This window comes from Lissotriton vulgaris, chromosome 3_1 (assembly GCF_964263255.1).
Source record: "Lissotriton vulgaris chromosome 3_1, aLisVul1.2, whole genome shotgun sequence".
In the NCBI taxonomy this organism is placed as follows: Eukaryota; Metazoa; Chordata; class Amphibia; order Caudata; family Salamandridae; genus Lissotriton; species Lissotriton vulgaris.
The window spans coordinates 880,404,585-880,981,300 of record NC_141689.1 but is presented as its reverse complement, the minus strand read 5'-3'; the positions used below and the strand labels follow the sequence as shown (position 1 = coordinate 880,981,300).

Below are 576,716 nucleotides of genomic sequence, written 5' to 3'. Positions count from 1 at the left end.
CTGCTCACACCCTCCGAAAATGTTTATTAACAAAAACAAAAATGAATCTTTGAATCACAGAAACGGGTATTAAGAGGTTCCTCCAGCACCCAGTGAGTGTAAAGGCGGCGCTGGTTGAAACCAACCTGTCTAGCTTTGGGTATTGGAGATTACAGAGAAGTGTACAGAATACTAAAAAGTGCACTAGAAGGCCCAATTATGATAGCAACGGCCAAGTTCTTGGGCCAGGTGTGGGTGATCCGGTGGACTGGGGGAAGGTATAGGTAACCGTATCGCCCGCACATGTTTGTGCTATCGTTTTATGAAAGCATGCTGTGTACCATGTTCCTCTTGATGAATTATAAATGAAAATGGAGTCTCTTTTTTAATTAATTGTAAAAGGAGTTGGTTAAATTATTATTATGTACACTATAGGCCTTATAAGGCTTGTTTTTAGATTTAGTCTTTCATTGTATTATTCATTATTTTAATATCGAGCATGTTATGTCCTTGTACAATCAAGTCTGTCGACCTATGATTATTGTTATGGTTGACCCGGTTTTACTATCGGATTGGGATAACTTTTGTGATTACTTTTAAATCGAAATAAAGTTTATAAACTGTAAAGGCTAAAATATACATACAAACAAGATAGATATATAGGTTTTCATATAAAGAGCTTCTTTGGGGAGCACATAGTCAGAACCGAAATAAAGACATCTTTAGCAGGTGCAGGGATAAAATATGCATAGTACACATGCGACTCTCAAAAAGATACAAAACATTTAACTATCGGAGCTGGGCAAGCGACTTAAGAATTTCTCACTTACATGTGAGTGAGGTTTTACATGTCAGAAGCACGACAGTCTGGTACATTAGTTAAATTTGCAATAAAATGGCAGCGGCGACTACAGTTAGGGTAAGGTAAATCCCATTCACAAAAAAATCACAAAGTATCATAAAAATGACTGTGCGCAAGGTTGCTGGTGTATATGATGAGAACATTTGTGCGGTGAGCTATACTCCATCAATCAGTCATAAAGTTGTTTTTATATCAGCTGAGTCAAAGCATGCCAAAATGTCTTCTCAAGCAAACTCTATACAGCGTAATTTATGAACAAAATGTTTCGAAATGAAATTCGTTTTTTTTAACATAAACAGAAGTGCCCAATTTAAGGGGCAAAATGAACTCCTGGATTGCTTATTGCATCCAAGCTTGTGCCCAGGTGACTTTCTATGTGTAAAACAGGGTGAAGGAGGAATACTAATTGTTCTGAATAGTCTAGTTGGGTGTACTGCTTGCCACTCTGCGTGGGAGGGTTGTTCAATCTACCTAGCTAATATAGAGAAAGACGCCATGCCCTGTGGGCCAAAGGGAGAAGAAGCAGTACCCATGATTATGCATAGACTGGTTGGGCGGTTGTAGTGTATTTAATTCATTTATGTGTGACATTAATGCAAACAGAAAAGGACATTTTTTGATCAACCACAACAAAAAATAAAGGTTGGGTTCATCAGACTGTGTACCCGCCTTGCGTCCTGGGGCGTGCCCGTAGTATCTTCCACCTTGTGCCTCTTGTTCAATATCCTTGTAGGCCCCAAATTTAAGAATTACGCATAGACCCATTTCCAGTTAGACAACAAACTGGACAACACAACCAACATGCCTTCAAGTCAAATCTGTCTGTCTGCACTCTAACCTACTCGGAGGCCTCGAACCGCCTATTCCATTTTTGAAAGAAGGAAGCTTGTGGTACACTCCTCAACTACAAACGTGTGTTTGATCAAGTCAACGCTGTAGTCAAGAGTATCATTTTCCAACTCTGGTTAAAGTGAAAAATTGTCTTCCTTCTCGAAACCAATCATAGAATTCAGCTATGATGAGCTTTGGTCTAAGGGCACCAGGATCACTGCAAGATCATTTACATCGACTGTGATGTTGTACTCGTTCTAGTAGTTGGGATGGGAGGAGTTTCGGGGTTGGAGGAAGAGGAGGGGCAGTAACAGGAAAGGGGCAGTTAGAGTAGGGACAGGGGCACGAGAAGAGGTATAGAATAAAGCTCTTGAAACTACATACATTAGTCTGTCATCATTCACCCCACGACATGACATCGACCTCCCAAAGAATCACATTGCCAGGGACCAAACTCTACAAACATAACTACATCAAAGCCACCCTGAAGGCACTCCACTGTTTGAAGAGTCGAGGACCTAGACAGTGGAACGCTCTCATCTCGGAAACGTCTGAAAATTGATGTTTTCATACTTGCTTTCAACTGAAGTTTCATGTATCAGGATTCATGACTCTTGATCATTGGGTGCGGTTACTAGCCCACCTAATGCGACTTTAGCATCTACTTTTTCTGCGTTGTGCCTGCTTGCCTCCGTAGCATTCCAGCACAAAGAAGTAGGCAAACGAGTACTCATAGGGCTTTACAAAATATCTAAATAAGTAATACAAATGTCATGTTTGATCCCCAAGCCTATTCGACTACTTCAGGAAAACATTACAGTTGAATGCAGATTAAGCACCATTAGACAAATTCAAACTCTCACTTTGGCATTCGACTAAGGACCTTGCTAACTGTAGCATTTTTAGGTGATTTGGGAAAATATTCATGTGTGTGGTGCTAACTGACAATTGCCATTTTCAGTTCTGTGATACCTTGGCTTAGCACATACCGAGTTCCCATAATTCCTCAGTGAGCCTGTATAACCTATTCCTATGATGGAGCAGTATGCCCACTTAACAGTTCTACAGAGAGTAGAGTTCCAGTATACCAATAACTCTGGGTTACACAAACCCAAGGGCCTTGTGTTTCCATAATACCCCCATAACCCATCATTTTCAGTTTCCATAACTTTCAAAATGCTAACATTTTCAGCTGCAATGATAACCAATTAAAAATGGCAATTATGCCTAACATGGAAACACTACTAGTTTACATAATGCCTCATGTTCCGCATATTACCATTTTCCAAAATGCTCATAAGTAATTGTAGTATTGATCCATTTTGACTACATTAGCAGCTTCAATAATAATGCTCTTGTGTTCCTACATTACCCATATGCACAATGCCTTCAATGTCCCTATTAACAGTTTCCACAATGCTTTCTTTACATAATGTCTACAGTTTCCATAATCCCACAGTATGCCCATGTAGCCAGTTTCCATAATACACAGTGTACTCAATTTCAATTATAAATCTTTATTCGGCACTTAAAAAGACACCATAAAAGCACATTCACAATATATACACAATTAAATACAAGTTTAAAAAAGTATGAGTTAAAAAGTTAGCTAAAAACGCATTTCATAAAGATAAGGGAAGAAGGCATTTACTTTACATGATTAGATAGCATTAAAGTCAGTTATTTCTCTGGTGTTCCTTAGCCGCAATGCAACCCGGATAAAACTTACAATACAAAACAATGTGTGGGCATCCGCGGCTTCCTGAAGAAACTTCAAGGCCATTTTTGCATGTCTAAGTTTTGTTTCTTTCAGGATCCCTACTAAAAACTTACGTCTTGGGGCGGAGTAAAAGGGGCATAACAAAATAAAGTGAAGGGTAACCTGCGGAGACCTAGCGTCGCAGCCGCAGGTACCCTTCGCCTCCACTGTAAGAGTGAACCCAGAGGGGACCGCAAATAAATGATGGAGCATATTTAGTCTGAAAAGGGTCATATGATATCGGTCCTGGGCATTATACATGACCCTCAGATATGGTTCCATTCCTGGCTTCGCTGTTAGTTGGCAATAAGATGAAACAGTGGGCTTACATTTTTCCATCTCAGCCCTAGTCATGAGTGACCAATCAGAAAAAAGTTTTTTGACCATTGTTTTGTTCTCACCAGTTAAGGATTCTGTGTCTGTGAAATCGTTTTTACAGCCAATTGCCTCCATGGAGTCCTTTATATACTTCAGCCAGGGTATGTGACCCCCCTTGTCACGTTTCAGACAGTCTTTTATAATTTGTCTTGTAAGGACCGCCTCTGGGTTAATCCAGATTTTAACCCAAGCAAGGAGAGGTTTAATTTTAATCCGGTCTTCAATGTAAGGCTCTCCAACTTCTTCATGAATAATGAAGGCCGGGGTGCTCTGCGGTAGTTTCAGGATTCTTCTAAGGAATTTGTTTTCTTCCACCTGAATCTGTTGCAGTTTTTTGTCTATAAACCCCCATACTTCTGCTCCGTAAGTAACCTTAGCACAGCATATTGATCTATATAAATTTAATATTTGCTCTGGGGACCATCTACCCAGTCTTCTCCCGTACCCCATAATGGCCCCCGATGACGCCGCCAGCTTCGTTGCATGTTTCTCCACCAGGGGATTGAAGTTCAATTGATCGTCAAACAGTACACCAAGATATGAGAAGATTTTGACCTGGCCAATCTTGTGTGACCCAATTTTATAAATAAATTTCCCTTTTTCTTTTGCTCCTGTTGACATAATGTAAGATTTTTCCAAATTTGTCGATAAATCAAGTTTGGCCATAAAATCGACAAAGCCGTCAATCAACTTCTGCAACCCCAATGGAGTTCTGACTAACAATACCGCGTCATCGGCATAAAGTAATACCGGCATCGCTCGATGGCCAATTTGGGGTGAGTCCACGTGTAATTTAAGTAGTTCTTTGTCCAGGAGATTAATATATATAGAAAACAGGAAGGGCGCTAGGATACAGCCCTGCCTCACTCCACTGGTGCATGAGAAGGGGTCAGTCCTACTTCCATCATGGTTATATCTCACACTTGCAGACGTATTCCAGTGTATGGTTTTTAGGACATCTACAAGGGGTTTATCCACTCCTAGACTTAGCACTAACGACCAAAGTTTTTCTCTATTCACACGGTCAAAAGCCGAGGAGAGGTCCATGAACCCCATATGTATAGTCCCACTGCTAGCGATGGTGTATTTTGCAGCCAGGAGGTGCAGGTTCAAGCATTGATCGGTGGTGGATCTACCCTCCCTGAAGCCATATTGGACATCTGTCAGAACCTGGTATTCCTGGTATAGTGAAGTAGTGTGGCTCACTGGTTAGAGGCGGCAGACCCGAGAGCAGAGGACGGCCCGGGACCAGGGTTCGATTCCCGGCGCGGCAGGTTTCTGGACCAGGGTCAGCGGACTCGATAATTCTCTCGCCTCGGTGCCCACTCTGATCTGCGATCACACTCGGCAACTCTGGGCATTAGCTTGCCTCATCTTCACTAACGGCCCCACCAGACCGCCGGGGATGCCTGGTCTCACCCTGGAGATACCCATTAAGGGACCATCTCTCAGGGAAGCCAGGAAGGGTTTCGCAGTGGTCGAAGCGCCTTGGGACCCTCCGGGTAAGTAGTGCGCTATATAAATGCCTATACATTTACATACATTCCTCCGCCCATTCCTGCAAACGATGTAAGATGACACGGCCCAGTACTTTAGCTGTCACGTCTATAAGGGATATAGGGCGATAACATTGGGGGTCATCGCGGTTCCCTTTTTTATAGATGGGCACTATGGTTGCTGTTGACCAGGAACGAGGCAGTCCTGCCACCACTGCCTCGTTCAGCACCCTCGTGAGCAATGGGGCCCAAAGATCTGTGTTGCTCAGGTAAAGGTCGGGGTATACCATCAGGTCCAGGTGCTTTATTCTTACTGAGCCTTACTATTGCCAATTCCACTTCTTCCAGGCAAAAGTCCAGTTTTGTGTTTGGGCTTAACCTTGGTCCTTCACCCTGGGTTGATTGTCCTATATAATTATCGAGGCTCTGGAAGTGGGTCTGCCATTGTTCAGGTAAGATAGTATTTGTTATTTTCGGTGCTCCTGGGTCCTGGAAGCATGGAGTGTTAATAACCTTCCAGAATCCCGAGATGTCTCGCCTTTCTGCGTCCTCCCTTAGATCCTCCCAAGCTTGAATTTGTAAACTCTTTTTTCTGCATTTCAGCGCTTTTTTATATTCAGTTCTATGTTGTGCTATTTTAAAATTATCCCTGGGTTTAGAGTGGAGGCTAAGTTTAAGTTTTTTGTGCGCCTTAGTGCAAACAGAATCGAACCAACGCGGAGTGGAGGGTAATTTATTGTCCTTAGAGGTCTTTAGTAAGTTATCCACGTGGTGTGCGATTTCTTCAAATGCGCTTACCACTAATGCTCCATTCACCAAAGGATCAAGACATGTATTTATGGCATTTAGTCCCTCTGTTACTAGTCTTTTATAAAATGTGTCTCCATCAATCTTAGCCCACTTGATCCTCCTTCCCTGGTCCACTGCCTTTTCCCTAACATCTGTTCTGCGAGTAAGTTTTTTAAAATCAAAACCTTTAAGTACCACCGTCAAAGGATTATGATCACTTAAGATGCTTATGTCTATGGCCATATTACTAATATTTCTCTTTATGAGGGGCGAGACTAGAATAAAGTTGATGTACGACTGACAACCTCTGCCTCTAAATGTTGCGTTGAGGTCTCCGTTTTCACCTAACTCAGCAAGGTCCATAGTATGGACCAAATTATGCCTTTTTATTAATTTCTCTAGATCCCATCCCTCAGTTACATGAGCAAAATGTGGCCCTTTCGCTACAGTGCATCTTGACCAATCTCTGTTGAATGGTTTTAAGTTATCACAGAGATGACAATTAAAATCCCCCATAAGTATTATACTGGGGGGTTTGGTGTCTTGTTTACGGAAACCAGCTTTTCTAAACAGGAGTCCAGTTCCTTAACCCCTTTCCCATCGTGCCTACGGCATTATACCAATTTAGTAGAAGGAGATTAAATCTTTTAAAACGAAACCCTACAGCTTGTATATTACATGAGTCCCAGTTATAGTTAAACCAAGTTCCCTGCATGTGAAGATCTACATACATTATTAATCCCCCAATCGCTCTTCCCGATGATGACTTTGTGGCCGGGACAGAAAAACGTTTGTATCCCTCTAAGCTATACAGATTTGGTTCGACCGCCCATGTTTCTTGCAGGCATATGATTTGAAAGTTATTGATATAATTCTGCCATTCCTGGGATTCAAATTTAGCTGCTAAACCTGCAATATTCCAGGATATAATTCGAAAATTTTCAAGAATGTCCCCCATAAACGGTTCTGTTAGACCCTTTGATAGATACTCTTCCTGGTCTACTTCTATAGTTGTTATATTAGTACGGGTTTCTAGGGTGATGTCACTATCCTGTCTACCTTGATCTGAGGTCATCTCTTGATCTAGATATTCTATTATTTTATTTCCCCCTTTCTTGGTTATCAAATTCTTTTTACTGACTCCCCTACCAGCACTATATCCTGTAGTGCTCGGGGTTCCAGTTCCAGTTACAGTGAGACCTTCCTCCTCTGATCTTATAAGAGTGTCTTGAGCGCTAGATTTCTCCAGTGCAAGTCAGTCGACCTCTTCAAGAGCACTGAACCTATTCCAGTGCACTTGTTGAGTTAAGAAAGGATCATAGGCTGGAATGGCTTGATATGGCATTTGCCATTGACCCGGTCTGTACTGAGGTTCCATCTGTTGAACCCTATTCATGGGAATTCTATTTCTCAGCACCGGTCTTTGGGGTGTATATGGATAAAAATATGATAGATGTAAGGGGTGAATTTGAGTATGAGATCTACTAGGGGGTGCATTGCATATATAATTCAATGCTGCAATGTCTCTAAAGTTGACTGTTATTATATCCCCTGCTATTGTTTTTATTCCTCTCCCAAACCACTACCCCCTTCTTACTGTAAGGATTTCACCACAGATGTTAGGGGGTAGGGGTCTGTTTATCTGCAGCCACTGCACACATTTATTCTTTAATTCCACATGTGTTTCCCTTTTACCCTCTTTTAGTGGTGGAACTCCTGTTAATACGACCACGAAGGGCAAAGCTTCAGCTGGAAGGTTAATTGTCCTAAATCGGGTCGATGTTCTTTTATTTACTGGAGCATTCGTTAACAGGGTGGGGTTTGTCATAGAATTGTCTTTTGGAGTTTGATCTATTTTTCCGCTTAATACTTGGGTAGTTCCTTGGCATTGTTGTTTTGTTTTGCCCTGTGTAGTCTCATTAGTGCTACAAAGCTTTGAAGTTGTTGGGGCTTTTTGTGCTACTTGGATATTCATTTCTTTTGCTCTTTCTAATTTATTTGGTGCCGATTCATTTGTTGGCGCTACCTTGTCTTTTGTTGTTGTTTTTTTCCCCGAACCCACATCATGTCCCACTTTTGGTGAAACATTGTGCTGTGCCAATTGTCTTATTGGGCCAACTCCCTTATTGTTAATTAAAGAGGTTAATCTATCAATTTTAGACATAAGGGGTTTGATCAGTGCAGTAATTGTGTCTTCTAGATCGGCTTTAAGATCGGCCACCATATTAGCAATCCAGCAGGGAATTCCTGGTGTGGAGGGAGTTATTGGTGCCACTAAATTATGATTTGTAGTTTTGCTTTGACCATTTTTTTGCCTTGTTTTAAGCATTCTCTGGGCCTTTTTCCCTTCATATTATTTGAATGCGCCTTTTTTGTGTCACCTGTAGAGCTTAAATTAATGTGAGTATTCATAGGATCCTTCGCGTTCTCGGTGGGGGCCTGAGCGCATGGGAGATCAGCAAAGGAAGAAGTGACCCCAAGGCTGATATCTGGGTCATCTGTAATGTCTAAAGTAACTACTGAGAGATCAGTAGCCACATCCTGCGTTTCCTGAATAATTGTCATTGGTGGTAGGGACATCCTTCTCTCCGTATTTGCTATTGCATTAGTCACAACCCCTATTGTCTGCTGTAACATCTTGTCAATAGCAGTGAGTGTAGGTACCGGTTGTGGGATGTCCACTTTTTGTTTTGTATTCGATCTTAAGGTAGGCATCCTGGTGCTTTTGGATAGTTTCCTCATAATTGGTCACCTATCAACACAACATGGATAGCGTCAATAACTGTTTCGGGAGTGTAAATACAATAATAATACCTTGTATATATCAAAGCGAGGTCTTCAGGGGGGTGCCCCATCCCAGCCTCTTCTGGCCGCTGAGGGCCGTAGAGGGCCCGCCCTTTGCCCGACTTCGCTCCGGGCGTCCCGCGTGCGTCCCGCGACGCTGCGGGCTCTGTGTTTTTCTAGCCCCTCCTGGCGCTCTAGTCGCGTCAGGGCTACGCGCCGCCGCAAAGGCTGTCGGGATTTGTGGTCCCGAGGAGGCAGCGCGGATGGTGGAGGTGTTAGTGGTGTTTGGGAGCGCTCCTGCGCTTCCTCGATCAGCAAGGGACTCCCGCAGGGCTCAATTCAATTGCTCTCCGCTCTTCTGCAACTCTCTGGCAGGTCAGTGGTCTGTGGTCTCCCCCGCTCCACCGAGGGCTCCATGTTTTTCTAGCCCCTCCTGGCGCTCCAGTCGCGTCAGGGCTAGGCGCCGCCGCAAAGGCTGTCGGGATTTGTGGTCCCGAGGCGGCAGCGCGGATGGTGGAGGTGTTGGTGGTGTTTGTCAGCGCTCCTGCGCTTCCTCGATCGGCAAGGGACTCCCGCAGGGCTCAATTCAATCGCGCTCCGTTCCTCTGCAACTCTCTGGCAGGTCAGTGGTCTGTGGTCTCCCCCGCTCCACCAAGGGCTCCGTGTTTTTCTAGCCCCTCCTGGCGCTCCAGTCGCGTCAGGGCTACGGGCCGCCGCAAAGGCTGTCGGGATTTGTGGTCCCGAGGCAGCAGCGCGGATGGTGGAGGTGTTAGTGGTGTTTGTCAGCGCTCCTGCGCTTCCTCGATCGGCAAGGGACTCCCGCAGGGCTCAATTCAATCGCTCTCCGCTCCTCTGCAACTCTCTGGCAGGTCAGTGGTCTGTGGTCTCCCCCACTCCACCGAGGGCTCCGTGTTTTTCTAGCCCCTCCTGGCGCTCCATTCGCGTCAGGACTATGCGCCGCCGCAAAGGCTGTTGGGATTTGTGGTCCCGAGGCGGCAGCGCGGATGGTGGAGGTGTTAGTGGTGTTTGTCAGCGCTCCTGCGCTTCCTCGATCGGCAAGGGACTCCCGCAGGGCTCAATTCAATCGCTCTCCGCTCCTCTGCAACTCTCTGGCAGGTCAGTGGTCTGTGGTCTCCCCCGCTCCACCGAGGGCTCCGTGTTTTTCTAGCCCCTCCTGGCGCTCCAGTCGCGTCAGGGCTACGCGCCGCTGCAAAGGCTGTCGAGATTTGTGGTCCCGAGGCGGCAGCGCGGATGGTGGAGGTGTTAGTGGTGTTTGTCAGCGCTCCTGCGCTTCCTCGATCGACAAGGGACTCCCGCAGGGCTCAATTCAATCGCTCTCCGCTCCTCTGCAACTCTCTGGCAGGTCAGTGGTCTGTGGTCTCCCACACAGTGTACTCATATTACCAGTTCCATAATTCCCCTATATGGTCACATTACCAGTTTCATGTAATTCCCCAGTATGGTCACATTACAAGTTTCAATAATGTTACAGAATACCCAGATTATTATTTCTACAATGCTATAAACGTTATGTTGGGAACTGGTGTGGCACATTATACCATCCTTGAAGTTTAGGGGTGACAGGAAGTATTAGGAAGAGAGAATAGCAGATCGGAATGATGTGGGCATGTAGGGGAGAAAAAGAGAGGAGCCTTGTGTATGCAGTGGTCCTCCCAAAATACTAGCATCCAATGAGATGGTGCTAATGTGATAGGTGTGTATCCACCTTTATGTATCTGACTGGCAGACAGGGGCGGAGAGAGTAGGAGCGGTAAGGGGGTCATTTGGGCACAGCCCTACTTACACTTGAATAGGCTGTGTCCTTCCGCCACACAAAGGCAAGAGGAAACATAAGAGGGGATAGTAGAGGGGAGAAGGAAATGGTGTGTGACTGCCTCATCCTGCCACTTTTCATAATGTTCACTGTCCAATCTCCCATGCAGTCTTTAACAGACATATTTATTTACATCACAAAAGGTGGGTAGTAGTGTTCTCTAAAAAGAGAAACGTCCGCACATTCGTTGACTTCACTGTATTTAGTAATGCGAAATAGAAGTGGAATTTATATATTATACAATCAAAGTTTTAAAGGTGGGTGCTCAATTGGCCCTAACAACACCCACTACCCCTCGGGGTTAGTTGCACACAAAGTGTACATATGACAAAAGACACAAGAAAGGGCTCAGACAGCACACCTATAGTCACTATTTAGTCGGCAAAATATACATCATATTAGCGGGTATAGGTTTACCCTTTCAACACCAATCTTAAAATATTAACAGTGACAGTAGTCAAAATAGTGGTGCATTCGGTACAGTTGCACCAGAGCCCGGAGAAAAAGGGGACCCTTCCGGCTCTACACTAGCTACAGTTATTTATAAAATCTGGCACACTCTGCCTTTTTGAAATGTTCCAGTACTCAACTGTGGCCTGGATCTTTGTTTACTCTTGGGATGGCTGGGGAGGCACGGAATGGAAAGTAGAAGAAAAAAGCCCCAGACAGCAGGGTGTGGAGGCTTTGTATTCCAGGTAGGAGCGGACTTCTGCTTGTCAAGAGTCAGGTTGTTATAGTAGGAGAAGGCTGCATGTTATACCTGGCACTCTTGTCATAGTTTCCCCCTAGCCTTTTGCCTTAATCCCTCCTGTTTTACTGACTTTGTTTTTTGGCCATAGGACTCTGGGACCGTTCTCACTGCTAACCAGTGCTAAAGTGCTTAAGCTTTCTCCTTAAAACATGGTAGAATTGCCTTATACCCAATTGGCATATTTAATTTACTTGTAAGTCTCTAGTAAAGTGACACTACTTGTGCCCAAGGCCTGTAATTTAAATGCTACTAATAGGCCTGCAGCACTGCACTCTTTTTAATTTTTATAAATCTTTTTATTGGCAAGAAAAAGCAAAATGAAACCCTCCTTATTAAAGTGACATAGTGCATAAGTACCGTAACAACATTGAACCATCTTCGCAGCCCGACATCTTTATCACAATACAGTCCTTCAATCATAACATCCTGACCAATAATATTACTAAGCCAAATCTGCAGAGTGATCTGGAAATAGTTCACATAACATTCCCTTTGCTTTATTCTCCAGATCTTGGTGCATTTCTGGGGGAAACCCTTCCCTTCAAACACCACCCTTTCGCAGCACTGCACTCTTAAGTAGCCCTTTATACATGTCGCAGGTCTGTCATTGCAGCCTGTGTGTGCAGTTATAAACTGCCATTTCGACCTGGCATAAGAAACCTTTTGCCAGACCCAAACCTTCCTTTTTGATACATATACGTCACCCCTACTGTAGGCCATGGACAGCTCAGAGGGCAGAGTGCAGTATATTCAAAAGGTTGGACATGTATTTTTAAGTTGTACATGCCCTGGTAGTGAAAAACTCTTTAATTAGTTTTTCACTACTGCAGGGCCACCTCTCCCATAGGATAATATTGGAGTTACCATATTACATTTAATACGCTGTAACTTCCAAATTGGAACTGGTAACCAATTCATGCTTGCTGTCTTTGGAATTGTAATGAATAGTCCTCTCTTATGGTGAAATCGGATATTAAAACACAATTTTGAAAATGCCACTTTCAGAATGTTGGCAATTTTCTTGCCTTAGCAATTCAGTGCCTGCAGCCTGCCTCTGGGTCACATGAATGGATGTAGCTGATTGTTAGGCTTTTTGTATTACTCCTAGACAGCCACACACAACAGAGAGCTTAGGTGTGCCTGGGTAGTTTATCACTGGCCACACCCCCTACGTACGCATGAATAGGCTGTGTCCTGCCTCCTCTATCAGGTCTACATACCCCCTGTAGTTAGTACTGAGCCAGGTCATGTTAGGTAGGGAGCCTATATACTTCAAAGGGAAACCTCTAGAAGCTTCTGTCACTTCAAAGGAGGCACCTATTATAAAATTTGAACTTCAAACAACAACACTTCAGAACACTTCTGGGCCTGTGGAAACTCTGTTGGGGATTGGTTAGTGGTAACAATATCATAACCATACCAAGCGCACAGCCAATGTTTGTATTATTTCCCCCTTTGCAATGATTCTTCTGATTCAATCTTTATACTTAATTCTCATATTTATTCTGAGACCTTTTTTCATATGAACCATTCAAAAATATATCAATACATTCTTTTTGTTGAATTTTCACAGTATGTTTCAATATACGAAACTTATAATCAAAACAGCTCCTATACCATCATAGTACATTCATAGCACATATTCGGCGATTGTTGAATTTGTTGGCCCGATGCATTTCGGGACCCACGTCCCTTCTTCGGGGGCCTCTGTGAAAGAAAATTATATATACGCATTAATTTCTGCTCACTAATATTAACTTAGCCACTACTCAGTGTTGAGTTCCACACTCCTTTGTATCAATAGATTACTGTCTTTACGTACACTTGTAAAATACAATCCAAACAATCCCATGGCTTTTCCAAAACAATAGTGCTTTCTGTGTTGATTTTGTTTGACGGAACGACAACAACAATACATACTAATCCCTTCATGTATATTTATACTGGCGGTACAAACAATGGTACTTAATAAATCAGTGTATCATATAGTCAGCAAAATAGTGCTCACTCACATGTGTGTTGCAGACGCCTAAATGGACCTCACTGTTTAAATGAAAGGAGCTGATCCATGTAGCTACTCTGTAATAGATAGAGGGTATATTCCGTGAGGGACTCTGTGGTGTTAAAGTAATGGAGGATATTAAGGTACAGTATAGTGAAAATTAACGTAACGTTACCTGCTCTTCAAAATCGAAAGAACAGCGTATCTGTAAAACAATGAGAAGCCCATATTAAAAACCGGGTCTTCAAAAAATGCTGGACCGGCATATTACAAAATGTAAAGGTCATGTGTGCTTACCAATGGGTTTCAAAACGCGTTCGAAAAGTTTCTCCTTGGGTATGCCTGTAGGTCGATGTGGTATAAGTCGAAGTGAAAAAGGTTGCGGTTTTTAAATTGCACGGTTACTAAGAATCGCGGTACTTTCCGCAAGGGATATAAAGAGCAACAACGGACTATTCAAAAAGTGAACCTTGTGTCGGCCATATTGAAAGAGAGTATAAACAGCGTGAATACACGTAATATCGGTGTATGTATACTGAAAAATATAATAGGCATCCGGCTAATGAGTTCTGAGAACGAAGCTTAAAGATGCTTCACTTAGGGTGTGCTTTTAAATTGGTGTTGCGTTGATTAAAGTGAAATGTCATGGTTGGTAAATTTCGCGGTTTCTAAGTGTCGCGATATTAGAGTGAGACATGCTTACCGCGAAAGGTAAAAAGAAGAATAACAACGGACTATTCAAAAAAGTGGACATCGTGTCGGCCATATTGGGATGGTGTATATGTGGAATGAGTACACCCAATATACAGTGTTTAACCCCTTCCATGCTGATGACAGAACGGTTCCGTCATCAGCTACGGGTGAGCTGTGCTGATGACGGAACCGTTCCGTCATGAGCCCGTTAGAACCTTAGAACCCTCAGCACAGCGCGAAAATTCGCGCCGCGCTGAAGGGGTTAAACTACCTCGATCTTCAGGGATAAGTATACTGAAAGGGTATTAATAAACGTCCAGCTGGTGAGTGCTGGGGTAGCGAAGCAAAAATATTTGGATACTAGCCTAGTTAGGATGAACCTCCATGTAACATTATTCTGGGGCAACTGAGATAAAGCGCCAGTAATCCTGCAAGGTTGTGTGTGAAAGAAAGGTGAACAATGTTCATATTTATAATTGCGTAGCAATTGAAAGTGTACAATGATAACAGTTCAACTAAGCTGAAGATCAATATCAATCCTTCAATCTACAGCACAAATATATACAAAAGCTTCAATTCATTACCCAAATCGCTAGACAGTTATATACACATCAAACAAATCCTAACCATATGCAGTTTAGGTTGATCCTAATTTGCTTACATGATCATAGAAAACATCCTAAATCCAATTTATCATTCAAACCCATTGGTTCCATTGTTTGGAATTTTTTGATTAGCATGACTTCCCTTTGAGATAAAAGTTTCTGGCTATCTGTTCCTTCTCTTTGCTCAATTTTTTCTAAGGCCATAAATCGTACTTGGGAAATATTGTGGTTGTGGGTTATCCAGTGGGCTGCCAAATTAGACTTCATGTTTTTGTTACGTATCATGCTTTTGTGTTCTCCTATCTTTATTTTTAGCTTCCTTTCTGTTTTGCCTATGTACATTAGGCCGCATGGGCATTTTATACAGTATAGTACAAAGTTTGAATTGCAATCGGCTGTCAGTTTGAGTTTGATTTTTTCTCCAGTTCTAGGATGGGTTACAAAATCCTGTTGCATAACATTGTTGCAATGAACACAGTTGTTACATTTACGCATCCCCTTGTGATTGATGTTGTTTGGTTTGGTCATCATTTTTAAATGTTCTTGTAAGTTACGACTTCTGGTGTATGCAAATAGCGGTTTGGATTCAAAGATATTGTGGAAATCCTCATCGTTTTCTAAAAGTTCCCACCTTTTGCTGATAATTTTCCTTATATTGACAGCTCGTGTTGAAAATTTTGATACAAAAACGCTGCGATTGGTGTTGGTGGTTTTATTTTGCTTATCAACAAGTTTTCACGGTTAATCGCCTTAATGCGCGTTTCAGCTTTTTCTATACATGTGGTGGGGTAACCTCTTTCCACGAATCTCTTCTTTATTCTTTGCATATCCTCATCATGTGCTTCTGGAGTGGAACATATTCTTTTGCTCCGTATCATTTGTGAAAACGGCAAATTTTCAATGAGTTTAGGAGAGTGAAAGCTCTGGTATAATAGAGTATTGTTTCTGTCAGTAGGTTTAACGTAGGTTTTGGTAGAAAATGTTTCTTCTTTTTTTGTTATTTTTACGTCTAGAAATGTTATTTCTGTGGTACTGACAGAATGTGTAAATTGGATTCTGGCATTCTTTTCATTGAGTTCTTGTATGTTTTGCTCCAAGTTTTCACGGGAACCATCCCAGATCAGGACAATGTCATCAATGAAGCGTTTATATAGGATTAAGTGATCCGACCATTTGGTTTCTGAAAAAATGTGCAATTCCTCAAATTGGGCCATAAAAATATTCGCGTAGGTTGGCGCTCCTCCAAAACCCATGCTGGTTCCGCTTATTTGTAGAAAAAAGTCATCTTTGTACTTGAAGTAACTGTGTTGGAGGCAGAATGTTAAGAGTTCCAGTAGTAGAATTTGATTGGCGCCTATGTTTTCCATCTGTAATAGTGCCCATTCCGTCGCTTCAACGCCTTCTTTAAGAGGGATCGATGTGTACAGGGACGTCACATCGATTGTGCACATGATCCAATGTTGACTATTGGTGAGATCCAAGTTATTAAGCTGATTCAAAAAATCTGTAGTGTCTTTAATGGTGGTTTTCCAGTTTAAAACGAATTTTTGAAGAAAGAAATCAATGTATGTACCCAGTGGTTCAAATAACGATCCTACACCTGAGACAATAGGTCTGAAGGGAGGATCGTATAAATTCTTGTGTACTTTAGGTAACATGTACAAATGCGGTCTCTTTGGGTTTTGTTTGATCAAGAATTGCTCTGTTTTGGTTGAAATCCAATCCATTTCTTTTGCATGATTCAAAATTTTTCCAAGAGTCGCCATTATTTCTTGAGTTGGATCTTTCTCCAGACGTAGGTATGTGGTCTCGTCAGCTAGATGTTCCATAACCTTCTTGTTGTAATGTTCAGTGTTCATTATGATGAGGGCTCCCCCTTTGTCTGCTCGTTGAAATGTTAACTCCTTCTGATTGGATAATTTTTGAAGTATATTTCTTTCTTTTTTAGAGAAATTAGATTTCTTCCCAACTTGAAAATCTAGTTTGTGAATGTCAAGCAAGACAAGTTTTTCAAATAGATCTAGTGTTTTGTGTGATACTGGAGCTACAAAGTTGCTTTTAGGTTTGAATTCCACATATTCCTTGGTTGCTGGCGGCTGTTGTTCAATGATGACATTTGCAAAAAAGTGTTTAAGTCTGATGTTTCTCATAAACTTATAGAATGCTATTTCTGTTTCAGCCAAATTAGAGTGATATGTGGGGACAAAAGATGTACCTTTATCAAGAACTTTCATTTGTTGGCTTGTCAATTGCGTGGATGAAATATTAATTACTATGCTCGCCCGCTGCGTAGATTGGGTTTGGTTTTTTCTTTTGGTTTTTCCTCTCCTGCTTTTTGTTGGTTTCCTCCCGCTTTTGATATTGGATCCGGGGCTTTTGATAACTGTTGACCTTGTTCTAAAAAAGCCTCAGTAGAGGCTGTTGTCGGGGGTGTAGCTGATGTCGTTGCTGTCTCTTTCTCTGTACTAGGTGTTTCTTTTCTTTGTATTGGAGCTCTAGAAGGGAAACGTCTCCATCTGATACTACACTCTCTTCAGATGAGGTGAATTGTTTTTTGGAAGATGGACGACGTTGCGCATACATTTCTGCCCATGTATACACTTCGTTTAAACGATAGTCAATGGTATCTCGTTTAAATTTTCTGAGTTTTCTTTCTTGCAGATCTTTTTCATAACCCTCCAATTTTTTGTTAATTAAATCCAATTCATTTTGCCATTCTTCTCCATCCATGCGTTTAGATAAATCTCTCTGTAAGTTAAATATCTCTTCTTCTAGTTCTTTTATGCTTTTGGATAGTTCCTCCACGATTAATAAAATTAGGTCTAGCGAGCATTTGTTTAACACCGCATACCATCTGTCCATGAAGTTCTTATTGTGCTGAAGTCGAAAAAGAAGGGGTTTAATTGCAAGTCTCAGACCTCTTGGGATGCGTTGATGTTTATGATATTGGATTAGTGTTGACGCGTGTAATCTCTGATTGAGTTCACGTCGCATGATGAATTCCAGTTGTCTCAGTTGTTGAATTGTGGAGCCTTGGTGGGACTCAAAAGATTTCGGGGCTTTTATGAGTGCGTAAATTTCTGTCGCTTGTTCCGCTGTATACGTTTTAGTATCAGCACGATTTTCAGTGGTGCCTGCTATACTTTCAAATGTTGCCATGTTATTTTGTTGAGTGGGTGCTCAGACCTGTTGTAGGCAGTGACTGAGAATGATATTCAAAATTGTGAGGTAGGTCTTTGGCACTCCTGTTACTTCTTGTTCACTGGTTTAACTTGTGACTTTTATCAAAGTTATTGTCCTTCTTTCGCGTGCTGCTTGGTAGCTCTGGGCTGCCTGTCCCTGAGATTATTAAGACTGTTGGGGATTGGTTAGTGGTAACAATATCACAACCATACCAAGCGCACAGCCAATGTTTGTATTATTTCCCCCTTTGCAATGATTCTTCTGATTCAATCTTTATACTTAATTCTCATATTTATTCTGAGACCTTTTTTCATATGAACCATTCAAAAATATATCAATACATTCTTTTTGTTGAATTTTCACAGTATGTTTCAATATACGAAACTTATAATCAAAACAGCTCCTATACCATCATAGTACATTCATAGCACATATTCGGCGATTGTTGAATTTGTTGGCCCGATGCATTTCGGGACCCACGTCCCTTCTTCGGGGGCCTCTGTGAAAGAAATGATATATACGCATTAATTTCTGCTCACTAATATTAACTTAGCCACTAATCAGTGTTGAGTTCCACACTCCTTTGTATCAATAGATTACTGTCTTTACGTACACTTGTAAAATACAATCCAAACAATCCCATGGCTTTTCCAAAACAATAGTGCTTTCTGTGTTGATTTTGTTTGACGGAACGACAACAACAATACATACTAATCCCTTCATGTATATTTATACTGGCGGTACAAACAATGGTACTTAATAAATCAGTGTATCATATAGTCAGCAAAATAGTGCTCACTCACATGTGTGTTGCAGACGCCTAAATGGACCTCACTGTTTAAATGAAAGGAGCTGATCCATGTAGCTACTCTGTAATAGATAGAGGGTATATTCCGTGAGGGACTCTGTGGTGTTAAAGTAATGGAGGATATTAAGGTACAGTATAGTGAAAATTAACGTAACGTTACGTTACCTGCTCTTCTAGATCGAAAGAACAGCGTATCTGTAAAACAATGAGAAGCCCATATTAAAAACCGGGTCTTCAAAAAATGCTGGACCGGCATATTACAAAATGTAAAGGTCATGTGTGCTTACCAATGGGTTTCAAAACGCTGTGGAAACTCTGCCAGGAAGAAGGACTGCTGTGCTGCTGAAAAGTCTGCGACTCTACTGGTCTGCCGCCCTGCTGGACTAATGCCTTGCTGGACTGCTGTCCTGCTGCCCTCCTGCCTGAGTCAGAAGGATTTGGACCTGCACCTAAAGAAAAGACTCCTAGAGTGACTCCAAAATCTAGACTGCTGGTGTCCTGTTCCGAGTCACAGGGACTTTATAGGCTCACAACCACCTAAATCAGCACCTAGATCCCGTTGGAGAAAGCCACTGACCCCCAAGAGGTTCCCCACAGGTCCTGGTCCCTTGGTGTAGCCTCGAAGAGGCCGAATTGAAGTTTTTGAGCTCTTCGTGGCCGCAAGCGGGCCAGTTGGTGCCAAAACCTTGTCGCTTGCACAGCCCGCCAACTCAAAGTTCGATCAACCCGACTCTTTGTGGTATAGCATTGACCACTTGCGGGAAGCACCATCTGCATGCTCTGGCCCGTCAGCTTGCAATGACCTCTAATAAAAGAGAGAGGGACCCAAAACCAAATGGATAGGGTACCAGAACTGACTTTATGTCAAATAAAAAGTTCCCTTTGGGCACCTTAATTTAAAGACACCAATTCTTTCAGACAACTAGACAGATATTATTCAAACATAAAGACCTATCACTTGGAGCAATGCAGTAAATAACAAAACAATTCTATAAAAACAATAAATTCAGTTTGCACAGTTTATTTATGTATTTAAAAACAGTTAAAAAAGAGACATATTTAAAAATGAAAATTGAAATTGGGAACACAGACAATATAAAGAAAGAACAAATCATATACAAAAATTCATCATAAACATTTCCTAAAACTAAAAAAGGGAAGTACAAAATAAGGGTTGGTATTCCGCAACAGTCAGAATAGTCCTTGGTCAATGTATATTGTACTTCTCCCTTTATTTCAACGCGTTTCAACGGACAATTAAAATATAGCCGCCTTCATCAGGAATATATTAGCTGTCTTCCCAAAAACTTCTTTGAAGAAAAACTGCCTTTAAGGTAGGGGATTAGGGCCTCCTGCCTTATTCTAAAAAAGTAGGTATCTGAGTGTACCGCACAGTAATATCTTATTTGAATATCCGTCTTCTATTCATATATTGTCAGCCAGAGATAGATAAGTATAAAGGTATCCTTTTCATGTCTTGCTACTCATAGTTGGAATCAGGGATTCAGTAGTTTTTACAGTGTATTTAATTATGAAAAGATCAAACTGAAAAGGACATTCAAGTGTAATTGATATGCACGCGGTACGATGGCCATATCCAAGATCATAAACGTGTAGAAAGTATCTGCACACGTTTTATCATTCATAGAACAGTTTGTATTCTATACTGAAGGACTCTGGGCTTGAGAGCTATATCCAGTCTCTCAGAATTATTTCTACTCATGTATACAGCCTCTCGAGTAAAGATGCGCCAAGCGTTCCGCGTGCAGTCCCGGTCGTTGCAATGACAACAGGATCTTCACGCTACAGTGATGATCAGGCCCGATATTCCTGCTACACTGACGACTGTCCCTCCCAGTCTCGCGTGACAAGATAGTTGCAAATGGTGCTTTAGGCTTTTTGGTGCCATTTGCACTTAAATATTTCAAATTGCATATGTCCATTCTTCTGATTGGATTTTTGCTGTTTTGGTCTTGATTTATTAATTACATTTTTCTCTATTTGTCAAGGTGGGTGTGGGGGTTTCTTGTGTTGTGTTTTCACTTTATTGCTGTTTGAAGTGTTGCATACATTCTTTACACATTGCCTCTAAATTAATCCTGACTGCTCAGTGCCAAGCTACCAGAGAGTTGAGCAAACATTAATTTGGGGTTTGCTTGTACCCCACCATTACAAGGATAGTTGCTGCTGCTTGGTTAGGGATTCACCCCCTCAACCAGTAACCCAGTTTTCTACACTGCACTGACAGTCATCCAATTAAAAAGCAGGTCTGCTTTAGCAAGCATGAAGCTTAAGTATTAAAAGAGGGCAAGGTGTTCATGTATATGGGAAAGTGTGAGATGATTTAGAAAAGGTGACTTAAGGAAGTACATGCTGAAGGACAAAGTGAAAAGACAGTGGTGAAGAAGAAGGTGATAAAGTGTGAGACATGCACAAGGATGAATTACAGAAAGAGACGTGGAGAGAAAAGGGTATGACTTACATAGAGTGAGAGTTTGCAGAGGAAAATGATGACAAGGGTAAAGCAGAAGTGATTGAAATACAGTAAAGACCACTCCCCCTTCCAGAGACATTTGTAATGTTTAATTCCAACTAAGCCAGTAACGAGGTTAATATTGAATCAGGAATTCCAAGAGATGTGAAGGTTTGGGAATACAACACCAAGAGATTTCACAAGCTGGAGAGAATTGCATCAGGTAGATGGCTTGGGGTCCCACTCAGGATACCAGGGCAATTATGTATTGCGGAATTACCAAAACTGGCAGTTCGAGGTTTAAGACTAGCTTGTTGTTATCTGTGGTCTAGATACAATGAGAGCCAGGAAGGAGAATTTGCAATCCTCACCATACAAAAAATCTGAAGAAAGGAGAGAACTTGATGATGATACAGAGTGTTAAAGCTACACGTGATCTGCTATTCGCAAGGCCTTACGTTGTCCAAACCAGACCTCTTTCACTAAAGGTTCTTTACTGCCACTGCATATGTGCAAATTCAGTTGCCCAACTTAGGGACATTTTGCATTGAAAGCACCCTCGTGTATGACAGTGATATTTAACCTACATAGAGGGGGGACAATCAACAGATCAAGTACAGCACTCCGCTGCCTTTTGGCTAGGTTTGCACTACCAAAATACCATATACATACATACATACTTACCTACACACATACTAAACTAGGCTGCTCATCTGACCCTCATATGTTTTTCTGCCTCTATTCTTAAATTTTGACTGTTGATATTGGCTAACCTTCCCTTTCAAAATTGATGTAACTTAGAACTCTTGCGAGAACAGTATAAAATACATGGGATTCAATAAACATTGCACTCCAGCATGTTTTGCTGGCCTTAGGTTTATATATATATATCATGTACTAAGCAAAATATAACAATTTAGGTTTAGGAAAGGTAAAATATTTTTGTAATTAACTTTAGTAAATGTTTATTTTCGTACTCACACTTATTTTCCAGTAGATTTGCTCTCTTCCACCGTTTGCTGTGAAAACTTGTGTCATAGATACTGCTTACCACACTTTCTGCGGCACTTAGGTCTGAAATTTACAGTTGTGACTTAAATGTACAGAGAATACACTTACCAATGTCCAGAAACAACCAAAAAGCGCAATGTCCTCATCTGCGTAGGAATTCACCTCACCTGCATGAGTTTTCATGGCCGCTCTGTTAACAGGCCTCGGGATGTCCCTGAGTGTAAATTAAGAGAAAACTGAGGAGTGCTAAAAAACTCACACATCAATAAGTCACACACTCTTAATGCAGTGACTGAACCTCTGTAAGTATGGTGCAACACACAGCATCGTATGTTACTCAGGTCTGATGTGCTCTTGCATCAAAATATCAGATGACCATTCCATGATCTAAGTTAAGGAGCCAACACAGATGATAACAATCTCAAATCGAATAAAATAACCATAGGAAGGGCGAAAAATGCCAAGGAATGGGACTCGTTATAGCAGATTTTAGGAAACGTGTGAGGTATAAAATTACAAATTAATGAAGAGATTGATTGATTTTTGACACTTTCAGGGCGCACAGAACCGTCCACGCCACATCTAGGTGGAGAGGGGCGAAGCCCTATCAGACTGTGCATTCGGGTCTGGCAGGAAGGCCGCGGCTACTGGTAGGGCGTGATAGGGGCTGGTGGGATTGAAGTGGGAAGAGAAGAAACTGACATGGACAGCAGGCCAGCACATGGAGCCGATAAGGGCACGGGGCAGAAAACGATTAAAGATGCACAGTGACACATCTAAAAACTGTGTTGATAACTACATTTTAAGTGCTGTTCACAGGGTGCTCATAATCTGTTATCACAGTTCCACACTCGCCTTACTTGTATCAGGGAATTTCACAGGCAAGGGCTATTGCTGCGAAGTAATATTTCACCGCACCGACAATACTTTTCCTAAAACTACGTGAACCTGAAATTTAGCATTACACAAGGGAGATGCGCAACTCATAAATAGGAAATGAATGATCTTTGGGAGACACTCTAGGAGCTGGCATTCGGTAGATTTGACGTAATAAATACTATAAATTGGTCATGGAGATGTAAAAGTGAAAATGTTACACCTGACACAATTTGCTGAAACGGATTTAAAACAATCCTTCCCTGGTCTCATCATTTCAGATTTCTTTTTTTTTTCTTCTTTTTTGGTTTTCATATGCGACAATCCATTGAAAGGCTGTTTGTTTATGGAATGTTCAAGGTGTGAATTTGAAGCATTCGCCCACATTCTGTAGGATGTTTTCCTGCCCCTACTGCACCTATATTCAACCTTTACTGCGAGGCAGTGAGGATACCCCCACACGCCTGCCTGTGGATTAGAGTGTCTTAATCCTTGAACCATTTGAACGTCTATTACTGAGTAGGATTTGGATTATGAAGTACAAGGGGTTCCCAAATACTAATTCTCTTCTCTGAGCCATTGAAGCAGTATAACCTACCAAATCGCCTAGCTGTGTTTAACCAAGCTGCACAAGAGGGAGGACTAATAGAAGTCTAATTAATGCATATTTCCCTACGGGCAATAATGATCAAAATTAGCAACAGCTGCTCTAGTAAATTCCTATTCCTCCCAATAAAGCCAGTATTAGAAAAAATCCCCAAAATTATCATAGATAGGATTACCTCTATTTTCCTTTTAAAGACAGCTGTTAATACTTGACGCATATCCAGCCAATTGTCATGTAATGCAGGGCATTGCAAGAACATGTGTACATCGTCTGCTTTTGCCAATCCGCACTTCGGGCAGTACCTGGCTTCCCCTCCTATTCTGGACAATTTCTTGGTTGAACAATGTACCCTATGTAGAGTGAATACATTATTCTTTTGTAATGGGGCATATTTAATAAACAAGCAAAATACATTCATAAATACTCACCAAAGGGTTGTTACGTCAGCGTTTGGGAGGACCTCTTTCGACTTTTCCTCCAGTGGCGTATTATGAGAGTCTTCCTCGTGAACCAGCATCCAATGCCACTTGGCTGTGTCTTTTGTTTCAGGGAGGTTACCACAAGCACGGTCTCCCACTTGTTCGGAACTCCTATGGATGCTTGAGTTTGAGCCCAGTTTGTTAATTGCAGATATTTAATATATTTAATTTATTTCTGTACATTGAAGTTTATGATTTAGATCAGATATATTTATGAAACATCGTCACAGTTGCAGAAATTTGCATTAAAATATTTGGGTTAAACAGTGGGCTATGAATGCAATCTAAATTAAACACAGCTGTTTCCGCTTTATACTGTAACTATGGGCCAGATGTACTAACATTAGGGATACCGATTTCCTAATTGTGATTCTCTCTGAATTGCAATTAGGAAATCGGCATTCCTAATATTGGAAACTCTTTTGTGTTTCATTAGTGATTCCTGGTGGGTCGCAAATAGACTTTCCTCACACATAATAATGAGGTAGGTCACAATTTGTGACCCATTAGGAATAGATGCCATCACAGGGGCAGTGGTCTGATGAGGTCAGCAGACCACCATTTAAATTTTTTTTTTAAATATGGTTATTCAGTTAACATTGAAATCATCTAATACAGACAGAATATGATTCTCTCAGTCATCATTTAGGCATTTAAGCAAATCCAATGAGCATAGTCAGCAGACCACCATGACTGTGATTGCTTTTAAATAAGCAAAAGAACATTTGATGGACAGAATGCAGAACAATGTCATACATTCACCCCAGTACAGAGATCTGGGACTACATCCATCGATTGTTTGCTTCCCATGCAGTTCCAGTTTGAACCCAGCCATATGCAAATCAGTCTTGACCCTGTGCCCAATGGGAACAGTCCAGCCGAACTGCCAGGCCAGGTCTTTCCTGGACTGGTGACAAGCATCTTAGGACCGGTTTTCGTGTTTCACCTCTCATCAGCCAGGATAGCTTGGCTCCAGTGGTATGGGGAGCGTGGGACCCATGTCTGGGCATACCCATTCCACTTGGTGTGACACATGCAAAAAGAACAACTGATGGACTACCTTTGACACCGGATTCAAGCTAGCCTGGCTGATGAGGGGTGTTACTTCGAAACCGGTCCCAGGATGCTTGTTTCTGGTCCAGGGAAGACATGGTTTGACAGATTGGGCTGGACTGTTCCCATGAGGCACAGGGTCAAGACTAATGTGCATATAGCTATGTCTGAACTGGGGTGCGGAAGTGAGCTAAAGAATGATGATGGATTCAACCCAGATCTGTGACTGGAGGTGAGTGTCTGAAAAGTTTCAGTACTCTGTCCATCATCTCCTTGTGTTTGCTTTGTTTGCCCTAAGTTGGCAGTGTATTCCCAGACATGGGTCCCTTGCTCACTTTGCCACTGTATTCAAGCTAGCCTGGCTGATGAGGGGTGCTACCCTAAAACCGGTCCTAGGATGCTTGTTTCCGGTCCAGGGAAGACATGGCTTGGCAGTTCGGGCTGGACTGTTCCCACGAAGCACAGGGTGAAGACTGATTTGCATATAGGTATGTCTGAACTGGGGTCCCGAAGTGAGCCAAAGAATGATGATGGGTTCAATCCAGATCTGTGACTGGGGGTGAGTGTCTGAACAGTTTCAGCACTTTGTCCATCATTTCCTTGTGTTTGCTTTGTTCGCCCTAAGTTGGCAGGGTATGCCCAGACTTGCATCCCTTGCTCACTTTGCCACTGAATTCAAGCTAGTCTGGCTGATATCGGGTGTTATCCCAAAATTGGTCCCAGGATGCTTGTTTGTAGTCCAGGGAAGGCATGGCTTGGTAGTTCGGGCTGGACTGTTCCCATGAGGGACAGGGTCAAGACTGATTTGCATTTAGCTATGGCTGAAATGGGGTGGCGAAGTGAGCTAAAGAATGATAATGGATTCAGTCAAAATATGTGACTGGGGGTGAGTGTCTGAACAATTTTGGCACTCCGCCCATCATCTCTTTGTGTTTGCTTTGTTTGCCCTAAGTTGGCAGGGTATGCCCAGATATGGGTCCCTTGCTCACATTGCCACTGGATTCAAGCTAGCCAGACTGATGAGGGGTGTTACCCCAAAACCGGTCCCAGGATGCTTGCTTCCGGTCCAGGGAAGACATGGCTTGGAAGCGCAGGACGGACTGTTCCCATGAGGCACAGGGTCAAGACTGATTTGCATTTAGCTATGGCTGAACTGAGGTGGCGAAGTGAGCTAAAGAATGATAATGGATTCAACCCAGATCTGTGACTGGGGCTGAGTGTCTGAAAAGTTTCAGCACTCCATCCATCATCTCCTTGAATTTGCTTTGTTCACCCTAAGCTGGCAGGGTTACCCAGACTTGGGTCCCTTGCTCACTTTGCCACTGGATTCAAGCTAGCCTGGCTGATATCGGGTGTTATCCCAAAACTGGTCCCAGGATCCTTATTTCCATTCCAGGGAAGGCAAGGATTGGTAGTTCTGGCTGGACTGTTCCCATGAGGCACAGGGTAAAGACTGATTTGCATACAGCTATGTCTAAACTGGGGTGCAGAAGTGAGCTAAAGAATGATGATGGATTCAAACCAGATCTGTGACTTGAGGTGAGTGTCTGAAAAGTTTCAGCACTCCTTTCATCATCTCCTTGTGTTTGCTTGGTTTGCCCTAAGTTGTCAGTGTATGCCCAGACGAGGGTCCCTTGTTCACTTTGCCACTGTATTCAAGCTAGCCTGGCTGATGAGGGGTGCTACCCCAAAACTGGTCCCAGGATGCTTGTTTCCAATCCAGGGAAGGCTTGGCTTGGCCGTTCGGGCTGGACTGTACCCATGAGGCACAGGGTGAAGACTGATTTGCATATAGCTATGTCTGAACTGGGGTGGCGAAGTAAGCCAAAGAATGATGATGGATTCAACCCAAATCTGTGACCGGGGTGAGTGTCTGAAAAGTTTCAGCACTCTGTCCTTCATCTCCTTGTGTTTGCTTTGTTCGCCTTAAGTTGGCAGGGTATGCTCAGACTTGGGTCCCTTGCTCACTTTGCCACTGGATTCAAGCTAGCCTGGCTGATGAGGGGTGTTACCCTGAAACCGGTCCCGGGATGCTTGTTTCCAGTCCAGGGATGACATGACTTGGCAGTTCAGGCTGGACTGTTCCCATGAGGCACAGGGTAAAGACTAATTTGCATATAGCTCTGTCTGAACAGGGGTGCCGAAGTGAGCTAAAGAATGATGATGGATTCAACCCATGGGGGTGATTGTCTGAAAAGTTTCAGCATTGCGTCCATCATCTCCTTGTGTTTGCTTTGCTTTTAAATAAAGCAGTCTTTTGTTTTTTTAATGCATCCCGTTTTCCTTAGAGGAAAACAAAATGTGTTTGAAAGATAAAATGAAACTTTGCAGTTTCATTTTTTAAGAGTAGGCAGTGCTCCGAGGGACCACTGCCTGCTCTTAAAATAATATTTGTTATCCATCCTCAATGGGGAAGTGGTCCCCTGGGCACCTCTTACCATTTGAGAAAGGGTTATCACTTCCTTCAAGGAGTCAGTAAAATATGAATATTTTGCAAGCATAATTCGGTCGTAAACCATTCATATATCCCATTCAGATTCAGTAAACACACCCCTTCTAACTACCAAATCGCAATTTGTGTTTTACACAAATGTAAAAGCATTTTTGCTCTCGGGGGAAAAAACACAGGTCAACAAGAGCAATCGAGAAGTATATGAGAAAAATATAATTCTATAGAGTAGACTGTTTTTGGAAGCACAGTAAGCACGCTTGCTTTAACACTGCTTTATCTGTCGAAAGAATGACTAGCCAATGGGATGAAATTTCCATTTTTAATCATACATTTTGGCAACAGGAAAATATTATGGGAGTATCATTTTTAATGGGTCTGAGGCCATTTGCCGATGTTATGAGAACATCAATATTCGTAGCACGTTCTTTGTGCAAGATCCTCGGCAGGTGTGTCCTGTCTTTATTTATTTAAGTTGTATGCTGTTGTGTCTTAGCTACAATCTTTTCAGGCCCATACAATGTAAAGGCGAGAGAGAGCAGTGGCGGCTCCTCGGCTAAGGCGGAAGAGCATTACGCCACTGCTTTGCAGCAGTGAAATAAAGGAAACATAAAATGATAATAACTCTAGGTTATTATCATTTTATGCTTTCTTCTGCCGCAGCTTTGCGTGCGGGGTGGGGTGGGGTGGGGCTACTCCGATGACAGAGGAGCAGGGGAGGAGTGGTTTGCCAATCCCTAAGTGTGCATGATGGTTTGGCCAGCCCTCTCGAGCCTGCCAAACCATCATGCACACTTTGCATATTCCCCACGCAGGCTGCATTATAGCCGGCATGGAGAACATGCCAAGGCCCCCATTTCCTGGCTGAGCGCAGAAACACATCGCTCAGACCAACGTGATTGGTCAGGGTAGCCTGGGTGTGCTTCCTGGTTCCTGTTCAGCTGGGAGAGAAGACGGAGGAGATATCCAACAAAAAGTATTTTTTTCTTCCTTTTTTTTTACAACCCCTTACACCCACCCGCCCTCCAATCCCGATTCATGCCGGCCACCAGTGAGAGAGAGATGGCGAGAGAGAGAGACAAAGAGAATGTGTGAGGGTCTGGGTATTCTCTATTTCGAAATGGGACATCTCACCTACAAATATGCACTCTTAGTGCAGTCGTCTCATGGGCTGGACCTTTCTCAAGCATGTAAACTTCTAATTATCATTTTCGGTGGCATACGCCGACCATGTTCTGCAGCGTGACCCCTCGTAGCATCCCTTGACTCCAGCTACACTTCTACTCTATCTGCTATTGTTTTGGATGTCTGCTGCTGCTTGGTTAGCCTATTTTTCAGTACCTAACATGGCAGAAATCTCTAAATCTCAGACAGTAACTCAAATTACTAACCCAACATAAGGTCCTAACCCCACCCTTTCTCCCTTGATCTTTGTTCATATTCTTCCATATACTGGCCAATGTTTAGCATTCATCTTCAGCCCAAGCTGCATCAACAGTTCCAGCAGAAGTCCTTGAAAATTGTACTTTTAGGTACATGGTGGAAGCTTCATTCACAATACAGTCTTTCTAATAATGATGTACATCATCATTACCTTTACGCCATTTACTCAGAAGTCTGTGAAGAAAAGGGGAAAGATGCAGCGGGACACTGATTGGGAGGAGAAATGAGCTGGAGCAAGTTGAACAGAATATCAGAAACCACATCCATATTAGAAATAATAATATTTCATACATTTGTGTGGCATAACTATTTGTCTAATTATTTATTCTTCTAAATGATACAGGAAGTTCGTTTTAGTTATAACATCAATAGTTCATCAGTTATGACTAAAAACACCAAAAGTGGAAAATAAATGTGACACTAATTTGCACATTTTTCATATTTTCGAAACGCTCCCAGAAATCCCTACTCTGATTATTTTTAAATAACCATTAAAAACCCCAAAGAACTTTATTAATCAGCCATTGACTTTTCAAAGTCTTCCTCTTCTTGGTTAGTCGAACATTCACCTCCATATTCTTTATTTGGTAATGTATTCAATCTTGGTAATCGTCAAGCTCAGAATAATCCACAGGTCCATTTCTTTTCCATGATCTTATATAAGTTTGTTTCTACCATCTTTTATTGCCATATCTTTTTATCATATACTCCATCAATTTGGATAGAAACAACAAAGAAACTTCAAAAATCACCATTATCAGTAATAGATTGCAAAATTCCACCCCACTAATACTACTTAATCCCTCACCTACTTTCTTAAAACCACTCTCATTTACCTTCCAGGCACCTAGCTCTTCTAAGAACTTATTTAATATTAAATAAAGTATATTAGTAATGTATGAATCAAGCACATAAATACAACATTTCTTTAATCCAGTTACTTTGCAGACTCCACCCTCTTTTGCCAAGATAATATCTAATGCAAGACGATTTTGTATTATGACTGCTCTAATTACTAACATTTCTACATTCACTAGCTCATAGGACCCCACTGTATCTATAGCAAGTCTTTCAACAACCCTAGACAAGCACATAATCTTCACATAATTTATGGTTGTTCCCATAGGGAGGATAATAGTCCATAATATTTCCAGAATTACTTGCCCATAACTCCTCTTCCCTGTTTTCAGATTATGGTCCTCCTTCAATTCTTCTATGTGATAGATTCTAGGAAAAACTAAAGCTAAGTAACATGAACCCACCAAATTCTTTGGCAAGTTAAAATAGGCATTCTTCTTACAAACATAATAGATTCCCCTCATGATAGGTTCTCACCCAGTCAGAAATTCTCCACTAACTTCATAAGCTTTATCACATATACTTTCTCCAACAAATTCAGCCTCATCCCTTGTGAGAATTACGCCTTATCATGCACACTTCTCCCTTTCTGTCTTGCTCCATTCTCAATCTTGGATGTAAATTTAACAGTCTAAATTATTCCTCATTATTAATTTCCTCTAAAGCAGGCTCGTGCTCTACTAAAGGTCTTACAACTTTTATACCTTTCTCATAATATTCTAAAATGAAATCACGCTTCTCCTTACTTAGTATGCATGAATAAGCAGCATCCATATTAGTTGCACCCTTGATTCATCCTATTTCTTCTAAGAATCATCCCTATCGTGTTTCCTTATTATCTTCACTAATGAGTCATTTATCTTATGTCACATTAAAGTCAGTTAAATAGGGAGAAAGAAATTCTTCCTAATTAAAGATAGCTATAAACACATTGTAGGATAAATCATAAGAAAGCTCCAATTGTACATTGGTAGTCCCCTCTCCAGCTGATTTAGGAAGAAAAGTACAGGCAAACACCTTTCAATTTTCCTGATGTCAATTTACTCCTTAATCATTCTTGTATAAATATCTACAAAGCCACTAACTAAATGCTTTTCATGCACTGGTAATTCTTAATCTATATATTTATGATTATTTTCTATTTGCAGCGTTACTAGTTATATATTTTGAAACATTTCCTACTGGAGTCAGTAAGCACACCAATAGACCAACTAATACTATTAATGTTAAATTTAATAACATCATCTGTAAGCAATTGATCTACCTTGACTTTATGTTGGAAACCAAATCAAAAATAACCGTGGCTGAAATCTATTTCTTCGTCAGTTTATGACAAAATTAGTATTCAATTCGCAGTTCTCAGGGAAAATGTCAAAATCAAAATCAATTTTTTTTATCAAGTTCATCAAAAAGAAAAAATCTGCATTCTCTATGTTTTCTTCTTTTTTTTAAATTCTCTTTATTATTTATTTTTCAGTCTTTGAATAAATTCCTCACTATTGTTGTGATCTCATTTTATATTTCAAAGTCTCTTTTTACCCTCAAGATGGTTCTATTTCTGAGACAGTCTCTACATCTGATTATTTCTCTTAAATGCTATGATACTTGTTCAACTGGCAATAATCATCTCCATCAACATCTTCATCATCTTCTGACACAGTTGCTAGCTACACCCACTTTGGTGAAGCATACCTTCGATTAGGAACTCTCCTTCTGGCTGATCTCTTTTCAATCGATGTTTCACTCTCATTAGTTTCTTCTACTTGCTGCTTACTTGTCTCGGACTCTGGTTCACAGTGCTTTTTCTTGCAAGGTCTTATTCTGGGAACTTCTTCAGGCCCCAAATCTTCAGTCACAGTTTTCAGATCATGTTTTTCTCAGGCCTTCGGTTCTCACTTTGTCTTTTTCTTTGTCATAAACTGATTGTCAGTGTTTACCCGGAGGGTGGATTAGGATGTGTTATGATGGTTATGATTGTTCAGCTGCAGCATTGAAAGAGGGAGGTTGGGGCACAATGGGGTTGTATGAGATGGGGTAACATACAACCGATGAGCCACTTTAAATTTGTCTCATGGAATGTCAACTCATATGTAAATCGCTATAGGGTACAATCATATTTGTGCAGGCAGGGCAACATATAGCTCTAATGCAAGAAATGCACCTGACAGATGAGGAGAAGCATAAACTACACAGGAAATGGAGGTGACATATTTACTCTGCCAAGTATTCCAACCATGCCGGTGGGGCGTGATTTGGATAGCACAGCGAGTTCCCTTTCAGTAACAGGGCTTTAAAGCGGATATCAAGGGGAGGTATCTCCTATTGCATGGTCTGCTATATGGGGTCTGTTTGCATGAGCAGCCAGGCTTATCTTAGAGGCTGTGTGTAAAGCATTTGCACATAACCAACAGTAGGACACTGTACGCACCACCAAAGGGCACCACACCAGTTTAGAAAAATATCCAATATTTTTCTATAATTAAAACAAGACCAAAAATGATGAAAATCCACAATACTATACTTAAAAGTTCACGGTTAAAAAATATGTTGAATAAAAAGAGTTCCTTGTGTGGATAGCCCCGTACGGCTTCCACGGCGTCTTGAGCATACAAATCCAAAAACAGTTCTGGCTGACCGTGGGGTCGCAGGCCAACTACGGTGTCGGGAAGACCCGTAACCAGTACCTTTCAGAGATGCAGGCGATGGGGCCCTTGAAGTCACTCGCGTTGCAGGTCGAGCTCCTTTCTGATGGGGTTCGGAACGCTGGCGCCAACAGAGCGTTGGGTGCTGCGGTGTGAAGCAGTGTGAAGAGGTGCGGCTTGGTGATGGCGTCAGCAGGCGTAGTCGGTGAGACCAGAGTCGCGGTGCAGCGTTGCTGCAGTGCCCTCTGCGGTGCCTTCAGGACACGGGTCGTGGTAGACGTCATCGAGTGGCGTTCTTTGGGTTTGCAGCACAAAACACATTGTCCCCAGAGCTGCTGGTCGAAGAACCTGCAGTCTTTGCTGTTCCTGAGACTTCGTGAACAGGGGGCAAGCTCTTGAAGAGTCTCACCAATTCGTTTGCAGAAAGTCCAGTCCAGGCCTTTCACTGCCCAAGACAGAAGCAGCCACTGCAGGTCAGCCCAGCAAAGCACGCACCAAAGCGGTTGTTCCTTTTTGCAGCTTCTCCGGCTCTTCTTCTGTGCAGTCTTCTTGATCCAGATAAGTTCCAAAGTTCAGGGTTCTGGGACCCAGTATTTTTACACAAAAATCCTTTAATCTTCCAGGCAGAGGGTGTCGGTGTCCGGCCAGAACCAGTTGGGCCTTCTCTGGCGTGAATTTCTGGCAGGAGGTTAAGACGGCTTTGTTTAGGCAGTCTAGGCTCTCTGAGGTGCAAGGAAATCTCCTCCCTCTTCCCCCCTCATAACCCAGGTCGATTTAGCCCTTTCCTGACCTACCTAGACTATCGGGAGCCACCCTGCTTCCTAGCCATCTGTCGTCCAAAAACCAGACAGGCAATCCACATTCCAGCAGAGGCACACAGGATGACCAAGCAAAATAATACCCACTTTCTAAAAGTGGCCTCTATGAACTCAGAATGAAAAGGGCACCCTCGGTAAAGCCTGCGCCTTTAACACTGAGTTCAGGCATACCAAACCTCTTTCACTTATAACTTTTTCGGGCTATGTACGTGGGAGGTACAATCCGTGCTGCAGGCCCATGAGTAGCGGTTGACTCACAAGCCCCAGCACACACTGCCCTTTACTGGGAACTGACAAGTAAGTCACACATCAAATCATAACACAATTTACCACAGGAGCACCAGCGCTTTACCACTGTTCAGCAGTGCGAAAAGCATGCAGAAACGTTATACCAGCAAAAACAGAGTCAAAACAGGGAGGGCAGAAAGCAAAAACTCGGGGGAAACACGCCAAAAGATGCCAAGTCTAACAGGGTCGAGATGTGTTTGCTAAATGTCTACGCTCCAAACACCGATGATGGAGCCATTTACCTGGCATTGGAAATAGAGCTGCTTCTGTATGTCAGGATCCCCCTGCTCTGGGTTGGGGACTTCAGTTGTGTTTTAGATGGCCAGCTGGACCGACATCCAGCTTGTCTCCACACCAAACCACGTATAGCCCCTGTTCCTGCTCTGCAAGAATAAACCTGCTATGCACTCACCCATGACACTCACAGCCATCTAGATACGTTCCTGGTAACAGAGACTGTGGCAGGCACTGTGCAGTCAGTGTGTAAACTGGGAAGGTTCCTCTCAGACCACGCACCGCTGCTGCTCCAGTGGGGTCCAAGTATGGCTTGGTTGAGGGCCTCTCTTTTTGGGCCTCTACCATAAAGCACTGGGGATGCAATGTTTCCCAAGGAGCTTCTGGCGGTGACTGCTAACTATTTTGAGATTAATTAGTTAATGGCAGCACAAGGAGGACTAGAATGGGAGACTCTGAAGGTGGTGACACGATGACACCCGATGCAGAGCTGACAGAAGAGGAGAAAAAACTAAAAACCATCCAGAGGAATACCTATGTAGGTGGAGAAGCCTGGATTTCCTGCAGAGGTACATTCAGGAAATCTGGGACAGACTGGACTGTCTGACCCTCCGAGATTATCGGCAGCACCTGCATAGGGAGGGCGACAAATCTGGAATAATATTGGAATGGCTACTCAAATGACAACACCCACCCCCTTTGATTCCCTGACTGCAAAGCCATGATGGTGAGATGATCTGCACACAGATGTGCATCAAAATGCTTCTACACAATCAACTGGCGTTGGTCTACTGCCTGTTCCTGGGTAACCTGGAATTCCCATGCCTTACAGAGGGCCAGACACAGGGGCTGGAAGAGGAGCTCCAGCTAGAGGAGCTAAGGGTGGAGGATCAGTCCATGGTGCTATGTAAGGCCCCAGGGCCAGATGGACTTCTGGCTAAATATTATCAGACTTTTACTGACCTATTAACACCTCGCATACTGGAAACCATCTGGGAATCAAGACACAGTGGCGAATTACCCTAACATTTGAGGGAGTCACAAATTATCATGCTTCCCAAGCTGGGCAGAGACCCATTGGACCCGGGCTCATATAAGCCTCTCTCTATGCTCGGTGTTGACACTTGGATCTTGGCCAAAGCCTTGGCGACAAGGCTGAACAAAGTGGTGACTCATCTGGTGAAATCTGATCAATGTGGATTTATGCCAGGCAGAGGAACACAGATGAACCTGCGTACGCTGGCCCATGGACTACATTCAGTGGCTGTCTATGACACTCTAACTTCCACTGTAGCATTGCATATTGAAAAAGCCTTTTATACTATCATATGGGAGTACCTCTGGGACGTGTTGAGACAGATGGGGATAGGACCGGGATTCCTGTTGTGGTTAAAAATTGTTATATGCACACCTAGTGGCAAGGGTTAGCAATGGAACTGTGTTTTCTGAACAATTCCCTTTTGAACGTGGCATGAGGCTGGGATGCCCGCTATCACTGCTTCTTTTCACCTTGGCCGTGGAGCCGTTGGTGATTTGATTGCGCCGCAACATGGCCGGCTGGTGCATATTAGTGGGGGGACATAGACACGTTCTCTCTCTGCATGCCTACGATATGCTACCCACCTGGAGAGCTCGGTGCAGGCACTGTTTGACCTTATTTCCCTCTAGGTTAATGTACTTTACGCTGTGCACTTAAGATAAGCACAGTACCCCAAGTTAATCTCTCAAACTTAGGAAATTGAAACTATAATAATACAGATCTCTAGTCTGTTTAAGTGGAGCTCGCTCTCTACACAGCACAATGCAATAAAGGTAATAATAATTTCTTGAGCAATACCGATCCTCACAGCTCAAAATGGCGGCTTGTGGTGGGATGTGTCTCTCCGGACTCGCTTCTCTGCCCCAGGAGTGCCGTCTTAATAATAACTGGGCTTGATTCTAATTCCAAGTAGAGAGGCACAAATACCAAACAAGAGAGGCTCTAATCTTTCTTCAACTATGGAGCCACACACTTATCACACAACTAGCCTCTAACACAATAAGGACTGTCTTCAATTGTTAGCTATACAGAGCAGCTGAGGCAGCGTGTCATCGAACTGAGGCAGTGTGTCATCTTTTCTTTTACCAATTTGCCTTTACTGTGTTTTGTGTTTAAAAAACATAACAGAAGCATTCTGTGCTACAAAACATAACAAAAGCCTTCTGAAGTGGCATTCTGAAGCGATCCCACAGCCTCCTCCTACCTCATCTTGCTCAATCAATATTCCTGCATTTAGAGGTAGTGTGGATTTCTTGCACTTACTCAAAAGTGCACTCTGCTTCAACCTACCTGGCTGTGTCCGACTGCCAACAATCAACCTCACTGCTCGGCTCTTGCCACTGTTGACGTCTCACAATCTCTTCATCCACCTTCAACCACCATCACTTTTTGCTAACCGGTGACGACCTTCAGACAGGTGTCCTGTCTGCGACCTGCAGGTGAACCCATTTCATTCACGTCAACGCTTCTCAACGATTCTTTTCTTCAAATCCCCCAACTTATCCTGACACTGGCTGATAGAGATAGCAAGTCCAACAATAAGAAGATGCGCCCGGAACCATCACCTTCAGAGTCCCCTATCAAGGCCAGATCAGACTTAACTGCCACTATGTACATGATTCTAAAAAAACTTGCAGAAGTCCATGACTTAGCTAAATCTACCAAGAGCAATACCGACACCATGCAGCTCGAGCTCACGGCAATAGGGCGGACATGAGTGCTATGAATAAAAGCATCAACAAAGCAGAACAATGCCTAAGTGAAGTCGAAGACAAGACTTCTCAAACATCAAAGATAGTAAAGCATCTCCAATGTGCAACAGACGACCTTAGAAGATAAAACGCCAAACTGGAAGATCGTAATAGGAGAGGAAACATTCGCATCTTTGGTGTTCCGGAGAACTCAGAGAAAGTTGCAGGCTCATGTTTGTCTTTCCTCGAAGCTTGGATACCAATGATTATGGGGATCACATTCGAACGCGGCCTAGAACTAGACAGAGCGCATAGAATACCGACATTCAACGTCCAAGAGAAGAAAGGCCCTCACCCCTGATCTGCAAACCACTCCGATATCAGCATGTTGAGACCATTCTGCAGTTCGCAAGGAAAAATCACCACGTCTCTTGGGAAGGTCATCGTATAATATTTACCCAAGATTATTCTAAAGAAACTGTTGAAATAAGAAAAGGTTTCCTTCTCCTGAGAGATAAACTGAAAGCGAAAAGTATACAATTTTCCTTTGCTGGACAATCAAAATTTAGGATTATTGAAAATGGCAGACCTCTCCTCTTCTCAAACCCCGTGACCTTGCACGACACCTGGAAGACTCTCCGACACAGTGCATGGACTTGTCAAGTGGCTCTACCAACAAGAGGAAAACGGAGACCCAAGACTCTGCCATCGCCTGACATACTTGCTTACTATCCGTCACTGGTATTGTTGTATATTGCTTATCAACCTTGCCGTCTCTACTGACTTTGTTGGCCCTACTTTAATACTATAGATTTGTCTTATCAACAGTTTAAAGCTTGTCTTCCTTCAGTCTACCACATACCTAGGCTATTTTCTACAATAGCTCTTGCTAGCTCTTAGTGACAAACTATCCACAGAGTTTACCACCCGTTGGCTCCTACTGTCGACTATCAATAGTTTACACTATTTACAAAGTTAACGGTTGAGTCTTTAATATGATGTCAGTGGGCCACTTTTGCCCCCCCCCCTTGTGGACAATTCATGATAACCGTTTAGTGGTCCTAAGTTTTGATTGGAAGTTACCTCTTTAGGTCCTGTTACTCGCATGATATGTAACTCGCGCCTATTTGACCTGTTTACAAAGTTCATACTCACTACCTTTGATCTAAAGATATGTCTGTTCTTGACTTTGTTATTGGCTATGCGCAATAATATGCTCCCCACCACAAATGGGATGCATGCTCCTCAGCTGTTCACAAGAAGAGAGGAGTGATCACTCTATTCTATAAGAAATTAAACCTTTCCATCACTTCACACATTCATGACTCAGATGGTAGGTTACTAATTACCCACCTGATGAGAGACGACGACCCCATACATGTGGTAAAATATATATGGTCCTAATTCTGACGACCCAGACTTTTGGGAATCCGTCTCTCTAGCCATAGAAAATATTCCACAGGACGAACTTTTAATTGTAGGCGGTGACTTTAACCTCCCATGAGACCCCTTACTGGGCTGACAATCTAAATGCTCATTCCTGTCTTTATGCTCTCACAAGGCACTCTCGCGTTTGTGCACCAAGTTTCTACTTCAGGATTCATGGCACCTCCAACACCCTGATGGAAGGGACTATACATTTTACTCAACTCCACACAATTCATACTCCAGAATTGACTATATTCTAATATCCAATCCTTTCACGCACCTCTTAGAAGAATCAGACATTGCACCTAAGCTAGTCTCTGACCACTCTTGTATCAGCATTAAACTTGCGGGCTCTCACTCTATTTTACCCCCAAAACACTGGCGTTTCAATGAGGAAATACTTTCGGACCCTGAAGGAAAGAGTCAAATAGAAAACGCTATCAGGGACTATATCACACTGAACGATTCCCCAGAAGCGAAAATCCCCTCCATTTGGGACGCCCTAAAAGCCACAATAAGGGGAGTGATTATTGGCATTAGAGCAAGGATTCATAAAAAATTTAACGCAGAACTCATCACTCTTGAGAAAGACATCAAGGCCCTAGAAACTGCCCAGTCATCTAATCTAGACAACAAGCCGGCTCTAGACCAACTAATCAAAAAGAAATACGAATATAATGCTCTTGTTAGCAGGCGTGCCGGTGTATGGATCAATAAATTCAAGGCCATGAAATTATGTGAGGGGACTAAAGCAGGCAAACTGCTTGCGTCCTACCTCAAACACAGACAAAAACTACTAACAATAACTTTGATTAAAGATTCCGCTAATAACACTCACACCAAGCAAGACAAAATTCTAGCCTCCTTTCAGACCTTTGATGATGACCTCTATAAAAATAAGATGTTGTTCGAGCCGGAAGCTTGTACTAAATACCTAGACGAGTTGAAACTCCCCAAGCTCTCTGACGAAGATAGCTCCACACTAGGATCCCCCATCACGGACAAAGAAATATGTGGTGCTATTAAATCCCTCAAAAGCAATAAAGCCCAGGGCCCAGATGGGTTTTCAGCGGGCTTCTACAAAGCATTAAATAAACCAATCGTCCCCATACTTCTAAAATTATTCAATTCGATTGGTACTTCAGGCAGTGTCTCTGATACAATGGGTAAAGCCACTATAATCGTTATCCCGAAGGAGGGTAAAGACCCCCTACTAACTAAAAATTATCGGCCTATCTCACTCATAAATCTGGACTGCAAAATTTACGCGAAGATTCTGGCTAGCAGACTTAACGACGTTCTCCCTAAGTTAATCAGCAACTCTCAAGCGGGCTTCCTAAAATACCGATTGTCTAACGATAACACTCGCTTACTGTGCCACATACTTGAGAAAGCCAAAACAATGTCCGCCCCCTTGGTCGCCATTACCCTGGATGCAGAAAAAGCGTTCAATAGAGTTTCTTGGTCTTTCCTACAGCACTCCATGAGAATCTTTAATCTGGGGAATTCTTACATTAATATGGTTATGGCACTATATTCCTCTCCAACCGCCCGAATCTCCATCAATGGCACCCTCTCCAATCCATTTTGTTTAGAACAAGGCACCAGACAAGGCTGCCCCCTCTCACCAGCTCTGTTTCTCCTGGCCCTTGAGCCACTAATAGCTGACATTAAGCAAAATAAAGACATAGCGGGAGTAAATTTCGAGGACACACAGGTGAAATTAGCGGCTTACACAGATGATATTTTAGTAGTCACGGAAGACCCAGAGACCTCTATCGGAGCACGTATGTCGTCCATTGTGAAATACTCTACACATTTCGGTTACAAGTTAAATCGGGACAAATCTGAGGTCAAGCCCCTAAATATACATGGCACCAGAGATATGCTTGGAAGCTCGGGTCTCACATGGCAGACCGGCTTCATTAAATACTAGCAGCCCGCCCAGACGTTGTCCGGGGGCAATAGATATGCTTTTGGTGAGTCCTCGTCATCCATTTGTCTAGTCAACTGTTATTCACATTTTGCTCCCTCCTTCCACAACGTGGGCAATGTGTCAGTCAACTTCAGTAATGTGTTCTCTTACACTGTGACGGGTAGCATTTTCCTGAGCACATGTGCACATCGGTGACAAAAAAAAATACAACTCGATGCCAGGACTGGTGGGCAATACGTTACTTTGACAATGCTTCTGACCTTTCATTCTTTTCACTTTCTTTGCTTCATCCCGGCCCCTGCCCGCTCCGACATTGTCCGTGTCCTCCCGTTTCCTGAGCACATGTGCACACCGGTGACAAAAAGAAATACAACTCGATGCCAGGACTGGTGGACAATACGTTACTTTGACAATGCTTCTGACCTTTCATTCTTTTCACTTTCTTTGCGTCATCCCGGCCCCCGCCCGCCCCGACATTGTCCGTGTCCCGGAGCCCCCTTCCGCCCCGTGCCCTGCCCCCCGGGCCCCTCCCGCCCCCACATTTTACGTCTCCGTAGCCTTACCTGAGCCGCCGCTCCTCCCCGCGCTCCTAACTTCACCACCGCTCCTCGCCGCTCGTCACCGCTCGTCACCGCTCCTCCCCGCCTGTCCATCGCTCATGTCCGCCGCTCCTCCTCGTCATCACGCACGTCGCGGCCAGCGCTACGTCGCGGCCAGCGATATGTCGCGGCCAGCGCTACGTCGCGGCCGGCGCTACTTTCAGGGGACTACTTTGTTTTTAAAGTTAAATTTTTAATGTACGTTTTTTTTTAATTTTATGTAGCCTATGTCCATCTACACACCCTGACAATTTCAACGATGTATAGGGTGTGTGGATTGCCGCTGTGGTTCCCGAGTTTACCTGGCTCAAACGGTTGTGTTCTCTCTTTATAATAGTAGTATAGATTTGGGTATGGAATTTGGCAGTTTCCTCCTCGTAACCCTACATCATAATGAATCCATCACACTGAATACAATTAAAACACAACTTGATGGCTGGTCCCTCCGATTTATAACTTGGTGGGGTAGGGTCGAGACCATCAAGATGATGATCTCCCCCCCTAGTTAATTACCTCATTACAATGCTCCCCCTTACCTTATCCCAAGACTTTCACCATAAACTAGATAATATCCTCTCTAAGTTCCTATGGAAAGGGAAAAGGGCTAGGATCAGCATAAAAAAGCTACGTCTCGATACATCCCTGGGAGGGGTCAACCTAGCGGATTTCAAAATATATCAGACAGCCTTCCTCGCCAAACAAGGCTCATATTGGTTATCTCCTCCCAATGACTACACTCCTGTCTGGCTCGCGGTAGAAAAATCCCTTTTTAGAAACCTTGCGCCAGCCACCATCCTCACTGCTAAGACGAATACGGCCTTCTGTTCGAGGTCCATCTTTAAAAACACGAGACTTGCCTTGCTGAAAATTGATAAACTCCTGAACAATAGCATAAGGCGCTCTGATTGGGAGTCAATATGGTGCAACCCCTCTATACTCTACAAAGGAAAGCCACAACACAATGAGCAATGGATCAGTAAGGGTATATTCTTCCCACATCAACTAGTTAGAGACTTTTACCCCCTCTCCTTTAATGAACTCCAGGCCAAATATAACCTCGACCGCGTGGAGGTTTACTATTTCTTTAACATTAAGACAGCGATCACCAACGCAAAACTATCCACAAATTCTCCCTCTATCCCAAACTTTCTTGCTAATCTCAACAAATTAGGCCATCAGGTATCCAGACCTTCTGCGGCCACAACACTTTAATCTTAATAAACATCTAATTCAGATCTGGGAATCTCACTCATCACTGCAGATTTCAGAGTTGGAATGGTCCAAAACCAGGGAGTCGACCATGAGACACAAAAAAAGCACTACACTCTCTCAGACAAAGTTTTGGCTTCTCCATAAAGCTTTCTGGAAAGGCACATCTCTTCTTACATAATATTAGAGAGAATGCCACTTGTTGGAACTGTAATGAGGAAGATGGGGACCTAGAACACTTCCTACTCCATTGTGTATGTGTTACTTCTTTCTGGGACAAAATCTTCGCCTTCCTTACCAAGGTTTTCTCCTTTTCCCCTGCCAGAGAGCTATCCACCCTGGTTTTCGGCTTCCTTAGAGCCGGCTTTTTAACAGATAATGATAAGGCCCTATGTGACCTTCTCCTCACTGCCGCTGTAAAGATGGTTTTGAATAACTGGAAAGACACTCGTAAAGTCTCCTTCAAATGCTGGATAAACTGGGTAACCAATCTGAGAGGTGCTGACAACATCTCACTCCAAAACACCCCATGGCGCCCTCCTCATAGACAATTGTGGGTCTTGCTTGACAATTACTTCAGTACACAGAAACCTCCTTGAACTCACCTTACTCCCTTAACCCCGAGCCCATACAATCCCACATTCCAGCTTCTGGGCCTGTCCTGTACATACGCACTTGCTCCCTCTACACTAATCCAGCTGACCCAGTTACCTCCGGCTCGGGTCTACCTGTGGGTCACTCGTCTTGTGTTGATACTTCATATATGATGTTTATGTTCAAGGATACACTGATCATCACCTTTGTCCTTTTTTTTGTATACCTTTATACACATTCTTTTTTTAACCTGTGCCTCCTTGATTGAGATCGCCCATGCAGCTTTTTTGCCCTTTTTTGTGCTGTAATGGCTCCCCATTATGCTGTTATCCATCAATGTGGCTTATGTCCTTACTGTATGTTCTTTTTAGGTCTCGCCTGTCGATGCGCATGCGCATCGAGCAAGCGAGACTATTGCGAGTTATCCACTCTTTATCCACACTGCAAGGAATCGTGGCGATTCCTTGCAGTGCCCGTGACTTTTAAGGTCAATGCGCATGCGCATTGAGCTTATGCGCATGCGCATTGACCTTAAAAGCGCGTGCGCGTGCACGTCCGTCTCCTAACAACACACACACACCCTCTCCCCCGCTCCGCCCCCTCCCGCCGTGTCGCATTTCTCTTTCTCCTCCCCCTCCCCTCTCTTCCTTCCGTCTAACGCCGTGTCGCACCTCTCCCCTCTCCGCCCCCTCCCCGCTCCGCCCCCTCCCCTTCCCTCCGTGTCGCATTTCTCCTCTCCCCTCTCCGCCCCCTCCCCTGCCCGCCGTGTTATTTGTTTATTTTACCCGCCGTGTCTCTGCTGCTTCCCCCTGTCCTGTCTCTCCTCCTCTCTCTCTCTATACCCTCCCCCTCCTCCCCACCACTTCCATCAAGTCCCTCTGGCCCTTCCCTCCTCCCCGGACCCTTCCTCCCCTGCCCCCTCCACCCTTTCTTGTTCGGATTTGAGGTTGAACTGCGTTTGCTCACGCATTTTTTGCTGTTTGCTTTTTGCTTTACTATGAGGTAAAGCACAGGGCTGAGTTGGTTTCTAAAGTCTCCTGCCACTTTGCCGCCTCCTCCCCTCCCTGCAAGTGCATTTGTACTGGTAGATTCTAGCGCCTGGTTTATCTCGGAACTCTAACTAAAGCGCTTGGCTGCTTAGTACATTTCCTGGAATCGAGACGCAGTTTTGCAAGGTACTGCGATTTATTACTGTCCCCTTTTATCATTAGTTTTCCCAGTTAACGCTTTCCTGGTTGTGGAAGCACAATTTTAGTGTGGACACTTGGGGCTCCAAACTGCAGCTTTTGAACAATGCACAGGACAGTGGTGCCAAAAACCGACCGATGCAGAGTGAGGTGCCAGTGGTGGTGCTGGTGGAGAAACCTGTCACCGGGCCTCCATGGGGCTCTTACGAAGAGCACTTTTTCCTGCCACCTGGAGTAAGAGAAAATAATTTAAGATGCATGTTAACCCTACCTGTAAACCCGCAGATTGTTCACCAGCGAACATAAGCAGAATTTTGGTTTGTGGCGTGTGTGAAAAACATTGATTTTTCGGACATTTTTGTCTGTAGCCAATGGGACTCTGAGAAATTAAAAAAAGTTTGCTAATCGTAGACAAAATCCTAATTTCTGAATTTTCCTAGTAGGAGAAACATTTTTGGACCTACTCAGATTGTCGTGGTACACACTCACACGAGGTCAAGTTCTGATAATTTTAACGTTGTAATTTGCACATCTCCGCCTAAAGCGCCTTTTACTATTTCCACAGTAATTTCTTTATGTTCCATCAGTTCTGCTTTGTCCAGCTCTTTTGAAGAGGTCAGGTGTTTCTCTTCTTTCTTGATCTGCCTCCTTGTTTGTAAATATCTCTTCACGCATGTAAGCTCGGGTGAAATGCTGTTACCGGCTGTTGTGCAAGTTAGTCTGCTCTTTTAATTTGTGTGGCTTTTGAAGTCTACCCACATAATACAAAGTTACATTTTGCTGTAATCAGGAGGTTCTCTGGGAAATGTTGGCATTTTGGCAGTTTTATTTATCCTGGTATTTGCTACAGAATCGCGAAATTCCAGGAATATTTGAATACTGCTTCTTTCGGGTGTGTTTTTGTGTAGCCAAGCAGCTGTTCATCACCCCACCCAGAGGAGACTTCGAACAGATCTTCTGTCCCAAAGTAAAGTGTTGATTGTCAGGGCAGGACTGGGGAACCAAAACCTCACTCACCCTCAACCCCTCACCCTCAACCCCTCACTCACCCTCAACCCCTCACCCTCACTCACCCTCACCCTCAACCCCTCACCCTCAACCCCTCACCCTCAACCCCTCACCCTCACTCACTCACCCTCAACCCCTCACCCTCAAACCCTCACCCTCACTCACCCTCACTCACTCACCCTCAACCCCTCACTCTCACTCACTCACCCTCACTCACCCTCAACCCCTCCCCCTCGACCCCTCCCCCTCAACCCCTCACTCACCCTCAACCCCTCACTCACCCTCAACCCCTCACTCACCCTCAACCCCTCACCCTCAACCCCTCACTCACCCTCACTCTCACTCATCCTCACTCACCCTCAACCCCTCACCCTCACTCACCCTCACTCACCCTCACTCACCCTCAACCCCTCACCCTCACTCACCCTCACTCTGACTCACCCTCACTCAGCCTCAACTACTCCCCCTCACTCACCCTCACTCACCCTCACTCTCACTCATCCTCACTCACCCTCAACCCCTCACCCTCACTCACCCTCACTCACCCTCAACCCCTCACCCTCACTCACCCTCAACCCCTCACCTTCAACCCCTCACTCACCCTCACTCACCCTCACTCAGCCTCAACTACTCCCCCTCACTCACCCAAAACCCCTCACTCACCCTCACCCTCACCCTCACTCACCCTCACCCTCACCCTCACTCACCCTCACCCTCACCCTCACTCACCCTCAACACCTCACCCTCAACCCCTCACCCTCACTCACCCTCACTCACCCTCACTCACCCTCACCCTCAACCCCTCACCCTCAACCCCTCACCCTCAACCCCTCACCCTCAACCCCTCACCCTCACTCACCCTCACCCTCACTCACCCTCACCCTCACTCACCCTCAACCCCTCACCCTCAACCCCTCACTCACCCTCACTCACCCTCACCCTCAACCCCTCAGCCTCACCCTCACTCACCCTCAACCCCTCACCCTCACTCACCCTCAACCTCATGCTAAAGATTTACAAAAAAACCCATAAACAATTCTAAAAGCACTAACTCTAATGCTGCGAGACCTATTGCATTTCTAATGCTTGTTTGTTCTCTGGAAACAATCAATAAAAAGTTTTGAACAAAAAATAAAAAAAATTCTTGAGATCTTGGATTTACAACGAAATCCGATAATCAACTCAGTTTTCTTAGAATCAAATAGGTTCACAAATATGAATACAACATCAAAATGGTAATGAACCCACCAACTGGAGCCAGAATCATCATCACATAACTAAAAAACTCACCACAAAAACAGAAATCCATTCTTACAGACACTTAAGCTCATAAGTTTCAAACTTCCCCTGCTTATACTTATACCCTAATTCATTCAAGACAACACAGTACTACAGCTTGCCACCAGACAGAGGATACAGTTTTGTTTTTATTATCTGTGTAAAAATGTTAGTAGTTATTATATTTTTTGTTCTAATTTAGCATTTTTAGTTCCATAGTGGGATGCAGGTTTATAGGGGAATAGGGTGGGAAGTTATTTAATTGCCTCATATTGCAAAGCGCTAAGATATCCTTCGGGATCAAGATCGCGCTATATAAAACTTTATAAATAAATAAATAAATACAGCACCGGATCTACTAGTTAGAGACTATACTCCTCATCATAATAACACAATTTATCAGAGTTAAACAGGAAGAAATATCGGAAGTTTAAAGAACTGAGTTTTCTAGACATAAAATAAAGCAAAAGAGTTTTTTTACTACAGGAAAAGTAAAATACGGTACAGGGAAAATATGCATGAAATGCCATAAAGCTTCAAAATACAGCCATACAAGATAAATGCAAACCCATAGAACATATTAGCTCCTAATTAACACATTTAAGGAATTTTTCTAAGTGTCAGACTCATAGAGAGTATTTAAACATCCCATGCAGGGTCTAAGGGAACTGGACATAAGATAATAAAGTCTCCAGTAACAGCAGACCTAATGACAGCGTCAAAATCCCACATAACTCAAGTCTGATCAATAACTAAGCCGAGTTTAAATTTAAACCCAACTGAACTCAAACTAAACTTGAACACCTAAAGTCCAAGAATTGTTATACACAAATCACTCTTTCTAACAATAGATTCTGCAAATTCAGCATGATCATGGTTAGAGTCGCATTGGCAAATCAGGAAAATGTACGTGGTTAAAAAGACATTAATACTAACACATTTCTTACGGTAAGAGAAATCTTCCATTGTGTCTCTCAGGACCCACCCTCCAGAGATGATCAGCACAAGATGAAACATCCCTCAAACAATGGTTTATAGTTTGTACACATTTATATCACCACCTGCAGCGGAAGTCCCTAAAACTTTTACTTTTGGGTACATGGTGGAAGCTTCAGTCACAATACAGTTCTTCTAATAATGTTGTACATCATCATTACTATACGTCATTCACTCTGTGTTCGGCGGATATTAAGGGAAAGATGGCTACGAAGCGGACACTGATCGGGAGGGGGAATGAGCTTTAACATGTTGAACAGAACATCAGAAACTAGAGCCATATTAGAAATAATGGCGTTTCGCACATACATGTGCATTTCTATTAGTCTTATTATTTACTCTTCTAAATGATTTGGGGAACTCCTTTTAGGTATAATACAATCAGTTAATCAGTTACAACTCTATGCATTATAAAAACCCCAATTAGGAAAAATAATTTTCACAAACATTGTCACATTTTTTATATTTTCCAAAAAGCTATCACCCCCTCATTCTGTCTCAGCCAGTGCTGGATATAGAAAAAACATTATTGTGTGATTCCATACATTGGGGTCAAGCAGCCGCGGTCGGTAGTGGGAGTACCTGCCGGAAGGTGACGTTGGGAGGGGGAGAGGCAGGGTGGGGGGTAGTAATCTATGGATTACGGAGCTTTACAGGTAAGTAAACATATAAATAAATAAAACGAATTTCATTGCGCACACCGCATCGCATTTGGGGATGCAGTGCACGCAATGAAATTTGTTTTATTTATTTATATGTTTACTTACCTGTAAAGCTCGGTAATCCATAGATTACTACCCCCCACTCTGCCCCTCCCCCTCCTCACGTCACCGCCCGGCAGGTACTCCCACTACCGACCGCGGCTGGGGTCAAGGGGTGGCAGCAGAAATCAATGTGTGAATCCAACAAATAGGCAACAAGAGGTCTAGCCTGCACCTAGTGAGAGTAAATGCAAATATATCAAAATTTGATTAATTTTTAGGTTTTCATGCACAAAACTTCTATGAAGATCGCAGGGTTGAAACTGAACTAATAGTGGCGTTAGTAGCTGCAGAGACAGAATGTGGGGTAGTACACATTCAACTTTCGAAAAGATACAAAAATATCAACTTTGGAGCTGAGCAAGCGACTTTAGAACTTCTCATTTACAAATGGAGAAATAAGAGTGAGGCTATGCATGTCAGACTCTCAGTACAAGATTTAAGGTTTGTTGGACAGAGTCAGTCCATCAGTGTTACATTAAACACCATAAAAGACTACTATCTGCCGAATTTAGAGAAGACCGCCAGCCTAGCAGTCATCTATGAACAGTGAAAAGAAGCGACATTAACGGTGGTTCCTTTCAATGTACAAAAGGTTTGGTGTTTGATAATCGTTGGTTTTGATACTGCCCCTTAAACTTAAAAAAAAAATGTAAAATGTTTCAGAAACAAACTCCCAAAGGGCAAGTTTGTTTTTAAAAAAGAAAAAACTAATGACCCTCACACCCTGAGAGTTTTCTCCCATGGTGTGAAGGTCATTATTACCTTTTCCTGTCTCTCACCACCAGGATTTTTATTGCTGGTAGGGATGGAAAGATAGTAAACCATGACATCATCCACCCTAAGTGGGGCCCAACAGGGAAGGGGACATTGGATGAAGTATTCCATCAAATGGAGACAACGGATGGCTCGTTGAAAGGATACTTAAGGTACACTCCTCTCTAAATGAGGTGGGCGGACAAAGGATTTGTTGAGGAGAGTACTCCAGCACATTTGCGACAGATTACCCTATCATCTAACCTCTAAATCGGGCCCTCAGTCTGGTACTATGGTTAACATTTGGAAGAATATGGGGGCGACTACAACATTTCAAAAAGTGTAATAAAAATTACCATGCTCCATACTGCTAATACATATAGAGCCAGGTGTAGGTATCCAAATACCGGTCGGTAACGGCCAAAAATACCAATTTTCAGCCGTTACCGACCGGTATTGGGATACTGAGATGTAGGGCATGTCAAAATACAGATTCGGTAATTTTACCGAATCGGTCATTTTACCGATTCAGGAAAATTACCAATTCGTTAAAATTACCGAATCTGTATTTTGACATGTAGGTAGCACTTTAAACAGTGCTACATGGCTTTAAGGATTCGTAATTTACCACCAACTATTAGTTGGTGGTAAATAACGAATTCCTATGTAAATGCAAATATGTGCATTTACACCTGTGCCATGTGGCACACATACATGCCCTCAGGGCATGTATGTGTGCCACATGGCACACAAGCACTAATCAGGGGTGCGACAGGGTGTCAAAGTGACACCCTGCCACCCTTGACTATTTGCCAATTTTACTGAATCAGTATTTACCAATTCGGTAATTGACATTCATTCCTATGGGCCTCAAGGCTCAAAGGAATGAATGGCAATTACCGAATCGGTAAATACCGAATCGGTAAATACCGAATCTTACCGATTCGGTAAAAAATACCGAATACTTACCTACATCAGATTTACCGATTCTAAAATACCAAATCGGTAAAATTCAGTATTTTAGAATCGGTAAAAATGATTTACCTACATCTAGCCCATAGTGAGCACATTACATTTGTGGTGTGTGTTATACATTTATCTATTATGACATATATTTGTTTTATATATTTGTTTTATATCAACAAAACCTACCAAAATGTGTCTTTAAGTAAGGTTTGTATTGCAGAAGTTAGGAATAAAATGCTCCTAAATGTAATTATAATTTTTAGCATAAACATCTAGGGAAGAGGCACACTCACTCCATGGACAAAAGCGAGAAAGATGAGTATTCATGGTTCTGCATAGTTTAGTTTGGTGGCTGTTGGGGTATTTAAAACCTATTTTCATGTCAGATTAGTTCAAACAGAAAAGTACATTATCTGATCAATCACAACTGAAAAATAAAGATTAGGTTCTCCAAATTGTGTGCTCTCCTTGTGCCCGTGGAGTATCCCTAAGATGTTCCTCAGTGTGTCTCTTGTTCAATATTTTTGTATGTTCCTTCACACAGTCACTCAAGCAAAATCACATACATTCCAAATGTGCAGATATATAGTTACTCAACTTAGGGACACCTTGCCTGGAAGGTACCCACATGTATGATAGTGAGATTTAACCTAGGTAAATAGGGGCTACAATGAGATGCAGAAATAGGGAACTAGAGCACCTGAGCAAAAAACTGCCCAGTGGATTATAGGAACACATGCATGTTTTACTGAAATAGGCAGCTCATCTGTCTCCTGTAAATTTAATCTACAACTGTTTCTAAAATGTTGACAAAACTTCAATTTTCACACGGATGTAACCAAAAACATTCATAGAGAACATTCTAAAGTGTGAGAGATTATTTAAAAAATGCGCGTACGCATGTTTTTTAAGCCATAGCTTTGTGTATATCATATACTAAGTAAAATATACCTTGTTAGGTTGAGGAAATCTGATATATTTTGATAATCAACTTTAGTAAATATTTCTTCTGACACTTAAACCTATTTTCCAGTAGATGTAATTTCTTCCTCCACTTGCTGCGAAATGTGTTGTCATAGATACTGCTTACTACACCTTCTTCAGCTCTTACATCTGCCCCCTCATGTTGTAACTTTGATGTGCACATAAGTGCAGGGTATACACTTACAAATATTTTCAAATACCTAAAAGCATAATGTCCACATCGTAGTGGGTGCACACCACATTTGGATGGGAGTTCATGGCCATTCCGATACACCCACCACACCACTTCTTAGGTGAGGCACTTATAGACTCAAAGGGTGTCAGGTAGATGAAACAGCAGGGTTCAGACCCCGGTCCAGTTGCCATTGGTCATCTGTGTACTTCCCAGAAATGGTCTGTTGCTGCTTGTTGTCACCCTGTGGCCACATGGGAGGTCAGCCAACTGACCCTTGGAGTCAACTTCTTTGCCCTGGGTACGTGCCCAGTCCTTTAGGGCTCATCTCAAGTCATAAACAGGAGGTTCAGTCCTCCTCTGGTTTTCCACATTTTCAAAACGTTTTCTCAGGTGGGTGCCTGGAGATGCTACCTTTATGCCATGCACAAGCTAGTGAGTGGGCTAAATCCTTGCCCCTCCCTAACCAATGGGGTACAAATACCTGGGCCTACTGTACCCACTTTTTCAGTAGTTGTTATTGCAAATGTGCCCAAAATGCAATGTGTCAGAGCATTTTTAAGATGATGAAGTCTTCGGCCACACTAAAGTTGGTCTCTGAGGACTGGGTGTGTGTGGGGAGTATACTATGGTAATCCTAGTGCCCTCCCACATTTAACACTAACATTCAGATAGGAGCAGGTACTGTACTCACAACCAACCGAGAGACAGAAGTCTGGTAGAACAGGGAAGTATTGGAAGACAAAATAGGTGCTGCAGCCCACTAGTGGCATTTAAGTTCCAGGGCTTGGGTACACGTTGTACCATATATTATGGGTTTATAGGCTTGTTAAATATGCCAATTAAGGTATACTTTTTTACCATATATTAGGGCTTACAGACAAGTTAAATATGCCAATTAGGAGTAAGCCAATTAGATGGAAAAAATTTGTGGATTTAGATTGTGGCTCTCCTCCCCTTTGCATTCTCCCCATAGGAAATGTAATAATGTTTTTGCTATGCTGATTTAATGATATGCGCCCACAGATACGTAGACTGAGTTGATCTTTAAGTACATATTGTATTATTTTGTTACAGATAAAAGGGATAAATAAAGATTTTTTTTAAAGGGCTATGCCAATCCAACCATGTTTAAAGGGGGTGGACAGGCACTTTTACTGCCGGTTAGTAGGGGGTAAAGCACAGAGAGTTATAAAGACAGCAGAAAAATAGGGCCCAGCAAAAGGTGAAAGATCTGCGGTGTCCACACAGAAAAAGTAGATTTTCTACAATAATCCTTGTAATACAGCCCGGTGAGCTGTGAAATAGCGTTAAGAATCTGTTTGCAACTGTAAGGCATAAGTATAGAATCTTACTGTTTTTTATCATCTCTATTATTCTGGCATTGCTGAAAAAGGTTCCTTTTGTATAATAATAAAGACGTATTAGTGTTATTTAATTACTAGTACTCTGACATGCAGAGATTGGAAATCTCAAAAACCTGCCTCCAGATGATAGTTTGGCTTAAGCACTTGCGAAGTCCCAAGCTGAATTCCCAAGCTGAATGTCTGTGTTTCCTCTATGGCAGTGATAGAAAGCTGTTAAAGCTCCAGTTAGGCCCCACCCAGCATGGGCCTCAAACAAAAGGATTGCTGATGCTCCATTAAGTGAGGCATTTGTGTTGGGCCCCACCGAGGGTGTCCTGGTGTCAGTAAATTGCACTGGGGCAAAGCACAGTTCATTGAGGCTGGCCAAGGTCTGGCTCAAAAATAGCTGTGGGTCCTTCGGGATCCCCCTCTTCCCATCTCTGTGCTATATATCTTGATAAGTCTGTGAGATCACTGAGTGGACTCTGAAATGTGAATTTGAATATTTCCTGCACAACACTGAGAGAGCTTTCTGAATGCTAACAATATTGCAACCACTCTCTCTCTTCTTGGCAAGCATTACATTGCATCACATGTCAAGTCATGTGTGAGTGGAATGCAGACGCTAACAGTGGCTTGCTCGCATGCCAATTATCGCCTCCCTTTACCATAGCAATGAATAAACAGTCGGTGGAAGGATAGTAGCAGCTCAGAAGCATCATTAAACTAGGGAGACAAAACAGCTAGTATATTGATAATGGTGAAGGCAGAACCAGCAGCAACCACATAGAGCTTTATGGCTCACCTTACCAACAAAGACCCCGATTCTCCCTATCACGCCGACCTAGTGGATGTAAAAGTATCAGACTTACTTCACAAAGGGACAATTGTGAGGACAACGTCTCATCAAAGGGGATTTTAAGCAATCTCTTTGTAGTGGACAAAAGGGATGGTAGCAAGAGGCCGGTAATCAACTTGGAAGAATTCAACGAATGCTTGGTTTACCTTTTTTAAAGATGGAGGGCATCCATTTGCTCCGGGATCTTCTCCCCCCCACGATTGAATGGGGCACCTGAACCTCAAGGACGTCTACCTAATGGTATTGCAGTAGCTTTAGAGATTATTGCTTGCAGAATCAGATTTCCGTAATGGCGGAACATGTCCCAGGGGTGGCCAACCAAGTAGCCGATTGGCACTCAGGTCATCACCAAGACACGAGCCTCTGGCGTCTGCATCATCCAGTATTCCAAGCTGTACATGAACGGTGGGGCTCAGTTACTGTGGCCCTCTTTGCGTCTCGCCGAGGCCACTAGACAGAAAATACCATTACGTAATGAAAAACAAAGCAAAGAAGTAATATTCTCTAAGTGTGTGTTGTAGGTGTACGCGCGCACGCACACCACAGTGTGCAATGTGTGTAATGAATAATAATATGAATAATAATAATATCTCCTACGTATGGTGCTTGTTACACCCCCCGCCATAAGTGTTAGCACTCGTGATCTTGCAAAGACCCAGCGGGTGGATTCCACAATTATACTTGTTACAGCCACCCGCAGATCCTGCCTGCCTCTTGTCTTATAGGTGCAGTCTGTGTCAGTGCTTCACAGCCTCGGCCCGTGTTCCTTTCATCTGCAATGGGGGCAACCACTCCTCACCCCTTTTTTCATGGTACATTATTGATGGAATACAATGTAAATTTGCCATTATGATTGGGAGTCTTTTCCTCTGGGTCTTTACGCTGTCCGTGGTACTCTGATCTAACCTGAGCTCTTTTCTGGTTGGGTCCAACATGCCATTATCCTCCTGGGGAATGCAAACTTCATCATCTCTACAGAGAGGCACCGTTTGCTCCTCATCAAGATTGATCCCAAACTCGGGGATTTGGCCACCTCTGAGGTAGGCCTAATTGCCCATGCGGATGTTGTTTGGGGACCCATTCTTAAGGGAACTGGGTAAATTTGTCTAGACCTTTAATTCCTTAGGCAAAGCTCAGGCGTCCATAAAATGAATCTTTATGCCTTGCGTTTCATCATGGCTGGTCGAGGTAGGGGGCGGTTGGCCATCCACGCTCAACAACCAGCCTCTGCAAGAGTAGACAACAACAGAAGGTGACCGTACGAGGATGCCTCCATGTTTGGCAAATTTTAACCGACCCGGAGCTACCCCATCACTGAGGTTCGAGAGGAGGACGCAGAGGCGGCAATTCCCAAGGAACCAATTCAGGTGAGCGTACAAACCTTTACCAAGCAACAACGGGTGGGCAGGCTGCGGGGTTTCTTCCACAATTGGGAGGCCCTTATCACCGATGCATGGGTCCTTCAAACTGTATGGAGTTTCCACATAGAGTTTTATGTCTCACCTTACCAAGAAAGACCCCCCGATTCGCCCGATCACATCGCCCTAGTGGACGTGAAGGTATCAGACTTACTCCACACAGGTGCAATTGTAAGAACATCCCCTTATCAAAGGGGATTTTTAAGCAATCTCTTTGTAGTGGACAAAAGGGATGGTGGCCAGAGGCCGGTTATCAACTTGACAGAATTCAACGGATGCTTGGTTTACCAATTTACAAGATGGAGGGCATCCATTTCCTCCGGGATCTTCTTCTCTCTCACAATTGAATGGAGCCACCTGGACCTCAAGGATGCCTACCTAATGGTAGCCCATAGCTTTTGAGACTATTGCCTGCAGAATCAGATTTCCATAATGGCGGAACATCTCCCATGGGAGCCAACCAAGTAGCCGATTGGCACTCACGTTATCAACAAGATGCGAGCCTCTGGCATCTGCATCATCCAGGGTTCCAAGCACTAAATGAACGGTGGGGATAATTCATGGTGTACCTCTTTGTGTCTCGCCTAGAACCACTAGATCCCAAGGTACTTCAGTTGGTGCTCTTACCCTGTGGTAGTGGCCATGGACGTGTTCCTCCAAAATTGGTAGCTGGATCAAGGTTATGCCTTCCTTTTGTGACGCGAAAAGTGAGACACCGGGAGATCCCAATGTCTATGGTAACACTCAGCACACTTTCACATGAACCACTCGGTTCTTCTCAGGTATATCTGTATGCCAGAATAATGATAATCCATACTGTTTTCTTTGTTTCAATAATCTCTGTTTATTACTTCTTTATCATTCATTTAAATTCTTTCGTTTTTCGGACAATCTTAGTTATCATCTCCCATTTACCCAATGCATTTCGGGTCTATGGTGACCCTTCTTCGGGGGTCTTTGAATCTGGAGATCATGGACGCTTGCGGCGGGGCTTCGTCTCGCTTCAACAAGACAGTTCACTTCCGAATTGAATCGGGTACTCGTAAACGAATGTGGCGGCCTTCTTCTCACTTCAATAAGGTGTTATTGAAGTGAGAAGAAGGCCGCCACATTCGTTTACGAGTACCCGATTCAATTCGGAAGTGAACTGTCTTGTTGAAGCGAGACGAAGCCCCGCCGCAAGCGTCCATGATCTCCAGATTCAAAGACCCCCGAAGAAGGGTCACCATAGACCCGAAATGCATTGGGTAAATGGGAGATGATAACTAAGATTGTCCGAAAAACGAAAGAATTTAAATGAATGATAAAGAAGTAATAAACAGAGATTATTGAAACAAAGAAAACAGTATGGATTATCATTATTCTGGCATACAGATATACCTGAGAAGAACCGAGTGGTTCATGTGAAAGTGTGCTGAGTGTTACCATAGACATTGGGATCTCCCGGTGTCTCACTTTTCGCAATATATCTAAGAAGTGTTTCCAGACTAAAACACTAAGGTAACAGTGCACAACAACGAAAGAGATTAAATTACAAAGAAAGCAAGTGAAAATAAGAGTGCTGGACGGACCCTATCACGACACGGTTCCTTTTGTGACGATCATGCGCCTCTCACTTCAAGTCATGCCTCAGGTGGTGGACATCATTCTAGTGAACCTGGCATGGAGATCGCAAGTTTGGTATCTAGTTCTTCTGGAACTTTCTTGGAATTTTCCAATCCCTCTACCCCCGTTTCCAGAGCTCCTCCAAGACCCGGAGAGGAATCCTTACTGTGCTGTGCTGGGAGGTCTCTGTCTCTTATAGCATGGAGGATTATAGGGAACGCTGGAAAGTCCATGGTCTTTTGAGACAGGTAGCATCCCTCTTCTCCAAGGCATGGACAGACAGCACAGTCAAGCGTTATCAATCGCAAACTACTAGATGGCTGGGCTGGTGTCATACACAACATCTGCATCCTATCAGGACAGAGATTGTTCACATCCTGAACTACTTTGCTTTCTTGGCTTCAGAGTGCCTAGCATATAGACCTATTAGTACTTTCAGATCGGTTTTGTCAACCAGTCATTCACCGGTGGGCGATCACCCAGTGGGAGAGCACCAAAGTGGCGCATTAACTGTTGTGAGGCATTCGCTTCTCTCTCCCTTCGGAACCCAGATACTCGGTTCTGTGGGATGTTAAGAAGGTTCTCAATTTATTCTTGTTTTGGCCATCAAGTAGATACCTTTCACAGAAAGAAGTTTCAGCCAAACTAGCCACTCTCCTTTGTCGATTCTCATGCCGACATGTCTCGGATGTCAGAGCACTGGGCATAACAGGTAGAGTAATTACCCCCATATTTCAAGATGTACAAAATGCAACTCTCATCTGGTTAATTATCCTTCCTTTCCAGATTGCCCAAACTATGTGTTGTGAGATGTATAAGGCCTTACGAGGCTATGGCGGTGGACGACCCCATGGAGAGAGGGAACAACTGATAGCCCTATGAAGGCCGTCCAGAGTGGTCTCTTCCCCTACAATTGCCAGATGAGTCCGGTGGGACATGCAGGAAGCTGGCATTGATACCGAGGTGCTTGGGAGCCATTCAGTTAGAGGGGCTAAGGCTGCAAAGGCATTCTCCCTGGGGGCTTGCTTGGAAGACATTCTCAACACTGTTGTCTGGTTTTCAGATTCCACTTTTAAGAGGTTTTATTTTGAACCAGTCCAAAGTATTGCTTCGCTAGTGGTGGATAAGCTTTAAACCAGTGTAATGCTCGCCTCTGGTCCTCACATAGAATGAAAACTTTCCTAGCTATGGTGATGAAAAGTTTAAATTCTATTAAGGACATGGCGGTGAGGATTAACCCACCCACATGCTTTCCGTCTCTGGAATGGGATATGTTTTTGTTAGGGTGAGTACATTAAATTCCATGATTCTGCATGTTCATAATGTTCATTAATTGAGGTGGCTTTGTGCACAATTGCTGGTTTGTTTTGGTAGAATGTTCTAGTTTCAAGTTTTATGCAAATTCGTTAATTTGTCTTTAGGATCCGAAAGGTCGAAACAAGACTAAGGATGCTAATCTGCATCTGCAGTCGCAGAAAGAAAGAGGAGGAGTCAACCGAAATGGACACTAAGGAGGGCTCCTGGCCTAGTCTGATTGGATGTTGTTATTTTGTTGAACTGTGACTTTTTCCCTTAGGGTTAAGGAAAATTAAGTATGTTGTTGTTCTTCTAATAGCTGCTGTTTAAATAAAACGAAGAAAGAACAGTGTGTTCCTTGATTCCATGTCCTTAATAGAATTGAAACTTTCTGTTACGATAGAGAGGACATTTTTCATTTCCAAGTACTTCACTACAGGTGAAGGAGTAGGGTACAGAACAAAACCACATGGCCAATAGGAGAGTCACCAGAGTTACACCTTTCGATAACTAACACCTCAATTTTCTTCAGCATTCAATTGTAGCCTGTTACCACTCATCCATTTCCAAATGAAGACCATAATATTTTGAAGCACCTCATGACAGGCTTGGCTACTCCTTAATCGTAGCAGTATTTGTGAGCCATATGTGAACATATACAGATTCAAACCCATGCTAGATAAGGCTTAGCAAGAGGGGCAACACATATGCTAAACAAATAGAGAAAGTGAAGACCCCTGCAGAACCTTTCATGTAATTTGTGGGGCTTTCAGACGCAAAGTTAGCTAGTTTCACAGATGGTGTATGTCCAGAGATAAAAGACTGGTGCCAATTAAATGCCCGCCTTTCAGACCTGCTGCGGCGTTATGGTTGACAACATTAGTATGATTCACGCTACCAAATGCCACAGATTGGTCAAGGCCACATGTTCTGTTTGAGCTGCATTGTTGTGGAGGCTGATGTGTTGCACGCCGCTAGCGTCTCACTGGTGATTTATGGCTTTGGATTGAAGACGCTTGGACACCCTGGGTGTGCTGAATTCCTCTGCTGGACATTAGGTTGGGTTGGAGACACCCCAGCGATCTGGTCACCTGAATTGCGAGGCACTGGCCATGTTGACTGAGGGGAGCAGTGGATGGCCCCTTACTTACTCATTGCTGAACTGGAACCTGCAGTTTGACTGTTGAAAGGCTCCCCTAGTGCAGGCGGGAAGGTCGATGCTTGCATGTACTCAATAGGACCCAAGACAGCGAAGGAGTGGAGTCCTGACCTGGGGACTCTGGCCTACACATGGGGGTACCTAATATCTCGCCCCTCTCTCTGCCAAGTCTGGAAGGTGCTCAAATCATGGCCAAGGACAAAGATCCAAAACACCCCAGACAAGGTAAAATGGACCACTACGCAAAGGTGATGACCCCATAGACAGAGGCAGAGGAGGTCTGTAGGAAGCTGGCTCTATATATGATATACCAAAATGAAGCATTTCACGCAGAGTCCAGCGGTTCCATTATTAGTGGACAGGGGCTTGTCTAGTAATCCAAGGTACTCCTCTAAGGGGCAGTGTGGTCGAGCTGCTTTAGGGTTATCAGAGAGGAGTATTAGACATCTGCAAATACACACAATAGTAAATAAAAGATGCGCACGACTCAATAAGGAGACCCATACCAATCTATAAAAATAACACGTCTTTATATGCTTAGGCACCAGAATCAATATGGGCAGGTAAGTATGTTTTGCAAGTAAAATACTTTGTGAATCAAAAATTCTGCAGTTAGTGCACTTTTCAGCCACTGAAATGTGATCTTATGGGAGGGAAAAAAAGTACGACATTCAGGTACAGTTCAGCAACTTACGAGACCAATCTCTGGGACTTGAAGTGAGTATAGGGCACATTCCAAGGCAGCACCATCAGGTCACCTCCAGCGGCACTAGGAAGGCCGGTGCAATAGTGAAATATATCATCAGTTGCCCAATGTCAGTTAATGGACACTGGTCAGTGGGAAAATAAGCTGCATGATTCGAATGGGAGGCCAGTTGGTCTGAACCAACAGAAGGGTTCAAGGCTTGCAATTTTAGGGAACGTGGGGACACTGGTGATCCTCTTCTCCTCAGTCTGGGCAGCTGGGTGCAGACAGTTTGAGGTGTATGATTTCTTTGTCTGGGACCACTCGCGGTAGAACAGAGGCTGCAGGTTATATTGGGGAGTTAACGTGGGCTGCAGCCAATGTCTGGGAGTTAACGTAAGGTGAACCCAAAGTGGACTCTGTCTCTTGATGGCATGGGGACCACGCTCACACCAATGGCCCACTTTAACATGGACTGAGAAGCTTGGGTGCAGTGGTGCTTGTGGGCGGCAGGTTCTGGCTGTTCCGTAGTTCTCACGTTTCTTCTTGGAGTGCCTGCAGGATGCAGGGTAGCAGTTCGCTGCCCCACTGGAGTTTTTGAGTCTTTATTGAAGGCAGGCCAACCTCCCAGGCTTTGGAGGCACAATAGCTGCAGGACGAGTCGTCTCTGGCACTGATTTGACAGCAGGCAGGCCAGCAGGGCTGATGCAAATTCAGTTGCTATTCTTCAGTCTTCTGCTTTTGCGACTCGTCAATGTCCTTCTTCTTTGTTGGTCATTAGGATCTGATTTTCTGGTGTAAGGGGCTCCCCTAAATACTGAATTTATGGATATTAGGGGAGTGCAGGATAGTAGCCAATGGGCTACCTGCCCCTGAAGTCACTGCGCCCCCTATATTATCACTTGCTTTGAGAAGTGGGCATTATCCTGTCCCAAAGATCCTAACCTATCCATAACCGGAAAAGTCACCTCCACGTCAGGTAGATCACCGTTGGGTCGGTACTGGCCTGAGAGTGGACACGCCTATATGACTATCTAATTTTCCACCTGTCCAGGTGCCCAAGGGCTCTGGACAAAGCTCGTCTCCTGTGAAAGAAGCCAGATTTTCATACCAAAGGTGGTGGGCTCTTTGATGCTCCACTGCCTTGAAATGCTAATCTGCAGGTCATCCTCTGGGCGGAGGTGTAAGAGCCCTCTGTCCAAGCAGGCTTGATTTCTGGCCTCCTGAGAGCTAAGGCCCTTACCCTGGGGGTCAGAAACTTGTCTCTGGTGGTAGGCTGGTGGAAAACAGTCAGTCAGCACACAAGTAGCTGGTAGGTTTTTGGGGGGGATCCTCTAAGGTGCCCTCTGTGTTCATGTATCAATAAATCCAACACTGGCATCAGTGTGGGTTTATTAATATGAGATGTTTGATACCAAAGATCCCTATTTTCAGTGAAGTCATCTTGTAGCTGGGGAAAGCATTTTCGCCAGTATGCAGCACACATACTTAAAATGGCTTGTAAATGTGAATGTAAATGTAAATGAATTTATATAGCGCAAATCACCAACCGGTTTCTAAGCGCTTGCTTAGGGAACCCGTCCTGGTATTCCCCTGTGAGATAACCCCGGCAGGGTATCCGCAAGGTGAAAGCCAGGCATCCCGCCGTGAGGGGCCGTTGTGGAGATTAAGCAAGCTGTTGCCCAGAGTCGCAGAGTGTGAACCCGTGAATCAAGTAGGCACCAGAGCGAGAATTGTCGAGTCCATGGACATTTTAGGACTCAAGACCCCGCCGAGCTGGGAATTGAACCCTGGTTCCTGGCTGACCTCTGCTTCCAGGTCTGCCTCCTCTAACCAGTGAGCCACACTTCTCACGCTTCCTTGTTCACTTGTACTAACAGCAATAGAACTGACCAGCACAGGGAGCATATTTGCTCATGTAGTTGTGCCCTCGCATGTAGTATAGTGCACCCTGCCTTAGGGCTGCAAGGCCTACTGTATGGGTGGCTTAGTTATACTGCATGCAGTGACTGCAGTCATGGCACACATAGATGTGGGCCATGTCATGTTTTCACTTTTGTCTGCACCAAGACACGTAGCCTGCAGTAGTAGTCTGCACATGTTGGATGAGGGGCCTTTAGGGTGGCACAATTTACGCTGCAGCACTAAAGGACCATTTTTAGCCTCCTTGTCCTACTTATCAGGGGTACCTTTTACTAGGGACTTACAGGATAGTGAAAGAGGTGTGGCACAGCGGCCAGGGTGCCTGACTCCAGACCACGGGGTTCATGGTTCGATCCCCAGCGCAGGCGGCAGGTTAGCCCAGCACCATATGACTCTGGGCAATAGATCACTTAATCTTCCTGATGGCCTCCAGCACCAGGACACCTCTCTAGAGGTAGCTGTGAGCGTTAAAATGCTGTTATTTCAGGAAGGGCTATAGGAATTGCCAATTGTGGTACAATCGCACAGTTTTGGGGAAAAAGATCTGGCACTGAGGACCTGGTTGACAGAAACCCAGTGCACTTCAAATAGAAATCACATCAATTACCAGGCAAAAAATGGGGGTGCCCATGTCAAAACGGGGACCTTTCCTACACGGACGTTCTAGCTTTGCCAGATAATGCAATGCTACTGTGGACAATCCAGTCCTCCCAAGAGGCTTTTGAGGGAAGGAATGGGGATGTCCGCTCAGAGGTTTCCCTTCTGTGTCAAGACCTGCTAAATGTGTCCGAGAGGGTTACAACAGCTGAAAATATGATCATGAGGTAGAGGATACAGTACAGGGGCTCCGAAAAGAAGTAACAGCGCTCAGCACTACGACAAAGGAGGTGGTCCGGAGATCAGAAGACACGGAAAGCTGCACAAGAAGAAACAATTTGTGCTTTGTGGGCTTTCCAGAGGGGATCGAAGGTCTAACATGGGTTCCTTCTTGGACAAGTGTCTGAGAGCCTCTCTCACACCTGAGCAGTTCTCTTCCTGTTTTATCATAGAATAAGCCCATAGGGCATTGATGGTGAGACCTGCCCCGGGAACTCTATCATGGCCTGTGATTGTATACTTCTTGAATTTCCAAGATCTGATACTGAGGGAAGTTCGATGCCTGGGCAAGATCTGCCATGAAAACTTGATAATTATGGTGTTCCCAGTTCGCTTTCATGAGGTTCAGAGACATCCCCGTACTTTTGTTTATGTCAAAACAAAGTTGTGGGCCCTACAGCTACAATAGATGTTGTTATTGTTCCCAGGGAAGGTCAAGGTGCTTTTCTTTCACTCTGCTGAGGTGGCTTGGAGCTGGATGGAGGATGCCCACCCCAGGTGAAAGGTGCCTCCTATGCTGGGGGGCAAGACCCAAGGTCTTCAAATCAGGGAGAAGAAGACAGAGCTGAGTCCCTGGGCCAATACATGGAGGGAACCTGCTCTCAGATCGCAAATATGTGCGAATACCTGGAGTCTCCTCAGCCACCTAGGGCAAATTGAACTTGATACTCAAAAAGACTAAATAGAATGGACTGCAGGGTGATGCATCCCCTGGCATTTCAGAGAGGGACTTATCAGTCTCAGATGGAACTCACCTACTTGCCATAGAAATTGCCAACTTGGAAAATGAACATTTGGATCATTTGGACAAGGCAGATGAAAGTATTTGTGACTTGACATTCACTTACCCCTGAGAGTCTCTCAGTGGTTAACTGGGAATGGGTTGTTCTTCCCCTTTTTCATCCTTTCTTTTGATTGCTGTTACCATTTGGGGTTTATGAGCTGTGGAGGGTGGTGAGCTACAGGCCTCTCATATTCTCTGAATGCATTGCTTGGATCAGGTAATGTGGTTCTGTGCTGTGGGGATGCATTGAGGGGTTGGATGTGTGGGTAGTTGTTGTTGTGGGGGGCAAGTTGTGTTTCCATATTGCTTGTTTTGTTGATTATGGAGATACGCAGTGATGATTCCATCCAAGTAGACGCATAGTCAGACACTTAGACACACAGTACATATTTCTTAAGAGATGGCACAGCCCAGCTCATTAGAAGACTCACCCCTTACGGCCCTCATGTGGAATGTTAGTGGTCTGGGTAACAAAATCAAATGGGCCTACTGGTACAGTGCATTAAACTGCTACAGCCGGATGCTGTTCTCCTCCAAGAGACACGCTTACAGGAGGCTCACTGCAGATTTTTGGGACACAACACTGGTGCACGCAGGATTCACTACTGTGGCCGGGGGTGTTGCCATACTGGTGAAGAAAAGCGCTCCTTTTCAGATGACAAGAACCTGGATTGATCCTGATGGCTGCTATGTAGGAGTACAAAGCTACCCTATTGAGATGACTCTATTGAGCGTATACGTTCATCCCAGGCTAAAAGCATCTACCTAAGCCAAAGTAACAGATATTCTCCTTGAGTCTACCTCCACACTACATGTTGTGGGTGGGGATTTCAATAAAATTATGGCTGAAGTCCTTGACCGCTCGGGTACTCATGTGGCACCCAAACCCAATCAACAGCTCTGGTGCAGTGCACTGACAGGGTGAAATTGACTGACCTTTGGCAATGTTTGCATCCTTCTGACAGGAAGTGCTCATATTTCTCTGGGGCCCACAGAATCTACTTACGGCTCGACTAAATATTTATTCCCAAGAGAGATATCGGAGTGATAGCCCAGGTGGAATATCTGGCGAGGGGCCTCTCAGCTCATTCACCCTTACTACACAAGGTGGAAAAGTTCGGGAGCCACATGGCTCCAGGGTGGAAGTTAAATGCATGGGATCTGAGGGATCGGGAGGTGGTGCAAGGACTCCAGGTTGACATTGAGTTGTATTTCACTGTAAATGAAGGGTAAGTGGCACCCAAAAATATGCCAACTGGCCATCGGGCGAAACACGTGTCGGCTTTTTTCGTGTGATATCAACGTCGAAAAGAAACAATAAAAAATGGTAACCTCTGCCTAATGAGAACTACAATACATAACTCTTGGAAATTATCATTCCGTTAATTATATCAGGATTAAGGGGCACAGACCTCCAGCCACAACTCTAATTATCTCTTTTCCAATGGCTTTTGGGTGTAGCCATTTGTGAGGCGTGCATCATCCCTACATTGGCTCTCTACAACGGTAGCGTGAGTCCCAGATTTACTCACCCATCTTAATGTCCACTACAAAATTTGGGATTGGGCCCTCACTTCAGAAAATGGGTGGCAGTGCTGTATCGGAACCCCATGGCAGCTCTCAGGGTGAATGGGAAGATGTCCTGTGAATTCCAGATAGAAAAAGGTACCAGGCAGAGGTGTTTCCTGTCCCTGCTCTTCTTCACCCTCACGGTACAATCTCTCGCATGCGCACTGGGGTGAGTGGGTTCCGCATCTCGGATGCAGATGGGATATAGGAAAAAATATTGTTATATGCTAATGATATACTCTTATACATATCGGACCCAGCAGTCGCTATTTCAATGTTCTTTCAAATACTTAGGAATTATGTGATCCACTCGGGATATGGGATCAATTGGGATAAATCAGTGTTATACACTCCACAAGTCATGGCAGACCTGTCGCCCTCCCACAACGGCTTAGAGTGGCAACGGATAGCTTCAAATACTGTGGGATTTCTGTAACATTGGAAGGGTACCTTGGAAGGGTACTGTCAAACTATCAGGCTGATACGGAACGATGGAGGGGGCTTCCTCTCTCCTTGATGGGATGGGCATCCCTCTTCAAAATGATCCCACTCTCCAAACTATGTGCTTCAGAACAACTATTATCCAGTTCTACATACAGTGTTCACTAGGATTAACTGGGACTTGAGGACTCTGCTGTGGGACGGGGAAACCACAGAATGTCGCTCAAAACACAACAGCGTAACCAATGCAACTGTGGGCTTGTGCTTGCAGATATTGAGGGATTTTATTGGACAGCACCTCTGATACACATCACAGCTGGGTCTTTGCTCCCCAAGATCACCATAGCTTTACACTTGAGTGTGTGATGCTGGAGCAGAAATCACACCCTCACTACCTTTATCCGGGAAGGGATCCCAAAGGCTGCCACTGGCAACACATGCTGCTCTGGTGGCATGGGGCAACCACAATTTCATTCGGTTGAGGTCTTAAGATCACCAGGGATATACTCCTCTGGAAGGGGACTTGTTTGAGAGAGGTGGCGGGGAATTCGGGCCTAGGACACCATAGGCATCTTAACTGTGGGAGATATTCTCTAGAATGGAGATATAATGCCCTTCTTTTCTGCCTAACAGGACTGCCACGTACACCCAACTCAGTTTCTGAAGTATTCACAACTACGCATGCTTAGCAGGATGAGGGGCTGGAGTGGGGTGGAGATTTTGAATATGCTCATCTAGAGAGACAGCTCTTAATGGAGGAGTTGGGAAAAAGTGTGGTCTCCCTTGCCTACAAGACGAATAGTATTAATATGCCGGATATCCTGGGCCAGCTTAGAGAGAGATGGAGATGACATTTGGGTGATTTTAAGGACATAGATTGAGAGGTGGAATTGATGCACGCACATTAGGTGACCATTAAATAGCACCATGGCTTGTAATCCTGCATTTTCTGGGCCCACTTGCTTACCATTGGTCCTCCAATAGACCGTTATACTCTGACTGAGAAGTGATGGGAATTAGTATCAAACAGACAAGTAAATCCAGGACTGCTATGCAAAACGACAGCATCAGAATCTGGTGCTCAGAGAACAATATAAGGTTTTCTCTCCTGTACATTAGTAATCTAGAATTTCAAAGTTCATCGCATGGTGATGATTTGGGAAAAAGTGGTTCTAGCAATCAGGGAAACTCCATAAAGTAAGTCAAGTCAGGACAAAAAGGAATCAAGTAGTAACGTGTTAGCTTCTCAGAGACTTGGTCAAGAGCCTTCTATGGGTCAAGAGTAGGTGTCAGCCTAAGCCACACTTAAGCAAAAATCAGAAAAGGTATTGGGGCATAAAACCTCTCAAAGTCCATTACACTAGGAATGTCTCAAGGAAAGAGGGAATCAAGGAAGGTGGCTGCAAAGAATTTGCAAGGGGTCTGATCAGGAAAGAGATCTGTGAGACGTCTGAACAGTGTATTATAACGTGCAAAGTCCATTGGGAGACACCCTCCTCGATCACACCATCAGGGGTCCATTGTAATCCAGGAATCATCACATTGCAACGTGCAACTTTGCTGGTTTGCCCCACACTGGACATGGGAACGACATTGTTTCAGAAAACACACCTTAGACAGCAACTTTACGACAATAGTTCATTCAGTTAGAGTGCAGTTTTCTTCGTTTACCTTCGTTAAGGTCCTTTTTTCAGGCCCCTGTTCCCACTATTTCTAGTACAGTAATTAATCTATTCTAAACTAACCATGCATGTGAATACTTACAGAAATGTCACCTTAGCAGAAAATGAAGTCAGCTTTATGCAGCATGGTGAAATACTTGCCTACTTTGGACAAGTTTAAACATCTTAAATGGTGCATATTTAATATACATGTGCACATTTAAACACAAATGCATTAGGTTTCATACTACATGTAATATTCAATAAACTATCACAATATTTAATGGTATGACTGAGAACCACATTTAAATCAGATATATGGAATATTATTGCACACATTACATACATTCATTGTTGTTTCTAGCAGAATTATCATTTACATAAATGAGAAAGTGTTTAATCACGGTTTCAATTCATTAAATGTTATTCATGTAGAGTAGCACACACATTTAGAAAATCCCACTTCATCTCTATGGTGAGTACATTTTCTACTAAATGAGAATAATTATTTATTAATCCCACCTAATTGAGGCAAAACATTAATGTGAGTAAGTTCTCTAATCCTACAGTGACGGAACTCTTTACTACATGTCAAGTGCACCACTTGCATTGATTTGTTAAAGTATACATGAATCATGTGCTAACTGCACTTTCATACCGTGTGTTTCTTACATGTCTGTGACATTTGTGATGTATAAAGAGTGGCCAATCTTTGCCCTGCACACTTGATACAATTCAAAATACTCCATAGGGTCTACTACGACCGCCGCAGGTAGCACAAAATTGGGAGGGCAACCACACCTAATTGTGTTGTGTTGAGGCTCTTGGGTCATTTATACACACACTCTGTGATTGACCCCCATACACAGGGATACTGGAGAACGAGTGTTCAGGTACTCTCCGATATACTAGAGGCCACACTCCCGCTTGACCCAAAATATGTATTGCTGGGGATCCCAAATGATTTGGATGTCCCGAGCTTCAAGCTCCTCTTTAGTACCTTGGGTCTAGTGGTGGCCAAGAGGGATGCTGCCATGTACCGGGGAGCACCAGAGGTATCATTTATACACGAGGGGAGACAGGGAATGGGCTTCCATATGGCACCAGAGAAGGTGACCCACAGCAAAAGAGGTTGTCCTCGTCAGTTTTATCAAATCTGGGAGAGGTGGAGGACCTATTATGGGCTTGGGTCTGCAGAAGATGGTCCTGGTCCAACCCCTAACCCGTCAGCCAGATATGTAAAAACAGCTTCAGTGTTGTCTAGCCTTCTTTAATAAGTACTATTTATATTGTGCTCATGTCTGGGTGTCTCGAGTCTTACACTATGTAGAACAATGTGTTCCTGTGTACTCTCAAAATTTATTCATGGACAATGATGCATGGGGCTCGTGACTGCATTCCTTTTCTTTGGTCTACATATAAAAATAAAAATGCATTTAATAAAAAATTATTAAGAGAACGCATCAAAGAATTCCGTATCTTTGATTTTCTCCTCTTCATTAACCTTCCATTGAAAATAAAAATCCACTATAATCAACAAATGTGAGCAGTGGTAATTATAGAACTCACAAATATCTAAAATTCCAGCAGAAGAAGGACATGTAATTTGGGGGTCGGTAAGTGAGCAGGATCTAAGGGGAGTTCGAGTTGAACTTTAATTCTATCATCAAAAGTTCAGTGCCCTTGATGGAGCTGACTGACACATAACGGCAGTAGTGTTTTCTCTCACAAGTATGCTATCCATCCGCCATTTTGTTACCTACTTTATTTCTAAATTCGAAATGGAAGCCTCATGGAGTCGTCGAAAGGACATTCACAACTGCCTTATGATTTAGCCGAGTTTCTGTCAATAATAAAACATCGACCTTGTCATTTGTTAGGAGATCAAACAATTCCTCTTCAAGCTTTGGCAAGGAACGCAGGTTTAAGTAAACACCAACGGTACAACAGGCACTTTGGGCACACAGGCACTGTGAGTAATCCTGAGCCCAGAGATATTATAAGTTATCTTACGAAATGTGTACTTTGGCTGAGCAGGTAGGACTACTAAGACCCCCAGGTCTTCTGATCTAGATCGAATGTCAGCTTGTACTTGAAACGCAAAAGGCAGAAAAGCTTTAACTTTAACACTGGGCCCGTTCTGACCGGTACAGATGCGCTTTTATTCAGCTCACATAGGCAAGCACCAGGGTTATGAACCTTCAAAGGCCCTCAGCTCAAATGGCTCTTCACCATGAGGATCTTCAGATGGTGATGGTACCCACAGAACTCTGGAGAGAAAGACAGGCCTTACACAATGGGACACTTCCCGAAGACCTAGGGGTAAGTGAAAATACGTGTGGTCATCTCGAGGGTCGACGTTTGGTGACATGGGCTCCCACAAGGAATTAAGGGCCAGCCTCGCCATAGCTGCAGTCCTTCAATGATCTACACCCTGCCTTGACTCTCAAATACCTACTCTTGTAGCTCCAAAGCAGGCTCAGTTCCCTGAGTGGTCTCAATGGACATTCAGACACCAGGGTCTCGTTTTTGCTCTTCAGACTTAGGCAACGTTTCCTATCAGCAAAACTCCAATCTTCCCTGAAGAATAAAGCAGCAGAATGTCTTCTGATATTCTATTGTTCGTCCTAACCTTCAGTGGAACATTAAAATGAGGCGTATTGGAGAATGTTGTGGATTTCTATTTTTGTGCATCATTAACAATGCGAGGTATGCTTCATCGCACGATTCTACATATAAAAAGTGAATTAATACAATTGCTTTTGAAACAAATTTCGTTGGATGTATAGAAGTGTATTTATTAATGTGTTAATGTGTTCGGCCACATTCTGTGTAAAGCGCCATCTTGAACAGGATGAAAGCCATCTCTGGCACTCACTTGTGCTTCCCCCGTTGAGGCATGTCCTCTTCCCACAGGCTCCGCAGCACACAGCCAAGTGGAAGTCATAATAGTTTATTTTCACTGTTATTTTTCTGTTCACTGTGAATCTTCCATGGTGCTTATGTAAAATTGTTACATATAGCTAGGTTTTCGGTTTCTTCACTGGGCCTATTCATTCAACAAAAGTCTTATTGTCAAAGGTTTCATATTTGTTCGAAATTCTCTGGATCACATTAACATAGCGGGTGACTCAAGAAATAGGGATATTGCTTAAGTGTTAACGTAATGACGTTTATTTTATAGGAATTATGACTTGCCGAAGAAATTATACAATTGCTCACACGATGGAAAGTTATTCCCATTTTCAATGCAAGAAGTGTGTATAAAAACCTCTTGATTTTGGGGGTGAACCAGAATTTATGAAGACTTTCCTACTAGGAATGCTACCAATTTCTTTCTGATTTTGCTGCTCATTTGAAATTAAATTAATTATTTTTGTAATAAAACCCATTAACTTTTAATTGATCTAGAAATCAGGGAATGAATGGGGTCCATCTATCAATTTTTACCCATTATAATTAATTGTATTACTTTGCTGATTTGATGCTCAAGGAGGTGCCTTAACACAGAGACACATTGCCTCATGGAATTCAGGTTTACACCGTCTCCAATCCAGCAAATTGTGGGAGGACTGAATGAAGTTAATTTTTAGGTTGTGAACATTTGGGGTACCTTGTTGCTCCCACAGGTGACCTGGTCAGATGTAACTCAAAACTGGTGCTGTAGACTTTCTTCTGAAGTACAGACAAATACAAACTAATGACAGAAGGGACAAATATTTATTTTAAAATAGGGTCACTAGTGGGAAGCTTGTGCTATTCACATCAGGTGGTAAAGTTAAAGTCTTAATCTCAACCAATCAAGTAACTAGGATGGGAAGAAAGGGCTACAATGTACAAGAAAATGTTTGTTGCTGGAATGACAGTTCAGATTTGGGGAGGGGATGTAGCCTTACGGCTAGAGCGGCCGACCTCGAAGCTGGGGAACCGGGTTCAAGTCTCGGCAACGACGCTCAACATCCTGTGATTATGGGCAAATCACTTAATCTCCCCCTGCTTAACAAAAATGAATGTGTCCTCATGTAACGAAACTGGTGCTCATGTAAAGCGCTCTGATACCCAATGTCTCGGGTCTAGATCGCGCTATATAAAACTAAAAAATAAAAAAAAGATTTTCTAAGTGTGGTCCCTACGAATTCCAGATAGTCCTTGGAAACGGGCAATGGAAAATGGTAGGCAACAGATGGCCTTTGGATGTAGGTTGAGGGAAAGGCTCAGTGTAGAATTTCCAAGTCAGTGACTGGGTGCTAGGAAGCTCTGAGGGAATACATAACTATTCTGTCAGTCATTTGTCCCTGGGTTGGCTAGGCATGAATTGTGATATGGAGTCTCTGCCCCAATTAATCCATATGAGGAAGGTCTTGTCCGCATTGCAACACAGAGCCAGCTTTCACTTATCTGGACTGGTCCTCTGACCAGTCTAAGGCCCTATTGGACCTGGTCCCACCTCGATTCTGGTCTTCCTTCTGTTTCTTGCTCTCACTCCTGGTTGCTCTTTACTTTACTCTTCCGTCCTTCACTCTCTATTTCACTCTTTGTTGCCTGTTGCCCATTGCCCGTTTTTTCTTTAACTCTCTTACTCTTGTTGCCTATTTGCCTATTTCTCCTTTTACACTATCTCTCATCCCTTGTTGCTTGTTTTCTCATCTTTCCGTTTGACTTTCGCCTTAATTGCTGTTCTTCATCTGTTCCTCATTCATCTCTCCCCTCTCCCCCGGGACTCTCTTGCCTCCCCCTCCTGTGCTTTACTGCGTCCTACCTCTGCTGCTCCTTTCCTGTTCTCCCACGTCTTCCTCACATGCCTTCTCCCTCCATCTGCTCCTGAACCTCCCTGGCCCCACCCTCCACCCCCCTGCACTCCTCCCTCCTTCCAGGATCTACTTAATGGCAGCTAATGCACAACTGCTAAAGAGGGCACAAAGGCCCATCCGTGCCTTAACCGCAACCAGCAGCCCAGACCACGGTCCATCCGAACACCACCACTACACATCCTCTCACTTGCAAGCACTCAACACTGGACGCTACCACAACAGCTGCCTCTGCGCCACACATCACTCAATGGTAAGATATTTCTCACACGCTCACTGCCTCTTCTACTGCATCAGCATTTCCACTCCAACCACCACACATGCCTACCCCACCTTTTATGGATGCTACGCAACACCAGATCTCTCTACAAACATGCCACCGAGGTCTGGGACATCATCGACACTCACTCCCAGACATTCTCTTTCTTACAGAAACCTGGCTCAACCCCTCATTCAGACTCATCATGGCCATGGCCGTCTCATCAGGATACAGCACCTTCCACCAGGACAGGCCCAACAAACCAGGAGGAGGCCTCGCCATCATCCACAAGATTTCCATCGCCTGCATGCCTCCGCCGACAATAACACACCATTCATGGAACACATGCACTTCTGACTACAAGCCAGCAACCAAATCACCAGCAAAGATTACCTCGCATACCAACCCCCTGAACCACGCACCACGTTCAGCAACCTCCTAACCGACTTCATCGCCCCCATGACCCCCAAATGGAAATTCATAAAAAACAATGTGTCCCTGTTGCTTTGTATGGATCTGTAGTTTAGGGGTACTCAAATATGCGTTCTCTTCATTTGGAAGAGAATAGCTGTTTCATTGTCTATTCAGTCTCCCTCCCTCCTGCTCCACCTTTATCTGCCATGAGGAACTTGACCTTCCAAATATAGAAGATTTGAATAAATTATCTGTATGGCATAACCCTTTTGCAACTTTTATTCAATCTGTTATCACAATTTCCCTTAACTGCTAAGAGGGCCTTACATTCCCCGTGTTGTCCCATGCTAAGGATGCTATGAATGCTTTAGATACATCAGGGAGACATCATCTATTTATAGACGCAGCTACCATACAGAAGCCAGACAACCAGAACATAAATATATATATTTTTTTTAGAAAAGACGCATAAACAGAGAAGATGAAGAACTGTTAAAATCCTCTGTCAGGTCTACGTAATTATTCAGACTTGTCTGCGAACTGGACCCTCTCTAATAAAAGTGGCTGGTTGCTTGGTTAGATCACCCCTTACCCGCTTTTGTTCTGGGAATGTTTCATTCCCAAATCTGGTTTCCATTGAGCACAATATAATCATACAGAATTTAGTGCTTGTCCCTGTTATGGCCACTCCATCTAGTCACATTTGAGCTTTGTATGTTTTTCTACATTTTATTGTCTATATTCAAAAGTTTTTTGGTTTCTTTACTGAAAAAAATATAATTTTAGGCACTGTAGACCAGCATTGTTTTTCATACAATTACTAAAGGGGAATGATGTCTGTTTTGCAATAAGCTCTTTTTTAAAATGTGACATGAAATGCCATACGTCATTGCCTTTTAAATCCTTTGAGCCATAGTCTTTTACATTTTCTGGTTTATTATGTATGTAAATGTTACTTTTGTGATTATATTTTTAATCGAATAAAGTATTGTTGATAAACTGTCTGATAACATCACTCATGACATTTTCAAATTTTTTCTTGTTTTTACAGGTTTATATATTGCAAACTATTAGAGCGTTTTACATGAGCACCAGTTACATTATGCAAGGACACATCATTCATGATATCACTGTGCATGGCGAGTGCACAAGGCAAAGCAAATTTAAGTAACTATAACTGGTGAATTTCAGTGGGTTTGAAATCTAAAATGATAAATTGTAACTGGAATTTTCACCTGACTATAATATCACTTTAACCTTTTTTTACCTGTGATCAAGACCCGATTGAGGGGTCGAAACCCATCAGGGCGGACAGGCTGGTCGATTAATAAAGAAATACCTGATTGGCACAGATATCTGGGTCCACTTCTCGTCTTTTGCCTACCAGCAGCATTTCAAAGAGGCGATTTTTGTATATATATATATATATATATATATATATATATATATATATATATATATATATATATATATATATATATATTCAACCAGAAAAGCTCCAAGCTTTGAAGTAGCACTCCATGAAGGTAAAGTTTCACAAACCTTTTATTCAGGAACAGTGAACGTGCGTCCGATAAATGTCTTTCCCTGATGCGTTTCGGTGTTCACAAACACCTTAATCATAGGGCGGCGCTTGAGTAAACCATGGAGTGGACTTCCACCTTCAATCCCCACGTGGCACTCGCTTTCCAGTAAGCGGTATGCCGGGAGTAGAAGTCCCGATTCTTCCATTCAGGTATGGCCACATGTATTACCCATTGTTTTAACTGCCAATTCATTTCCATTTCTTTCACAGCCCTCCGGTGGGCCTCGGATCCACACCTCCATTGTTCATTCTGGATGCCCTCGTGCTGTAAGGAGGCTGCAGTTCATTTAACCGGCCCCACAGACTATGTCCAGTTAACAGAAGCGGTGCATACTTCCACGGCCGGAGGCGCCGTGTGTTTAATTCAACCAGAAAAGCTCCAAGCTTTGAAGTAGCACTCCACGAAGGTAAAGTTTCACAAACCCTTTATTCAGGAACAGTGAACGTGCGTCCGATAAATGTCTTTCCCTGACGCGTTTCGGTGTTCACAAACACCTTAATCATAGGGCGGCGCTTGAGTAAACCATGGAGTGGACTTCCACCTTCAATCCCCACGTGGCACTCGCTTTCCAGTAAGCGGTATGCCGGGAGTAGAAGTCCCGATTCTTCCATTCAGGTATGGCCACATGTATTACCCATTGTTTTAACTGCCAATTCATTTCCATTTCTTTCACAGCCCTCCAGTGGGCCTCGGATCCACACCTCCATTGTTCATTCTGGATGCCCTCGTGCTGTAAGGAGGCTGCAGTTCATTTAACCGGCCCCACAGACTATGTCCAGTTAACAGAAGCGGTGCATACTTCCACGGCCGGAGGCGCCGTGTGTTTAATTCAACCAGAAAAGCTCCAAGCTTTGAAGTAGCACTCCACGAAGGTAAAGTTTCACAAACCCTTTATTCAGGAACAGTGAACGTGCGTCCGATAAATGTCTTTCCCTGACGCGTTTCGGTGTTCACAAACACCTTAATCATAGGGCGGCGCTTGAGTAAACCATGGAGTGGACTTCCACCTTCAATCCCCACGTGGCACTCGCATTCCAGTAAGCGGTATGCCGGGAGTAGAAGTCCCGATTCTTCCATTCAGGTATGGCCACATGTATTACCCATTGTTTTAACTGCCAATTCATTTCCATTTCTTTCACAGCCCTCCGGTGGGCCTCGGTGAACACCGAAACGCGTCAGGGAAAGACATTTATCGGACGCACGTTCACTGTTCCTGAATAAAGGGTTTGTGAAACTTTACCTTCGTGAAGTGCTACTTCAAAGCTTGGAGCTTTTCTGGTTGAATATATATATATATATATATACATTCTTTGAAAACGGAGTCCCACTCGCGCTCTCAGACCATTACTGACCTCAAGAATCCACAAGAGTTTGGCAGCAAGTTGGGGAGTTTATTCAAGTCACAACCCCGCTGTGACGCGTTTTACCCTCGGAAGGGCTTGTTCACACAGCAGCATCCCACAAAACCAAGGCATTACATACTTATCCTGATACATTAACAAACACAGTGATAGGACTTCACCATTGCATCAACATTACATTCGTCGTCACTTTGGACGCCATGTTACCAAGGTGGAATACCCATGTTGTTGAGTAAACATTGCATTTAGGTGCCCATTCACAAGCATCTAATGTCCATGCCTCATAATGCCTCACATACAGGTTATACAAATTGCGTAATGAAATTGTTTTCACCCTCAAGTCCATGTCTGTTTTGTAAGTTTGTGGATTTCATTGTGCACTCTACTGGCAACATATTGAATTATAACATTTCTTGACGCCTAATTCTGAAATTATCAATCCGTTGGTGTGCATGTCCCATGACGCGAGTGATCTGTTTTTCCCGGTTGTAGCAAGGAATTGTGGTATTGGTATTCCTCTAATCTCATTGGTTGCCCCATGGGTGACAATATGGTATGGTAGTCCCGCTGTATGTAGCTAAGCTTATCAGTGCATTTTTGTGATTGCGACTGAAGTGGAAAACTTCTGTGAACTTGGCCAGTCTACTCCCTTGTTAGTGGGAAGTGGACTCAATTGTCATCATGAATGTGCTTCATGAGTCCCGTGTATTCTACTGCTCATGTGACATGCGCGTATAATGAGCTTCCTCCCTTGTTAGTGGGTACGCGTATTGAACTTAGTAGTTGTCAGTGTCGCGTTACTATCACCCCGCATGTCCTGATGATCCTGTGTCCCTTCTATGCAGTAATTAAAACCCTAATAGTGGTAAAATATGTGGTTGCCTATCATCGCTGATATAAAAGGTGGAAGACAGTCGACATGCTATTTGGTGGAGTGAGGTTATACCAAAATTCCAATGTATGAATATGATTCATTTTCCTTGCATAGATTAATTTCATCACAAATTGGGAAGTCACTATAATTTCCAACTATAGCCTGGTTTGTTTACCCCCTGTGACATATCCCTAGTGCTCTCACACAAATATCAGTTGGGTTTCCTCCCCCCCTCCCCCACCTCTTCCCTCCTGCATTCTTCAGAGTGTGCCCGTGGCCAATGCACTCCTCTCCCCTTGTTGGGGAGGGAGCCAGCATTTATGCCCTGGAGTCTCAGAGACCCAGCTGAGAGAGTCCATCGCAATAATGGAATCACACATAATGGAGGACTGGGAATGATCCCTTTACCCCTGGGAGCCGTCACCTACCCAGCCGTACGTCAGACACCTTTACCTCCTTGTCTCCACGCTGCGTCTCCTACCCCGTCCCCCACCTCTTCCCTCCCTCATTCTTTGTCTACCTCCCCTATTCCTTGCCTCTCTCCCCTGAATATCTCTCCCCCTGCCTGCTTTGGTTATCCTTATCCCTATGCTATGCTTTTGTAACTTATGTAACTCATGTAACCATGCTCCATCAACTGATGTGACTGTGTAACTATGTTCTGAAACAATGTTCTTCCTAATGTAAAGCGCTCTGAGACGTCCGGGTCTAGCCAGCGCTATATAAAACTTTTCAAATAAATAAAAAAATAATAAACATATATACAGTAGTACACATTAAAATCTTATCTGCATCCTGGAGTATTGGTGGAGGATGGTACGAAGAAAAGGTTAGGGATCCCGTTGCCACTGGCTTGAGACATATTCCCTTCCTTTCCTCCTGTGAGAGAGAGATATATAATACATTGAATTAGACCATTGTATTGTTGTACTCCTCCTGTAAACATATGTCAGTGTTAATAACACAATTCATTCTTTACATGAAATTACAGTATCATAGGCTAAGAGACTGCTATTCTCCTTGTAGGTGTGTTGCCATCTCCTCATCCAAATTGTGTCCATTAGGGAAACGGGTACACATACCTATAATGTGTCTAGATTCTCTTTGGCTAAGTCTTAGAACCCGGTTTCCTCCTCTTGACCTAGGCACAACCTGTTCAATGGCATAGTATGACAGTTTGGTATAATCTGAAAAACGATGGCTTTCAAAATGACGGGCAATGGGATATTGGTTTTTTTTAGGTTTCTTTTTTATCCTCATTGGCCTTTTCGCCGCCCATTACACAATGGAACCCTCCTTGGGGTGTTTAACTCATATACTGGCTGTACAGGAAAAAGGCTTTTGCAACGCTATTTAGAGATATGACCCTCCTCCAGACACAGCCCCATTCATGTGTAGAACAAAGAGTCTTCCTCCCAAGCGTGTCCGCCTTATCCTTCAGTCTTCACTACGCCTAGGAAGAATTCAACCAGCCGAGATAGGCAAAGGCTTAATCATTGGATTTATATTTTAATCAAGACTCAAACAAAATCCCTCACCCAAAACCTAACAAAAATGGGGTCCAAAATCTGTACCTCTTTTTAATCTGATCCGAAATATCTAACTTAGCGATGGCTTTCATTGATCGTAGCCAGTCCAATTCTGACGGGGGCCGGAGAAACCCAAAGTTTACAAATGTCTCTCCGTGCAAGCAATATAGCATAAAACAAAAGTTTAGCATTATCATCTGTGCCCTTACCTTGCAGATCCATTCTTCCCGATATAACTACCTCCGGGCTTACCTTGATCTGCAAGCCTAGGACGGTTGACATGCAGCTACTCACGACCTCCCAGAATTCTCTTATCTTCGGACATAGCAGAAACATGTGCAGATCATCCTCATTCGGGCTTTTACATTTAGGGCACTCCACCACACCGCCAGAGCTGAATTTGGAGAGTCTTTGAGGAGACCAATACGCCCTGTGGATCGTAAAGAAATGGTTCTGCCTTGAATTTGCAGGTTTCACTATTTTGTAGAGCATAGACATTGTTACTTGCCATTGGTCTTCTGTAGCGATCTCTGGCAAGCAGTCTCCCCACAGGGCCTCCGGCAGCTTAAAGGGGCCGTCCTCCATCTCCAGCATCAACCAATACCACAATGCTACTTCCTTTTTGAATAGGCGGTCTGAAAAAAGCTTCTCTTCAACTTTTTTATATGTTCCAATTAGATTTTCCATTTCAGTTGACCAGCTCTGAATCTGCAAGTATTTAAACCCAGAGAAGCTCTGACCCCATAGTTGTTCACAAAGCCCCCAAGAAATCAAATTACCATCCGGAAATAAATCCTTCCATCTCTGGGGGCCCACCTCTTTTAGTGGATGAGCCAAAGCATCCTTTGACCAGGGTGGAGACCCTGGTGCATTTCAAATCAGAGCCATACAGCTGTAATACGGAATCTTTAGTGCCCTTCTAATTCTGAACCACAACTCTGCAAAGTCTCTTAGAACCTTTAACCTGACCTTTTTAAAAAATTTCAGATCAGCGAACTTGTACAAAAAAAGTGCTCATTCAAATTACTGTTTCTGAGCATTGCACAAAACATATTCCCAATATCTGAATTTGTCGGGGGATTCAATAACATTCTACAGTTTTTTAGCAGGAAGGCCCAAGAATAAATCTGAAAATCCGGAACCGCCAGTCCTCCCTTCACAAGTTTTCTCCTAATCTTCTTCCAGGAGAGGCGCAGCCCTTTTGACGCCCACAAAAAAGAACTGATCTCGCTCTGTAACCTTAAAAACCACTCTTTCTTAAATAATAAAGGGACTGTTTCAAACAGAAAAGTTATCTTCGGCAAGATCATCATTTTCACCAAATTCATGCGTCTGAACAGTGACAGCAGTAAGTGTGTCCATCCTCGGAGAGTAGCAGTCATCTCCTTTTTTAGTCTTAAGAAATTAACTTTAGTAAGGTCCTAATATCCTGCGTTATCCTGACTCCAAGGTATCTCATCTCAGCCTTGCATCTGATTCCCTCAGCATTCAAATTCCAGGCCATGACTTCTATTTTATCTCTATTTATAGCATAGCCTGAAACAGCCCCAAATTCCTTAGTCAATTCTAAAAGACAATCCATTAACTGATGTAAATTGGGGGTGTAAATAATTATATCATCGGCATATAGCCCGATCTTCTTTGACCAACCTCCAAATTTAAATGGGACAATACTCTCTGCAGCTCTAATCTTGCATGCTGAGGGCTCGATGTATAAGTTAAATAGGAGTGATGATAGAGGACACCCTTGTCTTGTCCCCCGCATAATAGGAACTGGTTGAGTTAAAATCCCATTAACTAAGACTCGAGATGTGGGGGAATGGTATATAGATGCAAGACATCTACTAAAGTTCTGACCTAAATTGAGATGTTTTATCACCGCCTGCAAGTATATCCAATTTACACGATCAACCGCCTTGGCGGCGTCTAGCGCAACAACCGCCAAAGGAAGATCGTGGGCAGAGCCCATATCCATTGCAATAATAAGTGAAAAGGTTGATTCTTTCAAATATCTGCCCTTTATGAAACCTTTTTGGTCTTCACATATTAACTGTGGAATAACAACACTCAATCTATCGGCCATAATTTTTGCAAACAATTTATAATCGCAGTTGAGTAGCGAAATAGGCCTATAGGAGTCCATATACTTTGGTGACTTACCTGACTTCAGGATTAATATAATGTTTGCCTCATTCCACGAAGGAGGCAGAGAGGCCTTTCCCCAAAAAATATGATTAAATAACTGGCAGATAGTTGGTGACAATGTGCCTATCATAGATTTGTAAACTTCGACCGGGAGACCGTCTGGCCCAGGTGTTTTTCCTCTTTTAACTCCTTTAATAGCCCGTTCAACCTCTAGCTGGGATATTTCTTGATTAGGTACGCCCTTTAGCTCTTCAGATAGAGGCTTCAGAAACTCTAACAAGCGTTTAATGCCTGCTCTTCAACCCTGAGAAATATTCATGAAAGGCAGCCGCTATACCTTTACTATCGTCAAATCTGACTCCTCAACTCTTACTTCTTTAATCAGATTGCGAACTTGATCTTTTGTCACCTTCCAAGCTAACCGTTTATTGCTCCCCTCACCATATTCAAAGTGCACAAGCTGACTGGCATCCCATTTCTCCTTAACCCTTTGACTCAGAATTCTGACTAGATCTGATTTTAACTCAGCTAATTCTAGCAGCCTCCTTTCATCTGTCACAGATCCACCACAATTTACAATGTCAGCCTCACACTGACGAACTTTCTTCTCTATATCTGTGACCTTACTGTAATATAGTCTCCTCTTCCTCGCACCCAGGCCACCCAATCTACCCCGCAGAAATGCCTTGCCAGTGTCCCAAACAATATCAATACTAGCTGATCCCAATTTTTTTTCAAGAAAAACTTCTATCTCCTCTCTCAAAACTTCCAATGCTTCCTGGTCATAGAGGACCGTACGATCTAGCCTCCAGATTGAACCCGATATGCCATCCTCTAATTCCAGCGACAGTGTAATGGCTGAGTGGTCCGAAAGATGCACACCAAAATGGCCCACATAGGTCACACAATCAACTAACCTAGAATCCAACAAAAAAATAATCAATACGTGATTTATGATTGTATTTTTTGTTATAAAATGTGAATCTTAGTTTCTGGCCAGACCTAAGGCTCCAAATATCGCACAAACCCAGCTGGGCGATCATCATCCAAATCTTATTCGACATTTTAAAGTTAACCATTGCTCTACTCTTTACTGATCGATCCAAATTCGGATCCAACACAGCATTAAAATCGCCAGCCATAATTATCTTTCCAGAAAAACTCAATAATTCCCTGGCCAACTCATCTAATAGACCAACGTCATCCTGATTCGGACCATAATAACCAATAACAACAAACATTTCTCCACCCATCTTTAATTTCACAATCAGCCATCTTCCTCTTACATCAGCAGCATCCCCCTCCACCGAAATATTTAGCCCATGCCTAATTAGAACTGCAACTCCTTTCGTGACCTCTGTTTGTGGGGTATAAACTGCTTGGGCCACCCACCGCTGTGTAGAAAAAAGTTCCTTACTTTCAGCCCCTGATAAATGGGTCTCCTGCAAAATTATAATTTGAGTCGAAGAATGCCTTAAATAATTCAAAATAAACTCTGTCCTCAATTTCACACGTAACCCATTAATATTCCAAGATAGGATTCTCAGCTCCCTTAAATTAACCACACTCATGACAGCTTAAACCAACCCACACAAAAGGCCTGACAGCCAAAAGGCTTCTGAGGAATTTTCCAATATTTCACCCCCTTCTCATTTCCCCTACCCTCACCCTTACCCTTACCCTTCCCCTCTACCGCTACTCGACCCGCCCTCTCCTCTAAGGTCCCCCCCCACCCTGGAAAACCCAACCTGACTACCCATTGGGTGCCAACTGCGGAAGGTGCGCCTAATCACTAAACTAAAATAAAAATAAAAGTGCACCTGCACGGCAACAGACCAGAAGAGAACAATCCGAAGACATAATATTTGCTTAACTCAGCTTAATCACAAACTTGCCTCTTGACATTGTTCCAAAAAATTATCCACCTCCTCAACTAATCGAAATGAGTGCATTTTGTTATTCCACATAACCTTGAGGAGAGCTGGAAACTTCAGTTGAACTGAATCTCCAAGCATCCTCAATGGCTCAATCTACTTACCTAACTTCCATTGCCTATTGGCGGTTACCGGGGACAGATCCGATCTTACCTCGACCTTAGCACCATCTACCTCAATAGTTTTCTTCTTCAGAGCGGCAGCCAGGATCTTTTCTTTCAAACCGTACGTCAAAAAATTAATCAAAATCCTCCTGGGCTTTGGGCGGTTTGGGTTCAACCTGAAGGGATCACGGTGCACTCTCTGAATATCTCTTAGAATTACAGGCTGCACACAGGTGAAATACGTATATCGGAATGATAATCGATATGAAGTATTCAAAGTCGAGAGTGCTAAGGTGCCCTAGTAGAGAAGCATCCTCTGTCGAAATAGTTCTAAGTGGTCCGGCTCGTTTGCGAAGACAGGAGGGACATCCATTTTTAATTTACCAAGATGGTAAGGCAAACGACGCAGCACTGCCAGTTCAACAGGAACTCCACAGAAATAGGTCACCGGCTATGGAGTGAAGAGTAGCAAATGACTTGATAAAATTTCTAGCAGAGTAGTCACTTAAATATTGCTTAGTAGTTATAAAAAAAAATAGCCTGTCTTGAAGTGGAGGATGCGTTAAAAAATAAGGGAGTCATTTGAGCAAATTGTAAAGGAAGGTCACTTTTTTTTTTAAAACGAATGCTGTTCTCTGTGAATATTAGCTGAGTGAAAGATATGTGTGTGAGCAGATGCTACGTTAAGTTCTAAATGTGACAATAGAGCTGTGGTTCATGTCTTCCGATTCAAGGTCGGTATTCGCTGCCAGATGGAAATATCAAGGATCGCCTGCGTGGGGTAGATAATCTACATTCTTAAAGAAAAGCAAATGGAGAGTTATTTTTACCGCGTTAGCTTTCTCGTTTAAAAAGTTATAGTGATTTTCATTATATGTTTAGAAAGTATCACTGATGAAGAATGAAAAAAATCGTTATAATAACAGGGACTAGTGTATTTTTGAAAAGGTGTGTAACATTACAGGAATTGTAATGAAATAAAAAATGTAATTGAAAGTGTATGGTTTAAAAATGAAATTTAAAGGTTTAAAGCAGGAGTTTTCAAAGCGGTCCTGGAGGGCCACATGCATGGTAGATTAAAAAAAATTACTACATATTTTTCAATGGGATTATGTAAAAAATATGTGTCTTTATGTACTATTTAGTTTTTCTGCCTGTCGCCTATTCTTTGAGTTTTACTATTGCTGTGTCTTATAAATTTACCAGGGGCGGTTCTAGGGTCATGGTGGCCTTGGGGAGGGAGGGTAGGTAGGGGGCTTTGTAACAGGGGGTCCGGGTGGGGTGGAGTGCGGAGTTCAGTGAAGAGGGGGGGGGGGTCAGGGTGTTTGGTAGTGGAACAGAGTCAGAGGACGCCAAATTTCTGGTATGGGCTGCCACGCAAATATGTATCCATCCTCAGAGGATTATTATATTAAGGATATATATTAACATGGTGGCCCCTGGGGTTTGGTGGTCCTGTGCAAGTGTACTGCTTGCATGTGTCTAAGGCTGGCCCTGTATTTTTTGTCTATGGACATGGGGCCTTATTTATAAAGGCCTTGCGCCACCGGTGCGTCACTTTTTCCCATGTTAAAAGTGACGCACCGGCGGCGCAAGGTCTTCATAAATAAGGCCTTTGTTTTTTTGTGACTTGGGCTTTTAGTTATGAAGGCCTACTGTTGCAGGTGCATCAGTTTTAACATGGGAAAAAGTGACATATCTGTGGCGCAATGCTTTTATAAATGAGACATTTTGTATCTTGTTTTAATGACAGAGGATTTTAACTTATCAGTTATGCTTGTTCAATGCTATAATGGCAGTATATTGTGTAGGAAATAAGTTTGTAATAAGTTAATAACATTTTATTATTTCCTTTCTTATAGTGTTTGGTGCCTGAAAGCAACAACCTGCCTTTTAAATTATACAATTTGAGGAAATATATTCTTTTTTTCAGGTGAGTTACTTTTTTTGCTTTGGCAATTTCTTTGGGTGCTGATGAAAATAATAAAGAATATTTTTTTAAATGTTTGGAACATGATTTTATCTTATATTTTTCACATGTGGTTCTATCTGCTTATACTAGATATGTATTTTGAGAAGTTCTCCATTGACAGTTGAAATTATCTTTTAATGAGCTTGGTGCATGTGTTGTTTTGGAAGGAGTTCAGATTTACGGATCATTGGAGTATAATTCTTTCAGGTTTACTTTAATTAATTCTTGTGAAGTGCTCATTATTTTTGAAATCTTGTTGTATTATGTTTGGCAGTGTTTCTCCTTTATTTACAGAGAGGTATTATGATATGGTTCTAAATGTAATGGGCATCTTTCCTGCATATCTGTGATTATACTATGTATAGGCACTGTTTTACATATTAATGCAGAGCTTTATTATGAGGTGGTTCTTCATGGTTAGTATGACATTTTGCATATGCTATGACATTTACATGGTGAGTATGCTGTTGAAACATAAAAGGAACTGTCTCTGTGGGAAGTAGTAATCTGTTAAGTGAATGCTATGGTTTGTATAGTGTGATCCTTTTCTTCAGAGTGCATATAATTTATATTGCACTTTGTAGTGATGAACTCAAAAAATGGGTCTGTAAAAATTATTGTACAGGTAATAAATATTTCTGATATCTAGAAAATCTAAAAATAAATTTTACAGTGAAATGTCTTTTAACAACAGTAATTATTTAATGGAAAAAAAAGATCTGTGTAAAAGTTTAGGGTTATATTGCCAATTTCTTTTTCAAAACAAGAGGAATGTGGTATCTTACAATATATAGAGTTAATAAGTTAGAGATTATAAAAATATATGTAGTTTAAAAATTAGTAAAGGTACTTTTCAGTTATACACTTATGAAAAAAGATATAATTTAGTCTCTATATTTTTTTAAAAGGATACAGAAGAATAAAAACAGTCTAGTTATGGAGAATTGGTCAGAAGACAATGAAATTCATTTTGACATCATTAACGAAGTGATGGAGGAAATTTTAGAAGCGGTGTTTCGAGAGGAAATAGATGAAAATGATGATTTCATGGACATTTCTTTAGACTCAAATTCAAATTCAAATTCAAAATACTTTATTCGGTTAAAAAAGAATAACCATAAAAGTAGCATGAAAGGTACAATTTACAAGGGGTCAAGTAAGCATTATTTAAAATCACAAAGGAAAAACACCAAAATTAAGTACATATGTGCAACATAGAAAATTAGTTCATTTGAATTGATTTACGACACTTAAAAACTGATTTTAAAAATTCGGCAAGTGAGGCTACCATAAGAACAGTTTCCATTTTCTGGCACTCTAAAAACGCTAAGCGACATCTATATACATTTAAATCTTTAAGAATAGGGATGATAAGTTTCCTTCGGAAAAAAGTATAAAATTTACAAAAAAATAGTATATCTATATCAGATTGTGGGGACACATCATCACATGAGCAAAAACATAGATCTTTCGCCCAACAATTCATCACGGGAAAAGATAATGTCCTAAAAACAATGTTAAGTCTAAACCGGGTTAAAAGGAAGCGTTCATGGTTGGACATATACAATGATAAATATGGCTGTAATTTCTCTCCACATAAAATATCCTGATGAGCAGAAACAGTCTTTTTACTATCCTGCTCTATATGTCTTTTATCCCTGAGGTAGGACATACACAAATTTTTCAAGTCTCTTCTAGATATGTATGCCACTGATAGTGGATCCTCAAAGTATTGGGGGCAGCTTAATTCTTCGAGAAAGTTTCTGACATAGCATATCCATTTCAAATCATTAATATTGTCCAATGCTAAGATATCCTTTAAAATAGCCCGGTTAACCACACATTCATTGTTTGTCCAAACCCTATGCCAAAGAAGGATTGGCTGAACCTTAATCGTTTCAGTAACATAAGGTACTCCCAGTTCAGCGTGGCATATCATAGTCGCAGTACTTTCGGGCACGGACAAGGTGTAACGTAAAAACTTATTTTCCATAGTTTGAATTGAACTAATATTTGAGTAACCCCACAAACCTGATCCATAGGTGGCTACAGATAAGCAAGTCGCATTGTAAATAGTTAAAATTTCCTTTATGGGTTTTTTTCCTAATTTTTTCATGAAACATTTTAAGGCCATAATAGTTTTTGAAAATAACAGAGATCTGGCATAAATTGCAGTAGTCCATGAGCCACTTTCATGAAACAATATCCCCAGATATGGGAAGGTGGGGGTCCTTTCTAAGGGATTGGAATTTATAAAAATTGGCTTCAAATGCTTGCTTGTTCTTGACCCACAATACATAGACAAAGTTTTGGAGCAATTAATTTTCAAGTCTAAGCCAAGCATGAAACTGTTAAAAGATGTAACCAAAGTTTGTAAAGCCATTGGGGCGCGTGCCATCAAAACAGCATCGTCAGCGTACATCAGGGCAGGGACAGGCCTCCCACCCACCATAGGCATGTCCCTACCCTCCTGCACGAGGTGCTTTTCCAATCCATTTATATATAACAAAAATAAAAAGGGGGCTAAAACGCACCCTTGGCGGACACCCCGACCAATCCCGAATTGTCTACTGCATTCACCATCTTTCCCATATCGGACACTTGCGGTGGCCCCGGAATATAGATCTCTCAGAAAGCATATAATAGCATTGTCTACCCCCAGTTCAGCCATAATTGCCCACAATTTATTATGTGACACACAATCAAAAGCTGATGATAAATCAACAAAAGTGAGGTATAGACGTTGTTTTTTAACCTTTATATACTTCTGCTGCAAGGTAAACAGATTCAATCCTTGCTCTATGGTCCCTAAACCCCTTTGGAACCCAAATTGAAAATCGCTTAACACCCCGTTGTCTTCAGCCCAGCTTTGCAATTTAACTAAAACCACTCTCCCCAAAATTTTATAGAAGAGTCCAATAAAGAAATTGGCCTATAGCACGTGCAATTTAGCCTGTCCCCTTTCTTAAAGATTGGGACTATGACCGATGTAAACCAAGTAGGAATTAGACTATTTGCCAAAGCAACATTAAAAAGCTGGACTAGCAATGGCCCCCATAATTCGATGTTAGCCTCATAGAGGTCTGCTGGTATACCGTCAGGTCCAGCCACCTTACCCCCCTTAGTCGCCTTCAAGCTCGCAAGAACTTCAGGAAGGGTTACAACCAAGACTTTAGATGTATCTAGATTTAACAGCGTAGGGTCCTGGCCTGTATCAAGACTGGTTCCACAGCTCTATAAAGGGAGGAAAAGTGAGTCACCCACTCATCTTCTGAAACGGCGATTTCCATGCGTGCCTTTTGTTCGTATAGGAGGGGGGTGTTAATAACCTTCCAAAAAGCAGCCGGATCCTTTGATTGTGACGCCGCACACAAATTGTCCCAAGCCTCCCTTTTTATCGAGGCCTTCCTGTCCTTCAATACTATGTTATAGTCCCTCCTCAAATTTCTAATTAGGGTTACATCCCGTGGTCTTTTGTGAATCGCATATCTCAGCTTTGTTAAGGCTTTAGTGCACTTTTTGTCGAACCATTTCCTATTGGACTTTAGGGAGTTTTTCTTTGCAACCCACAATGCCTCCTTAATTGTGGTAGAGATGATATTAAAATGGGTTAATATTTCACTACTCTCGGCATATTCATCCAAACAGATCAAAAAGCTACTCGTGCACTTATTCAGTAATGTGGACAAAAAATCAACCGGGACCACTCTACTCCATTTAAGGTTATAACCATTTTGGGTACCCAACTTCACATCCTGCACCATTTGGTTTGGACATACTCTATTATCGGGTGCAGCAAACAGGTTCTCCATTTTTATTACCTGTGGAAGGTGGTCACTCAGTGGTAAGTCCATGATACTCGAGCTAATCAATCTAAATTGCTGCTCACATTCGCGGGCACCGGATCTAAATGAATTGGGTCTTGATTCTTACCAATATGGGCTTTTTTCCCTTTGCGAATGGTGGATTTAATGGGCTTTTGTTTATTACTCTTTTGTTTAGGGATTGCCCCCTCTTTCATGCCCCTTTCAATTAAGGCACTAGCTGTGGATATGTTTTCAGTCTCATTAGCAGCTAGGCCACTATCCACTAATAAAGAGAGATTGGGGGTTGCCTCCAGGCCTTCCTGGGAGCCTGGAGCATTATAGCCCCCATCCTTGTGTACCATTACAAGAGTGTTCGGAACAGATACAGTAATGGGAGTACAAGCTTGTGCAATATGGCCTAAAGAGGAACGCTTAGCCATAGCTAAATCTTGAGATACCCTTCTGTCCATGAGTATGATCCCTTCGTCAATTAGGGCATGGGTACGGACGATAAACTCGTCGAGGGTACCAGTCAGCTTTTTTACTCCAGCAGCTGCCATGCTTCTGGTCTCTGGGCAGGTCATTTCAGACCCAAATAATATCCAACAATATAGCAGGTGAAAGTGTTGGCCAATAATAATTACTAATCTCGGGATGTCAATATCCTAATGGCGCACGATGGTAGGTAGCTAAAACGCTTTGCCAACTTACTGTTCTGATATCCCGCTGTCCATGAGCTAATAGCAATCGGGTAGAATTTCTGGCCCAGGCTAGGCTCCTTGTTGTAAATATTTAATTTACTATCTTAATTTCTATGCAGGTAAGTACTTAATCAATAATAACTCAATCGGAAAGAAAGAAAACAGAGTCCGTGGTGTTAGAGTTCTTAGGGGTTTTATTCCTTAAAAAGGAATTATTCCGGAATAGGATATCATGTTCCTGCAACCACACGGGGTTCAGGAAGGGATAGAGCAATGTTTTATTGACAATACATAGCTTATATACTTAATTTACATCATAGGAAGCAATATAGTAGGCGTAACAGCTGAGAGTAGACAAGATAACAGCATCCACGTGTTACTAGTACGTAATCAGAAGGCGTGGACTAGGCGTAACTGGAAGTGTGCTCTAGAAACGTCACAGGTAGGTGTCACATGTGGGTGGCACTAAATCAGGAATGTTGCAATGTCAGCAGAAATCAGAAGCTTGGATGCGTGCGCAGCTGCATGACGTGTGATTTGGCGTGAAACTGGAGGGTGCAGGGGGCTTGACATTTGCACTGACGGAAAGAGACAGAAGTCTGTCATGTCAGATCAACTTGTGCTTCTATCATATCTGATATCTGATGTTTTAGGAACGGAGCTATCTGGGCGGAAAGGTCTCTGGGGCAGAAGCTATTCTATACTGACTGTGAGTGCGTGTATAAGCGCCTGAGTGTCTGCATGAGAAGCGTGGGGGCATGGGCCTTCCATGGGAGCATGGTAACAGAGGCTATGAATTACTTGCACGGAGACAGGCCGGCCCTTTGGCTCTGCAGCTGGGGAATGTTTACTGAAACTAGTAGGCAGGAATGTATCTTCGAGGAGCGGAACAGATAACTCGAAGGTTGTAGTCGGTCTTGGCAGGCAGCAGGCTGAGCTGAGCGTGGTGGGCCGCGCTAGAAGTAAGGCAGAGTTCACGGGTACGGGGGCAGCCTGGGCTGAGGCTTTCAGAGTCAGAAGGAAGAAAAAGGCTCGATGGCAGAAATTCTGGGCCTGCTTTGCCAGAGCTGAAAAACATGTAGAGTACACTACAAAAAGACGTTGGCATAGCATACTTGGGAACGGACTATCCAACCCATTCAGGGTGGGTCTGAAAGAGGACATGTTAACGTTGGACGCAAATGTATTTGCGTCTTCATAGCTGGCACAGGAGGGAAGTTACATGCACTTTAACTCGTACATGGAGACGGTGGGGTACACGATAGGGAACATAACTTGACCAAAAATTTATATTTCCTCATTCCCTCCTTGTTCCCTACGGACCCTTCATGATATATCGATCATCATAAATTGATCAGTTTGTTCTTGTAACATAATTTGTTCGTCTCTCTTCCGTTGTCTGTTTGAGAGAAAACTGGAATGTTCAATGCACGATGTGGCACACAGTCCACATATCGCCGGCCCACACTGTAGGCACAGGCAGCAGCTGAATACTATGACAAGGCCAAAGCCTAGGAAGGATAGGATCTTCCATCCCCAAGCGGACAACGTTGTCCAGAACCAACCGGACCAAGTCCAGGTGCCTGGAGTCTGATGTATTAAACTTGCAATTTTGTGAAGACGTGTAATAGCTTTGTATACAGATGGCGCGTTTTCTGGAATGAAAACACAGCAACTTGACCCGATGACCTTACAGGCTCCACCTCTATCTGCCAAGATGACGTCAATAACAAGACGATTCTGAAGGACAACAACCCGCATGGCAGATTGCTCCTCTGTTAGGTTACCTAAGGCGGAGGCAGTTTCATGTACTACAGCTTCAAGGGTTCTAGTTAATCTACGTATTAATTTACTGTTTTGGACGGGGCCTAAAAAGAAAAAGAATCCTTTATTAAAATCGGTGTATTGTTCCCATGCCGTTTCTGTATAGTCGACAAGCGGGAGATCTCTTCGGAGTCTATTCTTTACTAGATTTGTGTTTCTGTGATAATCAGGAGGAGCTAAAAAAACAGGTGGCAGAAGGAATGCAATATAACAGGTACCATCCCAATCTGGAGGCAGACGTATGTATGCGGTATGACCACAAACAAAATAAGAATGACGGGTAGCTTTAAAGGATGATTTACCATGATCACTGAATTCGACCACAGTAGTACATTTACTATGACCTAAGTGTACTGAACCTTTCTTTCTGACACATAATTCACCAGTGACTGGTAATACTGACATAGCGGGCAGGACTGGTGCAGCTTCGGATTCAACAGTAAGAATCATAAGGTTAATTGTGTAATTACTTAATCCATATACTTCATTTTCTAGATCAGTTCCTATTCTAATGGGGAGTCCCTCCTTATCAGGGTAACAGACATTGAGCAGGACTAAGTTCAGGTTTCCCCAAACCCAGTTCCCGTCGAGAACAGCAATATCAGGATCTAAGGAATTAATTATTTTGAACCATGCACCACAGGAGCCGTTATGAGTGAACGGGTACGGAAAGAGGGGCAGAGCTCCCTTGTAATTCTGGTAGGGAGGGAGTCGGCCACATATCCAGCAATTTGTAGCGTTATTAGTCTGATGGGAGTGGTGTAACATACTAATGAATGTGTTGTTGCGCAGCGCAAGTCTGTAAGAAAGTTCATGTGGAGGTAACTCGCTAAAAGAATGTTCAGCAGAAACATTGTAAGCAGATTGTTCACGCTTGAAAATAGGGCAATAGATTGGAAGAAGTACACTTGCAACAATTATCAGAATACTTAGAAAAAACATAATTAATAATGTCACTATACAGTGACTACGCAGTGATTTGCAGTATGTACGTTTCTTGAATTGTCTCTCTCTCTCTCTATCTCGATCTAGGGGATACATGTCAGAAACTATTTAACCGATTCACCTAGGGGAGGACTTAAACAATTAAACTGTCTGACTTGCTAGATCGAAGCTTGAGTCGGTACTCCTCTTGGGGAGTTTTCTCTCGTTCAGGTAATTTAAAGTCACTAGATTTAATACAGTCTTTGGTGGGGGTGGGCGAGTCAGGGTCTGATTTCAGTTCATTACATAATTTAATATGACTCGTGTGGACCCACCCCTTTCTGCCCTCCAACTTCACAGCGGTCCTTGTAGTAAGAAGGACGGTCTTCGGTGCTTTCCAGCGGGGCTCCAACGGGCTTTTCCTGTCAAAGTTCCTCACAAGGACCATGTCGCCAGGACGGACATCATGTGGCTTTACATCAGTGTTGTCAGGAAATGCTGCGGCAACCTGTGAACGACATGATTGGAGTGCAGACATCAAGGAGGCAAGGTAATCTGTCAACATGTTACAATCAACATCGGTAATTTTCTTAGGAATGGGCGTCCCCCACATATTCGGTGGTCTGCCAAAGACCACTTCGTACGGGGATAGTCCTGATCTCGAATGTGCAACCATTCTCATATAGAACAGTGCAACTGGCAGGGCGACTATCCAGTCGACCCCTTTCTCCTGGCATATTTTGGCAAGGCGTATCTTGAGTGTCTGGTTATGCCTCTCTACAAGGCCTGCGGCTTTGGGATGTCGGACACAGTGGAATTTCCACTGATATCCTAGCAAAAGGGAAACATGCTTCATAAGTTCGGATGAGAACGGCTGTCCGTTATCTGAGTACACGACACGAGGCAGGCCGTATCGTGGGAAGAATTCTCGAACCAGCTGCTTGGCAGTGGTCGGAGCAGTGTAATCTGAGACTGGGTATGCTTCGGTCCAACGAGACAGTGCACAAACAACTACGAGGACATATTTGAATCCTCGACAACGGTCCATCTGGATATAATCCATCTGGAGGACTTCAAAAGGGTGATCGGGAGGATGACATCCACCTTGCTCTACGGGGACGCTTTTACCTGGATTGAACTGACAACAGATCATGCAAGTACGCACTTTCTGTTTTGCTGCTGCTCGTAAGTGTTTGTTGTACCAGAGATTCTGTAAACTGTCTAACATAGCTTTTTCTCCTAGATGTGCAGGACTATGTGCTGTATTTATCATGATTTGAACCATCGAGTCGGGGAGGAACCATGTAGGTTTTCCCTTTGTGACCCATCCTTGATCTGTCTGGATCCCTCCTAGTTCGGTCCATTTCTTTATTTCATCTGAAGTGGCATGTGTCTGGATATCGATTACGTCTAGGGTGGGATCCCTGACTGACATACACTGAGTTGGTACTATTGTCTTTGTCACATCAGTAGTCTGGGTGTGAGTCAATGCTGTATGTTTCGCTGTCTGATCTGCCAGGTCTTTACCCTGGGAAACAGAATCTGTAATCTTAGTATGTGCTTTACACTTCATGACTGATATGCCTGAGGGCAAATGTATTGCCTCTAATAATGCTTGAATGAGGGGACCGTGTTGGATCTTGGCACCATGAGAGGTCAAAAAACCTCTTTCTTGCCATAACATGCCGAAGTCGTGTACGACTCCGAACGCATAGCGGGAATCAGTGTATATGTTAACATTTCTGTTCTTGGCTAGACTACAAGCTCGGGTCAGAGCGATGAGCTCCGCTGCTTGAGCAGACAATGTGTCAATACGGTGTGTTTCTTTAACTTCAGTTTCAGTGGTCACTGCATATGCGGCCACTAATTCTCCTGTACTTGTTCTCATGCATGAACCGTCCACATAAAGTGTCAGGTCTGGATTTGTCAGTGGAACATCTGTTAGGTCTCGTCGAGGTTTTGTTACTGTATTAATGATCTCTATGCAATCATGCGGTGTTGGATCGGTCATACTTGCAGGTAACAATGTTGCGGGGTTCAAGATGCTACAGCGTCTGATTTCTATGTGTGGCTGGAATAGTGTCAATTCATAACCTGTCAATCGTGCTATGGTCAAGTGTTGAGTCTGGGTTCTGTTTAAAAGAACCTCTACAGAATGTGGAACTTGAACTGTTAATGGATGTCCTAAAACAATTGAATCACTCTGTCTGATTGCTAATGCTGTTGCTGCTACTGACTTTAAGCACGCAGGGAGTGCCTGGGCTACTGAATCCAATGTACTCGAAAAATAAGCACAAGGCTTATATGAACCTGCTTGGTCTTGAGTGAGGACAGACAGTGCTGTACCTTCACGTTCTGTAACAAAAAGTGTAAAAGGTTTGCTGTAACATGGTGTCGCTAGAACTGGTGCTTGGCATAATGCTTTCTTTAATTCCTCAAAGGCTTGTGTATGTTCCTGAGTCCAGGGAAGGACAGTCGAAGTCGCTGCCTCCTGCGTTGTTAACTGAATGAGTGGTTTGGCTAGAAATGCATACTGAGGAATCCATTGTCTACAGTACGAGGTGAGGCCTATGAAGGCCCGCACTTCCTTTTGTGTCTGGGGTTGTGGCATATTTGCAATTAACTGAATGCGATCGGGAGTGAGCTGTCTCCCCACTTTGGACAGCAAGTGACCCAGGTACACAACTTGCTGAACACAGAATTGTAGCTTCGAAGGGGACACCTTGTGTCCCTTGTCGGCCAGAAAATGTAAAACTGTCAGTGATGCTTGTTCACATTCGGGCTCACTTCGTGCGGTGATCAGCAGATCATCGACGTATTGCAGTAAATCGGTGTTAACTGGCATTGTGATACAATCAAGTTGTCTTTTCAGTGCTTGACTATAGATGCTGGGGCTTTCTGTGAATCCTTGAGGTGCGCGTGAAAATTTGAAACTGCGTCCATTTAAACTGAATCCGAAGAGATATTGGCTCTCTGGATCAATAGGTACGCTGAAGAAGGCGTTCTTGAGGTCAATTACAGTAAAGAACGTTGCTTCTGAATCAATAGCAGTCAATAAGGATGAGATGTCGGGAACCACAGGGTACTGTGGAATAATGCATTTGTTCAGTTCTCTTAGATCAATCACCAGCCGATATATACTGGCGGTGCATTGGGATCAGTACGTTTAAGAATCGGAATGATGGGTGAATTACAGATATTGGAGTCGGTCTCTACAACCACTCCCTGGGTAATGAGCTCTTCAATTATTTCCAGTAAAGCCACTACAGCATCGGGCGGTAACTTGTATTGTCTGATTCTGGGTAAAACTACACCTTGTTTGAGTGTAACACGGTATGGGGTAATGTGCATACAACCTACATCAGTTGGGCCTTTTGCCCACAGGTGGTCTGGTACATTTTTCAATCTGACATCAAACTCACGCAACATATAATGACCCTTGAAATCCCGCAGAAAGAGTCTGACTCCCTCCGGGGAACAGCAGATCACGGCTCCTAGAGCCTTCAATGTTTTAATTCCTAACAGATTTTCTGGACATGATTTCGTAAGTAACAAGTCTGTAACACGTGATAATGGACCCACAGCTAGGGGAACTGGTTCTGATACCTCATTTACAATGGGCTTTCCTGAAAAACCAAGGGAAACATTCTGTGAGCCTGAGAGGGGTGCCCCTGGAACTTCCTCATGACTGATTGTGGTGCGACTTGCCCCTGTGTCAATTAAAAACTTTCTGTCTTTTCCCAATACTTGACTGTGTACATAAGGACCCTCTTGATCTACAGGAATCTCAATAAGAGGCAAGCCACCCTCCCTCTCTAGGCTGTTTCATGTATATCGTGGATAATCGGGGTAAGCGGACTGGGCATACTGGTACATCTGTTGCGAAACTTGCTGAGACGCGGCAATGGGCTGTGGCTGTGATACCGCTACTGTCTGTGCTGTAGGTGATGAAGCATGCGTAGGCTGTGTATTCTGCATGGGCTGCATATTCTGTGAAGACTGATGCTGGTTATGGTCTTGTCTAGACGGATGCGGTCTTTCTTTAGTTTTACCTGTTGCTATGTTATGTTTCAGAACTGGGCATTCATGTACGTAGTGACCTGGCTGCTTGCAATAGTTGCATGTCCCTTTAACGGGAGCTGCCGTGTGACTTGTCTGGGTCGTACTCTTTCTGTGGCCATCGGTTGGGACCGATTGGGCTACTAGCATTTTCATTTTCGTGTCTTTCATACGTTTTTGTTCCTGATCCTGCTCTTCTCTAATTCTGTTCTGATGATATTGTAACATTTGTAACATCTGGGATGGCGTATTGGCTTGCCATGTACTCTCGACCTTGTATACACGGTTTTTAACTGCTAACAGGGAATTTTCGACTAACTTTGATACAAAAAGATGCGGGTACGATTCGCTACTTGGTTTTAGACCACTATTAATAATGAAACATTTCTCGAATCTTGAGTAGAAGTCACTAGTATCTTCGTCGGGTTTCTGTTTACAGGCTGATATTGCATCCCAGTCTTCCTTTCTAGTTGTCAATAATCTTGGCAGGACCTGTACTATCAGACCTGGTAATGCTTTAGTTTTCTCCCAAAGGCCTACCCCTGGGACCCGTTTGTTCTCTTCATCTTCTATTTCTGTCCATACAATCTTTTTCTCTCCCACCTCCCATTCTTTTTCTTTTAGTTTCTCGTAAATGCCCGTGGGCAGCAGTACTTTTAACATTTTCGTGATATCTTCGTACGTATAATCCCCCATCAGTAACATGTCTTTAAGCTCTCTATGAAAACCTGCAGGGTCTTTATCATGGCACGGGACTAGTTTCTTCATTTCTAACAGTTCTAACTTAGTCAGAGGCGTGTGTACATACACTCGTTTCAGGTTATGATCGTCACCCATAACTGGGTGCACTTCTCGTAAGGGGTTCTGACTTTCAATGCCATGCCGACGTTCCATATGATACATTTTCCTTTCTGGGGGCGGGGCGGGAACATATTCGGAGCTTATGAAAGTGTCATATCTATGGCGTTGTTCTAGAATTATTTGAATTAATTTGGTACTTAAACCTCTCCATCTGTCCATGAGTAGTTCTTCTAATGTTTCGTGTAAGGGACCTGGATCAGAATGTTGATTTCTGTATTTCGTGAGAAGGTGCTGAATCATGTATACACCTGCTAATTTCTGCTCGTCTGGGGAAAGGTTCAAGAATGTCTGTGCTACGGTATCATCATTGTATATATCCGGATTTTCAGTCCATAATATGGCTGACCGGGCTAGTTCTTGTTCATCCATAGAATTGAGTACATGGTACCCTACTCGATCTCGAAGCCTTTTATCAGTCTCTTGGAACTGATGTTCAGCAGAATTCGGGTTTGTTAAGGCAGAGAAAAGAACTCTCTTACTTTCTGGACGGATGCCTTTCCTAAGGTAAGTTCCCTTACCTACATATGCTATAGTGTCTGTAGTTTTTTCTGGTTCTTCAGGTTCTTCTTCCCCCTCGGAGGAAGCCTTTTCTTTCTCTTCTTTGTGTACGTCTATCACTGCTTTTCTTATTTTCTTGTACATACCGGCTATGCAAGTCCCCTTGTCGTGTTTTCCTTCATATATATTTTGACCCCACCTGTTGAGTGCATCTAATTCACCCTGATCTGTCTCGGGCCTGTCTCGTTCTCTTATTAGGCAATTTATGAAAAAACGTAATATCTGTTTTTGAACATCAACTTTCTGATGCTCCATGGCATCCTTAATACTGTCGGGGTCTTTCCCAGTCTGAATAAACTGATATATTCTATCTAGATGCTCGTTCATTCCTGGAAACATCAGCAGGAAATCAGTAGCAGATCGTAACCGTAGTGATGCCATTATCATTCTATCGTCTTTGCCGGGTACTGGATCATATCTGCAAACTGTAAGTTGTCCCTTGAATATATCGAGACGGGGTGATTTGTACGTGTAGGGGCTCTGCAAGTCCCCGAGCTGTAACCTGCGTGTTAATGGCGGGGTCTGGGGACCCCCCCATCGCACCCCCTGAGGCGGAAGCTTGGACATTATCTCTCTGTGGAGTCTGTATCTGTACTTGAATTTGTCCTTTAGTAGGGTCAGGTAAACGTGGCTTCGGTAGATTAACTTTAGGTATGGGAGGCGGTGGAGGGGGTGGAACAGGCGGAATATGATCTTGGGGCGGGTTACCACCCCCATCCCCGTCGTTAGGCAGGGCGCGGACAGGCAGATTGGTGTAAGCGGGTGCTACATCCTCTAGATAGGAATTCAGGAATATGTCTTTAGTAGTCTTGTGAGTTACTTTAGTTGGAACCAATGGTGACGGTAGATTTTTCGGTATTTCTGAAATGGCCTCAGACGAACCCTCGGCCGCGAGATACATACCGTTTACGAGGTTATTTCGTGCACGGTCTATCTGTTCTGACTTTACTCAGATCCCCTCAGTAATTAATTCGTTTTCTCGGGCTTTCTCTGATTCTTTAAGTCTGTCCTCTCTACGTAGTTCTTTTTCAGCACGCTTACGTGATTCCTTACGCCAAAACTCTATGGCGTCTTTCTGAGATTGTCTGGCTTTCTTTTTCCATAATGCTTCCTCTACCTTCATGATGCACTCGGCATCCCATGTTCCATTAACTGGCCATCTGTGTCTCTCGTCTAGATGTTTAGTATAGTCGGCCCATAAATCTAGATACACTATGGCATCTATGCCATGCTTGTGGTACATAAAGTTACCAGGAGTATCCTTAGGGGGGATAGGAATTTCTTCCTCTAGTATCCCTTTCCTAGTTCCTATCTGCTTTAACTTGTTGAAAAACGGCATCTTGTTTACTCGATACTGAACGCTCAGTCCTTGCTACTTAATACTAGATACAGCTAGTTATACAAGAACACAATAATGCACATAAAAACAGTCACACTCATACCACGACATTAATCACAAAAAAAGACATTTGCGACATATACGACTATCCCCTATATCAGATGTACTGCTAAACAGCACAGATACACTGCTGAAAACAGTGCAAGAACTTGAATCATCGGATGTACTGCTAAACAGTACAGATACACTGCCTAAAACAGTGCAGACCGGACTTGTGTACCCAAACCCGTCTAGATACGTCCCAGCAATGGTACTCACCGGGAAGCACGGAAAACAGAAGGCCTCGGAAAACTCGACTGGACTGGACTGGACCGGACTCGACTCGACACGTGGATACTTCGGAAAACTGGTGGGCCTCTTGACACCTCGGACCTTGCTTCTTTCGACTAGGCTCTGGTCGGGATCCTCCGCACTCCTCACCGCCTCGTCTGGGTACTGATCGCAATCTTCGTCACCTCCGTGGGCCAGAGGGAGATACAGGAAATCCTGCCGGTACGCGTAGTTTCCTTCTAACTGATGGCAGGGGACAGAGCTTACAACGCACCAACCGGCGCGTGAGGTGGGGGAGGGGTCCCTGTTCGGGCGCCAAAATGTTGTAAATATTTAATTTACTATCTTAATTTCTATGCAGGTAAGTACTTAATCAATAATAACTCAATCGGAAAGAAAGAAAACAGAGTCCGTGGTGTTAGAGTTCTTAGGGGTTTTATTCCTTAAAAAGGAATTATTCCGGAATAGGATATCATGTTCCTGCAACCACACGGGGTTCAGGAAGGGATAGAGCAATGTTTTATTGACAATACATAGCTTATATACTTAATTTACATCATAGGAAGCAATATAGTAGGCGTAACAGCTGAGAGTAGACAAGATAACAGCATCCACGTGTTACTAGTACGTAATCAGAAGGCGTGGACTAGGCGTAACTGGAGGTGTGCTCTAGAAACGTCACAGGTAGGTGTCACATGTGGGTGGCACTAAAACAGGAATGTTGCAATGTCAGCAGAAATCAGAAGCTTGGATGCGCGTGCAGCTGCATGACGTGTGATTTGGCGTGAAACTGGAGGGTGCAGGGGGCTTGACATTTGCACTGACGGAAAGAGACAGAAGTCTGTCATGTCAGATCAACTTGTGCTTCTATCATATCTGATATCTGATGTTTTAGGAACGGAGCTATCTGGGCGGAAAGGTCTCTGGGGCAGAAGCTATTCTATACTGACTGTGAGTGCGTGTATAAGCGCCTGAGTGTCTGCATGAGAAGCGTGGGGGCATGGGCCTTCCATGGGAGCATGGTAACAGAGGCTATGAATTACTTGCACGGAGACAGGCCGGCCCTTTGGCTCTGCAGCTGGGGAATGTTTACTGAAACTAGTAGGCAGGAATGTATCTTCGAGGAGCGGAACAGATAACTCGAAGGTTGTAGTCGGTCTTGGCAGGCAGCAGGCTGAGCTGAGCGTGGTGGGCCGCGCTAGAAGTAAGGCAGAGTTCACGGGTACGGGGGCAGCCTGGGCTGAGGCTTTCAGAGTCAGAAGGAAGAAAAAGGCTCGATGGCAGAAATTCTGGGCCTGCTTTGCCAGAGCTGAAAAACATGTAGAGTACACTACAAAAAGACGTTGGCATAGCATACTTGGGAACGGACTATCCAACCCATTCAGGGTGGGTCTGAAAGAGGACATGTTAACGTTGGACGCAAATGTATTTGCGTCTTCATAGCTGGCACAGGAGGGAAGTTACATGCACTTTAACTCGTACATGGAGACGGTGGGGTACACGATAGGGAACATAACTTGACCAAAAATTTATATTTCCTCATCCTCGGGCCTCTGAGGGCCACAGAGGGCCCGCCCTTTGCCCGGGCTTAGCCCCGGGCGCTCCCCCGCTCGCTCCCGCGCAGCGGATGTACGATAGGTATTAAATCCCTGTTAATGGGATGGGCGGGGTGGGGGCGGGGCCGGCAGGGAGAGCAGGCCAGCTGGCGGTGATCAGGCCCACGCAGGGACTCCTGGTCCACGGAGTCCCTGCTCACAGCTCGCAGCCCTGCCGGTTCACTCGCACAAGCCCCTCCTCCTGGTCAGCTCCCGCGGCGATCCGCGCTGCGGGACCCGTGAAGCGGGTCCGACAAGTCTTGGCTGGTGTCTTTGCTGGTGTCAGCTGGTGTCAGCCCTGTTGCCTGGAGGGCCAAAAAGCAAGTTACTGTTCTCCGGTAAGGTCCGTAGCAGAGGTGTCCCGCTGAAACTGAGTCCAACCCTCTGTTTTGACTCCGTGGGTGGGTGGGGGCGGGGCCGGCAGGGAGAGCAGGCCAGCTGGCGGTGATCAGGCCCACGCAGGGACTCCTGGTCCACGGAGTTCCTGCTCACAGCTCGCAGCCCTGCCGGTTCACTCGCACAAGCCCCTCCTCCTGGTCAGCTCCCGCGGCGATCCGCGCTGCGGGACCCGTGAAGCGGGTCCGACAAGTCTTGGCTGGTGTCTTTGCTGGTGTCAGCTGGTGTCAGCCCTGTTAACTGGAGGGCCAAAAAGCAAGTTACTGTTCTCCGGTAAGGTCCGTAGCAGACTCAGCTTACTTAGAGATGGTAGAAGGAGATGAGGACTATGGACTTGAAGAAGTCCCTGATGAACTAATGTTGGAAGTTCTTCTAAATTATGAAGTTTTGAATAAATAAAAAAAAATTGATAGCAAAGCATTCGTGACGACAGTTTTCTTGATATATTCGTCGATGATGTGCTTTATGAGAGTGATAAGATATGTTCTCATGAAGTGTAAAAGAGATTGTAGTAAAAAAGATTAAAACACCTACAATGACCGATAGTTCTTGAAAAAAGTGTACTATTTGTATGCTTTAAAAATTAGAATAAAAAACTGTCTATAATGTTAAAACAGATATGGAGTGTGATAAATTAAGAACAAACATTCACTACAGGATTTACTACTTTGTTCAGAGATTTTCTGTTATTTTCTGTATTCTCTTAGGAAATGAATCTGTGGTTTTAATTTGTACGGTATATGCTAGTAGTGAACTATAATATTTGTTATTTTTGTGTTTTACAGATTGACAATTTCATAAAAATGTTAAATTAAGATGCCGACCAGAATTGAAAAAAAAAAACTCTACAAACGGACTTACAGTTTGAAGAAGAAAGGAATCGAACAATTTTCAAAGAAAGAGAGGACGGACACAAAGAAGAGTGCTCCTGGTAAGCAAACTAAAAAGTTTTTTAAAGGAATTTTGGATAGGAAAAATGTTAATATTGAAGTCCAGAAGGAGAAAACAATATCAGTATCTAGAAGGAGATATGGAATCAAAGATAAAAATGTTTCTGGAATTAGGAGACAAGAAAAAGAATACAGTAAAACCCGGACTAATCAATTTAGCCAAATCAGGAAGCGTATGTTTTACAACAGAGTAGTTTCGAATTTATTACAAAAGGAGAAAGTTTCTAAAAGAAGATCTGCTTTTCTTAAGAAGAAACAATATATAGAGGGTATCGTTGAGCGCGCATTTGAGATAAAAAGAAAATTATTTATTTTAGTACTTAATAGTATAAATATTCTAAATAAGGCAATTCAAGTTTTAAACGGTAAAAGTAAATGGAAGAGACACATAAATAGGAGTAATTTTTGTAAAGTGTTTTCTGGGAAGTGGATGCATACTTCAACTTCTGAGCCATTTTTCAATGAAGAGAGTTACTTTCAAAGTAACGATCTGTTGCATGCAGTTGACACCAGTGGTCGAGCGTATGAGGTGAAGGATGGTTGTGTAATTGAGAAAGAGAAAATTGTGGTTAGAAATGCAGAAGAGGTTATGGCTGGAGAAGCTTTAGAGGGACGTCCTAATGCTCCTGTTTACAGTTGGAATTGTAGTAGCATTTGTAGTGTACGACAGGATTCAATTGATTTCTTTTGCAATTTCTTACGTAAGTACACTAAAGAAAGTCTAAAAAAAAAATTAAAATGTTGCAAGAATTAGATCAATGCAGAGTGCGAGAAGAAATAGGTCTGCAAGGTCATTCACTGGCTTGTCTTTCTAAAAAAATATGCCAGAGTGTGTTTCATCACTTCAGGATGTTAGCAGTGCATCATACTGAAATGAGAAAATTAGTGAGAAAGTTGTACTATGCAAAAAGTCCAGCACTTAAACTTAAACAGTTAAATAGTGCTCTTTTGCATGGATGTCAATTAGATGTTAAGAAGATTTGTGCAGAAATTGAGGTAAGTTATTTTGGTCCAGAGGAAGACAATGCAGAAACTGATATAATTATAGAAGGAAATGTATTAGAAAATGTTGGACATGTTAATATTGAACATTTTGAACAGGATATAATCAAGTTTAAGGTGATTGCAGGTGAGAAACCAAATTTTTCTTGTGTTTGTTGTCGACGCATTCATTATAAAAGTCAAACTAGGTTAGTTGATTTATATTTAAAAAGTGAAGATGAAAGTAATGGTCAATGGAAAGATTTTGCAACTTATTTGTTGGTGGAAAACTATTTTGATTTGGGTTTTGAGCAACGTGTTTGTAAATATTGTTATAATAAATTAAATGAAAATAAAATGCCTGCTAGAGCTGTTCATAATAATCTAGAGTTGATAAATATTCCATCAGAATTGATGGATTTAAATACTTATGAGACTATTCTGATTCAATGTGTACATCCTTTTCAGGCTATTGTTCGTATGGAGCCTAAGACTGGTAAATTAAATCCTTCAGATTTACAAAGAGGATTAAAGGGTAGAGTTGTGTATTTGCCACTTGATTTAAAAAAAAATATGGAAACAATTGGTGTTGAAAATGTAGAAGAGGAACCTCTAGTTATTCTAGTTAATGGTGTACCTACAAAGAGTAAGAAAATCTGGCAAGATTTAGTGGATGTTAGGAAAGTGAAAAAGGCAACGTTGTATTTAGTGCAAAACAATAAGTACTACAAAGATGTATACGTAGAACAAGAAGATGTAAGTGAAGAAGAGGAAAGTGATTTGTCTAGTGGACAAATTGAAAAAGTTGATGTATCCAGAAGTGAAGAAATTTATGAACATTACAGTGTTCATCCACTGCATTCCAAAGAAGCAATAGGGAATGCTATTGAATTATTTCAGTTGAAAAAGGCGAAAGGAAATCCTATTAGTGTGTGGGAAGAAAGTTTGGAAGGTCGTTGTTTTCCACAGTTATTCCCTACAGGTGAAGGTACACAATATGATAATCGACCTATGCAGATTCCAGCATCTGAATACCGGACAACAAGATTATATGCAGAAGATCCGAGGTTTCGCCAATGCATTCCATATTTGTTTCATCTTCTGTTTGAGAGTGACTTATCTGGTCTGTCTTATGCAGTAAACCATATCTTAAAAAGTAGAGTTCATCTGCAAAATATTTCAGCAAAGGAATTTATGGATAAAGTGCAACAGAAAGATAGTGTTTTGGATTCACATCTAATTAATTTAATGGCTTGTCAGCGGGGTACTAATGAGTATTGGTACCGTCGTCATGGAGATTTGAAGTGCATGCTTAGAAACTTAGGAGCACCAACATGGTTTTTAACTCTAAGCTGTGCAGAGTATGCTTGGGAAGATTTACTTGAATTTCTTCGGGAGGCGAATGCAAACATAGAAAACATAAACTACAAGACACCTGGAGAACTGTGTTCATTAGATCCAGTTAATGTTTGCAGATATTTTAATCATAGATTTGAAGCTATGATGTCTTTCATTACAAACAAGAAACAAACGCCTCTTGGTGAAGTACTGGATTTCTTTTGGAGAAAAGAATATCAAGCAAGAGGTGCTCCTCATATTCATATGCTGTTATGGATCAAGGATGCTCCTAAATTTGGAACAGACTCGGATGAGACTGTACTGTCTTTTATTGAACAGTATGCCACTTGTGACATACCTAATAGTACAACTGATAAGGACTTAAGAGGAAAAGTGTTACGTTTTCAAAGTCATCATTGTGGAAAATATTGTCGGCGAAAATTCAAATCAAAGAGCAAATTCTACACCAAATGTCGTTTTGGATTTGCACGACCGGTACTTTCAAAAGGAAGAGTCAACAATTTGATGTCATGTTTGCGACATAATATCAGAAGTAGGTCACCAAAAAATACGTACAATTTAAGAAGAGGTGAAGAATCCAAATATATAAATGACTATAACCCAGTCATTTTGTCCATGTGGAATGCTAACATGGACATACAATATGTTGCAGACAATTCTATTGCTGTGGCTCGATATGTAACGTCTTACATTACGAAATCTGAAAAGACGGAATTGAAGGAGATGTGGGAAGACATTTCTCATGAAAAGAGCCTAAGCAAGAAATTGTATACGTACAGTTTGAAGATGCTGTCTCATCGAGAAATTGGAGCATATGAATGTTGTGACCGATTATCATCAGCAAGTCTTTATGCTAAATCAAGAACTATTCTCTGGGTGAGTTTGGGCCTAGCAGAAACACGAAATCGTGTTCTGAAACCTGTGCAAGAAATTGAATATTTAGCCCAGAAAGAACCAAACAGTACTGACATTCTGAAAACAAATATGTTGGATACATACTATCCAAATAGAAGTACTCTGCTTGAAAACATTTGTCTGTATGAAATACTTCAAAATTACACTTTTAAAAGGAATGTTACGGAGAACATTGATAAAGGTGTACACGCTGTAATTGGACATGAAGGATGTCTGGTGAAACAAAGAAAAGGACACTTGATTAATCATCGGAAACTGAGTTGCGAAACACCTGACAAAAGAGAATTTTACTATTTTGCTCTTTTGCAACTCTTTAAACCATGGCGTAGAGAAGAGGAACTACTTGGAGACTTTGATAGTTATGAAGATTCATTCAACGCATCTAAAAGTAGTATCGAATGTCCTGTTTTTAGTAATTATCTCCAAATGTTGAATGATGAAATAGAGCAAGAAGCGACAATTGCAGCGGAGATTGCGAGAGATAGTTCACAAGGTAGTCAAAGTTCGGCTTCATTAAGTCAAGATCCACTGGGACAACCAATTATCCAAAATTAAGCAGCCACCGCCATGGATGAGGTGGAAAGAGCAATGCAGCAAGGTCAAGAGGAAGTAATCAACTTAGAAGAATTAAAGAAGCAGTTTAATGTTGAACAAAGACAGATATATGATGAAGTGACAGAGCACATTGAGCATGGCTTTCGTCATGAGAGAAAAGATTGCTCATGTATGTCATTTGAACCTATTCGACTATATGTAAGTGGAGAAGCTGGGACTGGTAAAAGTTTCCTAATTAAAGGAATTACTACATATTTACAGCAAACAACTCAGTCAACACTGTTGTGTGTTGTTACTGCTCCAACTGGATTGGCAGCACATAATATTAAAGGTGTTACGTTTCATCGTTTACTGATGCTGCCAGTTGAACATGAAAATAAATTACAATATCAGAAGCTATCTGGAGAAGCTTGTTTTGAAGTTTCTAGAGTCCTTAAAAAAATGAAACTTCTTATTATTGATGAAGTAAGCATGGTATCCAATTTAATGCTTGCTTTTGTGCATTTAAGAATGCAACAGACACTTAAGACAGAGTATGATGTGTTATTTGGAGGTAAACATGTCATAGTTTTTGGAGATCTACTGCAGCTAACTCCTGTGAAAGGACAACCTGTATTTGAAACTGTTACACATGAGGAGACCAGAAAGTGCCTGGGCAGTATTGGAAATGTAAATATATGGTCACATTTCAAATATACTGAACTGATTCAAAATATGCGACAGGCAAAGGATATTAAATATGGAAATATTCTTCAAGATATTAGGATTGGAAAACTAACTGAAGATGCAAAACACACTCTACGAACACGATTACTTTCCAAGCTGTTTCCTAATGAAGATAATGTACCTGAGAAAATATGTAGTAAAGAGGTAGCAGATGAGTCAGTGATATGATTGATGCCAACTCTGAAAGAATGTTCAGTTTTTAATGAGAAAATGTTGAATTTAGAAAATCAAGAAATTAAGAAACTGGAAGCTAAAGATAGAATAGAGCATGAAGGTAGTACTATTGTTTTGTCTGAAAAGTTGAAGTTAAAATTGGATTCTCTTCAAAAAACTATATCTAAAACTGCTGGTTTAGAGAAAAATCTGTATGTATGTTTAAATTGTCGCATAATTTTAAGGAGAAATTTACATGTAGAAAGAGTATTGGTAAATGGAGCAATGGGTAATGTTGTTGGTTTTGTCAATTATACAAATAGAGATGATATTGAATTTTTGAGAATAAAATTTGATGGAATTGAGGAAGTTCAACAAATTAGTCGATGTTCAACTCGTTTTTTCCTTGTGAAAGACTTATATGTCCGTCGTAAGCAATTTCCAATTTGTTTGGCATATGCAGTGACTATACACAAATCTCAAGGTTTAAGTGTAGATTGTGCTTTGGTAAATATTGGAAGCACTGTATTCAAAGAGGGTATGGCGTATGTTGCTTTATCGCGAGTTAGAACTTTATGTGGACTTTATCTAATTGATTATGATGAGACAAAGATTAGTGCAGATTTAAATTGTGTGAAGGAGTATAATAGGTTAAGAAGAGAATATGCTCCAAGTTTACCTCAACATCCTTTAATTGAAAGGCGTATAGTTGGTCAGAAAAGGAAAAATGAGGAGAAATGTGCTGAAGTAGTCGAGAAACGACGAAAAAAAGATGTAGCTGTTGTTGGTATGTTATGTTATTTATTATTTGTTAAGCGCGCATACGCCCTGGGGCTTCTTGGCGCTGGTGAGAGAATCAAACATAACAGTGCATAAAAGAAAAACAATTATTTTTTGCAGTAGGCCTGGGAAAAAAGAAGAGTTTTAAATGCCTTCCTAAAAGCAAGGAGATCCTTGCTATGTCGCAGGGTCAGGGGGAGGGAATTCCACAATGAGGAGGCTAAGAATTGAAAGCTACTGCCCCCTTGACGTTTCTTTTTGAAACGAGGGACCTCGAGTAGATCTTTGTGGATTGATCTCAAACTGCGCGAAGGTGTATATTTGCGCAGTAGTGATCTAAGGAACATAGGGCCCTTACCCTCCAGAGCCTTGAACACAATGCAACCCACCTGGTAGCCGTAAGAAAACTGTTAGTATTGAAGAGATTGTTGGATTTAAGTTTGAAAATAGGTCTGGTGTCAACTGCTATGCAAATGTAGTAGTTAATGTTGTTTTCTTTCTGAAAAATGTTAAGGAACAGATTATAGAAAATCAGGAGCAAACATTTTGCTATTCTTTAAATTCTATATTTGAAATATGTAGTAGTGGTGATAGTGAAGTAGCAAGTGTTTCAGAACTAAGGAATGTTTTAGACATATGTGCAGGAGTAAATCAATTTTCTCAGAATATTCAGCAAGATTGTCAGGAATTTATCATGTATATGTTTACAGTTTTGGAAGATGAAGGTGTAGATATTGATAGTCTTTTTGGCCTTTCTTATAAATGGGAACATAATTGTGGTAATTGCTCATTTTCAAGTAGTACTGACATACACAGTGAAAGATTTTTATATTTAACATTACCAGACTGCAAAGAAGTGCCTTTTAATAAACTAGTTAAAGATGCGCATCAGAACATGGTCTGTTCTCAATGTAAGTCTGAAATGTTATCAACTTTATTTATCCATAGATACGGACAATATGTAGTTTTAATGTTTCAACGATGCAGAGCTGATGGGAGTAAATTGTCAACTTTAATTAAAAATGTTGTGGCTTCTCAAGTATCTATTTCTAGAAGAACATTTGTAACTGTAGCCATTATTTTTCATGAAGGGCCTTCTACATCATCAGGACATTATACAGCTTATTTGAAGTGTGCTAGTGGCTGGACGCTTTGCAATGATAGCCAATTGACTTTTAAGAAACGTTTGCCTTTTGCCTTAACTAACTCTTATCTGTTATTTTTGGAACCCAAATTTCAGTAGAATGACTTGCTGTAGGAAGATGTATACTGTAAAGATCTGAAACTTACTAGTTTACAAATATCATGTGATTGAGGGTGTACAAATCTATAAATGAAATTTGTGTTTGGCATAGTGATAACATCAGGTACAAATTTACTTAATGTTTGATGGTATAAAACATGTTACAAATTTTAATTGTAAAGGTTCAGAAAACAATAGATAAGACTAAGATTAAATAATTTCAGAAAAAAATGTCTTAACTCATAGTATTTGGCCACGTGGAAAAATATGAGAGAAGAAAATGAGTACTTTAGATAATTATTTTACAACTTATAAGGACGCAAGTTTTTGGGAGAGGTATTTAAAAGATAATGAGTTAGCTTATACAATTTGGCCACGCGGAAAGGTATGAGAGAAGAAAATGTGTCCTTCAGATAGATTTTTTAAAGGAGATACTTGCACGGGGCTTTGTTGAGATATCTTAAAAAATAGGTTGTATACTTTAATTAGTTTGTAACTGTGGAAGATGTAGTGTGCTTACTCAAGAAATTGCGAATTTGAGAAAAACATTTAAGACATGTTTTTTTCAGGTATTTATAATATGTATGGAGATTTTGTATGGGTTTTTTAAACACAATCATTTTGATTTTCCCCGCTGTTATATGATGATTAATATTGAAATCACTCTTCATAGTGAAAATCAATGTATTCTGAGGACAGCAAAAATAAACCATTTAATATGTTGTTTGACTTATTTTGTTACATTGCATTTAGAAATATGTATTATAACAGATTTTTTTTACTGTCCTCACAGATATTATATTTATAAGGTAAGTACAACTAATAATATCCGAAAGTTTTCTCTGCCTCTCTCTTATTGTCTCCTATTATTTTTCTTTAATAAAATGTACTTTATAATCTTATTTTTAATTTTCTTCCACAGGTACTACGTTTTAAAAAGAAATTTACTTTATTTTTTTATTTTTTTTTAGGTAAGTATATAAAATAAAGAAACTTTTACATCATTGTGTTATTTCTTTGTCTATCCTCGTTAAAGCAATGTCATGTTTTATATAAACACTTCCACATAGGATTGGGTGCATTGTTTTAAGGCATGCTTTAAAAGTGATTTAATGAAATGAGCGACATTTCAGTTAGTGAGTTTAGCAATACTGATATATGAAAATATTGGTGGAAAATGATATTAAATGTTACATGGTGTTCTTTGCAGGACTTTAAATCCTGTGTTGCAGTGGTAACTCTGCCTCAGGATTAGGGGGCTGGGGGGCTGAGTGGTACTTGTATGGTCATGATACAGCTACTCCTTTCCGAGCCATGGTTGAGGTGTGTTCATGATAGAGTGGTTCCGTCATGGTTCTGCTTAGTGAATAGAACGTGTCATGGGAGCGCAATGTTAGTGTTGCGCAAGCACAGCGGCAAGTCCATGACAAATGTGGTCCGTCCTGAGGACAGCTGAGGCAATGCTCATGATGGAGCGGCTTTGTGATGAGTATGGAAGGATTTAACAGGTGTTAAAAAAACCTGAGGGGTCTCTATAAAGAGAGTGTTGGTTGTAATTTAAAGGGTACTTTAAAACAGATTGTGGCAGCTTTATGTTGACGTTGCATCTCTTTGCGCTAGAATTTCGTCCCTTTATTTTTTATAATGACAGTGGAAATAATGTATCATATATACAACATTAATGAATCTAGAAGATATGTGACATTCTAAAGCCCTGTATCATAAGGAAGTGTTCCTCTGAAGTAATGTGTCTTGAAAGTGGCTGACTGTAATCCATGAGATTTTACTCAGTGACTTTCAGGCCCATGCTGTTTCAAAACTGTGCATGTGCTTGAAGCAGGCGTAGGTCTTGACGCTGCAATTTGAATATAGGGGTATATTATCAAGGGGGTTTATCTCTGTTTTTTGGCTTTAAAGCCAAGAAAGCAGGGATAAAATTATCTGCCTATTACCTAGCTGCTGCTAACACTAGTTAGCGACAGCTAGTAGGAGATAGCGACCATCTTGGGCCCCACTTTGCATGCCAATGATATTTATCACTAATGAGATGCAAAGTGGGCGTGCCAAGATGTTAGCGACTGAAAACAGTCGCTAACATCGCTATCTCCTATTACTAGCTTTTGGAGATATTTGCGCTAAGCGGGAATATCTCTAAAAGCTAACACCTGCCCTGAGCAGTTCTTAGCCATGTTATCCAATGGGAGGTGGATAACATGGCTAACAGCATTAGCTCGCTATTGCATGAATAATGCAGACTTTTCAGCGATATTCATGCTTTGCAAAGATTTTTACCGCATTTGCGTAAAAACTTGGTAATACCTAGGTTTATTTGCGGTTAAAATTCGCCACAGCTCTGTTATAAAGTTTTGTCTCTAACCAAGCAATAGCGATAATTATCGCTATTGCTTGATAATATGCCCCAAAGTGCACTGGTGAGCCTTGCTGTAGCTGCATTACATTTGCGATACAACTCTAGTAATGTATTATTTTTTCTGCATAGATATGTTACGCATGTATGCTGTCTTTGTGCCATGGTGCGCCTCATTTTAAATGTGGCACACCATGGGTGACGGAGCACTAGCATACTGTGGTGCACATTAACTGGTGCATATCTGGGTATGAAGTACTTAACATAAATCTGCCCTATATGTTACAAAGCTGCATTTAGTAGAGTTTTCGGCCTTTGCAGTGTTATGTTTTTTCTGTTATTCTATGTAGATATATAATGTTGCAAGATTTTTCTCACGAAAAAGAAGCCATGAGTATTGGATTTGTGAATGATTGCAAGATTCTTGAAATAAAAAAGCAAGAACCATGGCATTGTTTAATATAGTATTATAAATACTTATCTTTAACAATGATGAGAGAGTGAAAAAAGGTTAACCTGATGTTTTAAAGTTAATCACAGGCTTCTTTACAGGAAGTGTTCTGTATGATTGTTGCGTGGGTGTTTCCCTTTTTTATACCTAACAGAATGCATTCTGTATGCTGTAGCAGGAGGACTACTACATACTTGAATATTCTTCAGTGTTTATTTTCATTGAGACCGTCACAGAAGTTCAATGGATCCGAGACGCTGTTCTTGTGGATCTGGACGACTGCCAAGCCGCTGTAGCAGTGGGAGTGAGGCCTCTCCGAGGGGCACAGCGCAGCTCCTTTTGATGTTTACAATTGCAGATAACAGGGTAGTAATGTCCGTGGAATTTATGGATGCTTAGTCACAGTAGAGTGTGCGCGGCGCCCCTAGCACCTCATTACGACACACAGGGGAGCCACGTTGCACAGTTGGAGAATCAGAGACTTAGGAGATAAACCTTTATAATAGCAAGGGCTCTAAGCGATAAAAATCGCCCGTTCTCGGCGTTAAAAAATATCACCGCTATCGGTGGTATTTTCCACGGTGTTAGTGCTTGAAGATCAATGGCAACATATATGTGAAAGAAAATCCTGTAACAGGCTCAGTATTTCACATTATCGCGTGAAAACAAAAGTTGTTTTCACACAGTAATGTGTCCCTTGTAATTAAGGGATGGGGTGGATCTAGTTTTATTTACTACACTGTTATGTTAACGATGTCGAATGTTTGATAAGAGGAGGGTTTAAAAGTTTTCCGATAAACTTTTTCTCCAGGGAAGTGGGTGGAGCGTTCCGTGTAAATTGGAGAATAGAAACTACTAAGAACCAATTGGAAGTGTTGTTTTCAAGTCACATGACTTCACATGCGCGTCTTAGGATGTGTACGCGGTGACAGTATCTGCTCACGTACGTCATTTGGAAGTAGCGGTCTAATTCAGCGAAGTTTTAAAACGTGAAAAGGAGTAAATCCAAACAAATCCGGATTTATATATCTTCTAAGCTCGATTCAAGCATACAATTAATAAACTATAAAACCTTTTATATTTCTTAAAAAAAATACAAAGGTGCGTACATCCAGTCACGCACGAAAGTTTAAAAAGACATTCGGTTATATTTAATGAAAATTTTGATAATAATAAAAAATAAGCCTAGGTTTAGTCTTTTTCACGTACTATAAGGTCTTTGATGGGTCTATGAAGAAATTCAATAGGTTCAAATTGCAAACTTTCCAGAAAATACATAGGTGGGTGCGCGTACACGGTCGCGCACGAAAAAAAAGCGGCGATGAACGTCCTTTATAATATGCTCCTGGAGCTCGTTTTGGTACAAAGAGTTAGTTCTGAAAAGAACTTTTTTTTTTGTTTTTTTTTTTTTTGTTTTTGGGAAACAAGTGTTATGTTATGATGTTCTTGATTTTTTAAACTTGCAACAACATTTTGAAGTGTAACACAGGATCAAAATGAAATGAAGAAATGTATCTTTTCTTGGGGCATTTATGACCCTCAATTTTGATTTTAATAAGAATGAGGCTCTGCTCTCTGTACAAAAGAATTTCTCCACACTCGTTGCATTTCATGTGCACCTTCGCAAGATATGGTCTCAAGTCCATCTCAGCACTCGATGGAGATACAGGTCGTCCACCAGAAGATGTGCTGGCCACCTCTGATGGTAATAGCGTGGCCAGGGCTCTTGTGGATGCTTTTGCATAATGCTCAGGGTGCCTTTGTTTGACATGCCGCTGCATGGTATGTATGGAAAAGGAATATTTTTTACTTGGATTTCCCCTTGAGAGCTCCGATTTGCATATCGTGCAGGTTACTTTTGCGCATTCACTTTCTTTTGATCTTCAGGATAAGTGAAAAATTGCAAATGAAAGATTCCTTTTTTCTTTTTAAAGGTAGTCGCTCATTTTCTTCAGATTCGGAAAATGAATGCGGAACGGCAGCCATTTCAGCAAAGCCTTCCGGAAGATGTTGGACGTTGTTCTCTCTTGAGAGTAGAAAAGAAAGTGAGGGAAGTGGGTGGAGTGCTTCGTTTAAATTGCAGAATAGAAACTACTAAGAACCAATTGGAAGTGTTGTTTTCAAGTCACATGACTTCACATGCGCGTCTCAGGTCGTGTACGCGATGATACTATCTAGTCACGTACGTTATTTTGAAGTAGCGGTCTAATTCAGCGAAGTTTCAAAACGTGAAAAGGAGTAAATCCAAGCAAATCCGGATTTCGTATATCTTTTAAGCTCGATTCAAGCATACAATTATTAAACTATAAAACGTTTTATATTTCTTAAAAAAAATACAAAGCTGTGTACATCCAGTCACGTACAAAGTTTAAAAAGACATTTGGTTTTATTTAATGAAAATGTTGATAATAATACAAAATTAGCCTAGGTTTAGTCTCTTTCATGTACTATAAGTTCTTTGAAGAGTCTATGAAGAAATTCAATAGGTTCAAATTGCGAACTTTTCACGAAATATATAGGTGGGTGCGCGCACCCGGTCGCGCACTAATAAAAAGCGGCGATAAATGTCCCTTTATAATATGCTCTTGGAGCTCGTTTTGGTACAAAGAGTTAGTTCTGAAAAGAACTTTTTTTTTTTTTTGGGAAACAAGTGTTATGTTGCTTTTGATTTTTTAAACTTGCAACGACATTTTTAAGTATGACATACGATCAAAATGAAATGAAGAAATTTATCTTTTCTCGGAGCATTTATGACTCTCAATTTTGAGTTTAATTAGAATGAGGCTCTGCTCTCCGTATGGAAGAATTTCTCCACAGTCGTTGCATTTCATGTGCACCTTCGCAAGATATGGTCTCAAGTCCATCTCAGCACTCGATGGAGATACAGGTCGTCCTGCAGAAGATGTGCTGGCCACTTCTGATGGTAATAGCGTGGCCAGGGCTCTTGTCGATGTATTTGCAAACTCTATAGGGTGCCGTTGTTTGACATGCCGCTTCATGGTATGTATGGAAAAGGAATATTTTTTTGTTGGATTTCCTCTAGAGAGCTCCAATTGGCATATCGGGCAGGTTACTTTTGGCGCATTCACTTTCTTTTCATCTTCAGGATAAGTGAAAAATTGCCAAATGAAAGATTCCTTTTTTCTTCTTAAAGGTAGTCGCTCATTTTCTCAGATTCGGAAGATGAATGCGGAGCGGCAGCCATTTCAGCAAAGTCTTCGGAAAAATGTTGGACGTTGTTCTCTCTTGAGAGTAGAAAAGATAGTGAGGGAAGTGGGTGGAGTGCTGCGTGTAAATTCCAGAATAGAAACTACTAAGAACCAATTGGAAGTGTTGTTTTCAAGTCACATGACTTCACATGCGCTTCTCTGGACGTGTACGCGGTGACAGTATCTAGTCACGTACGTGATTTGGAAGTAGCATTCTTCTTCAGCGAAGTTTTAAAACGTGAAAAGGAGTAAATTCAAACACATACGGATTTTACATATCTTCAGAGCTCGATTTAAGTATACAATTGTTAAACTATAAAACCTTTTATATTTTTTAAAAAAATATCAAGGTGTGTACATCCAGTCACGCACGAAAGATTAAAAAGACATTCGGCTCCATTTAATTAAAAGGTTCATATGAAAAAAAAGAAGCCTAGGTTCAGTCTCTTTAACGTACTATAAGTTCTTTCATTGATCTATGAAGAAATTCTTTAGGTTCAAATTGCAAAGCTTTCACGAAATATATAGGCGGGTGCGCTCACCCGGTCGCGCACGTAAGATTGGTATGGCGATATTCATTTTAGCTATATCCGTTATAGTTAGGAACTAGCATTCAAAAAACCTATGAAATTCACTGAAAAAACCATAGGTTTTACACACGTTATAGTTAGGAAGTAGCATTTAAAAAACCTATGAAATTCACTGAAAAAACCATAGGTTTTACACACGTTATAGTTAGGAAGTAGCATTTGAAAAACCTATGAAATTCACTGAAAAAACCATAGGTTTGACACATGTTATAGTTAGCTGGACATTTCACTCACATAAAACCAATGAAATTCCCCCGTTATAGTTACTTCAGCTAACTATAACTCGCGCGCCCGCAATGCACTGCTGATGATGTTACATATTACATCACTCATCACATGGTTAGTGACATTACTCTTGATATCACTGATAATATCTAGTATCTGACATATGCTGCCTACAACATATAGGAATAGTATGTCACTGATTCTTGCATGTATGGAATATGTAAAATCTCCTAATGTAGCATATTAACACTTAGACACTGAGACACTTTTGGTAATAATAAAGAAACCATAACCTATATAGATATAATGTATCAGTGATAAAGCTACTCATCAACACATTTAGCCACTAAAATAGAAACTGATAGACAGACACAGATAGGTATATATTTAAATATTACTCAGTAACACATGTACTCATTAAGATATATTTAATCAGTCAGTTATAGAATCTATTTGTCACCAAAAAAGCAACCGTTTATACACTTATATACTACATTTTTGTTCAACCAACTTTCTGATCTACATATATAAAATATATGTAATTTTCAAAACTAACCCATTTAATAGATGATGTCATGAGTGATGTGATGTGTGACATCATCAGCAGTGCATTGCGGGCGCGCGAGTTATAGTTAGCTGAAGTAACTATAACGGGGGAATTTAATTGGTTTTATATGAGTGAAATGTCCAGCTAACTATAACATGTGTCAATCCTATGGTTTTTTCAGTGAATTTCATAGGTTTTTCAAATGCTACTTCCAAACTATAACGTGTGTAAAACCTATGGTTTTTTCAGTGAATATATATATATATATATATATACATACATATATATATATACATATTACCTACTGGCGGTTGCCAGTAGGTAATTATAGTTAGGACCTAGTTTCCATAGGAAATCCACAACATTCTATTTGGAATAACTTTGGCGCTGGTGGACGAATCTTCGCAAAATTCTCCAAGAAAATGGCCTGCTCCGCTCCGCTCCTTCCCTGAAAGTTTGGGGTTGATTCGTCAAGTGGGGGCCGAGAAAAAAGGAGGGTCCCAAAACATGTTTTCCCCATGCAATTTTCCATAGGACCTTTAGCCAGAGCTACAGCCCGAACGGCTGAACGGAATTACACCAAATTTGGCAAAAAGGTAGAGTTCAGTAAAATCATAGTGATATCTAGAGACGAAGTACCGTACTCTGTATTGTACTCTGTACCTTCCCGAGCACGAGCTGCATGGTCATTGGCTGTCAACTGTCTGTCAACACTCCAAACCAGGAAGTGTTGGCAGCCATCTTGTGCCTCGGTAGCACCAAGGCACAAGAAAGCAGTGACACAAATGTGCAAAATATGCAAAGGGGGCAGGGTAGAAACACCCTGATCCCCTAGGCCTGCTCAGGTGGTCCCACAAGGACCCCCAAGGCCAAAAATTATTATTTTCTTTTTTTAATTGCGGGGTATGAAGTACTGTACTCTGTACTGTATTCTGTACCTTCCCGAGCGCATACTGGAGGTTCCTGGTGGGCTAGTTGGCCCCCAGGGACCTCCAGTATGCAAGGGGAATTAGTTCCCCCTCTGCAAATGCACCAAGGGGCTGCGTTGCAGAGAGGTGTAAAAAGGGGTGTGGTCTCATTACACCTCTCTGCAAGGCAGCCCCCTGGCGCATACTAAAGGTTCCTGGTGGGCTAGCTGGCCCCCAGGGACCCCCAGTATTCAAGGGGAATTAGTTCCTCCTCTGCAAACGCGCCAGGGGGCTGCGTTGCAGAGAGGTGTAAAAAAGGGCGTGGTCTCATTACACCTCTCTGCAAGGCAGCCCCCTGGCACATACTGGAGGTTCCTGGTGGGCAAGTTTACCCCCGGGGACCTCCAGTATGCAAGGGGAATTAGTTCCTCCTCTGCAAACGCACCAGGGGGCTGCATTGCAGCGAGGTGTAATGAGGCCACGCCCCTTTTTACACCTCTCTGCAACGCAACCCCCAGGCACATACTGGAGGTTCCTGGTGGGCTAGTTGGCCCCCAGGGACCCCTGTATGCAAGGGGACTTAATCCCCCAACTTAGAACACGCTACAGGGTGCGTTTGCACAGTGGTGAAGGTAGGGGGCGGGGCTTGAGGTGATGTGAGTGCAAACATGCCCTGTGGCGAGTTTTAAGTTGAGGAATTAATTCCTCTTCAATCCAGAGGTCCCCTAGGGGGCAACTAGTCCAACAGGTATCTTCAGTAAGCGCCACGGAGCTGTGTTGCAGAGTGTTGTAAAAAGGGGGCATGCCCTCTGAACATCTCTCTTCAACACAGCTCCCTGGCGCATACTGGAGGTACCTGGTGGGCTAGTTGGCTCACAGGGGACCCAGGATTGAAGAGGAATTAATTCCCCAATCTAAAACGCGGCACAGGGCGTGTTTGCACACATGTTACCTCAGGCCCCGCCCCCTTCCTTCACTATTGAGCAAAATATTCCTGTAAAATCAGCCGAACTACGAATTCCGATTTACTCACCTGTTATCACAAGAAACGTCAGTGCTTCATCTTTGAGCGTACTACTGATCCTGAAAAGTAATTCTAACCATACTTACAGTAACTTGAATTTCCTTCCATAGGCTAACATTGACTGGTTTCATTTGGAAATTTTTCTAAGTGTGGAGTTTTTGAACTTCAAAAATTCCTCTAAAATCAGCCGAACTACGAATTCCGATTTACCCACCTGTTATCAGGAGAGACCTCAGTGCTGCATCTTTCAGCCCACTACTCATCCTGAAAAGTAATTCTAATCGTAGTTAGAGTAACTTGAATTTCCTTCCTTAGGCTAACATTGACTGGTTTCACTTGGAAATTTTTCTACGTGTGGAGTTTTGGAACTTAAAAAAATTCCTCAAAAATCTGTCGAACTACGAATTCCAATTTACTCATCTGTTATCAGGAGATACCTCAGTGCTGCATCTTTCAGCTCACTACTATTCCTGAAACGTAAATTTAACTGTACTTACCAGTAACTTAAATTTCCTTCCATAGGATATCATTGCCTGCTATATAAAATATATACATCAAACAAATATTAAATAAAAAATAAAAATACAATTTCAATATTTTTAAAAACATTTTTTTCCAATTTATATTAAAAATATGTAATGTAATTTAAAAAATTAAAATATCTAAAAATAAATACTTTAAAACAATGTAGTAAATTAGTATAAAAAAAGAACAATACATTTAAAAATTATTCTTTACAAAACCTTTGAAATTCACTGAATAAAACATAGGTTTCAGCCACATTATAGTTAGGAATTATCATTTAAAAATCCTTTGAAATTCACTGAAAAAACATAGGTTTCAGCCACGTTATAGTTAGGAATTAGCATTCACAAAACCTTGCAAATTCACTGAAAAAAACATAGGTTTCACACATGTTATAGTTAGCTGGACATTTCACTCATACAAAACCATTGAAATTCCCCCGTTATAGTTAGTTCAGCTAACTATAACTCGCGCGCCCGCAATGCACTGCTGATGATGTCACATATTACATCACGCATGACATGGTCAGTGACATCACTCATGACATTACTGATGACATCTCAAATATCCTAATAAAAACAGAAGCCGGATAACTAGATTTTCATATGTGTGTATATCCTATAATCTGGCTGTTTCCTACATCACAATATTTCTATTTCTAATAGAAATGTTTTCTTCGGTCACACACACATTTTTCACCATGGGTCAGTGTTCTCTACAGCTAAATTGTCCCAAATTGTCCTCATAGGAAATTATGTAGTTCGGCATCTGCATTCAGGCCCCATGGAATCTCTGTTCCTTTCATAGTAATCCATCTGGATTCAGCTTGTCTCAATAGACGATCACGATCTCCACCTCTGAAGTTCTGAGGGAGGTGTTCCACTCCATAGTACTTTCAGTTACCAAAATTGCCACCATGCACATTCCAAATGTGTTTTGCAATTGCATAAGAAAAATCTTTGTTCTTTGTAGCCCTCAGATGTTGCAGAATACGCAATTTTAGTTTATTCACGGTGCTACCTATATATTTCTTGTCGCATTCTAATTTTAAGGCACGTGCGTAGTTTCGCAGGTGATCCGCTCTTTGATGACCTTATGTTTACCGGACGTGATGTCAGTTTTCTGTTGATTCAAGCCATGGCGACAGCCTTTGCATTTTGAGCATTTAAAGAACCCTTTTGCTTTTAGCCATTGTGTTTTACTGCCACCTCGTTCACTTCTTTGATGATGGCTATGTGTAAGAATATCACTCAAAGATGGTGCCTTTTTATATGTGATATTGGGATGGCCTGACGTCATTTCCTTTAGGTCATCATCTCTTTTCCAGTGATCTTGGAGTGTATCTCTTATGGCTTTGCTGGATGAGTTAAATTGTGTAATGTATCTTATTTCATTCCTGTCTGGATTCTCACCCTCTTCCATGGTTGTTCTCTTCGGCAATAGTAAGGCTTCTCTCTTCTTTTGTAAAGTTCTTGATTTAGTGTTATCCAACACTATTACTGGGTATCCTCTGATTAAGAATCTCTCATACATTTCATTAAGTTGTGAGAAAAATTCCTCTTCTTCTGAGCAATTTCTTCGTGCTCTTAAGAATCCACCATATGGAACACTCCATTTTAAACACTTGGGATGTGCACTGTTAGCTGTACTGTTACATGAAGTTGACTTACGGAAAAGTGTTGTGCAGATCTTCAGATTTTTTTTATAGATATGAATATCCAGGTAGTCAATCATTACTTTGCTGCTGTTATAAGTAAATTGAAATTGAAAGGAGTTGTTATTGAGACCCTTGAGGAAGATGGTCAAATCCTCTGTGTTTCCCTCCCAAATCAGAAACAGGTCGTCTATGTAACGTACCCACAGTACAATGTGCTCCATCATATGTTTATTTCTTTCTGACCAAATTTGTTCTGCCTCCCACATGCCCATGGTGAGATTAGCATATGTGGGTGCAAAGGAAGTCCCCATTGCTGTACCTTTGCATTGCTTGTAATATTTCTTGTCAAAAATGAAGACGTTATTCATGAGGCAGAAGTACATTCAATGACCTTGAAGGAAGGAATGATTCACAGGATTGATCCCATCTTCATGCCGAATCGAAGTATTAAATGATAAAACATCAATAGTTATTATTGTATACTAATCCTTCCATGGTATATTGGAGATCCTATTTGCGAAATCCATTGAATCTCTAATGTAAGATGGTAGATCTTATACGAATGGGAATAGAAAAATATCCAGGAATATTGAGGTGTTTTCGAGTAAGGAACCACATAAGCTAACAATTGGACGTCCAGGTGGATTGTCTAGGCTTTTATGTACTTTTGGAAGTATATAAATTGTTGATGTTGATGTTATCAGATGTTTGATCAGTAGATAGCCCAATTATTCTCATCAAATAATCCATCCTGGTACCAGTCCTGAAGCTTCATGTGGACACCATGGAAAGAAGCATGGACACAAAGTGGTTTAGGATATGGCATCTCTTTATTAGTTGATGTCGCCCTCGATCCCGAGAACAATATATATATATGTGTGTGTGTGTGAAAAAAGTTCGGCAAAACTAGCTCCTCTCCAAGCGGGGTCGGTGCGAGGTCCGGGTGTCGGAGCCCGGTTGTAAATCCAAAAAATCTTGTGATTGATTATCTCGCAAGAAAGGACTTGCACACCAGGGTCAATGTAAATTCAAGTGTATTATTGGCAACGCATTTCGACCGGAGCGGTCTTTATCACAAGCCAAGCTTTCACCATCTGTATCCACCATTTAAAGTGTACATGAAACAAAACAAAAGACGGACCAACACAAACTGATTGCATGTAAAGACAGTATATACAGACTATCTCAATGTCCTTTGTAGTTCACAAGATTACATACTTGTTGCAAGTAAAAGAAAGACTTTTGCTCGGCATGTGGTTAAAATGTCGTTAAAGGGTTGAGCAAAATTAACCTAAATGCTTTTATGTGGTGATTACCACCGATGATGTATAACACATCATTAACTTGAAATCTATATGTACTGAATTCAAAACAAAATTAAAGTAAAAGTAAAAGAAAAAAGAAAAAGACAATCAGGCGAGCGCTGCTAATTCATTCTATGCAGTCCCTTATGCCCCGCGTTTTTTTACCATTTGTCACTCATGTTTAAGACAAGTGGCTCACATATTTGCTCAATCCCATTGATAATTAAACTCCACAATATGCATCAAATTAAGCTTGCCAGGTTTGTGAAGGATAAGTGGCCTAACCAGTTACATTGAACCTATTTCATGTTCTTAAAAACAAGAGACAATACCAGTTCTGGCCCTGAAATTGGTCATTGAAAATGGCAGTATGGTGACCAGCGTGCACAACTCAGTAATTACCCTACATGAATAACAGGTTGGGATGTGAAGGGGGGGTTTATTTAGCGGGGGGACAAAAAAGAAGTGGTGGGTGGGGTAAGAGTGAAAACTAACATAAAAAGAGAAAAAGTTGGTTATCTGGGCCTCAGCTTAGCAACAATCTTTGAATCATATGATATCCGTTTGGTACATTTCCAATCATAATTTTCAGAAGACAGAGACAGGAGGCCTTGTACATCAATTTAAATACAAATAATTGTAGATGTTCAATATATGTGGGTGTGTGTGTGTGTGTGTTAATATGTTAATACAATTAAACTGCTCAGTAAAAAGACCTTTTATTTACAGTACTTAAAAGAAGTGTGGTATGAAGTGCTTTATAGAAATGTTATCTACAAAACAAGTTCTTATTAGCTTGATGCTTGCACAGGGCTTCTTGTGGATAGGGCTTTGTGGAAGATGCTTCACTGTGCATATGGGTATGATAAGGAAAATATACCCACAAGCCAATTTGAAATCTGAAAGTGTTTATTAGCAGAAAAAAACCTATCTGTGAGTCACAGAATCAGATGACAAGTGGATCCCCTCATCACCGAAAATGAGCGTAAGCTGCACATACAGAGGTAAACATAAAATGATAGTCTTTTTTATACTAGGCTACAATGGAGATCAACTGATGAGACTGAAACAAAGGTTTAAAACAGGTGCAGGATTATGAAGTCATGAGAAAGTATGCAGACAACCTTCAATAGATACCCAAATGTAAACTCTCACCACTGACCAAGGTAATCAGGAATGTCTTGATGGAAGAGCCGAGCATGGAGACGACTTGAAGGCATGGTTAGCAATGAGCAGAAAGATAACTGCAGCAGTTGCAGTTATACTAAGGCACCGTTTTACAATCTGAAAGGTATCAGGCTACCCTACGGTACTTATGGCAAGGCTTGATCTAGAGTGTGTTGTTAACGTGGGCCTGGTAGTGGCTAGCTCTGGAAGGGTCTATGGGTGGCATGGCCTGCTTTTGGGGAAGGTGGTTAATTTGGGTGCTGCTGTCTGCCTCCCATTAGCTCTGAATGACCAGCTACTAGGTATTACCATGAAGGTGGTTAGGTTCCTCCTAGCTGTCAGGACTGAAAAGCCAAGATAAGATCACAGGAATGAGATGTGGAGCCCAAGTTTGAGTCTCCGAAATCAACAAGGTTCTATAATCTTTATCACAAATTGGACATGTACGATGTCCACAGAAAGTTCATACAACTACCCACTTTGGAGCAGATGCTAGGGAAGGATGTCTTTGTCCTATCAATAATTTATTGAAAGGGAGGCCGTGTAGAAACAGTCTATTGTAACCCAAAGGACTTTCCATGTTGTGTATCAAAAGAGAGCTAGCTCTATTATCTTTATCAATTTATGCTATTAGGAATTTTATTTTATTTGTTAAGTGTTCTTCAATAGAAGAAAAATTTACTTTTAGCAAGAAATGTGTTGTAAAAAGAGAAAACTGGTTGGGAAAGGGTCATACGCTAAAACACGAGGAACCAATTATTATTGGTGCTAATTAAGCTTCAGTTTCCAAGCAACTGCTCTTATTAGATATTTATCTCCAACTGGACTAAGGTGCAGTTTGATTTACATTTAAACCTCTGACATCTTACTTAAATATGGATGGCAATTGTAAAGGAGATAAGGGCAAACTGACTTCAGTCATTTGCTATAGAAACTTGGAAAATGTATTTAACCTGCTATCAAGGTTTCTCTCTACCTCCTATAGGCGAATAATCAGGGTGGTGGCAGCACCTTGAGAGTTTGTTTTGGGAAAGGCGAGCAGACTGCGAGAATTTCTCTTCTGCTTACTTACTCCGCGCTGCACTGTGCTCACTGATATTTTTAATACTTCATTTTACATCCAATTGATTTGATAATTGTGTTGTATGTTGTATTTTAAATTGCATCTTTTATACTCCCTGCGCGCTGCCTCCCGGTCTCCCTGTTCCCCGTTCCATCGCGGCTTCCCAGTGCCGATTGCTGTGGAGGGCCAGGTCGGGCGCCATCTTTGGTGAGTCCCGGTCCCCGGCTGGTGTCGAGTTAGGGGTCCAGCTCGGGGAGGGGCTTGGGCCTCAAATAGGATCAGAAGTTGCGGGCCTTCGCGAATAATCAGGGTGGTGGCAGCACCTTGAGAGTTTGTTTTGGGAAAGGCGAGCAGACTGCGAGAATTTCTCTTCTGCTTACTTACCCGCGCTGCACTGTGCTCACTGATATTTTTAATACTTCATTTTACATCCAATTGATTTGATAATTGTGTTGTGTGTTGTATTTTAAATTGCATCTTTTATACTCCCTGCGCGCTGCCTCCCGGTCTCCCTGTGCCCCGTTCTACCGCGGCTTACCAGTGCCGATTGCTGTGGAGGGCCAGGTCGGGCGCCATCTTTGGTGAGTCCCGGTCTCCGGCTGGTGTCGAGTTAGCGGTCCAGCTCGGGGAGGGGCTTGGGCCTCAAATAGGATCAGAAGTTGCGGGCCTTCGCGAATAATCAGGGTGGTGGCAGCACCTTGAGAGTTTGTTTTGGGAAAGGCGAGCAGACTGCGAGAATTTCTCTTCTGCTTACTTTCTCCGCGCTGCACTGTGCTCACTGATATTTTTAATACTTCATTTTACATCCAATTGATTTGATAATTGTGTTGTGTGTTGTATTTTAAATTGCATCTTTTATACTCCCTGCGCGCTGCCTCCCGGTCTCCCTGTGCCCCGTTCCACCGCGGCTTACCAGTGCCGATTGCTGTGGAGGGCCAGGTCGGGCGCCATCTTTGGTGAGTCCCGGTCCCCGGCTGGTGTCGAGTTAGCGGTCCAGCTCGGGGAGGGGTTTGGGCCTCAAATAGCGATGCCTCATCGGACGCGCAGCGGGCGCGCGCAGCGGACGCGCGCAGCGGGCGCGCCGTCTGCACGCCGAAGGAGCGCAAAAGGAGGGCCCGTCTGTGCCTGTCCGTGCCCCGGACGGGCCCAGGGCCAGCCACTCTGCTCAGCGACCTCCGGGGATGGCCAGCTCAGAGAAACGCAAGTACTCTCGTCACGATCTTATGAGACTTGCTCTCCCCGGCGGAGGACTGCCTTGTTTACGTGCGGACCCAGACTGCGTTCTGGTGAAGTGCCCCAGTTGTGGCTTTCTCCCCCAACCTTCCCTACCCCCACGTTCAGTCAGCAACGCCGGTGTTACAACCATCAGGGCGGGACTGATTAATGCTAGATCCGTGGTGAGACATGCCGCTGATGTCTTTGAACTATTGGTGGATGGCCAGTTGGAGGTGCTATTCGTCACGGAGACGTGGATGACCAGCACATCCGCTCCTAGCGTGGAACTTGCTGTCCCCAGAGGTTTTAAGATTGCTAGGGTAGACAGACCCCTGGGTAGAGGGGGCGGATTAGCCGTTATTTTTAAGGATGGGTGGCGCTTCGCTTCTGAGCCACCGATTGCGGGTGCTGGGGGTGAGGTTCTCCACTTTTCCATAATAATTTCCCCCCATTTCACCTTAGGTGGATCCTTGATCTACAGGCCCCCGGGCCAGGCTAAACACTTTCTTGACTCTCTAGAAGAATATATAGTGCCGCGGGCCTTAAGTTTCCCAAAGTTTCTTTTGGTTGGCGACCTAAATATTCACGTGGATGCTCCTGACTCACCTGAAGCCCGCAGGCTTGGTGAAATTCTCGACCTAGCACAGCTCAAGCAATGGGTGACTGCTCCGACGCATGCGGGAGGCCATCTGCTTGATCTGGTTTGCTCCAACTTCCCCATTCAGACCGTGAGCGTTGAAAAAATAACCTGGTCTGACCACGATCTGGTCAGGTTCGCGTGGGAAATGGTGGAATCCGGTCTCACACCCCCCATATGTCACACCCAAAAGATCAACCTGCCCGCGTTTAGACAGGCCCTGTCCAGAACCCGCCCAAAATCTACGATGCTTCTGGATGAGGCGGTCTGCGGGTTCAATGAGTGGGTGCGGCAGGCGGCTACTGTATCCACTAAACACACCACTGTGTCTAGACTCCGACGCTCTCCCTCCCAACCCTGGTTCTCCCCTGAGTTGAGGGAGATGAAACTAGGCTGTAAAAAATTAGAACGAGCGTGAGATGTGGGTATAGTTCTGAGGCCAAATCTGCTCTATGTCTAGCCCAAAAAGACTATTATGCAGCCATTAAGGTAGCTAAAGGGAATTACTATGCAGGGCGTATCGCTAAAGCAGATAACAATAGTAGAGAGATTTTCGCTATTGTTAAGAGCTTTGTATCCCCTGTTGCTGATGCTGTTACTCTCCCGCCCTCTGCGCAATTGTGCAAGGATCTGTCCACCTTTTTTATCAGCAAAATAGCGAGGATTCAGCAGGACCTACTAGCGGCTCTGCCTGCTGACTGCTCAGCGGCCGACCTGTGTCCCACACTTTGCCCATGTTCCGGACAGCAGCTTACGAACTTTGTGCAAGTTGCTGAGTGTGCTGTTCTGCCTCTCCTCCAGTCCCTGAAATCCGGCTCTCCCGCTTATCCGTGCCCAGCCCGAGTGCTTTCGGAGGTGGCGGAAACGGTCTGTAGCGAGATCACGCAGATAGTGAATCTTTCCCTGACTTCAGGTGAGGTGCCTCTCGGTTGGAAACGAGCCAAACTTCTGCCGCTCCTGAAAAAACCGGGACTGGACGCTACGGTCCCCGGAAACTATCGTCCCATATCCCTTTTGCCAGCCCTCACTAAAATCTGTGAGAAAGTGGTTCTTCAGCAATTGGAGAACTTTGTAGCAACCTCCAATGTCCTTCACCCTGCCCAATCGGGTTTCAGGGCTGCCTATAGCACTGAGTCTGCGCTGGTGGAGATGACTGAGGCGATTCGGGATTGTCTAGATGGAGGCGGCAGAGCGGTCCTAATTTTGTTGGACCTCTCTGCCGCGTTCGATACCGTCCCCTATGAGCTTCTCCTCGCCAGGCTGTCTGCTATTGGTATCGGGGGAGTGGCCCTGGCCTGGTTGTCCTCTTTTCTTTCCGACAGGACTCAGCAGGTCTGGATGCCTCCCCACTAAGTATGGGCGGAAAATCCGTTACGCTCGCGGATTTTGCGGATTTTCGGTAAATTCGCAATCCGCGAGATTTGCGAATTTCCCGCAAAATCCGCAAATTCGCACGCAGCGGATTTTTTTTTTCTTGGTGATACAATTTTGCGGCGCGTGGCGTTTATCATCGTTTGCCGAGTTATTTTTCTCAATATTTTGCGAGTGCTGCTCCATTTTGGATCTTGCTGCGGGATCCCGCGGGAATTTGGCAAGCGCGATTACGTAATTGCGGCTTGCCAACTTTTGCAGCGAGCGTTTGTCAACGCGAGTACGCCGAGATCACGTCTCGCGGTACTTCGCAATTGCGAGCTTTGAGATGCGGCGAGCAGCAACAATCTTGCACACGCGAAAATATAAAATTTGCAATTCTGCACAAGAAATCCACCAGCAAGCAGCATAAACCTTCTTGAAATGATGATTTTTATCTGAATAACGCCTTAGGTTGACATTTGCCTGCACTTTTTTTGCGAGGAGTCCATTTTGGGGAGGGGGGGAGGGGGGTGGGAGGAAGGAAGTGCCCCACAGTCTTCAACTTCCTGTTCCTGTCCAGCAGGCTCCTCCCAGTGCTTTGTCCATCTCCTGGTCACTTTTCATTTGGATCTGGAGCTGGAAGGATTAATTTTTGTGGATGCTGCTGGATATTTGGATTTGAGGCCTTTTTGACTTTCTTTGGATCACTTTTGGATTAGAAATTTTACAAGTAAGTTTGTTTGGGGCATTACAGTTGCTGCAACTACAATTTTGGAATTTTCGATTTTTGGGCTGTTTTGGGGCCTTTTGCCCAGGGGTACTCAGTGGTGGGTGGACTGAGTCTTTCTGTGGGGTGTCTTGAACTTAAACATCATGGAGGGCATGGATGGATTGGGATTGTGCTGATTTTTCAGTGATTTTCGTTTTTTGGGGCTGTACTTGTGGCCTTTTCACCAGGGGTATTTGAGTCTAGCATGGGCCTAGTCTTTCTGTGGGGTGTCTTGAACTTAAACATCATGGAGGGCATGGATGGAATGGGATTGTGCTGATTTTTCAGTGATTTTCGATTTTTGGGGGTGTTCATGGGGAGGGACAGGCCATGTGGCTGGGGGCCATTTTGAGTGCTGCTATAGGCCCTGGCCATGTGCAGGGAGGCAAGTGGCCATTTTGAATGGAGGCATTGTTGTTAGGCCTGCAACCATTTTGCCTAATTTTCAACCTTTATGCCCAGGGGTAGTGAGTCTTGCATGGGCCTAGTCTTTCTGTGGGTTGTCTTGAATTTAAACATCATGGAGGGCATGGATGGAATGGGATTGTGCTGATTTTTCAGTGATTTTCGTTTTTGGGGGCTGTACTTGTGGCCTTTTCACCAGGGGTATTGAGTCTAGCATGGGCCTAGTCTTTTTGTGGGGTGTCTTGAACTTAAACATCATGGATGGCATGGATGGAATGGGATAGTGCTGATTTTTCAGTGTTTTTCGATTTTTGGGGGTGTTCATGGGGAGGGACAGGCCATGTGGCTGGGGGCCATTTTGAGTGCTGCTACAGGCCCTGGCCATGTGCTGGGAGGCAAGTGGCCATTTTGAATGCAGGCATTGTTGTTAGGCCTGCAACCATTTTGCCTACTTTTCAACCTTTATGCCCAGGGGTAGTGAGTCTTGCATGGGCCTAGTCTTTCTGTGGGGTGTCTTGAATTTAAACATCATGGAGGGCATGGATGGAATGGGATTGTGCTGATTTTTCAGTGATTTTCGTTTTTGGGGGCTGTGCTTGTGACCTTTTCACCAGGGGTATTTGAGTCTAGCATGGGCCTAGTCTTTCTGTGGGGTGTCTTGAACTTAAACATCATGGAAGGCATGGATGGAATGGGATTGTTCTGATTTTTCAGTGATTTTCGTTTTTTGGGGCTGTACTTGTGGCCTTTTCACCAGGGGTATTGAGTATTGCATGGGCCTAGTCTTTCTGTGGGGTGTCTTGAACTTAAACATCATGGAGGGCATGGATGGAATGGGATTGTGCTGATTTTGCAGTGTTTTTCGATTTTTGGGGGGGTTCATGGGGAGGGACAGGCCATGTGGCTGGGGGCTATTTTGAGTGCTGCTACAGGCCCTGGCCATGTGCAGGGAGGCAAGTGGCCATTTTGAATGCAGGCATTGTTGTTAGGCCTGCAACCATTTTGCCTACTTTTCAACCTTTATGCCCAGGGGTTGTGAGTCTTGCATGGGCCTAGTCTTTCTGTGGGTTGTCTTGAATTTAAACATCATGGAGGGCATGGATGGAATGGGATTGTGCTGATTTTTCAGTGATTTTCGTTTTTGGGGGCTGTACTTGTGGCCTTTTCACCAGGGGTATTGAGTCTAGCATGGGCCTAGTCTTTTTGTGGGGTGTCTTGAACTTAAACATCATGGAGGGCTTGGATGGAATGGGATTGTGCTGATTTTTCAGTGTTTTTCGATTTTTGGGGTTGTTCATGGGGAGGGACAGGCCATGTGGCTGGGGGCCATTTTGAGTGCTGCTACAGGCCCTGGCCATGTGCAGGGAGGCAAGTGGCCATTTTGAATGCAGGCATTGTTGTTAGGCCTGCAACCATTTTGCCTACTTTTCAACCTTTATGCCCAGGGGTAGTGAGTCTTGCATGGGCCTAGTCTTTCTGTGGGTTGTCTTGAATTTAAACATCATGGAGGGCATGGATGGAATGGGATTGTGCTGATTCTTCAGTGATTTTCGTTTTTGGGGGCTGTACTTGTGGCCTTTTCACCAGGGGTATTGAGTCTAGCATGGGCCTAGTCTTTTTGTGGGGTGTCTTGAACTTAAACATCACGGAGGGCATGGATGGAATGGGATTGTGCTGATTTTTCAGTGTTTTTCGATTTTTGGGGGTGTTCATGGGGAGGGACAGGCCATGTGGCTGGGGGCCATTTTGAGTGCTGCTACAGGCCCTGGCCATGTGCAGGGAGGCAAGTGGCCATTTTGAATGTAGGCATTGTTGTTAGGCCTGCAACCATTTTGCCTACTTTTCAACCTTTATGCCCAGGGGTAGTGAGTCTTGCATGGGCCTAGTCTTTCTGTGGGTTGTCTTGAATTTAAACATCATGGAGGGCATGGATGGAATGGGATTGTGCTGATTTTTCAGTGTTTTTCGATTTTTGGGGGTGTTCATGGAGAGGGACAGGCCATGTGGCTGGGGGCCATTTTGAGTGCTGCTACAGGCCCTGGCCATGTGCAGGGAGGCAAGTGGCCATTTTGAATGTAGGCATTGTTGTTAGGCCTGCAACCATTTTGCCTACTTTTCAACCTTTATGCCCAGGGGTAGTGAGTCTTGCATGGGCCTAGTCTTTCTGTGGGTTGTCTTGAATTTAAACATCATGGAGGGCATGGATGGAATGGGATTGTGCTGATTTTTCAGTGATTTTCGTTTTGGGGGGCTGTACTTGTGGCCTTTTCACCAGGGGTATTGAGTCTAGCATGGGCCTAGTCTTTTTGTGGGGTGTCTTGAACTTAAACATCATGGAGGGCATGGATGGAATGGGATTGTGCTGATTTTTCAGTGTTTTTCGATTTTTGGGGGTGTTCATGGGGAGGGACAGGCCATGTGGCTGGGGGCCATTTTGAGTGCTGCTACAGGCCCTGGCCATGTGCTGGGAGGCAAGTGGCCATTTTGAATGCAGGCATTGTTGTTATGCCTGCAACCATTTTGCCTACTTTTCAACCTTTATGCCCAGGGGTAGTGAGTCTTGCATGGGCCTAGTCTTTCTGTGGGGTGTCTTGAATTTAAACATCATGGAGGGCATGGATGGAATGGGATTGTGCTGATTTTTCAGTGATTTTCGTTTTTTGGGGCTGTACTTGTGGCCTTTTCACCAGGGGTATTGAGTCTTGCATGGGCCTAGTCTTTCTGTGGGGTGTCTTGAACTTAAACATCATGGAGGGCATGGATGGAATGGGATTGTGCTGATTTTTCTGGGTTTTTGTCTCGATTTTTTGGGGGTGTATAACTGAACTGATGTTCCTCTGTCTTCCATTGTTTTTAGGTGCACAAGACTCAAGAGAACCACCAGTGCCAGGAAGAAGTCCTGCAGCGGTGTGTGTGTGCAGCATAACGTCACGCGACGTCACGTCTGGCCTCAGACAACTCTACAATTTGTGCAACTGCGGCCTGCTGTCTGACCTGCTCTGAAGAAGATGGCCCCAAAAAAAGGTCTCCGTAGCTCCTCTAGCAAGAAAGTTGCTAGTAAGGAGCAGAAGAAGCAAGTTACCAAGGAGGCTGCTGTGCCAACCGCCACGTTTTTTGGGAGCAAAAAAAAAAGTACGCCTGCAGCAGCAGGATCTGCTGGGGACCAAGCTGGGAGCAGCACCCCCGCTCCATTGGGTTCAGTGCCTCCACCACCACGCCAACTTAAGTCAAAGCCCTTGAGTGCTTCAGAGGCAGTCAGTGTACTTCTCCAATCACCATCGACCAGTGATGTTGGCTCATCGCAAGAAAGTAGCAGCAATATCCCAGAATCAACACAGCTTGTTGTAAGTCATCTGACAAGTGTTGAACAACCACAGCCGCAACAACAACACCATGTGCAAGTACAAGCGCAAGTACATGTGGAAGGAGAGGCAGCGCAAGGAGATGCGCAAGCAGAGGTGCATGGAGGGTCACAAGTGCCCACAATAGTTGTTCCTCCAGACGTAGGGGCACATCAGGAAATCGACAATCAAGGCGAGGTATCATTTGAGGAAGCCACTCCTCCTGATGATCATTCATTGTCTTCCACACCCCTAGCAAGGAAGAGATCAAGGGTGAGGTCTACATCTTCTTCAAGCACACCTCCTTCTGATGATCGGGATGAAGATGGGGAACCACTAAGGCTGTCTGAGAGTGAGGCACACCATGATCTGACAAAGATACCTAAGCGTAAAAGGAAGGTCGTCGAAAAACTCATACCTATGGAGTGTGATGAGGCTCAACAAGAAGTGACGCATACTGCTGCTGATGAAGCCCTTCACGACGACGATCCAGTCATCATAATGGTGACTGCAGCCCCAGCGGGCATGCAGCAAAGAGACATTTTGACCCTATCCCGAGAAGCTGCTGAGCGTGATGATGATGTCGACGAGGAGTCAATGGAAACACAACAATCATTGGATTTGGAGTTAACTAGTACACCAACACCTACCGCTTCCATATTTCTTCCTCGCAAGAAGGGAGTGGGACCTCCATCCACCTAGACCTCAATTAGTGGTAGTGAAAGTGCAAAATGTACTGAAGTTCGGCAATCCATATCCTCCACTTCATCTGGCATTAGCAACAGGACCACCACCACCAGTATCGCCGCCTCCTCCGGCCCCCAAAGACATTTCAAGTCTCCAGTTTGGGACTTCTTTAGTGTTTGCCCAAAAAAGGAAAACGTAGCCATTTGTAGCATTTGTAAGCTTCGAGTTAGTCGTGGTAAGTTTGGTACCAACTATGGTACCGGAGGCCAGAGAGGTCATCTTAGGAGAACGCACGCTGTCCAATGGTTTGCGCACCTAGAGGCGGTCAAGGAAGCCCGAATTGCACGTAATGAAAACGTTGATTTTTCATCTGATGATGACGAGGAGGAAGAAGATGATTCAAACACTTCACTTACACCCAGTACCCCTGTCAGCAGCACACCCCATGTGAGCCACACTAAGAGTGTGGGAGAGAGTGAGACATCAATGCGAAAAAGTTCATCAGCGAGCGTAACAGGGTCGAAGATATCATCATCATCCCGTAAATCCTTGGTCCAGGGCAACATTAAAAAGATGTTGTTTACAGAAGCGCAATATGAACGCAACCACCCACTGACGCGTCTGTATAACACTAAGCTGGCCAAAATGCTAGCTCTGGACCTTCTCCCTTTTTCTTTTGTAGAAGAGGTTGGTTTTCTAGAATTAGTGGCAGCGCTCTGCCCTAAATGGAAGGTTCCCAGCCGGTTCTATTTTGCCCGAGTTGCGGTTCCAGCACTACATGAAGATGTTCTGGAGGTGATCGGGGCAACTTTGCAGAAGAGTGCTGTTCACACTATACATCTGACAACAGACATGTGGACCAGTGGCGCAGGCGCTGATTACATGTGCATCACTGCACACTGGGTCTCTTTTTCAGGGGCTAAAGCAAAGCTAAACACAGGTGTTGACCCGGACATTGTTTTTAAAGCTGCTCGGAAACATGCAACACTAGCCATGTTTGGTTTGGAGAAACGTCACACAGCAGAAAACATTTTGGATGTCTTTAACACAAAGGTCCTTAAGTGGCTGTCCCCAAAAAAACGCCAGGTTGGTTATGTTTCCACGGACAATGGCACCAATATAGTTAAGGCCATGAGGCTGGGTGAGTATTTCAGAGTGCCGTGTTTGGCGCACTGTATAAACCTGGTTGTCCAAAAATTCTTGGGTAATAAAGACAGTGCAGCGTACAGAGTATTGGACACCTGCTGAAAAATGTGCAACCATTTCAGCCATTCTTTTAAGGCCCGGAAGCAGCTGAGGAGCCTGCTATATCAACGTCAAATGCCAGTGAAAGCACTCATCCAGGAGGTGGTAACACGTTGGAACTCAACCTTCTACATGCTTGAGCGTCTGTATGAGCAGTATACGGTACTCGATCAATATTTCTTAACAGAGGGTACAGCTCAGGAGGACCTGAGGATGGGTGCGGCGCAATGGAACATAGTTCAAAGCCTGACACGCATGCTTCGTCCTTTTGAGTTCTTCACGCGTGCAGTCAGCAAGGAGGACTGTAATTTGGGAAAAGCTATCCCATTGTTGTACATGCTGGAGCACCAACTGAAGGAGGTGTGTTCTGTGTTTGAAAAAGATGTAAAAAACCAAGACTCTTTTGTTCTGGCTGAGAAATTATTAGAGCTCCTACAAGGTGATGAACGTCTTAAAATGATCCACTCAGAACAGCATTACATTTGTGCTACTATTCTGGATCCACGCTACAAAAAGGCGCTGGCAGGCCAAGCATTCTTTCCTTTTGATGATGAACATGTTCCAAAGTACAAACGTTGGCTAGCCTTGTCAGCCAAGAGGTTTGAAAGAGAACGGCAGAAAATTGAAGGAAAAGGCAGTACATCAGCATCAGCAGGCCATCCCCAGTCAAAACAATCCACTTCTGCACCTGTGGCTGTGGCACAAGTGACCTCTCAGTCGTTAAAGACACCGGCAACCGGATCATCTACACCAGACACAACAGAAACATTGGAGGCTGAAGAGGATTGGCTAGCTCTGCTTGGGTTTGGTTCTCAAAAGGTCACAGGCACAGCAACAGCTAAGCAAAGTGGAGGAACCTTGGATGAGGACCTTGAGTCGATGGTGAAGGACTAGCTGAATGACTCAACAGAGGTCTATGTTAATGCTGACCCATTGGCGTATTGGCATGGGAAAAAAGAATTGTGGCCACAGCTCACCAACCTGGCTTTAAAATACTTGTCTTGCCCACTCGCAAGCGTGTCTTCTGAACGTGTTTTCAGTGCTGCTGGTGGCATTGTAACTTCCAAACGGAGCCGCCTCTCCCCCAAAAATGTGGAGAGGTTAACAATGATCAAGATGAATCAGCACCTCATACCACCAGATTTCAGAGTACGAGAAAGCGCGCCGGATGAAGACGAGGTGGCCAGCAACATAGATGAGGGAATTTCTACTCTGTCAGGTGACATTGAGCTCACCCTGCCTGAATTCGCAGAGTATGATGACGAAGCCTTATTCTTATTCCTGGACCGTGATACCGAGCCCTGAAAATGAGACAACGAATCAATAACTTTCTTTTTCGTCCTTATTCACTTTTATTCCTGTGTGTCTGTCTTTCTTTGTTGTGCACAGTTAATATAATTCAAACTTTAATCAGATAATCACAAAAACAAGCCCATCAGCAGAACTGTCTTCACTTGTTTGCTAATTGATTTGAAGGTGCCGCAGTCTGCATTCCTCAGGTTCACAAGTTCAGAAGAACATGCTCCTCTATCCTCCTCCTCCAGACTCCTATTTCCATCAAAGCAGATGGCTGGTTTACGCCCAATGAAGAAAGACTCAGCACTTGTGGGGGTGTTGTTCTACCTCTTTGCAGGTGAGTTGACGGCTCTGGGGCCATTGTTGGGAAGCTCTAAAACCGGATAAAAGTGGTTTGGACCAAATCCGAGGCGCAAATCTTTTAGTGTTTTTGCTGACTTGCTTGCCTTTGAGGTGCTCTTAGGGGGGGTTCCGTCTGTTTGTGGGTGAGTTTTGGGGTCTGTCAGCACTGCTGGGACACTCTAATCTTGATTGCATTTGCTTTTCAGGAAATCCGTGGTGGCAACCCCGACTTATGGCCTAGCTACGCAGCGCGTTTGGACCGAAGGCCGAGAAATATTGTAAGTAGGAGATGTTGCTTTTGGCCTGTTTGGGGGTGTTATGCTTTTTGGCGGGTGGGTTGGCGGGTCTTGGGCCATTCCTGGGAAGGTCTAATACCGGGTGGAAGTGGTTGGGACAAAATCCAGGCCGATTTTTTTTGTTGCTATTTCTGACATTTTGCTCAATGTAGCGTTTTCGGGGGCCGGTTTGGGGGGCTTCCTGGTGTTTGTGGGTGGGTTTCGGGGTCTGGGAGCACTGCTGGCTATGGATACTTTACATTGCAAGAGGTTTGAAGCAAATCCATGGTGGCAGAGGGGAGTTAGGGCCTAGCTGCAGAGCGCGCGCGGAGTGATTTGGGAAATTTGGGAAAAAATGACTAAGTGCCCATTTTTGTACTTTTGCTCTTTGGCTGTTTGGGGGTCTTCTACTCGTTTTCTCTTGGGTTGACGGCTCTGGGGCCATTGTTGGGAAGCTCTAATACCGGATAAAAGTGGTTTGGACCAAATCCGAGGCGCAAATTTTTTAGTGTTTTGCTGACTTGCTTGCCTTTGAGGTGCTCTTAGGGGGGGTTCCGTCTGTTTGTGGGTGAGTTTCGGGGTCTGTCAGCACTGCTGGGACACTCTAATCTTGATTGCATTTGCTTTTCAGGAAATCCGTGGTGGCAACCCCGACTTATGGCCTAGCTACGCAGCGCGTTTGGACCGAAGGCCTAGAAATATTGTAAGTAGGAGATGTTGCTTTTGGCCTGTTTCGGGGTGTTATGCTTTTTGGCGGGTGGGTTGGCGGGTCTTGGGCCATTCCTGGGAAGGTCTAATACCGGGTGGAAGTGGTTGGGATAAAATCCAGGCCGATTTTTTTTGTTGCTATTTCTGACATTTTGCTCAATGTAGCGTTTTCGGGGGCCGGTTTGGGGGGCTTCCTGGTGTTTGTGGGTGGGTTTCGGGGTCTGGGAGCACTGCTGGCTATGGATACTTTACATTGCAAGAGGTTTGAAGCAAATCCATGGTGGCAGAGGGGAGTTAGGGCCTAGCTGCAGAGCGCGCGCGGAGTGATTTGGGAAATTTGGGAAAAAATGACTAAGTCCCCATTTTTGTACTTTTGCTCTTTGGCTGTTTGGGGGTCTTCTACTCGTTTTCTCTTGGGTTGACGGCTCTGGGGCCATTGTTGGGAAGCTCTAATACCGGATAAAAGTGGTTTGGACCAAATCCGAGGCGCACATTTTTTAGTGTTTTTGCTGACTTGCTTGCCTTTGAGGTGCTCTTAGGGGGGGTTCCGTCTGTTTGTGGGTGAGTTTCGGGGTCTGTCAGCACTGCTGGGACACTCTAATCTTGATTGCATTTGCTTTTCAGGAAATCCGTGGTGGCAACCCCGACTTATGGCCTAGCTACGCAGCGCGTTTGGACCGAAGGCCGAGAAATATTGTAAGTAGGAGATGTTGCTTTTGGCCTGTTTGGGGGTGTTATGCTTTTTGGCGGGTGGGTTGGCGGGTCTTGAGCCATTCCTGGGAAGGTCTAATACTGGGTGGAAGTGGTTGGGACAAAATCCACGCCGAAAAGCCTTTTGGCACTTTTTGTAACTTAGGGTTCGTTAGCCCTAGCAGCAGGATTACATGTGTTTCGGGGTGTTCTACATTTTTGCAACTGAGTTCTGGGGTCTTAGAGCACTCGTGAGAATGTGTAATTTTGGTTGCAAGTCATTTGAAGAAAATCCTGGGTGGGAAAGGGGGGATTTGGCATAGTTAAAGAAAGCCTTTGCCACTACTCTTAACTTAGGGTTCGTTAGGGTTAGCAGTATTTCTATTGCATGTGTTTGGGTGGGGGGGTTTTCGAGTCTTGGAGCGATGCTGGCTATGGATACTTTTACTTGATTGCTTGCAAGTGGTTTGAATGCAATCCACGGTGGGTAAGGGGGTATTTGGGCCTACTTTTACTTTCAAAGTACATTTTGTCACCAGTTTTGAATTTTGAATTTTGAATTTTGAATTTAAAAGCATTTGTACAGCGCTCGTTTACCCAGCGGTTTCATGGCGCTAGTGGTGAACAGTGGGCGGCAGCAGCTAAACAGATTAAGTCAGGTAGGCTTGCGTGAAAAGGAAGGTTTTAAGATTCTTCCGAAACAGAGGGTAAGAAGGTCAGGTGCGCAGGGTAACCGGAAGGGAGTTCCAAAAGGTTGGAGCCAGGACAGCGAATCTCGCTCCGCCCGCCTTCAGCTTTTTATAGCGAGGGATGGTAAGGAGGGCCAAATGAGCCGAGCGAAGTTCTCTGCCTGGACAATATGGCTTAATGACAGAGCAGATGAATTCAGGAGCAGTGCCCGATCTAGCCTGGTACGTGAGGCAGCCGAGTTTAAACAGGGCGCGCTCTCTCACAGGGAGCCAGTGCAGTGTTTTGAGTAGTGGGGTGACTCGGTGATATTTAGGTAGGCCGTGGATCAGGCGGGCCGCCTGGTTCTGCACCAGTTGTAATCGATGGATCGCGTATGCAGGGGCCCCATTATAGACTATGTTGCCATAGTCTATACGGGACAGTACCATGGCCAACATGATTATTTTTAAAGCTGAGGGAGAAAAAGAACGCGAAACTTTCCTAATTACTCTAAGGGAAAAGAAGCAGGAAGAAACCACGGAAGTGACTTGTGAGTGGACAGTGAGTTGAGGATTAAGAAGGATTCCCAGGGTTTTTACTTTGGGCACAGGAAGTGGAGGGACACCAAGGGAAGGGGGCCAAAAGGAGGGGGACCATGGACTGCAACCACCTCTGGTCAGGACCAGCTCGGTCTTGTCCGGGTTAAGCATGAGCGGATTTTGCAGATTGGCAATCCGCGAATTTTGCGGATTTGCGGATTCGCAATCCGCAAAATCCGCGAATTCCCGCGAATTTGCGGATTTTTTTTTTTTTTGTGTTCGCCCGTGTTTCTGCCAGTTCGCGAGGGTTTTTACAATTTCGCAATTTGCGAACTTACCTGTCGGGTCGCAAGTTTTGCGAACTTGTTGTTTCTAGGTGTCCAGCCTGTTTGGGACACTCTTCTTCATCACTGCCACTCTCTGTCACCACTGCCACTCTCTGACTACTCATGCCACCCTCTGGCCCACCCATGCCACCCTCTGTTTCATCACCACACCCTCTGGTTGTCCAGTGTACATTATTTTCGGCAAAGCAAAGCACACCTTCCCTGCCTCAAGTGACCTGAATTAATTTGGGGCTGATTAATGTGTCACAGAATATTTTTTTAGCTGGCACCTGCTTCCTTAGTGCGCCCTGATTAGTGATCTTTTGCACTTGCTAAGTGCTTTCATTGTTGCAAAATTAGTTACAACACCTGCCCTGCCCCAACTGACAATAATGAATTAGGGGCTGATTAATGGATTTTAACTTCCAGCCTGGCTCCTGCTTGTCTCCCTTAGCTGTAATTCAGGACCTTTGTGGCATATGTGTAACTATTCTGAGGTTCAGAGCAGGGTCACATAATAGTTTCAACTGGCAACTGAACTCTGGAGGGGCCCCTCAGGAAGCACTACAGGAAATGGCTACTAATGATGTGCCTGAACTTTTGAACCTGGTAAGTAGTTACTTTCAGTTTTGCTAAGATCGTATTTCTGCAATTTTGCACTTATTCGCGGGGCGCGAACTCACGCGAACAGTGCGAGCAGCGCGAGCAAAATCCGCTGCTCGCGGATTTGCGGATTTTGCGGGAAATTCGCAAATCTCGCGGATTGCGGATTTCCCGAAAATCCGCAAAATCCGCGAGCGTAACGGATTTTCCGCCCATGCTTAGTCCGGGTTAAGTTTGAGGTGGTTGCAGTTCATCCAGTCTTGAATGAACGTCATTACTGTCTGGACGTTCAGGGCAGATGAGGGTGAGTGAGACAAGTTAAAAATTAGCTGGAGGTCATCCGCGTAATTAAACACGGTGACCTCCAGTTGCTGTAACATAAAAATGAGGGGAAAAATGTAAAGGTTGAACAAAAGAGGGGAAAGTGATGAGCCCTGAGGGACCCCGCACTCTACCTTGCGAGAGGCCGCAGCAAAGCCAGTCAAACGGACCGCTTGAGTTCTCCCAGCGAGAAAGGACTCCAGCCAAGAGAAGGCTAAGCCTTCTATGCCCGCCGCCCTGACACGGTTGAGGAGAATGGAGTGGTCCACCGTGTCAAAAGCGGCGGATAGGTCTAGGAGAATCAAGGCTTGCGGAAGGTTGATGTCAATACCTTCACGCAACTTGTCCATGACTGAGATGACCACTTTCTCTGTAGAGTGCAGGGGACGGAAACCGGCTTGACAGGGGGAGAGGCAATGATTTGCCTCAATGTGGGTGCTCAAGGTGGAGGTGATATGGGTTTCAAGAACTTTTGCAAGGTAAGGGAGGAGTGAAATGGGGCGGTAGTTGGAGGGGGAGGAAGAATCGGCGTCCAGTTTTTTTAAAATTGGGATGACAACCGCCGATTTGTGTGGGCTGGGGACAAAACCGTGTGCAAGTGAATCATTGAGAAGGGTCAAAGGGGGAGTGGGACAGGCTAAGTAGACTTCCCTGAGGATACAAGCAGGGGCAAAGTCCTGGGGAGAGCCTGATTTGACCCGATGAAGCAGGGGAAGGAGGGTGTCATTGGTTAGTAATGGGAAGTTGGTCAGTTTAACAGTAGTGGGGGGGGAGGGGTTAACAAAAGTAGAAGAGGGCGGAGGAATGTTGTGTTTGATTTTGACGACTTTGTCTATAAAAAACTCGTTAAGCGAGTCACAGAGGGACTGGGAAGGGGGGATGGTAACCGTGGCTCTACTGGATGAGGCAAGTTCGTGGACAGTGGAAAACATTTCCTTCGTTTGGGACTCAGCTATCATTATCCTGTTGGTGTAGTATTCGGCTTTTGCTTCCAGAATGCATTTTTTGTAAGTTTGCAAAACAGACAGATAGATTGTCTTTTGAGCGGGGTCATAAGTTCTTCTCCAGACTCGTTCGGCCCTTCTTGCAGCTAGTTTCTTAACTTTAAGGTCGGGAGTAAACCAACGGTTGGCTGCGTGGGCCCGTTTAACTGAAAGCCGCTTTAGGGGGGCGAATTCATCACCCGCCGCCGTGAGCCAGTTGTTAATGGCGGCCAACTGAGAGGTGGCTGCAAGGCCGGATAGATCAGGGCTAGTTTTGGCCAGGGCTGAGCAGAAGGAAGGCATGTCTATTTTTCCCCATTTCCGAACCCAGGTGTTTTTGGGAAGGGGAGGTTTGACCAGGGGCGCTAGGGCAAGGGAAAACGTAATAGTGGAGTGGTCTGACCATGAGCATGGGGATATGATGGGGGGTGTGGATGGAACATTCAATGTCCAGATTTGGTCTAGCATATGGCCATGTGAATGGGTGGAACTATGAATAAGCGGCACAAAATTCTGCTAGGCCTCGTTTTTTCCGATTTGATTGGGGGTCTTCTACATTTTTGCGACTGGCTTTAGTAAGGGTCTTGGTGGGAGCACTGCTGGGAAGATCTAATTTTGTTCTAAAACAAAGTTTACAGTACACCTAGCTTGAGGGGAAAGATCCGCTACATTAATTTGCCCATACTTATTTATCCTTCAAAAGGTGATTCAGACAGAGTACGCACTGTCAAAAATAGTGTACTGTCTACTAGGAAAAGCAAAGTGTGACTTTTTGCACTCCACAGCCTACATACCTTATATTTATTTATCAGTGGTGTTGTAATATTATATCACTTCCTGTTTTTCGTTGAATAATTACAGGCCGGGTTTCAGTCTGTGCAATGGGGAAAAAAGGATGGAGTCAGGCTTCACATTAGCGAGCCGCAATTCAGCATCCGCCAGGCAGGCAGTGGACAGGGCGTCTTCTGGTCACCAACATTGATGGACGAAGCGTGAGATGGAATGGAGGAGTGCCGCTAATAAGAGGATTTTTTTTCTGCATGCAACTTACTCACCAAATTCAACAGGACAACTACAACAACATACAGATACAGTATCCATCGCATTCTTTCTTCCACAGTTGTCGAAAGTACTACTGACTTTTCACTGACATGCATGCAGTAGTGCATGTACTTTCAAAGATTGATGGATAGGTTTGTACCCAAAGATTTGTTTATGTTCAATTGTTTGTCCATGCTGTGCTTTTTTTACAGGGTGTCTTCTGGTGGTGACCAACATCGATGGACGAAGCATCAGCTGCAATGGAGGAGTGCCGCTAATAAGAGGATTTTTTTTCTGCATGCAACTTACTTACCAAATTCAACAGGACAACTACAACAACATACAGATACACTATCCATTGTGTTTTTCTAGGACTGTGACTGCATTTCTTGGATCTCTCTCTGCTTCTAAATTGATCCTTTAACACATCAATTAGTCCACTCCACTATCACATCTACACCACACATAGTCATTTGTAAGTGCTCCTACGTAATTCGCAAGTCGCAGCACGCCCCAGCCCGTAGAGGACTGGGATGGCCCCAATGATGAAGCATGTCACCAAGGGGCAACCCTGGTGAGTGAGGGGACACCTAGAAAAAGAGCAATTTCTCCTTTTCTATCTACTACACCTTCCAGACCAACCCCATTGAGTGTTGTGAATGGATTTATAGTGACCAGCACGGCTCTCAGGTATCTGGCAACAGAGACCTTATGTTGAATATAGTTATCAATATTTCCACACACGCCCTGTACTGTCGCATTCTTTCTTCCACAGTTGTCGAAAGTACTACTGACTTTTCACTGACATGCATGCAGTAGTGCATGCACTTTCAAAGATTGATGGATAGGTTTGTACCCAAAGATTTGTTTATGTTCACAATTGTTTGTCCATGCTGTGCTTTTTTTTCTTGTCTCACAAAACCTTTCCCAAAAACCCCCGTACCCATCCATTTTTCAAACCCTAACCCTCTTCCCCCGGGCTGTGTGGTTTTGATTGATGTGTGACTAAATTACAGCAATAAATCCACACACTTGCTGGGGAGGATAAGGTGATACCAACAGGCTGGTGAAGAAATCCGAGGATATATTCTTACTCTGCTTGACAAAGACCCATGGCTAATGTCAAAGAACTTCAACCGAATTAGTAGTTATACTTTACCATTTGTTAGGCTACAATGTGGCACTGTTCTAGTGTACTTCTGTCACCTGCTATATTCTCTATTGTACCGTTGTATTGCTCAGGAGGACAAACCAGATTTCATTTTCTTTTTTTCATAGGCATGCAACTGCCACTGTGTCACACCACTAGTACCACCGCTATGAGGAAATTTTATCCGCCCAGGATTGCCAACCTTATTCGCTGTTTCCCGTGGAGCCAGCCCTGGGTCTAGCCCTACTTTCAAACACAAATTACAGGTAAGATAAGCGTTTGGTGGTTTGGGAGTATAATGGAGTATTAGTAGAGACGAGAGACTGACGGTAGTACTACTAAAGTCCTAGGACTCTTGAATTCACTTCACTTACTCTGTGAGAGGCACTTAGTGTTGAAAACATTTGGGCATTTACACTTAAAGGAAGAAAATGGAACTAAACTTTCAGGAAAAAAAGTCACTGTTAAACCCCCACCCACCAGGCAAGCAGTAAAAAACAGGTATGCTCAGATAAAGTTTGAAAAAGTATATTTATATCCCTAACAAAATAATCTCCCGCAAGACCCTCCCTAACCCCAACGATTGTCCTTCAAAAGTCCCCAAAAACCCAACTCCCAATTCCCACCCCCCAAAAGTCTCTAAAAAAGGGGCAAGGGACACTATCGGTGGATGCTGTTTACTTTTTGGGCCAGGGCATCATACTCCTGGCGGAGCAAGGCGTGCTCTACGCGGAGCCCCTCCAACACGTTTGTAAAGTGGTGGAGCTCCTGCTGAAGGCGGGACACCCTCAGGGTACTGCGGCGCAGGCGTGCCTTCACTGCCTTGCAGGTGCAATGGCTGTGAGAGGCAGCTGTTGTCCTTGCTGCTCTGCGGTGGCGTTTGGCTTTGGCAGCCCGGCTCAGTCTGGGTGGAGCACTGTGCTGGGTGGCAGCCCATGGGGGCACGGAGGCCGATGCAGACGACGTTGTTGTTGTGGTCGAATGCACACTTTCGTCGTCCTCCAGGGCCACCAGCCGCCGATATTCTGCAACAGTGGCATCGATCCTCCGTTGCCGGGCCGCTCTAGCCAGCTCCTTCCTCCTTGTTTGTTTGGAAGGAGCATCTATATGAAGAAAGAAAGACATAGTCTGTAACCAATGCTCTTTAAGATTAACTCAATCAGCAGAAATTTGTGTTGCAGTACAACTAGCAACTTGCAAGCGCATTACATAACCATTGAGGCCAGTATCTATCTAACCTCACACTTCTTCATCCTTGCTCTAACATTAGTGGGAGTTTAAGGAACAAATTCTACGAGCACTATGGACTTCCATTGGAGTCGACTATGAAAGTACACCAGTCTTATTCTTCTTCTTGTCTCTTGTTTAGGAAAATTGGTACGTTATCTTCTGCAAGCCGGCATAATGCCAGCGCAGTGAACTTGCACCCGAGAAAAAGAGACGCACGCCATGATGAGTGACCTAGACTTGCGTTGCGTTACTGTACCGGTCCAGTACATGCAGGTGGTGAAGCTCTTACTTTTCTATTACGGGTGGCACTGAGAATACTCTGTTACAAGTGCTACTGCTTAATTAATTTAACTTTCACCCTACAGTGCAAATGAGTACTAGAAATGGAAAATTGAAGAAGATAAATAATCTGATTATCTATCACTTCACATGGGATGTTTTTGCTTATATATGGGATGACTTTAGGTGCTTTGCTTTTTATTGAGTGACCAGTGATACATCCACACATGAATGACTGAGTACTACTAAACTTATTAAGAGAGGTAGGGAGTAGCCACCGTAATAACCGGATCTATGCTGTGCTTGCTACTAATGATGGTAGTATTTGGACACAATTACAACTTCTTTTCCTTGCCTTTCCTACACTGGAACAGACGTGCGGGGGCAGTGTTACATGCTCTTCAAAGTTACACTTAGTTCATCCACTGACCGTCTACTCTCTCTAGATCATGGGTACTCACAAACTTTCTCTCAGGGGCTAAATTTACAGTGTAGTTTGTGGCCGAGGGCCGCACTGGTGGGGGCGGAGTCAGAGGGGGCGGGGCTAAAGCAAAACGAAAACTTGTGACCATGAGGTTGCACACAGGTCCCTGCAGCAGATGCCTTCATCCACTGAGCCACCAGACCCAGCATTTACATACATCTCTCTCCCTCCTGCTCTCCCTCCTGCCCTCCCTCTCCATCTCTCTCTCCCTCCTGCCCTCCCTCTCCCTCCCCCTCTGTCATCTCACTGTGTGTGTGTCTGTCTGTGTCAGCCTTCAGCCCGGGCTGAGACAGCTTCCTCAACGCGCACACACAGACAGCCACACCAAAGTACTTAACAGGTCTTTAAAAGACCATTAACATATTATTGAGGCTTTGTTTGTTGTAGCGCCCCTGCATCTCCACCCTGACAATCACTGCTTGCCCGGCCCCACAGAGCAGAGGCTTTGTTCTATTTCACCTCTTTGTGGCCCTGCATCTCCACTCTGCTCTGTGGGGGCCGGGGGAGCAGTGATTGTCAGAGTGGAGATGCAGGGGCGCTAACAGGTGAAATACAACAAAGCCTCTGCTCTGTGGGGGCCGGGGGAGCAGTGATTGTCTGCAAGGTCTGCGCACCGCCAAGGAAGGCTTGCCGGGCCGCCACCGGCCCGCGGGCCGTACTATGAGTACCCCTGCTCTAGATACACATATGCTATCTAAGAGTCAGATAGTAGCATGATCCAGGTATATTATGGACACATACAGTTTCTGTGTCACCCACCCAGGCTGTTGTCCTTCCACCAATCATTGCTTCATCATTCACCCAGCCATGCATCTCATATTCTTTCCTTCCCAGCCACGTCTTCAATCTCAATAAGTAAGGAATATATAAGAGCTTACCTCTGCCCGCCACCACCACCGTCTGAACTCTCACAGCCGGCACTGGAACCGCCGCATCCTCCCCTGAGTAATTGCCCTCCGCCTCCGTGTCGAGCACCACCACCTCCCCGTTGGCCCCGCCACCAGATGTTCCACCTACAAAGTACATTTAAGAATGTTAGAATAAACCACTCACTAGTATTTGGTCTAGGAATGAAGACATGTGAAAACAATGTAATTTGTGACTGTGTACTCTAAAGTAAAAAAAAATGTCCCTTTTTCCAGGGAAGGGTGTTGTCTTGCTGCACTTTTTGGCACAACTGATGAAGGCTGGCTTTTTGACACGCACCATTTTTCTCCACACAGACAGAAGATGGACTTCTAACAACAAGATCAAGTTGAAACAAGGTGAGAGCTCGGCTCGACCACAAGAAATGTCTTCAATTAATCGTCAGCACTAACCACTTTTCCAGTCTCAGTTAAACGTTTAGTTTTTTTATTATGACTTCATTTTAATAAATGTGTTTACTTTTAATAAAGCTTTTAAACTTAAATAGACTCTGTGTTTTTTGGTCCAGATTAGAGTGACTGAGCGAAAGGTTTTGCAATTTTTGCAAGCATGAGTCCGTGCCTCTGACACTTCTTGACTCTGACTCCGTACTCTTGAGCTACGTTGGATAATCATCATTGGGGATCAATCATGGATGAATTCGGGAGGTAAATGACTGTGCCACACTATGTAGTCACTCAGTAAGGACATTGGGGGTTCAAAGTCTGTTATCACAGAGGTATGTGGAAACTCTAACAGCGCCTATTATAATTGATAAGCAATGCACTATTTATTGTCCATAGTTGTTTCTGCAGAAGAATTGTCCCCTCAACAGTAGTGGTATGGATTGTCCTCCTATCCAAACTAAAAGGTAGTATCTTATTCTTTCTTGGTGGTCATTCACATTTTATAGTTGGGAATTTTCAAAGCAGATAGAACACTTCAAAAGACATTATGGACAATCCCAGAGGACTGCACTGCACTAAGTTGATAGAGCTATTGCTGACTAGAATGGGAGTTTCGCCAACTGTGCAATCTTAGTTAGCTACACAGACAGACTAATAAGAATAATCTAGTAATACCACAGGGGAGTCATAGTAGAGGCAGGATAAGAATTTAGATACAGTCTACAAGAAGATCAAAGACGATTTTGAAAAAATCAAATGAGGAACGCTAGGAAAAATAGGTACTAGTCTAAAATGAAAACTTACTGGGGCCAGCAAAGGAGCCCTCGCCTGCCCGATCCTGGACCTGTTCAACAGCATCCGCCGCCTGCTGCTCCTGTGTCCTCCCCTCGCCCCTGGGGGGAGCTGACGTACAACATGAAAGAAAGAACAGAAAACATGGATGATTGTTGCTTGTCAATGTCAACCAAATCAAACATTTCAAAACAACAATAACAAAATATTTCCGCGAAATTATATTGATTAGGGTTAGTTTTCATTGATTTGCGGACCTGCGACTTCGAAAGTCACGTAACACACTAAACAAAGTACTGAAAGGTTCACCTAGGACTGGCAGGCAGCAGTCCGCAGGCAAGACGCAAAGTGACAGACAAACTCCATTGTGATTTCAGTCAGATCAGTGACAACACTAACAGTTGCCTGCTACATAACCAGTCATTTAAATAGTCAAACTATCAATCCACCGCCACTATTTTTCTTATTGTCAGGGGTACAAAGGAAGGGGCAGATTTAAGCCCCTTGCGGCTCTTTTGCTCCGTTCTTGCGTGACTTTTGTGACGCAGCAGCTAAACAAAAGAGGCGCAATGGTGCGGCGTATAATATTATAACAACGTGACGCATTTGGGAGATGCATCCCGTTATAAAGCCCTGCGCCATCAGGGGGCGTTCTGGCGCAAGGGAGGGCATTCCTGCGCTGGAACACATCCTAAAAGTGGCTGAGGGAAATCTACAAAATTTCAATCAGTCACCTTTAGGACAATGATGCGTCACACAAACCCTGCACCTGCTTGAAGCAGACGTACGGCTTGACCCAGCATTGGGGAGATGGGGTACCCCAGAGCATTGCTGGAGCTGCGCCATCGTTGCGACGCAACTCCAGCAGTAAAGCTTCGGTGACGTTTTGGGCCCATGGTGCGCCGCATTGCAAATACGGCGCACCATGTTTGGTGGTGGTAGCGGGCCGCACAATTAATGGCGCATCCCTGCTACTTTGCAGGGATGCGACAGTAATTGCAATTCTGCCCCTTAGGGGCATACTTACTTACGCGTTCTGGCGCATCTCCAGAGATGCGCCAGATCAAATGCGTCACGCAAAACTATCCTTGCGACACGGCAGATGCGCCTCATTTACAATGCGGCGCGCCCTGGCGCAAGGGTAGGCACTTGCGTGACGCATCTCGTCACGTAAGAGCGGCGCATCGCTGGAGTCACGTCGCCAACTCAATGCAACTCCAGTAATGCTCAGGGCCACCCAATACTTAACATGCTGTGTCAGTCCTTACGCCTGCTTCAAGCAGGCATAAGGAATTGAATTGACGTAGCAGCGTCGCAGAAGTGCCTGCGTTAAATCTTGTAGATTTCACGCAGGCACTTTTGCGAGGCGCACAGCCGCCGGACCGCCCACCCTGCGTACTAGGAACGCACCCATTGTGGTGCAGGCCCATGGCTTTATAACGTGACTCATCTCCCTAGATGCGTCACGCTGTAAATGACTCGCAGGGATGCGCCACGTTTACGCCGCTGTTGCGTCACGCAAGGCAACATAAACGTGGCGCAAGGGGCTTGTAAATGTAATCTTCCCCCTAGTGTCTAGCATTACGCAGTTCTGTAAAGTACACTCATACATAATAGTTACTCAGGCCAATGAGACCACAAAATAGAAAACAAATAAGCATAGTAGCAACGCCACTGAGAAGGAGAGCAGTGCACCTGAAATGCACAGAAGATTTTGAAATATAATTTAACTGCAATGTAATCGTCATCAGAGGCATTATTGGCTTGCTCCATGTAAAAAACAAATATTTGCAATACAACAACACAGAGCAGGAGAAAACATAGTAGTGAGTGATGCAATAGCTACTACTACTCACCAAGCCCGGGGATCTCCAAGCCGAGCTGGTCCAGCAGGTCGCGCTCCCGGTCCAGGAGGTCCGTCCAGCGGTGGGTGGCCTGGCTGTAGGTGCGCTGGACCCCGTAGAGGTGGGACATGGCCCAGCACACCTTCTCCCACCGCTTCCGGCGCTCCCGGATGTTGTAGCCGCCGGCCGCGATCCTGCCGCCTCCCGCGATGGTCCTAGGCAGGCGGCGCTGGACGAAGTCGACCAGCGCGCCCACTTCCTCCGGGCTGAAGATCTCCCGTCGCGTCTCCTGCTCCCCCCTCAATCGACCGCATACTGCCCTGGCACGGGGTCCAGGACTCCTCCTCCCCGCCGCCGCTGCGGCCCTCAAGTGCCTGGGCAGCTTCACGGCGCCTGGCTTCACCATGGTCTGGGCAGGTAAGGTAGGAAGTAGAAAATTAAGAAGGAATGGGATAGGGTAGAAGAAAAGAAAAGAGTTTAAAAAAGTAGTTTAAAAGTAAAGAAAAATAGCAGAAAAGACAAAAATATACAGCTAGGAAAAGAGAGGGATAGATAAGAAGCAAAATCGTTCAAAAAAAACTGAAAACAAGCAAAGGATGGCAAAGATAGCAAGAGGATTAAACACCATGCCCAGACACAGGAAATGAATGAAAAACAAGATGGCCACCCGTTCACGAGCGCGAAAGTAAGTTTGCACGAGATTTTCCTCGCGATCTCGTGCGAACTTGTACTCGCAATGCGCTTACTTCGCGAGATTATACATAGCGGGCGGAAACGGAAATACGTCACGCAAACAAAATGGCCGCGCCCGTACTCGACCTTGGGGTAAATTCGCGTGTTGCGCTGCAAGCGGCTCGCGAATACTGCAAAAAAACTCGCGAAACAACAAGCCGCAAAAAAATATAAAGCTCATTCGCACGAATTGGCGGCTTCCGCGGTCGGGTTCGCATGACGCCGCGCGAATAGCGCGAAAAAAACGAAAAACGATTTTTGCAAAAGCAAAAGCAATGAGCAGGTGCAAAAGGTCAACCTCATGATTTGTAACGATTCCCTGTAGTGCTTCCTGAGGGGGCCCTCCAGAATTCGGTTGCCTGCTTGCAACTATTGTGTGACCCTGCTCTGACCTTAACTGTATGCCACAAAGGTCCTGATTTACAGCTAAGGGAGCAGACAAGCAGGTGCCAGGCTGGAACTTCAAATTCAGTGACACATTAATTAGCCCCTAATTCATTATTGTCAGTTGGGGCAGGGCAGGTGTTGTTAATAAACTAACCCCAAATTAATTCATGTCAGTTCAAGCAGGGCAGGTGGGCTTGCTTTTCCCCCGCATCTTCTACAGTGATGATGAACCAGAGGGTGGCATTGATGTAACAGAGGGTGGCATGGGTCAAAGAGAGGGTGGCAGTGGTGAAACAGAGGGTGCTGGGAGGCTGTGATGATGAACCAGACGTAGAAACAACATAGTCGCGACTGTTGCGAGCCGACAAGTAAGTTTGCAATTGTGAACTAGTACCAAATCCTCGCGAACTGGCAGAAACATTTGCGAACACACAAAAAAAAAATCCGCAAATTCGCGAGAATTCGCGGATTTTGCGGATTGCGAGTTCGCAAATCCACAAAATTCGCGAACGCGAGATTCGCAAAATTCGCCCATGCTTACTCCCCACGCCTCTGAGCCTAAACCACTTCTCACGGGGGTCCCTCAGGGATCCACTCTTAGTCCCCTACTGTTCAACATTTACATTACCCCCCTAGTTTGTCTAGCGGAACAGTATGGGGCTAAGATCATAGGGTATGCAGATGATACCCAACTGCTGTTTACCTGGCCAGACGACAATCTGGATACGACGGCAGTACATCTGTGTATGTCCTCTGTTTTTCGCTGGTTAACCAAGGCCCAGCTGAAATGCAATGAGGACAAATCCGAAGTGCTTTTTTATGGTTCCTTTCCCCCCGAGTTCAAGAATACACTGTGGCCCCCTAACATTCCCAGCCCGAAAGAGATGGGGAGACCCGCGAAAAACCTTGGCATCTGGTTTACAGAGGACCTTAGATTCGAGGACCATATTAAAAAGCTGACAGGCACCTGCTTTGCCACGTTGAGAATGCTTCGCAAATTCTTCCCTTTGCTTCCTAGGGATGCTAAGGAGACGGTTGCTCGGGCTCTCATACTGCCAAGGCTGGATTACGCGAATGCACTGTTCAGTGGCATTCCGGCCTACCTGGTGAAACGCCTGCAAATCATTCAGAATGCTGCTGTCCGTCTTCTACTTAACATCCCTAGATGGAAGAGCGTACGCGCTGAGATGCGCACTCTTCATTGGCTTCCTGTAGCGCAGCGCATACTGTTTAAATCTCTGGTGCTCGCGTTCAGAGCAATCCATGATCAAGGCCCCTTGTATCTGAGAAAGAGATTCACGTGCTATGCCCCCGCTCGCACCCTCAGATCATCTACTCTGTTCAAACTGTCTCTTCCCCGTTTTAAACGAGCTAGGCTCGGCGGTCAGTCGATCTCCGTGATCGTGGCTCGGGCCTGGAACGCTCTCCCTCTCCACCTGCGCTCTATGCAAACTGTGGCTTTATTCAAGAAAAACCTGAAAACCCATTTATTCAAGAGTGTAATCTAAGATGCCTTCCTGCTGCTCTGTATTTCTGCCTCTCCCAAACTCGCGCCAGGATACTCTCAAGTAACGGAGCGCGTTATAAAACGGTTTATACATACATACATACATTGTGGAGGCACATATAACTAGTACAGGTAACATGAAAAGGTCTTGCTTAGAAATTGAAATGTCTCTTCTGTCACTGCTGAGTTTAGAAAATCAATAAGGCATCCTCCCACTGACTCCTTCACGCATTATCCCGCTTATTCCTCCAAAGTAAAATACACAAGCACATTCAAACAGCATAATTAAGATAAATTAAAGAATAAAAGTGCGACAAAGAAACTTTCAGATAGCTAAACATGCTGGGTGTTTGCTTGCAACGACAAATAAAATTAAACATAGCATCAGGCGGCTTTCTTGCAATGGTATTATACATATTGTATCATTGTTCCAGTTTGGCTACCACATTTACAAGCAATGTGTTGGCTTTCTTGGAATGCTAAAACAGTGGCACAGTATGATTCAAAGATGGCTGCCCATTTTAGATTCAGTGGCTGTGTTGTACGCAGTGCACTGGAGATGTAAATGTAAATGTCTAGTATTTGTAAAGAGCAAACAATTAAGGTGTCAAGGCGCTGGAGGCCGTCAGGAAGATTAAGCGAGCTATTGCCCAGAGTCACATGGAGCTCGGCTGATCTGCCGCCGGTGCTGGGGTCCAGGTTCTGGAGTCAGTCGCCCTGGCCGCTGCACCACCCCTCTTCCACTAGGAGATGAAATTAATAACTAGTATACAGTTGTCTGGTAGCGCTGGTTGGGGAGTTACAGTGAGCTCGAAAACAAAATAAAAAAACGGAGAAGGAGAAGAAGAAAGAGGAGAGACACATAAAAGGAGAAAATGGACAACGGAAGCCTGACCTTCTTCCTACACTGAAGCGTACTCATTTAATTTTCCATCGTGGCACTGTAGGGTACTCATTTTCAACCATGGCACTAAAGCTAATACATTTTCTGGCGGATGTGCACATTTGATCAGTAAAAATTACATAATTTACTGTGAAATAGAGCCAGTAGATGAACTATGACAACCCATTGACCTATGCTGTATGATGACCTGGAAGGAAGCATAGTGGGAATGGCACTCTGACCATTAGTAGAAGTCTCCTCACCAAAAGCCTCTGCGTTGGACTTGGCCCTTTCTACAGGGTCATCCCAAAACATTTTGCGTTCACCCTCCTATTTTCACAACCTATCTTTATTGCCATTTAGGACTCTGTGCACTTTACCACTGATAACCAGTGCTAAAGTGTGTGTGCTCTCTCCCTTAAACATAGTAAAACTGACTTACGCTCAATTGGCACATTTAATTTACTTGCAACTCCCTAATAACGTGGTAGTACATGTACACAGGGCCTGTAAATTTAATACTACTAGTGGTCCTGTAGCACTCATTGTCTCACCCACTTAAGAATCTTTTTTTAAATGTGTCAGCCATGCCAATGCAGCAAGTTTGTGCAATTTAAACTGCCATTTCAACTTCGCAAAATAAACCTTTGGCAGGCCTAAACCTTTCTTTTTAATGCATATAAATCACCCCTATGGTAGGACCTAAGAAGCCCAGAGGGCAGAACACAATGTATTTAAAAGGTTGGACATGTACTTTTAACTTTTACATGTCAGATTTGAAGTCGCCAAAATACCGCACATCAAGGCAGCATTACTAAAGGATTCTGACCTATATTTTAAAGAAAACATTGGGTCGGTAACCTCTTCCCAAATCTTATGGGGGGCATTCCGGGCAGTTATCAAGGGAAGAGCATTGGCCTTGATGGAAGGACATAAGAAGGAACTAACTAAGCGCATAGTCCAACTCGAAGAAGAGATCCTGCTAGGTCGAAAAGGCTCTGGCACAGTCCCCCGACGGTGCTGCTCAGCATTTATTGGCGGCTAAGACACTGGATTATAGATAGCTCTTCACGGAGGCAGCCAAGGCGAAACAAAAGGCAATTTAACACAAAATATATGAGCATGGGGAGCAAACGGGCAAACTATTGGCCTGGTTGGAGAGGAGGGAACAGGCTTCGAGGTGGGTGCATAAGCTACAAGGACCTTCGGGGGACGACATCACTGATCCCCGCGATATAGCAGAAACATTCGCTATTTACTTTGAAGAGGTATATACATTGGCGGTGGTGGTCAAGCCAATTGCCGCACAGGATCTCCTCTCCATTATCAGGGTTAAATGCCTTTCACCTGAAGAGACAAATTCCCTTGAAGGGGATCCACAGTGGAAGAAATACAACATACAATCTGGGACATAAGCTCAGGTAAGGCCATTGGGCCCAACAGACTCCCAACTGAACTTTTCAAATCTGCAGCTACTAAACTGACACCCCACCTCTGCCAAATGTATCTAGAAAGCCTCCAGAAAGGTCTGTTGCCGGGCGAGAATCGGTTAGCCACGATTGTGGTAATTCATAAGCAGGGCAAACCAACTAATGACTACAAGGCCTATAGACCTATTTCTCTTCTCACGGCAGAAGCTAAAATACTTGCAAAATTATTGGCCAACAGGTTCATCCCATTGGTGACAGGTCTGATACACCTGGACCAGTCGGGCCTTATGCCCGGCCAGAACACGGCCTTGAATCTACGACACCTCCATGGGGTGCTGGGTAGGGAACACACAATAAGGGAGGATGTGGCCCTGTTGTCCCTCGATACAAAAATGACATTTGCTACTATCAAATGGGTTTACATGATTGCGGTCCTTAAAAGAATGGGATTTAGGCCCAGTTTTATACAATGGATTACATTATTATACACTGATCTGACCGCTCAAATAGTCGTGAACCGGCACACATCAAGTTTGGGTTCGGCTGGGCAGGGTGACACGGCAAGGGTGCCCCTTTTTGTCCTTAATTTTTGCCTTAGTGTAGAACCTTTGGCGATCTGGGTGAGGGAAGACCCACTGATACAGGGTCTCAAATGGACTGAGAGCCATGAGAACAGAATTTCGCTCTATGCAGACGATATATTGCTATATATGGCTTCCCCCACATCCACACTACACCGTATCTTCCACATTTTCCGCATATTCATTATGCATAATGTTCAATGCCCTGCATGGACATTGGGTCAAATCCCTGCAGGAAAAATGTACCTGGTATGCCCCCTCCTGAACGCTTTGTTCTTCACCGGCAAACCTGGTGAGGGTGCATAGAGTCATGAAAGCTAAATCAGGAGGCAGGGCCTTCTGCACTGCAGCTCCCGCCTCTGGAATAAACTTCCAGCTGATATTAGACATATAGATAACATTCTGCAGTTCAGAAAAAGGATAAAAACTAGGCTCTATACCCGGGTATGTTCCCCGGTCCCCTGCTAATTCCTTCTGGGCAGGGGCTACAGTCCTTTCCACACTCAGCTAACATATTATCACAGTGCCAGGTTACCCATAGAGTGTCAGCTGCGCTTTACAAACAACTATAATAATAATAATAATATTCGGTAATCACTCCGGGTACATAATAAATTGGTCTAAGTCGCAACTATTCCCGTTACATGGACCGCAACCATGCACGCCGATGGAATATGATATCCCTGTGGCAAAAGAGGGCTTTCATTATCTAAGAATATACATAACTACAAATCCAACCCACTTTTACGAAACCAATTTACTGGGGCCTTTGACACACTTTCGCACTGATGTAAAATATTGGCATGCCCTAGCACTGACACACCTGGGGCACCCTGCTCTTTTCAAAATGCTGGCTCTGCCCCCCTTTCTATATGCTCTGCAGAACACTCCCTACAGAGTCCCTGACACTTACTTCACAAATATTGACAGTGCTGTTTGCACCCCATATGGGATGGCCATGCACCGCGCATAGCGATGCTGAAATTAACGGCGGGATGATATGGCGGGGAATTGCTTTACCTAACCTCAGGATCTATTACTGGGCATCCCAACTCGTGGTAGTCAACCGCTGGGCCCACGGCTCTCAGGGCGACCCGAGTTTCCGTACAGAATGGTGGCTTATGGGACGGGGATGATATCACAGAGCACTGTACATACACCCAAAGAAGCTGGGCCTCGCCGAGCCTACAGCCCACACAATTGAAGTTTGGCACTACGTCAACAAAAGACTCAGTTGGAATAACAAAATTACACATGCGACTCCGCTCTGGGACCCCAAACAGTTGGGTCGATTGAGTGCTTGCCCTGGGTTTGACAAGTGAGATCTTATGGGTATATCTACGGTTGGGGACATGTGGAACACAGGAGGGCTGGTCACCTTTGCTGAACTACAGAAGGAACATGAACTTGCACAATCTGAAATAGCCAGATATTTGCAGATCAGTCACATGCTTAAAACAGCAATACCCGGGGGTGGCCCACTTCCTGAAATATCACCTCTAGAGGATAGTCTAATACTAGACCACATGACCAAGAAGGCCATATCCCTAACCTACAAACATTGATCAACAATCAACCTGACCTGACCAGCAGCAATGGGAAACGGACCTGGGGAAGATTGGCGCGACGCTCTGGCCTCCCCTAGGAAAATAGCCATTCCCATGAGACTGAGGTTGGTCCAACTCAAAATTCTATTTTGTGTCTACCTTGCTGTGAGAGTTCTGGTCAAGATGGGCAGGGGCAGGAGAGCTGATACATATTGCCTTAGGCAGTGCAAATAGGAGAGAACTTTCTTTCAAACAGTGTGGGAATGTCCAGTTGCCCAGGCATACTGGAAAGCAGCCAAGGAGCAAATGGAGAGAACAGGGCGAAAACTAATTGCCACACAGAAATTATGCCTACTCAACATATGGAAGGCCACGGATCATACTCAAACTGAGAAATCTTGGGTTTCATTAGTATGAGCCCTAGTTAAGTGAAACATTGCACAAAAATGAGCAGTGGGAGAATCACCAACACTTGCAAGATGGGTTGCTTATATGGATAGAGCCATGGTTGCTGAGAAGGATGTCTTTAAACACAGAGGATGTCCTAAAAATTGGAACCGTACGTGGGCTGCCTGGAATGTACATAGGGGTGAAATATGTGTGTCCCCCACAAAGGAGCTCAGTCATCGTGATGCAAGAATGCAAGACATATTTAATATCGAGGGGGAGGTACCATGATGACAAAATGCTTCGGGAGCAGTGCATCAAGAGCAACCTATAACTACATTGTACCTGTATGTATACATCTGATGACCTGTATTGCTGTGGTTTTTGTTGTATTGTTCAATAAAAAGCTCCTTAAAAAAGATTTGAAGTCGCAATTCCCAAAATGCCACGTTTTAGAAAGTTGGAATTTCCTTCTTCCAATAATTAGTATGCTGCCTGTATCCTGGATCATATGATTAGGTGTAGCTGGCAGGTGGTCTTTGTGTATTGCTCCCAGAAAGTGAGACAAAGGGATGATAGATGTTGGCAGGATGGGCCATCTCTGTCATGATGAAGGGATATTGAACTTTTTAGGCGCCGCCAATTGAACTTTGAATATCGAGGACAAGGAACAAACAAATAATTTCCTTCGCCCTGCTTAAAACATTCAATCCATGTAGGACCCTCGTCCAAATTAAAAGCGACAGAGCGCTACCTGGATCACCTAAATTGAGAGAACACAGTCCTTAACTACTATATTCTCTCGAGAAAGCAACATTCAACTGAAGAATACAAATATCACCCTTGCCTGAAAATGTCTTGGCAAGTTTCAGGAAGCTCATCAGTCCTGATGATGATCTAAAGTAACACAGATCGAAACGCCGTCGACATACCCAAGGATTTTTACTCTCTCTATTGTATATAATTGTTTTTTAACCTTGTTTGTTGTTGTGTGACAGTCCGTTCACTTTGCTCACTTTTGTCACGTCCTGCACCATACTATTCACCTGAGCACCTGAAAATACAGTATAAGTACAAGCATTTATGTATATTCAAAAAAGAAAAGATCCAAATAAATAACCTTTGCTACCTATACCTACAGCTTTCTGCTCCTTAGCGTTTATTGAATACTCGCTAGCCACATTTGTCCTCCTGGACCTATCCAGGCCAAAAAACTGAACCATTGTATCTGAAAAAGCATTTGCCTAAGTACAGGCACATTCACAAAGGGTTTGACACTAGTTCATTGTGACCCCAGAAAATATGGCGCCTGGATAAAAAGGTAGGAAATTCCAAATATCTCTGAGGGGTGAAAACCTCCAGAACCTTCTCCTACTTCAATGAGGGTATCAGAAGGACTGGAGTGCTGCTTTGCCAGATGGACTGCTACTCTGTTGCCCTGATGCCTGAGTGAAGAACTGGACCTGCATATTGAACCCAGGACTATGAGTGTCACTCCAAGGGCCAGTTGGCTGGTCTCCTGAGCAGTAGCCTCAGGGACAGAACAGGCGCAAACCACCTTGAACCCAGCAGCTTGACTCAGTCTAGTGTGAGTCTTGTCCTCCAAGTTGTTCCACCCTAGTCCTAGACCCGTTGAAGTGGGCCTGAAGGTACTCTGCCAACCCAGCTGTGGTCCTGTGTGCAGAACCAGTGCAGCCAGATGCATCTTTTTGCAGCTGTGCTTCAAAACCACCGCTGTGTGACGCATCACAGATGCAGGACGTTGCGTTTACAGCCTCCTTGGAATGCTGCTGCATGATGCATCCTCGAAGCAGGCCTTTGCCTCACAAGCCCCTCTCCTACTGCATCCTCGATGACGAGGCAGGACTCCTCCTCACAAGCCCCACAACTTCTCTGGAACCAATCAGTGGGTGGCAAGTCTTCGATGCAAGACTTTGCATTTCAAGCCCCTCGTCGTTGGCATCCTCGACTTCGATGCAGGACCTCACATTGCAGCTTTGCAGCTCCTTGGAACCGCTGCTGTGTGATGCATCCTTGACCTGGTACCTTTGCAATGCTCTGCAACCAGGATTTAAAGTACTCTTGTTCAGCTTGTTCCCAGTGTCTGGCCCCCGCTCCATCGTGGTCGGCCTGAACTTGTGACTTTGTCCCGGTCCGGCGTGACATGATAACAATAGTCTGAGCCTTCTGCTTCTAGGCTCTATTTTCACTTAAATATTTTAAATTGCATATCCCAGGTTCTACTGATTAGATTATTGTCATTATGGTCTCAAATTTAGGATGGGATTAGATGGCCCTGTCCACCAATGGTTTAAATCCTTCCTCCAAAACCCATCTCAGAGATTCCTAATCAACGGTAACCTGTATGCTCCCTCTTCGGTCACGGTTGGAGTCCCTCAAGGTTCAACGCTGTCCCCCACCCTCTTCAACCTTTATTTAGAACCTCTTGCCGAAGTCCTTCGCACCGCAAATATCTCCTACCATATATACGCCGACGACACTCAGATCTACATCAAAATCTCATCTCTTGAAGAGATTCTCTCCCTGAATGAGGCACTGAAGCTGACCGTCGAATGGCTTTCTTCCAACCAACTCAAACTAAACGCAAAGAAAACAGAATTTCTTCTAATTTCCCCCCTAAAATCGTCCCTAAGATCCAGACGTGGATTAAAGCCATCACAGCCTTAAATTGTCCACCGACCCTCGTGGACTCGGCCAAATCGCTGGGAATAACCTTGGATTGCAACCTGAACTTGCGAGATCACATCAACTCAATGGCCAAATCTGCCAGATTCCACCTGAGCTACCTATGGAAACTGAAACCCTTCCTTGAGGCCCCCGACCTAAAACTGGCAGTCCAAGCACTAGTAATTTCTAGACTGGAAAATGGCTGTTCCACCCTCTCTGGTTTACCAAAGATCTCCCTAGCACCTTTAAAAGCCTGCCTCAATGCTGCCGCCAGACTACTTACCAGCGCCAGGAAATTTGATCACATTTCTCCACATCTGAAAGCACTGAACTGGCTTCCTCTCGAGGCCAGAATACAACTTAAGCTAGCATGCATCACACACAAGGCCCTACACTCAAACTCCCCTGCATATCTTGCACAGAAACTTGTGGTATCCGGAGGAATCAGAAACTCACGGTCTGCCAGTGACCTCCTACTCAAGCCTGCACGCTTTCGGAAGAACAAAACCTATAATCGGGCGTTTGCTGGGGCTGCACCAAGAATATGGAACTCCTTCCCACCCGCCATCAGAAGAATCCCCTCTCTTGCATGTTTCAAAAAGGAGGCCAAATCCTTCCTTATGAGACTATTGCTTTCCTCCGTCGACCTTCGGCCAACCACAAAACTGTAATACTAACTGTACTGTATACTTCCATCCCTCTTGTACTCAGTACCGCCCCCACCCTCCCTAATGTATGTTATACCCTTGTGATCCCATGCCTCTTTTACAACTCTACGACTCTGTAAAGCGCTCTGATACCCTAACGGGTCAAGTTCGCGCTCTATAAAACACATAAATAAAATAAAATGAAATAAAATAAAATAAAACCTTACTCTATTTTTCTAAATTGGTGTGGGGTTTTTCTTGTGCTGTCTTTCACTTTATTACTTTTTGAAGTGCTGCATAAATACTTTACACAGTACCTCTATGTTAAGATTGAATGCTTTTGTGAAAAGCTACCAGAGGGTGTGTGATGTGCTTGCTTGAATAGTGAGTTGTCACGTCTTAAATGCATGTGGCCTTTGCGGCAGTGCACAGAGTCACTTCATTTCTGCACACATTGAAAAAAAAATGTACGATAACATTGCCACAAAGCTTCATTTATTTTAAAGAAAGTATTTTTTTTCAAGTCACAGGGGGCTGTGATGATCTAGCAATTTCTTTTAAATTTTTGCTCCCATAATAACAATCCCTCCCCACCTATACCAAATGAAACAAAACTATATGAGGGGGGGGGGGCTTTAAATAAGGTAGGCCTACCAACTTTGTCAAGGGGTTGGGACATCAATATATAAAACACAGGCCTAACAGCTTTGTCAATAGGGTCATCAAATCAATATATATAAGGCAGCCCCATTAACTTTGTCAAAGAGTCACCACATTAGTAAATCAGCCACATGTCATAATTTACCAGTAAACCCAATGGAATCAATAACCATAATCTAATGTTTTCAATATAAATATAGACATTGCAATGTTCATTAATAGTCTTTTGAAATGAAACATTTTAGAGAAAGCATGCTAAATCAAAATATCCATAAATGTGTTTCAATCTTTATTTTCTCGCTACAAGCCACTTAATGCAGCCATAGAACTAAACACAAGATGTCCCCGCACCCCACTTGAAACGCATACAGCTCCAGCTGAGAGTGCTTTGAAAAAAGTATAAAACTCGCCTAGGGAATGCATTTAATGACCCAGGAGACGTACTGTGATTTTTTTAAAACATTTCTGGGGGGCTTCTTTGCTCCTTGTAGTCCCCACAACACTTAAAATATTAATTGGTGGTGCCCCTGTCCCTCCCTGGTGCATCACAAGAACTAAAATATTTAAAACAAAGCCCACGCAAGACTTTATAGAGGTGCTCCAGCCACATGCAGTGAAAACCTAATTAGCAGCCTCACTGGTTTCTTTACAGTGAGGAGCAACTCTTTTTCTTTATGTTTTTATGCCTTCCTCTTTTTTTATGGCAGAGTGGGGAGTCTACTTCCATGCTGCTGAACCAGCACCCCGCCTGGCAGAACAGTACCTTGCCGGCACGGGAGCAGTAGCTTCCTTCTACTTGCCTGTTCCATGCGTTCAGTGTGTGCTGCTGCGGTGTGTTCCCCGCTTCCCTGCTCACAGGCAGTGGGTGCGCCATACCGCCATCAATGATGTCATTCGAGTTATCATCAAGCTAACATAATTGTGAGTGACAACATTCTGTTCTTTCACAAGAGGCACTTTCTCACACAAAGTACTTCATCCAGGGCCAGGAATCAAAATGGCAATGCCTTTTTAAATTAAAGTGTCAGACACTTGTTAGCCAGTAAACTCACCAGATTTTTTTTAACTTGTTTTTATTAAAAGCACTGCATCAGAGCACATCATAAACATGTGTCATGTATATATTACATTATAACAATTATTTGTTGTGATTAATGGAGCAAATGACTTTACATTACCATCTCCACTCATGTGGTGGATTACTATACACTGCAGTGTGCTTTGAGTTTAAATAGTAACCGTAGAACATAAATAAAAATGCAAAAACAGCAAATTAAAGTAAGAAATACCACCCGACCCCCCTGGCAGTAACCGACAACATCACTGTTCATTATGTGGGAGGTCAGGTAATTCGCAGAACTAGTTTAAGGTTTTGGTGAGAGGGCTATTGGAGTGTTTCTGCGTTGAATACCAGTGAATTTTGGGGGGATGGCACATTGTGGGTGCGATGTCATTATCACTTTGTGTTATCACCACAGACACTTCTGTTAACATTTGTCCCCTTTCTATCAGATCTCACTCAGCTTTCTCGTCCACTCTTACTGCCTGCCCTAAGGCAACACTCCTCCGCCACTCCCCAGTCACGCACATCATGCTTCCATTTATCCCACGTAGATGGCGCCGATTGGATCCAGTGGATCGCGATCCATCTCTTTTCAAGGACCAGACCGAGCATTGGAAACATATGTGGTATCCGTGTCCCTTTCTTTGGCGTTGGGAGTACGCCTAGTACACATTGTTCTATTCCCTCCACTGATGCTGTGCAAAAGGATTGTACCACACGATTCCAATACATTTGTAGACGCATGCAGCTACAGGTCATATGCAAGAATGTGGCTGAGTCTGTGCCGCATCGTGGGCAGGAAGGGGTTAGTCCTGGGGTAAACCGTGCCAGACACTGTGGGGTCAGGTATGTGCAATGCAAATAATGAAACTGGTTGAGCTTTAACCTTGCGTTACTTGTTGCTTTGTCCACCTGTGCTAGAGCTCTTTTCCACTCTCCATCTGTCAATGGGGTGGGTAGGTCCTCATCCCACATCCCCCTGATTGCCGAAAGCTTAGCCCCACGGTCTTCTTTCAGCACTTTACATTTACGCGTGATAAGGCCCCTACTGGAGCCCGGATCCAGAAGCGTCGTCAGCGCCTGCGACTCTTGCGGCTCCTCCAGGAACATAGTCCACATCTCTCGATCCATTCACGAAATCTCTGCTTATTGCAGAAAGTGCCCAGCTAGTATCTGGAACCAGTCTTGTGCCTTGTTGATGGTCAGAAAGACTCCGTTCTGGTATAGATCTCCCACCAATTCGTATCTTCCCTTGTACCACTTTGAGATGTCCATGGTCGCCTAAATACTCTGGATCCCCACAACCACAGGAGCAGTAGCGCCCTGGCATACGGTGATACGGTGCCCTGCGGAGAACCAGCACGACTGCCTCCTCCCAAGCCCCAGTCACCTGTCATACTATATAAGGACAAGCGTTGGGAACTCTTGAGCACATCATAAGGAACAATTATACCGCTTCCCATCATTCCAGCTCCCCAATAACTCTGTCTCTACCGTAAGTTCCCCCATACACCACTGTGCTGCGTACTGTAGCAATCCTGCTATATGATATATTCTGTGATCAGGCAAGCCAAGGTCCCCTGTGTCCATATCCAGCTTGATTGTCTCGATCTTAGATCTGCTCCGTCCCCCTGCCCACACCAGGGAGATCAGGAGACCATTTAATGCATCAAACGTGGATCAAACGTGGACTTTGGAACCCTACAGAAGAAGTTCTACAGAAAATAGAGGCAGAGGGGCAACAGCACCATTTTCGATACTGCCACCCTCCCCATAACCGAGAGTGGCAGTTTGTTCCAAAATTGTCTCGATGCCCGAAATCCTGTAAGAACCATGTTGAGTTCGAACTGGCTCTCTGGCCAATGGGCCGCCTGGATGCCCAGATATCAGAAGTTAATGCATTCCCAGTCCAATCCTACCTCGGGATGGTCCTGGGGGGACGTCCGTGTGAGAGCTGTGAGCAGGAATAATATTGTTTTCTGACAATTAATTTGAAGGCCAGAGGCCACTCCAAATGTCTGATAGAATTCAACAAGCATTCCATCCGGGCCCTGTGTTGTACAGGGAGCCATAGCCCGTAGTGCTTTCTGTAGTTCCTCTAGTTGGAGTGCTGCCTACAATTCCTCCCTCTGTTCGTCGCTGAGGTGCCGGAGTGGAACATCCGGAAGGTACTCCTCCTCGTCTACCACCTCACTCCCCGAGGTTTCACGATTGATGCCAGCTAATTGGTTAAATAGTTCTGAGCAACCTGTGTGGTAGCCATAGCTCCATCAGAGCTACTCAGCGTCAATATTAGTGGGGATGGGTGTTCTTGCCTCAACAACCACGCCAACAGCCTACCAGCCCTTTTGCCATCCCTGTGTAGTAATTGCTGATATCCCCTGAGGACTAGGCAGTCCAGTCTATCCCTGAGCTCCCCGAATCTGCGCTGTGCCTGCAGGAGCAAGTCTCAGGGCCACCCTGTTTGCTCGGTTCTCGTGCTGAAGCTTGGTCAGTTCATCTCTGCCTCTGACAGTTCCAGTTGCATTCTGGTACCCCACTTGAAACAGACAGTCCCCTCTAGTAGCTACTTTGAATGCGTACAATTCTGGGCTCCTAGTCTCAGTAGTTGACCAGTTCATTGCGAAATAACCTACTGTGAATTCCCTAAGGTCCTCTCTGAACACCGTGTCACATAGTGTGGCCAGCTGCAATCACCAGAGCGGGACGCTCGGCCTGTGCCTCTCAGATCACCTTTCCAGTAATACTGGAGCATGGTCCCACAAAAAATGGCCCAGTACCTCAGTCCTCCCCACCGCACCACACACCTCTCGGGAAAGCAGAAAACGATTGAGTCTGCTATATACCTCACGGGCTGGTGTATAGCAAGTGTAATTCCATTCATCCAGGTGTGTTTCACGCAAGACGTCTACACAATGAAGCCTACCCATAACTTCCCCCAGGGCAGACGTCATGTTTGGTTTAGTGTTATTTCTCGGTGGATGCCTATCCAGTGATCCTTCTGGAATACAATTAAAATCACCAGCCCATATTAATGCTACCCCAATGTATGGGAGAAGCAGGCTCTCCATATTAGTAAATAATTCACCATCATCAGTATTTGGGGCATAAACATTCACAAGGCACACCTCTACACCATCGAAGTCCCCATGTACTATCACATATCTGCCTTCCACATCCGCCTCGTATTTTCGTAGTTTGAACGGCACCTGTGGGGCTATCAATATGGCCACGCCCCTGGCATAGGTAGAGAAAGTAGATGCGAACAGCTTCCTTCTCCACTTTTTGTGGAGTTTCTGTGTCTTGGTGTCTATGAGGTGTGTCTCCTGTAGCATAGCCACCTGAGTGCCCTGGCGGTGCAGATATGGTTGTATTCTATAATGCTTCACAAGCTAATTTAACCCTCTCACATTCCATGTTATGATTTTGTTTTGTCCCATATCCACCAGTAGTTGCCAGCCCTATTACTTGCTTACGCAGTTCACTCTTCGTCGCCATCGCTGCCAGGGAGTCCTGTAACCTGAACATTTCGAACAACCCACCCCCGGGTAGACACTGTATTAAACAACTGTGCATCCCCATGTGATCTCCAATTCCCCCCTCCCTCCCCTTGAACATTATCAACAGGCAAACATTATCTGTTCTATTGGGAGATTACATAACAAAAACAATAATACACATGCACTCCATACCTCTCATTCTACCCACATTCACTACACATGCAGTCATCCTATATGTCTCTTCTGTCAGGTCAGGGATAGCGCTCCGCTCAGACTCGCAGTGTGTCCGTCATCTGCACCCACCCAAACCCCAGTAGTTACACACTCCCACACATACCACTATCATCCCTACCCACTCATACCCTCAAACATGATAATAGCCAGGAGCATGATAATCCAGGTGAAGGAATACGATGAGAAAGAAATAGAAAAAGGAGAACAAAGTGGAAAATTGCAGTATAGAAAGATCTGAAAAGAAAATGAAAGGGAAGGAGGTGCTGTCCACCCGTTCAGCATCTGTGTCCATCCGAGTCCATTCCTATATCTGCAGAGTAGAGAAGGTGAGCACCACAGTGACCTAGTGCATTGTTCAGCAAAGAGGATATGATCTGTGACACAGTCTCTGCAACCCTTTCGTTGGGTCTCACCTCTCTCCGCTGTTGTCTCCTTATGCAAACCTCTCAGGGGCCTGCCAGCTGTGGAGTATTCTCAACAACATCACCCTGCTCATGTCCGAACCTGTGGCTGTTACCACCTCCACCAGTGCCTTGGCGGCCTCCTGTTCTGCATGTTGCGTCTCTTTGTCTATTCTGGAAGACTTCCTGCCCTCAAAGCCAGGGACCGGTTGCTCCAAATCCAAGGATCCATCTCCTCATACCACCACCCTCTGCATTGATCTGGAGGATTTTTTGGACTTTCCCCTCAGCTATTGCTCTTTCTGTCTCTGGGGTTAGTGGAGGCTCTTCCCACTGCTCATCCCCTACGCAATGTCCTCGTGGATGAAGCACCTGAGCGCCAGTGAGAGGTACCGGACCTGATATAATGTTTGGCAGCCTACTCAGCAAACCCCACAATAAACACTGTATTCTCTACTGATGACGATTAATAAACCAGAAAACCATGTCTAGAGATCAGCACTATCTGCGCCAAACTTGGCGAAATACTCGAAAATATCGGAGCGAGCTACAAGAGACTGCATTTACCAGAATGCCAGGGGCGAACCTTGCCTGAGAGGTCAGCGGTGTGCTCCCACATCCTGTTGTCCTATCGTCTCCATAGACCTCCAACCAGTCCGAGACCGCATCCGGGGTTGTGAAGAAGTGAGCCCGATCTGCATGGAGAATTTTTAGCTTTGCGGGATAAAGGAGCATATTTTGGCGGTTCATGTATCGTAGTTTTTGTTTCACCCCAAGAAAGGACACATTCTCTGCTGCTAAACCAGACAGATGTAATCTGGGAATATGCAAATTTTCTGATTCCCGAAGGCAGGATCTTCATCACATCTGGCTGCCTTAAGAATGCAATCCCTATCTCTGAAATTCAAGATTTTGGTGATAAGTTCCTGGGCTGGGCACCGGGTGGCGGTGGCGCGATAAGCGCCCGGTGCACCCATTCCACAATGAAAATCGATGAGAGTTCAGCCATGGGAAGAGCCTCTTTGTTCCATTTTTCCAAGAAAGGTTCCGGCTCTTTTGCCTCAACCCCCTCAGGAAATACCACAAAGAGCAGATTGTATCTGCGTGAGCCCCCCTCAGTGTCCTCAGCCCGACATTCCAGGGTCGCTGTTTTGTCTGAAAGTTCAGTTAGTGTTGCCTTCAGCGTGGTGATCCCTTCTTGCAGCTCACTAACCATTTGTTTTGTGGCCCGCAAATGGTCTGCAACCATGCAGAGGTCAGGACGCAGCAGGCCTAGGCCCAAGGAAACTGCATCTATTTTCGCCTGAAGAGTTGCGCTAGAGGCCTCTTTAGCCACCAGAATTTGGGCCCCAGTGGGCTCAGGCTGCACTGCCCCACTCCCCGCAGGCACGGCATGCAGGGTATGCAGTTTTGGAGGTACCCCCCTGAGCCGTGTATTGATCCATCTAAGTCTGGTGAGCCGCCCTCTGGAGCCCGGTCCTTGTCCATTGTACATGAGTCCACCCGGCTGCGAGTGGGCCACACGTCAACCTCACTCCACAGTCTATGTGAATAACCGGGAGCCGTGCCTCACTCCGCATCTGCACGACAACCAAGGCTGTCTATGAATCCCAGTGGATGCTATGCTGTATCAATTGTTGCTGTTGCAGCAGCTCGCAGGCAAATGCAGGCAGGCCCTGTCGCTCTGTCAGGGGAGTGGGAGGAAAGTTGAGTGAAAGAGGTCCCCCAAGAATTCAGCCCGTGGAGGGGCTATCCCTGGCAAAAGCCGCAAAGTCACAGGGAGAGGGGACCAGTTGCACCCGTGGCCCCTGATCTGGGTGCATCTCTGTATTTTACTGTGGGGAGAGGGGGGTCCAGTGCACCTCACTCACTGCAGGCACGAGCCCATCTCACCGTCCCTGTGCCTGGCCGGCCCACGCCGCAAGGATAGGAGCCCCCCCGACGAGGGCCCAGCATCAGGTCCTTGGTCCCTGTTGCTCCCCTTCACTTATGGCCTGCTTGAACGCTGTCCGCCGTTCAGGCGCCCTCAGGAGTCATCCCTCCTCTCTTCGAGACCCACGCCCCTCACTTTATATCGAGTCTGGGTGCAGTGCGCCGTTCATGTGTGCTCCTGGACCACGGCAGATCACCGACACGCAGTCCTCCACGGGGCAGGCAGACACCATGCCGTCCCTCCGCTCAGTTCGGGCAGGAAAACTCCCCAATGCTCTATGCCCTTCAGTATGATTACTCGGGGGTCCCCAGGCCAGCTCCCTTATACAAGCGTGCTCCTGCCCTGTGATGGAGTGCTGCTGCCAAGGTCGTAGTACCTGCCGTCTACGCACCACCCACATATGGTGGGGGCCAGCATCCACTTCCTGGTGAGGATCCAGGGTGACGCCTCGCATCAGCGACGGCTCCGCTCATGGGTGTCCCGGGGTGCCGGCTCTACTCACCAATCAGGCCCACTCGCTGTGCCACTCCTGCACTCCAGGTGGGTGAGCTCCAGGGCTGTGGGGTTCACAGGGGAGCTTATTTGGTTCAACAATGGGCAAGGTAGATCAGCGACTGCCTCAGTACCCAGGCGGGTCGCTGTGGCGATTCCAGGGCCTTTTCCACTCATCCCGTGCCGGAGCAGCGCAGGCCCAGGCCGCACCCGACCTCAGTCCAGCACAACGATTCCTCCTCAAAGCCTCTTAATTCACAACTACCTTCCTCCCTAGCATCGGGAGGTGCAGTTACAGTGGCGCACGGGCTCGGATGGGTAGGATTTTTTAGGGTAATTCATGGGCGGGCTGGGGAGCTCTATATATATATATTAGCAGCGTCCGCTCCGGTAACCATCTTGGCCACGCCCCTCCAACTCACCAGATTGACTAACCTGAGATTAACCTGAGATCTGCCGTTCAGCGGAAATGAAGAACACTTCATGATCTCCGATGCCCACCTGCACACTCCAGATCAAGCTTTGGATGCACTTATTCTTGGCAATGCTGAGGGGAAGGGGGAAATGGGATGAAAGTGAAGACATGACAACTGCCTCTGCAAGTGGCTGTGTACTGTGTGCCTCCACCATGCCCTGCTTGGTGATGTCTCTCACTGCTTTTAATTCACTACGTCTCTTCCTTTCGATTACATTCTCTGGGCATATCACTGCAAGAATAAAAGACAATGTTTACTACATCTTCCCAGTACTGGATGCTCAATCCCCTTTGAGGCCTTCCTGAGTGTTGTTTTTCCTTCGAGCATCTACTGGCTGGTGGGCAAAGTATGAATGGCCAACCTCGAAGGATTATCAACTGTAGATATGAACTCTAGGTTTGGTGCTTGAAAGTTTGCCTAAATAAGTCTTAGTCTCTGGGCCACTAGAGCCTTCACTCTCAACGCAATAACTAATTGTTAGCTTTATCTGGTTGTTAGGTCCTGTTGCTGTCACAGTGACCTTCTCAAATAATCCTGTTTAGCCCCACACAATGTCTCATAAATGTTTTCTCAAACTGACTATTAGTCTCTACTATTTCTAGTTAAGCAAAAAGTTAAGTGTGCATAATGTAGCATAGGACAAACTGTATTCATCTGAGTCTTTTCTTATTTTCAGGTTTTATAGTGCTGGAATTGGTGAAGACCAGGGATGTTAAGATGCTGTCCACTGGGATGACCGTACAATCAAGACTGAAGGGATTCTAGGAAGCTGGACAAGATTGTGCAGGTAAGTCTGACAACAGAACATGAGCTTGCTCCTACCAGTGCTGAGTTTCAATTTCAAAGCAGGGCGTGATAGACGGGCATGTCTTTTCTAGGCTCTGGATTCAAAATGCCCACCAAGAAGATCCCAGTAAGTTTCACGAGGTTCTGGATTAAAAATGGCTGCCAAGAAGATTCCAAAAGTTTCTAGATTCACAATGGGCACTCAGAAGGTTCCAAAAGGTTTGCAAGGTAGGTAACCTAGCGCAGGTGGGCCAAATCAGATTGGTGGTGAATTTGATGGACGGATGGCCCTTTAATCACTTGATAACATAAATGCTATGATGTTTGGCCTGACCACTGTGTGTTCCTCAGCTATAAATTTGACTACTGTGTTTCTGATTGCTTCTACTGGCCGTGGCACTACCCCTTGTCTTGTGTTCGACTACAATGTTTTAGGGGGCCCCAGGTGATATTGCAGAGTTAGCGGTGACTCAGGGCAAAGCACATTAAGGGTTCTGGGTGGTCATGACAGTACCCCCTATCAACATCCATGGTCTTGGCAGATTTCCAGGTGTGGTAGGGTATTTTGAGTGAAATGTTTTCACTATCAGAACTTGCTAATCTGCTAAGAAACCTTCATGGTTTACAAATGTACTATCCTTTGTCATTCTTGTAGGGTAAAATGTGTTTCACTGGTATTGAATTGCTGATATTAGTCCTCAATTCGAGTCAAAGATATACCCATTTGGGTACCGTTGAGACTTGAGATTTTCATCAATATTTGCGTGGTGCAAACTTCATGTGTTGGACCTATCAGTCTTAGGTTGGTCTTTCCCCAAACTCTTTGCCTTCACCCTCCAATGTTGCCAAATTCATTTGTGTTAGCCTTAGCACTTTACTACTGATAACCAGTGCTGACGTGCTTGTGCTTACTCTCTAAAAATGGCAAATACCTGATTGGCATATTTAATTTACTTGTAAGTCCCTAGTAAAGTGGTAAACCATATACGCAGGGCCTGTAAATTAAATGCCTGCAGCACTTATTGTTCCACCCACTTAAGAAGACTCTTAAAACATGCCCCAGGTCTGCCATTCCAACTTGAATGCAGTTCTAAGTTGCCAATTCAACTTGGAAAAATAACCCCCTTGCCAAGCCTTATTTCATGTTTTATTACATATAAATAACCCCTAAGATAGGCCCAAGGTAGCTCAAATGGCTGAGGACATTGTAATTAAAAGGTTGGACATTTACTTTTAAGTTTTGCATGATCCGGTTAAGGGAAAACATCTACATTTGTGTATCAGTAAGTGAGGTCTACCTCTCCTATAGGATACCATTGGGTTGCCTTATTACATTTAATAAATGCTAACTGCTGATGGGGAACAGGGAAACATTTCATGTTTGGTGCCTAAGAAATTGCAATTTAAAATCCTATTTACTGGTAAAATCGGATTTTAAGCCACAATTTTTAAAATGCCACTTTTCAAAAGTTGGTATTTTCCTGCTGTTTGATGTCTGCAGCCTGTTCCTTGGTCACATGACTGGGTGTAGTAGGCAGTTGGACTTTATTTATTCCTCCCAAACAGCACACACTAGCGGGATTGGATGTGTCTGAATGGGCCATAACTGTCAGAATGGGGGAATGGCCCGGCTGGGCACAGCCCCACTTGCAACTGAGTGGGCTGTGCCCAGTCTTCACACAAAAGACTTGTCACCACTGCTTTTTTCATGCAGTCAGGGCAGGGGCAATAGGAAACTTCAAGCACTTCAAAGGGAATTCTCCTGAAACTTCCCCTACTTCAAAGAAGGCATTAGGTACAAAAATAGGACCTTCAGTCTCACTCTTCAGGTAACTTTCTGGACTTGCAGAAGGACTGCTGCTCTAGTCACACCTGGACCCAGACTGAGTGAGTCTTAACCCACCAAGTAGTGCCTCTCCAGTCCTGGACCCTTTGTGGTAGTGTTAAATGTGCCCAGATAGCTAAAACTCAAAACTTGGGACTTACAAAATTTTTGGCTAAAAACTACTCTGAGAACCTAAAGGAGCCCAGGACCAACCTGCTCGTCTATTTACCCAATTTGCATTGCCAGTTGGCCTGACTTCGAAGCAGCTCCAGCAACATTATTCTCTGCAGCAGCAAATCATGTTCAGCTGTCCTTAGCCAAAGGAGTATCAAGCCTCGTGGAACTCTTGTCAGTTACAGTGTCCAGGTGTGTCCCACTGGAGGTTTTTGACTTCCAAAAAAGTGACAAAGTCCAAATGTAGAACTCTTCACCTCTACTTCATCCAGTGGCTCCCCTACACCAAAACATCCTCCTGGGAGACCGCCTGTAGCTTTTTCCCACTGAACTTCAACCTTCTCGGAGACTCAGAGTCTTTTTCTTCAGATTACTTCTTAGTCCGAAGGTAAGTGCTAACCATGCCCAATCCACTTTTGGTATCTGACTTGCACTCCATTGTGGTCAGCTATGTTTTTTTACTTTGACCCTGTCTCCCGCAACTAGATGTCAGCAGTAGGAGATTTGATCTTTTAGGTGCTACTATTTACCTTAAACTTTAAAAACTCATAACTCTGGGTTCTACTGATTGGTTTTTTGTTACTTTGTGAAAATTATTTCTTAAAATGTACCTTTTTACTTTGCTTATTTTCTAAATTAGTGTGGGATTTTTCATGTGTTGTGTTGTCACTTTATTACTGTTTGTGTGCTGCATAAACACTTTACACATTGCCTCTAAGTTAATCCTTACTGCTTTTGTGCCATACTACCAGAGGGTTAAACACAGTTTAATTTAGTGACTTCTGTGGTTCACCTTGACAAGAATTGTGGCTATTGCTTGAGCAGGGTTAACACCCCACTCAACCAACAACCCAACTTCTCACACCATCTTTACCTGCTAAATCAGATAGTAGCTGAGGATGGTTCTCATTGAAGCTTACAGAGTATTTGATTATTTGGCCTAGAGACAGTTAGAATCTGCCACAGCCCAGTCCTCATCCCTGAGATTCCATCATTCGATGTGGGAGATTTGTGGTGTTCTGGCATTCCTGAAGCAGGTGCAGTGTCCTAGGAGTGTGAATATAGTAGGATTACGTTTCTTTGATTGTGTGTTTTTGAGCATTGCAGTGTTTGCCTGGTTTTGATGAGTTTGTCTGTTTCGCGGTGTGGTGTCCATTTTTAATCCAGATGGGTTCTGTCTTATAGTGAGATTTGACATGTTGTATTTATGTATATCGCTAGTGCCTATTAAGAGAAACGTGCTTGCTGCGAGAGTTGACGTTTTGGTTATTGGACTCGTCGTAAGTCTATAATCCTGGGATAAACATTGAATATATTACATGATAGCTTTATTATTAAGGCTTGTAGTGTCAGGCTGTGAAGTGCTATCCGCTGCACAAAAGAAACCAAGTTATTAACTTCTATTGTGAGGGTATACTAACCGAGATTGGTGTTTGATTCATCCTTTTGCACGGAGGAGTAGGCCACACTTGTCAGGGTGATATCCCACTGGTCTAGATTTCACTTGTGTGACAGAACCAGGAGGGTGTTGTTCCCTGATTCACCAAGAGCAGGGCCACAGGAATTATGAGGCAAGGGAGGGCCAAATTATGTGTAGCGTTGACTAAATTATGCAGGAAGAAAAGGCACTGAGCTCTTGGGTCTTGCACCTTCAGTAGTGATTATTTAAACCAATCAAAAAGGGACACTTCCAAACAGCACTTGTAAATATTACAGATGATATGGTTCTTGACTACTGCAAAGGCCTGGTTGATGTGGTGCATTTTGTCTCCAACAAGAATGAGTTGGCGGCTCACCTTCCAAGGCAAGTACAGTGCCATGACCTCTGTCATGGTGACTGAGTTTTGATGGAGAAGCATGTGAGGAAATTGTGCCTGGATCTCCGAAGGTGTGGCCCATACCGGGTATTCTGATAACAAACACTGCTGGTAACTGTGGAGACCTTCTGAGCTGGATTCATGCCTCACATACCAGGACAGTAAGACCAGCTGGAGAAGATATGCTGACAACCACCACTGATTTGAAGAACTCGAGGGCAATCTGAGTGCTCAGAGGGAGAACAAGAGTGCACACAAGTCTGTCAAAGCCAACTCGAGCACAAAGCCTGGGGTTAATGAGTCAAGAGTAGCCACAGTGACCCAAGCGGATGAAACTGTAAGTGCAGACTCTGAACATGGATAAGGGAGGAGCAGTTCTATCATAGCAAGGCAAGAAGTAAAAAGTGGCCGAAGAAGGGTGATAGACTAATAGTTTCTGTGCTTGAAGAGCATATCCAGGACATTATCAATGAAGAGACAGAGACAAGTGAGCAAAGTAACAGCGATCAGGTAGTAGTCAGAAGATCAAGAAGAAAATGTGTGCCTAGTTGAAGGTACTCAGCTCCTCAGTAGATATACTTTGCTGAAAGTGAGGTTGATTCAAGAGAAGGCTAAAATGAGAACGGACAGACTGTTTTTGAAAAACCTCCATGATAAAAAGTGCCACAATAAATTTTACTGATTCTGAATTATTATATTTTTGGCTGATCTGAAGTCAACTGACATTCCTGGATGAATTAACATTAATATTGAACTTTGTGAAGAGTCTTAGGGTCGAGGCTTCTGGAGAAGAGAAGGAGTGTCATTTTAGAACAAGATTGACACAGGGCAAGGGATTGACTTTGAAGTAACTGACCTTGATATTCATTGTGAATTTATGAACAGTTTTGCAGATCTGCACAAGCGGAAGCAACAAGTAGAATTTTTCATTCTATGTTATTTTTGAGCTTTGCATTTTTCTTTTCATATTTAAGGGGAACCATTGTGATTCTTTCACTCATCCAACTTAGAGCAATAATGGTCATAGTATCAACCATTTCTAGATCAACCAGATCTGAGTGTACCTGTATAGCAAGTTACACCAAATGAGGATCAACCTAGATTTGAACTGAAAATATTACATAGAGATAGTTCTGAGAAAAATTTCATAACTAATGTCTTTTGCAATCTTTTGTATGAGTACTCGCTTAATGCATGCAAAGGATTGTTACGTCTGTACCCATCTGTCTGCATCTGTAGCAAACGGCATGACCTACCATCATATTCCACTTACTTATGACCTATCCTGCCCTGTAGTATAATTCTTAGTCCTTTGTATCATCAGGGTCATTTTGATTATTATTTATTAAATTATGATTTTGTTCTCTCGGAAGTAACCATGTACCAACATTTTTAAATCCTCATTCTAATGCTAAATATATAGGCACTGTTTGGCACTTATTTGGATCTTTGGTTAAGCTCGATAGTGCCCAAGCTCATAGACATATTTTGACTAGTAAATTGAGTACGGTTAAAAAAGATTTCATTGATGATCTGGAAGGTAGAAGTGAAGAACGTGCATTGCAAACAAAGAATGTAAAACACAAATCTATGTGTGTGTGGGGAAAGTAAAAGGAGCAATACAAAATAGCTGCAGTACAACCAAAATTGATTTTGGATTGGCAGCAGCAAGTGAAATTATGTTTTATTAGAAGAAAATACAATTTTTGGAATTATCATATGATGGTTTGGAGAGAATGCCTGCATGGATTTGAGATTTTAGGATATACCAATCAGATATTTGCAGGAAATTATCCTGTTATTCCTAGAGTTTATTATGTGTGTGGAAAGCATATTTCAAGCTACTTTCAAATTAGGTTGGGAGTTGTTGTTTAGCTTTAGTGTTCCCCAGTTTGTATAATATAGTTAAAATAGATGACCAGGGAATTGGGTTTCATGGAAAATCTAAGTGCAGTGTGTCACAAACCTGTAGGTCACATTTATGGTGCTATAATCACCTCTGCAGGAGTAGTTTGAAATCATCTAGAAATTAGAAGGCTATCTACGTTGGTCGATAGACTTGCAACCAACACTGCTGGTACGTTTTTAGAACAGTGAATCTTAGCACCATGCGTGAGACGACTCAGTGGATATTTGCAGGAAATTATCCTGTTATTCCTAGAGTTTATTATGTGTGTGGAAAGCATAGTTCAAGCTTCTTTCAAATTAGGTTGGGAGTTGTTGTTTAGCGTTAGTGTTCCCCAGTGTATATCATATAGTTAAAATAGGTGACCAGGGAATTGGGTTTCATAGAAAAGCTCAGTGCAGTGTGTCACAAACCTGTAGGTCACATTTATGGTGCTATAATCCCCTTTGCAGGAGTAGTTTGAAATCATCTAGAAATGAGAAGGCTACCTACATTGGTCGAAAGACTTGCAACCAACACTGCTGGTGCGTTTTTAGAACAATGATTCTTAGCACCATGCGAGAGACGACTCAGTGGGAAAGAAGTCTCCCTTGTGCGATATCTATGAAGGTCGCAGCGCTGAAAATATTCCATTGTATGACTCATGAGATGTAATCCCCAACTGCCCTCGGGATTGGGTTATGGTTCCTAGACAATAAGTAAGCACAGAACAACCCAGATTAGTTAAATGTATTTATTAAAGAAAAGACGAGCTCCGGCAATTGACCAAGTCTTGAACAAATAATAAGTGGGTTAAGTCACCCCAAATTGTGAAGCAAACTACTGCACCGTCCTCCGCATGAATGCCAGTCCTGGCATTCCCCAACGGAGGGCACCGTGCTAAGAAGTGGCCGACAGTGCCACTCGAATTGAACAGTCTATGAAACCGGAGTGCAATAAAGTAACAGTCAAACCCGTCCCCCGCAAGAATGCCTGTCCAGGCACTCGCCAACGTGGGGTACAGTAAGTGCGCAGTTGAAGGCACTGCCACTGGTGAAGAACACTGTTTTCACAGGATAGAGCTGAGCCCAGCTCCGCATCAAGTATCAACCTCGGGTCTTGTACAGAGTATGTGGTTTCTAGGGACAAGAGGAATGCGGCTTGAAAGGTAAGAATCCACTGTCACGGGGCAAGCGCCCGGTATGGAAGCCTCAAGGAAACGAGCGCTATGGCAGAGACTCGGTTAGTGCTAGCACCCACCAAATACGAGGCAGAGTGTAGGAGGGGTACAGATCGGGTCACGTAGAGCAGCCGCTCTCACACAGAACACCCGTACCACAACCGTCTGGACAGGAAGCGATAAAGGAACGCTAATCCCTACCTCGTCAAGGAGACTGGAATCGCCGGCTCTGGAATCGAAATATCCGACGCTGTCCCTGTCTGCCGCCATCATTTTAAGTTCCACGCATGATTGCGCACAGCCTCACGGGAGTTGTCGTTTTTCCCGCTGCCTCTGCTGGGACATGTAGTTCGTGTCCGCGCTCTGCGAGGTTCCCTTGCGCTGCTGATGCGTTCCGTATTCCGGGTGACATATGACATGAGATGAGGGCTGATACCAAAAATGTGTAGTTCTTCTTAGTTCCTTCTATGTGGGACCATAGGAGTGTCTTTTTTAGGGGTTGAATTTCAAGTGTAATTTTGTTTCTCCAACTTAGGTAGCTAGACCTGTTCCTGTCACTTTGGAAGGCGGGTGATCTTTTACCCTCTTGAGATTCCATGTTTCTTTAACTCCAGCTCATAGAGTTAATCTCTTGAGCAGCTCCCTTTCTGATTTCCTTTATTGGAACCTTTATTTGGAACTGTTTCAGAGGCTTTATTATGCTGACAATTGCTGTGTAAACTTCCCCGACTTCACTTCTGAAACCTTAGCTTAGTATTATGGAGCTTCCTTTCAGGGGAACCGAATCTTTTATGATTCGCCTACAATTACCCTTAAATAACTTGGCTTCATATTTGCTTTTTCTGATTTACTTGGATTAATTAATTTGTATGCTGTAACCAAATGATTATTGATTTAGGGCCGCTTCAACAGATTTGAATTTTTAGGCACAGTCCCGGGCACTCGTAGTGGGTGTGTAATAATGGTATGACAATGGTATGAGAGTCTCGTTTGGATCACAATGGCAATGGTCCACACCAGTGTACAGTTGAAAAGTTATTTTAATAAAGCAACAACTGAATTGAAACAAATAACCAGCCGACACGTGTTTCGTCACCAAGAAGTTGTCCTGTGACTCTTCAGGGCTCAGGCTCATCCACTTGGGTACGGTTGAGACTTGAGATTTGCACCAATCTTTGCAAGTGCAAATACTGTCAATATATGCTAAATGATGACCAACAGCACTTAGCATACTGGGGAATATAAGCTTTAACTGTAAAGGCAGATGTGAAAGCAAGAGTCAGGTAATGCTGCTTTAATCCTGTGTTTTAATCAGAAAAAAACAGCAATTCCCACAAAGTGCAGGTGTTGCCTTTTAAGCAAGTCTTCTTGGAATGTGTTTTTAGGTTTCATCTGCACGGCGCTTGTGCGGTGCTTGTGAAATCTCTTGCAACGGACAAATAAAATCTTAAAAGAGGCTTGAAGCCCACATTACTTACCTTTACTTAACATTGGTTGACTCCCACGTCAGGCTCATTTCCTTTCTTCCTGTAGGTCAGCGCCTCCTCCTGCCTCCAGCTTCCTGCTCGGCTTCACGTCTTTGTCCTCGCTGTGGAGCTTGGACCAAGTACTGTTTCCGGAAGCCAGTGTCCTTCCACTGCCCACACACTTTATTGCTTGCTCGTCCTTCCCACCATCTCACTCCCACTGATACATGCTCTTTCCCATTTCGTTGCTGGCCTGCCCCTCCCACCACCTCACTCCCATCGCTGCATGTCCCTGCCCTGCTTGCTCGTCCCTCCTACCACCTCACTCCTGTAGCTGCATGCCCCTCCCCTGCTTGCTTGCCACTCCCACCATCTCACTCCTGTAGCTGCATGCCCCTTTCCTGTTCGTTGCTTGTTGTTATTCGCAGGAGGCATTTACGCTTTCCTCCGAATATGCTCCTGTGTTTTGAAGTTAAATAATGGTGCATTAAATTGCTACATTTTAGAGCATCACTAAATTGAAAATCACCCTCAGGGATATAGTGTGTGGTACAGTCTGCCAAATCTGCTGTCAGTGTACTTAATCCTAAATTCAGAGTTCTACTACTGAAAAATGTACTACTATTGTTTGGGGAATCTAGCATTTTCAGGCCCATCTGGAGAGTGGATAGTATGCCTTGTTGAATTTATTATTGCAATGTTCAGGCTATTAGTCTTTCTGCTTTCATCCCTTCAAAGGACTCTAAAAATTGTTCGCTGATGTGGCTCAATTTTATGGCAAGACCGGAGGCTCCTATTATGCTTTCTTTCTTGCATTTATGACAACAGCAGCAAGATAAGTGCTAAAACTACAGTTCCCAGAGGGCCAAGCAAACCGCTGGCCAATGGCAATGAACAGTATCACAAAAAACATAACCAATGGTAACGAAGCCAAGGGAATAACGTCACAACTGACCGCGAACAGTCCTCTTTTCTTGCTGCTCGCATTCAGATAAGTGACTTATCCTCGTTGCTCTTCATATATTGTTGTTTTATTAAGCGTAATTGTTTTATTTCTTGTGGTATTTGCACGTAATTATTTGTACAGTGTACGCATTGCTTACCGCTTCATTGCCAGCGTCTTTTGCCACTTTGCCCTCTGTCCCGCTCTGTTTTTTCCCCCGCCCGCGTTTGGTTTCAACCATTGCGCGGTAGAAGGTTTCCTTCCTCCTTCTCCTTCACGGATTGCGCGCGTCTCCTTCCTTCAGCCCCTGCTTACCGGAGCATCCGTTAGCCCGCATTTTCCTCATGGCCCTGAGGGGAGTGGCCCGGTTGTGTTCCTCCCTCCCCTCTCGTTCCTTCTAAATATTTTAACCCTTGCCTGCCCTCTTTTATATCCTTCTCAGTTGCTATGGAGCTTGACAGTTCCCCCAGTTCTGACCGGCAGCATGAGGAAGGTGAAGCCTTCAAGGATGATTTGAATAAATTTATTAACAATTCTGTTGAGACTGCGGTGGAAACGTCTATGAAACGTTTTTCAAAGGGCATGGAGAAGTCTATGCTTAGTCTGTTGTCCAAAGCATTGGTCCAGTCTGCAGGGGATAGTAGAAAAAGAAAGGTGGTTCCCTCTGCTTCTGTATCTGTTCCTAATACTGTGTCACGCTTGAATAGCGAGGTTTTCTCTCACTTGACTGAGGACTATGTGCCTCCCAGGCCTCCTTCTAAGGAGGGGTTGTTAAGTTCAGATGGGAAACGCAAAGGTAAATCGAAGCATGTTGAGGTTCCCAAAAAGTTGGTCATTTCCACCATTATGGACACAGACGATGATATGGGTGATGCAGATGACTTATTTGACCTTTTTGATGTATCCGATCCTCCTTCCCCTCCTTCTAAAAAATTCAAGTCTGATTCCTTTACTTTTGAACCTGTCTTGAACTCTGTAGGGGTTCCTATGTATGACCCTTCTTCCATCCGCCACCCTAATTCCAATGAGTGGTTTCTGGCCTCTCACGTTGGTGACTACATTTCCGCCAGACTTAGACTTCCCTTGGATCATTCCGCTAGATTTAAGCTGAAGTCTGAGTGACCTAAACTTTCCTTACCTGCGAAGGTTACCGTTGTCCCTTCCATTGACCAACCTTTACTCATTTTTTTCTCAAAGTTTGGCAAAGATCCTCGTAAAGGGGTAGACAAAGCCTGGTCCACCTGCCAGGATAAACTTCTTGATGTGGTGGGCCCCTTGGCTCGCATTTTCGATTTAGCGGAATCTGCTAGTTTGGAAGGAACTGATTTGTGTGATATCTTGTTGTAGGTCCAACGAGCCTTTTGTCTTTTAGGGAATGCCAATGCCACGATTACACATGAACGCCGCAAGGGGCTTCTTAGCAAACTTTACCCCAAATTGGCTAATCTAGCTCCACAGGACCCAGGTATTAAGGCGATGGTCTCCTTTTTGGAGATTCTCTTGTTAAAGATCTCAGCAGCTTCGTTACTACTTTCGCCTCCCTGGATAAGGCGCAAAAGTCAATCAAAAAAGTTTCTTCCCCTAGGGTTTTTGGGCGGGCCAGCAGAGGCAGGAGTCGCTCTTCCGGCCACTCCTATCCCAACCAAGGCTCCAGGGGTTCCTTCAACTCCGGTTTCCAAGAATACAAGCCTCAATTCTACCCACAAAGAAGTTGTGGGTTCAGAGGTCGAGGTCAGAAGAATTTCAGCAACAACAACCAACAACCAGCAAGGTAGGGCTTTCACCTCCTCCTCCGGTTGGGGGTCGTCTAAAACTTTTTTTGCAGAAATCGTGCACTCTCAGCGCAGATCCTTGGGTCCTAAACACAGTCCAAGGTTATCTTATAGAGCACTATGCGCCATCTTTCCAAACTGTGTTCCTTCCTCCTCTTGTGTTTTCAAAGAAAATGTCTCTTCTCATTTCTCTGGAGGTCCGATGCCTTCCCCAAAAACAGGCCATTCAAATAGCCCCCCTAGATCCAACAGGGGTTTTCAGTTCTATTTTCCTGGTCCAGAAAAAGAAGAAAAAGATGCGTCCAGTTATAAATCTAAAATGATTCAATCAATTTGTGGTGTATCGCCACTTCAAAATGGAGACCATGGTTCACTTACGAGATACCCTGCGACCAAACGATTGGATGGTCCGGCTAGATTTACAAGACGCATATCTCACCATTCCGATTCACCCTTCTCATACCAAGTTTCTTCAATTCCAATGGTTAGGCGTAACCTATTGTTTCTGTTCTCTTCCTTTCGGCCTGTCTTCAGCACCATGGTGCTTTACAAAGGTCATAAAGCCAGTAGTGTCCTACCTGCGATCCCTTAGGATCAGGCTAATAATATACTTAGACAACATCTTGATCATGAACACAGACAAACAGCTTCTTCTGTTCGATCTGAACACCACTCAGTCTCTTCTTGTAGATCTTGGTTTCCTTCTCAATCACGAAAAGTCTATGCTCCTTCCTTCACAACACATAGATTTCTTAGGCTTTCTCGTGGACTCTTCCACGGCATCTCTCCTACTTCCACAGTCAAAAGTCTCGACCATCAAGTCAGAAATCTCTCATGTCCATCGAGCCTCTCTTATATCTCTCCGATTTCTTGCAAGAATAGTCGGCCTGCTCTTTGCTTTCATTCAAGCTATTTTTCCAGGTCCCCTCCATTATCGTGCCCTTCAATGTCTAAAAATCAGACATCTTCATCAATGGTTAGCCAATGCCGACCTTATCGCTTTGGTTCTGGAGTCTCGCATCGAATTTCAGTGATGGATCGACCATTTAGATGCTTGGAACGGGTGAACTATATTCACTTCAGCCCCAGATCTTGTGTTAGAATCAGATGCAAGCCTGTCGGGTTGGGGCACCCGTTGTGGACCAATATCGACTGGCAGTACATGGTCTCGCGAGGAGTTGAGATTGCACATCAATTGTTTGGAGAGGATTGCAGGCTCCTTTGCAATCCAAAACCTCACAAAGAACAGAGTTTGATGTTCCATTTTTCTTCGTATAGACAATGTGTCTGCGGTTCGTTACATCAACCATCTAGGGGGCAACAAATCCAAGCCCCTAGCAGAGTTAGCAAAGAGCCTTTGGGAGTATTGCCTGTCAAACAAACTATCGCTGACAGAAGAGTATCTTCCGGGAGACCTCAATTCAGTAGCAGATTGGCACTCTTGCTATCTTCGGGACTCCAGTGATTAGAAGCTTCTTCCATCCGTCTTCCAATCTCTATCTAAAAAATTTGGCCCTTTTCATGTCCATCTTTTTGCTTCTCGCCTCAACACCCAATTACCTCTTTTCTTCAGTTGGCGCCCGGATCCTTTGGCCCTAGCTACGGATCCTTTCCTTCAGGATTGGTCCCTTCACCTCAACTATGCCTTTCCTCATGATCAACAGAGTGCTTTCCCAAGTACACACCAGTCGACTTCCTTGGTCATTGTGGTTCCATTCTGGCAATCTCAAATAATTTGGTTTCCTTCCCTTCTGGAGATGGTGGTGGACTTCGAGGTTCTCCTCCCTGCCCGCAAAGACTTACTTCTGAACTCCTTAGGACATCCTCACAGTCTCATCCTGGACAATTCTCTGGTTCTGTCAGCATGGAACGTCTCCAGTCTGTCCCTCCTGACCTCTTCATTTCGCAAGAGACTTCTCTCTTTATCAGCAAAGCCTGGGCCCCTGGAACCTCCAGAGCGTACAGGTCTGCTTGGTCTTTATGGGCAAGCTGGTGTCTGGAAAGACATATCGATCCCTTTTCAGCCCCTCTGAATTTTGTGGTCAACTTCCTGGCTTCTCAAGCCAGCGCAGGTAAGTCCTACAGAACGGTTAATTTGCATAGATCTGCCATTTCCCTTAATCATACCCCGATTGACGGCAAGCCGATTGGCGTTCACCCTTTGATCTGCCGCCTTCTGCGAGGAATATGGTTTTCCAAACCTCCGTTGGCTAAGTATTCAAATTTATGAGATGTTAATGTTGTTCTTAAGTAGTTTTTTGATTGGCCAGACAATTTTGCTCTTTCTCTAAAAATGTTGTCTGGTAAGCTTACCATGTTACTGTATATGAATATCACAAAGAATGCAGCAGCGGACCCTACGGCGCCGCACCTAAAATCCAGTTCCAGAGTAAGTCTTTAAAGCTTTGTGCTGCCAACCCCAACGTCAGCTGCTGTTTGACGTTGCTGTGCTTTCCAGATCAGATGGATACTTTGCTCAATTGTTTGCGGGGCGCACCAAAAAGAAGTCCAAAGAGAGTATTGCTCGTGTATATAGAAAAGTTCTTTATTTATTTTTATCCGTTCTTTTAAAATACAAATCACCAGGCACTTTACAAAAAAGATCAGCCAACGCGTTTCACTCCCTTCCAGGGAGTTTCTTCAGGGCAAATAAATACTTCTCCAGAAACATAAGGTTGGATCCTTCAAATTCTTGTTCTCAATTAGTATCCCTTTTTCCTGCCCATCTAGTAGTTCTTATGTTAGTCTGTTGTTAGGGGCAATGTAATATTCCCCACATGAGTTTTCACGTTTCCGGTGTTGGGAAATTTTTAATATCCGGGAAGTTGGATCACTTCCTTTTCCTGACCGTGTGTAGAGGTACTGTCGTCGTGAACCTGTACGAGTAGACGTGGTCATTTCACTGTTGCGGCATGGATGGTCCCAAGCAACAGACTAACATAAGAACTACTAGATGGGCAGGAAAGAGGTATACTAATTGAGAACAAGAATTTGAAGGATCCAACCTTATGTTTCTGGAGAAGTATTTATTTGCCCTGAAGAAACTCCCTGGAAGGGAGTGAAACGCGTTGGCTGATCTTTTTTGTAAAGTGCCTGGTGATTTGTATTTTAAAAGAACGGATAAAAATAAATAAAGAACTTTTCTATATACACGAGCAATACTCTCTTTGGACTTCTTTTTGGTGCGCCCCCGCAAACAATTGAGCAAAGTTACCATGTTACTGTGTCTTGTTTCAATCAAACGTGTTTCAGATGTTAAAGCACTGGAAATGTCCTCTCGTCAGTTTTCTCCTACAGGTCGTTTGTTTCAGAATATTAGACGGGCAAAGACTAATTTGAATTCTGTTTTTTATCCTTATTTCCCCTCCCATCCTAAATTATGTGTAGGTCAATGTCTCAAAGTGTATGATCAAAGAACTTTTGATCTCAGAACCTCCTCTCATTCACAACTTCTCATTTCTTTTTGTAAGCTCCATCTTCCTGTTTCCTTTGCTACTTTGGCCAGGTGGGTGCATTGGGTCATGTCCCTTGCGGGCATTGACATCTCTGTTTTCGGAGCCCATTCCACCAGGGGATCCATTACCTCCAAAGCTTTTTGAGCAGGCTCTCGTTTGGAGGACATTCTGAGATCTGCAGATTGGTCTGATGACAATGTTTTCCGAATGTTTTATTGCAAACCTGTTGTTACTGCGGCTTCTTTGGTGGTTGATATGCTTTAAACAAGCATAATAGGAGCCTCCGGTCTTGCCATAAAATGTAGATTTTCCTAATAGATTATGATGGAAAGTCTTAATTTTTATTAAAGACACAGAGGCGAGTATTATCCCACCTCTACAATTCTAACATGTGTCTTTTTCCCTCCCCTACAGCGACCCCAGGGTTGCCTCCCGCATCTTCGTGATAGGAGTTGTCTTCGTCAGGAGGACTCTTCGTCTTTTGGGGTTGTTCCCTCTTCCAGCTCTACTTCTAACACCGTGATTCCTGAGATTGGATCAACTTGGTTGGACTTTGGTCAACATGTTTTTTCCTGGACTTTGGCGTTTTCTATTATTTTTTCCGTTGTTTCTCTGTTTAAAGACTCTTTCTGAACTGCTCGCATGCGAAAAGAGGACTGTTTGCAGTCAGTTGTGACGCTATTGCCTTGGCTTCGTTACTATTGGTTGTGTTTTTTGTGATACTGTTCGTTCCCATTGGCCAGCGGTTTGCTTAGCCCTCTGGGAACTGTAGTTTTAGCACTTATCTTGCTGCTTTTGTAATAAATGCAAGAAAGAAAGCATAATACTCGCATCCATGTCTTTAATAAAATTAAGACTTTCCGTCATAATCTATTAAGAAAATCTACATTATTGGCATTAGATTTGCTGACAGCCGTCTGGCCTGACAGATTGACCCGTCTTTGTATAGTGGAACATGACAATTTAGTTAATAATTGGGGATACTCTGAAATCCGCTTCCTATGGACGTGCCAGACCTTTATATGTAAATACTTTGTGGTTACGTTCCGACTTTCTCTTTGCCACTTTCATTAAATAAATCCTTTCGGATTGCCAGTGCTAGTAATAAAGACCCCTTTTGAAAACACATAATCGAATAGGCCTCTTAATGAACACGATCATATTTTTCTGAACATCCAGCAAAAACCATCGTTTATGTTCAATCTCCCGCTAAATAGGCTTACAAATCTAAATGAATATGTGAACAGATATAACGTCTGGTCACAGTGCAGACTTTAAATGGAATCTGCTATGAAGTATATATGTAGAAGGATAAGCAACGCTAGAAACAAATTCCACCAGGCAATTGTCTTGCATTGTTTTGTTACAGTTCTGCCCGTGTGGTATTCACAGGAGGCATTTATGCTTTAATAACGTAATGGAAATAAAACTGACCCCGAAAATGGAGCTCTGTTATTTTCTAACCTGCAATAATCTTAGCAATGAACGTTGGAAGGTAAAATAAATACCATTGTGCGTTATACTTGGGAATAAAGTGAATTTAGGAGACGTTTATTTAACGTTGCACACAAAATCACATAGTTAACGGTATGGCGGTACAGTAGTATCCCTTCAGAATTACGAAAGCCGGTATTTGCGACATGCATTTCTCGAAATTATTTGGCGCTTCACAACAGTTTTACTTTTAGCTATGTTTTACATTTACAGCAAGGTCATGTTGCACAGTAACTCTGCTGTTGTACAACATGTAAAAAAACAACTCACAAAGCCAATAGGTTTCCCTATTAGCTTTGCCAATGCTTGTTAATAACACAGTGCCCCTGACATAAGTGGACTGCTGGGCAGTACGCATTCCTGTTCCAACATGGCTGCGCGCCTTCTCTGGTGCACGGACATCGGCGAAGCCATTACCGAGGCTGCGCTGACGCACATATTATTTACGACTTTCTATGGATGACTTCACCTCAACTGAGGTTTAGAAGTAGTCTTCTGTACACCAAATAGGGGGTTCTATGGTTTCAATTAAGTTACACGTTTTTAATGGAATAATTTAATAGTTATTCCGGACATTGAATTATAAATGTCATGTTTCCCAATGTGTTTAGAAAAGCGAGCAACATTGTTAATTGATACTTCATCCATTCCGTTTTTCGGTTGCTTTGGCGACCTATCGCTTTGCTAAAACGGACACCGTGACATTTCAAAATGGCAGCCATACCGTACGCCGCGGGCGAGTCATCTTTTATTTCGCCACTCCTCGTTGAGTTATACCTGACCTCAGCGCTCCAGCTCCCAGCCTGGAAGCCGAGGCAACACGTGGGCGCGCTTTTGAGGTCTGCAGCAGCTGGAGTGGAGCCCGTTGAGGCCAGAAGCAGTTCCTCCTTGCCATGGCCGCCGCGCACTGTCTCTGCTATGAAGGCTGCAACTTCTTCCGTCAAAGGATCGTGCTGGCCAGTTTGAGCGGAAAGCCTGTGAAGATTCGCGGTATCAGGGCAAAAGAGGAGAGCCCGGGCATCCGAGGTACAGCAGCAGCGTCTGTTTCGCGGAGGCACGTGTGCAACAGGCGTTCGTTCATGTGTATGCCGAGGGCGTGGAGGGAGGTTCAATATCTGCCTATTTTGGGAGTCTGGGCTGTGTTAGTTATCAACGACAATGAGTATATCATGCTGGGTGTTTTGCATGACCCGAGTTAGTGAGTAGTAGAAACCTCGTGGAATAAGAAGAGAAACATGCTTCGCGTGAAAAGGGAACGTGCGATGATGGACGTTAGATCCGCATACCCCGGCGCGGGCGGGAAGGTGGCATTCTGTCCTCGTTGCGCTCACACTACGTAATTTAACAATGTTGGGTATTGTCATTCATGTAAGTTTCGAAATATCTGAGTAATGCAAACGGTCTGACGCTGTACTCGCAGGCTCAGACGGAGCCTGCGCAGGCAGTGATTTATCATACTATACGTACGTCGCTGTTCTTGTTGCGCCCCCTTTGTCGCTCTCCATCGCGAACAAACTCTTTTCTCTTTCGATTGTAAACAAGGACACGTTGTTTCTTGGTCGGTCGGCTATACTGGGCATATGTTTGAGAACATGCATCGGCTATTCGCGTTCAATCGATGGCGTTTCCCGTCGAACCTCCTCCATGTTATTGTTTGCAGAATTGGGTACCCGGGTCCAGGGGGTTACTCGTGTATTAAAGTTAGTTATTCCTTTATTCTCCCACTAGGCTCATGTTTAAAACTGCACAGGGTTGCCATTTCTAGAAGCAACCCGTGCTGGCTCAACTCCACAGTCTGTGTTTACCTTTTCATAAGGACTCTACCTCATAGCATTGCTCTGTTCCATGGATGTACCAGATTCGGAGGTCGACATGGGTGGCATGACATGAACTGCTTGATACAACCCTAAATGTTACCTTTCTGCGAGGAATCTTGTGTTTTGAATTTCGAATCTGCCTTAGCGGGTAACGTCTGTCAACAATTTTTTTTGGCAGCGTCATCATATTACAGTGCTGCAAGCTATTTGGCCAGCATTTTAATTGAGTACACAAGGCTCTGTTTTAACCAAGTAGACAGTTTTTTCCAGCTGCAGGATGCTTCTGTCATATGACCATCATGTGGTGTTTGCAAAACCGTGCTAAGATTGGGAACAGGCTACCCAACGAAAGGTATTTTGCCCAAAAATCCACAACATTGGATTGAACGCCTTACACGCTCCCAGCATAGATATGACATGCTCACAACAGCTTATGCACGATCTAATGCTTTAAACAGCAACAACTATTTAACTGTTTAACATACTTGCCACTCACCCTTAAAAAAAAACCAAAAAAAAAACCCAAAGGGTCCAAATAGGCCAGCAGAATGTGTAATATCACCTGCTCCACTACTACGTCCAGTTATCACATTCCCATACTACATGTTATGGGCAAGACAGATAACCTAGATCAGCGGGTTCTTAACCTTTTGACTTCCGTGGATCCCCGCTTAATTATTACTGGAATCAGGGGACCCCTACCGAGTCTTTATTAGAAGTTGGCGACCTCCGGCCTAAGCAATTTATGATTTTAATTTCAAAACAATATTAACAAGCATTTGCAATGCAATAGGTCTCGCATTAGGAAAGTTAGAGCTATTGGTATTGTAAATGACAATTTTTTTATTTATTTGTTGGTTTTGAAGAGCAAAATTAATAGCTTTGTCATTTACAATGCCAATAGTTTTAACTTTCGCAAATGTGACACCTATAGCATTTGTAATGCAATATGTGTTGTATTTACGTGACTTTGATGTATTGATATTACAAATAACAATGGCTTTTATTTTTTTTTAAATTTAAAAGTTATTGTAATTTATAATAGCAATAGCTTAAACTTTTGTAAATAACTTTTGTGAAGATTATGTACAGTGTATTTTATTGTGACGAAAATACAAGAACAGAAGTGAAATATTAACATCTTTTTTTGACATTTGTAATAAAGCTTAAATATTGAGAGAACATATTTGAACCAGTTGTTGAATGGTTGTACAGATTGATGCTGTGGTGGCACTGAGTGATGTTGTGGTAGCGACAAGTGATGCTGTGGTAGAGCATAGTGATGTTGTGGTGCCCCTGAGTGAGTGGTGCTGTGGTGGGGCTCAGTGGTGCTGTGGTGGGGCTCAGTGATGCTGTTAATATTGTAAATACCCACATGTGTGGGTAGCTCCCACACATTTGTGTGAATGTATGACCAATTTTCACAGACATACACACGTCTAAACAAGGCCGCACCAAGGGCGGTCTAGGCGCTGTACGTCAGGGACGTGCCTATCAATAATGCACGGGGGCCAAGGAATGTGAGGGGTCCTCGGGACCAAAAGTATGGCTGCACTTTATTACTACACAGTGGCAAGGGGGTAGTTTATTTCCTTGCATGAGGGTCGATGCCACCCTTACTACGCCCCGCATTCTGGGCGCTATACAGGTGCCAGCAACATGCAATGTTTGCTCAAGATCCGACAAGAAACATTAACCTCTCCACAGGTTAACCTAAACGTGCACCTATGCCGGGGATACAGGGAGTATAAAGGCAGCAGCCCCGCTGTAGAGGATTCCCCCGGACCCCTGTAGCCAGTGCTCAGCCCGATGTAACCCATTTGTTGCCTTCATCCTAGCAAGAGAGACCGGCAAGTTTGCCACCTCTCTGACCTGCTAACTGTCACACGCAGAACACAAGCAGACGCCACAAATAAGACACGTGCAAGTCCGCAGCTAAAGGCTGTCCACGCGTCCAGTCAGCAGAGCACACGTCTGAGTAGGAGCCGGGCGCGCTTCGGTGCAGTGTCACACACCAGATCCTTCCAGATGCCGGGGCTGTGCACTGATCCCACAACATTGCAGCGTGTGCGAAGTTGCAGACTCCGGAGGCAGGAGCTGCCAGATGTGAACCATGCACCTAACTGCAGCAAGTGGCCGGACTCCAGACTCTCCCTCGTTACCTTGGTCGCCGCACACGGGGACTTTAGGCACATCTTGCTGCTGGAGCAGCCCATTTTCAGGCTCCAGTGACCCCCGGGGTGCACAGGTGGAGGCAGCGGCGGGGCCCGGGCTGGCTCTGGCCATATTCACACGAGCGCCTCTGGGAGCCCCATCTCATCCGCGCTAGCGCTGCAGGTTACCATACTCCTTGTAGGGAGAGCCCTTCCCTCCCTCCCGGCAGAGGCAGGCAATGCAGCCTCTGCTGCTGCTGGCACAGGCAGCCAGTGATTACTTAAAGCCACAGCCCCTTGCGCACTTGCGCGAGGCAGGCATTAGCTGATCGATGGCCACTTACTCAAATATCATCTCCACGCCGCAGAGAGCTGGCTGCCGCGCATAATGGCGGCTAATTTTAGCTATTTATCTGACGCCATTGATCCGATAGCATGTATTTGCACATGGAAAAACAAAGTCACCAAGTTTAGACGATCCTCCGCGCACGTGCGATCCACATAACATACATTCTCAAAATTTTCTGTCTAGAAACTGCTACAAGTTGTTAGCAGTTCCACTGATGTTTACACAAACACATCCCCCGTGTTTTGTTCAGTGTGTAACGGCTCAACAAGGTGCAGCAGAGAATAATAACTTATAATAATGTCCGCTTCATGCAATCACTCAGGAAAACTGCATTAAATGGGCCACTACACCAGCAACTATGGTAACCCGGGTGCATGCTGCTAACATCCTGCTGACAGGAGCCCGAAGGCGGTTAGCGGCTGGGACAGAACTCCACCTTTAGCCAACGCTGCCTGTTTAACAGCGCCGCGTGCCCCTCTGCAGACTTCCCCTGCATTCCACGAGGTGCGCGTCGCGATCCCGTTTTATCTGCCATGCTGTGTAATGCAAAAGTGCACGCGCCAAACGTTATCCTATGGGAAAACGCTGCGCGCGGCCAGGACTTCTATCCACTTTCCACTCGTTGTCGGCTGAGCTGACAGCTATAGTTCTCTCTGCGAGGGCGAGCTTTCGCGTGCTTTTCGCAGCGAGCCCTAAAAAACGAGTGTATACCAAACCTGCTCAGAAATAGGAAAACTGTTTAATTCACAAAAGAATATAGAAACGTTTTCAATTTTACTTTTATATGTGTTTACTATATTAATCTGAATGTGTTTATTATAATATTTGATTTGGTAAGTCGCTGACTGTAGTGGGGAAGATCACGATGACACAAGTTGAATTGGAAATATGTTTATTTACTAAATAACAAGGGCCCAGAGGGAGCTAGTAAAACTACGTGCGCTCTGCAAAGAGGCTAACAGCGTTTTCTTCTCGAACCTAGTGACGTCACATAAGTAATGTCCGAACATTTGGACATGACGCTATGTGACACTCTACAATAGAAAGGGAAACATACTGTGCATGAAACAACAACATAATGCAATTACATTCTCAACATCTCCCTTTTCACCAGTGAAAAACAAAAGATGAAACACATGTAAAAGAAGCACATTATTTAACCACGTAATCATCATATCGTTTGGGCATCCTGATTTCTCTCCCTGACCTGGATTGAGCATACAATTAGTTGGAATTACTGGTGTCAACACATTGACTACTCATGTATTCTTCCCCCTCGGTAGGCCTAATCGGAGTACTAACATTACGATCAGTCGCTACAATAGTATGCTCCACGTCACCTTCCTTAGATCTCACATCTCTCTCCATAGTCCTGGTTAAACTATCTTCTAAGTCAGGGTAACTTTGGTTCTCTGATATATTTTGCCATTCCAGTATGCTGTCATCAAGGCCACCCTCATGTTCATTCTTCCCTCTCATAATCTTTTCTTGACCTTTTTTTAATTTGATTACATCATCTTTGCTTCGACAACCTTTACCCTCAATGCATACAGCTCCCCTGGATGCTCTACACACTCTACTGGGTCGCTAAACACAGATTCTCCCTTGGCTACTTTAAAAGGTTTCTTAACCAGTATCCAATCACCATGTTCTATTTCTTTTACTTTGTTGGACACATCAGAATATCTTAGTCTTCTCCTGTTTTCCCACAATGTGCTCTTTAACCCCGAGAGCCTCATCACTTACCACTTCTTGAGTGACCTCATCTTTGTACCACTTATTGAATTTAGGGGTAAGTACACTGTTACACTTCCTCCCCCTCATTAGGAAAAATGGAGTGTGTTTAGTTGTCTCGTTAGGTGTTGTTGTATGTGTTTATTTTCTCACTCAGGAACTCTTTTACATTCAATTTTGAAGCAACTGCCAACTGAATACCCTCTTTTATAAATTTGTTAATTCTCTCCACCTGCCCATAACATTTGGGGCTATACAGAGGTGTCTTTTCTTGTTTGATCCCTGCATGTTCTAAAAATTCAGACATTTGTTTGGACACCAATTGGGTACTGTTGTCAGAGACAATAATTTTTGGTTCACCTTCCATAGCAATCAATTTTCCCAAAAACTTTATCACTACACTGGTTGTCACTGTGTTTACAAACTTATAATGTACCCATTTAGAAAAATAATCACAGTACAATCATGTATTTGCAATCCTCCTGTAATACATTAAATGGACCCGCAAAGTCTATTGCAATCTTTGTCCATGGTCCATTTGGGATCTCTACCATTTGAAGTTCCCCTTTACTAATTTTCCAATGCTTACCTGCTTTTAAGCATTGTTCACAACGGTCAATATAATTTTTTACATCACCGTCCATTCCTGGCCACCAGTAGTGCATTCTCAGAATGTTCCTAGTTGCACTGCTACCTGGATGTCCTTTGTGAGCTAATCCTATTATTTTCTTTCTCAATCCTTCAGGCGGTATAAATCACCCCTTTTCAAAAATCCACTTTCTATGGTCAGTTCGTTGTCTGTCTGTTGGTAGTTTTTCAATTCTTTTTCTAGATTTGTTATGGAAGGCCATTTTGTTCTTGTATAGTTAATTACTTTCCCCATTATTCTGTCATTCTCCTGACCTTTTAACCATTCTTCTTCCACTATGGATCCACTACACATTGCAGTGGCATCAATCCAAGCTACTACACACTCAGTGTCTTCTAGTGAGACCTCATGGTGATTACTTATGGGCAGGCGAGATAAACAGTCTGCTCTGCAGTTCTTACCACCTTTTATGTGCCGGATGCTAAAGGTATATTCTTGAAGTTTGGAGAGCAGTCTTGTTAACCTGGAGCTAGCCTTGCCATTACCTCTCCCTTCACCATCCATCATGTAAACCAATGGTTTTTGATCTGTAACTATCGTGAAATTTTTCCCCCTTTTAGTTTCTGCACTGCCCAAACACACACAAGTGTCTCCCAATCAATAGTGCTATAGTTTTTCTCTGTGTCATTTAATCTCCTGGATATGAATGCAATAGTATTTTTATCCTTGCCCTGAAGTTGGCAGAACACTGCACCTATTCCTTTGGCACTGGCATCCACCGTGATTACATTTTCCAGTTCTGGATCATACGGCTTCAACGCAGGTGCTTCAGCAATTTCTCTTTTTTTCTGTTGCAAAAGCCTGTGCTTGTTCATCTGCCCATTAGTAACTTACATTCTTTCTCAGTAATTTCCTTAAAGGCTCTACCTTGTTTGCATATCCCAGTATGAATTTTGAATAATACTCACTGAGACCTAGGAATGATTTTAAAGTCTCCTTGTCTTTTGGTTCAGGAGCTTCTTATGGCTTCCACCAGAGAGTCTTTCGGTGTTATTCCTTCAGATGTTAAGACATGACCAAGATATTCTATTTTGTTTTCCATGAATTTGCACTTATCTTTTGAAACTGTCATTCCTATACACTTAAGTATACTCAGCACCTTATCCAGAATTTCTAGATGTTCTGTTTTTGAATGTATAAGGATGTCGTCCTGGAATGCCTAGACTCCTTTCAACTCCCTGAATAAAATGTCTATTAATTTCTGAAAAACACCAGATGAGGAGGCCAGACCAAATGGCAATCTGATGTACCTGTAGGCCCCAAATGGTGTTATGAAAGTGGTCAACTCTTTGGATTCCTCTGCTAAACATACCTGGTGATATGCTGCTTTTAAATCTATCAAGGTGAAATATTTTGACCCTGTGACTGACTGTAGAATTTCTTGTATTCTTGCAAGTGGATGGCAGTTTATCAGGATGTTTTTATTTAGGGATCTGAGATCCACACACAATCTTATCTCGTCTGATTTCTTCTTTTTTGAAACAACGATTGCCGACGCCCATTCTGACTCATCTGCTTCCTCAATTACCCCTTCCTTTCTCAATTTTTCAAGCACTTTTTTCAAATCGCCTTTAATTGACACTGGAACACTTTTCACTTTGTTTCACTGGCTCTGCACCTTTTTTTTAGCTTAATTTCATGCGTGAAACCTTAAACACATCCGATTTCATTTCCAAATACTTCTTTATACTTTTCCAATGTTTTCTCTACACTTGTTATTTTCCTCCATACATATACTGTTAATTAAATACTCTTTTAGTATTATGGGATCTTTTGCACCTGGTTGCAAAATTACTCCTAGCATCGCTAGATCTTTCCATCCAACTAGTATTCTACCTCTTCTTGCAACGTAGATTTTCGTGTTTATCACACTCCCTTTGAATGTAACTGTGTCATGAAAATAACCAACCATGTCTATAGCTTGTTCCCCAAAAGCCTTTGGGTTGATATCGGTTTAATTTAGTTCCACATTCTGCATCTCTCATCAAAAAGTTTGTCAGAAGTAAATGTTATTGGAGATCCTGAGTCAGCTGTGAACTGTAATTCAACGTCTCCCATTTTTACTTCTCCTGCAGGACCTTTTTTTTTTCCATCCACCATTTCCACATATAATACTGTATTGGTGCATATCTCTTCATCGAAGTCACCAACAGCATTTATTTTTACATTTCCTGACACTCTTTGTTTTGCATAAGGTGGTGTAGTGGCCAAATCTTTTACACTTTAAACATTTCTTACCTAGAGCTGGGCATGTTTTACAGTCAGCCAAATGCTCTTGTGATCCACACCTGAAATAGTTAAAATTTCTTGCTCCTACCTTTTTGTCATTCCAATTTTTCTCGCAACCTTTACTTTCTCATTTCCTTTTCTCCTGTAAATAAAATACGTTTGCATTACTACTTGTGCAAGACAATTCTTTCGTTGATATTAGTGACCTCTCTATTCCTTTACCAATATCCACTACCTCCTGCAGCGTTGGATTCCTACAGGCTAGTAATCTTTCTTGCACCTTTTTAGAGTAACAATAAAATACTACTTGATCCCTGATGTAAGTATCGGTTATTTCTTCCACTGTTTCTCCTTCTTCTTGCTTTCTCAAAACAAATTTGTGCCTTCCTACCATTATAGTGCTTTCTTCCGCAAATTGTTTCTCAAGTCTTTTTATTGCCTCTTCGTACTCATTCAATGGTATGAAAACCCCTGGTGGGCTTTAATACTCCGGCAAGCTATCAAATAAATCTTGTCCAGCTTTTCCCAATAAACCAAATAAAAGTGCTTTTTTCCTTTTCAGCATCATAAACTTTCCCATCAATAGATAGAATATAATTTTCAAAAGCCCTCCACCAACTTTTCCATTTCATGACATGTTTTCCTGGTTCTTCAAGGAAAAGTGGTGGCACATGTATATTAGTGCTTTGTGCCATATTCTTATCAACTTTTGTTATTGATGCACCACAATTCTTGATGTTTAAAATTTGATTTTGTTATATCCCTTCTTATATGCTTTGTTTCTTATAGCATACTATTTCCCATGTGCTGGTGTATTTTATTTAACAGTTTTCTGCACTGCTTACACTTCCACAAAAAAAACTCAGTGCTGTATTTAAACTTTATTTCTTCTTTATTCTTTTTTCTATGCTTAGCGTTATGCTTGCACCTGTGTTTTTGATCAATTTCCAGTGCGCCGCTTCCTGTCAGCTTGCTTAATGTCTGTCGCTTTCCTCACGCTGTTTCTTTTCAGAGCGTGTTAATTCTCACAATATGGCTGCCTGTACATGCACCAATGGCAAATCAGAATCCGTGCCTTTGCCTTCCCAGCATGCCTCACGCATAGCAGCTGACTGTATTCCTTCAGCGCGGCTAAGCCTTCCTCAAGCAGTGCTTCGGCAAGTTTTTTTCCCCACTTACTTATAACTTTCCTTGTCTGTCAATTGCCGGCGTCTCCTCAGCACGTTCATCACCCAATGCTGTTTTGCTTCAGTAAATTATATGTCCGCTCATGAGCCCTCGTCGTCCTTGACCCTCGTCGGGAATTGTAGTGGGGAAGATCACGATGACACAAGTTGAATTGGAAATGTATTTAATTACTAAATACCAAGGGCCCACGGGGAGCTAGTAAAACTATGTGCGCTCCGCAAAGAGGCTAACAGTGTTTTCTTCTCGAACCTAATGACGTCACATAAGTAAGTAATGTTCGGACATGACGCTATGTGACGCGCTACAATAGAAAGGGAAAATAACTGTGCATTAAACAACGACATAATGCAATTACATTCTCAACACCGACCCACTAAGGCCTCACAGACCCCATGGGATAAATTGACCACAGGTTGAGAACCACTGACCTTGATTGTATCTAAATGCTTTGGCAAGATATCTGGCTGCATCATTAAACTTCATAATCCATCAATCAAGTATTACAAACAGCAGAGTACAATTGACGTTACTGTTTGAAAGGCATACCAAATAGTCTCTGAAATCTGATAAATCCTGGTGGGACATTACTAGACCTGTTACAGTTGCAGGGGCATACAGATGAAGGAACACACGCCATGTAAACACATTTTAACATAACAGAATGTTGTTTAGTTATGTTTTTAATAATTAAGCTTTTCACAGTACAGCTACGTTGGAGCTTTCACATATACAGATACAAAGCATCATCATTGCTGAATGAGAGCAGTTTGAGTCAAGTTTAATTTCCGTGATACCTTGTCCAGCCAATATAATTTGATTGCTTGTCCCAAGTCAGGCCATTCAGTTGAAATTATGAAGAGTTCTTCTGTTTCGGACTAGTAGGTGTTACAGCAAACAAATGATGGACGGATTGCAAACAATGCAAACATTCTCCCCCAGTCAAAAGATCTGGGTTAAATCCATCGTTCTTTTGCCCACTACGCCACCCCAGTTTGGACCCAGCCAAATGCAAATCAGTCTTGACCCTGTGCCTCATGGGAACAGTCCAGACTGAACTGCCAGGCCAGGTCCTCTGTGGACCGGAAACAAGCATCCTGGGACCGGTTTCAGGGTATGTCACCTTTCTTCAGACAGGCTAGCTTGAATCCAGTGGCACACTGAGCAAGGGACCCACGTCTGGGCATACCCATCCCATTTGGGGCGAAAAGTGTTACAGCAAACAAATGATGGACGAAATGCTGACAATGGAAACATTCTCCCCCAGTCAAAAGCTCAGGGTTAAATCCATCGTTCTTTTTCCCACTACGCCACCCCAGTTTGGACCCAGCCATATGCAAATCTGAATGGTAGGTAGCAGACATAAAGCATTACTTGGAAATTTGGATTGTCACAAGCATTGAGGTTAAGGTGTTTGTGGTATAATGTTTTGATGTTAGTATGAATGTGGTGTCGTGCTCATTAGAAAAAGTAGAATCCTTTTCAGTGTGGCAATTGCGTGATTGATAATCCTTCAATGAAACACTAGATTTCTCTTTATTATTTTTTGTCCTTGTTTTGCTACTCTATGAACAGGAGTTTGGTGTTGTAGAATTTGTTTTAGGGGCGGGGTGCACCCTGGCAGCGACTCTTCGAGTTGTTAGAGCTCCAGTTTGTTTTTTGCCACCATGCTGTTTGGGCATCTTTGGTCACCATACTTTGCCTTATTATGTTTGCAGAATGTTATTACCGCCTTGTCTGAACTCCTCGTCATTACCATGAGAGAATGCTCTTCCCACCAGAAAAATCCCAAGTAGAAAAAATAACATTTCCCATTCCTTCTCTAACATTACACCAACATCCTGTCACCTGATATAAATGGAACATGTAGTTACCGTCCATCCCTTTTTAGGTCGAGACCTGCGTAGGCTGCGCTTGCGCAGTCACAGGGAGAGATCTTGTGTTTACAGTGTGGGGGGGGTTGAACCCGCCCCTCTTCTCCATTGGCTGACTTCCTAAACGGAGGCCAGCCATTGGAGGAGAGGGGCGTCATTCCGTTCAAGCCCTGTCTTTTTGGGTTTCGGGGTTGTTTTTAACTTTCTTTCTCTTTTCTTTCTCTCCTCTTCCCATTGGCTGGAATTTTAGCTTTCAGCCAATGGGAAGAGGAGAGAACGAAAAACACACCCTGAATCCCAAAATGAGGCTGTGTTTCTCCGAGGCATTTCTGCCTCGCCTTGGAGAAACATGGTGGTGTTGGATCCTGTGTCCCAGAACGAAAGCATGTTTCTGGTCTGTTCCTGTGCTGCATGTAACTATCAGCAGGTAACTTCTGCTCTTTGTCCTCGTGTTGTTGCCCCCAGTATCCCCCCCGCCATACTTCGGCTCTTTCTGGAGTTGCTCGGCTCCGCTTGCCCCCCCTTCCCTCTGCCCGCAGCCCTCCTCCGCTCTCGCCTCCCCCTTCCCTCTGCCCCCCGTATGCTTTCCCTGTCTATTGAGAAGAAAGCGAAGCTCCATCTGGTTGTGGGGACGGGGGAATGACAGCTGAGAACGGTCCGGGGCTGTGAGTCCCGGCCTCTGATGGGTATTCCTGGGGGAGCGTGGGATGGCAGCCGGGGCTTGAAGTGAACTGAAGCGTTCTCACGATTAGCCCTTCGAATCAGGTGCCCCCTCTTACCTCGCAGCCACCCAGCGCCTTGTGATTCTAAACACACCCTCGCGGCGCCCCTGATTGGTCCGCTCGCCTTCCCTCTGCCCACAGCCCTCCTCCGTCCCGCTTTTGCCTCCCCCCCCCCCCCTTCCCGCTGCCCCCGTATGCTTTCTCCACACACAGAAATGGCAGAGGTGCACAGGCACACCCCATCCCACCCCATATAAAGCCACCATAAAGTAAAGGAAGGACACAGTCACGGATTAAGAAATGGCTAATTAACATTTCCTACGGATTCTGAACATCAGAGAAGACCCACTCTGGATTTCAGCCCCCGAGACAGACGATGGGGGTCTAATGCCCCTCTGTACCAATTAGTTTTAAAATGTAGTGTATTTTATATAGCGCACTTCTACCCGGAGGCCTCGTAGCGCTGTATTCATACCGCTGTGGAACCCATCCTGGCTTTCCTGTGAAATGTCCACTCCTGGGCACCCCCCAAGGTGAAGCCAGGCATCCACAGCGCTGCTGGGGCCGTTGTGGAGATTAAGCAAGCTATTGCCCAGAGTCACAGAGTGGGACCCATGATTAGACTAGGCACCGAGGCGAGAATTATCAGGTCCGGGGAAATTGAGTCCAAGAGCCGCCGAGGCGGGAATTGAACCCTTGTCCCGGGCCAGACCTCTGCATCAGGGTCTGCCGCTCTAACCATTGAGCCACACTTCTCCGAAAAATGCACAGTTGAGTGTCACTAAGGGAAAAACTGTATTTTTAAACTGATTTTTTTTCGCGCATCGTATTGATGCTTCTTGGCGCTGTATGTTACTGATAAAATAAAGGAATTTTCAGCTTTTAGAGCTACAAGGTGATGCAGAGGGGAAGCGGATGTGAGGTCCAACCCAAGCTCCCTCTAAGCAGCATCCAGAAGGCGTCTCTGTGCTTTGGTCGTGCACCAGCCCAGTGCTTAATTTGAGCCAGCGCATGCAGTTGGTGGGCACCTCCACTTTTTTTGGCCGTCAGGACTTATTTTTATTATGTCCGACTTTTACCGAAGCAAGAGAAGGCAGCAAGAAGAAAGGAGTGAAAGATAAAAAAAATGATGAAAGGAGAGATAAATAATAACCTACAAGAGAGATAAGGAGGTAGGAAGTGTGGGGTGATGGAAGAGAAAGGCATGTGATGTAACCACATTAGGCAACCTTCGTATTAGCAGCAAGGGGGGTGGTCTCTTTAAAAACAAAAAAAAAACACAAAAAAAACCACATGGGCCTTTGCAATCACACAAATGAAACACTGCCAGGCTCCCGGGTTCCTGGAGTGACTAACCAATAATCACATTCCAAGCAGATGAAAGGATTACGGATTCCCCCCCCCCCCCCCCCCCCCCCCCCCCACCTTTCCTGGTGAGATTGGATGCCTGTAAACAACCACCCGGGTCTGAAATATGCACCAGGCCAGGTTCTAGGCTGCAACTCAGCTGAAATTGGTGAGGATCGACTGCATTATAAAGGTTGTGAATTCTCAGGAAACATAAAAATAGTTGAACTATGTAAAAACCGGAAATTTGCCAGGACAGAGGGTGGAAAATCACGACTTTCCCACGAAATGTGGGACTCATGCCATCCACTGCGACTCACTCCAGAGGGACTGCTACCTGCTGAAAAGCCTCGTGTGACTCACCACAGACCCGGTGAGAAATCCTGTTAAAATACCCCAGAGCCCATGTGCCAACAGAAAAGTCCTACTGTAACCCACAGTGCCTGGGGAAGTGTCGCAGCTACTGACTCAGAACCTGGAGTAAGGCCTCAAAGTGACTCATCCCAGAGCTTGGAGGGAAAGCCTCACTGCACCGCACCCCTGAGCTCAGGTGCCTGTGGAATTGGTCCCCTTTGACTCATTCCAGCCACACTCTGGGTGCTTTTCTCAGTTCTTCGTGCGGTGGCGGTGTAGGGCATCCTTTGACTCGTCTGCCAGTCTCAGATTGTTCCTTTCAATTCCTTATGCTGTGGTTAACTGCTACTTCTTACTAGAACTTTAGTTCTCTTTTAGTCAAGAGGTTGCCTTACTGAACTGTGTAGGTGGCTCCTATAAATTGGTCTTTGCCCAGTATAAAGTCCCATGTGTTTTTGCTTAGGGGCTGAAACATCAATAATTTGCTCACAGATTGTTTGAAGTCTAGACTCAATACATTCCTGTACAGCAATATACGCTTTCACCAGCACACACACTGACTCACGGCACACTGTGCTTGCACCAACACACACCCCCCATGTCTCAAGGCACACTGTGCTTGCACCAGCTCACACCCCGTGACTTACGGCACACTGCGCTTGCACTAATAATCACTCCTGCCTCATGGCACACTGTGCTTGCACCAGCACACACACCATGCCTCACGGCTCACATTTGTGTTACTTTTAATTCCTACAGTTGGTTTTCTGCTTTCCTTTTCCTCACATCCTGTAGCTGCAGACGTTCATCCTTCACGATAATCATAATTTAATGGCATTTTAAGTTTGTGCGGTGCGGTGTAAAAAATAGGAGTATTGTAGCTGGAGATGTGACCCTTTCTAAGGTTTGCACACTGAATGCCGGCGTGCTGTGCATTATACATGATGGTCACTGATGGGAGCTGCTCTGGGCCTTCACGGAATCACCGTCCGTGCTGCCCTCAAGAGCAGTGCCACCGCAGTCACGAGCTCTGTGCGCCCCGGATGCAGCCCAGCGCCAGAGCCTGCTGTCTCGTGAAGATGAGTTCAAGTTGCATTGTGTGTGGGTCTGCGTGTGTGTGTGTGGGTCTGCGTGTGTGTGTGTGGGTCTGTGTGTGTGTGGGGGTGTGGGTCTGTGTGTGTGTGGGGGTCTGTGTGGGTCTGTGTGTGTGTGGGTCTGTGTGTGTGGGTCTGTGTGTGTGTGGGTCTGTGTGTGTGTGTGGGTCTGTGTGTGTGTGTGGGTCTGTGTGTGTGTGTGGGTGTGTGTGGGTGTGTGTGTGTGTGTGGGTCTGTGTGTGTGTGTGGGTCTGTGTGTGTGTGTGGGTCTGTGTGTGTGTGTGGGTCTGTGTGTGTGTGTGGGTCTGTGTGTGGGTCTGTGTGTGGGTCTGTGTGTGGGTCTGTGTGTGGGTCTGTGTGTGTGTGTGTGGGTCTGTGTGTGTGTGTGTGGATCTGTGTGTGTGTGTGTGGGTCTGTGTGTGTGTGTGTGTGTGTGGGTCTGTGTGTGTGTGTGTGTGTGTGTGTGTGGGTCTGTGTGTGTGTGTGTGTGTGTGTGTGGGTCTGTGTGTGTGTGTGTGGGTGGGGGGTCTTTGTGTCTGTGTGTGGGGGTGTCTCTGTGTCTGTGTGTGGGTTTGGGTGTGTGTGCGCAAATGCAATAGGTCTCGCATTTGCGAGAGATTAACCACATGGCTGCTAGGCGTTTTCCCGTCCTGAGCTGAAAAAAAAAATGACCATTAATCATGACGAGCTGGCCTTGTCATCCGCGCACGGCAGGTAAGCGCCATGACGAGCCCAGCTCGTCATTAGCTTCGAAGGGGTTAAGCTATTGGCATTGTAAATGACAATGCCATTTATTTATCTGTTTTCAAAACCAACACATAAATAAAAATGTTGTCATTTACAATGCCAATAGCTCTAACTTTTGCAAAGGCGAGACCGTTGCATTGTAAATGCTTTTTGCCTTTTTTGTTTCAGGTGGTTTGCCACGTGGAAGTTAAGTATGATTTAATTTATTTATTTGTAGGTTTGTATAGCGCTAGAATCGACTCCCGGAGGAGTATCTCTCCGCTCAAAGCAAATGGCAGAGAGTGGATGAACTAGAGATCTAGGGACGGTGCTAAGTTTGAAACAATTTTTTTTAACAGTTTCCTAAATGCAAAGTGATCGGTACAAAGCCAGAGTGTGGCAGGGAGTTTGTTCCAAAGCCAGGGGCCAAGGTAGGAAAGGGCCTTTCCACCCAGTCTTGCCCTTCTGATGGGGGGGATTCGAAGAAGGGACTGATTGCTGGAGCGGAGGGTGTGTACTGGGTTATAGGGGACAACTTTCTCCGCCAGATACGTGGGGCCCAGGCCGTGTATACCCTTATGGACAACATAGCAGGTTTTGAATTTGATCAGTTGACGGATCAGCAACCAATGGAGTTTTTCCAGCAAAGGGCGTGATGGAGATCTAGGTGGAGCATTCAAAACGAACCTTGCGGCAGTATTCTGAACCACCTGGAGCCTGCTGAGTAAACAGTCGTTTGCCGAGATCAATAGCCCATTACAATAGTCCTGGCGACTGATCACCAGGGCCTGAACAAGGGTTTTTCTAGTAGGGTCCGGTAGTAAAGGAAACACTCTTCGGAGTAGTCCTATTACATGAAAACAGGACCCGGCTGTTTGATTTAGGTGCTCTTTTAGAGAAAGACCTTGATCCAAAAGGACACCCAGGTTTTTCACCACCTGCTTAGGGCTAGGGATGGGGCCCAGATCTAAAGGCCACCAGTCCGATGTCCACAACAGTGTCGCTTCCCCAAAGAGCATTACCTCTGTTTTTCTTAGATTACACTGCAGGAAATTCGAGGCCATCCATTGTGATATAGCCCTCATGCCTTCTGAAAAGGACTGTTTAACCGCCTTGGTTAATGACTTAAATGGGAAGAGAAGCTGGGTGTCATCCGCGTACGACACTGGGATGAATCGTATGATCTCATGAGGCTGGCCAGGGGGGCCACATAGATGTTAAAAAGTGTAGGGCTCAAACATGAGCCATGTGGCACCCCCTTTTTTGATTATATTGTTTTCTGTTTCATGATGCCTTGCTCTTGCAGCCCCTGCGCTGGAGGTGGGAGGTCTTACTGAGCAGACCCAATGAGGGCTCCAGTCTAGGAAGTAAGAACTTTTCGGAACAAAGCCATTCTGAGTTGACCAGTTTGAAAGGACCCGTAAGTTGATGTTACCAGTGGGCTTTCTGATTTTCGACACGCTGTTTGGGTGCGGGCAGGAGGGTAGGACCATGCTGTGATTTGATGTTTACTCTCCTTTTGGGGGGACGGGATAGGCTTTCTTATTCCTAGCCCTGTTTCAGGCAACAGGGTGTTATGTCTGTATTGTGGTTGGAGCGTGGCATGAGCTAACACAGGTTATTTAGGTTGGGGCAGGGTCTTGGGAATCATGCAGTGGTTGCCAACTCAGCTTAGAATCAGGAAACTACTGGGTAGGCTCCCAGTCTCCTTTACTGTTCTGATTGATTGCTGGTCTCCCAGCAACTTTCTGTTGCAGTGAAGGAGTTCTGTTTTCTCCTGGACAGTATGTGGCATATTGGATGTTGGTTGCTGTGCTACCATGTATTTAAGGAAGCACCAGCAAAATGTTCCTGTTGTCATAATGGTTGACGGCAAGTGGGCAGCAAAACATAAAAATATAGAGGCTGTGGAATGGGGGAAACCCTGTAAGCCAATTCCTGCTATGGAAGTCTTGTAGCTCATGATCCAGTAGGCTGTAACTGCTGCTTTTAAGGCAAGGGAGTCTTCTGCTTCTCCAAAGAAACCTAAGAAAGACGTCAGACTCTCTGGTCCCTGATGGTGTGGAGTAGGAAGTTAAAGGGAGATTAATTCATAGTGATGACCTAAAAGACGTTTTGCAACATATTAGAGATAACATGGCTTTCCCTGAAGCCTGACAACTGAAGAGAATGAAGATTTGTTTTTATGATTTATCAGAAAAAAGAGCAGGTCTTCCTCTTCATAAAACTATTCTGAATGGCATGGGGGGCATAGATGGACATTAATTTCCTCGATTTTCTAGTGAAATGATATCCTCTGCAAGGATTTGCAGACGAGTTCTAGACGCTGCTGGTACAGGTCAATTCTGATGGTGGGGCTATCTACTGAAAATACGATTACTTCTGAGAATGCTGTCCTTTTGGATAAGAGAATTGATTTGGCGATCACAATTTCCTATGCAGCATCTAATTGGGCTCTGTGCTGTGGTATATACCAGCTATAATGTACAGTCCTTGATCTATTTTCAAAGGTTAGCAGATCTTATTCAGCAAGAAGCACACATTAAGTGAAATCTGACTATGATGGAGCAACAGGTGTGCTCAAACCTGTCTTATGGCTTTGAGTGCAGCAGCAGCAGTTTCATTGGAAGCATCTCGTAGACCGCTTTGGATGAGTTCATGGGAAGCTGAAGCATCTCTCATCTCCTCCTGATGGGGATTATCCGGCTAAGACGGTGATAGTTTCTAATGAAAAGTTACAATAAAGGAGTAGGCCCGACTTATTCATGTTTGAAAAGCATATATGTTAAAGTCAATAGGCGTTTAATGTTAGAATTTTATTACGCCCAATTAAAACCTACAGAGGGATATTTTGTTACACAAAATGTCTCCGATTACCTTTGTAGAGAAGGATTTTGATGTTGGTACCACCTCTGAGAAATCCTAGGGGTAGAAGATTGGCACTTTGATAATTCTTGCTAGAATCTCTTCTTAGCAGCTTGCCCGGATCTTGTAATAAAAAATAATTAAGTATTATTAATTATTCGAAGGCCTTTGGATCAGCTTTGTTCCATAATCCTGAGCATCATTTACCCTCTGCTTCCATCTATGATCGGATGCGAAATGCCATTGGCTCCCTTTCACTATGTATGACAGCATTTTCTGATCTCATGTGTTCACCTAGAAATTAGTGCACTTCAGTGTCAAAACTGGTTGGACAGTTCTTTTGTTCTCAATCCATAGTTCCTCTTTTATATCGGTTTCCCCTCTTTCTATCTGGAGGCTACCTAAGCGGATCCTACGATAGCTAGGCAGTGGTAAGAGGCAGCTTGCTTGCCTCTGATTTCATCTGCAGTAGGTGGCATCCCATGTGCCAGATACTTTTAAACAGACTTATCGAATGCTGCAGTCCATAGTGCATCATTGGTTTACCATTCAAAGACTACCAACTTGTTGGTTCTAAGTGTGGCAGCCATGTTGGAACTTTAAATCAACAATCTAAGCTCTGCAAGACCGAAACCTGCTGCTGTTTACATTCAGTATTGCTAGGATATGCTGTCCTGTTTGGACAGCAGCTTGTTTTTCTTTTTTCTTGTATTCTTTTAATGCATCTTTCATATGTTGCTAAGTATTTTTGTTCTCATTTTGTCTGGGGGAGAATGCAAGAATGAGTGCACCCAAAGAATGTATGATGCATGGATGAATATATGCCCGAGTGCAAAGATGAACGACAAAGGGCATTTCCGATAGCTTATTGATTTTCTAAACCATCAATTATTCAAAGGAACTTTGAATCGTAATCTAGATCTTTTGGCCTTGCCAGTGATTGTTTTGTACCTTGTCTCTAACTGATTTGCTCTCTAGCAGTAATTTCGGCCTGCCGTCTTTAGAATAATATTTAAAAAATGTGTAGGTTTATCCAAATCACCCTCCTATACCTAGGCAAAATACTACAGAGGTAAAGTAGCAAAGAATGGCAAGGAGGAAAAGATTTATTTTTATTTTTTCATTTGAAGGTTTTGTATAGCGCGGACAATATCCTTGCAGATATCGGAGCGCTTTGCAATCAGCGAAGCTCATAAGCTAGTTATACATAACCATGAAAGAAGGAAAAAAAAAAGAAATCCAGAATAGAATAACAAATAAAAAGGAAGTTCTATGGAGGCAAGATCACACATGACCTGAACAGTTCATGTACAGCATGAGGAAATGGAAAATCTTCATTCTCAGGGGTCTTACTAATATCAAAAAATAACTAGGCACAGAAGCTGAAATGTGAAAAGACATCTTTATTAAACTTAATTGAGGCTACGTCACCCAGCTGCCTTAGCAATTGAATGAGGCAGTCTGAGGAATACAGATAAGAGGCCTTATATATGTTTTGGGTTACATGACTCAGCACACAAGTAAGGGGCAGTCCTAGCTTTTGCAAGCATGCAAAAAACCCAGCATTCCTTCTTACACAATGCTGGACAAACCCACAATAGAACACCACAACCCATATTGTAAACGGGTCATAAAAAGAGGGAACAGAAACGGATGAGAGGTAGGATAAGGAGTGTGTATGTGCATACCAAACTTTACAATCTCCTGTGCTCTGATCCTTAATCTTGATCAGCTACTGGGCAAGAAACTGGTCTAACAAGGTCAGCTTCAGGCAACAGGGTCTGTTCACTCGGGTCATCCAGCAGTCAGCTAAAGTCATCAGCCTATGTGAGGGCAACTACAAAATGGCTGCCATGCACAAAATGGAACCCATGGTTCAGAACGAAATCTTCAAATACACAGTGAATCGATCGGTGTAACATGATGAAAACACTCATACTTGGTGAACTCACGGTTTACGGTTCGCTGTTACCAAAATCGTAACAGAACCACGACCTTTATGACCCAGGTTCAGTATTCACGGAACCACAGACCCTCCTTTTGCCCTTACATAGGCAATAACCTAAACTCGCGTCACTCTGATTCCAGGTCTATATTCATCAGATCATCAAGATGTTGCTGGAGCATAATCCTATTACTTAACTCTCTCGGGACAGGTCTCCTTACACACGTAGTAGCACAAAGGCCACATATGGCAGGACCAAATAGGGAATACCTCTATCTGTAGTATGTGGCTTAAGACCACACACCCAACAATTAGTGATGTTCGCTACTAACTGGTGTTGGTGCAGAAGCTGTACAAAGGAATTATTAGTGAACTCTGATCACCTAACCAGTTCATGTTCAGTTAAAGTATGGAAAGAATGCAAAGGAGTAATAGTAGGAAGAGACACAGGTTGGGTGGTGGGTATAGAAGTCAATTGAGTAGAAAAAAACAATCCCACCCATAAAAGACAACGTCCTGTTTAAAAAAACACTAGAAAACACGTTATTAAGAACATATAGAAAACAGGGGAAAGTAGTGACCACTATTACAAACGAAACTATAATCTTTCACAACCCCAAGCAGAAAGCACATCCCAAAACTATCTAGCAACCTTTCTAGGGCTCCTATGCATTGCTGTAATTTTTGTATGTTCAGGTGAAACAGTGGTGACCCTCATTAATGCTCTGAGGTGAAAAGGGGATACTCTTCCACAGAGAATGGACTTTATTCTGCTTTTACTTAACAGAATACTACTTTAAAACAATGCCAGCAGAACAATAAGTATCAGTCTCCTAACACCTAGTCTATACAATCACACGGAAACCTCTTGTGAAACCAACTATGCCCAGATCCCGTTCATAAAGCCTCTCTGGCAGGCTTCTTTTGTCCATCAAATCTTTTGTTGTTTTCTTCCGCATGGGCCTCTTCATTCAAGCCTTTCATGATCCGTTGGAGTGCCCTCCTGGCAAACACTCATAGCTCATTTAAAAGTCTCAATGTCTCAAGGCAGTGCACCAGTATCTCTCCTTTGCGGCAGGCACTACAGGTAGTGTGCTCTCCATTGATCAAGGGCACAGGTCATCTCGTGCAGACCCGGGACCATTCTCAGGCTCCAACACTCATCATTCGGTGTCAGAGGACGCTCAGGCTGCTCTTTCATGGGCCCCAGAATGTAGTGCCTTTTTCCAATCTTGGATCCGCCGGTGCACTGCACTTCCATTAGAGCAAAGGAAAAAGGGGTGTGTGGCTAAAACTCAGGCCAAGGGGCTCAAGGGACTGCACACTGTCAGAGGTGACCAGTACATGACAGGCGCTCTTTTACACTGAAATTCTGGTTCTGTGATGTCCGATTCCGTCTGATGCAGCAAGTGCGATGCTTTAAACAGTTCATTGTATAACAAAGGGACTGCAAACAGGTGGCCTGCGATCTTCAAAGGAATGGCCACACGCCATGGGACAATTTTGGTCTAGAATACACTGTCATTTTCAAAAAGCAATACAAATAAAAAGGCAATAGGCAAAACAGTGCCTCTAGGCTTTTCAATTGGGTTTCCCTGTGAGAGTATATCCTCCATCATCCAAGGGTAGATAGCGACATGATTAAGTCTAAAGAAAATTCTTTAAAGAAGTCTGGTCATACAAAAGGGAATTATACATAATATGGGGGTCTCTGGTATATACTACTTAGGAAGCAGAACAAAACTGAGTAATGTAATATAGAAATTAGGTCACTATGTACAAGAGTCACAGATCTATAATTTTATCCTTAGGTCCAATCAGGATACATAAATTTAGGGCTGCCTATTCCTTTAAGGGAAGAAGGAGCAAGTGACACATTTTGATCCTGTGTATCTTTTATTTTTCTTGAATACTATTTATAGCCAAATTTGACATACACTGGTGAAGTGTTGTCTGTGTCGTGTTCACAAAAATGAAAATATCATATTTGTGAAATTTAGCAAATCAACCCAACTGTAGTGTAGCAATACACATCGTCATGTATATCCCTTCACAACACAGGTAAACTTGTAATAGTATCAAAAAGCAGCAAAATAAAACAAAAACATGCATAACTCACATGTCAAGCCATCAGATATACTTGCTGTATATCAAGCATCAAGCACAAAAAGCATAGACAAAACAATAACATATGTAAATGAGCTGTGACGCACAATACCATGTCCCAAAACCCAATATTGGGGCCGCCTTAATTTGTCAGGTTTAAAATCCTCACCCTCCTTTTTGACAGCAGATCAACAGGTAGTGGAGATTTGGCTGTCAAATGCAACTTACTGTGTGTCACTTCTGACACACAGGACCAGCAGGAACAATTCATAAAAGGATAAAATGCAAGAATATGTAAAATGCACAATCATTTCTTTTCAAAGAAATTACTCAAAAACCCATCTCTTTTCAACCAACCAAACTCTCGTGTCTTGTCAGCCTTAAAATCACCCCGAACAATCCATGAATAATCTGTGAGCAGAAGCAAAAGGAAAAAGAAATACACAACACACAAAAGAGACATTTCTCATAACAAACAAATATCCTTTATAACTTGTAGTCAGAAGACAAAACATGATACACATGAACAGACACAAAAATAAATTTCCATTACTTAACTGTTACCATCTTGTTAGTCAGCTTGCAACATTAAGCCATTTTAACTTTCCAAAAGTTAAATTCTTTCACTGACACTCCATGTTATCTTTGAGCCACAATTTGTTCTCACTTAGGCATGTAGCCTTCAACATTTCAATAAAAGACTGTCTTATTTTCTGTCTCAGACTTAATGCAGTCCTTCATTTTTTTGTCAAATAAAAGCAACTAGCAGACATTATTTTTTATAGCAGAGATACAAATGTATCAGTTCTGCAGAGCATTTAACATGATGTTGGGACTTTCAAAGAAACCTTGTTTTATATTTTCCCATTGGAATTAAGTTCTTTAATGGTATTGATGTTCTTGTGGAGAAACCAGAAATCCCACCTTTCAGAGGCCTGTTTAGCAAGGTCGTTCTGCATTCCACAGACAAGGCCCTAATTACAAATGTCAACATGACCGCCTCTTTCATTGTTTTCATGGAAAGTAAAGATAGCATCTCAGCGTGACTTCACAGAACCTTAATAACACACATGCCCGTTTTTAGAACAAATGCTTATTGCAGTGGTACTCATTTCATCTACCTTAAATGGATCTCACTGGGTCATTTAAAAGGAAAACCCCAAAATGGGGACGACCTGCAAATTTTGTATTATACCTACATGTATGTATTTACTGAAACCTAAAGCACTTTAAAGCTATTATAAATGGCAAGAATGCGGTTTTAAATGGTCTATTTTACCCAAATTCGACTTTGATGTTAGGGGCACTTAAAAATAAATATCCTATAATTGTTTTACATATTAATCATCCTCCGAATGTTCTCTACAAATTGCAGATATTGGACATTAGACATATCCCATGTAAATCCTTATAAAAAAAATAGTTTTGTACGCCTGCGCTAAGTGAAATTCCATATGCTAATGTTTTCATTATGCAGTGTAACCACTTAAATTACATTATAATGCTAGGAGGTCACAGTATGAGCATTAAGCTTCATGAATAGTAAAAAACGAATTTTGTAGCACTTATTATTAATAATTCTTTTTCAAAATGTATTACTTTTTAATATACCCAATCATTTTTGATAATTCCACATATAAAAGCGAGCTGCATTCCTTGCCTATCATTTTAAACTTATTCATTTATAAGCATAAGCACAGAAGCCTAACTTATAACATGACAAAATATTAGCGCTGCTTTTTATCTGTCTTTCTAAAAAGGACCATTTTATTTAGCAACAGACCCACGAATATGCTTACAAAAATGCTTGAAGAGAGAAAACCCTTAATTGAAATGCCTTCCTGTAATACAAAATAATGAACCTTAGTTTTGGAACCTTTTTTAAAATGACATTCTGAAATGTAAAAATGTACCTGTGCAACTGAGGGCAAAGTCATGACTGAATAAATATTCCTATTTATTTAGCTTGTCTCTTAATGTTTGTAACGTAAGCACGGTGGCTGTCTATTTAAAACTAAGGCATTTCAAGTTTCAAAATGCGTGTGCAATACTGCAAGGTCCAATGTATTCAGATGATGTATTTGCCTGTTAATATCTAATACAATGTATCTAAGAAAAATGCTGTAGGTTTATTTATTTTTCGCAAAACTCCCAATTTCGTTTTTGGGGGCTTTTTATTCCTAGTGAATGTGGATTTACATTTTAGTTTTTAAGCATTTAGACATTTTGCTTAATAGACTGAAAACATCAAAAAGAAACACAAACACACATTTGAGCTTATTTCAGACATAAACAGAAAGGGGTCAAACACTCAGGACACACAATACGGCGCGCCATGCATTTCGTGAATAGCGCCATCGCTATTCACTTACAGAAGTTGCACTAATGGGAAAACCAGACATTTAAACACATATTTGACCCACAAATCAATAACCATTTGCAAATACTAGTTGTAAGTCATATTTACAAGAAACGTTTCTCAATAGTGTTCCAAAAGACTGCAAAAACAGCCCAACAGACTGATGTATGTCCAAGAAGTGAAAATGCACTCAATTCACTAGCTTTGGCTAGCAGAACACCAAACAAAATCGTTCTGCGTATCTTCGTTCATAAAACTGCGCAGAACAAAGGATCCTTGTTTTGTATTATGTCATATTTTAATCCCTGGGGATACAAAATCACCAGGGAAGAAATATGTTTTTAAATCTAACCTATTTAGATATTCTCTTTAGGGGAAGCCGGCTTATCCAAACATATACAAAGTTGGCCAACACAAAGCTTCAAATTTGCTAAGATCAGGCATCTTATAGCTCACTAATCTAGCTTCAAACTTCAAGGGGCTATCTCTATCGATACACTCGTAAATATACAAGACCCTCGGTTTTTGAAAATTGCAATCTTCAAATAAAACTAAGGACCAAGCAAAGAACCACAGAACCAAAGGACTGGGAGCGACCCACATATACTTAACTCTTACTTTTTACTAATCAAAGCTTTATCCAAATTCTAACTGTCAAGTTCTACATGACCTGACAGTCTTTTTATAATACTCACGCCAAAAATGTTCTCAGTCAGGAGTGACATCATGTGGAGGATCAAAATCAGGAAGATCAGAAATATACTGGGCTGCAGAATGAAAGAATCTCCAGAATCCCTGTGCACAGAGTACCTTCTTAGTAGAATCCTGTTCTGTCCTCCTCAGTAGATTTCAGTCTCCCGACAAGATCACTCCCACAGAAAGTCACTTCTCTGATGAGCCCCGCGTTGACTGCGCCATTTGAGGAAATGGTAAATCTTCATTCTCAGGGGTCTTACTAATATCAATAAAGATACAGAAGCTGAAATATGAAATACATCTTTATTAAACTTAATTAAGTGAGGCTACGTCACCCAGATGCCTTAGCAATTGAATGAGGCAGTCTGAGGAATACAGATAACAGAGGCCTTATATATGTTTTGGGTTACATGACTCAGCACAAACGTAAGGGGCAGTCCTAGCTTTTGCAAGCATGCAAAAAAACCCAACATTCCTTCTTACACAATGCTGGACAAACCCATAATAGAACACCACAACCCATATCGTAAACAGGTCATAAAAAGAGGGAACAGAAACAGATGAGAGGTAGGATAAGGGGTGTGTATGTGCATACCAAACTTTACAATCTCCTGTGCTCTGATCCTTAATCTTAATAATTACTGGGCAAGAAACTGGTCTAACAAGGTCAGCTTCAGGCAACAGGGTCAGTTCACTCAGGTCATCCAGCAGTCAGCTAAAGTCATCAGCCTATGTGAGGGCAACTACAAAATGGCTGCCATGCACAAAATGGAACCCATGGTTCAGAACAAAATCTTCAAATACACAGTGAATCCATCGGTGTAACATGATGAAAACACTCCTACTTGCTGAACTCACTGTTTACGGTTCGCTCTTACCAATATCGTAACAGAACCACGACCTTTATGACCCAGGTTCAGAATTCACGGAACCTCAAGCAGGGTGATTTAGGCTGAAATCATGTGAATTTTGCCATGAGAATTCCTTTAACTTCCTTTTTGAAAGAGAAGGTAGAGGCATTCAGTCTAATTTCAGGTGGGAGAGTATTCCAGATCCTTGGCGCCATTCCCAAAAAGGTCAGTTTACAGGACTTCATCTTTTTGAATCTTTGAGGTTTCAGTAGTAGGTTAACTTCACTCCTTGAGAACCTGAACCACCAGAGATTGTCCATTTCTGTGCGAGGTAGCTGGGTGCGTTGTAATGTAAGGCATTATGTGTCATGCAGGCTATTTTAAGATGAATTCTTGCTTCCAGCGGGAGCCAGTTTATGGATTTTAAGTCTGGGGAAGTGTGAAAGCTTCTTTTTTAGCCAGTTATGAGTCTTGCAGCAGTGTTTAATGAAGCCCTCAGGGGAGCTGTCGAAGCTTTTGGAAGACCACATAAAGTGGCACTTCCATATTCCACACGGGGAATAACCAGAGCTTGAACAGGAAGCCTGAAGTAATTAGCTGGAATGAAGGGTTTCAATTTCCTCAGAGTGTTTATATGGAAGTTTGCTCCTTTTGTAGCATTGCTAATATGTTGATTGCAGTCTAGAGTTATTCCCAAGGATTTCGTAGAGTCAACAATGGTTTGTTGAACGTTGAGTGCAGTGAGATGTTTGATCAGGCCTTGCATAGTGGGAATTTTGTCGGGAGGAGATATAAGGAGGAAATCGTTTTTTTGAGCATTTAGTTTGAGATGTTTTTCTGCCAGCCAGGTCTGGGTGTGCGTGAGGGTGGTGTTAAGCCGTTTAATGTATTCTAGGGTGTTGATCTTAAGATGAAGCCGAGTATCGTCTGCGCACATATGAAATTGCACGTTGGAAGCGTGAAGTATTTCAGTGAGCGGCTTACCGGTACTAGTTTGGAGTGGATGTTGTTGACCAAGATATTTTGTGTACGGTTATGAAGAAAAGAGGTAAACCAATTTAACACTGATCCTGATAGACCCATTCTAAGTTTGAGCAGGTCTAGCAGGTTCTCATGTTTGACCGTGTCGGAGGCTGAAGAGAGGTCTAGAAGGATGAGTAGGCATGATCGTTCTGGTCAAGGATTTGAAGCGCATCGTCGATATTGTGCGTCATAGCTGATTCCGTGCTATGACCAGCTCTGAAGCCTGATTGGTGGTTGTTACGAAGGTCAAAGTGATCAATGTGTTTCGTCAATTGGTGGTGTACACATTTCTCAAGTAATTTGGCCAAGGTAGGAATGTTAGATATAGGCCGGTATTTGTTAAGATCTGTGGATTCCGCCGTTGGTTTCTTTAGGATGGGTGAAACCTGTCCGACTTTGAGGGAGACAGGAATACGGCCTTGTAGAAGTTAACTATTGATGATTTTGGTCCATAGAGGTAGATGCCAGGGGGTTAAGTCTTTAACAGCCGGGAGTGGGTCGATAAGGTGATTGGAAGGTTTTAGGGCATTGAGAATCTTGCCTAAGGCCTCTTCAATGTAGGTATCGAAGGAAGACCTGGTTGCTTCGTTTTTAAGGTTGGGCTTTGCGGGGATTTGGGGTGGGGAGGATGGAAGTAGAGGGAGGTTGGTGAATGCGGCACCGAATACAATAATAGATTGTTTAGTAGATCCTTCTCGTCAGTCTTCTGAGTGAAGAAAGCGGAAAATTCTTCATAATTGGGATGTGGTTGGTCTGCATCTTGTGGCCGTTTGGGTGCTTATTTAGATTGAGGTTTGATTAACTCAAAGTTTTTTTGGGCGATTTCTAGCTTTGTCTAGTTGGTGCCTAAAGAAGTATGCTTTAGTGCGCTTGATCTTTTTATAATAAGTGTTTCTCTTTTTCCTTAGTAATTTAAGGTGATTAGCCGATGGGACTGATCTCCAATTACGTTCGCGGGTGCTGAGACCGTCTATCCTCGCTAAGTAGGTCAGTGTACCAAGGCTTAGTCTTTTGTGGAAACTCTTTAGTTGAAGGGGGGCTACCTCATTAATAATCTCGGCCATGGAGTTGAGGTAGTGTTTAGTGAGATCGTGGACGTCTGAGGTGTCTGCAGGTGGCCGAAGGTTGTAGCTTGAGGAGGGTAGTGTGTTGTGGTGGAGTCTTTTCAGATCTTGTTTCCAAATTTTAGGTTTTGTGGACTTGACCAAGTTGAATATAACTGTTTCCTTGATGAAGAAGGTGATGATGATATGGTTCTACCAGTCGCAGGGTTGGATCGACTCCAACTGAATGATGTCACTTTTGGAGATTATTAGATCCAAGATTGAGCCTTCATTATGAGTGGGGGTATTGTAGATTTGGCTGAGGGCTAGATCGTTGAGGAAGATTTTGAGGCTTTTGACCACTGCGTCGTTGTCATTCCAATGGAGATTGAAATCGCCAAGGAATATTTGGGTATTTTGCCGCCCGTGGTTAGTTGTAATCCTATCCATGAGGTGTCCGGTGAAGATGAGGTTGTCGCCTGGTGGATGATAGATGATGTGAAGCGAGCAAGCTGGTTTGCCGTTGCTGCTAATGTCAAGGCAAATGTATTCACAAGAGGGGAAAGCCGGGGATATGGATCTGTTCACAGTGATGTTGCTACGATGTAAACAGGCGATACCTCCCCCTATCTTATCGATTCTGTCCAGTCTGATGATGTCATAGTTAGGGGGATCTAGAATGTCCATGAGTGGGGTGGAGGCTTCTGTTAGCCAGGTTTCAGTTAACATTAACAGGTCTAGTTCCTGTGAGATGATGAGGTCAACTATCTCCGCAGCATGTCTGGAGGCGGATCGGCAGTTGAGGAGAGTGCATTTCAGACTGGGTGTGATGAGGGAAAAGGAGGGGTTCTGGGTGAGTGGGACATTTCTGAGGTTTTAATCGACGACCCCTCTATTGTTGTCTCGCGGGTCTGAATGGATTGAGGGGGATAGTAGGTATGGACATCCGAGTATTAGTTGGGCCTATCGTGGGTGAAGGATCATAGGAATGCAGGAGAGCTAGCAGATCGCTCTCTGTAAAGAGATTGATGCTTCGCATTGGGCGTGAAGGTGTGTTGTGGTGGGGAACTGTTTTCCAGTTGGGAGGAGTGGGTTTAGGGGTGCGAGTAGAGTGATGTGGGCGCTCGATCGAGTTAGCGGTTCTGAAGGGAATATTACGCTAAGGTTGTCTCCATAGCACCTCCTAAAGGATTGGATTTCCTTTTTAATTTGGTGGAGAGCAGACATTATTTCCTCAAGTCTAAGGTCGGGTGAGGTTGTGATTAGTTTTGGGGGCTTTGTTATGTATGTGGATGGCTGCAGAGGTGCAGGTGTGGAAATAGTTGGAGGTAGTGTAGTGCTCGGACGAGTGGAGGGTGTAGCAGGTTGAGTTGAGGGGGAGGCTGGATGATGTGTGGGAGCGGGAGGGGTCGTTGGGAATGGGGGGTTGCTCAGAGGGTGAAGTGTTATCAATGAGGTGCTCTGGTGTCGAAATAAGAGATCCCATGGCCACTGATTGGGTAGCAGTGGTGGGGTGAATACTGGACGATAGTAGCACTATGATGTCCGGATGTTGAATCGGGAGAGATGCTGCTGTTAAGGGGGAGGGGACCAATGGTCTTGTGCTGAGGAGGTTCAGAATCAGTAAGAGGGCCAGATGCCGTATTGACTGTGCTGGGAGGAAGAAGGTATGGGATAGTCGAGGTGTTGATATGTGTTGTTGGCGGGTGAAAAATGGGTGGAGATGCTGTGAGATTCCGAGGCCAGAGATGGGCTAGGTGGGCTAGAGGCGAGGATGTCAGGCGTGCTTGGTGGTTTTGGTGTAAGGAAGTGAGGTGTATTAGCGGGGGGAGAAATGGGAGGAATCGTAGGATTCTGAAGATGGCGGGGAAAGGGTGGTAGAGGGATGTAAGGCGAGCTAGGTGGTTTTGGAAGAGTGCTGTGTTGTATTCGCGGAAGGGGTAGATTGGGTGGAGGTGTCAAAGGAATTTAATGTCAGTGGAGGACAGGGTGGTTGCAGGGGGAGGCTGTCATTCTGGGTAGGTGATGTAGCCAAATGCGTGCTGCTGGCTCTGGGAGAGGATTGGGTGACTAATTGTGGTTTAGACAGAAGCTTTTTAATGGTGGGGAAGTTGTTGTCCATGAGATTCAGATTTCGGTCTGTTGCTTGGATGAGAATAGTACCGTTATTGTATATGGTGATAGTTGCTGTCGCATGGAAGAACTGTGAGGGGCAAATACATTAAACAATACCATGTGCGGTTTTCCTGAGGAAGAGATCGAGAGTGAGGTAAGGAAAGCTTTCCTCCATTGTGCTCTTCTCTTAGTGTGAACAATGAGATCAGAGGTAGTGATCCAGTTGTATGTTGAGAAATGGGGATCAGCAAAGAGTTTTGGGGTGCAGTTTTATGAAGTTGTGCTTAAAGTGCTTAGCTGATTTTTTTTTTTTTTTTGTTTTTTGTTGTTGAGGTTAGAATGGTAAATGTTTGTGTGTACCTGCAGGTTCCATACTGAGAGCAACCCAGTAAATGAAGAGGTATGAAATGAGAGGCGAAGAGGGTGTAGAGCGTGGTGAGCGGCGAGGAGTGCTTGGGGGAGTGACGAAACGATCAAGGGGAAGCTAAATGGTCAAGGCGGAGACGTGGGTGGGATCTCAAGAGACTTGTAGGCGGGTGTGGAGTGAGAGATGTGGGAAAAGATCGGGAGAGGGAAGGGGCCCAGGCAAGGAGATCGAGAAATGAGGAAAATAGTGCAGGCAGAATGAATGGAGAGTCTGCTTAGAGGTGCTGCACCCCACAGACACACCACCCCACAGGCGCACCCCCCCACAGGCGCACCACCCCCCCCCACAGGCGCACCACCCCCCCACAGGCGCACCACCCCCCCACAGACACCCCCCCCCCACAGGTGCACCCCCCCCCCACAGGTGCACCCCCCCCCACAGGCGCACCCCCCCCACAGGCGCACCCCCCCCCCACAGGCGCACCACCCCCCCCCCCACAGGCGCACCACCCCCCCCCACAGGCGCACCACCCCCCCCCACAGGCGCACCACCCCCCCCCCACAGGCGCACCACCCCCCCCACAGGCGCACCACCCCCCCCACAGGCGCACCCCCCCCCACAGGCAGGAATGTTTGGAAGGAATTTCTCCGTTATTTTCATTACTGAAAAAGTCCACAGAATGTTAGCACAAACTCCTGTGCCAAGGTAAAGCAACAACCAATACTTGCGGACTGCTGCCTGAATTAAAGAGATAAAGATGTCACCCTGCATATGACCAGAGAAAATGGAGCACTGACGCCTCAAGATCTGAACATCTCCATGTAACCAGATTTTACATTGGTAATCCAGGAGGCTAAGAAAATATTTCCACCTGTCAAAAAGAAACTACAATAGCAGGTAAAATATGCTAAGCCTAGCGTCGCTGCAGTGGAGAAAGCTTTTCGCTGCTCTTTTTTGGCACTGTTCGATCTTGATTCAGCTGACCGCATGTTGATGAATGAGTAATTAGATTAGATAGGCCCATCTCCGAAATGATGTAATTGTTACATTTTGGTCGATTTTGACAAGACTCGGGCGATGAAAAGGTACCGCACAACTTGAAGACATATGTCCTACCAGGGGATTTGTTTAAAATGAGAGAGTTAAGCAAAAAAAATGCATGCATATCACCTTCAGCTTGAACAAGAGAAAACAAATACAATTAACTTCGTTTAATGTTGCTGCATGCTCGATTATCAAGGGAAAGAGCTATTCAGCATCTGTGACTTTCGGAAAAGTACAATTGTTTTTTTTAATTTTTTATACAATAGTTGGGGCTTATTTACGACTGCGTGTGGTGCTAAAAATACACCAGGCACACAGATTACCCCCGTTAAAGGCACGCTTGTTGGAAACTCACTGCAGTCACCACTGATTAACTAAATGGTCTGGTAATTCTCCTATATTGCTGTGCATTTAAAATACATTTGAAAGGCGAAAAGTGGTGTCCTTTCATATTCTACGCAGAAGTTTAAGGCTGGCTCTGCCCAAACAAATGTGGCCGATTGAAGGTGGGAAGGCAAAACAGATCATTGTTCGAGTGGACAAGCGTGACATCACCTACAGCACTCTGCCAAAGAAACTCCAGAGAGCAGAGCAATCTTTGTTCTATTCAGCTTTAGAGCTGTCCACCTGTGGATATTCCTGCATCCGAAAGGGCTTCAAGCCCCCCCCCCCCCCCCCCCCCCCCCGAGCACTTCACAGGTCGTTAATAGGGCTTTGTTATTGTTTCACCCCTTCTAAGAGCCCCTGCAGCCCGGCTCTGCTGATTGCCGGCAGATGTCAGATAGCATCTCGCGACACACCTACATATGGGGCGTGACACAGTAATGTGTCGCGCCACACAGTTTGGAAAGCTGTGGTCTAGGCCGTTGCCATCTTGGATATATTTATATCTACTTAAACCTAGGCAACTTTATATTACCCTATTAACAGTACATAGTCCTGTCGTTAGTTCATGTTCCTTATTCCAAACAACAAATCACATACCACAGACACATTTTAGTTATCGTATCGATTTTTTTAGATCTCATTATTTTGATTTTTTTATTTCAACATACAAACATATATGCAAAAAACAAATATACACAAATCACAAAGCAACACAATTAATCAATTCCTTCTACCCACTTGAAAGAAAAAAGTGTTTGGCGTTTCGGCCTTCATATAACCTGTCCAGTGCCAGCAGGATGTTAAGAGATTGATGACCATACGTGAGTCGAAACAGAGCGGGGAACATCGTATATGCCCCGGAGTGGGTATTAAGAAAGGAATTTGTGTTCTATCAGTCAACAAGCAAATAGTGAAGCAATACACGCTGTACATTGACGTACGGTTTAAATTGGGCTCTGACTGCAGGCCCTCTGGACTTTGTTCATCAAGTTTGGTTTCCTCACCCTTGTCCTGAGGCGGCCAAGATGTATATGAAGGTCGAAACGCGTCTACGTTGAGAGCTTTTCATAAGAGGAGTCAGACTATAATTGATAAATCTTTTGACGAATGAATGCACCTTTTCTGAATTAAGGTCTTTAGAGGGGTAATATTCTTGTATGGATACAAGACAACCTCAAAGTGTTTTTCCTTTATTTAATAGACGAACACTGTTTTTTCTATTAAGTGGGTAGAAGGAATTGGTGAATTGTGATTTGTATAGTTTGCCTATATGTTTGTACGTTCCAAAAAAAAAATCAATAACGATGACTAACAATTCAATACGATAACTAAAATGTCGTATAAAATGTCTGTGGTCTGTGGTATGTGATTTGTTGTTTGGAATAAGGAACATGAACTAACGACAGGACTATATACTGTTAATGGGGTAATATGAAGTTCCCTAGGTTTAAGTAGGAAATACATATATCTTTTCCTCCTTGCCATTCCTTGCTTCTTTACTTTAGAATAATTGCAGACATAAGTGTAGAGGTTCAGGCGGCACAGTGACAAGATGTGATGCGCTCATATAAACAAATAATGGCAAAAATGCAGTTTCAACAAACAGCCAACAGTGGATGCAAAATACAATGGGTTGCATTCGTCACAAACTTCTGACCCTCTAGTGTTAACATTTCAAACCTGTGTATCTGAATTGGGCAGCGTCATTGGGACACTAATACTGTTAAGAGAGGCAGCAATTTAAGAGGTAAAAAGGGAAGGAATTAAATATTTTCATTTAAATTTGTTTTTAGGAAGAGCTGAAGGTAATCAAAAACCCAAAGTTGCCAGATATAAATAAGGTTGTAGATTATTGGAAGCATAACATTTTGATTTTTAGATTGCTTCCTTGCACACGGGCATCCTTGCCGTTTAATATAACTGGTTGTAACATAGGGATTCATAACTATGTGTAAACGTTGCAAAATTATTTTTGGGGAATATTGGCTCCTGCGTATACAACCCCCCGTTCACATTTAGGATATTGTCACCCTGTCCATTTGAAATGTTTAGATACAGGCAATCTGATTACCAGCCCTTTTGAGGGGCAGGGGTCAGTCATCCGATTTTAGCCTCTTGTATCTGCCACGCATTCCTTCCGATGGTGTTGCTTCTTATCCCGCACTCCCTCAACAGTTCTGTATGTGACTCTTCCAACCTCACTTGTACCCACATTGGAGGTCCCTATTGTCTTGCCTGATTTTCAAAACCACTTTATTAGATAGTGGGATTAGCTACTTTTCTTGTCTGCCAATGACCTGCTCAGAGCTTGATAAAATGCTGAACATTTGAGTGTATACCTTTTTGGAGGACAAGTGCAGTACTTTGTGGGTATCTTTGGCTAGTAGTTGGATACGCAGAACAGTGTTCTAGCCTATGTTCTTATGAACCTTCTTGAATTTTCTCACTTGCCAAATTGCTCAAATTAATACCTGTGCTGTGTTTGACTGCTGAAGGTATAGTAACAACACTTTTATGGCCTAATTTATGTAAGTAATTTGTACCGTAGCTGATAGCATTCATAGGTTTCCAAACCTTCTGTCTAACCTTCACTGTAAAAGTCCACCTATAAAAAGATACTTTTAATTGACTACAAATATTTCCTATCTTCCGTAAAGGAAAGTTTAAATTCTAGTAAGGACTCTGAGGCGAGGATAATGCTTTCTTTTCTGTGCTTTCATTAAACGGCAGCCATGTAAAACAGTAAAGGACAACAAATCCCATGAATATTAGAAATTAAGTTCAACTGAGGTCAACCAATCAGGACGTCCCATGGCCGTCATAATCCCCCAACAATGTCCTTTCTTCCAGCAATGAACAGCCAGGCTCAACCATTATTCCTGCTTGCCCAAATCAATTATGCAATAGACTGTATTAGAACTCCGCCGTCAAGAATCCAATGTTACAAATGCATGAACTGGGATTGCATACAGAATAAAATACTAAATGAATTCGAGCATGGCAACAATATAAAATGAAATTAATTATTCACTTTCCTTTACGAAGTCTCATTTAAAGGAGGGGAGGGAATGTCGTCAATTATGACCAGGGTTGGTTAACCCTTGCCTGGGAGTCTTTCATAGAATATAACATTTCCTAGCTTCCATAAAAGGAAAGTTTCAAGTCCTATTTCAGGACTGGAGGCGAGGATTATGCTAGTTTAGAGCTGAGCCACAACTTGGGGTGCCATGTTAGAAAGCGGCTTAAAGTAAAAAAAATGTTGGGAGAACTATTTGAGGACCAGTCTGCCGCATTCATGATATCCTCTAAGCGAGCCCCCTAGGAGAACGCCTTAAACGCCATGGCTCCTTTGCCTCTTGCATGGCCCACCTGGCATTGGTAAGGGAAGAGGAGACTGCTTTATGTAGTTTTGGAAGGGCTATAAGAAGCTGCCTTTCTCACTGGGGATGGAGGTCTTCTGCCATAACATCATACGCATTAATCATTTGGCTGTGCATAACTTGGGAGAGTATGTGAAGGCCAGGTATGGGATCCTCTAGAATTGGTCTTAGACATGAAAAGTCACCCCTTCAGGAGTAGAGACTCTACCTGTGATGTTCAGTGCTCTGATATTGGAAACTCGCCTGCAAGAGATCAGGCACAGGAGGGATGCCATTTTAGCAGACACTTGCTTTTGAGACATATGTCTCTTGACCATGAGAGGAACGGGTTGAGCAACATGTTAACATCAGAGGACTGTATATTTTGGTTCCGGAGGGGTAGACCGGCATACTCTCTGGAGAAGTTTTTACGTTGGTGGGTGTTCACCCACATAAAGTCTGTCAAGAAAGGGATGACCGGCAGCGATTGCGAAATTGAAGGTATTTATCGTTCGGTATGCCAAGGTCTCTGATGCTGCGAAATTCAGGATATGGACAATGGAGGTTCCCACAAAATACAGGTGTCATTGACGACACCAACCCAGCCATCTAGACCAAGCTGATCTATATCTTTCAGTGGTGTTGCTCGCCCATGCCTTGGAGAAGAGGTCTGCAGCCTGGGTCGAAAGGCCCAGGACATGCCACAGTCTCCGGAAATCCTCCATGCCATAACCTGCAGAGAACCCTCTAGGACTAGGTGGTGGGGATTGCTGAAGGGATCTCAGAGAAAAGCCTGAAACAGGGGTAGATGGATTGGAGAAGCCTTGGAGTACTGTCCATTGGAACTGAAAACCGTGCTTGAGACCTCCATATGGGAGTGATCACCACCACCTCCACTTGCTTCCAATGGACCTGCACGGACAGCCAAATTATCTTTGAGCTCCAGTCCTGCGTGAATGCGTCCATCGCCTAAGCTGAGGGATCCGGCCTCCAGCTGAAGAATTTGGGGACCTGGTGTTCCAGTCTGGATGCAAAGAAATTCACTGAGAAGGGACCGCAGTGGATGTTCCAGCTCTCGAAAGACCGAGGTATCCAGTTTCTGCAGGTTGAGATCCCTCAGGTGGCAGAGATGGCAATCCGCCACTTGTTTGTGCCCGGAAGGTGCTCCGCTGTGATGGAAATCTGATTCTCCAGGCAATATTCCTAAAAGCTCCGGGCTAGGTCTGAAAGGGGTTTTGACTAAACTAACCAGTCTGGGAGGAGAAGATTTCAAAGGAGTTGAATTCCCTCCATCTTGAAGTGACGTTAAACCAACTGCTCGATGAATTGTTTGATCACTGGGCATTGCAGTTGCTCAGGAAACCGCAAGGATGCTGGATCTTCTGAACAATGGCACCTTTGACTAGAAGATCTCAAATTTCAGCATCTACTAAGGAATATTGCGGTTGGGGTAAAGTTAAGGGGCTGTGGAGGTCTAGGCTGGAGGGGGGTGGGGAAAACCATAAAACTCTTTAAGAGAAAATCCTGGCTGGATTGTAGAACCCAAGCATCTGAAGTTGGAACCCTCCAATTGTGTGTGAATTGTGCCACTTCTTTCCAACGTGTTTGGGTGGGTCAGGGCGCCCAGGGTTCTGCCCTTGGGTCGAGGGGATTTAGGCGTTGCGCTGCCTGCTTCATCAGTTTTTCCCCAAGGGATCATGCTTCAAAAAGTCGTCTGTGGGGAGGTAGGTAACTGCCTCCTCTTCAGTGTAGGAGTCATGGATCTCCTACGTTATGGTAGCTTATGTAGGTCTGATTAGCACCAAAGGAGTGTCTGACGCACCAGTCTGTGGGGGACACCAACAGCCCTTTATATTCTCAGGGCGGGATGTAGTGAATGCCCTCTGCAAAAGGATACTTGGGACTGGTTTGTCTTTATGTTGGTAGTGCTTTATTTTATTGCGCTTATAGCAAAGGCCGTGGCGGGGAGTCCCAGAAATGAAGTGACAGGGGGTATTCCCCCAAGTATATGGCCTTCGTGCTGCAGGGGAGGCTTTGAGTGTGGCCTAGTTAAGCCGAAGATGGGCCTGTGTGCGCTGTAAACAAAGGGAGATCAATGACCTCGAGTACTTGCCCAGCGCGCGTCTGGCGCATGGTGAGCGCTGCGGATTAGAACTGAAAGGTTGCTGCAGTAAGCAGATGGTCTGACCCCAGCAGGGTGTAACCATTCCGGGCCAGAGTCTTTGAGGAGACACAGTGGCCGACCGATGCAATTGCGATCCTGACAGGACTGCAATGCTGTCGGCAGTCACGCTTAGCTCCTGAAACTATGTACGGGTGCCACCCAGCGGTTGGAGGACTGCACCACCCAGACACATGAAATAGCACCACCTAGAAGTGAGCACGCTTCCGTGCCAGATTGAGGGGCCCTGTGAAAGGAAGCCAGTAAATGAACAATGTTCAAAGCACAACGATTAAGAAGTGGCATCAAACCTGCACTTTATTTTACCTGTTGGGAGATTATGATGACCCTGGGATGTCCTGATTGGTTGACCTCTGTTGAACTCTTATGAACTTTATACTTAATGTTCATGGGATTTGGTTTTCGTTAGTTTTACATGGATGCTGTTTGATTAACCCATCCCCTGCTGATGACGGAACCGCTCCGTCATCAGCTACGGTTGGGCTGTGCTGATGACGGAGCGGTTCCGACATGGCCCGGCCGCCGCGCCTGCGCGGCGCGTTCTATTAGGCGGGCGGGGCCATGACGGAACCGCTCCGTCACGAGCACAGCTCAACCGCGGCTGGTGACAGCGGTTCTGTCACCAGCATGCGGCCGCTGCGCGGCCGCCCCGCCCCGTTAGCGCTGCGGTGGAATAGCCGCCGCAGCGAAAGGGTTAAAGTAAAGAAAGTATAAACCTTGCCTCCGGTCTTGACATAGAATTTTAGTGTTCATCGCCAATAATCAGTGAATGGTCTACTTCCTATGTGATGTAACTATATGAAGTATTTTGTACAGTGTAGCCCAGTGATTTTTTTTTTCCAACCTTTTAAGTCTGTGGACCACTATTTAATCATTACTGGAACCAAGGAACCCCCATTTAATCATTATTGGAATCCGGGGAACCCTACTGAGCCATAACTGGAAGTGACGTACCCTGGCCTAAGCATATTTGATGATACGGACTGTAAAACAATACACACAATACAGAAACAATTATTCAGCAAACAAATGCACAAATTATATATTTATTTAAATTAACAAGTATAAAAAAAAAAAATTTAATGGGTAGGTTGGTGCTTTTCTAAATTGAGTTGAGTTTGCACTATAATTTGATTAGTTCGAGCAGTGCATCAGTCTGAGGATATTTACATACGTTTTTGCTTCCAATTTCAAATTCCTGGGCATTTACAGAATGTTCTGTACAAAAGTTTCCATTTCGCTTTTTTAATTATGTACACTTTATTAATCTGTTAATGTTTATTTTTCTAAGCAGGTTTGGGCCCCCTAAGTAGGCTTCACAGAGCCCTCCACCCCTTATCCCTGTGGCACAGGTTAATAATACTGAAGCTGATTTCACTTATTGAATTTTGTTCCATATTTGAATTTGCTCTGGAACCTATAAAACAATAAATAGTATCGAATACGAAACAACTTACAGTGCAAACATTTAAGCAATGCATGTTGAAGTGACAGAACTGGATGAAGTGTTTGGTTGTGCTGCTTCCCAAAAGGCAATATTGAGTGATGGAGGAAACCTAATGTGAAAAGCTTCTAAATTTCAGGCATGTGTGCCAGAATTCAGTCATTGCAGTACCAACTTGTCCGGGTTCATTACATTTGGGGTTCATTAAATATGGTTGCAACGGAAAGGCTAATTATACAATCAATCCTGTGGCACATTGTCAATATTACATAGATACTATTTGTTTTTAATACTAACTGCAATAATACAGAATGGTGCCCAATGAGTTAAAATATTTGAAGCTTTTCACAGTAGTATTTTACGTTATATACTTATAATGCCTGTGTCTTGCTTCAGGGCACTTATTTATTCATTACATCAGATTTTGCATATATTTGGAACTCAAATTCTACATTGAAAATGTTATCATGTAAAGTATTCCTATATGTAAAATGTAGTTCCCTCATGTAAATAACCTAACATTGAATACCATCCAGTTAAAATTCTTATCCCATTCTTGGCTGGATATAGCTATTAATAAGGGACCAGTTCAAGTTTTTTGAGTGTATGAAGCAGTCCTGCTTTCCACCCACGTTTATTTTACATATTCTTCTTTATGGTAGAAGTCCCCATTGTAATGTAAGCCTTTTAGTGTCCGCCTGGGCAATTGTCCATTGCCATTGTAAAGTTAATTGACATTCCTGGGAGCTACTCGGTAGATGAGACGGTATGTATATGGTATTTTTATATTATTATAGTTTTGTAAGGCACTCGGCTACCCGCAATGGGTTTCCCCACACTGGTCTAGCTTGGGGCTTGAAAAGACTTGCCTGCCCTAAACATTGGTGCTATATCGTTGTCACCAAGGTTCATTGTTGAAGGTAGTGTGATATGCTTTAGCGTTTCATGTTCTAGATTACTTGTGGATCTTGATGGATTCCGCAGCCATTGTTTTTATACTTTGTTTTATTGTTTTTAGTACATCTATAGCTACTTGTTGTTCTGCGAGATTTTTGCCATATGTTTGTCCTTTTTGTTAACCAGAAACTAGAAACAATCCTGATGCCCGATTGTTTGCACATCTACAAACAGCTGCTTTTTTCTGACAAAACGAGTAGTAGGGTCTCTCTCCTACATGGCTTGTATTTTAAAATCCATGCTATTTTAGAAGCCGCACACAATCCCAAGATGGCAGTCAAGCTTACTGTGATCAGTTAGTAAGACGTGGCAAATATGCCAACGATTTTTAGAAATGCCATTAGCATACCTTTTATTGCACTACCAGTAACAGAGATGCACAACACATGTCCCGATAGATCAGTAGTCTTGTCACGTGTTCTTAAAGCAAATAGATACCCAGTGCAGTACAAAGGGGGTATTTGTAGAAATCCACATAGGATCCTGACAAAGTTGATTGTCGTCACCTAGGAATGAAAAATATGTTGTTGGGGTTTCGAAAATAATTATTCCTTTAGGGCGTGCATATTCGATGGTATTCTGATGATTCAGCAGTGCAGAGTGCGCTGTCCACCTAGAAATGGACAGCATAAAGAGTAGGCCGTGTTGTCTAGTGTCGTTTCAGAATTCTTTGTTCATTTTCGTTTTGTATACATATAATGCTGACAAATAGTTTACATGTTCTCAGCACGTGAGGGTTATTTTGGGGAATGTACGACTGAGCGTCGGCAAGAAGTCGTGGAAAGAAAGCTTCTTACTCAACACAGGAGTTTTGAAAGACTCGTCTTGTTTTGAAATGTACTTGGATTCTATTGTTTCTCATAAACTGTTCTATATTTAGCAAAGCCGGATTAAATCAGGTTGGGATGCAATTTTATACCTTGTCACGCCTATGTCCCCCTGGCCGCTGAAGTGCTTGCCTAATCAGATGAATTTCAAACAAGCTTTGGCAAAGCCAATAGGCCTATGGGTGAGCTATTGGCAGTGCAGCGGTGGAGGTCGTACATAGGAAGTCTGTTGGGGTAGTGAATGGAATGGGTGTGGTTCAGAATGGTAAAAAAAATGCAATGAAGCAGCCAGTGATGGATGTATCATAGCGCTTTTTTTCCTTTTTGTCTGTCTGTAGAGGGGAGAAAAAACTTATGGAGTGGGTGTGTGGGAGGAGAAACTGATGGGGCGGGTGAGGTTAGATGAAACCAGGATGGGGCGGGTGGGATTAGTAGAAACTAGTAGAGCACAGCAGTGGATGGGAAGAGTAGATACAGCAACATCCTCTGCTACATGTGCTCTGAGCCTTTCGCAAAATTGGCCCGATGCCACCACCACTGTCATATCACGTACAACTGATATTCCACTGCTACTGGCACCAAGATCGGCACCGAAAATCCCACTCTGGAGGAAAGTTCATGAAGCCAACATGGCATCAGGGATCACTGTCCAGCAGGCGAAGACAACTGTACTATGGGTCTGTGACAGTGCACGAAACTACCTCTATTCATTGTTTTTTGTGCAGCAGCGAGCCACTCATCTAGTAGAAGTTGCAGAAATCAACCTCCTCCACTACAGCCAGGACAGTGGGCAGGAGTTGTTTCTGAGCTGTTGGCCAACTGTAGGCCTTGCCCATACATCTCGCTTACTGAACATAAAAAATGTTAATGCATGATACGGTTACCATAATAATGAATGAAAGGTCCGAAGGAATAAAGTACAAGTGGTCCCACCACTGCCTGCATCCCTGACATGTCTTGCATGCCTCAGGATGGCTTAGTGAGCTAATTACCACACACACACAGCAGGATGGGCAATGAGCTATTCACCATCACTGAAGTGCACTGTTTCAGGCAGGTTGTAAGTGGTTCCTGTAAAGAGAAATTCGTCCACTGTTGGCGCTCATGGAGCAGCACTGCTACAAGAAATAGTATCTGAATCGCAGCACGAGAAGTGGAAGGACGCTAATTAATATTATTCAATTTGTGCTTGGTCTATGCATCACAAAGAAAAGGAAGCGATGCCTGGCAAGCACAGCCCAATTAGAAGGCAGCAAAGAAAAGTGGTGACAAAGATGCCAAGGAATGGTAAGAAATAGGCGGGCTCCAAGCCCATTATTCAACACAGAAGTCTTGCATTCAAGAGCGCATGTGCTAGTGCATGCTCAGGCAGGCGAGACCTGAAGAGACCTCTTTTGCAAATGGTGTATTGCAGATGCATCACACACTGCTTCTCCATTACTCATTTAAGAGTTTAAAATATCCTCTCTTCCCTGACATCTACAGCCTTTCAACACCAAGACTTTAGTCAGCCAAAGATTTAGAATTATAGCAGAAGCAAGTGTCTTCTCTGTGCTTTCCTTCACACACTACGGAACTCTTTGCCTAAAGCACTTTGTGAGTCTTAAGGACTTTCTAGTTATTCAAAAAGCAGCTCAACACTGTTTTGTTGCCTAAACTTCACAATCTCCATGGCAAATGATTACAGGTAGCTCTGCAACCTAAACGCCACTTTCAGTAAACCAGCTCTATATGAAGAAAATAAGACCTTTCATAGTCAGACCCAACTGTGGTAAGTCAAGTTCATCCAAAAGTTTTTCCTGCTATACAGGAAGTACGGATGCACTGGGGCCTGAGAGCTACCTTTGCTAACCTCGCTTTATATTATTTTTTGTTTGTTTTGATAAGGAAGATTCTAGAGTGGCAATAGCTAAGGAATAGGGTTCCTGAAGATGCAGTAAACAGCCTTTATCCATGTTCGATGATGATAAAACACTGACAAAACTGGTAGCCCTTCCATAATTATTATTCCATAATCTCTGAGAAACTTTTTAATTTAGTTCAAAGTTATCAGGTAGTTCCAAGGATTGAGAGCGATCATAATCCACAAGTTTTTTTCGCTTTTTCCTTTGATTATTTACCAGAATCTAGAATAATCCAAACTGCATCCACCCCTTTTAACCTTAAAAGGTTAATATGGAATGACAAAACTGAAAAAGATATTTTAGAAGTCCTTTCCCGTTTAATTTTAGATGTCCAAGATGCTAATGTTGAAGGGAAATCGATGGTTGCTCTTTGGCCTTGTTTATGTTCCGCACTTTTGGTTAATTTCTCTAATTTGAAACCCTCTGGGGGGTATAACTTTAAACCCTAAGAATCCAGGGTGGTATTCACACCGCTCACTATACCTTAGAAGAAGTCTTAATAAAACAATAAGATCACTGTATAGGAAAGAAAAAGGAATATCCTATTTTGCGATATTCCGACAAATTAGAGAATTGAAAAAGGGATACAGGAACGAAATTTGGAAGGCTAAACAAGCATACTATGAAGAAACTTGGTCTAAATTACATTGTGCTTTTAAATCTAGAGACTCGCGGCTATTTTGGAGTATTATCAACAACCTTGAAAATGGTAATCATAGAAGTAATAGTGCCAATATTGTTGAATGGAGTTGGGTAAACTTTTTTTAATAATCTTAAAACTGTTCCTCTAGGCCCACAGTGCGATTATGGTACAATTAATCTTACTCAACATTGCCAACGAGAGATAATAGAAAATGGTGGGTCAGATTTAAATGTTTATGATCCATTAAGTTCCCTTGCTACTGAGCCATGGTCGGTTGACAAAGTAAAAAAAGTAACAAATTAGATTAGATCATATGGAGCGCCTCGCCCGAATGGAATTCCGAATGCTATCTTTAAACTAAACTTAAATTGGCCAGAGGTACTAACGCTCCTGTTTAATGAAGTGCTTAAAACAGGCTTGATTCCGGAATCATGGCAGGGAAGTATTATCCAACCAATTTATGAAAGTGGTCCCCAGGACAACCCCACAAATTATCGCTTAATAGCATTAACAGATGTAGATTCAAAAATATTTGCGAGTTGTCTGTTGGAAGAATTGGAATCATGGGCCATAAGAGGATTTGATTCCAAATTTACAAACTGGTTTTAGAAAGGGAGAATCAATTTATACTAACTTGATTTATTAACATTATTAGGCAAATGAGCCAAATATAGGAAACCAATATTGTATATTTGTTTTGTCCACTTAAAAGCCGCCTTCGATTTTGTGCCCCGAAATGTACTTTGGTTGAAGTTAATCAATTGGGGTATATCTGATACACTTTTAAAAATGATCAAATTACTATACTCCAATACTTGGGTACAGATCAAAGTAGCCGATGGTAGACATACGACTCGTCGCCTAGAAACCAATATCGGCTTGAAACAAGGATGTGTTTTGGCTCTTTGCCTTTTTAACCTTTTTATGTCTAATCTCCCAGCCCATTTTAAAGATGTTAATGCCCACTCCCCTTCTGTATTGCGTAAAGAGATTAAATATTTACAATATGCCGATGATACCATTTTACTAAGCCAAACTGTCATAGGACTAAAAAGATTAATAGATTCTATTAACCTATATGTTACACAAAACAGTCTAAAAATAAAAACAAAAATGACATTGGGAAAAGGTAAACTGGGAGTAAAAGATTGGAATATTAACTGTTTGGTTATTGAATGCGTATATTCGTATAAATATTTGGGAATCACATTTGATGATAGTTTGACATTTAGGCAGCATTTTAATTACCTTGAAGCTAAGGGTACATCGCTCGCATTTGCTTTTAGAAAATTGAGAGATAAGCTATAATCAAATTATGATCACCTGTTGAAGGTTATGAAAGTAAAGTTAATTCCATCTTTGGATCCATTATCTTCCGGGGCAAAGATGCGAAAATGCTTGATATTGAATTAAGGACATATCAGTTTTTAGGATTCCTAGATACATTAGTCGCGCCAATTGAATTTGGTGTAAAACAGTTTTTGGCCTGACAATCCACATTTTTAAAGTCCTTATTGACACTCTCGAGCTGAAGAGGGCTCATTAGCAAATCTGTGTTGGCTTGAGATATCAAAAAGTGAATATGCGAGTAGTGGCAAACTTATTTAAATGAGTGTTTTACGTAATTTTGAATGCCCAAATTTAGTAGATGAAGTGAGGAGTAAAATGGTTTATAAAAAATCAATTAACCAATTAGCTGCTTCATTGTCTACTATAACGGATAAAGATGATTTAAGGAAAAAAAACATCTATAGTAAATAGGTAATTCTTTCGGTAAATTGTCTCCCCAATCTTATGTTATTTCATTTAAAACCTTTGATTAATAATAAATTCATGTTATTAAGGTTTGGGAGATATCCAACTAAAGACGGAATTCCAAAATGGGAGAAAAAGTGGCCGTCCAACATTTGTAGGCTATGTGGGCTGTGATGAAACTTTACTGCACATAGTAACCCTATGCCCAAAATAGTTAGAGCGAAAGACAGTCTTAAAGCCCATTTTTAACTAATTGGAGTAAGAACGTGTAGGACTGCAATTATTGTATGTCGAAGAGGTGTTACCATCCGTATTATTTAACAATTTGTTAAGTTTATTTTTATAGCTCAAAAGAAATTTTGTAAAGTAGATACCTTAAGTGATAACATTTCCACTATGAAGAATAACTAAAAATTGATAAGATTTTAAATGTTTTTAGGGAGTGTGTGGGCAATTTTAATTTTGTTTAAAATGTATTATAAATGTACTATTTTGGATCTAATGTCATTCCATAGGTGTATTGCATCTTTTGTATACCTTTTTATTTTTTTCCTTGATAACTCTAGCTGCTAGCATAAGGCACTTTAATTTCTGCTGCTATTTGATGGAGTGTACTATATGTATCGAACTGTTCTAAATGTAATCTTATAATGGCGGATAGCATTTTATGTACACTTTTCGAAGTTAGAAGTTTACCTGATGATTCTAAGCCGCTAGCACAAGGCACTTTAATTTTTGTTGGTACGTCGTATATCATGTACCCTTACCAATCGAAAGTTTGTGTAATTTCTGCTGCTAGCACAAGACACTTTGATTTATGATAGAGTTTACCCCATGTATCGCACTGTTTTAAATATAATTTCATAATGGCGGATGGCCTTTTATGTACACTTTTTCAAGTTAAAAGTTTATCTGACGGTTCTAAGCTGCTAGCACAAGGCACTTTAACTATTGCTGGTGTGTTGCATATTATGTATCATTACCAATTTAAAACGTTTATCTGTAATTTCTGCTGCTAGCACAGGGCACTTTAACTCTTGCTGCTAACTTCTCATTAGCAAATTGTTTAGTTGAAGAAATTATGTTGGGGCTTAGCTGTGGATCTCATCTTGGACATAAAAACTTACTGTATCCGTATAGTTTAATTAGATTTTGTTCTGGATATGTACTTTGTAATTTTAATTAATCAACAAATAACTTTTACTTACTTACTCTGTCCATGCTTACGTTTGGCAAAGTTTGAAAGTAGCTTTCTTTAATCTTGGCTCCCCAGCCCGTAATCTGTTTATATAAATGTGCAAACGCTGTGGTTAGAAGCTTGAAATTGACTGATATTTAGTTGTCTTTTATTACATCATGCTGAGTTGTGGGCTTATAAAGTGACTGCTACACAATTTAAGGGCAGTGTTCAGTGGCCAATGCTAAGCGCGATGGCTGGTGCGGAAATACAGTTTAAGGCGTGACAGTGCCTGAAATCAGAGTTGGGGAGCGAGTTTGAAATGTGTGTGTGTGTGTGTGGGGGGAAGGCGCGCTATCACAGGAATTGGAGCTTGACCATTTCAGAATCCGGTGACAGTGGATGAGCTACCCGAGACTGACCAAGACCATCACCAGAAGCAGGTGAATGTGCTCAGGATGTGGGCTCCACCATTTCCTCTGATGTCCATCGACAATCCATGTAAATAGGACGCTTCAGTACGAGTGAAACGGTTTGCATGCAGGATTTTACAGTGGGGAGAAAGGCATTTGGTAAAGAGATGGTACCAGTACAGTCATTCTACGTGAGATCGGGAAGCAACGGGGGTCATGTGAATAATCTGACTAACGCTACTAGTAAAGATAGTCTAAGACTGTCGCAGATGAACAGATGTATTCAACTTGTGGCGGGGTCACATCCGAACAAGCCATAGGCTATTTATTTGCTTTCTGTTCCATCACTGCTGTTGGATAATAAAACTGTGTTACTGCACTATTGGTAGCAAACTGATAGACTTAAAATAAATCTCTCCAGGCCCAAAAAATTCCTGGGGGTGTGAGGTGTAGTTTACACGCAGAAAAAGAAAAAGCAGAGTTACACCACACAAAGGATCGAGGTTCTGGCGGTTGCGCTCAGGAAAATGGTGGCTGCAAGCTTTTTCACAGTCCTGTTGAAACGCGGCCCAAAAAAGGCGAGGGTTAGACATGTCGGGGATGCACACATCGCCATGGCAAATGTAGGATCCGATATGAGGAGATCCATAACTGAAGCAAATCCCCCTTTCCCTGCCCTGCTCCCTTAGAAGCTCTTCATTAAAGTACAGTGAATACACCCAAACAAAGGCATGTGATCCACACAAAATCAAGTCTAAGGCGGCCATTGCTCCATAATTAGACCTTGATCACATAACACTAGCCAGTGAAAAAGGTGTCATTCAAGGGTCTACATCTGGCCCCAGACATGCTTCTTTAGCTAGTAAGCACTGTCGCCAATAAGAAGGATGTGGCGCTGTGGGCAGCGTAATCAGAGGGGATGCCGACTTCGGAACTGAGGAACCAGGTTTGAGTCTTGGCATCACCGCAGCATCCTGTCACTCTGGGCAAATCATTTCATCTCCCTGCCTTAAAAAATAAAAAATTAAATGTGAACTTGTGTATTGTAGCCGGTGCTCATGTAAAGCGCCCTATACCTTACCATTGGGACAAGTTTGAGGTCTATTCCTTTGTTTGCGCCTTTTTAAATAGCGCAAGCTCCACATGAGCGGCAAAGGGAGACTATAAATTAAATTAATCTGTAATTGGGCCGTGCTCCAGAGAAACACAAGGAAGTGACTGCATTGACCGGGCTACTTAATTAGAAGGCAGAAAAGAGCGATAATGGTGCCAACGAATGGTAAGTGGCGGGCGGACTAAAAGCCCCCTGTTTGTGTTTTTTCAGATGCAACAGATTGCCATAGAGGCCTGCGCACTGCCTGTAGGCTCGACCTAAAAACAAGTTTTGAGCCGGACGAGTCTGCATTTTGAACAGCTGGCAATAACTGCCTTTTTCCTCAAATATTGGGTGATAAATCCTGCATGAGGATTTACTGCTAGTGTCCACCTCTAAATCACACACGTACAAAATGGATTAATTTGCATGCATAATGCTATACTACTTTATGGTTATTGAATTGGAAAGCATTTATTTTCAAAACCTACCCTTTTAGGTGCTCTTGTATGTTGCTTTGTGGCCCTCTTAAGCAGAGTGTTTGATGTCGTCTTGTGCAGGCAGGTGATAAGTTGGTGGTACAACGAAATACACTTTCTTTAAAGGAAAAAGCTGCATTTATGGTTACCTGCAAAACGGGTGATTCCCACTGTTTAGTATCAACCATTGGTGAGGCTAATTTATGATTTTGTTTTGAGCTGCCAGGCAAGCATTGAAAACCAGGTAGAAAGGGTGGGGGAGTTACCACGAGGGGAGTAAGATGTGGGGAAATGTGATGCCGGTGCAAAACTTGGAACTGAGGAATTCAAACTAGGGGTGGGGGTCGTTTTGAGGATCCTGGTTTAGAAGGTTCGCTGAAATGGTTGCTGATTTTGAGTTAATGGATTATCTAATTGGGATGCGATTGGAAGGAGGGAAAGCTGGTTTGGGAGTGCCTGCCTAAGGGGATGGATGATTAAAGGAGGAGGTTGACAGACTGCGAGCCATGTGGAGATTGTGATTCTAATAGTGACTTTTTTCAAATAAGTGTACAACTAATTCAGTAAAAGACAATTTGAAGAAATGGTGTGAGTGGACTGTATAGATGTTAGATTGCTTCAAAAGGTCGTTTAGTTGAGATCAATGCAATGGTATTTAATCCTGTAACATGATTGTATGTAGTGCAACTGTTAAGGAACTGGGATGAGTGCTATTTTTATTAATCTGTGTGTTAGTAATAAGTTTATTGTATTAATCAAAAGATTGCAATAAAAGGTATATAACATCACAATCAGTACCATTATCAGAAGATAGATAAAAGACTTCTAAGATATTAGTGTTACAAAATCATGGCATAAAAGAAACCAGTTTCTTTGCATGTGAACTCAGAACCTAGAATTCAGAGTATAGACAGAATATCAGAATCGCGTATATAATATGTGCCTGATCTAAAAGTTTTGTTAGCCTATTATTGCACTATTGTCCATAAGACTATCAGTGGCAGGCAGAGTAAACGGTAGATTTTGTTTTGCCCTCATGGAGAAAAAGAAAAGGTTCACAACACAATGGAAACCTCAGGTCTGCAAGAAATTAAAAAAGCTAATGCTAAAGGGAGTCCCTTTCACAGGACGGTTTCCATCATCCACCTGAAGGGGGCATGTTCCATCATAGGGTATCTTCCAAGCACTATGAACCTAGTCGTAGTGCGATCTACAACCCCCTCACTGAGAGGAAAGAGCTCAGGGATGTTTTATTTTTTTGGAATAATGTGAAATTGATGTGGTGAAAGGAGCAAAGAAGACAGATGTGAATTAAAACTCGTTCAGAGGTGCGCCCATTGTTTATTCGAGCGTCCTCTGACAGATCTAATTCCACCCAGTCATGTTTTATGTTTAATCCTGGTCAAAGAGTGCATGAATGGTCATAAGTTGACATTTTTCAGCCTTGTACCCTCATAGGAGATGTGGCGGCCTTCAGGACCTCATAACAGTGACGGCAAGTATAGGTAACCAATGTCATAAAGAAAGTATACAAAACCAGTGGTTGGACTGGTAAACCACTCCGTCAGGGATCCACTAGTCTGCACTGCCTACAATAAATCTATAACCGCGTTCAGAAATAGTTAAAACAGCTTAGTACAACATTTATTCCAATGGGGGGTGGGGCAGAGGGGAGGGTGAGAGAAAGGGTTTTCTCTCCACAGGGGATTCCTGGGACCCTTTATGAGTAACAGAACTTGAGGAGACCAATACATAAAACAAACATTTACAATGCAACGGTCTCGCCTTTGCAAAAGTTAGAGCTATTGGCATTGTAAATGACAATTTTTTTATTTGTGTTGGTTTTCAAAACAGATAAATAAATGGCATTGTCATTTACAATGCCAATAGCTTAATCTCTTGCAAATGCGAAACCTATTGCATTTGCGCACACACACACACAAAAGGTTTGCATGTGGCTCATCAATGGGGCGCAGTGGTAGGCCTGAGGATAGTCTGAAGTGCTACCAGCTGCACATGTCCGCTTCTAGGCAGTTCAACTACTTCAGAACGTGTCTTGACCGCCCTATCACTGAGGCGCTTGGCCAACCCACGAAGCTGACTTCTGTAATTACAGCCACATCGTGCACTCAGGGAAAGTTGGGGCATCACCCATTGATGGGGCGCGGTGGGAGGCCTGGGGAGAGTCTGAAGTGCTTCGAGCTGCGCACGGGGGCTTCTCTGCCCTGCAAGAGGCGCGATCGGGAAGCTGCTCCCTCTGAAAGACATCATTGGGACCCAGCGCTTCATCAAACGTCTCCCGCTCTCAATGACCAAGAGGGAGCGGCGCAGCCAAGAGAGGCAGAAGACGCTCAAATTGCGTCTTCCTCCTCGCTAATGGCTAATTACTGCCGCCGTGCGCACACACATTTACAGAATGCAATTAGAGGCGCAGCGCTGGTGAAATCATGGCTGTGACATCGGCCATCAAGGCGCTGACGGGTATCAGAAGCACAGATATACATCTACGAGGCGCTGGGTGCGAAGAAATTGGAACAAAATGTATGCTGCCTGCAACTCCACTCCTGTGACTTCGAGGGAGTATTGACATCTGTATAACAAATGTTTAGTGCTTGAATAATAGGTGTTATTGTTACTAAACATTATCAAGTTGTGGAGGATGAAAGGCCGAGTTCGGGGAATGCTCAGCCTTTTGTCTCTAAGCCCCGTCCTTTTCAGACTGGGCGCCCGACTTCCTGCTGGGGTAAAAGGTTCCTTATCATCTTTATGGGGCCATCTGGACCCATAAAGAAGATAAGACCCCTTTTACTTCAGCAGTAAGTCAAGGAATCCAATCTGAAAAGGACGGGGCTTAAAGAGAAAGAAGAACTTCACTAGGATCTCTTCTCCAATGGCTGGCCACCGTTTTGGGAGGCCAGCCATTGGAGAAGAGGGGTGGGGGCTTAACCCTCGCTAGTGAAGTTCACTCTGAGACATAACATCTCGCGAGCTTGACGTGCGCAGTACGCCACGCGAGACCTAAAAAACAGTGCAGTGTTATCAAACACCAATTTATTAGCTTACTTGCAGTAGTCTGGCAACTAACCCCATCTAAACATTTGTGCAAAGCTCAAGGCACCACAGAGTCCTGTAATTTCAAGTGACAGGAGAGATTATGTTGTGATTATGTTTTGGGGATACAACCCGTGCTGGTCTTTAAATTCCCTCTGACCCTTTGTGTGCTTTGAGAAAAAGAAAAGATTTGAAATACTAATTTTCAGAAGTACACTAACGTCCAGAAACATAATTTGTAATCAGTATTTAGGAACAGCTAGCATGAATCTTGATACAAGAATATTCAAGCAAAGTGAAAACATTTGCATGTTTGCCGATGAGATGCTTTATAAATCTAGACCAGAAACATTACAAGTCTTATTATTCCACCTTGGCCCAGACCATTTCAGTCTGAAGCAGCCTGTTCCGTTGATCTTATTTGACCTAACTTTTTCTTCAAAAAGGAAAGGAAGCAGGTGTGGTGTAGTCTGAAATGCCTTTTAGTCTTAAGGGAATGGATGTTTGGAGATTCTGTGGTGGATATAGGTATCTTTGGGAACGGGGCTATGGCAAAATATCATTTTAGGGTGATGCATATTTTCTTAAAGCTATGAAAGATTTTGGAGTTGCTATATTTTTAAAAATGTCTTTTAAATTTCTTTAACATTGCCAAGAGTCGGTGGACTTTTTGTGTAGGAATAAACTAGCAGGTAGAAGAGGTTGAAGCAGATGTGTGGGGTATGCATCAAATCAAAACTACACGGATGAGAGTATAGGGGGAAGCAGATTAAGTCATGGGGGTTGCAAGGAGAATGAGCGGGTTGTGGTGGAAAAAAAAATGTGCAAAAAATTTGTTGGGAATGTGGACTCTAATGACCTGCACAGAACTTAATTAAGCTCATATTTGTTAGGTGGAAATCTGTGACCCTTTTTTCTGAATCTCTGTACTAAAATCTACCCACATTTTATCAAGTTTTTTTCTCCTAATTTCAACAAACCTTTTATTTCCAACTGATTCCACTTGGGATGATCACAATTTACTTAACCTGGATTATTGGTTCACTTTTTCAGATTTTGAGGCAAGCTTCATAAGACTGATTGATAAAATAACAAATGGCTCCAAGATTGAAATAAATGAAACAGGTAAGTTGAATTTTAAACGATGCTTCATGTTACAAAATATGCATGCTCAAGATCCACTATTAATTCCATCTCGGTTTTCTCAGATTTGCGATGTCTCAGGTTCCACCACAAATTGGCCATTACCTTGGTCGCTGTGGAACGTTAACCTTATTAGATTATCTTATTTGGCCAGTTAAGAGAATGTCTTTTGAAAGGGCCAGTAATGTATGGGAGATTAAAGTCCAGTGACAAGATTTCCCGGTATCACTCAGTACCGCCATAATAACTCAAATGAGTGTGCGTATTGTGGTATTTGAAAAGTATAGTAAGGGTATACACACACCTTTACACTCAACCGGTTTTCTTACTTCTTCCCTACCAACTTTCTCCCATCTTTTACCACTATTTATCTGTACATCTTTTGGAGTCCAGGAACCATTCGGCATCATATGTTGCATGGATTTGTTCAAAACTTTGCCAAACTGATAACTCATCACAAAAGGTTTGATGAATGATAATTTCTAACTATTGAAGATGCATATTGTTCATGGCCAACTGAGTTATTAGGATGACCTATTGTTTCATTTGTTCTAGGTACAACCTTATATTACCAGCCAGGCCTTCTTTTTGGTGGTTCAGTTGATCATGACTGCAATCCCAACCGCAGCATTGGTTATTACTTGGAGAGCTTGATTTGCCTGGCTCCTTTCATGAAAAGCCCACTGAAGATCGTTCTTCGGGGAGTAACTAATGATCAAATTGATCCTTCGGTAAGTGGTGTGTTCTTTAGGATGTTAAAATGCAATTTCTTTCTGAACCTTTCAAGCTTGGAGCAATGATATTTCGAAGCGTACTGTTTTCGTGTTGAGTACTGTCCACTTAACCTTTTTCATCCCCAGAAGAGAATTCATTTGCTTACCAAACAACGAAATTGTATCTGCTACTCAACAACTATGGTGCATAATACCGGATTAATGAAGTATAACTTAATGCAGTAATAACAACCATTGGTAGAGCTAATAGGCTTTACACTTGGACCTGAGCACTGACGAAAGAAATTTTGAAAAAATGTGAAATGCAGACCAATAAAACAATATTTTGTATAAGTGAATTGATATGAAGGTTTAAATGTGTGATGACAGAGTCCTTTTCAAATGTGAAATAGACCTTTGTGCATCCCAAAAGATGTGGAGGAAAACATGTAAACAGCCGCTAAAACAAGCTGCGATAAGAATCGGGCAAATGAGTGACTGGAAAGCCAACCAATGTTAACGGGTCGAGGCCCCTACTTGTTCTTCATAAGAGCACAGTGTCTTTCACAACCACATAACTGCAGTCTGGTAATCTCTTCTTAAACAAGCATTTACAATGCAACGGTTTCGCCTTTGCCAAAGTTAGAGCTATTGGCATTGTATCCCGAGCTACTATAAGTGATGTGATAGTCCAAAGACTGTCGGCAGTAAATGCATCAGTGCATTAGGCAGGGTTGCCAGCAGTAAAGTAAATAAACACTATAAATATCCATTGCATCTACATTGCTTATGCATCTACATTGCGTATGCATAACAGCCATAGCAACAGTCACCATGCACCAAGGTAACAATATGAGTGATACATCTCTCCAACTTAAATAACAGCTTTAAATTTATTTTGAAGATGTAAATGCCTTTTCTCCAAACATCACCCTGTCAGTTATGAAAACACACACCTTCTCGTCTCAAATATATGCATTTAAATTTTGACAAACTAATATTTCGACCAAGCAAAGGCTTTCATGTTTAGTAGGCTGCACATAAGAGAACTACTCATTGGTAGGCAGCGAGCTACTGGTAGCTCACAAGCAATAGGTCTCGCATTCACACGATTTTGATCTATTGGCATTGTAAATGACAATGCCTTCTATTTATGTTCTGGGTTTTAAAACAAATACAGGGCATTGTTATTTACAATACTAATAGCTTACAAAAATGCAATGAACCTCACCATCGATGCTAACAGAAAGGGCACTTTAGATATATCAGGTCAAAGAGCAAACACCCCAAATGACACAGATGAAAGCACCTTAGAATACTGAACGGACAGCAACTTCACCTGAAAGCAGACATTGTTTGTTACAAAATGAAGGGACTCGTGCACAGACGGTATTTCATCTGAAATGAAGAAACAGGAGTTGTCAATAAAACGCACTAACAGCAGCTGCTCTTCACACAGTTGTGCTGCTGCTTTTATTGGCAGCGCTGGCGGGGGCAATAGGTGGTGCAATGTGCAGTGGTCTCCTGACGAGGGCCCTGACACTTATTGTTTTTACAAATTAAGCACTGTGCACGCATATGAAGCATGAAAGTCGAGTCTGCTCTTCTGGATTCGGCCAGCAAGCGACCTTCCAAGTTGCATACAGCACCAAGGAAAGTTTATCCTGCTCTATTATTTCTCAAACAACTATCGACCAACTGAAACCTCAAGAAAGGCCCTGTTTGACGTCGCATCTCTTAATCACATTACTAGGTGTTTTGGGAGCTAATGATACAATCTCATTCATTAGTTTTGGTCTACAACAGTGATGTTTCTGACGGAAATATGTCTGAATGACAAGACCGCTGATGAAACCACGCTAAAGGCCATCAAATCTTATCACAGGTCAGTAGATAATATTAAGTTTAATACCATTTAAAAGACCCCTAATACTACTACATCGGCAACTTACAACACTGCTTACCGGCGCCGTATGAAAAGATAGCTGAACGAGCAAAAACGAGTCTGCGAAGACTAACTAAATTCAGAAAACTATTTGGTTTAAACAGAAGTAAAATGTAAACAAGTCCCTTTGTTATTCTGAGGGACTCCAGACCGCAATCCTTGGCGCTGAGTAGTCTGCACACAAATCCTGGTGCAAGGGTCAGCCTGTGTGCGAGTCACTGTAGTGGGAGCCTATGGGCTGCCTGTGCGCAAATGCTGGTGACAAGACCTCCTGTGCACAAGGCCTTTTGTGGACTTGAGGGCGTCCGCACCCGTGTCCCTGGTGATGAGAACAACCTGTATGAAAGCCTGGTGCCGAGGTCAGCTTGTGCAAAAGTGCTCGTGCTGTTATTTGACTTTACACAACCTGGGAGGCAGATGGGATCCCGGGCACAGGTTCTGTGCTGAGGTAGCCCGTCCAGGAGGCTGCAGCCCCGCAGGAGACAGACACAGACTGTTCCTCCGGGCAGCCTGCTCTCCTCGCAGCCTGCCGCTTCCAGCTCGCACTGAGCTCTGTACCTGAAACTAATTTTTGGAAGCTGAAAAATGCTAACACAAGAAGTGGAGAAAAGCCGTCTCTGGGAGATGAATGCGAAAGAGTAAACAAAGTTGTCGGAGGGGCGGGGGATTAGGAAACGGCTCGCTCTCCCAGGGAGACTTTGACCAAGTGAGACAGGGGCCCCAGCTCTGCAATGACCCACACGAACCCTGCATCTGCGCACCTGCGCTTTACTTGTCAGAGTGAAAAAGGCACCGGCCAGTAGAGATTCTCACGCAGACAGCCCTTTAGATTTGCTCGCCTCAGATACTCCGCTGGTTGCATCTCTTGCAACACCGAAGAGACATTAAATAGAAAACAGATGCACGGAGCGGAGCGCGCGCACAGCTAGCTTACATGGAAACACGTGCACCGCGTAATGGTGAAAAAGAGCCACTGCTTTCGGTTATGTCTCTAAAACTCTGGCACCTGGAGTTTTGCACATTAAGTTCAACTTTTCTAAGTGTCATGTTCCCCATTAATTCTTCAAATGTTGTTGTTACATGTGATTTAGGGACGTAGCGAATCTTGTCTTTCAAATTGCTAATGGATTCTGGGATTTCTATGCATATTCATTGCATTCTCTCCTCAATATCACATTTAGTAAATTCATCCGATTTAAAACAAGGTCGGGAAGGGTGGCAACCAAAACAATAACAAGTCAGGTCCCGGGCCGGCAGCCAATCACAGCGCGGCCCGGGGAATGACGTCACAGGGGTGTCCTGGGCCGGCAGCCAATCACAGCGCGGCCCGGGACACCCGGCAGCAAGGGGCGGGACTTAAAAAAAGTCAAATGCCCACGATTCACGTTCTGAACGGGAAAAAGTGATTGACAACGATGTCTTCCAATGGCTAGCCTCCATTTATGGAGCTAGCCAATGGAAGACCGAGGCGGGACTAAGCCCCACACTGTAGAACATAAGATTTTGCCTGGGCGGAGCAAGTGCTCCGGCCCAGGCGAAACCTGAAAAAGAACATGAAAAAAGTAGAGAATGGGCTTGTTTTTTAAGGAGGAGTGACAGGCAAGAATTTGCTTCCTGGTCTCTCTCCCACCCACATCAAAATATTTTGAAAAACAAGACAGAGGGCTTAAGGAACAACGGAGGGGTGGTTTAGGGGAAAGCAATGGGTAGTGGGCAGGGCAGGGAAGGGAAGGGAAAGGCAGAACACGAAGGATAGCAATATAGGGTGCGGAGTAAAATGCATGCGCAAGAGAGCAACACAGCCTGTGGTGAAAGCAGGGAGTTTATCTGGAGGAGAGGCACATGAAAGAGACCTTGAAATGTTAGGGAGATAGCAACACGGAGCACGGGAGAATATTTAAAAGGAAGAAGCACACAAGAGAGCCAGCTGGAAAACACAAAAAAAATCCTTCCCTTAAAGTGCGCAGTGGAAGTTTAGAAGCCAGCCAGTCAGAAACATGAGAAAAGAAGTTGTGCTGTAAGAAAGAGACAAACACATTTGAACATTGCAAGAACAAGATGCAAGAAATGAGAATGACATAAAGCCAATCAATGTTAAGTAATGGGCAGCTTATAAGCCCCTGCAAGGTCTTGGCAAGCCCACAAGAGGTATTTTGCAACCAGGAATATTGCACGGTCTGGTAGCCTCAACGTAATAAATACAATTTAGAAAAATAACAGAGGGAGCAAGATAGGGACTGGGGTGAGGCGCATCAGGGAGATGCCGGGGATGTGGAAACGGAAGAACCAGGTGGAGAGAGCCTGGAAACTCATACACTCCCATGGAGTGTAGAATAGAAAATAAAGCAGGCCCCTTCGAATAGGTTGTGCACGGATACACCTTATCCATTTAGAACACAGTTAAAACGAAATGCTCCTAGGTGACACAAACAGATTCCTGTCATTAGAGACGTTTATTACCCCGTGTGTGATTTTATAGCGAGAAGATCTATTGCGAACGGCAAGGATGACAGAACTGATTTGAGGGAACTAAAAAGACAGTCCGATACCCAGTATAAAATAAATACAGGAAGGGCTTCAAGAACTGTGACCTTGGATTTGTTTTAAAGAGGCATATATCGACCTTACCATTCTCTAACCATTAGATGCAAGAAACACAAGGGTTGGAGAAAATTCGACTAACACAGTAGGGGAGCCATTTGGAAGTGAGGTTTATCAACCCCCGTATATACGACTGTAAGGCAGATTCTGCAGTTGTTACTGGACAGATACCTCATATTTAAAACAGATTCGTATTGTGCTTGGGAGATAGTGTCTTTTGTCCTGAAGAAGGTGGTGTTTAAGCAGTAATGCCCACCGAAACGTGTTGATGCTCACTTGTTACAGGCATACTATAGACTGTCGACATTTGTTATTAATATTGAATTTATTGTACAAAAATCAAATGTCATAAGAATGTATTTGGTCTGATGTATTTTGCCTGTACAGATAATTAGAAACATTTTTTTCTTGCAGGTTCTCCCATTATTGTATTAATTTGTTCGTTTTTTAATTGTCTGTATAAATCTCTAAAGTTGTTTATCTTTTTAACTTTCCTTAGGAAAGAGTTTCTATATATGAGATTTTATGTCTAACAAAAAAATGTTAATAAATGTCTTTGTATTATTTCTACACTTGGCCTTTGATGGTGGTGGTGTTATGTTCTGGTGATATGGTTATATGTATGAATGTATATGCTGAAGTGAATTAAGTTGCCCAAGGGGGATTTCTTTCTGACTGAGGACAACTGCTGCATCAAAAGGAGACAGCTGAGAGAGGCAACAAACCCACCCAGGCTCTAGCAAGGGGCTGCCCGAATCCAATTAAAAAATACAAGTTATGCATTGGCAACAGCAGGCATGCCTACAGATAGCTTAAAATAAACTGTATAGTTTGGCTACCTCCAGGGCTTTAAGTGGATTGGATCTCACTGGTGCTGAGCACCGGCAGTTTATTAAAGGAGGTCTCAAAACAGGTGTCTATCGGGTCTGTTTTGTTCCCTGGCACAGGCGCCCTGTTTTTATCCAGAATGCAGTGACAGCAGGCACATGGATGTGCGCATGCTCACACTGCTTACTTCCCACTAGTGGAGAAGGTACAACATGACGTCATGCCAGGTGAGCGTTCTAGGGGAAGACAAATCCTTTAAAGAGTAATTTTCTCTCTGGATTTCCCTTCTCTTTTCAAAACTCAAGAGCAGCAACATTGTTGTGGTGTCACCAGGGCTTTAAGTGGAAGCTTTTTCAATATTAAATACAAGCCGTATTTGCTGCTTATTTCTGACTTGTATGTATGATGTTACTTGTTTGTTTTTTTCTTAAAGAGTGAACTGAACACACCGGGTTACGTGTACTTGTACTTTATGAGTAAACTAGACATGTGTATTTTGATAAATCACTTTCCACCAAATGGCATCTGATATGTGTTTTTATTTTTATTTTTGATATTTGTTATTTTTTCTTAACTCTTATTTCATTTCAGTTTTTTATAAACACATTTTTGTTATTTTTTTGGTACAAAGATTTTTTTACATATAATACATCACAGTAATTTCACATTAAATAATCCTTAAAATATCTTCACAGTTTGTAACTTTATTCCTTAAACGCAGAATATAATCCCTTCAACGCGTTTCGGCCGTTCGCCTTCCTCAGGAATTCTGCATTGTTCTTTTCTACATCAACAGTGGCTACAATGATGAAAAATAATACTTTAGTATTTGGTCTTATGCAATATATTATTCATTCTCAATGTCTAGCTAGTTACTTCTGTTACTTTCTCTGTCAATGATTCTATCTATCAGATATTGTTGTGCATTTCCCCCATGTGATAGGCCGGCCCTGCCTTGCTGGGTGCTGTCGTATCTACACTTACATACCTTTATTTATAAGCGCTGTACATTTATCTACATCTTTAACATTTTTCTCAAACTACTATATACATTATATACACCAATTCCTAGAATAGTTCATGAAAAGTTTACATTCAGACATACGAAATGGTCTTTTGCTTGCAGATGGAAGCTTTACATAAGTAAAAGTGGCCTAATATAGGGAAGATGAAAAGGAAGCCCGAGCAAATTTTGTGGGAGAGACATGCTTAAACAAAGAGAGCAACCAAAATGAACGGGAAGACCGCGGTGCACTAGTGGTTGTAGATCCTGTGTACTCTATGCTCTGTAAGTTCAACTAATAATTTTCTGTATAAACTAACAGTTTTTTATATATTTTAGTACCTTTTCTGATGGAGCGTAGGCGCCCCGGTTAGGCATACATGATATTTCTTAGAGGGGTGATTCAAACCGAAATTCTTACTTCCTAGGATTGGATATGTGTCTGTTAGTTTAAATCTATTAAAACACAGTATTTCTTGCTCTATCCTACTGTTCGTATAACAGAGTGTATGTTATACCTGTTATGTGGCGTGGCTGCCTAACGGTTCTTCTGCCGGTATAGTGGGTTACTTCTCATCCGGTAATTAGCGTACACAGCAGCGGCGATTAAAACCTATATAGAAATAATATATGCGCTACTATTCAGGATACAGTTTTATTCATTATGGCTTTCACTACCTAATGCTTGGAGGTGAAAAGATTTACCTGAATCAAAGACTTGACTTCTCTACGTGAGGATTTAATGGCGTTTTTTGATATCTGGAAACCTGATGAGGTCGCCTTTGGACTTCCGCCTCCTTATATTTGGCTATGTCTATAGAAAAACCAAAGAAGGTGTTTTTATTGGTTATTCTTTAATTTAATAGGTTGGACGAACTACGCTATTTACGTATCTAACTGATTCCTCTTCTTTGACATACCTGATTTGTTCTTGAACGGACTTCTACGCGTGCCACTGGTCCTGTCGTGTTTGGTCCTTACGCTAGCTAGGATTTAGTTCCATTTTAACTACGATTTTTCGGCGCCAAAGTCCAACATTCTCGCAGTGACTCGTGAGTTCTCGCGTGAGTTAGACTGCGTGTCCTCTTTGCTGTTTTAAAATGTTGAAAAGTTCCGCCATCTTATATTAGTCCCCTTAGAACAGGTTGCATCTCCTTATTGTTATTGAATTCATTTAGATTCAAAGTATAACCCTCATGTATTAAATAAGAACGCGTTATTCTATTTTATAATGAGAATTTCGTCATGTCTACAATTACGTGCTATTTATTTTTATCTCTCCTATTAGTGGAAATTATGGAATCTTTTTTTTTTTTAGATAAACCGCTTCTAAATTAATAAAAGGCTTATTCTATTACTTTAGGTTTTAAAAGTGGCACTTTGATGGAACTTATCTATTCCGTAATGAAACAGTCTTTTTGCTCTCTGTGGGATTAGTCATAGAGACGGAATGGATGATGCTGGCGGGGAAGCAAGGTGCTGCCATCTGCAGGCAATTGTTGAACTTTACAGTTTTACATATAAAATTCGGTGCACATCTATTGTAAGCTGTCTCTCCATTATTCTCCTGCCAATACTGTTACAACATTTTTTTATTATATCTCAATTGGTTGACTGAATTCCTATTACAGGATAGCTTGTTCCCACGGAATTTCGGCGTTAAGCCCATTAATTGCAGTACCCAGAAGGAAGATCCAATACACTTCTCTCATTTTGCGTATTTTGTCCTGTTCTAATCCTGCTCTTGGGTGAATTCTTTCTAAGATGAACCACGCTATATTATCTGGTGTATGGTTATGTTCTACATAATGGCTCACCATAGGGGCAGCTAATTTCTTAGTTCTTATTGCTGACCTTTGTTCCGTCAGTCTGACATTGAGGGCTCTGCTTGTCTGCCCTACATAACCTTTTTCGCAGGGGCAAATGATAACATAAATTACATTTGTGCTTCTGCAGTTGTTTAGGTCAGTTGGTTGTATTAACTGTTAAAGGTAAAGCTCACCCCTTCTATAGCAGATTTACAGGTGGAGCAGCTGTAGTTTCCTACTACAGGTTTCATATTTGTTATTGATTGTTGCATAGTGGCTGTCATCCTTGATCTCACTATGTGGTCCTTGAGTGTTTTATTTCTTTTGTACGCAAAGATGGGCTTGGGCAGCTGGTCTTGTTTGGGGACATTGACATTTAGTATGTGCCAGTTGGCACATACAGTCGGTCTTATTCTTTCATTGATGTTTGAATGTTTTGTTACAAATACCAATTGGGGAATATTTTTGCTCTTTTTTGGTTGTAACAAGCATTGGCGGTCGTAAAAACGTGCCCTTTTAAATGAGTCTCTTATTAGTTTCTTGGGGTAACTTCTGGTCAGGAATTTTTCTTTCATTGTTGAGGCTTTGGTATTGTAATCTTGTATGTTCGTACAATTACGCCTCAGCCTTAAGAATTCTCCAAATGGCACACTATTTTTTTGGGTGGCTGGATGGTACCTGTCATAGTGGAGAAGTGTATTCTTTGCAGTGGGTTTGACAAACAAGTCCACTATTAATGACCCATTTTGGTGTTTTATTACTACATCTAGGTAGTTTACTTGTTTTCTATCTGTGTGGTGTGTGAACCTGATGTTACTGTCACATGAGTCTATCCATTGTAGGAACTCCTCTAACATGTCTTCATTATCAGTCCAAATGAAGAACACGTCATCTATGTATCTGGCCCAGTTAGTCACTGACTCAGAAAATGGCGCAACTTCATTAAACACAAATTGAGCTTCGAAGTGGGCCATATAAATATTGGCAATAGTAGGGGCACATGAAGCCCCCATACTGACTCCTTGTTGCTGTTTATACAACTTGCCATTGAATTCAAAAACATTGTCATTTAAGACAATGTTTAGGCACTCTAGAATAAATAAGCTAGGGCATTGAATCTCATATTTTTGTATAAACCAATGTGAGGCATTTAATGCTCCTAAGATTGGAATGTTACTGTACAATGCTACAATGTCCATTGTAACTAGAATGTGGGCTGTATTACAGTAAGGTACATTTTCCACAAGGTTTATGATTTGCCTAGTGTCCTGCACATGTCCAGGGATGTTGGCGACATGTGGGCATAGGATTGTATCTATATATTTGGCCAGTGGTTCTGTTACTGAGCCAATAGTTGTTACAATTGTTACATAATTGTTGTTACATAACCGGTATAACATACACTCTGTTATACGAACAGTAGGATAGAGCAAGAAATACCGTGTTTTAATAGATTTAAAGTAACAGACACACTTCCAATCCTAGGAAGTAAGAATTTCGGTTTGAATCACCCCTCTAAGAAATATCACGTATGCCTAACCGGGGCGCCTACGCTACATCAGAAAAGGTACTAAAATATATAAAAAACTGTTAGTTTATACAGAAAATTATTAGTTGAACTTACAGGGCATAGAGTACACAGGATCTACAACCACTAGTGCACCGCGGTCTTCCCGTTCATTTTGGTTGCTCTCTTTGTTTAAGCATGTCTCTCCCACAAAATTTGCTCGGGCTTCCTTTTCATCTTCCCTATATTAGGCCACTTTTACTTATGTAAAGCTTCCATCTGCAAGCAAAAGACCATTTCGTATGTCTGAATGTAAACTTTTCATGAAATATTCTAGGAATTGGTGTATATAATGTATATAGTAGTTTGAGAAAAATGTTAAAGATATAGATAAATGTACAGCGCTTATAAATAAAGGTATGTAAGTGTAGATACGACAGCACCCAGCAAGGCAGGGCCGGCCTATCACATGGGGGAATTCACAACAATATCTACTAGATAGAATCATTGACAGAGATAAAGTAACAGAAGTAACTAGCTAGACATTGAGAATGAATAATATATTGCGTAAGACCAAATACTAAAGTATTATTTTTCATCATTGTAGCCACTGTTGATGTAGAAAAGAACAATGCAGAATTCCTGAGGAAGGCGAACGGCCGAAACGCGTTGAAGGGATTATATTCTGCGTTTAAGGAATTAAGTTACAAACTGTGAAGATATTTTAAGGATTATTTAATGTGAAATTACTGTAATGTATTATATGTAAAAAAATCTTTGTACCAAAAAAAATAACAAAAATGTGTTTATAAAAAACTGAAATGAAATGAGAGTTAAGAAAAAATAACAAATATCAAAAATAAAAATAAAAACAAATATCAGATGCCATTTGGTGGAAAGTGATTTATCAAAATACACATGTCTAGTTTACTCATAAAGTACAAGTGCACGTAACCCGGTGTGTTCAGTTCACTCTTTACAAAAAAATACTATACCTTGCTAGGGTTTATCCTTTAAGGCAGGGGCCCCGATTTTCCTAAAATGATGTTGCTTGTTGTATCATATATCTGAATGCAATGACAGAAACAGCCAAATACAAGTCGGCGGCACACAATGCTAAGCACAAATTTATAGCTTACGTGTTTTAAGCCACGCCCTTAATTACATTGGCCCCGCCCCTTTGAGAGACACCCCCCCGTTTTTTCATCCCGCCTAAAGCCCTGGCTACCTCAATGCCAATCCCTTCCATCCTGTAGTGTGCGAAAGTAACAAGTTTTCATGTGTATTTTGTCATCAGACGATAAGGTCCAGACCCGTTCAGCAGAAACCCTTTGTCTGCCAGTGGGGAAAGACTGTTTCCATCTATGACAAGATTTTTATCTAGGTCTATAATATGTTCAAAATCACCTATTCAAGGACGCAATTTCAACTTTATACTAGTAGGATAAGCACTAAAATAAACACAGCTAATGGCAAGCTAAGTTTGCATTACTCAGTGGTTACAATATAATAACTCATCCAAATGTTTGCAAATCTTAGAGTTTTTAGCCATTTAGAATGCTCCCACAATGCTCCTTGGTTACATGCAAATATTTCCAAAAGAATAAAAGCAAGATTGGTCATTGTTTGCCTTCAAAATAAAATGCTCCTAAAAAATACTTGAACTTAAAAAATAAAAAATGGAGGTTACAGTGTTAAGATATCCTTAAAATTCGTTTCAGATTAACATAAAATAAATAGTGATTTGAAAAAATCTGAAACATAAGCAGATTTGCTACACTGTAATACAACTTTCAGTTACAACGTTAAATGCTATTTCTCTAAGACATTCTTTAATAAAATGTGTCTGTATTCCAATATTTAAAAAATAATAATCGTAATAATCGAAAATGTGTAAAACCACCATGGGTAAGATGTAAATAAAAAATACCAGGCCCAAATAGTAAGAATATCACACAAGTGTACATGCAACACTACAACAATGCATTGATACATATTTATGACTCAGGAAATAATAAAAAGAGTTTACAGAAGTAGGTCTGGAAGCCATACTCAATATGTGTGCAGATGTGCAAGGGGGGTGGATTTACAGGGCAACTGCAAATTCATATGACAAACTTTTTATTCAGGGGTAAAAAAAATTCTCATACAGAGCAACTCCTTTCCCTATTCCACCTCCTTTCTATTTGGAGGGGCAGGGGCCTCTTTCGACCTTGAAAAAAAATACTGACTTAAGCTTATGGATGGGCACATTTTCATGGAGCGTTTCAGCCCCATAACTACGACTTCCCACCTATTTCCAGGTCCTGTGGGTAAAAACATTTTTCTCATTTGATTAAATTCTCATGAAAATCTTAATGCGAGTAAATCCTTTTACGAGTGAAATTCCAAATGTTACAATTGCAAAGCAAACCTACAGATGTGAAGAGCTTTGAGTACTGGTCCATAACATTTTTCACTCCTAGATGACTTTGCAGAGTTCATCTAGGTTTCAAAAAGAAACAATGCATTGATCTAATGCTTGCAACACACTCACATTTATGGAAGTAAGGAACTGAGGCTCAGTTTGATGAAAAAGCCATCTGCCCAAAAACCACACAATGTGGTCAAGTGGAGTAGATCAAACTGTGAGCGGTCATGTTGGTCCTCAGTGGCAAACTAATTTGTGGACACCAATAACGTAGCTTAAAAGTAAATTAGTGTCATTTGCAAGAAGTTTCCTCAGAAACTAATGTGATATATATATATATATATATATAATATAGCACAATTAAGAGCGTTCCCCTAACTGAGGTGTAATTTGAGCTATGGCATAATGCGAGATATCAGAGCGTTGATGCAATGAGAGCGCTGCCATTATCTGGGCACGTGGGCAGATCGACTAAGGCCCATCTACCCTACAGCCCCACACACATATCCTACAGCACTTTCAGCGGGAGGAACCAGCTCAGGCCCATAGCCAGATATATATTTTTAGGGGGGTAGCTATGACCAAACATTAAAACTGTGTTCTATAAGCACATTCTTTCCCAAATACTGGATGCACTACTAAACATCATTTTTAGTAGGCACGGTGAGACATGGCAACGCACACCTGAACAGAGCCCACAAGGAGGGTCAGTCCGTGAAGAACGATGTGGGGAGGCGAACGAGAAACAGGCAGACTCAACCTGGCACTGCCAGCGAGGCTGAGCAGCCACAAAGTCGGGGCGCCTCAGCTCACTTAAACGCCACCGACCCCCAACTTCAAAGTGCGTGCTCAGACCGAATGACACACGGGCAGAGAGCTTGAGAGTCACAGGCCGGGCAGTGCGAGGCGAACACGTCGTTCAATAATAATCAGGGCCGAAATGAACAGGATGCACCGAGGGTCAGGCACCCCTGAGCTGGAAACAAAGGCTGTGCCGTTGATGGGGGCAGCCTGGCTCTCTCTCGCGGGGCGCCGCGAGGGTGGACATGCGAGGCGCTAAGGTAGGCAGCAGGCGGCGCCACTCATTCAAGCAGTAGGGCGAGACGCAATGCCAGTCAGACAGGAGGGAGGGAGTGAGTGTGTGAAGGTGAGGTCTCATGGAGATGTCTGAGCTCGGGGACCAGACAGGAGTGAGGGGGTGTCTGCGATAGACTGGGAGGGGGTGGCAAGTGCCAGAGATTGCCAGATAGCGTGAACTGAAGTCTGGGAGGGAGATGGCCTGCAGGTGCTGTGAGGTGGTGTGGCGAGACGTGAGATGACAAGGGTTGCCTGAACTGAGGGTCATCACGAAGGGGGCACTGGGGTGTAATGTGGCCAGAGGAAACAAAATGTGTGTCTGCCCTGCGAGGTGGGAGGACTTCGCATGTATAAGTGGTGTGGACTGAAGTGAGGGGAAGTCTGCCCTAGTCACGTAGAAGCGGTCCAGACATCAGGAGGAGAGGGATGCCTGAGCTGAGGGGCATAAAAAAGTCATTGGAAGGATTTGTTGCCAGTGGATGAACGAGATGCGAGGAGGCAGTGGTTTACACACCGAGCGAGGTGGTGCAGACTGAAGTGAGGGGGTGTCTGATCTAATCCCGTAGAAGGAGTAAGAGACGGGAGGAAAGAGGGGCAGGAGCTAAGGGGCATCAGACAAGTGACTGGGAGGTATTGCAGCCAATGAATGTCTGAGATGTTAGGAGGACATGCTTTACACATAGAGCGGAAGCGAGGAGGTGTGCGGATTGACGTGAGGGGATATATTGGACTAGTCGGTGGTTGAAGTGCATAACAGAGTATGGGTACAATGTGGTCGGGTCAGTGACTGAGGAGAGGCAGTCCCAGACAAGTAGCTAAACAAGCAACGGAGAGTGAAAGGGGAGGGGGGGCGGGAACGGGCACACGGGGAGGGGGGCGGAACTGACACACGGGGAGGGGGGCGGAACAGAGACACGGACAGCGGGAGGAGGGGGTGGGAAGGCAAGACTTAAAAACAAGCACTCACCTGGGCTTCCTCCGCGGCCGTGGTCGGCATGGGATGACAAAAACAACCCCTAAAAAAAAAAACGAAACTCCGCCCACCGCCGCGATGACAACATCGCAGAGGCGGAGAGGGAAAAAATCGCGGGCACGCCCCCGAATCTGGTACGGCCTTGGCGGACAGATCCGGCTTCCAATGGCTAGCCTCCATTTATGGAGCTAGCCAATGGGAGCCGGGGGACGTTCCTGAAGCCCATATTGTAAACAATAGATTTCGCCTGCGCCGAAAAGCTGCGCAGAGCGCAGCCTTCGGCAGGCGAAACCTAAAAGGTGAGGCTAGAATGCCTCCTGTTGGCTCAGCTAAGGTGTGATTGACAGTATATCTCACGCCAGTGGCTGAAGTTTCCTAAGGTAAAGAAGAAAGTGGCTGAAGGTGCTGAATCGTAGTTCCTTAGAGGTCGTACACAACACAAAGTTTGCCAAGAATTATACCAATGTGATTAAACATCAAATAAAAAAAATGCCCCTTTTTTGTAAAGCGGAGTATGCAGCAAATCACAGCTAGGGGAATCCATGGCTCTTGCCTGATAATTTTAGACCTTTTTTGCACCTTGTTCAGCCATGTGCTCAGAGGGAGGATTCTTAGTTTGATGCAGCAACCACCAAAACTAAGTTGGAGCAGAAACGTTGATGGACAGACAAATCAACCTTGCATTTATGAATTGCAAATTGAACAACTAAGTTGTGTAGAAATTGGGCGACCCTTCGATCCAAACCTATGGTTGTGTTCGTAGTTGTTACCTGTATGTAACATGACCGTTGTATTCTGCGCAGGATCCAACTACGCTTCCCAACACGAACTATAAAGTGTATTGTCTTGGTTAAATTCAATTTTACAGCTATGTTGGGATATTGTAAGCATCTGATTCGTGACTGGAGCACTAGGAATTTCGCTACCTTGGAATTCCTTTTATAGGGGGAAGGGGCCTGCCTGCATGCACACACACACAGACACACACAGACGCACGCACTTGCGGCTGTCTGTCGTGCTGCTGCCACTGTGTGCACGTACATTGGTTATGGCTTCGAGTTTAAAGGCGCGCACTGCAGACTTGACTCGCTACCGCCACTCGCCTGACCTGGTTAAATCCAAGGCAGTGTGCACTGTTCGTGCTTGCTTCGAGAAGAGGTTTCTTAATACAGCTGCCGCAATTGTTTGTTTGTGACATCGTCTCGTGACCTCGTATGAAAACGCGTTAAATTTGATTTGCCATGTGCAGACAAGAATGCTAACCTCTTCCTTTTAAATACGGGTTCTTTTATTATCTTTTTGTGGTAAAACTAATGCTCTGTCATGAAAATGGTTACCAAGCATTTTGCCGAGCTAGCCAGCAAGACCATAAATCTTCTTTCTGTGGCTGTGCTCTAATTTGAGCATGAACTTGGGACTCTGCCAGACATGATAGGAGTTCGCTGAAACTACAGACATTTCAAGTATGACTCGCAGCTGTTTGTCCTGGAAAGTTCTTTACACTGTGTTCTGTGGACCATTGAAGCCAAGGTGCAGGGTCACAGTTTGTTTTTCTTCTGTTCCCTTTCAATAGAGAAGCATGTAACTGTGTTCTAAATTTAGTAGGACATGAGCGATTTGTTGGAGCACTATTGATTGGTTGGATGGACACGATGAACTTTGCATTTTTTTCAGAGGTCTTCATACAGGAGATCATGGAATTGTATTTCAGCGGAGGTGTAATTCTAGAAGAGCTCAAATTGGTACTCCTTTCAACGTGAGTAGCTGGCAGCAACAGTATCTGTTCAACAAGCAATGGCAAGCAAATAGGACTCTTCAATGTTTCACCAATGCTTTTTGCCGATGCTGCACACTATGACAAAAGGGGGCCATGACAGGAATGCATGCACAAGCACATGTGTCTTATGGTCATTCCATAGGTGCACGCCTGCATGATGACATTTGTGCATGTGTCGCCACGCATGCATGTTCCTGTGAAGTAACATGGTAATTTCCTCTTTCCTACTCCTACCCCTTTGAGGTTGTGGACACCACTTTGAGCTGTAAAAGGAATACAAAAATAAAATTGTGCTTGCACAAAAGTGCTTTTCTGAAAGTGGAGCAGCCTAATAGCTGCAGAACTGCAACCCCCACAGCACACAAACAAGCATTGGCATAGCCAATAGGTCTGTCCTTTGGGACTTTCTAAGTGTTTATCCATGCACCTTTAAAGTCATTTCTGCTTAAACACTGATTTACAACTCTTCTTTCCAACAGAACACGGGAGAAAATATACAGCAAAGCTTTTACAAAAACAACACAATTAATTTTAAAATATCCAATGGCATGGAGTTTTTCATAAAAAAGCTTCAGCTATGAAAATAAACATGTTATAATTATGAATTTGATGTTTGCCCTTGTGGGCTGTTGGACACTCATTATGTATAAGTGAAGGATTGTCTTGTTTACATTCTTAATTACCATGGAGAGGGTAGTGTTCGTAGTAGACTGGTAGAGGAGCCGGCCCTGGGCATCAGATCCATGAAGGGCTGGGAGGAGGATGATGCGCAACAAAGCCTTGTTGATCTTGCAACTACACCCACTAAGCTCTGAAAGTAAGATCAAACATCCCAGTGAAACATCCACCTTACTGAGATAATAAAGGTTTTTTAGAGCACTCACTACCTGAAGTAAGCGATGTCCTGGCTTCTAGGCACTCCCACTGTTGCAGTGTCCTCCCCTCTGGAGTAAGTGGCAGTAGCTTGTTTCAGAACAATATCTGTACGTAATACGGTTTAAAATTGGTGAACCATTACCCGAGGTACTATTTCATTACAATGGAACAACTGTGCCATTTCTCCAGGGTCGCGAGAGGAAGGAGCTTACTTTAAAATGTACCCTATCAAGTGTTTTATTTATTACGGTGCAGGACACTGGGGCTATGTTAACTGTTTAAAAGTATCTTATTGCCAGTTACATGCAGTTTTCTTTGCCCAGAAAGGCCATTTCGGGATTGGTCAAGCACACAATGGCACTTTACATGTAGCAGGCGTAACCACACGGCCATGTAAGTCCCATGCTTCTGGTGAAGGGTTCTTGGTACTCATATCAAGCCTGCCCCCACCCCTTAAGGGACAAGGATGTGATCTAACTGCCAGCGATGGGAGCTGGGAAAACGGGCTTCAGTGTCTGCGTCAGTTTAACATCCTGTGCTTCTGGGCAAATCACTTAATCTGCCCGTGCCAAACAAAAATGTTGTGATGTAACTGGTGCTCTGCTCATCTAAAGCGCTGCAATACCTCCGGGCCAAGTTCGCGCTATATAAAACTGCAAAAAATAAATACCACTCTGAGACTGGTGAGGATTGGAGAGATGCGAGAGGAGGTCCGAGGGGGAGCGGTAGAGTGTAGAAAGGAGAAGAAGAAAGATCACAAATAAAGGAGAGCTGTTAAGAGCTGTGGATTTTTTTTTTTTAAGCGCGGCAGGTGCAGTGTTCAGGAAAACATGCGGCGCTCGCCTTCTGCTGTCCACTCTAATTGAAAACAGATGGCTCCCGCAAGGTGGATGCCATCACAAGCAAGAGTGTAACAAAAGTGCAGACCGATTTCTAAAGGTAATCTCCTAGAGCAGTGCTTGTGTGCTGTGCTAGGCTCGATCTGTCTCTCTGTCTCTCTGTCTCTGTGTTGAGGAGCAACGGAGGATGAGCTGAAGGACGTGTGTGGGTGGAGGAAATGTATATTTTTTAAATGGGTTGGTGGGAGGAAGCTCTGGACATGGTGGCCGGATCAGCTACCAACATGGAATGCATCTTGTGGGGGCTGGTATGGATGGAGCATGAGAAACGGCACATGAGTGGGAGAGAGCCAGGTAAAATGGGAGAAAGCGCAATGTGCAGGGAGGTTAATATGCCAGCCATTCAAAAGGATGGTAACGAAGCTATGCTCCAGGTTCAGGGACAAACTCAATAAAAGGAAGGCAAGCCATGGAGTATGAAGAAATTAAATCTGTGACTGTAAAGCCAACCAATAATAAGCAAAAGGAGCTCTCCGAGCCCACTGTAAATGTTTGGTATGGCCTGCAAGAGGTCTTTTCCAGACAAGAGGCTAAAATATGTCTATAGGTGTGACCTACAAAATTGCCATGGACAGACACGAGTAACTAGCCTGAGAGCAGATGCTGAGCTCTGGGAACATTAGCCTAACTTATTATGGTGTTTTCCTGGAAAAGGGAATTCCACTAGTTGCCATTATCCGTGCATGACTCCGGCAGGAGGCAGTTCCCTGGTAGCTACAACAAAGTATGGTTAGAAGAACAATTTTGGGGAGTTGCTTCTCCTTTACAGTGTGCAGAATCAGAATTTGAGGCAACGTTGCTGGTGTTGGTGACTGTCCTTAAGGTTTATAGGAGAGGATCAGTCCAGTCAGGGTACTTCTAAATTTCACTTTTTTTCTTTTTTTTTTTTTTGTTTTTCTTTACTCACTCTATTCCTTACTGGTATTGAAGTCCTTTGCTTTTTATTCATGAGTTATTGATATACTATCTAAAATGAATAATTTATTTTGAAATTACCACAAATATCCCTTTGCCCCCAGTTTGAAGTTTAAAATTACTTATTTCCGAAACGCACTGCTTCCCACAGATTCTCCAGCTTGTGTGGCTTCCAGAAGCTAGATGACCAGGAAATGGTCTTCTCACAGCAATTACTCTCCAGGGGGCACAATGCCGCATAACCACCCCAGTCCTTCCTGTGTGATCACTTCTGGTAGGGCAAAGCTGTGGCTATGTTGCCTGTTTTCTTGTGTCTCATTGATTTGATTCCAAAAGGCCTCTTAGGGGCAGATTTATGAGGCCCTTGCGCCACGTTTACGCCGCTGTTGCGTCACGCAAGGCGGCGTAAACGTGGCGCATCCCTACGAACAATTTACAACGTGACGCATCTGCCAAGATGCGTCACGTTGTAAAGCCTTGCGCCGCTTGTGGGCGTTCCGGCGCAGGGTGGGCGTTCCGGGGCAGGTGCGCCTCGCAAAAGTGGCTGAGTGAAATCTATGAGATTTCACTCAGTCACTTTTAAGCCAATGCTGCGTCAAAAGCCTGCGCCTGCTTGAAGCAGGCGTAGGTCTTGACGCAGCATTGTTAAAGTGGGGCACACCCGAACCTTGCTGGAGCTGCGTCGCGCTTGCGACGTAATTCCAGCAATGCGCCACATTTCCGGCACAGATGCGTCACGCATCTGTGCCGTTTTTGCACCATGGTGCGCCGCATTATAAATGCGGCGCACCATGGCTGGCGGAACTGTGGCGCATGTTAACTGGCGCATCCCTGGGGATGCGCCAGTTAACATAAATCTGCCCCTTAGTACTTAATTGACAACATCCCTCAGTTTTAAACAGCAACAAGTCAAATGTCTCCTATTGTTGCAAGGTTCAAACTATACTGCATATGTCTGAAAAAGATATTCCTATTGTTTCCATACATAATGTGTTTCAGCTGTCTAGAGTACCACCACTGTCACTTGGCTTGTCACTCTCGTATTCAGTGCACCCAGAGACCCATCAGGAAGTAGCAAGACAAGAAGTCTTAATAAATAAAAAAAAACACAAAAGACGCTGTAGTGAGGAGAGGTTCTCTTCCTTGTAATGTGAACCATTTCCAACCCTAAATACCAGACTCCATCTGCTGACCTTTCTCAGCCTGAAGCCCTTAGACAGGCCGTTCATTGTTTTAGGAAGGCCACTGCTCTGTGGCCCCTCTTGAAGCTTGGGCCTGATCCTGCATGTTTAGTGGTTCCAGCAGCTCTGGCCCAGATGCCAGGGGACCTTGTGCCTCCACAGGCCCTGCCTTGGCGCAATTTTCAAGAACGGCCCACCATCTGTGCCTTTATTGCCACCTGTAGAATTTGTGTTTTTTTTTTTTTTTTTTTTTTTTTTAGCCCCCTCCCCACCCCCTTCACTTTTTGTCTGGCATTTGATGCAGCAACTTTGACTGGAGTGCACTGGGTTCCCACTAGCCCTCAGTGCCAGTGTTATTTCCCCAAACAAGGTAACTGGTCAATTGAACTCCTATTGACCAGGCCTTTAAGTACCTAGTAAGTGGTACACCTAGTACTTGGGACATCTGTACTAAAGGGGGTCCCTAAGAGCTGCATCATATCTTGTGCCTCTAAGAGAGACTGCACCTAACTCATGCAGGCTGCGTGACAAGGTGCTCTAAAATGTGAACACACAACATAGAACATACCCTGTGTGCTGTCCCCAACAATGCAAGTAGTAATTGTAATTCACCCCTACAGCAGGCCTTGCAGCCCTAAGGCAGGGTGCATTATATTGCATGTGAGGACATATCTGCACGAGCAGACGTGCCCCTGTGCTGGCTTGTTCAATTCCTGACAGTATAAGTGAACAGGGAACCATCTTAAGGTATGTACTGGGCACTTGTAACCTGTGGTGTTTGGTATCAAATACCTTCTATTAATAAACCCATAGTGATTCCACAGATGAATTTATTAATCATGCACCCAGAGGGTACCTTAGATGAACCTCCTGAAAACCTACCAGCCTCTAGTGTATTAGTTAACTGGTCCTGCCCAGCCTGCCACCAGACTCATTTCTGACCCCCTGGAGGTGAGCGCCCTTGTTCACTGAGGTCAGAAACAGTGTTATCACCACCGCCAAGCAGGATGACTAGTAATCGGCATATCAAGGTAGGAGGCTTCAAAGAACTCCACTGCCTATGCAACCCTAGCATCCACCAAACTGGGTAAATGCCACCCCCTGCCCAGGGCCCAATCTGGCACCAGGACAGGCGGAAAAATTAGCTAGTCACGAGATGTTAACCCTTAGGCTAGTACCACCCTAAGGTGGGCTACCTGAAGTGCACATGACTAGGAAAATTCCACCATCTTGGTTTTTAGTGGAATTACGTCCTCTGGCTCAGGTTTATGCCCACTTCCCAAAGGAAGTGGTCATATAGCGGGTGTAGTCACCCTAAAGGTAGGTAGCCTATTGGCTACTACCGGACACTCCCTGTAACACCCATAAATACAGTATTTAGGTGGCACCTCTGATGTCAGGATTCAGCTGACACAAAGAAGGTGTGGACGTATAGAAGATTGCTAAAATGCGAACAGAGAAGTGACGACTGACTTGGCCCCAACCCTGCCAGCTGCACCTGACCCTCATGGAAAAACACTTGTCCTGCCATTGTGCAAACTCTAAGAAATCCGGAGGGCTGCCAGTGCTTTGCACATTGCCAAAGAGCTCCCTTAAAGTAGAGAAGCATTGTCCAGTTCACTGACCTGCCACTTGCCCAATGCTACTAATGCTGCAGGAACAGGTTGATGTGCTCCCACAGATCTGATCCGTCCTCCATCAAAGTGTGGGGACGCTAGCACTGACCGGAGCTGCGTAGTACCAATACCTGGGGTACCGGACCCCTTGCAGCAACCAAGGCTTGTTGTGGCTAGCCCGGACACCAACACTGAGGAAGACCAACCTGTGCGTTGAGGGACTTCAGTGACCGTGAGACCCACATCAAGATTGGTTGAGCTGTCCTGTTTGCTCCTTTGCTGCAGAACCAAGACCAAGTGTGAGCCTCAGATCGGCGACACCTCAAAGTACCTCTGCATCCACGCACCACAGCCCAAGTACAAGGAAGGTGATGGTGCCAATGAGGTCCTGAGACCCTCAAAGGCTGATCCCACCCTTTGGTTTGCCCAGTTGAAGTTTCTTTTCAACTAGACTTTTTCCGATTGAAGTGAACGCGGCACCCAATGCTGAAATACACCTCTGCACCCAGCTGCCCCAGTGCCGCCCTAGATGTCCTGTTAGTGTGGCCTTGACCTTACCCCATACTTCTCTTGACCTTACCCCATACTCCTCTTAAGTCCAGGAGAAGGGTACCGTAAATCTGACTATTTCTCTCTCTCACACACACTGAAACTGGTTTCACATGAAGGTGGGAGGGACACCCATCCTAATCGTCCAGTTCTACACCCTGCCATACTATCCATTTCTGCAGGCCAATTGATTGTTTCTTGCTGCGTGTCGGAATGTTTGAATCCTTTCTAAATCCACCTTTCTGGTGTTTTCTTGGCCAGTGGGCTTGAGAGCCTTTACTGAAAGAGCATTTTTCTCTATTCCTATGCCGCCTTTACTAACCTTAGTTCTGTAAGTCATCACTAAAGTTCTGCAATTAAATTTGAATTTAGTTTTTCCTTTCTTCAAGTCCTCACCATTGGAGCCAATGTAGTATTGCCAGGTTATGTCTACTGACATTGATAATTGTTTTTCTAGAGGCAATAACTTTCCCTGTAGGATCCGTGAATAAGCGTCCCTTACAGTCCAACAACTTTCCAGTATTTCATATCCAGATAAACTGGTTCTTCGTACATGCCCTTCTTTCTAATTGAAAGAACTCCCTTTCGCATGGGCCAGTCAATGACTCTTCCAGCCTTATTGTCTCTTCCTCAACCCTGAAAGGAGGAGCCTGCAAGGATTGGATGTGGCGTTTCATTACAGCATCTGGATGGTATTCGTGTGAGAAATCTGCTGCTGGAAGATGCAGTGTGCTCCAGAAATATTGAGAACAGATCCTGTGCACACGCAAGTTCGGTTGCTAATCCCAGTGTTGTGCCTGGTTTTCTTTACTCATAAAGGGTGAAATACTTCGAAAAAAGGAAGCGAGGAATGTCAATGATTGGTGTGAATAAAGTTTTTATAAGTCAGACAATGCACAGTACAGTATGGAGGTAGCCAGCCGACACGTGTTTCGTCACACTGTGAAGGAGGTGTAACTCATCAGGGCTAAAAAAAAAAAAACATGGAAAAGGAAGGAAGGAAGGAAGGAAAGGGTAAAAATAAAACATGAAGGACCTAAAGGAAATAAAAGACAATAGGCATGATCGTGCGGGTGATGATCCTGGAGTGGTCGTGGAAACCCTATAGTGCCATAAAGAAATTATACATGATGTGAATATCACCAGTAATAACGAACCCTGTAAAGTGTGGTGCATGGTGGTAGGTGAGAAATAAAGACCAGAAGGGCCATCGAGATTTGGAAGAGCTGCTACTCGTTTTACATGTTGGTGCGTCACAAGGTATCTAAAAGGACAAAAAATGGAGGAACACAACTAAACAAGCAAGGGTACTGCGAGGTAATGAGCAGCGGATAAAATATGCAGCTCTGAAAATAACGCTGATAAGTATGTAGGGTCTTGCTTTCCTTCAGGAGGGAAAAAGGAGAGAAGGAAAACCAAATGGCAGCGATATTGGATAAGCCCGTAATAAGTGGATTCGCAGTGACCACTGTGAAGAGTGCAAAGTGAGGCATAATACACAATAATGAGCATGCATCTGAACACAGGCCGGTTGCAGTTATTACACACACGAAATGGTACAAGGACAGATGAAAGAACCATCCGTGGGTAAATGTAAATATAAATGTTTTGAGCTTGTATAGCGCACAGCTACCCGCAGTGGGTTTCCCTGCGCTTGCTTAGGGAATCCGTCCTGGTATTCCCCTGTGAGATAACCCCGGCAGGGTATCCACAAGGTGAAAGCCAGGCATCCCGCCGCGAGGGGCTATTGCCCAGAGTCGCAGAGTGTGAACCCGTGAGTCCAGAAGGCACCGGAGCGAGAATTATCGAGTTCGTGGAATTTTTTAGCCTAAGACCCGCCGAGGCGGGGAATTGAACCCTGGTCCAGGGCCGATCTCAGCTTCCGGGTCTGCTGCCTCTGACCCCTGAGCCACACTTCTCTTCTCTGGGTGGTATACATTGATAAACTTACTGGCTCTGTGAACACCTCATGGGGAAAACGAGTAAGAGGAAATTTGTTGCCAAGATATACACGTATCTACACATACATAGAGACCGCTGAAGTGAGCATGGAAATATTGATATCGAATGCAAGTAGCTTTTATTGTGGCTACTTACTCTACTTAAGACCTAATACAAAGGAAACATTTGGATATTGCAATCAGTCTTTGGATGACTGAATAGTTGTGCAAATCATTTGTAATTTGTCCAGATTGCGTATTCTAAACAATTGTATGCATGTGTTTGCTGAAGAATGACTTTGTGGAGACAGTTTGACCCAAAGTTAGGAATTTTATCCAATCCTAAATATTAACTTTAGCACCAATATATAATTTTTCCGCAGCAGGAAATACCTTCTGGTTGGCTGGCTATTTTGTTTTTGGCATGTGTAGAGATCCAAATGTATGTACCTAGCTACAAGTACAGTAATGAACTTACTATAAGAAAAATCTAGTAATCTGAAATATTATTCCTAAATCGAAGTACTGTGTTTTGTAGTTCACATATTGCTGCATAATGTTCTCGCATTGTGTAAACTGCATTTCAGTTAGTATCCCTTAAGAATGTTTGTGCTGTCTGTGGTATCTATCAAAATGCCCCAGTGTGAAAGACTCTTACTTATGGCAGGATGTGTTCTTAAAATGTATTAGTGGGAAAGCTGGTGTAATCTCCTTCTTGGCAAGAGGAGCTGGCGGTATTCCTCTTCTCTCCCTTGTATCTTTTTCATGTGGAAAACCGTTATCACATGGAGTTAGTTTTCTTTGGCACTGAAGACTGCTGAAGTAAGTACCTATCTGGAAATGTGTTAATTGGCCCAGTTTTCGTTATATAATTTCATGTGACATTTATCATCTACATTTGATGTGAACTGTGCCCCTATGTTTTCTTTTGTTCTCAAAATGAGCATTCTAAATATTGGCACAGATCATAGGGTTTAATACCTGGGTGTTAAACCACAGAATAGACTTGAATTCCATAGTCACTCAGGCTGTAAAGAACCACAGCCATTGTTTTTTGTCTGAAATGAGCCTTCATTTTCGGTTTCGCCAAGCAACCACTTTAGCTGTGTCTTTTTGAATACCTTTTGTCTAATTGACAAATATGGGAGTAAAAAGTTAATTTAATTATGTGTAGCAATGCAGTTGCAGGAGTTGGCGAATTTAAGACAAAACGCAGTTCTGAATCTTTTCCTTTTCTGGCTTGCAGGAGGGTCAAGATGAAGTTTGGCATAGACCGTACGAACCGTCTTGTAAAACTTGCTTTTAGTCTCATATCGGGAGATGGTGATGAGGATGCTGAAATGAAGTTCAAAGTTGTGTGCTCCCCAGGTGAAGCCAAGTATCTATATAACAAAACATGGCAAAAAAATTATTACATTTGGGAAAAATGTGTGCTATGTAAATGAAATTTGAGCGAACCCCAATATTTTGTTTTACTACTTTGGGAAGAGTTTAGCTGCTGTCTAATTTTTTTTTTAAATGAGTAAACCGTAAATGACTTTGAATTGTTTTATATAGCGTCAAACGGATGTGATCTAATCTTCAGTTCTGCCCCCTGTGCTTAACATTTTCAGCGTGAGAAGGTGATTGAATTTATTTAGTTGTTAATTCCCAAAAGAAGAGAAAGAAGGGACGAGATCCTAGATTCTTGTAATTTACAGAGATTTTAAGTGTCCGCTCACCTCACCCAATTACTTCAGGGTGACTACTGATGAATCTAGAAACCAAAACAGATCAAATCAAGTGAGTGCCATTAATAAAGCATGTAAAATGAATTGGGCTACACAGCTGAAGGCACAAGAAAAACTTGGTCTTCTCTTGTGAAGATCGCCAGCCAGTATGTTAACATTTTTGAGACTAGTTGCTTTTGGTCAAGGACTCATTTGTATCCTGGAAACAAATTGAAATTATCATTTGAGCCAGCTGTATTACTCATACTAAGGATGATTATGCCAAAGTAATTGATTAAAAGGATCTGTCATAGATTGCAGGAATTAAATAAGCCCAACACGCTCTAAACATTAATGACACGTTACGATATTTCTCCTCAATATACTCAGAATGTGGAAGGATTGAAGGGAGTGTTCTTGCAGTCTTCTGAATATATGAGTTTGAATCTTGATATTTGTCAATGGTGTATGGTCAGAACATGGAGTGCAGATATGTCTGCAAAAGCTACTTTTTCTAAGAAGCCTGTGGTGATTAAATCCTGAAACCTGATGAAACGGAGATGCCACAGTATGAAAGTGGAATAGCCCATTCAGCATTTCTTTGATAACCATGGATCATCAAGGGGAAGCTCTCATGGAGTCGGATACTGAAATGTATAACGTAGTGAATAATTTGAGTATGATTCAGAAACCATGCATCACTATGTAGACCTTTACCTAAGAACGGTTTGTGCCTTTACATTTTTGTACAGAGTTCGACACTGCACACATGCAGGCTATACTGCATGAGATGGGCTTGGCTCTTGAATAATTGAGGCATGTGCAAAACTTAAAAAAAAAAAATAAGTTTAAGATAAAGTAAGGGTAGGGTGTGCACGTCTAATTGTGTTTGCCTGTAAATAACTATAGCCCACAGGTCTGTTATTCGTTATCCCAGGATGTATATAGCACAGTGGTTGGAAAACCTAATATGGTGTCCTTTGCACATATTGCCTTAATTTTGTCCTGAGCAGAAGCTGAGTTGATCTTAACTGTTGCGTTTTGAAATTTGAAACTAGAAAATTGGATTTAAATGAAGGGAAGATTAACACGACGACCGTATGAGAAATGTGGTCCACTCCTAACCCTCACCAACACAGATTTCAAAATAGAGGTCCAGCCGCAATGGCCCAGTTTTTTTAATGCAGGCATATTTTTAAACTGAGGATGATGAGTAATTGAATATAAATTGGGATAGTCACCTCTGTCGCAATGAAATTGTAGCTTATTGTTTAATGCACCATTTTGGTGACAGTCAATGTTAGTATTTCAAGTGTAAAATATATAGCCGCCTGACTGCATTTTGCAGCACTCTGGGCTATCTAAGACAGCTCACCAAGTGTCCTGCAATTCAAAATAGTTAGATGGAGTTAACGGACAACCTTTTTTGTGGATAGGGACAATCTCCGCTCCAAGCCAGGTATCTGGCGGGTCATTCCCCTTTAAGTATTGCATTAAATAGAACAGCCAGGTACAGTGCCCAGATTTTGGTTGAGACCGATATGGATCCCGAGGCATCTTATCTAAACCAGGTGCCTTATTGGGTAATAGTTTAGCTATTGCGGACTCAACCTCCATAAGGGTAATGTGCTCGAGCCCATCCAGCTGTTGCTCATGCCTGGGGACCGAGACGTCTTGACCCAGCTCAACATCCATGGGCCCCACCAATCGATACTCATGGCGGGGTCCTAGGGTAGCCAGCAGGGGGGTCTCTACAGCTTCCCCCAACACAAAATCCATCGACCCTCCAATCTATGCTCATGGAGTGGTTCGAGGATAGGGAGCAAGGTGGTCTCTTCAGTAGAGAGTGCTCCAAAGTGGGCTTCCCAAACTACAGAAGCTATATTCGACATGGGTGCTGGTCCACTCCCGCTCACACCAGAGCCAACAATGGCCCAGAATGCCTTGGAGTCCTTGCGAGAGTGCTGATCTGAGTTCTTCCCATCTGTTCTTCTCCCAGTCTTTCTTTCCCCTAGTAATGGCCTGTTTATACCCAAGTCGGCACTGCTTTATACTGGTTCTATCCTTTGTTTTTATTGCCGTTAGCAAATCTTTTTTTGCTTTCCGACAGGATGCATCATACCAGGGATGTGTTCTAGCTGGGGTAACTTTATTACTAACCGAAGGGTAAAACACACCAAAGAGTTTGGCAACCAACTGATTATGAATTCCCATGATCCTAGCCTGGGGATCTGGATCTAAGTCCTTTTCACCAATTTCCCCCATTTCTATTAGCTGCGGTAATGCCAGCTGATAAATTTCAGCTAGTTTAGTCGGCGAACCCTGGAAGTGATACCATTTAATTCTCCTCCTATTATTAAATAATAGGAGGGGCGGTGGCACAGCAATGAGCTCAGGGGCGGGATTAGACCGCCCAAAACTTCCAGGTTTCAGCGTCGGGACCAGGGCGTTATGGTCACTATCGTTCCTCGGATACACCCTGAAATCCAGCACCTTATCCCAATGTCTAGCTTCAATCATTATATAATCGATGATGGAAGTATGGCCTATTCTGTTAAAGGTAAATGACCCCGGTCTATCTGGCTCCATCCCTCCCATTACACGCCCGCAGAGACATTGTAAGGGAAAGTGATTTGATTTGAAGAACCAGCGGAGTCCATGCTCTGACAGGGGGAATCTGGGGATCAGGGATGTGCCAAAACTTGTCCTCATCTAAATCTCTCATGTCCGGGCTCGCGAGGGGCTCAAACTGACAGTTGAAGTCACCCCCCACTAGTAGGGCTACTGAAGGGTCTAGGGATAGAATAAACGTCCTCAATACGTCAATAGTGCCCGATTCTTGCCTGCACTGCAACAGCATTGAGTAGATCTCAAGTAGGGCCACCTGGGTCAAATCTGGGAGCGTCAGAAGTACACATTGGACGTCAGGTGAATTAGTTAGAATATGGACTACCTGAATGCCCAAATGCGTGCCCACCCAGATCGACGGGCCACCCGATGGTCTCCCCCCTACCCCGGGTTGTTGCCAAGATATTAAAAGTGGCGAAACCAGCCCTCATACACTCATCCAGTGCCCATGTTTCCTGCATCAGGCAGATATCATGTCTTTCCATAAAAGGGGCCCACTCGGGTAGAGGGAATTTATTTTTCATCCCAGCCAAGTTCCAAGACAGGACTTTAATACTACCACCGGTTGCCCCTATACTAGTTGGGGATATGCCCTTAACATGACTGTGTCCGCATATTTCATCCCCACTAGAGCACATTGGCCTCTCAATCATTTGTATCTTTTCCATTACCTTGCCCGCTCAACAATGAGACCACATACCTCCGCCTGTCCCTTGTTAGCCCCCGTTTCCACCCTACCCCCTATACTCTTGTATTGAGGAATGATTGGGGTTTCGAGAAAGTTAGTATTACCATTACCCTGCACTCTATCTACTTTGGGGCCTAGTTCGCTAATTGCTGGAGGTGGGGGGCTATGTCTCTCAGGGCATCAATCCACTTGGTCCAAAATGCAAAACCTGTTACTTTGTGGAAACAATGAGAGTAAGGGGGTAGATGGCCGCGGACCCTCCCAATTTGATGTCCCCTGCTGGATTCTGTGTGATAGCATGTTCTGATACCCCCCCAAACCCCCCCCCCCGAACTGACCACCTCTGTTTCGTCTAGGCCCCGACTGAGGGACATAATAAAAGTAAGGTAGGTGTAGGGGTAGGATTTGTGTTTTAGTCCAAGTAGGAGTCTCATAACATATGTATTCCACAGCACGAGTGTTCCTAAAATTAATTACAACATAATTACCTGCAATGGTTTTAGGTCTCGGCCCCACCTAGTCAACTCGTCTAACAAACAATATTTCCCCAGAAACATTAGGGGGAAGAGGCCTGTTAAGACTAAGCCAATGTATGCATTTGTTTTTAAGTACAGTGTGGTTCTCCTTTTTCCCCTGACTTAACACTGGAACATCAGCAAGCACCACCACATATGGTAGTGACTCAGGGGGAAGATCAACACGAGGTAGGGTTTTTACATGCCCATCATCAACAATATTTCTACAGGCTTGAGGTTGTAGGACCACATGCCCTGTCCCCCCTTCAGACGTCCCCCCTTCTAGGTAAGATGTTGCTGTTATCTACATTTCTATCGCTTAATAGTGGTAAGACGGTATTAGGAGGGAGATTTTGGTTCTCCCGAGGAGGTGCAGCAGGGATATTATTACTGGCAGGCGTAGTGTGGAAATTGCCTTCACCATGACCATAAGGCTGCTCCCCCTCACTGGTGCCATTGCTCCCTATATCATGGGGATCTAACCGCGCCTGGGCGGGTTCGGGTCGCGATTCTTAACACGTCTATTTTCAATTAAAGTAAGTCTATCATATATAGGAAGATAAGACTTTGTGAAGATGAGTTCTAGTTTAGCCCAGAATGCAGTTCCCAAATTTGCCGAATTCACATCACTGAAATTCGTTGGAACAGCAGCCAAGTTGCGTTGTGGGTTTGTGGCTGCAATGCTGGATGGTCCGGTGGTTTGCCCCTCACCCTTATTATTCCTTTTATAAAGTTTCACTTTTTTATTTGTATGGGGGGCACCACCTAGTTTCCTTTTCACCACTGGGTCAGTTACCTCCTTTAAGGCTTCATTTTTAGGGTTCTGTGTAGAGCTCTTTTTTGGCCTCCGATTTAGTGGGCCCGATCCTTCCTGGTTAACGTCAGGCATACTTGTGCGAGCTGGTGCAGTGGTTATACTGTCTATTGTGGAGCTCAGTTCTTCTCTGCCTAATGGAAGGTCGCCTGCCTCACTACTTGCGCCTAGCGAACCAGAAGCAGTCCCAAGCTGGTAGGGGATATTGCATGCAGAAATGGCCCTAAAGATGAGCGCTTATCAAAAGCCGGAAAGAAAGTCTTTTCTCAGTTTGTTCGGTTTCACGGGACAGCGCAGTGGATGCCCTAGTAATGAAACGATCCAGAGTACCCACGAAGGAGCCACCAATATTAGACTGTCTACCCTTCAGTTCCTTGCTAGACGCCATGGGAAAGTCTTGAGAAGGAGCGTTTATCTGGATAGTAGCCAATAAGGTTGCCAAATTCAGGAGGAGCCTTATGATATTTACGGGCACTAACCTTAATTGTGCAGGTGAAAGAGGGTGGCCCGTCCTCTAACGGGCTAAAACAGGCCCGCCCGGCGCACGTCCGCGCGGAGGAAATCTGGACTTCCTCTAGTACTTCCGGTGTAGATTAGAGGCAGGGTGGTCTCCTGACGGCCCCCGCAGCTCCCTGGACCTTCGAGTCCCGATGGTGCTCCAAATAGCAGGCAGTGGCAGGCAACAAACACGGGCGCAGCGCCTCCCGCAAAGCGGGAGGCCCAAGCTGTTTAAAAAGTGCCCCAGTGTGGATAGGAGGCGTGGCGGTCTCCTGACTGCCCCCGCAGCTCCCTGGACCTTCGAGTTCTGATGGTGCTCCGAATAGCAGGCAGTGGCAGGCAACAAACACGGGCGCAGCGTCTCCCCAATTCCAAATAAAGGAGTACCATTCTTGGGAGGTAAGAGTGGCCACAGCCACAAAAATGTTACCCTGTTTTATTACACTGGTCGGCCAGTGAAAAAGTAAACTTTCACCTTCACTGTGCATATGAATAATTAAATTAGAAATTCTAAACTTAAACCATATTCGATCGTTGGTCTGTGTAGCTGGATAACTTGACAAAACCATGACTTTGACAAAATAATATTTGATTTACAAAGTGTTTTGAGCACTACCGGTGAGCCTAAAGTAATGTAACCAACTTTATTTGCTCTGGAGATACCGATTGGAAAAAAAATCCTAGACTGTAAAATGGAACTGCACGAGTTCTATTAGGTGATATACTACCTTTTTTTGTTTTTTACAAAATTACTGTAAGAGGGTTAACCTTTTTCCGATGTTTTACATTTTATAAAATTTCTAAGGGAATATTCTATTATGCTTCATGTTTTTATAAAATACATTGACCACCCTATTGCAGATTAACTCAACTAGCCGATTTAGAACAGTGGCTGATGCTTGTCTGTCTTCTCCTCAGGTCGATCTCCTCAAAGCAACAGCACTGCCTTTAATGAAGCGATTTGGGATAGATGGTGAACATTTTGAAATAAAGGTAATAATCCATTACAAGTTCTCCAGTATATAAATTAATTTTTCCCACCAAATCAGATATTTTGAGAGTGCTTGTGACTTCTTTACACAATTGAGTAGAAATGCATCTTGTTTGTCACTCATAGTCGTGAATTCATTGGTGGGGGCGGGGGTGAGGCAGGTGGAACCAGAAGATTGTCATCAAAATATATTTTTTAGTGTTTGAAGAGATGCTGTTTTTAGAGTTAAGAGTTGGAGGAGGATGACATTTTTCAAGTCTCTGCCAATAGATCTTTATTTATTTTGATAGGTTGGATTCGGAGTGTGTTTTGCTGTGAGGTGGTTTTTTTCTTTTTTGAACAACCTGTTTTGGACTGGTGGATAATTGAACACTTTCAGATTCAAACTAGATGGTTTAAGGTTTCAAAGATTAACTACTACATTTGTGTTTTGGAGCTGGAGGAAGCTTGGCTCTGTATATATTAACCTCTTAGGTGCTGCGCCTATTCAAACGGCACCACGACCTCAGGAGTGCTGCTGTCGGCCGTTGGACGTTCGAACCTCACCTGCGCAATGGAATGTTCAGCACTGGAGCTGGACTTTCCATAGCTGCTAAGAGGCTATACCAAAGTAAGCTATAGTGTTCATAGAGTACTAACAGCTCTCTGTGTGGTAGTGTAGGTGAGCAGTTAGGCTTACCAAGAGGGTGTGTTAAGCATTTATTGTATTCACTCAGTCAAGACTGATGGCACACACTCGGAACCTGAATCCAGACCAATTGAGTAAGTATAAAAATGGTATACTTATGTTATTTTTAGAACCAAGCAGGGCTTGGCACAGGATAGTAAAATATACTCTCGGTTGCAAGACTTCACAAGGAACACAGTTGTTGATGAATTTGCAACAGTTAAAGGTTGGTATGGTTCAAAAAGCAGTTTACATTTCACAATGATTACTTTTAGAATACTTTACTTATGGATTACTTTGATTACTGTGGTGTTATGCCTAGATACCACACAGAGGGATCTCAAAATACAAGGTAAGTAAGTCTTTTCTTGGTTTAAGTTGTAATGATTTTTTCCTCCACACAAAACAATTCAACACTTAGAACTCCTACCATGGGTTCCTAAGGGAGAAAAATGGGTATCTGTTTCACAGGGAAGTAAACGTTTCACGAGTGGAAGTTTTGGGGGTTAGGACCGAGGTTCCCCAAGGTCTAGGTAGGCACTCAAGTTGTACCACCAGCTGCACTGGGGCTGCCGGGTGCAGAGTGCAGGGGCCCAATGTTAACTTATGGGGCTAGGGGGCCTTTGGTTAGGGGCTGCTTATGAGCACAGACCCTCTGGTGTGAGAGAAATGTCCTGGGGTTAAGGTCAGTACTTCAGGGGCCAACAATTGGCATAGAAGCTGCAGCAACGGCGGCACAGGAGCTGCACCACCAGCAGCACTGGTGCGGCCGGGTGCAGGGTGAGGTGCCAAGAAGAAGTCGGCACCCCGTGATTCTCAATGGAGACTTTTGGTTTGGCAAAGTTCCCGCAGACTTGGTCGGGGAGACTTCCTGAAGTTGACCACCGGCTGGAGAGGTAAGGAAGTTGGGTTCTTGGTTGATGTCTGGACACAGTCTGTTCGGCCACCCAAGACTGTGGGGTGTCTTGTGCAGGGGTGTCTTTTGACGTCTGGTTTCTTTACCAGCTCTGGTTGCGGTCGGGGGGGCCCCTTCAGGTTGAGGCTGCAGGTGTTGTCTTGAAACTTGTGGGAGGTCAGGATAGATGTCGTGGTGTTGGGCCACTCAAACTCAGGCCATAGGCGTTGGGTGCAGAGTGGTGCAGAATCGTTTAGTTGCCGGAATCCTGATTCTGGTCTTGGAGTCTTTGGTGAGCAAATCTGGTATTCACAGAGACAGTCTGTAAGGTGAGTGCAGGGCTCCGGTGAGTAGGGGGGCTGCTGGACATGCTGGTTTCTTTGCAGTAGGCAGGTTGGAGTCGGGACAGGTCGGTAAGGCTGGGGCCAAAGCAGTAGATTTTCTTGTCTTCCTGGGACAGCACAGCTCTTTGGTTCTTTTTCTTTCTTCCCCGAATCTGAAATACTAAATTTAGGGGGGTTTAAAGGGGTGTATATATTTGGACCAATGGGTCCCTGCTTTGAGGTGGGTACACCTCTAATATGCCACCCTCCAGTGAGAGTGAGCATGAGCCTCTTCCCAATTGTCTGGTTCTCTTGAAGATGGAGGGGACTGAGGTGTGCTTCACCTCTCCTCCCCCCACCCGAGGTGTTGAGTTGGCAAAGGTGGGCATACCTCTCTTCCTAGCTGTTTTTCCTGACTATTCTCAGGTGGACAAGTTCAGCCTAATTTGGACTTTCTGGTGTGTTTTAACTTTGATTAGTTTACTGTTAGCACACACTTTATTGTACCTTCGGCTTTCACTCTCCGGTCTGCTGTGGCTCTGCCAATTGAGCGGAGGGAGTTACCTGCTCTGCCTCACTACATGGTTGACATTTAGGTCGGCATTTTGGGGAGGTTAGAGGGCACGCACTCTGCTTTTTACTCTGAGCCATCTATTTAGGACCATTGTGGACTCATGCAATGGGCATGCCAAAGGCCTGCCCCTCTGTGCCTGAACATCGGTAGGAATCCTGCTCCTCTCCCTGGAGAGGCCACCACCACGCTAAGATGTTACTACTGTTCTACCGAACTTTATCATCTCAGCTAAATCTAGGTATTCTGCCCATTAGTCTTTCTCTGCTACGGCTCCTCTGTATTGGCGGGAAGCAGTGCCAGCAGACGATAAATAAAATAATAGTTATTGTCATTTTATTTAGGCTGTCTGTGCCCCGTAGTAAGTATGGGGCAGGGCAGGGCATGTCAGGGAGGAGTAGTGTGCACTTATAAGTTACCCTGTGTGTTTGGCTGGCTGTCCTAAGCCGGCCAAACGCACATACCCACTTATGGTTTTCCAACCTGGCTGTGTTACATAGAGCTGTGTTGGAGAAAAAGCACAGGCTCCAATGCGCTGTCTGAGCGCCAAACTAGGCCACTCTGATCAATCCTGGCACTGCTCTCATGTGAGAGTAGCTTCTGGATTGGGTGGGGATCCTGTGCCTTGAGGGCCCATCCCCTTCCAGCTAACGAGCGAGGCAGGCGAGAGCGGAGTGGAGCAGCAGGTAAGTCCTTTTTAATTTTTTTTTTAATTTAGATTTTATTTCTCCACCTTCCTTTTCAACCCGCTGCTGTCTCCACCCACGACCACCCTACCACTTTATGACTAGTCTTTCTGCTGCTCTAGTCACTTTCTTTTCAATTTTGAAGGATCTGCATCCTGTTGTAGCTGCAGGTTTTCTTTCTCTTCTAACTGCCTATGGCTTGACAAAGCAGAGGTCATTTATCTTCTTTGGCGGTTTCCCCTTTTGCTAGCAACAAGTCTTCAACCATCAAGAAGAGTCCTTGGCTGGAAGTCCCTAATCCGACCCCCAGGTCTGCACCCAGGGCTGTTTCTTACTCCTAAAGGCCTGTACTGCACTGTAGGAATTATAGGACCTTTGACCTTCCCTTTTTTCCAGACCAATGTTTTTTCACAGAGACTTGATTAAGCTGCGCTACCGTGTATTACTTTAGCCTTCCCGGCGAACTATCAACTTAAACTTGAGAGTCCAGGCCATGACTCTGAGACTCTTGTGACCCCTTGATTTATCTTGTACTGCAAAATGCTATTTGTCTTACTGTGTTCCAGCTCTAGAATTTGGAATTGATAATGCTCCTGCTTGTGTAATATAAAGGTGAATTTGTCTATACTGTTTAATAAAGTTTTTTTTTTTTAAAAAGAGTCCAGACCAGGATGAGGTGTTGCTATTGCTGGCAGTGGCACAGTAAAAATAGAAGTTGAGACTGCTAGCTGAGCGAGTGGAATTGGGTTTTCAGAATTGACCTCTGAACTACGGATTTCTGGGCAGGTACCCATAATTTACCGTCCGCATGGAGGCAAGAATTATTTGCCATCTGCTAGCAGAGGGCATCGCACCTCACTCATTTGAATCTAACAACTTTCTACTCATGGGGGATTCTAACTTCCATGCTGAAAATGTCCCAGATACTGAGCTGGCCCACCTTTTGGCCAACGTGGACATGCTAGGCCTCTGACTGTTGTGGGTCCTAAAGTGGAGGTTGGGATACGCACTCCTGAAGTGATCTTGGTGTAATTGATAAGTTCTTTAAAGGTGGGTGGTGCCCGTGAGGTTAAACCCCCTGTACTTGGGTTAAATGAAGATCTGTGATGCACTGTTTTCTCAAGAAAAGTGTCTCCCCAGAGCACTCGAAATCAAAAGTTCAATAAAAGTTCAGGAGTTACAACATCAAAAAAATCATACTAAAACATTGGCCGTTACTGGCCCTGGAAGAAGATTTCAAGGGAATTTTTTCCTTGAATCCTAGATTCGCATATGAAAGGACGAGAAACCTAAAAGAATTACTGAAACCTAAAGCCACAGAACTTCCGTCCTCATACAAAGGCATGTTGGCCTGCCACAACTGCGGAAATTGTAATTCCATTATCAAAGGGAATGAAATCAACCACCCATCCAGTGGAAGAAAAATCAAACTAAAAGTCAATGGCACTTGTGATAGCACCAACTTTGTGTATATGCTGAAATGTCCATGTGGACTCCCATACGTGGGCAAAACATCCAGAAAAATAAAAACCAGATTGACAGAACACCGCAGTAACATTCGCCTGAAATTCAATAAATCTACCGTGGCAGTACACTTCAATGATCACCATCACAATCCAAGCCAACTGAAGTTCTGTATTTTAGAAATGGTTCCATTACTTCCAGGAAGAGATAATGATCAATACCTTTTAAGACGCGAACTTTACTGGATCAATAGACTGTCATCGACAGCTCCAAGAGGACTCAATGAACGCTTAGAATTTAGTTGTTATCTGTAGTCCAATGCTTTGATATGATTCAAATATTCGATGAAAGACTAATTCTTCTGTTATTGAATATATGCTATTGGTGTGTATGCTCCAGGATTTGATTCAGAATAAGTGCACACATTATTATCTTCTAAATTCCATTTTTGTTTTCTGTATTAAGTTTTCATTCCAACCCTACTGAGATACGAATACATCGTAAAAACTTTTAACGGTACCACAGACCACACAACACATTCTTTCACTAGCTATATTATAGCCCGTATTACCATTTAAGAATGGCAAACACTACGTTTCCGATTGTTTTGACACGTGACCACGTGTCAACCTATAGCATCGTCCGTTACTAACAAACACATTTTGACGAATCAGCGTCGCCCTTACATTTAATGAGCCTCGCGACCCTGTTTAATATTCAGAACGCGGAAAAACATTCGATCGTTTACACTTTAACCGGATTCCCATGAGGACTCGGCTAGATCACTTCATTTGGTAAGCATCTTTTTACGGTAACGAACGGAAATTAATTTTGACAGACGATTTCTGTCTCGTGTTACCAGATAGACCCGCCACCTGACGTTCGTTTATTTATTTCGTTTGTTGCAGACATTTTCTTACACCAGTGCGGCAACCCATTCGCCTAATCAGGTTTGAATACCATGATTTCACGAGCACTTTCTTAGCGTCGTCACCTTAGACACTCCCAATTTCCCTGCACTTTTCGAGCAACTGCCCAACGAGCACATCCATTTTCTCATCATTAGCATCCTCTTTTTTTTAATCAGGCTATACCTCCAACACTGATTTCCTTCCCCCGTTGCATGTGTAGAAGAGTTGAATATTGTTTGACCTTGCATAACCTAACATAAACAAACGCTTAGAAATTTGCTTTTTGAAACTGTACTTTATTATCATTACAGAATTGCACAGGGCCCCCGAAGAAGGGCCAGCCCGAAATGCACTGGGGCAATGAGTTGAATATGTATATATCATGAGAAGAATCATGAAATGATTTACAAGTAAAGAAAATCTTTGAAACTGACTTACACGCTTTTGAACTTTTTATTGAACTTTTATTGAACTTTTGATTTCGAGTGCTCTGGGGAGACACTTTTCTTGAGAGAACAGTGCATCACAGATGTTGTGGGTCCTACCCACTCAGCAGGTCACTCCTTATTTCTGATATTTTCGTATTCCCCAGAGCTAGTTTGTGAACCCCATCACCTCTTCTTTGGTCGAGTCACTATTTGATTAATTTCCTGATCCCAAAGGCAAATGAGTCTTCAATATCCATAAGAGGTACTAAGCAGTCTGTTAGCAAATTAATGAGGAGACACATTTCCATTGTCTAAGGCTCACCTTCCTTCTGAGCCTCTTAGTAGCCCTAACTTGAATGTTGCTCTAACTTTCATAGTTCTTTTGTCCAGGCTTTAGATCACATCACCTCTTAAACAGGCCCCTGCCACTTTGAGTAGAAGCAATGCCCCATGGTTTTCGACTGAGCTAATAACCTGGAGAAATAAGTGGCTGGTAAGGTGATGGTGAAGGCCCAAATCCTCTAGACAAAGAAGAACTTAAACTGATGCTCAAAAGTTACCTTAACATTAAAAAGGCCCGGAGAAAATTCATAACTAATAAAATTGAGCTAACCGGCAACTCCACTAAAGTACTTTTGTAAAAAGCTTGATGATTTGATTAAACCCCGTTCCTGCTCTCAACCCATCCCAGCATTGTGACTCTTTAGCCAACTCGTTTGAGGAAAAAATGATATTTATGCAAACTTTCCTGCAATCCGGAGTCCGTCTGATGTTTCTCTGGATTTCAGCCTACCTTCTCTAAAGCTATGTTTTATCTGGAGAGCTTTGTATACTGTCCTTATACTGTAGCAGATTGAGAGGTGAAGAGAGAAGTTGACTAAAGAGAACCTCGAAGAATTCGACGTTTCTACGGAGAATGCTCATACAGGGGGCACCCTGGACACGGTGATGGGACAAAATTCAGTTAAAATTCTGCGCTAACTGCCACCACAAGTACATGCAAATGGACCAACACCCGGTTTGCAATCTTTGCCTGCTGCTCGACCATCGAAGCGAGGACTGCAACGCCTGTGCAGTGTTCACCCCGAAGAGTGAGGGAGAGGCAAAGAAGGGCAAACTACAACATGCAGGAGCAGGGGACACCTCCAACGCTCTGAGATTTGGGACTCTCCAGCGGAGAGGAAGACCACATTACCGAAGGACACCATAGTCGAGGTCAAAGAAAACGTCAAAGGAGGTAAGAGTCGTCAAACCCCAAACACTCCACTGATACTTGCAGAAGTGAGTCAAAGTACTCAAAAGGAGCAGGGCCGTCGAAGCACTCTACGTTGACAACTGCATCCAGGGACAAAGCAGCCCGTCGGTTCCTCTGGAAAGGACTCCCAGACGGCGAAATCCCAAGACAAGGGAAAGGCGCCGAAGACTGGGGAAAGGCGCTGAAGAGCAGCCACGAAAAAGAGCTCTCAATGTTGAAAAATGAAGGCCCGAAAGCAGTTTCGACTTCGGCGTAAACTACCGCGAAGAGAAAAGCCGAAATACTTGAAGCCGAACACGTGTCTGAGATGGATAAAGAAGAAAAGGCTCGAGGCCAAAATGGTAAGCATCTTGCAACGCAAGAGACTGCGATGAAAAGATGACATTTTACTGCATTCCGTTGAAAGCCACGGCCGAAGCCGAAAGGTGCGTCAGGATTTTCAACCGTCGACCACACCTGAACTTAAAGAGGAAGAGCTGTACTACGGCGACGCCGAAGGTGAGGAAGACTAGCAAACTTACCTGGGCTCAACATCCTCAGAGGCTCAGGGCTTGCAGTGGCAAGATCTCGATGCCGAATCCCTGGAAGAGGGTGTAGAGTCCTATCCATAGAGGCCTTCGCCGCCGGACGACATAGGGATCTACAATCAAGTCATCGAAAAAGCTGCAGACACATATGGAGTGCAGCTAGAGGAAGAAAAACCCCAGTCTTGCTTCCTCTTGGAGACCTTGTTGGCATCTCAGGCTAGAAGTCCATCCCTGCCCATGCTCCCCAAGTGTTCTGGATCAGGGGGAAGAAGCAGGGGCGGCCTTAGGCATGTGCAAGCTGTGCACCTGCACAGGGCCACCAAACCCCAGGGGCCACCACACCAATATATATCCTTAATATAATAATCTTCTGAGGATGGATACATATTTGCGTGGCGGCCCCTGGCAAGAATTTGGCAGCCTCCGGCTCTGTTCCACTTCCAAACACACTGACCCGCCCTCTTCACTGGCCTCCGCGCTCCGCTCCGCCCGGACCCCCTCTTCCGGGGCCCCCTTATCTACGCTCTCTGCCCAGGGCCACCATGAGCCTAGTGCCACCCCTGGAAGAAGGCATTCAGAGAGCCTGCTATGTGTAGAGCAGTAACTCCACGATCAGAAAAGAAATACATTCTTCCAAGGACCCCCATGTACATTAGGGGATCAGTCCCAGCGACTCGATCATCACTTCCACGGCTAGGAAGAGAGCAAATATACCCACTAACTCTGGCCCACCACCAGACGGGAGAGCAAGAGGATGGACCTAATGGGTAGGAAGGTGGAAAGAAGTGCGGCGATACAATGGCGCATTGCCAATTCCAATGCGCTCATCAACAGGCACGCATACCAGCACTGTGAAGAAGTGGGTGAACTCCTAAAGTGCATACCAGAGCAATACCAGAGAAGGGCTTGCCGCCTGGTAGAAGGGGGAAAAACATGGCAAAAACATGGCAAATACATGTCTGAAGTCTGTCCTGGATACAGCAGAGACATCAGGCAGGCAGATGATGTTGGGGATCACAGAAAGGAAGCATGTCTGGCTAAGGATATCTGGCTTCAAGAATGAAGTTCAGTACAACATCCTCAACACACCCTTCAATTGGGAACAACTGTTCAGTGCACCAGTTGACCCAACTGAAAAAGGAATACATAACTGCTAGGTCCATGGGGGCTCTGCAGTTCAGAGGTATGAGAAGTGGGACACCATCAAGGAGGCCAACAGATTGGGGAAACCACCAACCTGTGGCACCACACCAAACCTTCCAACAAGGTTATCAAGGAGATAACCAGGGACGACAGCAGCAAAACTGGCAGTACCAGCCCTGAGGACAATCCTTTCGAGGGCGCGGCCAAGGAAGGGGTAACAGGCAGAGGGGGAGTCAGCTGCCCTCAGCCAAGTGACTCATCAGCAGGACCAACGCATACAGAGCCAAGATCTCGGATGGGAGGGGTGCGGAAAGAGTCAACACAAAGACTAAGAAGGAATCAAGATCTACAACAGTTCCTCCAACACACAACACCAGTAGGAGGCAGAATAAAACACTTCCTCCAGGAGTGGAGGGAAATAACATCAGACCAATGGATACTAAACCTCATACAATATGGTTACTGTATAGACCTGGAAAAGCCACCTCCTTACAAAGCCAAGAGGTAAAGTACTCTCAGCAAAGGAGCATACACATTTGCTGCAGGAAGCAAAAGAACTGCTAAAGAAAAGAGCCATAGAAATAGTACCACACAAACAACTGAACAAGGGGGTATACTCCATCTACTTCTTCATAACAAAGGTAGTAGGAACCTTGCGTCCAATTCTAGACCTGAGATTCTTAAACTGGTTCATAAAAACTCAAAGGCTCAAGATGACAACACTCCAAGAGGTTATAACACAGCTACAAGAAGGAGATTCCATGGTCACCATAGACTTAAAGGACGCTTACTTGCACATCCACATCAATAGCAAACTCAAACACCTCCTCAGGTTTATGATAAACAAAACTCACTACCAGTTCACAGTGCTGGCATTCGGACTCAAATCTGCACCAAGGGTTTTCACAAAATGTCTGGCAGCTTTAGCAGCACACTTAAGGAGGCAGGGAATGCATGTATACCTGTACCTAGACGACTGGCTGGTAAAAGCAAACTCCTACAAGTGCAAGGGGCACAGGGGTGTAGTGTTACAGACACTAGCCCAACTGGGGTTTTCAATCCATTGGGATAAATAATCAATAGAACCGGAACAGGTTAAAGTATTCTTAGAGGCGGAGATCAACACCGTACAGAGCAAGGTGGTCCCAAGTGCAAAGAACTTTGGGAATATGCAAGGAGACACATCTTTACCTCAAGGGGCAAGCTCGGACAGTGAGGACAGTGAGCAAACTGATGGGAATGATTGCATCATGCATACATTTGGCCCCAAATATCTGCCTACACATGAGACCATTCCAAGAATGGATCTAGCAGCAATGGTAACAAGCGACCGAGTTGGGCGGATCTAGTGGTTCACGCAGGCAGTACAGCAAGAAATAGAGTGGTGGAACAAAAAGAACATAGCACAAGTGAGACCATTCACACAACCAACTCCAACAGTAACCATTACAATAGACTCCTCCCAGATGGGGTGGGGCGCACACACAAACAACCTCAAAGTAAGGGGTTTGTGGTCACATCAGATGCAATAAAGCACACCAACTACCTAGAACTCAAAACAGTGTTCCTAGCCTTAAAAGCCTTTCAGAAACTGCTATACGGGCACAGGGTACTGATACAAATAGACAATACTACAACCATGTTCTACATCCACAAGCAATGAGGGACACAGTCAGCGACACTATCTCTGCTAGCAGAGGAAATGTGGAGATGGGCAATCCCAAGACAAATAGACCTGTTGGCGATACATCTACCAGGGAAGGACAATGTGGAAGCAGACAGGTTCAGCAGACAGACGTCTGCATCCCACGAATGGTAAATCAACCAACATGAAATCCAGAAGACTTTCCACAATGGGGGACTCGGCAAATAGACCTATTTGCAAAACACCAGAATGCCAAAACTTTGCATCCAGGGTACAGTGCAAACAGTCCCTAGGGAATGCGCTATGGATAAGCTGGTCAGGGACATTTGCCTACGCTTTTCCACCAATACCACTGCTACACAGGGTACTAAACAAATGCAGTTTCAGCAACATGACGCTAATACTGATAGCACCTCAGTGGGCCAGACAGACCTGGTTCTCGCAGATCATGGAGATGGCACAAATGCCCGCACACAGGTTACCTGCCAGAAAGGACCTGTTAACAATGCAAAATGGAAGAGTACTGCACCCAGAGACAGAGCCTCAGCCTAGCATCATGGCTCCTAAGCACCTAGAGTTTGTACACCTCAAACTACCGGCAAATACAATGGCGGTACTCAGAGAGGCAAGGAGACCTACCACAAGAAAGTGATACTTAGCAAAATGGAAAAAATTCTCCGAATGGTGCATTAGGGAGAAACTACAAAGCAAGATTACAAGGGAATCAACTCTACTAAAATACTTTACGCATCTACTACAGAATAAACTAAGCTACACATCCCTAGGGGGCCACTTGGCGGCAATAGTGGCTTACACAAGAGGAGAAACAGGGAAAAGTTTCTTCACCTCCCAAGTGGTAAAAAGATTCCTAGAAGGAGCAAAAAGAATGGCACCTCCAAACAGAGTGCCAGCACCAGCAAGGAACCTCAATGTAGTGCTAACGCAATTAATGACGGCACCATTTGAGCCTATTCACAAAGCTACGCTGCATATGCTCACGCTAAAGACAGCCTTCTTAGTAGATAGATAGATCTTAGTAGATATCACATCGCTACAGAGTGAGTGAATTACAAGTGCTAACACTTCAAGAACCCTAGCTACAATGACACAGTGATACGATTGAACGGACCCACATTTCATGCCAAAGGTGGTGTCCCGGTTCCACATCAATCAGACAATTGAAATACCAAGTTTTTTCCCCAAAACTTCCACAAGCACAGAAAGGGCGTTGCACACACTGGTTGCCAGGAGGGCAGTTATGCACTATATAGAAAGGACAAAAGAGTGCAGAAAAACAAAGCAATTCTTTATATCTTTTGCCAGAAGTTTTTATCAGAAATACAATTACACAGTGGATTGCACAAACCATACAACTCTGCCACAAATAAGCGGGTCAACCATTACAAGGAGCAGCTCATGCTCACTCAACCAGGAAAAAAGGAGCTACAATTGCGTTTCTAGCCAACACACCAATTCAAGACATTTGCCAAGCTGCAACATGGTCTTCAGTGTACACGTTCACTAAGCACTACTGTGTGGATATCCAAATGAACAAAGAAGTGCAAGTGGGACAGAAGGTCTTTCAACACATTTTCAGTAACCAGAGCTCAACTTCCACCCAACCGCTACAATAAGGACAAACCGCTACGAAGTCTATGCACAGCATAGTGAATCCAGAAAGATTCACGCTGCAAAACGTATAGTTATTTTCTTCATTTTCAATCCCTTTCCTCCAGTCTCATCTTTCTGGCGGAGGAAAATGGATTGCCTAGTGAATCCACAAAGTCTTCAAGCTGCAAAACTACACCAACAGGTAACTATACGGTTCGAGGCATGTGGGCTGCTGAATTCATATCTGTGCATAGATCGCCGCCTAGTGTTGGGTCCGGATGATTGCACATTGTTGTCCTGGAAGAGTCTTCGAAGTATCACGAGATAGGTGGCTCCTCCCCTGGACTACAGTGCGCATGGGCATCGCCTCCATCCCCAGATTGTTTTTTCCGCCATTGGGTTCGGATGTGTTTCGGTTCCCTCTGTGGGAATCAATAGTTGTTCGATTTTTTTCTATTCGAGACCAAAAGGTCTTTAGGCTGAGCGTCGGTATAGTTTCGTTCGGGTTTCTTGTCTGACTCTCAGCTCCGAACTCTTGCTACCCTTCCGCGTGCTCTCGGCGCGGACGGGCCTACACTACACTTCTGCTATGGAGCGGACTCCGTTCAAGAGGTGTCCGGTGTGTAACTCCAAATATCCACACCTCGACGTGCACCCCGTGTGCAACAAATGCTTGTCACCGAACCATGACGAAGACAGCTGCATGGCGTGTTCGAAATTCCGGTGCAAGAAAACTCTCAAGATTCGTCGGGCCGCTAGACTCCAGGCCCAGTTATCGGCTACCCCGGCGCCCCCACCAGACAACATATTCGAGGAATCTGTTGGAGACGACGACGAAGTGCAAGTTTCAGACTCTAGTCCCGCGTCCGAAGGGGACGCCTACGACGCGGGTGATGAGGACTTTGACGAAGTCGTCGACGAGGTAGGGGACGACGATCGGGCTATTGCCACCGTGAGGGATAGCTCGGAGGAGGAGCATCCCCAACCGGACTCTGGGGTCATTCCCCTTCATGCGGCCCAGGTCGAGGGATCGCCTTCGGGCCTTACCCAAAACCTTGTTTTAAGTCCAGCAGGGGCGCCTCCGGGCCCGGTCACGGACATTTCTAAGGCGACACTCACGTCCAAGAAAACGAAAGTGAAGCCATCGGGTCACGCTTCCTTGGTTTCAAAACCGAAAGTGAAAGTTGCGGTGGTGCAGAAGGTTCTGGAGGTGTCAACTTCCAAACAAGTCAAAATGGCTGACTTGAAGAGCCACGCCAAGATGGCCGACCCGCAGTCATCGGGGTCGACGCCGAAGGCGAAGGTGACTGACGCGGCTGCGTCGGCGCCGAAAACGGTCGGGGTCGATGACCCGAAGACGGCTCCGAAGAAGCGTCAGGGCGGCGCCGCACCCCAGGCTCAGCCGGCGCCGGCCCTTGGAGACGAGGCGCATGAGGTCTCGGCCCCGAAGAAGGTGCCCTTCATCGAACCGACTCCCGACTCGGGGAGATCGCTCGAGCCGGTCAAGCCCTCTCCGGCCTTCACGAAGAAGGTGGAGGAATCCTTGCAGCGGATGCGGAAGGGCGATGTGGTTCCCGATTCGGACGCGGCGCCTAAGCACACGCCAAAGCCTGCCAAGGCGCAAACGCCTATACGCTTTACGCTACCGCCAAAGTCGACGCCGAAGGCTTTCGCGCCGAAACATGGCGGGCCCTCAAAGGAAGTCTTGACACCGAAAGCGGCCTTGGTGGTGTCGAAGCTTCGGCTCCAGCCGCTTGCTGACGAGGAACGTCGAGAGGTCGTCATCGACGCCAATACTGGAAAACTGTCTCTCCTCAAGAGGAAAATCACCACGGAGCCGGTGTTGGAACATTTTCGGATCCCTCTCAAGAATAAGAGGGACTCTGCGGGGACTTCGGCCCCGATAGAGCCTATGTCTCCACAAGCCCTACCACACTCGCCAACGCATTCCACAGCAGGTGATGCTGATGATGAGGATGTAGAGTACAACTACCCGGGGTACTCGGATCCGGACGAGGAGCACGAACCTTGGTCGGCCGGAGCCGACCCAGAGGACCCGCAGTCGGGCCAGGACACGCAACTTTTTGCGGCCAAGACATCACCGACGGAGGACTCGGCTGCCTTCAACGCTCTGATCGAGCGAGCTGCGGCTAACCACGATGTCGAGCTCCACTCAGACCCTGTGGATGTGGACTTTTTATTTGACACTTTCTCAGTTGCTGAAAAGTCAGTCAAAACACTGCCGATGCTTAAGGGGGTGCTAAAACACGCAACGGAAGTCTTCAAGGAGCCCACCCGGGCGCGTGTCATCAACCCCCGCATTGACAAAAAATATAAGGCAGCGCCCTCGGATCCAACATACATCAAGGGACACTTGCCACTGGACTCGTTGGTTGTATCCAACGCTCGGAAGAGGGCGAACTCGCAGACCACTGGTGATGCTCCTCCCCCAGACAAAGAGTCCAAAATCTTCGAGGCCTCAGGGAAGCGAATCGCTGCACAGGCAGCTAATATCTGGAGAATCTCAAACACACAGGCCCTACTTGCACGCTATGATAGGGCTCATTATGACACCTTAGAATCACTACTGCAACACTTGCCTGACCAGTACAAGGAGGCAGGAGAAATGCTGATTCAGGAAGGAAAGCTCATCACAAACGCATCCATAAAATGTGCGTTGGATGTGGCCGATACGGCCTCCAGGGCAATCAACACCAGTGTGTTGCTTAGACGGCATGCTTGGCTTAGAATTTCGGGGTTCAAGCCCGATATTCAGACGACAATACTGAACCAAACAGTTAATCCTGACCACCTGTTTGGCCCTGAGGTGGATGCGACGCTGGAAAAAATGAAAAAAGATACAGACACTGCCAAGTCTATGGGGGCCCTCCAGTCTCAGCAGTTTCGGAGTGGTTCCTTTCGCCGCTCCAATTCCAGAGGCACCTCAAGGGGTCAGGCATCGCAGTCCACTCAGTATTACAAAAGTAACACCCAAACCTCCTACAACAACAAGGGTAGAGGTGGCTACAGAGGCAATAACGTCAAGGGCAGGGGACGTGGAAACAACAGCTCCAGGTCCACCACCGCCAACAAGCAGTGACGTCTTGTCACTGCCCTCCGACCATACAACACCGGTCGGGGGGAGACTCCAGCAGTTCCTGCCCGCGTGGAAATCCATCACCACGGACAGGTGGGTCAAGTCTCTTATCCAGTACGGTTACTGTCTGGAACTTACTTCCATTCCACCAAACATACCCCCAAGGAGCCGTCCTATGTCCGGCGAGCACTTGACCTTGTTGCAGCAGGAAGTTCTAGTCATGCTGCAAAAAGGGGCAATAGAGCTCGTTCCATTGCAGGAAAGGGGAACAGGGGTTTACTCCCTGTATTTTCTAATCCCCAAAAAGGACGGATCCCTCAGGCCCATCCTGGACCTCAGGCCCCTCAACTGGTACATTCTCTCGGAGCACTTCCATATGCTCAAGTTACAGCAAGTACTCCCTCTGCTTCAGCAGGGGGACTTCCTGGCTACGCTGGATCTAAAAGATGCATATTTTCCTATCCCCCTGCATTCTTCCCACAGGAAGTATCTCAGATTCACGATTCAAGACCAGCATTACCAGTTCAGGGTTCTGCCGTTCGGGGTCACCACGGCGCCAAGGGTATTTACAAAGTGCCTAGCGACTGTGGCGGCACACCTCCGTCGCCAGAACGTCCACGTTTACCCCTACCTGGACGACTGGCTCATTCAAGCAAAGACAGAACAGTGCGTCGACCATGTGTCACGCACCATTCATCTCCTGCACGATCTGGGATTCTCTCTGAACTATCCAAAGTCCCATCTCCAGCCCGCCCACGTGCGACAGTATCTGGGCGCGACAATCAACACTCTGGCAGCCACTGCGCAGCCAAATTCAGTGAGAATCGCCAGTATCCAGGCGCTGATCCAACGATTCAGACCCCAACACTCGCTTCCAGCGAAGGTGTTCATGCAGTTGATAGGCATGATGGCCTCCTGCATCTCCATTGTCCCGCACGCGAGACTACATATGCGTCCGCTTCAGGAGTGCCTTGCACGTCAGTGGACTCAGGCTCATGGGCAACTGACAGACCTAGTGTTGGTGAGCGGTCGGGCATACAACTCTCTGCATTGGTGGAATCCACAAAACCTTTGCAAGGGCCGACCATTCCAGGAGCCTGTGCCACAGATTATCCTGACAACGGACGCCTCTCTCCAGGGATGGGGAGCGCATGTACTCCAGTACACAGTGCAGGGACTATGGACACTACAGCAAAGGAAGATGCACATCAATGTGTTGGAACTGATGGCAGTCTTCATGGCCTTAAAGGCGTTCAAAGTACATCTGTGCAACAAGGTCGTGTTGATCCGGACGGACAACATGACGGCCATGTACTACATTCAGAAGCAGGGAGGCACACACTCTCCACAGCTGTCTCATCTGGCTCAGAGCATGTGGAAGTGGGCCATTCAGAGGAACATCTTCCTCATGGCAGAGCATCTCCCGGGCAAGGACAATCAGATGGCGGATCTGCTCAGCAGGCACAGCCATCAAATGCACGAGTGGGAGATACATCCATCAGTACTCCAACCGTACTTCCAAAAGTGGGGTCATCCAGAGATAGACCTGTTCGCCACAAAGGAGAACGCAAAATACCAAAGCTTCGCCGCCAGGTTCCCACACCCGCAATCACAGGGCAATGCGATGTGGATGAACTGGTCAGGCAGATTTGCGTACGCTTTTCCCCCAGCACCGCTGATACCGCTGGTGGCACGCAAGCTCAGGCAGCACTCGATGACTCTCATCCTGGTTGCTCCGACGTGGGCTCGCCAACCATGGTACACCACGTTTCTGGAACTCTCCGTGGTACCGCATCAAAGGCTTCATCTCACTCCCAGCCTTCTGACGCAGAGCCATGGCGACATTCAGCACCCAGACCCGCAACAGCTCAACCTGGCGATCTGGCTCCTGAAGTCCTAGAGTTTGGCTACCTCAATCTTCCTCCCGATTGCATGGACATCATTCGTGAGGCAAGGAAGCCCACTACTAGAGCTTGTTATGCGGCTAAATGGAAGAGGTTTGTCATCTACTGTGTTAACCACAATATTGACCCGCTGGATACTTCCATTCAAAACATCATTTGTTATCTGTTCCACCAGTATCAATGCAATTTGGCGTACTCTTCCATCCGCATTCACCTGTCTGCTATGGCAGCATACCTCCAGAATAGGCAACACCTGTCGCTCTTTAAGGTCCCTGCTATCAAGGCTTTTTTGGAAGGACTCAAGAGAGTCATTCCACCAAGGACACCACCAGCTCCAGAATGGAACCTCAATGTGGTTCTTACAAGACTGCTGGGTCCTCCCTTCGAGCCACTGCACTCTTGTGAGCTTCAGTTTCTAACTTGGAAGGTTGCGTTCTTAGTAGCAATCACATCGCTACGGAGGGTTAGCGAGCTGCAGGCGCTCACCATCCAAGAACCTTTCTTCCAGGTACACGCTAACAGGGTTGTGCTACGCACTAACCCTAAATTCTTACCCAAGGTTGTATCTCAATTCCATATAAACCAGACAATTGAGTTGCCGGTGTTTTTCCAGAACCCAGAGACGCTGGCGGAGCGGATGCTCCACACCCTTGACGTTAAGAGAGCCTTGATGTACTATGTAGACAGGACAAAAGATTTTCGCAAAACCAAGCAGCTTTTCGTTGCTTTTGCCACACACCACAAGGGAAACGCTATCTCCAAAGCTGGGATCGCTAGGTGGATCGTGCAATGCATTCAAATCTGCTACGCTAAAGCTAAGCGCACTCTCACTATCCCACCAAGGGCCCACTCCACCAGGAAGTTAGGGGCCTCTATGGCTTTCCTAGGTAACATTCCCTTAGAAGATATCTGTAGAGCAGCCACATGGTCTACCACACATACTTTCACCAAACACTACTGCGTAGACGTGCACTCCAAACAGCAGGCAGCTGTTGGTCAGGCTGTTCTCAAAACACTTTTTCAGACTGCTGCAGCTGGCACGGGCGGCCGCCGCTAATGGAGGGACTGCTATGTATTCTATGCACAGATATGAATTCAGCAGCCCACATGCCTCGAACTGCAAATGCTACTTACCAGTATGCATCTGTTCTTGGCATGTAGGGCTGCTGACATTCATATCGCCCACCCTCCTCCCCGGCGCCTGTGGCAGCTGCAGTGTTCATTCATATGTATATATATGCTCATAGCATGGTCATCACTCACATACTTCACTCCATCTCTGCCAATGGCTAAAAACAATCTGGGGATGGAGGCGATGCCCATGCGCACTGTAGTCCAGGGGAGGAGCCACCTATCTCGTGATACTTCGAAGACTCTTCCAGGACAACAATGTGCAATCATCCGGACCCAACACTAGGCTGCGATCTATGCACAGATATGAATGTCAGCAGCCCTACATGCCAAGAACAGATGCATACTGGTAAGTAGCATTTGCATTATGCATTCATGTCCTTGAGGTTTATCACTGGGCAGTATCCCGTGTTGCTGATGAAACTCTTGGGGTGTAATTATGATAGAGCAATCACTCTCTTCTACAGAAGATTGGGCCTCCTGATCCTCGGAATCTGCTTTTGAGAAAGTATGCCCAATCCGTTTCAGCTGCTGCTTCGTCAACCGTAAAATTCTCAAGTGAAAACCCTCAATTGCCTGTTGTACCCAAACATCTTTGGTCCGCTCTCCTCCTCTGTGTGCAATCAAACATATCTATCTATCCTCACCGCCCGTCATACAGTGTTGTCATCAATTATGTCTTTTCAGATGTTGCAGTGGTGTTACCAATGATGTCAGAGTGAAGGAATATGGGAAGTAATCAGCAGTGCATGGCGAGGGCACGAGTTGGCTACTTCAGATAACTAGAAGTACCCCCCCACTCCCCCCCCCCCCCCCCTTACCCCCCACCCCCCAGTGCATGTCAGGAAGGGATTGAGCACAGGTTCTGGCCGGCGAACAGGCCCTACATCCAACACCCTCTGAATGGGCACCTTAACAATCCATCCCAACTGTGACTTAGCAATATTCGGAGACTCTGGCATTGGAGGGAGACGTCCGCTTTGACTTCCTGACTCACCCCACCCCAAGCAGGTTGAGCAGCTAAGTCAAGGGGATGGGGGTGGGGCTGTCACTCCTCGCAGCCCGGCTGCAGCCCAGACGCCAGGGCAGGCCCAGGGCCTCTGCCCCAGGTGTAATGTACATGTAGCAGCCTGTGTTTGATGGAGGCCAGGGGTAGTCCAATTCACTGGGCTTTTGGCTCCGATCCAGCGGACGAAAAAACAGTATGGGCCTATGCTGTGTGCATACCTGTCAGATTTCTCTCTAACTTAAGGTCCTCCATGTGGGAAGGTGTTGCGCCAGATGAGACGATGGTCTCCTGGACGGATTTGCGCCCCAGTTGGGTGACGTGCAGACCGCAGCGCCAAGAAAGGGGGTACGGACGATTGAGAGGGGGCTGCGGTGATCTCTCAGGGCTCATTCCTGGGATACCACTAGGCAATTCGAGGCTGGCAAGGGGGAAGTTGCACAACACTATGGCAGTCCCTCAACCCCAGAAGTCACCATCCTCTTCAGCAGAGCCAATCGTGCAGTCACTAGCTGGCACCTTCCTTGGCCGATGGGCTGCCACAAGGTCGACCGCGGACTCTGCAACAATCTGGGTGCCATTCAGCCAGTATCCCAGGGCTCCACAACGATCCCTCTGTGCTTGGGCAATGCACAGCATCCTGGATGGATGAGGATGGATAGGGATGGTCCAGGAGTGCCCTCAGTGGTCATCCTGTATTTTGCTAGGGCCCCCCCTTATCTGCCATTTTACTACAGAAATCCATCACTATTCTTCTACCACACTTTCAGTTGCACGTTGAAATAATGTAACCCTAACCTAATTTTAACCTGTTACCTTACCAACACTAGCCCTATTATAACCTTTTAATGGTGGGTAAGAGTATGGCATATTGTTACTAATGGTGTTATAGTTAACACAGTCCTAACCCTTCGCTCTATCCCTACCAATATACTTTACATCATTGTTCAATTCATAGCTCATACTAACCCTAACCCCATCTCTCAACAAAACCTCAATCTAAACATAAACTACTTTTAGCACTATCCCTACCCCGCCCTTTATTTTGACCACTTTTTTAAATTGAGAATATTCTAAATTTAAGTCTAATTTTCTGCTTTTCTAGGGTCTTTGTCGCTCTTCCTTTTGCTCCTTCTTTTTTTTTTTTTTTTTACTGCAAACTGAACTGACCCTGTCTTTTACTAAAGTATACATCTCTTTGAGGATCTGAACAAATAACTGTTTGGAGGGCGTTCATCAGCAAGAATGTTCCCAGTCACCAAATACTGTGAAACTAAGATTTCAATACTTCTACCGTATTTGATTAAATATGACGCTGTGAACAATGTATACAGGTAGCAGAGGCAATACATCTAAAATCTTGTTAAACTCCGTTGTATGTGCTTCAAAATAGAAAATCTTCTGGTACGCCTCAACACTGCAAAACCACCCTTAGGTACATGTCCTAGGATACCGAAGTACTTTTAACTGCTTACTGTCAGAAAAGCCAGTAAGATGCCTTGAATTGAACACCTTCTGCCAATTACAAAAATTAATTCACTAATAGTCCAAATAGCACTGGTGCAGTCACCATATGCATCAGGTCACCTTAACTATAGCCGTGTCAGGAGTGCTAATTTTTTTCATTTATTTTGCGTCTCCTTTCATTCAAGCTTTATTTTATGAGGTCTGCCAATCTTACGCATAAAATATGTAGAATTACTAGAGGGAATTTTAGTTTGATAAAAGTTCCATAACCCAAAGCACAAAGCCTTTGAGTTGCCTGTATTTGATGCCTAGGTTGCTTTATATGCCCTATTTTGTTCTGTTTAGATTTCGCCTGGCTGTAGCACTGCGCAGCAGTGCAGGCGAAATCTTATGATCCTACAGTGTAGGGCTTTGTCCTGCCTTCTCTTCCATTGGCTAGCTCCATAAATGGAGGCTAGCCATTGGAAGAGATGGTTGTCAATTACTCTTCCCCCGTCAGAACGCGATACGGGGGCGTTTGTGTCTTTTTTGAAGTCCCGCCCTCTCCTCTTTCCATTGGCTGAAATTTTACCTTCCAGCCAATGGGAAGTGGAGAGCACGCCCCCGAATCCCTACAGGGCGCTGTGCTTTCTGAGCAGCATCTACCGAGGAAATGAGGTAAGCCTCTGCCCCCCTGTTTGTGCCTTTGTTTGTTGTTTTTAACTTTTATTAATGGTGCTGACCTCACCATCTGCTGCTTGTTAGCAGCAAAACGGATTGAAGAAGATCCGCGGCGCAGCCCTCCACCCCCCGCCCCCCCGCCCCACCTCCCGTCCACCGCACTGCCCCGTATCAGAGCACTGCCCTCTTGGCGCACCTTAAGGTTTTGTGTCTACCCTCAGGCCTTAGATATGGAATGTGTCCTGTCCCATATCAGAGCACTCTCCCCGGGGCGCCCCTGCCTCTGTCCTCGGGCCTTTGATACAGGCCACGCACTGCCCCACATCAGAGCACTGTCCTCCCCCCCCCCCCCCCCCCCCCCCCCCCCCCCCCCCCCCCCCCGGGTGAACGTTAAGACCCTGGTACTCTAATATAGGGCATGTACTCTCTCATGTCAGAGCACTGTCCCTGAGGCGCCATTAAAACCCCTGCGTCTGTCCTTGGGCCTTAGATACAGGACACGCACTGCCCAGAGCACTGTCCCCGGGGAGCACTCCAGGACCCCTGCTCTGTCCTCGGGCCTGATATATGGGACCCCAACTGTCCTAAGACCCCTGTCTTTGTCCTTAGGCCTAAGATATGGGACACCAACTGTCCTAAGACCCCTGTGTCTGTCCTCGGATATGGGACAGAGTGCTGGCTTTGGGGCGCTCCTAAGACCCCTGTGTCACCCGTCGGTAACCCTTGCAGTGCCACGAGAGGCCACAGGGGGGCGACAGGATTCAACACGTGGCCTCGGGGATCGGAGTCATGCCGGGGACCCCCCGGCCCTGAGATCAGTGACCCGCGGGAAACACCAGCCTCGGACCTGGACCGGTGGAAACACGGAGGACGTTCCAGGTGTGTGTGAGAGAGATGGTGTGCGAGTGTGGTCTGCACCCAGAGTTCCTGCCCAGCCTGCATATGATGTGCGTCCGGAGACTGCCTTGAGCAGCCCAGAACCAGAACCGCAGATGACAAGTACATGGTGGAGGGGGTGCACAAGGGGCAGGGGGCTTAGGGAGACACGCCAGGCTGCCGCCCTACTAAAGTGAGACCCAGAAATGGTACAGGGTGAGGATAAAACGGGGAGGGAGGGGGCGGCGGGGTGGACTGTGGTCACCTGAGCTCACTATCTAGCATGATGCACTTTTAATTTTCTTTTATGCCCTTCGGGTTTCTTTCGCACATTCTTTCTTACTGCCATCGCTTTGCCCTTTGTCTTTATCTACTCCCCTCTCTCCCTCCGCGTTGGCCCCTCGTTCTCCCCCCCCCCCCCCCCCCTTGCTCTTTTACTCTCCTTCAATTCTTATCTTTGCCGGTTTTGACCCCTTTTCTTTCTCATCACTTTTTATTTTCTCTCGTTCTCAGCTGGTTTCTCGCGCATTGGTGTAATATAAAAGTTATAAGGTAGAGCAGGGTGTAATATTGTCTCACCAAATACCATCGAAATATAAAAGTTATAGGTTATTGCATGGTGTAATATACAATGTCAACCAAATACCAATAGGGATGTACCATGATCCACCACAATCCCGGGGGGGGAGGGGGCACACATGCACACTATACAGAGCCTATGCCACATACTAAGAGGTATATTAGCAGTTGTAAAAGTATCGACCTGTAAAATGTTATTGCCAATATATAAAACATTTATCCTTAATGGAACGAGAATACAGAACAGTGTAATGTTTCTATAATGCCATAGGTGCACCTCACATGATGATGAACTATAGTGCAGGGTTATGGTTGCGATAACTTACCAGAACCTGCGTTGTACTATGTCGCGAAAGTGTACCGCCTGTTTATCCATTTTTTATATGTCCTGTGATTGCTAAGAGGACATAACTGGAGCTGCTACGTAATTCACTGAAGAAAGGTTTGGAACCGTTGCTTTTGTACAATAACAAACAGATAGGCGGTGTACACCACTGTCTCTCACCCCCCCACCCCCCTTTACCCCCATGACAGGATTTAAAACGTGTTACATGTCCGCTCTGATGGTGAGATTCATTAACATACTGCCGCGTTTCAGAGCCCCCTCGGATGCCCAGACGCAGACAGATGTTCAGAGAGCCTCAGCTCGCCCCAAATCAGTCCCACAGTTCGCCCTCGGTGTTGGCGGGCAGGTGTTTATATGGTCGGGTCACCCACTCGCACTATCCGTAGGTGCTGAAGGCAGTCATTGTTTTGCTCTTGAAGTTCCTTACTGATTGATTAATTGATAACAAAGTTTATTTAGACAATAGTCTAAACCATACATAAAACAATGTATCGCACATAGTGATAAGATATTTAAAACCACAATTCATTTTACACATTTACACACTTATAAAACCATAAAGCATAAAATTGAGGTACTCTATAATTTTAAACTCTCCTTTGTTACCTCCATTACATATTCTCTTGTCGCTTTCAGAAATTTCCCCAACGCAATTGTAATATCCAGAAATGACATTTCTGTAAGGAGGTCATTGGCATCAGCACGAGAGGTCCCCTCATATTTTAAAAAAATTGGACGTAAAAGTTTTCCGAATTTCTAAAATACAAGTACAATCAAACAGTATATGTAAAATATCATTTCTTACTCCGAGACCACATTTACAAGTACCATCCGGTTGGGTCAGGGCCACTCTTACTTTTCTTTCAATCTTCCATGGATTTAGGCCCACCCGAACCTTCAAGATTTCATATCTTAGCCATCTACTTGGCAGTAAATCCAGGTATGGGAACCGGACCTCTTTTTCCCATTCATTCTTTACCCAATTCACCCATTCATTTTTTTTATTTTTTAATCTCAGATAATCAGTCTTTTGACCTGGAGTATTCAAGCCCTTGGTCTTACTTAGTTCCTTACTGTTTTGTACCTTATTTTATTTTTGACGCAGAAATATCTTTTGAAATGTAAAATGCATTTCATAAACAGATTGAAAAACGCTGTACAATACCTCACAATGCGTTTCGTATTTTTAATATAAGGTTCATTCTTGGAGCAGCCCATCCCCTCTTTGTGAAGCACTCAATTGGTCAGCAGGTGGCTGACACTAACGAAACAGGACGTGTACCAAGGATGCATCATATGAACGGAAGTGACATGCTCTCTTTATACATGCATTTCCATGTAACCAGAAAAAGCATAGGACAGACACTTGATTGATTTTAGCATAGCATGAGAGCCATCGCATGTCGAGTTTGTTGGCCTAAGTGGTGTCAGTATAATAAAGCAAAGTTTTGGTTTGTTAGGTCGGAGAAACATGTAAACATCACAGCAGTCATAAATGACCTAAGTCGTTATTTGTGCTTGTACTAGCTTTATTTCTTTTAAGGACGTTGAAGGCAGCTTGTCCTTTTTTTCTTTTTTACCCGTTAGGTCCATACGATCCTATGTAAATTTGGAAGCGCTCAGACTCTACAACAGTGGTTTGCATCACTTGGTAAAGCCGTTAAATACACGATGCCGTGTCTCAGTGGCACCCTTATACTAGCATATTGAAAAAAATGAACCACCCACGACAAAAACAATCAAGGTCTCTTGCCCGCGCTCACCAAAGGCTTTACTTTGCAATTTTTCTGTATGTTTCAGATGTTCTGGATTTGTAACATTATATGCTGTAGCTTACAAACTCCACCACCACATTCATCACCACCACCGCCACCGCTGTCAAGATTTGTTATGTTCCGATTAGCCACTTCAAATTTTTTCACGATTTTTTTCAACACGGAGAAAAGTGATTAGCTGGAGTTGCTTGTGCAGCAACACGTTGCATTTGCTTGAACTGATTGTGACCCAACACATACATTGTATCATTCCATCCGTTAGGTGGAAACCTGTGTAGATACCATTTGAGAAAGCAGGGGGTTGGTTCTGTAGCACGATTTCCAGACAACCAAAATCCATCCAGCAGCACTGTAGGGTCTGCATCTTTGTTTATTTAAGTTCAAAGATTAAAGTATAGGTAACCTCACAAAAGGATATAGAAAACTGTTTATTTATAATTGAAAACATTTATAAAGCGCATTGTGACCATAATGGTATCCTGGTCCTGACGGACTCAACGGGAAAAGGGAGGAGAGGAGAGGGGCAAAAGCTGCTACTGAAGTAGTAGCAATGGTGACGAGTGCCACAGTATAAACAGTTACTATGGGAAGAGCCATGTTTTCAGGGCTTTTCTAAATTGCAAAAGATTAGTCATGGGAGCAGGAAGCTGAATTGGCTTGCTTTAACATAAAAGCGCGTCCGCCATGTCTGGTCTTTCCTGAATTCAGGAACAAACACAATGTTGGCAGTGGCAGAGTGTAGACACCTCCGGGGGAGTATCTTTTGAGTCTGTTTTGTAGAGGCATTGGTTCCCCACCCTCGAGGGCTTTCAAAACAATGCTGTAGTTTAAAAGCTATACGCTGACAGTGTAAGCCTGTGCAGATCTTAAAATGCCATGGAGGCAGATGGCCTCCTGGATCTGTTTGCGACCTGTTAGCAGCAGAGACCTGAACTCTTTGCAGTCTATTTAGAAGAAACTCTGGCGCTCCTAACCAGTGTTACAATAGTCCAACTTCTCAAAATACCACAACGTATAAGAGGTGTTTTGGCGGTAGGAGGCAACAGCAAGAGAATCATCTGAAGACCCCGAAGTAGTGAGAAACATGTGCCAGCAACTTTATTCACCTGTTTCCATAGACAGCCTATTGTTAAATGTAACCTCTAGGTTAGTAACTGATTCAGAAGATGACTACAGGAGAAGGCACCGGCCAGAGATTGGAGGGAATTGTTGTCATAACTTTGCTTGCAGGGCATATAAGAGTTCGTTTTTGTTCCTGTTAAATTTAAGGGAATTAAGATTGAGCCAGCTGATAACATTGATACAATTATGAAAAGCAGTTACAGATTCTATGTCAGGACCGGAGGCTTCAGATTATGCTATATCTTCCTTCGCTTTATTAACATAAAGTCTCCACAGCAGCTTAGGAAAAGATATAATAAGAACAAAAGAAATGCTTTAAACATAAAGCATTGAGGTAATGTTCAACAAATCAAACAACTCCCAAGAGTCTCTTTGCATAACAATAGTCCATAGTCCTTCCACACTGTCCATCATCACTATATAACCAGACTTCTCATCTTCCCCCTCTTTCTTCGCTGCTCCCGCAGCCAGATAAGTGCTTTCCTATATTTTTCCCTTTTTCATTGTGATTGATTGTCTTGTGTACGATCATTTGGGGGACTCATTGCATGGTTTATTCCCTTACAGAGTCCCCAGTTGCGGGAACGTTCTTCGTTCCTACGCGACTTTATTCCCACTTGTGTGCGGTGTGTACATAGACCGCAAGGGGGCGGCCTGTCGTCTTCCTGACCCTTCGGCGCGCCTCCGCAGTGCCAGGAGCCGCGCCGTGGAGTCTGCTTGCGCAGGAGCCAGCCCTCGCGTGCCCCTCTGACACCTGGTGACCCGGGTCTGTAATTTACCCACCTTTGACGCCCGCTGGGGTCTGTATAGCGGCTTTGACCGCATGAATCACCTTCGGGTGGCCTTTGTGCACCTCTTTACCCGAGTGTGGCCTAGCGCGCTTGAGGGGTACGTAGACCCGGTCCCGGCGAGGAGGGTCTGCGCGCTTGGGGGTTGGTGCAGCCCACCTGCCACGTCAGTTGGCCCAAAACGTGATCGCAGCCGCTTGGCCTGCCCACATTCGAGAACTTTCTCGGTTGCCGCCCTCTTGGGTGCCCCGCATTTGCCCTTGGTTCCGAGATGGAAGGGGAATACGAAGAAGAACCCTGCCCCTATCTGCAGGATGACGAGTTTTATCAGGCGGTGGACAATTCCATCTACCGCTGCGTGACGGAGGTGGTAGGGCCCATGGAGGACCGCCTTTCCGCCCGCATCGTGGAAGAGTGCGCGAAGCTGGCAGCGGCGCATGTGCCTCCGTCCCCCGAACTCCCGGGGACGTCCGGCGGGTTGCCACCCGCCCCGAAGAGGCCTTGTAAGGAGGGGCCATCATCGGAGGCCCAAGGCGTGGACAGGGGCGCTTTCGAGCGTCTTCGTGACGCCTTCATGGCTAAAGCGACGGCGGTGCCCCCTGCACCCTTGGTGGACCCTAGTACTTCGGGCGACGTGCCTACGGCGCCCGCCTCCCCGATCTACGACTCTCCGGACACGGATGACGACGGGGAGTCGACCCGCTCTTGGCTCCCGGCGCCTTCGGCCAAGGAGATGCCCCGGGATGAGTCGGGCATGCAGGACCCGGACGAGATTGTCCACCCCCGATCCGCGGCCTGGACTCCGGGGGAGACGGTGGCGAAGTTTGTTGCGGGCAGACTGCGCAAGCCCCTAGAAAAGGAGGCGAGGGGTTGCCTACGTGGGGAGTGCCCTCGGCCAACTTTGAAAGGGAAAGTGGCCATGACGCCGAAATTGGACCCCAAGATGGCCACCTTCCTGGCGAAGTTTATGAAGGATCCCAGGAAAGGGATTGACCGGTCCTGGCGGGCCTGCCAGGACAAATTGTTGGATGCGGTCGGGCCCGCCACGAAGATCCTCGACATGGCGGAGGAGGCTCGAGCGAATGGCACCGCCATTTCACCGGAGGTGCTCTCGAATTGGGCCCAGAGGGTGATCGTGTTCTTGGGCAACGCCAACTGTGCCCTGTCCACTGAGAGGCGGCGTTCGCTCATGATCAAGCTGGATCCGAAGCTGGGGGACCTGGCCTCGTCGGAGGCGGGTGCTGTGGCCCAGGGTGGCCTCTTCGGCGAGCCTTTCATCCGCGAGCTGGGCAAGTTTGTGAATACGTTCACGTCGCTGGACAAGGTCCAGTCTAGCATCAAGAGGGTGTTCCACCAGCGTTTCTCTGGAGGGGCCGGTCGCGGTAGGGGCCGCGCGATCGGCCGTGGTCAGCAGACCAACAACAAGGGACAAGGCTCCGGAAGAGGTCAATACCAGACCTCGGCCAACTACACCAACTTCTACCCCACCAGGGGACAGTGCTTCGGTGGCAGAGGGTTCAAGAAGAACTCCGGACAGGGAAATGCCCCCGGTAAGTGTACTTTGCTTGGATCAGGTTCCGATTGGGGGGCGGCTGGCAAGCTTTTACGGGGAGTGGGAATTGCTCACTGCCGACGCTTGGGTTTTGCAAACTGTACGAGGTTTCCATATCGAGTTTTACGACCAGCCAACTCAGGCGAGGCCCCCGCGCCCGATGGTTTTTTCAGAATCCGACGCGCGATTGATAGACGGAGAGGTCTCGGACTTGCTGCGCAAGGGAGCCATCCGTCTATCAACGCGCCACCCGCATGGGTTCCTCAGCAACGTCTTCTTAGTAGACAAGACGGATGGGGGCAAGAGGCCTGTGATCAATCTCAAAGAGTTCAATGGGTGGTTGGTCTACCGTCACTTCAAGATGGAGGGGATCCACCTCCTTCGAGACGTGCTCCTCCCTCGGGATTGGATGGTGCGACTGGATCTCAAGGATGCCTACTTGGTCGTTCCCATCCACCCCCCTCATCGTCGCTTCCTACAATTCCTGTGGGACGGCAAGGTGTTCGAATTCACCGCCCTGCCGTTCGGTCTTTCTTCGGCCCCGTGGTGCTTCACGAAGGTCCTCCACCCGGTGGTGGAGTTTCTCAGAAGTCAGGGGGTCCGGATGTTAGTATACTTAGACGACATCCTCCTCATGGGGCAGTGCCCGGAGGTGCTGGCGGGCCAGCTGCGTCAAGCTGTCGGCCTGCTTCAGAGACTAGGGTTCGTCATCAACGGCGCCTAGTCGGTTTTGGTCCCCACTCAGCAGATCACCTTTCTGGGTTTCGTGGAGGACTCGGTACAGGCGGTCTTGTGCCTGCCGGGTCGGAAGGTCGCGAAGATACGACACCTGCTTCGGCAGACGATCGCAAGGGATCGTCCGTCACTGCGTCATATCGCCAAGGTGGTGGGCCTTCTCTCCTCCATCCAGGCGATTTTCCCAGGCCCGCTGCACTACAGGGCTCTTCAGCGCTTGAAGGCGCAACATCTGCGCCGTGGGATGAGTTACGATCAGTGGGTTCCCCTCACGGACGAGGTGAAGGAGGAAATGTCATGGTGGCTGTCTCACATGGAGGTATGGAATGGTCGAGCGATCTTCGGTTCGGCTCCGGACCTGATCATAGAGTCCGACGCCAGCAGGTCGGGCTGGGGCGCCCGGTGCGGGGATTTTTCCACCGGCGGCGCCTGGTCGTCAGAAGAACAACAATTGCATATCAATTGTTTGGAGCTCCTTGCGGGCTCCTTCGCAGTTCGCTGTTGGACCAAAGATTCGGTCAAGGCTTGTGTCCTGTTACGGATGGACAACATTTCGGCGGTTCGGTATGTGAACCATCTAGGTGGTCCTCGTTCCCGCGCCTTGGCGGACTTGGCGAAGGACTTCTGGGATTATTGCCTGTCTCGTCACATTGCGGTGACGGCGGAGTATCTGCCAGGCCAGTGCAATCAGGTAGCGGATTGGCACTCGCGACATCTCAGGGACGCCAGCCAGTGGAAACTGGACCCGGAAGTCTTCCGGTGGCTACACTCCCTCTGGGGCCCCTTCTCGGTGGACCTCTTTGCGTCCCGTCTCGACCACCAGCTGCCGCGGTTTTACAGCTGGAGACCGGACCCTCTAGCGGAGGCCACGGACGCGTTCTTGCAGGATTGGAGTCGGGAACAGCCGTTTGCGTTTCCCCCGTTCTCCATGATCATGCGAACGGCGGCTCAAATACGCCGCCAGGGTGCGGAGCTGGTGTTGGTTACACCGCTGTGGAGGTCTCAAGTATGGTTTCCGGTTCTTCTGGAACTTTCTTGGGATTTTCCAATCCTACTCCCCCTGTTTCCTCGGCTCCTGACGAACACGGATCAGGAACCTCACCCTCTCGTCATGCAGAACTCTCTCCGCCTCGTGGCGTGGAGGCTCTCAGGAGACGCTGGGCGCTCCCGGGCCTTTCGGGGTCGGCTGAGCACTTGCTCTCCAAAGCATGGGCCGATAGTACGACGAAGCGTTACAGATCCGCTTGGCTTAAGTGGATGCGTTGGTGTTTACGAAGGGATCTGGATCCCATGGTCGCAGGCCTTGTTCCCGTGCTGAATTTCCTGGCGCATTTGGCCGACGAGGGTCTAGCGTATAGGACGATCAATGCTATTCGATCGGCGATTTCTGCTGGCCATGATAACATCGATGGCCATCCGGTAGGGGAACATCCTTTTGTGTGCCGGCTTCTGCGAGCTATTCGCCTCGCGCTGCCGCCAGAACCCAGGTACTCCGTCCTTTGGGACGTCAATTTGGTTCTGAATTTGTTCCTGTCGTGGCCGGCCAATTCCTATCTGTCTCTTAAAGAGCTGTCGGCGAAGTTAGCCATGTTGTTATGTCTGATTTCTTGTAGGCGCGTCTCGGACGTGCGCGCGCTGGATGTCTCTGCACGCATTTTTTCCCCGGATGGGGTTACTTTTACCGTGGGCCGACGCACTAAGACGTCGTCGCATTCCATTTCTTATCCAGCCTTTCTTGACACTCCTAAGTTGTGTGTCGTGCAATGCCTCAAAGCATATGAGGACCTGACCTTGGATCTGCGCCCTCCGGGCGAACGTCAGTTGTTGATTGCCCTGCGGAAGCCACACAAAGCTGTCTCCTCCCCCACTATTGCTCGGTGGGTGCGATGGGTCATGCAAGAAGCGGGCATCAATACTTCTCTCTTTGGAGCACACTCCGCCAGGGGGGCCATGGCCTCTAAGGCATTCTCGGTGGGTGCTCGTCTGGAGGACCTAATGCGAGCAGCGGATTGGTCCTCGGATTCCACCTTCAAGAGGTTTTATTTTAAGCCGGTGGTGGATTTGGCTCAGTTGGTGGTAAGTAAGCTTTAAACTAGCATAATCTGAAGCCTCCGGTCCTGACATAGAATCGAAATTTGCCTAGCTTACGTAACGGTAAGTTTCAATTCTATTAAGGACACGGAGGCGAGGATTATCCCACCCGGGCCACAGTGGTGTCTCTACCCACCCGTATGGCAGTAAGTAAAGCGTTTTCCTTTACATTGTCAGTACTGTGTTAATCACTGAATGCTCCTCGCCTTGTTGTCGCATTCCTGGACCACTCCGCGGATGCTGTTCCTTTTTTGACAGGCAACGACGGTGCTAAACAGGACCAATGAGGCTCAAGCGTGATCTGCGCGAAGAAAGAGGAGGAGGAAGATGATGAGAAGTCCGGTTATATAGTGATGATGGACAGTGTGGAAGGACTATGGACTATTGTTATGCAAAGAGACTCTTGGGAGTTGTTGTTTGATTTGTTGAACATTACGTCAATGCTTTATGTTTAAAGCATTTCTTTTGTTCTTATTATATCTTTTCCTAAGCTGCTGTGGAGACTTTATGTTAACCCTTTCGCTGCTGATGACGAGCTCAGCTCGTCATCACCCACGGGTGTCGTGTGCTGATGACGAGCTGAGCTCGTCATGAATAATGGTATTAATAAATCTGTAGCACAGGGCAAAAATCCCCGCAGCAGCCATGTGGTTAATAAAGCGAAGGAAGATATAGCATAATCCTCGCCTCCGTGTCCTTAATAGAATTGAAACTTACCGTTACGTAAGCTAGGCAAATTTCGATTCTGATTGGCTGTTGTCAAAAGACAGAATGAACTGAGTGTCATAAGCATAATTCACCACTCTAAAATTAGGATAATTAATGAGTGATTAGGGGTCTTAGATAGATATTGGACAAGACTGAGCTAATTGCTGATCCTTGTGGAACTCAGTGTTTCAAATTCTAAAAATCGGAGCAGTATAGGGAAAAGGTAATTGCCTGATAACGTACGGATAAATAAGAACGCATCCAATTTCATACAGTGCCACATATACTGATCAAAGCAAGTCGATCCAAAAGCATATTGTGGTTCACCGTATCAAATGCGGCTGAAAGGTCTAGGAGGACTAAGACTGCTGATTGGCCGCTACCAGTCTGCATTCTGAGTTCATCCAGTGCTGTGAGCAAAACAGATTCTGTGCCAGGATCTGGCCTGAAGCCCCAAACCGCTCACCTTGAAGGAGGAGGTTGTCTTCCATAAATTGAGATCGTTTCCTACAGATGAAAAGTTCGTGTTATAGCTGGATAAGGCAGTAGAGATATTGGCCTCTTGTTACTGAGGACCCCAGGGTCAAGGGAAGGCTTTTTTCGTATAGGAGTAACTATCCTTATTCCAGGCTAGAGGAACAATGCCTGATTCGAGAGACTGATTGCAAAGTTGCACACGTTTCAGAGAGTTAATCTGATAGCTCTTTCTAGACTCTATGGGGTAAAGGGTCAACAGGGAGCTGGATGAAGTAGATCTAGCAATGGTGCAAACTAGATCCTCCATTAGGGGGTTCAAATCATTGAAACCTATTCCCGTGCTGAGGGTACCTTACTAACGGGGATGTTTACCTCAAAACTAGCATCATTTAACGTATGAAGTACACAAATAGTTTCCGAAATCTTGCCGATCTTGTCCTAAAAAAAATCAGAAAATTTGTCAAATCTCCTGTGAGGGAGTGACTTCCTGGCTCGGATACTCCGGATTAGAGACATTACGCTAAATGTCAAAAACCTTTTTTAGATTCATTAGCCCCTTCTACGCTCATGACGAGCTGAGCTCGTCATGTAACACGTGTTTCCGCAAAAGTCAGCGCACAGTGGGAAAACCGCTAGCGCGCATGTGGTTAAGAGAAGCCTAGATGGCATGGGCATAACCACTTTCTTTGCCATTTCCAATTTTATATTCATGTATACGAGTTTTTTAGTCAATTTGTTTTATTTTTTTTTATGGTGACTGGGGCATTCAAAAACTAGTCTCCATTGAAAAATGTTTTATGTATTTTCCAAGGAAAGCATGTCCCTTTTGATAATTCATGCAACATAATTTAACTTTTCCTGCTTAATGACCTGAACAAGTCCTGACTTTTTTAGTGGGAGATTGAGAGACGTTGCCTTTAAATATTGTGCAAATGGTTCACATTGTCCTTCAAGAGGGACTCTAGCATTGAAGGCTGCAGTGATTTGAAATGCATAACTAAATATGCTAGTGTCAAAGTCCGGTGTAAATCTGAGACTGAATCATATGGGATGACTTGCCTTTCTTGTTAACTCTGCTTTGTTTTCTCAGATTGTCCGAAGAGGGATGCCACCAGGAGGAGGAGGGGAAGTTGTTTTCTCTTGCCCAGTAAGGAAGGTTTTGAGACCCCTTCAGCTAACCGAGCCTGGAAAGATCAAACGCATTCGTGGAGTTGCGTATCCTTTTTCTTTGAAATGTACCTCTCTTCCTGCGAGATGTGGAAGATGGATTCCAGGAACAAATGGTGCTGTTACTACCGATGTTGTTGTGGTATGTGTTAATTTCAATATGTGCTTCAGAGCTTTGCACTGGGCCCTTTCTGGATTTGTACAGTTAATAATAAATACAGAAGTAGGAGTTCCATACATAAATTACACTCTTCTCCTTGAGTCTAAAAAGCATCCGTTAAGCCCCGCCCCAACACTCCACTCCATCCTCCTCTGTCTGCAATGTCCGACACTCCCATCTACCCTGGTCAATCTGTTGATTCAGCCATTTTAATCATTCATCAACTGAGGTACCTACCCACCCCCGTCCTTCCATTCATCCATCCATTAGCTGGTCCATAGGTTGATACGCTGCCCCCTTGCCCCCACCTCCCCGCTCCCAGTCCCTCCTCCGAACCTCACCCACGCCAGACGGAGAAAACTTACACAGAAAGTACCACACCAGGGTCCCGGCTCCAGCCAGCTGCAGCGTGACCACGACTGGGGCGAAGCGGAGGAGGTCTTGTGCCGCCTTCTTCTCCTCCTTGCCGCCCGGCACGTGCAGCTCCTCGGTACTTGTCTGAAGGGCAGGAAAAGGGCCATGAACTTTAACCCAATACCGGTCATTGATCACCGCCTGTCAGAGGCACTGAGCTCCTCGTGCACTGAGCTCCCTCTTCCTCCGGTTCCTGACCACTGAGCTCCTCAGACCCTCCCGTTCTTAAGTTTATCCTGTATGAGACAACGCCAGCCGATTTAAAGCACGGACCCCGTGCTCTCTCTCTAGCTGGCACGCATCTCCTCTATTTACTTCAGCCCCCCCCCCCCCCCCCCCCCCCACACACACACACACACACACAGTCCAGGTGTCCTCCTGTACTTGGAACTAGAGATTATCCTATACTTTGCTTGCACTGGACCGTAACTCTTTGTGTGCGTGGGCGCTGGACTCCTATGACTGACACTAAACTGCTCCTGTGCCCGCTGCTTATCGTGTTCCTGAGAGCTGAGCTCCTCCTGTACCTGGGCCCTGAACTCCTCCTGTACCTGCCTTGGCCTCTCCTGCCTTCAATATCCTCCTCTGCCCAGATCCTGTGCTCCTCCTGTGCCTGCCATCATGTGCCCCTGGTCGGATTCCCAGTATTACTCTGTACGTGGCATTGCTGTACTCAAAAGTCACGGTTTTGCGATACTCACCCTCCCGCCTCCACGGCCCAGGGGTCTTATTCCGGGATTTATGCTCTACGGGTGTCGACGGCGTTGCTTCAGATCAGTAAACGGCCCTCATTGTGTTCCGTGTGGCTCGGGGTCGATGTGACCTCTTCCTTCCGGCAAAAGCTACCTTTGTAACTTGGCCTCCCATCATCTGACCTGTGCAGGCATGTTTGCAGCGGCCCAAGGCCTGCCCTCCCCCATACGGGTCGATACCTGACCCCGCTCTCTGCCTTACAGCCGGGCCAGGGAGCGTCAACGAACTTCAGTCCGGCTGCAGTTGGTGTGGGAATGCCTACCATAGACACAGCCCCACTCTCTCTGAAGTGTGTACGCAACACAATCTCCCTTAAGTGCCTGGACGCAAATTGGCGTTGCCGCACCTGCTTGTACTCGACGCAAGCACCTAAACGTAACACAAAGCCGCATTGCGAGTTTGTGCACACCCCTAGATCAACCCAGTGCTATCTGCAAATGTGTGCACTCAACACAATCGCAAATAAGTGCGTAGGCTAAACTGGACGTCGTTTTAAGCATATAGACCCAGTCAGATGCCTTATATGTACGTTGACTCAATCCAACCCTGCCCAACAATGACAAACCGCACGCACCCAAAAAAAAGGGGTCAAACAGCTACTGAATCCCTCCCCTCCAGACTCCGTGACTGGCCTCGTGGTTGCCATAGCAACGTTTCTGGAAATCGGTTTGCGACACCAGAAGTCGGGTCACGGAGTCCTGAAAAGGAGGGATCACAGCCGGACAAATCATCTGGACAGGGTCATTGTCCAATGGCAGGCCTCAGTTTCGCGAGGCCGGCCAATGGCAGAAGGGGCGTGGTTTCATGCCCCTTATTGTTCACAAGAACTCTTGCCTGCAGCAGCGCAGGCTTCGACCTAAAAAGGACCAAACTTTGGCCAAGAGCCAATCCGCTACTACCACCCTCTAGAACCTTCCTGGAAGGAGCCCTTAGTCCCTCAGATTTTCTACCGCACGTCGTGCTAAGGGAGTCTCCACTGAGCGCTGCTCAGGTTTCTGGTATGTCTGGATTTATTCCATATTTTTCTCTTCATATTTACTCTTGTGGAGGAGGGCTAGAGTCTGCGTCTCCTAGCAGAGTCCAGCCACTGCCACCGGCCCATTTACTGGAGATTGAGGACTCTGATGAAGGCACCATGTTCCCCACTGCAACAAGTCCATCACTGCTACATGACAAAGTCCATGAGAGTTCGGATTACATTCAATATGGGTCAGGCAGAAGTCCCATACCAGGAGGAATATCAATCGCCTCCTCCTTCACAACCTATGGTGTGCCTCCCGGCCTCAATTGTCACCTCCAGTAGTGCCACCACAACCCATGACACCAGCTCCTCCTCCTCACCCTAGACCACCTCCGCTGGTCATTACTCCGGATCCTGTATCTTTGCCTCCACAACAGTCTTCGGATGAAGAGGAAGCAGTGGAAGAAGACGAGGAGGGTCAACAGGAAGAGGGAGAAATACAGGATGATGAGTGGAATGACTACATCATTTCACATCCAGCATCCCCAGACCAGGCACAGGCGGATCCCCCTCCAGAAGACATCGGGGGGGTTTCATAATGTTATAGAGCGAGCAGCAGCAAGGTTCAAAATAGAGATGACCACGCAACCTCAGGACTGCTTCTTATGACTTTAAGGAGCCATTCAAGAAGACAGTCCGGTCAATCCCTATTATTGACCACATCTGGGACCAGGGGGTAAAGATAATGCAAAATCCTTCATCTCTACTTCCAGTGCTGACCAGGCTCGATAAGGAGTATAAGGCCTCGGACACGGCTCCGGCATGCCTTACAGGCCATACTAAACCGGACTCCGTGATTACACAGGCAGCGCAGCGGAAATCCAACAACCCAGCTGCCACATTGACTGTGCCTCCGGACAAGGCAGGCCGTAAACTGGATAACATCGGGAAGAGGTTCTCGTCGATGTCGGCCATTAACGTCAGGGCGGCAAACTCTCTTGCGCTCTTGGGACGCTACAATCGCCAGATGGGGGCAGATGTTGCCCCATACCTAGGCACGCTGCCAGAGGAGCAGAAAGAAGAGGTAAAGAAAATCCTCCTTGAGGGAGAGCGGTCTGCCTCGGAGATTATTGACGTGGCGATGGATATCGCCTCTACAGGATTTCGCCAGCTGGCGGGGGCAGCTGTCATTAGGTGCCAAGGCTGGCTGAAAGCTACATCTTTCCGGCCGGAAGTCCAAGCCAAGGTACTGGACATGCCGTTCGATGGAGAGCTTCTCTTTGGGAAGCATATTGATGAGATGCTGAAGGGTATCAAGAAAGATACAGAGACCGCAAAAGCCCTGGGTACCCTCCAGTACAAGAATACTTCCTTTCGGGGCTCCAGAGGAAGAGGCCAGCAGACAAGAGGTGGATATCAGGGGTACAAATCCTCCTATGGCTCGTCCCAGCAATACAAGCCTCCAATACCAACAGAGGCAGCAACAAGGCTAGTCTTCTTACAATAAGTCCTCCTTTCGAGGAAGAGGAGGAAAGAAAGATTCCGCCAGAAGGCAATGACTTCTTTCTCCAACAGGCCTCCACTTCTTCTCCACGTTACGTAGTTGGAGGCAAAATTTCCAACTTCCTCCACAATTGGCAAAAAATAACTACGGATCGTTGGGTTCTCTAACTGGTCGGTTCGGGCATACTCTGGAGTTTGTGGACACTCCTCCTTCGAACCCCCCATGTCCCATGCAACACAAGAATCATCATCTTCAAGCGGAACTCTCACTAATGCTTCAGAAAAGAGCCGTAGAAAGAGTTCCTAGAGGTCAGAGGGGGGAAAGGATTCTATTCACGATTCTTTGTGATACGAAAAAAGGAGAAGAAATGGAGACCTATACGGGATCTAAGGAACCTCAACACATACCTCAAAAAACAATTGTTCTGTATGGTATCCATTCAAGAGGTGTTACAGCTACTCAATTCCAGGGATTTCATGGTGTCCTTAGACCTCCAGGACGCCTATTTTCACATACTCATCCACAAAAGTCACCGCCAATTCCTAAGGTTCACTGTGGCGGGCAGACATTACCAGTTCAGAGTGTTGCCATTCGGCCTGAAGTCAGCGCCTCGCATTTTTACAAAATGCCTATCTCCAGTGGCAGCTTACCTTCGCCAACACCATCACCAGGTATTCCCATACCTGGACGACTGGCTCATCAAGTCTCCCACTCTAGAAGGCGTAAACAAGTCTTCAGCTCTTCGAGAGTCTAGGACTTACACTCAACCAGGAAAAGTCAGTACTGCAGCCCTCTCAACGCCTCACTTTTCTGGGAGCAACTCTAGACACACATCAGGAGAAGGCCTTTCCATCACAGGAGCGTCAGGCCAAACTGAGGTCGCTGGCAGCACACATTCAGCTCAAAAAGACCATCAAGGTGCGACTTTTCAAGTCACTGCTAGGAATGATGTCCTTCAACATCCTCCTAATACCACACTGCCGCCTCTGTATGCGTCCCTTACAGGAGGCGTTGTCATCTCAGTGGATCCAGTGTACGGGATCCTTCGACGATCTACTCAGGATCACTCCGTTCATGGTGAAGGCCCTGCACTGGTGGCTTCAAACAAAAAACCTGAACCAGGGCCTTCCATTCTCCCCACACGTGATAACAGATGCATCATTGGAAGGATGGGGTGCGTTCCTGCAGGAACTTCAAATACACGGTCAGTGGCCGAAAAACTGCTCCACATCAACCTGTTAGAGTTGAGGGCAGTATACCTGGCTCTTCGAGCTTTCCTGCCCAGAATCAGGAACTGCACTACTTAAACAAGCAAGGGGAACTCGATCCATGACGTCTCAAGAATCGCAGCGAATTTGGAAGTGGCTACTCCAACACAACATTTCGCTGATGGCGGAGTACGTCCCAGGAGCAGACAACACCCTGGCGGACTCACTAAGCAGGCAACGCTCCATTTGTCACGAGTGGGAGCTCGACCAACACGCTCTCGATGCAGTATTCTCCAGATGGGGCAGACCTCACCTGGATCTATTTGCGACGGAGATCAATGCAAAATGCCAACATTATGCAAGCTGGCTTCCCCAGAAAGGATCTCTAGGGGATACATTTTCGATCGCATGGTGCAACGTATTTGCTTACACTTTTCCTCCATTTCCCCTGATCCCCAGGGTCCTTCGGAAACTGAAAGCAGAGCATTGCACACTGATCTTGGTCGCCCCAGCGTGGCCACGCCAACACTGGTTTACAGAACTCCACCTATCGCTGGAACCTCTGATTCCTTGCAGGCCTTACCCGTATCTACTCACTATGAACCAGGGGCAAGTCCAGCATCCAGATTTGACCTCTCTCAGATTATCGGCTTAGCTCCTGAGTTCAGAGAATTCCAGGACTTAGATATCCCTCAGGACTGCAGGGTCGTCTTAGCCCGGGCCCGGGCTGACAGTACCAATAAGACATATTCTCTTAAGTGGAAGAGATTCTGTTTATGGTGTAAAGCTAACAAACTGCACCCGTTCTCGTCATCTCCGGCACAACTGCTGCCCTACCTGCTTCACCTGGCCAACTCTGGATTAGCTCATGCCTCAAAGTCCATCTGGCAGCCATATCTCGGTTCAGACGCTCTTCGTCTGGTGTTTCCCTATGGTCCAATAGACTGGTCAAGCAGTTTCTGAAAAGCTTATTCAGGACTTATGCTCCAGTGAGACCTTTATCACCTACATGGCCGCTCAATATTGTCCTGGCGTAGTTGATGAAACACCCCTTTGAGCCGATGCATAAAGCGGATCTCAAATACTTGTCATGGAAACCAGCTCTCTTGCTGGCTCTCACATCAGTAAGGAGGGTGAGTGAGCTGCAGGCTTTCTGTATTCAGGACCCGTTCCTTCAGTTTAAACAGGAGAGTCATTCAACGGACTAACTGCAAATCCATACCAAAGGTTCTGTCTGCTTTTCATCTAAACGAACCTATTGTCCTGAGATCTTTCTTCCCTAACACATCTTCAACAGCGGAGAGATCTCTACATTCCTTAGATCTGAAAAGATGTCTGACATTCTACCTTCATAGAACAGAACAATTTTGCAAGTCCAACCAATTATTTATTGCCTTCAGCAGGCCCAGGAAGGGCCTACCATTGACAACTTAGAGCATTTCAAGATGGATCTCTGCGGCCATCGCCTTTTGCCACCAACAGGCAGGACATCCTCTGCCCGCCAAGGTTCGGGCTCATTCCACTAGAGCGGTTTCCACTTCCATGGCGCTCTTTTCTGGGGTGCCCATTGTCGACATTTGTAGAGCGGCGACATGGAAGACACCACATACGTTCACCAAGCACTACTGCTTGGATTCGGAACTTAAGAAGGATGCAGCAGTGGGACAGGCGGTGCTCAGTCATCGATTTCATTAGAGGTGAGCCTTCTTCCTTTCATCCCACCTTTCCTATTTCCCAATTGCACATTTCTTATCCTGCTACTGTTTGCAGTTTATTCTGTTGCACTATTTAGAAGGTATTATCAAGTGTCTTACATGCTATATTATGCGAAATGTGCTGAGTACTACTTGCTACTCTGATTCAGGCATGTGAATCTATGAAAGATACCCATAATACTGGATAAGAAATGCGTTACATACCTGTAACTGCAGTTATCCAGTATTGGTATCTTTCATAGATTCACATGCAACCCACCTGCCTCCCCTGGAAGGGCTCACCTTGGTTCTCTCAGTAGGTACTACTTAGCACTGTGCTTACGAAAATCTGAGGGACTAGGGCTCCTTCCAGGAAGGTTCTAGAGGGTGGTAGTAGCTGATTGGCTCTTAGCCAAAGTTTGGTCCTTTTTTACAAAAGGACTCTGATAGGTTACTAATGTGAGGCCTCCGGCCTATTAGTGTATATATGTCTTTATGACATTACTATTTTTATATACCGGGGACTCCCACCCTGACGACTGGGAATGATTCAGGGATGTGAATCTATGAAAGATACCAATACCGGATAACTGCAGTTACAGGTAACGCATTTCTTCTTTAATCTAGTCCATTGTTCTAGTTTCGGCTGCACTCTTTCTACTCTTTCACTCCAATCATCATTTATGGCCTTCTAAGGCTGGAAATTGTATGGGATGTGTTTCTGCAGAGCACTGGAGTTTCCTTGCTGACTGTATTTTTGGGTACTGTATGCGCCTGATAGAGCAGGGTTTTCTATCTCTCAATTTTAGAGTGTAATCCTTAAATAACCCCCACCACTTGTCGTATGGACCTATGATCGTCGACATGGAAAAGTAGGAGCAATCACCTACATAACAAAAAATCATTACAGACTTCTAGTTCAGTCCATAAACAGAACTGGTATGAGTTAAAGGGTTTTATTTTCAGCTTTTAATCTTTCATCTGTTTGTTCATTAGGTATTATTCCTTATATTTCAACATTAAAAGTAATATAATCCTTCAATCGATATTTGACGATAAATGGAACAAAATGCTCATTAGAATCAGTTAATATAGTAATGCAGTAAGTGTACCATAAAAGGAAAATTCCCTATTCTAAATAAGTTTTAACAATGAGAGAAAAAGGTGTCCGTTCAGATAGCCAGAAAGAGTACTGATTAGAGAATCGGTGCAGAAGCATGAAGCCTTTGCATAATATGCTGTAAAGTATTCTCAGCTGAAATTACAATAAGAGACAATTTAGCAAAATCGAAGTAGGGCAATCTCTCACAAAGAAAGGCATCCGAAGCTCACATGAGTGTATCCAGTCGTCCAGGAAAGAATCTTGAATATAGCTGCTACTTTAGGAACACACACTAATATAAACACACAACTTCTATGTTGCAACATTATTTTCTTTCTTCATGCTCCAATAGAATTTCAGTAAACTCCTGGAAATAAGTAAACTCCCCATTTATGCATAGTAATACAATAGGCTTTCAGGCATTTAACCGTAAAAAGTTACAATGTTGATATTTTGATGTACAGAAATTCTTCCCATGAATCATCCTTCTGGTCGCATCCTCTGCTCCCAGTAAGAACGCGTTATCAGTTGTCTAATGCAAAACGAATGTCTAGTCACCATCTAACAGAAGTTTTCAGGAAACATAAAACACCTATAATTAAGAAATATCATGTGCAAACTACTATTCAATGTGAAAAACAGGCCTTATGAATTCTTTTTCAGACAACAGAGCATCCAGTTAGGTTAACTTAAACCAGCACTTTTAGTCATTTGCAGACCTATGACACTTAAGTATAATTACCTACTACAAATTTTGCATCTAGTATAGTGTTAAACATAAGCTTTACAAATTATTAAAATAATTTTGTTGGCGAATAAAGTTCACGTCAACACCTCCATTTCCAATACCATGATGTTTATTGTATCCTGCCATGACTAAGCCTTGGATTCAGTTGCATGATGGACATACATTGTTGATTGTTGCTTTACAATGTCCACTATTAAATATGGTTTCCTTGATGTGTACATAGATTTTCAGTCCGTGTGTCACCGCAGATTGCCAACCGAATGGTAGACTCTGCTAGGGGCATTCTGAACAAGTTCATACCAGACATCTACATCTACACTGATCACTTAAAGGGAGCCAATTCAGGAAAGTAAGTATGAAGCAGTCTCGCTCACAATTTAGTATGAAGAAATTATTATAGTTTTATCAGTTTGTATACTTGCATTGATTGTATGGTAAATAAGTATTTGCATTTCCTAAGACTTTTCCACGAACACCAGCAATGTGGATTTGTATTTTTTGGCCTATTTCTTGAAAGCTTAACTATAAAAACGGTTCTTTATCTGGGGTTTGCAGCGCCTACTCCAGGGGTCTACAGATTTTTTGACAATGTAAAACAGTAAATATAAAGGCATTTTAAACTGAAGGATAAAAATAAAGTTGGTATCCGTAGCTTGATTTGTGGGAGCTGCACAAGTACAGTATCTATTATTGGAGATTGTTGGGCACTGGTTTGTGCTGACAAAGTTCAGGCTTTAGGAGCAAAAACGACCCGTCATAAGCTAGTCTTGCTTATTATACTTTGTCTTCAAGTAATAAAATAAAATTTTAAAAAAAGCTCCAAGCTGCCCATTAAAATGTAATTTTTTGTTTACTTTAATAAAATGTTTCAGAATTTGAGTTGTTTTTTAAATTAATTTTTTATTGCTTTGAGGTTCAAATCGTCCGGGATCCCAAGCTTCCATTAGAGATTCAGTGGGGTTCCAGCATAGTCAAAAGGCTACATACTGCTAAACTAGAAGGAACCCAGTCGCTGGCAATTGGACGCAGGAGGCAATAGCGTCTCATTTTAAAACGTGCAAACGTTTCATACATGAGACCTTTTTATTTAGGACAGTGCTGCTCCCTTTTTGTGCCATTGCATCAGTGACTATACCTTTTCTTCCTATTGATGTGTGTTCCTCTGCTTAAGTGGCAGGAGACATTATGGACCTGATGGCACAAAGGGCTGGGAGTCCTCTTTTGACTGTTCAGAAGTGATTTTCGAAAAGCCCTACATGAACAAGCTTTTTCCTGATGGTTCATTGATTCTTGATGTTCTTGACCTTGTAACTATGACAGCAATATGCTAATCTCCATTTTGCTCAAAGTTTTATTCTGGTAACTGGAGGATGGGTCTGTACTCTGTTTGTTAATATGCAATGCTTGAAACGTGTGAACACCAGGGATGTTTCCGCTTTGTCTGCCTTGGTACACAATACGCAGCCGTTCAGGTATTTCATAACATGGGTGCCTTGCTTTGTGGATTGCATTTATATTGTATCGAAAGCATCGCACATGATATGATTTATGCAGAATGTGTCTGGTGTCCATTTGAATTCCACTTAACAAAATCAGAATGTACAGAGGCTTTGGCATGCATTTTTACATAGATCACTTTTTTCCACATACTTGTATTGCATAATCGCATCGGCCAGGAGGTGATGCTGATTTGGTCTGATTGGCAAAATATATGTTTCGGTCATCAGAGATTTTTATTATAGCCCAGGCCTCAATGTTCATAGGTCATCTTAGGAAATGTGTGAATGATTATGAATAATGTAGACTGAAGTATTTAATTGTTGGCCCTTCTGGTATTACCTTTAGAGTTCTAATTAACACAGTCTCTATCCAAAAATGTTAAACCAAATTTTGGATTGTGCAGCATTCTCTTGAAACCAGAAGCCTGTAGCAGAGTTTTCAGAATAGGGCATTAAAGAGGGGTTAGTGGATGGCTATAAAAGATTGTTCTGCTGTTTGTCTAGTATACTACTCAGTAGATGAAATACAAAAATGAGTGGTGTGGAATGCAGTCGCTGAATTCCTACCCAGAATGAGAACTGTTGTTTTTACAGCATACATCCATTGCACTTGATGTACATGATCTGCCTTCTAGTTGAACGTTTCAGAATTATGACCTATGTTTTTCAAATGTAAAGGTTGGCGGTGACTGTCAGCCCTGGGTAACCCTATTTGGGCTCCTACAAGATTCCAGCTGCAGACAGCAGTGTTTTTGTTCTTGCCACCGGCTTAAAGTAATTTATTATGCTTTCTGTTTACAGCACAGTATTTTCAGTATGCAAATCCTCACTTGACTTATTCTCACTGTAAGAAATAGGGTTATTGGTTGCGAATTATTGCCCACATGCATCAAGCATTTTTGGAGTCGCAAACGGTGCGATTCCTTAAAATCGTCCGTTTGCGATTCCAAAAATGCTTTTTGGGATGCATCATTGGTATTAGTTGAAAATCGCTAATTTTGCGATTTTCTAAAATGCGATTGCATTTAAGGAATCGCAATTTCGCGATTCCTTAAATGCAATGCATCATTCTTTAAAAAATTGCGATCTTGAAGATTACAAGTGCAAATTACCACGAGGTAGAACCTCGTGGTAATTTGCGAAAAATGTTTAAAATGCTCTAATTTACATTTTAAACAATGTCATTTTACAGACACACATGTCCTTAGGACATGTGTGTGTGAAAGATCCATTTTAAAATACATTTCAGGGGTGCAGGGGGGGGTCCTTTAGACCCCCCCCCCCCCCTGCACCCATGGAATGCATCAACATTTGCGAATTCAAAATTGCGAATTCGCAATTTCCATTGATTCCTATGGGCCTTTTGGCACATAGGAATCAATGGGAATTGCGAATTCGCAAATTTGAATTCGCATAATATTTGCGATTCGGTAAAAATTGCGATTTTTACCGAATCGCAAATATTATGCACTTTCAATAATGCATCCCGTTTTGCGATTCCTTATTTGCGATTCGGTAAAAATCGCAAATTTGGAAACGCAAACCGGGAGTTTGATGCATGTGGGCATTAGTGATTCCTTAATAAGTAACGAGTCTGTAATGGTCCTCTTACTGGGAACTAAGTACTCCATTGTATCACTTGACACTTCGAGGCTAGTGAAGCAGAAGCCCACTCAGGGAAAGTGGTGTGGCCTAGCAATCCCAGTTTGCAGGCACGCAACAACACTAAAATTCATTGTCCAGTCATTACTTTTTCTTTAAAAAAAGGAAAAGTATTGTTACTACACACACACACACTACTAAATACTACATACTAAATTACATACATTTACATTCAGTTGGATGGAAGTACCTTTGTAGACACTCCCATTATCCCATTACATCCCGGTGGTTCCTAAACCCCATAATCACAAACCCCTTCTGTACGAGATGCTGCATCCCAATATAAGGGGGTGACGTTTTAATAAAAGCAGGCCTACTGACTTTTTGAAAGCGTTACCACATTGATAGAATCAGCCACATGTCATGAATCAACCTTTCACAGTCCTTTAAATCCATGGAAACAATACTACTAGTCTAATGCTTTCATTTTATGGTATTACACCATTTATATAGCGCTTACTACCTCTGTGGGGCTCTGAAGTGCTTACCTACAGGAGTAGCATACTGCACCTTTTCGGGTGTTCGGTTAGAAGTGCAACGGACCGTAGAAGCGACCCGCTTCCACGTTCACGCGATTCCGGAGGTCAGTTGTACCCGACTGCCCCCGCCAAAGCACAACCCGGCCGAGACCAAGGACACCGGGACCAAGACTATTCCCGCTGCACTACGCCACCAAAACAGTCGATTACCCCGCAACGCCATTACAGCCCTGATGAATCACAGGCACTGTCCTGTTTGATGAAACACGTGTCGGCTGGCGTCTATACTCTATAAAGAGAACCTTATAAAGCTTCATTCAAAACCAACAACTGCATCTTCTTTTTTCCTGTAAAAAAAGTTGACATAACTGTTTATTTGACGTGTGCACAGTTCTTGTCTTTTCGGTTAGAAGTGTGTTGTCTTTGTTTTAGATCTTTTGTGAGAACTGTTTCCATGTCATGCGTGAGGACCACCGACGTGCGGTTATGCTGCGCTTAGCAATGTGGTGGATGAAGAAGACTAAAAGACAGGTGTGCAGTTAATGTTTTTTAGGTCCCTTTTTGTTATTTCGGATGTTCAAAGTCCACCTAGATGGTTACTGTACAGGGGTTATCCATTCTGAGATATTTTGTTTAAGTTTATGGTCCTGAGTACTCGTACGTTAAAGAGAAAAGTGGTGGAGAGATCTGCTGGAATGGTCTTTGTTAATATCTCAAGTCTGATTGTCATTGTGAGATTCCAGGAAGCGGCTGTAGTATGTTCCAGGTCAGGATCTTCAGTGTGGGCTTCATTAGAGTCATCTGTTGGACAGCGGTATGTGGCAGATCTCGTCAGTTAATTTGTGCCTGGTCAATTGGTGAAAGGTTGTTTTTTCATTAGAACTGGTATAGTTCTGGGTAATGGATATGACCTTTAGCTGTTTTTGTTGTTTTTTGTGAGTGTAAGAATGTCAAGCACTAAAAGGGAATTAAGCAGCCTTTATGAACTACAGTCTAATTTCTGACTGCTGTTTTATGGATTTAGTTTGTGTGGGATATAGATTGTATTTGTATTATATAGCACATATTAACCTGATGACATTGTTGTACTTTTGCGTTGAGAAGCACACTTTTCCAGGATTAGTATGGTTTGTTTTTTATTTTTCTTTTGGTATTAGTCTTGTGCCCTGCATGAGCCATTTCATTTGTTTTTATTCCAGTTTCTATGTGGTTGATTACTTTAGTAGGATTAGGTGTGATCTCTAGTGGGAGAGGGGAGATATGTGAATTCCTGCATTTGTTGGCAGTATTAATGGATCAGCTATAGGAAATTCGGTTTTGTTAGGGTGCGTGCAGGAGATGACTTTTAAAGGAGAATTTGTGAACTTTGAAAGAAGATGTGGGTGATATGCAGGGATGCAATAGTAAGGATTAAGGTAAGCATGCAAGTGATTTAGAGAAGGCTGTACTTGGAGCAATGGCATGCAAAAGACGGAAAGGAAGGAGTTATTTGAAAGAACAAGCATTGGCAAAGCCGATAAGTCTTGCCTTTGCGAGAGGTTCTATTTTTGTTTTTTTATTCTACAGTAGTTGCGTAAATTGTTTGTGTTCATAAAATAGTTGTCAATGCTTTGTTGATTAAGGGATGTATGTTTGATGTTTTGTCTGCCACGGTAGACTTGGTGGCTTTGCAAATGTTTTTTGTCGATAGTCAGCTGAAGCATTAATGTACTAATTTTATAACTGAAGACAAAAAAGCTAGAATGTCGCCTAATGATATCCGACATTGGAGCTGACTAGCACGGGCAATTAATTACAATTGCCCTCTGGGTAATGGGTCTTCCCAATAGTTAGCAGTGGTTTAGGAGTAATCTCCTGGAATATGGCAGGATGATCTTGTGATATTACAGTATTGGATTTGTTACAGCTGAAAAGATATTAGATGGGTCCAGAAAACACTTCTAAATTAGGCCTTACAATTTCATAATTACTATTTCCTTAGATGCCTGCAAGAACAGGCTTATTTCCATACCTGTAAAAAAGGCAGTGTGACCACATTTCAATCACAGCAGCCGTTTTTTTGCCATGCAGCGTGCCACACCTTTGGTACAGGACGCTTTATGTCCCGAGAAGCTACAGTAACAGGATAGAAAGTGGGTGAAAACCATGTAAACAGTGGGCCTAGACTGCAAGCCTCAGAACAGAATGACTGATTGAAGTAAGGCATAAGGTAAGAGACCAAGAGGAGCATGGCTGGCCTCCAATATACACACTGTGCAGAGTGCTGCAGCATGTACAGCGTGGTGCTTGCCTTCCCCCATAGAGACCACTAATAAACTCAGCAGGATAAAAGTGCATAGAAGTGGACAACTTTTCCTCCAACTATGCTTAATATTGGAGAGTACATAGCTTCGGTTTTCAAGTGCAAGCAGTGACTGTCAGCGACTGTGGGCCTGTCTGCTGATGCAGGAACAGTGCGGTGATACCCCCCAACATACTCTAAAGCTCCCGCCCACTCCATAACAACAAGCAATAGAAACTGGCACCACCCGCAGAACTTGGCAGGTGGGAGTGCAGCACGGACTCCGCAGGATTTTAGGCCACTCCTTGAGCACAGCCTTCCTTTAACCCCTTCGCTGCGGCGGAATAGCTGCGGCGCCTATTCCGCCGCAGCTCTAAGGGGGAGGCGGGGCCGCGCGGCGCTCCTGTGCTCGTGACGGAACCGCTCCGTCACGGCCCACGGGTGAGCTGTGCTTGTGACAGAACGGTTCCGTCATGGCCTCGCCCGCTCTTTAGAACGTCAGCGCAGGCGCGGAATTCGCGCAGGCGCGGCGAGCGGGCTGTGATTGTACCGTTCCGTCACCAGCACAGCCCACCCGAGGCTCGTGATGGAACGGTTCCGTCATGAGCATGAGAGGGGTTAAAATCGGCACCTGTGAGCCCCGCCCACCTACCTTTGTCAGGTGAGCCTGCTGGCAGCCGCACCTAAACCTACAACCCCCATCGTACTTCTTACCTTATTTTCCATGGGTCTGCCCTCGGTTACAACAAAAAAAGAAATGCAACAATCCTCTAGCATGAAAGTAGTTTGGGATGTCCCCCACCACAATCCTGCCGCCTCCACGTGACTATAACAAAAAAGTATTTTAGTATCAAGGTGAACCTTTAAATTTCAGGCAGACTCCATGACCTAATGAGTACGAGGACGTGATGGTATGCCCGATCTTAAAATGGCCACAGCTTGTGTGAAATCCTTGGTAATGCACAGAGATACATTGTAAAATAGTTACTTTTTCGCTTCTGTGATGGGACCTAAAAAAAAGAAAATGTCTGGCACTGCTTTGGCACACATAATGGTAATGTATCTTACTTGTAAAGGAGTGTTAGCCATTTTATATCTCGAGGGAAAAGACTGGTGCAAGGGCTAGAGCGTCCGACCTTGAAGCTGGGGAATCTAGTTCGAATCTTGGTGGAAGGCTCAACATACAATGATTTTGGTTAAATCACTTCATCTCTGCGTGCCTGGGAATGTGTCCGTTTGTGATGCAACTGGTGCTCGTCTAAAGCACTCTGATACGGGTTGAGTGCGCTTGTGAATGTCTGTTTGGAAAGCAACTGATCTCTTGCAAAGCTCTCTAATGCGGATAGAGTTTGCACTATGTAACATGACAAATGACAAACGGTGCTTACCTGAAACACTTTCAGAAACAAAGAGTAGTGTGCAGGAACAGACCTACAGCAAAGTGCAAGGACATGTAATAGGTCTTTGCTCCGTGGGAGGGAGCAAAACGCCAAAAGGAGGGACAGAAGAGACATTAACCACTAAAAGCGTTTGGGAAGGACAGGCTACAAAACCAATAAAGTGATGGGCGGGCTGTTAGCCAACAGAGTAGATACAGCATGTCTTCAGAAGACAGCGCATGCGCTGCCTAGGGGAGCTCATAAGGCTGGATAGCCTATGCCTGAACTAGAACTCAAGATGCACAGACTTTCGGAAACTTGAAGAAATGGCCACCAAAATAACACTTAGCAAAATCTCTAGAAAGCAACTGTATGTGCAGTCAACAGAAGAAACTCCTACACCAAAGCAGGATGGTCAAAGCTGTGAAGTCTCAATGACCGGATTTGGAAAAGCCACGGAAGGAGGGAGGTCTTCATGTGAGAGGAAGCAGACCCTTACTTAGGGTAGGTGAGGGGGGCTCTGCACTTGTGGTGCAGTCTCTTAAGCTGCGCTTCCAGGGACAAGCTAACCAGCTTTTGAAATGATGGACGATGCCGGGTGCAGCTCTTTCTGTTACTTTGACATAGCCCTCTATGTAACTTGCTTTTAAGTGTTCCAGCTTTCCCTTTGAAGTTCTTAGGAGGCCTCCCCTCTTTCTCCTGCCGGAACAATTACAGGATACTGTGACCTGTCCTTGTCCTGCTTCGCTGGCTCCGGAGGAGGCAACATCTGGTCCTCTTGTTGCTTGCCATGAGATCAATAAAACATAGTCAGTAGGTAGGAAGAGGATTGGTTGAAGGTACTCCCTGAATTGGTGACCTCCAATAATGAAGTTGATTCTACAGTCAGTTGTACCCATGTATGTATGAAGTCAGTGTGGTGTATCATAGCTGCCCTTTGTAGGAAGGTACATCCTGACTATGGTTGCCCCCAACTTTTTGCCCTGTGTTTTAGCTGGTTTTGGACATAGTCGACCTGGGACCCTGCCAATCAGGACCCCAGGCCTACTGCTCTCTCTTTAAAATGGATTCCATGTACCCTAGGTACATTTCCAATTGGTACTGGGCCACCTTATCAGACCCTGTAACTCAGGGCATAGGTGTACCCAGGGCTGCCAGGGGCTGCAGCATGTATTATGCCACCCCTGGCTGGCCTCCTAAATTTGACACAACTGGCTGCATGACAGCTGGGGCAAAGTCGTGTAATCACCCTTTGCTGTAGGTGTAGTATACCTATACCTAACCCTAAAATGGACACACAGATTCCTATCAGTCACTCCTATGGCAGGCCTTGACAATCCTGAAGGCAGAGTGCTTGGAATCGTGTGAGATGGTGCTCTGGCATGAGCTGAGCCTGTCTGCAGCTTGCGGAACCAAGTCCTAATAGCTGTTCCATGATATCGCATACCATATACTCTTAAGTGCATTATAATCCTCGCGGTTAAATGCTATCTTTGGTATTGCTTTATCAAAACATGTCGAGTAAGGTGTCATACGAATTGGAATACTAACCCCTCGCCAATTCTGGCGACGGGGTTAGCATTCCACCCTTCTAGAGGGACACGACATGTATGTAACTGTGAACCCCGGTTAAAGTTAACTGAAGCCTCAGCTCCACAAAATGGATGCTGCCACCACAGACACGAGTCTGACCTCCTGCTGCTGGGAGTCCTTCCAGCGAGGGAGGCCTGGACAAAGGGTTTCCTGTCCGGGGCGGTGCTAGCACCGTCCCAGACATGGTTTTGTGTATCCTGGGTAGGCAGGGCTTTTCAGGAAGGTGACTGCTGAGTGGCACCCCGGTGCTCACTACGCATAGGCCAGTCAGAACCAGTTCCAGGGGCACACCAGCCCCTGGCCTGGGGAAGTCCGGCAGGGGAGAGGGGTGTAACCACCCCCCTCCTGGTCCCACCCATAGGCAGGACCTAGTCACCGGGTCAGCCCCTTTTTTTAGTATAAAGATAGGAGCGGGCCCCCTGTTCAAATTAGATCATCTTTGGAATCAAGATACCACTTTCTTCGAAAGGACTTCACGATTTCTTCTTCAAGATTCTCCCTTGTGGCTAAGGAGTAGTCACCCTGCATCAAGCGGGCACCATCCTAAAGAACACTGCGGTCTGCTGCAAGTCCTTCATCACGAATCCGACGGCCCAGCTCGACGAGACCCGGCTTCCCTGGCACCTCTGACCTCTACTCACCTCTACAGCCAAGCTGAGAACCGTGAGTGCGACGAGACCTCGAGGGACCGACGATCGCCAAGACTGCACGACATCTTTACTGCAAGCCCACCGTGTCCTCCACTGGTGAGTGCTTTGGGGTCCGAGAAGCCCCGACCCTGCGCAGCTCCAGCACCTAAGGTCAGCCTCCCTGCATCTCCACGATCGGCGTGGGGCCCTTCTGCTGTTTGCTGTGCACCGCGTTGTTTGGCTACTAGCCGGCTGGCTTGTGGCCTTCTGAACGACGCCCGACGACAACTCTTCTGCTGGTCTGGTTGCTCCAGGCTGGCCCTTGCTTCCTTCTTCAAGAGAGGCACCCCGGACCCTCCTGGTCCACTCCAGACGCCATTTTAGGTCCACCGCGTGGGCTTGAATTTGCCAAGGCTTTGTTGCCCAATCCTGGGTCCAGCGACGCCGACAGCTTCTATCTTCGTGGGACAGCTCGATCCTCCATCCTGGTCGCCGACAACGCCTCCTGGTCCGTGAGATCTTCGAGCTCCAGCGTCACCCACTCACCTTGTCGAGGTGGCTACCATCCGGTGCCCTCCTGGTGCCCACTGACTACTGGCTAGTAGTCTCGAACTTGGTCCCCTCTGCTTTCAGGTGTCATCTATCTTCGAGATCCAGGCTTGGATCCAACTGAACTTTCTTCACTGGTCACCGGCCAGCATCTTTTCTTCCGGCTCCTGGTCCGTCTACGAGGATTCCCGACGTCTTTTCAGACCTATGCAGCTGCAGCCCCTGGGCTAGGTAACTTCGGCATTTCGGTGCCCCAGCATAGCCTCACTATCCAAGGGTCAGAATCTATCTTCGTTTTCTCCCTACCAGGTCGGGTTCGCCCGAGAACACTAACTTTCTATTTCCTAGCTACCATAGACTTTTGTCCGCATCTCGCGTGAGAGTGCACACACTGCACCCGAGTCCCCTAGGCCTCCTAGTCGTAATCTAACGATTCCCTAGTCAAGTCCTAGCGATTCCAAAAGCTATTAGTACTGTACTTACCTGCTAGGAATTTCACATTCCACTTTTAGAGTATATGGTTTTCCGTGCCCCCCGGGCATTTGTACATACTGTGCTAACTTAAGTATTTTTGTAAGAGTTTTTGTTTGTGCTTAGTACCCTGTCCTCATAAAGAGTACAGGGCTGTTGTGATCTTTAATAAATAACTGTTTATTTTCATAACACTTGTGTGGTGTCCTTTCACTGGGTATTCAAGGGGTATATGTGTGGTAAACAGCTGGCTTAACACGCCCTCTCGAGTCTTTAGCCTTAGACTGCTCGTATCCATGCTACTAGGATAGCTGGTCTATAAGGTTGACTTACAACCAATCATCAATAAGGGTTGCTGGACTGATACATAGTGGGCACTAGAATAGTGACCACTGCATATCAGGCCACCTTCTCACATTGGTGAGCAGCGGTTGGGATTTGAGCTTGCTGTTGTTTTACCACACGTATCCTAAGAATATCTTGTTGAAAGATCACATAAGTACTGTTAGGTACATATAACTAAAGCTTAGAATACTCTGAGTTCTACTGAACCAGCTGTTGTAGCTCCTCAAGGCTTAGCACACCTTGGCTGCAACTCTAGCAAGGGATCAGTAGGTAACACATAGTGTAGGTAGGTGCATCACTTACACCACACTAGAATCAGCATGTCAGACAAAGGAGGAAACTCTGAGTATCCCCTTGTGTCAGTGGACCCTCCACAGGTCCTTACTTCAAAATATGCTGCTCTTAGTTTCCATGAGATGAGACAAGTGTGTACTCTCAGGAAACTAAAACAGGGGTCTAACTCCACCACTTCCTTTCTGATTGGTCTCTTAGAGGCTTATGATGCCAGTAGGGCTGGTAACCCAGACCCTGCTAATCCAGAAGGAAGTTTGCCCTCCTTACAGGGTCCCTTTGATATCCATCCCCTCCATGAGGCAGATGATGCTGAGGAGGAGGATGAGTTGTCTGGGGATGAGGCAGATAAGGGACAGCTAGAGGTCAGTAGACTAAGCAGGTCCAACTTAAGCAGACATGAGCTTGGTACTGGGGGACCCCTGGGCCCACTCTCAGGTCAGCTTAACATTGGGAATGGACGAGTTAGGTCTCTATCAAGAGGCTCTAACAGATCCTTTCGAACCAATGGCTCTCTCAACTCTTCTCACAGAGGAATGTCTTCCCCTAAGAGGAGAGTGTATGAAGCTGAAGAAAGGGCAATCAAACTGAGGATTGAAAGGGAAGAACTTGCCCTGGCCAAAGAGAGATTTGCCCTTGCTAGAGAGCAAGAATTATGTGGGCTACAGCCCACTGGTGGCAGCAATAATCCTAGCAATAGGGAAAGGAGTTTTGATAAAAAGCACCTGAATAAGATAGTGCCCCCCTTTAAAGAAGGGGATGACATCCACAAATGGATTACTGCTTTGGAGAGAGCCTGCACTGTGCAGGGTGTTCCCCCAAGTCAGTGGGCAGCTATCTTGTGGCTCTCCTTTGATGGTAAAGGTAGAGATAAGCTCCTCACCACAAGGGTGGAGGATGCTAACAATTACAAAATCTTGAAGAATGTACTGGTTGATGGGTTTGGTTTAACCACTGAACAATACAGGATGCTGTTCAGAGACACCCAGAAAACTCAGTCTCAAGATTGGACTGACTTTGTTGATTGTGCCACTAAGGCTTTTGAAGGCTGGATACTGGGTAGTAAGGTTACTGATTTTAAAGGATTGTACAATCTAATTATGAGGGAGCAAATCTTAAATAATTGTCAGAACCAGTTATTACATCAGCACCTGGTAGACTCTGAGTTGACCTCTCCACAGGAATTGGGTAAGAGGGCAGACAAATGGGTCAGAACCAGGGTTAGGCCTAAAAACCAGGGTGGTGACCAGAGAAAGGAATCAACCAAGCCTCAAGAGAAGGGTGGGGATAAATCCTCAGAGAAGACTTCCCAAGGGCCCCAAAACTCCAACAAGGGTGGTGGGTCCCAGAACACTCCTTCAGAACAAAAGAAACCTTATTGCCATACCTGTAAACAGGTGGGTCATTACAAAAGTGATGTCAGTTGCCCTAAAAATGGTAATAAGGGAAACATACCCCCAGGTAATACTCCTAAACCTCCTGTTACCACTAGTGGTAATCCCCCAGGTGGTGGGAGTGCCCCCAAGAATGTGGTGGGCATTACTTTGGGTCATCAGGAGGACTATGGCCTAGCCAGGTTCCCTGACCACACTCTTGTCTGTGAGACTGGCATGGGGTTTGCCAACTTCACTACTGGACCCCACATCTTGGGAAAGTATAGACAAGAAGTTTTAGTGAATGATCAGAAAGTTGAGGCATTCAGAGACACAGGGGCCAGCCTCACCATGGTGAGTGACCATCTGGTCCCCTCTGCTCAACTGACCCCTGGTTTTACTTATCAGGTGACAGACATTCATGGAGTGAAGAGAAGGCATCCCATGGCAGTAGTCAAGCTCAGCTGGGGTAATGTCACAGGGCCCATGAGAGTGGCAGTGACAGATAACCTACCTGTAGATTGCTTACTGGGGAATGACCTGGAACTCTCAGCATGGGCTGAGGTGGAGCAAGAAACTCACTCCAGAATGATAGGCCTATCCAGACAGGTTAGTGGGGCAGTAATAGATACAGCCCCAGTCCAAGCACCATTCCTCCCTGAAAAGGTTGGAAGGGCAGTGGTAGCCACTGCCCAGGCTCAGACAGACTTTCCAGAACAGGATAGGAGGGCTGTGACAGTCACAGCCCAAACACAGACTGAGTGCCCTCCTGAAAAGTTTGGCAAGGTTGAAATGGTCTCAGCCTCTACTCAAACAGATAGTGAGGTTGTGAAGCCTGAAACAATGGATCACTCCACTCAAACAGAGAGCATTGAGGAGGAAGAAGAGTCTTCCCCCTCCCAGACACTAGGTGAGAGCCAGCCTCCTCAGGGAACTGACTCTACCCCTGTTGAAGGAACTGCCCCAGAGGTAGTCAGGCCTAGCCTGGCAGAGCCCCTGATGGCAGTGGACCCTTCCCAGGTGGGACCCAGTCTGGAGCAGGTAACCTGCGCCTCTCTACCCTGTCTCAGTCAGCCCAGGGCTGAAGAGATCAGGGAGGCCAGTGGTGGACCCCAAAGGGCCCCCTGTCCAAAAGAACCCCTTAATCAGCAGATTAGGATCACTGAAGCTGGTAACCCTAGCCAAGTGAAAATAGAACAGACTCCTGAGGGATCCCCCTTAAAAGTAGTTAGGGAACTCCCACAGCTGGACACTGTTGGGCACAGCCAAACATGGGGCCTAAAAACCCCAGACCTGACCTGTCCCTCCAGTAAGCCAAACAGAGGGACTCAGCCTCCAGCTTTAGGTAGCCAGAGGCTGACCCTGAGAGCTCAGTGCATCTCAGCTAAAGAAAGAAAGGCACACATGATGAATGGTGATTGGAGGAAGTTGAGCCCAAAGGTAGAGGAGCCTCACTTCAGTACTCCACCCCAGCATCAGCCTTCTTCTTTCCCAAGACACACCAGAGACAGAGATTCCCTATGGTGGAGACCCTCAGATACCCTTAGGGTGAGGGGTTGCCTAGTGGACCATGACACAGGGGGAAACCAAGCCAGAGCTGGTCCTTCCTTATATGGCCACTTAGGTAATAGAGGCTTACCTGGACAAGGATAGCCTTATCTCCTTTCGTTTGGGGGGGGGGTTGTGTAGGAAGGTACATCCTGACTATGGTTGCCCCCAACTTTTTGCCCTGTGTTTTAGCTGGTTTTGGACATAGTCGACCTGGGACCCTGCCAATCAGGACCCCAGGCCTACTGCTCTCTCTTTAAAATGGATTCCATGTACCCTAGGTACATTTCCAATTGGTACTGGGCCACCTTATCAGACCCTGTAACTCAGGGCATAGGTGTACCCAGGGCTGCCAGGGGCTGCAGCATGTATTATGCCACCCCTGGCTGGCCTCCTAAATTTGACACAACTGGCTGCATGACAGCTGGGGCAAAGTCGTGTAATCACCCTTTGCTGTAGGTGTAGTATACCTATACCTAACCCTAAAATGGACACACAGATTCCTATCAGTCACTCCTATGGCAGGCCTTGACAATCCTGAAGGCAGAGTGCTTGGAATCGTGTGAGATGGTGCTCTGGCATGAGCTGAGCCTGTCTGCAGCTTGCGGAACCAAGTCCTAATAGCTGTTCCATGATATCGCATACCATATACTCTTAAGTGCATTATAATCCTCGCGGTTAAATGCTATCTTTGGTATTGCTTTATCAAAACATGTCGAGTAAGGTGTCATACGAATTGGAATACTAACCCCTCGCCAATTCTGGCGACGGGGTTAGCATTCCACCCTTCTAGAGGGACACGACATGTATGTAACTGTGAACCCCGGTTAAAGTTAACTGAAGCCTCAGCTCCACAAAATGGATGCTGCCACCACAGACACGAGTCTGACCTCCTGCTGCTGGGAGTCCTTCCAGCGAGGGAGGCCTGGACAAAGGGTTTCCTGTCCGGGGCGGTGCTAGCACCGTCCCAGACATGGTTTTGTGTATCCTGGGTAGGCAGGGCTTTTCAGGAAGGTGACTGCTGAGTGGCACCCCGGTGCTCACTACGCATAGGCCAGTCAGAACCAGTTCCAGGGGCACACCAGCCCCTGGCCTGGGGAAGTCCGGCAGGGGAGAGGGGTGTAACCACCCCCCTCCTGGTCCCACCCATAGGCAGGACCTAGTCACCGGGTCAGCCCCTTTTTTTAGTATAAAGATAGGAGCGGGCCCCCTGTTCAAATTAGATCATCTTTGGAATCAAGATACCACTTTCTTCGAAAGGACTTCACGATTTCTTCTTCAAGATTCTCCCTTGTGGCTAAGGAGTAGTCACCCTGCATCAAGCGGGCACCATCCTAAAGAACACTGCGGTCTGCTGCAAGTCCTTCATCACGAATCCGACGGCCCAGCTCGACGAGACCCGGCTTCCCTGGCACCTCTGACCTCTACTCACCTCTACAGCCAAGCTGAGAACCGTGAGTGCGACGAGACCTCGAGGGACCGACGATCGCCAAGACTGCACGACATCTTTACTGCAAGCCCACCGTGTCCTCCACTGGTGAGTGCTTTGGGGTCCGAGAAGCCCCGACCCTGCGCAGCTCCAGCACCTAAGGTCAGCCTCCCTGCATCTCCACGATCGGCGTGGGGCCCTTCTGCTGTTTGCTGTGCACCGCGTTGTTTGGCTACTAGCCGGCTGGCTTGTGGCCTTCTGAACGACGCCCGACGACAACTCTTCTGCTGGTCTGGTTGCTCCAGGCTGGCCCTTGCTTCCTTCTTCAAGAGAGGCACCCCGGACCCTCCTGGTCCACTCCAGACGCCATTTTAGGTCCACCGCGTGGGCTTGAATTTGCCAAGGCTTTGTTGCCCAATCCTGGGTCCAGCGACGCCGACAGCTTCTATCTTCGTGGGACAGCTCGATCCTCCATCCTGGTCGCCGACAACGCCTCCTGGTCCGTGAGATCTTCGAGCTCCAGCGTCACCCACTCACCTTGTCGAGGTGGCTACCATCCGGTGCCCTCCTGGTGCCCACTGACTACTGGCTAGTAGTCTCGAACTTGGTCCCCTCTGCTTTCAGGTGTCGTCTATCTTCGAGATCCAGGCTTGGATCCAACTGAACTTTCTTCACTGGTCACCGGCCAGCATCTTTTCTTCCGGCTCCTGGTCCGTCTACGAGGATTCCCGACGTCTTTTCAGACCTATGCAGCTGCAGCCCCTGGGCTAGGTAACTTCGGCATTTCGGTGCCCCAGCATAGCCTCACTATCCAAGGGTCAGAATCTATCTTCGTTTTCTCCCTACCAGGTCGGGTTCGCCCGAGAACACTAACTTTCTATTTCCTAGCTACCATAGACTTTTGTCCGCATCTCGCGTGAGAGTGCACACACTGCACCCGAGTCCCCTAGGCCTCCTAGTCGTAATCTAACGATTCCCTAGTCAAGTCCTAGCGATTCCAAAAGCTATTAGTACTGTACTTACCTGCTAGGAATTTCACATTCCACTTTTAGAGTATATGGTTTTCCGTGCCCCCCGGGCATTTGTACATACTGTGCTAACTTAAGTATTTTTGTAAGAGTTTTTGTTTGTGCTTAGTACCCTGTCCTCATAAAGAGTACAGGGCTGTTGTGATCTTTAATAAATAACTGTTTATTTTCATAACACTTGTGTGGTGTCCTTTCACTGGGTATTCAAGGGGTATATGTGTGGTAAACAGCTGGCTTAACACGCCCTCTCGAGTCTTTAGCCTTAGACTGCTCGTATCCATGCTACTAGGATAGCTGGTCTATAAGGTTGACTTACAACCAATCATCAATAAGGGTTGCTGGACTGATACATAGTGGGCACTAGAATAGTGACCACTGCATATCAGGCCACCTTCTCACACCCTTCATATGCTGGGTGTATGTTTGCTGACGGGAACTGTGAGTGCGTGCATCACTCATCCGTGGCTTTACAGTGCATCACTCTGAGCTGTTGCTGCAGCACTACAGTATCACTGATCACCAGCGAGAGTAAGTCTTTGAGTTAGAGGTGTTTAAGAGGTGCACAGTACTGACTCGGCAGCATGTAATCGATGTGCACGTCATAGTGTCTTCCAGCTGACTCTCTTCTGCACAGTGACAACATGTGTGCTTGAGAGTTTTTAAGAAGTCTCATTCCGAAACCTGTTCTTCCGAGAGTAGAGCACATGTCTCCTGTGCACTTTCATTTCACTACATCTCCTGCCCCTGGTTCTGAAGTCTAGAGCGGCCTTTCTCTTGAAAGGTTTCACTGTCATTCATGCCAGGCAGTCCATCACTCTTCTGATTTCTTGCTCCACCTAGCCCCTCGAAAGAGGAGAGTCTCCTTAGTGCTCAGTTTTTACATCGATCGCACCAAAGACCATCGGTTAGACAGTCAGTTCTTTGTGGGGTTCTCTAGGGCAAAGGACAAAGTGGAGCAGAAACTGACTGTTAAGATGAAAGAGCGAGGGTGAGGTAGAGGGTGGAGAGGGTGTGGGGGATGTATGGCGGGGCTCCGCTACGTATCTCCTGTACTGCACAGCAGCTTGAATCTTTACTTTTTGCTCCCACCCGCAGTGGGAACAATTCCTCTTTGGCTTCCGCAGTGGGAGCAGCTGTGTAGTGCCCAGACATGCGGCACGAGGCCCAGCGGAGAGGTGTCTCAGGGAATGGTGTCCCCAAAGGTAGGCAATTACATGGGATGGACCTTTGCTTTACGTTATGCCGGCCCAAAGGGCATAAAGCCGTACATCCCCTCCCCTAAGGGGGTAAGTTTAATATTAAAAATCCACCCTGAACCGACCCTTGGTCTAAGCCCCAGCACCAGCGGGGTGGGTGAGGCTGGTGTTCTTTAACATGGTGGCAGCAAAGCTCCAGGTGCAGTTTTCCTGTTTTTCATTTCTTTAAGCAAGAACATCTTTAAACAAGGTTAACCATCAGGAGCATATTCTACATTCCTCCTGGCCTCTGAAAAGGGTGAATTTTGTGGGGAGCTTGGTTTTCAGGCTCCCTGCGCCAGACGTATTCTCTGCCCAGCTACTGATGCTCTTTTCCTGCTGGTATGGGTATGTTACGCAGCTCCTCTGCAACCAGCCAGTAGAACACCCTCCTTGGCGCACACTCCAGATCCCAAAGCATCCTGAAATCTTGAAGGGCACCTGGATGACCGTGTAGTCCAGGTCCTATTATCCCCAACTGGTCCTCTGGGTACATAAGGGTACCAGTGCCACTGGCCCTGGAGTGGCCCAACCTATTCCTGAGAGTCAGCTGGAGTCAAAGTCCTTAGTCCATCAGAGCAATTCACTTGGCCCAGTAGGGGGTGACGACGGTCTGTAATGTTATGAACGAAGCCAGATAAAGGACAAATCCTTAAACTCCCCATAAGATGTGGGTTATTAGGGACTGCAAATTCAAATTATGTGTGCATGTTTTATCGCAGTTTGGTATCTTCCTGGACTCTGTGGAGTAAAGCTGTATATTTGGGCAGTTTTCGCCTACAATTTAGACTACAGTGAAGCACCACACATTTTCCACTAAGCCCTACAGTGACCTACACTATGAATGCCCACTCATATTAAAAGACCTACCTAGGTCAACACCAATCCTTGCAGTGTTAAATCTGTGACAGGCTATCTGTGCAGATATACCAGACTGTGCCCAACATTAGTCTCACACGTGCAACCTATTCACATGTTTAGATCTAACCATCCCAGGGCCCCTTACCCTTGGCTGTTCGGCAGCAGCCTAAAGTTAAAAGGTGGACACTGGTGGTTAATATGCTCAGTCCATTACTGTGCATTATGATGAGTGAGACGCTCTTACTTTACAAATCCAGAAACCAGGTAGTAAAAAGTGAAAAATATTGGTGGACCAAATGGACAGAAAGCATTTGCTACACTCTCCCTACACAGTAGTTCGTTATGGCATCTAAGTATAAACCGTGAACAGTTCAGTAATTGCAAACATCCGAAATATAAATGTCCAAACTATTAACACTGCAGTTTGTTCAGTGTTGCAGAATGTTCCAATGGAAGTGTCTTCGTGTGCAATTGTTTTGCTAACACCAGTGGTCCATAGTCATGTCCCTGTGAAGTATACCAAGTACAGCAGTTCAAATGCTTGGACAAAAGTGCATGTTCATGTAATAAAGGTGGGGATCAGCACAACAGTGTTTGTATTGGCAACCACAGGTGGGTCTCATGCCCAGGAGAATGATCTGCTGCTGTGGTCCGGCTCTCTGAATGAACAGTTCAATCTGGAGGGAGCGCAGTGCCTGCAGCCACCCCCAAACTGTCAGAGCATTGATGGCTGGATGCAGTTCCCATTTGTAATTGGCAATCCATGCCTCTTGAGAAGTTTAGTTCCTTGTGTGTATCTACTACCAAAAGTGTGGTTCCTAGCACAAGCAAGAGACATCCACCACCAAACCTTTGAGGGCTGAAGATGTAGTTTCAGGCCCGGTGCAAGTTTTTTTTTTAAAAAAAGGAACAACTTGATGTGTTGCCAAGAGATGCTAAAAGTAACAAATGAATGTGTCTACTGAACCTAGATGCTACTCATATGATCAACATTACGCTTTTGCGATTATGGTTAAGAAGCACACAGCTTTTAGAAAAATGTTTCCGACTTTGAAAGGTAAATTAACTGATTTTAAATGTTTTAAAGTAAGGCTCTTTATTTTTTATTCAGTCGTCAAATAAGTTTTTGTAACATGAACCATTTAAGCTGGTGTGTGAACCAGATTTCCTGTGTGACAGTATACAAGGGAGCAATAAATACTCCCAACAGCATTTTCGTGAAAATTCAGTAGAGGGAATAGTTACAGGATTGTGGGATCCCCTTGGGAACGGTTGCCCATTGGCTAGCAGAAACTGCCTTTGTAATCCTTTTTTTTTATTTTTTTATTTTTTTATTTTTTTTATTAGTTGAGTGAAAGGGTTTACACAGCTCCATGCCTACAACTATTTGTTTGTCCGGCAGCGCTCATGAACAGTATATGCTTCTAGCATCAAAAGTAGTGAGCAGAACTTGCTAACACAGCAAGCTGCCTACAACCACTGTGGGCCGGCCGCGTTCTAACGTATATGCATTTGATAAGCAGACGTGTACAAAGTAAAACCCACACAAACAAAGTTGCGGTGAACACAGAAAATCCTTGGAAATCTCAAGTCTCATGGATTATAATCATCCTATAATAGTCAGTACATCTTAGCACAGTAACCCCTATCAATTGATATATAAAGTCATAATCATGACTAACATGGAGAGATGAAAAAAGGGAATGTCCGGGAACTCAGACAGTATGTATCATCCCACCGAGGTGTAACAAACCACAAAAGAAATCAACCAATACAATGCGTGCAGGAGACTGTATCTTATTCGCCTAACAACATGGGGAAAGTCAGCATTCATCTAGTCATTAACATTTGGATAGTTTTGCAGCGTGAATCTTTCTGGATTCACTATGCTGTGCATATTCCGCGGTCTTGTGGTTGGGTCCGGATTCGTAGTCTTTTCTTTGTTTTTTTTTGTTTTTTTCGTCGCCCAGGTGGGCGTCGGCGTCACCCCTCCTTGGGTGTATTTTTTCCGGTGACGTCTGCATGCTTCCTGCGGAAGCTCCCACCCTTGGGCGCCATCTTCAGATTCTTTTTTCCGCGGTCGGGTCTGGATCGTTCCCGTTGGGCTTCAGACATTTTTGGAGAAAGTACTAGGAAAAGATTGAAATTGGAGAAGATATCGAAAGAAGACAACGAAAGACTTCGCAGAACACTGACCAGCGAAAGGAAGGAGAAATCGAGGACTTCGACGATCGTCGACGTCCGCGCGGCCAGGGAGGCCTAAACACTCGATGATGGACAACACGCCGTTCAAGTTCTGCCCTAACTGCCGCCACAAGTTCGCGCAGAAAGACCAACACCCGGTTTGCAACCTTTGCCTACCGGTAGACCACAGAAGCGAAGACTGCAATGCCTGCTCCGCCTTCGCCTCGAAGACCCTTCATGTGAGGAAGAGCCAGAGGGTAGCGCACGCCACCCTCCAAGGAAAAGCCCCGACGCCATCGCTGTACGAGCTGGGGATGTCCTCTGAGGAAGAGGACAACGCTGCCACCGAAGACGACAGCTACACGGTCGTAGAGACCGATTACACGAAGACATCTGATAAGGTAGGAGACTCGTCGTTCCCCAAGAGCACGAGAGACTCTGAGTCTCGAAAAAACGAGGGCAGGACCCCGAAAGCGCCGACGCAGAGACACCTGCGTCCGCGGCTACCCACAGGCCCAGCGGATCCTCTGAGAAGGAGTCCCTGGCGCCGAGAGCTGTTGAGCAGCAGAAGTCGTCGAAGATCGTCCCCGAAAAGGACCTATCGACGTCGAGGGAGAAAGACCCTAAAGCCTCGACGCCGTACAGGGACCCGAAACCCAGTTCGACGTCCAAGTCCTCGACGCCGAAACGCTCACAGCCGAGCCAGGCGCCGAAGAGGGTGACCGAACAATCCGGCGCGGACATGGAAAAGAAAAAACGGCGACTAGAAGCCGAAATGGAAAACATCTTGCAGCGGAAGAAAGAGTTCGACGCCAAGATGAGCCTTCACGATTCCCCACAAGACCAAGTCACCCATGCTAGAACTGGTCGAGGAGGAAGACGAACACGTCAAGGAACATGAGCCTGGCGCCGAAATGGTCGACTACCAGGAAGAGGATGAGAATCCCTGCGAAGCTTACAGCTATGAGGAGGAAGAGGACAGCAGGTTGGACGCCGAGTCGGCCACCTCTGACCCGCAGGAGGAGGATTACCTGGATGTCGACACAGAGAGCCCGGAAGAGGCGGTCAACACCCCTCGAGACCATCGCCGCCGGACGACATCGGGGCTTACAACTCGGTGATAAGGTCTTCGGAATAAAGGGCGGATTGCTCCTGGCAGTAGATCATGTCTGCGAGCCAGTATTTAAATTTCGGTGCTCTGCCCCTGCCCCATCTGCAGGCTATGCGGCGTTTGGCCATCAACAAAGCAAGTACTCGAAGTCTGCAATGCGCTATCCGGACTTGTTTGACATAGCTCAGTAATGCGATTAAAGGTGTTGCCTCAATGTGTGTTAGTTATCTGGTTGAGGGCTATGAAGGCATGTTCCCCGTATTCGTGAATGGTAGGACATTCCCAGGCCAAGTGCAAAAAATCAGCGTGCGGTGCATGACACCTGTCGCAGTTATCAGAGTCACGCAGCTGGTGTCTGTGCATGCCGGCCGGAGTGCAGTACAACCTATGCAAATATTTATAATTTATTATCCGAAGCAGACTACTGGCTGATATACGCTCAGTTTGTGAGCAGCAATATTCCCATTGCTCCTCTGTTATGGCTGTTCCCAGTTAAGCTTCCCATTTGGTACGGGATGGTGAGTCTATTGTCATGGGTCTAGTGTGTGTGATCCGATAGATGAGTGAGACCAGCCGTCTAGGAGAGAACTCTTGTAGCAGAGCTTGTAATGGAGGGAGCATTGGCGGTTCAGCAGGAAAGTCAGCGTGAATCGCTCTCATACCTTGTTTAAGTCTGATGTACAAAAAACTATCTAATGGAGTCTGTTGTGTGTCCTTAAATATCTTATCCGAGTCCCGGAATGTACCTTCAGTGTAAAGATTCCCCCACGTTGAAATGGACGTGCGTCTTTGCAGCTTGTGGAAGACTGCCTCCTGTAGCAGTGGCATGTCTGGGTGGTAGGTCAGAGGGAGCAATGGTGAGTATAACAAGGGGAGGTCAAATAAGCGCGTTAGCCGGTGCCATGCCGTGATTGTGGCGTTTACCGTAGTCTGTGTGCGCTCTCGAGCATTCAGTCATATATATACTGCCACCGCTATTGGTACCGGGTGCAACAACCAGTGTTCAGCCGCTAGTTGTGGCATGTATTTGGGCTGTCTAATCCAAAAGTATAAATAGTGTGCCTGAGCGCTGAGGTGATAGAGTTCGAAGTCAGGAATGCCGAACCCTCCCGCAACATAAGGTCTAGTGAGTATCGACCATTTCAATCTGGCTCGTTTGCCGCCCCATACCAGCCTGCCTAGTTCAGATCGGAGAGAGGCAAATAAATGTCTCCCCGGAAAGTAAGGAATATTTAAGAACAAATAGAGTAGTTGGGGTAGAATTACCATCTTAATCAAGGATGCCCTCCCTGCCATGGAAAGCGGGAGCGCTATCCAGCGGTCAACCCTATCCGTGAGGTGTGACAGTGCCACTCCATAATTAAGCCTCATGAGCTCCTCCCTGTCTCTAGTGATTTGGATGCCCAAGTAACGCAAGTCTCCATCGCACCACTCCAATGGATAGTCCAAAGGAAAACACATCACTGCATCAGTTAGTGGGAAGAAACAAGACTTACTCCAATTTATTTGAAAGCCTGACAAATGACCAAATGTTATAAATTCTCTGAGAAAGATGTTCAAATTGTGTTGCGGATCCCGTACGTATAGAGTAATGTCATCAGCATACATGGCAATGAATATCTGCCTCATGTTGCATCGGAGAGCTAAGTCATTATGGTGCTGTCGTAGGCGCGCCGCCAACTATTCTGTGGCGAGAGCAAACAAAAGCGGGGTCAATGGGCACCCCTGTCGCGTGCCCCTAGTGATCAAAAATGTGTGGGACAGCTGTCCGTTAATCAACACCTTCGCCCCAGGCTGATACAGAAGACGTATCCAGGATAAAAACAAAGGGGGAAGCCCATGCGTCTCTGTTGGAAAGTGGGTTATTGTCCGGGGCAAATGTAGGTCTGCCACTGGCGGCAAGGCCACTAACACATGATAGGACTCAGCATAGGTCTTAGAAAAGTATTCCTTTGCTCAACCCTTGGTAACGTGGCTGCGAGCAGACAGGCTTAACTTCAAAAACGGGTATGTAAAGCATTTAAAAACACCATTTCAGTAAATAATCAAGACACCACACAAAATAAAAATCCAACTCCAATTTATAAAAATAGGTAACATTTTTATCTTTTAAATGACACTAAAACGAAAATAATCCACTGTAGGGAACTAGAGATTTGAATTTTTAAAGATTAGTCACTTTCTAGTGCTTAGAAACCAACAGTGCCCCTTTAAGTCATTTCGTTTTCTCTGTCAGGGACACACCTTGATAAATTGTTCTGAAGAATTCTCACCACTGTAGTGGGCCGCCTTCTTCAGCAAGCGGGGTCCAGTTAGAACACCTTCCTGGCGTTCTGCTTGCAGGTACCAAAGTATCCAACACACAATCCAAGGTTCTGGAATCTCCAAGAGGGTCCTTGAAAGTGTGAAACTTCAATTCCGCAATCCAGTTGAACAAAACCCTTACAAATCCACACTGGTACTCCAGGCTTTGAATTCTTTGTGGGGCTGTTCAGGTGAGCTCTGTTAACCTGTAGCTTGCAGGGAGTTTCCACTCTTGAGTCTTTTAGCAGCAAGGTAATCCACAGGGCTGTAGTTTCAGAGGGTGCAGTCTTCATAGGTCATGCCTTAGAGTTCCTTGCACACAGCAAAACCTTCAGCAGGGCACTTCTTGCTTCATTCAGTTTCAAGCAGCAGATCTGGAGGGCTCTGCCCCTCTCGGATACTTATTCAAAATTCTCTGGGTCAAGCACCAGGTCACTGCTGACCAATGAGAGCAGGGCAACTCCTCCTAGTTATGACCACTTCCGGTGGAGTGTGGCATTTAGTTTGTCCCAGAGTGCATCATCCTTCCAAATCCATAATGGCTGGTTTTCCAGCAAGGAGGTAAGAGCTGGCTAAAAACACCCCCTGGGATATCTCATTTCCATGGATCCTCCCAGGAACATCTGCAAATTTCTTTCTTAAGCCTAGTCCTGACTCTGGGTCACTACTGTCAAAGTGGACTAAAACCCAGGCCTCCCCTCTTGCCTTTGAAGAGCATAGTTTACGACGCCACCTCCTGGCCTGGAATTCCTTTAGAACAGATCACTGCCCTCCCAGCAGCCTGGCTAATCCACTTAACTCTGACCAATCAGGGCAGACCACTGAAAGGCTGAATTTGGACTTACAAACAAGAAAGTCTCATAACTTATTGTATGTATACTTTAGGAGAAATTCAATAATATAATATCGTTGGATTTAATACAACCATTCTGGGAAGTCTATGAATGGTCCGGCTAGTCCTCTCCTATCAATATTTATTAACCAATCACTTACTACCATGTTAACCTATGGGCCATGGGGTTTGCAATGGGGAAAATTACTTGCGCCACTTTTGTAGCACCAGGGCTTATGAAACCATATTTTATAAGTATTTCCATAATTTCTACCGGACCCCCACCCCCTGTGCAACTAGGGGAGACTTCAGGGGTTCTGAATCTGCAGAAATATTGCAGATCACCCTTACCCAATTCTTCCCGCATCAAAGTCGAATTTGAGCACCTCTTTAAGACAATGTGGGGAGTGAAATGTAAAATTTCACTTTACCCAGGCTTCTAAAAACTCATTTTATAAGGGCGCTGCTTATAGATAACTGACCCCCCACCCCTGGAATACCTGGGGGGTCCCTAATATTCAAAAACATGATAGGTTTTTAATTTTTAAGGGCTCCTACCCCCAAAGTAGAGTTTGGGCACAATTTAAAGTTTAAAAACTGTCCTGGCCACCAGTGTAGCTTTTAAACTGACCTCAGGCTTCAGCGCTGCACACATGCTGGTGCAGAGAATCTGCTGGCCTCTAAACTGCCATGTCCCAGGATACTGGAGACGTCTAGGTAGTTTCAATCCCCTGCCCTATTACATACTAGGGGCGTAGGTGGTAGGTCATGCCAACTACAGGGGTACCCCACCATACTAAAGTGTAACCTAGTATAGGTTGGGTGTCTTAACTGTGTTCTAATGTGTTCCTTTTGGCTTGGCACTGGCCCTGGGCCTGGTTAAACAGAGCCCAGGGTCAGTCAGACTCAGTTACCACCAGTTCCAGTCAGCAAAAAGTTGGGGGGTGCCCAGGGCACAGGATGACTTTGCAACAGTCTCATTATTCCAAAAAGGAATGGCCACTCAAGCGAGTCAAAAGCCTTTGTTGCGTCTAGAAAGACCGCTGCAAAGGGTAGTTCAGGGGCAACATTATGCAGCAATGTAAAGAGGGTCCTTAAGTTATGGTAGGTGGATCTACCAGGGACAAACCCAGATTGACCTGGTAAGATCAGGTGCTCCCATAAAAGATTAACTCGGTTGGCGATGAGTTTGGCTAAGATCTTGGCGTCACAATTTAGGAGGGAAAGTGACCGGTATGACCCGCATAGGTGAGCAGGTTTATCTGGCTTTAACAGTGAAATAAGAGCTTCCCGCATAGAGGCAGGTAAAGAGCCCACATCTAGCGATTCCTCCTAGACCTCGCGCAGAATGGGGGGCCATCAAATCAATATAACTCTTGTAAAATTCAACGGGTATGCCATCCATCCCTGTGGCTTTCCCCGATTGTAGGCCCATTATGGCCTGTCTCATTCGTCCAATTCAAAGGGCGCACATTGAAATTCCCGATGTTCATCACTGAGCCATCCAAGTGCCACGTCTCCCAGGTATTCATCCAGGTCTAGGTTTGGGAAGCCAGAGGTTGTGTAGCTGGTGAAGTCACCAAGAATGCTTGCGGTATCACAGTGGCGCGTGCAATTCAGGTCTACTATCTCCAACACAAAGCTAGAGTGTCGCGGATGCCGGATTACGTCCACCAACGCCTTGCCAGGCGCCCCCTCACCAGAACGAGCCGGCCAGTGCTTCCCCCGGAAACGCATTTCTCTCTGTGCCTCTTCCATGTAGTCATTAATCGTGGATCTAAATTTCTCCTGCGTTTCACCATTGGGTGTGCGCCTCAGCGTAGCCTCCAACGCCTGCAATTCGCGCTCTAATCTAGACAAAGTGGTAAGGATATCTTTAAGGATGACCGACCCCTTAGAGATGCAGTACCCTCTGATAGTAACCTTGAAGGCTTCCCAAATTGTGTCTACACTTTGAACCGACACTTTGTTTCGCACAAAAAAGTCTTGCACTTCCTCGCGCAGCTCTTCCTGGAAGACTGTGTCTGAAAACATGCGTGTGTTAAGTCGACACGCGGCAGGCTGAAGTCGGCAGATGAAAAAGCAAGCCAGACTAGGGCATGGTCAGAATATGTCCTGGCTAAGTGACGAGACTGGCATAATGCGGGGCCGAGACCCCGAGAGACAATCCAGAGATCCTGTCGGGCCCAAGTGGGGGCATATGCCGTAAAGTGTACCCTCCCTGTCCAGGGGATGCATGTGGCGCCAAGCATCTACCAACTGGTTATCCTCTATGATGTCCTTAAGCAAGGAACTAGATTTAGTACGATGGTGTGGGGCAGGGTGGGATCTGTCCAGAGCCGGAGTATATGTGGCATTAAAGTCACCCCCCCCCTCCCCCATATAATGTGAGTGGACCCGATGCGTCGTGTCTCCTCCCACAAGGAAGAAAGGAATTCAGGGGTATCTACATTCGGTCCATAGCAATATACCAGTGTGACCGATTCCAGGCCCAGGCGTCCCCAAATCATGCAATATCTTCCCTGATCATCCCTAGACGATCCCACTAGATGAAAGGGAAATTGTTTCTTGACCAAGATGGCAGTACCCCCTAGCATAAGAGGAATAGGAAGAGCAGATGCTATGCGCAGCCCATCGGGACGCAAAGGTGGTTGGCCTCACAGGTGAGAAATGAGTTTCCTGCAGCATTGCTATGTGGGTCTGGTGCCTATCTAGGTACGCCAACACCTGTCGCCTTTTCCTGGGGTCTCCGAGTCCCCTGACATTCCACTTGAGAACGTTTAACTGTGTGCCTGCAGTGCCAGCCATGACATTTCAGGGCATGTGTAGGAGCTGATAGGGTGTGTGCTGTGGAACCTGTACTGATTGATCTGAGACCTATCAAACACTTCCGCGTACCAAAATTACTCATGTATATGAAAACACCAGAGGAGGAGGAGGCGGGTCAGGGCCTTGCAGTGTCCGAGCAGTGTCTTCAATGTTCAAGATGAGCCCTTGTACTTATGCCTCCTGGCTGCAGCAGACGAGTGGGCCTGAATCACCCCACGGATGGTCAATTTGGCGTACTTCCCGCTCAGGGCACTCACAATGGGGGCTTAGGCACACAGCACTGACACCGCTTCCACAGGAGAGGTCACACCTCCATAGCAGCGCAGACCGGAAGGTCCCCGCGTGGCAAAAGGAGGGGGCTGCGGGGGTGATCAGGAGGACAGCCAGGAGTCTCGCCCGTTCCATGCAGGGGGCAGGGGCTCAATTGTGTCTATTGGCCAGTCTGGCCTAGTGCAGGGGCTCACAATGCAGTAGGCTAGAATTACCCTGAAGTCCGGCAATTGGGGCCTCACGCTGGCAGCGGTGACCAGAAAGGCCCAGATGATCCGGTCCCCTCCCCCTAATGCCGACGCCCGCCGGCCGTTGTCCTTCCCCGATGTTAGTCGGGAGGGGGGGGGGGGTTCGGGTTGGGGTTGGGGTTGGGGTGGTTCCGCTATGTAGGCTAGGGTGACCAACTGGCAGTGGTGCAAATTCGGGACGGTGAGTGTAAAAATTCAGGACAAGGGGTCAAAATTCAGGACAAAACTTCAGGACAATTGGATAAGTTTTACAGACACATCAGAGGTCGCACAATAGTATATAAGTAAGCCCAGCCATATCCAAACATATTAAACCATTTGCAAACCTATCCATCATGTATCCTTCCATCTATCATTTCACTCATCCATCCATTATCCATCCATCCACCCTTTCACCCTATCCATCTGTACACTCATCCATCCACTCTTCTACCCATCCATTCACCCATCCAGCCAGCCATTTACCCTTTCACCCATCCTTTCACTTACTAGTCACTCATCCTTCCACCCTTTGTCATCCATCCTCCCTTTCTCCATCGAACCTTTCACTTAGCAATCCTTCCTTCCTTCCATCCACCCATCTACTCATCCACTCATGAATCCATCCATTGACCCTATCACTCATCCATCCTTTCTCTCATCCATTTATCCTTTCACTCCTTCACTCATCTATTCATCCTTTTGGCCATCTAACTTCCTTTTCCATCCTTACATCCATCCGTTCACCCTTGCACTTATCAGTTCATCAATCCATCCATCATTTGACTCATGCATCCACCCACTCAATCATCCACCTTTTCACTCATCCATCCTTTCACTGATCCATCCACCTTTCCAGCTACCCTTCCACCCATACATCCAGCTATTTACCTTTTCTCTTCCATCCTTCCACTCACTCACTCATCTATCCATCCATCCATCCTCTCATTATCCATGTATTCAATCTTGCATTCATCCATTCACCCTTTCACTAATGCATCCAGCCATCCTTTCACTTGCTCACTCGCCCACCAATTCATATTAATTTTGAGCTGAGCCTTTTTGAGAAGAGGCCCGTCAAGAACTTCACCCTCGCTGCAGGAGCCATTCCAGGACTTGGACAGAAGCCACCAGGGCAGAAACAGGATCCAACACGGGGGGGGGGGGGGAGGGGAGACAGGACAGGAGCCATCACAGGCCGGGGGACGGGACGACAGTAGCCATCACTGGGGGGGGGGGGGGACGACGACAGGAGCCATCACAGGAGGGGTAACAGGATCCACCAGGGTGGGCATGCAGTATTCTAGTATCATCTTGGTCTCTTCCAGGGTGTGGTAGGGCCAGGGGCGGCTTGTGGATTTTGAAAGTGGTGAGGCGAAAAATGTTGTACCCTAATATAACGAGCAAACCCGAAACACAAAAGGAGGGTGTGCAAGAATTTTTTTTAAAAAATTGATTCAAATCGTGGTTTTTACAGCACATTTTTACTGCAAACTGGAGAAAAACTGGGATCCAAATATAGCATGTTAAAGCACAAATATGAAGAAAACATTAGAAACAGATCAAAAATTAGCCCAATGGTCTGCTTGCAAAATGACCCCAAGCCAAGCACACCCAACCAACGGAAACAGGCCCTATAAGTGTGACTCATAATATTTATCTGGAGAGGCAATGACACATGAAGCACAATACCAGTGGGGCAGCACACTATGCGAAGTACAGATTTTTAGCTTAACAGTGTTAAGCAACGCTCATAATTACATTGGCCATCCCTATGAGACCCCCCCCCCCCCCCCCCCCCCCCCCAGTTTTTTCATTCTATTTAAAGCTCTGCACACATAGAAGTGTGTGTTTCTTTTGTATATGGAGGGAGCAATGGTAGAAACTAAGGCTGCACATTTCATGATTTCATTTAAATCATGAAATGCGCTGCCTCTGGTGTCTGCCATGCCTCCATATACAACAGAAACACACGCTGTGTGTGTATGTTGCATGGGCACATGGTAGAAATGAAAGGCCCCAAGGGTGAATTCACCGGATGTTGAGTCAATCTGTACCCAGGTTTGGAGAGTGATTGTCTTGGAGAGTTTCTAAAGCTATCTGTGACAGCGAGACACATGTGATTTCGCAAAACACATCACGTATAAAACCAAAACGAGTCTAATAACCCACGGTCTTCTTTCAGGGGTGCAGGTGTCCTTTAGGCCCACAGGTGCCCCCTAATCAATCAGAGGGGCCCTTATTCAGCCGAAATACAGTAAATATCTGTCAGATATGGGATGCTCAGGTGACTCTTTTCACAATCTTGGGGCTTGGCGCGTAGGGACAACTTGCATTACACCATTGTCTTCTTGAAACAAGCACATGCTCCGCATTCGTACAGACCCCATATAACTATAACAGCAGGGCAGCAATAGAGCTATCGGTCAGCCTTTTATCATTAAAGACATTATCGTTTTTTACATAAGCACCCTTGACTGGCCAATGAATGAAGTGCGATTCAGAGTCTCGACTCGAGTGTGAAGCAGCCTTTCACGGAAGTACTATTGTGATGAACAAGCAAGGTGAATATTTCCCTTCCCACATGCTCAGAGTGTTCCGGGGTAACCCTCTCACATGGATTATTTCAAAGTTGGGTGCTTAGCAATGCGTTCCCTTACCTGCAACAATGAACTGCAGCTGTTCCTAATCTCTTCAGAGCAGTGGGGAAGCATACTATGCTAAGTACAGATTTCTTCTAACTTAAAAGTGTTATGCCATGCTCATTATACATCAGCCCCCCAACGAGAACCCCCACCACACCCAGTTTTTTTCATCCTACTTAAAGCCCTCCACAGAGAAGTGAGTGTGTTTTTCTGTTGTATATGGAAGAAGTCATGGTAGAAACGAAAGACCGCACATTTCATGATTTCATTTAAATCGTGAAATGCGAGGCTTTTGGTTTCTACCATGACTCCCTCCATATAAAACAGAAACACACGCTGTGTGTGTGTGTTTCATGGGCGCATTGTAGACAAAAGGCCAGGGACACTCATTTCAAATAAAATAAAACGAGTGTCCCTGGCCTTTCGTTTTTACCATGCGTCCATCTATAACATACACACAGCGTATGTGTGTATTCTGTATATGGAGGGAGGCATGGTAGAAACAAAAGGCCAGAGACACTATTTTTAAATAAATTATCGTCACTGCTCTGACAGCAGAAAAAGACAGAGCAGTTGCAAGTAAAAGCATTGCAGAGAGTTTGGCCTCGGTCATCTGAATTTAAAATGACCAAGCACTCTCCAAGCCTTCTAAGGTAACAGCGCGTTGTAACACCTCTACTTGCAAAACTGCCCACTGGCAGATTAAAGGCAAAGCCAATCACAGGCACGATCAAAAGAGAGGCCCCGAGTCTGGTCGGAGTATGAGCTGGCCTGTGGTGCAAGGTAGGTAAATTTAGGAGTACATCTTGCAAATTCCTAACATGTTAAGCTTTCTCTTTTCAGTCATAATACTCTCCTGATAAATCGCTAATGCGCCGAGTGATAAGAGAGGGAGCGATCTAACCAGAATAGAAGCTGTACAGACAAGTCCTTGCAGCAGGTGTATTAACGCACAAAATTATCCATCTACGACTGGACCATGCAGCGCTTACTCACACAGTAGATACATTAACCACTGAGCTTTCTTATTGTATTTCCACATTACTCTTTATTGCGTCCCTCTTTTATAGCTCCGGTTTTGTTTTCCCTGTAGTGACGAGGCAGCAGGGAGCACCAATTCCTGCAGGAATGCTCTCCGGCCCAGAAAGCAGTGTTCCCAGCTTCCAGACCTTCGCATTTCTGACCTGTCTCTGGTGTCACAGTAGCCCTGGGCAGAAATGGAATGTGTGAAGCCCCTCTAAATTGTGGAGACATGGCGTATAAAGGGCTGTTTGCATCTGAATAAATGCTCCTGAAGGTTCCCCCCCCCAGTCACGTTCAAGCACCTCTTAACAGCTCATCAAGGGCTGGTGGTGTGAGGGTTGCCACCCCGCTGTGCCTCTCCAATGCTGCTGGGTATGTGAGCTTTTGTACTGCCTCGGAGTCTGTTACACCCGACCTCCGCATCAGAGTCAAGAAGGGAGGTGGGTGGAAGCTGCGCCGGCTTCAGGGAGCTGCGACCGGTGCCCGGTTAAAAGATCCTTCACGGACAACGGACAGATGGACGAAATTACGGACTGTCCGTGAAATTTACGGACGGTTGGTCACCCTAATGTAGGCGCAGGTCTCCAGGCCCAGACACGAAGCAGGCAGGATAGTCCAGGCCGTTGAGCGCACGGCCTGGTTTCACGCGTAGCGCCGCGGCCCAACGTAGTTGGCAGGGCCGACAGGCACGCAGGGCGAGCTCCGCGGTCAGCCGCCGCCCCAGATCGCGGGGCTGATTGCTGGAGTTTAACTGCTCCGACTAAGCTGAAAGCCTCTACAGACTCCTCTGGCCCCATAAACGAAGTGCTGTTGTTGGGGGCCTCCGGGGTGGCGCTTTGAAGGAAAATTTAAGGATTTTTATCACCGGGCGGCGAGAGCCTCACGCAATGGCGGCCATTCACCAGTGCGCCACCTAGCGCTACCCTGCCTTTGTAATCCTTCCGTAGTCTTTGTAGTGCTCACCTATTTTATTGATGTGGCAGAGGAACTATTCGAGGCAGAGGCTCAGACAACTAAATCTTTATGCCCAGAAGCAACATCAGGGCTTTTAAATGAAGTCATTTGACTTACTGAAGTCTCAAAGTGAGAGGCTTGATGTTAAAATAAATCCTTCGAAGTTCTCGAAAGTGAATTTACTCCACCTTAAAAAAAAAAAGAAAAAATGGGCTAGAATTAAATGTTCCTAATACTGTCCTTTTACATGGTGATGTACTACTTGTGTCTACCACCTATTACCTTATATTCCTTCCTTTGGTAGCTGTATACTCGTTTTTCACCCTGTACATGAAATTGTTGCTTGACCATCATTTTGAACTGTTTCATGATGTTTCCCCAAATACCCTACATGCCCAACAGGCTTTTATATTCTTGATGCACACCTATTGGAGATAACTTTTATTCAGTTGGAAGGTAGCCATGCCACCAGAACACATCGACCCTGAGTGCATCTGTACAATTTGATCATGTGGATTTGCTTCAGAAAAATGAACTGAAACCTCCCAGATTTAACCATCTAATAATCCTTACCCGGAGCTGACTTTTCTGTCAACTCCATTCCAATGTGTGGCACTGTATTTCTTCCCGTGTAGGTCTTCATTATAACTATAGCATTGTATACAATGAATCGCTGATGAAGCCTGCCTACGTTTATGTAGGTACTTCACATGTTTACTAATGAACTCAAATAGTGCCATCAGCTATATGTTGAACTTCCATTTGTGGGTGATCTACATCGATGTAAAGTTTTTGTCTCCCTAGTTTCAGTATTTCACTCTAGGACTTGGATCATTTTTCTGAATATTTTGTCTGTAAATATAACCAACGTTTTATTCATTTTATTAATACTATATTGGCATCTATATTGTGTTATAATTAATCAGGTCAAGGTTGTGAGGGTTAAAAAGAAATGGCTTCAGAACTGTTTTCTGCCTGTTCTTGTGATTCAAAAAGGACACCAGAGTTCGCACTTTATCTAAGATAAGGACCTAGCTACTACCCCCTGCTTCCCTCCTGCCCCCATACCCCATTACTACCCGTAAACAGTCCTTCCATTAAGATTTTTTTGTTAAGCGATCACTTGTCCTTCATTTCGAAGAAAGTTATTCTGGGATTTAAATCTCTCCTTTAATCCTCTTTTTAAGCCAACCCTGTCCTCTTACTATGTTTGTCAACCAGGCCTACTGCTGGTTCATAGATGGCAACGGAGATCTAAGGGTTACAAGCCAGCCTCACTTTTGTTCTTACTTCAGGTAGCTCTATTAGTGTTCAGTATGAGTCAACAATTCTAGACCGGCACCTTTACTTTTATACTACCTCAGATATTTTATGTAACTTTTCACTCCTCCAATTCAATATTTGCTTTAGTGCCACTTAGACATTATTTACCCCATTTGACACTATACTATTCTGAAAGCTGAAATAAAAACACGGTACTGCAAAGGGCTTCTGTTTATGTTTATGTTTACGGATTTCTAGAGCGCATGGCTGCCCGTGAGCGTCCCAGCGCTGATAACATGCGAGTTTACGGAAGGAGGCTAGACTGGGTTGAGCGCGAATTTCCAAGGGTAGCAAATTCCAAAGTTTGGAAGCATTATAGAAAAAAAGGCGGCCTCCTGCTCGAGCTCTCTTAATCCTAGGTGTAAGGGCCAGATGAAGATTCGTAGACCGAAGGGTTCTGTTGTGTAAGGAGCAATAAGATCTTTAAGAATGGGTGGGGCCTTGCCATTTAAGATTTTATGGGTTATACAGAGGGTTTTGAAATGTACTCTCTTGTATTGGCAGCCAATGGAGGGCTCTAAGGGCCGGTTTGGCCGAGCTGCGAATATTGGTGCCTGTGAGGATCCGGGCCGCAGTGTTTTGCACGACCTGCAGTTTAGCTGTAACTTTCTTTGGGACCCCAAGATAAAGAGCATTTCCATAATCTAGTCTGGACAATATCTGTCCCTGAATCAAGAGTTTCCTGAACTGAAAGGGGAGCAGAGGTAAGTTCTTACGGGTAGTATGAAGGAGACCATAGCAGGCTCCAATCGTCTTCCTTGCTTGAGTGTTAAGTGTCAGGCCTTGATCCAACCAAATTCCAAGGCTTTTAATGTCAGATTTTGGGATGGGAGGGGTACCGATACAAGGGGGCCACAGGGTCTCTGGACGATAGTGGGACTGATTGCCCAAGACCAGAATCTGTGCTTTGTCGCTATTCAATTTTAGCCGAGACTTGTCCATCCAGCTTGCTATATCCCTTAGGCAGGAATACAAGTCAGTGGCAGTGTTCTTTTGGTTGAGGGATACAACGAGCTGAGTGTCGTCAGCGTAGGTCAAAAGTTGGACTCCATGGGAGGCGACCATGTTTTCCAGGGGAGACATGTAAACATTGAAGAGCGTCGGGCTCAATGAAGAGCCCTGCGGACTCCATAGTGTATCGGAGTCACTTTGGAGATGTAATTGCCCTCTGCCACCTGGAAAGAGCGGTTGAGTAAAAAAGAGCTCAATTACGACAGTGCCAGATCCTGAGATGCTCAGTTCCCTGAGCCGTTGGATCAGCGTGTGATGGTTGACGGTGTCGAAGGCCGCCCTCAGATCAAGGAGGATCACTGCCACTGATCCTCCTGCATCGATCTTCCTAGCCTCCTCGACAACCGCAACCATCGCTGTCTCCGTGCCCTGACCCGGGCGAAAACCAGTTTGTGAGGGCATGAGTAGTTTGCTTGATTACTGATAGTAAGACAACTGGCGGTTAATGAATTTTTCAGCTACCTTGCTGGTACTTGGCAGAAGGGAAATTGGCCTAAAGTTGTTCAGATCCAGCGGGTCTAGATTCGGCTTTTTTAATACGGCCTTAACCACAGCCTTCTTCCAACTCGGGTGGGGGGAGGGAGGGGATGGGGAGAGAGACAAAGCCTGCGAGACGGAGGAGTTTATCATGTTCACCATTGGGGCCAGAATTGTAGATGCCACGAGTTTTTAGGCCTTCACTGGGGCTGGATCTAGCAGCGATCCGCTCTTGATTGACTGAAAAATAGGCAGGATGGTATCCTCGGTGATTAGAGTACACTCATCCAGTCCTGTTTTAGGATCCTGTGTTTGTGTTAAGGACATGTCCAGTGAGTTAGTAGGGTTGTGAGAAGGAAGTTGTTTCACAATGTTCTGGATTTGTAGCTCAAAGAATTTGGCTAGTTCATTACATCAGTCGTTCGAGGGGTCAACCAGGTGAGAAGGCTCCTGGGTTTTTAGAAGTTTCTTTACTATTTGGAAGGTTTCCCTCGATGAGCTAGAGGCTGCACTTATCCTTTCTTCGAAGAATACTGCTTGCGCCCCTTTGAGTGCCTTCTTGTAGTGGAGAATATTGAGATCGTAGTCCTTCCTCCAAGCTCTTTCGGCTTTTTTAGAGTTTTTTCTGAATAGGCACTTCCTTTGTAAACCAAGGTAGGGTGTTTTTTTCTCGTGGTTTAGGTGAGATTTGTTTGAGGAGGACTGTGTTCAACGAGTTTTCGATCCATGCAGCGAATGAGGTGTCCAGATCTTTGGGATCTGCTTCGAGGAGGGGAGACAGAAGCTCAAGAGCATGCTTCCATTTATCTGGGTCAAGTTTGGACCAAGAGCGTTTTGGCCTACAGGGGGCTAGTCTGGGGTGGGGCGTAGTCTGAATCCACCAGCTAAATGGAATGAGCATGTGGTCGGACCATGGTATCGGAATTGGGGCCATTACTTTAAGATCCGATATGTTTGAAAAGATGGGGTCCAGCAGATGCCCCTCAGAGTGGGTAGGTAAGTGGCTCCCCAAATGAAGTTGATGGGATGCTAGGTCTGCTAATAGTTCAGCGGCTCTGTTGTCTCCCCTATTGTCGAAGTGGATATTTAAATCCCCCAGGATCATGAAGTTGGGGAGAGTGCCAGCCAGAGCCATTGAAGTTTCCACAAGGGAACTACCGAATTGTCCCATCACCCTTGGGGGTCGGCAAATTAAAATTCCCGAAAGAGTTTTACATGGGGATATTTGAATTGCGAAGTGGACATTTTCACAGTCTTCAAGAGGACTGCCGTGAAGCCGGCAAGAGAAATTGTCTCTCTAGATTATGGCTATTCCTCCTTCCTTCCTCTTGACTCGGTCCCAGTGTTGTATAAGATAGCCCGGTGGCAGCGCCTGGACTGTGTCCGGGTCAGAGTCTGGTGAGAGCCAGGTTTCAGTAAGGAACCATATCTCCAATTTATGTTCCTCTAGGAGCATGTGTACTTCCTGAGCATGCTTAGGTAGGGATCAGCAGTTTAGCATTGCCATACTGAAAACTATCTGGGCTGAGGGGCAGGGCTTAGGAGAGGAAAGCCTGAACGGGCAGTGAGCACAGTGGTTCCCTGGCCCATCAACTGCGATAGAGTGGGCACAGGGGGACAAAAGGGGCTGGTTCAGTTGGAATAGAGTCCCTAGAATAGACTTGGATGATATGCGCCATTGGAATTTGCGTCCTAGGCTCTGTCCGGCACAAATGGGCTTACCTCTGGCCCACCTCCGGCGCGCCATCGTCGTGCCCGCTGCGCGTACGACGCAGAAAGGGCATTTTATAGAGGGCCAATCGCCCGCAACACTAGAGCGCCGACCGTTCCTGCCCCAAGATGGCGCCTGTGCAAAGCGATGCTGGCTTGCCTCGTCCCGTGGTCCAGGGGACCCTAAATCGGCCCTCAAGGAGCGCGTGACCTCGGGAGGATCGCGTGGAGGTTAAGGTTATGTGAATTCCCTTTTTTAAAAGAAGTGTCCCAATCACACAACTTTCTAAATATCGTTTTTAAAAATTGTAGTAATCACAATACAATTAATTAAAATTAAAATGGTAAGCCCTGGCCCCCGGCTTCCGCCTCAGGAGTCGCGAGTTCTGGCCCTCATTGTATGCTAGAAAGCTGGAGGTGAAAAAGGCACCTTACCAAACATGTGATACTTATAATACACTTACATGACTGCCCTACAGTCCTGCTCTGAAGCAAAATGCACTGTTGCTTGGAGCCAATGAAATCATAGTTGATGAAGAATTGAATCGGGCTTCTCTTGAATTCCTTGTCGGTGCTGGCCACTCATTCCAATCTCACTGATCTCAAGTGTTGAGTAGTGCACATTAAACACTTTTCATCAGATGTCTTCATCAATCTTTGCTGTGAAAACCTGTTTCTCTCGTTTTGTCGGTGATGGTTATATTTGAGCAACACTTCTGTTTTCCCGTTTGTCAAATGTATTCATGTAAACATGTAGGTTTTCATTTCTTTTTATATTCACAAGTTAATTGGATGGTGACATTCGAAGGGTTCTTCATCATACCTCATTGTTTATACTTTGTTTTTAATAGAACCGCTGTGTATACCTTCAGTATTCACAAACTTAGTTTTGCACTAAACCATTTGTGCATTTCTCTTCAAAGGGTGCACCTGTAGCTGGTGTAAGCCATTTCAGCTTTCTCAAAGCAAAGTTTCCCAGACCTATTTGAACAGGTGCCAAAAACATGCTCTACTTCAGACTCCTCTTTTAAATCCTACCTTGAGATTGACATTGACCTTAAAAACGTGTTTGGTTTATGCATTTTAAAGTCTGCGAAACTATCGCCTCATAAAAGCTGAAATGGCCTATCTTGGCTACTCTAAGAATGAAACCTGTTTGCGAAGTTCAACACAATATGGATTAAGCAAAAAAACAAATGTGTGTACAGTCCTAAAGTTGACAGATAATGAAAAAAAGGTTGAGTACAGTTTTAGGTTTGTCAAGAAAGTTGCTAAAAAAGCAGCGACACGTTGCTTCAGTGTACGGCCCTTCACAAAGGTTGACTTGTCACCTTTCTGTTGCTTATTGCTGTATTTGGGTTTCAAACTGGTTGTAAATAGTTTAACCGTTTCCCAGATGGTGGTAATATGTAAAAATGACAACCTATTAAAATATCGCAAAAATTGCTGAATAACTTGCCTTTTCTTGCCTCATAATTTAATCAGCCCTGCCTCATAATCATAAGTTCGAGGCATGTGGGCTGCTAAATTCATATCTTAGCATTAGATCGCCGCCGGATGATCGCACATTGTTGTCCTGGAAGAGTCTTCGAAGTATCCTGAGATAGGTGGCTCCTCCCCTGGACTACAGTGCGCATGGGCATCGGCTCCATCCCCAGATTGTTTTTTTCCGCCATTGGGTTCGGATGCGGTCTCGACGTCTGTCGGAACCGAGAAAACATAACTTTAATCGGCCAAAAGGCCTTGTATTTCTTACGTCGGTATTGTTTGCGTGCGGTCTCGAGTTCTTCCGTCTCTCGGAGCCGGAATCAGCGGAGTTTTGCTCTTCGGACATCGAGGCCTTCTCATCGCGACTCGACAGCGACTTTTCCAGCATGGAGCGGAGTCCGTTTAAGCTCTGTCCGCTCTGTGGGGCCAAATACCCACATATAGACGTGCACCCGGTCTGTAACAAATGCCTTTCACCAGACCATAACGAAGAAAACTGCAGGGCCTGTGCAAGTTTCAGGTCCAAGAAGACACTCAAGATTCGGCGCGCGGTGCGCCTTGAGGCCCACCAAACGGCCCCGGAACCGGACGACATCTTCGACGAGCAAGAAGAGGAGGACCAGAGCCATCATCTTCAAATCTCCCCGCCCGAGACGGAGGTCGAGGCGGATCCGGAAGACGACGACGGAGTCGTGGATCAAGGCCTTGAAAACGTCGAGGTAGGGGACGTCGAAGAGGTTTATGGGGCCGCGGAAGATAGCTCAGGGGATGAGCTATGCCCCGAAGTTTACGGACATACAGAACGGGTCACGGGATCGCCTGTCGGCCTTACCCAAGACCCCGTCGCGCAAGCCACGGCCCCGCCTTCAGGCCCGGCCACGGACATACTTGCTGCGCAGACGGTATCAAAACCGAAACTGAAACCTGCGGTATCGACTACACCTAAAATGGCCGAACCGAAAACGAAACTGAAACTTAAGGACTCCAGCGTCCCTAAGATGGCGGCCGTACCACCAAAAACAAATAAAAACGCTGCTTCATCGACTCCCTCGACCTCCGGTCCACAGAGATCGAAGAAATCTGTCGATTCCACAGTGTCGAAATCGGTGCCAGAGGGGGGAATCCTCTAAGAAGGGCGGCACGCACAGGTCAACCGCTGCGACGCCGGCAAAGCCCGCCAAAGACAGCGGCACGGCTCCGACTCCGACTGGGACGTTGGTCGGACGCGTGGTAGAAACAGAGCCGTCGAAGTCACACGGATCGAAGGCTGGCACATCTGCGCATCGATCCAGGGCCTCTGGGTCGGCGGACGCGGCATCATCGTCCAAGACTCAGAAGGGCCAACAGAACGTCGGATCCGAAGGCAAAGTCAAGGATTCCTCGTCGGTGCCAAAGGCCACTGTGAATGCTTCGTCGGCGCCGACGCCATCGCCACTGAAGGCGATAGACGTTCCGGTCAAGTCTGCCAGTAAACTCCTCTTCCTTCTGCCGCCAAAAGAAGCGCCGAAGGCCTTCTCAACAAAATCGACACCAAAGAAGTCGGATTCTTCGACGGCAGGGGCACTTTCAGGTCGAGTACTCGACTCAGAAGAGGATTCGGAGTGTTTTATCGACGCTGATACAGGCAAATTGACCCTTTACAAAAGGAAGATAACTTCACAGCCGGTGGACTCCTATGTCATCCCCCTGAAGAAGAAAAAGTATCCACAGGACGCCCCAGGCCTCATGGAACCTATCCAGTCCCCTCTAAGAGGGAGCCCAACTCCGTCTCCAGACCCCTCTGAGGGTGAGGGATATGGTGAAGATGACCAATACACTTTCCCAGTCAATGAACCAGATGCACAGCCGGATTCATATGATGACTTTGGTGACCAAGACACCCATAATGTGGGACAAGACCCACAGCCTTTCAGTACACGTGCATCCCCAACAGAGGATTCTGCAGGTTTCCATGCACTCATTGAAAGGGCAGCTGCTAATCATGATGTGGACATGCATGCTGACCCTGTTGAAGAGGATTTTCTATTTGACACTTTTTCAGTTTCCGAAAGAACTGTAAAAACACTGCCTATGCTCAAAGGGGTCCTCAAGCATGCGGCGGACATCTTTAAAGAGCCTACCAGGGCGAGGGTGGTCAATCCACGTATTGAAAAAAAGTACAGACCAGCACCTGCAGACCCTGCATACATTCGGGGACAGTTGCCGCTTGACTCCCTGGTGGTCGCAAATGCCCGAAAGAGGGCCAACTCCCAAACAACGGGTGAAGCTCCTCCCCCGGATAAAGAGTCCAAAGTGCTAGAGGCAGGAGGCAAAAGGGTAGCTGCGCAGGCTGCCAATTTCTGGCGTATTGCAAACACACAGGCACTATTGGCACGTTATGATATGATAGGTCGCATTACGACACCCTAGAGCAAATTGTGCAACACCTGCCTCCACAGTTTCAAGAGGGCACCAAAATGATTATACAGGAAGGACAACTGATCTCCAACGCGGCCATAAAGTGTGCACTTGATGCCGCGGACACAGCCGCTAGGACCATTAACACTAGCGTCATGCTGAGACGACAGGCGTGGCTCCGCATATCTGGGTTTAAACCTGACATTCAGACAACCATACTTAATCAACCAGTCAATCCTGATAGACTGTTTGGTCCAGATGTTGACACCACCCTAGAAAAAATTAAAAAAGACACCGAAACTGCCAAATCTATGGGGGCCCTTCAATCACAACAGTTTCGTGGCAATACTTTTCGTCGCTCAGGTGCACGTGGAGTCACCAGAGGACAGATGGGTCAGCAGTCACAATTCTCTAGAGGTGGAGCACAATCCTCGTACCCCAAACAGAACAAGGGGGGCTACAGAGGAAACAGCAACAGAGGACGCGGCAAAGGGAACAACTCACGCTCCTCTACCCCAAGCAAACAGTGACTCTCTGTCACTGCCCCCCCGACCACTTAATACCTGTCGGGGGGAGACTACAGCAGTTCCTGCCTGTCTGGTTCAACATCACCACAGACAGGTGGGTGCGACAACTTGTCCAGTACGGTTATTGTCTAGAGTTAAAATCCACTCCACCCAACATTCCACCAAGACAAAGGCCTATGTCCGCAGAGCACTTGCACTTATTGCAGCAGGAAGTGGTGGTAATGCTGCAAAAAGGAGCAATCGAGCTCGTGCCAGTGGGGGAGGAAGGCACGGGGGTATATTCCCTGTACTTCCTTATTCCAAAGAAGGACGGATCTCTCAGACCGATTCTGGATCTCCGTCCACTCAACCTGTATATACTGTCAGAACATTTCCATATGCTTACACTGCAACAGATTCTTCCCTTGTTAAACCAAGGGGACTTCTTAGCAACCTTAGACCTCAAGGATGCTTATTTCCACATTCCACTACACCCGTCCCACAGAAAATACCTCCGGTTCACTATCCAAGGCAGGCATTATCAGTTCAAGGTCCTACCCTTCGGAGTCACCACGGCCCCAAGGGTGTTTACCAAGTGCCTGGCGACAGTGGCAGCGCACCTCAGGAGGCAGAACATCCATGTCTACCCCTACCTGGACGACTGGCTCGTTCAAGCCAAGTCGGAACAACAGTGCGCCGCGGACATGTCGACTACCATTCACCTCCTTCACGACTTGGGTTTCTCGTTGAATTACCCAAAGTCGCATCTTCAGCCGGCACATGTCCGGCAGTTTCTAGGTGCGACAATCAATACCCTGACGGCCAAAGCTCAACCAAACCAAGTCCGGATAGAGAGCATGCAGTCTCTAATCCAAAGGTTCAGACCACAACACTCACTTCCAGCGAGAGTGTTCATGCAGTTGATAGGCATGATGGCCTCCTGCATCTTCATAGTCCCTCACGCACGGTTGCATATGCGCCCGCTCCAGGAGTGCTTAGCAAATCAGTGGGCACAGGCTCAGGGACAATTGACAGACCTAGTGTTGGTTACCAGTCGGGCATACGACTCTCTGCATTGGTGGACTCCACACAACCTTTGCAAGGGCCGACTGTTCCAGGAGCCAGTGCCACAGATTATCCTGACAACGGACGCATCTCTCCAGGGATGGGGAGCTCATCTGCTCAATTTCACAGTGCAGGGACTATGGACGACGCAGCAACAGAAGATGCACATCAACTATCTAGAACTGATGGCGATCTTCATGGCGCTCAAGTCCTTCATTGTACATCTATGCAACAAAGTGGTGTTAGTCCGGACGGACAACATGACCGCAATGTACTACATCCAGAAGCAGGGGGGCACCCACTCACCGCAGCTGTCTCATCTGGCTCAGAGCATGTGGAAGTGGGCCATTCAGAGGAACGTCTTCCTCATGGCAGAACACCTCCCAGGGAAGGACAATCAGATGGCGGATCTGCTCAGCAGATACAGCCATCAAATGCACGAGTGGGAGATACATCCATCAGTACTCCAGCCGTACTTCCAAAGGTGGGGTCATCCAGAGATAGACCTGTTCGCCACAAGGGAGAACGCAAAATGCCAAAGCTTCGCCGCCAGGTTCCCACACCCGCAATCGCAGGGCAATGCGATATGGATGAACTGGTCAGGCAAATTTGCGTACGCTTTTCCGCCGACACCTCTGATACCACTGGTGGCGAAAAAACTAAGGCAACACTCAATGACTCATCCTAGTTGCTCCAACGTGGGCGCGCCAGGCCTGGTACACCACGTTCCTCGAACTCTCAGTGGTACCGCATCAAAGACTGCGCCTCACGCCCAGGCTTTTGACGCAGAACCATGGAGAAATTCAGCATCCAGATCCGCAACAGCTCAACCTGGCGATCTGGCTCCTGAAGTCTTAGAGTTTGGATACCTCAACCTACCTCCTGAATGCATGGACATCATCAAGGAGGCAAGGAAGCCAACAACCAGAGCATGCTATGCGGCAAAATGGAAGCGTTTTGTCATTTACTGCACGACCAATGACATCAACCCGCTAGATGCATCTATCCCTAACATCATTTGCTATCTGTTGCATCTTTACAAGTGCAAGCTAGCGTTCACTTCTATTCGGATACATCTATCCGCCATCGCAGCTTACCTTCAGAATAGGCAGCATCTCTCTCTCTTCAGAGTGCCTGCCATTAAAGCTTTCCTTGAAGGTCTGAAACGAGTCATTCCCCCAAGAACACCGCCAGCTCCAGTGTGGAACCTCAATGTGGTCCTCACCAGACTGATGGGACCACCATTTGAGCCACTGCACTCGTGTGAACCACAATTCCTAACGTGGAATGTAGCTTTCCTCATTGCTATTACGTCACTGAGGCGTGTTAGTGAGCTACAAGCGCTCATAATACAAGAGCCATTCATTCAGATTCATCCAAATAGGGTAGTGCTACGTACTAACCCCAAATTCCTTCCAAAGGTGGTGTCACATTTTCATCTCAACCAAACTATAGACTTGCCGGCATTCTTCCAAAACCCACAAACGGTGGCGGAAAGAATGCTCCATACGTTAGACGTACGGAGGGCGTTGATTTACTACATAGACAGGACACAACACTTTAGGAAAACAAAACAGCTTTTTGTTGCCTTCTCACCACAACACAAAGGCAACCCGATTTCCAAAGCAGGAATAGCCAGATGGATTGTTAAGTGCATCCAAATTTGTTATCACAAGGCCAAGCGCACTTTAACAATACCCCCAAGGGCGCACTCCACACGCAAATTGGGGGCATCCATGGCTTTCCTAGGGAACATTCCTTTAGAGGACATTTGCAGAGCAGCCACGTGGGTTACACCACATACCTTTACAAAACACTACTGTGTTGACGTGCATTCCAAGCAGCAAGCTGCTGTAGGACAGGCTGTTCTCAAAACACTTTTTCAGGTTTCTGCAGCTGGCACGGGCAACCGCCGCTGATGGAGGGACTGCTATGTATTCTATGCTAAGATATGAATTTAGCAGCCCACATGCCTCGAACTGAATATGCTACTTACTAGTATGCATCTGTTCTTGGCATGTAGGGCTGCTAACATTCATATCGCCCACCCTCCTCCCCGGTGCCCGTCGCAGCTGCAGATATACTATTGTATTCAATCATTAGCATGGACATCATTTACACTTTTCACTCCATCTTCTGCCACAATGGCGAAAAACAATCTGGGGATGGAGCCGATGCCCATGCGCACTGTAGTCCAGGGGAGGAGCCACCTATCTCAGGATACTTCGAAGACTCTTCCAGGACAACAATGTGCGATCATCCGGCGGCGATCTAATGCTAAGATATGAATGTTAGCAGCCCTACATGCCAAGAACAGATGCATACTAGTAAGTAGCATATTCATTCCAATCTCTGTGCTTTTAACCGAACAGAAAAAAATGTATTCTTTCTGTTTTGCACATGTGTAAGGTTTTTCTTTCTTTTTAAAGATCTCCAGGGTTTGGACTGTCACTTGTTGCTGAAACTACAGAGGGTTGTTTCCTCAGTGCTGAGCTTGCTTCTAGTCCCCAGGGCCAGGGGCCACCTGTGCTCCCAGAGGACCTTGGTACAAATTGTGCAAAACTTCTTCTCGAGGAAATCTATAGAGTAAGTGATACACTTTTAAATATCAATTCTAATTCCCACCTTCTAGTAGTGTTGAAAGATTCACAAATAATTGATAGACATGAAATGTTATGAAATTTGTGATTAAAGTCCAGCTTGTTATGTGATCAAAACATTTCTGTGGTCCTGTAGGCAGTGAAGAGGGAGTACGATGTGGTCGTTTAGTTTTGAGCCAATTTCTAAAATATAGAATGCTTCACACCACTTATCGGTATCTTTCTTAAACCGGAATGTTTTTTCACCATGTCTGATGATGAAGTATCAAATGTTCATCACTGGTATAAAAAAAATACAAGTAATCTGCATAACTGTAGTGCATGTGATTTCAGGTTATCTCTGGACTCTGTCCGCAGAGTTCTTTCAGCATGAGATGCAGAACACGCAGGCCCAAAATATTTAAGGATGTCTTTCACTGGTTATTTGCTGAAATGTGATGCATTTAAACGTAGAAATGTTATCACAATTTTATTTTGCTAGAAACTCAACTGATTGGTAGCATAGTACAAGTATTTTACTACTAGACAAGCAGCTTAACTTTTCTGTGTTATCTGTTCAAGATTCTCTTGGGTTCTGGTATGTGTACTGCGTCTAGGTAATAAGATGTCCTCTAAACGTCATTCCCTTTTGCACTACCTGGAAAGGAGCCTGGTTGTCTCTAAGCAGTAGTTCTGAAAATCAGTAGTAGATTGAACCTTGCAAACCACCACCACCTCTCTGCTAAGGGATTCCCTCCACTCCCTCCTTGTGTGTAAGAAAATGGCACGTTGAAGGAATTCTATCCTGGCAATGCTCATGGCAGTTAAAATATGGTAGCAGCCACTGGTCATCTGTCAGTTTTTAGTTAGCTATTCATATAAAGTGCAGAGCAACATGGGTGATCTCTTAAGTTTCCCAGAGACATTATTTGTTGGAATCCTATTCCAAGGTCGGCACACATTTAGATATTGACTAGCAGCCCGTCCCGACGTTGTCCGGGTATGAATTGCGTCTGGCCAGTAGTCTATTGTTTTGTAGGATTTTGTTTTGATAGCATTTCTTATCTGTGACAGGCCTGTGAAACGCTCAGATTCACAGTGCACTGCTGATGCACTTAAGAGTGCGCGTTCAGTAGTGCGTGAACTCGAGTTTCCCTACTTTATTTTTCCTTGCAATATTATATAGCGCGAACTCCACAACATGGCATGAGCACAATTTACATTACAGAAGAACACATTTGTGGTAGGCACGGGGAGACAAAGCGATTTGCCTGGAATCACAGGATATTGACCTGATGCCGAGATTCGAACGTAGCTCCCAAGCTCTAAAGTTCGCAATTCTAGAACTTGTGGCAGGAGGGGTGTCTAAAAGTGTATGTCGGTGCTGGCCATCAATGAGAGACCTGTGCATTTTTCAAATCGGTGGTGAAAAAATATGAGTATGTTGCTGGAGATGTGGGCCGCCGTGCCACCAATGTACTTACCGGGGAGGGTAAACACCCATTCCGCAACTTTCTTTCCGCATACCATCACTCCGCATACTTTCATTACGAAAGTACCATGACTCCGCAATGCCATTATAATGCATGGCATTACATTTTATATGCTTTTACCACTCATACATTTACAACGAAATTCGTTGTAAATGCAAGAATGGTAAAAGCATGTTTTTTAATGTTTGGATATGGTAAGTATGGGTATAGGGATATATGTTTTGGGGTACCGAGGTATATGTTTTGGGGTGTTTGGGTATTTTAAGGTTTCAGATATAGTTTTGGGTTATAGGGTACAGTGGTAGTTTTAGGTTTTAGGGATAGGTATGGGGTACAGGGGAATTTTTAGGGTTCAGGGCTAGCTTTGGGGTATAGGGGTATTTTTAGGGTTCAGGTGTAGGTTTTGGGGTACAAGGGTATTTTAAGGGTTATGGGGTAGGTTTGGGTTTTGGGGGTACAGGGGTATTTTTAGGGTTCAGGGGTAGGTTTGGGTTTTGAGGTACAGGGGTATTTATAGGGTTCGAGGCTAGGTTTGGGAGTACAGGGGTATTTTAAGGGTTTAGGGATAGGTTTGGGTTTTGGGGTACAGGGTATATTTATAGGGTTAAGATGGGTTAGTGTTTGAGTGTTGGGGTATTTTAAGGCGTAAGGGTGGGTTATGATTATGGGGTGCAGGGGTATTTGAAGGGAGCAGGGTGGGATTAGCACACGATATGAGAGATGGCATTTAGGGCGGAACGTACCACACGCCTCCAGCGTGTCACGCCCCCAGCACAACGCAGACATGCCCACAAGGGACTACTTTGCTGGCACGGTTCTTTTACCTTTTAAATGTATATGGTGGGCGTCTGCATAGCTTATGTCCTTCTGCTGCAACTGCCCTTTCCAACGCTGTATTGGGTGTTGTGATTGGTGCTGTGGTTCCTGAGATTACCCGCCTCAAAGGTTTGGGCTCTCTCTTTATTATATTAGTATGGATATTCATTGCTGCCTTCGTTCCACACTTGTCCATATTTGTTATCTTCCTAGACAATAAGATGTGTGAATGCTTAATGTAATAGTGATAGGATATTCACATGTTTTACTAAAACGTGTACCCCATTATCCCCAACCTCTAATCTGTCTTTCAGACTGCTTTGCCATTGGTTTATCAGTAGAAACCTTCAAGTCAGTATGTGATTAATTGAAGAATGCAGCAGCTGTTAGTGGTGGGATGAGTGCCGCTGCTTTGTAGGCACTTTAACAATTCAAATAATGCAGTTACCCTCGACTTTTGTGCAGACCCCTGCGAACAATGAAGTGATTGAAGTCATGCCCCATCAGTTTCTGCATTGACTGCATGGCTGAAGTTTGTGCTAAAAGTAGTTGTTGTCTGAACAGCAATGGTCTCTTATTCATTTCAAAGAGACTGAAACAGGATCTGCCAGGGTTATGTGCATTCATCTCTTCCTTTCTTTTTTAAACTTTTTTTTTTTGTTCTAAATTTAGTGAGTGACTAACTACATAGGAGGCTACACATTAAAAGGGAACAGGCACACAAATGAGCAGCGAGTGGGAGGAATATTTAAGCTTACGGTAGATTTGACATTTCTAAATTAAAGTGAGAACCCAGAATTTCGAATTTTAATGGCTTGTATGTGTCAGTTTTGTTGAAAGCCACATTCTGACGGAGTCTTCTGACTGCAGATTATTCACCTTTAGAAGATTCCGAAGGTGCCAGACTGGATCCAAAAACTTTTCATAGCAGTGCGCCTGCTCACCTCTAGGTGGTGACATGCAACGCCATATAGTCTTCGTTCTGCCATGGAAGTGACTGAGTGCAGCTGCATACAAGCAGTCTTTTCCTTTCTTTACTCCCCTTTGAATGCGGATGCAGAACGCCACTCCCTCATTAGTCCATATTAGAGCCAATGTACTGCTGCTTGTTGTGGCTTCTGACCTTAAAGACTGTTTTCCGTATTGCTTTCATTTCTTCTCCTCCGATGAGCAAACTCCAGGCTCTATTGGTATAATTGCCCTACATCTTTTTTCCAGACAAACAGGTGCTGCGAACTCAACAGTATTTTTATAGTCTTGCTTGACTGTGCAGCTGTCACCAGACAAGGTGAACCTCACTAGAGAGGGGCATTGGGTCCACCCTCATGTTGGTAGCCAGGAAGATGTTTTTATTGGGCAGTAGTTGTGCTTCCACAAAAACGTGCTCGTCCACCACACAACTATGATCATTTTTCTTATTCATTCAGCGGACTCAGTTTGAACTTTCCGTGATAAGCACTTGACTTTTTAATGCTATTAAAGTATCTTAGATAAATAAATGTTTGCGGCATATGAGCTGCAGATCACACTATGCATAGATCGCCATCTGGTGTTGGGTCCGGATGTTTGCAGTTGTTTTTGTAAAGTCTTTGGAAGTCGCGAGATAGGGGACTCCTCCTTTGGACTTTAGTGCGCATGGGCATCTGCTCCATCTTCAGATTGTTTTTTTCCGCCATCGGTTGTGTTTCTTGCGCTCCTGTTCGAAACAGTCACAGATTCCACTTTCGACGCCCTATCCTTCACCCTCTCTGCGGTATTGTTTTAGATTGCGATCCCCAGTTGTCGTGCATCTCTCCAACTTCGAAGTCCTCGATTCCGATCGTCGTAGAGGGCCTACGGACCTACCTGGGCCTTAGCATTTGGCTCATGGAAAGGACTCCATTCAAGAAGTGTCCTCAATGTGAGTCAGTTTCCCCACACCGATCTGCATGAGGTGTGTAATCTCTGCCTTTCACTGGAGCACGAGGCCAGAGACTGTGCAGCTTGTGCCTCTTTCCGCTCCAAGAAGACCATTCGGGATCGGCAAGCTCTAAGAACAATTGCTTGCTCATCTGCATCCATTCCCGATGACCTCTTCCAAGAGGGCGTCGACGTTCCAGAACAGGAGCGGAGCGGGTGGAAGAACTATTCATCAGCGCCTCTAAAGGCGAGGACTCCGATGTCTAAGAACTCACTCCTGCGCAGCAGGTCGAAGTAAAGATGTCGACCCTGACCCCCTCCATACACGATCGAAAAAGGCTTCGGTCACACCTTCAGCTTGGGGCCCAGGTGCACACAGAGGCTGCTTTCCATGCCTCTGGCTTGGCAAAGAAGTCTATTAAGCCTTCAGGTGACTCTGGCACGAGTCAGTCTGCCATCGGTACCGAAACCCGGTCACTGGCACCAAAAGAAACTGCCCTCTTTCTCCGTGCCGATCGCTGCCTCCACAGCCAAACACTCGGTACCAAAATCTACAAGCACCGACTCATCGACTCCGTAAAAACACTTGGAGCCGAGCAAAAAGCTGCTCCCTAAAAGTTCTGATTCACACCCTTAGGAGACGAAAAAAGCCTTGGAACTGAATAAACAACCGGTTCCACAGACAGCCACAGAGACTGTAAAACATCATGGTTCCAAACCAAAAAAACGTTCCGGAGTTGGTTCCGCGTAAGTCTACCGAACCGAAAAAGTCGGCGCTGAAAGACCAGCCTCCATCAGAAGAGCTCTTTACACCAGACCCTAGACAGAAAACTCTTCTAAAAGACCTTAAAACTGGTCAGCTCACCATAAGTTCAAAGAAGAGACCATTGGATAAGCATCCACCACCTAAAAAGAGGGACATTGCCACATCTCCCCTCAGGGCCCCTTCACCACCACCACCACCTCCTCCACTTCCACCTCCCCACCACACCATTCTCCTCCACCATCTCCTCCACCAGGGGACGATGACAACTCTGACACAGGAGGGGGGGGGGGCGGGTGTGGTTGAGTAGCCACTAGGGGATCCTAGTCCACCTTCTTCCCCTGATCCCTGGGACGATTAGAATACGCCAGATGTCCCTAATGTTCCACAGGAGGACACATCTACCCCTCTAGTCCTTCCCTTCCATAGGACACAACTGGTTTTAATCGGCTACTCCACAGAGCTGCCAAATACCATGGGGTTAACTTGCATACAGACCCTGTGGAAGAGTATTTCCTAATGGACACTTTTGATACCTCACAAAGGTCCACCTCTATTTTTCCTATGCTAAAAGGGGTCATCAAGCATGCACCTGAAGTGTTTAAAGATCCTGTGAGGGCCAGAGTTATTAACCCCATAATTGAGAAAAAGTACAAAGCTGCCCCTGCGGACCCAGCCTCCATTAAGGTCCCAGTACCTGTAGGAAGGTACATCCTGACTATGGTTGCCCCCAACTTTTTGCCCTGTGTTTTAGCTGGTTTTGGACATAGTCGACCTGGGACCCTGCCAATCAGGACCCCAGGCCTACTGCTCTCTCTTTAAAATGGATTCCATGTACCCTAGGTACATTTCCAATTGGTACTGGGCCACCCTATCAGACCCTGTAACTCAGGGCATGGGTGTACCCAGGGCTGCCAGGGGCTGCAGCATGTATTATGCCACCCCTGGCTGGCCTCCTAAATTTGACACAACTGGCTGCATGACAGCTGGGGCAAAGTCGTGTAATCACCCTTTGCTGTAGATATAGTATACCTATATCTAACCCTAAAATGGACACACAGATTCCTATCAGTCACTCCTATGGCAGGCCTTGACAATCCTGAAGGCAGAGTGCTTGGAATCGTGTGAGATGGTGCTCTGGCATGAGCTGAGCCTGTCTGCAGCTTGCGGAATCAAGTCCTAATAGCTGTTCCAGGATATCGCATACCATATACTCTTAAGTGCATTATAATCCTCGCGGTTAAATGCTAACTTTGGTATTGCTTTATCAAAACATGTCGAGTAAGGTGTCATACGAATTGGAATACTAACCCCTCGCCAATTCTGGCGACGGGGTTAGCATTCCACCCTTCTAGAGGGACACGACATGTATGTAACTGTGAACCCCGGTTAAAGTTAAGCAAAGCCTCAGCTCCACAAAATGGATGCTGCCACCACAGACACGAGTCTGACCCCCTGCAGCTGGGAGTCCTCCCAGTGAGGGGAGCCTGGACAAAGGGTTTCCTGTCAGGGGCGGTGCTAGCACCGTCCCAGACATGGTTTTGTGTATCCTGGGTAGGCAGGGCTTTTCAGGAAGGTGACTGCTGAGTGGCACCCCGGTGCTCACTACGCATAGGCCAGTCAGAACCAGTTCCAGGGGCACACCAGCCCCTGGCCTGGGGAAGTCCGGCAGGGGAGAGGGGTGTAACCACCCCCCTCCTGGTCCCACCCATAGGCAGGACCTAGTCACCGGGTCAGCCCCCTTTTTTAGTATAAAGATAGGAGCGGGCCCCCTGTTCAGATTAGATCATCTTTGGAATCAAGATACCACTTTCTTCGAAAGGACTTCACGATTTCTTCTTCAAGATTCTCCCTTGTGGCTAAGGAGTAGTCACCCTGCATCAAGCGGGCACCATCCTAAAGAACACTGCGGTCTGCTGCAAGTCCTTCATCACGAATCCGACGACCCAGCTCGACGAGACCCGGCTTCCCTGGCACCTCTGACCTCTACTCACCTCTACAGCCAAGCTGAGAACCGTGAGTGCGACGAGACCTTAAGGGACCGACGATCGCCAAGACTGCACGACATCTTTACTGCAAGCCCACCGTGTCCTCCACTGGTGAGTGCTTTGGGGTCCGAGAAGCCCCGACCCTGCGCAGCTCCAGCACCCAAGATCAGCCCCCCTGCATCTCCACGATCTGCGTGGGGCCCTTTTGCTGTTTGCTGTGCACCGCGTTGTTTGGCTACTAGCCGGCTGGCTTGTGGCCCTCTGAACGACGCCCAACGACTTCACGACTGCTGGTCTGGTTGCTCCAGGCTGGCCTTTGCTTCCTTCTTCAAGAGAGGCACCCCGGACCCTCCTGGTCCACTCCAGACGCCATTTTAGGTCCACCGCGTGGGCTTGAATTTGCCAAGGCTTTGTTGCCCAATCCTGGGTCCAGCGACGCCGACAGCTTCTACCTTCGTGGGACAGCTCGATCCTCCATCCTGGTCGCCGACAACGCCTCCTGGTCCGTGAGATCTTCGAGTCAAGCGTCACCCACTCACCTAGTCGAGGTGGCTACCATCCGGTACCCTCCTGGTGCCCACTGACTACTGGCTAGTAGTCTCGAACTTGGTCCCCTCTGCTTTCAGGTGTCATCTATCTTCGAGATCCAGGCTTGGATCCAACTGAACTTTCTTCACTGGTCACCGGCCAGCATCTTTTCTTCCGGCTCCTGGTCCGTCTACGAGGATTCCCGACGTCTTTTCAGACCTATGCAGCTGCAGCCCCTGGGCTAGGTAACTTCGGCATTTCGGTGCCCCAGCATAGCCTCACTATCCAAGGGTCAGAATCTACTTTCGTTTTCTCCCTACCAGGTCGGGTTCGCCCGAGAACACTAACTTTCTAATTCCTAGCTACCATAGACTTTTGTCCCGCATCTCGCGTGAGAGTGCACACACTGCACCCGAGTCCCCTAGGCCTCCTAGACATAATCTAACGATTCCCTAGTCAAGTCCTAGCGATTCCAAAAGCTATTAGTACTGTACTTACCTGCTAGGAATTTCGCATTCCACTTTCAGAGTATATGGTTTTCCGTGCCCCTCGGGCATTTGTATATACTGTGCTAACTTAAGTATTTTTGTAAGAGTTTTGGTTTGTGCTTAGTACCCTGTCCTCATAAAGAGTACAGGGCTGTTGTGATCTTTTAATAAATAACTGTTTATTTTCATAACACTTGTGTGTTGTCCTTTCACTGGGTATTCAAGGGGTATATGTGTGGTAAACAGCTGGCTTAACACGCCCTCTCGAGTCTTTAGCCTTAGACTGCTCGTATCCATGCTACTAGGATAGCTGGTCTATAAGGTTGACTTACAACCAATCATCAATAAGGGTTGCTGGACTGATACATAGTGGGCACTAGAATAGTGACCACTGCATATCAGGCCACCTTCTCACATTGGTGAGCAGCGGTTGGGATTTGAGCTTGCTGTTGTTTTACCACACGTATCCTAAGAATATCTTGTTGAAAGATCACATAAGTACTGTTAGGTACATATAACTAAAGCTTAGAATACTCTGAGTTCTACTGAACCAGCTGTTGTAGCTCCTCAAGGCTTAGCACACCTTGGCTGCAACTCTTAGCAAGGGATCAGTAGGTAACACATAGTGTAGGTAGGTGCATCACTTACACCACACTAGAAGCAGTATGTCGGCCACAGGAGGAAACACTGAGTCTCCCCTTGTGTCAGTTGACCCTCCACAGGTCATCCCTTCAAAATATACTGCTCTTAGCTTCCATGAGATGAGACAAGTGTGTACTCTCAGGAAACTAAAACAGGGGTCTAACCCCACCACTTCCTTTCTGATTGGTCTCTTAGAGGCTTATGATGCCAGTAGGGCTGGTAACCCAGACCCTTCTAATCCAGATGGAAGTTTGCCCTCCTTACAGGGTCCCTTTGATATCCATCCCCTCCTTGAGGCAGATGTTGCTGAGGATGAGGATGAGTTATCAGGGGATGAGGCAGATAAGGGACAGGTAGAGGTCAGTAGACTAACCCGGACCAACTTAAGCAGACATGAGAGGGACTCTAGGGGAGCCCTGGGGCCACTCTCAGGTCAGCTTAACATTGGGAATGGACGAGTTAGGTCTCTATCTAGAGGCTCTAACAGATCCCTTCATACCAATGGCTCTCAACGTTCCTCTCAAAGGGGAATGACATCTCCCCAGAGGAGAGTGTATGAGGCAAAGGAAAAGGCAGCCAATCTGAGGATTGAAAGGGAAGAACTTGCCCTGGCCAAAGAAAGGCTTGCCTTTGCTAGAGAGCAACAATTGAGTGGGGCAGTCCCCACTGGTGGCAGCAATAATCCTAGCAATAGGGAAAGGAGTTTTGATAAAAAGCACCTGAATAAGATAGTGCCCCCCTTTAAAGAAGGGGATGACATCCACAAATGGATTACTGCTTTGGAGAGAGCCTGCACTGTGCAGGGTGTTCCCCAAAGTCAGTGGGCAGCTATCTTGTGGCTCTCCTTTGATGGTAAAGGTAGAGATAAGCTCCTCACCACAAGGGTGGAGGATGCTAACAATTACCAAATCTTGAAGAATACACTGGTTGATGGGTTTGGTTTAACCACTGAACAATACAGGATGCTGTTCAGAGACACCCAGAAAACTCAGTCTCAAGATTGGACTGACTTTGTTGATTGTGCCACTAAGGCTTTTGAAGGCTGGCTACTGGGTAGTAAGGTTACTGATTTTAAAGGATTGTATAATCTAATTATGAGGGAGCAAATCTTAAATAATTGTCAGAACCAGTTATTACATCAGCACCTGGTAGACTCTGATCTGACCTCTCCACAGGAATTGGGTAAGAGGGCAGACAAATGGGTCAGAACCAGGGTTAGGCCTAAAAACCAGGGTGGTGACCAGAAAAAGGAATCAACCAAGCCTCAAGAGAAGGGTGGGGATAAATCCTCAGAGAAGACTTCCCAAGGGCCCCAAAACTCCAACAAGGGTGGTGGGTCCCAGAACACTCCTTCAGAACAAAAGAAACCTTATTGCCATACCTGTAAACAGGTGGGTCATTACAAAAGTGATGTCAGTTGCCCTAAAAATGGTAATAAGGGAAACATACCCCCAGGTAATACTCCTAAACCTCCTGTTACCACTAGTGGTAATCCCCCAGGTGGTGGGAGTGCCCCCAAGAATGTGGTGGGCATTACTTTGGGCAATCAGGAGGACTATGGCCTAGCCAGGTTCCCTGACCACACTCTTGTCTGTGAGACTGGCATGGGGTTTGCCAACTTCACTACTGGACCCCACATTTTGGGAAAGTATAGACAAGAAGTTTTAGTGAATGGTCAGAAAGTTGAGGCATTCAGAGACACAGGGGCCAGCCTCACTATGGTGAGTGACCATCTGGTCCCCTCTGCTCAACTGACCCCTGGTTTTACTTATCAGGTGACAGACATTCATGGAGTGAAGAGAAGGCATCCCATGGCAGTAGTCAAGCTCAGTTGGGGTAATGTCACAGGGCCCATGAGAGTGGCAGTGACAGATAACCTACCTGTAGATTGCTTACTGGGGAATGACCTGGAACTCTCAGCATGGGCTGAGGTGGAACAAGAAACACATTCCAGAATGATAGGCCTATCCAGACAGGTTAGTGGGGCAGTAATAGCTACAGCCCCAGTCCAAGCACCATTCCTCCCTGAAAAGGTTGGAAGGGCAGTGGTAGCCACTGCCCAGGCTCAGACAGACTTTTCAAAACAGGATAGGAGGGCTGTGACAGTCACAGCCCAAACACAGACTGAGTGCCCTCCTGAAAAGGTTGGCAAGGTTGAAATGGTCTCAGCCTCTACTCAGACAGATAGTGAGGTTGTGAAGCCTGAAACAATGGATCACTCCACTCAAACAGAGAGCATTGAGGAGGAAGAAGAGTCTTCCCCCTCCCAGACACTAGGTGAGAGCCAGCCTCCTCAGGGAACTGACTCTACCCCTGTTGAAGGAACTGCCCCAGAGGTAGTCAGGCCTAGCCTGGCAGAGCCCCTGATGGTAGTGGACCCTTCCCAGGTGGGACCCAGTCTGGAGCAGGTAAACTGCACCTCTCTACCCTGCCTTAGTCAGCCCAGGGCTGAAGAGGTCAGGGAGGCCAGTGGTGGACCCCAAAGGGCCCCCTGTCCAAAAGAACCCCTTAATCAGCAGATTAGGATCACTGAAGCTGGTAAACCTAGCCAAGTGAAAATAGAACAGACTCCTGAGGGATCCCCCTTAAAAGTAGTTAGGGAACTCCCACAGCTGGACACTGTTGGGCACAGCCAAACATGGGGCCTAAAAACCCCAGACCTGACCTGTCCCTCCAGTAAGCCAAACAGAGGGACTCAGCCTCCAGCTTTAGGTAGCCAGAGGCTGACCCTGAGAGCTCAGTGCATCTCAGCTAAAGAAAGAAAGGCACATATGATGGATGGTGATTGGAGGAAGTTGAGCCCAAAGGTAGAGGAGCCTCACTTCAGTACTCCATCCCAGCATCAGCCTTTTGCTTTCCCAAGACACACCAGAAACAGAGATTCCCTATGGTGGAGACCCTCAGATACCCTTAGGGTGAGGGGTTGCCTAGTGGACCATGACACAGGGGGAAACCAAGCCAGAGCTGGTCCTTCCTTATATGGCCACTTAGGTAATAGAGGCCTACCTGGACAAGGATAGCCTTATCTCCTTTCGTTTGGGGGGGGGTTGTGTAGGAAGGTACATCCTGACTATGGTTGCCCCCAACTTTTTGCCCTGTGTTTTAGCTGGTTTTGGACATAGTCGACCTGGGACCCTGCCAATCAGGACCCCAGGCCTACTGCTCTCTCTTTAAAATGGATTCCATGTACCCTAGGTACATTTCCAATTGGTACTGGGCCACCCTATCAGACCCTGTAACTCAGGGCATGGGTGTACCCAGGGCTGCCAGGGGCTGCAGCATGTATTATGCCACCCCTGGCTGGCCTCCTAAATTTGACACAACTGGCTGCATGACAGCTGGGGCAAAGTCGTGTAATCACCCTTTGCTGTAGATATAGTATACCTATATCTAACCCTAAAATGGACACACAGATTCCTATCAGTCACTCCTATGGCAGGCCTTGACAATCCTGAAGGCAGAGTGCTTGGAATCGTGTGAGATGGTGCTCTGGCATGAGCTGAGCCTGTCTGCAGCTTGCGGAATCAAGTCCTAATAGCTGTTCCAGGATATCGCATACCATATACTCTTAAGTGCATTATAATCCTCGCGGTTAAATGCTAACTTTGGTATTGCTTTATCAAAACATGTCGAGTAAGGTGTCATACGAATTGGAATACTAACCCCTCGCCAATTCTGGCGACGGGGTTAGCATTCCACCCTTCTAGAGGGACACGACATGTATGTAACTGTGAACCCCGGTTAAAGTTAAGCAAAGCCTCAGCTCCACAAAATGGATGCTGCCACCACAGACACGAGTCTGACCCCCTGCAGCTGGGAGTCCTCCCAGTGAGGGGAGCCTGGACAAAGGGTTTCCTGTCAGGGGCGGTGCTAGCACCGTCCCAGACATGGTTTTGTGTATCCTGGGTAGGCAGGGCTTTTCAGGAAGGTGACTGCTGAGTGGCACCCCGGTGCTCACTACGCATAGGCCAGTCAGAACCAGTTCCAGGGGCACACCAGCCCCTGGCCTGGGGAAGTCCGGCAGGGGAGAGGGGTGTAACCACCCCCCTCCTGGTCCCACCCATAGGCAGGACCTAGTCACCGGGTCAGCCCCCTTTTTTAGTATAAAGATAGGAGCGGGCCCCCTGTTCAGATTAGATCATCTTTGGAATCAAGATACCACTTTCTTCGAAAGGACTTCACGATTTCTTCTTCAAGATTCTCCCTTGTGGCTAAGGAGTAGTCACCCTGCATCAAGCGGGCACCATCCTAAAGAACACTGCGGTCTGCTGCAAGTCCTTCATCACGAATCCGACGACCCAGCTCGACGAGACCCGGCTTCCCTGGCACCTCTGACCTCTACTCACCTCTACAGCCAAGCTGAGAACCGTGAGTGCGACGAGACCTTAAGGGACCGACGATCGCCAAGACTGCACGACATCTTTACTGCAAGCCCACCGTGTCCTCCACTGGTGAGTGCTTTGGGGTCCGAGAAGCCCCGACCCTGCGCAGCTCCAGCACCCAAGATCAGCCCCCCTGCATCTCCACGATCTGCGTGGGGCCCTTTTGCTGTTTGCTGTGCACCGCGTTGTTTGGCTACTAGCCGGCTGGCTTGTGGCCCTCTGAACGACGCCCAACGACTTCACGACTGCTGGTCTGGTTGCTCCAGGCTGGCCTTTGCTTCCTTCTTCAAGAGAGGCACCCCGGACCCTCCTGGTCCACTCCAGACGCCATTTTAGGTCCACCGCGTGGGCTTGAATTTGCCAAGGCTTTGTTGCCCAATCCTGGGTCCAGCGACGCCGACAGCTTCTACCTTCGTGGGACAGCTCGATCCTCCATCCTGGTCGCCGACAACGCCTCCTGGTCCGTGAGATCTTCGAGTCAAGCGTCACCCACTCACCTAGTCGAGGTGGCTACCATCCGGTACCCTCCTGGTGCCCACTGACTACTGGCTAGTAGTCTCGAACTTGGTCCCCTCTGCTTTCAGGTGTCATCTATCTTCGAGATCCAGGCTTGGATCCAACTGAACTTTCTTCACTGGTCACCGGCCAGCATCTTTTCTTCCGGCTCCTGGTCCGTCTACGAGGATTCCCGACGTCTTTTCAGACCTATGCAGCTGCAGCCCCTGGGCTAGGTAACTTCGGCATTTCGGTGCCCCAGCATAGCCTCACTATCCAAGGGTCAGAATCTACTTTCGTTTTCTCCCTACCAGGTCGGGTTCGCCCGAGAACACTAACTTTCTAATTCCTAGCTACCATAGACTTTTGTCCCGCATCTCGCGTGAGAGTGCACACACTGCACCCGAGTCCCCTAGGCCTCCTAGACATAATCTAACGATTCCCTAGTCAAGTCCTAGCGATTCCAAAAGCTATTAGTACTGTACTTACCTGCTAGGAATTTCGCATTCCACTTTCAGAGTATATGGTTTTCCGTGCCCCTCGGGCATTTGTATATACTGTGCTAACTTAAGTATTTTTGTAAGAGTTTTGGTTTGTGCTTAGTACCCTGTCCTCATAAAGAGTACAGGGCTGTTGTGATCTTTTAATAAATAACTGTTTATTTTCATAACACTTGTGTGGTGTCCTTTCACTGGGTATTCAAGGGGTATATGTGTGGTAAACAGCTGGCTTAACACGCCCTCTCGAGTCTTTAGCCTTAGACTGCTCGTATCCATGCTACTAGGATAGCTGGTCTATAAGGTTGACTTACAACCAATCATCAATAAGGGTTGCTGGACTGATACATAGTGGGCACTAGAATAGTGACCACTGCATATCAGGCCACCTTCTCACAGTACCTTTTTAGATTCCCTAGTAGTCTCCAATGGTAGGAAAAAGGACCAACTCTCCGACATCGGGGGTCGCTCCACCCACCGATAAAGAGTCCAAACTCTTGGACGCCTCTGCCAAAAGAATAGCGTCACACGCAGCTAACATATGGCATATCGCCAACACTCAAGCTCTGTCAGCCAGGCACGATACGGCACGTTACGAAGACACTATTGCAGCACCTCCCAGAAAAATATAAAAATAGGGCCAATGACCTCATACAGGAGGGAAAAATAATCATGAACAGCACCATTTCTTGTGCTCTGGACATAGCAGATACCGCCTCCAAAGCTGTCAACACAAGTGACCTTTTGCCTAGACACGCTTGGCTACGCATTTCAGGTATTAAACCTGAATTACAAAGTTCCATCTTAAACCAGTTATTCGATCAGGAGCACTTATTTGGACCTAATGTAGATTCATCACTTGAAAAGATGAAAAAAGACGGACACGGCTAAATCAATGGGAGCCTTGCAATCGCATGCTCCCAGATGTTCTTTTCGTTGCCCCTTATACAAAGGCACCTCCAGAGGCTAATCCTCTGACAACCCCTCCACCTCTTACAAGGCTCCCACCCAGTCTACATTCACCAGAGGTTACCAGAGGAGAGGCTGCAGAGGCAACAATAACAAAGTTGGAGGCAAGACCAACAATACCTGATCTGCCTCCACCCCTACCCAATGACTTCCCTCAGCTCCCCCGGACCATTCCACTCCGGTCAGGGGAAGAATACCACAGTTCGTTCCTGTCTGGAGCAACATCACCACAGATGGGTGAGACAAATCGTTCAATCCGGTTACTGTCTGGAATTTACCTCTACCCCCCCAAACATACCACCCAAACAGCGCCCAATGCTGTTGGAACATTTCACTGCTCAAGCAGGAAGTCCTCTCCCTCCTACAAAAGAGTGCGATAGAACCAGTTCCCCTGCACCAGCAAGACACCTATTCTAGACCTCAGACCCCTAAAACTGTACATACACTCAGACCATTTCCACATGGTCACACTTCAGCAGGTCCTTCCTCTTCTTTCACGAGGCGACTTCCTTGCCACTCTAGATCTCAAGGACGCCTACTTCCATATTCCCATTCACACATCTCATGGAAATATCTTGGGTTCGTAGTGGACGGTCAACACCAAAGTACTCCTTACGGAGTCACCACAGTTCCCCGGGTATTCACCAAGTGCCTGGCGGTAGTTGCAGCTAATCGAAGAAGACACATTCTCTTGTTCCCATTATTGGACAACTGGCTTACAAAAGCCAGCTCATACAGTCAGTGTTTACATCACACCCACGCCACTTTTCAACTACTCAACAACTTGGGGTTTACAATAAACCACGCAAAGTCTCACATACAACAGTACCTGGCTGCCACAATAAACACCTAAAGAGCACTCTTATCCCAGTCCAGTCAGGATAGCAAGCATGCAAACCCTCATAACCAAATTTCAGCCTAAACACTCTTCCAGCTTGTGTTCATGCAGCTCATAGGGATGAAGGCCTCTTGCATATTCATAGTGCCTCACGCAAGACTCAAGATGCGTCCTCTCCAAGAGTGCCTAGCACGCCAGTGGAACCAGGCTCAAGGTAAGCCAACAGATCTGTTGTTGGTAGACTGTCGCACTCCTCGCTCTCTGCAGTGGTGGAACTCCAAAAACCTTTCCAAAGGGCGACTGTTCCTAGAGCCAGTTTCACAGATTTTCTTGACAGCTGACTCCTCGCTCGCCGGCTGGGGAGCTTATCTATTACATCACACCATGCAGGGTCAAGTGGACTCATCAACAGAAGTTACTCCAAATCAACCAGCTGGGGTTACTAGCCATATTCCTAGCCCTGAAGGCATTCCAGAAGCAAATATAAGGCAAGGCTGTCCTAGTTCGCACGGACAACATCACAGCCATGTACTACATACAAAAACAAGGAGGGACACATTCTCTGCATCTCGCTCAACTAGCACAAAGCATATGGAGATGGGCTATACCTCACAACATTTTTCTCCTAGCCCAACATGTCCCGGGAGTCCAGACAACCTAGCCGATCTGTTAACCCGTCAAACACAGCAGATTCACAAGTGGGAACCTCATCCACAAGTTCATCAACCATTTTTTTCAAATGTGGGGACAACCAGAGATAGATCTCTTCGCTACACACAAACCCCAAATGCCCAAGCTTCGCCGCCAGATATCCACACCCATTGTCCAAAGGCAATGCGATATGGATGAATTGGTCAGGCAAATTTGCATACGCTTTTCCGCCTCTCCCACTGGTGGTGCACAAGCTACAGCAACACTCACTGACTCTCATTCTAGTTGCACCAACTTGGGCCAGACAACCGTGGTAAACCACATTATTAAAACGGTCAGTAGTTCCGCACGAAAAACTACACGTTCGAGGCATGTGGGCTGCTGAATTCATATCTGTGCATAGATCGCCGCCTATTGTTGGGTCCGGATGATTGCACATTGTTGTCCTGGACTCCTCCGGACTCACTCAAAATTGGACAAGTTACACCCATACTCAAGAAACCAACAGCTGACCCTACCGACCTAAACATTTACCGTCCTATAACCAATATTCCCACACTTGCAAAACTGTTGGAAAAATGCGTACAACTTCAATTGACAAAACACATTGATCAGTTTGACCTTCTCAACCCTCATCAATCTGGCTTTCGAGCAGGGCACAGTACTGAAACTGCTATGACACACATAATCAATGACTCACTCCAAATCCTAGATCAAAACGATACCTGCCTCCTCATCCTTCTTGATCTCTCCTTCGCATTTGACACTGTCAAAGACGAGAACTTACTCGAGCTGCTGAACACCAGAATGGGTCTATCGGGGAGTGTTCTCAAATGGTTCACCTCCTTTCTGCGTAACAGGGCTCAGAAATTCAAGAGCAACAACTTGATGTCCCCACCATTGCCTGTAACCTTAGGCGTCCCACAAGGATCATCTTTATCCCCAACATTGTTCAATCTGGTCATGGAACCTCTCACCACCTTGCTACAAGCATCTAATGGACAGTTTTACATGTACGCCGACGACACCCAACAATATCTCAAATTACAATCTCCCAACGCCATCAAACTTCTGAACTCAACGCTCAGAAACACCCAATAATGGCTTGCCGATAATCACCTCAAACTCAATGCTCCGAAAACTGAGTTCCTACTGATCTCACCTCCAGCAAAAAAATCTCCACCACTCAAACTTTGCTTAAGCACCTAACTGCACTCAATGTCCAACCTACCATCGTGGACTCGGCGAAATCCTTAGGTATTACACTTGACACCAATCTCAACATGCAGCAGCACATCAGCAAGGCAACTAAGGGAGCTAATTACCAAGTCAATACTCTAAGGAAACTTAAACCCTTCCTCCCTGCCAAGGACTTCCAAACTGCATTACAAGCCCTAGTCATTCCTCGCTTAGACTACGGTAGCGTCGCCCTTTGCGGACTCCCTCTATCTACAACTGCACCCCTGAGAGCCTCTTTGAACGCTGCAGCAAGACTCATCACTGGATCAAAAAAACACTCTCATATTTCCCCTGACTTAAAATCCCTGAACTGGTTGCCTTTTGAAGCCAGAATACATTTGAAAATTGCCTGCATGACGCACAGAGATGTACAAAAGAACCTCCGGTGGAAAACTCCACTAGTATACCAAGCGCGCTCCCAAGTATTAAAAGTATGACAATTATCAACAATTGACGCCTGAATATTACAATTAATCACACAACGAGAAAGGTTTCTTCTTCAAAGACCAAGAATTTTTATATAATCATTTACTTGTAAATCTCATTTTCCAACAAGTCAGTGATAGATTCAATTAATGCAAAGTTAATGAAAAAAATGACAAAAATAACTCAACAACACTAGAATGCTGTGTTTCTACAATTAACACTCTGCAGAAAAATATTCTGATACATTAGAGAACATAGTTGAGAAGTAGGCCCAATGCATTTCGGGGGGATTCCCTTCTTCAGGGGCACTGCAAAAATAAAACAATGTATAAGTCATTCATATTTACATTTTTTTGATAAACCTAAGGGTACAAGAGTGAATTATTTACGATGCGGAGGCAGTTCATGGCAACCAGCTGATAATACATGAATAAATATAAACGTACAAATTGCAACATCATGCTGTATAACATATGCACTATAAACATCTTATCCAGGTCAACGGAGAAACCCCAATTGCTAAAGAAAAAGTGCGAAGACTGTATTGCAGTGACTAGATACAGACACTGTAATAAACAAGGTTATTCTGTACAAGTGGCAACATTCCTAATGAAAACGTCATGTTATTATAAGTGTGAATATAAAATGACTCATATACTCACATCTCAACTATTCTGAGTCACATAGTGGATTAGGTTATGTTTCTACCATATGGAAATTTCGAATACGATCCTATAAACTGAGGACAGAAAACAACAAAATGTATGTTTATCAACCACTTGTTATCTAGGTAATCACTGACCAACCAGGTCTTCTATTCATATAGATCACAACTTACTTGATGTCATTGCAAACTGTGGCTGATAAATAATTGGATTCTGCGAGGGTAGTCAATGCTGGATGTAATCTAAAGTATGTGAGCACCTAGTCCGTCTGTACTGAGCGGCTTTCAACCATTGCGAAGAATTCTCGATACTCTCTTTGTCTGTAGTGCAATAAGCAAAGAGAAATAAGACTCCCCTTTATTTATTGGAAATTGCAGATGACACTCTTAAGTAAAAAACTAAAAATCATTCTGAAACATCTACACGGTGAAGTTCTAATACTCGCATGTTAACGCCATCATTTTTGGCTTCCAAATGGCAAGACAAGCTGAACCGATCATTTAAAATCTTCCCTAGATGTCAAAACTCTTGGCATTAATGTAAGAGCAAGTTAATTTAAACAGCCTAATGCCGCGCATCGTTTCCCCTTACCGAAACTGGTAGACTGTTAATCTTCACGTTAAATCGCGCTTGGCTAGTTACGTAATAGAACGCTAGGTAAAACCGTGCATTTCTAAACGTCAAATGCGCACTTGTAACCGTTTGCCTGCCAAACCAATGCACATCGTTTCCCCTCGGCAAAACCGATTTGCTGTTACTCTTCACGTTATAGTGATTGGCATGATTCCGTAATGCAGCGCTTTGTAACGTACACATCTAAACACCGTGTTCATGCTCGCTAACCAATTAAGCTCTGCTTTTCATATGTTCACACTCACCCCAGTAGTGCACTTCCTCACCAAATTACCAATAAGCTTCTCTCTTTAAATCTGAAAAGAGTAAGCGAGTCTATTTTAAACAAGTTAAAATCTGCTAACTCGAAACTAACAATGCCACCGCCAACTGCAACTCACCTTAACTTTTAACAGTTCCCGGTCGTCCTCTCACGCACTCCACCATAGATTAACCTGTTAATGGTGTGCTACATTGTTATATACCCGAGAAAATTAGAAACCGAAATGAGACTACATTGTAGCATTCATTACTGAGCGCCCTTGTGACTACCATCGACAGAGCAAAAGGACTAAGTTATGTTCGGCCATCTTAGAGTGGTGCAGAGAAGCAAATGCGTCCTACACTGTTACCTCCACTTAATGTGTTGCATTGATATGAACCCTCGTTCTCACTCTAAATAAAGTGAAGAAACGGACAGTTAATCATTCATCTAAACAGATAAACAGTAGGAAGCACCCAACTGTGTAGCGACCCTGTGAACTAAAATAACCGAAACGCTGAGATTGTATAATCTCTCACACTGATATATCATGTGGTACAATCGCAAAGCTTGAAATTTCCATCCATGTTTAGATATAGCTAGATGTAGTATCTATCTCATCTGCTACTGCGAGTGATGCAAAAACTAGACTAAATAAGATTCACCGACGCGGAACACAATTGGTCCACTGTGTGTGACTACATAATATTAGTGTGCCGAAAGTGCATAGAACGCTTGGTTTTTCCTATATATATCTGTCCTGAACGAAATTGTTAAATAAATGAAGTAGATTGGGATGCTATTCGGATAAAAAGTAAACCAGCTGCTATCAAAACAAGGGAGATACTGGGAATCATAAATGTGACCTCCAATAAGCCAAGTCTGTGTGATTCCTTCAAATAGCGTGAAGCCTGGATAAGAGTTCATGAAGTGAAAACAAAACAAAACAAGTCACCATGTAAATTATTAATTGCTTGAAACCAAATGTCGTTTAAACATATGAATTGTTGGATGTTGCTTAACAATAGTACAAAATTGCTTAAACAATTATAATAACGACATTTGAATTATTTGATTTGTTCAGAACAATTTACATAGCAGGTAGGCTAATTGACCTGTGTAGCATCATTTCCTCAGTGCAATTAACAAAGCAGGTAGCTATGTAAATCCAACTATAAAAAGCATTGCAATTCAATCCTGTCATTGAGCCCACTAGGGACCATAGTTTGCAAGAATTTTGTCCACCAGGCCTCCCTCTGAGCTAGATGTATGGAATGATTGTAATCTTGTTTGGCTGTGACTATTTCTAGAATTGTAAACCTGAGCTGTGCATTGGTATGTTGATGTTCTAACCAATGTGTAGCAAAGAAGGACTTTGTGGACTTTGTTCTGAATGTACTCTTATGTTCTGAGATGCGTATTTTAAGTTTTCTTGAGGTTTTGCCTACATAAAGTAGACCGCATGGGCATCTGATGGTGTAAATTACATTCATGCTGTTGCAGTCCCCATTGTATTTTAATGAAATGCTTTTACCCGATTGTGGGTGATGGATGGTATTCCCTGTTATTACATTGTTGCAATGTACACAGTTATAGCATTTGCGCATTCCATTAAATGAAAGTTGACCTTCAGGAACTGTGGTTTTCAAAATTTCCTTGAAATTCTTGCTTCTTGTGTACGCAAATAGAGGCTCTTCATCGAATAATCCCTTAAAGTCAGGCTCATGTCTCAGTAGTTCCCATCTGGATTTTATAATGTGTTTGATTGCCTGAGATCTCGATGAATATTTAGACACGAACACATGTCTGTTTGTCTTCTCTTTGGATTTAGTTGTAAGCAACTCCTCACGGGGTTTAGTTTCAGTCTTACTCATAGCCATCTCTAAGACCTCTACAGGGTAACCTCTTTGTTTGAATCTCTCTAATTGCTGATCTAAGGCTGCTTGTAGATCTGTGGAGTTGGAAGTGATCCTTTTGACTCTTAACAATTGAGAGTATGGAAGATTATTCTTTAATGAAGGGGGGTGGAAGCTTGAGTATAGCAATAGATTGTTTCTATCAGTGGGTTTTGTGTATACTGATGTTTCCAATCTGTTAGCTCTTTGAGTTATCTGAACGTCCAGGTAGTGAATTTGTTGCTGACTTATCTCGTGCGTGAATTTGATCCTTGCATGCTTGTTATTCAGTTCAGCAATCAAATGTTCTAATAAGTCTCGTGAGCTTTTCCAGACAAGAAATATGTCGTCTATAAACCTGATGTAGAAGGCTAAATTTGAAGCCCAAGCTTCCTGCTTGTAGATATGCATGTCCTCAGAATAATCTTCCATACTCTCAATTGTTAAGAGTCAAAAGGATCACTTCCAACTCCACAGATCTACAAGCAGCCTTAGATCAGCAATTAGAGAGATTCAAACAAAGAGGTTACCCTGTAGAGGTCTTAGAGATGGCTATGAGTAAGACTGAAACTAAACCCCGTGAGGAGTTGCTTACAACTAAATCCAAAGAGAAGACAAACAGACATGTGTTCGTGTCTAAATATTCATCGAGATCTCAGGCAATCAAACACATTATAAAATCCAGATGGGAACTACTGAGACATGAGCCTGACTTTAAGGGATTATTCGATGAAGAGCCTCTATTTGCGTACACAAGAAGCAAGAATTTCAAGGAAATTTTGAAAACCACAGTTCCTGAAGGTCAACTTTCATTTAATGGAATGCGCAAATGCTATAACTGTGTACATTGCAACAATGTAATAACAGGGAATACCATCCATCACCCACAATCGGGTAAAAGCATTTCATTAAAATACAATGGGGACTGCAACAGCATGAATGTAATTTACACCATCAGATGCCCATGCGGTCTACTTTATGTAGGCAAAACCTCAAGAAAACTTAAAATACGCATCTCAGAACATAAGAGTACATTCAGAACAAAGTCCACAAAGTCCTTCTTTGCTACACATTGGTTAGAACATCAACATACCAATGCACAGCTCAGGTTTACAATTCTAGAAATAGTCACAGCCAAACAAGATTACAATCATTCCATACATCTAGCTCAGAGGGAGGCCTGGTGGACAAAATTCTTGCAAACTATGGTCCCTAGTGGGCTCAATGACAGGATTGAATTGCAATGCTTTTTATAGTTGGATTTACATAGCTACCTGCTTTGTTAATTGCACTGAGGAAATGATGCTACACAGGTCAATTAGCCTACCTGCTATGTAAATTGTTCTGAACAAATCAAATAATTCAAATGTCGTTATTATAATTGTTTAAGCAATTTTGTACTATTGTTAAGCAACATCCAACAATTCATATGTTTAAACGACATTTGGTTTCAAGCAATTAATAATTTACATGGTGACTTGTTTTGTTTTCACTTCATGAACTCTTATCCAGGCTTCACGCTATTTGAAGGAATCACACAGACTTGGCTTATTGGAGGTCACATTTATGATTCCCAGTATCTCCCTTGTTTTGATAGCAGCTGGTTTACTTTTTATCCGAATAGCATCCCAATCTACTTCATTTATTTAACAATTTCGTTCAGGACAGATATATATAGGAAAAACCAAGCGTTCTATGCACTTTCGGCACACTAATATTATGTAGTCACACACAGTGGACCAATTGTGTTCCGCGTCGGTGAATCTTATTTAGTCTAGTTTTTGCATCACTCGCAGTAGCAGATGAGATAGATACTACATCTAGCTATATCTAAACATGGATGGAAATTTCAAGCTTTGCGATTGTACCACATGATATATCAGTGTGAGAGATTATACAATCTCAGCGTTTCGGTTATTTTAGTTCACAGGGTCGCTACACAGTTGGGTGCTTCCTACTGTTTATCTGTTTAGATGAATGATTAACTGTCCGTTTCTTCACTTTATTTAGAGTGAGAACGAGGGTTCATATCAATGCAACACATTAAGTGGAGGTAACAGTGTAGGACGCATTTGCTTCTCTGCACCACTCTAAGATGGCCGAACATAACTTAGTCCTTTTGCTCTGTCGATGGTAGTCACAAGGGCGCTCAGTAATGAATGCTACAATGTAGTCTCATTTCGGTTTCTAATTTTCTCGGGTATATAACAATGTAGCACACCATTAACAGGTTAATCTATGGTGGAGTGCGTGAGAGGACGACCGGGAACTGTTAAAAGTTAAGGTGAGTTTCAGTTGGCGGTGGCATTGTTAGTTTCGAGTTAGCAGATTTTAACTTGTTTAAAATAGACTCGCTTACTCTTTTCAGATTTAAAGAGAGAAGCTTATTGGTAATTTGGTGAGGAAGTGCACTACTGGGGTGAGTGTGAACATATGAAAAGCAGAGCTTAATTGGTTAGCGAGCATGAACACGGTGTTTAGATGTGTACGTTACAAAGCGCTGCATTACGGAATCATGCCAATCACTATAACGTGAAGAGTAACAGCAAATCGGTTTTGCCGAGGGGAAACGATGTGCATTGGTTTGGCAGGCAAACGGTTACAAGTGCGCATTTGACGTTTAGAAATGCACGGTTTTACCTAGCGTTCTATTACGTAACTAGCCAAGCGCGATTTAACATGAAGATTAACAGTCTACCAGTTTCGGTAAGGGGAAACGATGCGCGGCATTAGGCTGTTTAAATTAACTTGCTCTTACATTAATGCCAAGAGTTTTGACATCTAGGGAAGATTTTAAATGATCGGTTCAGCTTGTCTTGCCATTTGGAAGCCAAAAATGATGGCGTTAACATGCGAGTATTAGAACTTCACCGTGTAGATGTTTCAGAATGATTTTTAGTTTTTTACTTAAGAGTGTCTTCTGCAATTTCCAATAAATAAAGGGGAGTCTTATTTCTCTTTGCTTATTGCACTACAGACAAAGAGAGTATCGAGAATTCTTCGCAATGGTTGAAAGCCGCTCAGTACAGACGGACTAGGTGCTCACATACTTTAGATTACATCCAGCATTGACTACCCTCGCGGAATCCAATTATTTATCAGCCACAGTTTGCAATGACATCAAGTAAGTTGTGATCTATATGAATAGAAGACCTGGTTGGTCAGTGATTACCTAGATAACAAGTGGTTGATAAACATACATTTTGTTGTTTTCTGTCCTCAGTTTATAGGATCGTATTCGAAATTTCCATATGGTAGAAACATCCCCTAATCCACTATGTGACTCAGAATAGTTGAGATGTGAGTATATGAGTCATTTTATATTCACACTTATAATAACATGACGTTTTCATTAGGAATGTTGCCACTTGTACAGAATAACCTTGTTTATTACAGTGTCTGTATCTAGTCACTGCAATACAGTCTTCGCACTTTTTCTTTAGCAATTGGGGTTTCTCCGTTGACCTGGATAAGATGTTTATAGTGCATATGTTATACAACATGATGTTGCAATTTGTACGTTTATATTTATTCATGTATTATCAGCTGGTTGCCATGAACTGCCTCCGCATCGTAAATAATTCACTCTTGTACCCTTAGGTTTATCAAAAAAATGTAAATATGAATGACTTATACATTGTTTTATTTTTGCAGTGCCCCTGAAGAAGGGAATCCCCCCGAAATGCATTGGGCCTACTTCTCAACTATGTTCTCTAATGTATCAGAATATTTTTCTGCAGAGTGTTAATTGTAGAAACACAGCATTCTAGTGTTGTTGAGTTATTTTTGTCATTTTTTTCATTAACTTTGCATTAATTGAATCTATCACTGACTTGTTGGAAAATGAGATTTACAAGTAAATGATTATATAAAAATTCTTGGTCTTTGAAGAAGAAACCTTTCTCGTTGTGTGATTAATTGTAATATTCAGGCGTCAATTGTTGATAATTGTCATACTTTTAGTACTTGGGAGCGCGCTTGGTATACTAGTGGAGTTTTCCACCGGAGGTTCTTTTGTTACTTTGGGCTGGCTGCCCTATCACCAAGCAGCACACCTATCTTTTGTAAATTGTACACAAAAAATTTTTGAGCAATATTGATATCAAATCAGGGAGTGCGCAGATAAGAAAACATTTGCACAGAGATGTACACCACAACTCACCCGGCTACCTCACTCAAACTGACAATTTCTGGCGGCGCAAGAACCACTAGAAGCACAAAGAATCTTCTCCTTAAACCTCGTAGATTCCGGAAGGAAAAAACATATAAACGCTCTTTTTCAGGAATGGCACCCAGGATCTGGAACTCACTCCCTCCTGAAACCAGACTTATCTCCTTCTCTGCATTCTTTAAAAAAGAAGTAAAAGCTATCCTCATGACTAAATTCACCTGAACTTGTACTTTGGATCTATTTGAGAGACTACACCTATCTGCACTATTGTTTTGTCTGATTGTCGAGATGTATCACTGGTTTTAGTCCATCATTATGCTGCCCCATGTACCCAACCTATTTTGCTTTTCACTTTTTACCTACACTATTCTTTGCTCAAAAGTTTGTTAATCACTGCCATGTTTCCTGTTTCCTTACCCCCTGTATATGTAAAGCGCTCTGATATCTGCAAAGATCTTTTTTGCGCTATATAAAACTTTCTAAATAAATAAATATCACGAGATAGGTGGCTCCTCCCCTGGACTACAGTGCGCATGGGCATCCTCTCCATCCTCAGATTGTTTTTTTCCGCCATTGGGTTCGGATGTACTTTCTTGACTCAAGTTCGGAATCGATAAACTTTTTCACAAGGCCAAAAGGCCTTTGGGGGGTCTGTATTGTCTTTTCGTTCGGTGCCGCGTACTCGTTCCAGTTCTTTGAGCTGGACGTCGAATGCCGCGTGGCTTTTTCGACACCAGAGGCCCCATCAATGATCGATGGAACGGAGCCAGTTCAAACAATGCCCAGTTTGCAACTCAAAATACCCTCACATCGATGTGCACCCGGTGTGCAATAAATGCCTATCTCCAGACCACGACGAGGCCAGCTGCATGACCTGTTCTCGGTTCAGGTCAAAAAAGACACTTAGGCTTCGACGCGCCGCGAGGCAGTCTGCGCAGAGAACAGCACCCGACCCGGAGAACATCTTCAAGGCTGAAGATGACGAGGGCCTCGAAGAGGAGGATCCAGAACAACAGTTGGATCCTGCTTTGGAGCAGAACTCGAATTATGATGAAGACTTAAGAAGAAGACTACGTCTATGATGAAGACGTCGTCGAGGTAGGGGACGACGCACAAGCCATCGGAGCCGTCGGTGACGACTCGAGCGATGAGCAAGGCCCACCCGTAGTTGCGGGGGCCGATCATGACACTGAACTTTCAAAGGCTCAGGTCGAGGTATCGCCGGAAGGCCTTAGCCAAGATCTTCAACAACATTCTATAGCCCCGCGTCAAGGCCCGGCTAAGAATATATCTAAGGAGCCATCGGTCGATCAACCACGGTCGATGGTGAAATCGAAACCGAAACAGACAATCGAAACCAAAACTGCTAAAGACAGTCCTTGGATCGACGCCTTCAGATTCATCAGATCCAATAAAAATGAAGTGTCATCGACCCTTCGGGGTCTCAAAAGGGTGTCGATCCAAAGATCGGGGCGCCGAAGCCTGTGACTATGGTCAAGCATGTCAGACTGACGCCGACGACGTCAAGACGGCGACACAAACAAGGGACTCAAGACTCAAGACTCCCGATCCGAAGCTTCCAGCCTCCAAACCACTGGTAGTCAAGTCCTTTGAGTCGAAGACCAAGATCGGCTCGAAGGAGCACGTCAAGTCGAAGCCAAAGAGCGTGCCTGCCGCGCACCAAGAGCTCGAGTCGACGCTAGGCCAAAAGAAACCTGGTGACAATATTAGGTCGGTCGGATCGAAGACGGCGCCACCCTCGAAGAAAGTTGGTCCGTGTCCAATGCTTATGCAACCGATTAAATTCGGACTGCCCCCAACGGCACAACCTAAGGCTTTCGAGACTAAACAAAGCATCGAAACAACCAAAAAGGTGTCGATGGTAAAAAGGACTCAGTCCATAGAAGAGGACATTGAGTTCCAAGCGCCCTCCTATGATAACCAGTCAAAACTGTTTATCAACTTCGATTCTGGTTGACTCACTATTTATAAAAGAAAGATCATTCCAGAAGATCCTATGGAGTCATACAAGATCCCACTCAAAAAGAAAAGGGACTCTTCCACCTCACCTGTTCTTTTTGAGTCTGTGGAGTCCTATGGACATATACCTATTCACCTGCATGTACTAATGAGGATGTAGGGGAAGGTTACAATGAGGAGAAATGTAATTATCCTATTGACACAGATCAAGAGGAGCCTCAACCCTGGACTGACCCAGTTGACCCGGGTGAGCCACACACCACGCCCGACACTCAATCCTATACGGTCAAAACCTTGCCAACTGAAGATACAGCTGCGTTTAACGCGTTGATTGAAAGGGCAGCACATAGTCATGACGTAGAAATGCATGCCGACCCAATAGAGGAAGACTTTTTGTTCGACACTTTCTCAACTTCAGAGGGATCAGTAAAAACATTACCAATGCTGAAGGGTGTCCTTAAGCACGCTGGTGACATTTTCAAGGAAACCACAAGGGCAAGGGTTGTGATTCCAAGAATTGACAGGAAATACCGGCCTGTGCCTGTAGACCCTACGAATATTAAGGGCCAGCTGCCATTGGACTCCTTAGTAGTGTCAAATGCTCGCAAAAGAGCGAACTCTCAAACAAGTGGTGATGCTCCTCCTCCGGACAAAGAATCCAAAATCTTGGAAGCTTCTGGTAAACGAGTGGCGGCTCAAGCAGCAAATATTTGGAGGATTTCAAATACACAGGCCCTCTTAGCCACATATCATAGGGCTCATTACGACACATTAGAGCAACTACTACAACACTTGCCTGATGCGTATAAGGAGGGAGCAGAAATGCTGATACAGGAGGGGAAACTGATATCAAATGCTTCCATTAAATGTGCGCTAGTTGCAGCAGACACAGCAGCTAAGGCCATCAATACAAGTGTGATGCTCAGACGGCATGCCTGGTTACGCATCTCTGGATTCAAGCCAGAGATCCAAACCACGTTACTTAATCAGCCTGTTAACCATGATTTTCTATTTGGTCCTGATGTGGACACTATCCTAGAGAAAATTAAAAAAGACACTGACGGCCAAATCCATGGGGGCTTTACAGTCACAACAGTTCAGGGGTGTTTCCTTTCGTCGCTCTAGTAACAGAGGAACCTCTATAGGTCAGTCATCCCAGCAAGCCCAATACAACAAAGGAGGCACACAGACAACCTATAACAAGAACAATAGGGGTGGATACCGTGGCAACAGTACCAAAGGCAGTGGACGAGGAAATAATAACGCCAGATCCTCCGCCAACACTAAACAGTGACGTCTTGTCACTGCCCCCAGACCATGTAACACCGGTCGGGGGAAGACTTCAGCAGTTGCTGCCAGTCTGGGAAGGCATTACCACAGACAGGTGGGTGAGACAACTTATCCAATACGGCTATTGTCTAGAACTAACCGCCACTCCACCCAAGACACAGTCCTATGTCCGCAGAGCACATACACTTATTGCAGCAAGAGGTCATCAGCATGCTACAAAAAGGGGCCATAGAACTTGTACCTTTAGAACAGGGTACAGGGGTGTACTCTCTGTACTTCTTAATTCCAAAAAAGGACGGGTCTCTCAGGCCCATTCTGGACCTCAGACCCCCTAAACCAATACATCTTGTCAGAATTTTCACATGCTCACTTTGCAGCAGATTCTGCCATTGCTCAGTCAGGGAGATTTTCTAGCAACACTAGACCTGAAGGACGCATATTTCCACATACCAGTACACCCAGCACACAGGAAATATCTCAGGTTCACCATACAAAACCACCATTACCAGTTCAAGGTCCTACCTTTCAGGGTGACAACAGCCCCCAGAGTGTTTACCAAGTTCTTGGCGACAGTAGCTGCGCACCTTCGGAGAAAACACATTCATGTCTATCCTTATCTGGACGACTGGCTTATCCAAGCAAAGTCAGCCCAGCAATGTGCCAGCCACATGTCCCGCACAATTCACCTCCTACACAGTCTGGGTTTTTCACTGAATTATCGAAGTCTCATCTTCAACCCGCACATGTACAACAGTACCTAGGGGCGACAATAGACACTCTGGCAGCAAAAGCAAAGCCAAACTCAGACTCAACAGCATGCAATTGCTGATTCAGAAATTCAGACCCCAACACTCGCTCCCAGCACAGGTGTTTATGCTGCTGATGGGTATGATGGCCTCCTGCATCTTCATAGTCCCTCACGCAAGACTACACATGCTTCCGCTTCAGGAGTGCTTAGCACGGCAGTGGAACCAGGCTCAAGGACAATTGAAAGACCTAGTGTTGGTGACCGGTCGTGCATACAACTCTCTGCATTGGTGGAACCCACAAAACCTTTGCAGGGGACGACCGTTCCAAGAGCCTGTCCCACAAATAGTGCTGACGACGGACGCATCTCTCCAGGGCTGGGGAGCGCATGTCCTCCATTACACAGTGCAGGGACTATGGATGACGCATCAAAAGTAGATGCACATCAACCTGCTAGAACTGGTGGTAATCTTCATGGCAATGAAGGCATTAAAGTGCATTTGTGCAACAAAGTTGTGCTGATCCGGACTGACAACATGACTACCGAGTATTACATCCAGAAACAGGGAGGGACACACTCTCCACAGTTGTCACACCTTGCTCAAAGCATGTGGAAGTGGGCCATTCAACGAAACCTGTTCCTCATGGCAGAACACCTCCCAGGCAAGGACAACCAGATGGCGGATCTGCTCAGCAGACACAGCCACCATCCCTCAGTGCTACAACCGTATTTCCAGCAGTGGGGTCATCCAGAGATAGACCTGTTCGCCACAAAGGAAAACCCAAAATGCCAAACCTTCGCCGCCAGGTTCCCACACCCACACCCGCAGTCTCAGGGCAATGCGATGTGGATGAACTGGTCAGGCAGATTTGTGTACGCTTTTCCCCCGGCACCGCTCATACCGCTAGTGGCACGCAAACTGCGACAGCACTCAATGACACTCATCCTGGTTGCTCCAACGTGGGCAAGGCAGGCATGGTACACCACGTTCCTAGAACTTTCCGTGGTGCCTCATAAACGACTGAGACTCACACCCAGTCTCCTCACTCAGAGCCATGGAGACATTCAGCACCCAGATCCGCAACAGTTGAACCTTGCGATCTGATTCCTGAAGTCAGAGTTTGGCTACCTGAACCTGCCCCCTTAATGTATGAATATTATCAAGGAGGCAAGAAGACCTACGACCAGGGCATGCTATGCGGCAAAGTGGAAGCGCTTTGTCGTTTATTGTACCAATAATTACATAAATCCGCTAGATGCATCAACTCAAAACATTGTTATTTGTTACATCTATACAGGTGCAATCTGGCATATAGTTCCATACGGATACACTTGGCTGCAATAGCAGCTTATCTTCAGAACAGGCAGCACCTTTCCCTCTTCAGAGTGCCAGCCATTAAAGCTTTTATGGAGGGACTCAAAAGAGTGATTCCTCCTAGACACCCACCTTCACCTGTCTGGAATCTGAACGTAGTTCTGACCAGACTTATGGGACCAACTTTTGAACCTTTACACTCTTGTGAGATACAATTTGACGTGGAAAGTGGCCTTTCTAATAGCGATCACATCGCTAAGGAGAGTAAGTGAGCTTCAAGCCCTAACTATTCAAGAGCCTTTCATACAGATTCATGCTAATAGGGTAGTGCTACGTACCAACCCTTAATTTATGCCTAAGGTGGTAACACAGTTCCACATTAACCAAACAATAGAACTGCCAGTATTCTTCCCAAATCCAGATTCAGTGGCAGACACAGCTCTGCACACTTTAGATGTTAAAAGAGCTCTCCTGTATTACATAGACAGGACAAAGGATTTCCGGAAGACTAAGCAACTGTTTGTTGCCTTTTCACCACAACACAAAGGCAACCCCATTTCCAAATCAGGTATAGCCAGATGGATTGTTAAGTGCATACAAATTTGTTATCAAAAAGCTAAACTCACATTAACAGTTCCCCAAAGAGCGCATTCAACACGCAAGTTAGGGGCCACCATGGCTTTCCTAGGTAACATTCCTCTACAGGACATATGTAGAGCAGCCACATGGTCCGCCATACATACATTTACCAAACACTACTGCGTGGAAGTACACTCCAAACAGCAAGCCGCTGTAGGAGAGGCTGTTCTCAGGACTCTTTTTCAGACTGCTGCAGCTGGCACGGGCACCTGCCGCTAATAGGGGGACTGCTATTTATTCCATGCACAGATATGAATTCAGCAGCCCACATGCCTCGAATGGAAAATGCTACTTACCAGTATGCATCTGTTCTTGGCATGTAGGGCTGCTGACATTCATATCGCCCACCCTCCTCCCCGGGGCCTGTCGCAGCTGTAGCACTCAAAATTAATCTCAAGCATGGACATCAGTTACTGTATCATACTCCATCTCTGCCACAACGGTGAAAAACAATCTGAGGATGGAGAGGATGCCCATGCGCACTGTAGTCCAGGGGAGGAGCCACCTATCTCGTGATACTTCGGACAACAATGTGCAATCATCCGGACCCAACACTAGGCGGCGATCTATGCACAGATATAAATGTCAGCAGCCCTACATGCCAAGAACAGATGCATACTGGTAAGTAGCATATTCCTTCTCCCCACGCCTCTTAACCTAGAACAGTGGAAGGATCAGACACTCGGACCCAGCTCAGCTCAACCTTGCGATCTGGCTCCTGAGGTCTTAGAATTCGGTTACCTTAAACGTCCACCTGACTGTATGAATGTTAAGTAGGCTAGGCGTCCCACCACTAGAGCCTGCTATGCAGCCAGGTGCAAAAGACTCAGCATATATTGTCATAACACCACCAATCCCCTAGATGAGCCTATCCAGCACATCATAGGTTACCTACTACATCTCCAAAGGTGTAACTTAGCCTATACATCTATTAGGTTGCATCTCGCAGCCATTGCAGCATATTTACAAAATAGGCAACACTTATCACTTTTCAGAGTACCTGCCATCAAAACATTTATTGAAGGCCTCAAAAGAAGAATTCCTCCCAGCGTACCACCCTCACCTGTGTGGAATTTAAACCTAGTTCTCACAAGACTAATGGGTCCTCCCTTTGAAGCTCTACATACATGTGAGCTACAGTTTTTAACATGAAATGTTGCTTTCCTAGTGGCAATCACTTCTCTTAGAAGAGTTAGTGAATTACAAGCACTAACTATTCAAGAACCTTTCCTTCAAATGCATCATAAGGTTGTTCTCCGAACAAATCCTAAATTCCTCCCTAAAGTTATTTTTCCCTTCCACCTCATGCTGTGGAGCGGCAATCCCATATCAAAATCTGGGATAGCAAGGTAGATTAAGTGTATACAAATTTGCTATCACAAAGCTAAATGTACCTTATCAGTTCCTCCTAAAGCCCACTCTACAAGAAAGATGGGTGCTTCAATGGCATTTTTAGGGAACATTCCCTTAGATGACATCTGCAAAGCAGCTACATGGTCTACACCACACACATTCACAAAACACTATTGTGCAGATGTGCAGACAAAACAAGCTACAGTGGGCCAGGCTGTACTCAAAACACTATATCAAACTACTGTAGCAGATACTGGTGGTTGCCGCTAAGGGATGGTTACTGCTATACGATCTATGCATAGTGTGTGATCTGCAGTTCATATTCCTCGAATGGAAAATGCTACTTACCAGTATGCATCTGTTCTTGGCATGTAGAGCTGCACAACCACAGCATCAAACGAGCAAAGCCGAGAGGTTTGGCTTTTGTTGAAGAGATTGGTACAGTGCAAACGTGTAGAACATTTTTACTTTATATCCTTGATGCAGTACATTTTAGAATACGAGAAGCAGTGTACGTAAAACGGTGTAAATATTTTAAAGAAACGTTAAGGCCAAAGATACATGGCATGGATTTCGGGAACGAACTTCTCTATGTTCATCCTTCATTACTGACATGGACATATTATTGGACAACCAAGAAACCGCCTTGAGAACAAGCGTTCAAGTGAAGCAGGGAAGGGGGGGGGGGGGGGGGGGCGGAGAAATGCAAGTTAAAGTACCGCTGGCCGGCCGTGGGCAGTGAATAATTAGGGGAGGCGAAATGCCCGAGGTAGAGCGAGCACATGCTTGGGGAAGCTTCAGAAGCCAGTGGGAGGGAGGCTGATTAGTTTTATGTGGCAGCAGATGGTGCCTGTGGGGGGAAAAGCGCATGCGTACAGCACACAGAAAGTTAACAACACAAAAGGGTTCCAGGGACCAGAACTCACAATATGGCACGAATGAGATACAAAAGAAGAGAAAAAGCACCCAACCACTTGGATGAAAGCAAATAGAGTATATGAATTAAATACACACGGGACATACAAATGGGAGGAATAGAAGTAAGAAAGCAAGCCCAAGTGAAGTATGTTTGTCTTGAAAGGTTAAGGGAATGGACACAATTATGATCCTTGTCCGCTGCCAAATTGCATGTTTCGTGGATGGGCTTGACTATGAGCACACAAGCGAATCGACAAGCAATTCGGATCACCCCCATGTCAACAGCCAGGTTAATAGGAAAAAGTGAAAAAAAATAAAAGGAGAAACGCGAGACACGGCCTGGCGGCCGTGAAAGTGAAAGTTGGGAGGGGGGAGGAGAAACGTGAAGTGAATAATTAGGGGAGGAGAAATGCCTGCCTGAGGCAGAGCGCACGCTGGGGGAGGCGTGCGCTGGACAGGGACAGGGAGAGGGTAGGAGGACTTAAAGTGAAGAGCCAATGAAAGAACTTTAAAAAAAAGTGCATGTGGCGAGAATGCGCGTCATTGTGTTCACGTGAACTGCATGAAATCGCCCGATGGTTAAGCTCTGGTTAAGTGTGTGTGTGTGTGTGTGTGTGTGTGTGTGTGTATATGTGTATATATATATATATATATATATATATATATATATATATATATATATATATATATATATATATATATATATATATATATAATAATTCTTAGATCGTTACTGTGAGAAAGTGTCTCTTTTGCATGGTTAGCCCTCCACTTTTTGCCTGGTTTTGACGTGGTTTTAGATGTAGTGCACAGGGTCCCTGTCAACCAGGTTTCCTTTGTTTCTTCCCTTAAAACATATCCCCGATTGGTACTTCTACCCCTGTAAGTCCCTAGTAAATGGTACTCTAGCTGTCCCCGAGAATTGTACAAAATTCACTCGGAGGTAAAGAAACTCACAAGGGATCGATAGGACATCAAAGATAGCGACGGTATGCGGAGTTAAGAGGTACAAACTGGTCAAATGCGTGACTTTGGTTTTTTAAATAAAAGGAAAAGAAATGAGTGTGATGCCTTCTGATACAGTTGGAGGACTCGCAAATAATCCAGTCCGGGTGTTACCTGACACACAACAGAGCATGTTGGGAATGGTCTTGAAAGTACTCAAACGAGACATTGCAACAAAGACACAATCTGTAAATAACCTCGAGGCAAAGTTTATTTTGCAGGACTTACATTTTTGTGGTTTTCTTTACTGATGTTATGTCCTTCGTGCAAAATAATGAATGACATTTTCTCTTGCATGTTTGTGGCCACCCAATCCCTGCAAAGTGAAGTGCATCTTCAATTTTAATGAAAAGGAAGCTTTAAAAGAAAGCACCAATATGGCGCAACTCAGGTTGAGAAAGGCAGCTTGACTGCTGAAACGCGTCCCTGTTCCTGTGTATGCTGTAACTGACAAAATAAACTGGAGAATTCCCACTATAACGTGTGCTGGCTCCTCAATTTAAAAATATAGTTGGGGAATATATTCATATATATATATATATATATATATATATATATATATATATATATATATATATATAATTCTTAGATCGTTACTGTGAGAAAGTGTCTCTTTTGCATGGTTAGCCCTCCACTTTTTGCCTGGTTTTGACGTGGTTTTAGATGTAGTGCACAGGGTCCCTGTCAACCAGGTTTCCTTTGTTTCTTCCCTTAAAACATATCCCCGATTGGTACTTCTACCCCTGTAAGTCCCTAGTAAATGGTACTCTGCGTACCTAGGGCCTGGGAGCTGAAGAGGGTCCCCTAGGTCCCCTCTTACTGGGACCGTGCCACTCCCCTTTCAGCTTGCATGCTCCTACTGCCTTTATAATTTGACCCCCAGCCTCTGGTTCTAGCAGCAGATGGCAGCCACCAGTTTACACCCCCACTTTGGGGGTGAAAACCGGTGGGAAAACTTGGAGAATAGGTGTGCCCACCGCTGCCAACCCCACCCCTAAAGTGGGGGAAGCGAGATGACGCACAACGCTAAGTCCCTGTCATCTTGAAGCTGGGGAGACACCTCCCACAGTAGGGTGGCATAATAGAGGGTGTAGTCACCCCAGGTAAGGTGCCTATTGGCCCTACCCACTACTCCTGTAAAATGCTTCCTAAATTTTGTATTAAGGTGCCTCCCCAGACATAGAAAATAGATTTGCGTCGACCGAAGAAAGAAGACGACCCTGCAGAGAAGACCACTGCCTTGGACCCAGCCCTACCGGCCTGTTTCCAGCTTCTGCGAACCTATGATTTGTTTTGCAGCAGCGACCTCTGAAACCCTTGGGAGGACTGCTGCCTTCGAAAAGACTACTATCTCCTGTGGACAGCGGACCTGTCCTGAAGAAACTTACTCCAAGGATTCTGGATCCTGGCAGATTCGCGTCTCCTGCCCACTCTGCACCTGATGCCCAGTGCCAGAGTAGGAGTGATTCACCTGTGCAGTGAAATCTCCCCTGCTATCCTGACCTCATGTCCAGCGTTGGCTGACCACTCCTGCCTTCTACGATTGTGCTGCAGTGTGAATCCAGAGGCTTCCCCAATCCCCCCCCCCCCCCCCCCGCCCCCCCCCCCCCGACCTTCCCCGACCAGCTCCGGTAAGAAGTCTGACGTCCAAAGTCACACCTGCACCCAAAGCCCCTGGGCATTGGTGAGCTGCACAGGTGATGCCCCTACGACCCCCCCTACATCTCTACTTACCTCTGCTGTCGTTGGTCTTCCTCCTGCAACCTTCTGTGCTACGCCTGCATCCTCTATGCTGAAAGAAGAATCCCCATTGAAGCATTGAGTGCCCAACATCGAAATTGCACCATGCACTTGGCTGCCCCTGTGTCGCTAGTAGTGCATGTTTGGTGCTGCTTTGTGGCCTCTGCAACCGATCCGCTTACCTTCAAGCAGCGTGGCTCCAGGTATCCCCTGTCTCCATTGGGAAACATTGAGCCGAACTCCGATTTTGGCACTTTTGGTACTCGCCTGACCCCTGGCCCTTGCTGACTTTTGGCTCCGAAGACTGGGATTGTAAGTGCAGTACCTCACTGGTCAACAACAATATTGTTTTTCCGATTGGTACTCGCCTGACCCCTGGCCCTTGCTGACTTTTGGCTCCGAAGACTGGAATTGTAAGTGCAGTACTTCACTGGTCAACGACAATATTGTTTTTCCGATAGGATAACATTGGACTGTGTTGAAAAGTTTTAAAGGTGGCAATCTTTCAAAGTGATTAGCATTTTTAATTAAAAACTTCTCATTACGAAGACTTTGGTCTTAAAATAAAATGCAAAGTATATTTTTCTAAAATTGGTCTGAATCTCCTTGAGTCGGTTGGCCACTATTCATTGTTGTACAATAAATGTCTTGCACGTCTGTGTTAGGCCATAGGTTGCTCGCCCACACTACCACTAATAGAGCACTGTGGGTTTTACATTGAGCTCTGTACACTTTAGGCGAAACCCTAGTGGCCATATAATATACAGAGCCATCCCCCTACAAGTACTAGACAACCAGTAGCAATTCAAAGCATTTTCTAAGCGCAAGGCTACTTGACTGGATTTCCAGCGCTGAATGGTCTGCCATACTCCTATGAGATTGTATTTACACAAACAAGTATGTTTTAAGCTGTTTCCTGAAACTGAGTCAATCTGCCTGTGCAGTAGAGGAAGGGAATTCCATAACTTGAGAACCCAGTGTACCAGCGAGCACCCCCACTTCTGGTCCCCTTCACCATTGGGATGGCAAGCAAATTTAGCTTCCCGATCTTTAATTTCAGTAGGGGTGAATCAAATCATGCAGAATTTGTGGCCCCTTCTCAAACCGAGCACGAGGCCAGGCATAAAGCTTTAAATGGAATACTTTTTTTTTTTTTGGGGGGTATCGACAGCCAACGTAGCGAGGCTAATGCAGGCGAAGCTGGTTGATGCTTTGGGATTCCCAAAAGAATTCGGCAGTTGCATTTTAAATCACTTGGAGTTTCTTAATCCTGGAGTTCAGACAACCTAAATAAGAGTTTCCATAGTCCAGTCGTGATTGTACCAAGCCCTGAACAACCACTTTTCATACAGAACTTAGCAACCACCTCAGCAACTCCCTGGGGGTTTTCAGAAGGCCAAAGCAGGTTGATGACCACTTTCTAGACTTTGCATTCCATGGTAAGTTTGCTGTCAATGATGATTCCCAGACCTTTTAGTTCAACTTGGAAGATGGGAGATCTCCTAGGGATTTGGGCCAACTGAGGTTGTGTTAGGCGAACTTATATAGCTCATGGCTGCCCCAACAACAGGGAGTCCCAGCGCTCGAGAACAGAACACCAGGAGGGTGGGGCAAGGCAGGAAAGGACAGACTGGTATAGTCACATTCAGGAGCGCGGCAAGCGCATTCACCTAGCTAGATAGATGTAAACGGCCAGATTTGAATCTGTTTTCGAAAAGACCAATGATCTTGTGTGCTGCGCGCCTCGAGTGGAATAGAATTCCATAGGGCAGTGGCCAAAGATCTAAAGGAGCGGCCTCCCGCTCTGCTCCTGCGCACCTTAGGGGTGCATGCCAAATGCAGATCTGCGGAGCGCAATGCTCGTGTTGGAACATAGAAAGTACAGAGTCCCTGCAGGATCTGTGGCCCCTGGCCGTGTAGGATCTTATGGGAAGTACAGAGAGTTTTAAACTGAATTCTCTGTTTCATAGGCAGCCAGTGTAGGCGGTTTTAGAAGATGGGCGGTATGACCGTATTTAGGGAGGGCAAAAAGAATGCAGTAGCCGCATTCTGTGCCCTTTGGAGTCTCTTCGTGACAGTTTTATTAACGCCCACTAGCAGCCTGTTACAATAGTCAAGATGTGACAAAACCAGAATGGGTTTGAGTCCAAGTAGGAGGCCGAAGCAGGTGCCTGCCACCTTTTTAGTATGGAGCTCGAAAGAAAGGGAATTGTCCATCAGGACCCCCAGATTCTTAACTAACCCTTTCGGTTGGGGAGGAGGGCCCAGTGCCGCAGGCCACCACTGATAGTCCCATTTATGAGCGTCACGGCCAACCAAGAGCACAAATTAAGTTGAAGATAGTTGTCAGCCATCCAATCTGAGATGGTCAGGACATCTTCACGAGTCGATGGCGCAAAATATCATGGGAGACCGTGTCAAAGGCCGCACTCAGATTGAGCAGAATCAATGCTGAGGTGTTACCCCTGTCCTGTGATGTCCTCAGTTGCTCTGACTGCCAGCAGGGCGGATTCCATACTATGCTTAGGCCGGAATCAGTTTTGTGACCTGTCCAGGATTTCATTAACTTCCTGATACTTGGTCAAGGTGATAACATGGGATTCCATTACCTTGGCCAAGTAAGGAAGTACAGAAATAGGCCGTAAGTTCTCCGGCAGAGATGCATCCAATTTTTTTCAGTAAAGGAACAACCTTGGCGTGTTTCCGAGATTTAGGGATTACTGATGACTGTAGCGATCTATTGATCAATTTCCAACCCTCAAGGCAAAAACAGTCCTGGAATTTCCTGAAGGTGTCTGGTTTTACAGGGTCGTCCGGGGAACCCGACTTCACCTTCGCAGCCATGGTTTCCAGGTTTTTAAAGGACATAGATGGCAGCGCTTGTATAGAGTAGGGAAGGTCAAGTGCGCAGTTAGGCAGCCATGGTTTAAAAGCAGCCCTTCTGACGTCGAGTGAGTTGTAGATACACTCAACTTTGTTGATGAAATAACGTGCCGGAGATTCGCATTGCAGGTTAGAAGATATTATGATAGTTCCTGCCGGAGATTTTGTCATGTCACTTATAAGAGAAAAAATGGTTTTGGAAGGGTTAGGACTTGATGTAATCAAATTAGTGTAGAATGCGGCTTTCGACTTTTGTACAAGTTTGTGGTATGCTTGAATAGCCTACCTATAGGTATTTTTAGCTATGGGGTCATAGGTGCGCCTCCAGGAGTGTTCCAGAGTTTTACAGGGGTTTTTTTCCAACGCTAAGGTCTCATTATACCAAGTGTGCGAAGGCGCGAGCTTGGCCCCGGTCAATCTCTTGGGGATACAATGGTCGAGTGAGTTGTTAATCCACCCCCTGTAGGCTCTATCCGCTTCTTCTAGATCAGTGGGGCCAGTCTGAACAAAATAATTTTAGGCTGAACCCAATGCTAGGTGCATCCAGTTTGTGCCAAGGGCGTTTCAAAGAGGGTGGGAGAGTATTCTGCCGGGGGGCACCGACTAGACCAAGGCACATATGAATAAGGAAGTGATCCGTCTAAGTTAGTGGAAGGGGAGCATGAACTTTGAGCGACCGAATATTGGAAAATACTGTGTCCAGTAGATGGCCTGCGAGATGTGACTGGCCCTCCACTAGCTTAGTTAGTTGACAGGCATCCATGTCTCCCAGAAAGTTGGTAATCTCCTGGGAGTCAAGACGTTCCAGATGTAAATTGAGATCTCCTATAATGCTAAAGTTGGCTGAGTGTAGGGCAAGCATGGATGTGGTGTGAGCCAGGGCTTCCTGAAAGGCTCTGGCCGGCCCTGGGGGGAGATGGATAAGAAGCCCAGTGAAAGTGAAATAATATGATAAGTTTATTTTAAACAGGGCACATTCACAGTCAGATATAGCCAGAGTGAAAAAGTGCAGGAATAGGCAGATTTGAATATCAAAGCTAACCCACCTACCCTGCAGCTGGGTCTATTCTGTGTGAGCATTGAATAGCGTAGCGGTAGGGCCTGGGCAGGAATTGCCACCGAATCATTAGTTAGCAAAGTTTCTGTTAAAAAAAAGTATATCCGGTGAGGAGTCTTGAAAAAGATCAAATATTTCTTCATGGTGTCTCACCAGAGACCTACAGTTGAGGCTGTAAATATTAATATTTGTAGAGCTAGAAGTCTCAGAGGGTGCCTCAAAGTCAGCCTTGGATCGAAACCCGCCTTTATTACATTGCATGTGGTGGGTATCTGGGTGCCAGAGATGGTCGGCACAAGGCGCTTTAGCTTGAAGGGCGAGCAGATGCTCCCGGGGGTAGATGGATCTCTGTGGGGTCCCAGGACCAGGGGTCCTGGTGGCGTACAGGCGCAAACGGGCTTGCCTTTGGCGCGCCTGCTGCGCGTCTGAGCAGGCATGCAGGTTAAATGGTGGTCTGCGAGGAAAAGGCCTGCCTCCGCCGCCACCTGGAAGTGTCCCCCTCAGGGGGCTGGACACTGGTTTAGAACGCCCTCCACTCAACCGGCACAAGCCGTGGTGGACCGGGGCTAAGACAAGGATGTAGGTGCGGGAAAGCAGGGGAGTGAAGCAGTCACGGTGACCGTAGGGAGTGCTGGTAAGATCCAATGACATTTAAAAACATAAGGAGGGATTATTACCATTAGTACCTTCTTGTTGCCATTACGTTTTAGGCAACTGGCCGCCACTCAATCTGCAACTGCAGTAGGAATTTAGTTGGTGTGATACTGTCCTGGTATTGAGAGAGAGGGAAACCGTGATCTGTGTCATCAGCAAGTGACCCCATTCAGAATCCAGGGGAGCATGTTATGTAGGCAAGGGGACGAACGCAGAGATTAAAAAGTGTGGAGCTCAGTGAAGCTCCGTGATGGCAGATACGGTACGTGGGGGGGCTTTGATTTACATTTTTTTTCAATAACCTGATTGCCACGTCTCTCCCACATCATCTCCTCTGCTAGTCTTCGAGGAAGCACCCAGGCTTTGTTGCGTGTTTATCTAGGTTCCTGATCGATACTGCGACCTTATGCCCCTATTCGGCTATAAATCCATTTATTCCCTATATTGGCATAACCGTTCAAGTACGATATTCAGAAAGTCATCTCTGGCCTCACACGAACAGAGCCACATTCCAGAATAGTTCTCTGCCACTTCCTTTGCAACCAATTAGTGCAATGACAGAGCAGAAGTCACTATCTGATATTCCTAGATTAACACTCCGAGTTCTTCAACAAGATAAAAACTCAGCAAACCTGGAAATCCCGCTTGCTGTGTTTTGATTAGTAATGGAACTCTAATGAGCAACTGATAGCTATCACTTCCTAGTGACATCTTTAATTGACGTCTTATGTCCAGAAAACTTACGTCAAACCAGGCACCTGTCAGGTATAAATATTACCAACGTTGCCTTAAGCAATTGCCTGTTGCTAGCTGTCTGCAAGACCCCGTTGTTGGTGAAGCTAGCACCCTGTTGCTGCAGCCTGCTGCCCGTCGCCTGAAGCTGCTGATACCATTATCGCTGCTAAAGCGCGAACAATGGTGTGGTGAAACTAGGAGCTGAACAGCCGTCCCTCTGCGAAGAGCCCAGTAGATGCCAAGCTGCCCGCGGACGCTGTTCCCCCTCCTCCTCCTCGACGCGCTGAAGAGAGACGCTGCCTTTCTCGTGCAGAGAAATCCAGCTCCAGCGTTTCTAGTCTGCCCTCGCGGGTGACTGGGATATCGAATTCCCCCTGAAGGAGATACCAGACCTCCATCATTCTATTCAGAGGTATGGTGTTGACTAAACCCTTAGTGAGAATTCTTGAAGCAAACCTAGGCAAAACCAACTTAACTTAAAGCTACTTACTTACTCCCCTCCCAAGTATTCGGCTTAGGTCAGGTACACTGGGGTAGGCGTAGTTAGAAGCACCAGTTGAGTATTTTAGCCTAATGTATATATTACTGTATATATGTTTTATTACTTTTAAACCATTGTATGGCTAAGAAACCATATCAGTGCTTTTACAGTATTTCGCAATACTTATCTTACTGTACGTACTTTTTATAATAACAAGTCTTGCAATTGTGGCAATACATTTCTCTTGTACGAGAAGAAAGACTGTTCAATAAATGTTAACCCTTTATTGACAAACGCCCGTCTCTCTATTCTCTGCATCTTGTGAAAGTAAACTGCACTAACCTGACTGAGTGAAATATATGTCTATTGTTTCACACGACCCTAGAGATTGACTCTTAATCTGAGGAGCAAAGTTGTCATGTTGCACGGTTGTTGGAAAGCTGAATCCCTTCTTGTCTGTGCCAGGGAAGCTGATCACTTCCTATGCAGAGAAGAAAGTTTCCAGTGACCTCTGAGCTAGTTGGTAACACAACCAATTAAGTTTAGCATAGTCAGTAGAGGACTGGAAGATCCGCACTTCTACGTCAATACTACTGTTTGTTATTCCAATGCGCAGGGCCTAGTGGGAAACTAGGAACTACACTACAGCTTGCCTGAGCCAATCACAACAATACTGCTTTGTGACTGGTCTAAGTGCCGTGGATCGGCGCTCAGATGGGTAATGGGAGCCTGGGCATGTTCTCCACCCAGGCTGTAATGCAGCCTTGGTGAAGAACATGCAAAGTATGCATGACGAGAGGGACCGCCCAAGCGTCATGCACACGTTAGTGCAGCAACCAACTCTCCGTTGTCTAATGTCCTATTTCCAGGCCTTCGGAACAGTTCCAATCTCAAGTGACTGGTTACAAATATCAGTCAACACTGGATAGATTATCTCTTTTCAATAGAACTTCAGGTGGTTCTGGGTCAAGCTGGATGCCTGATTTCACAGATTTATCAAGGTCAATTATGTCTTCCTCCCTATTGGAAGAAACTAGACTAATTCCTCATTTATCAGGCTGCTTGTCCTTCAATGCGGAGTGTGCCCCTAAGGTCTGGCTCCCCCAATTAGGCCTCATAGATGCTGCAAAACAACCCAGAAAGTACCCGGCAAGCATATTGCAGCAGGTATCTGATGTTTTCATAAGAGTTTACTATATAATAAATCTCCTTAAATGAATTGGCGGAATTATCGATCATGGAACTGAAGTCCTTAATCCAAGCTTTTCTTTTTTTTTTTAATGTTTTTTTGTACAGTACTTTATTCCTAACATCACAGCTTATCCTGCACTTCCTTTACATTATTTTGCACTCTTTAATTCTTTTAGCTCTGCCAAGTACCATGCAGCCTTTCCCTTCAGGGTGGGGGAGAGGCGGGAAAGTGTGAGGGTGAGAAGAGTCACGCAGCCTCATGACCAGCTTCCACTAGCTCTCCGAAGCGTTCCTTAGCCCAGTCGACTACTCTCACCACCCAGGTAGTAACCTGGCAACATGAAGTCGTTCGGCCGGGTGAGGAGAGGGCAGTTGGTACGCTGCACTGAGGGCACAAAAGGAACAATTGATGAATGGGGGATGAAGCAGGGGAACACCACGTCGATCAAAGTAGCACCTAGGCAATCTGGGTACCACAGAACAATAATCTGTACCCAGGCAATCCGGGTACCACAGAACACTAATCTGCTCTTCTGTATACCCCCTAGAAATTAGGTATAACTTCTTGTGCGCTTTGATACAGGTTACACCAGACAATTCTGGTGAGAGACACATCGGTGCAAGATAAGCAGTGCAGCAAGAGGGAGAATGAGGCACTACTATGGGTACACCCTCACCTCAAAGGGTCACAACCTATGAGTCAAACACCACATGCAATGAGCATGCAGTGAGTGTCATTCGATCGAAGTGGGCCACGCAAATGCGGCGCTATCGAAGTTGGCCACGCGGGGTTCTGCAACCAGTGAACCTGCTCACTGCCATGACTCTTATGCACGTTTGAAGAACCGGGGTTTAACCCAGCGACGTCAGGGGCACGCCTAAGATCTTCGAGTTCACCTGTCTTGGTATACAGAGACACGAAATACTTCTGGATGGCATCAGAGACCAAGTTTATTAGCTGCAGTTAGTAACCGTGATCCTAGAAATACATCACGGTGTAAATTCTCAGGAGACTGCTCATTTTACTAAGGCGAGACGTCTCCTTATATACCCAATATTCACATTATAAATGTACACCCACTGCACAAAATTCTAGCCAATAAGGTACATTTTCAAACCAAGTATCACATAACAAAAACTCAATTTACAGTATCTCAACCCAAAAGTTAATTAGGAATGTCCCAATTTCAATCTCCACAAGCCGGACAAACCTATAATTGAAAGCATAACCCATGTAATGAAGAACATAAAAAAAAACAGTAACAGATGCTGAACAAGATAAGGCATGTGCAAGGAAACTAAAAGTTACCGATGTCCTGAACATTGATTGGCAATCTCAGACAAGAATCGATCAGGGAAATTGTAAATTGTGTGTGTCTTGTAAAGCGCACTGCTACCTGCACCGCAGGCCTCGTAGCGCTATAGTCCGCTGGGGAACCCGTCCTGGCTTTCCCTGTGAGATAGTCCCTCCTGGGAGTCTCCAAGGTGAAACCAGGCATCCCCGGCGTTTGTGAGGGGCCGTTGTGGAGATGAGGTAAGCTTAATGCCCAGAGTTGCCGAGTGTGATCCCTGATTAGAGTAGGCACCGAGGCGAGAATCATCAAGTTCGCTGATACTGGTCCAAGACCCTGCCGCATTGGGAATCGAACCCTGGTCCCAGGCTGTTCTCTGCTCTCGGGTCTGCCGCCTCTAACCAGTGAGCCACACCACTCCACTAAATTGGCTTTGCGAGGTCAGTTTCAGGTGACGACGTCAGTTTCTTACAGTTCATTTCAGAGTCCAAGAGAAACCTAGTTAATGTATACATGAACTAAGAAGGCCAGGCCACTTTGTTCGCCAGGCTACCTTCACAGGCCTACGTGAGGGCAACACAAAATGGTGGCACAGAATAAAATGGAGTCAGACTCGAGAATTACAAAACCTCAGACCCTCCTTTTGCCATTACGTAGGCAATAACCTAAGACTCATGTTAATCTGAATCTAGGTCTGTCGATATTCATTAGGTCATCAAGGTGTTGCTGTAGTATCATCCTATTATTCTCTACTTCTCTTGGGACAGGTCTCCGAACACACATAGTAGCACAAAGACGCCAAATGGCGGGACCACACTGGATGCAAAGACAACAAGAGAAAATGATGGTTAAAACCATACCAAGGAATGTCAGTCTTCCATCCCCATTTGGACAGCAGTCCCCAAAACCATCCAGTCAATGACCAGTCTCCTTCGTCTACATGGATAGACTCAGAGATTTTATACAACCTAGAGATGGCTTGGTACACTGTAGGGGCATTATCTGGTATGTAAACACAGCAACGGGATCCAATCAATTTACATACTCCTCGATCTGCAAGTATAATGTCTAATTCCATACGGTTCTGCAAAGTCATAAGGCAGTCCGCTTGAAGCTCAGCTGTAACATTACTAAGAGCACCTTCTGTCTCATTAATAGTAGCTTCAGCAACACGGACAAGCTGTCTAATATGCCTACTATTGATCATAGGACCCCAAAAGGGCAGGAAGCCCTTGAAGAAATCTCCTACTTCGTGTGCTGCAGTATCTTCCTGATTGAAGACACCTCTACCATATCTCGTTCTATGATAGTATGAAGCAGGAGTGTATGTAGGGGGAAGCAGAAACGCCACATAACACGTTCCTGACAAATCAGGTGGCAACCATGTGTAGGCTCCGTCATGACAAACAAAATATGTGCCTTTAGCTGGCACAAACGGTGGAGAAGTCTGAGATGAATAGACATAGGTTTGAGCACACACACTCTTACCTAGCTGAGCTTTCGGATTCCGACCATTACCTTGCAAACAAAAATGGCCTCGGTGGGGTACAATCCAAATTGGGGAGACCTTTTTTGTCTCTCCTTCTCTGTCAAGCTGGTACTATATCCAGTCACGTTCCAACCAACGTAAGCCTGCACCTCATCCTTAGGGATAGCATTATATGCATCAATTTCTCGGATCATAGCTACTATTCCCCTTATCAAGGCACTATTGCTAGAGTTATCTTTAAGGGAACGTAAGGGGCGTATGTCATTTGCATAGATAAACATGGTTTGAAAAGCCCACACAGACCCATTAAAAGAAAAAGGCAAAACCAAATATGGCATACCTTTTATCTGTCATATGTGGCATAAGACCACGAACCCAACAATTAGTGGTATTTACTACTAACTGATGCTGATGCAACAACTGTATGAATGAGTTGACAAATTCTGATCGCCTTGTCTGTTCATGGTCAGGCAACGTATAAAACCGGTGCAAAGAAACAGTAGTGAAAGAAAGCATAGTTTGGGAGGTGAGTGCAGATGCCTATTGTGTAGCATAGACAGTCCAACCCACACAAGCTAATGTGATACTTAAAAACATCAAAAAGCACAATATTATGAAACATTTGCTATGTATCAATGTACAAAATCTTGTCTTAAGATCTATTCTCTCAACATCTTTCAGTTACAACAGACTCCATCCTCTAACGTGCTGTTCGCTGCAATTTTCCTTCTTCACTCAAGTGTGCGTCGTAGACGTCCCTAGAACCGCAGACCTTTCGTCAATACGCGGGCCACCCCTTAAGTCTTATACCGCGACCCTGCAGCTGAACCCGGATGGTGGTTCGAAAAAGAAAAATTATCTCTTGTCTGAAAGAGTGTAATTCGCAAAGAAAAACAGATTTTATTTGTCCTTTTTAAACCTTAAGTTGTAGCGTTCTTTACCAGGCATAGTTTGATCCTGAAAGAGTGCCTCTGGGTGCGTAGTATCAAGTCTCCAACACGGTGGCACAGCTTCTTGCAAGACTTCATCATCCACACGTTCTGACTGAGTCCATTCCAGAAGTGCATCGCTAAAAGGTACAAATCTCGGAACCCTTTCACTCTCTGAATCGGCAACACCTTCACGGACCCACTTATCGTACGGTAAGGGCAAAGGTATCTTCTTGCAATGGGTACCATGTACCCAGTTTTTCTTGCGAACACCGTAATAGCAGTCCGAGTTGATAACAGGACTTTGTATGGACCGGACCATCTTGGTTCCAAGTTCTTTGACCTCTGAAAATTCCTGGTTAGAATCCAGTCGCCAGGTTGAATTGTGTGGCCTGTGTCTACAGAAACTGTAGGCATAGTCTCGTGGACCTGTTGGTGAAGAACACGCAGTTTTGTAAATTAAAATTGTAGTTTGATACTTGTATAGCGCACTACTCACCCGCAAGGGTCTCAAGGCGCTTGTACGAATACCGCTGTGGAACCCATCCTGGCTTTCCCTGTGAGGCGTCCACTCCTGGGCACCCCCAAGGTGGAGGCCAGGCATCCTTAGCGTTGGGGAGCCATTGTGGAGATTAAGCAAGCTATTTCCCAGAGTTGCAGAGTGGGACTCCATGATTGGAATAGGCACCGAGGCGAGAATGATCAGGTCCGTGGAATTTTTGAGCCCAAGACCCGCCGAGGCGGGGAATTGAACCCTGGTCCCGGGCTAGACCTCTCTAGTCATTGAGCCATACTTCTCCACTAATTTAGCAGTCAAATCATGCAAGTAGTCAACCAACATAGGGTACTCTCACTGTACTTCTTAGGCCTCGGCACACCCCAGACATTCGCCGGACGTCCAAAAACAATCTTGTATGGGCCAAGTCCCACGCGAGAATGTACTGTTCTCGTGGACAAAGTGCCAATGGTAAGTCATCGGGCCATGTAAGACCAGAGCTCGCTTGCACCGTGGCCAACTTCAGCTTCAGAGTGCCATTATAGAACTCGACCAGGCCTGCTGACTGGGGGTGATTCGCAGCGTGAAATTTCTGTTTGATACCCAGACCCGCACATACTTTCTTCCTAATCTGACCCACAAATTCACTTCCATTATCACTCCATACCATCCTTGGCAAGCCATATCTGGGAAAGAATTCTTTAAGCAAAACCTTGGCTGTAGACAAGGCAGTATTATCCTTTAGGGGGTAGGCCTCTATCCATCTGGAAAAGGCACAAACAACCACAAGGACATACTTCAAGTTATTGCATCTTTCCATATGAATGTAGTCTATCTGCAGCACCTCGAACGGATACGTTGGAGGAGCAGAATGACCTGCTGGAGTTGGGGTTCCCTTTCCAGGATTATGCATCAAGCAAATCATGCAGTGTTTAACCAAATTCTCAGCACACCTAGGAATTCCACCATTCTGCCATACCGGAGCCAACAACTTGCATATCCCTTTTGAACTAATGTGAGTCAACCCATGATCCATAGTAACCACCGGAAGCACATATGCATCCGGCAACAACCATTGCTGGTGCTCTGACAACTCAACCCAACAGCCTGTTGAATCCAACATTCCCGTACTCTCTCTCCATATACTCAATTCTTTCTCAGTAGCTTCTGCCTGAATCATCTTCACACTTTCTGTTGTATCTTCACACATTCCTCCTTCCACAACCCATCTGGCAGGACCTGCAACATACATCCGACTCATCACATCTTTCGCCGTTTCTCTCGCTACTTCATCTGCAAACGCATTCCCTCGACCCACATGATCCGTAACCTTCTTATGCGCACTACACTTCACTATCGCAATTTGGGTCGGCAAAGTAAGTGATTCAAGAAGTTCACTCACTAATTGTCCATGCTGAATTTTCGTACCATGGGAAGTAAGAAATCCTCTTTCCACAAGCGACAAACTGTGAGCCACGCCAAATGCGTATTGGCTATCAGTATAAACATTCACTCTCTTTCCTTTTAACACACACGCTTTAGTCAATGCTATCAACTCCGCTGCTTGTGCTGAATTCTGTGCAATAAGTGCTTTCAACAATCGTGTCCAAAGTTGTGACAGCATATGCCTCAGTCGTCTCTCCATTCGGAAGCTTAAAGCACGAACCATCTACCCATAGGGTACAATCAGGATTCGAAAGCGGAGTATCTTTCAGATCAACTCTACCCTTCGTTTCCTCCTCTGTCCGGAGAAAACAATCATGCTGTTCCTGAGCATCTGTCTCTACAAAAATCGGCAACAATGTAGCTGGATTCCATGTGTTGCACCGCTTGATGTGCACATGGCTAGCCAAAAGCGTCAACTCATAACCTGACAAACGCGCACTGGTAAGATGTTGAGTCTTCGTTCTATTCAATAGGGTATCCACTGCATGTGGGACCATCACAATCAATGTATTATCCAATACCAAACCAGCAGACTGTCTGATAGAAACAGCCGCTGCCGCTGTAGCTCTTAGACAACTAGCCAACGCCCTAGCTACCGGATCTAAAGTAAGTAAAAAAAATACGCACATGGGCACTGCTTGTCTCCAAATTGTTGCGTCAACACTGACAACGCACAATCTTCTCTCTCGTGTACATAGTGTAAAAGGTTTACACAATGCATCACGCAATTCAGAAAAACTCTTCTGACATTCGTCAGACCAAGGAAGAGGGTGTGGTGTGTCCTTAAGAGTAAGTGCCAACAAAGGTTTCGTTAGCAAAGAAAAATTCGGAATCCACAATACGAGGTGATACCTAAGAAGGCATGCACCTCTCTCTGTGTGCATGGCAGTCATTTGGGCAATCGCTTGAATACGCTCTGGGGTCAATCGTCTTCCCTCCTTCAACAACAGATGGCCTAAGTAGGTCACTTCTTGGCGGCAATACTGCAACTTCGAAGGTGACACTTTATGATGGTCAGACGGATGTCGCAACAAAGGAAGAGTAACTTCTTTACAAATCTCTTCATAATCAGCAGCAACCAACAGATCATCAACATACTGGATAAGAGTAGCACCAGAAGGCAATGCAAGAGTATCAAGCAGAGTTTTCAAAGCCTGACTATAAATGGAGGGACTCTCACAATAACCTTGAGGAGCGCGCTTAAACCGGAAAATGCGGCCTCCTAAAGAGAATCCAAAAATATCCCTACTTTCCTCAGCAATCGGAATACTGAAGAAAGCGTTCTTCAGATCAATAACAGAAAACCAAGCAGCTGAGGCAGGGATCATAGTCCATAAAGCAGTAATGTCCGGGACAACAGGAAACTGTGGCACAACGATCTTATTGACCTCTCGAAGGTCGATCACAAACCGATACACAGGTGGCTGAGAAGAGTCAGTACGCTTAAGGACAGGCAGAGCAGGACTGTTACACACATTACCTCTCGTTTCTTCAACCACACCTTTCTCAATTTATCATAGATAATCGCTAAAAGAGCTCTTTCCCCATCCCTGGAAATTTTGTACTGAGGAATGCGAGGTAACTTCGCATTCGACTTAAGGGTAACAAATTAGGGTGAAATCTGCAAGAGACCAACATCATTGGGATCTGTAGCCCAAAGTGCATCAGGGAGAGAACGAGGTTCCAGTGGAAGGCGATCGTTAGACAGATGCATCGGGGAAATACCTTTCTTACCCACCGTAAGATGTACTCCCGAAGGAGAACAATGTAATGTCGCATGCAATCTTTTCAACAAGTCCAAACCCAACAGATTCTCGCCACAGCCAGTCGTTAGAATAAGGTGAGCCTCCAATTCACAGGGGCCAATAGAAAGGGGCAAAGGACAAGAAACCGGGTTACGAACTGGGCGCCAGACAAAGGTGCGCCAGGGAGTTTAGAGTGCATGATAGAACTCCTTTGCTGCACCAGTATCCAAAAGAAAAGGTTCTGCCACACCTGATGTAATCACTTCAGATCCACTCTGGTCTACTGGAACTGACACTACTCCCTCCCTTTGTCCATGGCTGTCCTAACTATCATTAAAACCAGCACTCTCACTTCCAAAATAATAATCATCAGTGTAGTACTGAGCGGACTGGACGGTCGGAACATTCTGTTGGTCAAAATAATTCATAGAATTCTGAGGGGAAAAGGAACGTTCATTCTGGGGAAACCTACCACGTCCCCTACCCCTAGGTACTTATTGGAAACCACCACGACCTCTCAGAGGAGACATGCCATTCACACGCTGTAACAAGATCGGGCAACTATTCTAGAAGTGACCTTCTTCTTTACAATAAGCACACGGATTAGGGCCTAGCAGGAGTGTCAAAGCAAGACTCCGGCTTCTGCAACAGTTTCTGAAACTGTGGAGGTTGCTGAAACTGACGCTGATTAGGGCGAGGCGGATAAGCCTGCTGCAGAAGAACTTTCGTTTTTAATTCTCTAGTTTTCTCTACTTTATCCTTCTCATCTTTATCTCTATTCTCATAGTATTGTGCAGTAGCCAATATCTGGGCAGAAGAAGAAACAGCCCATGAACTCGGGAGTCCTTTAACTTATTAGAAAGTTCGGGAGGTTAATTATCTACAAACAACCTCTGACCACCTTCTGTACTCATGTCCTGACCACTATGATCAATGAATGTTTCCTCAAACCTAGTGAATAAATCAGACACTCGTCTTTCTTTTGTTTGCATGCTGCTAACTTGTCCCAATTCACCCGCAGAGGAGGCAGCATAGTTTTCATTAAATTAATAATCCTACCAGGTAGTTCTGTAACTAAGGGTTCAGGTTTGGAACCGCCTACCTGCCGACCATCTGCAGCAGTAATATTAACCTACGTATCTCCTAACTCTGGCGCGTGATCCTCGTGACGGATCTTCACCCACAAGGGTTGAGGAACTAAATTACCCATAAACATATCGATGTCAGCTAAATTCATAACACACGCATCAACTCTCTGAGACAACTCCTTGTAATAATCAGCAGTATTTTTACGTGGGTCAGGCAAGGTCTGCTTAAGAGCCAGGACCTCAGCTCTCTTCCAAGGAACATGCACCCACACTCGCTGAAAATGAGCCGGTGCAGCCGCAATACCATGAGCGGCATCAGCCACAACTGCCTCTCTCCATACAGGGGGAACCTCTCTCATAGGATACTGCTTCACTTTTCTCCTAACAGAAGGGTCAGGTTCGAACAATGACTGAGGTGGAAGTCTAGACCTAAAAGTGAGTAGTGCCTCTACCGCTTCCTCAACATCGGAACCCACTATCGTCCCTTTAGCAAATTCCGACTGAACATTAAGCAATTCCAGTGGAATTGAACCCAACTCATTATCTTCCCACTCCTGGCGAAGGAAGGTACAAATACATCAAAAACATACCTTTGTTTTGGTGCCTCCCACTGTAGGAAGATATCCATATCCACTTGTGGACTGTACTTGGAGGTATTCGAAACCCATCTACGCGCAAGGAGATCTAACACTGCCCGCTCTTCGGGACCAGGGAGCTGACTAAGTCTCTGCTTACATTCAGAAACACAGGCCATATTCGGTGACCCAAAGAAAGGAGACAAAAGACTAGTGACAGTCTCAGTCATTCGTTGCCGAGCAGGAGAAGAAGTTGACATGAGGACAGGAGACAAGGTGTTTTGAGGCGACAGACGTAGGGACAGAAATAAGAGAAGTTGAAGATAAAGGAGTGTAAGGCAAAGGAGTTTGAGGCGAGGCTGGTGGCAAGTCTGGCGGCCCTAGAAGGGGCTGCACCGGGGGAGGAAGAACCACCTGTGAAGCAATGGGTGGCTGAACAACAACAGGGGGTTGAACGACAAGGGGTGCAACAACTGGAGGTAACGGAGGTGCAGTAGCACCCTGCACATAAGGGGGTGGTAATCTCAGTAAATGTGACATCAAAGGATCCTTTTCAGGGTCTTCAGTCACATTTGAGAGGGGGGTGGCAAAGCCGGGTAACATTTGTCAATGGCCATGCAATGTTGTCTATCTTACACTTCAATCGCACGATCTTCTTCATCTTCCTTAAACTGCCTAGCAGCTTGCATTACCGATATATTTCCTTCCTATCTCTTAGCTTGCTTAATTTCTCGCTGTTTGGTTTCCTTACGCCAAAGGCGGAAAGAGTCAAACATCACCGGACGGGCTTTCTTCTTATATAGCGCAACTTCTAGGTTATCTAAAACATCTGATTCAAAACTACCATGTTGGGGCCATCGTAAAACACCATCTTTCCTTGTATAACTGACCCATACTTCATTAAAGGTAATGGGACCTACACCATGCTTTGAATAGAGCTCATAAGTTGGAATTCCAACCGGAGGTATCTGACAAGAGTCCTCTAATCGGAAATCCCTATTACAACTACAACATCATTTCCTAAATTTGCTAAAACCAGGCATCTTTTAGTTCACTAGTCTTGCTTCAAACTTCAAGGGGTTATCAAAAATGATACTCGCAAATATACGAACCCCTCGGCTTCGACTATTGCAATGGCCGAATCAAAACCAAGAAACAAAACCAAGTCGTGGGAGCGACCCACTTATACTTAACCAAAATGTCTGTCACACCACCAGAAAACAGTCTAACGTCTCTCCTTACAAATCATCACAAGAGGGTCCAAGACAGGGCGACAGTCAGGGCAGCAGTCCTTTGCAGCCGTCTGAAAGGGGAAGCCTTGCAGAAAAAAACTTCGGTCCACGTCGACATGCAGGGGTCGATGAAGTGGCGGCCGTCCTCCAGAATTTCCTCGCGGGGCTCCTCACAATCTTCGGGCTTGGACCAGTACCTCTGAAGTCGCCCCATGTTGGGCGCCAGTTGAAGAACCGGGGTTTAACCCAGCGGCGTCAGGGGCACGCCTAAGATCTTAGAGTTCACCTGTCTTGGTATACAGAGACACGGAATACTTATGGCATCAGAGACCAAGTTTATTAGCTGCAGCTAGTAACCGTGATCCTAGAAATAAATCACGGTGTAAATTCTCATGAGACTGCTCATTTTACTAAGGCGAGACGTCTCCTTTTATACCCAATATTCACATTATAAATGTACACCCACTGCACACAATTCTAGCCAATAAGGTACATTTTCAAACAAAGTATCACATAACAAAAACTCAATTTAGAGTATCCAAACCCAAAAGTTAATTATTAGGAATGTCCCAAATTCAATCTCCACAAGCCAGACAAAACTATAATTGAAAGCATAACCCATGTAATGAAGAACATAAAAAAACCAGTAACAGATGCTGAACAAGATAAGGCATGTGCAAGGAAACTAAAAGTTAACGATGTCCTGAACATTGATTGGCAATCTCAGACAAAGATCGATCAGGGAAATTGGCTTTGCGAGGTCAGTTTCAGGTAAAGAGGTCAGTTTCTTACAGTTCATTTGAGTCAAAAAGAAACCTAGTTAATGTATGCATGAATTAAGAAGGCCAGGCCACTTTGTTCGAAAGGCTACCTTCACAGGCCTACGTGAGGGCAACACAAAATGGTGGCACAGAACAAAATGGAATCAGACTTGAGAATTACAAAACCTCACGTTGAGACTCCACGATGCAGGGGCCACACTCCTTAGATGGGGTCAGTACTTGTGGGACTCTGCGCTAGGCAATCTGGTCTCCAGGCACATTACTTGGTGCCACGCTCAAGCAGCTCTACCAGTTGGGATCTACCCTTCTGAAGTATGGCATCTGTAGTTGTACTGTTGTGAGCCTTAGAATTTGCTGGTGGCTCAAAGGATTTCCCTTTGAACCACATATGTATCCCCTAAATTTTAGTCTTCCTCTGTTCCAGTGGCGGCAGCAGGCCTCGTCCTTGCTGGACCCAGTGTTTAGACAGTATAGAAGAGGCGGATAAATACTTTCGAGAAAATGAGGGATCTGTGACAGAGGCTGGGACATTACGGGAGGCTTTCAAAGCTACTATACGGAGAGAGTGCACAGGTGTGCAGGCATGGGTCTCGAGGTCTCTACGCACACACCTGGAAAGTATAGAAGGCACACTGAAAGCACTAGAACGGTACGCGTGGAACCCAGACCATAAGATATTGAGGGAAATGAGAGAATACCACACGGAATATGCCTGCACAGCTGAATAAGAGGTGCTGCATATGCCCAGAAGGGCACGATCGTTAGGGGAAGCCGGGACTATTCCTGCCATCAAAACTAGCGAAACCCAGATCACAAACTCGTGTTATGGCAATAGAGACTGCTGATGGAGATAGGTGTTATGACACCCAGGCCATCCTGTCCCAATTTGGGGAATTTTATGGCCAGCTGTATGGGCAACGTGGAGCAGTGAGAGAGGAGGGCACGGCTAAATATCTTGAGAATATAGTGTTGGCATGGCTCTCACCCAGACAGACTTCCTGGTGCAGCCAATTACAGTTGAAGTGGCAGATGCTAGACGTACCCTACCAAATGGAAAGGACTCCGGTAGGGACAGCCTCACCAGTGAATTATATAAAGCATATGCCAGCACCTTGGCACCACACACAATGTATGTTGAAGCATACGAAAAACAAATTCTACAATAGACACTCGAAGCCCTGATTGTCGCACTATTGAAACCAGATAAGGCCCTGGAGCGATGCGACTCATATAGACCACTATCACTCATAACTGTGGACAGAAAAATACTAGCAATAATACTACCTGACCAGTCGGGATTTGTGCCCGCCCGTTTAACTACCTATTACTTGCTGCCACGGTTTGCCATTCTACATCCATTTGACCCGAAGCTTAAAGCGGCGGCGGTGCTTCTGGACGCCATGAGCAACCTTAGATTTAACACAATGGAAATAAATGTTTACAGTGCTGAACCGCATGGGGATGCCATTGGTGTTAGTGCATTGGAACTGCTTGCGTTATAACAATCCGGTAGCAAGAATACTTATTAATGGAGCTGTTTCAGACCCAATTGGCATTCACAGGGGGATGGGACAGGGCTGCCTCCCCTCGCCCATGTTATTGGTACTCGTATTGGAGCCATTGGCATGCGTGATAGGACAGCGGCATGCGGACGCGGCACTGTGGTTCTGCCATGGCCCATTGACCATCTCCCTCTATGCGGATGTCATGGCCCTCTATGTACGAGATCCAGAAACGCAACTGGCACCGATGATATGCGAATACGTACGGTACGAGTGGTACGCAGGGCTGAGCATCAACTGGAATAAATCATTAGCGTTTCCCCTTCCACAAGTCACAGAACTGCATACACTAGATTATCTCATGAAGTGGAGCCTAGAGCCAATTAAAATGTATTTATACTACCTCTGCGAAGCACAATTCCCACACCACTGATATTACCCTATTCAAGAAAGACCTGCAGCACCTGGTGGTAGAAAATGACTAAGCTCACCCGACACCCCTCACGGCAGTGTTATATGAGCAACCACATGTTACCAGACTAGAAATCAATACCATACGTAACACATCAAAATGGTGGGCACTGTGTGCCGAGGTGAAAAAGACGCCAATGTATGCACTAGTGCTGCCGATGCCATTCATCCAGACAGATCAGCGATCCAAGAACCAAAATCACTATTTTGGGGAAGGCAGGGCTGAATACATTTGGGGACCTTTTCAGGGGAGGGGCGTTTCTGACGTGGGAAGAATTTGGTGCCGTACAGCCCTAGACGCCCTTGGTGGTGTATACATACATTAGAATCAGGGCAGCGCTACGATCATTATACCCTCTGTTCCCAGTTGGGCTAGACACACTAGAAGAACTACAGATGTTAACTAGCAGCTCGCCTAAGCACCTGGTGACATGACTATACAGTGCCTCTCAGAGGGGCGAAGAATAGCTCGTGGGCTGCATTTAACAGGTGGAATGAAATGCTAGATTCACCCCTGACACAGGAGACCTGGGAGGCTTGATGTGCGCTCACTGGGAGGCTCACTGCTAACTTCAATCTTAGAATAATACATTTTAAATACTTACAACTCTATCACACGCCACTGAAATTATATAAAATTGGTTTTCTTGCGGACTGCAAGTGCACTAAATGCGGGGTAATGGTAGCAGATGCTCTGCACTTGGCATTGACCTGTACACTTATATACAGGTTCTGGATACAAGTAATACAGATAGTGTCTAAGGTGGTGGAAGAGCAAGTAGACTGCACCCCGCAGCTCTGTCTGCTGGGACTTCTAAACACTATGTAGCCAGGAAATCGTAAATTACTAAGCATCATTACACTGCTAGCCAAGAGACAGGTGGCTATTCACTGGGGAAAGAAGGCGGCTCCTAAGGTGGAACAATTGTTGAAGGACATTGTGTACTGTAGAGATCAGTTGCATATATATGTGGAAGAATTGCCGACAGCCTCAAAGCCAAAGACGTGTGGGACCCTGTCACTACATACCTACTATCATTGCAAGATGAGAACTCGCAACAAAGTCAGGAATAAATGGACTCTGAATTGAGAGAGGGGAGACATTGATGAATGTAAATGGGTGGGGAGGGGTGGGCTGGGGTGACTGGAGGGTATGTGGAGATATACTATAATGCCAGCAAATTAATGTTGTACTGCCATATACCTGCAATGTTCTGCGAGTTGGATATGCACTGTTAATAAAAGCATAAATAAGAAAAAATATATATTTATATATTCACATTCTCACTGTACATCAGTTGGTTTTTGTGAAAAGGACTCAGAAAACGTAGCAATGTCATTATAGAAACAAATCCGTTTCTGCATACTTCAACAAGCAAGTGGCGCTGAGAGGAGAGCGGAAAGGAGTGGATGGTCTCGTTCCGTGCCTAACGAAAATGAATCTGTCCTCATGTAATGCAACTGATTCTCGTATAAAGCGCTCTGATACCCGATAACCGTCTGGTCAAGTTTGTGCAATATAAAACTCCGTTAAAAAAAGCTAATAAACACAACTATACTAAAACGTGAGCAGAGGCAAAAGAAAAGTAGTGCGCCGAAAGTAAATAAATGTCCAGAAGTGAACTGATCCCTGTAACTGGGCCAGTCTCCATGGGCGTGACAAACACCAAAAAGATGAACAAATGCCATCAATTCACCGCACAAAGACATTTCGAAAGGCACATGAAGGAACCACTGACAAGCGATGGGCATGCCAAAAGCCTATAGTAGAGACTGCCTTTCTAGAGAGAGAGTACATGCGCTGCCTTGGTTAGACCTAAAAAGTAGACTAGCATTTATTACAAAAAAATTGTCAAGAAAATGGCACTAACTGAAAGACGAATGCACTCACATAGTCCATGTTACTGTTTAGTGTTCCATTTGAAAAGATTAACTGACGCTTTATTCAGGATTTTAACTACTCACAAAACATTTTGTACCTTGTTGATCGTTGTCATACAGATCACAATACTGCATCAATGTATTCATTCAGTGGATCAACTTCTTTTGACCACATGTTTAAATTCACGCATTGTGGGCAAGTGCACCTCTTCATTAGATAGATTTTCCATAGAGTGGAACCGTTCAAGAATTCTCGCGTTTCCAATGTGATTAGTAGTCTTTCTTACCTTTTGAGCTAATGTGTATGAGCTTGTCAAATACATAATCTGGTTGCATTTTTGCTGTACTGATATAGTTCAGTGAAGACATAATAAGGCATGTTCTGAATGGTTTCATTAAACAGTAAGAAATAGATAAGCTGAGCTGTTCTATTATGAAACGTTGCTGAAGTGTTTCCACAGCGAGTAAACCATTATAAAGACCAGAACTTGCATCAAATTATATTTGGTATACATTTTACTAAAAATGACAGTTAATGCTTTACAGTAAAAAAAGTGACAGAAAAAAATAGGGTGTTAAAAAAGGTTAATTACTGACTAGGTTTAGATTAGGGTAGGGATCAGTGTTCGATCTTCGTGTTAGGGGTAGTGTGTTAAAGGTTTGGATATATGTTCGGGGTTAGTTTGGGTAAAGATATTTGAAAAGGCATTTTTTCCTGACTATTTGTTGTAGAAACTTTACAGTAGGTTATCTGACAACTCATTCTCATTTTAGTGAACTTTATGAAAGTATTTTTAATTCTTATAAAAATCAGATGTTACTGAATTGTTAATGGTATGTGCCAAGCTTTGCATAGTGTTTTTTTGAGTCCGTATAAATGACAGGGTCCAATAATTGGTCATTTATTAGAGATGTGGAATTTATATTCGGAGTACGAGGCACAAGTTATAGGATCCTATAGTAGCATGATTTTGTATTTGTGGTGGTGGACTAACAACTTCAGGTCTCAAGTTGTTGTGTTTGGCAGGAGCCAGCTATGTTCCACTTGCTGGTACAGTTTTTGACACAGTGAAATAATCCTTTAAAAGCACGGACTTATGCTGCTGCTTAAAACTTATTTTTTTGGGGAAATGGTTTAAGTAAGAATAGGCATGGCATGATGGAGATACTCATACATCACAAAATTAAATTGTCTCTGTGCCTTAAACCAAATGCCACCACCTGACTCAAAACAGTAGATGCTGCTCTTTGCATCCAGGCGTGAAGTGGCATCCCCTCTTGCAAGTGTTCCACCGTGACCTAAAGATGTGGAAGTAGTGATGAGTTGTCCAGTAGATCATTGATTAACATGATTAGTACAGGTTTGCATTACACCAACATAGGGGGCCTATGGAGACCTCTTTTCTTTTTGGCAAAACAGAACTAGTGTAAAATAAATCCTATAAGATGATTATTTATTAGTGACTGTTGCAAAAACTTTTCTTCTGCACAAAGCATTAGCCTGACATGGTACACTTTCGAGTGAGGTTCTCCAATTAGGAAAGGAAGTGAAGGGACACCTGTGACACTGAGCTGAGTCTTGATTATATCCTTGAGTGTTCAGGAGGATGTTGTATCAAGGCTGCCTCCTGCATGTCAGAGTGGACCATCTAACACCCGAAATGCCTGACCGGAAAGGCCGACTTGGGCGCTGCAAAACTGTAATCATCATGAGGTGAATGTGGAGGCAGATTTTGATTAAGTGAAGGACTTCGATGGAAGTGAGTGGGAACCTTCGGTATGGTTTCAGCTTTGAGTGCAGTGGTATTCAACCCACTATTAACCATCAAGACTACCAGGTGAACCATGCACCAGAAGGCAGGAACCTTGCTTCAGAAAAGTCTGAACCTGGGAGTGGGGGCTGAATTTGGAAGGAATACCAGTCGATGGGGTCAGGGACAGCTGTAAAAAGGCCCCATAAAGAGACTGCTTGATTCTTGAAGGTGGAACATAGAGTGCAGAATGGGGAAGTTAGTTACCAATTAAATTGGTGAGGACAAACTGTACAGCTTGGAAGGACTAAGGAGACCTCCTTGGGGAACCCACTGAATGAGGAGGGAAGTGGACTGCAAGTGCATCAGACGGAGAACCTTCTAGCTGCTAAAATGAGGTTATCACAATGGGTGACTGAGATGTGACAGAACTGTGATACCAGTATTTCCAAAATCTGAATCAGCACTGTAATGCCAAAGTGGGAGTAACTAAGGGGCGCAATGGAATGAAGAGCAGCTGTGAGTGATTGATCACCTTGGTAACTTAAACGAGGGTGAGAAGACCAATGAACTTCTGCAGTGTTTGACTCCAGTGTTATGCATGGACAAGCCGGCTGGAGGGCTTGCTATTACTTTGGTCATCAGAACATATGCATCCCTTAAAGTTTGGTGTCCCTAATCGTAGACTGAGTTAGTGGGTGACACGCATCAGACTTCTTTGACTTAGTAATTTGATAATCCGACAATTTTGAGACTCCAGCATGAGGCCGGTTATAAAGTGGCATGACCGGGGGTGAAAGCAAGAAATCCACCATCGGACATTTTGCAGGAGGATGAAAGGAGTCTCCAGCTCTTCACCCACTAGTTCAGCTGCCACTGAAAGAGGATTCTCTCCCACTATAGTTGTGAAATAAGGTCGTATTTGAGCAGTGCTGAAAGGCGCTAGTTGAATTTATATGTATGTGGTCTCTTCAGAGTTATGCAGGAGCGAACTAGAGTTTTGCAGTGTGAATCTTTCTGGATTCACTATGCTGTGCATTATTTCGCGGTCTAGTGGTTGGGTCCGGAATCGTAGTTTTTTCTTTCTTTTAAAAAAAATAAATAATTCGTACCCAGGTGGGTGTCAGTCTCACCTTTTGGTGTACTTCCTGTGGCGTCGGCACGCTTCCTGCGGACACTCCCACCTTTGGACGCCATCTTCAGATTCTTTTTTCCGCCGTTTGGTCTGGATCGTCACCAAGAGGCTCCAGAGTTTTTGGGAGGAAAGAAGAGGAAAAAGCCATATTCTACACGGCAAGGATTCGAGAAGGCACCGAGAAACGAGATCACTGTACCGGGTCGACGAAGGAGGAGAACTTCGAGAACCTCGATGTCCAATGGAGAATGCGCGCACAGGGGGCCCTCTGAGCGCAGGAATGGACAAAACTCCTTTTTAAATGCTGCCATAACTGCCACCACAGTACGCGCAGAAGGACCAGCACCTGTTTTGCAACCTCTGCCTACCGGTCAACCACGAGAGCAAGGATTGCAACGCCTGATCTGCCTTCACCCCGAAGACCCTCTGGGTTAGAGAGCGAGAAAAGAGCCAACTACAACATGCAAGGAAAAGGCCAACCTCCGTCTCTTCGGGACCTGGGCTTCTCTAGCGTTGAAGAGTACCACATCGCTGCAGGACCAGATGACTATACGGTCGTAGAGACTGATAATAAAAGTTCTAAAGAGGTAGGAGAGACGTCGGCCCCTAAAACCCCAACAGACTCTCGAAAGCCTGAGTCAGACTCTCGGAAAACAGAGTCAAAGTCCACAAAGGGAGCACTGGCGCTGAAAATCTCGACGGCCCCAGCTGCATCCAGGAACAAACAGTCCAGCGGATCCTTCAAAAAGGACTCCCAGACGGCAAAAGCTGGCGAAAAGCCAGGGGCGTCTAAGCACTTCCCCGAAAAGGGCCACTAGACTTCGAAGGAGAAGGACCCGAAGGTTGCTTCGACGACTACGCCGAAGAGGTCGGCCAAAACACTTGATGCCGAACAGGCTGCTGAAATGGAGAGAAAAAAGAGAATGCTCGAAGCTGAAATGGATAACATCCTACAAAGGAAAAGCGAGGTCGAAGAAAAAATGAAAAGGTTCATGATTCTTTTGAAACCGCCGACTACTATCGTCGACAGAGAGGAGTTTACCGCCGAAGAACCGCCAAAAACTCCCGAGCCCCAGGAACACCTAGAGGAAGCTGGCCTATACTACGACGAGGAAGGCGATGATGTCCAGCGGACGAGTTTCGGCTCGGCATAGTCTGTGGCACAGGACCTCGAGTGGCTGGACCTAAACGCCGAAAGCCCAGAAAAGCCCCTGGAGACGTACCTTTCGAGGCCTTCGCCGCCAGATGACATTGGGGTCTACAACAAGGTCATCAGGAACGCGGCAACGGCTTATGGAGTCAAACTGAAGGAAGAAAAACCAAAGGCACGAAGCTGCGCATTACAACTCCGCGGGAGATGAACCACCCGCCGTGAAATATGGAAGCGGGACTGCTGGGCTGCCATCAGACAGCCTACATGCGGTGCTAGGAAGCTGCTAATTGAAGCTGAACATTACGCCTGTAGCCCACTGGAGGGCGGTGAAAAATAATCAAGGTAGAAATACCGAAGCAAAAATGACGGACTCCATTGAAGGGGGATACAGCATTCTGCAACTACCAGCATGCAACTCACCAGAGTGCATGCGCGTTGGATTAATAATGGCTGCAGGCTCCAGTCATTCTTGTTTGCCATCCCATGAAGAAGCAGCGTGAGCTGCAAAACACATCTGGACTTTAATTGGAACAGTTGTAATGCGCAGCTTCGTGAAAATAAAAGGTTTGAAACCTGCTACCTTGTGGAGTGACGTTTCTATAGATCTGAGGCATCATGGATTGATATGTGTATGTATATGTGTATATGTATGTGTGTATGCATATGTGTGTGTATATGTATATGTGACTATATGTATATATGTGGGTATATATGTGTATATGTATATGTAAACTCTCATACAGCCAACCCTTTGCAACAATTCCACTTCTCCAGTATTAGGGTGTCTTTCATAGATTCACATGCTTGAATATTCCCCATCGTCGGAATGGGAGTCCCACAGTAAATAAAATAGCAATAACATACTCATAATATGTATATGTAAAAACATAACACATGAAGTACACATTAGAAAAAAGGTAGTACATGCCTTGACATAATTCCACATAGGTATACATGAAGAGAGAAAAAGACACTTGTAGTCTCTACCTGTCATTATGTTGGCCCAAACTGTAGCCAATCAGGCACCAACAGCCCTCCAGAACCTTCTCCCCAGATCTCAGTACCTCAGATTTTCTACCGCACGTCGTGTGAAAGGGAGTCTCCCTCAGCTCTGCTCAGTTGCTCTTCTACTTCAGATTTTTCCTGTGTTCTCGGCCTGTCTTCTAGTAAGAAGTCTCTCTTTAGACTTTGCTCTTCTTGTGGAAAGCTGCGCCTTTATTCAGAAGATCCTCACAGTAAGTGTATTTACGGTCTTTACCCCGACCATGATGTGGGTAAATGTAAGTTCTGTAGAACTTTTTCCACAAAGACTCTAAAAGATAGGGAAGGCCGTCTTCTACTGTGGCTTCAGAGACTTAAAGACATGGATAATATACTTTCTGATGCCGAAAGTCTAATTTCTGGTCGTTCCCAAGCAGCTTCTAAACGTGGTAGTGTGCAGGAGTTGCCTTCTCCATTCCTTAAGAAGATGTCACTCTCTCTGGCCCCTGCGGTGTCTTCACCTCTACCTGCTATGTCCACGAGACCTGGCTCTCAGGCGTCTGCTGCTTCTTTCACTCCTTTTTCTGTTAAATATGTTTCAGCGTTGACGGGAGCGCCGACGGTCATCCCGGCGACGAAATCTGCCGTCTCCGGCTCGTCGACAACGATGTCTACATCAGGATCGTCGACTGCTTTTTCGTCGACTAAGATAACTCTGTTTCAAGACTGTATCATCTGTTATTCCTATTGCTTTGTCGTCGTCGAAGAAGCTTCCACCGTCGACTACCAAATCTTCGTCGATGAAGAGTGTTAAAAGATCAACTCTGTCGGCGACAGCCCTGTCGACGAAAAAGAAGTCAACCTCGTGGTCGACTCCGTCGACGAAAGCTCTGTCGGCTGCTCCATTGCCATAAACGATGGATTCTTCAAGTGTTGTTCCAGCAACTCCATAGTCTGTTCCACCGACGACTTCTTCTGCGTTTGCCTCTCCGCCTTTGCTGCCACTCTCGTCCACGGGATCTGCCACTGTCGACACGCTTCACCAACGCCACAAAGTGTCTATTGACCAAATGTCCATCTCCAGTGATCCACAACCTCCGTCACCTTTGTTTGCAACAGATTTGGATCCGGATTCTGAGGAAAATGTGCATTAATCTTTTAGGGCAGCCCGTAGTCTATCTGACCTGGTCATCAAGTGCCAGGACTATAGCAATGATGAGGAGGACCAATATTACCAGCAAGAGGAAATGACAGTTCAAGTTCCTACTGCGACTGTACCTTTGTCGCTTATATCTAATCTCCAGCATATGTTGGACGATTAGAATAGGCGTTTCCCGCCTTCTCCACAGGTGCCTACGGTGCCTTCTGTTTTAACGCCTGTTGCAATGCCTGCTGTGACTCTGCCGCCGCCCCAACCAACCTCTGCTCCTCAGATACAATCGTCAGTTCGGATACACACGACTGTGTATGACGACGACGAAGGTGACGTTACTCCGGACCGCGAAGATGGTGAGGTTCGAGATGATAATGAGGATATAGCGGAGTGGGATAATTATCAAGTTCAGACACCATCTCCCTCTCCGGTAACGCCAGGTGATTCTCCCACGGTGGATATTGCAAGTTTCCATCAGCTGATCGATAGGGCGGCTCAACGCTTTAAATTGCCAAGAGTACAGAGGGAAGAGGGTTGCTTCCTCTCTGATTTCAAAAAGCAACCGTTTAAGCAAATCCATACTGTGCCTATTATTGACTTTATCTGGGCTGAGGGGGTGAAGTTGATGCAGACTCCAAATTCGCTGCCGGCACAGATACCCCGGTTGGAGAAGAAATATAAGGCACCTGTTGGTAGTCCAGTGTGCCTTATTGGACAGCCGAAACCAGATTCGGTGGTTACGCAGGCGGCTCAGCGCCGTTCTCGAATCCTGCGTCTACTGTGACTGCTCCACAAGATCGCGATGGTCGTGGTCTGGATGTGATAGGCCGAAAATTTTCAACGGTGGCCTCCACCACAGTGAGAGCAGCCAATGCTTTGGCTATTTTGGGGTGGTACGACCGGCAAATGTGGGCAGACATGACTGCTTTCGTGGCTTTAGTTCCAGACGCTTCAAAGGCGGAAGCTTTGCAACTTATCCAAGAAGGTGAGAGAACTTCGGAGGAGATTGACTGTGCCGTTGATATTGCCTGTACAGGTTTCCGACAGCTCGCTGGAGCGGCCGTTGGTTAAGCTCCACATCCTTTCGGCAGGAGGTGCAGGCAAAAATACTGGATATGCCATATGATGGCGCGTCACTTTTTGGGGCACATGTCGATGAGGCATTACAATCTATTAAAGATACTGACACTGCCCGCTCTTTAGGAAATTTACAATTTCGGAAGCAGCCCTTTCGTGGTGCACGTGGACGAGGCACCTCTTCAAATTTTCGAGGAGGAAGCAACCAATATCGTTCCTACAACCAAGGCAACCAACGTTATTCCAATAACCAACTGCAGTCTTCCCGCCAGCAGTCTTCTAAAAACTATAGGGGGAAATCTTCCTACAGAGGATCTGCTCCCAAGAGACAATGACTTGCCTTTGCCCCAAAGAGTTGGACGTCTAATCTCCCTGTTTCGTTCTCAATTGTCCTCCATCACTTAGGACCGTTGGGTTCTGGACATTGTAGAGAAAGGCCATGCTCTAGAATTCATCTAACTTCCTCCTCCTACTCCACCTTCCGGCCCACCTCCAGCTCACATCCAGGAACTACTCCATCAAGTTCGCCTGATGATACAGAAGGGGAAGTCGAGGTGGTGTCCAAGTCTCAAAGGGGGAAGGGATTTTATTCCCGTTTTTTCCTTCTCAAGAAAAACTGAGATTGGCGGCCAATATTGGACTTACGAGCACTCAACAAGTATCTCAAGTGCCAGTCCTTCCGCATGCTGACGTCAGAGATCTTACTGGGAGATTTCATGGCAACTATCGATCTCCAAGACGCCTATTTCCATGTCCCTATTCTTCCGCGACATCGGAAGTACTTGCGTTTCAGCGTGGGAAGGAATGATTTCCAGTTAAAGGTGCTGCTTTCGGCCGATACTCCGCCCCTCGCGTCTTTACAAAGGTGCTAGCTCCTATGGTCGCTTATCTGCTTCTCCAGAGTGTCCAAATCTTTCCATACCTGGACGACTGTCTCCAAAAATCAGTCTCGCACGTAGCTACTTCAGGATACATGCCTTTGTCAGGAGGTCTTTCGCTCTCTCGGACTTTCCATCAACACCGAAAAGTCCCAATTACATCCCGATCTCTGCAAGAATTTTCTGGGGGCCACGTTGGATAAAACTCTTGCAAAAGCTTGTGTCTCAGGAGCGCCAACAAAAGATGCTTCAACTGGTGTCTCTTCTACGGACAAAACAGTCCGTTTCAGTCCGACTATTAAAGTCATTTCTAGGGATGGCATCATCGTGCATTGCGCTGATCCCAAATTGCAGACTACGGACACGCCCCATTCAGGAAGAACTGGATGGACAATGGCGTCAGATCACCGGTTCCTTCAACAACATAGTCTGTGTCACCGCTCGCATGAGGGCGGCTCTCAAATGGTGGACGCAGCCATCCAATCTGTCGGCAGGGATTTCGTTCCTCTCCATCACTCCGGAACTTACTCTGACGACGGACGGATCGTTGGAAGGAAGGGGGGCACACCTTCAAGGTCTGTCCATAAAGGGCAAGTGGACTCTGCCTCAGAGGGCCTGGCACATCAACAGGCTGGAGTTGATGGCCATTTTTCTAGCGCTCAAGTCATTTCATTCAGTGCTTCAAGGAGAGTCAGTCCTTATTCAAACGGACAACACAACCAGCATGCATTATATAAACAAGCAGGGCGGAAGAAAATCTCCACTCTTGTCTCCACTGGCGCAATCGATCTGGGACTGGGCTCTGAGTCACCACATCACTCTCACTGCGGTGTATCTTCCAGGTGTCTCCAACATCCTGGCGGATTCCCTCAGCAGGTCCACGACATCAACCCACGAATGGGAGTTACATCAGCCAACACTAGAGTTGATTTTTTGGCGATGGGGTCGTCTGTCGATGGATCTCTTTGCCACACCGGAGAATAGGAAATGCCAGTCTTACGCAAGCTGGCATCCCCACCGAGGGTCACAGGGCAATGCCCTTTTGATCAATTGGTGCAATCTGTTTGCTTACGCTTTTCCTCCGATCCCTCTGGTGCCTCGAGTATTGTGGAAGATGCGGAGGCAGCCCTGCCACATTCTTCTGATCGCTCCAAGATGGCCTCGTCAGGCATGGTTCTCGGAGCTGCCCCTTCTATCCCAGTGCGAACCCATCCTTCATCCTCGGATGGACCTCCTCACGATGGACAAGGGTCAGATTTGCCATCCTGACCCCTCCTCTCTGAGTTTGTCAGCCTGGAACCGGAGCACCTTGAATTTGCCCATTTAACCATTCCGCCAGACTGCAGAGACATTCTCGCTCAGGCCAGAGCTCCGTCAACTGTTAAAACCTACAAGCTTAAATGGAGAAGGTTCTGCCATTGGTGTGCAGTGGCTGGTGTCCATCCCATTCGTTCCACGCCTGCGCAACTCCTCCCATTCTTTCTGCAACTGGCTCAATCCGGACTGTCTCATTCAACTTTGAAAGTTTTTCTGGCGGCAATTTCCAGCTTCAGCCAGGATGGTTCCACTTCACTTTGTTCTTCTAGGATAAAATGTCAATTTTTCAAACGATTGTTACGCAAATTCCCACCAGTTCGGCGCCCTCCTCCTTCTTGGCCCCTTAACATCGTCCTAGCACAACTAATGAAGGCACCATTCGAACCTATACACAAGGCAGACTTGAAGTTTCTTACTTGGAAGGTTGCTCTTCTCCTTGCGTTGACGTCCTCACGTTGTAAGTGATATTTATGCCTTCACTATAAATCCTCCTTTTCTTCAATTCCAGACGGACTGTGTAGTGCTTCGCACTAATCCCACCTTCCTGCCTAAGGTGCCTTCGGATTTCCACATAAACGAACCTGTTTTCCTAAAGACTTTCTTTGCTAACCCGCAATCTCCAGCGGAGCAGCGCTTGCACTCCTTGGACATTAAAAGGTGCTTAAAATTTTACATCAGCAGAACTGCTCCTTTTCGTAAAGCTGACCAACTGTTCCTAGCTTATGGACGTTTCCACAAAGGGTGCCCAGTTACCAAACCTACTATAGCTTGTTGGATTTCCTCGGCCATCGCTTTCTGCCATCAAATGGCAGGCAAGCCTCTCCAGTCTTCAGTGAGGGCCCATTCCACTAGGGCGATGTCATCTTCAACTGTCCTGTTCGCCGGTGTGCCGCTGCATCAGATCTGCAGAGCTGCCACGTGGTCCGGCAGGCACATGTTTATGAAACACTACTGCCTGGGTGCCATCAATGAAGCAGATACTGCAGTGGGACAGGCTGTGCTTCGCAGTCTTTCAATAAGGTGAGCCTCGGTCTTCCCTCCTCCATTATGGTTTGCCATGTTACTTTATGACTTGCATGACTATATATGTATATATTATATATGCTTTGGTCTTATAAGTATGTTCATTATTACTGCTTTCTATTCTATATTCAAGCATGTGAATCTATGAAAGACACCCTAATACTGGAGAAGAACAATTGTTACTTACCTGTAAAAAGGTGGTTCTCCAGTATTGGTGTCTTTCATAGATTCACATGCGACCCGCCCACGTCCCCTCAGAGGCTCTCTTCTCCTCATAGACTCTGTGGTCACTCTTGTGCTATGAAAATCTGAGCTACTGAGCTCTGAGGAGAAGGTTCTGGAGGGTTGCTGGTGCCTAATTGGCTACAGTTTGGACCAACATAATGACCGGAATAGACTACAAGTGTCTTTTTCTCTCCATGTATTCCTAAGTGGAATTATGTCTAGGCATTTACTACCTTTTTCTAATGTGTATTTCATGTGTTGTTTTTACATATACATATTATGAGTATGCTATTGCTATTTTATTTACCGTGGGACTCCCATTCCGACGACTGGGAATATTCAAGCATGTGAATCTATGAAAGACACCAATACTGGAGAACCACCTGTTTACAGGTAAGTAACAATTGTTTTTCCACAGGATTATGCCCCAACTACATTAGATATTGCCTTGTTCCTGCCATGGCATTCAATAAATGGATTTAGCTAACTACTTGGGTGGTACTAAAAGCCATCTCCTATCCGAATTTCCAAGACAGACGTTTTCTTTTACTACATGTTCATAGTTTTTGCAGGTGCTTTGATGTTCGCTTGTGCTTTTGGTGGTCAAGTCAGATATAAAATGCCTGTCCTTTTTGATGCAGAGATCCAATGGCTTGCTGTCAGCATCCATAAATGGCAATCCAGAAATTGTCTTCAGCTCCTGTACCTCTTGTAAATGCACCACTCTTCCTTCACCTTGCAATGCCCTGCACCTTCCAGCTGCAGAGCCCATTACCTTAAGTCTCATCACCAAGTTAATTGTTTCTTTCCTTGCACTCTTTACAATTCCTTCCCAGTCCTCCAATTATTAGCTAGCTCACAACCTGCTCCCTGCAGAATCCTGGCCCTGTTACAGTAAGATCTGTTTTTTGGATAGACACGCAATCCATAATAGTATCTCCATATTCATAGTTCTGTGCTGTATAGGTTGATTCTTTTGTGCGCAAACCCTCTTTTATAGACCAAATCTGCTCTTCTGCATATTGTTCAGCTAACATCTGTAGTTTCACAAAGTAACCTCGCTTTTAGGAAAACACTGTGATGAGCAGCTCAAAACATCTCGATGGGGACACTAATCACTTCGTGACAAAAAATAGTGATTTGCCTCAATTCTTGTCATTTTCTTGTAACTTTCGATACTCTAGCATCGGTGCTTCCTGGCAGTCAGAATATGTATTGCTTACAACCACAGCTGTAAAAAAAAGTACACAAACGCACCTAAAGGCCAAGGACAGGGCAGTGAGAAATACTCAGCTGGGTTTATTTAAATTGAGATTATTTAAATTCTGAATGTCACGTTATTCAAGCAATGGTTGAAAGAGGCTGATCAAGTCAAATCGGTGCACGCCAGGAGCTCTGCAGACAGCTAAAGCTGTCTGTAGTAGACCTAAAAATTACATCTTCCAGGACAATTCCAGTTAATGCGGTACTCATTGACGTGCACATAATTCTGCTCTCTGTTGTGTATGTGGAGGTGTTGACTTCCTCATTCAAGTGTCTGACCTAGCATTAAACACCACAAGGTTTGACATAAATGTTGACCTGGCATGCTACGTTCTTAGTATTGGGAAAGCATGCGTTGCTTTAAGGTATTCACACAAGCTGTATAAGACTTGAACAATGTGTTCTATAATATGAACTTATACCAACGTTTTTTTCATCTTCATAAACTCCCTCAAATAAGTTCAATTTTTTTGTAATTTATTTTTCAGCATTTCTACTGTGGAAATCATTTGGCTGTTACAACGGTTCTGCTAGAATGATTGCCACTTTTTCTGGTTTGCACAAAGATTAATTATTGAAAGTTGTTTTTTGCAGGGAGGCTGTGTGGATTCAGTGAATCAAAGTTTAGTTCTGCTCCTCATGACCCTTGGACAGCAGGATGTTTCCAAAGTCCTGTTAGGACCATTGTCACCATACACGTAAGTTACCTTTAAAAAAATTAGCCACTGAGGGAGATGTTCAGTATAAATGTTATCCCATAATTCACTATTTATATTTTAATAAGCAGTAGTATGTTCCTCGTATGTAGGCAGCCATTTGAATGAAATATGGAATCCTACATTTTTTCTCATCGACCGTCTCTGTGATTTTATAGAAAAGAAACGCTAAAGAATCTGGGTGTCACTTTCTCTTATGAAACCGGTTTTCCTTCTCTTTACTTATTTATTTGATGTATGTGTATGACGATCTGCTCATGCTGACAGAATTTTAAACGCGCTTGAGAAATTGAGAGAGCAGGGGTAGTGCCAGCAATATTAGAGGACTTATACTGGACTACTTAAACGTGTTCAAACATCAAAACAATGTCGGCATTCTAACAGCAAGCACGTTGACAAGGTAACTACTAAACTTTGAAATACATACATGTATGTTCACAGTGTTTCGACCGCTTTACTTGTGGGGAATAAAACAAAGCACGTTCAAAGAATTTTTCATCGGATTCAAAAAATCGCTTTTCTGAGGAGGTGCCATTTTTTTCTTTGTGAATTTGTTGAAGTAGTTTTTTTTACTTTAAGCTTCTAATATGTTAACTTGAAGAATTTAGCACAATTCTCTATCATTTCATGAAATATCTCTAAATGGAGGAAACACCCAGTCTCCAGAACTATCAAGTAACCATGCATCACGTTGGACAGGATGGCTGCATTTGAACTGTCCTTTTTCGGTTATCATAGTACCGGTGCTCTGTACAAAGAAGGTACAGTACTGTGATAACTGAAGAATGGTGGCGTCCTCTCAAGACTGCAGGTGACAATCAAGCAGAACCAGCTTTGGATGCAAATGGCTTTCTGCTGCGGAAAAATGATAGGCATGTGGACGATGCAGTATCTTGTGATTAGCAGCCTTTTTTTTGTTCATTGTGGTATGGTGCCTTTATAGAGTTAGGTGTTGGATGTGCAAACGAATGTAACGTGACTTGGTCCAAAGCTTGAATGTAATGGAAAATCTATGATTTTAGCAGGCCGAACACAGGTCAAATGTAAATGCCCACATTTTGTTTACATATGTACAGTTTCATGTTTATGCAAGTTTTCATGTAATTGAATTTGGGCCGAGTAAATGGCAGTTAGTAGATGTGTTACTTGATATTAGATTATTAAAGTAATAATGTAGTATGAAAATAGAAGAGGCAACCAGAATTCACAGTAGAGCAACTGTCAGTACACCAACTTGCGGTGAAGACCATACAAAAGGAATGAAGGAGCTAAATACCCTTTTGAGTGACTTAACTTTTAAAGTGACAATTGCTTTTTAAATCGCAACCCACCCCTGATAAGCCTGCTCCTCTACCAAACCAGACACCTAAAAGTGAGAGAGGGTTACTTATTGGTGGCACATTTAAATTTAAAAAAAAATGCAGATGACCATCAAAGCATAGGTATAGTGTTAAAACGAAGTATCGGAAGTCCTCAATCTGATTTTTAGAAGGTGCTATGTCACATCATCCCAAACCCTTTTTCGTTTCAAGAACTAAAGCCTACATTATATTTTTCTTTTTAATTAACTGATTAAATTCCTTTAACTGTTTTTTATTAAAGCTTCGATTTCCTTTTAACACACTCTTAAGCTTCTTTCAAGCCTTTTTTTATGCTCAGTTTTGTTATAAACTGTTTTAGATGTGCACATATGCAATGGTTTCTATTACCTGAATAAAAAGGGTGCTATGTCACCATGTCATTTGGTTGTTTCTGGCGTTTAGCTTTCTTTATACCGTTTGGAGTATAAATTTCTCCCTGCATTGCTTAAAATGTTCCTGTTTAGTCCTTCAGCACTCAAGGTTCAGTCCTAGATACAACTTCGACGCTGATAGAACAGTTAATACTTTTTACATAGCTCATAATTTTCTAGTCCTTTTTATTTAAAATGTTCAGCATAAATTCTAGTTTCCCCACAAGATTTAATTTCCATACAAATTCATATTCTCTGCAATCATTCTAACAAAGTGCATGCAAAAAGAATAATGTGGTAGATTGCTTGAATAAGGATTATATCTCGTAAAACGCTATAGCCGGCCGGACTCTACCCCCTTAACAAAACAAAAATGACAACTACAAAATTAAATGTTATTCGTTTTACGGAGACTAAACTGTGCCCAATAAAAAAAGATGCACACTCTGTATGAACAGATAACTAATCTTTTCTGCCTTTTTGTCAGTGTTGTTTACAGACACAAAGTGAAATTATGAAATGTACCAGTGAAAAGGTCATTGTCCTTCAGACTCTTACTCTTGTGTGCCACCGTCTAAACATTTTGAAATACCAATGCCCTTATTTTGCAATCCTTTTGAAAATGTTTATTGTATTTAAGTACACTATTGTTTATGCTAATTGTATGTTTTGTTTATGCTAATTGTATAGCGCTTACTACCTCTAACAAAGAGCTGAAGCATTATTTAGAATTCTCTCTTGTGCAAATTCCATACATGAAAGTTGTATGGGAGTGTCAGGTTATTAGGACCATTGTCATGCATATGAATACTAATACAGTTATGCTGTTTGTAGTCTAGCTGCCATGCCATGCGTCTCCAGTTCATCAAAACAAATTAGTTGGAGTCAGTTGTGAGGCAGAACTTCAGAGGGTTATAAGAATAACTTAATGGCTTCCTAGTTTATGGCTCATGGTTAGTCATGCTAGGACAGCGACATGTATATCAGACATAGAGGGTTCAGGTCTTTGTAATGATTCAGTTAAACAGCTGACTGCAAATTTGCACTAGAGTTAATATGATGCTCTGGTTCAAGGAGGGCACCCGTATTTGCTGTAATCTACTTGTTTATTATATTTTCGATTTGGATCCAATTGAATTTTCTCTGCTTTTCCTGACTTTGCCAATGAGATGTGCTACTCTTTAAGTCTCTTATGTCCTTTGCTCTGGTTAATGACCGATTATAGTTGTGCCTTTGTTATGTGTTTTGCATATTTCTGCTTGTTCTGAACAGGACCCTAAGGTTCTTTACCCTACCATTGAGTTATGGTGGTATCACTCTGTCAATCTCCCTTGGATTAAAGTTGGAAAAAGCCAGGAGGTCTTCCTCTTGAATTCCTTGTGGTTAGTGAGTTTCATCTAATGTACATAATGTCACAATGTTGGACTGTTCGTCACTGAACATGGATCTCTAGATCCTGCCCAATTGCCAAAATGGCTTAGTTTTTTCATTATATTTTACATTACTCTTTCAGCTTTTACAAATTCACCTCAATCAGCTGCCTCTGAATACCTTTGGGCTTTTGAAGTACGTTTCCACTGATTACCGCATCTAGGCCCTGATGTTTTCATTTGATATTCTTTTGATATTCATCTGCATGAGGGCCTGTGTGTTTTATGGAGAGCGATGGTTACCCGTGCTGGAACGGAGTCAGAAATGTTTATAGCAAAATATTCTAAACAGACATATTTCTGAATATAATTGTATATTTATGATGACTGTGATTCTACCCAATGTTATTTTCTTCATACAAAGTCTGTTTTTTTTCACTACACGATGAAGGAAAGCATACTCTATGCATTTTCATTCGTTCTAACATTTAAAAAAGCTTGACTTGAAAATATACAGTGCAAGAGTGCTGCCAAACACTCACTGTACACAGAAACAAACTGAAGAATGTGTGCACAATGCAAGGATGCTTAGTATGCATACCTTAATATTTATCTCTGCCACAGTAAGTCATGTAATTAATATACTAAAGCCACATTTGTTGTGTATTATTAACCGTGTCACCAGTTTGTTTTGTTTAGATGAGCCTGTATCAGAAGTAGATAATGTAGATAGAGAACACACTTATCACTAATTTCATGTGTAAGAAAGAGCTGATCCATTTTGTGTGCCCAAACATTGTTCACATCCGAAACGTCTAGATGCATTTTTATGAATTATTTATAGTTGAATATGTGCATATCTGGAACTAGAACTCCTTTGTCCTAATTAAGTTGAGTTTGCTTTTCTTTAATCCAACTCAAGCAGACTAGACTACCCACCCATTCATGCATTTTCCCCAGCTCTAACCTGTTGATCACCGTCTGCACTGAATTGTCATCCTATATTAATATTAATAATAAACTGAGTAAACAGCATGTCAAAGTATAGGTGCACTTTTTAAATTTGCAAAAAATCTAGGTAATTAGCCTAACAAGGAAATAATTAAAATCCGCAATACGGGGCACTACACACGTTGAACCCCTACAAATCCTAGAAGACTCGTTCGCCAAAAGACTATTGTCCATCCCGGGTTCCTGCCTCAATGTTGCACATAAAGAACTAGGCCTACCATACATTAGCGATACTATTGAAATAGCCCTGCGTTTGTTGTTGCCATCGATATGGAAACTAAGATGTTCTACTTAACCAACACATTATAAGGGATGTTGTGAACCTTTATCATTCTGAATCCATTCCCTGGCTTACATATGTGAAATATACTTTTTGCACGTTGGGTTTGGCTCAACTTGATGAATCCTTTAGTTGTGTAACCTATCCTAAATTTAGATTGAAATATCTTTTTAGCTAAATGTTCTCCTGCAAGATGGGAAAGGAATATGGCAAAATGCACAGTAATTCTATATCAAGCTATACTGTCTGTTGCCTAGGGCTTATTCCCATCTTTCCTTTGTTGTGAACCCCCACCATTGCTGGCAAGATTACGTTTAAATTATATCACTTTAATGTTGGCTCACCCAGCAAATGCTCCTCAAACCATCTCCTTGCGTGCCCATGTGATGCATCATCTAAACAAACCACCTATCATATCTTGTTTTTTGGTGCTTTCAATGGAAAAGAGAGGAAAAGTGTATTGTACCTTTATTGCGAAAGTTTACTTTAACCAATTACACCTCATCACTTTCAGTTAAAACATAGAAGGGCCTCCACCTTATAAATTATCCTACCTAGATGTACCCGAGTTTGGATAGGATAGGATTTTTGCACTTTCGAATTCTATTTTACTATTTATTGCAGTATATATGTCACTTACCTTTAGGAGTAACTGACATTAGCTGTATTGGGTTTTGCTTGATTTTATATTTTATAGATAGTTGGCCCCCAGGGTCCCCCAGTATGCAAGCGGACTTAATCCCCCAACTTAGAACACGCTACGGGACGCGTTTGCTCAGTGGTGAAGGTAGGGGGCTGGGCTTGAGGTGATGTCAGTGCAAACATGCCCTGTGGCGCGTTTTAAGTTGGGGAATTAATTCCTCTTCAATCCAGAGGTCCAGTAGGGGGCAATTAGTCCAACCGGTATCTCCAGTAAGCGCCACGGAGCTGTGTTGCAGTGTTGTGAAAAGGGGGCGTGCCCTCTGAACACCTCGCTGCAACACAGCTCCCTGGCGCATACTGGAGGTACCTGGTGGGCTAGTTGGCTCACAGGGGACCTCAGGATTGAAGAGCAATCAATTCCCCAACCAAAAAGCGCCACAGGGCGTGTTTGCACACGTTACCTCTGGCCCCGCCCCCTTCCTTCACTATTGAGCAAAATATTCCTCTAAAATCAGCCGAACTTCGACTTCCGATTTACTCACCTGTCTTCAGGAGAGACCTCAGTGCTGCATCTTTCAGCCCACTACTGATCCTGAAAAGTAATTCTAATCGTAGTTACAGTAACTTGAATTTCCTTCCATAGGGACTGGTTTCACTTGGAAATGTTTCTAACTGTGGAGTTTTGGAACTTTAGTGATGTCATGAGGCATGCCACTGACAATGTCATGAGTGATGGAATATGTGACATCATCAGCAGTGCATTGCGGGCGCGCGAGTTATAGTTAACTGAACTAACTATAACGGGGGAATTTCAATGGTTTTGTATTAGTGAAATGTTCAGCTAACTATAACGTGTGAAACCTATGGTTTTTTCAGTGAATTCTAAGGTTTTTTAAATGCTAATTCCTTACTATAACGTGGCTGAAACCTATGGTTTTCTCATTGAATATATATATGTATGTGTGTATGTATGTATATATATATATATATATATATATATATATATATATATATATATATTTATATTTAATATGTGTGTATGTATGTGAAGATTTACCAACGTCTTGACTAAGTAATCTTTTGGCTTCACTCCTTCACATGACACAACATGACCAAGATATATAATCTCTGAGAGACACAAACACTTATTGAGCTTGAGTGTCATCCTTTACGTTGATGGATTACTAAAACATCCTTTATCTTAATGTGCTCTTCAAAAGTCTCACGGTAAAATAAGACCATCATGAAAAAATTTAACTTGAGGCACCCCTTTGAACAAATCTGTCATGAGCCTTTGGAAAACTGATTCCGCTAAACACAGTCCAAACAGTATCCAGTTAAACCTATCAACACCATTTGGCATGATAAATGTTGTGAGGTGCTTGGAGTCATCAGTGAGACAAACCTGATAGTAGGCAGAGGTCAAGTGTAATGTTGGAAAGTACTTGACTCTACCTAGCATCGCAATCATTTCTTGAATGTTGGGGAGGGGAAATTTGTCCTCCACAACCCCTTTTAAGATCCCTTAGGTCAAGACACGTTAGTGATATATTCCTTACCTTAGACTATCCCCAGGCGTCAGACTGGATCCGGAAACTTTTGCGTACCAGTACCCTTGCGCGTCGGTAGGCGTCGTCTGCGGCTCCGCATCCATCGTGGGCGCCGCGATGACGTCGTCTGAGTACTTAGACGCCGCCTCCGCGTGCTGACTTCAGTTCTTCTTTTTTCCGCGCCAGCCAGCGCAGATCTGGAAAAAGCAGTAACCCAGTCAATTTTTGACTAACTTTTTTGAGATCATTTTTGATACTTCTCGAAGTCTTGCGACTCAGATCGGTGCCCTAGGGATGCCTGGTTTCAAGCACTGTGAAGATTGCGACCGCACGATGTCGGTCACTGATCCTCACCACCTGTGCCTAACTTGTCTAGGTGTCGGCCACGACGACAAGGCCTGCTCCGACTGCCGGGCCCTCTCATCGAAAGCCAGGGGGGAGCGGTCCCGCAGGCGACTCTAACTCCGGCAGTCGGCCCCGCGTGAGGTCCCGGTCCCACGGGAGGTCGCGGGGACGAAGCCACCAAAGCTCCGGGAGTCTGCACCACTCCTCCGGGTCGAAGTCGTCGTCAGGTAAGAAGCACAAGAAGTCGAAGAGGCGTCATCGCTCTTCTGACTGCCTGACGCTCCCGCGACGCGGCTGGGGGTTCAGGCGACACCGCCCACGCGGCTCCTTCGGAGTCGCGGGCATCACGTCCCGCCCCACCCCCTGCGGTCCCTGGGCGAGACGCGACGCCGAAGGAGATTAAGCGCTTCCTCATGGCCATGGGGTCCCTTTCTCCTCCGGGCTCCGTGGCGCCTCCGGGCCCAGTGGACCCGTCTGGGGCCCCTAGCAGGTCGGGGGATTCGGCCCGACGCCGTCGGGTGCTTCGGCCCAGACGCCGCCGGCGCCGCAGGGCCCGGCGCCGCAGGGCCCCACTATCCCGGCGCCTTCGTGCCCGGCGCCGCAAGGTCAAGCGGCCCCGGCGCCTTCGGGACCGGTGCCGCGGGACACCGCTGGACCTTCCTCGGGCTCTGGATAGTCATCTGTGGACCTTGCGAACCCCCCCCCCCCCCCCCCCTCCCCCGGCGTCGGTCCGTCAGGTGTCTCCTCCGGCGCCACCTTGGGCAGCGCAGCCCCGATTCCTCCTTTGCTCCGGTTCCGACGTCGGAGCGGCGCCACTGGGCGCCGCATCCGACGCTGTTTGATTTCCACTTCTTCGAACCAGCCCCATTAATTGACAACCCTGAGTATCAGGAGATGGGTGAGGATTGGGAGGGGTCTGAAGACCCTCTGACCAGGGAGTGTCAGTCTCAGGAGGACTGGGCAGGAGACCTTGGGGAGGCCAGTGGTCTGGACACCTTTCCAGACTGGTTTTGTCTCTCCTCCTACCGTGGCTTCGGAGGAGGGGGCAACTTATAGTGTGGTGTTGACGAGGGCTGCCAGGGCCTTGGGCCTTGAGCTCCCCGTGTCGGCCGTGAGGACTAACCTCCTCACTGAGGTCCTTAAACCGCAGTCAAGCACGGCCGAGCCTCTGCTGCCCTTTAATGAGGCCTTGACCGACGTTCTTTTGGGCGCCTGGTCCAGGCCCGCTACGGGTTCGCCCGTAGATAGGAACGTGGCCAGACGCCACCGCCCGGCCCCGGGAGACCCATGTTTCCTGTCCACCCACCCCACCCCGAGAGTCTGGTCATCCAGGCCTATAATTCCCAGACAGCATTCCCGTCAGCTCTGCCGGACAGGGAATTCAAGAGGTATGAGAATTATGGAAAGAAAATATTCTCCACCCTTAGTTTGGGACTGCGGTCTTCCAACACTGCATGCCTCTTGGGCCGCTACACCCACTCTCTGTGGGAGACGGTGGCGTAAGTGCTGCCAGAGTGTCCGTTGGAGGTACGGGCCAAACTCTGCCAAGCCCTGGTGGAGGGCAGAGATGCAGCCAAGTATTCTATCTGGTGGGGGCTGGATACCACCGACTCGCTAGGCAGAGCAATGGCAACGACGGTGGCGGTGAGACGCCACGCCTGGCTAAGGTCCGCCAATTTTTCGGCAGATGTCCAGAACACTCTGGACATGCCGTTCGATGGCCGTCGCCTTTTTGGCGACAAGGCAGACTACGCGCTTGAGCACTTTAAGGACTCCAGGGCTGCGGCCAAGTCATTGGGTCTCTCGGCCCTGCGCCTGCAAACGGCTGCTTTTCGCTCCTTTCGTGGCCACGGAAGGGGCGTCCCCACACGTGCTGCCAGCCACTCTCCGCAGACTAATATCCAGCGTGGCGGCGGCTGTGGAAACAGCCGTGGAGGCGGTCGGGGGCAACGGCGAGGTCAGTCCACACCTTCCCCCGCAGCATCCGCCTCTAAACCCTCCTAGTCTGTGCTTTTCGGCCCATGTGACGCCAGTGGGGGGCAGGGTTCGCCATCGCCACTCTCACTGGCGCACTGTCACTTGGGACAGGTGGGTGCTGCAGATCGTCCGGAGGGGCTACTCCCTCCCCTTCGAGACGACTCCTCCAGCCATGCCACCGCGTATCGGGGGATCACTTGCGGCTCCTGCAGGAGGAAGTTTCGGCCCTCTTGGCCAAGGGGGCCATCGAGCGCGTTCCTGAGCCAGAAGTAGGACGTGGTTGCTACTCCCACTACTTTCTGGTACCCAAGAAGGGCAAAGGGGGCCTACGCCCTATCTTGAATCTAAGGAACGTCAACGGCTTCCTCCGGAAGGAAAAGTTCAAAATGCTGACTCTGGCTCAGGTCTTAGCTGCCCTAGACCCAGAAGACTGGATGGTAGCATTGGACTTGTAGGACGTGTATTTCCACATTGCCGTCCCACCGGCGTTACCTGCGGTTCACGGTAGGCCACGAGCACTTTCAGTTTACCGTGCTCCCCTTCGGCCTTACCAGCGCCCCACGGGTGTTAACGAAGGTGATTGCGGTGGTCGCAGCTCATCTGCGCAGGTTAGGGGTCTCGGTCTTCCCCTGCCTCGACGACTGGTTGTGTAAGGTGGGCTCGCCCCAGACAGTCGTCAGCCACCTCCAGACTACGGCGGATCTCCTGCACCAGCTGGGGTTCTCCATCAATGTGCCGAAGTCACACCTGTGTCCCTCTCAGAAGCTCCTTTTCATCGGAGCGGTTCTTGACTCGGCGCAGTTTCGGGTTTCCCCACCCGAACAGCGGGTTTGGGATATACAGGCTCTGATTCCAATCTTCCAGCCTTTATCCCGGGTTTCAGTCAGGTTGACGCTGGGGCTGATGGCTTCCTGCATCCTTCTGGTGCATCACGCCAGATGGCGGATGCGGGCTCTGCAGTGGGACCTGAAGTTTCAGTGGGCCCAGCATCCGGGCAACCTGTCCGACCATGTCCTGATCTCGGAGGGCACTGCGAGACAGCTGCAGTGGTGGCTCACAGACTGCGATTGGGTCAGCAGCAGATCCCTCTCCCTTCCCCAACCGGAGCACGTAGTTGTGACGGACACGTCCCTCCAGGGCTGGGGAGGCCACATGGGAGAGGACAGATCAGAGGCCTCTGGTCTCTGGCGGAGTCCCGGCTCCATATCAACCTTCTGGAGCTGCCGGCGATTCGTCTAGCACTGAAGGCATTCCGCCCCTCTGTCCGGGGGAGTGTAGTGCAGGTGTTCACGGACAACACCGCCATGTGGTACTGCAACAAACAGGGCGGGCTGGGGTCCTGGACCCTCTGCCAGGAGGCTCTGTGCCTCTGGCAATGGCTGGAACATCAGGGCGTGAATCTGGTGGTTCAACACCTGGCCGGTTCTCCGAACGCCAGGGCGGACAAACTCAGCCGCCGGTGCATGATGGATCACGAATGGCGTCTGAACTCTGACGTAGCGCAAGGTCTCTTTCTGCAGTGGGGAGAGCCTTGGTTAGATCTATTCGCCACCGAAGAGAACACGCAATGTCATCAGTTCTGCGCATTGGAATTTCCAAGGCGGCACTCGCTCAGAGACGCTTTTTGTCGCAAGTGGAGTTGCGGTCTGTTGTACGCCTTTCCGCCTATACCACTTCTGCCCAGAGTGCTGAAGAAGATCAGGCGCGACTGGGCCCAGGTTAAACTTGTGGCTCCGGACTGGGCACGAAGGTACTGGTATCCCGAGCTACTCAGTATGTCAGTCGATCCCCTGGTTCGTCTGCCTCTTCAGGAGGACCTTCTGTCGCAGCAGCATGGGACGGTCCTCCACCCGAACCTGTCCAGTCTCCACCTCCATGCTTGGAGATTGAGCGGCGACAGTTGAGGCCATTTGACTTGCCTCCTGAAGTTTGCAACATCATTCTGGCAGCCAGGCGTCCCTCCACAAAGTCGGTATACGCCTGCAGGTGGAACAGATTTGTGGCATGGTGCACAGCAAAGGCTGTGGATCCCCTCAATGCCCCTCTTTCTGAGGTTCTCCTCTTTCTTCTTTCTCTTGCCCAGCAGGGCTCTGCTCTGGGCACTATCAAGGGCTACCTTTCTGCTCTTTCAGTCTTTCTGAGGCTGCCTGATCAACCTTCTTTGTTCAAGTCCCCTATCGTTAATCTATTCCTGAAAGGCATCACACATACGTTCCCTCCTGTTCCCTTCGTGATGCCTCAGTGGGACTTGAACCTGGTTCTTACATTTCTGATGTGCGCTCCCTTTGAGCCACTTCACAACTGCCCTCTTCGCCTTCTCACTTTGAAGACTGCCTTCCTGGTAGCTATCACCTCTGCCAGGAGAGTGAGTGAGCTCCAGGCTCTATCCTGTAAACCTCCCTTCCTTTCAGTCCATCCGGACAAGGTTGTGTTACGGACAAGGCCTTCCTTCCTACCTAAGGTAGTCACGGCCTTCCACATTGGGCAATCTATCACCTTGCCCACCTTCTTTCTGCCTCCCTCGAGAGAGAGGAAGAGAGGCTCCACCGTCTGGACCCAAAACGTGCACTCTCGTTCTATCTGGATCGCACACGCCAGTTCCGGGTGGATGACCAACTCTTTGTTGGTTACGTGGGCGCTAAGAAGGGGAAATCGGTGCACAAGCGGACCATCTTGCGGTGGATTATCTTGTGTATCCAGGCGTGTTACTCCTTGGCAAAGAAGGAACCCCCTGTTGGGCTGAGGGCTCATTCCACTCGAGCCACAGCGACTACTACTGCCTTGGGCCGAGGAGTGCCCTTGCAGGACATTTGCCAGGTGGCTACGTGGGCCTCGCTGCACTCGTTTGCAAGACACTATTGCCTGGACAGTCAAGTCCGGAGGGATGGCTTCTTTGGCCGTTCCGTCCTCCAGGACTTTCTGGTGTGATTATTGGTTCGCAGACCCACCACCGGGGTTGGTATTGCTGGGGTATCTATTCTAAGGTAAGGAATCTATCACTAAGGTGTCTCTTTCAGATGCACAAGTTACTACTTGTGTAACGATATATCTGTAAGAGACATTAGTTTGTGATAGATTCCTTACCGACCCACCCATCCTCCCCGTTCTGCGAACCGATATCTAGGGTTAAGGTCATCCACTTTCAGGGCCCTAGTTTCAAGGCATAGCTCTGCGTTGCTGGCGTGGATAAGCTGTGTCTAAGAACTGACGTCAGCACGCGGAGGCGGCGTCTAAGTACTCCGACAACGTCATCACGGCGCCGATGCCGGACGACGCCTACCGACGCGCAAGGGTACTGCTACGCAAAAGTTTCCGGATCCAGTCTGACGCCTGGGGATATTCTAAGGTAAGGAATCTATCACTAACTAATGTCTCTTACAGATATATCGTTACACAAGTAGTAACTTGTGCGTTTATGCCTAGAGGGTTTCGTAGCTATCACGACTTGAGCTACCCAGCTTGCATCTTCCACAGGTACATTAATACCCTGATGTTTCAATCTTTCAAGTTTGGCTTCAGCAGCCGGATGTAAATGTATCAGGATCTACCGACTTTGAAAGCAATTGGGACAGAATTTTATCTATAGACAATGTGGTGGGCCTGTTGCACATCCCACTTTGTCCGAGAACACACCTGGGAAGTCTCGTCTGAACAAGTCTGATGCATCCTGCTCCTTCCTAACTTGTACCTGGCACATACCTCACAAGTTACATTGGTTTACCACCATAACTATAAGCCCTCACATCAGGGTCCAGAAGATTAAAATTTCTACACATTTAACATCATTAACACTTTGCAAGATCTCCTCATTGTCCTGGGTCAATGTAATTGACTTTCTCTTTAGTAAGCAGTAATTTACAAAATTTGGCGAAGTGACACTTCTTGCCACACGATCTGCAAGTGGCATGAACAGCTGGGCACTCCTTACTGATTGCCAAATTATTAGGATTACAAAAACGATAACATAGCATCGTAGACTTCGCTGTATAGGGTTGTTGTTTTTTTCCTAAACCCACCAACGGTTTAGTTAGACACTTTTTCTTTGGATTTTCTCAATTCCTGTATACAGTGCGTGGAGTGCGCTACCTGTTTGGCAATGGTAATAACCTCAGTGAGACTAGGATCATTTAACACCCACAATTCCTCACGCACTTTACTTCAACACTCTAGCGTGAACTGACCCTGTACCCTTTCCTCGGTATTGTCACCAAAAATACACAACCCTGCTAACTTTCTAAGTCTGGTAACATCTTCAACAGATACACACACCTTCATCCGGTTTCCTTTTCCTAAAGTAATATTGTTGTGATATTTTGAAAATTTAGGAAGGAAAAGCATGTTAAGTTTCTTTGTGATAATCAAGGAAGTGAGCAACCCGGAATACCCTTGAGGGCTTGGGTAATGAAAGTAGAAGGGTAAAATTGCCTTCAAGGGACTTATTCAGTCTATATTTGTTAGCTGAAATTATTCTAGAAAGGATCAATGGATCATCCTTGGGGTGAATTAATCAAAACTGATCAATTTATATTATCAACATATAACATATAAACAAAGACACAAGGTGTATACGAAAAGGTTTTTATCAAATAGTTCATTAAATCAACTTCATATACAGATAAATAAACAAATAAGATTTTAGGACTGTGGGTACACATATAAATAAATTGCTAAGTGACTCAACAGAACCTAAAAAACACCTATCCCAAAACACATTGAGTAAAACAAAGAGGGGGATGAGATGTATTGTCGACGTTTCGGTTTCTTAATAATGATTTGATGAAACCATCCTCAGGACCATTATCAGTGCTGATCTGTATAGAAATATTGTAATCTGCTCGCAAATCGCAATCACAGTTTCACGCAGTGAAAACGTTGGTGGATCACAGTATCCTAATGCCTTAACTAGTGGATGTGGAAAGCACTCATCAAGGCTGGATATGAAGTCAAATCTTCACTCCCATGCATGTATATTATAACGCAGAAATCGCCCGGTGTCACTTGTGCGGAGTCTTATCTGCTTTTTAGACACAGTCTGAAGTAATTATGACCAGTATGAATGACCAGTATGAATTTTAAACAGGTCAGTAAACAGTCATTTGTCCTGCAGCGCCTAGGATTCTGGCGAAGTGGAATCACAAACACGTCCCGTCTGAAATGAAGCTTCGCCAGAATCCTAGGCGATTTCTGCGTCGACAATACATCTCATCCCCCTCTTTGTTTTACTCAATGTGTTTTGGGATAGGTGTTTTTTAGGTTCTGTTGAGTCACTTAGCAATTTATTTATATGTGTACCCACAGTCCTAAAATCTTATTTGTTTATCTGTATATGAAGTTGATTTAATGAACTATTTGATAAAAACCTTTTCGTATACACCTTGTGTCTTTGTTTATATGTTATATGTTGATAATATAAATTGATCAGTTTTGATTAATTCACCCCAAGGATGATCCATTGATCCTTTCTAGAATAATTTCAACTAACAAATATAGACTGAATAAGTCCCTTGAAGGCAATTTTACCCTTCTAAGTTTCTTTGTGGCCATATCAAAATCATTTAGTTTCTCCATCTGCAATGAGATCAGGTAGATTCTCACATATCTCTTTTCCCTCCGCTCCCAAATGGACCAGCATGGAGGCGTATTTTTCGGGGTTAAATTGGGTCTACAAACTTTAAAATAATTTACAAAGACTTTTATCCATTTAGACCATGGAAAAGGAGGGTCGCCTTGAGTCGTGAGAAAGAATGGAAGTGGAGTTTTGCAGCGTGAATCTTTCTGGATTCACTATGCTGTGCATATTCCGCGGTCTTGTGGTTGGGTCCGGATTCGTAGGCTTTTCTTTGTGTTTTTTTTTTTTTGTAGCCCATGTGGGCGTCGGCGTCACACCTCCTCGGGTGCATTTCCGGTGACGTCGGCATGCTTCCTGCGGAAGCTCCCACTCTTGGGCGCCATCTTCAGATTCTTTTTTCCGCGGTCGGGTCTGGATCGTTCCCGTTGGGCTCCAGTCATTTTTGGAGAAAGTACTGAAAAGAATTGAAGTTGGAGAAGATATTGGAAGAAGAAGACTAAAGAAGGCTTCGCAGAACATTGACTAAGAGAAAAGAAGGAGAAATCCTCGAACTTCGACGATCGTCGACGTCCACGCGGTCAGGGAGGCCTGAACGCTCGAGGATGGACAACACACCGTTTAAGTTCTGCCCGAACTGCAGACACAAGTACGCGCAGAAAGACCAGCACCCGGTTTGCAACCTTTGCCTACCGGTAGAACACAGAAGCGAGGACTGCAACGCCTGCGCCGTCTTCGCCCAGAAAACCCTCCGTGTGAGGAAGAGACAGAGGGTAGCACACGCCGCCCTCGACGGAAAATCCCCGACACCATCGCTGTACGAGCTGGGGATTTCCTCAGAGGAGGAGGACAACGCTGCCGCCGAAGACGACAGCTACACGGTCGTAGAGACCGATTACAAGAAGACACCTGATAAGGTAGGAGACTCGACGTCCCACAAGAACACGAGAGACTGAGTCTCAAAAGTACGAGGCCAAGAGCCCGAAGGCGCCGACGCAGAGACATCTGCCGTCTGCGACCACAAGTAGGCCCAGCGGATCCTCGGAGAAGGAGTCCCTGGCGCCGAAAGCTGTTGACCAGCAGAAAGCGTTGAAGATCGTCGCCGAAAGGGACCGATCGACGTCGAGGGAGAAAGACCCTAAAGCCTCGGCACCGTCCAAGGACCCGAAAGCCAGTTCGACGCCGAAAATCTCACCGCCGAACCAGGCGACGAAGAGAGGGGCCGAACGTTCCGAAGCCGAACACGCGGCCGAGGTGGAAAGGAAAAGACGTCGGCTAGAAGCCGAGATGGCAAGTCTCTTGCAGCGGAGAAAGGAAGTCGCCGCCGAGATAAGTGCCTTCACGATTCCACACAAGACCAAGCACACCGTGCTAGATCTGGTCGAGGAGGAAGAGGAACGGGTCGACTACCATGTGCCTAGCGACGAGATGGTCGACGACCGGGAAGCTGAAGAGAATCCCTACGAGGATTACAGCTATGAGGACGAAGAGGGCAGTAGGGTGGACGCCGAGTCGGTCACCTCTGACCCACGCGAGGAGGATTATCTGGACGTCGACACAGAGAGCCCGGAAGAGCCGGTCGACTCATACCCCTCGAGACCCTCGCCGCCGGACGACATCGGGGCGTACAACTCGGCGATACAATCAGCCGCAACTGCATTCAAGTTAAAGCTCGACGAAGAAAAGCAGAAAGCAGACTTCCTGCTAGAGACATTGCTCCCTACACAAACAAGAAGCCAGTTCCTCCCAATGCTCGAGAGCGGCTTGGCTCAGGGAAAGGAAGCGTTCAAAGAGCCCGCAACATGCAAGGCGGTAACTCCCAGAACAGAGAAGAAATACAAGCACTCCTCGAAGGACCCGGCCTACATTCGAGGCGAGGTCTCCGCTGACTCCATTATCACGGCCACAGCTAGGAAGAGGGCGAGCGTACCCACTCCCTCGGGCCCACCACCGGATAAGGAGAGCAAGAGGATGGATCTGGTGGGGAGAAGGATCGAGCAAAATGCCGCGACCCACTGGCGCATGGCTAATTCCAACGCCCTGTTAAACAGACACATGTACCAGATCATGGAGGGGCTGGGGCAGTTGGTGAAGGACCTACCCCAGGATGCCAGGCAGAAGGCCGAAAAATTGGTCGAAGAAGGGAAAAACGCGGCAAATTCTTGCCTTAAGACGGCCCTGGACGGAGCAGACACCGCCAGCAGGCTCATGATGATGGGTGTCACGGAAAGGAGACACGCCTGGCTCAGGATCTCAGGGTTCAAACCCGAGGTGCAACACAGTATCCTGAACAAACCGTTCAACGGCGAAACGCTTTTCGGGACAACGGTGGACGACAAACTATGCCAACTCAAAAAAGATAACGAGACGGCAAGATCCATGGGGGCATTGCAGTTCAGAGGCAACAGGAGAGGCACCCCGGCACGGAGGCCCGGCGGGAGAGGTGGAAACCAGCCAGGTACATCGCGCCAGGCCTTCCAGCAGACGCACCAGGCAGACCCGCAGGCTCAGCAAGGTCACCAGAAGCAGTCCTGGCAATACCAGCCAAGAGGTCAGTCCTTTCGAGGGAGAAATGGCCGTGGCCAGAACAGAAGAGGGGGCCAGCAGCCCACCTCAAAATGACTTCAGACACCTACGGGTGCCCGAACACAGGAAAGATCCCAGGGGGCACCACGTACGAAGGGGTCAGGACAGTCTAGAGACCTACGACCACACGACACCAGTGGGAGGAAGATTAAAGTTCTATCTCCAAGAGTGGAGAGAAATAACATCAGACAAATGGATCCTAAACATCATCCAATTCGGATACTGCTTGGAGTTGGAAAGAAAGCCAACAAACAGAAAGCCAAGGGGGAAGCCACCAGCAAGAGAACAGCTGGCGAGACTTCCAGAAGAAGTGCAAGAACTTCTACAAAAACGGGCCATAGAGAGAGTCCCCTTCAGGGAAAGGAACAAGGGAATATACTCAACGTACTTCCTAGTACCAAAGGTCGACGACAAAATGAGACCCATCCTAGACCTAAGGTTCCTCAACAAATTCATAAGGACAAAAAGTTCAAAATGACCTCCCTACAGGAGGTGCTGCCACAATTGCAGGTCGGAGACTTCATGGTCACGATAGACCTCAAGGACGCCTACCTGCACATACCGATAAACGAGAAGCACAAGCAGATGCTCAGGTTTGCAATCGGAGGAGGCCACTACCAGTTCACAACGCTGGCCTTCGGACTGAAATCAGCACCAAGGGTATTCACGAAGTGCCTCGCGGCAGTCGCAGCGCACCTACGAAGGCAGGGGATACACGTATACCCTTACCTGGACGACTGGCTGGTGAAAGCAAACTCCTACCAGAAGTGCAAGCAGCATTCACATACAGTGACGAACACGCTCATAAACCTGGGGTTCTCCGTCCATTGGAAGAAATCATCAATGGAGCCGGAACAAGTGAAGATCTTCCTGGGGGCAGAGATCAACACCTTACAGGGCAAAGTGTTTCCCAGCGAGAAGAGAGCGAGGGCGCTGGTCAAGGAAACTCGCCTCTACCGGAAGGGACAAGCTCGGACAGTGAGGACTGCGAGCAAGATCATGGGGATGATGGCATCGTACATCCACCTAGTGCCGAATGTGCGGCTCCACATGAGACCCATGCAAGAATGGCTCCAGGAACAATGGTCACAGGCTTTGGGCAGTTGGGAGGATCTTGTGGTGGTGACGCACGCAGTGCAGAAGGAGATGGCATGGTGGACCTTGGAGAACTTAACAAAGGGACAACCACTAACACTCCCAACTCCGACAGTGACCATCACCACAGACTCATCCCTGAAGGGATGGGGCGCTCACATGGAGGAGCTCAAAGTGAGGGGGCTTTGGACGCCAGCAGATGCGACGAAGCACATCAATTACCTTGAATTGAAGACGATCTTCCTTGCACTGAAAGCCTTCCAGACAAGACTGTACAGGCAGAGGGTGTTGATACAGACAGACAACACCACAGCGATGTTCTACATCAACAAACAGGGTGGAACACAGTCCTCAACGCTTTCGACGCTGGCGCAGGAGATATGGAGGTGGGCCATCCCTCTCCAGATAGACCTGCTAGCCATACACCTACCAGGGAAGGAGAACATTCAGGCAGACTGGCTGAGCAGGCAGACCTCAGCATCCCACAAATGGGAGCTCAATGCTCAAGAGACGAGGAGGCTGTTCAACAGGTGGGGAACACCGTCAGTGGACCTGTTTGCAACACGCCAGAATGCGAAATGCCGAAACTTCGCATCCAGACAACACGAAGAAGGGTCCCTTGGGAATGCCCTATGGATAGACTGGTCTGGGAAATTTGCATACGCTTTTCCCCCGATACCACTGATACACAGAGTACTGAGCAAGTGCAGAGCGAGCACCATGACCCTGATACTGGTCGCGCCACAATGGGCGAGGCAGACATGGTACTCGCAGATCATGGAGATGGCGCAGTGTGCACCCCACAGATTCGCCAGAAGAAAAGACCTGCTCTCCATGCAGAACGGAGAGGTGCTGCACCCAGAACCAGAGAGCATGAGCCTAGTAGCATGGCTCCTGGTGACGTAGAGTTCGCACATTTGAGACTGCCCGAGAGCACCCTAAGGGTCCTTCGGGAGGCACGAAGGCCCAGCACACGGAAGTGCTATGACGCAAAGTGGAAAAGATTCACGATTTGGTGCAGGAGGGAAAGACTCCAGAACAAAATGAAAAAGGACTCCACAGTACTGAAGTACCTGACACACCTACTGGAGAAAAACCTCAGCTCGTCCTCGTTGAGAGTTCACCTGGCGGCTATAGTGGCATACACAAGGGGTGAGATGGGCAGAAGCTTCTTCACATCACAAGTTGTAAAGAGGTTCCTGGAAGGAGCAAAAAGGATTGGGATTGCGCCACCCAAGCTGGTACCACCACCGGCATGGAACTTAAACGTGGTCTTGACGGAACTCATGAAGGAGCCCTTCGAGCCACTTCACAAGGCCTCCTTGAAGATGCTAACTATGAAAGCGGCTTTCCTGGTTGCAATAACGTCCTTGCGGAGAGTGAGCGAGCTGCAAGCGCTAACGCTACAGGAGCCCTACTTACAAATACACAATGACAGGGTGGTGATGAGGACCGACCCACACTTCATGCCGAAGGTGGTGTCCAGGTTCCACATGAACCAGTCCATACAGATACCGAGTTTTTTCCAAAAACCAACTACTAGCGCAGAGCGAGCTCTGCACACCCTGGACGCCAGAAGGGCGGTCATGCATTACATTGAAAGGACAAAAGGGCACAGGAAAACGAAACAGTTCTTTGTGTCGTTCGCCAACAGTTACATGGGCAAGGCAGTGACTAAGACCACTATTACACGATGGATCGCGCAAACAATCCAACTCTGCCACAAAAGGGCAGGAGAAGAACTGGCAGAGGGGGCACGCGCCCACTCCACTAGGAAAAAGGGGGCTACAATAGCCTTCCTGGCCAATACACCCATACAAGACATATGCCTGGCGGCAACATGGGCTTCGGTGCACACATTCACGAAACACTATTGCGTGGATGTGCAGATGAACAAGGAAGCACAAGTCGGACAAAGGGTGCTCCAGCATATATTCAGAAACCAGAGCTCATCTTCCACCCAGCCGCCACGGAAATGAGAAACCGCTACGAAATCAATGCACAGCATAGTGAATCCAGAAAGATTCACGCTGCAAAACGAATAGTTTCTTACCTGTCGGTGTAGTTTTGCAGCTTCAAGATCTTTCTGGATTCACTACCGAACCCACCCACCTCCGCCAGAAAGATGAGGCTGGAGAGAGAAGAGGTGGTCAAAAAAAAAAGGAAAATAGGAGGAGAAGTAAGAGAATATAAGGACAAGTGGTAAAGAAATTATCACCTGAATAGAACATTGCCATTGCTTCGGAAAAGAAAAACACGGAAAAAAGAATCTGAAGATGGCGCCCAAGAGTGGGAGCTTCCGCAGGAAGCATGCCGACGTCACCGGAATTGCACCCGAGGAGGTGTGACGCCGACGCCCACAAGGGCTACAAAAAAAAAGAAAAGACTACGAATCCGGACCCAACCACAAGACCGCGGAATATGCACAGCATAGTGAATCCAGAAAGATCTTCAAGCTGCAAAACTACACCGACAGGTAAGAAACTATTCGTTGTGTTGCATGGTGAAAAGAAATGTAATGAAATACAGCAACGGTAAACTATTTTAAATAATGTAAATTAATGAGATGAGTCGCAGACAAGTGGATTCTTTGGTACTCGAAAACGTACCCAAAATCCACCTGAAACAAATGATATGGTTAATTTAAATTTAAGTGTACCAATATGAATGGGGAAGTTCACTCTGAAAGTAAACAGTGGTTAACAATTTGCATGGGACTTAGTATGTTTAAACTGGAAGCAGGAAGTAGCCCTTTGCTCTCAGAGACTGAGGAAGTAGAATACAGCTCCAGAAAGCATTGGTCGTGGTGACAGGTGAGCAGGGCCCAGCAGAGATATTCGGAGGTCAGTCTGTAAAGCCTGGCACTGCGGGGATGTCTGCCAGTGTCTATTGGCCAATATAAAGCGGCACTGCAGATAAATGGAGCTGTGCGGGGGAGATGTAGTGCAATTAACATGAAAACCTCGTGCAACAGTCTGTCTCGGTCTTGATGCCTGAGAGACCGTGCGGGTGGTTTTCTAGTCCCTTGCTTGATGTGTCGCAGTCCGGTGGCCCGCTCGAGCAGAAATCAAACGCATCCAACGGGTATGCAGTACAATAGATAGTTAACTCCTGACCCTTGCGCAATGGTAAATTAGCATACCTCATTAACTATGTCAAATATCACAATGATCCAGTTAAATAGTTCAGTAATCACCTCTGCAGGCAATATCCAACCCTTCAAACATTCTTTACTGGGACAAACATTCATGAAACGGTTTTGAAGATAAGTCTTCAAATTGTTGCAGGAAGCATATTTGCCCCTTTTATCGTGGGTGAGAGCTTAATTTACAGTCAGATGCTCTTTGATGCCTAATAGGAGCAGGGTGCAAAGCTTGTACTTCACTGAGCCCAAAAATCAAAACCAGTCATGCTCCAAGTCTTCGACTCAATCCCATCCTGATTCAGGTCATCCTCCTATGGTAAGTTCAAAGCAAAGTCTTAAGGCAAGTTTCGGCACAAGTAAAATAAGTTTGTGGGAGTAGTCTCCTCCAACAACAATACCCACTCGCCCTCCCCTTTTTTTTTTGTTCAAACTATTGATCCTTCTGCTCCATGGAGAGAGCGTGCCATCTGCACTGATTCCGTGTCAGACTCCAGCCCTGTTCCCCAGCTGGAGCTGATGCGCCCCAGATTTTCTGGACCTTGGTATACTTAGCAGTAGTTGGAGGCACTCAAAACGGTTATGCTACAGCTTTTTGAAGTGACCTTTTGCGTCCCAATGATTTGTCGAGGTTTCCACTCAAACTACTTCCTTGGGGTGTGCCCTGAGCAAAAATGACCCCCTCCCAACTCTGTGCTGCCCACGAGGTCTGGGACTATTCCCGGTGTCCCACCCTCACTTATTCCTCTCTAGGTGCGCAAACATGTTTGTCTCTTGCACTGTGTCCCTTCCTGCCCTGGTATGAGACCCTTGTCCTTTCCACGCACACAGTCCGTACCCACGGATTTCCTCCCTTCACCCCCATGCCCCACATACGCCAGCCCCCAATCACGCGCTCCTCAGTTTACAGGCACGAAAGTCTTGCGCTTCCTTAGCACTTGGCATGACTTCAAACAGGAGACTAGATTCTCCCACTTGCCTTCCTCCTCTTGTGCACACCCCCTTCTCCAGTCACCACTTTCCTCACACTCTGCACCCTCACACACAATCACACTCTACTGAATACAACATACACTCCACACAATACCACTCAGTGCCACATAATTACACGCCACACAATTACACTGCACTAATGCAACATACACTCAATACCACTCAGTGCCACATAATTATACTGCACTCAATGCAACATACACTCCAAATACTACTGTGTCACATAATTACAAGCCACACAATTCCACTGCACTCGATGCAACACACACTACAAATACCACTCAGTGCCACATAATTACATGCCACATAATTACACTGCACTCAATGCAACATACACTCGATATACCACGCAGTGCCACATAATTACACGCCACATAATTACACTGCACTCAGTGCGACATACACTCCAAATACCACTCAGTGCCACATAATTACACGCCACATAATTACACTCAATGCAACATACACTCCAAATGCCACTCACTGCCACATAATTAAACGCCACATAATTACACTGCACTCAATGCAACATACTCCAAATACCACTCAGTGCCACATAATTACACTTTACTGAATGCAACACACTCCACACAATACCACTCAGTGCCACATAATTATATCTACATAAGTTCTAGGCATGTGGGCTGCTAAATTCATATCTTGTGCATAGATCGCCGCCTAGTTTTGGGTCCGGATGATCGCACATTGTTGTCCTGGAAGAGTCTTCGAAGTATCACGAGATAGGTGGCTCCTCCCCTGGACTACAGTGCGCATGGGCATCGACTCTATCCTCAGATTGTTTTTTTCCGCCATTGGGTTCGGATGTATATTGGTTCACTCTGTCGGAATCGATAAACTTTCTTAAGGCCAAAAGGTCTTTAGTTTTATTCGTCGGTATTGTCTCTAGTTCAGTGCCTACTTGTTCAGTCCCGAGCCGGAGTCTGAAGAACCGCGTGCTCTCAACGCGGGAGGCCCAGTCGAGGACTCTATCGACTGATCATCATGGACCGGAGTCCGTTCAAGAGATGTCCCGTGTGCAACTCAAAGTATCCCCACATCGACGTCCACCCGGTGTGCAACAATTGTCTGTCGCCGTATCAGGATGAAGCCAGTTGCATGGCTTGTTCCTGTTTCAGGTCCAAGAAAACGCTTCAGCATCGGCGCGCTGCGCGCCAGGAGGCCCAGCAGACTGCACCGGCGCCTGTGGACATCTTCGATGTCGGGGATGATGGAGATGACTGGGAAGTTGAGGAAAACTTGTCGATTCCCGCGCCGGAGGTAGACTACGACGCTGAAATGTTTGAGGCCGAAGAAGTAGTCGAAGAGGTAGGAGACGACGACGACGGGGCCTACGGGGCCATGGAAGATAGCTCGAGCGAAGAGCTAACTCAAACAGACATTGGGGCCGTACCGCTTCAACAGGCTCAGGTCGAGGGATCGCCAGTAGGCCTTACCCAAAACCTTGCAATGGGTTCTACGGCCCCGCCTTCGGGCTTGGCTACGGACATTATTATTGAGCCGCGCCCTGAGAAATCGAAACCGAAAGCAAACCCAGCGGTCTCGATGCAGGCGAAAGCACTGGTGCCCTCCTCGAAACCGAAAGTGCAAGTTACATTGGTCGGATCCAAGCGCTCTGAGCCGTCGGCGCCGACGAAGCAAAAGGCTGTGGTTGAGCCGAAGACACAAGTCAAGGGTGTCGAGTCGAGTACATCGGCGCCGAAGAAGGTAGACTCCAGTGAAGGCCTCGGTGATCCGAAGGCTCACGAGACTCCGCGCCAACAAGATAAGGCCAAGAGCGGTGCAACCCACGAGTCCACGTCTGGTGGTGCCTCGAAGGATCCCGGCGACTCGGTGCAGCCGTCCGCCGCTTTTACCAAGAAGGTGACCGACTCCCTACAGCGCATCAGGGAGAAGGCCTCGACAGACGGCCCTAAAGATGCTCCACCCTCGAAGCCGGTTGAGAAACCTCAAAAGGGGTCGACGCCCATTCATTTCACGTTGCCGCCAAAGGTGGCGCCGAAGGCTTTCGCCCCGAAGTTAAGAACGGGCATGCCCGAGACGGTGCCCTCGGTGCCGAAGTTGACCACAGTGGTTCCAACCCAGAAGCATCGACAATCTTCGTTGGAGGAACAACGTGAACACTTTATTGATGCCGAAACGTGTAGGCTTTCCCTACATAAACGGAAAATTGCTCCGGAAAGGCCTATGGAGTCCTACAAGATTCCTTTGAAGAAGGATTCCACTTCTACTCCTGTTCTTGTGGAACCACTTTCTCCACATAATGTCTCGCCCACTTACTCTGACGTGGACTCTGGTGAGGGTGATGACGAGGATGAGTACAGCTATCCTGTCTACAGACACTGATGTCAACGAACCCTGGGCAGCTGGGGCTGACCCAGGTGACCCTCACTCTGCCCCAGACACAACTCTACGCGGTGAAGACGTCACCCACTGAGGATTCTGCGGCTTTTCATGCCCTCATTGAACGGGCGGCTAAGAACCATGACGTCCAGCTCCATGCTGACCCCATTGAGGAGGACTTTCTCTTTGACACCTTTTCCGTTTCGAAGAGGACTGTAAAAACTCTCCCTATGTTAAAGGGTGTCTTAAAGCATGCTGGGGAAATTTTTAAGGAGCCTGCCAGGGTGATAAACCCTAGGATAGAGAAGAAGTATAAGCCAGCACCTACTGACCCTACTTACATCAAGGGACAGCTCCCTCTAGACTCTCTTGTTGTTTCAAATGCCCGGAAGAGGGCTAATTCTCAAACAACGGGTGATGCTCCTCCCCCCAGATAAAGAATCAAAGGTGTTTGAGGCATCAGGGAAAAGGGTGGCGGCTCAAACGGCCAATATCTGGCACATTTCGAATACACAAGCACTTCTAGCAAGGTATGACAGGGCACACTATGACACACTGGAAACCCTGTTGCAGCACCTGCCTGACGAATACAAAGAGGCGGCTGAGATGCTCATCCAAGAGGGGAAACTAATATCTAATGCTTCCATTAAGTGTGCACTGGACGCGGCTGACACCGCGGCCAGAGCCATCAATACTAGCGTCATGCTGAGACGACATGCCTGGCTTAGAATCTCGGGATTTAAGCCAGAGATACAGACCACCATTCTTAATCAAACAGTAAACCCTGATCGTCTGTTCGGTCCAGAGGTAGACACCACCTTGGAAAAAATAAAGAAGGACACTGACACTGCTAAGTCCATGGGGGCCTTGCAGTCCCAGCAATTCAGGGGTGGTTCTTTTCGTCGCTCCAGCAATAGGTGTTTCCAGAGGCCAGAGCTCACAAACCACGCAGTATTACAAGGGCTACACACAATCCACCTACACCAAACAGAATCGTGGTGGATATCGTGGAAACAGCACCAAGGGCAGGGGCAGAGGAAACAACAACTCCAGATCCTCTGCCAACAACAACAAACAGTGACGCCTTTTCACTGCCCCCTGACCACGCATCACCGGTCGGGGGGAGACTTCAGCAGTTCCTGCCAGTCTGAAAGTCCATCACCACAGACAGGTGGGTCACAAAACTGGTCCAGTACGGTTTTTGTCTGGAGTTAACATCCACTCCACCCAACATACCCCCAAGACACCGTCCTATGTCTGCCGAGCATTTGCACTTATTGCAGCAGGAGGTACTAGTCATGCTGCAAAAAGGGGCAATCGAGCTCGTGCCTGTGGAAGAAAGAGGCACAGGAGTTTACTCACTGTACTTCTTGATACCAAAGAAGGACGGGTCCCTCAGACCCATACTGGACCTCAGACCCCTCAATCAGTACATTCTATCGGAGCACTTTCATATGTTGACCCTGCAGCAAGTACTCCCGTTGCTCAGTCAAGGGGATTTCCTCGCAACTTTGGACCTAAAGGATGCGTATTTTCACATTCCCCTGCACCCGTCACACAGAAAATACCTCCGATTCACCATCCAAAACCAACATTACCAGTTCAAGGTTCTACCTTTCGGAGTCACCACGGCACCCAGGGTGTTTACAAAGTGCCTGGCGACAGTGGCAGCGCACCTGAGGAGACAAAATATTCACTTCTACCCTAATCTGGACGACTGGCTCATTCAGGCAAAGTCAGCCCAGCAGTGTGCCGCCCACATGTCCCACACCATTCACCTTCTTCACGATCTGGGATTCTCACTGAATTACCCGAAGTCCCACCTGCAACCCGCACACATACGGCAGTATCTGGATGCGACGATAAACTCTGGCAGCCACAGCACAGCCAACTTAGTGAGAATCAACAGCATTCAATCGCTGATACAAAAGTTCAGACCTCAACACTCGCTTCCAGCAAGTGTGTTCATGCAGTTGATAGGCATGATGGCCTCCTGCATCTCCATAGTCCCGCACGCGAGACTACATATGCGTCCGCTGCAGGAGTGCTTAGCACGTCAGTGGACTCAGGCTCACGGACAGTTGAAAGACCTAGTGTTGGTGAGCGGTCGGGCATACAACTCTCTGCATTGGTGGAATCCACAAAACCTTTGCAAGGGACGACCGTTCCAAGAGCCTGTGCCACAGATCATCCTGACGACAGACTCTTCTCTCCAGGGATGGGGAGCTCATGTACTCCATTACACTGTGCAGGGACTATGGACACAACAGCAACGGAGGATGCACATCAATGTTCTGGAACTGATGGCAATCTTCATGGCACTAAAGGCATTCAAGGTACATCTGTGTAGCAAGGTCGTGTTGATCCGGACGGACAACATGACGGCCATGTACTACATTCAGAAGCAGGGAGGGACACACTCTCCACAGCTGTCTCATCTGGCTCAGAGCATGTGGAAATGGGCCATTCATAGGAACATCTTCCTCATGGCGGAACACCTCCCAGGCAAAGACAATCTGATGGCGGACCTGCTCAGCAGGTACAGCCACCAAATGCACGAGTGGGAGAGACATCCATCGGTACTCCACCCGTACTTCCAAATGTGGGGTCATCCGGAGATAAACCGGTTCGCCACAAAGGAGAACGCAAAATGCCAAAGCTTCGCCGCCAGGTTTCCACATCCACAGTCTCAAGGCAATGCGATATGGATGAACTGGTCAGGCAAATTTGCGTACGCTTTTCCCCCAGCACCTCTGATACCGCTGGTGGCACGCAAGCTGAAGCAGCACTCGATGACTCTCATCCTGGTTGCTCCAATGTGGGCTCGCCAACCATGGTACACCACGTTTCTGGAAATGTCAGTGGTACCGCATCAAAGGCTGCACCTCACACCCAGGCTTTTGACGCAGAGCCATGGTGACATTCAGCATCCAGATCAGCAACAGCTCAACCTGGCGATCTGGCTTCTGAGGTCTTAGAGTTTGGCTACCTCAACTTACCTCCTGACTGTATGGACATCATCTGGGAGGCAAGGAAGCCCACCACTAGAGCATGCTATGCGGCAAAGTGGAAGCGGTTTGTCATTTATTGTGCAGGCCACAACATTAACCCGCTAGATGCATCTATTCAGAACATCATTTGTTATCTTTTCCATCTGTACAAATGTAATCTAGCCTATGCTTCCATTCGCATACATTTATCCGCAATGGCTGCTTATCTCCAAAACAGGCAGCGCCTCTCACTTTTCAGGGTGCCTGCCATTAAAGCCTTTCTGGAAGGACTCGAACGAGTCATTCCTCCACGGACTCCACCAGCTCCTGAGTGGAACCTCAATGTGGTCCTCACCCGGCTGATGGGTCCCCCTTTTGAACCACTGCATTCCTGCGAGATTCAATTCTTGACATGGAAAGTGGCTTTCCTTATAGCGATTACGTCGCTGCGACGAGTTAGTGAACTCCAGGCACTAACTATCCAAGAGCCATTTATTCAAATTCAATCTAACAGGGTGGTGCTTCGCACTAACCCTAAATTCCTTCTTAAGGTAGTGTCTCAATTCCATATTAACCAGACTATTGAACTACCTGTGTTCTTCCAAAATCCTGAGTCATTGGCGGAGAGAATGCTCCACACGCTTGACGTCAAAAGGGCCCTAATGTATTACATTCATAGGACCAAGGATTTTAGGAAAACTAAAAAACTTTGTTGCCTTTGCGCCACAACACAAAGGTAACCCCATTTCCAAGGCCGGTATAGCCAGGTGGATCGTTAAATGTATTCAGATCTGCTATCTGAAAGCCAAGCTTACTCTCACCATTCCACCACGGGCCCACTCCACCAGAAAGTTGGGGGCCTCCATGGCTTTCCTTGGAAATATTCCTTTGGAAGACATATGTAGAGCAGCCACATGGTCTACCACACACACATTTACAAAACATTATTGTGTTGATGTGCACTCTAAACAGCAGGCAGCTGTAGGGCAGGCTGTTCTAAAACTTTTTTCCAAACTGCTGCAGCTGGCACGGGCGGCCGCCGTTAATAGAGGGACTGCTATGTATTCTATGCACAAGATATGAATTCAGCAGCCCACATGCCTCGAACCGAATATGCTACTTACCAGTATGCATCTGTTCTTGGCATGTAGGGCTGCTGACATTCATATCGCCAGCCCTCCTCTCCGGCGCCTGTAGCAGCTGCAGAATTCACGTATACTTCTAGCATGGTCATTATTCACTTAGTTTCACTCCATCTTGGCCACAATGGCTAAAAACAATCTGAGGATGGAGTCGATGCCCATGCGCACTGTAGTCCAGGGGAGGAGCCACCTATCTTGTGATACTTCGAAGACTCTTCCAGGACAACAATGTGCGATCATCCGGACCCAACACTAGGCGGCGATCTATGCACAAGATATGAATGTCAGCAGCCCTACATGCCAAGAACAGATGCATACTGGTAAGTAGCATATTCGTTACAATGCAACATACACTCCAAACAATACCACTCAGTGCCACATAATTACACATCACACAATTACTCTACTGAATGCAACATACTCTCCTCATAATACCACTCCGTGCCACATAATATATATGCTACAAAATTACACTGCACTCAATGCAACATACACTCCAAATACCACTCAGTGCCACATAATTATATGCTACATATTTACACTGCGCTCAACGCAACATACACTCCATATACCACGCAGTGCCACATAATTACACTTCACTCAATGCAAAATACTCCAAATGCCACTCAGTGCCACATAATTACACTTTACTGAATGCAATACACACTCCACACAATACCACTAGGTGCCACATAATTATATGCTACATAATTACAATGCAACATACACTCCAAACAATACCACTCAGTGCCACATAATTACACGCCACATAATTACACTGCACTCAATGCAACGTACACTCCAAATGCCACTCAGTGCCACATAGTTACACGCCACATTATTACACTGTATTCAATGCAACATACACTCCAAATACCACTCAGTGCCACATAGTTACACGCCACATTATTACACTGTATTCAATGCAACATACACTCCAAAAACCACTCCGTGCCACATAATTGCACACCACTTAATTACTCTACTAAATGCAGCACACACTCCACACAATTTCACTCAGTGTCACATGATTATATACTGCATAATTACAATGCACTCAATGCAACAAACACTCCAAACAATACCACTCAGTGCCACATAGTTACACGCTACATAATTACACTCTATCGCATCACTCAGCACCACCACAGCATCACTCAGCGCCACCACAGCCCTATTGGCATTAAAAAATTACAATAACTTTTATTTAAGTATTTTAAAAATTAAAAAGCAATTGTTATTTGTAATATCAATATACGCGGCAGGTGCCCACCCATACAAAAACTCCCAGGGTGGAGCACGGACACAACAAGGGGGTACACGAGCTAAACATCTGCGAACATGTAACACCGGTGGGAGGAAGAATAAACCTTTTCTTCCAGGAGTGGAAGAAAACCACAGACAAGTGGGTACTCAACATCATACAGTTTGGGTACTGCATAGTTGGAAAGGAGACCACCAAACAAAAAACCGAAAACGGCGCTAGCAAGGAAAGAGCTAGAACTACTTCAAGAGGGAAGCAAAAGAACTCCTGCAAAAACAGGCCATCGAACCAGTACCTTACAAAGAAAGGAACAAGGGAGTTTACTCAACCTACTTCCTGGTACCAAAAGTAGACTAGACAATGAGACCCATCCTGGACCTGAGGTTCTTAAACAAGTACATAAGAACGCAAAAATTGAAGATGACGTCCCTACAAGAGGTACTGCCACAATTACAAGGTGGAGACTTCATGGTCACCATAGACCTCCGAGATGCCTACCTGCACATCCCAATGAACAGGGGGCACAAGCATCTACTCAGATTTATCATCAACAAAGACCACTACCAGTTCACAACCCTGGCATTCGGACTAAAATCGGCGCCAAGGGTCTTCACAAAGTGCCTCGCAGCACAACTAAGTACGGAGGGGATACACGTATACCCTTACCGAGGCTAGTAAAAGCAAGTTCATACAAAAAGTGCAAGCTGCACGCACAAAGAGTGACAGACACACTGATGGGCCTAGGATTCTCCATCCACTAGGGGAAATCCTCAATGAAACCGGAACAAGTAAAAAATCTTCCTGGGAGCACAGATCAACACCTTACAGAACAAGGTGTTCCCCAGCGAGAAGAGAACGCTAGCGCTGCCGAAGGAGACACAACTCTACCAGAAGGGGCGAGCTCTGACAGTGAGGACGGCAAGCAAAGTCATGGGCATGATGGGGTCATGCATACATCTAGTGCCAAATGTACGGCTGCACATGAGACCTTTCTAAGAATGGCTACAGGAACAATGGTCACAAGCTACAGGTCGTTGGGAAGATCTAGTGGTTGTAATGCACTCAGTGCAACAAGAGATAGCATGGTGGAACATGAGAAGAGGGAAGCCTCTGACACCACCGCCAACGGTGACCATCACCACAGACTCATCCCAGAAGGGATGGGGCGCTCACATGGAAAAACTCAGTGAGGGGTCTGTGGACACCAGCAGATGCGGTAAAACACATCAACTACCTAGAATTAAAGAGTCTTCCTCGCAATATAGGTTTTCCAGACAAAGTTGTACAACCAGGTGTTGATCCAGACAGACAACACAACAGCGATGTTCTACATAAACAAGCAGGGAGGGACACAATCAGCCCCGCTTTCAAAATTAGCGCAAGAAATGTGGAGATGGGCCATCCCACTCAAGATAGACCTGCTAGCCATACATCTACCAGGGAAGGACAATGTAGAAGCAGACTGGCTCAGCAGACTGACCTCGGCATCCCACGAGTGGAAGCTCAATGCACAGGAAACCGAGAATGCACAGGAAACCGTGCCCCAGGCAGTCGTCAGCCACCTCCAGACTACGGCGGATCTCCTGCACCAGCTGGGGTTTTCTATCAATGTGCCGAAGTCACACCTGTGCCCCTCTCAGAAGCTCCTCTTCATCGGAGCGGTTCTCGACTCGGCGCAGTTTCTGGTTTACCCGCCCGAGCAGCGGGTCCCGGATATACAGGCTCTGATTCCGGTCTTTCGGCCGTTATCCCGGGTTTCGGTCAGGTTGACGCTGCGGCTTCTGGGGCTGATGGCCTCGTGCATCCTTCTGGTGCATCACGCACGGTGGCGGATGCGGGCTCTGCAGTGGGACCTGAAGTTTCAGTGGGCCTAGCACCGGGGCAACCTGTCCGACCATGTCCTGATCTCGGAGGGCACTGCGAGACAGCTGCAGTGGTGGCTCACGGACCGCGATTGGGTCAACGGCAGATCCCTCTCCCTTCCCCAACCGGAGCACGTAGTTGTGACGGACGCGTCCCTCCAGGGCTGGGGAGGCCACTTGGGAGAGGCGGAGATCAGAGGACTCCGGTCTCCGGCGGAGTCCCAGCTCCACATCAACCTTCTGGAGCTGAGGGCGATTCGTCTGGAACTGAAAGCATTCCTCCCGTCTGTCCGAGGGAGTGCAGTGCAGGTGTTCACCGACAACACCACCGCCATGTGGTACTGCAACAAGCAAGGTGGAGTGGGGTCGTGGACCCTTTGCCAGGAGGCTCTGCGTCTCTGGCAATGGCTGGAACATCAGGGCGTGACTCTGGTGGTTCAACACCTGGCAGGTTCTCTTAACGCCAGGGCGGACGAACTCAGCCGTCGGTGCTCGATGGATCACGAATGGCGTCTGAACTCAGACGTGGCGCAAGGCCTCTTTCTGCGATGTGGAGAGCCTTGGTTAGATCTATTCGCCACCGAAGAGAACGCGCAATGTCATCGGTTCTGCGCGTTGGAATTTCCAAGTCGGCACTCGCTCGGAGACGCTTTTCGTCGCGAGTGGAGCTGCGGTCTGTTGTACGCCTTTCCGCCTATACCTCTTCTGCCCAGAGTGCTGAAGATCAAGCGCGACCGGGCACAGGTCATCCTTGTGGCTCCGGACTGGGCTCGAAGGTACTGGTATCCCGAGCTACTCAGCATGTCAGTCGATCCCCCGATTCGTCTGCCTCTTCAGGAGGACCTTCTGTCGCAGCAGCAGGGGACGGTCCTCCACCCGAACCTGTCCAGTCTCCACCTCCATGCTTGGAGATTGAGCGGCAACAGTTGAGGCCATTTGACTTGCCTCCTGAAGTTTGCAACATCATTCTGGCAGCCAGGCGTCCCTCCACAAAAACGGTATACGCCTGCAGGTGGAACAGATTTGTGGCATGGTGCACAGCAAAGGCTGTGGATCCCCTCAATGCCCCTCTCTCTGATGTTCTTCTCTTCCTTCTTTCTCTTGCCCAGCAGGGCTCTGCTCTGGGCACTATCAAGGGCTATCTTTCGGCTCTTTCAGCCTTTCTGAGGCTGCCTGACCAACCTTCTTTGTTCAAGTCCCCTATTGTTAACAGATTCCTGAAAGGCATCACTCATACCTTTCCTCCTGTCCATTTCGTGATGCCTCAGTGGGACTTGAACCTGGTTCTAACCTTTCTGATGTGCGCTCCCTTTGAGCCACTTCATAACTGTCCGCTTCGCCTTCTTTCTTTGAAGACTGCCTTCCTGGTAGCTATCACCTCTGCCAGGAGAGTGAGTGAGCTCCAGGCCCTCTCTTGTAAGCCTCCTTTCCTTTCAGTCCATCCGGACAAGGTTGTTTTGAGGACTAGGCCCTCCTTCTTGCCAAAGGTGGTCACGGCCTTCCACATTGGGCAGTCCATCACATTGCCCACCTTCTTTCCGCCTCCGCACCCCTCGAGAGAGGAGAAGAGGCTCCACCGTCTGGACCCAAAACGTGCGCTCTCGTTCTATCTGAATCGCACACGCCAATTCCGGGTGGATGATCAACTCTTTGTTGGGTACGCGGGCGCTAAGAAAGGGAAAGCGGTGCACAAGAGGACCATCTCTCGATGGATTATCATGTGCATTCAGGCGTGTTACTCCTTGGCTAAGAAGGAACCACCTGTTGGGCTGCGGGCTCATTCCACTCGAGCCACGGCCACTACCACTGCCTTGGGCCGAGGTGTGCCCTTGCAGGACATATGCCAGGCAGCTACGTGGGCCTCGTTGCACACGTTTGCTAGGCACTACTGCCTGGACAGTCAAGTCCGGAGGGATGGCTACTTTGGCCGCTCCGTTCTCCAGGACTTTCTGGTGTAAATATTGGTTCGCAGACCCACCACCACGGGGATGGTATTGCTGGGGTATCTATTCTAAGGTAAGGAATCTATCACTAACGTGTCTCTTTCAGATGCACAAGTTACTACTTGTGTAACGATATATCTGTAAGAGACATTAGTTAGTGATAGATTCCTTACCGACCCACCCATCCTCCCCGTTCTGCGAACCGATATCTAGGGTTAAGGTCTTCCCCTTTCAGGGCCCTAGTTTCTTGGCACCAGTGTCGGTTTTTGTCATGGCTCTGCGCTTCTGGCGCGGAAAAGCTGTGGCTAAGAACTGACGTCAGCACGCGGAGGCGGCGTCTAAGTACTCCGACGTCATCACGGCGCCCACGATGCCTACGACGGACGCGGAGCCGCAGACGACGCCTACCGACGCGCAAGGGTACTGCTACGCAAAACTTTCCGGATCCAGTCTGACGCCTGGGGATATTCTAAGGTAAGGAATCTATCACGAACTAATGTCTCTTACAGATATATCGTTACACAAGTAGTAACTTGTGCATTAAAACAGATGCATGTCTATTTTTCCGGGCCTCTAGCTGTAAAACAGACCAGATTTTGCTTTGCAAGAAAGAATAGTTACTATAACGATCTCCAATGATAGAGCTTTGGGTTTAAGGAATCAAAATTGGACCCACTGCTGGCAGTTTGACAAGTCAAAGAGGGAAAGTAACTACCGTCCTTGGGGGGGGGGGGGGTGGGGGGAGGTGGGGGGGGGGGGGTGTATGCCCCCCTGAGAGAAGAGTGGTAGTTCTTTAAAAACGCTCAGGATCATTACCTTTTGCCGTGGAGGGCAGATAAGATTGATTGGTAGGAGATAGAGAATCCTCAGCCAGTTTGTGTCCTGGTATGGAACATTCATGGATTCAAACCATTTACAGAAATGGAAAATCAAAGATCTTGATGAATTATTCCATTTTGTTCCTCAAGGAAATCTGGCTGTTGGAGTACCCCATAGTGCAGGGGTTCGTTGTCATAGTTCAAAATGCTATGGCCTCGCTAAGGGGAAGAGCAGTGGGTGGAGTGCGAACACTGGTCTCAGGAGCTTTACTTTCTTCCCACAGTGCACTACTTGCATATGGATTTTTGTTAGTCTAATTGACATGTACAGCAATACAGAGGGGTTGAAGCGAATGATATGTCTAAATGTGTATGTACCGCCAACTCGCCCTCTGCTGGAGTGTGAGCTGCTGAATTGAGTTTGATCAACGTAAATGGTTAGGTGCCATGATGATATTCCAGCTGGAAATAACTTTAAATATAGTGGTGGTAAATGGACTATTGGTTGTGATGGTTCGAGTTCACCAGTTCCAACGGGTGGAAATTTGTTTAGTCCTAGATATGGGGCCCAGTGATCATTTTGCTCTCAGTTTAGAGTTTAGAGAGGTTTTTCTACCAGGCCCAAATGCCACTATTAACTTAGAGGTGTTGATTACTAGAGAATTAGAGTTCAGATTACGCAAGCTGTATTACAAGCCCTTTCTTTAGTTGAATTTGAACTTCTCTGTTTAGAACAGTAATGATAGCAGTGAAAACTGCTTATCGGAATGTATGTGCTCCTAATGGGAGATAGTTCTGTAGGTTAAACTGGGAGGAAATGCTAGCCACATTGGTTGACCGGGATAGTAAGCGGTGATAGCGCCTAGTAAACTCCTAACGTAGTCGTCCTCTCTTGAGGCCCAAATGGGTGAGGAAGATTGGTTTGTTAGGTCGAGCATTGCGGCAGTGCGCATACGCTGCTTGCTCTGCGAGGCATGCTGTACTGGAGTATGCACCGGAAGCCCTGCGCACTCTCCGCCCCTATTTGTCATTGGCTTGTGTCATTGTCCTTCATAAATGCTGGCTTCTGATTCGTAAATAGGCTTGTTAGTACCTCCTTGCTATAGCCTTGTCTGCATCTGTTACCACCCATAACGACTGGACCTTTTATTTGGCTTGTTACATGAGCTGCATTTTAGGAAGCGGTTCCCTTGGGGCGTGGATGACTTTTCAGCTCAGGGTGAATAAACCGTTCCATTACCATTCATTTCCCCCTCCAAAAAACCTTTGCTAAAGTGAGCAAATGCTTGTTGGGTAGGAGGAACACACACATGTATGGGATGTCTATGCTTTTCCAGATGGCTCGAATACATTAATGAGAGCACAAGACAAGTTGTGGCAACCTGCTAATTGCCGCGTTTTTATTGGTAATGATTTACTAACAAAAACAATCGCATAGAAGATAGATCAAGTTGGTGTAGCTCGTCTGATACAGACAGTTGGCGGCTGCAACAGAACTGGAAGCGCTGGCAGTTTCTCTGCACTGATCATTTCAAAGCTCAACCTATCACTCTGGAGCGCATGGTTAACAGGTAAAAAACATATATATATTTTTTAATAGAAATATTAAGTGCAACTTATTAGGCGTGCCAAATAAGAACTTTTTTTACTTAAGAAAATGTTAAGCGCAATGAGAATCTCTTAATAGAAATATGTTAGACAGGAAGTATCTAACAAGCATGATTGGGAGATCATTGTGCTTGCGATAAGCACATTGTAGTTTATAAATGCACATTGGAGTAAAATTATTTGTCATTGGCTACATTTTTATTAATCTTTCTAAAGTGTTCTAAACAAATGTGAGCTATTGGGCTGTGAAATATAGCAACTATTGATGTGAAGAAATGTGATTGTTTATATGCTTGCAATTGCATAATTTGTGTGGCTGAAAGATATAATCATAATTTTTTTTGGGCTATTTAAGAAAAAAACTTTCTATTTTAATAAATTGTGAAATGTGTGTATATTTCCATAAGAATCTATTTGGCTGATAAAATCCATACTGCAAGTCCCAATCGCCATACCGTCCAACGGATCGTGGACATTCTTAGTGATCCAGGTAGATCTCTTCCTCTCCTTTTCTCCATCTTCTCCCTTTATCCCACATCCACGAGCGTGGTAGACCTAACTGTTGTAGTCGGCATAGGATTTTTTCGTAAGTTAAAATGGCAATCACAAAATTAAAACTGATCTAAGTAAATTATGGACGCTAGCTATTATAATAATTTACACAGCTGTAGCTCTCACTGACCAGACAAGACAGGAGCACCTCTATAGTCATTCACAGCACCAAAACACTTTCTCCTCCCCACATTGTGTTTTGGCACCTCAATGGGGTATGAATAGCTGTATAAATACTGCATTTCAAAAAGCTAATAACTAACCATAACATGCTCTTTGGACTTTAGCCATTTTAAATTTGGTTATGTAGTTCCTTTGAAAATGTTTGACTTGTGAACACATTTTATGGGGTAGGCTTAAAAACTGCTTAGCTACTCAATAGCAGAATATTGTCTAAATTGTGTCAAGATTTGGTTCATTTAATGGTGAAGTTTCATTAGCTTCTGAGTGCACAGTGCTGTAGAAAATAGTTAACCATAGGAACGACCAAAATCCAAGGACAGTTTAAGAGCAAGCTAAAGGGCAGTGTTGTCATCATATATTGCGGGTAAGTGTTGAACATCTGAACCTATTAATGTCTCATTTTTTTGCTTCTTTCCGAGGTTAAGTTGTTACCCTTCAGGAGTGACCTGAATGCATGATTTCTTTCTGTATGCCTAAACTGTATGCATGTTTTCCCTTGTAATTTTTTCTTAACGTCTTTCTAATCTATAGACTTTTTAGAAATCAATGCTGTGATGTGTTGTATGCTGATCAATGAGACTATCCAATCACAGTCCTGACTTTTCTAACCCTCTTATGTTACCGTTTCATTCCTGGTGTTTTAAGAGTTTAGATATATTTGCTTACAGGGTTGTGGCGCAGCTATGTTAACTTGGATAAATATATGGCAGCCAGGTGTCTTTTCATTAGTGTTATACTACCATTTGTGCCAACCATATGTTTATTTCTTTCTTTATAGAATGGAGTTCCTGCGACACTTAAGGAGCTTCTTCCAGACTATGTTTAAAATTGAAATGCGTACTAATGAAGAAGAACAGAAAGGCGGGGAGAAGATACAGCTAACATGTGTTGGAGTTGGATTTTCCAACCTAAGCAAGACAATAAAATAACATTTTCTAACCAAACCACTTCCAAATCTACTCAACGTAAAATGCCAGTAACAAATTGAACTTGAATGCCAAGGGCATGAAAGACATGTAGTGGTCCTAATGCAGCTCTGATTTAATTTACGGAAAAGAAATGTGCAGTGCTGCGCACATTCTATGTGTATGGTTTTTCAACACTAGGAAACTCTCCACCTGCATACCTGTTACTTTGCTTAATGTATTACTTTTGCCTGCCAGTAATTAAGTTGCAGTTGTTTTAACTTGATGCTGACCATGAACCAATGTCAAATGAAAAATGCATTTAACATGATAAAATTACCCCCTTTTGTGTTCTCCTTGGGAGAAAAAAGATGTGCCAAGCCCTGGTTCCACAGAATAAAATAGCTAAACCTTTTTACATTAAAATAAGACTTTGCTATTCATAAAACCTTTAAAAAAAAAAGAAGCTTCCTGGTGGTATTCGGTATATGATTTTAGGTTTGTCATATATCAAGTCTGTTTTGTTATTAAGTTATATACACATAGTGCTTTCGTTATCTACCTTCAGTCATTGGCCTTTTCGGGTCAGAAAACTGCGGCTATTGGCTCGAGACTTTGTCAATTGCATTTTGTATCCGCCCACACAAGTATTTTTCATAGTCTTTGTTGCCTGAATGGGTGCATGCTTCCTCCATGGAAATGCATGACGGACCATTTTACATCTAAAAAGTAAGACCGTTGTCACACATTCAATATTTTATTATGAAACGTATAGTCCTCCTCTTCTTTGTTGTTGCCTTTGCTTCCTTTTTGTCCTTCTGGTTTTAACGTCTGTTTTAGTTCTCCTGGTAAGTCTTCTGCTTCCCTTCCGCCCTACTGACAGCAGTACCTTGTGCGCATGGGTGAGGAGGTGGAGTCGTGTTAGCACCGAACAAGCAGTTCGTCGCACCGGGAGCGGTAGGAGGCGGAGCTGCTGCAGCAGAAAAAGCAGAGAAAGAACGCCGAAAGAACTTGGAACGCGTGAAGAACATGGAAGGCGGAGAGGGCCTGCCAGAGTCAAGCTTCTGGGAGTCGAGCGGTCGAGTGGCTGAGCTGAGGCGGAACCGCGCAGGACGAGGCCGAGCAACATAGCAGGTTGGTGCGGCTTCCCTTGCCTCTCCCCCAGTATTTGCACCGCTACCGCCATCTCCCCCACCCACAGACTCTCTGCAGCCCGTTATCCCGCTATCCCGCTTACTCTCCCCACCCCCGCACCGAGAGCAGCAGGTCACCGGCATGAGAGAGAGACACCGGCAAGGTTGCGGAAATCCTCACCGCGGAAAATCGTGACACCACTGGGACATCGCCGCGCAAATCCCCTCGCGGGCCACTGCGGATACCGCGGTATCAAGGAGCAACTCTGAACCCCGAATAACAGGAGAAAAAGACTCTAACTCCGCAGAGCACCTGCAAAAGGAAAATCAGCCGTGCCAGCAAATTGCATCTTGCTCCAGCAACCAGTAAACCAGTAACCCAGTAATCCGTGCCAGCAAGCCGTGTTGCAGTGACCTCCCACAACCGGACAACAACCAGGGGAGGCCAGTGCAGCCCTTGCCTTCCCTTTGTCGTGAGGTTTCTATGAGCAGCATCGGGGGCCCAGTGCCCTCACTTAAGCCACAATCAAGGCAAGATCTCCAGGACTTTACAGAAGTGACTGGGCAGCCTAGCGTGACAGAGTAATCGCGAGCGTGGCTGCCGTTAGAGGCAGCTGCGAAGTAAGAGCCCGGGGGTGGTGGTCTAGGCTGGTCTGACTAGGTCAGACTCCGCCAGCCCCCCCCCCCCCCCCCCCCCGCCACACACACACGTGTGCTCTGCTCGCTCACGCTAGCCCTTCAGTGGTCCTCCAACAGAAGGGCGCAGACGCTGGGAGAAACGCCAGATCTATTCCACACTGAGGGCACTAACTTCATTTCAATTTATTACAATTATCCTGACAATAGAAGAAACCCCCGCCCTAACTACGACCTCACTACAATGCGCACTAGGAGCAGCCTCAAATTGCAACCCATACACTGCCCACATAAGTCTGCCAAACGCCAGAAATCAAAGTTGTTGTATCCCCGGAGGCAGGTCGTGGCCACCAATCTCCATTCTGTCCACTGCGGCTCGAACGAATGGAAGAGGCTGACGAAAAGCTCTCAAAGGCCTCAATGGAAGCCCCCAAGGGCGTAAAAACGCCAATCAACCTTCCTGCACAACTTGCTTGTCTTTCACAGTCATCAAAAACTAAAAACGGCAGTGCAGACATCAGATCACTTTCTCCGGATCAGTCAACTAAATAAATCTGCCCCCCAATTTTCACTAGACAATATAAAACTAATCTATCAATAAATTCCCCAGTTTCCTCTAACCCAATTTCTCTCTATCCTAAAATAACCATTTGTTGCAAGACCACAGCCAGCGATACTGTTACTGTACCAGCCAATCCATCAGTTAGTCATTCCCTCTTTTTCCCGACATTACCCCTGCTTCTCCCAGAGAAACAACCTCTACAATCCAGCCCAAGTAAACCGTCTGTCATCCCATCCTCGGCAATGTCCGCTTTTCCCGCTTCGTCGCATGCCAACAGTCTTGTCAGTGCCTCTGATTTAGAGAAAGAAAATGTATACCCCCACCCCCCCCCCCCCCCCCCCCCCCCAGTTGGGAAAAGACGAAGATAGTCAAAACCATGGCACGTACCTCAGCTGATTCAATAATTTGGATTTCATCGACTCATTCCCCGATTCAATCATTAAAGCTTTCACCCTCGCAAAGTTCACTGCCGCATGAAAACATGCCAAATATGCCAAAGGATACATCAAACGACTACACTCAAACGTAGTTTTGATCTTCCGTCGCAAACATCCACCCCGATCCCCAACGGAGTACTTCACTTCACTCTCTCCAGCAAAAATGACTCACCCGAGGCAACGACTAAAGCAAGTCCACCCAATGTCCCATTTGCAACTACCAGCAATCCCAAAGCTGGATTCAAAGACTGCAGTCTTAATCGAGCATCAAACAAAATTTTTCAAAAAGGACCAAATTCATTCACTTATCAACTCACCTTTCATATACAACTTCCCCACTGAAAATAATCACCCCTCAACAGGCCTTAGACAAGGGGCCTCTCAAACTAACTCAGGAATGCCTAAAGTTGAAGCACTTCTCGCAGTCACTAACCAAGCTCTGAATTCTATGGCCAATGCTGCCCAATGCATGCTGACAAACTTGACACTCAGATAACTATCCTCCAATTTAGCAGACTCCATAAAGGGTAATAGTCTTAAAACTGGGCCAGCTAAACTCGCTGATATGAAGAGCCCAAAAAATTGCGGTTCAAAACTACATTCCCACAGCAAATCCAAGTCAGGAACCAATTGCAAACACAAACTCATATCCAAACTACGCTCAAATCAGCTGCAACTGTGAGCCTCTAATAAAAAAAACGTGCAAGTCTCTGCCCGAAATAATGTCCACTTTAATAGAAGATTTGAGGACAAAGTCTCAGACCAGAATACCGAAACCAAGTACTCCGACTCAATCTCAAACCCAAGAAACTTCTCGAACACCAAAATTAAGCTCCAACTGATGACGTGCGTGACGCTTTGGATCTCCCCCTGACGGCGGAGGAATTGGGCGACGCACTGGGCCAACTAAATGTAGGTAAGGCACCGGGGCCGAGCGGGTTCCCCAGCGAATTCTATCGGAAATTTCACCGGCAGCTCGGGCCACATTACAGGCGGGCGTTAGAACTGGCGCGTGGCAGCCTCCCCCCGGACTGGCGTCATGCCGAAATTGTGGTCTTCCAAAAGCCGGGCAGACCTCCTAAATGCCATGAGTCATAGCGCCCTATATCCCTCATTAATTTTGAAGCCAAGCTCCTGGCCAAAGCGCTCGCGAACCGCTTGCTTCCGCATATCTCTGCCCTGGTCCACCCGGATCAGGCGGGCTTCATGCCGCACCGGGCGACGCGACACAACATACGGCGGGCACAGGCCGCGATAGACGCGATCGGGACAACCGGGGATCAGGTGGCACTATTGCTGGCAGACATTGATAGTGCTTTTGACTCGGTCAGCTGGACCTATCTCTTTGCCCTTTTGCCGCTACTTAATCTGGGTCCAGTTTTCGTCTCTTATGTAAAATTGCTCTATACGGATGTCACCGCCTCGGTGCGTGTTTCCGGGGCGATCTCCACGCGGTTTCCTGTGTCCAGGGGCACTCGTCAGGGGTGTCCCCTTTCCCCGTACCTCTTCGCGCTGGCTATGGAGCCTATGGCCGCCCGGGTGCGCCAAGACGCGCTTTATCGGGGCTTTGTGTGGGGGATGGGCCACTCGGACCGCATAGCCTTGTATGCGGATGACGTGCTTTTCTTTATGACGATCTACATCGTACGGGCCCTCGCATTCTTGAGATAATGCAGGAGTTTGGTCAGGCGTCGGGGCTCTATCTTAATCAACGCAAGTCAACCCTGTGGGTGTTGGGGAGTGACCCGGTGCACTGTCCGTGGGCTGCGTCCCTTCAGGTGGCGGTCGATGGCGTGAAATACTTGGGCGTTTTCCTCTCGGCCTCGGCGGCGTGGGATCGGAACATTCAGGCAGTGTGGGACAGGGTCCAGATGGACGTCAAGACCTGGACGTGTATGCCCCTTAATATCTATGGCCGGTCGGCCATTTTCAAAATGGTGGCCCTGCCTCGGCTCCTCTACCAACTGCAGAATCACCCACATAAAATCGACCCGCAATGGTTCCGTAGTGCCAACTCGGTGCTGGGCAGGTTTCTGTGGGCCGGGGGTGCCTCTAGAGTGGCGCTCCGCACATGCTTTCTCTCTACATACTGTGGCGGCTTGGCGTCCGCGGATCTATTGTCTTACTACCAGGCCTCCCACCTCCTAGTACTCAACGAGTGGTGGTATGGGGACCGTAGTGATCCGGCCTATGCTCTGGAACGTTCGTTGATGGGTGGTGCCACACTCCACACATTGCTGTACTCGGCCAGACGGAGGAGGATGTTGCCGAAGGTCACTCAGGTGGTCTTTGCAGTCTGGCGGCAGGCTTTGCACCGTGTGGGGTGGTGGGGCAGGCTGACGGCCGAGACGCCGTTGTGGCATAATGGCTTGCTTCCGGCGCTGGCTTCCCTGTCCGGGTTTGGCGGCTGGGACGCGATCGGGATTTCGTCTCTTGGTCAAGTTCTCACTGGAACTACGCTTAAGTCCTTTCATGACCTTAGCTCTGAATTTAATATGCCTAAGTCCCAATTCTTTCGGTACCTCCAGTTCCGCCATGCCCTCGGCCCTAGCCTGGTGGGCTTAGAGCAACTCCCCGACTTTAGTCCCATCGAGGCAAAACTGTTCATGGGCGACCTGGGCGACAAGAAGGTCTTTCAGATTTACCGCTCCTTGGTTACACACTGCTCCCCTTCTCTCTCGACCTTGAAGGCCTCCTGGGAGAATGATGTTGGCCCCTTGGATGATGACTGGCGTGAGGCCCTTGAATCCCCCCGTGGAGCTGCTATAGCAGTCAGTCTTAGATTCATCCAATTCAAATACCTTCACAGGGCATATTATACTAGAGAACGACTGTGGCGAGCGGGCCTTATAGCCGCTCCGGAGTGTCTGAGGTGCGGTACTGAAAGGGGGACGCTTTTCCATACAGTGTGGTCCTGTGGGAGACTGACCAGATTCTGGGCGGGGGTTTGGGACTGCCTGTCAGAAGTGTTGGGGTGGGACCTTCCCCGTACCCCTAGACTGGGTCTCCTTCATGTCCTGGAAAACGTTGGGGGTAACATCTACAAACGACATTTGCTGCTGCTGGGACTGGTGGTGGCCAATCGAGATCTGGCCCAGGCCTGGAAGAGTGAACGTGCCCCCCCCCCCCGCTTAGTGCATGGAAGGCGGGATTGGACTTTCTCATGGGCCTGGAACTACCTGTTTTTGAAGCCAGGGGGTGTCCCCGGAAACATTACAAAATCTGGAAACGGTGGGCGGACTACAGGGGCCTGGCCCTTGATCCCCCGGCTGATATCGATGATGTACTGCCCCCTGATGTGGATCCCGTACCTTAGGCTGTTGGCAGACACCGCTTTTGCTTTCCATCTTATGTAGCTGAACAGTGATCACGTGCACTGGGTTAGGGTGGTATAAGGGGTGGGTAGTTGGAGGGGGTAGTAGAGGGCGTTTTTGGGGTTGGGTGGGATGGGAGGGGCTTGGGGACTGTTTTTCTAAAACTCTGGGTTCACTGCCATGCTTTTTATGTGTCTGTTATTGACAGTCTCCTCCTGACTGTGGAGGGCTGTACCGAATCCTGCTTGAACTCTCAATAAATACGGTTTTGAAAAAAAAAATTAAGCTCCAACAATCAAGATTGTCCTAATAACAACAATAGTTCAAAACTGGATCAACTACGACTCAATGCCACAACAAATATTCACTATGAACAGCCTTTTTCTCGTGGCTCAAGACTCCACTCTAAGCTCCCAAGGAAACCTCTTCTACCCTGACAACGTTACCATCTCTTCCTTACAATCACAGACCGCTGAAGATACGACTACACAACCGAACATTGAAGAAACGCCACTTATCACATCAAGCCCTCCTATGTCCTCAATCAAGACCAAACAAACTCTGAAGGAAGGAACCTCCTTGTCTAGAAATAACAAGAAAAAACTGAAGAAATTAATCAAAGCAAGAAAAAAGGGCAATGCATTATTGCAATGGCTTGGAACAAACAAGAGGGATCCACCCACGAATTTGACTAAGCAGCTAGAAAAACCAGGGGACTCACGAAAAGAAAAAACTGAATGTCTTTAAATCATAAGCCGAAATTATCAGACCTAAAGGAAACTAAAACAACTAAAAATAGTAGCAATAATAAAAAATCTCATAGTAATCATCCCAGCCAGAATGATAATCCTATTAAACTCATTAATATAAGTCCCTCTGCCACCATTGGTGAAAAAAGCAAACCTTCTATTCAAGACCTAGGACAAATAACAAGAACTTATACTGTAGAAATTCCACAGCCAAGAATAGAACAGCCCTATAACGAGGCCATTATAGAGGATGTTAGACCTGACAACAAGACGCCCTTCGTCCAAAAATTGGCTATGGGAAGCGACCTGCCCAAAAGTATCTGTACCTCGATTTTAAAACAGATTACTCTAGAAAATTCGGAGTATCCACGCACTGAAAAGCCCCTGACGGATCCTCTAACCCGCAGCCCCAACCAGGTACAAACTGAATTCCAACAACCAAGAGCCTCGACCCATACAGCATCAATAGAAAAAAATATTACTGTACCCGGAATATGAATCACAGGGTCAATGGGACATTCTAAACAGAGGAAACATTCTAAAGCTATGCTTGCACCTTTCAGGTTTAGAAAGCGTCAATTCAGCGGACATCGAAACAGTGGCTTTTATAGACCCCGTAATGGGACAGAAAAACGAGTCAACTGTGGTAACTTTTTGCAATCTAGATCAGGCTGCAACATTAATGAAGAACGCAAAACAACTGAGTGAATGGGGCATTCAGGTTAGCCTTTATACCACCACCAACTATCTGACTTTTCTAAAAAAAAATACTTCAGAATCCATAACGACCGACAATATCAGACCAGACTTAAACCAGGAAAGGAAGAACCAGCAGTTACCCCCGACACTACGTGGCCATAGACAGGAATCAAAAACAGTACCCTGGATTGAGACCCTGCTTCTAGTAACAGCTACAATAGCAGGAGGACCACGAAAATGCGTATTCAAGCCGAATAAACCCTAAGATTGGTCTTGGCTCTCCCAGGCCTTGGGGTATAGTGCACAGACTACTTCGCATGAAAATAAACCAAATTATGACATATCCCACTGTCTAAATATATGCTCCTGGAACATCCGGGGCCTAACAAAAGAGAAAATTGAACGATTAACTACAGACCTCCGGAAGACCCACAACATCTTTGCTATCCAAGAGGCCTGGGCCCAGGAGAACACCATCTGGGAAGATTTTACTGTAATGGAATCCTTCGCCATTCCATCCACAGCAGGTGGCCATGCATCTGGGGGTGTGCTGATCGCTGTGAAGAACACATTGGTTTCAAAATTTGAAACACTCCACCACGACGAGGGCGACTACATCTTCATTAGCATTGAGATCAAGAGCCACGAAAAGGAAGAACTAAGGAAAAAAATCATCCTTGGCTGTGTCTACCTGCAGTCCACTTTAAGCAATATGCTGCCTATAATAAACAATCTTGAAGCCCTATTACCAAACGATTTGTGGCTGATAATGGGCGACTTCAACTCTAATCTAATGAACATTGACCTCACCCAATCCTCTCAATTACTATCAGTAAACGAAATGTGGGCAATCCCAGAGATAAAATCTCAGTATCAACAGAAGGAAGCCGATGGTATAAAACTAGCAACAAAACTAAATCAATCTGGCTTGCGTATCCTCAACGGAAGGATTGCCTCGGACCAACCAGCTGCATATACTCTCATATCCTCCTCCTCCCGCATGGCTACTCTATACTATATATGGATATCACTCACTGCTTTCCACCGGGTATGCCAGCTCTCGATAATACCATCCTCCGATAGCGATCACGCCATCTTAATATCCAAGATTGTTAGGCAGTTACATCGCCCGAACATTCTCCTGTTTGGGACGGAATCGAATCTCCAGAATGTAAGAAAACTAAGATGGTCCGAAGGCAATAGCGAAGTAATAGAAGCGGAAGTGGATGATCTTTTGTCCAAATGGGCTCTGGCTGGTATTAATCATTCGTCAGCATCCTCTTGGGAAATTACACTGACCACCTTCAGAGATCAATTAGCATTAAAACCAACAAATAGCCTTCCGAAGGATCTTCAGGCTTCGACTACTTTGTTAGAGCAAAAACAACTTATAATCACCACAAAAAGCAGATTAAATAAGTTGCAACGTACCAATGCGAACAATGAAAGCTAATATAAATCTCTGAAGAGTGACATATCAGCTGCCAGAAAAGAATACCGGAAGGCCAGGTTTGTCCTAAAGAAACTGGAAGAGCACCACTGGGCGACAGTCTTTGAGATCATAAAAACTAAAGACCAAAGAAAATTTTGGAACTGGGTAAATAAGGCCACCAAAGCCATTAAACCACCTACCGCAACTAATATCTCTCCTACTGATTGGGAGACTTATGTCAAAATACTTTATACAGCACTGCGCGCTTTAAATAGCAATAGCAGTTGCCTGTCCTTGCCCGATCAATCCCCCAGGACGATACAATCTCCTCCGTCAAGTTAACAGACGATATAGAAGGAATAATAAAGAAAATACGCTCATGTGGCGCCCCCGGACCCAATGGAATCCCCACTCAAGTAGTCAAAGCCTCCGCCCAGAAATGGGCCACAATACTGACCCCTCTTTTCGAGGCCGCAATACTGGGAGGCCCTATTCCGGCCTCTTGGCAAGGATCACTCCTAGTCCCCTTCCATAAAAAGGGCTCGCGCTCCAATCCCGATAATTATCGGATGATAGCCTTACTTGATGTGGACGGGAAGGCACACGCTAGCGTCCTTTTAAAGGAACTTACAAAATGGGCAGAAAATAACAACCTAATCCCTTTCACCCAAACTGGCTTCCAAAGAGGCAGCCATATTGAGGACAAATTGATTTGTATGGCTCACCGGATGGAAACCACACTAGCATCAAAAGGCAAATCGTTGTACCTAGTATTTATCGACTTTCGTAAAGCCTTCGATAGTGTGAGCCGGCCTAAACTGTGGGAAAAATTGTCAAGATGGGGCATCCCATGGTCACTATTGAATGCACTAATAGCCCTACACACAGACACCTGGGTTAAAATAAGAGTGACATCGAGATGGTCTACTTCTAACAAAATCTACACTAGCAGAGGCCTAAAACAAGGGTGCACCCTTGCACCGTTACTCTTCTACCTGTACCTCGCAGACCTCCCTGAATGGTTGTCCCGTTCCAGAGCTTTTCCCCCTGGAATTGAACAAAGAAAAATTCAAACTCTGCAATACGCAGACGACACCATTCTCCTAGACCAAACCCAGGTGGGCCTTCAAAGACTGTTCGACTCCCTCGCCCAGTACTGTAACATCAATATGCTAGAGATAAATGATACTAAAACCAAAGCAATGGTAATATCTTCCAAGAAAATAAAGTCCATGTGGTTTATTGAAGGGAAAACCACTGGAGACTGTCATCGCATATAAGTATCTGGGCGTCTGGATTGATCATAAAGGGAGATCTTCTGTGCATACAACTGAGATGCAGGCAGTTGCTCGTAGCCTGGAGGGGGCTTTCATAAGAACGAAGAACGCTTTGCACTCCCAGGACTTCGTCCCACTGATAAAATTGATCACTGCAAAACTCCTTCCCACAATCTTTTGGAGCAATAATTTTTAAAGACAAATTGAATAACTGGCTAGACAGAGCGCAATCATTATGTTACCGCAGGGTCTTTCGATTGCTAAACTCTACCTCCCATGCCCAAATTCGGAAAGAATTCTATTTATCCTCCATGCGATGGATTATTAGCACGAGATATCACCTATTGCCTAAAAGCGAAACAAGCTAGCCCTCTCACCTTAAAGAGCTGCATATGGTCATGGCTTAGCAACCCCAAAACATCGTGGAATAAATGTGACATTCTGCCTCGACTCCCTCGAAGCAAAAGACATATGGTCAACTTGCCTGCCCATCGAGGTGAAATCGAAGCTTTTAAGCAAACAAGCAAAAATCTTATCAAATGACCTTGACGTGCAACAGGTACTCCAGCTCTTCCATGGCTCTTGGGCCTCCAAACTACATGCCTCAAACTTTACCGTCTTATCTTGCATCCTCTATGAAACCACACACAAAACTCCAACTAATGAGACTCTGTTTCGGCTTAATCCCGCTGAAGGCATATAAGTTTGGCCAAGGATATAAGCAAGAAGCTTCATCCCAATGCCGTTTTTGTAACCAGGAAGAGGACAATCTCATCCACATCTTGTGCATTCGTCATCGCCTACGAGCCCATAGAATTTTCGGGTTGAGACCAATTTGGCTTCTTCTTAGTATCAGGACATGTCAAGAAGCACTAGATGCTTGCATGAGGGGGGACTCACCTCAGATGTTGACACGCTTTGTAAAGTTTATTACAGAAATTAACTCCTTGATCTTACCATCTGACCTAGCTTGAGCTTTATCCTCTCTAAATGACATTCCCATTGCTCTTTTAACCAACAAACTTACTGACTTTTTAATAGACTTGAATACTCCTTTTCTACAACAGTCCATTTCGAATGTGTATATTGCAAGGATTTTAATTACTTGTGCAAATACAGTTTTACTTACTTACTTCGTGTCCCTAGTGGCTTCTCCCAATTTCAGTGCTAGCAAGACCTGTTGCCTTTGACTTTTTGTACTGTTTAGAATAGAGACATGCATACCTTACACAAAGACCTTGTATGTGAAAACCAGCTTCTCTTACATTGAGTGGCTGTGTAAATTTTTTTTTTTAAGTAAATGATTTTCTTAACATTATATTTTGATAAAGTTTGTAAATATATTTTCTAAAAAATGTACATTATTCTGTATACTTTGTCTCCAAATTGCATTTGAAACTTTGAGGGCATAACATCAAGTGCATAACAATCAAGTGAGTTTTCAATAGGGCCCATGTGCTGTTGGTCTAGAGTGACGCATGTAATCGGTCTAGAGTGACGCATGTAATAGTTAACAGACTGTATTCATACTGTTTCTTGAAATCCGTAGAGCCCCTAGTTGGACTGTATTAGAGGGGAGATCATGGTTTTCACTCCAAATCGCCCTGAAATATACAGTGTTGTCCCAAACCTGGTCAAAGGTAAAACTTAAAATGCCATACTTACCAATTCCATTAAAATGTTTTGTGCCACTTTTATGAATTCCTGATTCATCAAATTGTGTTAAGAATATTTGTAAGGAAATGCCTCTTTATACATATTCACCCCTCCAATTTTGAACTGATACTACTAGTTTTTCATCGGAGTGCACTGATACCTGCTAACCAGACCACAGTGTGTTCTAACTCCTCATAGAGTGTCAGACGAACTGGCTACACACAGCTGGCAGAGTCGGTCTTACTGATAAGTCCCTAGCAAATGGTACCCAGGGATGTAAGGCAGTGTCCACCAAGGTCTGCAGAACTGCTTGTGCCACCCTGTGTGTGAGACAAGGTACAAAATAGCTCCCAGCCTGCCACTGCAGACTGGAAGGGTGGTGGTAACACTGCTAGTGCGACTTTTACATTCAAATAAATGGCAAAGCCCCTACTTCCATTAACAATATATGCAAGTATTAATTAGGATATGCCTATATATATATATATATATATATATCTCCTGACAGCAACACTTCTAAATTGAAGTTTTGCAGTGGGAGAGTTATTAGCCCCATGGACTTGATGGTCAAGTCAAATTGAATGTCACTATTATAGGAATGCAGTTTTTAGAAAGTTGCCACTGTGACCCAGTTTATCCAGTGGCCTCACAAGGTCTCTGGCCACTAGACTGCTTCCTAACCTCCTGGGGAGTTGTGTGAACGACTCCCAGGCTTTTGAACAATAGCAGCCTGCTACAGGGTGAGATGTTGCCTCCCCTTCGCAGGAAGCCACTCAGGGTGTTGGCCCAAAAGGCGAGCTTCAAAGAGGAAGCTGACTTTGGTGGGCCAATGGCAAACACACTTTTGAGAGACTGCCCTTTGCTCTGGTAGACCGTGCGACTGCAAAAATTGGTTTTCCCTTGTACGTATAGCCCACAGGTAGCAACATCTCTAGTGTAGGCTACCAAGCTCCTAATATCAGAGGAGGGTTCAGACATTTCGAGAGGGCAAAATAGTGTACTCTGGTATTGCTAGATACCACGCATAGCCGGAAAGTCATCACCAAGAAGGAGGGGACATTGTAGCTCATTGATAAGTGCTGCATCATACTCACCAGGGCACTTCCTGGGCATAAATATGGCACCCCTAGCATACTTAACCGCATCGCTGCAGCGGCTTTTCCCGCTGTGTGCGGCTATTTTCAAAAAGCCGCGAGCTCGTCATCAGCATACGAGCGCCATAACTGATGACGAGTCGCTCCCAGCTCACTTCCTTCCTATGGGGGACGGGCAGATGCAGAGTGGCGCTGGCGACACTCACCCGCCCGAAAGATGAGGGCGGCTTGGCATTCCCGGACTACGAGCTCTATTATCTCGCGGCCCAGTTGCAGATCTTCACGCAAGAGGTGGCTCGGGTTTACCGAGGCCCGGAAGATAGACGTTTGCGGGGTACGCCACGACACATACTAGCCTACATCGCGCTGGGACAAAAACTCGCTGCCCGGGATCTATCCCTTGAACAGGATACATTTCGGCGTTGCTGGAACAGGGCACAGAGGCGGGCAGGGATTCAGCACCCCTATGCCCCGGAGATGCCACTGGGCATGTTGACAGCGTTGCCCCATGGAGGCGATTGGTCCCATCTGATGCAGTGGGAGGAGGTAGGAATACAGGTGGTAGGGGACCTTTTCGAAAACGGGGAGCTCCTCCCGTACTCGGCCCTCCAGGAACGCTTTGACCTCCCACGCGGGGGCTATCGCCTTCATGCAGCTGTGACGAGAGCAATGCAGAAACACTGGGGACTGGGACTGGCGGAGCCGGAGACGGCCATGGCGTGCCAATACACCATGATGGCGGCAGGAACGGTGAAAGCGGTATCTTGCTTATACAATAGAATGCTCCATGAGCATCTGCCGCCCCTCGATGCACTGAAACTCAAGTGGGAAGCTGACCTGGGTAAGCCCATCCCGGACACGACATGGGCCCAGCTGGTACGAAGGGCGCGTAACAGCACAAGGAACGCTCGACTTCAAGTTATCCACTATTACATATTGCACAGGGCATACATGACCCCTGGGAGAATCCTGAGGTACTTTGGCGCGACTGATGCGAGGTGCCCCCGCTGCGCGGCAGATGGAGCCGAGCTGGTGCATATGCTCTGGTCATGCCCGGCCCTATCTGACTATTGGCGAGCCGTGGGTGAATCCATGAATGAGGTGACGGACCGGACTGTTGACTTTGATGCGGCGGCGTGCATCCTGCATTGGTTTCCACATACCCCCAAAAACAAGCTCTCGAGCAAGTTCATAGATATGGGATTAATGGTAGCCAAGCGTGAGATAACCAGAAACTGGAAAGCGAGAGCGAGCCCGACATATAGGAGGTGGTACAACGAATTCCTGAAGTGGGCGGCCTGCGATAGCACGCATAGGTATCAGATGGCGCGCAGAACAGCTAATGAGAGAGCGCTAGAACAAGCAACGGCCTGGGAAGTAATGGTGCAAGGCCTCAGGGATAGTGGAATAGAGGACGACGGGGAAGACCTAGACGCGACAGGGATCAGCACTGTACAATAATCTGGTGATAAGAGAACCGATGGAGACAAGAGCCTACAGCCGAGGTTGGAGGTACACGACGGGAGGCTCCCGTGCGGATGATGGAGGGGGGGGAATAGGGGGGGGGGCCAAGGGGGACCTGGGACTGGGGGGTAAGTTGGGGGGGGGTGTTTAGGGTTTTGTTAGGCGAGGACGGAAAAGTAGGCACACACACGAATCTGAGTCCATACTCCTGAGGAAGAGAAACCAGGCATGAGAGTGCGAAATTACTGCCGCCGCCCGGCCCCCGGGATGTGGGCCTGCAGGCTGTGTAAACGAGTAGCAGCTGAATCTGACTGTAGCACTATGAATGATGCTGATTATGTGCCACTATTGGCCTGTGTAAAGTGTGTCTACAATAAAAATTACTTTAAAAAAAAAAAAAAAAATAACTGATGACGAGCTGAGCTCGTCATCAGCATCGAAGGGGTTAACCTCCGATCACGCCGGAACTGGAGAAAGGACTGTAGGACTGCTCTGGCAAGTCACCCCCAAGCCCCAGAGAAGTAACTCCAAGGGTCAGTTGGTTGTCCCTCCTGGAACCAACACCAGAGCCATCAAAGCTGAAGTAGCTCAAATTTTCAAGCCAGCAGCCACTTCTGTAGAGTCACCGCTGACTACCACTGTGCACGCCAAGAGATTGATCCTCAATGGCCCAAAGTTGCACCCAAGTATGCCAGACTCGAGTGTCTGAGTCCAGATTGGTCACCCCAAGAGCAAAGTATATAGCTGGGACTGCTGTGCATGGAGCCGGTAGCACAGTCACAGCTGGCCTTCTACTGGCTCAAAGAACTTAAAGGGACCGACCTCTGTGGGCAAAGCCACCCACCTCACCTGTGAACCAAGGAATAACCGCAAGGGCACCAGCGTCAATCACAGAACATCATTTTTTTTCTATTTATTGAAATAACACATCTTACAGTGTAGGACACAGTGAAGCACAGTTGTACATATAAGAGGGACATATACACAATTTGAGCAATCATTATTGGTGTCAATGAATCATTGGCACTGTCATGACCTGGAAATGTACATTGAATAATTATATCATAATAAAGTCACTCCGCCTCAACTCTACCTTCTAAACACGCCCCTGTCCACAACTCCCCTGAAAGTCTCTCCAGGCCCCCCTACTATGTCCCAGCTCCTGGGTAAACCACGGCCTGACTCCAATATATCACCTCCTTGGCCCTCTGACACCAGTCAAGGTTCGACTCCCAATCTATGATTCTTGGGGCAGTGAGTGTTTTCGACCCCCGCCCTCCATTGCCAACCGCACCTTCTGGTATCTAGTTCAGTTTTCCTCCCCTTCCACTATCAGTAATGTCCATTTAGCATCAAGGGACACCTGTAAAGATGTGACCCGGGACATCACCCTGACCACCTGGCACCAGAATCACTGGACAGTCCCATAGTATATGAAAAGGGGTACCCTCTTGTTGAGCACAGCCTCTAGTACATAGAGGTGTAGCAGACTTCCCAATTTTATACAGGCGGGTCCGTGGATGTAACGTTCTATGCAGGATCTTTAGTTTGACCACCCTGAACCTGGCTCAAATAGCTATTTCATGTGGACCCTGAAGAGCCTCCATCCATACATCATTTGTGTTGTCCGCTGTAATCAGTCCTGGCATGTCTCATGACACCCAATAGTTCAGAGAAGTTATTAATTAACTTTAGAGATAGTGGTGATTCAGGGATTCTGCACATATGCACAGGAATGTGGGACCTTGGTGTATAGGGACCTAGTCTTCCTACCACCTTAATACCCATGAACTCAGGACCGACTAGCTATAGTGACTCACTTGCTCTCTGTGGAATTCAATAAAAGCAGGGAACTCTGCTGTAGCTGTATTCAAGTTGAAAGTTTGTTCTTCCCAAGAAGTTACAGGTGTAGATAAAGGATAAACAGCATAATTAGTAGAATCAGTATAGGTAGCCCCACCGGAAGCCTACATACAGCAACTGACAGACTCAAACACACACAAAGGGAACATTCCAAGACATTACTGAGACTGGCTGAGCAGCAGAGTACAGGACAAGGAAAGGACAGGGTAGAGAAGAAAGCAAGATACCACACACCTCCCTCCCTGAAACAATACAAACTAAGGAGGCAAGTGGTAAGAAAGAGAGAACAAAAAGCGAAATAATTCAAGAAACATGAACACACTTTTTCCCCCATTGAACAGCAGGGAGAAGTGTTTAAATACATCAAACAATATGAAAAAGGGTACAAGCCCCACAAAGTGTGAAGAAATAAATGCAAGGTATAAGTGAAAACCTCACTTAACTTGGTTTCAGTCAACCACTGGACAAAAGTAAGGGTGGAGCGTAAGGTGCCCCCCAAAATTAGTAAGGTGAGCTTAAGAATTACACACTACACAAACCAACACATGAAAGTATGGAGCGTAAGGTGCCCCCCCCCAAATTAGTAAGGTGAGCTTAAGAACTACGCTCTACACAAACCAACAAAAGAAAGAATGGAGCGTAAGGTGCCCCCCAAAATTAGTACGGTGAGCTAAAGAATTATGCCCTACACAAACCAATACAAGAAATGGTGGAGCGTAAGGTGCCCCCCACCTTAGTAAGGTGAGCTTAAGAATAATGCCCAACACAATTAAAGATTAACACCACCAGAAAGCATGCCAAATAGTAAGTGACTCAGCAGAAATACATAGTATTAAGCACCTAAATGGTCCAGTTCGAATAAATGGGATTGAGGACAGTAATCGCTCAGCTCCAGCACACAGAATTGAGCACATAAAAGCTCAACATGAATCAATAGGATTGAGCACCATAAAAGCTCAGCTCCAGCAAGCATAAACAGAAGCAATAATGGGAGCGTAAGGTGCCCCACCCCCCTGAAATGAGCACCTAGGTGGCTCAACACAATAGTTTAGGATGCCCTGCACAAAGCAATCCCAACACTTTTAAAGAAACACTGTAAAACGACATCTTAAAGTAATATGCTTACACAAAAAATACACGTAATAAGCATAGAGCATTACAATGTCGGTAAGAAAAGATAAGTGCAGCATACCATCATGTCAAACATATGCATATACAAATTAGGCAACATAAGTATTCATACAGGTGAAAATTCCAACATGCAAATGCAGAGAAGTGTATTATTTCAATTGAAACACAAAATCATTACACCGGTACTCGACTAAAGTACCAGAGTGTCCTCTGAGAAAGGAAATACATGTTATAAATTAAGTAGTTAACAGTTCCAGAATATGCCCAGAAGGTGGTGCACTAAGCCCAGTAAAGTATATTCACCATAATAGGAAAACATCAACATCCTTCGAGTGAGAATCCCAATATGCTGAAACGTCTTAGAAAATGTCTTTCTTAACTGCGTCGCACTGGTGAAATCGTTCCATCAGTCCAGGTACAAAGATGTATTACTTCTTTTACAACTCCTGGTCCTTCTTAATGACGAAGATGAAAAGACTCACAGGTAATGAGAAGAAATTTAGATGATCCTCAGAAGACTCCCCAACATTCTAAGCATAGAGTTGCCTCGGAAACTGAACATTCGCAAAATGTCACTGCTGCGTGCAGACTTATTCCAGGAAAACACGTAAGAAATGCCAATAGCATTGTTGAACAGCTCGTCACAAGGGAAGCGACACTGTGCTCCTCTGACTCATCCAATGCTTGCCGGTTTCAGCTTTCATGCCTCGCAGATAAAAATAACATTACACCTCCCATGGATGTTGTCAAGAAGGCTCTTCAAAACAGAATTGAGAGAGGAACGTTCAAGGCAATTCAAAAATTGCCGATTCAGGTAAACCTAATGCTGTCCAGCTTACATTCAAAAGTTGTCAATGTATGTCACGGGAGCAAGATAAATATTTGACTGACTAGCGCTAGGATACACGCACTACCAAAAGTAGATCTTAGTTACATTAGTCCCCGTAGCTCACCTTAAGAGCAAGAGAAAATACACGGCACAGGGGAATTGTGAGTTGATGGAGCAAGGTAAAGAACAAGATTTTGTTCAAACTTGTGAAAGTGATTTCCTATAACGTTAATTCAATTAACAAGCTTGTGGTGAAATTATTAATCAACTTAGTTTGAGAATACATTCATCATTACCCGTGGGAAAAACTAATGTGCTTTTTGTTGCATACGCAAAGAAAAATATTAAACTAACCTTGTCTATTGTCTTTGTAGTATTAAATGCGACAGTTAAATTAATGCCATGAGCTTATTTTATGTGCTTATGTTATGTCTCTGTGATAAAGAGCTCATGGAGTTCCTGCAGTTCGAAAAAGGAGAAGTAATTATAATGCTGCCTTTTTGTGCTTCTGCTAGGTAACATAATTAACAGGATTAATTAGTAAAGGGGGAGGGTAACAGAATGGGTTTCAATTCTTTAATTAATTGAGGGCTTGTGTTTGTTTAATAAGTTTCCAAAGTGAGGCCTAAAGATGGTTCAGAAAATATGGCTGACAGAGCTGCAGACGTGAAACCTTGTCTAGAGTGGAGCAATTGCACATGCGCAGCAGTGAAGATTTTTTTTACTGCATTAACACTGAATTGAAAAACAGTTCTTTGGTTACGTTGAACGTGCTCATGGAAAGATAGCTCAAGGACAGGAACTTGATGTGTCTACCAAGGTTAGGAAGTAAACGTCCGAAGCTCGAAGGAAAAAGTATCATTTTTAAGGAAAAAGTATAATTTTTGAGGAAGCCGAATATGTGGAAATGAAAGACAATGGGGCTTATATGAAGCCTGGACTTGGTCAAGAGTCGGAGGTGACATAATAATTCTTAATCATGGACTGACACTGGACAGCCAATGAGAAGCTTGGATTTGTCGTAAAATGTAGAAAGTTTAGCTAGAGAGAAAGGTATAAAATCTGACACTATGAGCAAGGAAAAAACTCTTACTTTCCAATTCCTGAGTGTTGTGACATGCTGATGGACCTTTGGCGCATGTAAGGACAGCAGACTTTAAATGATTTTTCCTTTATAGGTGAGGCAAGAAATAGACCGGGAAATAGATTTAGGGAATGGGAACTGTTATTTTGCTAATACTTTGCTTTTCTGAGTTTGCTTTTAGATGTCAGTTTTAAATTCATTTCCTAATTAAAATGCTGCTTTCTTATTTGCTTATAAAATAAAGATTCACAAACGTAAATGCCTTTTTCTTTATGAAAAATAAAGTTAATAAAATTAGATTTGAAGAAGACCAGCTGGTCTTGTTTATTCATGGTCTAGTTACCATCAGTTGATTCAATCGCCTTAGTGATCTGATTAATAAGTAATAAATGTTTAAAACCATGGTTGGTAAGAATGATAAACTGCAGTCATATAAATAGTGTAAATAATATGTGAATAGTTTTAATAATCAAATCACCTGATTCAGTTGCTCACAAAATGGTTTCATTGGTACTTTGGGCCTTTATATGTGTTTTGTGATTAATGGTGAGTATTGAGGTGTTAGGTAGTGTTTATGAGACAGTTTTTCAATAGGAGCGCTGGATCAATTACTTGGTAGCAGAGTTACGGTTACTATGGTAACTGGCATGCTACATGGTAATTACATAGGATTGATGTCTAAAACATGTTAAGTTTGTTAGTTGTTATATGTAGTCGAAAGGTTTTTTCCAGCAGTGTGAAAATTCCTGTTTTTTGTGCCGGCATGAGAAGTGTGGTTTAACAAAAAGGGGTAACCCTGTGTCCCTCAGAACCTGGGTATGTGTGATTAAACAGAAGATGGTTCTGTCGGGTGGCTAAATAAATTGCTTTAAGTAAAGGTTATGTTAGCTCATAAATTATTGAGAAGAATGATAGTCAATTACATTCAAATACACCAATCTGAGAACAAATTTAGTTCCAAGTTTTTATATATGAAAAAGTCACCATTGAAATAAACTGGAATTTCTTCATTCCATTTCAAATTCAATAACTGTTAAAAACATGTGAAGAGTGACTGTTGGTGAACAAAGTGAATAGTGAAACAAATTCAGTGACACTTATTTACAAATTTATACAATATTGTACATAGGTAAGTAAAAGGTGGGGGGGTTGTTTTGGAGGTCAGAGTTCTGAGTGGATGCTCCAGGGACACAGATAGTTATTGCGCCTGTTCCCGGAGGTTTCTTGACCAATGTTATGTGTCGATGTTTCGACCCTTAAGTGCCCCAGTTGGTGGTCACGGCGGGTCTTTATCAAGACAGGGAGCTACTGCATGCACGGATAGACGGTGCTCGGCTATTCCTGACTAAGCGCGAATCTTCATTGTCAAGGGATTGACCTCAGGCTTCCCTCCAGGGTGCGATATTTGCCTCCTGTGACTCCAGACTTCCTGTCCCCCCCTTTCCCTGTCTTGATAAAGACCCGCTGTGACCACCAACTGGGGCACTTAAGGGGCAAAACGTCGACGCATAACATTGGTCAAGAAACCTCCGGGAACAGGCGCAATAACTATATCTGTGTCCCTGGAGCATCCACTCAGAACTCTGACCTCCAAAACAAACACCCCCCCCCCCCCGCCTTTTACTTACCTATGTACAATATTGTATACACTTTTGTAAATAAGTGTCACTGAATTTGTTTCACTATTCACTTTGTTCACCAACAGTCACTCTTCACATGTTTTTAACAGTTATTGAATTTGAAATAGAATGAAGAAATTCCAGTGAATTTCAATGGTGACTTTTTCATATATAAAAACTTGGAACTAAATTTGTTCTCAGAGAGGCATGAGAAGTGTGACAGGTGAAGTTACACAGTGCATTTGTTCTGTTTCAAAATAGTGGTATCGTCGTATATCACTAGTGTTGTGGTCGTACAGCACAAGTTTAGGGATTTTAGGTGTGTAAGGTAGAATTTATAGTAAGGATTGTCTATGAAATCGTAACTTTTGAGTATAGGGACTTATGCCCTGTTTTAAAAATCACTGTGAAAAGAGTAGTAGAATTTATCTAAGCTTGAGTGAAGGGTAAGGAAGCGTTGTCTATCTTACTGGTGAATGAGGATTTCTATTGGTGGGTTAAAGTCCTACTAAAGATTTATGTATGCATGGTTAGGGATTTTTCCGTATGAATGTGTGTAAATGAATTTGTAATATACGATCGAGTGAAACTCTGAATTGTCTCTAAGGAGGTATAAATATCTCTGTATGTGCATTTCGAGAGAAACAAGTTTGTTATTACTTGTTAGAAGGGTAAAGTAGTCTTACTTTATCGACGAATCTACATATTCTGTGAAAATAGCGTTGTCTATTTCACGCGAAAAGAATACTTGAATGTTTGGAAAACACTTTATTTTAGCGAAACAGATAGATGGTTTGTTTTTGTGAAGTTATTAACTGGATTCAATTGAAAGTTTTGTAAATATGGTGCTGTGAATTTTTTGTAAAGGAGGGGTCAGTTTAAGGAGTGAGTTGAGAGACAGAGAAGCTGCAGCGGTAGCATACGTCACAAGTCGCGCTGTGATTTGCTAACATACGTCACAGCAGCTGATTGGCTCATCCAGAAAAACAGAAATTCTATTGGTTGAGCAAAATAGTGACGAAGCTTAACCTGATTGGTTTGTTGGTGAGTTCCGCGCATGGATTGGTTGGTGTTACGGAATAACAAGGAAGTTGATACAATCTTTTTCAAAGTAAGGGAAAGAGTTTAAAAACATGGATTACTATTTTATGAAAGAGAAAAAGAAGCTTTCATGGTATCAGAATATGAAAAATAAATTTAAACCTGATAAAGAAATTTCAACACGAGGCGGAAGAATAATTCATAAGTTTAAAACACCTGCGCCTTACATGTTGGGTGAATATGGTTATCATACCTGTCTTTGGATTGAGAATTGGATGAAATATACTGAAAATGATGGTGTATTAGCATGGACAGAAGATGGATCATTTAATATAGCGGTTTTGAAAAACCTAAGAGAAAGAATGATGAAATTTGTGCCTAGACCTACTCAATTTGAAGCTTTAGTTGAATGGGAAGACGAACTGCATGAATTAGAACGAGAGAGTAGAGGAGTAACAAGGGGAACAAGATTAGGTCTTGATAGAGAAACACATCAGGATAGAATGCGTCGATGGACAAGCGCAGACATGTGTGATGGCTTGTGTCCAGTGAGACTAATTGATGAAGTAATTGGACGAAAGAGTACCCAAAAGAAAATAGAATTAGTGTAGAAAGTGATTCAGAAGATGCGGTATTAGAAGAGATTTATACTAAAGCACCGCCACCTTATCAACCAGTTTGTTCATGGACTTCTCCAAGTGTTTCACAAAGAGAAATTATTGATGAGACATCTCCTGAAACAAATCCGAATGTTAGAAAAACACCTGAAAGAGTAGAAACAGGACATAGTTCAAATATATCAGGAGAAAATAGTAATTTTACTGAAACTCCAGTTTAAAGAAATGAAACCCCAAAAATTGGAATTAGAACAGAAAGGTATGAGGGTTTACCAGATACCTCAGAATATATTCGTTCTGCGAATGAATTAATACAGCAGCTAACTAAAAGCATGGAAGCAGTAACAGTACCTGTAACGATTGGACCTGTTCTTCCAGTATTTGATCAAAAAGAAATTCGACATTCAGCTTTAACTGTTCCATTAAATTCAGAAATACAGAAAGTGACAGAAAAATTTTATTCAGACTGGACTGAAATCCATGGAGAGAAAATTATGATGCCTGACTTTACTTTTAATCAAAGTTTGTCATGTAAAAGTCCAACTGATGCAGATTCTGATTCTGGATCTCCAGAAAAGAGTTTGAGTAAAGTAGAGTTAACGCAAACCCCAGAATGTAAATTACTTTGTGTTGGAACATTGAAAGCAGATTTAGAGGAATTAATAATTGGTACAATTGGAACTGATAGTTTAAAGGCATATCAGGATGATGAATTATTTATTTACAAAAGCATAACATGGAAAATGAAAAACAAATATGACCAATTGGAAGATATGGCTTCTGAATTAGAGGTGGATTTAAGTAAGCAGAAGAATTTGCAGAAAAGGTATAGGGTGGATTTCTCTGAAAAAGACATTGAAAATATGAATACCTCAGGAAGAATCACTCATATAAAAGATTTAATTGTGATTTTGAGAAAATGGGGTGAATTAAGTAAATGGAGAGCGAAATGGACAAAGAAAAGAGATGAAGATAGAACAAGCTTAGCTTTTCCTGTCAGAGAAAAGGAAAGATTAGTGAATGAGTTTCCAATGAGAGAAATAGCAGGAGGAGGGTATGTTCATGTCCCATGGACAAGACAGGACATTTTGCTGTTCACAAATGATTTCCCTCGATTAAGAGAAAAACCTGTAGAATGGTATCGATAGGTAGGAAGGTTTCAAAAGTTTTGTGGGTTGATCTTGATGGATTATTTGACATAGTTGTTCCATCAGATCTTTGGACAGAATGTAAAACTGCTATAGATTGGCCTAGAGAGGAATATGAACGAGATAAAATAACAGGTGCTCCCATGTTTTAATTGCGGCGAAATTGGACACTGGAAGCGTGAGTGTAAGAATCCGCCCAGAATTCATTTAAAAAATACATTATTGAATCCACAGATGCAGAATGTGATAAATGAGCAGCTACAGCGACAGGTAGTGATTCATTAAAGTCAGTTACTACAACCGCCACTTCCAAACTGTGTAAATGTGCAGAGATAGTACAGAAACAAGATTCAGCGGAGGTGAACAGGAAAACAGATCACAGAGAGTGAATGTGTCGAATGTGTCTCAACAATATTGGTTGAAAGAAGATGGAGGGAGTGAATCTGAAGATTACTTCTGACGGGGCCTGAGAGAGGAGGAAGAGTGTGTGCTTGGAGCCACTCTTGAGGTAGATCAATCTGGTCCATTTGTAAATGGTAAAGTGAATGATGTAGAAATTACTTTCCTAGTGGATACAGGTGCTACCTGTTCTACTGTTAGATCAGTGGAAATAGAAAACCTTCCTCTCACTGGAGATAAAATCCAAGTAGTAGGTGTAGCTAATCGGCAAATAAAAACAGATTTAACTGAGCCAGTGGAAGTTGAAATAGGTACATTTAAAGACATGCATAGATTTGTAGTTTGTGATAGCAGTCCAGTAAATCTATTAGGTAGGGATATTCTTTGTAAAATGAACTGTGCAATATATTGCTCACCGGATGGTATAGAGCTTCAAACTCCAGAAGAAGATGGCCTTTACAAAATTAACAATGTCAATGGTTGAAGCAGAAGAAAGTAAATTATTCCCTGTGTTTGATAAAAATAATCTACCTGAAGAATTAAAAGACAGTGAATGTAAAAATTTGGGATTTTACTGGAGACGATATGGGCCTGATGAAAAATGTAGATCCAGTACAAATAACAGTAAAACAAGGAGCAGATTATCCAAACATTCCTCAGTATAAAATGAAAGCAGAAGTGATTGAAGGAGTTATTCCTGTAATAGACAAATTCATGAAACAAGGTGTTTTAAAAGAAATCAGGAGTAGCCCATGTAATTCACCAATTATGGGAATCAAAAAGCCAAACTGAACTTTCAGAATTGTTCAGGACCTGAGAAAGGTTAATAAAATTGTTGTCCGGTTGTACCAAATCCAGTGGTAATTTTATATCCGATTCCGCATGATGCAGAATGGTATACAGTTATTGATTTATGTAATGCATTCTTTACTGTTCCATTGCATCCCGAAAGCCAACAAATGTTTGCGTTCCGGTTCAAAGAGCGTATTTTAGCATGGTGTAGAATCCCTCAAGGGTACACCGAAAGTCCATCTATTTTTATTCAGTTTTTAAAGAAATCATTGGAAAATCTAGATTTACCTGGAAAATCTACGTTAGTGCAGTATATTGATGATCTCCTTGTAGCTGCAAAAACAAGAGATAATTGTGTAACTGATACTATTACTCTTTTAAATCATCTGGCAGATGAGGGACAAAGTATCACTTGCGAAATCACAGTTTTGCAAACAAGAAGTGAAATATCTTGGTCACAGAATTGCAAAAGGAATCAGACAAGTGACAACAGAAAGAATAAAAATGATTCAAGCAATGCAACCTCCAAAAACAGACAGGTTAGAATGTTTCTAGGAATGGTAGGTTATTGTCGCCAATGGATTAGTGGATTTTCAGTAGTCGCCAAACCACTGCAGAGACGGACAAAAGCAGACATAAAGACAAAATTAGCCTAACAGAAACTGAATTAAAAGCTTTAGAACAGTTAAAGAAAAGTTTGTGTGAAGCTCCAGCATTGGGAATCCCTGACTATGAAAAAGAATTTGAGCGCTATTGCAGTGAAAGAGAAGGATGTGCATTATCAGTTCTGATTCAAAGACATGGTAGCCTGAGAAAGCCAATAGCATATATCTCAGCTGTTCTTGATCCTGTTGCAAAAGCATTACCAGGTTGCTTAAAAGCAGTAGCTGCAACAAGTGTAAGTTTGGAACAAAGTGACGGAATAATAATGGGATTTCCTGTAAAAGTATATGTACCACACTCAGTTGAAATTCTTCTCACTAGAAGCAGAACACAGCATTTGACAAACAATAGATTGACAAAATATGAAAAAGTTATACTTGGATCAGACAATGTTTCTATTGCAAGATGTGTGAATTTAAATCCTTCCACACACATCTGAAACAGATCAGGGATGAGATTGATCATGAATGCCTGGATGTACTAGAATATTGCATAAAACCAAGGCAGGACATTAAAGATGTCCTGTTACCTGATTCAGATTATGTTTTATTTGTTGATGGTTCATGCTTAAGAACAGATGAAGGTGTTCTGAGTGCAGCATATTCAGTGTACACAGTTGCAGATGTGATTGAAGCTTCCTCTCTTCAAGGAATTTGTTTAGCTCAAGTAGCAGAATTAATTACTTTGATTCGTGCATGTGAATTGGTAATAGAGCAAAAGATTACCATAGTGACTGATAGTCCTGGACTACACCATAACCATATTGACTATGGCCAGCTCTGGTCTCAAAGAGGTTATTTAACTTCTGCGGGATCACCAATAATAAATGCTCAATTGATCAAAAGATTGATTGACGGAATTCAGCTACCAGAAAAAATTGCAGTAGTTAAATGCACAGCACATAAGAGAAGGAGAAGATTACATAGCAAAAGGAAACTCATATGCTGACACAATAGCAAAATTCTGTGCAAAACATAATGGGTCTATTAATCGGAAAAAAGAAAATGAACATGTTTTGAACTCAACTATGCGAATATCTGTAGTTGAGACTTGGCAGGGAGTAAAACCGTTGCAAGATGAAGCGAGTGATGAGGAGAAAGATACTCGGTTAAAAGCAGGATGCAGACAAAGAGAAGAAGATGAGGTTTGGGTTTACAAAGATGACAGAGCAGTAATGCCAGACAGCATGATTTCTGACATGGCACGCATGTATCATGGTCCAGGACCTATTGGAAGAGACTCTATGATCAGATTATTTAGGCAAATATGGTACAATCCAAAATTCCGAATAATTGCAGAGTCCCTTTGTCAGAGATGTTTGATCTGCCAGCAGATCAATCCAAATAGTAAAACTGTTGTGAGCATGGGAACCATAGGACGGGAGGGTGGTCCATTTACCAGAATACAGCTTGATTTCATTGACATGCCACCTCACAACAAACTCAGATATGTCTTGGTGATAATCTGTTTTCAAGATGGGTAGAAGCGTTCCCAACACGTCACAATGATTCAGTTACTGTGGCAAACCTGCTTTTGAGAGAAATCATACCAAGGTATGGTTTCCCAGTGACGGTTGAAACAGATTGCGGCACACATTTTGAAAACTGATTGCTAAAATTGATTTGTGAAGCACTGGATATAAAACAAAAATTACATTGTGCTTACAGACCATAAGAATCAGGTGTTGTTGAGCAAGTGAATGGTACAATAAAAAACAGAATAGCTAAAATGAGTTTAGCAACAGGAATGAAGTGGACAGATGCACTTCCACTTGTGTTGATGTCTTTGAGAAGCATTCCAGATAGAATGACAGGCTTAAGTCCCCACGAGATTTTAATGGGCAGGGTCATGAGGCAAGCATTTGTTCCAGTTGATAAACTGTTGAGCATTAATGATAGCGTCATTTTGGATTACTGCAAAAATCTATCTGACGTGGTGACTTCTGTGTTCCATCATGTAGGAACTGAAGTATTTTCAAAAGAGAAAGAACAAGCTCATGATCTGTTACCAGGAGACTGGGTAAGGACAAAAGTTCATAGAAGAAGAAATTGCCTAGTACCAAGGTGGCAGAAGGCAAGACAGGTGATATTAGTGACAACAAATGCAGTAAAGTGTAGGGGATTGAAAAGATGGATTCATGCTAGTCATACCATACGTGTGCCAACACCTGAGAATCCCGACGAAGGTGAGACAACAGCTGATTCAGAAGAAGAACCTGAAAGAAATCCAGATCTTGAAGATCGACAAGAAAGCCGACATCTGGAAAATGCACATGAAAATGAAGCAGTGAATGAAGAAAATGAAGAGATTGTAATACAAGACTCTGAATAGCAGAAGAAGAAACTGAACAAGAAGTGATTCAAGATCAGGAGAGTATTGAAAAGCAGATTGGAAACTTTGGAAAAAGGAACGAAAATTCTGTAACTGGTGAATTGGAAGTAATTGAAGAAGAAGAAATTCCAAGTACCAGCTATAAGGATGTTGTTCCTAACAAAGTGAAGCTGCTGAGTAAAGAAGTACCTGAATCTGAAGAAGACTGACACGATAAAATTGATAATTGATGAATCAGCTGATAACACAGAAAGTGAAACAGATGAAAGTGGAGATGAATCAAAAGTGAAAAGATCAAGGAAAAGAGCTTGGAGAGTGGAAAAGGAGATAATTGGCCAAAAGAAACAGAAGGCCTAAAATTTAAATTTAGTGAATAAACCAAAAGAGCAGGTGAATGAGATCACAAGTCAAAAAGAAGACTTAAATAAGAAAAAACAAGCAGGAAAGAAAATAGAAGTGATAAACTGCAGAGGAAAGAGAATAATAAGGCCACATCAGAAGTACAAGTCACCTGAGTGGACCTACATTATTATTTCACCAGTAGTAGAAGTAAATAGTAATCAAGAAAATGTTGATGATGCTATTGATAATGATTGAATTTATTCATTAGGTGACACAAGGTTGAAGAAATTGTGTTAGATGGAAAACACATTGATGTATGACATAAGGTCGAAGAAAAGTTGTTAGAAAATAAAGTTATCTGTTTAAAAAAAAAGAGGAGTATATTTAGTAATTTTTCAATTTTTTATTTTTAGGGCTTTTGTTTGAAGGTAAAGATGCCTTATACTAATAATAATTCGAGATGCTCAATTCTTAAAAGATGTTGCAAATTGTCTTCAATATGTGTAATTATGATAATTTTAGTTTGGTTAATTTTAGCTGTCATTTTTCCTTTTGGAATAGATAAAGAAATGTATAAAGCTAATATGAGTAGTAAAGTTGAAGTTAATCATGAAAAAGATAAGACTAATAAAATTATTGTATATAAACCCGAGATTCGTCAAGATAGATCTGAGGGAGATTTTTCTAGCAATACCTTTTCAAGACTTTTATCTGAATATGTTAAGGTGATGGATGCAAAAGATTGCAACATTTGTGTGAAGTTACCTACTTCTGTGTCTGAAGGTGTTACGTATAATATGCTTCCACTTACTTATGGCATAACCTGTAGTGTAATAGGTAGTTTATTTTATAAAACTGGACGTTTGGAGTATTATTACTCAGACTTTGAGATTTTTGCAAATTTAAAAGTTGAAAATAATTTGAATAAAGTGAAACCTGCTAAACAGATGAGGGAATTTTTCCTAACGACTATGGAACTCACTTATGAGTATGCTTTTAGAAATAATTTAACATGTAAATTGAGAACAGAAGAGAAGTTGTTCTTAAATATGGTGGAAGAGAGAAGGGCAATTTACCAGCGAAATGAGAAATTATTTTGTTGGTGCAAGTCAATGTGAAGATACTTATCGTATTATAGGGGGTTGGAGATTTAAAGGAGGCAAAGATCCAATTTTTCCTGGAATTTATTTTGTTTGTGGGAATAAAGCCTATTACAATCTCCCGGACCACTGGTATGGGACGTGTTATGTAGGATTAGTTTTTCCCAAAAATTTCCATGTAGATAGAAATGCAAAAGGTTCATTTGAAATTGGGAATCATTTGAATAGATTTAGAAGGGAAAGCTTTTCAGAAATTTTGGGAGACATATTTGGTGCATTAATACCTATGGTAGGAATAACTCTGAATGCAAATAAAATCAGAAAAATGTCCACAATTGTTGATAGATTGTCAACCGATACTGCAAGTCGATTTCAATTAGTGAACACAGAACTTGTTGCCATGAGAACCATGGTAATGCATAATCCTCTTGCACTAGACATTCTGCTGGCAAAAGAGGGTGGAGTCTGGAATTTTGCATGTCCAACATTGTTGCACTTACATACCTGACAAAAGTCAGATTATAGAGATGTACATAAAGAATATTACTGAAATTCATGAAGTAGAACCTTTAGAAGATAAGAGTTTTTCAGAACGCTTAAGTAAAAGATTTGCAGCAATTAAACACTGGTTTCAAGAGATTGGTAGTTCGATTCTAGGTAAAATAATTTTTCCTTTAATAATTATTACTATAGTGATACTTTTGTTAAAAATTAGTTGCATGATACACGAGAAGAAAACATGTAATAGAAAAGAATTTGCAAACTAAGAAAGGAAAAGGAGAAATAATTAGAAGTGTTTCGGAGAACTCAATATGAGAAATGCAGAAAAACAGGGGAATCTAAAGTTTAGAAATACTAATCTTAAGATAGTCCAAAACATGTTCAAGGATTGAACATTTTTCACATTTTGGGGGTATTGTTTGGTGATTTAGAAATCACCAGATGAGGGAGTTGATGGAGCAAGGTAAAGAACAAGATTTTGTTCAAACTTGTGAAATTGATTTCCTATAACGTTAATTCAATTAACAAGCTTGTGGTGAAATTATTAATCTTCTTAGTTTAAGAATACATTCATCATTACACATGGGAAAAACTAATGTGCTTTTTGTTGCATAGTCAGTATTAAATGTGACAGTTACATTAATGGCTGGAGCTTATTTTATGTGCTTATGTTATGTCTTTCTGTGATAAAGAGCTCATGGAGTTCCTGCAGTTCGAAAAAGGAGAAGAAATTATAATGCTGCCTCTTTGTGCTTATGCTAGGTAACATAATTAACAGGATTAATTAGTAAAGGGGGAGGGTAACAGAATGGGTTTCAATTCTTTAATTAATTGATGTCTTGTGTTTGTTTCAGGCCTAAAGATGGTTCAGAAAATATGGCTGACAGAGCTGCTGACGTGAAACCTTGTCCAGAGTGGAGAAATTGCTTATGCGCAGCAGTGAAGATTTTTTTTACTGCATTAACACTGTGAATTGAGAAACAGTTCTTTGGTTGCGTTGAATGTGCTCAAGGAGAGATAGCTCAAGGACAGGAACTTGATGTGTCTTCCAAGGTTAGGAAGTAAATGTCCGAAGCTCGAAGGAAAATATCATTTTTGAGGAAGCCGAATATGTGGAAATGAAAGACAATGGGGCTTATATGAAGCCTGGACTTGGTCAAGAGTCGGAGATGACATAATAATTCTTAATCATGGACTGACACTGAACAGCCAATGAGAAGCTTGGATTTGTCAAAAAATGTAAAATGTAGAAAGTTTAGCTAAAGAGAAAGGTATAAAGTCTGACACTATGAGCAAGGAAAAAACTCTTACTTTCCGATTCCTGAGTGTCGTGACATGCTGATGGACCTTTGGCGCATGGAAGGACAGCAGACTTTAAATTTTTCCTTTATAGGTGAAGCAAGAAATAGATTTAGGGAATGGGAACCGTTATTTTGCTAATACTTCCCTTTTCTGAGCTTGCTTTTAGATGTCAGTTTTAAATTTATTTCCTTATTAAAATGCTGCTTTCTTATTTGATTATAAAATAATGATTCAAAACATAAATGCCTTTTTCTTTATGAAAAATAAAGTTAATAAAATTAGATTTGAAGAAGACAAGCTGGTCTTGTTTATTCATGGTCTGGTTACCATCAGTTGATTCAATCGCCTTAGTGTTCTGATTAATAAGTAATAAATGTTTAAAACCATGGTTGATAAACTGCAGTCATATAAATAGTGTAAATAATATGTGAATAGTTTTATTAATCAAATCACCTGATTCAGTTGCTCAAAAAATGGTCTCAATGGTATTATGGCCTTTATATGTGTTTTGTGATTAATGGTGAGTATTAAGGTGTTAGGTGGTGTTTATGAGACAGTTTTTCAATAGGAGCGCTGGATCAGAATCAATTACAGCACACCTGCATATATTACTGTGCAGGATTTGCTTTGGAACGGTAAACTGAAGCGATCCTCAAATCTCCTCCAGTAATGCTGAAACTCACCACTGATGCACACAAAACGATCCAATGTCATTAAATGCTAGCAAACATGTCAAATCTGCTTCCAGTAGATTAAAGTGTTTTGTTTAAGGCGAGAAAGGCAGCTGCAACATTAATCACTAGGGTCAATTACATGTTAAGGCAGCACCGGTTCCAGTAAGTAAAAATAATATTGCCTCACAACACTGGTTGAAGTGCCCTGGGCTGAGGCTGTCAGATGGAAATTGACACCGCTGGGACTCCCAGGGGCATTTCCATGAAGTAGGATTATAAGAGGTTTAGTTAAAAGTACACTTAGCATTTTGTTTTCTTTGTGGTAAAGATGATTCCTTCTTTAATCCCAGTAAAATCCTTTTGGTCCAAATGGGTCCTTTTCAGCTCGTCATCAGTGTGGAATTCAATAAAAGCAGGGAAATCTGTTGTAGCTGTATCCAAGTTGAAGGTTTATTCTTTCCAAGAAGTTACAGGTGTAGATACAGGATAAACCGCATAATAAGTAGTATCCGTATAGTTAGCCCCACCGGGAGCAGCAACCTTGCTGCTCAGCTTACATACAGCAACTGACAGATAGACTCAAACATACACAACGGGAACATTCCATGGCATCACTGAGACTGGCTGAGCAGTAGAGTACAGGGCACAAAGAAAGGCCAGCGTAGAAAAGCAAGCAAGATACCACACTCTCCTACTCACTCGCAGAGAACAAAATGATTAGACACCCCGGATCACAACACTCCCAGATCTCTCTGGAATCTCGGTAACAAGACAGACCCTTTCTCCCACTCTTGTACTTGTCAACATTAAGATCTGACAAACACAAAAGTTTAAAATTATTATTTTGACTAGCGTACCCTAACATCCCTATACGTGCCACTACAAGCAGAAAAAAATGCAGAGTGCAAATACACTCAGCTTGGCAGTTTGTCCATACATCATGAAGGGAGATGTCATCATTAAAAGACAATGGAGAAAGGATTATAGTGCCTAACCTCCCTTCCCTTGCTAAGAAGAAATAATATTATATTATATAATGGAAGCAATCTGGGCTTTGTCTGCAGACCCAATACCTTAGCCTATATATTGTAGATCTATATCAAAGGTGCTGAGACTCTTATCCCTGGAAAGGTCTCTCCAAGTTTGTGCCACCTATTCATGTACCCCACTAAAAACCCCAGTAAGCAGTCCAAAAAACAGCTGCATTGGTATGTTTTGTCTAAGGGCTAAAGTCGGACCAGCACAAAATAACAAGGGGTATTGTTTGACCTTGCACATAACGTTCAGTCAAAATCCCAAGAACAAGCAGAGAACTAACCCAGCGATGAGTTCTCGTGTGAAAGCAGGCATTGAAAGTATTGCAAAAATAAAGGCGTGTAGTAATGTGCGCAAAGCAGCGTGCTCATGCTAACTTTGTGAAAAATTTCAATGTCCCTATGGACCACGTGACCAAAGCCTTATCCCTATGCGTAAACAAAAATCAGTGGTAAGCAGAGGCAAAGCATCTTAGTCAAAGTCCAATTGGTTTAATTATGAAGCCCCCCCCACACACAATTTTTGGGGGGATTGAAAGGTTATAACGTTAAAAAAAGATTTGCCAATTGGGCGCTCAAAAAATGCTATCCGTTCATGGTTAGTCTTCAAAGACAAAAATGTGGGAAAAGTGGAATGCCATGAACTCCAAAATGTTTTGTCTCTTCCATTGTAAAAAGGTATGCCATCTAGTTTATTAGGTAGAACGAGCACGCGTGCTCCTCATATCCAGCTGCTGTTAGGAGCCTCTTAGGGCAACCTGCGTTAACCTCGATGAAACTGCGATCTATGAGGTGCTGCACAATAGCACAGGTACTCATGTCTGCCGTTAGTCAGAGTGTCGCAAACCAAGCGCATACTCCTGGCACATTCCTGGTCATGGGCCTTCAATGCTTCCATTAACAGATCTTATTCCAGGGCAGCGTGTGAGGTATTGGAGAGGCAGAAAGGCATGGCCCATTGAAAAGGGCACCGAAGGCAGTGGAACACAGGTGCACACAGGTGAAGTAGGCATTATGGAAGGTCAGGAGTCCATGGCAAAAGACTACACTGGCATAGAATCAAAGAGCTGCCACATTCGATCACAGTACAGTTGCAACGGGACCAGGTTTGGCAGCTCCATAGATCGAGCATCCATTGGGAAGCAATATTAGGAGAACCAGCAAGCCGCAAAACCAACAGCAGCAGTAGGGTAAACCATCCGAAGGTGCTGGAAAAAATAGAATGAATAAAGGACGGAATTACTCCAAAAATAGTCTGAAAGGAAGAAAGATGACCTGATCCCATAAGTTTAAAAAAAGTGAGCAAGGCCCTCTGTATCAGACGCATTAAATATTTGGTGTATTCTCCAAAATGAAGTGGGAGATTTGTGTTCAGCAGCGAGTGTATCTCACTTGTGGTTTTTGCCAACTGCAATTCGAAGGTCTCTTGAGCTGATGTACGTGCGACTTCTTGTTGAAACAATAGCACTTTGAGTCTGCTTAGTTTATTGAAATCTGTTTTCAAAGTCTGAATGGAAGGCCAAAGTGAACTATCTACAACTCCATGTGGGGGCGGAAACAGGACATTGCTACAATATGCAACTCGTTGAGAAATCGTTACCATATACAGGATGCTAGCTCTCAAGCCGCACCAGTGCTGGTTGCTCAAAATAAGGTAACTACCGTTAGAAAGCAAAGTTAAAACGGGAATAATAGCCGGGACAGGGATGCCTCTTAAGCCAGATTTAGGGGCCGAAACGTTACATGCTCCATGAAGCTTAACTCGATTACAGAATAGGGGGATGTCCTACTGTGGAATAAATACTCTGCTGCAAGGAAAACTTCCTTCTCTCTGTGCTGGCATCTGGTGGTGAAAGGTAACAACCATAATTTGTGAATATAATTATTGCAGAGGGGCTCATATCGCCCAACGGGATAATGTTTCATACATGAAGTGAAATGAAAACTTGATATAAACAACAAAATGACCCCATGTATTAACCACACAGCTGAATCCGTATCGACCACCGAAAATTGTAACTGTTCAAATCGTTCAATATGTTACAATATGTATGTGGCATCTTTCATGTACATAAATCTATCTGTCAGATTAAATGGCAAAAACAGTGCAGAAACATTCAAATAATACCATGGTACTGTTCCATTTTTTTAGTGTTTGTAATGTCCAAGAAAACTGCATTACAGAACGGAACTTATTATGACCATGATAGAACAGACTCTTCATTTTGAACAATGTCAATGACCAAAGATAACATATTATCTAAAGTGTATGTATATATATATATATATATATATATATATATACGGGAAGACAGTGTATTAATGCTGTTATCTACCACTGCAAGGAGTTTCTCTAAATTTGCCTGGTCGATTTGGTGGAGATGCACCGCAGCCTCCATCTGCCACCGATTCCAAAATTCATCATGTGCGGAATATATTAAACGTTTTGTTCGAGGGGACTTTGAACCTAAAGGAAAATTGGCCAAATCGATGTCACCTGACAAATGAGAAAGTTGTTTCACAGATGACAGTGTGGAATGTTCCAACCATTGCTGACATAATTTACCCACTGAATATGTGGTAACTATGAATGTGGGAAGCGTGGATCAGGTCTACTTTGTGTAAATCCTGTTGTATTCAAAAAACATAATTGGCATACATTTGAAGTTATCGGCCACACTAGCCATCCCAAGGGGTCAATATTGAAAGAGTTAAGTGTGCCATTTAGAAATAAGACTGCTAAGTCTTCAATTGTGTAGTTACTATGTTTTTGCCAGTTATCATATGAAGCCAATAATGGAATGGAGGGAATATTTAGATTTTTGGCCGTGGCTAAACTAAAACAAGTAGCCTGTTGTACCGTGTCATTTAAGAATAAGATTTGAGATGATATAAGACATCCAGGGTGCAAAGCTTCAGTGCCCTGCGCTTGCCAATCTCTAGTACTCCAAATGGATTTTAAATCAATCGTGTCCCTTCAATGCTTATAACCCTTCACGGACAAATCATTCCTGAAGGACATGGCGTTAACCAATTTCTCCAGTATTGGGGTGTCTTTCATAGATTCACATGCTTTAATATTCCCCGTCGTCTGAGTGGGAGTAAGCATGGGCGAATTTTGCGAATCTCGCGTTCGCGAATTTTGCGGATTTGCGAATTCGCAATCCGCAAAATCCGCGAATTCTCGCGAATTTGCGGATTTTTTTTTTGTGTTCGCAAGTGTTTCTGCCAGTTCGCGAGGATTTGGTACTAGTTCGCAATTGCGAACTTACTTGTCGGCTCGCAACGGTCGCGACTATGTTGTTTCTACGTCTGGTTCATCATCACAGCCTCCCAGCACCCTCTGTTTCACCACTGGCACCCTCTCTTTGACCCATGCCACCCTCTGTTACATCAATGCCACCCTCTGGTTCATCATCACTGTAGAAGATGGGGGGGAAAAGCAAGCCCACCTGCCCTGCTTGAACTGACATGAATTAATTTGGGGTTAGTTTATTAACAACACCTGCCCTGCCCCAACTGACAATAATGAATTAGGGGCTAATTAATGTGTCACTGAAAGAATTTGAAGTTCCAGCCTGGCACCTGCTTGTCTGCTCCTTTAGCTGTAAATCAGGACCTTTGTGGCATACAGTTAAGGTCAGAGCAGGGTCACACAATAGTTGCAAGCAGGCAACCGAATTCTGGAGGGCCCCCTCAGGAAGCACTACAGGGAATCGTTACAAATCATGAGGTTGACCTTTTGCACCTGCTCATTGCTTTTGCTTTTGCAAAAATCGTTTTTCGTTTTTTTCGTGCTATTCGCGGGGCGCGGCGTCGTGCGAAACCGACCGCGGAAGCCGCCAATTCGTGCGAATGAGCTTTTTATTTTTTTGCGGCTTGTTGTTTCGCGAGTTTTTTTGCAGTATTCGCGAGCCGCTTGCAGCGCAACACGCGAATTTACCCCAAGGTCGAGTACGGGCGCGGCCATTCTGTTTGCGTGACGTATTTCCGTTTCCGCCCGCTATGTATAATCTCGCGCAGTAAGCGCATTGCGAGTAGAGGTTCGCACGAGATCGCGAGGGAAATCTCGCGCAAACTTACTTTCGCGCTCGTGAACGGGCGCCGGCCATCTTGTTTTTCATTCATTTCCTGTGTCTGGGCATGGTGTTTAATCCTCTTGGTATCTTTGCCATCCTTTGCTTGTTTTCAGTTTTTTTTTAACGATTTTGCTTCTTATCTATCCCTCTCTTTTCCTAGCTGTATATTTTTGTCTTTTCTGCTATTTTCCTTTACTTTTAAACTACTTTTTTAAACTCTTTTCTTTTCTTCTTCCCTATCCTATTCTTTCTTAATTTTCTACTTCTTCCTACCTTACCTGCCCAGACCATGGTCAAGCCAGGCGCCGTGAAGCTGCCCAGGCACTTGAGGGCCGCAGCGGCGGCGGGGAGTAGTGCTGGACCCAGTGCCAGGACAGCATGCGGGAGATTGAGGGGGGAGCAGGTGACGCGACGGGAGATATTCAGCCCGGAGGAAGTGGGCGCGCTGGTCTACTTCGTCCAGCGCCGCCTGCCCAGGACCATCGCGGGAGGCGGCAGGATCTCGGCCGGCGGCTACAACATGCGGGAGCGCCGGAAGCGGTGGGAGAAGGTGTGCTGGGCCATATCCCACCTCTACGGGGTCCAGCGCACCTACAGCCAGGTCACCCATCGCTGGACGGACCTCCTGGACCGCGAGCGCGACCTGCTGGACCAGCTCGGCTTGGAGATCCCCGGGCTTGGTGAGTAGTAGTAGCCATTTAATCACTCACTACTATGATGTTTTCTCCTGCTCTGTGTTGTTGTATTGCAAATATTTGTTTTTTACATGGAGCAAGCCAATAATGCCGCTGATGACGATTACATTGTAGTTAAATTATATTTCAAAATCTTCTGTGCATTTCAGGTGCACTGCTCTCCTTCTCAGTGGCGTTGCTACTATGCTTATTTGTTTTCTATTTCGTGGTCTCATTGGCCTGAGTAACTATTATGTATGAGTGTACTTTACAGAACTGCGTAATGCTAGACACTAGGGGGCAGATTACATTTACAAGCCCTTTGCGCCATGTTTACGTTGCCTTGCGTGACGCAACAGCGGCGTAAACGTGCCGCATCCCTGCGAGTCATTTACAGCATGACGCATCTAGGGAGATGCGTCACGTTATAAAGCCATGGGCCTGCACCACAATGGGTGCGTTCCTAGTACGCAGGGTGGGCGGTCCGGCGGCTGTGCGCCTCGCAAAATTGCCTGCGTGAAATCTACAAGATTTAACGCAGGCACTTCTGCGACGCTGCTACGTCAATTCAATTCCTTATGCCTGCTTGAAGCAGGCGAAAGGACTGACACAGCATGTTAAGTATTGGGTGGCCCTGAGCATTACTGGAGTTGCATTGCGTTGGCGACGTGACTCCAGCGATGCACCGCTCTTACGTGACGAGATGCGTCACGCAAGTGCCTACCCTTGCGCCAGGGCGCACCGCATTGTAAATGAGGCGCATCTGCCGTGTCGCAAGGGTAGTTTTGCATGACGCATTTGATCTGGCGCATCTCTGGAGATGCGCCAGAACGCGTAAGTAAGTATGCCCCTAAGGGGCAGAATTGCAATTACCGTCGCATCCCTGCAAAGTAGCAGGGATGCACCATTAATTGTGCGGCCCGCTACCACCATCAAACATGGTGCGCCGTATTTGCAATGCGGCGCACCATGGGCCCAAAACGTCACCGAAGCTTTACTGCTGGAGTTGCGTCGCAACGATGGCGCAGCTCCAGCAATGCTCTGGGGTACCCTATCTCCCCAATGCTGGGTCAAGCCGTACGTCTGCTTCAAGCAGGTGCAGGGTTTGTGTGACGCATCATTGTCCTAAAGGTGACTGATTGAAATTTCGTAGATTTCCCTCAGCCACTTTTAGGATGTGTTCCAGCGCAGGAATGCCCTCCCTTGCGCCGGAACGCCCCCTGATGGTGCAGGGCTTTATAACGGGATGCATCTCCCAAATGCGTCACGTTGTTATAATATTATACGCCGCACCATGGCGCCCTTTTTTGTTTAGCTGCTGCGTCACAAAAGTCACGCAAGAACGGAGCAAAAGAGCCGCAAGGGGCTTAAATCTGCCCCTTCCTTTGTACCCCTGACAATAAGAAAAATAGTGGCGGTGGATTGATAGTTTGACTATTTAAATGACTGGTAATGTAGCAGGCAACTGTTAGTGTTGTCACTGATCTGACTGAAATCACAATGGAGTTTGTCTGTCACTTTGCGTCTTGCCTGCGGACTGCTGCCTGCCAGTCCTAGGTGAACCTTTCAGTACTTTGTTTAGTGAGTTACGTGACTTTCGAAGTCACAGGTCCGCAAATAAATGAAAACTAACCCTAATCAATATAATTTCGCGGAAATATTTTGTTATTGTTCTTTTGAAATGTTTGATTTGGTTGACATTGACAAGCAACAATCATCCATGTTTTCTGTTCTTTCTTTCATGTTGTACGTCAGCTCCCCCCAGGGGCGAGAGGAGGACACAGGAGCAGCAGGCGGCGGATGCTGTTCAACAGGGCCAGGATCGGGCAGGCGAGGGCTCCTTTGCTGGCCCCAGTAAGTTTTCATTTTAGACTAGTACCTATTTTTCCTAGCGTTCCTCATTTGACTTTTTTCAAAATTGTCTTTGATCTTCTTGTAGACTGTATCTAAATTCTTATCCTGCCTCTACTATGACTCCCTGTGGTATTACTAGATTATTCTTATTAGTCTGTCTGTGTAGCTAACTAAGATTGCACGGTTGGCGAAACTCCCATGATTCTAGTCAGCAATAGCTCTATCAACTTAGTGCAGTCCTCTGGGATTGTCCATAATGTCTTTTGAAGTGTTCTATCTGGACTCATGCTTGCAAAAATTGCAAAACCTTTCGCTCAGTCACTCTAGTCTGGACCAAAAAACACAGATTGTATTTAAGTTTAAAAGCTTTATTAAAAGTAAACACATTTATTAAAATGAAGTCATAATAAAACGAAACGTTTAACTGATAATGGAAAAGTGGTTAGTGCTGACGATTAATTGAAGACATTTCTTGTGGTCGAGCCGAGCTCTCACCTGGTTTCAACTTGATCTTGTTGTTAGAAGTCCATCTTCTGTCTGTGTGGAGAAAAATGGTGCGTGTTAAAAAACCAGCCTTCATCAGTTGTGCCAAAAAGTGCAGCAAGACAACCTTCCCTGGAAAAAGGGACATTTTTTTTAACTTTAAAGTAGACAGTCACAAATTACATTGTTTTCACATGTCTTCATTCCTAGACCAAAGACTAGTGAGTGCTTTATTCTAACATTCTTAAATGTACTTTGTAGGTGGAACATCTGGTGGCGGGGCCAGCGTGGAGGTGGTGGTGCTCGACACGGAGGCGGAGGGCAATTCTTCAGGGGAGGAGGCGGCGGCTGTGAGAGTTGAGACGGTGGTGGTGGCGGCCAGAGGTAAGCTCTTATATATTCCTTACTTATTGAGATTGAAGACTAGCTGGGAAGGCAAGAATATGAGATGCATGGCTGGGTGAATGATGAAGCAATGATGGGTGGAAGGACAACAGCCTGGGTGGGTGACACAGAAACTGTATGTGTCCATATACCTGGATCATGCTACTATCTGACTCTTAGATAGCATATGTTTATCTAGAGCAGGGGTACTCATAGTAAGGCCCGCGGGCCGGTGGTGGCCCGGCAAGCCTTCCTTGGCGGTGCGCAGACCTTGCAGACAATCACTGCTCCCCCGGCCCCCACAGAGCAGAGGCTTTTTTGTATTTCACCTGTTAGCGCCCCTGCATCTCCACTCTGACAATCACTGCTCCCCCGGCCCCCACAGAGCAGAGTGGAGATGCAAGGCCACAAAGAGGTGAAATAGAACAAAGCCTCTGCTCTGTGGGGCCGGGCAAGCAGTGATTGTCAGGGTGGAGATGCAGGGGCGCTACAACAAACAAAGCCTCAATAATATGTTAATGGTCTTTTAAAGACCTGTTAAGTACTTTGGTGTTGTTGTCTGTGTGTGCGCGTTGAGGAAGCGGTCTCAACCCGGCTGAAGGCTGACACAGATAGACACACACACAGTGAGATGACAGAGGGGGAGGGGGAGGGAGAGGGAGGGCAGGAGGGAGAAAGAGATGGAGAGGGAGGGCAGGAGGGAGAGAGATGTATGTAAATGCTGGGTCTGGTGGCTCAGTGGATGAAGGCATCTGCTGCAGGGACCTGTGTGCAACCTCATGGTCACAAGTTTTCGTTTTGCTTTAGCCCCGCCCCCTCTGACTCCGCCCCCACCAGTGCGGCCTCGGCCACAAACTATACTGTAAATTTAGCCCCTGAGAGAAAGTTTGTGAGTACCCATGATCTAGAGAGAGTAGACGGTCAGTGGATGAACTAAGTGTAACTTTGAAGAGCATGTAACACTGCACCCGCACGTCCGTTCCAGTGTAGGAAAGGCAAGGAAAAGAAGTTTTAATTTTGTCCAAATACTACCATCAATAGTAGCAGTAGTTTGTATTGCAAGCACAGCATAGATCCGGTTATTACGGTGGCCACTCCCTACCTCTCTTAATAAGTTTAGTAGTACTCAGTCATTCATGTGTGGATGTATCACTGGTCACTCAATAAAAAGCAAAGCACCTAAAGTCATCCCATATATAAGCAAAAACATCCCATGTGAAGTGATAGATAATCAGATTATTTATCTTCTTCAATTTTCCATTTCTAGTACTCATTTCCACTGTAGGGTGAAAGTTAAATTAATTAAGCAGTAGCCCTTGAGTTGTAACAGAGTATTCTCAGTGCCACCCGTAATAGAAAAGTAAGAGCTTCACCACCTGCATGTACTGGACGGGTACAGTAACGCAACGCAAGTCTAGGTCACTCCTCATGGCGTGCGTCTCTTTTTATCGGGTGCAAGTTTACTGCGCTGGCATTATGCCGGCTTGCAGAAGATAACGTACCAATTTTCCTAAACAAGAGACAAGAAGAAGAATAAGACTGGTGTACTTTCATAGTGGACTCCAATGGAAGTCCATAGTGCTTGTAGAATTTGTTCCTTAAACTCCCACTAATGTTAGAGCAAGGATGAAGAAGTGTGAGGTTAGATAGATACTGGCCTCAATAGTTATGTAATGCGCTTGCAAGTTGCTAGTTGTAGTGCAACACAAATTTCTGCTGAATGATTGAGTTAATCTTAAAGAGCATTGGTTACAGACTATGTCTTTCTTTCTTCATATAGGTTCTCCTTCCAAACGAACAAGGAGGAAGGAGCTGGCTAGAGCGGCCCGGCAACGGAGGATCGATGCCACTGTGGCCGAATATCGGCGGCTGGTGGCCCTGGAGGACGAAGAAAGTGTGCAGTCGACCACAACAACTACGTCGTCTGCATCGGCCTCCGTGCCCCCACGGGCTACCAGTGCCACCCAGCACAGTGGTCCACCCAGACTGAGCCGGGCTGCCAAAGCCAAACGCCACCGCCGAGTAGCAAGGACAACAGCTTCCTCTCACAGCCGTTGCACCTGCAAGGCATTGAAGGCACGCCTGCGCCGCAGTACCCTGATGGTGTCCCGCCTCCAGCAGGAGCTCCACCACTTTTCAAAGGAGTTGGAGGGGCTCCGCGTAGAGCACGCCTTGCTCCGCCAGGAGCATGATGCCCTGGCCCAAAAAGTTGACAGCATCCACCCATAGTGTCCCTTGCCCCTTTTTTAGAGACTTTTGGGGGGTGGGAATTGGGAGTTGGGTTTTTGGGGACTTTTGAAGGACAATCGTTGGGGTTAGGGAGGGTCTTGCGGGAGATTATTTTGTTAGGGATATAAATATACTTTTTCAAACTTTATCTGAGCATATCCGTTTCTTACTGCTTGCCTGGTGGGTGGGGGTTTAACAGTGACTTTGTTTTCCTGAAAGTTTAGTTCCATTTTCTTCCTTTAAGTGTAAATGCCCAAATGTTTTCAACACTAAGTGCCTCTCACAGAGTAAGTGAAGTGAATCCAAGAGTCCTAGGACTTTAGTAGTACTACCGTCAGTCTCTCGTCTCTCCTACTAATACTCCATTATACCCCCAAACCACCAAACGCTTATCTTACCTGTAATTTGTGTTTGAAAGTAGGGCTAGACCCAGGGCTGGCTCCACGGGAAACAGCGAATAAGGTTGGCAATCTTGGTCGGATAAAATTTCCTCATAGCGGTGGTACTAGTGGTGTGACACAGTGGCAGTTGCATGCCTATGAAAAAAAAAAAAATTAAATCTGGTTTGTCCTCCTGAGCAATTCAACGGTACAACTGAGAATATAGCAGGTGACAGAAGTACACTAGAACAGTGCCACATTGTAGCCTAACAAATGGTAAAGTATAACTACTAATTCGGTTGAAGTTCTTTGACATTAGCCATGGTTCTTTGTCAAGCAGAGTAAGAATATATCCTCGGATTTCTTCACCAGCCTGTTGCTATCACCTTATCCTCCCCAGCAAGTGTGTGGATTTATTGCTGTAATTTAGTCACACATCAATCAAAACCACACAGCCCGGGGGAAGAGGGTTAGGGTTTGAAAAATGGATGGGTACGGGGGTTTTTGGGAAAGGTTTTGGGAGACAAGAAAAAATAGCTCAGCATGGACAAACAATTGTGAACATAAACAAATCTTTGGGTACAAACCTATCCATCAATCTTTGAAAGTGCATGCACTACTGCATGCATGTCAGTGAAAGGTAAGTAGTACTTTCGACAACTGTGGAAGAAAGAATGCGACAGTACAGGGCCTGTGTGGAATTATTGATAACGATATTCAACATAAGGTCTCTGTAGCCAGATACCCGAGAGCCTTGCTGGTCACTATAAATCCATTCACAACAACACTCAATGGGGTTGGTCTGGAAGGTATAGTAGATAGAAAAGGAGAAATTGCTTTTTTTCTAGGTGTCCCCTCACTCACCAGGGTTGCCCCTTGGTGACATGCTTCATCATTGGGGCCATCCCAGTCCTCTACGGCCTGGGGCGTGCTGCGACTTGCGAATTACGTAGGAGCACTTACAAATGACTATGTGTGGTGCAGATGTGATAGTGGAGTGGACTAAGTGATGTGTTAAGAGATCAATTTAGAAGCAGAGAGAGATCCAAGAAATGCAGTCACAGTCAGAGAAAAAGGCAAGGGATACCGTATCTATGTGGTTGTAGTGGTCCTGTTGGAAGTGGTAAGTAAGTTGCCTGCAGAAAAAAATCCTCTTATTAGCAGCACTCCTCCATTGCAGCCGACGCTTCGTCCATCGATGTTGGTCACCAGAAGACACCCTGTCCACTGCCTGCCTGATGCTGAATTGTGGCTCGCTACTGTGAAGCCTGACTCCATCCTTTTTTCCCCATTGCAGAGGCTGAAACCCGGCCTGTAATTATTCAACGAAAAACAGGAAGTGATATAATATTACAACACCACTGATAAATAAATATAAGGTATGTAGGCTGTGGAGTGCAAAAAGTCACAATTTGATTTTCCTAGTAGACAGTACAATATTTTTGAAAGTGCGTACTCTGTCTGAGTCACCTTTTGAAGGATAAATAAGTATGGGCAAATTAATGTAGCGGATCTTTCCCCTCAAGCTAGGTGTACTGTAAACTGTGTTTTAGAACAAAATTAGATCTTCCTAGCAGTGCTCCCACCCAGACCCTTACTAAAGCCAGTCGCAAAAATGTAGAAGACCCCCAATCAAATCTCAAAAAACGAGGCCTAGCAGAAAACTGGTGACAAAACTTACTTTGAAAGTAAAAGTAGGCCGAAGTACCCCCTTCCTAATTATCCCTTACCCACCGTGGATTGCATTCAAACCACTTGCAAGCAACCAAGCAAAAGTAGCCATAGCCAGCATCGCTCCAAGACTCGAAATCCCCCCCACTCAAACACATGCAATAGAAATACTGCTAACCCTAACGAACCCTAAGTTAAGAATAGTGGCAAAGGCTTTCTTTAACTATGCCAAATCCCCCCTTTCCCACCATGGATTTTCTTCAAATGACTTGCAACCAAAATTACACATTCTCACGAGTGCTCTAAGACCCCAGAACTCAGTTGCAAAAATCTAGAACACCCCGAAACACATGCAATCCTGCTGCTAGGGCTAACCCTAACGAACCCTAAGTTACAAAAAGTGCCAAAAGGCTTTTCCGCGAGGATTTTGTCCCAACCACTTCTACCCGGTATTAGACCTTCCCAGGAATGCCCCAAGGCCAAGACCCGCCAACCCAACCCACCCGCCAAGAAGCATAACACCCCCAAACAGGCCAAAAGCAAAATCTCATACTTGCAATATTTCTCGGCCTTCGGTCCAAACGCGCTGCGTAGCTAGGCCATAAGTCGGGGTTGCCACGACGGATTTCCTGAAAAGCAAATGCAATCAAGATTAGAGTGTCCCAGCAGTGCTCCCAGACCACGAAACTCACCCACAAACACCAGGAAGCCCCCCAAACAGGCCCCCGAAAACGCTACATTGAGCAAAATGTCAGAAATAGCCAAAAAAAAATCGGCCTGGATTTTGTCCCAACCACTTCTACCCGGTATTAGACCTTCCCAGGAATGCCCCAAGACCCGCCAACCCACCCGCCAAGAAGCATAACACCCCCAAACAGGCCAAAGGCAAAATCTCATACTTGCAATATTTCTCGGCCTTCGGTCCAAACGCACTGCGTAGCTAGGCCATAAGTCGGGGTTGCCACGACGGATTTCCTGAAAAGCAAATGCAATCAAGATTAGAGTGTCCCAGCAGTGCTCCCAGACCACGAAACTCACCCACAAACACCAGGAAGCCCCCCTAAGGGCACCTCAAAGGCAAGCAAGTCATCAAAAACACAAAAAAAATTCCGCCTGGGATTTGGTCCAAAACACTTTTATCCGGTATTAGAGCTTCCCAGCAATGGCCCCAGAGCCGTCAACCCAGGAGAAAACGAGTAGAAGACCCCCAAACAGCCAAAGAGCAAAAGTACAAAAATGGGGACTTAGTCAATTTTTCACAAATTTCCCAAATCACTCCGCGCGCGCTCTGCAGCTAGGCCCTAACTCCCCTCTGCCACCATGGATTTGCTTCAAACCTCTTGCAAAGTAAAGTATATATAGCCAGCAGTGCGCCCAGACCCCGAAACCCACCCACAAACACCAAGAAGCCCCCCAAACAGGCCCCCGAAAACGCTACATTGAGCAAAATGTCAGAAATAGCCAAAAAAAAAATCGGCCTGGATTTTGTCCCAACCACTTCTACCCGGTATTAGACCTTCCCAGGAATGCCCCAAGACCCGCCAACCCACCCGCCAAGAAGCATAACACCCCCAAACAGGCCAAAAGCAAAATCTCATACTTGCAATATTTCTCGGCCTTCGGTCCAAACGCGCTGCGTAGCTAGGCCATAAGTCGGGGTTGCCACGACGGATTTCCTGAAAAGCAAATGCAATCAAGATTAGAGTGTCCCAGCAGTGCTCCCAGACCACGAAACTCACCCACAAACACCAGGAAGCCCCCCAAACAGGCCCCCGAAAATGCTACATTGAGCAAAATGTCAGAAATAGCCAAAAAAAAATCGGCCTGGATTTTGTCCCAAAGCAAATGCAATCAAGATTAGAGTGTCCCAGCAATGCTCCCAGACCACGAAACTCACCCACAAACAGACGGAACGTTCCCTAAGAGCACCTAAAAGGCAAGCAAGTCATCAAAAACACAAAAAAATTTCTTCCTGGGATTTGGTCCAAACCACTTTTATCCGGTATTAGAGCTTCCCAACAATGGTCCCAGAGCCGTCAACTCACCTGCAAAGAGGTACAACAACACCCCCACAAGTGCTGAGTCTTTCTTCATTGGGCGTAAACCAGCCCTCTGGTTTGATGGAAATAGGAGTCTGGAGGAGGAGGATAGAGGAGCATGTTCTTCTGAACTTGTGAACCTGAGGAATGCAGACTGCGGCAACTTCAAATCAATTAGCAAACCAGTGAAGACAGTTCTGCTGATGGGCTTGATTTTGTGATTATCTGATTAAAGTTTGAAATATATTAACTGTGCACAACAAAGAAAGACAGACACACAGGAATAAAAGTGAATAGGGACGAAAAAGAAAGTTATTGATTCGTTGTCTCATTTTCAGGGCTCGGTATCACGGTCCAGGAATAAGGATAAGGCTTCGTCATCATACTCTGCGAATTCAGGCAGGGTGAGCTCAGTGTCACCTAACAGAGTAGAAATTCCCTCATCTATGTTGCTGGCCACTTCCTCTTCATCCGGCTTTCTCGTACTCTGAAATCTGGTGGTATGAGGTGCTGATTCATCTTGATCATTGTTAACCTCTCCACATTTTTGGGCGAGAGGCGGCTCCGTTTGGGAGTTACAATGCCACCAGCAGCACTGAAAACCTGTTCAGAAGACACGCTTGCGAGTGGGCAAGACAAGTAGTTTAAAGCCAGGTTGGTGAGCTGTGGCCACAATTCTTTTTTCCCATGCCAATACGCCAATGGGTCAGAATTAACATAGACCTCTGTTGAGTCATTCAGATAGTCCTTCACCATCGACTCAAGGTCCTCATCCAAGGTTCCTCCACTTTGCTTAGCTCTTGCTGTGCCTCTGACCTTTTGAGAACCAAACCCACGCAGAGCTAGCCAATCCTCTTCAGCCTCCAATGTTTCTGTTATGTCTCGTGCAGATGATCCGGTTGCCGGTGTCTTTAACGGCTGAGAGGTCACTTGTGCCACAGCCACAGGTGCAGAAGTGGATTGTTTTGACTGGGGATGGCCTGCTGATGTACTGCTATTTCCTTCAATTTCCAGCCGTTCTCTTTCAAACCTCTTGACTGACAAGGCTAGCCAACGTTTGTACTTTGGAACATGTTGATCATCAAAAGGAAAGAATGCTTGGCCTGCCAGCGCCTTTTTGTAGCGTGGATCCAGAATAGTAGCACAAATGTAATGCTCTTCTGAGTGGATCTTTTTAAGACGTTCATCACCTTGTAGGAGCTCTAATAATTTCTCAGCCAGAAGCAAAGAGTCTTGGTTTTTGTCATCTTTTTCAAACGCAGAACACACCTCCTTCAGTTGGTCCTCCAGCATGTACAACAATGGGATAGCTTTTCCCAAATTAGAGTCCTCCTTGCTGACTGCACGCGTGAAGAACTCAAAAGGACGAAGCATGCGTGTCAGGCTTTGAACTATGTTCCATTGCGCCCCACCCATCCTCAGCTCCTCTGTACCCTCTGTAAGGAAATATTGATCGAGTTCCGTATACTGCTCATACAGACGCTCAAGCATGTAGAAGGTTGAGTTCCAACGTGTTACCACCTCCTGGATGAGTGCTTTCACTGGCATTTTAAGTTGATATAGCAGGCTCCTCAGCTGCTTCCGGGCCTTAAAAGAATGGCTGAAATGCTTGCACATTTTTCGGCAGGTGTCCAATACACTGTACGCTGCACTGCCTTTATTACCCAAGAATTTTTGGACAACCAGGTTTATACAGTGCGCCAAACACGGCACTCTGAAATAGTAACCGTCCCTCATGGCCTTAACTATATTGGCGCCATTGTCCGTGGAAACATAACCAACCTGGCGTTTTAGTGGGGACAGCCAGTTAAGGACCTTTGTGTTAAAGACATCCAAAATGTTTTCTGCTGTGTGACGTTTCTCCAAACCAAACATGGCTAGTGTTGCATGTTTCCGAGCAGCTTTAAAAACAATGTCCGTGTCAACACCTGCGTTTAGCTTTCCTTTAGCCCCTGAAAAAGAGACCCAGTGTGCAGTGATGCACATGTAATCAGCGCCTGCACCACTGGTCCACATGTCTGTTGTCAGATGTATAGTGTGAACAGCACTCTTCTGCAAAGCTGCCCCAATCACCTTCAGAACATCTTCATGTAGTGCTGGAACCGCAACTCGGGCAAAATAGAACCGGCTAGGAACCTTCCATTTAGGGCAGAGCGTTGCCACTAATTCTAGAAAACCAACCCCTTCTACAAAAGAAAAAGGGAGAAGGTCCAGAGCTAGCATTTTAGCCAGCTTAGTGTTATACAGACGCGTCAGTGGGTGGTTGCGTTCATATTGCGCTTCTGTAAACAACATCTTTTTAATGTTGCCCTGGACCAAGGATTTACGGGATGATGATGATATCTTCGACCCAGTTACGCTCGCTGATGAACTTTCCCGCATTGATGTCTCACTCTCTCCCACACTCTTAGTGTGCCTCACATGGGGTGTGCTGCTGACAGGGGTACTGGGTGTAAGTGAAGTGTTTGAATCGTCTTCTTCCTCCTCGTCATCATCAGATGAAACAGCATTACGTGCAATTCGGGCTTCCTTGATCGCCTGTAGGTGCGCAAACCATTTGACAGCGTGCTTTCTTTCAAGATGACCTCTCTGGCCTCCGGTACCATAGTTGGAACCCAACTTACCACGACTAACTCGAAGCTTACACATGCTACAAATGGCTACGGTTTCATTTTTTGGGCAAACACTAAAGAAGTCCCAAACTGCAGACTTGAAATGTCTTTGGGGGCCGGTGGTGGTGGTCCTGCTGCTAATGCCAGATGAAGTGGAGGATGTGGATTGCCGAACTTCAGTACGTTTTGCACTTTCACCACCACGAATTGAGGTCGAGGTGGATGTAGGTCCCTTCTTGCGAGTTAGAAATATGGAAGCGGTAGGTGTTGGAGTACTACTTAACTCCAAATCTAATGATTGTTGTGTTTCCATTTCCATTGCCTCCTCGTCGACATCATCATCACGCTCAGCAGCTTCTCGGGATAGGGTCAAAATGTCTCTTTGCTGCATGCCCTGTGGGGCTGCAGTGACCTTTGTGATGACTGGCTCGTCGTCATCGTGAGAGGCTTCATCACCAGCAGTATCTGTCACTTCTTGTTGAGCCTCATCACACTCCATAGGTATAAGTTTTTCGACGACCTTCCTTTTACGCTTAGGTACCTTTGTCAGATCATGGTGTGCCTCACTCTCAGACCGCAGTGGTGGTTTCCAAGCTGGATCCGTATCATCAGAAGGAGGTGGGCTTGAAGAAGATGTAGACACCCCCCTTGATCTTTTCCTTGCTAGGGATGTGGAAGACAATGAATTATCATCAGGAGGAGTGGCTTCCAATGATACCTCGGCTTCATTGTTGATTTCCTGATGTGCCCCTACTTCGGGAGGAACAACTATTGTGGGCACTTGTGACCCGCCACGCACCTCTGCTTGCGCATCTCCTTTTGCTGCCTCTCCTTCCACATGTACTTGGGCGTATACTTGCACATGGTGTTGTTGTTGCGGCTGTGGTTGTTCAACACTTGTCAGATGAGTTACAACAACCTGTGTTGATTCAGGGACATTGCTGCTACTTTCTTGCGATGAGCCAACATCACTGGTCGATGGTGATTGGAGAAGTACACTGACTGCCTCTGAAGCACTCAAGGGCTTTGACTTAAGTTGGCGTGGTGGTGGAGGCACTGAACCCAATGGAGCAGGGGTGCTGCTCCCAGCTTGGTCCCCAGCAGATCCTGCTGCTGCAGGCGTACTTTTTTTTTTTTGCTCCCAAAAAACGTGGCTGGTGGCACACCAGCCTCCATGGTAACTTGCTTCTTCTGCTCCTTACTAGCAACTTTCTTGCTAGAGGAGCTACGGAGACCTTTTTTTGGGGCCATCTTCTTCAGAGCAGGTCAGACAGCAGGCCGCAGTTGCACGAATTGTAGAGTTGTCTGAGGCCAGACGTGATGTCGCGTGACGTTATGCTGCACACACACACCGCTGCAGGACTTCTTCCTGGCACTGGTGGTTCTCTTGAGTCTTGTGCACCTAAAAACAATGGAAGACAGAGGAACATCAGTTCAGTTATACAGCTCAAAAAAAATCGAAAAACACTGCAAAATCAGCACAATCCCAATCCATCCATGCCCTCCATGATGTTTAAGTTCAAGACAGCCCACAGAAAGACTAGGCCCATGCTAGACTCAAATACCCCTGGTGAAAAGGCCACAAGTACAGCCCCAAAAAACGAAAATCACTGAAAAATCAGCACAATCCCATTCCATCCATGGCCTCCATGATGTTTAAGTTCAAGACAGCCCACAGAAAGACTAGGCCCATGCTAGACTCAAATACCCCTGGTGAAAAGGCCACAAGTACAGCCCCAAAAAACGAAAATCACTGAAAAATCAGCACAATCCCAATCCATCCATGCCCTCCATGATGTTTAAGTTCAAGACAACCCACAGAAAGACTCAGTCCACCCACCACTGAGTACCCCTGGGCAAAAGGCCCCAAAACAGCCCAAAAATCGAAAATTCCAAAATTTTAGTTGCAGCAACTGTAATGCCCCAAACAAACTTACTTGTACAATTTCTAATCCAACAGTGATCCAAAGAAAGTCAAAAAGGCCTCAAATCCAAAGATCCAGCAGCATCCACAAAAAGTAATCCTTCCAGCTCCAGATCCAAATGAAAAGTGACCAGGAGATGGACAAAGCACTGGGAGGAGCCTGCTGAACAGGAACAGGAAGTTGAAGACTGTGGGGCACTTCCTTCCTCCCACCCCCCTCCCCCCCTCCCCAAAATGGACTCCTCGCTAAAAAAGTGCAGGCAAATGTCAACTTAAGGAGTTATTCAGATAAAAATCATCATTTCAAGAAGGTTTATGCTGCTTGCTGGTGGATTTCTTGTGCAGAATTGCAAATTTTATATTTTCGCTTGTGCGAGATTCTTGCTGCTCGCCGCATCTCAAATCTCGCAATTGCGAAGTACCGCGAGACGTGATCTCGCCGTACTCGCGTTGACAAACTATCGCTGCCAAGCCGCGATGACGTAATCGCGCTCGCCAATTCCCGCGGGATCACACAGCAAGATCCAAAATGGCGCAGCACTCGCAAACTATCGAGAAAAACAACTCGGCAAACGATGATAAACGCCGCGCGCCGCAAAAATTGTATCACCAACGCCGCGCGCCGCAAAAAAAATCCGCTGCGTGCGAATTTGCGGATTTTGCGGGAAATTCGCAAATCTCGCGGATTGCGAATTTCCCAAAAATCCGCAAAATCCGCGAGCGAAATGGATTTTCCGCCAATGCTTAAGTGGGAGTCCCACGGTACATAAAATAGTAGTAAAAATATCACGTATATAAAAATACGTCATAGTAATAATAAAATAGAATTTAATAATAATAGAATGCTTGAAAGTACCATAGAACAGTATTAACACATAAGGAAGCATTGAGGGAGAATCACTTTACTGGCATATCCATGTCGTTATGATAGTCCAAATTCCAGCCAATCAGGCTGTCGCACCCTCTAGAACCTTCTCAGAAGCTCAGGCCCTCAGATTTTCTACAGCACGTCGTGTGAAGGGAGTCTCCCTGAGCGCTGCTCAGTTTTTTCTTCAAAATTTCTACATTCTGCAAGTATTTTTACTTTTCTTCAAAGAAGTCTTTATTTTCAACTCTGCTTCACCTGTGGAAAGCTTCACCCTTTTTCTAAGGACCCTCACGATAGTCCTGTCTTTTTTCTGAACTTCAGGTGAGGAGTCGCAGGTTCGGTGGAACCCTTTTCTCAAAGGACCTTTGAGAACGGAGAGGCCCGTCTCCTTCTGTGGCTAAATGAGTTGTAGACTTTCTGACACCCCTGTCTCTGACATGGAGAGTGTTTGTTGTGGACATGCTAAGTCCTCTCTAAGTGTGGGTGTGGAACTGAGATTCCTGCTTCTTGGCCTCCAAGGATGAAGTAGGATCCTCTGGATTTTTGTTCCCCTACGGAGTCTGCTGGCCTCCACGCCTACGGGACCTGGTCTCTGCCGTTTTCAGACTCTTACTGCCACCTTTACACTATAGAAAGGTCCCAGTCCGTCGATGGAATTGTCGACACGCCCGTCGACGATGAAAAGCAACGACTTCGTCGACGACGACGTTGAGTGTGTCGCCGAGTCTAAAGGCAATCTTCTACTTCTAAGTTGCCGTCGACGGCGGCCTCGTCGTCGACGGTGGCTCCGTCTTCGACGGTGAGGACAGTGCCCTCTCGTCGACAGTAGGCTTGTTGAAGGTATAAGCCTTGTCGACGGAGGCCTCGTCGTCGATGATGGCTATGTCGTAGTCGGTGGCTCCGTCGACCGTGAAATTACCTCGTCGACGGTAAGCCTCCTCGACGATGAGGCTCGTCGATGGTTGTCCTCGTCGACTGTTGGCCCATTGGCGACAGTCAGCTTCGTAGACAGTGGGCTCGTCGGCGGTAAACTTCGTCGACTGTGTACTTCGTCGACAGTCATCCTTGTCGATGGTAAACTTCGTCGATCATTTGCTTCTTCCACGATTGGCTTCGTTGACGACAGAGCTGCGTCGATGGTGGGCTCGTTGACGGTGGCCTCGTCAACGGTCCGCTCCGTAGACTTTAAAATTCAGCAATTAATTCATCGACTATCAACTTTATCCAACAATGGACTTTGTCGATGACGGAAAGCTTGGTCGACGGTTGCCTTCGTCGACAGTTGGCGTTGTCACCAGTTAGCTGTGTTGGCGCAGATGGCCTCGTTTACGGTTGGCCTCATCGACGGTTGACCCAGTCAACAGTTGGATTCGTCGACGGTTAACCTAGTTGCCAGTTGGCTAGAAGCACAGTGCTTTTGTAGCCTATTTATTAGTCGTAAACTGCTTGTCCGCTACATCAATGTGATGGCTCCTTACTCAACGCCATCATTTCTTGGACTGGCAAAAAACTTAGCCAGATTCTCAGTCTCTGGTTCCTTAAGACCAGAATAATGTTTTTCCATGGCGAAGTTATACCCTCTCTTACACCTGAATCTCCATTACATTACCCGTACGGACACAAGTTCGTTCAGTTCCTCTGATACCTTTTATTTGACAAGAGGTCTTTGACTCTTCCTGAGCCCAACATCTGCGCTGGCGGTTCTTTCACGCCTCGAACACACATTTAAAATGCCAGACAATTCACCTGCTTGTCTTGTCTCTCAACTACAACCTGACTCATCTTTTGCTCCCATGTTACCCAAACCCTCACCTCCTTTGTGGAAGACTCCTGTGTTTTGGACCCCCAGCAGGCTGGATTTAGACCAGCACATTCCACAGAAGCAGTCATCCTCTCTGTGATGGACGAACTTCGCAGGGGCGCCGACACTAACATCTGTCAGGCCCTGGTCCTTTTGGATCTGTCAGCCGCCTTTGACACGGTCGACCATGACATCCTGGTCGACCGTGTCAGAGAGGCTGGCATCCAGGGCATTGCCCTGGACTGGGTGCGCTCTTTCCTGACCCACCGCCACCAGGCCGTCAGGCTGTCTCAGTTCTCCGCCTCTCAGGTCGAGCTGACCTGTGGTGTCCCTCAGGGCTCTTCCCTTTCCCCCCTTCTTTTTAATTTATATTTGGCCCCGTTAATCCGTTCCCTTCACCGTTTCAATGTCTCCGCATTTAACTATGCGGATGACATTCAATTGGTCTTTACCATTGACTCCGGGTCCGAATCCATTTCTACTTTCCAAAACACCCTTTGTTTCATTAGTGATTGGATGGGCGTAAACCACCTGAAACTTAACCCCGACAAGACCGAGCTGGTGCTTGTCGGGGGACCCTCCAATCCTTGGCATCCCTCTTTCTGGCCGGCCAGCCTGGGTACCCCGCCTTGTCCCGTCAATTCAGCAAAAAGTCTGGGTGTTGTCATCAGCAACGATCTATCTATGACACCCCAGATTAGTGCTGTTGTCTCCTCTAGTCATTTTCAGCTCAGGAAGATACGCAAGATCTCTCGCCTACTTACCACCGATGCCCTCACTTTGGCCTTGCTTGCGTTAGTCATGTCTAGGCTTGACTACGCGAACGTATTATACGTAGGCATCCCTGTTTACCAACTTAGGAGACTCCAGCTGATCCAAAACCAGGCCGCCCGTCTGATTTATCATCAGCCGAGAGATCAACATGTCCAACCTCTTTTAAAGGATCTCCACTGGCTCCCGGTTTCTGCTCGTTGCAAATTCAAGCTGGGTTGTACCATCTTCAAATCCCTCTCTGGTCAGGGCCCCGTTTTCATTTCTTCTCTGCTTCATCCCTATGACCCCCCCCGCACTCTCCGGTCTTCCCATATGGCCCTCTTATCTGTCCCCAGATTCAAGCGGAAGAAACACGGTGGCCTTAGGTTCTCCTTCCTAGCCCCGTCCTTTTGGAATTCTTTACCTCTCCCGCTCAGGCTATCCTCCCTCTATTCCAGTTTCAGATCCTCCCTCAAAACTCACCTCTTCACTGAAGCCTACAATTAAATTCTTATCTATTGTTATGTTAGTTCTGTCTCTCTCTGCTCTCTCCAATCAGCGCCAAGGAACCTAACGGTGTTAGTGCGCTCTACAAATTAATTTAACATAACATAACATAACATTGCTCGGGCGGCCCATCGATGTCCTCGCAATTCCGCCTCTCCTTTGATGTTTTCTCCCGACCGGGGAGGTCGATGCCTCGTATTATTGTGGGAAAAAGTTCTCCACAATGGCTGCAACCACAGTTTAAGCAGGCAACTCTTTAGCCATTTTGGGCAGGTACCACTACCTGAGGTAGTCTGGCATGTTGGCGCAGGTAGCCCTTATTCCCGAATCCTCCTCGGCTGACGCTTCAAGGATCCTGCAGAAGAATGGAAGAAGTGCATCAGAAACAAACTGTGCAGTGCCCATTGCGTCTCCCAAGTTTTTAGACAGCTCGCAGCAGCGGCAGCAGTATTGCATTGACAAGGTTAGGATAACGCTCTGTTTTTTCGCCTAGAGGTTCAGACTACAATAATGGACGTACCTTTTATGGGTAATTCCTCTTTGGCCAACATGTTGAGCAGACACTGCAGACACAATCCGCGCCTTCGGGTCTCTCCAGTACAGAAAGCAGCCCTTTCGTGCTGCCCGAGGTTGCAGCTCCACATCCTCTTTTCCAAGGAGCTCCACCCAGTATCACTCCTACAATCAGAACCAACTGCATTATTCGACTCCAACTCGTATACAGGAGGTAATTCTTCCAGGAAACGACTTGCCTTAGAACCCACCCTTAATCCATCCCAAAAAGGCTGACGGTGGAATTTCTCTCTTTTATTCCATTTGGTCAAAGATGCCATTTATCTGTTGGGGGTTCTAATAGTTGTCGAAAGGGGACGCTCTAGAATTTGGCAAATTCCCTCTTGCTACACCTTCAAAGGTGGACCTCAACCTCCTCATCTACGTGAGTCGTTTGCACAAGTGTCTATATTGATATACTCAGGGACCATCGGAGATGTTCAGAATCTCCAACAACAGAGTTAAGGTTTACTCTCAGATCCTCATCAACAAGCAAGACAGGAAGGAGGCACCTGATTTTTGATCTTTGCGCAAACATTTCAAATGTTGTACCTCAAGAAGGTCCTGAAGTTCTAGTGCCAAAACGACTTTCTAATTACACTCTACCTCCAGGATGTCTATTTTCATGTGCCAATCCTTCCACAGTACATGAAGTGGCTACACTTTACAATAGGTACAAACCTTTCCAATTCAAGGTCCTACCTTTGGACTTTGGTCCCCTCCACTTGTCTTTACGTGGATCCTATCCCCAGTGGCAGCCTGTCCACGTCTGCAAGGTATACGAATTTATCAATACTTAGACGACTGTATAATAATGGCTCGCTCTTATTAACAGGCAGTCCAGCACATCCAGACATCCAGACTTGTCAGTCACTGTTTCAAAACCTGATTTTCAAAAAATCATTACAAGTCCCAACTAGTCCTAGCTCCGATATGAACATTTCTCGGAGCATCAATCAATACAAGCCTAGCAAAGGTGTTTGTCTCACACGAACGACAGGCCTGCATCTTCCACTTGGTGGTTCTTCTACATACAAAAAAAAGGTCAGTTTTCAGTAGATCCTCAGTCATTCCTGGCCACGGCCTCCACCTGCATCCAGTTGGTTCTCAACTGCAGATTAAACATGAGAACATGCTAGAGGAGCTAGCCACACCGTGGCGACAGCTATCTGGCCCATTCAATGACAACATCTTATTTGCCTTTCGAAAGAGGACACCGCTGGGCTGGTTGGCCCACACTCCGTGTCGCAGTAGGCCGCTTCCTCCTCGGACGCTCCACCGCTCACCCTTACCAATGATGCCTCCCTGGAAGGTTAGGGAGCGCACCTTCAGGGTTTTTTCCATCCAAGGCCGATGGACGTCTCTCTAACGCACGTCGCACACTAACTGCTTGGAGCTGTTATCCAGTTTCCTGGCTCTAAAAGCCTTCCGCTTCATAGTGCGAGAGGAATCAGTGTTAGTGTATAGTGATAGTATTGTCTGCACATGCTATCTCAACAAGCACGGAGGTACGTGATCACTGTCGCCCAAACAAGCACAACAAATTTGCGAATAGACCATTCACCATTGCGTTGATATCTCTGCAATACATGTTCCAAGGGTCTCAAACGTCATGACGGACTCCCTCAGCGGATCCACCTAGGACAACCATGGGTGGGATCTCCACCAACAGACCCTGGACCACATCTTATGCCTGGGGAGCCAACCAGACCTGGATCTGTTTGCAACGCCTCTAAACCGCAAATGCCTATACGATGCAATCTGGCTTCCCCACAAAAGATCGTGCGGAATTGCATTCGATGAACTAGTCAACAGTATTTGCATTCGCTTTTCCGCCGATTCTGTTTGTGCTTCGTCTTCAGCGGAAAATGAGGTTCAAACCATGTCACATCACACTCTTTGTGCTCAAAGACCCTCTACCTTGCTGTAAACCTATCACGCTTCGCCCTCTGCCGCACCTTCTGACAGTGCAGTTCGGACGAATTCACCATCCGCATTTCTCAGGCCTCCAGCTTGCGGCTTCAACCTGTGCACTCTGAATTTGCTCACTTGTGCATTGCCTCAGACTAAAGGGAGGTTTTCTCACGAACGCAAGTGCCCCTCCACTACTTAGACATAAAGACTAAAAAGTAAACGCTTTGGTAATTGGTGCGAGTCTGTCTGCATCAATTCCGTGCACGCTACACCAGAGCAAATCCTACCTGTTTTTCTCCTTATGGCAAAGTCAGCCCTTATCTCATTTCGTCTTGAAAAGTACTGGCTGCACTTCTTGTTTTTGCCATGACTGATTCTGCTCTCTCTATTCCTCCCGGATTATTCGCAAGTTCTTTTAGGGCCTCCACAGGATGTGCCCTCCCATCTGGTGTTCCCCGCCTACTTGGAGCCTCAACGTCGTATCGGCCCAGCTTCTCTAAGTTTCTTTTGAACCAATCCATTTTCGGATTCGACATTTCTAACATGGAAAGTTTCCCTCCTACTCGCTCTCATGTCTTCTCGACGTGCGAGTCCTATTCAAGCTTTTACCATCAAACATATTTAACTTCAACTTCCAAATGACTCTCTAGTGCTGCGCACCAAATCCACTATTTATACCACAGGTTTTATCTGACTTTCACCTTTATGAACCAGTCATCCTATGAAACTTTCTTTCCGAACCCTCAGTCTTCAGCTGAGCGCGCTCTACATTCTTTAGATTTCGAACAATGTATTACATTCTACATACAACGGAAGCTGCCTTCGCAAGCCAGACCACCTTTCTTGTGTATGAGCGGATGCGTTTAGTGCAGCTAGTGACCAAACAAACCATTGCCCCCTGGTTTGACATCAGCTATATTTTTGTCATACAAAGATGGGCAAGCCCTTGCCTTCTCCGGTGAGGGCCCACTCGACAAGGGCAGTTTCATACTCCACTGCCCTATTCACTGGAGTGCCTCTCCATCAGATCTGCAGAGTGGCAACGTGGTACAGCAGACATATGCTTCACGAGGCACTACTGTCTGGAGGTAATTGACAGCACATACACTGCTGTGGGTCAAGCGGTGCTTCAGAATTTTTTCAAGTAAGGTGAGCCTCTGTTGCTTCCCTCCTCCTGTCATAAATGGTTTTTGCATTTTCGCATCAGTGTACCATTAAAGTGTTTGTTTTAATATGCGATATGTTCATGCATTACAGTTGTAACCTTTTATGGATATATTGGCTATTGCTTGCTATTCAAGCATGTGAATCTATGAAAGACACCCCAATACTGGAGAAGAACAAAAGTTACTTACCTGTAAACTGTTGTTCTCCAGTATTGGTGTCTTTCATAGATTCACATGCGACCCACCCTTCCTCCCCTCAGAGGCTCTCTTCTCATCGACTCTTTTGTCACTCTTGTGCTACGAAAATCTGAGGGTGTGAGCTTCTGAAGAGAAGGTTCTAGAGGGTGCGACAGCCTGATTGGCTGGAATTTGGACTATCATAACGACATGGATATGCCAGTAAAGTGATTCTCCCTCAATGCTTCCTTATGTGTTAATACTGTTCTATGGTACTTTCAAGCAATCTATTATTATTAAATTCTATTTTATCATTACTATGACATATATTTTTATATATGTGATTTTTTTACTATTATATGTACCGTGGGACTCCGACGACAGGGAATATTCAAGCATGTGAATCTATGAAAGACACCAATACTGGAGAACCACAGTTTACAGGTAAGTAACTTTTGTTCTTATAGTGTGTTAACATAAATTTTTTATGGGGCGGCATTGCCAATTTATAGTAATAAGACTGGGGGTCAGACAGATTGTAACCAGAAAAATATATACTTTGTTGGGTCTTCGAACGTCCCTGTAACTGTGTTGGGCAATGCTCCAATTGGGTATAATTAAAAAAGGGTCTCTTTGTTTTTGTATTGTGTAAGAAATGATGGCCATAATGTTGATAACAAAATAAATCTGCGTAATTAGCCAAATTCAAATACAAATCTCCCATGTCAAATGCAGCATAATATTTTAAATCGGAGAACAATGAAAGGCATGAACATCCCAATCATCGGAATGTATGTCGGGCACAACCACATCTCCCAAGGAAACACGGAAGACGTATGGAATGTTAAAAATGTTGGTTTGGGGGGAGGAGCCTAACCAGCAACCAAGATGGCCGCTTAGAGAGTCGGCTCCGCCGATCTCCCTCGACATAATCCTGTGAACAATCCTGTTCCCCAACCCCACTCCCTGGTGTTGGAATCGAAGAGATCTCCGCTAAGCCTCGAACGAGTCTCCTCCGACGTCCTGGGGCGAAGATATATATCGACGGGCATATTTGGGCCTACTCCTGAGACCTGACCGGGACCTGGGGTTCTTGACCAACTGGATGTGAATGCAACAACATCGGCTGCGGAAGACCGGAAGTTCCCAATGCCCTCCGACACAATTTTGAAAATTAGCCCCAGTATACAGAATTGTCAGTATGCGACACTGTGGTGACCATTAGACAGTGAGATTTGCTGGATATATCCTACTGGGACACTCTGCAGCGGTCGGTCCTTCGGAAACGAGCGACGGTGTCGAGGTGCGACGGACACTGAGGTGCTCTGAGTCTACCCTTCTCGCTCTTCGGAGTCCACAGAATCTTGGACGAGAGTTAGCTAGAACGCATGAGTCACTTGAGCCGGAGTGCTGAGTTGGTGGCCTATAGGAGTAGTGTTGGGTGGTTGGACGTAGCGGCGAAGGCCTAGTCGATTCATTCGATGCACATCGCCTATGATAAACTGGTGTGAGTCTGCAATAACGTGTGAGAGTCCCGATGGCGTCGATATCGTAACAGGATAAGACCTTGCCGCGTTCCTCCAGAACATCCAGAAACGCGCAATCCAACACGCTGGTGCACTACACCCTACCAAAAGGATGTCGAGCAGATTCCAAAAAAATCGCCAGTGGCGGTGGATATGGGAGCCCCTTCGACTGCGGCTCCTACTTTATCAGATCTTATGGTGGCCATCACTGGAGTCCAGTCGACATTGGGACAGAAGATGGAGGCCCTCGACCACAAGATCAACACTGTGACCGTCGAGGTTGAACTAATAAGCGCAGATCTCAATAAGGCGAGTGAGACTGTGAAATGGCTAGAGGTCAAAACTGCTAGCCTCGTCGATGATGTGAATCTACTGCAACAGGAGGTGCGGGACCTCAAGACATCGAGGGCTCAGACGGATCGGAAGTTGGATGAATTCAAAGGAAGAGCATGGCGCAATAATATTCGTATTTTGGGGGTACCTGAGAGGTCGGAGGGTCCAACGCCAGACCTGTTCATCGAAAATATTGTATTTTATCACCTACAGCCTAAAGGCCTCAGTAACTTTTTCACGGTCTAACGTGCCCATAGAGATCCGCGAGGTAGGCCCGAGCTGGGGCGCCCCCTCGTCCTATGATCGCAAAAGTGCTCAACTTACGTGACCGTGATGCAATATTGCAAGCGGCCCGTTCTGGGCCTCCGTTAAAATTTTAAAATGTGACGCTATCCTTGTATCTGGACTTCACTCAAACGGTGCAGAAGCAGCGGCAGGGATTCCGTGCGGTGAAGGGGAGACTACGGGACAAAGGCATGAAGTATGCCATGATGTTTCCAGCCGGGCTACGTGTGGAACACAATAGAAGGGCTGTGTTCTTTGACAATCCTGAAGTAGCAGCGGACTGGTTGGACAACACATGTGCTGCTGAAACCGAGGGTCAGAACAATGATGCATCGGAGGAGCAGTAATTGTCTGGAAACTATTTTTTGGGAGGTGGAGTGGTGAAATGATAATTTGCCTTATTGTAAGTAAGTCAAAATTGTACAGGGAAGCTAATCCAAAAAGAAATGATGTGCGGGGGGGGGCGAGCTTGGCTTGAGGTCCTCCTCCATTTACTACCTTTAGTTAGCTATAGTGTAGTTTTGGGGCGACAGGCACACTGCTAGTTGGGATTGAGAGCAAGCTGCAGGCTGGGGTACAGGGTGGGGGGTGGAGAAATGGGAAGTTTGGGGGGTTTGAAAATTCATATTCATGTACAATGATTGCATTTTTATGGTCAGCGTTTTCGTTTGAAGTTTGTTTTTGTTGTGTTTCACAAGCATCGGGGGACTTAGACAAGAGTTACCACCAAAATGACTTCTGGTAAACCGGGTTTGGGGATTACCGCACTCAGCTGGAATGTTAATGGACTGGGTGATAAGATAAAGCGAGAAATGGTCAACCAGCTGATTAGGAGACGCGCACTCGATGTTGTACTGTTGCAAGAGACGCATCTCGTAGGGAACCGTTGCATAGGGGAGGATATAAAATGGTAGCACACGCCGGATTCACCTCAGGATCCAGAGGGGTGGGGATATTAATGAGAAATTCCTTCCCAATGACGATCCAAGCTACTTGGACAGATAGCTGTGGCAGATATTTTGGGATCTCTGGGTTGTGGGTGGGAGGGAAGAACGGTGACTCTATTGTGTGTATGTCCCGCCAGCTCTCCAGTCTGAAACCTTCCGAGATCTGGCTAGAATTTTTCTGTCCTTGCCCCTTGGAACTTTGGTTGTTGGGGGTGACTTTAATGCAGTTATGAATGGTGAAGTGGATAGATTCCCTCCCCGAGTTTCGCCGCTTTCTTGCCGATTGTTGATTGATTTTGTGGAAACTACTGGTTTGATTGATGGATGGAGGCTGCGAGACCCACTTGATGTACACTACACTCACTCCTCGGCCGCTCATGGTTCCCTCTCTAGAATAGATTATGTCCTGGTGCCAGTATCACAGTCAGATGGAGTCAGGGAGGTGCGGCACCTAGGTAGAGGAATCTCTGATCACTCGCCAGTCTGGATTCGCATAGAGATGGGTCGCAGGGATGTAGATGGGGTGGTCCCCATAAACGCATGGCACTTAAAATACCCGGCCATTAAGAAGGAGATCAGCAAGGCCACGGATCGCTATTTTAAATCTAATGTGGGGACCGTAGAGTCGAGGTTTACCCTTTGGGAGGCATATAAAGCTGTGATCCGAGGGGAGGCTTTATCACTGATCTCCGGTAAGAAGAAAAAAAGTTGAGCAGAAGTGGACCGAGTAGAGGCAGAGTTGGCAGTACTGGAGGGGGAAGGAGTCAACGACCCGGGTAGCTGAGGGGGGCCACAGACTGAAACTACTCCGAGATGAGTATAAGGGCTTGGCGAGAGAGAGGGCAGAGGCGCAGTGCGCAGACACCCAAAGTAGGGACTACGAACATGGCGATAAGGCTGGGAAGTTGATCGCATGGCTTGAAAGAGGGGAGAGGCAGACAAGACTGGTGCCGGAGTTACACAGGGCGGAATTAGGCAAAATCACAGAACCGCAAGAGATTGTGGAAGAATTCTCGTCCTATTACAGTCTGGTTTACACAGCTGCGAACACACACACAGAGACTGAGAATGCAGGTATATTGCGAGATATTCAGATGCCGTCGCTGTCAGAGGAAGACCGGAAATTCTTAGATTCTCCCCTTACTAATGATGAGGTCGCGCAGGCGATCAGAGGGGTGAAGTCTTGGAGAGTCACCGGCCCAAACGGGATCCCTGTAGAGTTGTACAAACCGAATGCCAACAAGTTGGCACCCTTTCTGCGTGATATGTATCTCGAAAGCAGGGAAGAAGGCCAGCTTCCTTATGACCAACATATCGCCAACATAGTGGTCAATTACAAAGAGGGTAAGCCTCGGGGGGAGTGCTCCTCCTACCGACCGATCTTGTTGCTTAATGCAGAGCCCAAAATCCTGGTAAAACTGTGGGCCGCCAGACTGGTTAAGGTCATTACGACCCTGATCCACCCAGACCAATCTGGTTTCATGCCCGCCGGAATACAGCATTAAACATACGGAGACTACACAGAATTTTGGCTAGTGCTTCCTATATCCAAGGGCCAGCTGTTCTCTTGTAGCTCAACGCCGCTATGACCTTTGATAGAATCGAATGGCCGTACCTGGGCATCATTGATTGCTTTTTTAGACATCCTTGCTATATTTGGGAGGTATTCGGGCTTTGCCATTAATTGGATGAAGTCGGTTCTCTTTGTCCTCAGCGGAGACCCACCAGCTGTCCCCTCCGGACGGAGTCTACGTGCTTCAGATATCTGGGGATATTCATAACTATGGACCCGAAGCTGAGATATGGCAATAATTTGGGGTCCCCATTGGCTCGGCTGTGCCGGGATATGGACAAGTGGAAGGAGTTGCCGCTCTCCTTGCTGGGACGTGACACGTTGTTCAAAATGATGGCACTTCCCCGGTTCTTGTATGCACTTCAACACAGTATGGACCCGGTGCCTCCTTCGTATTTCAAAGATATAGAGTCACTCCAGAGGCGGCTCCTTTGGGAGGGAAGGCCACGTATTGCATTCTCCAAACTCACATTGCCCTGGTATGATGCGGGAATTAGTTTGCCTGATCTCCGCAAATATTACTGGGCCTCCCAACTTGCGTCAATTAATCAATCTGCAATGGACCGGGGCCAGATGCCCAGACATGATCATATGAGAGCCCTTTACTCCAAACTGGGTAGAATTCCCCTCATTGGACCGCCTGCGCACGCGGTCCGGTGTGGCACACAGGTAATAGACCTCTTAAGTGGGATGGGAAGATCACACTGGCCACTCCCCTGTGGAGCTCAGAAGTTCTGGGCAACTTATGGAGATCAAGGGGCTTTGACCGGTGGGATCTTATCGGGATTTTGCGGGTCAAAGATGTGTGGGGGAAAGATGGGATCCTTTCATTCGAGGCCCTGCAGCACAGCTATCAGTTAAGCCAGAGCGAGAGATTTAGGTACCTCTAATTGAGACATGCTTTATTGACCAACATCCCCCGGGGTACTACGCCTCCCGAGGCTTCCCCGCTGGAGGATCGAATACTCGGACACCTCCCTACTAAAACTATATCTCTGATTTACGGAAAACGTATTAATCATATAGAGAATCCGTTGGCTGTGCTCAGAGAACAATGGTGCTGGATGGTTTGGTCATTGATGATGAGGATTGGAGAGAGGCTGTGTCTTCCCCCAAAATAGTGGCTATTCCTATGAGGTTGCGACTTGTGCAGTTGAAAATCCTACACAGATCCTACGTGACGGGGCCTAGATTGGTACGAATGGGTTTGGCTGAAGATGGGAGGTGTCGGAGAGGATGTGGAGAGATAGGAACGCTCATGCATATACTGTGGCACTGTCCGGTAATAGAGCAATATTGGGTCAAGATCCATGAGAAGTTGCGGGAGGTGTTGGGTGTGGAGGTGCACATGGAGACTAGACGCTGTCTTTTGAATGTCTGGGAGCCCTCAGACCTCACAACACACAGGAAACAATGGGTGACACTGGCATTTGTGATTGCTAAATGTAACATTGCGCAATTATGGGGTGCTACTCGGGCGCCTCAAGTGGGGAAATGGATGGAAGACCTTGACTGGAATATGATCAGAGAGAGGTCGGTGTACGTGGCTAGGGGTCGTAAGTGGGGGAAGATCTGGGTGCATGGAACAGCTATAGAGGAGATATTAGTGCCCCTCCTACTATGCAATCCGAAGCTGTAGTGTTGGAATCTCTGTGATCACTTTAAAAATCCGCAATGCGTAATGTGTTGGTTGGTAATGTATAAGTTATTTTTGGAATGAAGTGCACAGTCACCTGATGCTTGTCTTTTTACTTTTGTTTAACAATAAAAATATATTTTTTTCTTCAAATGTTAGTTGGCCCATGGATATTGTATGATGTTTTATCACAGACAATGCCATCAGCAACCGGGAAAGCAGATATATATTGACAAGGGCTTGGTCTCTTTTCATTATATGGGACAACGTGTGAGGGGCCAGAACTCCGTCAACAAAGTTCGCAGTAGAGCGTTCAGGTAAATATTATCCATTAATCAAGAGGAAAAACACAGTCACGAACCCAATGCACATGAAAAGGAATATTGTGAGCACCATCTAGATATATGTGCAGGGTGGGACCAAATAAGTCTTTTTGAATCATGTGATGAAAAGACTGGTACGTGTAGAGGGCTCTGACATCACAGATGAAGATGTGTCCGAGGAAAAGCTAGTATGGTCCATATAGGATCCCCTGGACCCCAGCTCAAACAACGGGGGATTGGCAGCATCGGAAGTTTCAGGTATGGTTCTCTCAGGAATGTCAATTAGGACTTCGACTGGAGGAGAAGCATACTCAATATCTGTAGATATGGATGTTGAAGAAAAAAAAGGACAATAATTCAATTGAAGTTTCCATCTCCCTTTCGTTTTGTAGGGGAGTAGTCGAAGAAACAGAAGCTATCAGATTCAGTGAAAAATCTCGACGTGGAATGCTCGGCGGCATGCTATTCAGTATAAGCCATATGTTGTAGCTTGACATGTTTGATTGAAATGTAACGATTCTCCTTACAACCAGGTAAAGGAGGCAGGATCAGAGTACAGGTGCCTTTCAAACCAATGACTCTAACCTGTGCATGGTAGGATGGACCAAATTCTTTTTTGTTCTCCACCTTTTCTCAGACCATATCTCCAACTTTAGGAAGCCAACCAGGAATCAGCACCGCTGGATCTGTGGAAGAGGGCAACTGGGCTCTTGCTTGTGAATCATGAGCTTTTTGTAGCTCCTGTAACATAGTACAATGATTATCTACGTCAAAGGTTGCGGCCGCTGCCACAACTTCTAGACCATCAAGGTCTGGCACAGACATTTTAATGCCAAAGAGGATTTCATATGGGGTCTGCCCACCCAGACATATTCTATGGAGATTATTTAGTGCACGTCGGCCTCCATACAAATGAGTCAGCCAACCTTTGCCAGTACCTAAGACTCTAGCTGTGAAAGATTGCTTTAAGTCACGGTTCATCCTCTCCACAACTGAATAGCCCTCAGGCCGGTATGGAGACGAATATTGCACCTGCACCCCCCCAGAGACTTCATTGCATCCCGGTAAGCCCTAGAGGCAAACACAGGAGATTGGTCCGAATGGAGGGTGCCACAAGCAAATGTCCCGACAAAGACACGCATATCTTTAATGACCGTGTCAGCACTACGTTGTGGCCAAACGAATCTAGTGCACATATCCACTGCAACCAAGATGGGTTTAAATACAGTGTCAGAAGTCAAAAGACCGCAGTTATCAAGATATATGCAGCCAAATGGCTGATTGGAGACATAAAGTTGAGTGTGAGGTGGACGTGCAACAGTAGAAGGCTTAATCTGTTGACAAATGTCACAAGAAAGAACATATTTACGTGCCTGTTGATATAATCCACACCACCAAAAATAATCCTGTAAAAGAGACAGTGTCACTTTGGCATGCGCAGAAGCTACGCCTTCATGAGCGGGAATGATCAAAGAAATTCGGCGATCCTCGTTGGGAATCAGCAGATCCCCAAGGGACACAATAGTTGTAAATGGGACTTGATCAGAAGACAAGTGGTATGAATAACGTGAAGGAAAACCTTGGGAATACTCTGCTGTATCCTTTGTAGCAGCAATAGCCACTAAAATATTTATCATCTATTTTAGTCATGGCCCGAGGGACTACTGCTACTGGACAAGTGGCTACTGCTGATTTGGCTGCCTCTTCAGCCAGTAAATTGCCAACAGTGTGTGCTCCCACAAGTTGATGGCCCAAGGTATTGATAACGTGCAAATGGCAAGCACTTCTTAAAAGGGGTCACTTTAACCCAAAGCGTTTTATGCTTAATTGCGCTACCTTTAAAATCACGAAAAATCATTTTGTGTCCAGAAGAAAAAGTTGTCATTAAAGGATTGTACACAGTAAAACGATTCACACACTACAACAGCAGGGACATCAGGATCAGCAAATTCAAGAGCTAAAACCGAAACACGTAGCTCCGCCAATTGAGCCGTGCATTCACCAAGAGACTGTGTATGCACCAAGGAGGATTTAAAATCCCCATCAACAAATGTACCTGCCAGAATTGCGCATGCAGCAAAATAAGCATGTTTAGAACCAATTGCCTGATGCTCAGATCCTTCAGTGTTAATAATAATGCATTTGTACTGATCAAGTAATGATACTGTACTCATACTGTAAAAACTCCTGTGCCTACAAAGATAAAGTTGACAGCCAACGTAAAAAAAACTAGCCCATTGTATCCAACATGGATGAAAGGCTTTAAAATTGGGAACACTAGCCTTTATGACTGCTTCCAAAGCAGGTACAGGAGAGACCATGAAAATGCGTTTACACTGAGACAGAGAGCGTTCTTTCAGAATCTCTATTTGGACAGCAGTCAAAAAATAAATCGGCAAAGAAATGAGAGAGCTGTTTAAAAATAGAAAATGTGTACAGAATATGATATGCACAGAGCAGCAACTCACTATAAGAGGGGTGACGATTCTGATAAAAGTCAACCCTCAGACAGCAGTAGTGGAAAGTAGTGTGCACAAGGCTGGTAGGTAAGTGATTGTAAAGATAAGCTGCTATGAACAACTATACACAGTAGTTGGATGTTATGGGCCTAACCTTGATGACCCTATCCCATTTGGCAATTTACTCTCAGAATTGTTGGATATTCCAGACCCGGTCATAATGGCAGGAGATTTTAATGTGGTTCTGGATGGTAGTTTAGACCGTTCTATAAAAAGCAGAAGTATAATACATAACAAAACAAGATCACTGATAATAAACTTGATAAAGAATTTAGGGTGGTTTCATAAATGGAGAGAAAAAAATGGGATCTTTAAAGAGCTTCACTTTTAACAATAAAAAATAAGGTCACTGTGAGAAGTTGGCCTGATATATAGTGCTCACTATTCTAGTGATCACTGTGTATCATACCAAACGACCCTTATTGATGATTGGTTGTAAGTCAACCTTATAGACCAGCTATCCTAGTAGCATGGACAAGAGCAGTCTTTAGGCTAAACTCTAGAGGGCGTGTTAAGCCAGCTGTTATACCATCACATATACCCCTTGAACACCAAGTGAAAGGACACCACACAAGTTGTTATGAAAATAAAAGGATATTTATTTATAACAAGTCTACCCTGATCTCTTTATGAGTCAGGGAGCTAAGCACACAACAAAACTCTTACGAAAATACTTTAAGTCGCACAATTTACACACATGCCCGAGGGGCACGAAAAGCCAAATACACTAAAAGTGGAATGCGAAATACTAGCAGGTAAGTAACAAGATCCAGAGGCTTCAGGATCGCTAGGACTACATTACGGAACCCTAAGGTTAGGAGCAGGAGGCCTAGGGAGATCAGGTGCAAAGTGTGCACTCTCACGCGGGATGCGGGACAAAGTCTATGGATGCTAGTATTCGTAAAGTTAGTGTTATCGGACAAATCCGACTAGATAGGCTGAAAACGAAATAGGATCTGGACACTTAGATAGTGAACCTACGTTGGAGCACCGAAATGCTCAGGTTACCTAGCCCAGGGGCTGCGGCTGCATAGGGTTCAAAAGACGTCGGGAATCCTCGTTACAGTCTATGGAGCCTGAAAGAAGAAGTTGCTGGCAGGCGACCAGTGATGATGTTCGATGTGATCCAAGCCTGGATCGGTGATGGAGACGACCTGAAAGCAGAGGAGACTCAGTTCTTAATCACTAGCCAGTGATTAGGTGGGCACCAGGATGGCACCGGATGAAGTCACCTCGACCAGGTGAGTGGGCGACGCTGGACTCTGCTGTCCCTCGGACCAGGAGGCGTTGTCGGCGACCAGGCTGGAGGTGCGAGCTGTCCCACAAAGGTGTCTGCTGTCGGCGATGCTGGACCCAGGATTGGAGCAACAAACCTTGGCAAAGTCAAGCCCACGCGGTGGAGTCAAGATGGCGTCTGGAGTGGACCAGGAGGGTCCGGGGTGCTCCTCTCTTGGAAGGGAGCAAGGGCCAGTCTGGAGCAACCAGACCAGCGGTGTAATCGTCGTGGTTCGTCGTCAGGAGGGCCACTAGCCAGCAGGCAAGTGACCGGACAACGCGGTGAGCAGCAAAGAGCAGAAGGGCCCCACGCAGATCTCGTGGATGCTGGGGGGCTGGACTTCGGTGCTGGAGCTGTTAGGGTTGGGGTCAGGGTTAGGGGCTCTCAAACCCCAAAGCACTCACTCGAGGATCCCTCTGCGGTCGTGCTGGATAAGCGTTGTGCAGTTTTGAAGATGGCCGGTCCCTTCAGGTCTCGTCACACCCACGAATCTCAGCTGGGCTGATGATGCAGGTAGAGGTCAGAGATGCCAGGGAATCCGGGTCTCGTCGAGCTTGGCAGTCTTGATCCGGAGGATGAACGTGCAGCAAACCGCAAGCGCTTAGAGGGTGCCCGCTGGTGCAGGGTGGCTACTCCTTAGCCACAAGGGAGAGTCTTCAGAAATAGTCAAGAGTCCTTTCGTGGAAAGTAGTCAAGATTCAGAATTATCTAATTTGGGAAGGGGGCCCGCTCCTACCTTTATACTAAAGAAAGGGGCTGGCACGCGACTAGGTCCTGCCCATGGGTGGGACCAGGAAGGGGGGTGGTTACACCCCTCTCCCTTGTCAGGACTTTCCCCAGCTCAGGGGCTGGTGTGCCCCTGGAACTGGTGCAAGCCGGCATATGCACAGTGAGCACCGGGGTGCCACTTGCAGTCACCTTCCTCTCAGCCCTGCCTACCTGGGATACACAAAACCCTGTCTGGGATGGTGCTAGCACCGCCCCTGACAGGAAACCCTTTGTCCAAGCTCTCCTCGCTGGAAGGACTCCCAGCAGCAGGAGGTCAGACTTGTGTCTGTGGTGGCAGCATCCATTTTGTGATGCTGAGGCTCGAGTTAACTTTAACCGGGGTTCACAGTTACATACATGTCGTGTCCCTCTAGAAGGGTGGAATGCTAACCCCGTCACCAGAATTGGCGAAGGGTTAGTATTCCAATTCGTATGACACCTTACTCGACATGTTTTGACAAAGCGATACTAAAGTTGGCAAATAACCCCGAGGATTATAAGGCACTTAAGAGTATATGGTACGCGTTATCATGGAACAGCTATTAGGACTTGGTTCCGCAAGCTGCAAACGGGCTCAGCTCATGCCAGAGCACCATGTCACATAATTCCAAGCACTCTGCCTTCAGGATTGTTAAGGCCTGCCATAGGAGTGACTGATAGGAATACATGTGTCCATTTTAGGGTTAGATATAGGACTACTATATCTAAAGCAAAGGGTGTTTACACCACCTTGCCCCAGCTGTCGTGCAGCCAGTTGTGTCAGATTTGGATGGCCAGCCAGGGGTGGCATAATACATGCTGCAGCCCCTAGGAGGCCCTGGGTACACCTATGCCCTGGATACCTAAGGTATACTGTAGAGGCACTTTAAAAATCCGCAATGCGTAATGTGTTGGTTGGTAATGTATAAGTTATTTTTGGAATGAAGTGCACAGTCACCTGATGCTTGTCTTTTTACTTTTGTTTAACAATAAAAATATATTTTTTTCTTCAAATGTTAGTTGGCCCATGGATATTGTATGATGTTTTATCACAGACAATGCCATCAGCAACCGGGAAAGCTGATATATATTGACAAGGGCTTGGTCTCTTTTCATTATATGGGACAACGTGTGAGGGGCCAGAACTCCGTCAACAAAGTTCGCAGTAGAGCGTTCAGGTAAATATTATCCATTAATCAAGAGGAAAAACACAGTCACGAACCCAATGCACATGAAAAGGAATATTGTGAGCACCATCTAGATATATGTGCAGGGTGGGACCAAATAAGTCTTTTTGAATCATGTGATGAAAAGACTGGTACGTGTAGAGGGCTCTGACATCACAGATGAAGATGTGTCCGAGGAAAAGCTAGTATGGTCCATATAGGATCCCCTGGACCCCAGCTCAAACAACGGGGGATTGGCAGCATCGGAAGTTTCAGGTATGGTTCTCTCAGGAATGTCAATTAGGACTTCGACTGGAGGAGAAGCATACTCAATATCTGTAGATATGGATGTTGAAGAAAAAAAAGGACAATAATTCAATTGAAGTTTCCATCTCCCTTTCGTTTTGTAGGGGAGTAGTCGAAGAAACAGAAGCTATCAGATTCAGTGAAAAATCTCGACGTGGAATGCTCGGCGGCATGCTATTCAGTATAAGCCATATGTTGTAGCTTGACATGTTTGATTGAAATGTAACGATTCTCCTTACAACCAGGTAAAGGAGGCAGGATCAGAGTACAGGTGCCTTTCAAACCAATGACTCTAACCTGTGCATGGTAGGATGGACCAAATTCTTTTTTGTTCTCCACCTTTTCTCAGACCATATCTCCAACTTTAGGAAGCCAACCAGGAATCAGCACCGCTGGATCTGTGGAAGAGGGCAACTGGGCTCTTGCTTGTGAATCATGAGCTTTTTGTAGTTCCTGTAACATAGTACAATGATTATCTACGTCAAAGGTTGCGGCCGCTGCCACAACTTCTAGACCATCAAGGTCTGGCACAGACATTTTAATGCCAAAGAGGATTTCATATGGGGTCTGCCCACCCAGACATATTCTATGGAGATTATTTAGTGCACGTCGGCCTCCATACAAATGAGTCAGCCAACCTTTGCCAGTACCTAAGACTCTAGCTGTGAAAGATTGCTTTAAGTCACGGTTCATCCTCTCCACAACTGAATAGCCCTCAGGCCGGTATGGAGACGAATATTGCACCTGCACCCCCCCAGAGACTTCATTGCATCCCGGTAAGCCCTAGAGGCAAACACAGGAGATTGGTCCGAATGGAGGGTGCCACAAGCAAATGTCCCGACAAAGACACGCATATCTTTAATGACCGTGTCAGCACTACGTTGTGGCCAAACGAATCTAGTGCACATATCCACTGCAACCAAGATGGGTTTAAATACAGTGTCAGAAGTCAAAAGACCGCAGTTATCAAGATATATGCAGCCAAATGGCTGATTGGAGACATAAAGTTGAGTGTGAGGTGGACGTGCAACAGTAGAAGGCTTAATCTGTTGACAAATGTCACAAGAAAGAACATATTTACGTGCCTGTTGATATAATCCACACCACCAAAAATAATCCTGTAAAAGAGACAGTGTCACTTTGGCATGCGCAGAAGCTACGCCTTCATGAGCGGGAATGATCAAAGAAATTCGGCGATCCTCGTTGGGAATCAGCAGATCCCCAAGGGACACAATAGTTGTAAATGGGACTTGATCAGAAGACAAGTGGTATGAATAACGTGAAGGAAAACCTTGGGAATACTCTGCTGTATCCTTTGTAGCAGCAATAGCCACTAAAATATTTATCATCTATTTTAGTCATGGCCCGAGGGACTACTGCTACTGGACAAGTGGCTACTGCTGATTTGGCTGCCTCTTCAGCCAGTAAATTGCCAACAGTGTGTGCTCCCACAAGTTGATGGCCCAAGGTATTGATAACGTGCAAATGGCAAGCACTTCTTAAAAGGGGTCACTTTAACCCAAAGCGTTTTATGCTTAATTGCGCTACCTTTAAAATCACGAAAAATCATTTTGTGTCCAGAAGAAAAAGTTGTCATTAAAGGATTGTACACAGTAAAACGATTCACACACTACAACAGCAGGGACATCAGGATCAGCAAATTCAAGAGCTAAAACCGAAACACGTAGCTCCGCCAATTGAGCCGTGCATTCACCAAGAGACTGTGTATGCACCAAGGAGGATTTAAAATCCCCATCAACAAATGTACCTGCCAGAATTGCGCATGCAGCAGAATAAGCATGTTTAGAACTAATTGCCTGATGCTCAGATCCTTCAGTGTTAATAATAATGCATTTGTACTGATCAAGTAATGATACTGTACTCGTACTGTAAAAACTCCTGTGCCTACAAAGATAAAGTTGACAGCCAACGTAAAAAAAACTAGCCCATTGTATCCAACATGGATGAAAGGCTTTAAAATTGGGAACACTAGCCTTTATGACTGCTTCCAAAGCAGGTACAGGAGAGACCATGAAAATGCGTTTACACTGAGACAGAGAGCGTTCTTTCAGAATCTCTATTTGGACAGCAGTCAAAAAATAAATCGGCAAAGAAATGAGAGAGCTGTTTAAAAATAGAAAATGTGTACAGAATATGATATGCACAGAGCAGCAACTCACTATAAGAGGGGTGACGATTCTGATAAAAGTCAACCCTCAGACAGCAGTAGTGGAAAGTAGTGTGCACAAGGCTGGTAGGTAAGTGATTGTAAAGATAAGCTGCTATGAACAACTATACACAGTAGTTGGATGTTATGGGCCTAACCTTGATGACCCTATCCCATTTGGCAATTTACTCTCAGAATTGTTGGATATTCCAGACCCGGTCATAATGGCAGGAGATTTTAATGTGGTTCTGGATGGTAGTTTAGACCGTTCTATAAAAAGCAGAAGTATAATACATAACAAAACAAGATCACTGATAATAAACTTGATAAAGAATTTAGGGTGGTTTCATAAATGGAGAGAAAAAAATGGGATCTTTAAAGAGCTTCACTTTTAACAATAAAAAATAAGGTCACTGTGAGAAGTTGGCCTGATATATAGTGCTCACTATTCTAGTGATCACTGTGTATCATACCAAACGACCCTTATTGATGATTGGTTGTAAGTCAACCTTATAGACCAGCTATCCTAGTAGCATGGACAAGAGCAGTCTTTAGGCTAAACTCTAGAGGGCGTGTTAAGCCAGCTGTTATACCATCACATATACCCCTTGAACACCAAGTGAAAGGACACCACACAAGTTGTTATGAAAATAAAAGGATATTTATTTATAACAAGTCTACCCTGATCTCTTTATGAGTCAGGGAGCTAAGCACACAACAAAACTCTTACGAAAATACTTTAAGTCGCACAATTTACACACATGCCCGAGGGGCACGAAAAGCCAAATACACTAAAAGTGGAATGCGAAATACTAGCAGGTAAGTAACAAGATCCAGAGGCTTCAGGATCGCTAGGACTACACTACGGAACCCTAAGGTTAGGAGCAGGAGGCCTAGGGAGATCAGGTGCAAAGTGTGCACTCTCACGCGGGATGCGGGACAAAGTCTATGGATGCTAGTATTCGTAAAGTTAGTGTTATCGGACAAATCCGACTAGATAGGCTGAAAACGAAATAGGATCTGGACACTTAGATAGTGAACCTACGTTGGAGCACCGAAATGCTCAGGTTACCTAGCCCAGGGGCTGCGGCTGCATAGGGTTCAAAAGACGTCGGGAATCCTCGTTACAGTCTATGGAGCCTGAAAGAAGAAGTTGCTGGCAGGCGACCAGTGATGATGTTCGATGTGATCCAAGCCTGGATCGGTGATGGAGACGACCTGAAAGCAGAGGAGACTCAGTTCTTAATCACTAGCCAGTGATTAGGTGGGCACCAGGATGGCACCGGATGAAGTCACCTCGACCAGGTGAGTGGGCGACGCTGGACTCTGCTGTCCCTCGGACCAGGAGGCGTTGTCGGCGACCAGGCTGGAGGTGCGAGCTGTCCCACAAAGGTGTCTGCTGTCAGCGATGCTGGACCCAGGATTGGAGCAACAAACCTTGGCAAAGTCAAGCCCACGCGGTGGAGTCAAGATGGCGTCTGGAGTGGACCAGGAGGGTCCGGGGTGCTCCTCTCTTGGAAGGGAGCAAGGGCCAGTCTGGAGCAACCAGACCAGCGGTGTAATCGTCGTGGTTCGTCGTCAGGAGGGCCACTAGCCAGCAGGCAAGTGACCGGACAACGCGGTGAGCAGCAAAGAGCAGAAGGGCCCCACGCAGATCTCGTGGATGCTGGGGGGCTGGACTTCGGTGCTGGAGCTGTTAGGGTTGGGGTCAGGGTTAGGGGCTCTCAAACCCCAAAGCACTCACTTGAGGATCCCTCTGCGGTCGTGCTGGATAAGCGTTGTGCAGTTTTGAAGATGGCCGGTCCCTTCAGGTCTCGTCACACCCACGAATCTCAGCTGGGCTGATGATGCAGGTAGAGGTCAGAGATGCCAGGGAATCTGGGTCTCGTCGAGCTTGGCAGTCTTGATCCGGAGGATGAACGTGCAGCAAACCGCAAGCGCTTAGAGGGTGCCCGCTGGTGCAGGGTGGCTACTCCTTAGCCACAAGGGAGAGTCTTCAGAAATAGTCAAGAGTCCTTTCGTGGAAAGTAGTCAAGATTCAGAATTATCTAATTTGGGAAGGGGGCCCGCTCCTACCTTTATACTAAAGAAAGGGGCTGGCACGCGACTAGGTCCTGCCCATGGGTGGGACCAGGAAGGGGGGTGGTTACACCCCTCTCCCTTGTCAGGACTTTCCCCAGCTCAGGGGCTGGTGTGCCCCTGGAACTGGTGCAAGCCGGCATATGCACAGTGAGCACCGGGGTGCCACTTGCAGTCACCTTCCTCTCAGCCCTGCCTACCTGGGATACACAAAACCCTGTCTGGGATGGTGCTAGCACCGCCCCTGACAGGAAACCCTTTGTCCAAGCTCTCCTCGCTGGAAGGACTCCCAGCAGCAGGAGGTCAGACTTGTGTCTGTGGTGGCAGCATCCATTTTGTGATGCTGAGGCTCGAGTTAACTTTAACCGGGGTTCACAGTTACATACATGTCGTGTCCCTCTAGAAGGGTGGAATGCTAACCCCGTCACCAGAATTGGCGAAGGGTTAGTATTCCAATTCGTATGACACCTTACTCGACATGTTTTGACAAAGCGATACTAAAGTTGGCAAATAACCCCGAGGATTATAAGGCACTTAAGAGTATATGGTACGCGTTATCATGGAACAGCTATTAGGACTTGGTTCCGCAAGCTGCAAACGGGCTCAGCTCATGCCAGAGCACCATGTCACATAATTCCAAGCACTCTGCCTTCAGGATTGTTAAGGCCTGCCATAGGAGTGACTGATAGGAATACATGTGTCCATTTTAGGGTTAGATATAGGACTACTATATCTAAAGCAAAGGGTGTTTACACCACCTTGCCCCAGCTGTCGTGCAGCCAGTTGTGTCAGATTTGGATGGCCAGCCAGGGGTGGCATAATACATGCTGCAGCCCCTAGGAGGCCCTGGGTACACCTATGCCCTGGATACCTAAGGTATACTGTAGAGGCACTTTAAAAATCCGCAATGCGTAATGTGTTGGTTGGTAATGTATAAGTTATTTTTGGAATGAAGTGCACAGTCACCTGATGCTTGTCTTTTTACTTTTGTTTAACAATAAAAATATATTTTTTTCTTCAAATGTTAGTTGGCCCATGGATATTGTATGATGTTTTATCACAGACAATGCCATCAGCAACCGGGAAAGCTGATATATATTGACAAGGGCTTGGTCTCTTTTCATTATATGGGACAACGTGTGAGGGGCCAGAACTCCGTCAACAAAGTTCGCAGTAGAGCGTTCAGGTAAATATTATCCATTAATCAAGAGGAAAAACACAGTCACGAACCCAATGCACATGAAAAGGAATATTGTGAGCACCATCTAGATATATGTGCAGGGTGGGACCAAATAAGTCTTTTTGAATCATGTGATGAAAAGACTGGTACGTGTAGAGGGCTCTGACATCACAGATGAAGATGTGTCCGAGGAAAAGCTAGTATGGTCCATATAGGATCCCCTGGACCCCAGCTCAAACAACGGGGGATTGGCAGCATCGGAAGTTTCAGGTATGGTTCTCTCAGGAATGTCAATTAGGACTTCGACTGGAGGAGAAGCATACTCAATATCTGTAGATATGGATGTTGAAGAAAAAAAAGGACAATAATTCAATTGAAGTTTCCATCTCCCTTTCGTTTTGTAGGGGAGTAGTCGAAGAAACAGAAGCTATCAGATTCAGTGAAAAATCTCGACGTGGAATGCTCGGCGGCATGCTATTCAGTATAAGCCATATGTTGTAGCTTGACATGTTTGATTGAAATGTAACGATTCTCCTTACAACCAGGTAAAGGAGGCAGGATCAGAGTACAGGTGCCTTTCAAACCAATGACTCTAACCTGTGCATGGTAGGATGGACCAAATTCTTTTTTGTTCTCCACCTTTTCTCAGACCATATCTCCAACTTTAGGAAGCCAACCAGGAATCAGCACCGCTGGATCTGTGGAAGAGGGCAACTGGGCTCTTGCTTGTGAATCATGAGCTTTTTGTAGTTCCTGTAACATAGTACAATGATTATCTACGTCAAAGGTTGCGGCCGCTGCCACAACTTCTAGACCATCAAGGTCTGGCACAGACATTTTAATGCCAAAGAGGATTTCATATGGGGTCTGCCCACCCAGACATATTCTATGGAGATTATTTAGTGCACGTCGGCCTCCATACAAATGAGTCAGCCAACCTTTGCCAGTACCTAAGACTCTAGCTGTGAAAGATTGCTTTAAGTCACGGTTCATCCTCTCCACAACTGAATAGCCCTCAGGCCGGTATGGAGACGAATATTGCACCTGCACCCCCCCAGAGACTTCATTGCATCCCGGTAAGCCCTAGAGGCAAACACAGGAGATTGGTCCGAATGGAGGGTGCCACAAGCAAATGTCCCGACAAAGACACGCATATCTTTAATGACCGTGTCAGCACTACGTTGTGGCCAAACGAATCTAGTGCACATATCCACTGCAACCAAGATGGGTTTAAATACAGTGTCAGAAGTCAAAAGACCGCAGTTATCAAGATATATGCAGCCAAATGGCTGATTGGAGACATAAAGTTGAGTGTGAGGTGGACGTGCAACAGTAGAAGGCTTAATCTGTTGACAAATGTCACAAGAAAGAACATATTTACGTGCCTGTTGATATAATCCACACCACCAAAAATAATCCTGTAAAAGAGACAGTGTCACTTTGGCATGCGCAGAAGCTACGCCTTCATGAGCGGGAATGATCAAAGAAATTCGGCGATCCTCGTTGGGAATCAGCAGATCCCCAAGGGACACAATAGTTGTAAATGGGACTTGATCAGAAGACAAGTGGTATGAATAACGTGAAGGAAAACCTTGGGAATACTCTGCTGTATCCTTTGTAGCAGCAATAGCCACTAAAATATTTATCATCTATTTTAGTCATGGCCCGAGGGACTACTGCTACTGTACAAGTGGCTACTGCTGATTTGGCTGCCTCTTCAGCCAGTAAATTGCCAACAGTGTGTGCTCCCACAAGTTGATGGCCCAAGGTATTGATAACGTGCAAATGGCAAGCACTTCTTAAAAGGGGTCACTTTAACCCAAAGCGTTTTATGCTTAATTGCGCTACCTTTAAAATCACGAAAAATCATTTTGTGTCCAGAAGAAAAAGTTGTCATTAAAGGATTGTACACAGTAAAACGATTCACACACTACAACAGCAGGGACATCAGGATCAGCAAATTCAAGAGCTAAAACCGAAACACGTAGCTCCGCCAATTGAGCCGTGCATTCACCAAGAGACTGTGTATGCACCAAGGAGGATTTAAAATCCCCATCAACAAATGTACCTGCCAGAATTGCGCATGCAGCAGAATAAGCATGTTTAGAACCAATTGCCTGATGCTCAGATCCTTCAGTGTTAATAATAATGCATTTGTACTGATCAAGTAATGATACTGTACTCATACTGTAAAAACTCCTGTGCCTACAAAGATAAAGTTGACAGCCAACGTAAAAAAAACTAGCCCATTGTATCCAACATGGATGAAAGGCTTTAAAATTGGGAACACTAGCCTTTATGACTGCTTCCAAAGCAGGTACAGGAGAGACCATGAAAATGCGTTTACACTGAGACAGAGAGCGTTCTTTCAGAATCTCTATTTGGACAGCAGTCAAAAAATAAATCGGCAAAGAAATGAGAGAGCTGTTTAAAAATAGAAAATGTGTACAGAATATGATATGCACAGAGCAGCAACTCACTATAAGAGGGGTGACGATTCTTATAAAAGTCAACCCTCAGACAGCAGTAGTGGAAAGTAGTGTGCACAAGGCTGGTAGGTAAGTGATTGTAAAGATAAGCTGCTATGAACAACTATACACAGTAGTTGGATGTTATGGGCCTAACCTTGATGACCCTATCCCATTTGGCAATTTACTCTCAGAATTGTTGGATATTCCAGACCCGGTCATAATGGCAGGAGATTTTAATGTGGTTCTGGATGGTAGTTTAGACCGTTCTATAAAAAGCAGAAGTATAATACATAACAAAACAAGATCACTGATAATAAACTTGATAAAGAATTTAGGGTGGTTTCATAAATGGAGAGAAAAAAATGGGATCTTTAAAGAGCTTCACTTTTAACAATAAAAAATAAGGTCACTGTGAGAAGTTGGCCTGATATATAGTGCTCACTATTCTAGTGATCACTGTGTATCATACCAAACGACCCTTATTGATGATTGGTTGTAAGTCAACCTTATAGACCAGCTATCCTAGTAGCATGGACAAGAGCAGTCTTTAGGCTAAACTCTAGAGGGTGTGTTAAGCCAGCTGTTATACCATCACATATACCCCTTAAACACCAAGTGAAAGGACACCACACAAGTTGTTATGAAAATAAAAGGATATTTATTTATAACAAGTCTACCCTGATCTCTTTATGAGTCAGGGAGCTAAGCACACAACAAAACTCTTACGAAAATACTTTAAGTCGCACAATTTACACACATGCCCGAGGGGCACGAAAAGCCAAATACACTAAAAGTGGAATGCGAAATACTAGCAGGTAAGTAACAAGATCCAGAGGCTTCAGGATCGCTAGGACTACACTACTGAACCCTAAGGTTAGGAGCAGGAGGCCTAGGGAGATCAGGTGCAAAGTGTGCACTCTCACGCGGGATGCGGGACAAAGTCTATGGATGCTAGTATTCGTAAAGTTAGTGTTATCGGACAAATCCGACTAGATAGGCTGAAAACGAAATAGGATCTGGACACTTAGATAGTGAACCTACGTTGGAGCACCGAAATGCTCAGGTTACCTAGCCCAGGGGCTGCGGCTGCATAGGGTTCAAAAGACGTCGGGAATCCTCGTTACAGTCTATGGAGCCTGAAAGAAGAAGTTGCTGGCAGGCGACCAGTGATGATGTTCGATGTGATCCAAGCCTGGATCGGTGATGGAGACGACCTGAAAGCAGAGGAGACTCAGTTCTTAATCACTAGCCAGTGATTAGGTGGGCACCAGGATGGCACCGGATGAAGTCACCTCGACCAGGTGAGTGGGCGACGCTGGACTCTGCTGTCCCTCGGACCAGGAGGCGTTGTCGGCGACCAGGCTGGAGGTGCGAGCTGTCCCACAAAGGTGTCTGCTGTCGGCGATGCTGGACCCAGGATTGGAGCAACAAACCTTGGCAAAGTCAAGCCCACGCGGTGGAGTCAAGATGGCGTCTGGAGTGGACCAGGAGGGTCCGGGGTGCTCCTCTCTTGGAAGGGAGCAAGGGCCAGTCTGGAGCAACCAGACCAGCGGTGTAATCATCGTGGTTCGTCGTCAGGAGGGCCACTAGCCAGCAGGCAAGTGACCGGACAACGCGGTGAGCAGCAAAGAGCAGAAGGGCCCCACGCAGATCTCGTGGATGCTGGGGGGCTGGACTTCGGTGCTGGAGCTGTTAGGGTTGGGGTCAGGGTTAGGGGTTCTCAAACCCCAAAGCACTCACTCGAGGATCCCTCTGCGGTCGTGCTGGATAAGCGTTGTGCAGTTTTGAAGATGGCCGGTCCCTTCAGGTCTCGTCACACCCACGAATCTCAGCTGGGCTGATGATGCAGGTAGAGGTCAGAGATGCCAGGGAATCCGGGTCTCGTCGAGCTTGGCAGTCTTGATCCGGAGGATGAACGTGCAGCAAACCGCAAGCGCTTAGAGGGTGCCCGCTGGTGCAGGGTGGCTACTCCTTAGCCACAAGGGAGAGTCTTCAGAAATAGTCAAGAGTCCTTTCGTGGAAAGTAGTCAAGATTCAGAATTATCTAATTTGGGAAGGGGGCCCGCTCCTACCTTTATACTAAAGAAAGGGGCTGGCACGCGACTAGGTCCTGCCCATGGGTGGGACCAGGAAGGGGGGTGGTTACACCCCTCTCCCTTGTCAGGACTTTCCCCAGCTCAGGGGCTGGTGTGCCCCTGGAACTGGTGCAAGCCGGCATATGCACAGTGAGCACCGGGGTGCCACTTGCAGTCACCTTCCTCTCAGCCCTGCCTACCTGGGATACACAAAACCCTGTCTGGGATGGTGCTAGCACCGCCCCTGACAGGAAACCCTTTGTCCAAGCTCTCCTCGCTGGAAGGACTCCCAGCAGCAGGAGGTCAGACTTGTGTCTGTGGTGGCAGCATCCATTTTGTGATGCTGAGGCTCGAGTTAACTTTAACCGGGGTTCACAGTTACATACATGTCGTGTCCCTCTAGAAGGGTGGAATGCTAACCCCGTCGCCAGAATTGGCGAAGGGTTAGTATTCCAATTCGTATGACACCTTACTCGACATGTTTTGACAAAGCGATACTAAAGTTGGCAAATAACCCCGAGGATTATAAGGCACTTAAGAGTATATGGTACGCGTTATCATGGAACAGCTATTAGGACTTGGTTCCGCAAGCTGCAAACGGGCTCAGCTCATGCCAGAGCACCATGTCACATAATTCCAAGCACTCTGCCTTCAGGATTGTTAAGGCCTGCCATAGGAGTGACTGATAGGAATACATGTGTCCATTTTAGGGTTAGATATAGGACTACTATATCTAAAGCAAAGGGTGTTTACACCACCTTGCCCCAGCTGTCGTGCAGCCAGTTGTGTCAGATTTGGATGGCCAGCCAGGGGTGGCATAATACATGCTGCAGCCCCTAGGAGGCCCTGGGTACACCTATGCCCTGGATACCTAAGGTATACTGTACAGGGACTGATAAGGTGGCCCAGTACCAATTGGTAAATGCATCTAAGGTACATGTGTGTCAATTTAGAGAGAGAACAGCTAGGCTGTGGGTCTGATTAGCAGGCCCACATCCAGGGCAAGTCGTAAACCAGTAAAGCAAAAAGCAAAAATCTGGGGTGATCATACTCTCCTACATGACCCCCCTCCCCCAAACTTTGGGACAATAAACTAACCTTGACCAGGTGAGTCTTCTTGCTCTAAAAGGAAATACCTGGAGAGCCCATCTGCATTGCCATGATCAGTGCCAGGTCTATGCTCCACTGTAAAATCCATCCCCTGTAGGGAAATGGACCACCTAAGTAGTTTGGGGTTTTCACCCTTCATCTGATTTAGCCACAAGAGGGGCTTATGGTCGGTCTGAATCTTGAAATGAGTGCCAAACAAGTATGGCCTCAATTTCTTCAGGGCCCAAACCACAGCAAAGGCCTCCCTCTCAATAGCTGACCAATTCTTCTCTCTGGGGGTCAGCCTTCTGCTAATAAAAGCAATGGGCTGGTCATGACCATCAAAATTCAGCTGAGATAGAACAGCTCCCACACCCAACTCAGAGGCATCTGTTTGGACAATGAATGTTTTGGAGTAGTCTGGACTCTTTAGGATAGGTGCTGTGCACATGGCCTGCTTTATGTCATTGAATGCTTTTTGACAGCTTGCTGTCCACTGAACTTTCTTTGGCATCTTTTTACTTGTCAGGTCATTAAGTGGAGTCACAATAGATCCATAATTTCTGACAAATTTCCTGTAATATCCAGTCAGGCCCAAGAAAGCTCGAACCTGAGTCTGGGTGGTTGGAGGAGCCCAGTCCTTGATGGCCTGTATCTTGCTCTCCAATGACTGAACCTGGCCTCCACCTATAAGGTGGCCCAGGTATACAACCTGTGTCTGCCCTATCTGGCACTTAGTGGCCTTGATAGTGAGACCTGCCTTCTGCAGTGCCTCTAACACTTTCCTCAGGTGGACCAGGTGATCCTCCCAGGTGGAACTAAAGACAGCTATATCATCAAGATATGCTGCACAGAAGTCATCCAGCCCAGTGAGAACTTGATTCACCAGCCTTTGGAAGGTGGCAGGTGCATTTATCAAACCAAAGGGCATTACCACAAATTGATAATGCCCACCAGGGGTAGAAAATGCTGTTTTGGGCTTGGCCTCCTCAGCTAACCTGATTTGCCAATACCCAGCTGTCAGGTCAAATGTACTTAAGTAGTTGGCAGAAGCCAATCTGTCTATAAGTTCATCTGCTCTTGGTATTGGGTGGGCATCAGTCTTAGTGACTGCATTGAGGCCTCTGTAGTCTACGCAAAACCTCATCTCTTTCTTACCACCCTGGGTGTGAGGCTTTGGCACTAGAACTACTGGACTAGCCCAAGGGCTATCCGAGGGCTCAATGACTCCCAGCTCCAACATTTTCTGCACTACTGTCTTGATGCAGTCTCTGACATGATCAGGCTGCCTGTAGATTTTACTCTTAACTGGCAGACTGTCCCCAGTGTCAACCTCATGGGTACACCAATTGGTTTGACTGGGTGTCAGAGAGAACATATGTTTAAAGGATTGAAGAACTTGTTTGCAATCCTTTTGCTGATGTTCAGAGAGGCTTCCACAAACGACAACACTATCTACTGACCCATCATCAGGGTTCTGAGTGAGCAGGTCTGGGAGAGGGTCACTCTCCTCCTCCTGTCCCTCATCTGTGGCCATGAGCAAACTCATGTCCTTCCTGTCGAAATATGCTTTGAGCCTGTTTACATGGAGCACCCTGAGGGGGCTCCTGGGAGTTCCAAGGTCCACCAGGTAGGTGACCCTCCCTTTTGCTCAATGATTGTGTGGGTCCCAGACCATTTGTCTTTGAGTGCTCCTGGGGCCACTGGCTCCAGCACCCACACCTTCTGTCCAGGCTTGTACACAGTCAGGACAGCCTTTTGGTCATGCCAAGCTTTTTGTAGTTCTTGGCTTGCCTCAAGGTTTTTAGATGCCTTTTCCATGTACTCAGCCATCCTGGAGCGGAGACCAAGTACATAGTCCACAATGTTGGTTGCAGGCTTTTTGAGAGGTCTCTCCCATCCTTCCTTCACCAAACAAAGGGGTCCTCTTACAGGATGCCCATACAGAAGTTCAAAAGGGCTGTAGCCAAACCCCTTCTGTGGGACCTCTCTGTAAGCAAACAAGAGGCAGGGTATCAGGACATCCCATCTACGCCTGAGCTTTTCAGGTAGTCCATGTCCAGTCCTTTGAGGGTCCTGTTGAATCTCTCAACAAGCCCATTGCACTGTGGGTGATAGGGTGTGGTGAACTTGTAGTTGACACCACATTCCTTCCACATTGCAGTCAGATATCCTGACATGAAGTTTGCACCTCTGTCAGAGACAACCTCCTTAGGGAAGCCCACTCTGGAGAACACTCCAACTAGGGCTCTTGCCACAACAGGTGCTGTAGTGGTCCTAAGGGGAATAGCTTCAGGATACCTGGTGGCATGGTCCACCACCACCAGTATAAACTTGTGCCCTGATGCTGTCTGGGGTTCCATTGGACCAACAATGTCAATCCCCACTCCTTCAAAGGGTACCCCCACCACAGGTAGTGGTATAAGGGGGGCCTTTGTTGTGCCACCTGACTTACCACTGGCTTGGCAAGTGACACAGGAGCGACAAAACTCCTTGGTATCTTCATTCATGTGAGGCCAGTGAAAGTGTGAGACAAGTCTGTCCCAAGTCTTTGTCTGGCCTAAGTGTCCTGCAAGGGGAATCTCATGGGCCAAGGTAAGAAGGAAACCTCTCTGAGACAAGGGGATGACCAGCCTCCTGGTTGCACCAGGCTTGGGGTCTCTTGCCTCAGAGTACAGGAGTCCATCATCCCCGTATACCCTGTGGGCACCTGTGGCGTTCCCTGCAGCCTCAGCAGCAGCCTGCTGTCTGAGAGGTTCAAGTGAAGGGCAGTCTAACTGTGCCTTCCCCAGGTCTTCCCTGGAGGGTCCCCCTGAGCCCAGAAACTCAACCTGATCAGGTTCAAGTTCTTTAGGCTCAGTTTCCCTCAGTTATTTGAGGTCAGCCTCCTCTGAGACTTGATCCACAACCTGGGGCAAGGGGGAAGGCAATGCCTTAACCCTACTGCTCCTTCTCTTGGAAGGTGTCTGGTCCATTGTTCCAGGATCCAGCACCTGTTCAGTGGGGCATCTTTTGGCCTGTGACCTAGTCACAGCAAGGACATGTGCTGGCAAGCCTAACATTTCCATGTGAGTCCTCTGCTCCACTTCTGACCATAGTGATGTTTCCAAATCATTGCCCAAAAAACATTCTACTGGGAGGTCTGAACTAACCACAACTTTCTTTTGGCCACTTACCCCTCCCCAGGAGAAATCAACAATTGCCATACTATGGTGGGTAGTGACATTGCTGGCATTGGTCACTAGGTAATCTGTACCTAGCATGATCTGTCCAGGGTCCACAAAGTTAGGTGTCACCATTGTGACACTGGCACAAGTGTCCCTGTAGGCCTGAGCCATTTTTCCATTAATAAAAGGTGTCTGCCTGTATTTTTCCAAAGTATTGGGACTTATATCAGGGGATATATCCACATCCCCTGTACAGACAAGGACAGCCTGAGTGAGTGTGCCAACTAGGTTGTCATACCCCTCACATCCCAAGGTTAACCCAACTAATCCCTTGGGAGGTGCACTACCACTACTGACTGTACTAGGGGGTGCAGGTGCCTTAGGGGCTGTAGTGGTAGGAGTTTGCCCTCCTTTCTTGGTGCACTCACTAAACCAGTGAGTTTTACTTTTACAGTATTGGCACCACCTTTTTGACTGGCCTTCTTGAGTCTTCTTTTTCTGCTGTGAAGCCTGACCCCCACCCTCTTTGGTTTGTTGGGGACCTGTCGAATACTTCTGGTCATTTTGTTCACTCTTGTTACTACCCTTTTGGTCTGCTTTCTTCTGACCACCCTGGTTCTGAGTCTGGTTCTGCTTGACCCTTGTTCTGACCCATCTGTCTGCCTTCTTTCCCAATTCTTGGGGAGAGGTCAGATCCGAGTCAACAAGGTGCTGATGCAACAACTGGTTCTGACAGTTATTTAAAATCTGTTCTCTCATGATCAGATTGTACAACCCTGTGCAATCAGTAACCTTACTACCCAGCAACCAGCCTTCCAAAGCCTTAGTGGCACAATCCACAAAGTCAGACCAATCCTGAGACTGAATTTTCTGGGTGTCTCTGAACAGCAACCTGTACTGCTCAGTTGTTAAGCCAAACCCATCAATCAGTGTATTCTTCGGGACCTGGTAATTGTTAGCATCCTCAGCTCTAGTAGTGAGGAGCTTATCTCTACCTTTGCCTTCAAAGGAGAGCCACAAGATAGCTGCCCACTGACTCTGGGGGACGCACTGGACAGTGCAGGCCCTTTCCAAAGCAGTCATCCATTTGTGGATGTCATCCCCTTGTTTAAAGGGGGGCACCATCTTACTCGGGTGTCTAGTGTCTAAACTCCTATATTTTTCTCTTGGGAGAATGCTGCCCCACTCAATTTCTGCTCTCTAGCAAAGGCAAGTCTCTCTTTGGCTAGGGCAAGTTCTTCCCTTTCAATCCTCAGATTGACTTCCCTCATCTTAGCTTCATGCTCTCTTCTCTGAGGGGATGTCATCCCTCTGTGAGAAGAGGTATGAGAGCCATTGGTACGAATGGATCTGTTAGAGCCTCTGGATAGAGACCTAACTCATCCACTCCCAATGTTAAGCCTGCCTGAGAGTGGGCCTGGGGGTCCCCCAAGTCCATTTTCATGCCTGCTTAAGTTGGTCCTGGTGAGTCTACTGACTTCTACCTGACCCTTGTCTGCCTCATCCCCTGACAACTCCTGATCCTCTTCCTCCTCTTCACTTCCTGTTCCATTGAGGTTGAGGTCAGGGTCCCCAAGGGTTCCCTCTAAGGGGGCATACTCCCATCTGGATTAGAAGGGCCTGTGTTAGAAGCCCTCCTTGCATCATAAGTCTCTAAGAGACCTATCAGAAATGGGATGGTAGGGTTAGAAACCTGGAGGTACATACTTGTCTCATCTCCTGGAAGCTAAGAGCTGCATATCTTGACATGACCTGTGGAGGGTCAACTGACATAAGAGGAGCCTCTGAGTTCTCTCCTTTGTCTGACATGCTTTTCTAGTGAGGTGTAAGTGGTGCACTTACCTACACTATTTGTTTGCCTACTGATCCCTTGCTAAGAGTTGTAGTCAGGGTGTGCTAAGCCCTGTTAAACTACAACAGCTGGTTCAGTAGAACTCAGAGTATTCTAAGCTCAGTTATATGTACCTTGGTACTTATGTGATCTTTCAAATGATATTCTTAGAATACGTGTGGTAAAACAACAGCAAGCTCAAATCCCAACCGCTGCTCACCAATGTGAGAAGTTGGCCTGATATATAGTGCTCACTATTCTAGTGATCACTGTGTATCATACCAAACGACCCTTATTGATGATTGGTTGTAAGTCAACCTTATAGACCAGCTATCCTAGTAGCATGGACAAGAGCAGTCTTTAGGCTAAACTCTAGAGGGCGTGTTAAGCCAGCTGTTATACCATCACATATACCCCTTGAACACCAAGTGAAAGGACACCACACAAGTTGTTATGAAAATAAAAGGATATTTATTTATAACAAGTCTACCCTGATCTCTTTATGAGTCAGGGAGCTAAGCACACAACAAAACTCTTACGAAAATACTTTAAGTCGCACAATTTACACACATGCCCGAGGGGCACGAAAAACCATATACACTAAAAGTGGAATGCGAAATACTAGCAGGTAAGTAACAAGATCCAGAGGCTTCAGGATCGCTAGGACTACACTACTGAACCCTAAGGTTAGGAGCAGGAGGCCTAGGGGGATCGGGTGCAGAGTGTGCACTCTCACGCGGGATGCGGGACAAAGTCTATGGACGCTAGTATTCTTAAAGTTAGTGTTATCAGACGAATCCGACTAGATAGGCTGGAAACGAAAAAGGATCTGGACACTTAGATAGTGAACCTATGTTGGAGCACCGAAATGCTCAGGTTACCTAGCCCAGGGGCTGCGGCTGTATAGGGTTCAAAAGACGTCGGGACTCCTCGTTACAGTCTATGGAGCCTGAAAGAAGAAGTTGCTGGCAGGCGACCAGTGATGATGTTCGATGTGATCCAAGCCTGGATCGGTGATGGAGACGACCTGAAAGCAGAGGGGACTCAGTTCTTAATCACTAGCCAGTGATTAGGTGGGCACCAGGATGGCACCGGATGAAGTCACCTCGACCAGGTGAGTGGGCGACGCTGGACTCTGCTGTCCCTCGGACCAGGAGGCGTTGTCGGCGACCAGGCTGGAGGTGCGAGCTGTCCCACGAAGGTGTCTGCTGTCGGCGATGCTGGACCCAGGATTGGGGCAACAAATCTTGGGAAAGTCAAGCCCACGTTGTGGAGTCAAGATGGCGTCTGGAGTGGACCAGGAGGGTCCGGGGTGCTCCTCTCTTGGAAGGGAGCAAGGGCCAGTCTGGAGCAACCAGACCAGCGGTGTAATCGTCGTGGTTCTTCGTCAGGAGGGCCACTAGCCAGCAGGCAAGTGACCGGACAACGCGGTGAGCAGCAAAGAGCAGAAGGGCCCCACGCAGATCTTGTGGATGCTGGGGGGCTGGACTTCGGTGCTGGGGCTGCTCAGGGTTAGGGCTTCTCAAACCCCAAAGCACTCACTCGAGGATCCCTCGGCGGTCGTGCTGGATAAGCGAGTTAACTTTAACCGGGGTTCACAGTTACATACATGTCGTGTCCCTCTAGAAGGGTGGAATGCTAACCCCGTCGCCAGAATTGGCGAGGGGTTAGTATTCCAATTCGTATGACACCTTACTCGACATGTTTTGATAAAGCGATACCAAAGTTGGCAAATAACCGCAAGGATTATAAGGCACTTAAGAGTATATGGTACGCGTTATCATGGAACAGCTATTAGGACTTGGTTCCGCAAGCTGCAAACGGGCTCAGCTCATACCAGAGCACCATCTCACATAATTCCAAGCACTCTGCCTTCAGGATTGTTAAGGCCTGCCATAGGAGTGACTGATAGGAATACATGTGTCCATTTTAGGGTTAGATATAGGAATACTATATCTAAAGCAAAGGGTGTTTACACCACCTTGCCCCAGCTGTCGTGCAGCCAGTTGTGTCAGATTTGGATGGCCAGCCAGGGGTGGCATAATACATGCTGCAGCCCCTGGGAGGCCCTGGGTACACCTATGCCCTGGATACCTAAGGTATACTGTACAGGGACTGATAAGGTGGCCCAGTACCAATTGGTAAATGCACCTAAGGTACATGTGTGTCAATTTAGAGAGAGAACAGCTAGGCTGTGGGTCTGATTAGCGGGCCCACAGCCAGGGCAAGTCGTAAACCAGTGAAGCAAAAAGCAAAAATCTGGGGTGATCATAGGATTGCAGACCCTACTCTCCTAGAGTCACCAATCCAGAATAGATTTGTTTTTAGTTAACCAAAACATAAAAAATCAGGTTAGAGGTGTAAGTCATGTGGGAGCACATATGTCTGATCATTCTGCTGTAATGTTGCTCTTGGTACCCCTGAGCCCCACAACGCAAAGGAGATGGACTATGGATCGTACCATACTGTCCGATGGAGATATGATGGATAAACTAGGGTCGGAGTCTCAGGAATTGTTTGAAAATAACTTGGACAGCACTCCCATTGGAATAGTGTGAGATACGTATAAGGCCTTTTTAAGGGGCAAAATCTTATCACTTCAGGCATATAAAAACAAACAAAGAAAGGTAGAGATAGCAAATATAGAAAAAACAATTCAAAGATTAGAACAAAAGATACAATGTAATGAGATAGAATATGAGGTGGGACAACTATCCATTCAGACCCTTAAAACGAACCTTCTGGTGGTGGTGGACAGACGGTTGCAAGAAAGATGGCAAGCAAGTAAAATGACTCACTTCAATCATGGGGAAGGGTGTGGCAAGTTACTTGCATGGAAGATAAAAAGCGATTAGGCAAAAAGTTTTATAAAAGAACTAAACTATGGAAATGCAGGGTGTCTTACCAGAGCGGGGGACAGTACAGAGGCTACTCTATTAAAATATTTTGGGGAAGTGTATGCAGAGGACCTAACTATGACAAGAAGGGAGGTGGAAGATTGGTTAGCCCAAGAATTCCCCCGTAAAGTTTCAGAGCTTCAAAAAGATGCTATCAATTGTGCAATAACAGAGTAGGAAATAAGAAATGCCATCAAACCAGGGGAAACGAGTAGGGCAGCAGGTCCAGATGGTCTTCCAGTGGAGGTATATAAAAAGTTAGGAAAATATCTAATGCCGGTTTTTGGTAGGCTGCTTTCAGCAGTGTTTGAAAATGGAGACGAGATTCCCCTCTCATGGAACAAAGCCACTGTTACTCTGATACTTAAACCTGATAAACCACCAGACTGTTGTGACTCTTATAGGCCTATCTCACTGTTAAACTCGAATTATAAGATCTATTCGAAAATACTAGCAGATAGATTGAATAGAGTAGTGAGAGTGCTCCTTCATGAAGATCAGAAAGGCTTTGTGCGAGGTAGAAGTATCAAAGATCTAACCTACAGTCTAATTGGTGCCATAGATTTAGCTTCAAGATCAAGTTGGGGGAGAGTGGACAACTTGTCCTGTGTCACCAGGGTCTCAAATAACATGGCAAATCATCTTTGTAAAAAACCCTCATATACGGACACAGGGGTTGGGCGGTATATGTTGATTCTCTGCCTTTGTGTACCGTAACAGCATGATCATTGGGTCTTTTCCTTTGTTCGTTATGCTGACCTCCACATGGAGGAAGACCAACTTGGTTTACAGTAGTGGCCAGAAATCAAAAGATGGGCGTGCTCATGCTTAAAAAAGTAGGTTAAAATTCCTAAATTCAAGTTTCATATGTTTAATTCTTGAGGCATGTGAAGTAGGAAACTAAAAACAGTGGTGTGTGTGTTTAGATTTAGTTTCTGGTCTATCGCACTGGTGATCATGGTCAACATGTTTCAGCCTCTTGGGACCTCTAGAGTCTTTCATCAGGACCAGCAGTTTAAGAGCCCTATTGTAGCTCTTAATATGAAGTAAGGGGTTATTAATTACTCACCACCTTGATTAATTAAGGTCAGATCTATGGTATCTGTACCTAAAAGGAAAAGAGTAAAGAAAAAGAAAAAAAATTGCAGAAACACATGTTTCTTTAGTTCTAAAAGAGCTGGGACGGTTTGTCTATATATCTTGTCCCTGTAGGTCCAATTTGGAGTTGGGTACATATAGAAGTGGTGGGCGTTTTATGCACGCCAGTGTGTATAGCAGGACTAGAGGCGAATTAGCAGGGATGTAATGTAAAGGTCAAATTCTATGTAGCCAGCTGGTTAGGCCATCGTTCTGAGTGCCGGTAGGCAATCGTTTTATGGAAACTAATGAGGTCTAGTTGTGGTATCTATCGGTTGCTAGTACCTTGTGTATGTAAGTCCCAATGGAGTTACCACGTTGTGGTGGAACGTTGGCTAATTTTCAGAAGTGCTGTGCAGTAAACAGATAAAGAACTGCAGTGTAATGGCACGCTCTTAGCGAAACTGTGTTTGTATATGTCCACATTGAACGAGTAATGGTATGTTCTCATATTTGGCTGCTCTTGAAATAATTGGCTGATATGTGTGTGGATGTTAAGACGAAACGTTAATCATCGTGTGCGTTTTGATTTCATGCGTGCAAATATTGGGTGGGTTCTCTGTCTCACGGGCAGAGTTTATACAGCTTGCCGTGTGGACAAAACCTTGTAGATACCGTCATTGTTACCTCGCTGGCACTACTAACTGTCATATCTAAAGAAATAGTACTCGTGAGTAGAGTAGTCATAGTTCGACATAATTACGTAACATTCCTTAAATAAAACACAATTACCTCTGAGTTCGTGGTAATAAGTACCATCGGGGTGCCACCGAGGATAGCCTTTTACTAATGAGGAGAAAGGGGAAGGTGGTTAGTACCTTTTTACTCACGGTTACCGATTCATCAAGGAGTGTGTTCTTGTTAGTTTACCGGCGCTCCGTCTGAACAACTTGTTCTGACTCTGGTCGTGGTTCCCGGGTGAAGAAATAAACAATAGACTCCATGTGGAGGTCAGTATAACGAACAAAGGAAAAGACCCAATGATCATAGCTAAAATATGAATAAACGAGAATTCATCTTAGACCTTTAACATCTTTAGGGGGACAAGACAGGGATGCCTGCTATCCCCACCACTTTTTATTTTTTATATTAAACCCTTAGCGGAGAAAATCTGAAAACATGAAAGTATCATTCCCTTTCAATCCCGAGGCTGGCAAAAGAAAGTGGGATTATATGCAGATGATCTGGTGGTATACACATCAGATCTCAGTCTTGCATTACCAGTAGTATATGATCTGGCTGCGTGTTTTGGGAAGATCTCAGGTTATGAGATAAATCAAGGCAAAACGGTCCTAATGGCATGGAATATCATTACACAAGTGAGTGGTGTCAAAGAGGAAATGAGGTATCTGGGCATTAGAGTTGTTCAGAAAATAGAACAAATACCAGAATCCAACTTTCATAATAATAATAATAATGAAATTGGGAAACTTTTACCGGGTTGGTCCCATCTGCCATTATCTATCTATGGAAGAGTTAATCTTGTTAAAATGACAATCCTCCAAAAGATTACCTTCCTATTCCAGAACATTCCTATGGCCTTCAAGGAAGAATAGCTCAAAAAGTCCCAGTCAAAAATTACCAGTTTTTTTTGGGCCTCTAAAGGAGTGCGAATCTCATGGAAAAAATTAATACGACAATATGATAAAGGGGGCTTGAGGTTGCCAGATCTATCTTACTACACCTGGGTCTTCCTATTAAAAGAAGGGAAAGGTTTGTTCAAGGCACCTGATTGCTCAGAAGTCTGAAAGATGTTTACAGCAATGCTAAGAAACGTAAAAGGGGAAGAATATGGTTTTAGCCATAAATACGGAGACCCGCGCTATTTTAAAAAGATACATCTGAAAACGTACAGGTCTACGCAATAACATGGTATAAAGTCAAGAGAGAACTAAAAATCAACTTTTATAGTGGGAAGGCCCCTATCTTTGACTCCCCAGGATCTCCAGAGTGATCTAAGGACTGTGTGGCTTGTCCACTAAAAGATGCTGGAATAACCACCTGGAGCCAATTAATGAAGGATGAAGCTTTAATATCTTAGGAAGAAGGTCAAGAATGTGTTAATGGTCGATTATCAAGATTCAAGTATCTTCAAATAATGAGTTGGAGTTTCACGGATGGTCATGGAGCGGGACTGTCTAATGAACTGGAAATATTGAGGTGGTCCCTCCTGTTTGGTTTTTACATCAAACTGGCGCTGCGGGTCACGTCATGGCTGTGTGGACTCGCCTTGTCTGTGATCCTGACGCTCAACCCCCAACGAACTGTTGATCCGATGATTCCTGAAAGGAACGAGGATCAGGGACCTCTAACATCTCAGATGTCTTAATTTTAGAGCAGTCGCGTAAATCAAATCTACTGTCGGAAGGGTCCGGTGGTGGCAAACCAGCACAAAAACTAGGCTTCTGCTGCCGCTGATTTTTATTCCACGTCTAGACTGGACGACTCTCTTTATCAGGAGGAGGCTTATTTTGTACCAGAGTAAAAGGCCTTACTCCCAAACAAATGCGACCCAATGATGTATACACATCCGCAATAGTAATCAGCAACCTCCCGTCAATGTCCGCCACCGCTGAGAGGCGTTGACGTACTTGCAAGATAACTGCTTGACCTTCCCCTTTGACATTGGCCAGAATCATTACGGAGACAATAGGGAATATGCCCACTAATCTCATCCCCAATTCCAGGGCTGGACCAACCCCATGCTCATCTTGTACCTTCTAGACCAAAGGGGGTTGGCAAGGTGCACAGCACAGGTAATCCGGGTTTTCACAATCTTAACTGTTTAGCAGTGAAGTTTTAAGAGGTTTGGGTGCTCCAGCAGGTAGCGTATCCGTCCATATACGTTCTCAAATAATGATAAGCAATATGCGCACATATATTATGAACGCATCCCTGCCATTGGGCACTCCTTATAGTTCTTCAAAGAAGACTCACTTCAAATAAGGTTGATTATTGTTTTAATGTTCAAATTAACATGTGTTCAACAGTACTTAACTTCGATATTCTCATTTCATATCAAGTGAAGATTTCAAGTGATCCTTATATTCAATATACATTTCATTTCATTGAAAGTCGCTCCAATGCATTTCGGGCTCCATCGCCCTTTATCAAGGAGCTCTGCAAACAAATATACATAGTGTGTAACCCATCATATCAATGTTCAAGACTGGTACAGTAACGTAACATGCATTCAATTTCATGCTAATAAGTGACTGCATATCTGTGTCGGCGGGTGACAGGTGATCAGTGCACAAGTGTTAGAAGCGGCTGTGATTTGATGACAGCTTTCTGCGCAACTGCGTAAAAGCTAAAAAAAATGGGATTTTAACACTTACGTGGATAAGCGTTTAAGGAGCTTGACTTCAACTGCAAAAAATATGAACACGCTTCAGTTAGTTCATGCCTCCAAGGGCAAAGGTTTGCGCTATTCCCTAAATAACTCCCGTCATGCTGGCAGGCTTAACGCCGACTTACTATATTAGTAGCAAGATGCCTTCTCAGCTTTCTATGGGGTGACTGCAAGAACGGATCCCGGGCTCGCGTAGTAGGTGTCCTCACAGGGAGTGGAAACTAACCGGGCGGTGGGGTGCTTTGAATTCCAAACGCGGAAGTGAAATAAACGAGCCTTGATTGGCTCATGGGACGCTCACGTGTTTACTGGTGATAAAAAACGGACTATGTGGTGAAAAACTGGGTTGAGTCCAATAGTGACAGCCTTAGTTGTAGCGGCCATGTTAGGTGTGTACGGTATTGTGTGCAATTCAAAGGCATTCTATCTCAATATGAATATACATTAACAGAGCAGGCACATGTATTACAGTCATATATATGTTATAATACCAGGAAGCACAAAAGCATTATGCAATAGGTTGCCACCAGATAGGTGGTTACAAGAAGCAGGTAAATTCAGTTCGGTCATTAAGCCCAAATGGCTTTAAGGTCTGAAGGCGATATATCCAGGCTTTTTCACGCTGTAATAGTGTCTTGTTATTGTCCTTGCCTTCTTTTTTGTCAATTACTTCCAGTACCAAAAATTTAAGTTGAGCAATACTGTGTTTTTGTTCCACAAAGTGCATTGCAATATTCGATTTTTCATTTTTAGTACGAATGTTCGATTTATGTTCGTTTAAGTGTACTTTTATTTTCCTTTCCGTTTTCCCAATAAAGGTTTTCCCGCATGGGCACTTCAACAGGTACATTAAGTTGGACGACTCACAGGTTGCACTGATGTTTAATTTGATATTCTGGCCCTTCATTGGGTGGCATATGGAATTACCTTTAATCACGTTGTTACAACTATTGCAGTTAAAACATGGACGAGTTCCTTTAGCCTCTGTTCGGATCATAGCTTCTTTAGAGAGGATCTCCTTGAGGTTGTTGTTCCTTGTATAAGCAAAAATGGGTGGTGATTTGAACAAATCCTTAAATTCAGGTTCAGATGCCAAAATTCGCCAATGGCTCAAAATAATTTTTTTATATGCAACACTTTGTGTGGAGTATTTGGAGACTAATACCATCCTGGTATCTTTAGGTTTCATGACTCTAGTTACTGCTTTGTCCCTTGATATTTTGGATACTCGTTCTTCAGCGTCTTTGACTATTTCCAACAGATATCCTCTTTCCAGGAATCTGGAACCCATTTCTTTCATCCGTTTCTCACACACTGCTGTTTTGATGCTATGCGTTTGACACGTAACATCTGGGAGTATGGTAGATGGCGTTTCAGTGAATCCTGGTGAAAGCTGGAGAAATGCAAAGTATTATTGCGATCCATTTCTTTCCGGAATAGGTCAGTTTCCAATCCTGTGTCGGTTTTTGTAATGAACACGTCAAGAAATGTGATAGTATCCTCACTTATCTGCCACATGAGTTGTATTATGTTGTCTTTGGTGTTCAACTCTGTGAGTGCCAGTTCCAGGCTTTCCTTAGTGTCCTTCCAAATAAAAAATAGGTTGTCAATGTATCTGACGAATAGTTTCAGGTTCTTTCTCCAAGTGGGATTGTCATAAATATTGGTTACCTCGAATTCTTGCATGTAAATGTTAGCATACGTGGGCGCTGCACAGTTTCCTATGGACATTCCGGATAGCTGCAAATTCCACTTACTTTCATGTGTGAAGTAGCTATGGTACAAGGTATATATCATAAGTTCCATAAGGAAAGTTTGCATTGTGTCTTCAATATTGCTGTTCAGAATGGCTTTTTCAATAGCATCAATTCCTCCTCTATGGGGAATGGATGTGTATAAGCTTTTAACGTCTGCTGTGCAAAGGATTAGATTTTCCCCTTCTTGAGTAGTGAGTCAGATAGTTTATTTAAAAACTCTGTCGTGTCCTTTACATAACTTTTCATTTGTTTGACAAGAGGCTGGAGGTACCGGTCCAGAAACTTCCCCACCGGTTCGTGCAGGGAACCTCTGGTGGATACTATTGGTCTGAATGGGGGGCCTTCCAAGTTTTTATGGATTTTGGGTGTCCTATTGATGGACGATTCAGAGACTCTGTCCCTCACCACCCCTTGTTGTAAATATATACTATTGATGGACGAGCTTTTCGGATGTTCTAGCAGTGAAACAAATTTTGTTCTCTCATCAATCACACCAGATTCCTGAGCTTTCACAAATATTTCAGTCAAAACTGCTTTGAATTGGATAGTTGGATTGGCTTCAAGTTGCATATATGTATCTTGATCGGAGATATGTTCTTTGATTTTTCTTAGGTACATACTTGTATTTACAATTACCAAGGCTCCGCCTTTGTCCGCTTTGATGCATTTTATATCCTTATTGCCAGCAATTTTTCTAAGCATATTCTTATCTTTTTGAGTGATGTTCTGTTTGACTTTCTCGTGGTAGTTTATTTTGGTTAAGTCCTGTTTGACTAAAGTTTCAAACATATCGATGCTTTTATGGCTGCAGGGTGATATATAAGAACTTGGAGAGCGTAGGCCCATCAATTGGTCAGGTTTCTTATCCCTCATGGGTGGTAACACATTGTCAAAAAAATGACGTAGTCGGAGTAGGAGAGGAGCACAAAAAAAGACAACAAAAAGAGGAATACTTAGTTATCAACATATCTGATACCACGAAATGAAATTACTGCAAAAGGGTACATCCTTCATTCCGACTACGTCTACTAATCTACTTGAATTGGAAGTTAGTACATTCATGCTCACACGAAAACTCCGACTACGTCATTTTTTTGACAATGTGTTACAACCCATGACGGATAAGAAACCTGACCAATTGATGGGCCTACGCCCTCCAAGTTCTTATATACCACCCTGCAGCCATAAAAGCATCGATATGTTTGAAACTTTAGTCAAACAGGACCTAACCAAAATAAACTACCACCAGAAAGTCAAACAGAACACCACTCAAAAAGATAAGGATATGCTTAGAAAAATTGCTGGCAATAAGGATATAAAATGCATCAAAGTGGACAAAGGCGGAGCCTTGGTAATTGTAAATACAAGCATGTACCTAAGAAAAATCAAAGAACATATCTCCGATCAAGATACATATATGCAACTTGAAGCCAATCCAACTATCCAATTCAAAGCAGTTTTGACTGAAATACTTGTGAAAGCTCAAGAATCTGGTGTGATTGATGAGAGGACAAAAAATGTTTTACTGCTAGAACATCCGAAAAGCCCGTCCATCAATATGACACCCAAAATCCATAAAAACTTGGAAGACGCCCCATTCAGACCAATAGTATCCACCAGAGATTCCCTGCACGAACCGGTGGGGAAGTTTCTGGACCAATACCTCCAGCCTCTTGTCAAACAAATGAAAAGTTATGTAAAAGACACGACGGAGTTTTTAATTAAACTATCTGAACTCACTACTCAAGAAGGGGAAAATCTAATCCTTTGCACAGCAGACGTTAAAAGATTATACACATCCATTCCCCATGGAGGAGGAATTGATGCTATCGAAAAAGCCATTCTGAACAGCAATATTGAAGACACAATGCAAACTTTCCTTATGGAACTTATGATATATACCTTGTACCATAGCTACTTCACACATGAAAATAAGTGGTATTTGCAGCTATCCGGAATGTCCATGGGAAACTGTGCAGCGCCCACGTATGCTAACATTTACTTGCAAGAATTCAAGGTAACCAATATTTATGACAATCCCACTTGGAGAAAGAACCTGAAACTATTCGTCAGATACATTGACGACCTATTTTTTTTTTTTCACAACAAGTTTATTGACAAAGATGAGCATATGTAACAAGACGGACCCCCACAATCGGGAAGGCACCATCAGACATTCCGATACAATCAGGAAAATGGAATTGAGCATTCAGTCAATAATCATTGCAACACAAGATTATAAGAACGAACATCTCTGTCTTTATCGCCAACGAACCCACTTATCCCCAACTCCCAGATCCCTCCCCCGGTACCCACCCTAACCCTGTGCATGTGTGTATGGACGGCGTCAATGAAAATTCTCAAGGTGGTAAGTGTGTGCGTGGGGGGGGGGGGAACGGGGCCATCCGGCCACAGGGAGTTAAAGATCTTCCTCTGATTCCACCGGGGGGTCCAGCGACAGGCCCCTGTAGTCCGCCCATCTCTTCCATATCTTAAAGTGCTTACGGGGGCACCCTCGGGCCTCAAAGATCGGTCGTTCCAGACCCATGCAGAAGTCTATGCCTGCCTTCCACGCACTCAGGGGGGGGGGTCTCACATCCTTCCATACTCGGGCTAGGTCTCTCTTGGCCACCACCAGCCCCAGGAGGAGCAGGTGTCTCTTGTACATATTGCCACCAACCCCCTCTAGAATATGTAGCAGACCCAGACGGTGGGTACGAGGGAGGGTCCATCCCAACACTTCCGACAAGCAGTCCCACACACCTCTCCAGAAGCCAACCAATCTAGGACACGACCACAACGTGTGGAGCAACGTACCCCTCTCCAGTCCGCATCTCAGACAGTCCGGGGACTCTATCAGTCCCGCCTTCCACAAACGCTCGCGGGTATAGTAGGCTCTGTGCAGGATTTTAAATTGGATCAATCGGAATCGGACAGCAATGGCCGCACCCCTCGGGGATTCTAAGGCCTCTCGCCAATCATCCTCATCCAATTGACCCACGTCCACCTCCCAGGCCGCCTTCAGTGGAAGGAGGGTGGAGGAACAATGGATGACCATTGTCTGGTAGATGCGCGAAACTTTTTTATCTCCAAGATCGCCCATGAATACCTTAGCTTCAATCGGGCTGAAATCAGGAAGGGAGTCAATGCCGGTGAGACTGGGCAGCAGCGCATGCCGGAATTGCAAATACCGAAAAAATTGAGACTGGGGCATATCAAATTCGGTGCGAAGGGCCTGAAAGGATTTGAGGGTAGTGCCAGACATCACTTGGCCTAATTGCGAGATACCGATCGCATCCCAGCCATCAAAGCCTGACAGCTTAGACAATTCCGGTAGCAAGCCGTTACGCCACAAGGGCGTCTCCGCGGTCAATCTGCCCCACCAGCCCATGCGTCGCAGGGCCTGCCGCCAAATCGCAAAGACAAGTTGTGTGACCCTCGGCAAAGACCGACGCAACCGGGGTGAGTAGAGGATGGTGTGGAGCGAGTTGTCGCCCATCAGGGCACGTTCCAGGGCGTAGGCTGGGTCCTCGCCATTGCTATACCACCAGTCGTTCAGAATAAGGAGGTGTGCGGCTTGATAGTATGACTGCAGATCCGACGTGGCCAAGCCCCCACCGTAGGTGGACAAAAAGCACGTACGTAGCGCAACTCTGGCGGCACCTCCGGCCCACAGGAAGCGGCCCAGCAGAGAATTGACCTGTCGAAACCACTGAGGTGGGACAGGAAATGGGTGGTTCTGCAGCTGATACAAGAGGCGTGGGAGCGCCACCATCTTAAAAATGGCAGAGCGGCCAAAGATGGACAGGGGCATCCGAGACCAGGTCTTAACGTCCGACTGTACCCTCTCCCAGACTGGTATGAGATTATGATCCCAAGCAGTGGCTGCCGAGGTCGATAGAAATACGCCGAGATATTTCAGCCCGGTCGTAGCTACCCTCAGCCCTGAGGCCCAGGGGTCGGCCACGGCGCCCCCTCCTAGCACCCACAATGTGGATTTATGAAGGTTCAGATATAGGCCCGAGGCCTCCCCAAATTGTTGCATCACCTCCAGGACACGCGGGCCCGAGCGCTGTAAGTCAGTAAGGAAAAAGAGGACGTCATCCGCATACAGGGCTATTTTGTCAGACAGGGTGGCAGTCCATTGAAAGCCCCGTATCAGCGCATCTTGGCGCACTCTGGCAGCTAGGGGCTCCATGGCCAGTGCGAATAGGTAGGGGGAAAGAGGGCAACCCTGTCTGGTCCCGCGGCCGATATGGAATGTGTCGGACACAGCCCCGGCGACCCGCACCGAGGCCGTGATGTCTGTGTAGAGGAGTCGGACATATGACAGAAAGACCGGGCCCAGGTTGAGGCCGCGCAGCAAGGCAAACAGGTACGACCAGCTGACAGAGTCGAAGGCCTTGTTAATGTCGGCCAGCAGCAGCGCTGCCCGGTCACCCAGAGCCTCAGCCGCGTCAAGCGCCGCTTGAGCGCGACGGATATTATGTCGCGTTGCTCTGCGTGGCATGAAGCCCGCCTGGTCAGGATGGACCAGGTCAGTGATAAGAGGAGCTAGGCGGTTTGCCAGGGCTTTGGCCAGAATCTTGGCCTCCACATTAATCAAAGAGATGGGCCTATAGGAGTCATGACTGTCTGGGGGTCTGCCCGGCTTCAGGAAGACTACTATTTCGGCATGTCGCCAATCTGGAGGCAACACCCCTCCGGTACGCGCCGCTTCCAGCGCCCGGCGATAATAAGATCCAAGCTGAACGTGGAATTTCTTGAAAAATTCGCTAGGGTAGCCATTTGGGCCGGGGGCCTTGCCAGTATTAAGTTGCCCTAAAGCATCTCCCAACTCCTCAGCTGTGAGGGGAGCATCTAGGGCCGTCTTAGTCTCATCAGATATCGGCACGGGCGGCAGCTCTCCAAGGAATCGGGCCAAGTCGTCATCCGACAACCGGTCACACGGGGCATATTGGGTGGAGTAGTACGTGGCAAAGCTCGTAGCCAATTCATGCGGGTCGGTCATAACCTCCCCATCACCATTCGTGAGACCGGGCAGTAGGAGGGGTTGAAAGTGTTGTTGGCACAATCTATGCAGCATGGAGCAGGACTTGTCCCCCCATTGATATATCCTACTTCTGGTGGCCAGCCACGCCTGCTTGGCCTCATCCATCAGGAGGGACCCGTAGGTTTGCTGTGCTTGTAGAAGCAGACGTAGCCCGATTGCATCACCACCCTCACGGCTTTCTCGCTCCAGAGCCGTTACTCGCACAGCCGCCTCTGCGACCTGTTCTCGACGCTTCCGCCGGGCCGCCGAGCACCAAGCAATATCTGCTCCCCGTATGGTAGGCTTCATGGCCTCCCACACCATCCCCACATCAGCGCCCTCCACTAGGTTTTCCTGCCAGTAATGGTCAATTGTTTCACGTAAATGATTAGCATATGTCGGCTGAAGGAGATGCCACGAGGACATCCTCCATCGAAACGGCTGTCTTTTCCGAAGGAGTTCCAGTCCAATCGAGACGGGGGAATGGTCGGACAGGCCCCTCGGTAAGATGTCCGCGCTCTTCACCTTGCACAAGCAGTCCCGAGGCACAAACACACAGTCGAGCCTCGAAAAGGAGCCGTGTACGGCCGAGACATAAGTGTAGTCCCGGGCCGTGGGGTGCATATGCCGCCACACATCCACCCAGCCTAACCCCTCACTCATTGCACGCAATCTGGAGGGCGAAGGGGAGGGGGGCGGGAGCTCAGATCCCCCTAGGCGCCTCTGACGATCCACGCTTACATTCATCACATCATTCCAATCTCCCCCAATCACCGCCAAGGGTCCTGAGATGTCCTCCCATACAGCAAACAGCCTCTCAGCTAAGGCCCATTGGAGTGGGGGGGGGGCGTAAACACTGCCAAACACCACCGATTCAGCGCCCACCATGCCCTTAATAAACAGGTAACGACCCTGAGGATCTACCCACTGCTTCTCGTGGATATAAGCCACCCTGCGGTGAATCAATATGGCGACACCCCTGGACCCCCTGGAAAACCCGGCATGGAAGACCTGTTGATATCCAAATCTCTGTAAGCCCAGAGCCTTTGTACCCATCATGTGCGTTTCTTGAAGCAAAAGGATATCTGCAGCTTCATTCTTCCCCCAGCGTAGCACAGCCCCACGTTTAATTTTATCCAAAAGCCCCCTGACATTCCACGTAATCACTCGTATAGCATCAACAGGAAGTCTACGAATCGGTTCAGCCATGGTCCATTAAGATCCAACACCCGAGCCCTCCACTCCCGCGCCACCCACCACACGTTATATGGAAGATCGTTGCAACACACACATGCATAGCCCTGTCAACCCCAAGGACAACAGTCCCCAACCCCACGGTCCCGCAACCCCAAACTGTCCCCATTCCCAACTCAGCGGCCCTAACCCCGACCGCCCCCATCCCGCCTCCCCCAACCCTATACCTCAAAGAACCTTGAAGTACCTGTCGCGGCATGGGTGGTCCCGAGACCAGAACATAGGGCCCGGGCCCACCCATACCAATGGATCCCAACATTCCCAAACGAAACAGGAAGCGTACTCCCCCTCCCACAGAGTCTCTCTCTCTAGAGGGAGAATGGTAGCCACCATCACGCAGTCCCCAACCCCCCACCCCACAGCCCCATTCTCAATTAGAGGACAGAAGAAGTACTGCCCCATGGCGGCAGCAGTGCCGGGCAGTCATTAAGGCCCAGACGACTCAATGAGTCCAACCAGAAGTCCCAGCAGTGACAGTAAAGATGGAAAGGCAGGGCTTCGGAATTTTTAATGGTCCGTCCCAGAATGTTCGGAGTCTTCGGTTCTGCCACTGGTCTGTGTGCCATCAACCGAGGCCGCACGTCTGCGCGATTTGGACCGCTTGGTTCGACCCTTCCTCCTCGACGTCCGGTCTTGCTGAGCCCGTGGTGAGCCCTCTGGGGAGCCCGGATTGAGCCCCGGTTGCGAGTTTGGTCTAATCCGCACCGTTTCATCTGTCCATTTGAAGAGGTCTTCCGGCGTATCAAAAAACAATGTCCGCGATTGAAAAATCACCCTCAGGCGTGCCGGATACAACAGGGAATATTGGAGCTTAAGACCCCTCAGTTTTGCCTTGGCGGCCATGAAGGAATGACGCTGCTGTTGCACAAGTTTGGTATAATCAGGGAAAATCATTATCTTGTGATTTTCATAGAGGAGGGCGTCCCTGATTCTAGCTTCCCTCAACACAGCATCTCTGTCATGGTAATTTAGTAGTCTGGCGATCACCGCCCTAGGCCGTTCGCCCTCAGGTGGCCTCTGCGCCAGGGCGCGATGAGCTCTCTCGATGATGAAGCAAGTGGACAGCGACCCAGGGGGCATCCACGATTCCAGCCATTGTGTGAGGAAGAGCTCCATGTTGCCCTTCTCACAGCGCTCCGGAAAGCCAACAAAGCGGAGGTTGTTGCGGCGCGCCCGCCCTTCGGCATCCTCCACCCGGAGCGCCGTGATCCGCTGCGCTGATTCCATCGCCGCCATTCTCTTTTTAAGGGAAGTTACATCCTCCTCCACTACCGTTACCCTGGATTCGGTTTCTGTGATGCGCGCCACTGCGTTCCTCAGGTCTTGGCGTAATAAGGTTACATCTGCGCCCACTGCTCCGATCTTGGCGTCCAGCATGTCCCTCGAGTGAGTAATGGCCGCCATAAGGGCTGCATTGTCTGGCCCCCCTCCAGGCGGAGCACCCCCGGACGAGCCAGCGCCCCCACTGGGCCCGGTGAATTTGTCGATAGTCACTTGCTTGGCGGGGCCACCACCTCCCCTGGTCATGACTGCAGAGGGCCAAAAGGCAAAAGGATAACGGGGGGGGGGCCCCTCACGATGGAAGGAGGCGCTGAACCTCGACCGCTCTTGCTAAGGTTTATGGAGGGCAGGGAAGGACGACGTCTGGCCCCGGGGCAGGTCTTGATGAATCCGTCTCAAAGCAGCCCAATGACTCGGTCAGGACGTGGCCGGCCCCAGCGACCGCCAAGGAACAGGGTCGCCCTCGAGCAGCAGCCCCCCCCAGAAGCGGGATAGTTATGGAGGGCAAGGGAGGGCAGTGTCCGGCCTCGAGGCAGGTCTCGGTTGGTCCGTTTCGAAGCAACCCAATGACTTAATCAGGACGTGGCCGGCCCCAGTGACCGCCAAGGAACAGGGTCACCTCTGAGCAGCAGCCCCCCCCAGAAGAGTGGAGAGTTATCGTGTGTGTCGCGCCAGGGCGCTGGCGTCTTCCTCGGCCTGAGGGGGGGGGGGGGCACTACTCACGGCCGCTGCCAGCTTCTCCGCCGTCCGCCCACGTCGAGGGTCAATCACCGCCGTTCGGGAGTATCGGGGCGCCCGACCTCCGCCTCGTCTGCGGGACCCGGCCAGTACTGGGCGCGCCTGGGCCACCAGGCCTCACCAGCCGATCTCGGTCGGCTGCTGCCCCGGCTCCTCCTCCGTGTATGACTGGGCCTCGGTAAAGGGAGCACAGAGACTCCCCCGCGCTCCCAGCCCCTCGGATCTCCGGGCGTCGCGGCCGTCACTAGGCCCGGCGATGCACTGCTCCCCGGCCGGGGAGCGCCAAAATTGAGGTCCCGGCTGCACCTCCGTCCACCAGGCCGCACCTCGCACCTCGCGGCTCCGTCCCGTTCCGGGACGCCGGACCTCCGCTGGGCACACCGGAGGAGTCCAGGTGCTATCGGCAATCACCGCCCCGCTGTGGCTGTGGGTTCTGGGGTCGGGGACCAGGATATCAGGAAGGATTAATGGCGGGCCGGCGGGAGCTCTATCAAGCTGCGACCGCCATCACCGCTCGCGTAGCCACGCCCCCCTGACGACCTATTTTTTATTTGGAAGGACACTAAGGAAAGCCTGGAACAAGCACTCACAGAGTTGAACACCAAAAACAACAGAATACAACTCACGTGGCAGATAAGTGAGGATACTGTGACGTGTTCATTACAAAAACCGACACAGGATTGGAAACTGACCTATTCCGGAAAGAAACGGATCGCAATAATACTTTGCATTTCTCCAGCTTTCACCAAGGTTCACTGAAACGCCATCTACCATACTCCCAGATGTTACGTGTCAAACGCATAGCAGCAAAAACGGCAGTGAGTGAGAAACGGATGAATGAAATGGGTTCCAGATTCCTGGAAAGAGGATATCCGTTGGAAATAGTCAAAGACGCTGAAGAACGAGTATCCAAAATATCAAGAGACAAAGCTCTAACTAGAGTCATGAAACCTAAAGATACCAGGATGGTATTAGTCTCCAAATACTCCAAACAAAGTGTTGCCTATAAAAAAATAATTTTGAACCATTGGCCAATTTTGGCATCTGAACCTGAATTTAAGGATTTGTTCAAATCACCACCCATATTTGCTTATACAAGGAACAACAACCTCAAGGAGATCCTCTCTAAAGAACCTATGATCCGAACAGAGGCTAAAGGAACTCGTCCATGTTTTAACTGCAATAGTTGTAACAACGTGATTAAAGGTAATTCCATATGCCACCCCATGAAGGGCCATAATATCAAATTAAACGTCAGTGCAACCTGTGATTCGTCCAACTTAATTTACCTGTTGAAGTGCCCATGCGGGAAAACCTATATTGGGAAAACGGAAAGGAAAATAAAAGTACGCTTAAACGAACGTAAATCGAACATTCGTACTAAAAATGAAAAATCGAATATTGTAATGCACTTTGTGGAACAAAAACACAGTATTGCTCAACTTAAATATTTGGTACTGGAAGTAATTGACAAAAAAGAAGGCAAGGACAATAACAAGACAGTATTACAGCGTGAAATAGCCTGGATATATCGCCTTCAGACCTTAAAGCCATTTGGGCTTAATGACCAAACTGAATTTAGCTGCTTGTTGTACCCACCTATCTGGTGGCAACCTATTGCATAATGCTTTTGTGTTGCCTGGTATTATAACATATATATGACTGTACTACATGTGCCTGCTCTGTTAATGTATATTCATATTGAGATAGAATGCCTTTGAATTGCACACATTACCGTACACACCTAACATGGCCGCGACTACTAAGGCTGTCACTATTGGACTCAACCCGGTTTTTCACCACATAGTCCGTTTTTTATCACCAGTAAACACGTGAGCGTCCCTTGAGCCAATCAAGGCTCGTTTATTTCACTTCCGCGTTTGGAATTCAAAGCATCCTACTGCCCGGTTAGTTTCCACTCCCTGTGAGGACACCTACGACGCGAGCCCGGGATCCGTTCTTGCAGTCACCTAGTAGAAAGCTGAGAAGGCATCTCTCTACTAATATAGTAAGTCGGCGTTAAGCCTGCCGGCATGACGTGAGTTATTTAGGGAATAGCGCGAACCTTTGCCTTCGGAGGCATGAACTAACTGAAGCGTGTTCATATTTTTTGCAGTCGAAGTCAAGCTCCTTAAACGCTTATCCACGTAAGTGTTAAAATCCCATTTTTTTGAGCTTTTACACCGTTGCGCAGAGAGCTGTCATCACTTCACAGCCGCTTGTAACACTTGTGCACTGATCACCTGTCACCCGCCGACACAGATATGCAGTCACTTATTAGCATGAAATTGAATGCATGTTACGTTACTGTACCAGTCTTGAACATTGATATGATTACACACTATGTATTTTTGCTTGCAGAGCTCCTTGATGAAGGGCGATGGAGCCCGAAATGCATTGGATCGACTTTCAATGAAATGAAATGTATATTGAATGTAAGGATCACTTGAAATCTTCACTTGATATGAAATGAGAATATCGAAGTAAAGTACTGTTGAACACATGTTAATTTGAACATTAAAACAATAATCAACCTTATTTGAAGTGAGTCTTCTTTGAAGAACTATAAGGAGTGCGCAATGGCAGGGATGCATTCATAATATATGTGCGCACATTGCTTATCATCTTGTACCTTCAACACGCTCTGTACAACGCTCATGGAGGGGTTACTGAAGCATAGTGTGTACACCGCACCAAACACCGTCCCCCAGTTGGTGCAATCAGCTAAAGTGGGAACGATACCACTCAGGGAACTCATTGTCAGGATCCTGTGTTGCTCAACAGGTGTAGTTTGGGGAAAAACAGCCTTGAGTTGCTCAAATTTTTCTGCAAGCCAATATCCCTAATCTGAGGACGCTTGCCAATCACTGAGTTAATCGTTTCCCATCCATTACTGGAAATGTAATCCAAGAATAAAAAACCTCGAAGCGGTAAGCTCGATCTGCTTCCTGGTATACGCCTGAGCTTAGAATCTTAAGGAAAGGTTGCAAAAAGCTTGAGCGCATCTGGAGGAAAGACTGGGACAGGCTCAATAAAGAAGCATATCGGGCAGCTATTAGAGCCTATAAAGCTGCTCTTCGAAATGCTAAAACAGTATTCTTTGAAGAAAGGATTAGGAGTTCCTCTAATTCCACCAGAGAAACCTTTCAGATTGTCAAAGAATTACTGAAGGTGCCTGATCCTCCCCTGGCTCCAGATATTTCAGGAGCTAAATGCAATGAGTTGGCGAATTACTTCGATTCTAAAATTCAAAACATTTTAAGTACTCTGCCGCAACTTGATTTCATGGCGGAAAGAAGGAGTTAGGTCCTGATTGGGACTGAGGGGGGGCTGGACCATAATATAATGAAGGAAAGAAGAAGATGCCCACACCTCATGTAGTACACAATTATTCAAAGAAGGAGGCACGTGTAACTGAATTGCACATGTGAAGGTACATTTATTTATACCTACTACTAATATTTTTTGGAATTTTTTGGCAAAGTGTTTTTTAAAAAGCAGAAAAAGGGAAGAACCCACACAATCAACACAATAGTTATACAAATACAAACAATAATTATAAACAATGACAATTGATGAGAAACATAAGAACACAGAGAGAATATTAACACATTTAGTAATTCATGGTTAAATATGAATGCCTGTTTTGAAACCACCAAAGCGAAGTGAAAAGGGGGCAAGAGCTTGCACAATGTCCATTAGCATAGATACATTTAATGTATTACTGCACTCTTGCGTAATGCCGACGCGTTTCAGGTTCGAGCAGAACGTATTCGAACCCTCATCAGGGCTTTGTGAATAGTCTGTGTGAGAAAAATAAAAGAAAATAGGAAACAGTTTTGAAAGCCAAGTCTAATGTGAAGCGATTGAACTCATAGAGTTGTGAATAAGGAGGGTACCTGTGGTTATCAGGCTCCCAAGCACTGATCAATGGACAGGGGGAGATGTCACAAAGGTTTAGTTCTAGAATGAATAAAGCACATAATGTTGTTTCATATAATTGCATATGCACCAAAAAATAGGTGGGAGAATCAGGAATGGAGCCTACCTCTATGTGCACCGTCCGGCGCCCCTTAGAGGGAGGAGATCGAGGATTAAAGTCTTTGAGTCCTGTCAATTAAAAGCAGAGGCTTGTGATCTAATATCGACCTCTAAAGGACAAGATATACATTATTTAGAAAAAGGGGGGAGGCCCCATACCTTGCGTTTTATATGCAGTGAAGCGGTGTCCCTCTAGGTTGAAATCAGCATGAAGCATCTACCTGAAAAAATTAAAAGCGAGCGTCACACCGGCTACACGTAGCCAATATTCGACTGAGTTACATGCTGGTGGACAGGAGCCTACCTGGGTTAGCTGCGGGAATCGTGGCGGCCCAGGAGTCAAAAACCGGAGTGTTTTGATTTGTCTCCGTTTCTGCGGCGCGCTGAAAGATAGGGACAAAGGCGCGATTGAGTTGCGCGGCTGGAAGCTGACAGTTTGGACATAAATCAAAGCTCCCGAACGAAGCGGGTTTCTACGTGAATCAAGGCTCCCAAAGAGAGCGCGTTTCTTACCTGTCCTCGGACAGTCAATATTCGAGTGAAAGGCTTCTCGAAGAATGCCCAACATTACGTGGGGCCATTTTGGACTGCTAGATAGAGGGACGACCAGTGTCCCATTGCATTATGGGATATGTAGTCCCCATTTGAAAAAGTCAAAGGCGCACCGAGTGGAAATGAGTTAACATTTACACTCATGTCTGGGATAAAAGTTCGAACACAGAAGGCAAGGGGGAGCCATTGTGTAGGGCTCATTATGACTGCAAAGGGGGTCCACCTTATGAATACAAAGGAGACAAATGCAAGGCAGAGGGGGGCAAAAGAGCTAATCAAAGCTGGGTCATTGTAGGAAAAACCAGCTAAATTCTTGATAGTTCAGACATACTGTTCAGCCCTGTAAGGGTGCTATTGAACTTGAGGATCAGGTATGCTTCCTTCTGGAGCAACACCTTGTCGATGTCTGCCGGGCGCTGTGTTGTACCAAGTGTAAATAGTACTGACCACTTGAAATTCAATTCTGAATGAGATTTATCAATAAAATGTTCAACCATGGGTGCCGTAAGCACTTTCTTTCTGATCCTGGACCTGTGCTGACTGATGCGAAAATTAACTTGCTGGTTTGTTTTCCCGATGTAAATCTTGGGGCAAGGACACTGGATGACGTATATAACGTTTTTGGTTTTACAATTAGAAAAACCTGAATGCTTCCATTTAATCCCATGGTGTTCAAACTCATTGCCCTCAATCGTGCTAGAGCATGCTACACAGTTGCCACATCTATGGTGGCCGTCAATTGGTTTCAAATTCCAACAGGATAAAATATCTTGTTTGGGTTTCGGCAATGACACATCAGCTCTGACAATTTGTTGTCCAATGCTTTTGTTTTTTTTGTAGGCAAAAATGGGCCGGGGAAAGGGGCATTCTAAGCCATCAAGGAGGTGCCAGTTTTTGAGAATTATTTGTCTCATTTTATGCGTGTCTGGACC

The 576,716-nt window shown here is 45.2% G+C and overlaps 1 protein-coding gene across 1 annotated transcript; it reads left to right on the top strand.

Moving 5' to 3' along the window:
* Positions 1–183,970: 183,970 nt before the first annotated feature.
* On the top strand, positions 183,971–466,486 carry RCL1 (RNA terminal phosphate cyclase like 1). Its single transcript, XM_086961201.1, has 9 exons — positions 183,971–184,198; positions 236,544–236,615; positions 237,189–237,364; positions 269,022–269,096; positions 302,625–302,749; positions 311,469–311,594; positions 356,683–356,839; positions 428,019–428,122; positions 465,931–466,486. Exons 1-9 carry the CDS (start codon positions 184,066–184,068, stop codon positions 466,079–466,081), a joined length of 1,119 nt encoding a protein of 372 aa, XP_086817327.1. The 5' UTR covers positions 183,971–184,065; the 3' UTR covers positions 466,082–466,486.
* Positions 466,487–576,716: the final 110,230 nt, after the last annotated feature.

Excerpts from the sequence above, each read along its gene's own strand:
- RCL1 (XM_086961201.1), top strand. The coding sequence starts at position 184,066 with ATGGCCGCCGCGCACTGTCTCTGCTATGAAGGCTGCAACTTCTTCCGT. Across the intron at positions 236,616-237,188 it reads GATTGAAATAAATGAAACAG|GTACAACCTTATATTACCAG; the intron begins GTAAGTTGAATT and ends CATTTGTTCTAG. Across the intron at positions 237,365-269,021 it reads ATGATCAAATTGATCCTTCG|GTCGATCTCCTCAAAGCAAC; the intron begins GTAAGTGGTGTG and ends TCTTCTCCTCAG.